The sequence below is a fragment of the Perna viridis genome, chromosome 2 (assembly GCF_037379345.1).
Source record: "Perna viridis isolate PV_CMFRI_1.1 ecotype Kerala chromosome 2, ASM3737934v1, whole genome shotgun sequence".
Lineage (NCBI taxonomy): Eukaryota > Metazoa > Mollusca > Bivalvia > Mytilida > Mytilidae > Perna > Perna viridis.
In genome coordinates this window covers 27,677,414-28,164,875 of record NC_142446.1, presented here as the reverse complement: position 1 = coordinate 28,164,875, position 487,462 = coordinate 27,677,414, and the positions used below count along the sequence as shown (strand labels likewise).

General features: G+C 33.0%; 23 protein-coding genes and 2 long non-coding RNA genes across 48 annotated transcripts; 10 read left to right on the top strand and 15 right to left on the bottom strand.

Moving 5' to 3' along the window:
* Window positions 1–6,712: 6,712 nt before the first annotated feature.
* LOC148624334 (uncharacterized) lies at window positions 6,713–13,734 on the top strand. The gene is made up of 5 exons (XM_088567051.1): window positions 6,713–6,904; window positions 10,777–10,860; window positions 12,320–12,494; window positions 12,950–12,999; window positions 13,547–13,734. The coding sequence occupies exons 1-5, from the start codon at window positions 6,835–6,837 to the stop codon at window positions 13,561–13,563; spliced, it is 396 nt and encodes a 131-aa protein (XP_088423177.1). The 5' UTR covers window positions 6,713–6,834; the 3' UTR covers window positions 13,564–13,734.
* A 15,854-nt stretch (window positions 13,735–29,588) lies between these two features.
* Window positions 29,589–58,811, bottom strand: LOC148624333 (uncharacterized). The gene is made up of 16 exons (XM_088571022.1): window positions 58,733–58,811; window positions 58,505–58,621; window positions 57,878–58,033; window positions 56,556–56,921; window positions 55,703–55,813; window positions 53,657–54,023; window positions 51,817–52,012; window positions 51,116–51,197; window positions 50,071–50,482; window positions 45,766–45,881; window positions 44,879–45,040; window positions 42,736–43,107; window positions 41,742–41,903; window positions 41,247–41,493; window positions 40,774–40,874; window positions 29,589–40,192 (listed from the first exon to the last, which is right to left on the bottom strand). Exons 1-16 carry the CDS (start codon window positions 58,791–58,793, stop codon window positions 39,903–39,905), a joined length of 3,318 nt encoding a protein of 1,105 aa, XP_088427148.1. The 5' UTR covers window positions 58,794–58,811; the 3' UTR covers window positions 29,589–39,902.
* Window positions 58,812–65,558: 6,747 nt separating this feature from the next.
* LOC148624332 (mediator of RNA polymerase II transcription subunit 6-like) lies at window positions 65,559–88,170 on the top strand. The gene is made up of 9 exons (XM_088567049.1): window positions 65,559–65,697; window positions 66,231–66,368; window positions 75,381–75,540; window positions 75,953–76,044; window positions 80,518–80,600; window positions 81,096–81,135; window positions 85,086–85,157; window positions 86,893–87,027; window positions 87,843–88,170. The coding sequence occupies exons 2-9, from the start codon at window positions 66,353–66,355 to the stop codon at window positions 87,953–87,955; spliced, it is 711 nt and encodes a 236-aa protein (XP_088423175.1). The 5' UTR covers window positions 65,559–65,697; window positions 66,231–66,352; the 3' UTR covers window positions 87,956–88,170.
* Window positions 88,171–88,220: 50 nt separating this feature from the next.
* On the bottom strand, window positions 88,221–112,371 carry LOC148624331 (uncharacterized). Of its 6 annotated transcripts, XM_088567035.1 has the most exons (12): window positions 112,332–112,371; window positions 110,840–110,936; window positions 103,881–104,201; window positions 102,829–102,973; window positions 101,304–101,423; window positions 98,543–98,683; window positions 94,413–96,291; window positions 92,707–92,837; window positions 91,379–91,640; window positions 90,874–90,987; window positions 90,522–90,622; window positions 88,221–89,933 (listed from the first exon to the last, which is right to left on the bottom strand). In XM_088567035.1, exons 3-12 carry the CDS (start codon window positions 104,171–104,173, stop codon window positions 89,703–89,705), a joined length of 3,417 nt encoding a protein of 1,138 aa, XP_088423161.1. In that variant the 5' UTR covers window positions 104,174–104,201; window positions 110,840–110,936; window positions 112,332–112,371; the 3' UTR covers window positions 88,221–89,702. The 6 variants fall into 6 exon arrangements, with proteins under 6 accessions (XP_088423161.1, XP_088423167.1, XP_088423163.1 ...); XM_088567041.1 differs by lacking the exons at window positions 110,840–110,936; window positions 112,332–112,371 and adding an exon at window positions 109,490–109,955; XM_088567037.1 differs by lacking the exons at window positions 110,840–110,936; window positions 112,332–112,371 and adding an exon at window positions 107,830–108,109.
* Window positions 112,372–112,412: 41 nt separating this feature from the next.
* Window positions 112,413–114,838, bottom strand: LOC148624330 (uncharacterized). Its single transcript, XM_088567047.1, has one exon. The coding sequence runs from the start codon at window positions 114,132–114,134 to the stop codon at window positions 112,722–112,724; it is 1,413 nt and encodes a 470-aa protein (XP_088423173.1). The 5' UTR covers window positions 114,135–114,838; the 3' UTR covers window positions 112,413–112,721.
* Window positions 114,839–121,307: 6,469 nt separating this feature from the next.
* LOC148624329 (cdc42 homolog) lies at window positions 121,308–125,955 on the top strand. Its single transcript, XM_088567050.1, has 3 exons — window positions 121,308–122,327; window positions 123,491–123,549; window positions 125,197–125,955. The coding sequence occupies exons 1-3, from the start codon at window positions 122,096–122,098 to the stop codon at window positions 125,599–125,601; spliced, it is 696 nt and encodes a 231-aa protein (XP_088423176.1). The 5' UTR covers window positions 121,308–122,095; the 3' UTR covers window positions 125,602–125,955.
* A 127-nt stretch (window positions 125,956–126,082) lies between these two features.
* Window positions 126,083–132,760, top strand: LOC148624328 (uncharacterized). The gene is made up of 2 exons (XM_088567048.1): window positions 126,083–126,338; window positions 130,243–132,760. The coding sequence occupies exon 2, from the start codon at window positions 130,440–130,442 to the stop codon at window positions 131,259–131,261; it is 822 nt and encodes a 273-aa protein (XP_088423174.1). The 5' UTR covers window positions 126,083–126,338; window positions 130,243–130,439; the 3' UTR covers window positions 131,262–132,760.
* Window positions 132,761–132,871: 111 nt separating this feature from the next.
* LOC148624314 (integrin beta-like protein C) lies at window positions 132,872–402,080 on the top strand. Of its 5 annotated transcripts, XM_088567043.1 has the most exons (11): window positions 385,676–385,809; window positions 387,934–388,202; window positions 388,606–388,746; window positions 390,320–390,455; window positions 391,382–391,543; window positions 391,695–391,849; window positions 392,822–392,983; window positions 393,890–393,930; window positions 395,183–395,659; window positions 396,079–396,210; window positions 401,968–402,080. In XM_088567043.1, the coding sequence occupies exons 1-11, from the start codon at window positions 385,702–385,704 to the stop codon at window positions 401,970–401,972; spliced, it is 1,788 nt and encodes a 595-aa protein (XP_088423169.1). In that variant the 5' UTR covers window positions 385,676–385,701; the 3' UTR covers window positions 401,973–402,080. The 5 variants fall into 5 exon arrangements, with proteins under 5 accessions (XP_088423170.1, XP_088423169.1, XP_088423168.1 ...); XM_088567044.1 differs by lacking the exons at window positions 385,676–385,809; window positions 401,968–402,080 and adding an exon at window positions 132,872–134,831 and having other exon boundaries at window positions 396,079–397,027; XM_088567042.1 differs by lacking the exon at window positions 401,968–402,080 and having other exon boundaries at window positions 396,079–397,027.
* Window positions 139,908–142,739, bottom strand: LOC148624327 (uncharacterized). The gene is made up of 3 exons (XM_088567033.1): window positions 142,477–142,739; window positions 142,066–142,124; window positions 139,908–140,773 (listed from the first exon to the last, which is right to left on the bottom strand). The coding sequence occupies exons 1-3, from the start codon at window positions 142,610–142,612 to the stop codon at window positions 140,378–140,380; spliced, it is 591 nt and encodes a 196-aa protein (XP_088423159.1). The 5' UTR covers window positions 142,613–142,739; the 3' UTR covers window positions 139,908–140,377.
* On the bottom strand, window positions 147,942–171,179 carry LOC148624326 (ribosyldihydronicotinamide dehydrogenase [quinone]-like). Its single transcript, XM_088567032.1, has 4 exons — window positions 170,748–171,179; window positions 163,009–163,259; window positions 152,041–152,142; window positions 147,942–149,793 (listed from the first exon to the last, which is right to left on the bottom strand). The coding sequence occupies exons 1-4, from the start codon at window positions 170,923–170,925 to the stop codon at window positions 149,554–149,556; spliced, it is 771 nt and encodes a 256-aa protein (XP_088423158.1). The 5' UTR covers window positions 170,926–171,179; the 3' UTR covers window positions 147,942–149,553.
* LOC148624325 (rho-related GTP-binding protein RhoJ-like) lies at window positions 194,469–196,800 on the top strand. The gene is made up of 3 exons (XM_088567031.1): window positions 194,469–194,665; window positions 195,534–195,592; window positions 196,163–196,800. Exons 1-3 carry the CDS (start codon window positions 194,527–194,529, stop codon window positions 196,532–196,534), a joined length of 570 nt encoding a protein of 189 aa, XP_088423157.1. The 5' UTR covers window positions 194,469–194,526; the 3' UTR covers window positions 196,535–196,800.
* Window positions 216,002–217,113, bottom strand: LOC148624324 (cdc42 homolog). The gene is made up of 2 exons (XM_088571162.1): window positions 216,793–217,113; window positions 216,002–216,590 (listed from the first exon to the last, which is right to left on the bottom strand). The coding sequence occupies exons 1-2, from the start codon at window positions 216,991–216,993 to the stop codon at window positions 216,210–216,212; spliced, it is 582 nt and encodes a 193-aa protein (XP_088427288.1). The 5' UTR covers window positions 216,994–217,113; the 3' UTR covers window positions 216,002–216,209.
* LOC148624323 (ras-related C3 botulinum toxin substrate 1-like) lies at window positions 222,712–224,389 on the bottom strand. Its single transcript, XM_088567030.1, has 2 exons — window positions 224,025–224,389; window positions 222,712–223,460 (listed from the first exon to the last, which is right to left on the bottom strand). The coding sequence occupies exons 1-2, from the start codon at window positions 224,229–224,231 to the stop codon at window positions 223,089–223,091; spliced, it is 579 nt and encodes a 192-aa protein (XP_088423156.1). The 5' UTR covers window positions 224,232–224,389; the 3' UTR covers window positions 222,712–223,088.
* Window positions 228,126–229,419, top strand: LOC148624322 (rho-related GTP-binding protein RhoQ-like). Its single transcript, XM_088567025.1, has 2 exons — window positions 228,126–228,387; window positions 228,740–229,419. The coding sequence occupies exons 1-2, from the start codon at window positions 228,193–228,195 to the stop codon at window positions 229,109–229,111; spliced, it is 567 nt and encodes a 188-aa protein (XP_088423151.1). The 5' UTR covers window positions 228,126–228,192; the 3' UTR covers window positions 229,112–229,419.
* On the bottom strand, window positions 233,538–235,335 carry LOC148624321 (cdc42 homolog). Of its 2 annotated transcripts, XM_088567028.1 has the most exons (3): window positions 235,256–235,335; window positions 234,707–234,846; window positions 233,538–234,366 (listed from the first exon to the last, which is right to left on the bottom strand). In XM_088567028.1, the coding sequence occupies exons 2-3, from the start codon at window positions 234,833–234,835 to the stop codon at window positions 233,995–233,997; spliced, it is 501 nt and encodes a 166-aa protein (XP_088423154.1). In that variant the 5' UTR covers window positions 234,836–234,846; window positions 235,256–235,335; the 3' UTR covers window positions 233,538–233,994. The 2 variants fall into 2 exon arrangements, with proteins under 2 accessions (XP_088423154.1, XP_088423152.1); XM_088567026.1 differs by lacking the exon at window positions 235,256–235,335 and having other exon boundaries at window positions 234,707–234,990.
* LOC148624320 (cell division control protein 42 homolog) lies at window positions 236,057–237,175 on the top strand. The gene is made up of 2 exons (XM_088567029.1): window positions 236,057–236,282; window positions 236,459–237,175. Exons 1-2 carry the CDS (start codon window positions 236,100–236,102, stop codon window positions 236,828–236,830), a joined length of 555 nt encoding a protein of 184 aa, XP_088423155.1. The 5' UTR covers window positions 236,057–236,099; the 3' UTR covers window positions 236,831–237,175.
* LOC148624319 (cdc42 homolog) lies at window positions 247,227–252,189 on the bottom strand. Of its 5 annotated transcripts, none has more exons than XM_088567022.1 (5): window positions 252,027–252,189; window positions 250,938–251,139; window positions 249,927–250,165; window positions 248,327–248,484; window positions 247,227–247,892 (listed from the first exon to the last, which is right to left on the bottom strand). In XM_088567022.1, the coding sequence occupies exons 4-5, from the start codon at window positions 248,471–248,473 to the stop codon at window positions 247,515–247,517; spliced, it is 525 nt and encodes a 174-aa protein (XP_088423148.1). In that variant the 5' UTR covers window positions 248,474–248,484; window positions 249,927–250,165; window positions 250,938–251,139; window positions 252,027–252,189; the 3' UTR covers window positions 247,227–247,514. The 5 variants fall into 5 exon arrangements, with proteins under 5 accessions (XP_088423148.1, XP_088423146.1, XP_088423147.1 ...); XM_088567020.1 differs by having other exon boundaries at window positions 251,790–252,091; XM_088567021.1 differs by having other exon boundaries at window positions 251,935–252,091.
* On the bottom strand, window positions 253,940–255,344 carry LOC148624318 (cdc42 homolog). The gene is made up of 2 exons (XM_088567024.1): window positions 255,078–255,344; window positions 253,940–254,642 (listed from the first exon to the last, which is right to left on the bottom strand). Exons 1-2 carry the CDS (start codon window positions 255,276–255,278, stop codon window positions 254,277–254,279), a joined length of 567 nt encoding a protein of 188 aa, XP_088423150.1. The 5' UTR covers window positions 255,279–255,344; the 3' UTR covers window positions 253,940–254,276.
* On the bottom strand, window positions 284,950–291,694 carry LOC148624317 (cdc42 homolog). 3 transcript variants are annotated; one of them, XM_088567016.1, is made up of 3 exons: window positions 291,440–291,694; window positions 288,348–288,406; window positions 284,950–288,110 (listed from the first exon to the last, which is right to left on the bottom strand). In XM_088567016.1, the coding sequence occupies exons 1-3, from the start codon at window positions 291,576–291,578 to the stop codon at window positions 287,712–287,714; spliced, it is 597 nt and encodes a 198-aa protein (XP_088423142.1). In that variant the 5' UTR covers window positions 291,579–291,694; the 3' UTR covers window positions 284,950–287,711. The 3 variants fall into 3 exon arrangements, with proteins under 3 accessions (XP_088423142.1, XP_088423143.1, XP_088423144.1); XM_088567017.1 differs by having other exon boundaries at window positions 291,299–291,441; XM_088567018.1 differs by lacking the exon at window positions 291,440–291,694 and adding an exon at window positions 291,305–291,380.
* Window positions 296,510–302,949, bottom strand: LOC148624316 (uncharacterized). The gene is made up of 2 exons (XR_015919674.1): window positions 302,860–302,949; window positions 296,510–301,114 (listed from the first exon to the last, which is right to left on the bottom strand). It is a non-coding gene; the product is annotated as an uncharacterized LOC148624316 (long non-coding RNA).
* LOC148624315 (protein sel-1 homolog 1-like) lies at window positions 311,916–338,439 on the bottom strand. 5 transcript variants are annotated; one of them, XM_088567011.1, is made up of 19 exons: window positions 338,378–338,439; window positions 332,473–333,246; window positions 329,061–329,108; window positions 327,708–327,771; window positions 326,652–326,814; window positions 326,192–326,245; window positions 324,429–324,488; window positions 323,515–323,596; window positions 323,129–323,286; window positions 322,809–322,865; window positions 321,917–321,985; window positions 320,781–320,858; window positions 320,384–320,446; window positions 319,890–319,977; window positions 318,967–319,115; window positions 317,598–317,763; window positions 315,114–315,361; window positions 313,673–313,798; window positions 311,916–312,226 (listed from the first exon to the last, which is right to left on the bottom strand). In XM_088567011.1, exons 2-19 carry the CDS (start codon window positions 333,188–333,190, stop codon window positions 312,095–312,097), a joined length of 2,523 nt encoding a protein of 840 aa, XP_088423137.1. In that variant the 5' UTR covers window positions 333,191–333,246; window positions 338,378–338,439; the 3' UTR covers window positions 311,916–312,094. The 5 variants fall into 5 exon arrangements, with proteins under 5 accessions (XP_088423137.1, XP_088423141.1, XP_088423139.1 ...); XM_088567015.1 differs by having other exon boundaries at window positions 333,049–333,246; XM_088567013.1 differs by having other exon boundaries at window positions 333,049–333,246; window positions 338,272–338,427.
* On the bottom strand, window positions 396,986–408,042 carry LOC148624313 (uncharacterized). The gene is made up of 8 exons (XM_088567034.1): window positions 407,954–408,042; window positions 405,824–407,211; window positions 405,573–405,635; window positions 405,164–405,214; window positions 402,736–402,777; window positions 401,706–401,882; window positions 399,900–401,174; window positions 396,986–399,393 (listed from the first exon to the last, which is right to left on the bottom strand). Exons 1-8 carry the CDS (start codon window positions 408,001–408,003, stop codon window positions 398,954–398,956), a joined length of 3,486 nt encoding a protein of 1,161 aa, XP_088423160.1. The 5' UTR covers window positions 408,004–408,042; the 3' UTR covers window positions 396,986–398,953.
* A 3,718-nt stretch (window positions 408,043–411,760) lies between these two features.
* On the bottom strand, window positions 411,761–413,060 carry LOC148624312 (uncharacterized). Its single transcript, XR_015920168.1, has 2 exons — window positions 413,020–413,060; window positions 411,761–412,371 (listed from the first exon to the last, which is right to left on the bottom strand). It is a non-coding gene; the product is annotated as an uncharacterized LOC148624312 (long non-coding RNA).
* A 62-nt stretch (window positions 413,061–413,122) lies between these two features.
* Window positions 413,123–429,150, top strand: LOC148624311 (uncharacterized). 3 transcript variants are annotated; one of them, XM_088567009.1, is made up of 6 exons: window positions 413,123–413,185; window positions 418,595–420,063; window positions 420,476–420,526; window positions 421,627–421,821; window positions 422,054–423,163; window positions 427,474–429,150. In XM_088567009.1, exons 2-6 carry the CDS (start codon window positions 418,695–418,697, stop codon window positions 427,953–427,955), a joined length of 3,207 nt encoding a protein of 1,068 aa, XP_088423135.1. In that variant the 5' UTR covers window positions 413,123–413,185; window positions 418,595–418,694; the 3' UTR covers window positions 427,956–429,150. The 3 variants fall into 3 exon arrangements, with proteins under 3 accessions (XP_088423135.1, XP_088423133.1, XP_088423134.1); XM_088567007.1 differs by having other exon boundaries at window positions 413,142–413,209; XM_088567008.1 differs by lacking the exon at window positions 413,123–413,185 and adding an exon at window positions 415,679–415,751.
* A 16,683-nt stretch (window positions 429,151–445,833) lies between these two features.
* LOC148624310 (muscarinic acetylcholine receptor M2-like) lies at window positions 445,834–470,121 on the top strand. 2 transcript variants are annotated; one of them, XM_088567005.1, is made up of 3 exons: window positions 445,834–446,241; window positions 457,829–459,888; window positions 469,541–470,121. In XM_088567005.1, the coding sequence occupies exons 2-3, from the start codon at window positions 458,094–458,096 to the stop codon at window positions 469,705–469,707; spliced, it is 1,962 nt and encodes a 653-aa protein (XP_088423131.1). In that variant the 5' UTR covers window positions 445,834–446,241; window positions 457,829–458,093; the 3' UTR covers window positions 469,708–470,121. The 2 variants fall into 2 exon arrangements, with proteins under 2 accessions (XP_088423131.1, XP_088423132.1); XM_088567006.1 differs by lacking the exon at window positions 445,834–446,241 and adding an exon at window positions 450,590–450,644.
* The last annotated feature ends 17,341 nt before the right edge of the window (window positions 470,122–487,462 follow it).

The window sequence follows — 487,462 nt, the reverse complement described above, 5'->3', positions numbered from 1 at the left end:
CGGGTAAAGAGAACAGACCGCGGAATATTTAGGCGGTTCCATGTGGCAATATCCCACTTCCAGTTGAATCACACTCGCCGACGATCTCTAAGTCAAGTTCAGGCTATTAATAGCCTTCCTTGGTAAATATGGAACAGGCCACAAGGATAATGGGGTCGACAAATTCTTATTGCCACTTGAAATTGGGAGAGGTGGATAAGGTTGGGCAATTTAGACTTATGTGACGGAGTCAAATGGTTACTACTCCGGTAGAATACCAAAAAGGGTTCTTTAACGTGCAAGGAGCGTGGAATCTTTCCCAATACGTTGCATCACTATAATTTCCGTATTATGGCCTGACAACCCCAGTATGTTAAATGCCAGGGTTACCCCATTCCATCACCTAGGGCACACAACCCACTTGCTCTGTGAGCAGAATGCCCTTAGCCCCCGCCAGAGTTCTGAGCACTAATTAGCATTTTACGACAAGCTTAGCGCTGCTACGGGCCTATTCTTTTGACACCCGCCCGAGCTGTTTGATAGCACCTGGGAAACAGTGGAAATCCCTGAGTAGAGGAGTTTTGGTTACATCATTAAGCTTCCAAAAAGGCGACCTGAGCAACTGCCAAAACTGGAGAGGAATTCAGCTACATTTCCAAGTAAAGTCCTAGAAAGAGTCATTCTGGAAAGAATCAAGGCAGCAATAGATACAAACTTCCGTGATGAGCAAGCAGGATTACGATGCGGTTGATCATATACTGACCAAATTGCCATGTTACGGGTCATCATCGAGCAGTCCATAGAATAGCAATCATCCCATCATCCCTCTACATCAAGTTCGTGGACTTCAAAAAGGCCTTCGATATAGTTGACAGAAATACACTTTATATGTACTAAGACACTATAGAATCCCTGTCAAATAGCAAAGATTATTCAAGGACTCTACAAATACACCAAATGCCATGTCATCCACAATTCCACACTCTCACCATCTTTCAACGTACATACAGGAGTACAAGGTTGTCTCCTGTCACCCCGTATCTTCTCATGATCAGTAGCCATAGACTGGATTATGAGAACACTGCTGTCACTATCTAGAGGAAGCCAATGGTCACCCATTACAAAGCTAGAGAATCTTGACTGCAGATGATAGGAGCCATCTATCCCACCAATTCCAGCACATACAACTGAAGACATTGGTTTGTACGAAACAGCCAAATCAATTGGTATAGAGAGAAACACCAATAAAACCAAGTCACTCAGAGTAAACACACATAACACAGTAGCCACCATACTCAATGGTGATTCCATTGAAGACGTTAGCAATTTCACCTACCTTGGCAGTGTCGTTTCAAAGAATGGAGGCGCCGATGAGGACATCAATGCGAGACTTGGAAAAGCCAGACTGGCTTTTGTAACCCTAAGACCAAACTGGAGGAGCAGAAACATCAGCCTCAAAACAAAATTCAGAATGTTCGAGACAAATGTCAAGTCAGTTCTTTTGTATGGATCCGAGACTTGAAAACAGACGAAGAAAACCAAACATGACCAACAGGTCTTCGTAAACAAATGCCTCAGACAGAATATACAAATCAGATGACCTGATAAATATCCAGAGCTATGGGACCGTACCAACCAAACACCCATTACTGACACGATCAAGAGGCGTAAGTGGAAATGGATAGGCCACATACTAAGACGCACAGATAGCAACATCAGCACTCACTCTCGAGAGTGGAATTCGCAAGGCAAAAAAGAAGGGGTATAATTGGGTAATTTGGCCATGCATAATTGATTGTGACGTGGGCTGCTTCCCTGCACGAGCCTTTTTTTTGGCTATCGCAGGGGAAGCTTCCCGGCCTGCACGAGTCCCAGACTTTCTCGTGCTATCGCAGGGGAAGCTTCTCGGACTGCATGAGTTCCAGACTTTCTCATGCTATCGCAGGGGAAGCTTCCTGGACTGCACGAGTACCAGACTTTCTCGTGCTTTGTTATGGTTTATAAAAAAGAAGCATCTCCTTATCAAATTCCTGGCTACAGACAAGCCATTGTCTTGTTTAGGTCAAGTAAATTTCATCCAACCCTCACCAACAATATGGGGTTGTTGGCAGGATTTTATTTTTTCTATTTTTTACTCCTTACCAAATTTTTTCATGTATAGACTTGTTCTAAATTCATAGCCACATCAGTTTCAGAGAAGAAACATTATTTTGGTCAACACGAATTGAAAGATTTGTATGTTATTAGGCCTAAATACAAGAAACTGATGTGAACAAAAATTCCCGTCACATTTTTTAAGGATTACCATTGTTACGGGTGGGAGGGGATGCAAATCTACTTATTTGTTTTATTTAGTTTTAACAAGAATAAGACATCTGATTGAACTGAATCTTTACTTTCATATACCCTCCTTTGATATCTATATAATATTTATTATTTATTGTTTATTGTAAAGTTGACTGGCAAAAAAAAATATCTGCCATATTCCTGAAAAAATAATTATAATTCATTTGCTATTGAAAAAAAAAAGATATTCTCAAGAGCAGTAGAAACAAATTATTTAGAAACATTGGAAATTCCAGCCCCCTCCCCCCCTCAGTATAAAAATGGTCGGTGCCTAAAACATTTGTAAGTTCATGTCGATTCCCGTTCTTTACTATTATCTTACCCCTATTATATGAAACGTAAAAATTCAAAATTCGATATAACAGTTTTTTATAATCTGTTTTACGGGACCGCCGACCCTATTTTAGCCAAAAATAAAATAAAACTAAAAGTAATTGCATGTCGTTTTATTTTTGTAAATTCCACCCACAGAGGGTCGGCCTACTATTATTTCAAACTCGTTAATATTGCTGAATACAGAAAGGTGAATCTTTCTCTATCCGTAAACGAAATAATTGATGAGATTGTCGAAGAAAAAGCTGCGATTGTCATAACAAAGGTGTCCTGCCATGGTCCCATGGACATTTTTATTGCTTTCTAGTCATCTCGGCCACAGTACTTTAGTACTTTTCGGCCATAGTCGTTTCAGTCATGGTTTTCAATATGTTTTTACTTATTATATCATAAGTTTAATTGGTTCCATTGTTTAATACATTTATAATTGTCATCTTTTTGTGTGTGTGTGTGGGGGGGGGGGTGGTAAAGTAGTTTTATTCGAGTTAAAAAGTGTCTTGTGTTATACGGAATCGATGATATACAAACGGCAAATCTTTGTAAAGGATATGGGGAGCAAAATAATATACCTCTTGCACATACTTAGGAGGACTCTGTATGTTTCCTCGTTAGTTTATAACAATTCATTAATTATTTGTTCATGTTCATCAATGACAATGATATAAACGATAATTGGAGATAATCAATCTGTTCATTATCTGCTATACCGTTTTTCTTTTCATGATTAATCCTCTTATTTAATAATTTTTAAAAAAATTTATTCACATAATTCTTTAATTTACTTAAATGCGTTTTTCATACAGATTGGTGTAATATTTAAAGCAGAGGACAATATTTTAAAATGAGTGGACGAAATATAGTGTGGCCGAGGTAACTATGGCCGAGGTGGTAGTGTGGCCGAAACGACCTGTATCGTTTTTATCATGCAAACAGCTTCACTAGGATTAATATATTTAACTCCATGATTATGAAATAAATGCTTATTAACCAAACAACATTCTCGTACACTGCCCAACACACCAGCGAACAATAATACCATTATCAAAACATATCAATAAGATGTCGATACCTAGGACACAATACAAATGTGATTCTCCAATTAATAACCATAACTGATCGGTCACAATAAGAGCAAATGTGGCATGGGTTCTGATGTATTTACCCAGGCAAAAATATATTGTCAGAAGGGTCGAAATGTTTACAAGTGACTTGATATACACATTCAAAACACTTCGGAAATGTAGCAAAAAACTCGGAAAAGGGTACAAATATATCTACACATCGAAAATATTTTATACATCTTTTCAAAAGTTAAAAATTTGCGTGTATTCTCTGTTTCATTGTGAAAACAGTATCAATCAGTCTTAATAATTGTAGAAGTGAAATGTATATTAAAATTGGGTATCAAAAGCTTTTACTTTTCGCACAATTAGAATAAAGCAAAAAAAAAATAAATAAAAATGAAAAACAATTACTTTTATTTTTATTTTTTCCATCGACTCGTCAAGATATTGACTTGTTTTTTTTTTTATTTGCTCCCCTCGACCCAATTTAAAAAAATCCCGTAAAACAGATTATTAAAATAAGTTGGCCTAAGTTGGTTAGTATATATGAGTACTTTGATCCGAGTCAAATTTGCCAAGGCTTCTATTTATACACATCGATATGGTTTCATACATTTTGACGATGAGTCAGACGTTGTCATCATTTCTACAGCCTATTGATAGAACATTGTGTGGAATCAATTACTCCCTCTATAGTAGAGGGATTAGAGGTCATGAGTCAGATCCATTAAATGGGCAAAAAATGTACTAAAATGATGTTAATTATTTTTTACTTTTTACCGTCCATTTGTCATACATTAAGAAAAACACAAAGGAAACAGGCCGCCATCTTGAATTTCACTGCCTCCGTCTTTTTTAATACAAAATAGAGTCAAACCAGTCGCTATATGCCTTATTTTTATATCAAATTGCACAGGACAGGAATGATCTCTGTCTCGTTCACAATAATTGTCTCGGGTCTCCTCACAGCAGTATTTTTACAGTGCATGTACGAAGTGGAAAGTTTTCATGAATTCCGCAGAAAGCAAAGTATCTGACGATTCCGTCGTATTCATGCATCGTGCAAGGAACGGCATCGTTGCTTTAGCAGATAAATCACGAGACATTTTGAATAAATCCATAAAAAAATAACAGACGACACTGAAACTATTTCCATAATTAAAATATGCCTCGGCGGTTGTCATGAATGTCTGAACTGAAACTTCGGATAATCATGCAATACATGTGTAGCGGGTCAATCTAACATGTTCCCCTTCAACTTTAATATTATTTTATATTGTTTGTCTTGTATACGCTAAGATTTACTTGTATCTCTTGCATATGCCTCACAGGTACTAGTGGGCAGAATTTTTTTTTTTAAATATCATTACATCATTTTGTTTCCAGATTTTAGTTATTATGTGTGTTCTCTGACGTGTCCGCTTGCTATTCAGTGCTGTTTATACTATGCCTAGTTTTTCAGAGAAAAAATTGGGCATGGTATAAACAGCATAGAACAGCAAGAGGACACGTCAAAGAACACACATAATAACTAAAATCTGGAAACAAAATGGTGTAATGATATTTTTTAGATAAAAAAACCCTGGTCCCAAGGGCCTGTGATATAAACCTTTGAACAGTGAGAAAAATTTCTCAGTTGTTTCCTGCCTTTCCCAGACAAAGAAAATCGTTGAATTTTGAATCACTGAAGTAGTTGATCTCTGAATGAACTATTTCCTATATCGTACATTATGTTTTGGTGGTACTTGGTTTTTCCTCTGTAAAGTACTAGAGTTATTGCCCTTTGTCTATAATGAACTTTTAAGTACATGTACGTGTCAATTTGATTTGTCATAACTATTTTTGTTGTCTGACTAAGTTCTTTTAAAATATTGGAGATTTCTAATTTTCAGAAAAAAAACATTTTATAAATATAATCATATAATATTAGTGAATTCCCAATGCTAAAAATAAATGAAAAGTTCTATTATTCATAGTCTATAGAGCTTGAAAGCGTCAGATAAATTAAACACTTTTTTGAATTCTCAACCTGCAAGTGGTCCGTGTATCAGGTTCTAAAGGTTTTTTGCAAAAAACTAACTATAATGAAGGCATATTCAAAACAAGCATGTCGATGCGAAAATATTTTGATGAAAGTACGGAAAGCGTGGGGTATTTAGTATTTCATTAAAATTTCGGTATTCAGATTCATAAGTTCGAGCTACGTTTCAGACTCAGCAGTTCAATTTCAGACCCCTTGCTGCAAATTAAATTAAATTCGCAGAAAAATATTTCCAATTTATTAACGCACAAAAGTTTGGTGTTTTTTTTTCAACACTTTCAGTGAATAACTATACTGTTCTTATGAAGTTTGACCATTATCCTTTACGGTACACTGAATTGTAAATTAAAGCAAATCAAGCTTGAAAAGGTTTTTTATTCCTCACTGCTTGGTTCTGTGAAGGACAGTATTTAGACAATATAGATCTACGAAGGACATTTTCGTAAGACAATGCCGCGCATGTATATGGTTTCCATTATTTTACACTTTTAAAGTACTGTTTGCAGGAAATGTCTAAATTTATTTGTTTGTTTGTTTTTTTTTCATTATGTCAGTTGTCATGTACGTGGTAATAGAAATATCAGATATACTTCATTGTGGCGATTGGACAAAGTTAATGTTGAGCCGTCCTTATGCAAATACACATTACATTTATTTTGCTATCTTATATTGAAATATTGTTTTCTCAAAATATAATGTTTTACTTTTAAGGATATATTGTCCGTTTATTTTCATTATACTTATGTTTCTCGCAAAAATTTTATAGATCGGCGTAAATGACAAATATAGTATATATTTATTCTGTTGTATTGCACTTCGCCCTTTGGAGAGCTAGTCTGCTGTCCAGTCTGGTTCATTGTTGACTAACGTTTTTAAAGTATGATACTCAGTACGTTTAATAACAATGCTGCGTGTAATATTATGAATTAATGTACTTTACTTCACATGCAGTGACATTTGAATGGTTTTAATTTTCTGACTGAGATATGACTCACATGCTTATTTGGAAGCGTGCATGCACATAGAGGTATAAAAGAAAGTTTTTCGTTGAATACTTTCACACCGCTCGTGATGGGAAAGTATTTGGAAACATCATGTCTAGCACTGTGCTTTCTTTACGTTGTGAATTGTTCCATGTCAGGTAAGCACGTAGCTAAATGTTAAAGATAACCGCATATTCGCTATTTGATTAGATACTAGTCAATAGACAAAGACGGAATAAACAAAATTGGAAATAAAACAACCAAGTAATTTACTTTTTTATAAATTGTTATAACAGATTATTAATTTGATATAACAGGTTAGTAATATGATATAACAAGTTAGTAATATGATATAACAAGTTAAGAATTTGTTGTAACAAATTACTAATTAGATATAAAATAATAAATTACTGACTTGTATTTGCTTTTGAGACCAATCACACGTGATTTGGTATTGTAGAACACGGACTTTATATTACTTGTATTATATAGTTCCTGTGTAGATGCAGCATTTAACAATAATACTAAAAATATATAAGAAAAAAAGTGCATCATTTATTATTTCATGAAAAGTATACCAATACCCCGATCGAGTCCTCTTCTATTGTTTTGGTGTGGCCACCTCAATTCATTAGCCGTCAAGGATTTTACATGAAACAAACAAATATAAAGACTCCCGACTGTGATGTCAATCGCGTAATGAGCATCAAAAGTGAAAAAAAAGACAAACATTGGAAAATTTGATGTATTTTATTTCCTAATCATAGAGTCCATCACAAAATTTAAAATTAAAAGGCCTCTATATCAAATACACCCTTCCAGACCACTAAATAAACCAGCATGAACCAGGTGCACTAGTAATGTAAACGTCCTCTGTTTTCATGAAACGACCAAGGGGTTGCTCATATAGTGTCGTAAATAAGAGGAAAACTATGACATACAGGAAGCGAGTCTTTCCTCATGGTCGAGAAGTCAACATATTTATCAAAAAAGTTCGTGATCGCGACCATAATTTGTTGGAGGTTTGTTACTTCAACTGTATATAGCCGTATGTATACGAAAACATGCGCATTGATACGTAATGTAACAGTCAATAATTGAACTGTTGTATCAAAGTAGTTATTTGTTATATCAAATAAATATATATTATACCAAAATTACTAACTTGTTATGCCAAATAAATAATTTGTTGTATCAAATTAGTTATCTGTTATATCAAATTAGTAATATGTTATATCAAATTAGTAATCTGTATTATTAAATTACTAACTTGTTACATCAAATTACTAACTTGTATCAAATTAATAATCTATTATAACAAATTAATCATCTGTTATAAAGTATAAAAAGTAAATGGTATGGCCATAAAAGGCTTCCGTAAAACCAAAGCACTTGTATTACGTTGTGGAAACATATTGTTTTTACTTCTTTTTTTTTCTTAATAATTTCTCTGCCTTTTCCGTGCAACTCACCTGTAATGGCGTATGAAATACAACTAAACGTCGCATAAAAATAGGAAATCCAACATGGCTGCCATTTCAAAATGGCCACCGTTCAAACATTTTAAAAATATCTTCAGAAAATAGAAAAATATCGTAGCTAGTTCTTACTTGGTTTTGAAATATCAAAAACAGGTTACTATGTGGGCAATGAATTGACCAGATTGAAATTAAAAAAAAATGACCGCCATTCCAAGATGGCCACCGATCAAAATTTGAAGAAAAAAAAATTATAAAGCAATTAACTTTACAAGATAAGTGCTTTCGCGTTAAACCGTATTTCATCTTACATTTTCAATTTAAAAATGTGTTGTTTTTTTTTTGCGATACATTTATATGACTGTGTAAAGCAACATGCTAACAGATAGAGCTCAACTTCATGTGAGAAATTCGTTTTAAAGAATCAGAAACCAAATAAATCAATAAAGAGTCGAGCTCATGGCTAATAATGAATAAACTTATTCGCAGGGCCCGACTTGACACTACCGCAGGGGAGTTGCCAAAACAACATCCAAGCTTGTTCTAGCTCAGAATTTTTATTGTGATTAAAAACTTGACACAAAAAAAAGAAGTTCAATGGATCGAAGTTGTCCCTTTCTAGTCTCCTATTCCTGATTTGTTAATTTTAGTCAATCATGTCCCCACAAAAAAAAAAATAAAATAAATAAAAACGAAATCGATCCCAGCCTTTATTTTTGGGATACAACACTTAATTATACAATTTCAAAGCGATCCATGCACTAATAGTCACAACCTTCAAAATCAATCCCAGCCTTTCTTTGGTGATATGGCTGCGATTAGTACTTTGTGAAACAATTTCATAGTTATACACTAAATGTCTATGGACGATGACGATGATGACAGCATGGTATCCCTAACACAACCGCAAATTTTACAGAAGTAAATGTTAAAATGCAATGGCCAAAGATAACAGTATCAGCAATAGCCCCATTCTGAATGGATGTCTGAAACATGAATGTCGCTTAATTTTTCTACCGTACTGAGCGTAAATCGGAAGTGGTTGTTTGCCTTCAAACGCAGCGCAGATCGGGTGTTCTGAATTTTATCATGTTCTAAAGAAAACACCTTGACATAATATTACATCTTAAGGTTTAAAATATATACGAGTTCAATCTAACATGCAATTATTAAGTTTTTTCAGAAGGAAGACTGGCGTAGTCCTGGTTACCGAGACACCACGCACAGCATCATGGTGGTGCATCGTTAACGGAGTGATTTCTCAGTAATACATGCACGCGCTTTGACAAAATGAATCATGCCAGTTACTTTTTCATCAGCGCTAAAGCCTATTCAAATTAAGTAATAGCATAAAATCAGTTATTTCAACGACGGATAGCCGAATTTATATGCGTGACCCTTATTATGATAAAATTTGCACGAGATAGAATTCCTCATTAGCAAAGCCTAAAATAATATAACTATACTTTATATGGTTTGATGAGTTATGGGTCAAGGGCAAACTAATTTTCCCTAACGACAGATCTTATTTGCGCAAAAGTCCATAGCAACCATGACTATTCAAGGAAGTCACTGGACAGTGAGCTAGATGCACAAAAAATCAGTGTTCGTTTCAAGAAATTAAAGTTCCCGCCGCAAAAAGTTTACATTTCATTTACAGAATAATTGCTACGGATTTTTTTTTATTAGCTCCAAAAATAAATATTATCTTTGTGCTATTTTATTGGTAAATATTTGTTTTACATTGAATATTAGTCGTGAACCGAATATACAAATGGGCAGTTTCATGAGCCCTACTTTAGGTTGAAACAATATTTAAAACTATCTCTTGATTTATTAAAATTTTGAGTCTGACAATCCAAACCATTTCTATAGCTACAGTTGTTAAAGAAGAGGTTTGAAATATTAATACAGTGTCACGACGAGATAATCATTAAAGTGTAGTTTTATAGACCAATAAATGTTTTGAGTTGAGGTATACACATAGATATACCAATAAGTTCTTGAAAAGCGTGGATGAAAAGGGACACAGAAGAAAAACAATATGGCTGTAACCATAATCTACACCTGCAAAGGTTTCAAAGCATATATTGGACTGGACATGTGTTTTGATTTATTAGCTGTTTATGTTTTGTGTATTTATCTAAATTTGCGTGTTTGTGCATGTTCGACACTTAATCCAGTTGCATGTGTCGGTGATGAAATTGGGCGTTTTTGCGCGAATAAAGAGTTAATAGGGACAAAAAGCAAAAACCGATCATTATCTGACATCGCATTTATCATTATTGAAAAAATATTACAAAACAAAACAAAGCAATTAAGTAAAACATATGTGTTTGGTTTTGTTTTGTTTTGTTTTTTATTTTTGTATTTGTATTTGTTTTTTGATTTTGTTTGTTTTTGTTTGTTGTAAATTTACTATTTAACAGTATTTGATATTGCTGTTTCTAATATTTAGAATCAGCCTTTCAAGCAAATCCAGAACAATAAACACTATAATACGGTATCAAGCTTTTTAAAGAATTATTTATTGTGATTTTTTCCATTATCAGGCATATATAGATGTGATGGACAGAAGTATAACATATCAGAGAAATGTTGCCATGGGGGTAAATTGTATGATCTTCGTATCAAAGGTATAGTTTTAACCGAATCATGTCAAGCCTAATAAGGGAAGGTACACTCATTTCCCTGAGAATGGGGATAAAATTTGAAATAGGGAATTATTTTTTTCACTAGCATGTCATTCATGTAACCACATACACACCAAACTGAACAGATACGATATCAGGCAGTGGAGGAGACATCCCATCAAACTGATGAACTATAAAGTCTACATCGACAACGACTTGGTAATGACATTTCTCATATTCTTAATATCGAGGTTGGCGAGTTACTATCTAGACATGACCTAAATGTTTGTGTTTGGCCACTCATTCCTAAACGTTTTAATTCACAACCCCAAAAAATCAAAACAAGCCTTTTTTAGAAGTATAACACATTGTAGTAAAATTGCAAAGAAATCCATTAACAATTACTCAAGTTCTTATCCGGACACCATGAAAATGCTTGCTTCTGGTCCTCTATAGGACTGTCAAAGTTACAACCTACAAGATCAATCTCAGCATTCTTTGTTTGTGGTGTGGCAGCTTGTTGTCTAATTTCATAAAGATTGATACACTTCTACTTAGATTATGTCCAAGATCTTTTGAAAGATTGAAAGAACTTGGGTAAACCTTACGGTTTTGGAGATATATGCGAAAAACTGCTCTGACCGCTATGATCTATTTTTAGTAACGGCTGCCATGTTTTTTGACGATCAAAAATCCCCACATCAGTTCTATGCAGGATACCCCAAGGAACATTCATACCAGTTTGGTTTCAATTGGCCAACTAGTGTCAGAGAAGGAGATTTTTGAAAGAAATAACATTAAAAATAGCAAAAATCGTTGAAAAAGGGCAATAACTCCAACATTATGTATGCATTTACATATATTATTCAACATATTTTGCGATTATTAGAAAAAATGTATTTAAATTTATCGAGATACTTCAGATTCTATTATATGGGGTTGAGGAAATGAAGCCGTCTTGTTCAGGACACTATCATAAATGCCACCAAAACAAAAATTTGGGAAGGAATTTGCATTAAAACTAATTTCTCTTCATTTAAAATATTCTAACTCCGCGTCTTATATTAAGATGATCATAAGACTATTAATTAGATGTCCCAACTTTAAGACCAAAATAAATGAGATTTCTTTTCTTACGACATCTTGGATAATCAGACTTGGGACTAAGATGCATATATATCCCAAGAACGCCCTAAGACACATCTTAGTCTAAAATTCCCTCGTTGAACAGGCCCATGTCTTATGATCATCTTAAGATAAGACGTAGAGTTAAAAAAAACAAACATGGTTACTGCCTTATTCCACATTAAATCTCGTAGGTGAATCATTTGAAGAAACAGAATATAAATTTTCATTCAAATTTCTTCCGAAATTCGTAAGAAGTGATTACCGGCATATCACTTGTAGTCTTTTGCTTCGTCTGTGTTAAAGTTATATTTCCTTTCTGTTTTTAACACCTTAGACGGCAGAGGAAATGATCCGTCTTGTTGTAGTCAGCAGTATAATCGATGTATAGACTTGTGTTGTGGAGACCGACTATACAGAAATGGTGTTTTGAAGAACTTGTTGTGCTGTGGCAATGAAGCTTACAATGGAAATAAACAAACTTGTATCAACACAATCATCAACTCGACAGGGTAAATAAATTATGTATCACTAGATGTTTCCTTGGATTACATGGATTTTAAAGCATGGTAGATGTTTGAACTTATTAGGAATTAATTAACTTTAATCTACATTTCACCAAATTCGTAAAAAGGTGTAATTGAGTCTTCGCTATAAATAAATAAATAGATAAATAAATAATAAATAAGTTTTATTTAGAGTCGGCATGAAATACATAATAATAAACATAAGCTCTATTGAGCTTTTGACCGACATAAAAGCTTTGTTGAAAATCTTTATTAAGTTGTCAGTATAGGAGGCACTTTATGAGTAAGCGGGATTTTCGCATTTTTCATTGTCTCATACTCATCTTGAAATGAAACTGGCAAGCATATTGAATATGTAAAATAAGTAGCCCTTAAACAGTTTTGTGTCCAGGTTTTACCTGCCCATATGATAGTTTATACAAGTATCTTCTCCTTTTCAGGACAATAAAATTAGTTCAGCGGTTAAAGGTTGATCGGCGAAGGATTAAAGGTATTTTAAATTGATAGTCTATAAATGTACTCCTTGCATGGTTTTAAATTATATATAATAACCCGTCCAATATGTAAACTATATAAAATACACAATGGAGACCATGCTTCCCCCCTCCAAGATTCTGATATGCTACCACGAGAAAAATATTAAAGAAGTTTTTACTGTAACTTCAATTGCGTGCGTATAACACATTTGATGCACCTCATTCTCCTGTATAGCATATCACACTACACATGTTTATTATAAAGATTTTCAAAATTTCCAAATTTTAATATAAACCTCACAGACGTTACATAATAAACCTTAAAAGTATTAAAGGTTGATCACCTAAAATTGTATCTCTAGATTTAGATTTTTTTCTCATGACCATACTTTGGAATAACTTAGGTCATCGTACTTGTCTCGAATTAATTGAGCTTCAGTGTTGCAGATATTATGCAAGACATACAAACGAAAACGGAACGAAACAAAACAAAACAATACAAGCGTAGATTACACATATACTTGCCCAATTAATTTTGTTATATTTTTTTTTATTTTCTAGTATTCATATCTCTTTGACGAAAGGTATGCAAACTAATATGAGACCAAGTTTAAAGACTGGGTGGAAACACTTTGAAAGTTGAGCTGGAAACAATGTTTACTATTGCAGAAATATGATTTAGTGCAGCCAATAAATAATTATGCATGTACACTCATCTTAAGTAAAGCAAATTCTTCAAGGATATAAAACTTTTGTATTTTTTTCTTAAAAACGTTTGTGTACAAAAGTAAGATGAAAAGGTACTGTAGCTTGTCAGTGGTAAAGAAGGGGGCGAAGAAACATGCCAATTCTTGAATACGCAGACTTTTTGTATCGCGCTAGAACTCCAACAAATAGGCTTCTGGAACAGGGTTATGTTGCTACAAGATTGAAGTCATCACTACAGAAGAAGTTTTATGGTCGTCATCATGAACTCGTGGATCGTTAAGGTGTATCCATCTGCACCATGAAAACTGATTTATTCAACGGGTCATAGTTTTCCTTTCCTCGTTTGTCTACCCCGGACTTGACTTTTTATGAGCAACTCGGCGGATGTTTCTAGAAAAGCAGAGGACGCTTACTCTACCGTTGCACCTGGTCCACGCTCCCAGTTTTTAGTGGAGTCCGAGTTGCTCATTTGCTTTTGTTACTTTGTATGTATGATTTTAGTTACTTTATGTTCTTTGTTGTGTATGTCTGTTTTCCATGTCTGGTCTTTGTCCCTGGATTACATTCTTTTGATTACCGCTATAACCTTGGTTCCCTTGATTACGCTTTGAAGCCATGCATTGACTGACTCAAAGGAAAATACAGCCAACAATGAGTAAAGTAGCAGTCAGTCTAAGAATCAGACAGAAGATGATTCATGCATGTCAAAAAACCCACCGAACTCGGTTTTATTTCTTGTTCAGAAACAGTTACTGATCACATAACCAGTCTGTTTTTCATTTGGTTTTACGCTTTAAGATAAAAAAAGTATATGGATTGTACACGAAATTTGCACTTTGCCAGAATTATTGTTCTTGATTTGATTTTAGTGGGAGATGAATGTGTGATTTTCTCAAAAGTGCAGATCTGAATGCAGTAAAGATTGTCGTTATGTGAAAATATAGCATATGTAGACTGAAAAAAAAACTACATTGGTGGGTTTTTCTGCATCGTGAATCACTTTACCATTGGCAGTGTCTGAATTTTATATGGACTGGTACTTAAATTATGAGGAAATTCTGAATGTTCCCTGCATAGTGTAATGCATAAATGAAATTTACTGTGGTTTATGAAATTAACATGTAAGAAAATAACAAATAACTCAAGCTATGATAGCCAGACGGATGCACAGGACAGAAACTATGTCTTGGTAGGATATTGATAAAGTCCCCGCGTTCATCATTGTTTTATAAATAAAAGATGAGTTCATAAATATAAAATCTTGACATACATTTAATGAAAAATACCGACTAGAAGAATTCAGTTTGAACATTCATAAAACGTAATACAATTGCCCTAGTTTTTATCTGATGTATGACAAAAGGCACCGGATATACCGTATAATAAAATTAGTGCGTTCCGAGATATGAGTAAGCACTGAACTTGTCCAAAAAGTAATACATAAACAAGACAATCCCATAATTTAAATCATTAAATCATAGTTTTATTGGGGGATTTCAATAAAATCTGTCATGTATGGTGAGCGGTTAACGATGGTCAGTTAATCTACTCGTAGTAGTCAAAGTAAAAAATACACAATGCTGTTGCTAACCAAAACAAAAAACACAAACACAAACACAAACCAAAATAACAAAAAAAAAAAAAAACAACAACAAACAAAAACAACAACATCAGCACGACTAATATCATGATATAACAGTATAAATGCAATAAATATGTTGATCAACATTTGGCTAAGGTTTGCTCTACCAATTCCAAAAATCTTCAGGGTCTTAACCCATATTGTCATTCACAACCATTTTTAATGAGAAGTAAGATTGTGATTTAATTCCATAGAGATCCTTGTTACCAACCCCCTAACCAATCAAAGGAGTCTGAAACGCATTTGTAAAAATAAAGGGTCTTATCATCTGAAGTTAATCTTATACAAATCTTCTTTAACTTAAGTGTGAATTTTAACATTCAACACTGAGTCGCATAAGTAGATTATAAACTGTAAATGAAGGGTAATAACAAAATTACCGAACTGATACAATATAGGTAGGCCTAATTGTCAAACAGTCGAAAGGGAAGTCCGAATAACAAATGGCAATATCATAGTAAAAACGAAAAGTTGGAAACTACCAAAATGGTCCTGACTCTGTACTGGTATTTCAAAATGAAAGGTGGGTGAAACCAGTTTTTATAGCGGCTTAATTTCCCGCTTCCATTTCGGTTCTTATTTTCGGTATGTTTTAACACAAATTGAACACCAATCAAAATCGGTTAAATCAGTAGTCAAAACACTACAAAAGATACGAACAATAAATAAGTGAAAATAAAAAAAAGAATTAAGCACAACAAAAACTATGTCAATCCAAGTCACGAGTTTCAAAATATCTTGAACTTTATGGAGAAGGTGCATCATATTCAAGATGAAATCGCGGTAAAAACTGCAGAAAATTACTCTGTAGACATTATGAAAATCCATCATCTATAATCTGTTTATCAGAAGAGAATATTTTTGATAAGATATGGATATCGGAAATAAAACCTTTTTAGGCAGCATATGATACATGTTTCTTTGTAGCCTTGGTGCAGAAGCCTGTCTCTACACCGCGTCAAGGGAGGGATATGAACGTAAATAGATCAATAATTATAGAAGTTAAGTACTACAACTTGATCGTGATTGGATGATGTTAAAGATCACAAACCACTAATTAGGAGGTTTTCAGTTCATTTTTGTTATTTTTTCAATAATTATAGCAAAACCGCTAGTTTTTTACAAACAAAGCAGGAGTGTCTGACAAAATGATCACTATTTACAAAGACTATGAAGTAATGTTTCATTGATTTTGATAATCGGTCCGTCAGCAAATGCCAAAGGCAAACGCTTCGCCGTTTGGATAAGATTTTTACAATTTTGTAGCCAATTAAGATTAACAATTACATTTCTTACTGAGGAATAACATTCAAGATCTTGTATCTAATATCATTTTTGTTTTTTTATTTTGATACACTTTATAAAAATTACAGAATTATACTTACAATGATCGTGAAGGAGGCACTTAAGAATTTTTTGAATCATGAACCATTTACTTGATTTAGTGTACAACTACAAAAGATAAATTGGCTTCTGTTTCAATTTAGTTTTATGGTCAGTACAACATCGGCAATAGCCGTTTTTCATATTTACGGAATGCAAGCCATTTTAGCTAGTTTTTCAAAGGGACGTAACCCACCAACACCCAACAACCTGGTTGGCGTCTCATTGCCATTGGGGAAAGGGAAAACTGTTAACATTTTTATTGGAAACTAACTGGAATGGTTTGAAACAAGGCGGCTCTAATAAATAGAATATTTGAATTTGAAGTCTGCTGTCCATTGCTCCAATTTGACAATAAACCAGTTTGTCGGATGATAAATTTGTAGAAAGTTACCCCCCTTTGCAAAAAATCTTTAAAAAAAAAAAAAACGACGCTAACGTCGGAATATGAAAAAGGACAATTGGATCATGAACAAGATGTTAGACTTCCTCTACTGCATAACATACACTACATTACAGCATAATATTAAACATATGTACACTTAACATTTCATACGATTGTTTTCTTTTTATATTTGTATACTAAATCAAGTAATGGTTCTGGATTAAAGCATTCTAACAGATTCCTTAACGATCCTTAACGTCCTGCATTCACGATCAAGTTGTAGTACTTGACTTATATCATCGATCTGTTCATATAGCCTCGTAATCTTACCCTTGGATGTTTGAGATTTCAGTGTCTTGTATGGAACGCACTCTCAGCGGTGTCATATTCTTAATTTCTCTCGCTTGACATTGTGACGGGTACATCTAAGTCAACGGTCTTTTCGAAGAAGTCAGAAAAGTAGCTAGTAGGGGAGGAGTAATCAAGGGAACCAAGGTTATAGCGGTAATCAAAAGAATGTAATCCAGGGACAAAGACCAGACATGGAAAACAGACATACACAACAAAGAACATAAAGTAACTAAAATCATACATACAAAACATACCTTTACAACTGAGAAATAGCCACGTGCAGGTCCGGGTGTTAAAAGAATAGGCTTGCAGCAGCGCTAAGCTTGTCGTAAAAGGCGACTCAATAGTGCTCAGAAACCTAGCAGGGGGCTAGGCGCTCTGCCTACAGAGCAACTGGGTTGTGTTCCCCAAGTGGTGGAATTGAGTTCCCCTGGCGTGTTACATGCTGGGGTTGTCAGGCTACAATACGGAAAACCTGATCGCATACCATAAGTTTGCACCGTGTTGGGAAAGATGCCTCATTCTTTGCATGTTAAAGAACCCTGCTGTGGTATTCGATAGGAGTAGGAACCTTTGCGCTCCGCCGCAGGAGGCTAAATTGCCCGATCTTACACATCCCTCCCTTTTTCTAGTGGCAATCAAAATTTGTCGACCCTATTATCCTTGTGTCCCATCCCATTTTTCATTTCATCATCATTTCATGTTCATTTATCATCCATTTCATGTTCATCGTCTCAATATAGCTGAGATATTGCTGCTCGGACGTTAAACCCCAACAATCAATCATTCAATCAACTGAGAAATATAAACGCCGTATGCAGGGGAATCTAGCTAGTATATTACTGCACAAGAAAAGGAAATTTATGATTTTAAAATTCAAATCGGCTCGTTTGTTATGCATTTTTGTACCGAGGTGACTACTGTCGTCAATTTCCAATCGGAACTACTCGGTCATTTTCGCTATACACTAAAAATAACCTCGGATGCAGAAAGAATTTCTTCCTGAAAAAATTGCCGGAATTGTAGTCTATCCACCAGGTGGCGCTAAAAAATGTTGGAAAGCGCTAGATATAAGGAACAACAACTCTTCCAAGAATTTTGGCGCGAAGCGAGGAGCTAAGAAAAAAAGTAATAGTAAAAAATTCAACCAGTGTAAATGTCAAATTTAGGATCGGATCGGTCAAATTCCGGACAGATCCATCCGCCCAGTGCCTCCGAGGTTTTTCTTTTGTGTAACTAGAAAGGCTGAGGTGTTCCGATTGGTCATATTCGAGATGATGCGTAGGCATCTGTGTCAGTAGTCTCTTTCACCATTCTCCAATTTTCGGATTATTAATAGAGAAAATTATTAACATCGTCAAAATATCGTTATGCGGAATTGAAGGATCTAGCATCTTTAACCTTTTTGTCTTTCACAAGATTTTAAAGGAATTCCAATTAATAAGAATAAATAAACAGATCGGCATTTGGAATGCCGATACTTATCTTTGTCCCTCCAAAAATGACATATATGTTGTCGAGGAGAAACTCTACAATATTGATCACCTGTTTCTGTTTGTAACAATTTTGTCTTTTAGTATTTGTTAAATATGTAGAATCCTAGCTTAAAACAACAAATTTGTGGTAATTACTATTCTTGCAGTTAAATGCTTTGTGGGTGATTTCAATTTATCATTGGGCAAGGTTGTAATGCCGAAAAATCTAAAGTTTTAATGCTGTTAAGTTTAATGAAGGAGCGAGATTTAAGATTGTCTTAAAAATCTTAAGAGTTTTTTCAGAATCCACATCGAATTTTAAATACCACTACTCGAGTAAACAGTTCTTTTGTTGTCCTTTCTTCACTGCGGACACAATTTTGGTGAGCCGTACAGACAGCATTTTTGTTAACCAAGTAGATGAACCTGATATATACCTTTGTTTGTATGGATTTTCATGTACTTTGGGGATTTAGTACAAATAAGGTAAGTCTTCAGACTTCTCGCTTGAAGGAATATTCAATGAGGCCATAAAGGACTCGCGGTTAGCTAGGATTTCATTTTTGTTGAACGTACATGTACTGTGTTTGTATGTAAGATAATTTGCATTATCGTTTATTCCTAGCTCTTTCATTAGGCATGCGTAGTAATGCGCTATACAAATACAAAAGCAATGTTGTTAGAGGCTTTGTCCGTAAGGACAACAATATATTTCTCATGAAAATTGGAGAGACATTTTATAGCGTCTACGTCCTTGAATACTAATTTAGGTCGATAATGCATACAGTGTTTGAGGTTGTTAATGCGACGTTGTACCAAAGACTTAACTGGTTTTTTTTGTTGTTTTTTTTTCAGTTTGACAGTGAGCCAAGTTCTGGTTCATGTACCTCTCCTCTCTTTATCCACACTGTCGCATAAAGTTCAACTGCGTCCATAATGATTATTTGAAATTATGGTACCAGTTCTCTGAACTTCGGGTCGTGAGATACCACTTGCCGGAGATTCCCAATTTGAATAATGTTCAGATCTGATTTGAACGTTATTCAAAGTGAGAATCTCCGAAAAGTGATATCTCCGTGATGACATAACAAGAGGGGTTGTAAACAAGCTAAGATTTGGAACAGTCACAAGTCAGAAGATTATCGATGTACGTCCTTACTTTTTGGTCCTGCAACGCTTGTTACGGGTAATTCTGTGACTAGGAGACAATAAAGCCATTTGTGGTAAGCTTGTGTTTGTGACCATGCCCAATATACTTCCGCAAGGTAGGTCTTGGGTAGAACAACAGAATTTTCCTCGCGGAAGTATATTCAGTCGAACCTCGTTAAGTCAAAGTCGAAGGGACCAGGCAAAAAAATGTTCGAGTTATCCGAGGTTCGAGTCATCTGAGGTAAAATTGTATTGGAGTAAGAGTTTTGCTAGGACTTTGAAATAAGTTCGAGTTATCCGAGATTTCGACTCTTCCGAGTTCGACAAATCGAGGCGCGACTGTATGGAGCATACTCCACGCATGCTCATTGACTCATTGTTAGCACAAAAGGGTCTATAGGGACAGATTGATTTTTGAAGTATGGCGTATTTCTTTCACCACTCCCTTTCATGTTAATTGCATTTACGGTATATCTTTTTGTTCAAATGGAATGTGCAGAAATTTGCTGTTGTTGACATGAAGTGGCTCCGATCGGACAGGTTCAGAAAAGTCGAAAAGAAGCCTCATTACAAACAATACTCGCCAATCTGTACTTGGATGCCTCCTGTGTCAAGTGCCAAAGCACGAAGGTTCTTTAGAATATCAACAGGCAACGAGAAGAGATTAGTACGAATTTGATGTAACCCAAAAGGCTGTTGTAGTTTCGAAAAAGGGTCGTCAAAGATTTCTTATGGTATTGACTCCGATGGGTTGCGAGCATTATGTTGGTGGAATAATTTTGGACCATGAGGACGTTTAGTCTTAGAATCAGTGTTAAAAGACATATAACATCAACTTCACTGCATTGAGGACTTGACAGATGTCAAACGCCTTTAATGTTATCGTTGCAGCCATACGGCATTTCAGTACCTAGCTCCCTTATCCAATAACTTGTCGCATAATAAGTACAAGTCATCTTGTTGATTTAAAAAAAGAAATAATTTTCCTAAGTGAATGCACCTTAAAACTTAAGATGAATGGCTTCACTGTGTTTACAGTAAAATGACACTTTCTTATATTACTAAAAATACGTGCTATAACAGTGTGGATATCATATTGAAATTATTGAGCGTTTTTAAACCAATTTTTTTTTCGTATTATTGACTTATGTACTTTAAACAGGTAAACCTTATTCCAGTAAACAACTTTGAAAATTTTCAAATAGATGACTATTTTTAAACAATCCTAGTTTCGAGGATTTTATGCATCGAATCTATCCCAAAGAACTTGAGATAAAGGATACTACAAACACTATGAAGTCAGCCTCATATCTTGACCTATATTTAAAGATTGGTGGTAAAAGAAAAAAAAGAAAACTATACGACTAAATGACTTCTCATTCCGTACTGTCAACTTTTATTTTATCTATGGCAACATCCCTCCAGCGCCTACGTTTTGAGTTTTCATATCACACCTAATACGTTATGCCATAGCTTTCCGTAACTACGCAGACTTTTTGTACCGTGCTATACTTCTTACAGTTAGACCTCTGGAACAGGGTTACGTTGCTATATTTAAGCCATCACTACATAAATTTTATGGTCGTCATCTTGAACTCGAGGATCGTTACGGTGAATCCAACTGCACCATGAAGACCGATTTGTTTACCGTGTCTTAGTTTTCCCTTTCCGCTTTCGTCTCGACTTGACATTTTATAAGAATCTCGGTGGGTGTTTCTAGAAAAGCAGAGGTCGCTAATCCTACCGATGCACCTAGTCCATGCCCCCAGTTTTTCAGTGTAGTCTGAGTTGCTCATTTACTTTTGTTTCTTTGTATTTTGTTATTTTAGTTATTTCATGTTCTTTGTTGTGTTTGTCTGTTTTCACTGTCCAGTCTTTCTCCTTGGATTATATTCCTTTGATTTCGGCTCGAATCATGATTCCCTTGAATACTCTCGAACACAAAATTTCCTTGTAAAATTCGTAACTTTTACTACTTCCAAAGTTGAAATTTATTTGTTTCGGGAATATATTAGTTATACGTTAAGATCTCGTAGGTCGTATTCTCTACTTTAATTGCTTAAGGGCTCCATATATATAGATTTACAATACGACAATGATAAAATGTTCTAGGGACTAAAATACTTAAATCAAGCGTGAACATATTGCCTGATACCCTTCATCCCCAAAGCTTCCAAATAGATCAAGGGAAAGTCGGGATTTTTGGTCAAATATGCATGAATGAATGACTGATGCAAACCCACATCAGAAACGTGCAATTAAAAAATCTGTTTGCTGTGAAAATTTTCTGTGACTAGTTCGCAGTATATTTCGTGCATTCATTTGAATATATCAGGAACTTAGTATTCATAAGCAGACATTTGAAAAAATAAAAAATATCTTCAATTCACGATTTATTTTTCAATCATTGTTGTACTATATGCTTTCATATAGAGCGGAAGTTAAGTATAGTTATTTAACGATCATAATTACATGTATAGATAATAAATTCAAAATAAATGCGCACTGACCCTGAGTCAACTTTTAAGTTTCGGCATATGAATATAGGAGATAGAGAAATGTCCTCAGTAATCAAGGTCTCGGTGCAGTCGATGGTCAGCACCGATGAGTGTTACGTATTGGGCTAAAGGAGACGTGACACAAAAAATATTTCATAAACATTTATTGTAGTATGTTTAGATACGGGTGTAACAAACGTTTTCTCTCATCAGGTTAGCGCTAAATAAAGTTGAATGATTTATTTGTGTTTCCACGACGACCTATTCAATATTCATGAATGAAAACCGGAAGTAACGCTCAATTACCATATATGGAAATGCTACTTCATTGGTTCTCAATTTCTTTGGGTACATTGGAAATGTATACACGTGCCCGAAAATATTAATTCATCTTCGAAAATAGCTTGGATGTATGATGCAGAGTGGTTCACTGATCTGTGCATGGGTGCAATGATCATGTTTAGAAAGTAAAAAGATTTAAGCTGTTTTCTGTCAGCTTTTCATATTTGGTAGGCATACAGCCCCACGTGGTGGATAAACTATTTTTAGAACTTGAATAGGAGGGTACAGCTAAAATAGTGACACTTTGTGTTTCGTACTTTCTTTGTCGCTGGGTTATATTAATAAACAAGCCCGGTAGACTATGGGTGGCTTCTTTTATCTTTACATGGTTTCGCGACCCGTCACACAGGTATGACTTGCAATTGACATGCAGGTGTATGACTTCGATTTTTTAATTGAAATATAATTGATTTTTGTTATCTTACGGATTTTGAAATAAAACAATTTACATTGAGAATTTTACACAATACGCAGTATATAATAGGTGACCCTAGAAGAGTTTAAGGGAGCTATTCTGGTACGTATATTTTTTTTATTGGTCAGTAAAAATAATAAAAAAAAATGATTTAGAAGACAAGCTTCAGCACGAAACATAATAAATAATATTATCAAAAAGCAATAAAACAAACATGTTCGTATTACCCTCTGTACTGGCAGGGTCCCTGGTACTGGTGCACTTGTCATGCAGTAGCATAGAATTATTGAGGAGTAACATTCCGTAAAAAAGGGATGAAATCGATATTTTCATTGAACAATTTAAATCTTAGAATATGAATTTAATTTACTTTATGTAACAGTTTAATCTTACATGACAGAACACAATGAAATAATTCTATGTAATCTTCGAAAAAAGTGGTGTCGTCTCACTGAGGATAGTCTAGTCTTCATACAAGCAATAGCTTATATCTGAAATTTTTTGTCATTTTCCCCTCGAAGTGGTTTAAATTGATACAACTGTAAGTATATATTAGCTGGCAAACCAAAACTCTCAATATATTCACTCTCAGTTGTAGAAATCCTGCAACAAATGCAGAAGCTCCACGCATTTCAATTACTTCAAAAATGATTTTTTAATATTAGAAATTGATTTTCTTATATTTGTAATATTAGAAAATTATTTTGTAATATTAAAAATGTGATTGACTTTTCTATATTGCACAGTGCTTTTTTAATATTAGAAATTCATTTTCTAATATTACAAATTCATTTTTTCGATATTACAAAATATAATATCAGGATTTTGTAATATTAGAAAATGAATTTTTTAACATTACAAAATGAATTTATAATAATAAAAAATATTTTCTAATATTAAAAAACGATTTTGTAATATTAAAAATTTGTTTTCTAATATTACAAAATATTGATTTTTGTCCACTTTGGCTTGCCATAGATTTAGTAATATTATAAAATATCACACATTTTGTAACATTACAAAGTGAATTTGTAATATTAGAAAAGTGAATTTGTAATATTAGAAAATGAATTTGTAACATTAGAAAATCACTTTGCAATATTAATATTATTTACAAAATGATTTTCTAATATTACAAAATGATTTTCCAATATTAGAAAATCAATTTCTAATATTCCAAAACAGTTTTTTAATAATAGAAATTCAATTGAATTTTTAATATTAAAAATGATTTTTTACTATTAAAAAAAGTGTTTTGTGATATAAGAAATCTGATTTGTAATATTAGAAAATGAATTTGTAATATTGAAAACTAATTTTTTAATATAAGAAAATGCTCATTTTTGTCCACTTTGGCTTGCCATAAACACGTGTCACTTAAGATCTACTGATATTATAAATGGGGGACAAATTCCAATGCCAAATGACTTGCCACAACCATAAAACATGTCATATACATATTCCTCCTTGAAGGTGTATTTGCATGGATGTGTTGAACTTGCTATGTCATGTTGATAATTTTAAATGGTAGGGGCCATAAACTAAAAAAATAAACAGGAGCAATCATTAATAGTAGTAACATTATATCAAAACTTCATAACAATTAATCAACCATAACCATAAAGTCATCGCACGAAAATCAAGTGAATATGGACGACGACGACACGGACGCCTTTGACGATGACGTCGCTGTCACCACCATTTTTCAACCTTAGGGCCAAATTAGTAGTGTATGATTTGCTAAGAATTAACATCTATGATATCTTTGTTTTTATATTAGTGCTAGTTAAACAGTTATCGGGCAAAGGAGAATAAAACTGCATATTAGTGGAAAAATGTCCCACCTACAATTATGTACTTAATCGAAAAACATTCTAAATTCTTATGAAACAATAATACATTACCGATATATAAAAGACTTTAAGGCTAAATCCATCGGTACTGACTCACAGTTAACATTTCAAAATCAATATTTCAACTAAATCTTGTATCAAACAATTTTATCTAATTCTAAATTGTCACATACATTTGCAGCCTGAAAAATTTTTCCTTAGACAAAAACTGTATACATGTACTTGGCTTGCAGCTGTATGAAATATATCAAGAGGCACTGCCAGTATCATTTGTTTCAGAACCAACATAACGTGTATCATTAACTTTTCTTTAGAATCTTCATTTGTATATTTATAGACAATTGATGTAAGAGATTGGAATTCCGTTCTTTCATACCCCAAGCCAAGTCGGGAAAAGCTTGCCAAACAATCTCTAGCACTACTGTAATAATAATTAGACCATCCGTTTAGGCCTGCAAAAATGTTTCCGGTCACCCTACTGACCCTCCTTCAGACCCCCTACTCATAAGTTTTTATTTGAAATTTCGAAGAAAAAAAATAACGTAAAAATTCTGCCGATTGTCTTTCAGAAAAAAAGAAGAAAATTGAAAACACACCTGTCATGAGTGTGCTCTTGGTCGTAGATAATCCTTTTTGGAATTCGATATATTTTTTTTCTATTTTACCACCTCCGTCAAAACAAAAAAATACTCATGCGCCGAGGATTAGGCTGTGGACTAAGTCTATTACATGTTAAGTCTTTGCATATTTGGTTTTCATTGTATCTTTATGACTTATTAAATTTCAAACATATCAAATGAAAATCAAAATTCTTATCTAGGGTGGACTCAAAACCCTGACTTAGGTGGATGCTATCTACCGACCCTACTAAATTTTAGAATAGTGCTCGGAAACATAACATTGTTTTTTTCGGCCTTGGAAATTTTTCATCAATTCACTGGCATGCACCAATATCTGTCTTACTTGCACTGGAAAGTGTTGCTTTTATCCCAAAAAGTATTTTGCTGGGTCAAAGATTCAGCAAATGCTGCTGTAAGCTGTACAACGATGTAGTGACATTAAATGACGTGATAATGCGTTAATTTTAATGAATTTAATGATTGAACATAGTCACATGACTAATTTCCCTGAAAACACAATGACACACATTCACGGGTTTGACTATGCCCGGGGACTGTGTAAACGCTTTGATGCTTTACGCCGGCCCGGAGAGATCCCAAACGATAGCCAAGAACGAAACGAAGGGTGTAACGGATATACGGAAAGTGCTATCATTTTCAACTTTATTGTTATAGTATTAATTACATAACATCATGATAAACGATTTATTTAGAACAGTGGTTAAATACTTGAAATAGTGGAATGCCCATCTCCTGTTTATTATTTTGTTGAATTTTTCCGGACTTGCAATTTAATAGTTGAACAACGTGTCCCCAGCTGTTTATACGAGTTCTTGTTGCCAAATCCTATTGATTATTTCGTAAATTTTAAATTGTATATTGAATTTTCAAAATAATAAAAAATCAATACTTGAAATTGAAAAGATGCAAGAACTGTTCAATGGAAATTTAAAGAATTATTTGTTTATTAAACTGGAAGTTGGGGATCCTGGGATACAGAGATTCCCAGTATAACTGTCACTTAATGCTGATTAGGTATAATCTGTATCGCATCACTGTCACTTAATGTTGAATAGGTATACCCTGTATTCTTGTCGTTGATACGGATAACTTGTCAAATATATCACTGAATATTTAACCGGAAGTGTCAGAATGAAATGTTGGACCCTGGGGTACAGAGGTCCAGTTATACTGTTTCAACCAAATTATGTCACTGCGCGAAATACACCAATGACTGGGGATGCAGGAGTTCCTAAATTCATGTAACCACCAGTCAAACAAAGTGCAGTCTGAGCGTCTGTGACCAATACCACTATGCTAATATTTGAAATTCACATTTAACTGGGTTCACAAATATATAAAACAAACTTACATATTTTATTTTATGTATAAACATCTTTCCGTATGCATATGTAGATAATTGTAAATAACGTGCTAACCTAGGGTACAGTGATTCTCATCTCTTCCGTGTGGGAATATTTAAAAAAATTTTGCGAAATTCAAATGTGCCCCCCCCCCCATCTAAAATCCTGGATCCGCCCCTGATAACAAGACATTAATACTACACGCGTAAAAGTAATTAAGTTTTATTAAATTGTGAAGATTTTAAGGATTTAATGAAATAGAGATTCTAAAGAAAAGGCCTATGACAGTGTTTTGAAATGCTGAATGTACATACACGTTACGTTGGTTCTGAGACCAAATGATACTGGCAGTACCTCTGGATATATTTTATACAGCTGCAAAATAAGCACTACAGTATACAGTTTTTGACCAAGGAAACATTTTCCAGGCTACAAATGTATATAACTATTTAGAATTAGATAAAATTATTTGATACAAGATTTAGTTGAAATATTGATTTTGAAGTGTTAACTGTGAGTCAGTATCGATGGATTTAGCCTGTAAGTCCTTCATATGCCAGTATTGTAATTTTGTTTCATAAGAATTTCAAATGTTATCTGTTGAGTACACGTCAGTAAGTGGGGATTTTTTCTCCATTATGCAGTTTTATTCTCTTTTCCTAGAGAACTGTTTAATTAGGACTAATGTAAAAACAAAGACCTTATAGATGTAAATTCTATGCAAATCACACACTACTAAGTTGGTCCTAAGGAAGAGTAATTGACAGGATTTTTAGGGAATTGAAAATGAAGCGTTCCCAAACCCTGAATTTGCCTATATATATATATGTATATATTTAGTGTAATTGTTTCACCGCAAAACAGTGTACATTGGTATGGAGCTGACAGCGGCGTCAACGTCGGCGGCGTCCGTGTCGTGGTCCATATGCACTTGGTTTTCGTGTGGTGACTTTATAGTTATTGTTGATCAATTGTTATGAAATTTTGATATGGTTTTACTAACTACTAAAGAAATGCTCTTATTTGGTTTTAATATGGCTCCTACCATGTTAATATAAAGGCCATCCATGCAACTGACAGATACCACACACTGTAGTTTTCTGTTGATCTAAAAAAAACCAAAAAAAAACAAAACAAAAACAAAAACAACAAAACTGAGAGTCCAGAATTTTATCAAGCTAACCTATATAAAGTGAAATGGCCAAAACGTATGGATGTTCAAATTTGCTCTTCGGGCAATACCAGTCTGCGTTCTTACTTGCCCCTACGGGCAATACCAGTCTGTGTCCACACTTGTAATATACAAATAAAAATTACAGACAATTAATTTGTAGACATTATGAAAATCCCTCATCTATAATCTGTTTATTAGAAACAGTATATTTTTCAAAAAGATATAGATATTGGAAATTAAAATTTTGGGAGCGTATGAGACGTATTTTTTATAACCTTGGTGCAAAAGCCTGTCTCTTAAGACAAAACTTAACTGAATTTATATTTTGAATCTTTAATGTGAATTACTGAAATTTCGGGGTAAACCCCATTTAGTTTTAACATTTAAATGATTCAAATTCTTTGATAATTTTCACACGTCATTTGTACTCGATTGACTTTACCTGGACTTAAGCTGGATACAGTCATCTGTAAGATTTTTTCCGCAAAACAAAAGTTATCCACTGGAAAAAATGTAAATCTATACGAGAGTGTAAGAAGTTTACTTTTAAGGAGAGACGTTACTAAATGGCCATGTCACACTTTTTTTTTAAATTAAATTATGCATGTGTATTCATCTCATCAATTTACATCGTAATATCAACTTTTTAATAGGGCTTATGAACCAACTAAGGATGATGATATTGAGAATCAAAGACGTCGGTTTTAGAGGTCCATTTAACAAAGATATATAGGAAAAAGTAGAAAAAAATGTTCGAAAAATTCATATTTCTCAGTATATCTTTTTCAAATTTGTTTCTACCAAATCCAAAAACTAACATAGAGTAGAATTAGAAAATACGAATCGATCGGTGCATAGAAAAGAATACCTTATGGAGGCTCCCTTTTCAGTAAACACGCACGAACTATTGTACCTGTCCGGAAAATGACGTCTGATTTGTTGACGGCGCTATTTCATTGTCCAAAGTTGTCAAACATTTTATCAAATTTGTTCGAATCAAGTAACTCGTAATCTTGCTTGACTGTATGACATTATTTTTAACTTGAAGCAATACCAAATTCATGGTGAATATTTCTAGTTTGTATGGTGTATCCATCTGCACCATGAAAACTGATTTATTCAACGGGTCATAGTTTTCCTTTCCTCGTTTGTCTACCCTGGACTTGACTTTTTATGAGCAACTCGGCGGGTGTTTCTAGAAAAGCAAAGGAGGCATACCCTACCGGTGCAACTGGTCCAGTAATGAACACTATAATGTATACCGAAGAAAAAGTTTTGATCACCAGATCTATATGAATAATCACTCGGAACGCAAAATCATTGAACAACTTAAAATGTAAAACGTCTACTGTGTTAGCAGAATAAACAGTCCTGATAACTATTATTATTATTTTAATTATTATACAATACTTATAAAGCGCCTATCTAATACTAAAATTACTGTAAGTGCTGTACATAACATAAAAATAAGTTACAAATAAACACAATTTCCCCTTAAATAGTAATAATAATTATATTTAAAAATGGATTACAAGATTAAAACAAAGAAAAGTGCATGCGAATCTTAAATATTTAAAGGAAAAAAAAATCACATACATTTACAAGTTGATATATACAAGTAAAATTTTGAATATATGAAAAAAAATATCTATAAGATTAATAAAATATGAAAGGCAGCAAACACCATAAAATATTAAGGGTTAATTTATACCTTTAAAAATATATAGAACCGAGATTTAAAGAAAAAAAACCATTTTTAACTGTATTTGACTTGGTTACTTTTGGTTTACCGCTTTTTTGAGCTCACTAAAGATAGCTTTTAAGCTGTCTTGACCATCCCTCTTTACAGCTAATAATAATTCAAGGTGTTTGCACGTCAACCCACTTCTAGTCGCCTTCCCACTCATGCATTTTGCTATGCCCTTGTCCCGCTATCGCTCGGGGTAAAGTAATGCGGCATAAATGGTCAGCCCTTGGAAAAACAATGATAAAATGGAGTTTCCGTGCTTTATTTCGATTTGAATAGGACAATAACAGTACTTTTTATACATTTTCGTGACGTATTACGGTAACCTTAGACCCGTCATATTTGTCCATATTTGGCTGTATACTTTAAGCTAGTTATGTCAGCTGAAATGGTCGCTAGTGAAATTTTGCGTTGTGTTTTTTTTTATAATGAAGGAAAAGGCGAATTAAGTAGAACGATGTTAGATGTGGTAATAGTCGTTTGCATTATAGGCTAAAAACCACTAATTCCACTTCCCATAGGCTTCTATGCTAATTTCACAATATTCAATGGCTTCTCTGGACTTTACCTTAACTTTAACCTGCAGATGACTATATATCAGCATGATTCTACATATGTCAGCTCACAATCCTCAGAATGGCATGTGGGGTTAGCAGACTTGCAGTGCAGTACTGGTCACCGGAAGTGAAGGGTCTATAAATAGCATGGGAAATCCCAGTATTTTCACAAGATAGGGGTACATTTAAAAATCATTATGGAGATTAGGCTTCACATCACAAGAAGCAAAATGCACCTATAAAATGTACAGAAATGTTTTTCCTTTCAGAAACTGTTTAAATTTTTTAAATAAGATGACGACTTTTTTCACAGCACTATGAGGAACAGGGGTAATTTCTGCGTAGGACTATTTTTGCGTGCGTTCCAAATGCTCATTGGTTGAATTGGTGGTCTGTAACCTTATAAGGTCACAGTGTTCACACATGGACATTCATTGAAGATTGTTATTGTTTAGTTACATACAAATTACAAGTATCAAATTCTTTATTGATACAAACTCATAATGCAATACATGGTTATTATTTCTGAATTATCAATATTCAGATGTCATCCATTTTTTATCATCAAATTATGTGCACTTAGGCGAATTTTACTGATTGCTGATACACGCGGGCGCACGAGGCACGTGGCGAGTGATATACTGAGTATGTGTGCAAGTGATTTTTACGGAATATAATGCAACTTTTCTAAAACGTTCAATATTTTTATTATAAATGAATTTGATGTCCATTCACGCTACTGAAATGAATCAAAACAGCTGATACACATCGGAATGCTACATGTGTTTGTTTACAAGATTAAATTGGACAATAATTTTAATACACACGCACACACACACGCATGCCACGCCCATATACACTCATATAGCTATCGAAAATTGACCACAGTTGTGGTCTCAAAGCCTGTTAAGGATGTCATAATACAATACAGTATAACGTCGCGTTAAATCAGATTGGCGTAATGAGAGAATGAAAGAAATAAGAGGCTCCCAGGAGCCCAAATTGCTCACCTAGATCAATTTTGCCTTTCGAGGGAATAAATTTAACTACACCTATTTTATAGTGTTTATACTATGCCAAATTTTAACGTTAGAGAGAGAGATAGACGAAAAGCTGGGCATAATATTAACAACACTGAATAGCAAGCGGACATGACTGAGAACACACATAATAACTCAACTATGGAAACAAAATCATTTAATAATATTTTTGTGATTAAAAAAAATCCTGGTCACAAGGACCTGTGAATTTAACACAAGAGGCTCCCAGCAGCCTGAATCGCTCACCTGGTTAAATTTGTCTTTCAAAGGCAATAACTTTAACAAGGGGTTGTCCAACAATTTTGACTCAAGAAGACTTTGGTAGGACTATTATAAGGATAATTTCATATTTCTATCTATTACAATTTTCAAGATATTGTCTGAAATCTGTAAAATAAAAAACAAAAAAAATTCGTTTTTCATCTCTAAAGGGCAATATCTCTTCAAAGGAGTCACCTGACAACTTTGATCCCTGAAGACATTTGAATGCCTTATAATAAGGGTCATTTCAGCAATTGAAATAATTTGGTTAAATCTAACGGTTTTGGAGATATATTCTAAAAACTACTGTCTGACCCCTATGTTCTATTTTTGGTAACGGCTGACATGTTTTTCAACTGATCAAAAACCCCCATACACTTATATGCATGATACCCCAAGGAACATTTATACCAAGTTTGGTTCCAATTGGTCAAGTAGTGTCAGAGGAGAAGATCTTTGAAAAAAATAACATTAAAACTGCAAAAAAATGTCGAAAAAGGGCAATAACTCCAACATGGCTTAACAGATTAAAATGAAAATTTGACCACAGATAGATCTCATCATGCTGAACACTTCTACAAGATGTTAGAATTGGCTTAACTTAACGGTTTTGGAGATATATGCAAAAAACTACTGGCTGTCTTACCCCTATGTTTTATTTCTAGTAACGGCGGCCATGTTACTAATCCCCACATCACATCTATGCAGGATACCCCAAGGAACATTCATACTAAGTTTGGTTCCAAATAGTCAAGTAGTGTCAGTAAAGAAGAGTTTTGAAAATTGTTAACGACAACGACGGACGACGACAGACGTCAAGTGATGGCAATAGCTCACCTGGCCGAAGTCCACGTGAGGTAAAATTAACCGCGGTCTATCACCTACAGACATTTCGCAAAACTAATTAGGTACACAATACAGTTAGGAAGTTTCTGAAAATTTAGTCTCATTTTGTTGAAATAAAGCTGTTTTGAGGCAGTCCGCACAGAAATTTCTAGTGTTTTGTCATAAAAAAAGTGCATATTTTTCAAATCCTTGGTGTGTGGAGGTTCTAGTCATTAATAAGTAATTTAGTGATTATTGTTTTAAAATCCAGTAGCCATGGTAACATACTGAAAAAAATATTACTCATTTTTAGTACAAATCAGGGGTGCCTTTCCAAAAACTAACAGCCAAATAGTATGTTTTATAAAATATTAGGCACTTAGACACTACCACGGGATGAAAGCATGCTTGAACTAGGTGGAAAAAGAGTAAAAAAAATAACACCCCTTTCGATTCATTCTCTCACAATTTTAGTGCGAAATGAGGTATTTTGAAAATCAGCCATCTGATGCTGAGGAGAGAACCTAATGCGGCAGGGGACTGAAACGTTCCGGATATCATTCTTCATTTAAATTACACCTGTTTATCATTACATATATTACATCTGCCTATGTAGAAATGCTTAACTACATTGAAACAATATATCCACCAAATTTCAACTTTTTAATTTTCAGTTTTACAAAATTTGACGGTGTGCGAAACAGTGCGCCTTAATGTAATTGTACAGTGCACCCTTACATGGTCCTACCCTGTGAATAAGCGATCAAAACAATATTAAGTTGATCGGTCAGAGCAAACGTCAGTAAATTGTCGTCAAAGAAATCGCTGTTGTACAGACGTGCGGACATACGCTAAGATTACCACAGGTGTCCCCATTTCATACATGTAAGCCCAAAATATATATTTCCCAGAGTACTCCCTTGTGTGAGGATTTTTATTAAAGAAATGTTCGAACACCGACCTCAAGCCGTCTTCCAATGTTTAACATACAAAAAATGTTAAAAAACGGATATTAAAACAAATAAGGCACTCGCAAATACAAGTAATCACCGAAATATGGCTTTGTAAATATAAATGTAATTGCATAAGGGGTCCGGGCCAGCCCCTCTCTCTCGGCAAATTACTGTCGGCTGATTATGATATTGCAGTTGATGTGTTTCATTTTCTCTATATATTTATATTTAAAAGTATGAAGGTGAAATAAAACTTGTTTGAATATAAGTAGGGATTTTCTTTACGGAAAAGATATTGTAATTTTCTGTAACGGTTATTTAACTTTTTTTAAAATACAAAAATACCACTATTACTAAGTATTATTATTTCTTTTGTGATGACTTGACAAGTACTTATCGGAGAAACATATCTCGCTTTATAACAAGTATATGACACCATTTCGCAACTCCCAAATATGTAAACAGTTCAAGAAATATCTTGGCTATTCAAGAAGGTTTTTCCTTATGATGCATCTGCAAAGTTTGCAGTGTAATAGGCTTACGATAATGATTCAGAAATGTACCCTGCTACCTTACATTTAAGGTTGAAGTACATATTTTATGCGAAGCCGAATATGATTTTGTTTGTTCTCAGGGTAGGTTAGTGCAAATTGTGACCTCGAGTCAATTATCAATACAAATGTTTTTAAAGGGTATGAAACATCATATCATTATTTCTGTTACGAGACGTAGTTTGTTCATGAATTTATTTAATACTCATTATTTTGACAATACAGGAATTAACATGCTCTTGGAACTTACGGTGTCTTGTGGGTGATCAACTTTTTTTATCTCGTTGCCGATGATGTTTACGGTCTTAAATTGGATATCAATAAACAGTTCTTACTTTTACTTTTATCACAGAGGATTGCTCCCACTATCAAATTGCAGCCCGACTAGTATTCAGACAAGAATTGATATACCAGTCGGGCTGCATATTTAATGGTAGGCTTTTATTATAGACATAGACATTTAAATATAGTACAAAAAGGTGTCCTTATCTTTATCAAGCACCTGTTAATGTAAGACAATCCTGTGAAGAAACTGGTACTATAGTTACATAATAATACAGAACTGTCTTGCGTTTTGATTGTAGATTTTAAAATGATCATTACGAAATAGCTTATTTAAATTGCATATAAATGAAAAGAATGGAGAGAATTCCTAGTTCAAAAGACGATGAGTGCAATTGTCAATATCTGCATCGTTAACACAATGCTTAGTGTCTTTTCTTATAATGAATAATTTTATTTTTATTTTATTCTTATAATTTTTATTTTAACGGAAAACCATTGCTTACATAAAGACTGAAGTCTTGAAAGTCGCTAATAGTCAAATATTCACTGTCACTGATTTTGGCATACTTTAAACATCCGTAATGATACAAATGCGATATGCTCTAAATTCGGGTGACTTCCGCTAAAATCTTAGTTCCCTTGATATTATTGCGTACTCTTTCGTAACCGTTATGACCCGAATGGCTATATAGAGATATCAGTGTCCTGATAATATAAATGACCTTTATATAATTAATTGTAACGAACGCCTGTGTTTGAATCGGAAACTGGGTAATATTACATAAATTCAATGCTAACCGATCATTTTATCTTTTAATGTAAACTTCCCGTTCTAATACAAGCACATCTTCCCAAGTCAGGGTTTTGAGTCCATCCTTGCTCCCTCAAACCCCTGACATCACTCATTCATATTTAGCGGGTATCGCTCAGCCAATTCCGATTGGTTGCTTCTCCGGGTGCGAAGGACCAATGAAAATTGATTTGACAAAAAAAAAATGTTCGTGGAAAGGTAAACTATGTCACAAATAATTCAGTATGACCAAAAATGATAACTGTAGATTCTATTTGGAGTCATTAGCGAAAAAAATGACGTTATGTGTATGTAGCCATTTTGTAAGTTGTATCGAAGAGTTTCTATTACGAGTGATTTGATCAGATTTTGGATCCGGGTTAAATTTCGGTAACTCACTAGATGGCGCTGGAAGATTCATCACTCATTCATGTTTAGTGGATAGGCTTGGGAGGATGATACGAGAAAAAAAAAATCGATTGAATTTCTAATATTAAAAAACGAATTAGAAATTGATTTTCTAATGTTAGAAAATGGACTTCTTGTATTCAATTACGATTTTTTAACATTAGAAAATCGTTTTGTGATATTAAAAAATGTGACTGATTGTGCAATATTGCAAGGTGATTTTCTAATATTACAAATTCATTTTGTAATATTACATATTCAATTTGTAATATTACAAAATGTCTGATGTTTTATAATATTAAAAAAATGATTTTGTAATATTACAAATACATTTTCTAATATTACATATTCAATTTGTAATATTACAAAATGTCTGATGTTTTATAATATTAAAAAAATGATTTTGTAATATTACAAATTCATTTTCTAATATTACAAAATATTGATTTTTGTCCACTTTGGCTTGCCATATATGACCTATATAGTCTTGTAACTAGCCTCGGTGCCTGAAATAGAAACTGGGTAATGCTAACCGATCATTTCACGTAAACTTCCCGTTCACATACAAGCAAGAAACCCGTAGAACACACGTGTATGATATTTAAGAGGTACATTTTTATCTCTTATGAAACAAGAACTATATGTTGTGGCGGTGAACACGGCGGATCTGCAGGATTGTGTGGCGTGTAACTACAAATTTACGCAAAATATTTAAAAAAGGTACAAAAATTGCTCAATCATATGCAATAATCACTATTCCTTTTAACTGCTGCCTAGATGTTATATACCTGCCAACTTACACGATTTAATCGTGTTTTCACGATTTTGACCATTTGTCCCGCTGACAGGATTTTTCAGGTCAAATTTGTACCCAAACCCAATTTCGTCAAAATAACCTAAAAAATACGAAATCACCCCCCCCCCCCAAAAAAAAAAAAATTAAAAAATTCATGTTTCGACAGGTAAGGGTGTGTTTTATGACCCGTAAATAATCCCCGACGATCAATCTGCTGATCAGGGTTTGACACTTAGAAAATGAATCCCAACTGGATATACAACTATTTTATGAATATCCAATCATTTTCTTAAGATTAATTTTTACTCCACAATTAATTTGACAATACTCTCATTTTAACAGGTTTGAAATATGCGGAACCACGTGTGTAAACAAATTATAAAATTATCATTGTTTATACAAAATGAGTAACTCTCCTGCAGTCTTCACATTTCCTGTAATTTCAACAGCGCAGTATTTTTCCCAAAAGTTTTGTTTGCAATAGTTAAAAGAAATACTATTCCATTAAAACAGTGATGATTTTGGTAATTTGGTAGCAATATTCTTGAATATTTGTTACATTTCCTCATATACTTACCTCACAGTAATACTGAGTATGGATTGGATGATAAGAAAAAAATGACATGCTTCCTGACCGTCCGTCTAAGACCGGACAGGGTAGTCAAGGACGCTAAATATCCCCAGTAGTAAGTTTCCTGTAAACCATTCTCATTTATTTTATTTCAGAATTAAAGCTTTAGTATTTCAATTAGGGTTGAAGGAATCCACCATAACAAATTACTACAGTAAAACCCATGCAGTTTGCAAAATATGTCCTGAAAATGTCGGTTCACACGTCATCCCATGTTAAAACCCCTTTGGGCATTTTCAAAAATTGGCAGGTATGATGTTATCAGTTTGTTAATTTGCTATTACCCTTCATGAAAATATTTATGGGAAAATGTAAGTACTTTAATTAAAACATTTGACATGTAAGACTTTATTACACGTAACAACATCTGTCCATCATATCTACTCAAGACATTAACTACATGTATCAACTATCAGACACTCGGACGGTGAATTCACCATGGACTTGTATTAAAAACCCAATCACATCAATACATTTCTTTGTTTTGCAGCTACAGCCAATTTGTATGATGGTAATGACATCTTTATCGGTATCGTTCGAAGTGAAATTTTCTACTTTCAAGTTATGTCATTTCATGTTTTTGCGGTTCCGTGTATACCGAAAATAAAGTGTTTTGTATACAAAAAGTACAATTATCAGAAATGTTCTAGAGATCACGTTGTCACGCAATCACCATCATTAATCATAATTTCATGGAATGTATGGATAAGTGGAAGAGTAATCAAGGGAACCAAGGTTCTAGCTGTTATCAAAAGAATGTAATCCAGTGACAAAGACCAGACATGGAAAACAGACATACACAACAAAGAACATAAAGTAACTAAAATCATACATACAAAGTAACAAAAGCAAATGAGCAACTCGGACTCCACTAAAAACTGGGAGCGTGGACCAGGTGCAACGGTAGAGTAAGCGTCCTCTGCTTTTCTAGAAACACCCGCCGAGTTGCTCATAAAAAGTCAAGTCCGGGGTAGACAAACGAGGAAAGGAAAACTATGACCCGTTGAATAAATTAGTTTTCATGGTCAGATGGATACACCATAACGATCCATGAGTTCATGATGACGACCATAAAACCTCTGTAGTGATGACTCAATCTTGTAGCATCATAACTCTGTTCCAGAATCCTCTTTGTTAAAGTTCTAGCGCGATACAAAAAGTCTGGCAGTGCGTAGTTTCGGCAAGCTCTGGCATAACGTATGAGTTGTAATATGAAAACTCCATACGCAGGTGCTGAAGGGATGTTGCCACATATGAAAGGAAAGTTAACAATTCTGAATGAAAAGTCATCACGTTTGTCGTGAAGTTTGGTCAATAGTTTTCCTTTACCATCGATTTCTAAGTGTAGGTCAAGATATGAGGCTGACTTCACCGTGTCTGTAGTATCCTTTATCTCAACTTCTTTGGGGTAGATGCGATGTATCAAATTCCAGAAATTAGGATTGTTTAAAGATAATACGTCATCTATATAGCGGAAACTGAGATTAAAGATATCTTTCTTTTTGGATCAGATCAGCTATAGAGTCAGCCTCATATAAGTGAAGGAATAGGTCAGAAAGTAAAGGAGCACAGTTTGTTCCCATTGGAATGCCGACCGTTTGTTGAAAAACACGTCCACCACACTGGACAAATACATTGTCGATTAAAAATTCCAGCATTTTGTAAACATCTTCCTCTGTACATTTGGAAGATGATTTGGAATTATTTCTTACAAAGTACGAGGAATCTCTACCAAGAACTATATATTTGTATCTAGGCGTACCATCTTTTTTTAAAAAAAAACAACGATGTATAATGTTTTTAAGTCGGGATTTTAATTGAGTATGGGGAATAGAAGTATACAGTGTTGAAAAATCATAGGTTTTAATGCTATTATATTCAGATAATAGTCTTGAACTGATTGTCTCCAAAAGATCTTTCGAATTTTTCAGGATCCACATTGAATTAATATCACTACGGGAGTAACAAGTGTTGTGGTAGGACTGCAGACCCTCTTTGACAGTTGTGAGTACAGAAGTTAAAAGTTTTGAAAGAGGTTTTTGGTACATTTTGCAGATTCAGCGATGAAACGTTTGTACGGATTCTTGTGGAGTTTAGGAATCCAGTACATAGACGGTAAATCACAATCATCGTCCTTGGTAGAGAGATCAAAAGAGGATAGCACAGATTTATGGTTTTCCACAATCTCTTCTTTTGAGAGTGTGGAAAAAATGATTTAATTTTTTTTTTAAACAAGACAAACTATGAGCAATACTCATTAACTTGATATAATCCTTACGCCCCCATTTGATAACATTCAAATTTTGACCTCCACATCTAGTTTGGATTTGGATCTAAAATAAGAGATGCACAATAGGAATATGTAATTAATATTCTGTGAAAGTTTCAATCAATTCTTTTCTGTGGTATGGAAGGAGTAACGGATAAGAGATGGTCCCCAATGTCCATATATTCACAAATGAAAAAGTCCATGTTTTGCTATATGAAACCCCCAAATTGTTTCGGATCATAATCTAATATATGAGGTGCACAATGGGATCATGTAATAAATAAATCCGTCTATTCACTGATGTATGAGTAACGGGTAAAATATGGGCCCTCTAATGAACGAAAGGGAGTACTGACGGACGGACACCCCTACCACTATATACTCTCTACTTTTCAAGTGTTGGTGAAGTATATTATACTGGCCTTTAATTTGTTAAAAGATATAACTACATACAAAGACCTAATTTTTTTATACAGTTTTTGCGTATATGTCCAATCTTCCGCCTAAAATGACCAATCCAAGAAATTATGATATCTTCATCAGTGAGGTAGAAATGTTTTCCTAAAATTACTTTATCGGTCAAAATAATGAGTTTAGATCGTCTAACACTACAGCTACCTGACACGATTAACTTTCTTTTTTTGTAAGCTATATTGCTATATAATTCTTTTTGAACAAGCACGTCTAACTCCCCTCTTCTGTGCCGTCGTCTTCCTTGAACTTTGGCTAGCAGCGCTGGAAATCGAAGAGAAAACCAGCTTAACTTTACTAGAGTAATCAGAGAAGTTTCAGTACGAAAAGTTCATTTTTCCTAATTTTGAAAAAATATATTTATAATTGTTATATTATGGTGATTCGATAGGACTTTTGTCCATGCACGTGTTAATACTTGTAATTAGCTATACATTGTCTTGATAAGCTTCAGATAACTTAAATTGTTTCTTTCTTTTAGCTTCTTTTAAAAAAAAGCTACATTTTCATCAATGAACACCTAACTTTAACAATCATCTTAAGCTTTAAGTTAGTGTTTTTTTTTCTTAAATCACAGGACACCAAAAACCATACATTAAAATGGTTTTAGAAATTATTGACTCAAAGTACCGATTTTAGAGCAAAATGTCCAAAATGCATTTTCAACGATTTTTGTTGCTATTTTTTGTACTTTTCCTTTATCTTATTTTTCACAAATTTGCATTTTTTGGTGAATTTAAGCGTTTTTCCGACAGATTCTAATAAAAATCAAGGATATTTGAGCAATTTTTGAAATTCTCCCTACTTGCAGTCAGAATTCAGGGGAAAATTGACCAGAATCATACCTTTCCTTTTGCAAACGTTTAGTGATGTCATACATTTAGCTGTTCGTCTCAAAACAGGACACGTCCCTTTTTTGAAACTATTCTTCCTCTTCCTTTTCGACCTTAAAATAAGAAAAAAAAAATCATATTAATTTCAAAGTCTGTCGTACATTTTTGCCCTCTTGTTCTAGTTATAAGCCAAGTATTGACGACGAAATTGCTTGGAAAAAGATGAACTAAGTTTTTTCCCATGATACCATAAATAACATTTATGATGCAAACAAAATTTACTGCTCATAACTCCAGGGACGAAGTGGAAGCAAAGAAAACCAGAGACGAAAACAGAAACAAAATATAAAATGAACACGCCCACACACACACCCACTAAAACTGAATGAGTAATCCGGACTCTACCGCTAATGGGTATCAGATTAAGGTGGTTGTATTTTTTACAAGTCAGTATTCTTTCTTTTTTGCATTGATAATTTTATTACCGTTTATGATTTGACAGACAATCATGTTGTTTCCTTGAATGTATCCTTCCACATCTACAGTAATGTGAGATGACGGAGTATGTTTTCACATCACCCGTCGTATAGTCAACACAACATCTATTATGATTTCTATTCTTCTTTGTATATATCTGTGATTTATTTGGATTACAACAAACTTCGGTTTTACTGTTGTAACTTTTTGGTCCACAACATTTTCTCTCGGATCGAACTGGGATTATATCTCCGCCTAAAAAAAGACGTCAACATTTTTACGTCTATATATACCTAAGTATTTGTTTGGTCTAGAAGCAATCCTATCATAAAATTCATTATATCTGATCATGTGTAAGTTCCTGAAAGTATCATTTTCCGATTGTTTTGGTTTTTTATGAAACATACTTGTATTGACATTAAATGTTACAAGGACAACTAGTCTATCAAGAATTCATCACCGAAACAGATACCCCTATTAGTAATCTTGTTTATTATGACTACCTGGTTTGCAACACATATGTGTAGCAGGATTAAAGATATTTTTGTCACAGCAACCTCTGGTAATAGTATCATACAATTGATCCCCGCAGCATCTCTCTGATAACTTCTGAAACTGTAATGGTCCGTTCCTACAGCACCTTTCCTTCTGAACATCGTAAGAGCCTACCGATATAACAATCATAACATACAATAACCAGTACATTTCCACCAACAAAGTAAATTCCTTGACAAAACATGCTTTATGTCCACAAACTCCGAGTTTGTTGTCTTTAAAAAATATGCCTGATGCCCTCGACCACTGAATTACTTAATCATCGTCGAGTTAATTATGGAAATAATTGATAAAAGACCGCGAAAGTCGTGTTAATTTCATTTTAACAGAAATCCTTGACAGAAAACTTGTCTGATGTGTCCGCGAATTTTTCAGTCGAGTTTGTTGACAAAAACACGTCCGAATTCCACAATCAGGCACGAAACCACAATTAATTTTCAAGTGCATTTCAATATACACATTTAAGCAGATTAAAAAAATTTCGCCGGCGCAAACTGAATAAAACTTCTCTGGCCTAAAGATATGTACAAACAGGATTTTATATATAAATTGTAGAAAAGTTTACTATCATTTTCTGAAATTAATACATATAACCCGGAGATGGAGTAAACATGACAAATGAACTGAGTTAAAAGTCCTAAATTTTAACCTTCTTCCACTGAACCAAATCATAACTTTTAGTCAGAATTGATTAATAAAAAAAAATCCCATGTAATTTTAACCTATTTTCTACCAATTAGAGGCAAAACTTCGGCAAATAAGTTTCAAGTAAAAATATGAAAAAATGTGGAAGGTACCTACTACCAAAGTTGGAAATATATTCGTATACTTTTGATTGCTCTGCAAACATGTATACCTCTTAATGTCATATATTTGGTTTAATTTGCATATTTTTATCGCGCTTAAATATGGAAATGTTTCTGTTATTTCGTTAATGCATACTTCCATGGCAACACTGTTTTCCCTCAGGAATCAAGAATTTCTGTGGCTGACAACATTTCTCTGCGAATTTATTGAATATTTTGGAGCTGCAGCACTGGTATGTTGAATCCCATTCGTTCACATCGTCATAGAGTGTCTTTCTACAACATTTCTTCAATCTATCATCATATACCCGATTACCACATTGTCTCTGATGCCATTGCAATGGAATTTTGTTTTTGTAGCAATAGTGTGTAGATGTGTTATAGTATTCTCTTTGACAACATTTCATTTTATCTTGCTTTCTATACACTGCTGTTATGCCTTTTTTATCTCGACAGCATTGATCTTCGTTTCCAATTTTCTTATGTCCACAAAAACTTACAAATTTTCCTGTGAGAAACAACGACTCAACGGTAAAATAATGTAGTATCTTCAGTTTTATACACGGGTATGTAAGCTCGGATTTTTGAAATTTCAAACAAGAAAAATAACAAATCAACAGAACCTACCGTAAAGCGGGTGCCAAATATCGCGATTTGCTCTATGAATAGGGACTTTATACTTTTATACTTTATTTTTCGCGTCTTCAGATTTAATAGAATGGAAATTATCAGAAGACAAGGGCCACAATTCATGACTGACTTTGAACAGAATATAAAATTCATTATTGTAATCCATCATAACTATATTCTGAATACTTGATTTTCTTGTTTGTTTGAAACAATTAGATAATATAGGTAGTGTCTCTCAGTCAATTCATTGTTTTTTTTTATTTTTATTTCTTTCGTTTAGGCATATTTTTGTATACCTTTGAATAGTCAATTTAGGAAACTTATTTATTTTGTATTATTCATAATTTTTCGATTTTGAAATTTAAGTTTTATTCGGTATTTCATTTTTTCCTCTAGTCATATTTCCTTTTTGTAATCTGTAGAAGTAAACGCATCTCGCTTTCTATATATATATCATTAAGCACAAAAGCACATTTCAAATTTTATCTTACAAACGACATGCTTTGATATAAATCTTCATCTGCCAAGTCAAAAATTCACATTTCCATGTTTGTAAATGTATTATGCAGTACTAGCTAGCATTGATTCGTTTAAACAAAGTCCCATTTTATTTAAATTTAAATGAATCTAGATAGTTTGTCATGCGGTCCAACTAAATATAATCATCATATTTCATAGAAAATCAAAGTTTTCATTCAAGTCTTGTCTTAATCAGTGAAAACTTACACTTCACTTTCCTGACAGAAATCTGCTCCGGTACTAAATCTTAGATGTGATTATTACACTTTTACATGTTTCTGTGTAGAATACTGTATCAAAAAGCATTTACCTCTAGTTTTGTGGGGTATATCCTTGACATTTATTTATAAAAAAAAACTTGAGATTTTGACTTTAGTGGAACCTTTAAGCGTCTATACCAATTTGTAAACTACATACAATACATATAAATTTATTGTACATTTAATACATTTTAATTTCACATAATTAAGGGTACTGTAGCTAATAATTTTAATCGTCATGGAAATGATCAACTCAAGTAAGCCAATATACTAGATTGACAAAAAATCAATGTTTCGACGAGAAAAAAAATATTGACTGAATTTATTCATAAGCTTAACCGTTTCCTTGTGAATCCAATCGCTACGAATGCCCGTATGTATTATATATGTTTAAACTTGAATAACAACTAAGTTAGACTTATGTGAGAACTTAGCTAACTGATTATATCAACTTGATAGTTAACTTGTTATAACAGCGTGGCTGATTGTGATAACTAAGTTAAACAATTAAAAAAATAAATCTACTTAGTATACCAACTAGCTTTATTTCCAAAAAATGTCTGAATCGAATATTTATTTCAGACTCTACTAAGCCCCCTTTCTAAGCAAATGATCGTCCTTTTTTCGATTAATTGATTTTACTAATTCAAATTACTATAAGTAATTGTTGTTGCTTATTTATGTTTCTTCAAAACCTTTTTTTTGCATATCCATAAAAGGTCATTTGGATATATCGAAAAAGTATATTAGCATTAAAACACTGGAAAAGGCAAAAGATATGTATTATGCATTAGCCAGTTTACCTTCATTTATTTGACTTGGAAGAGAAACTAATCTTAAAAGCGGAGTTCATTGTTATATTCTACTCACTCTCGGTACATCTAATATCTTCTTCTCCCGTAAATCTTTGATTAACATCTCCATCTCCCGTAAACCTTTCGTTGACAACAATTTGATCTTTGGCTTTATAAACATCTGAACACTGAACATTCAGATATGTACCAATGTCTTTTTCTCCATTTTTAGCAATTACTGTTTCAAAATATATAACAGTAAACCGTTTATGTCCTTACTATTACAGAGAAGTATTTTATTCAGAAGATTGTCTGCAAATAACATGTCCAGCAGACAGTTTTTAACTTGAACAAATGAACAATCAAACGAAAAACATGTATTTCTAACCATGCGTTGTATAAAATACCAGGAAATCAACTTTTTGCAGTGGTGTTTATTGCAGTAGATTAGCGAGTCAAGAAGTTGATCAAAGGGGATTCTAGACTATCGTTTGTTTATGTGTCTACACGCGGCCTTTGAATTTGTTTGTTTGTGATTTGTTTATTTTAGTACATCAAACATTACTAGTAAGTTAGAAATTACTAAAACAAATTGCTTTTACAATCTTGGTTGATATAGTCAGTATAGTACCACATATGAATCATGCAAATGCAGACTAAATGATTTTTTACACAAGCATATGTGAACTGCAAGCCATTGTGTTTTAAACACTTAAGAACGGTGAAAGTTATGTTCAGTAACTTTTTGCCCTGAAAATTTAGTTAGAAATGTACTGGAAAACTGATATCATCCATAATGGCAGCGTTTCCAGGGGAAATAACATTTAATTGATATTACAAAAGTCTATTCATTACGTCAGGACTACCTCAATTTTACATGATAAATCACGCTCTGCATGATTTTTAGGAAGAACCATACTTTGGTAGTTTACGAAAATACAATAAGCAGCAATAGTTTCTTACCTACTGATAACATATGGAACAGAAAAAAGGTGTTACAGTGAGACATTCTGTCATCATTCTGAGGAAGGAAGGAGTGGGCAAATTTTATATTACCAATTGGAAAAACCCCACTTAACCTAAAGTATATAAAGGAAGAATATCTATTGAACTATCGTAACTAACTTGGTTTGGCATAATTTGGACAGTATCACTATTTGCATCGCTCGATATAGAAAAAACCTGTCATGCAACATTCATTTAATCCATAGACGATATGCAATACAAATTCAAAATATTTATTGAAAATGCACGCCTTCGCCAGTTCAGTCTGTTACATGGCTTATGAGATTGTACTCTATTTTAATCAAACCCCAACAATTTGGATTTTTAAAATACATTAAACAATTCAGTTAATACATAATTTGTATTGAAATTCCATGCCTGTTTTTTTGTGTATTTTTCTGGATTGTTTATAACGTGATTTCTTTTGTTTATTTGAGATTGTTTTGCCTATTTTGAGGGGAGTTACGTTTCCTTATTTTCCCAGTGTTATTCAGGTCCTGTTTAACGGAGTTTAAGATTAATACATTTCTTGGGATGGCTGAGACATGTCGGTGTTTTAAGTCTGTTATTGAAATCATCTTAAGTGATTTATCATAACTTTTAGGACATCGGTTACTTGACTTAGGATAGTTTTACCTCAGAATAGTTCACCAAATATAAGAAATCGTATGTTTTTAACAAATGATGTTGTTTCATCTTTTATAATAAGACGTTTTCAATAATTACGATTAATTTTGAAGTGAATAATATGGTTAATACGGAAGATACGCATGATATATCACATTGCATGTAATGATTGACTTTAAAATTTTGATAATTAAAGCTGCATTAGCTGCCAGATTTGTTCAGTTTTGATTCTACTGAATTTTGCTGATTCAATGAAATAAGTTTGTAGTAATGCAATTGAAGCAATTAAAGTCGATACCTACAGAATAATTGTGAAAACAACGTTTTTTTAATCAGAGAAGGTCAATAGGTCTGATCTAATTATTTTTCGCCATTACTTCCGAAGATTGCCAACAGGACATTCACCTGGGTTAACAATACTTTAACCTTGGTAAAAAAATAACAATAACGAATACGCAGGTAAGCACGTGTCTTGTTTTCAATTCATTTAATCTATTTCTTGATTAGTTTTCAAATAAATAATGATCATATTTGAGCCGCATTATATCACAATACGTAAATTTCAAAAGGATCCTTGCATTATATTCGAACTTTTTTTCTTTTAAGGCGTGAGTCCGTCGGTCTTCCTTGTCGTTGAATAACCACTTTCACTTTGCAATCAGGTTTGTTATCAAAGAAGCGATTCTTACAGCACATGCGCGGATAAAGTTCACCAGAAGTCACATGTGTACGAACTTATCTAGGTCGATTTTTTGTCTTGCAAGACAATAAATATATAGACACCTTTTTCATGTATTTAAAGCATTTCATGTGTGGATATCAAATGAAATTGTACAATAAATGTACAATTTAGTAGAAATAATTCAAAGTTCAGGCATATTTCAACAGAAACAAAAAAATATTCATTTGAAATAGGTTAAAAGAAAGAGTTTTAACATCATAAAAACATTTTACGTATTGTAAATACATAATTCCTCTTTCGTCTACCCCCGACTTGACTTTTTATGAGCAACTCGGCGGGTGTTTCTCGAAAAGCAGTGGACGCTTACCCTATCGGTGCACCTGGTCCATGCCCCTAGTTTTAGTTGTGTCCGAATTGCTCATTTGCCTTTGTTACTTTGTATGTATTATTTTAGTTACTTAATGTTTTTTGTGTGTGTGTATGTATGTTTTCCTTGTAAATTGGGTCTTTGTCCCTGGATTACTTTCTTATGATTTATACTATACTCCTTCCTTTAGTCGTTTTGTTACTTCTTTGTTTTGAGGAATGAAAGATTTTGAACCAGTGTAACAATAAAACCGAGTATCAGTGAAGAGGACAAATAAAAGAAAAAATAACTTACCCTTTAAAAGTGCAACAGCCATTTGTTCAACGGTTCAGTTACACGCATAAAATAAGTTCAGGATGGGATCGGTGATGACAAAAACAATTTGCTATTTTGACATTCTTATTCACATTTCGCACCTGCTCCACAAACAGATGTGTGTGTGTGTGTGTGTGTGTGTGTATATATATATATACACACACACAAACACATCTGTTTGTGGAGCAGGTGCGAAATGTGAATAAGAATGTCAAAATAGCAAATTGTTTTTGTCATCACCGATCCCATCCTGAACTTATTTTATGCGTGTAACTGAACCGTTGAACAAATGGCTGTTGCACTTTTAAAGGGTAAGTTATTTTTTCTTTTATTTGTCCTCTTATATAAGTGTTTTTGTAATGATTGATATATTTGGACTGGGTACAGATAGCCATATTCTGACTACTCTGTAACAAATAGAAGCACAATCTACAGGACAGAATAATAGTTTGATGAATATTTTCTGTCTATTCCTCGGTTTTAAATGCAGTTAGGCAGTTCGATATTTCCCTTACCGTGAAATATGAAAAAAAGTAATAAAAATGGGTAACAGGGAAAACATGGGAAAAGGTGCGTTATTAAATTGCAAAAAAAAATACATTCTTATTACGTTCTGATGTTTTCTGGTCGCTGTTAGATTATTTCATCCTAGCAGATATACAACTTTCAAAACACACACCAAATACCACAGTAAATATATACGCTGTATGGGGATTGATTTCCAAATTGGGTAAAGGCAGCAAAAATACTGTAATTTTTGAAAATTGTAATTGTCATTAACATAAGGATTGGCTAAAATACAATAAAAATTGTTACATATTTCGTTTTTATAGCTGCCAATAAATATTTTGCTCAAAGTGATATATTAATAAGCATTTTCATTCCATTTTATTGGCATATTAAGTTTCTTCATACTCGAAGCAACTTGTGGTGATAATATATGCAGCATTTTTTATTTTATTTTAGTTCAATATAAAGGCACAACTGGTATGCGAGGCATTGAGTATAATTCTGTATAAAACAGGAAATATAAACTTCAATAATTACTCATCCAATAGCAAAATTTATTGTTCTAAAAAATGTATTTCCAAAATGTGTCTAAGTGTTTATTTGAATTGAAGGGGAACGCGGAATAATTTACCTCGTTGTTTTAAATCTTCCAAAATATATTTTTAAATCATCATTGTGAAATTTGTAAAAACACAAATACTGTGGGTATTGCTTCCTTTCATAGACATGTCATTTAGGTATTATGGAATTGATGATTTTATTTTCTCCGCCAATGAAAACAAATTTTGAATGTCTTTTCAAATCTATTTGAGTCACCTAGGTATATGAAGACTAATATTTGGTTTTAATGCTGCTGTTGGGAGGATATGCATGATGAGAACCGATTTCTTCAATGCGTCATAGTTATCCCTTCCACTTTCGTCTACCCAGACTTAGACATTTTATGAGAAACTAGACGGGTGTTTCTAGAAAAGCAGAGGACGATCACCCTACCGGTGAACATGTCCCATGCTCCTAGTTTTTGGTGGAGTCCGATTTGCTCATTTGCTTTTGTGTCTTTGTACGTATTATTTTAGTTATTTTATGTTTTTTGCACGTGTTTTCCCCGTCTAGTCTTTGTTCCTGGATTGCATTCTTTTGATTTCCGCTAGAATATTGGTTCCCTTGATTACCATTGAAACGTAAATTGTATTTATACAATTGTTTTTTGACGTCTTTTGAAGAAAAAAACAACATTAATAACATAAAAAAATTTAAGCATTCACAAAAATAAGTACAAATGTAGATGGATCCAATGAACTTCTAATGTCACAGTATATATACAGACAAGACTGACAATTTCAATTCATTATTTGGAAAGATAACATGAATTTTTATGAATTTACCGTTCCGTAAAAATCTTATTTTTCACCAAGTATAAATATGACTTGTGTGTACAAGTTACATAGTCGGTAAAATATCCAAAACTAAATTTCAGTCATGGAATGAATAATGAAAATCAAGACACGTAATCGTTCACATGAAAGTATTCGTTTGTTGTTATTCACGCATACCTGAGTATAATAGCACTATCAGATTAAAAATAACAAACGGAGTGTCAACTATTCGTACACTTTCAATGCGTTGCTGAATATGCATCCTTAGTCTAGATTATCAAGACTTTCACCGAGGCATTTTATGCCTCACTTACGATGACCAAGGAAGTAAAAATTAGCCTCCTAAGACGGCATAATTGTTCGAACCCAAGATACAAGTCAGTTCTCAACTTAAATGGGTTTTCCTTTGCGACTTTTTGTTTCGGTTTCTCTGTATGAGGTAGAACTCTCCTTCCAATAGCCTAGATTTAGGCCTTGATTTCATTAGTAATATTAGGTTCTTCCCTTTAATACAGTCGCATCTGCAACGTATGTCAATTTCTTGGTTACGTCTTCGCCTTTTATTTTCTTTCAAACTGCGATATGGGTTCGATTTTCGTAACTTTTTGTTTGTTTTCTGTTGTTCTGCATTCTTACCTCCTTTTAATTTTCTACGTTTGTTCCGAGTAATTTCCGACTTTTTTCTCTTTCTTCTGGATTTGCGCTTTTCCTTGTTATTGTTCTGTTGCTTTCTTTTTTGGCACCTTTTACTCTTTCTTAATCTCCATAAACCAAATTTATTTTTGGTAATACAAAATGCTAAAAAATCATCGAAAATTTGATGAATTTTACACCAATCTAACTACAACTTCGTCATCAGCAAATACACACGTGCACTATTTTTTAATTTAATATTTTTTTACCAAAAAAATAATCGAAAATTCATCGTTTTTTAACTATTATAAGCAAGTTCTGATGAAAATTGTACATTTTTTTCGCAATTTTGACCCCCCCCCCCAAATTCATATATATACCATTTTCATACGGTACATGTATATATTTGAATTTTTTTTTTTGGGGGGGGGGGGGTCAAAATTGCCAAAAAAAATGCCAAATTTTCGTCCGAACTAGCTACTACGATGAATTTTCTATTTGGACTAGTTATACATACTTTATTCTGCTTAACTTATTTAGAAACATTGGTATACAGATAAACATGCATATTTTACAATATTAATGTACAGTTGTTGAGGAACAAAGATTGAAGTACAACTCGCATACAGACAAAAAAGTAAGAACGATAAATACAATGAGGAACTGCCGAATTTTTCCAACAGGTACATTATTTTTAGCATTAATTAAGTGCTCTAATTGAACACGAAGAATATGGCACTGACTTTTCACTTTTAATCACTGACAACATGAAATCTTTATAAAATACATTGTACATACATGCATATCCTTCCGTAATAAGTCTTTTTTTGGTGGCTTTCGTGATACATATATCCTCACACGAACAGGTAGTATTACCTTTCTACAAAGTAATAAGCCAATTTATAAATCCTACAAATACCTCCATGGTATAAAGAATTACTATTGCATCATTACATTTTTTGTAGTTATCAAACTTTTAAAAAGTTTGTGTTTACTCAAGGTTTGATTTGCGTCTAGCATACAAGCAATCACTAAAGCTGGTTTTAAATGATGGGAGTCTTTACAGAATATATTACCTTCAAAATGTTGGTTGTTTTTTTCCTTAAATCTAAAATGCTCATACCCATTTGAAAAATTATTCTTAGCTTACATAAAAAATGGAGATTGTCATCTTAGCTAGAAATGGAATCACCTCATTTTTACCGTTGGGTAGTCGGGATACTCTATTTGCAGATGCTAGAAAATTGCACCATTTTGATGGAGGTTAATAAGAGAAAGATTTCCCATCTGATTTTCAAAGCAAAGAATGAGGAGAAAAAAATAATGGATTTTTTTTTTAAAATGAAAAAAATAGAAACAACATTATTCGACAAATATTGTAGTCAGTTTTTTTCATGAACGTAGCAACGTGCTTGTGAATTTGTCTTGTGATAAAACAAAAACATTATTGATACAACAAAAAGAAATGAAAAAACTGGGTGATGTTTACACAAAGTAACCTCAATTCCATTAGTACAGCTCTGCCTTGCAGCTTCTCCGGAGCAACATGACATATTTTTGTCCTTCCCACCACGGAACAAATTGTTTCCACAGCAAAGATCAGTTGTATTATTGTAAGATTCCTTTCCACATGTTCTCTTTATCTCCAATGCCGCTTTGTTAGTAATAGGTATTGTTGTTTTTTCGGTCATTTTTCTGAAAAAAGAAGCATATGCGTCGACCAACGTTTAAAAGGTGGAGAACGTAACTTTAGGTGAAAGCATCTTTATCCGTTAGGTTCATTTGTTCTTTGTGTGGAAAAAAGGTAGTATATGACATACGTACGTCTATAGAAAGTAGACCAATAAAAAAGCAAACTTGGTTAACCAATAAGGACCAAGTCACACGCACTACAATCCTCGTGTAAATTCCATATAATTTCGATGTAAAAATTTAAAAAATACACAAATTGGGCAGAAGTTCGGTCAAGCTAATTAAGGTTTATAGGCCTAAAGTCTTTGATAACGTTACAAGTATATTCGAATATTCTTATTTTAGTTTGATTGAATCCACGCTGAATGGGACTTGATCTTTTTGTAATCAAAATCAATTTTGTGTACAGACAAAAGTGATTTTGTTTAACAAAAATGAATTCAGATTAACAAAATTTATAACATACTACAAATTTTCAATTTTGTGAGACAAAAATCTATTTTGTGTCACAAAAGTCAATTCTGGGTACAAAATTGAATTATGTCTCCAAAAAAATTAATTTCGATTACAAAATTGAAGTAATCATAAAACGAGTCTGTATAGCATAGTTTTGAACATCCTCCCAAGTCAGGGCTTTGAGTCCACCTTCGTTCGAGGGAGCGAGGGTGGACTCAAAACCCTGACTTGGGAGGATGAGTTTTGTACGACAAAAATGATTTTTGTGACGGAAAATTGAAAATTTGTAGTATGTTATAAATTTTGTTAATATGAATTCATTTTTGTTGAACAAAATTCACTTATGTCTGTACAAAATTGAATTTTGAGTGCAAAACCACAGGAGTCATATTCGGCGCCCCATAAATACAGGTAACAGACAATAGATCGAAAAGGTGTACACACTGTACGTACAATCTTCCAAGTTATTCAAGTGAACTTTTCACAAGTTTAGGCTGATGAAAATTATGGTTTTCACTTGAAATCCAGTAAAGCTGATGCATTGAAGTGCCGAAAATACTCGTTTTAAGTATCCATCCAAATAAAATTCAGACGCTATCAATGGTAGAGGTGATTCATGGTGCAGAAAAACCAAGCTTTTTCAATCTACATACACCATGTTTTATGTAACTATAATCCTTTCTGCATAAAAATCTGTATTTTTTCAACAAACCATGCATTCAACTCCCACTTAAATCAAAGAAATTAAGAACGATCTCTTGTAAAGTTTATGCAGATCAATCTTTATAATTTTGATCTCAAAAGTGCAACAAATAAATAAAAAACTAAGATTGGTTATAAGTAGACGGTAACTGTTTCTGAATAAGAAATAAAATGACTTTTGGTGGGTTTCTGACATTCATGAATAACGGGGACTCCCACTATCAAATATGCAGCAAAACAATCATCATGCATTGTGTGGATGTGTGGTTTTAGTAGTGTTGAAAGCACTGATCCCAATGTAAATAATTAATCTTTTTGGAAATACATATCAAACTGTACGGTAAGTGTCTTTAAAAGTTATTAAAAATAGTTATAAATATCTTAAGACTTCAAAGGTTCAGTGCATTGGCGCTTTGATTTCTTACAGTAATAATGCTGATGAATGATAGTACTGTTACCTATTTAATAATAAAAAAAACTTGTGATTACCTTTTAGGAACCACTTTAGGCGACGATAATCTGTTGGTGCAAGTTTCGTTAGCAGTGAAGTATGCAACATTACCGCAGCATTCCATTTTCAATTTTCTCCCATCTTTGAAAAAGTTTTCATCATATTGAGATTGGCAACAAAGATCATCTCCCGTCGTCTGCTCAATACATTTTATATTCACAACCCCGTCTGGAGTACACCTCTGAAAATTCTCGTCGTAAGATACAGGCTTTTCCAGCGAAGTACAGCAAGCATCGTCCGAGTTATTTACTTTCTTGATCATTTCTCTATTTTTACAACATACGTAATTCTTAGTATCAAGAACTTTTCCTGCACAACAATGTTTACTCTTTTCCACTATTTTATCTGAAAAAAAAAATATATTGACGAAATATAGTATACTGTTGATATTTAAAAAAATATCAGTGTAGTGCAGCAGACGATTTATAGGACTTGACCACGGTGACAATGTGAAAATGTCTCTTGATAATGTTTGTTGTTGTTTTTTTTTGTTCTATGTGTGTGTGTGTTTGTGTGTGTGTATTGCCAAAACTGAATATACTCGTTGAATTTCTGGTACCAAATTTCATCATAAAACAAATTAAGAACCCGTAGTAGAACATGTGTTTAGGGTAAACAATGGTATTATTGAGAGTTTTTTTCCATGTCCTTATTCTCGGCGATATATAACCTTATTTCTAATATAAAGAATTTGTTCATATCATAAATATTTAAGTATGTCATTACCCCCTTAATTCGTTAACTAATATGTGACTATTAAAGAATAACGTGTTCTATCTGTCATGTGACAACTTGTAGAATGGTTAACATTACATCAAATATTTTATATTGATTTCACACTTGAATTGTTCACACCGGGCCAAGTGAGAAAAGATCTTAATTTTATCTTCAATTAGTAATACAATAAATGAAACATAGCACTAATAAAAAAAGCCCAAGTTTTTCCCCACATTTTGTAGATCGCAAAATCTGCTCGTATACAATAAATTTATTTCCTCGATCTATTTGTACAAATGTTATAGTTAATATGACTAAAACTTGGCCTTCTTATTTTAACTTTTTACAGTACAATGTGAATAAATTGGAAATTCTAGTTGAATTACTTCCCAATTGAAGTTATTGACATACAATTGTAGGAAATACGTCAACTGTATTGCAAAATTGATTTTGGAACTCCCGAGGATATTTGACCTTGGGTTGTATGACAATGACAATTACCCGCTTCCGCAACAGTCATGCACGGACACATAAAGGTTTTCTAAAATACGAGGACACTTTAAAAAAGGAGAGTTGATAACTTACAGACTGAGTACTTAGTATATACTCATTTTGGTTTATAAATAACCATGGCCATTTTTTCGACCGATTTTCAAAAACTATTAAACTGTAAATTTGTGAAAAACATGATGGAGAACAAGTATGAATATTAACAATAAAATACATTTATGTCATTTTTTACCCAAAATGAACACTTTCACCATCACAATGCGTTTTGGTTTAAATAAAAACTCTTCTTTTTAATGACTTCATGATTTATAATATGCTTATTTGTAAAATGTGACTTTTTTGGTCAAAAAATAAAAAAAAAAAACCAGTTTTCTTTGTATAGCTTTTTTCTCAGAAATTATAATTTTGTAATTTTTTGAAGTTTAAATTCCAGCCTCTTTCGAAATTTTGTTCTTTGGTTGTTCGTTTTGTTTTAATTTTATTGTTATAATGTCACTTCTTGTCTTAGACTTACTTTTTACGTATTTTAAGACAAATCGAGTCATAAAAATTAAAACGTGAATAACCTAGGAATAGCCACTTGGAGAATATTTAAGGGGTCCGATCCAAAAATTAAAAACAGAAGGGATGCAGGTTAAAATAAAAAAAAATAGCAACATAATTTAATTATTTGGCTATTTTTTCTAATTTTTTCACAAAATTAATTAAATTTGAAATCATCGGACAATTCCTCTTGGATCCGCCACTGAACGAAATGAAACCTCATGCAGTTGAAACAAATTTGGGAAGATTCTTACCTCCACAACATTGTTTGTTCAGTCTATCATATTTTTTCCCTGCACAGCTGTCATAATCGCTGATTTTATTTCCATTAGAATTTTCTTTTCTGGGGTCATAAGAAATTTTGTCTGAAATAAAGTGAAAGTCAAGACTAGTAAGGTCTCAATTAAACTAAAATACAGTGAAATGTTTACTACAGTACTTCTATCACGTTACAAGGCTGATATTCGTTGCGCTTTACCAAAAGCGTCTTTTTTTTAAAGACTTTGAAAAGACCCCTTTTTGCAATAACTTGCCGATTATCGGCCTATGCAAAAGAGCGAGAATGGAAATCATCACTAAAACCTGAGGAAAATATAGATTAACAGATGTTCAAGAATATTTTTTCCCGACGCAGTCGGTACAGTTGTCGGTACAGTTTCGCTTTTTACCCTTTGACCTTAAAGACGCTTTTCTATGGAGACGCAAGTCACCTGATCGCAATTCTGTTTCACGATTGGCCAAATACTGATAACTTAGTCGCGTTTGAAAAAAAACTGTATCGGAAATTTAATTTGAGCACCATGTGTTACTTTCTTGAATGAAATGTAGAAAATTATAAGGATAAAGATCAATATTTAATGCGTCGGCTATTTTTTTTCAAAGATAGTACTTGTTACTTTTGCTGTACCAAGACACAGGAGGATATCAAGGAGCCTTGGTTTGGCCATTGACAGGGGACATATTTCGTGAGGACATCGTGATAATGCGTTCCGTGCATTTTTTCCTTCATTTTTTTGCATGTCAATCTTAGGGCCCCGTGCGATACCGGTCACGGATAATCCATTATTATTATAACGCTTTTTTTCTGTGTGGTATAATTTTACATACCTGAAGTGCTTTGGCTATGAACTTTCAGGACGACATGGTTCTCACTACACTCCTCTTCACCCTTTATGTATTTAGCTTTACCACAACACCCAAAGTCTTTCCCCTTCTCCCTTTTCAATAGCGTCTTATTGCAACATATTCTTTCTGAATTATTATATATTTTTCCATTGCAGACATCATGGTCAAATGGTAGGGCTAGGTTTAATCCCTTTGTTCTGCAGTAATGTGTTTCCACGTCAAAGCTAACATTTCCACAGCATTTCAGGTCCTTCCCGCGTTTGTCGTAAAGGACGCCATTACAACATACTGCTAGAGGCTCTCTCCTATTGATCATCATTTTACCGCAGCATCTAGAGGAGGGTTGTCCTTTAATTCATTTTATAAAAAAATATACATAGTTTTAATGAATATTTTTAATACAAAAATAAGAAAATCTAAGCATTGTCGCACTAAATTGCATAATTAAACAATTGCATTCTATATCAAAGTTTTTGACAAAACTGTGGGTCTCAATACATAATAAAAAAAACATATAAATTATTCTCCTATTAAAATTAGATTCATCAACTATTTGCTGCTGCTGATGAGAGCTTACTCCTTGAAACACGTGTACAGCATATCGAAATTTACAGTACATAAAGCTGATAATTTTTTTTTGTATTTGCGTACAATGGACTCGTTAATATCTCTCCATTCCAAGCATTGCACTTCCCGCTTAAAACTTTTTATTATGCAAGTCGCAGCAATGAAGGGTAGGTCTTTTAAGCCCTGTTTAGACACTATCAAAGTTTTGCCTTTTGTGTGTAACAATTTTGTCGAGGAGAATGAGAAATCGTGTTATACAGGGGAGACGATGGACAGGGACTGGTTACAAAGAAGTACATTCCGCACTCTTGTACAAGGGCTAAACTGTGAGGGTCAAGGAGAATTTAAAAACTATTTAAGAATGGACAACGCCATCTTCAATTCACTGCTTGAAAAGATCATCAGACAAAACACCTTGAATAGAGGCTATTTTCCAGAAGAACGTCTTGTAACAGGCATGTTGATTACATTGAATGAAAAATAATAAAAATAATAGGTATTGTACAATTTCCATAGGGTTCTATGCATTAAAAAACTGATTGGTCAATTCCCGTCAAAGTTCATCAAGTTCCAAGAAAAATAGGATAAGATTCTATTCCAGCCAAATCCATCACAGTTTTTGCACCAAGTTTTCTTTGATGGTGGACACTATCAAAAACTTCAAGACCGACAAAAAGTTGATAGTGTCACAGGGACTTTACATTATCATATGTCTACTACCTACTTACAATTCTTACCTTTTGAATAAAAAATACCATCACAACATTTTCCTATTCCTTTTCTTCGGAAATTGTTTTCACAACACTCAGAAAGCTTCATTACAGAGTCATTTCTACTTCTCAATTCACTGCCACAACAAATTTGTGTTCTTGTATTATAAATCTGATTACTGCCTGTGAAAAAAATAATGTTCTTTATCAATATGACGAAAGTTCAGCTTCTCAAAAAAAACTAAGATGTAAATAGTACGGAGTTTGGCTTTGTTAGAATTCCCATAGATATATTTTGAGTTTTTTTTTTCACTTTGGCTCCAAATGTTGAACGATCAACCAAAACTAAAAGGACTTGCTAATTCATTCGCTATAATGAGGATTTCAAGATAACTAAATCTACGCACTGATCATATGCCCCTAGTATAGTAATGACAACAATCTTCAAATGTCTTTTATACCTGTTTTATAAATTATTCGGAAGAATGTTCTACTATAAATTCATAATTTGCTTATGGATGATTTGGTCTCAGTTTTACAAACTGCTAGCCTCATTGTAGAATCCGTATTGCAATGCCCTGACCGTTATTAAAAAAAATTAAATGAACTACCAGTTCTTTTTGTAAGATATTGGAACTATTTATAAATGCTAACCTTCACAGCATTCAAAGCGTTCACCTGCAGCAGTTTTGTTGTAAACTTTACCCAAACAGCAACCCTCGTATGCATCGTCATATAAATGGTCTCCTCCGCATCTGAATGTCCATGCATCTGAATATGTCAAAAAGGCATTTCATGTAAAATATTTTCAATTTTAATTCTGAATGCTGTAAAGCTTGAGTATGGCTAGATTAGTATCTCTCGTGTTATTCTATATCTTACCTATCAAGTTGAGAAGACAAAGAAATAAAATGCATGCTTTGACAATGCAGGGTATTGCCATTTTGATGTCGAATAATGCCATGTACAAAAGAATTATAATTATTGCAGAAAGAACCAAATTATATATGATAGCCAGGGAATTTCCAGACGACCACGTAAAGAGTAAAGTATTTGAGTAATGTGGAAACAAACCTACCAAAAAAAACAATCATTCAGAACGTAATTTCACACTAAACAAAATGAATAAGAGAATTTTCCTTTTTTATAAATAGGAAAATCGTGTTCAATTTTTGAATTAAGTTTTGATATAACACTGAAATATCGATCCCATTACATAACGCGTGCTTCATACAAAGGGAGAAAACTCAATTTGCCAATTATAATAATTTCGAAACGTACAAGTTATTAGGAATTAGAACATTGTTTAGCGAAACCATAAATAAAAGTAAAAGTGTCATTGCTGTCATAATACGTATTACTGCTTTTCCCATTCTCTAGAAAGTAAAAGTTGCATCTATTAAAGCATGTTTTTTTTTCAACAAAAAAAAAAAAAAAAAGACGGACGGCGCACTATATCTTTATATCATTACTAGTATTAGTAATACTTAAAAGTAATTCATTTATTCAATTTTTCCCATCTGGGTCCATTGGTCATTAATGAACAGTCAGAAAAAAATGACAACTTGGGTATTTTTTTGAAATTGAGAGAGAGAGGGATATCTACATAAGTACACATGTACAACAAGAATATTAAATATGAAAGACCAATTCAAACCGGATTTCATTTGACACAGGGATTATTTAAGTTAACAAATTCCTCTAATACTTCTTTATACTACTTTCCGTAACCGAGTTCAAGTGAGTGATATGAAGGCCCGCCCCAGATGAAGTCGTAATTTTTTTAAAAGTGTTATATAGTTTCATAAGCTAAAGCTTATTGTTTTCAATTAAACATGTTCCTTCTTTAAATCACTGCCAGTGCATTATTATATGTCAAAATATAAATTACCGGAAATTTTATACCAAGGAAAACAAAAACAAAACGCGACGTTCATAAATCGATCAAGTTAGAGGAGGTTTTGAGAGAATAGTTCCGATCGATCTTGATATGACACTTTATACCTCTGTTAAACACCATTGCACACTTTTCTTTTTCATTCATTGCACTACAGTATTGTATAACTTACTTGCCATGATGATGATGTTTAATATTATGAAGACCAAATTCAAGTTCATCTTTAACATGAATTTATTTTCTGTCAAGAACTAAACTTTTATTACCAAAAATTCGTTATATTTCAATTATAAATAGTGTGTCGTAAATATGATTTTTTTTATTCTATTTATAGAGATTCTCACAAAAATTGCGAAATATACAATGATTTCGACAGGACATGTTTGTTTTCTCTGTCAAGACAGAATACAATATTGTAATTTTTACATGTTTAGCGAGTATCACTTATATATGCCATTTTATATGCCATTGCATTTGTTGAAGTAAAACGTGTCGATGAAAAAGGAACTTCTTGCACGAAAGTTTCTTTACATTCGAAGCGGTCTGATTAAGCCCTTCTTGAGAGCTCTTGGTCGATCATTGTTCAACTCGGGATTTTGAACATAATCCAGGAAATAGAAGACGAGAAACACTTTTTATTTACACGCACCAATAATGATAACTTGAGAAACTAAATGTTAGATTTAACAAATTCTATGCATTATGTGCTTGGAATCAACGATAAATGTAATTGGTTGCCTAATAATGAAAATAACAGAATACTACTGTCAATATCTGAATTGATGACTGCTAGTGGGGTGTGATGAAATGTAGATACGTTGTATATGAGTTGGACATATTTGGAATTAGCAAATGTCGATGGATAAAGTCAGGCAAGATCAGAATAAATAGTGGTCAAATCTTCTTGTATCCTGGGCATATATGATAAACACCAAAGTGGAATAGCAATCATGACAAGCAAAGATAAGATCAAAACGCTGCTAGAATGGGAAACCAATCAGTGACCGATTAATTAGAGCAAGGCTGTAAACTAACACTCGTACAGTGATATGCGCCAACAAATGATGCTGAGGATGAAGTGAAAGATGATTTTTATGAACAATGTACTTCAGATGGTCGTCTTTAAAGTTCCTCAGCACAAGATGCTACTGATAATGGTTGGTGCTGACAACAATGAATGTGAAAAATCTATGGGCAAACATGACAATGGGAAACGCCTAATTGACTTCTTACTCAACAACAACCAAATGATAGGGGGCACAATGTTTCCACACAAAGATGTACATACACTAACTTGGAAATCCCCATATGGTAGGAAAACTAACCAGGTTGATCATATTAGAGGAGCAGATGCGAACAGTGACCTGTCTACTACCTGTTGAAAGCTACTATAAAACGTAAGCTTTGAAGAAATCCTCAACAACAAGAAACAAAACGAAGGCGTTGATGTAGAATAAATGTCAACCGAGCAGGAACAAGCCAAACACTGGGGTTCGGTAATTCCAGGAGGTTCAGAACCTGATGAACCAGCTAGTCCTGAACCTGCTGAGGAAGACCGTGATATAAACATAGATCCGCCAACTCTAGAGGAAGTACAAAACTCCAAACTCCATCAAATCAATAAAGAATTGTAAATATCGAGGCAATGACTCAATCCATGCTGATATGACCAAGTCGGATATTGTAACGTACATCATCAAACATACTACTTAACTTATTCGTGTACATTTGGGAAAATGAAACCATACCATATGACTAGAGCAAAGAACTGTTTGTAAAACTAAAAAAGGAATATCACTGATTTCAGTCCCCGGTAAGGTTTTCTGTAGAATACTCCCGAGCAGAATAGATAAAATGGTTGACAAGAAATTGAGAGGAACAAGCTTGATTCAGGACCGGAAGGGGTGTATAGATCAGATTTTTGACATTCGTAACATTACAAAACAGTGTATTGTTCCCTCAAAACCAAGCGCTATAAACCACTCGGCCATCTAGGCTATATAAAATAAATATAGCTGGCCGAATGGTCTAGGGCGCTGGACTTAATGCAGGCGGTGTTACACTTCTTGAGACGTTTAGGTTTCCCGCATGCACGATACACAAACGCACGCTAAACGCTCACCAAACGCACGATAAACCAACGCTCCTAGCGTGTGTTTAAACGCACGATAGACGAACGCTCATATCGTTCGTTTAAACGCACAATAGATGAACGACGAAAAATAATAATATTGACACATAATGAAGACAGAAAAAAATAGAAAATAAAATGAATGAAATTATATAAATTAATAATAGCAAAAAATATAAAAATAACAGCTAAATCAAGAAAATAATCAAAGTACAAAAATAAACGAACGCTTCTGTCGTGCGTTTAAACGAACGCAAAACGATGTGTAAAGCACGATAAACGATGCACGAACGCTAAAATGGGAAACGTGAACGTCTCAAGGATATCATAGCGGTACGAGTTCGAATCCCGCGGAGGGAACAGTTAATATTTGCTTCCCATTATGCTCACAGGTACTTGTAAAAATTTTAAAAAATTACGAAATCATGACTGTGTTAAACAGCAAATATTGCACTTATGCTATTTATATGAAGTTTTCGGGTATATTGATAATATAAATGCAATGTTTGCGGTTATAACACATGATTTAGTAATTTTTTTCTTTAAAAAAAATCCCGATCCCAAGTACCTGTAATTATGCTTATGTTATCTTCTCTCCGATGGAGAAGGATAGAGAATAGAGTCGTCACAATATATATTTATAAGTGTTAAAAGGGTGCTATCTTACTATTTTATCTGAGGAATCACGTATCATTCCTTTGAAGCATTATTTGCATATAAACAAATTCTTTAATATCGCGCTAATTATAATCTTTTCCTCTTTATAAGCAAACTCCACCTCCATCAAAGCAGTTCTGTACATGGCATGTCATCCAAGAGAATTTTTTCTGAACTTTTCAGAGAGGTTATGCATAGTTTTATGGGCCTTTCGTTTTTGAATAGGCTCAGAAAAGCAAAAAAATCTATCCAACGACATTAACAAATCGAACAGTCAGTACACCTACAATATAAGAGGTTGGAATTCCGTTCCTCCATGGCACAAAGTCAGAAAAAAGCTTGCAAAACGACCAGACAACTATTAGCATTGCTGGAGTATTCAAAGAGATAAACTATACGCGACTTCTTTTTTTATATTTTGTTGATTGTTAATTTGGAAGATTCCCAGAAGTTGTTAATTAAATAAAAAAAGATTTATTTGGGCCCCCTGGTGCACCTCCCCTTAGGTAATTCTCTGGATCCGCCACTGTCATGGTATTGCTCTATCAAGTCAATTTTTGAGAACTTTCCAGTTACATAGATGGCAAATTGAATTAAGCAAAATACGGAAAAGGGTATTGTGTTCTGTTTTTATAGACGCTTAGTTTAGGACACTAAAAATCACATTTAAGTCTCATTTTGGAAGGAAAGTTGTCTTTTACATATGAACAATGTTGAGCGGAGGATAATATTAACAAGGTCGCGTGTTTAGATATACCAGGGTATTTCCTAAATGACAAAAGTTGCACTCTCTGTGACTCTGGAGATGTAGGAGATGAAAGCCATATTTTATTTCACTGTAAAATAATCCAAAATGACCTTTTGTTTCAAGACATTCTTAAATGTCGTAAATTTAAGACTTTTAACCTCTAAAGGCACACTAATACAAAAGACATTGCCATTCATGAAATTGTCTGTCAGAGCAATAATTTGATTTCTGTACATTACATACGTTGAGCACGTCCCAGAGCGCGTACTTCCGCTAATAGCAATTTTCTAGTGTTATGAAAAGTGTATATGATTTTTTTTCCAAATTAAAGGGCCCAGTATGAGGCAGTATGATAGCACAAACAATCATGATTCACACAATGTAAATGTAACTTTATGCAACACACAAAATGCAAGTAAAAAGAATTTGAAATAATGATCACAAGAATGTGTTTGTTATGAAACGAGGACTACATGCTGATAAAGGCTGGAACCTCATGCACATACTTAACCTCTACGTTAAACGTTTGCCTCAAACTCGGAATTCAAATGGTACTTGAGTATAAGTGATACAAAGGGACGATTTCAATGTTTAGATTATTTTATTGAATTAATATCTGCATGTATTTATTAATATAAAATTTGATGCAGTTTATGTCATGCATAAATATTTAGACTGACATATACTATCTGTATTTTGTTGTTCAAATCATCATGGCACCTCCTTCCACGTGTGAAATGGTCAGACAGGGATAGCAAAACGTTTTTTGTTTTACTCTCCATGACCAAATTAGAGTTCCACATTCATTTTTCAAAAGCCAGACTGAATTTTAACATGGTTTAATCGATTAAAGTTTGAACACGTATTACTACTCATGGTCGTACATGAAATAGAAAATGTTTTTCATCATCAATCTCAGATGATGTACACTTGTGGCAAAGCCTATTTTGCCTGCGAACACCCTGATACCGACATCTCTCAATATGTAATTAGTTCAATGAAATACGTAATCTATACTCCTATAATATATAAAACTTCTTAATTGCGCGACGTTTTTTTTTAATTTGGATGTTAATAAGCGCAACACGAATATAAAACGTGCCGCAACTACGAAGTCTTATGTTAAAGGATTAACGTAATCAAGTGAATTTCCTCTGTTATTTCAAGTCCAAAAACCGTTTTAAATTTATTATAACTTCATAGGTTTCCAACTTAAAAAAAAACAATGTTTTGCGTAGGACTGGAATTTATATTTTTTTGTAAAGGAGTTTAAACTTGTGCTTAGACATTTGTACTAAATTGTACTAACACACCTAATTTATTCTTGTGTAAATACATGACTGTCCCGTACCAAGATGGGGTATTTGATTCATAAAGATTTTTCAAAAAGTTCACGTCTGTATCGAAATCTAATCATGGCTTTTATGATATCAAAATGAATTGGGAAACGATCCAGTTCAGAAAGTACAGCAAAATTGGTGGCTTTTCACATATATAGTAAATCAAGATAATTTCATAAGTGTGTTTCTTGTACATTGATGATCATATTGTACCCAGGGAACCTGGTTTGGAAATGTATATTAGGAGGAACTATAGTATTGCTGATTAATCTTAATAAGTAAGGGCTGGAGAAGTCAAAGGCGGATCCTTTGGGGCGGGGAACCCCTTCAGAATTTGAAAATTTATTAGAATAACTAATTTTTGTGTGTATACCCATGCATAAAAAAGTGTTTAACAAAGATTTTTGTGGTTCCCCATGGGCACACCCTTAGCTGATTCTCTGGGTCCGCCACTGGCAATCATTTGATTTTACGGGAGGGGGACTAGGGTGAACTTTCTTTATTCCTGCCTTACTATAGGCCCTGTCTTTCATCTTCTTCGGCGTAACGGGCTTTTCCCGTTAAATATAATCAACAAAATAAAAAAGGACAAAAGGAGATTTCAAGAAAAAAATGAATCCTGCCTTCAAAGGTGTTCAAGTTAAAATACCTGCATACAAAGACAGACCTATTCCATATATCTTTGCACACTTGTGTTGGTTCCCTCGATTACTCTTGCACTTAAAGTTGCAGACCTGAATTCATTCATTTCTTTGTTTTCTATTTTTGTAAGTTGTACATGGACGACAGACAGAGACGGGCGCCTTCTGATGGTAATAGCTGTCAACAGAACCCAGACGATAACGCAACTGGAAGCATGAATTTAGCCTATGGAAAGTACTCATATCACGTGAATTCTTGTTATATCGGCACTTGGTAAAATCGGCACCATGCATCCATTCTGGTTAAATAGGCACCTTGTTTTTTGTCATTAATCAGCACGTTTCTTATGTAAAGATTGACCTTGGAGGAACAACCTTTAGATAGTTTGAGGGAAATGTGGAAGACCTGAGAATGACAAAGTTAGATAACAAGGTGAAACATTTATAACTATTCGTTTACCATGACGAGCTTTGTTTCTCTTTCCAATTAATAAAGTTACTGAATATTCAGCATTTTAGCATCCCGCCCACGTCAGTTTATGTTACAATGGTTGACATCGCTTTATTTCCATAGTCACTACATACTGTCATAATGCTAATCATATAATCTAATTTACTTTTATAGTAATTACTATTTGATCTTATGAAGCCATTCATGTAGTCCGAATTTCCTCTGACCCTGCAATCCTCCTCCTTTTTATTTGGATATTGAACCCGACATATCAATATCCAAATAAAAAAGAGGAGGGTTGCAGGGTCAGAGGAAATTCGGACTACCATTTATGATGCAAGCAACATACAGGTAACCTCAATTAATTTTTCAATTCCAGTTATTTATCTAATATTAAACAGCTAATGTTGCCAAAGACCGGTAAATTTCCGTTGTACAAGTTGGGTCATCTTTCGATGGTACCCTGCAGTTTACCCTTGGGCACAAGCTTGAGTCCCAATTTGACTATTTTTTAGGCGCCGAATTAACCATAATGGCAGGTGTCGATTATACCAAGTGTTGATTTGACTTGTTACCATATCACGTGACGTTACAAAATGGCCATCAAATCATCGTAAAAACAAAAAGAAAATTTAAAATGTCTTTAGAGAAGGGTAATATGAATAGTTTTGTTTAATATGTATTTATTATATGCAACACAGTAAAATAGATCTGGGTGAAATTTAATGATAACATTAAGAACCATTACGCCGTTAGCTCTAAATTCATTTGCCTTGGGCTTAGCTAGCCTATTATTAAGTACAGTCTACAGAATTTAAGACTTAGAAGTAGAATGAGTAAAAGTAGCCATTCTTGCAAATAATCCAATAAATGCAATAAAAACTGCATTATGAAGTTCCGGTATACAGTGGGCAAATAAAACACAGTCTCTCAAGCAGTAAACACAGGTGACTTACATGTAGTATCTGAGATAAGGTCTTCAACCAGCCCCTTTCAATATAAAAATTGTTGCTGCATCTTTAGCGTATCAACAACCAGATATTAAGATCTTTAATGATCTAATGTAGAGAAGTCTGTTATAATATATAATTAAACAGCTATAAGTCTGGTCCACTATGTACAGTTCTAAGATTGGCCTGATGTGAAGTTACATAATAGGGCTTGTAAGTCTTGTTCTACTTTCGTTATCCATACTGGAATTTTCTAAGTAGAAGGTATTGAAATCCGAAGACTGATCTGCATTTTATTGTTTACTTCCGGGATCTGGGAGCGCTGCGTTACAAAGCAAAATCTTTTATTAGTTGCCTTTCTCAACATTACTTTCATTTTTTATCATTTTTATTATTATTTTAACAAGAGGAGGATTTTTGGCTTTTAAGACCTCAACCAACACCCTGTAAATGACAAATTTCCATGTCTTTGAATTGTAGACTTGGACCCATTCTCATTAAACCATGAAGTCACGTGACGAGACTTACATACCCTATAGTTCATAACAATGTACAAATCACAGGTGTCTACTCTATTTGCATTTGTTGTATAAGCTTTTCTTTGTCATTTTTCTGCAATTGCTCAAGTCTTCCCTTCAACTTTGATGGCACAAAGTTCTGATACATATTGCTACCAATTTCTTGAAATGAGGCATTTTTCCTTCCTGGTTTGCATAAGGACAAGTCCTCACCATGCAATAAACTCACAAAGTATTTTCAGGTCTTGTCCTCGGTCTGCACTGGTTTTCTGATGAACCAATGGTCTTGATAGTCCCGACACCTGTTTTTTTTCACCTGCGGGAGTTTTATGGTCGTCATCATGAACTCGTGGATCGTTATGGTGTATCCATCAGCACCATGAAAACTGATGTATTCAATGGGTCATAGTTTTCCTTTCCTCGTTTGTCTACCCCGGACTTGACTTTTTAGTTACTTTATGTTCTTTGTTGTGAATGTCTGTTTTCCATTTCTGGTCTTTGTCCCTGGATTACATTCTTTTGATTACCGCTATAACCTTGGTTCCCTTGATTACTCTTTCATATACTCCTCTTATAACTTTGCCTACACCAATAATTTGGCTGTGTCTTGCAATCGTGGTTTCTGTCAAATGGCCTGCTGCATCCTTCACACTCTCTGAAAGTAAATTGCAGGGAATACTTGTTGATTACAACATTTAGACATGGATTCCAACTTGATCATTATAGTTACATATCAGCTCTTCAAAGCATAACAAGCTAGACTAATTGATGTCTGGACATGCATCGCACTGCAGGTGTGATTTCAAAATGTGATAAAAGAAGTGTATTGGATGGATATACATGTAAGGAATAGGAACGTAATTTAAAAAAAAAATTAAAGAATCCAAATTTCCTGACAATATGCACAACATATGATGTCCTTCCTACACACCAAGTTTCAGGAATTTCTGTGGAGCAGTTTCAGAGGAATTGGGATGTCAATCTGAAGACAGATAGATGTGCTGTCAGAGTGACCCAACTCCTAGACCTGCTTCCGCCTTTGGCGATGCAAGTAAAAACTAACTTAATATCATGTACATGTAATGTTACTGATGGAGCAAATTTTAGCTAAGCAACAATATACTGGCTTTACTGTGATTTTGATTTCTTATGTACATGTAGAATACCATAATAATTTGTTTTTAAGTTTATATGATGGGTGCAATATTGTCTTATGTACATTTACTCCTTATATATTCTGTGTCTGGTATATAGTTTGATCATACATCCATAGTAGTATCAAATTAACATATCTTACCATTGTATTCACTACGTTATTACCCTCCATTTGGATTTACTGTCCTATTTCACTTCAAAGTGTGCTGTAGGCAGGCGCGTAGCTCCCATATATGCAAAAAATCATTTGCTTGCACATCTTTTCGCCAAAAAAAAAAACAAGAAAAAAACCAGATTCTTGGTCAGCTATTGACAGACTTAGTACTTTGGGTTATACCAATATCTGACTGGTTCCCGGTTATGTTCTCTGATTTCATATGGTCTGTCTTGTGACTGTCAGTTACATAAATACTATCCTGGTTCCAGGGACTGCGTTCCAGGTATTAGCTACTAGCAATACACTCTCACGAGTATATGTACAACACACTGAATATTGCAATGAGGAACCAGTCTACATAAATACAGGGTTCAGTCTATGAAGTTTGAAGTTTGATCGCAGGTCAAAATTTAAAAATGAAGAAGTTAGACTTCTATTTCAATAAGAAATGCTCTGATAATAGTCCCACCATGGAGCATGCACTTATGGAAGTCACTTCAGTTGTACCAGAGTCGAATTCACATGGGACGAAACTTACAGGAAAATCTTTTGATCCTCCATATCCAGATAAGACTGAATTATCAAATGATGAACTTTTAGAGCATGAACTTAAAGTGAATATTTTGAGTTAAGAGTGGGAACCAAATTCATATACTAAGTACTCTTTCCCAACAAGGTAATTATGCCATTTCTTCACATATAACATGTATACATGAGGGGTGGACGGTGGGGGGGTATGCAGTTCCTGATTTCTGCCCCCTTTACTCCTGGGCCCCCACCCTCCCCCTTTTTTTCTAAAAACAAATTACTCCCTTGTTCCATTTTTAAATTCCTGGTTCCCATCCCCTCAACTCCCGGATTCCAGGCCCCTTGTCCACCCCTACATACATGTAGCTAGTGGTTGGTCCGGGGATTGGCCTACCCGTTTCATGATTTCTTCCTATCATTTGTAACTAGTCATCAGATATTTAGCCAAAATGGACAAAAATTAGCCTAGCCGTCCTTTCCTGCTGTGCCCTGGGTCAAACCATTCCCGTTTCCAAAAAGTTTGGAAAATATTTACAGTATAAAATATGTTCAAGAGACAACTATTCAACCATTAATTCAGGGATCGTCAAAGGGACATTTCATATTTTTTTCATTGAAATTAAAAATTATAATTGGTTATATAAAATTTTGAAATGACATGTAACTGGACCATTTTAAATTGAAATAATTAGCAAAGAGCTCCGTGTCGCCTCCTTCCCAACCATTGTAGTCTACTCTAGGGGTGTAAGATACACCGGTTTACGGTACCGTATATCTATTACTCTGACCAGAGTTAGTCTAACTCGAAAGATTCAGCGCACTCTCTTCTGGTCAGAGTACCTAATGTAGTGAAGTAGGGAGCGAAAAAAAAACAACAACGGATTTATGAAATATTGTGATATTTTACAAAACTGAAAATATATTTCAATTTGTGACAGTGTAACCCCCACCTCAAGTCCAGTGTACGCCGTCTAAAATCGCTCGGAGTACGCCGTACGATTTAAAGTATGGTACTCGCGCACAGGAGTGCCACATACGCTTTAAAACATCCCGAATCCTGCGTACGAAAAAGGGAATGGGTTAAAACAACAATTATAACATTTATACTTGTAACGTGTATTTTTACCCATACGATATAGCCAGAAATAGTGGCTTAATATTATCAGTCCGCAGATTTTTGTGACTTTTTTCTAACATGGAGTCCCCCAATTATATTGTCACATCAAATAATTGGAAATACTAGTATATTATAAAATAAGATGTTGCGAATGGGCAAAAAGTTACCTTAAGATCATGTAATTATACCTCTGCTCTGAAAGGAAGGGGTATACTGTTTTGTCTTTGTCTGTCCACTTTCGTCCATCTCATTTTTTTCTTCCCTGTTTAAAACAGCTACCTACTATTTGGTATGCAGTTTGAGTAAGATGGCACAATATATTTTTCAAGTCAGCTGCTTTCTACTTTCTTTCCAATATCATGATCATGGAAATCACTAGTGAGCCGTTGCTCATAGATATATATTAATGTTTTAGTAGTATGTTTATGAATAAAAAAAAATATGATGTAACAATACAAATAACTAAAAATTATGGTCAGTGATATGTTTTTTTTTCTGGTTAAAAAACAACCCTCTAAATCGTCAAGTCTTTGGAGCTTCCAGGGGGGCTTTGTCTGCCTGGACCCGCTGGGGACCTTAAGCAGTCCCCAGATCCCTTGCCGAATGTATTCTGCTTGCACATGGTTAATTTATCAGCTAAGCCCCTGGTAGGCGTTTAGATGCAGCACCTTTTAGTGCCCCAAGAAGTCTTTAACCAACAAGGAAATACTTTGAATGGTGGCAATCATAAACTTGGAGCATGTCAAATTTCCAATGCATTATAATATGAACTCCATTGTGCTCCCTCAAAGCATCTTATTGACATTTTTGGTTTAAACCTCTCCAAACAACTTTTTAATGTATTCAGATTTCTGATCGGTCAGGTTGTCTGCAACAGATTTCTTTTTCTGTCCTTTGAATTTTTCCTTTCTTTTTGTTCTTTGCATTCTTCACAGCAAAATCTATCTTCATCTGGGACATCATCTTCCAAGTCCATGCATATTCCAGATGGAAGCATATCCCTCAGTCGCAATGCACATTTGCACAATATATCAAGGTAGATGCTGGAATGCTCACTTTGCAAATGCTTTGCTCTTCCTCATTTGCCAGTCTATCATCTTGAATGTTTAATATTTTTCTAACTATATCACGCAATGATACGAAAGTCATATCAACCACTTGCGAAGCAACCCTTTGTGAATATAACAACTTATCGTCATCAAAGAAGTGCACTGGTTCCTGCAACAAGTCATTTGTGCCCATGAATTTCATAGCTGCAAGTTACAATGTATCCTTCTGTACAGAATTTTAAAAATTCTTCATCATAATTAAAACTTTCCTTGATGTTGTTTGTGACATTCCATTGATTAAAGTAGACTAGTTCTTAAGGTGGAAAAGTGTTCAGCCTGAAGATCTTTCTGAATCAAAAGTGGGTGATTCATCCAAAGACATTGACTGAGCAGTATCATCCTCATATGGAAAGGTTACAGTTGACGTCAGTGATGGAAGTAACAAATAATCTGATGCATTGGTTTTCCAAGATAGTACTTCTTTGTCATAGGAATGGCGTATCCGATCAATAGATGTTTTTGTTGCTTCAATTCCCATATGAAGTCCCAAATGATTGAATCTAGCAAACACATATGAGTAGATCAACAACAATAAAAAACAGTTACATCAAATAAAACTAGGGTTAAGTAATAAAATATGTGTAAATACAACTATTAAACATGTATACATTTTAATATATTTTTACTAATACCATGTGAAACTTATTTGAAATCAACCAACAGCAGCTGAGAAAACTGAAGTGCATGTAATGTACAATAAACAGCATTTTAAATATCAACAGTTTAAATCTTGATTTTCACAATTAATGGGAGGAGGGTCTATTACAAGTCACTTGCTAAGTAATGACTATACAGTATAAATGAAATGACTACTTAATATCTGAAAATATTCTAGTATTTATCATATTTTAGACTTGGTCATACATGTATTCCATAAATGTGGAAGAAATATTCTAGCAATATACATCTCTTTTACATCCAACAAACTATATTTGGAGGGAATTCATTTCTTGTAGATCTGTCATCTTTCTTGGCTTCAGATGGTACAACATTAATATTGCCAATTGTATAGGATTCCTCTTGATTTGTAAATAAGGAAATAGGTAGATTGAACATAACTCTAATGATCGCAGAATTCAAATCAACGGCAACAATCATTTAACACAATTGCATTCATACTTACCATGCTTACTTCTTAAGTGAGAGAGCAACTCTGTTTCACCACCCAAAACGTTTAGCAATTTAGCATACAGGTAATTGAAGTGTCCCCTTAAAAAGCAATTTTATTGAAATTTTTGCAGTGTATAGCTTTTTTTATGGAATGAAATTGGTCAAGACTTTGTCCTTAATTTGTCACAAGTATCACTATAAAGATGGGGTGTTTTCTGTTATACAAGTCTGAGCTATCATATACCGAAGCCCTGGTGGTATTAATGGTCAATAACTTCACAAAATAAAGTGCACAATTTGATAACTGTTTCTATCATTCTGAATTTGTAAGTATATTTCACGGTTAAATTGAAATTGCCCCTTGTGATTTCTTTATTGGTGCATGTGGTAAAACTAATATACCAGAGTATTTTAATTACTTTGAGATATATGATCTTGATGACATTTAGAGGCTTCCTTCGAAAGCGAAAGGCATAAAACCTATGATTATTTTTTAGTGAAAATATACCTATAAAACATGCTCACTGTGACGTATTTCAGAAGAAAAAAAAAATGGAACAAAAATGATAAGACTGAACATATGCAAGGCTTCAGGCCTATATCATTTCTACAGATTGCAGAGTTGTATATTCTATAATTTAATAATATATTTAGATTTATCTTAATTGGCAACATTTTCGTCTGCTTGTTATGTAGAATTAGTAGTAGGAACACTTCTGACAGGTTCGATGAGTTCCTTCTTGAGGAAAACCCTGTAAGCTGTGATCAAATTTAAGGGGAAATACTTGCTAAATGCAAGTTGAAATTCAATTTTGCTAGTAGAAACTATTCTACCTGCTAAAATTTGCTAGTGGAATTCTGTATATAATATAGGTAAAGTCAAGAAATAGCCTAAAAAACATAAATTTAGAGAGTGTAAATTTTCAGTATTTGCTAAATTTAGCTAGTGGAAAAAATTCTGAAATTCAAACCCTGCATAAGTAAGATTTTTTACTGTGCAAAAGTAATAACTTTGTGTGCTCATTTTTTAAATTTCATTCGTCATTGTGAGTATACTGTATATATACATATCTTAAAAAAATCATACATGTATGCACCTTAGAAATAATGCGAATGCATGTACTCTTATGATAAATTGTAAGCTTTTTTAAATTGCTATACACGTGCTTCATATAATATATGATTACTTGTAATGAGTTAATATTCGCTACTTGTGTCCTGTCACATATTTTTAGGTATTTTTCGAGTTCCTTCATTTCAATTTAAAATATGAAAGTGCATGTCTGTACTGTGTGTTGAAAGTCTGGCCCATATTAATAGAGAACCGGTTGACTTTTGTAGTATAATCAAGTTAATATGCTGTTTTGAATACTTGTCATCTACTAATTATGTGATGTGTTAGTTAACTTAGAAGGATTTGATTTTAGTCTTTTCACAATTACTAAGTAGCAAGTACTATAATTTAAGTTCCAAATTGACTCTGTTCTCCAGAAGTACCATATAATTTGTGGCCTCCCTGGTCGGTCCCTTGTTTATGATATCAGTTAATTTGTTACAACATACATGTAGGTTAGTAAAATACATTTCCATTTACTTAAGCTATACATCCGATAGTACAAATGTACTTATTTTCCGTACATGAACATGTCATTTATACATGTACATGTAGGTAGTAACTTCAGTAATGACACAGAGAGTTTAACATGTAAACCCTACTCAAGATGAAGAGACTTATTAAAATTTGTATAAAAGAAAAGATTTGATACAAACAATCTTCAAGAAACGGACATAATACATTTGTGATGATATAAGTCTTAAAAGCATCACAGTAGAACTGATTGATGCTCAATTTCATGAAATACTTACTTAAATACATTTGGATACTAGGAGTTCATGAACATGGAACCACTGTCCTTTTTAGCTCACCTGACCATAGATCGTGAACTACTGCCATCACTTGGCATCTGTCGTCATCGTCATTAACAATTTCTTCAAACATCTTCTCCGCTGAAATTACTGAATGGATTTGGATGAAACTTAAGATGATTGTTCCCTAGATTATTCTGCACAAAAGGACCGTTTGGATTTTTGATCATTTAAAAAACATGGCTTCCATTACAAAAAATAGAACATAGGGGTCAGACAGCAGATTTTTGCATATATCTCCAAACTGTAAGGTTTAACCTAATTCTGACACACAGTAAAAGTATTCAGCATGATGAGGTTTATCATTGGCCAAAATTTGGTGAAAATCTGTTGACCCATGTTGGAGATTTTGACATTTTTTGCTGTTTTTGATGTTATTACTTTAAAAAATCTTCTTCTCAGAAACTATTATACAGAATTTAATGAAAGTCGTTATTTTTGTTTTTTTTAAGGTATCCTAAATAGAATGATAGTTTGGAATTTTTATTGGTTAAAAAAAACATGGCAGCCGTTACTAAAAATAGAATATAGGGGTCAGACATTAGTTGGCTATATCTCCTAACTATTAGGTTTAACCAAGATCTCTTTATTGCTGAAATGATCCTTATAAGGCCTACAAAAATCTCCAGGGATCAAAGTTGTCAGACAACTCCATATAAGAGTAATTGCCCTTAAGAGGTGAAAAATGACTTGTTTTTTTTTATAGTTTTCAGCCAATATCTTGAATACTATGATAGATAGAATGAAACTTTCAATTGCTGAAATGATCCTTATTATAATGGCTACAAAGTCTCCAGGGATCAAAGTTGTGAGATGACTCCATGTTAGAGTTATTGCCCTTGAAAGGCACAAAATTATGTTTTTAGCAGTTTTCAGCCAATATGTTGAAAACTATAATACATGTAGATTGAATGAAACTTTCAATTGATAAATTGATCCTTATCATTAGTTCTACCAAAATCTTCATTGAGTCAAAATTGTCTGACAGCTCTTTGTTAGAGTTATTGCCCTTGAAAGACAAAAAAAATGAATCAGGTAAGGGATTCAGGCTCCTAGGAGCCTCTTGTTTTTATTTTAAAATGAATTCATTTTCAGAAAATCCTCTTGGAATTAGCTGGCATGACACAGCATGGATACCCCACCTTACTCAAGAAAACATATTGGAGTATTTTAGTGAAAGAAGTAATCCATTCTATGATAGAACATGCAATAATGAGATAATAAAGATGCAAAGACTTAACCAAGACCAACTAAAGTATTTATCCTTTTTGTATATTTTTAATTTTAAGTACAAAGAACAAAAATGATTTGCTATTTAAGCTTCTGATGAGAAATGCTTATCAGTGTCACAGAACTTACAATATATTGTAACCATGTGATTGTAACTAGCTTTAAATACCTTAAATATGATTGCCATCTTTATTTTTGTAGGAAAAATGAAAAGTATGTAGCGATAAAAGGATTAAAGAGTTTCAGTGCATTTTATATTAAAATGTGTAGTTCCAAGATCATTACATAATTACAGCACCGGTACATGTACATACATATACCGGTACATTTGGTATCTCTACATTTTAAGCATCAACTTTTTTGTTGCATTCATGTTTGTTGTTGATACTTGTGTGAAGTTGCTTTAAATACAGTAGAATTCCAATATTACTTTGCAGCAATATGACAGGTTTAGAGTATGTGTTGCTTCATATGCAAGCCCCAATACTGTATGTCGTCAGGAAACAGCACAGACATTCACCACAGCAGGGTAATAATATTTAGTCAATATTTTGATACCTTACTTTAATCTAGACAGGTTTTTATAATGATAATTGTCTGCACCACAATGAATGATATTTTATATGTCCTTGGAAGCAAATTTTAAGAATATATTTTTAAATCAAAATATAAAATATCTAACCAAGTACAACCTAGACACTGGAGCAATATTTCGTATTGAAAATCATATTTTTTATTTCAGCTTTCCATTTCTTTAACTTAAATATTAGGATAGCACAGGTGGAAAAAGTCTTCAAATGACAAAGTTTAATGTGACAAAATATAATATGGCTATATTTACTGTAAATGTGCTAATTTTCACGGTGGACAGAATACTGCGAAAAAGAGTACAAGCGAAATTGATTTTTAACACTATATATAAAACGTGAATCATTTTTTTAAACCGCAAAAATTGATACCCATAAATATGTTTACTTGACAGAATCTGCAAAAATTAGCAACCGCAAAAATTAATACGTTTACAGTAGTATCTTAATATATTAATTATAATAGATTATATACAGAGGTATCTTGTACTAGTGATATTGACTTTTTTGTACAATAATTAAAAAAATACTTCTTATCATTACACAATATTGAAAGCTCATTCAAAAAGTCGCTGGTAACAAAATCTATAAATCTAAACCAATTGTTGTCAATAACCATGCACAAATTTGATACAAATAATGAAAATTGGCTTAAATTCAGCACAAAAAATACCGTCTGGAAAACTACATCTGTATTTTCAGCATGACAAAACATTTGTATTTAATTCAAAATTGCAGCTTCTTGTAATCCTTAATGCTTACTTTGAGAGACAGGAGACCATTAATATAAAATTTTCAGGTTTGACTTTATTATAGCCTGTATTGTTGAAGGAAAACAGGGTGCTCATACAAAATGCAATATATTGTGGCTAGTCAATATCTAGTATGCTTAGTAAAAAATAATAATTTTGGTAATAAAATATTGTGTATACTATTTATTCTGTTGGGTCTGTTTAGTTAAGTTTGATCGAATTTTGTTTCTGTTGTTCATTGTTTTTAGTGTGGTTTAGAAGACCGTGACCAAATTTGTATGATATATTTGAATTCCAGATTATAATTGCCAATGTACCAATTATATTCATAGCCTTTGACCTCTAGTACCAAGAATAGTAAATTTCAAAGAGAACTTTTATTGTTACAAATTTTAATATCAGTAAAACATTGAGATTGAATCAGTAGTTTCAAGTAAAGAAGAAAGGACATTTGAGAAGGTGGACATATGCTAAACTAATTGGATAGTTTGTTTCTTATGCACAAGAAGACATATTGAGTGTTTGTTAATTGCATGAAGAGACTGTCCATATAAAAACTAGGCAGATCCTACGATGTGAATGACAGAGTAAATTGTACTAGTATCCTGCCAATTTTTTTTTGTTCACGTAATGTAATTGTCACCTTAGTATGACATGAATGATGTCAGAAAGGACAGAGATTTTAAAAGTGTATGACTCAGAATATATGTTGAAAGTTCCTGAACAAATAAACTAAATTAAGAAATTGTTCAAATTTTACTTCCCTATATTTCAGGGTTTCAAGTGTTTTCTATGTAATTTATTTCCGTCTTATTATTACAGTGAATTTCAAACCAACATTCATTAAAAAAAAAAAAAACCAGTTTGTAACCTCCAATGGATAAAAACAATTTTCCAATGATTTTTCATGTGCCACCCACTACTTTTGGTCATCCATGGACGACACCCTCTTAAATCTATGGACCTGATAAAAACGTTTCAGCTTTGAACCAAACATTTTATTAATATCCACAAAATCAAAATAATTTGTAGAGCATTATACCCATGATCAAACACATGTCAATTACAAAAAGGCTTTTCAAGTCTCATGCAGAGCTGCAGTTAATTGGAATGTCTGATCCCAAAGGTCAATTCAGTATGGTGCTGTTTTCCTTGATGTTATTTTGAAAATTTTCTGTATCAGTTTCCTGATATGTGTTTTGGTGGTGCAGTTTATCTGCATTGCACTGTGTTGAAAAAAAAGTTTTGGCCAAATAATGATATTTTTTTCGAATGTAATTTTAATTGAATTTAAAATTTGTGCTATTTTCTGTCCTAACAAGTGTCTATAATGAACTGTAAGTCCCTTTGCTTAAGTGTGCCAAAACTGGTATTGTGTCCATACTCTCCTGAGTGAACAGAATTTGATGGTTGTAGTTGAAGCTCTTTATTTTCATAAAAATGACCCCATTTTGCAAGAGATATGACCACAATTGATTTTTAAAACATAGATATTTCAATAGAGCTTATAATAAGCTTTCCATGAATAAATAATTTTGCCATATTATATTTAGGTACATTAAACAGATATATATACAATAAAACAATAAATGGAAAATTGATGATAGTACAGTAATCACTGTGTCTATTACTTCAACTTGCCAATCCCTTTATGGTGAAGTACAGCAAGTTTTATACAACCAGAATATGTAATAAAATAAAGCCACAGTTTTTTAATTTATTGGTTTATGGATTTTTGAATGGAAAGAATCAGGTCGGTCGGTCGGAATATATTGAAAAATAAAATGGGAACCAGAAATGCATATCTACTTTTTATATTTTAAATAAAACCATTTTTTTATATTCAAGGATTCCATTATCTAACCTGACATTGTTGAGAAGTGGGATTCTAATCTACTGTATGTACCTTCACATCATTTATAAACTCAAATTCTCATTCCATTTTTTAAGAGTCCAATAAATTCAATGTGCAATTCTTAAACAATGTTAATTTCCTCTATTTTTTGTATCTATAGCTTTTCTCACAGTATGACATTAAGCTTAAATAAAGGTGGTAAAAGTTAAGTTAAAATCGAAGTGGAAATTCAAAATTTTGAAACAGGGTTAGTCAAAAATGTGTCCTGTTTAATTTACCATTGAGCATTGTTTTGGTGTAAACAAGTTGTGTAACAGAAGAGATTAGTGAAAAGTCAATATAGAAAAAAACATACAAAGTACAGGAAAATTCGGACAGAAAATTGAGTATACAGACCGATTTCATGAAATAGAAATTTTTTTTTTTTTTTTTACATTTGTCTTATTTCATTTAACAATTACACTGAGAGACTGCATAACCTTTTTAAAAACTTTTAAATAAATTAAATTTTTAAACCTAACAATATATTAAAAACTAATAATTTGTCATTAATTGGAAGACAATGAAGCTTGTCTTTTTTTTCACTTGGATTTCCCTTTAAAATTATCCTGTGATTTAAAAATTAAACAATTTTTATAAAAATTCAGTAATAGTAAAGGGTGAAATGGTCCTCTAAAAAAAAAGAAGACAACAAATTATGTTCTCAATTGTTTTATGAGCTCTCTTGCATATTTCTACACACATCATAGCTTTGATTTTCCCGCCAATTATCTCCCCTTTATTCATTTACTTCCTGTTGAGAATAAAAACAAGCTCATTAAACTCTTTTGGTTACAGACCACCAATTCAAATGAGCATTTGGAACGTACGCAAAAATAGTCCTACGCAGAAATTACCCCTGTTCCTCATAGTGCTGTGAAAAAAGTTCTCATCTTATTTAAAAAAATTAAACAGTTTCTGAAAGGAAAAACATTTCTGTACAATTTATAGGTGCATTTTGCTTCTTGTGATGTGAAGCCTAATCTCCATAATGATTTCTATATATACCCCTATCTTGTGAAAACACTGGGATTTCCCATGCTATTCATAGACCCTTCACTTCTGGTGACCAGTACTGCACTGCAAGTCTGCTAACCCCACATGCCATTCTGAGGATTGTGAGCTGACATATGTAGAATCATGCTGATATATAGTCCTCTGCAGGTTAAAGTTAAGGTAAAGTCCAGAGAAGCCATTGAATATTGTGAAATTAGCATAGAAGCCTATGGGAAGCGGAATTAGTGGTTTCTAGCCTTAAATCATCTACAGGAACTGCTTCTTTTCAATTAAAGGTATTTTGATTTTATCATCTCAAGCCAGTGTTGACTTATTTCCCAAAATACCAAAACCCTTAAACATTATTTTATTGAAGTGGTGAAATTTCTTTTGCCATTTTCACTGACTTTAGTCTTTACTTTGTCAAGATGTTGAATGAACAAAACTAGAAGCGGGTGTTGTCCGTAACTTCATTTTAAAATGTAAATGTTACAATATTGCACTTGCCATTATTTGTAGTCGGTGGCAGTAAAAATGATAATTGGAAAATTGAAATTCCAATTTGTTTTCTCCTAGGTGGAAAAATCAAGTCGGCGGATCCATACACCAACAAATTAAAAAACTGTGGCCTAATAAAGGTCTTGTTTTTGTTTTAAAGGGAGACAATTTGATATAACCATAAGATTTTGTGTCATTTTGGATGTGAAAGTTTATACCATAACACAACCTCAACTTGGATAGTACATTGTAATTTACTTACTGTACATTTTCAGCTACACCATTAGCAGATTATTACATCATAGCTGGTGTAGTTTACCAAGCACCAGATCTGGGTTCTGTAATTAATTCCAGATTAGTAAGTATATTATTTATGTTTATTTTTAACAAGCATTAAGCTGTGATCATTCGATATTATTATCGTACTTTGTATCAACCAGAAAATATGTGTGCCATTTAAATTATAATGATATAGGTATTTGACACATTTGAAACTTGTTAATTAATGGTTATCATGGTTATAGGAAAACAAAAGGGCTTGAAAGTTTCAATCTACAAATTAAAGGGTGTCAATTAAATGTGATTTGAAGTGAAACATAGCCAAGCATTGTTATGGGGCTTTAACAATACCAAAATATAAATATTTCTTTTACCAAATCAAGTTGAAAAACTAACTATAAATAATCATAGATTATTGACCAGAGCTCTCTTAAATAAGTATAAGAGAAGGTACATTGTATGAGGTATATTGTATGTTATTTTGTTGATGGATGTGACCTCACAGGAAACTTAACTCTTGTTAAATTCTTACTGAAGAGAATCAGTAATTCCATTGTTACATTGTCTTTTTCAGTTGAATACCTTATTTAATCTACAGTCTGCTTTTGTTGAAGGTAAGTTGATCCTTTTTAGTTTTTTAGGGTTTTTTGATCCTTCAGGATCAAAATACCTTACGTCACCAGATAATGTCTGGAACTTTTCTGCTATTTCTGAAGTCTACGTGAGAATATAGTGCAAATGTAATTCCTTTTATATCATCCAATATCTCTTATAACTAGTGAATATGTTTCTGGCAATTGTTCAGCTCAATAATATTCTATTATTTCTGCAAAATAAAATTAAGATCTACAGGTAGTCTTCAAATCAACTGAAGATTTGACTCCCTTGTTAGCCTTGAAAGATGTTTAGTAATAAATTTGCATTTAGAGAATTTAGTTCTTGCTGTGATATGTCAAGAAAGGTTGAATGTGTTTAGCATGTTCCATTTAAGTACCAGTCCATATAAAATTCAGACACTGCCTTATGGTAAGGTGATTCGTGGTGTTGAAAAAGCCATGGATCAAATGATGCTATTTGGTGTACATATGCTGTATTTTTATGTGACACCTGTTCCTTCTGTATGTAGATCTGTACTTTTGAGAAAACTACTTAAACCTCCCACAAAAATCAAACCAAATCAAGAACAAATGACTCTTGCAAAGTGCTAATTTCATGTACAATCTGTATAAATTTTATCTCAAAAGCGTAATAACCAAATGAAAAACTAAGACTGGTTATATCATTAGTAACTGTAATAAAACTGATTTCAGTCGTTTTTTGAACATACATGAATTACCTCCTGTCTGATTTTTTATCATTTGTAATCCTACGTCGTTACCAACAATTTTTTCATAACTTTTCCCCTCTGAAACTACAAGACCAATAAGAACCAAACTTGCTATGAATGTTCCCCAGGATATTCTGCATAGAATGATATAGGGATTTTTGATTCATCCAAAAAACATGGCTACTGTAACTAAAAATGGAATAAGGGGTTGGATAGAAGTTTTTAGCACATATCTCAAAAAGCGTTTTAACAATTGTAGAAGTGTTCAGTATGATGAAATCTATCTCTGGTCAAGTTTTCATTTGATTTATTAAGCCATGTTGGAGTTATTGCCCTTTTTTTAATGTTTTTAGCTCACCTGGCTGTAGGCCATATGAGCTATCAGCATCACTTGGTGTCCGTCATCGTTGTAACAATTTTTGAAAACTCTTTTTCTCTGACACTACTTGACTAATTGGAATTGAACTTGGTGTAAATGTTCCTTGGGATATCCTGCTTATAACCAAGTGTGTCAGAGGAGAAGAGTTTAGAAAAATTGTTAAAGACGGCGAATGACAACAACAACGACGGACGCCAAGTGATGGCAGTAGCTCACGTGGCCTTTAGCCAGGTGAGTTAAAAAAGGGAGATTTTCAAGTTTTCGCACAATTACTCAAAAACACTTTCACTAACTTTTATGAAACTTATGTGAATTGTTTATATCTATTGACATAAGTTCCGTTTCAATTTGTATAAATGTCAAATTTACGTTTCTGTGTTTTGAATTTTTACTCTTTAAGAAAGCCGTAAACAGCCAAGGAAATTTTATATGTTAAAAAATCGTTTGAAACAGACCATTTGTTATGATGATCAACTAATAAATTAAAAGGCACTTGGTAACCTCGTCAGAAAAGTGTGTTTTAAACAAGATACAAATGTATTGGTGAAAAATCAACACAATAAATAAACTTAATTAAACTTGAGGTAGCCTTGACAGTGCCAAAATTATTTGTGCATTTTTTTATTATGCCCTCGCGACAAACTGTTGGTGGGCATATTAATTAACCCCTGTCCGTCCGTTTACACATGATATTGGCTTGTCCGGCTATCTCCTTTTACAGTTTATGAACTACATCTAAAATATTTTACAGGATATTTCTACACATAATGAAGGCATGCAGGCCCAAAAGATTTTGATTTTTGTGAAATTTTATGGAAATTGGTGATAGTTACACTGAGTCATTTTACTCAGAAATAGGGCTATATGGCTTGTCTGGTTATCTCCTTGAACATTTTTTGAACTAGATATTTCTACACATGATGAAGGTGTGCAGGGCCAAAGGATCTTGATTTTCATGCATTATTATGAACCTGGGTGATAGTTAGACTTTGTTATTTTTGTCAGAAATATATCCCAAGCAACATAGTTAGGGATTTGTTATGGGAGGGGGGTATTAACATTTTTTATGTGTCCATTAATATGTCCATCGGTCCCCTTTTTCTCATCGCAACTAGTCTGACACTACAAAACAGAATTTCATGACACTATGTGGCCAGGATACAATATGTAGATATGCATATATTTAGGAATTTATGATCCCCAAATTGATCACCAGACCATGAGTAACACAAGCCTCGGAAGGATTTCTGAATCTGCAAACCATGTCTTCATACAAAAATAAACATGTTCCCAAGTTGGCAAATCTAGCGAGCGGGGGAGTCATTAGTGTCTTACAGACACATTTGATTTCTTAATAAAATAAAAGAAAATCACTACTAACAAATGAGGCGGGGGCTCCTGTGATAAGTAGGGCTTCTAGTTTTGGTTTTGGTTTGTTTTTTTTTTGGGGGGGGGGGGGGGTAGGGTATTTGACAGGGCTCACGTTATTTTTAGTCGATCATATAAATTCATAGCTCTTTATTTGCATATATCTCCAAAAGTGTTAGGTTTAGCCAATTTTTTTCAACAGCTAAAATGATTCTTATTATTACAGTCTGAAGGGATGAAAATTGTCAGACAACTCCTTGTAAGAGGTATTGCCCTTGAAATGGGAAAAACAATGCTTTTTTCAGAGTTTTCTGCCAATATCTTGAAAACTACAATAGATAGAAAGAACTTTCAATTGCTGAAATGGTTCTTATGATAGTCCTACTTAAGTCTCCTTGAGTCAAAATTGTTGGATAACTCTTTGTTAAATATGTTGCCCTTAAAAGGCAAAACTCGACCAGGTGAGCGATTCAGGCTCCTGGGAGCCTTTTGTTTGCATATGTCTCCAAAACCGTAACGTTTAGCCAAATTCTGACAATGGATAAAAGTGTTCAGCATGATGAGATTTATCAGTGGTCAAATTTTTGTGAGAAACTGTTCAGCCAGTTTGGAGTTATTGCCCTTTTTTGACGTTTTGTTATTTTTAATGCTATTTCTTTCAAAAATTTTCTCCTCTGACAAGACTTGACCCACTGGAACCAAAATTGGTGTGAATGTGCCTCAGGATATCCTGCATAGAATTAATGTGGGAATTTATGATTTATTGAAAAACATGGCCACTGATACTGAAAATAAAACATAGGCATACTAAAGTTTCCAGGGATCAAAGTTGTCAGATGACTCCATGTAAGAGTTATTGTCCTTGAAAGGTGAAAAATGGCTTTTTTTTTCTTCAGTTTTCAGCCAATATCTTGAGAACTATAATTGAAAGAAACTTACAATTGCTGAAATGATCCTTATAAGTCCTAGCAAAAGTCTCATTGATTCAAAATTTTTGGAAAACTTGTAAAATTTATTGCCTTGAAAGACAAAATTTAACAAGGTGAGCAATTTAGGCTCCTGGGAGCCTCTTGTTATATAGATGGGAGTGCTTTGTCGATTGTTCCCAGTGTAATAAATTTCAAGAATTCATACACTGTGAAGTTAAGTCGGTAATTTCACTCTCAGACTTTCTCCCGCCAAAATGTCACAACTTTGTCACAGTTCCTGACCATCTGTTTCTTTATCTTCATATAGAAATAATTAATCCATCTTTGAAAGTAATTTTCTTTGCCATAAGTGCACATTAGTTTGTTGATCTGTCACATTGCAGGGTAACTTTGGCCCTGAAGATATTTTTATTGAGAAATTGTAAAATAACATAGAAACAATCAATTGCCATGTTAGGAACTACAAATACATGTATATTTTTGTTCAATTTTATAATTGAGACAAGTTCAAAACAGAAAACCAGTGTCACTAATTATATTTAAAATATGAACTATTTTCAGCACAGTCCTTCTCCAGATATACTCCATCAAAAGGGTACTGGTGGCAATTTTCAGATCAAGATGAAAAATCTGGTAAGAACAACAAGTAGATCGCAGAGTTGAAGTATTAACTGAAGTTTAAACTTCTTAAAATTACACACCAAGCAGGACTTTACTTTTTTTGTGCATTTAATAATATCCTGAGGGCAGACCTAATATGTGTTCCCTTTTTAACTTGAAATACTGGGAGCAAGCTCACCAAGGGAATACCCGGCTTTAAATGGACTTTAATATAAAACGCTTGTTGGATTACCTCCTTTTGGTGTCATCCAACAGTAATTATATTCCTTCATGACTTAATGTGCTTCTACATATGAAATCTAACCTTCCTGTAAAATGTCTTCAAATTCCCTTGAGCGGTTTAGGAGGAGTTGCACTTATAGGTTTTAATATGTAAAATTCTTAATTTGGATTATCTCCCTTTGGAGTACTCTGACAGTAATTATATATAAATTCTCCTTCAGTCTCGAGGTGATTACAGGATTTATCTACTTGAGATAGTTAAATTTTGGATTTTAATTTAACTATCTCGAGTGGAGAAATACTGTAATCCCCAAGAGAAATGAGGGAAAATCTGTTTCTCCCATGAATAAAACCATAAAAAATAACTTAAACAACACCCTGAATTCTCCCAACATCAACTACATAATCAAGGATCTCCCCTCTAGTCATTAAGTCATTGCATCATCGATATCACTACCATTACAATTAGTTGATAAATATTTTTGTGAATTTGGGCAATTATTTTTTAAGCACCTTTTATTTATTTATTTTTTTTTTACATATGTACATGTATACTCGTCACACGAAGAAAGTAGTCCCGTTGAGAGTCTTCACACGACACTTTAATTTCCAGTCATATGACGGGAAATTACTATACGATCAAACAGCTATTTTCGATTGTTCATGCATGTATGAACGGATCTCAGAGCTGCAAAACCCAATGGAAGGCCGTTCATGTAATGTTAGGTGTGGAGAGATCCATTCATACATGCATGAACGACCAAAAATAGCTGTTTAATCCTGATAGTTATATCCCGACATTTGGGAATTATTTTTTGAAGTGTGTTGAACCGGTAAATGTATTTATAGAATCTAGTTCAGGGACAATTTAATTTTGGGGCGAATTTACTTGTAGTTAGACTTTAAGCATTTATAAGTTTCTTTCCCTGAGCTGAGCTGAAAGTTAGGCTCTGAAAACAAACTGTACCGGAAAAATCAACGGCTATATCATGCTGTTTAGGTTGTTGCCACACTCTTTTGAACTACACGGCCGGCATATTGGTTTCAAGTTGACTGGTGTTCATGCATGTATGAATGATCTGGCGAAGTTCATACAAGAAGGAACTGTCTGGCAAAGACGTTTTCGACCAGTCAGAGACGGCTGTAAGCATGAAGAATGTTATGATTAAAATTATAACTTTTTAATCACTCGCTTGTGCAGTGTGAATGAAGCCTATGAAAGGGAGAAATTCATTTATGCACATCTACATATGATACCCAACTTTCCTACAAAATTTTGTCAATATCCCTTGAGAGGTTTAGGAGGAGTTGCATTTACAAGAAATGTGGACAGACAGGGTGATTCCAGTATACCCCCCTCCTCAAAAAAAAAAAAAAAAAAAAACAACATCAAAAAAACAAACAAACAAAAACTAAAAAAAAACTTTGATTTGTGGGGAGTATATAGAAAATGAAAACAAGATCGTAAAGGTCAGAGAAAATAAGTACTTCAATAACTTCAATATTGCTTTTTATTACTTGATAGAGAAGAGTGAGTCAAAGGAGAAAAAAGAGGAGCCTAGTTCAGTTTTCCAGAGACAAAGAGTAGATTTATTACTTGGAGAGCTGGCAAAGAAATTTCCACCAAAGATAATTGCTCCACCACAGCATGAAGTTAAAGGTAGAGTTGATTATTTGAATTGACTGAATGCAACTAGGTTTGTTGAGGATGCTCATGTTAACTAAAATCTTTTGTTTTGTTTTCATGTAGTCTGAAACTTGACACTATTGTTTTGGCCACATTGAAGATATATACATTCTCTTTGGTCTTGTTTTTAACAAGAAAAATGTTAAATTTATCCCACAATGAACTGATTTGTTTTTTCAACCCTTTAACTAGTATTTGCATCATATTTGTGTAATTAGTATTGGCATCATGTTTATGACACCTACAATGTAATAAAATTTGTCTTTTAAATATTTGGTAGAGACTTAAGTCTTGTTAATATTTATTTGAAATAGTTCATGTATGGCTCAGTGGTATACTTTCTTTTCACTATTTACATATACATTAAATAAGGAAAAAGTAAGAGAATGTTTCCATCAGAATCTGTAACTTTTCTTATTTCATACTAGTGTACATTGGAGATTATATATTTATCAACTTAAGTTTTTTCATCAATACTAACAAGTGATACATCTAGTACTTTCAATTTTGGATTGTTTTTTTTTACTTAGGGATCTTTTGTTTACAAGTCTTTAAACCTTTGGTCTTCATTTCTCAAAATTTTACAAACTTTTAAAGCAACATACTATTTAACTTACTGTATTTAAAATTGGAAATTTTGAACACTAATTTAGAACAAGGGAAAATCATACTACTTCCTGGTCTTTTGACCTATAATAATAATAAAATTAGTATAAGTGTAGTAATGATAGTTTGATATGCAGTATTGGTTTCCTATTTTATCAGTTTTTTTTTTTTATCTCTTACAGAGGAATCAGTAAAACAAGAAATTGTTGTTAAACAAGAAATTAAACAGGAAAGACCTGATGATAAATCAACTACCAAACCACCATTAGAGAAAAAACCAAAGTTGATGAGATGACACTTGATTTATTCTAATGGAAGACATGTTGATAGTAAAGTGTGATTAACTGGTCAACACTAGGAAAGAAAGAAAACTCATCTACATAGACTGATAACAGAGATGCTAATTATTCGTATCAGTATTGGCAATATGTTCAGCACAGAGCAAGAAGAGACCAGTTATAACATGAAGTTGATGCTCTTCTAAAAGCTATATAAAAACTAATCTTTTTATTTTCTGTTATTGTATCAATGAGGCCAAAGAAAGATAACTGACACATGAAATTTGTTTAGAATTTATCAGATCTTTTTAAATTTACAATAATAATGAATATGATAACAAGTTCACACAAAACACAGTTTTTACCATTAATCAAAACATTCTGGCTCAATTGATTGAAACATGATCTTTTACATCACTCAAGGATGGACAAGGAAAACTATAAATGAACAAATGTGATTGATATAAAAATAAACATTCTCAGAGTACATAGTCCCCTACTGGCTGTTTATATCACTGACCCAAATACTACCTTGGATCATCAAGTATAAATGACAAATTGAGGAAATGACCTTGATTTTTAAACTTTGGAAAAAATCAGCAAAGCAGGAAGAAATGTAAACTTGATCATTAACTCATCAAGGTAGACTCACATACCAAAAATTGATATCTACAAGTGTTTAGTGAAAAAGTGCGGAAAAATTAAATTTCAGTGAAGTCAAGGGCCATAACTTAAACAAAAATCAGCAAAGTGGAACAAAACGTTAAAAAAATGTAGAAAACTTCAATTTTTTTTTCGAACTGACTGACAGACAGATGGAGTGCAAATCTCAAGTCCCCTTCAGTCTAAAGCTGGTAGGGGACTTATAACAAAGGTCATAATTCCATATAAAGGTCCTTCTTTAAAATTATATACTGGTATAAAAAGGAGAATTCAACAATACTACAAGTGGAGGACCTATCACTCTTTCAAGGCATCATAAGGGCAATAAATTAATAAAGAAAACAGCAGTTTAACCATTTGTCATGATAAATAAATGGAAAAAAAATTGATCAGTGCAATATTGTCGAAACAAAAACTGCAGATTCATTAATTTAGTGGATATAAATTTTCATGATAATGAGTAAAACTTCCATAATAGTCAAAATTTGAAGATAACCTCAGGTGCCATTTGTATGTCTATGTTGAAGGGAGATAGTTTATCCCTGACTATACAGAATGAAAACCGTAACCGGTGATACTGAAGATCACCAATGATACATTACATAACTCGGGCAGCCCCCAAGGGTCATCCAGTGCTAATAAAATTATGTTAAACATTTTGAGTTTGTTGATTAAACAGTATTCAATATAGCTTCTTCCTCAATGACACATGTACAATCACCATATTTAACTAGTTCTGAATTGATTTTTCTTTGACTGTATATTGTTTAAACACATTTTTGGAATTAAAATTGCAAATAGACACATAGCTAAGTGATAAACGAAATCAATGGAACGGTTTCAGTTCAATTAGTTCGTTATCTTCTATAAAGAACTTTTCAATCAATTTCCCCATAATTGTAAAAGTTTTTTTTATTTTTGTAGATGGCTGGTGACTACCCAATTTCATTACAATTTCTACAAAGTATGAGAAAAGGTTGTGAATTTAACTAACTTCTTTATACTGACTTTGATAGAGAAGTTTTACTACGACAATGAAGGCATTCTTGGCCCTACAAAAAATACCAGCACTTGACAGAAATGTTGTCATAGTAACCAGATTTAGTATAACATGGCTTGTGGAGGGAGATATACTTTGCCCTTTTGAGCATGAATCATGACAGGTTTTATAGCTTCTCTGAAGTAATCAACAATAAAGAGTGAGCCTCGGCACACTGCTACTATTTCAGCCAAATGGTTATCATCAACACAGTCACAGTACTCAAGTTCTAATATCCGTAAATTGGGAGCATATGTTGTGGATCTGTGGGGAACATGCAGTTCTTCATATTCCTAAAAACAAAATTCAAATTATTATGACATAAGAAAATTTACTTCAAAATAAAGAGAGAATAGGGCAAGAATCAAAATTTGCCATTTTAGGTTAATCTATTTTATTAAATTGTTTTTGATACTGGACATCTTATATTTTAGACCCAAGAAAATCTTGAACAATATCAGTATACCACTGCTGTCAATTTTTCCAAACTTTTCAACATTATGTACTTGCAAAAATTGATGAACCCAGTAACTCCTTAAAATATTTTAAGTGCACTTAAAAGTCTCACATTTGAAGAAAATTATGATTCTGTAGAAACTTTAAATTACTACTTCATTCTCGATGGCTATGAAATTGTATCCAATGAAATAAAGATTAGGCTGGGACTGATTAGGAGAAGATAACTGTATCCACAAATGAATTGGGGGACCAAAAAACAAACTTTTTTCTGGTAATTGACAAAACATGGTATATACATTTATATGAGTAGGATTATTTCACATGATTAGTTTAATACAGTATTTTCATTAAAAAAAAAAAACAACACTTTTTATAAATTGAATTAGTTCTAAACTTGAGTAAGTGAAATGATTCCTTCTTACTTCATCACTGGAATAGTGATACTCTGCATTCTCTTTTAAAACATTTCTTTCATGGAGTTTAAACCTCAGTAATGCTTGACTACGTCTGAACTTTCGTAAATCTGAAAAGTAGGAAAAAAGTTATTCAAACTAATTAAAAAATAACCACCCAGATAATACTTGGGAGTCTCTGAGTCCGATAATGTCATGAAGTATTTATAATATTTCAATAAATAGGCCAAGAAAATAACAAGAATAACATTTTTAACAAGATTAAAGAATTAAACAAATAATGGATGATAAGGGAAAAAATTAAAAGGGGGGGATGGAACCACCAGTTGCCTGTCTGTGAAGTATGATAAAAAATAATTACCAGATATTATAGGTAAGAATGGTGCTGATGTCAAGTACTTCAATCCAGAAAGAACAGCTCTCTTTAAATGGATACATGATCTAAGCAGAGCATTAACACATGTATCTGTTAAACCTGAAAAATCAAGTGTTGGTTGGTTAGATATATCTCATCACAAATACTAACACTAAATTCAAAAATCTAGGTGAGCAATATTTTTGTGAATTTTAATTTTACAGGACATAATCTCAATGTATGGAAACCTTTCGAAGAAAAGTGGAATTTTTTTCCCTTGAAATCTATTTAGCCAAAGCCTAATCAAAATCATTAAGTGGAACCAAACATATATAAATCATCCAAATACACTGGCATACAATGAAAGTTTAAAATTATTTGGAAAAAATATGTGACACATAGGAGTGTATTTAGCAATGCTGTATGCTGAAGGAAGCTGTTTATAAGTACTTAACATATTTCTCCATATCAATATACCTAATGAGTAGACAACAGGATATTTTGTCTTTACCTGAGTTCCAGCTGATATCAATCTCTCTCAATAGAGGCAAATTTTCTACCAAGTACACAACAGAAGAGTCAGTAATACTATCCACACTACATATGTTAATACTCTGTAAATATTTGAAGTTTTCAGCCATCAATGATAATGTTAATGTGGATGCTGGACAGTGCCTGAAGGAAAGTTTCTCAATAGAACTAGGTTTCCTACACATAGCATTCAGACCCTGAACTGTAACTTCATCACACCAAGATAAATCTAACTCTTCTAACTACAATATACATCACAAAAAACACCAAAATAAATCTTAACTTTTCAATACTAAATAACATCCAAATATTTTAAGCTTTTCATATTTACAATTCATAATGTATTTCTTCAAATTTATACAGACCAAGTACATAACGGTAAGCTGTTTCTACAAAAGTAAAATACAATAGCCCTACCAGTGCACCTGGTCTATACTCCCATTTTACAGTAAAGTTGGAGTTACTCATTTATTCTTTTGTTTTTGTATGTATTCTTTTTAGTTGATTTGTGTTACTTATGATATTTCAACCATTTTATTGGTCTCAGTCCCCAGATAAAAGATTTCTTGGTCTCTGTCCCCAAATAGTAGATTTCTTGATCTCAATCCTCATATAATAGATTTCTTGGTCTCAGTCCCCAGATAATAGATTTCTTGATCTCAGTCCCCAGGTAATAGATATCTTGATCTTAATCCCCAGGTAATAGATATCTTGATCTCAATCCTCAGATAATAGATTTCTTGGTCTCAGTCCCCAGTTCATAGATTTCTTGGTCTCAGTCCCCAGTTCATAGATTTCTTGGTCTCAGTCCCTAGACAATAGATTTTTGGTTTCATTCCCAAGATAATAGATTTTGTTTCTTGATTCTGATCATAGTGCTTTTACAATCAATGTTCAGTGGCTTATTAAATTGATCCTTTTATTAACTTATTCAATATCTAATTAAGGAATGTTTGAAACTAAATGTTAAGAAAAGACAATACATCAAAGTCAAGTATGATATACATATAGGACAGATAATCATGTACATGTATCTTTAATTCTGGGGTATGTCTGTGAGTGCATGGTATCCTTTTCAACTGTCATCTTCGGAATGAATGGCGAGTCCTTTTCTCAGGTGATAAATTTCATTTTTTTCCATCCTAAATTTAAGCATTTCCATAAAAAATATTTAAGAATAAAAAATAAATCTGAAATATTTAGACTTTTTGTTACATTTCATTTTCATATTTCCTATTGCCTCACAAAAAATAAGAATCTTGAGGAAATTTCTTATCTTGACAAAATTCAATAAATCACAAAACAAACCCTATTCATTATTCCAGTAGCCAGTCTAAATAGAGTACCATCTGATATATCAGACTCAGCCAGGTACAAACTCTGCAGGTTTGGGTTCTGTAGGAATGGTCTTAGAAATATATCCTTTATAAAATGAATTCCTGAAACAAGTTTGACAAAATGACTGACAAAACAAAAAAAAAAACAATATTAGGTATATACTGTGAAAGAACTATTGTTCGTTGGGTAACAATTTTTATGGTTTTTATAGGTAAGTCACACCACGAAATTTGGTTCCCAACAAGTAGTAGATTCCCTGATGGATGTGTATACTGAAAACTTCAAAACCCCAAATTCAAGAATCCATAAACTCGTGTTTCTTCCCTGATCCACGAAAACTGTTATCCACAAATTGAAGTACTATCACAGTAATGTACTATACTGAATAACTAAATAATGATTCTGTCTATAGATTATTCAGAGTGAAATTCATTAATTTCAGAAGTATCACACTTTCTGTTTGGATAAAAAACATAAGTTCATCACCTCATAATTTGATTGTAATGTCATCAGTCTTTTTCAATGATTTAATTGATAAATTTTGATACTTAAAATAAATTATAAGAATGACTATTATATCATTTCTGTCTTTTAGAAAAATGTCAATGCCTGTGGTGCAGGAAGCAGATCATTTAGTATGCACCACATGATATTGAATTAGCCTAGATGTATTTATCCCTTGATGATATTGTTTCAACTGCATACAATGTAAATGGTGACTGTACTTTTGGCAAAAACATTTTATCATACTTTTTCAAATGACAATTCTCATTAAATTTAGCATTTGATTTCAAACTCATATATGCTAATGCATCAAGTAAACATAAAGCTAATGAGCCAAATATTTATGATCAATATGCTATGTGCATTTAATAAATATATGCAATTACCACAGTCAATCAGAAGGGGAGATAACCACCCAAAATACTGCATAACATGATGTTCAGCAAATAACTTATAAAACCACCTACAGTGTATAGCAACCCATTCAATAAATGCTACTGGGATGGAAGGGTTGGGAAAAAGCGTGCAAAAATTGTGCCATGTTTTGGCTGCTCCTTGCGTAAATAAAGCTATGTCAAAAATGGTTAATATGTAGCTACAAAGCAGGAGAAGATATTTAGGTTGAATTACTAATATACCAAATATGAAATAAAAATGTTTCCAAACAGTACAATGGGAAGTAAATCACTATACATGGATTTGATAAAAAAAAAATTTAGGAAGTATAAATAATTTCAAACAAAGAACAGACTACTAAATATTCACCATATAGTAGCTTGATTGATTGACTGCAGTTTCATGTTCAGGACATACTGATATTTCATGCATTTCAGGACAAGTATGTTTGATCAAATAAACAGACCATGCTTTGTACTAGTCTGACACACTGAGCCACATCAATTATTTTTTTGTGCTAGCCCACAGAAATAAGAGACTGCAGGTTGAAATGTCAACCCACTGGGACATATTACCCTGATTCCAAGCAGTCTCCACTTTATATCCCATATGCTGCATACTTGGTAGAGAAATTGTAACTACCAATTTAGAGTCTTTGGTACGACTCGAACAGGGATTGAACCAACAACCTTCTACACAGCCATGTAGTTTAATGAATGTAAAAACCTTATCTCTGAGACTAAGGGAAATACATGCATATTGGGATAATTCCTTACCATTGAAGTCAACTTTCACCAGATTTTTGCAAGTCTGTCCAATATGTGTTATACCATATGTAACCAATTCACAATCATTCAGGTTAATTTCTCGAAGTTCCTTTAAATAAGGAGTCAAGTCTTTCACCATTTCATCAGTCAAGCCTGTCCAAGACATCCCAAATTTCTGTAGGTTTGGCACACATTGTAAAAATTCCTTTAAACAGTCAAAACCAACTGATTCATAAACAGAAGAGAACTTATTAGTTACATCTACTGAGACAAGTTGGGGTTTGTAGGTCTGAACAATCCTGTCTTTATTCAACACTAGTAGACAGTTTAGTTTATCACCATCAGAGGGATCAATTTTAACATCTTCAGTGATATTTGTGTTTTTAGAAGTAGATGTATTCTCGCTTGGTAACCTTGATAATGATACTTCAGTATCTGTATTATTAACTTTCTGTTCATTGATCAGAGAACTGCATGCTCTATTAGATACAGAGTATGTATCAGTTGCATTTTTATGAGGTAAACTATTAGAGACTCTTTGACTTCCATTAAAGATATACTGACTATTAGCACAATGATCCTCCGAGCTATCATTTATACTATTTGTTATCAGTCTTTCTGGTTCATTTGTACAACTATCACCACTTCTATTTGACACAGAATGAGAATTATCCTTTTCCAAACCAGTATCTCTAAATGTTTGATATTTTTCCTTCTCTTGACTTTGGTTACATTGAACAGAGCTTTCATCATCTTTGAATGGAGTAAAGTGTGAAAACCTTGAAGGCATTTCATTAACATTAAGAGGATTCCCTTGACTTGAAGGCATTTCATTAACATTAAGAGGATTCCCTTGACTTGAAGGCATTTCACTAACATTAAGAGGATTCCCTTGACTTGAAGGCATTTCACTAACATTAAGAGGATTCCCTTGACTTGAAGGCTCTAGATAGTCTATAGGTAAGTTTGGTATCCCTGAAGGAGTTTGAAGTTCTACATTCATATCCATATCACAATTGTCCTTATCATTAATGTTACTGTTTAAATTGACCTCTTCAGTTTTTATACAACAGATGCACTTCTTTTCATATCCTTCAGCTGACTTTGGACAAGATGTTTTGGATGAAGCACCATTTTCAAAACCAAAATTTTTCTGAATGTTTAATTTGTTGAAAGATGCATTACCAGAAAACAGCTGAAATTGAGTACTATCTATTTCAACATGGTTTTCCCATGTTTCACAGTGTTCATTTACACATACATCTGTCATTTTCTCTTTTTCATCCTGCAATGATATGTCAGTGGAGTTATACGAAATTTCAGTTTTATCGCTGATACTAAAACAATTACACTTACGGAAAGTTTCATCAAAATCTAAATTTACACTTTCTAAATTAACAGATTTTGCCTCACTATTGGTTTCATTTCTACAATGAACTAGTTCAGCATGTCCATTGCTGGTACTCTGAGCAACAAGTAGTTCATCAGTAGATTCTGAAATAACTGGTCCTTCAGCTTTTCCACTAAGTGTAGTTTCTGTTTCAGCAGATAAAAGAATGTCATTAAAGGCCAAATCTTCTGTACAACTTGCTTCTCCATTTTGTTTTTTGGATTCATCTTTCATTTCAGTCTCATCAATGCTTATCCAATTTTGGCTTACAATACAAGCTGAATTTGTTTGTCCATGCTCTATATCTTGAAACTGAATATCTAGTTCTTGTTTTTTCTCCACTTTATCCAATGTATTTTTAAATTCCATCAAACACTGGTAAAGTTCATCATTCTTTGGATCTTTCAGACCTTCAGCTCGGTTGTAGAAAGAAATGACTAGTTCTATCAATGCTGGTAGAGAATATCCAGCAAGACTTAAAATGGCTATTAAGTTTACCTAAAATCAAAATTAAATTCTAATGACCATAAATGACCAATCTAATAACAAAGCAGTCTAATTACAAAATAGCTGTCAAGCTTTTAAGACACAAGTTAGTCATCTGTTGTTTAAGATAGAAGGATCAAAGAGAAAAACAAGAGACACTCAAGAGCCTGGCGTCGATTTAAAAAAAAGTAAGTGTAAAGTTGAACATAAGTAATAACATCACAACCAAAAACAGCATTGTGACATCATAATTTATTATCAATTTCATAACTTATGACTGTTTGTGAAATTGACGCCCAACTTCTACACCTAGTTGAATAAGTTTAAAAAGTTTAATACATGCAAAACCTAAAAATGGTCAAACGCCTTTTACCAAATTAGCACAGATAATATTTGTCACTAAACTGAACATCTGACCATAAATCATCATTATAAAACATGCTAAAAGTTCAAAAAATGATTAAAAATCTTATCAACATATTTTCACCGAATTTGCACCAATCATAGACCTTTAAATATTTTTACATATACATTTTTTTTTAAATTTACATGAATCATCAATTTGATATTGTTACCAGTATGTTAACAAAAGGCAAAATTTTTCTGGAGCCATAATTCCAAAAACAGATATTTCTGAAATTTGCACCAAAAATAGATATTGAAATACTGAACATTTTATCAATGTACAGTTATTATCAAAAAGCTTTCATTTTCTAATAATAGGCAAAAATTGCCAAAAAAGTAAAATTAGCGAAAAAAGTGCAATAACTACAAAGTTAGTATATTGATTACCTTGAAATTTTCAGGGAAGTTCGATCTCTTTGAGCCAAAGAATCTAAGACGTCTCAGATTTCTTTTATCTGTTATGGTTTTTGAGATATTAACAAAAATATATGAGGATACCCCTCATGTTCTATTTTTAGTATCAGTGGTCATGTTTTTGGATGAAGGACCACAATGGATATAATTTCTGGAGTTGACATGCCAAAGATGATTGTCATCAAGTTTTATCAAATTCTGTTTAGTGGTTTCAGAGGAGAAGATTTTTAAAGAAAATTTAATGACAGAAGATAGATGATAATGATGATGATGATGACAACAACAATAACAACAGATGCCAAGTGAGGATAAAAGCTCATATGGCCTTTTAGGTCACGTGAGCTTAAAAAACAATAGATCAAAGGTTAATGTCACCAAATCACTTTCAAATTATGCACAAGTCTCACAAGGAATATATTAGAGTTGGCAATATTCTAATAGAGTCAAATAAATACCATTGGCTAAATGTCCATCTCATTTTTGGTATTTAGAATATGTATCAAATTCAAACAAACTCAATAGAATATACTGGTATTGAATAATGAAATGTAATTTACAAACTACCAAGAGACATTCATTTCACATAAAAATATTTCCCTAAGATTGTTGCCTGGTTATAGTAGAAGATGTGGTCATGTGATAGTAGGACAGACAGACAGACAGACAGACAGACGGAGAAACTAACATGAAGCAGTCATTAATAGAGGGTTGTATAAAAAAGTACAAAATACAAATGTACCAAATTACAAACATTAAAATTTAAATGTGTGATTCAAGTAACAAGTTATTCTATTATTTTTAAAGATTGAACCTGATAAAACATATATTGTATCTACTGAAAAAGAAGTTAACAATACTTCAAAGTTGGACCTGTAAGCACATTTAGTAACTATGTCCATAAAAAATGACATTGTTTAATGTTGCACCAACATTAGATACCTACAGAAGTCCGTAATACATTGTTTAATGTTGCACCAACATTAGATACCTACAGAAGTCCGTAATACATTCTTTAATGTTGCACCAACATTAGATACCTACAGAAGTCGGTAATACATTCTTTAATGTTGCACCAACATTAGATACCTACAGAAGTCGGTAATACATTCTTTAATGTTGCACCAACATTAGATACCTACAGAAGTCGGTAATACATTCTTTAATGTTGCACCAACATTAGATACCTACAGAAGTCGGTAATACATTCTTTAATGTTGCACCAACCTTAGATACCTACAGAAGTCCGTAATACATTCTTTAATGTTGCACCAACATTAGATACCTACAGAAGTCCGTAATACATTCTTTAATGTTAGAACAACATTAGGGACCTACTGAAGTCCACAATAAATTGATATTCTTCAATGTTAGACAAACATTAGGTACCTACAGAAGTCCATAATAAATTGACATTCTTCAGTATAGACCAAGATTAAGTACCTACTGAAGTCCATGATAAATTGACATTCTTTAATGTTGGACCTGTTAGAGATGTTAAATGTCTAACTGCTGTAGATGTGATACCAGGACATCCAGATACATCCACACTTTCCAATGAATACCCATAATGATGGCTTTTATCAAGCTGTAATGACAAATATACATGTATTTCAATACCTCATAGAAATATAATGTTCATAAGTAAAGAAGAAATCAAGATATTTTGATATTTATGATATTTATATATAGACAATATCAATGTATTGACTGAGATAAAAACAATATATGGATAAGGCTTAGAATTTGGGTAAAAGGTGAAGCTTTGACAAGCGTTTTTCGATTTGTGCCAAATTCATACATTATATCGTTTTTATTTCTAGTCATAACACTGTTTGTCTTAAAGGAGAAGACTAGGTTATTGTGCGAGCCATAAATATCGAAACTAATCTTTTAAATGTTCATGAAAATTAAAATGAAACGAAGTAATTTCTTTTTCTCAACTAATTAATCATGATTTATAATTAGGGAATTTGAATTTCCTGTGCCTATGGGCACCACCATGATTGGTTGAGCTGTGACGTCACAAAGTCGGTTTGTAAAGTGAAGGTAAATATGTAATTGATTATGATGTCCAAAGAAATCACAAATTTGGGACTTTTCCCCTATAATTTCAACCCAAAATAAACAGAAGAAGAGATTGAGGCACAACATGTAAGCAGGTGTAAGGCATTGACAAACAACAGGATTTGCAGCCAGAAGACTATCATGTCAGAGGAAAATCTTATGGCTACTTCCAAGGAATGTTTGTGTTCCCAGTCAAAAAACTTTTAGAATATTTCTCTTTTATCATATGTGCAATCATAAGCTTGACAAGACAACATGTTTGGTGATTAGATAAACAGGTGATCATAGAAATATTTACGGAATATTCTTTGTTTACATATTATTTGCAGAACTTTTATCAATACCAAACCGACTTAGTGACATCATGAGCCAATCTGAAGCTATCAATAAAAATCTATGAAGACTGCATTTGATCTTCCTTCAGAAAGGAAAGCTCTGCAAAATGGCCATCTACATACGTTTCAAAGATTTGGAACTTTGCATAGCCTTGAGCATTTTATAAAAGTGCATTTTGCATTAAAAGTTATTTATTTTTGTTTATGTTGGTATGATTTATCATAGGAGCCTAACTTAATGCAAAGGTGGTCTTTCCCTTCATTACTGCAATCCTAAAAATGTTTAAATCAAGTTTGGTTTTAATATGACATGTCTACTACATTTACTCCCCACTGGTGGCTCCTGATAGTGACACTAAGATAAATAGGTAGTTCATGTAAGGGTAGGAAAGTGGGCGAAGCCAGTGTTATATAACACAAAACAACCATATACCATCAATAGGTATACTATTAATGTGTTTTGGTTGCTCAAAAAGAACAATTGCAGAATAAACAAGAGACTTCCGGGAGCCTGAATCACTCACCTGGATGAATTTTGCCTTTCAAGGGCAATAAATTAAACAAGAAGTTGTCCAACAATTTTGACTCAAGAAATCTTTGATAGGACTTATCATAAGGATCATTTCAGTAAATGAAAGTCTAAATCTATCATAGTTTTCAAGACATTGGCTGAAAACTGTAAAAAAAAACAAAAAACCTGTCATTTTCCCCTGTCAAGGTCATTAACTTTTATGAGAAGGCATCTGACAAATTTTATGCCTCATGACTTCTGTAGTCCTAAAAATAAGGGTCACTTCAGCTACTGAAAGAATTTGGCTAAACCTAATGGTTTTGGAGATATATGTGAAAAACTACTGTCTGACCTCTATGTACTATTTTTAGTAACAGTGGCCATGTTTTTCGACTGATAAAAAAAAACCCACTTTAATTCTACGCAGGATACCCCAAGGACCACTTATACAGAGTTTTGTTTCAATTGGTAAAATAGTGTCAGAGGAGAAGATTTTTGAAAGAAAAAACATTAAAAATAGCAAAAAACTTTGAAAAAGGGCAATAACTCCAACATGGCTTAATAGATTAAAATGAAAATTTGACCGCAGATAGATCTTATCATGCTGAACACTTTTGCCCCTTTCGGAATGGGCTAAACCTAACTGTTTTGGAGATATATGCGAAAAACTACTGTCTGACCCCTATGTACTATTTTTTGTAACTGCAGCCATGCTATTCAACAGATCAAAAATCCCCAAACTACTTCTATGCATGATACCCCAAGGAACATTCCTACCAAGTTTGGTTCCAATTGGTCAAGTAGTGTCAGAGGAGAAGATTTCTGAAAGAAATAACATAAAAAATAGAAAAAAACATTGAAAAAGGGCAATAACTCCAACATAGCTAAATAGATTAAAATGAAAATTTGACCACAGATAGATCTCATCATGCCCATGTCAGACTCTGACTAAACCTAACGGTTTTGGAGATATATGCGAAAAACTACTGTCTGACCCCTATGTTCTATTTTTAAAAACGGCGGCCATGTTTTTCGACAGATCAAAAATCCCCACGTCAGTTCTATGCATGATACCCCAAGAAACATTCATACCAAGTTTGGTTCCAATTGGTCAAGTAGTTTCAGAGGAGAAGAGTTTTGAAAAATTGTTAATGACGACGGACGCCAAGTGATGGCAACAGCTCACATGGCCTTCGGCCAGGTGAGCTAAAAATGTTAATCACATATCTTTGATCTGTCAAGTCTATTTCTTAAAAAATCGAGTAACTATGTAATAAATAAAATAAACTTTTTACCAAAGGCATGAATTCCCTTTCCTTCTGCTGATCTTCATTTAAAAGGAAGACTGTCTCTGTTATACTCTCACAACTAGAGATATTCAAATGTTTTAAAGTTGGTATATGTCTCAAGGCACTCTACAAAATCAGTAAATAAATATTTGAAGAACAAAGCTGTCTCATAATAGATTAATCTATATATTTGGAATTTTAGGACAACACTAAAATGGGGAAAGTACAGGTTTTTGGCTTATAGCCCTGCTTAAAAACTGTATTTACACTTTCTGTATGTTTCTGCTTCCTTTACATCCAGTGATCCCTATTTTGACAAAAATACCATTATGGGAGCAATCAGAAAAATGTTGAAAACAAAATTGGATGTTTCAGAAACTTTGAAGTGTCTGTTAACATTATGGCATTGGACTCAAAATCAACAAAGCAATACTAATATGCTATTATTTATTGAATATGTATATGTATGATTTGTTTTGATTTGTAACAAGTCTTTGGACTGCTTTATTCTCATTGAGTAAATCAGGTAATTTTGTACAACCTGTCAAATTCAACATCAACTGGTCCAGCATCAAAAATCATACTGGGGTAGTATCTTTATTAAGAATTTATTTCAAAATCAAATTATAAGTGATGTCTCTAAACTTTGAACAACAAGTGTGGGGCAACTTACACATCAAACGGCCCCAAAACAGATTACTTCGTATAACCTGTTTAAAATTAGAAGCATTCTTTAATGAATATTCTACAAACAAATACAGTTTCAATATTATAGTATTTTCACACTAGTCCTTTGCACTCAAAATCATAATGGCTCACCCAAGTATTTCTCCAATGGGGAGTCAAAATATTAGGCTACCAAACATCATTTTATTCTTATTTTGGCTAACATTCACATTTTGTTAATATTTCATTCATAATACACAAGTTATGGATAGTTATAAATGCAAAGCAAATTTTTTGGTACATGTACTTTTCTATTTAACCTAGGATCATTTCACTAATACAAAATACAATTTGTATATCTTGTAATTATTGTATTAAAGGTATTGGATAAATCAGATGGACTTTATCAGATATTTTATGGTTGTATTTATCTTTACAGGGCTTTTTCCCCAGAAATTAATATGAACGATCCAGCCACTAAGTCTCCATTTGAATAAAAAATAACAGAACGTTAGTGTCTAATTGTTAGCCCTAAGATTAAGTACTGTTACATTGACTATTAACTTTCATAGCTTCAAAGAACTATCATAGTTTTTAGTATAATTCATATTATTTCTCCACATGAAAAATAAAATTTGGATTTTCAACAAGCAAGCTTAAGCAAGCATGTTGTGATGTAAATTTTCTTTTAACAGTGGAGAAACATTTTTAATCCAGATTTGTCGGAAGGTGAATATGTGACCCCCATAAAACACACCAAAAATATAAAATGATGGAAACTTGCTGGGAAATTTTTCATCTCTGCCTAGTAGTTGAAAAGTCATGTAAAACTGGGTGTTTAAGGACATTCTGAAGTGTTATGTACCTGAACAACTTGATCTGTAACATTGTGACAAGATTCTAAACATAAGGCTGTAATACCAACTCCTAACCTCCTCCACAGTACAAACTGGCCTGGGGACATCAGCTGATCACATTCTTTTAAGGACACTTTCTGTAAATGCTTGCATCTACAAAAATGGAAAAAATGCATAATACAAAACACTAAATATCATTTGTATGATTCTTGGATTATCTTTTGTCAACCTTTCACTTTTTATGTTGCTATTATTTACATTGCATTATTTCACTCACAAGATGTTGTTTAATGACAGCCTTAAACCACTAGTAATAAGGACTGAGTATAGGGCTTATCTATCAGTATATGGAGTTCTGTTCCTGATATTATCAAACAATAACATTTATTATCATAACTAAAATGTATTATTGGGACGACCATTTTATTCTGGCAGTTTTTGGAAATAAATTTGCTGGCTGTGAAAAAGCTGAAAATAAATATTCTGGCCTACCGGTACATCTTTCAGAAAATAAATAAATTTTCTGCCCTCAGTCCACACACATTATGCAGTGAAATGGGAATAAATAATCTTAACATTTTGTGGTTGAAAATAAATTTTCTAACCCACAAAATTTGCCACCCCCACGAAACTCAGAATCAAATGGTCTTCAATTAGTAGAAAATTGTGTGAGTGCTTGTTTTTTTGCAGCTGATAGGTATTTGAAAGACAATAACTTGGCATTATTGTTTTTGAACAAGTTCAATTAAAGTAAAGACATTTATACAACAAAAGAAAATCTTGTTTTAGCTGTTAAAATGCTATTTTAAAAAAATTAGAAAATACTGAATCTTACTCAGTGTACGATTGACATTCATATGGCTATACAGTCTCTGATCACAAACATTCACATTTCTAAGCATTGTCTTGAAATTTAAAAGTTTAAATGATACAATTTCATAAATACATAAATCCACTGCAAGACTCTATTCATATCTTATACATTTTAGTTTCTGTTTGGAGTTTGTTACAGGTATTTACCTATTAATAACAACTAATTAATAACTGAAATTAAACAAACTTTTTCATGACTTCTGTCAGGCCAAAGAAAGTCAGCTGTGGAAGACGTTTTTCTACTTTGAGTTCTGTGAGATGACATGGAGCAACAGCTTTCAGAATTCTGTCAGTAACTTTTTCTGTGTATAGACTCAACAAACAATACAGTATATCTTCTGCAACAGCTGAGCATACACCATCTTCTAGTAATGTTAATGTGTTCTCAGAATGCCTTGTATTTGTCTCTTCTACAAAGTCTAGCAGCACATGACTGCAAGCAAGAGTTGATATACTCTTTAGCGATGGTACTTTTGCCATGTTAGTTCTCCATCAATCCTAGAACAGCCTAATGGAAAAAGTATATGTAGATGTTATTCAGATAAGACATACATTGACATAAATTAAAGAAATTGAAAATGTAGAATAAAGGCTTTCTAATTCCAACAAGAATGGACTGGTAACCCTATGCTTGACTATGAACTGGAATAGAAAATTACCTTTTGAAATAAATGGGCTTAATTCAACCATAATTTTCATCGGAGTACAGACATGCTTATGTACTTACTTTGGACAAAAATCAATCTTTATCTGATGTTAAAATACATAGCATTCATTTCATTCACAAAGTACAACTAATAATTTTGCCAAACTTTTTATCAATATTATCAATACTATGAATCTTTCAGTCATTTCTCAATATTTTCTTAAAGTAGCTTGAGCCCTTACTGACTTGCAGTCACAAAATTTAAAAAGAAAGACTTACTATAAAAAAAAATGTATCTAGTATACTTCCTCCCATACTTTAAGTTTGTACCCATCTTAGCCTACTCTGACACATTTGATAGTTACTTTAATTCAAGCACTATAGAGTCAAGTCTATACATGTACACCATATAAAATATTTTTGCAAAATATGAGGAATGTCATACCAGGTCTATTGAAAGGGTCCTATTTTTATAAAGTTAGGTAGTAGGTAACACAAATCCTACAGATATGCACTTATGATAACAAAAAGTTTGGAAGCACAAATTAATTGGAACTATCTACAAGATTAGCAAATTTGCAAAAAGCTGGGGTCATTAGCTTTGCCTTTGTTTGGCTTATTTAGTTTTATTCAAATAAGCAAACATCTTTCTTTAGACTCCTTAGTAACACATTTTTTGTCAATGGTAAAATTACCATATTTTGGGTTCTTTTTTTCTGAAGGAAACATCTATTTTTAAATTATTGATATGTTTTGTTTTATGTCTAGCCACCTTTCCTGGCTTAATTTGAGCATTTTGTTCACTGTACACTAGTAAGTATTTAGAATGTATTTCTTTTTAGATTTAATCTTACACACTTTAATTTCATTTTAAAATAAAATGTTACGAATAAGTTTGTTCTGAACTACTTTTTACAAGTCCAAATGACACAGTATTTCACTTATAAAAAACCTTCAAGATATTACAGCCAAGAGAGTTGCAGACACAGCATCAAATCACCATTGACTTGTTGCCGATATCAATCTGATACAGAAAAAAAAAAATTAAAATGGGGCACAAACTATATAACATAACAATGTTAAAAATCTGAAGAAAAAAAAAAACACAGACAAGCAGGCTGATATCCAATCTAATTAAAACTAGCTCTTGTAATTTGGCCACTACATTCCTGCATTAATTTGATTTCATCAATTTGGCAGATATCCAGTTTGAAGTTTGGTTCTAAACCACATCATCATGAATCATGATCAAATGTCAAGATTTATTTACTGGGAACAGATGAAACAACTACATTTGTATTAATATCATCATGTGAGTAGAAACAGAAAACATCAAGAAATGGATATCACCTGAGACACTCGTTAACACTGATAAAAGCAAACATCGGAAGGAAAATCTGAATAATAACAAGAAAGGAGCAAAGAGCACAAAAACAAAGCAAATAAGGAAGTAAAAAATAGTACAGGCAGGATAAAGGGGACTTCAGAAGCAGCCAGGCAGAACAACATTAAAGCCTGTACAACAACTTCAGATTGCCATAAAAATATGTTCAAAGTGCTGTTAGCACTGGAGGTTTGTGATTATTGTGAATATACTAGCATATACAGTCAATTTCATAGATTATATAATGTAAAATAAAACTGTAATGATGAATTTTCATTTCCATATAATTCAGAACTGAATTTTTTCTTAAATTTCGAAAGTGAATGTTAATCTCAGAGATACTGGTATGCATACCTGTTAACCTATGGAACAGTTCATGTGGGAGATTACCCCCATTGACACTCTCATGCGTAAGATTTTTTTTTTGTTAAAGGAATTTTTTTATGTGAAATTTCAATTATTTTGTATTTTTCACAAAACATTTTAAACCTAAAACATTCCACAAATCTTACAATTCCACATTTTGTGTGGAGGGTTAACACTGGTATGGGTTTATTCTATAGATCATTAGTTAAACAGTATCCAACTTCACTCGTATTCATATTCATCATTTGTCAACTGATTGCTGAGAATAGATAGTAATATGTTTGAAATTTATTTGAAAAAAAAATTAGTTGAAGGAGGCATCCCCAAATTTGGGATCACCCTTTTCATGTGTATATATTAGTTGGGCAATAGTAGCAGCAAACAAGCTAATCCCTTTTGAATTCAGTGTCCAGAGCTGTTTTCTGAGTGGGCGGCCTTATCAGAAATCAGCTTTGGACACTGAATCACAAAAGGGATTTAATAGCCTATAAGCTCCTGCACACTACAATACATTTGGGTATTGTGTGTTTACAAGGACACATCTTTGAAAGTTACGAATTACAGTTGAAAAAGATCATATGTCTATGTATTTTTCTATACCACATCTTTCACTGTGATCTCCATTGTATACAAAACTTTTTATACAGACAAGACCCGAGGCTTCCCAAGTGGAAGCCCCTGTAATTGAAGGTACAAGTATCATATTGCATATTCCTGAGCGGGTGTACGTCATAACATGGATGCTATTAAAATATAATGCATTTTCTTTTTGCGTCTCTACCAACTAATGTTTTGTCAAAAGATATGAACAATGACTTATAAAATAGAGCAAACATCATACTGCAAGATGAAGAACTTTTTTAAAAGAAAATCTAACATAATAACATAAAAATGTTTCACTGAAAAGGTTAGTTCGATGAGCGTAAAACGAAAGTGAAAGTAGGGAAAATGGCTATTTATAGTTCAAGACTACTTTTCTGTCTGATCTTCTTGGACTCATCCTATTTTCTTTGGGGAAATTATTTTTTCACATGTCCTTAGAAATGCTACGTAAGTGAAAGTTTTATTGAATCAATTTACATATTTTTTTAAAAATCCTAAAAATATGCACTTCACTATAGAAGTCTATGGGAAAATTAATACAATACTGAGATCTGAACTAGCCTAAGCATATCCTGGTTCCCAGCACTACGTTCCAGGTACGAGATCACAATTAATTCCCCTTGACTTTTCGTTGTATACGAATATAGTTCCTTTTTTTAGTGTGTTTCTTCCTGATTTTTTTTCTTTGCTGTTATAAACTATATTGCTTAGTATTAACTGCAGAAATGTAGGACAAGGATCAAATTTACAAGGTTTTTTTTCATTCTGTAATTTTGTGTGGAAGTTGTGATTTGGTCCTATGAAAGAAGGTCAAAATTTAGGTTATTTGGCAGTGGTCACTTTTCATGTCTACGGGGTCTCCGAAGCAAAGTTGCTAAAAATAAAATATGATGGTGAATTTTTCTGGCACTCTTATAGAAATCTGCTTTTATACATGTTTCCATATTGGTGAAGTTTGAATGAGTTTGAAGAGGTGGATTTTTTTATATGTCAAAATGGGTCTGTTGAAATGCACTACGAAATTAATTGTGTCCTCGTACCTCCATGTATTAGCTACTAGCATGTGTATGTAAATGTGTAACATACTGAATATTGCGATCGGGAACCAGTCTAGCCTAAACACTGAACAATATATACCGAGTATATAATACATTTGGGTATTATGTGTTTTCACAAACACGTTATTGAAAGTCACGAATTTCAGTTGACAAAAAAAACTACATATATCTTTGTATTTCTACTGTTCTATACCACATCTCTCACTGTGATCTCCAATGTAAACAACTTTTTATACAGACAAGACCCGAGGCTTTCCGATGCAAATAAACCAAATTACCACAAAACGAAATAAGACGACAATGAACCAATTACACACCAAAAAAAATATAAAAAATAAGCGGTAATGGTATCGGGATATCCAGAAAGACCGAGTCGGGCAATTATCTTAGATAGAAATAATTCCTTTAAGTTATGATAAAGTAAGAACTTTTTTCTCAGACAAGTGCAGCGCCTGTGCGATGACTGCAATATCTGTGACATGGTATTTTTGTCATAGCTTTTTTTACACGAGGAAAGGGAAACGTGAAACGCTCATTTCCCACTTTAGTATATATCAGAACTACTCGGCCATTTTCACTACAATCAAAAATAACTCGGATGGAGAAAGGAGAATTTCTTCTTAAAAAATTTGACTGAATTATAGTCAAACGCGTTCGGAATCGGAATACCTCAGCCTTTCTATTTATACAGAAGAAAAACGTCTTTTTTAGTGTAGCGAAAATGGCCGCGAGTAGTTCTGATTGTCAAAGTAGTTCTGTTCTCCAGGTGGCTCTAAAAATAGTTAGATATCACTAGAAAAAAGTTCAAGAATTTGGCGCAAAACCGAGGCTAGGAAAATCAAAGACTGAAGTCTCGTAAGTCGCATATCGTCACATATTCTATGCCACTTATTTTGTCTTGCTTTCAACATCCAGGTGAATTCAATTCTCTCCTAAACTTGATTCCCAATAAATCAGTAATTTTCTCATTTTCACTATAATCCCTGGCGTAAAATGTCTTTGTTCAGAATTTTTAAAAATCACAAATTTTAGTGAGCTAGATGAAACTTGAAGATTTTTATGTCGATTTAAGGAAGACTATGCAAGGGCGATAACTGATAATTTACATTCATGTTCTTTTCCATTTCACATCTTTTTACAACGCACATTTATACAACAAAATAAGCGTATTCCTTTCTCGAAAATATACTTGGCATTTTAGAACTATATTGTGTAACGCATCAGTTCGTCAATCAGGTAAGATCGAAAAACTTTGAGTAGGGGGAAAGGATGAGTGATGTTCCGATTGTCCAAAATGGTACGAACTCAAGCGAAGCCGCGATCTACTCTAAAATATGGTGACTTTATATACGTAACTCAATTAAGACAACTGACAACCTCTGAATCAGAGACCAGGTGTTTCTCAGCTATATTAAAGAAAAGTCGATGTTAACTTTTAATATGAACTTTCCGCTCTCATACAAGTATAAAACACACGTAGAACACGTGCGTGTTATTTAAGAGGTACATTTTGATCTCGCACGTATTAAGCTAGAAATGACAGTTCTATGGTACCTATCCGCAACATAATGTGGTGTAGTAATATATAAATATGCAAATCATATATGAATGTACAATGCAGAAACTACGAGTGCAAGAACAATCCAACTAGTTTAGCTATAATTTTAGAATCGGATCGATCAAATTCTGGACAAATTATTCTGCCTAGTTCTTTTGTGTAACGAGAAAGGCTGAATTACGATTTTCGCACTGCAATGATTCGAGTTTTGTTGTGACGTCCTGATATCACGGGTTTTGGAAAAAAAGACCACATGCCGGAAACTCCTTTTCTGCCATATTGTAGAAGTTAATTTCGGGCATAAGATATATCGGAAAACAGGAAACAATTAAATACGATCTACAGGTACGAGAACACAATTAATTCCCCTTGGTTTTCGTTGTATATATAGTTCCAACTTTGGTAGTAGGTACCTTCCACATTTTTTCATATTTTTACTGGAAACTTATTTGCTGAAGTTTTGCCTCTAATTGGTAGAAAATAGGTTAAAATTACTTGGGATTTTTTTTCATTAATCAATTCTGACTAAAAGTTGTGATTTAGTTCAGTGGGAGAAGGTTAAAATTTAGGACTTTTAACTCAGTTCATTTGTCATGTTTACCCCATCTCCGAATTATATGTATTAATTTCAGAAAATGATGGTAAAATTTTCTACAATTGATATATAAAATTCTGTTTGTACATATCTTTAGGCGAGAGAAGTTTTATTCAGTTTGCACCGGTGGAATTTTTTTAATCTGCTCAAATGTGTATATTGAAATGCACTTGAAAATTAATTGCGGTCTCGTGCCTACATACAAGGCGAACCGAATCAATTGAATTACATATGAAAAACTGAAAATAAGGAAAACAAGACGTAACACAGAAAATTAAGTCACTGGCAATATGAACTCAAACCGGGAGTGAAATCATATGATCCGGAAGGTTGAATATGTCTCTGTCCACCATGGCTAGTGGCTCTCGTCATATTACAATTCGGTAATAGTCTATAGCAACAAAAATGCTGCCCCGAACACGAGTCGCACAACGGATTGATACATCTGATAAGTAATGTTTATTTTATATTTTTGAGGTCCCTTATCTTCCATTTATTTCTTTTCGTACGCACACTTACCCAGCCTCTATATCAGTAGTACCACACATAGAAGCAAATTAGTCAATGATCAGAAAAGATGTCATGTACAAGTGCAGTGTGACTGAGTGGTTAAGTGCGACAGTTAAATGCAAAGTAATCAATGGAAAGAAAAGTTAATGGATCAAGATTGGTTGATGACCTTTCATCCGGATAAATGTACAGCTCTCCATACCACAAAAAAGGAACAGCATTTCAAACATAACTAAATTCTGCATAACCACAAATTGGAAACATTAATCCCTGCTAAATATCTAATAAAAGTACAGTCTAATTCAAAATGGGACAAGCTTATAAATGACGTAACATCCAAAGGTAAGAAAACTATTGGATTCCTCAAACGCAACTTAAAAATGTCAAACCTGTATATCAAAACACAGGCATATCAAGTACTCGTACCTCCAACACCTGGATATTCTAGTACTGCTTGGGACCCTCATTCCAAAGAATCCAAATCCAAAATTGAGATGGTCCAGAAACGAGCTGCTAGGTGTGTCTGTAACAGATACCACAATACCAGTAAAAGCGATACCGATATGCTCGAAAATATCAACTTACTACCCTTATCACATCGCAGACCGGACATATTTTACTCGAGGGTTTAATTGTGTTTGTGTGCCATATAAAGAACAGGAAGATAGTGGCAAAGAGTATTCGTATGAGTTCATATGATGTATGGCGAAAGCGATTGTTTAACACATGATATAATTCTAAATGTGGTGTATATACTTAACAAATCCAACCAATATGTGTTGGGTTTAGGATGCAAGCTCGTCATTCTTAAGATTAATAGACTACAAATTATAAAAAGGAAAACACCCACAAAAACGCTGAAGTTTCAACTTGTCATATCAAGATCTCTAAAATTGCAACATTAAGAGAGAGTTTAAAGGGTAAATAAACAGCACAGCACACAAAGAAATTAGGCATGATGAAAAAGCTAAAAAATATTTCATGTACAAAGCAAAAATTTAGATCTTGGCCGGATTCCGATCAGAAAGCAATGAAATATGGAACAGACAAAGAAATCGATGGCCCCACTACTCTCAATTGTAAAGTTTTGCCTTTCAGTTGTAATTCTCAATCTTATTTAGTAGCGTAATTTACGGGGCGCCGAATGGGGACTTGATCTTTTTGTAATCAAAAACAATTTGTGTACACAAAATTGAAATCTGTCAGAACAAAATCATATTTGTCGTACAAAACTATGTTATAGAGACCTCTTTTATGATCACTTCAATTTTGTAATGACATAATTCATTTTTGTAGACAAAATTCATTTTTGTCATGACGGAATTCAATTTTGTCAAATAGGTATGCACATATAAACTTATTTGCATAAAAAATTTACCTTGTTTCCTGATATGAAAAAGAGATAAGAAAAGTCAATTTTGTGAGACAAAATTGAAACTGTATGCAAAATGTTGATTAAATGCGATTTTCGCACAACACATCGGCTGCGACTATTCAAAAATAAGAAGAAACTAGTCATATTAGAATAAAAATAAAACACGGGAACTCCATTTCATCAGTGTTTTACCACGGGCTGGCCATTTATGTTTCTAAATTTCCGTGATTTATTTCTTGAATAGACTTTCAATTAGTATTATTCAGGTTAAACACTTTTCTAAAGATTTTCTGGTAATTTGCAAAATTGTTAACTAAATTAACAATTCAAGTGCAGTGGAAATTTCATTTTAATGTGACTGAAAAAAACATGTAACATTAGGCCAGAGAAGCATTTGGTACGAATACGGGAGACAAAACAGTAAAACACGGTTGTTATGAAACCCTTTAATGGGGAAATCACCTCCAATAACTACATCATTCTGTTGATTCTGATTTTGATTAAAAGTATATAGTTTTAATATCCTTGTAAAGTAAGTGTTACCTGCATGATCCGCTCGTTGTTTACGTCCGGGTAGAAAAGCGAATTTTATTGAAAAAAGTGCTCTTAATAGAAACGATAAAGAGATGTGACAGGATTTTAATTTCATACCTTGTTTCAAATTTCACTTCACCAACAAATAAATATAATAAAATTAAAATACTACGACGAATTAAAAAAAATGACAACAAAACGGCTGGAAGAAAACAATGACCATACACACCCTATCATGGTATAAAGCTTTGAAAAGGATGTTGATCGGTTAATTCGTGACTATTTTTTCCTTGCGTGTTGTGCTGTTTAAGATTATTTCTTTCTTTTCCTTGCATATCGCAACGTTATTATGTAAAGAAGAAGAGTTTACAGTTGAAAATCGTCTCCTTTTATAAAGCATTAAGGACCACAGAATAGTTGTTTAACATGTCGCCTGAAAGCTGGATTAATTGCACTGTAAACATATTGATTCGCTATACTGTTAAAAAAATACGTCAAATTCATGATGACAAGCACACTTCGAGTTCTGTATGGCAAAGATTCATCGTCATATACATGGGCAGCATTCAGAGTTTCGATAATAATAGTGGGTAGATATGACAAGATATAAATGACAGTAACAACACTAAACAATAGCGTGTTTGTTGTAACCGTTTTATAATGTTTAAAACTTTTTCTAGACATGTGCTTCCTTCCACTTCCAACATATACAGAATATCTACCTCTTTCTCTTAAGGGAGACTTTCCAGTGCCACTAACATCGGTGTCTGTAGGATTACCGCCAGATGTACGACCTGTCACAGAGCTGTTAATAAGCATGTTCTGAGTAGACTTTTGTTCGGAGTACAAAACAGTGTCATAATCCCCCGTATAGCCAAGGTTACCGATACCTTCACAAATACTGCTTTCCTTTGTTTGACCTACAGCTTTCTTCCCGCAGCGCATAGACCCGTTCAATGATTTTGTATAATAATTACTGTCTGAATTACTGTATGATAACTTTTGTCTAGAGTTACTAGTCGTTGATAGTGAGGTGATGGCATTGTAATTCATTGATACAGAGGATAAACCAGGAGACTCGGGAATTTTTTCTCCGCGTTGTTTTCTTTTCCAAACTAAGACAGCACGAAATATTCGTACATAAAAAAAGGATAGAATAATAATAGCTAGTATATTAAGGACACCCAAAAGTCCAAAATATACCGATGGGAGAATGGAATTTTTGTAGTTTTCGTCATCCCCGCATTCGGAACCTGTGACATTCTGGACACCAGAATGAACTTTTTCAGGACCATGAAATAGCACCATGGGCCAGGACAGCAGAACTCCGAGAATGATACAACATACCAAACATTTTCTTGCCCTCTTGTGAGTGAACTGCTTGAAAGGTTTGCAAATCTTATTGTAGCGATCCAGTGCTATACACAGTAATAACGAACTGGATGACACTGATGAAAACATCTCTGCAAGCCTGGTTATTTTACACAACATCTTATAATTCCCTGAATACACAGGAAATCTCTTATCGAATATCTCCAATATCATAGAAACACAACAAACCATATCCAAGCCAGCCAGACTAAGAATGAAGAAATGTGCATTTGTTGTTTTGAATTTACTCCCATAGATATACAAAATAATAGAGTTTCCAAAAATTCCAAGAACCACCAGAATACTTAAATATATGACACTTGGTAAGTTTACATTTGTAAACAAACTTTCATTGTAGAGCCACAAAATAAGGTGGTCCGAAAATGGGTGGTCTTTACAACATGTCTGGTTGTTTTGTTCCAATTCTAGTTGAAATGACATGGTTTAGTAGTTATCACTCCGCCAGTCTTGTTAGTCTGTTATACAGTAAAAACAGTGAACACGCCATGTCAAGTAGACAAAATTATTCAAATAAATCTGTGATTTAAACCTTTACTATTCATTGATGTAGAAACACACACTTTGAAATAAATAACTGTGACCGGGTAAATTTCTCCGTACTAAACCTATTAATAATACTGAAGGTAATATAACAATTCTATTGCGTTTTCCTTATTGTTTTTCCTGGTTTTAGAAAACTATCATGCTCATAATATTTTTAAACAGCATTTCGAGTGGATTTCTTCCTTAACAAATGCTTTTATGATTCGACTGGATTAACTTTGGTTCGATTAACCGTAAATAAAAACAAATAACGGTCCTTTAATTTAAAATAAAGTTCGAATATTCAAGTAGCATGCGCAGTTTGACTCTTTAAATTTCAATCTCTTTGCAATTGTCGTGTGTGATTGATTTCCTTGTCAGTCCTTAGTCCTTGCATTGTGTTCTTTCTTTATTACCGTCCGAATCCTGTTTTCCTTGATTTCCATTTTATAAAAAAAAACTGACAGTCATGAGATAATTCGTACATGTCAAAAACCCACCAATTTTTCTATTACGTCTCATTCGAAAACCCTTAAACATGTCCGCTCTTGTTTAGTCATTCAGCTGTTGCACTTCACAGATAAGAATTATGTTCATTGTGTATGAATTGGTACTTTGCAGGAGTTATTGTTTTGATTTGGTTGATGTAAGTGGGACATGAATGTACGGTGTACAGATCTGATTACGAAAAGAAATATCGTTACATCAAAATATAGCATATGTAGTCACAAAGGATGGATTTTCGGCACATAAATCACCATTGGAAGAATCTAATATGCATGATTGGCACTTAAAAAAGCTTTTACTGACCTATTCCTACACTCTTATGAGACTGACTTTATAGCTGATCTGATCCGAAAGAAAGAACATCGTTTAGCTAGATCCTTTAATCTCAGTTTCCGCTATATAGATAACGTACTATCGTTAAACAATCCTAGTTTCGGGCATTGGTACATCGCATCTACCCGAAAGAACTTGAGATAAAGGATACTACAGTCACTGTGAAGTCAGCCTCGTATCTTGACCTACACTTAGAGATCGATGGTAAAGGAATACTATTGACGAAACTTTACGAAAAACGTAATGACTTTTCATTCATAATTGTCAACTTTCCTTTCATATGTGGCAAAATTCCTTCAGCAACTGCATATGGAGTTTTCATATCACAACTCATACGTTATGCCAGAGTATGAGTGGCCGTTCATCACAAAATAGCGTTATTTTCGTCTAGATGTTATTTTCTATCGAACATATATTTAGATACTTCTCACAACTATCTAGATAATACTAACAAGTAGTAATAAGCATCTAGATACTTCGATCTAGATACTTTTGATAAGTATTTAGAAAGTTGTGCAAAGCATCTAGGTGCTTTTTAGCTACTTTTGAGACGCATCTAGATGCTTTTGCGAAGTATCTAGATACTTTTGAGAAGCATTTAGATACTTGTGAGAAGTATCTAGATACTTGTGAGAAGCATCTAAATGCTTTTGCGATCGTTACAAATCAGGTACTCGTGATGAGTTTTTATGTATCTAGATACTTTTAAGAAGCATCTGGATAGTTATGCGAAGTATCTAGATACTTGTAAGTAGTATCTAGATAATTGTAAGAAGTATCTAGATACAAGTTAGAAGTATCTAGATAGAAAATAACATCTAGATGAAAATAACGGTATTTTGACATGAACGGCCACTCATACCAGAGCTTGCCGTAACTACGCAGACTTTTTGTATCGCGTTAAGACTCTTACAGTTAGGCTTCCGGAACACGGTTATGTTGCTAAAGACTGAACATCATGAACTCGTGGATCGTTACGGTGTATCCATCTGCACCATGAAAACTGATTTGTTCATCGTGTCATAGTTTTCATTTCCTCTTTTGTCTACCTCGGACATGATTTTTTATTAGCAACTCGGCGGGTGTTTCTAGAAAAACGCTTACCCTATCGGTGCACCTGGTCCATGCTCCCAGTTTTTTAGTGGAGTTCGAGTTGCTCATTTGTTTTTGTTACTTTGTATGTATCATTTTAGTTTTTTTGTTGTGTATGTCTCTTTTCCATGTTCGGTCTTTGTCCCAGGATTACTTTCTTTTGATTTCCGCTAGAGCATAGGTTCCCTTGATTACTCTTTTACGACATAGACGTGGGTGTTCTTTAAATTGAGCTCCCATATACGTCTGTTACTGTTATAATTCTTACATATATTTCAAATGTTTTATATGAGCCGTAAAAATGCATTGACAGTATAATATTTATAAGTACCTGTCACCTAAAAGAAAACTGGTTTATTTATTTTTATTTATTTTTTATCAACTTAATAATGTGACACTACGAACAATGCATTACTTAAGAAATAATTCGTGGAGAGGGTAGATTTGTAGTCATTTTAACATGGGTACGACATTTATATTTGATTACTTAACACCAAGCGACAGCAAGGTGTTAAATGAGAATATAAATGCCAATCTTATGTTAAAGTGAGTACAAATTAATCCCGGAATAAATTATTTCTTTTCTAATATGACAAATACGGTATTTTTTTGTGAAATTTTCCCTAGGCGTAGCCAAAATAACGGCTATTCCATTTAACCTCCCCCGTATGGAAGTTAGATTAAATTTGTATATTTATGTCATTGTAGGTGTTAAATGTGTGTATCTATATAATTGACTTCAATTAGATAACCTCTCAGCTGTTAAATAATCGCGTAAACGAGTGTTTCGTCTCGAAGCGACATCGAAAGAAAAGACAATGCGCAGGTGCTAAAGGTTGGGTTGTACCGACATATACTGTTTGACGATATGAAGACATCAAATTAGAATTTGAAATGTTATTTGGTTCAAAGAAACCGAGAGAGAAAAAAATTTCCGTGGCCACGAATTAGTAATTCGTGTCAACGAATCAATATATCATGGCCACGATTCAGTATATATTGCAGCTACAAATAAAAAAAAATCGTTGATACGAATTTATAAATCAGCCACAATATACTTATTCGTTATCTCATATCTTCATTTCTAGTAATAATAAAATTTTTAGCGCTATTTAGTGAATTGGGCTACTTTGACCCGCGTAACACAACAATTCGAGCATATATATAATTCAAGAAGAATTTTCTTCCTTCTGCATCCGAGGTTATTTTTAGTTCAGTTTTTGACATGGCCCATTGGAACTCTTCTCAGTGATTCCCGAGTGGTTAACTAGTGAATTTATAACAATATCAATATTGGACAAATATGTACAAAAAAGGGCTCGATACATAAAAACAAAAACAAAACAAAACAAAACAGCACCATTATTGAAAAACGGTTCCGCTTTGGAAAACACATCCAATACGGCCTCACATAATGTGGATTTTTTTTCATCGGATCACTTTTGCTCCTGTTATTCAAAGACAAATTTGATTTTTTTTTTTGAAAATCTACATTGTTAAGCAATAGGGAAAACATTGAATCATGTGTATGCATAGGAAATCTTCCATGCTCTCCATTTGCCATAAAATTTAGTATTCTCTAACACCAAGTTCTACTCACTTTTTAAGGCATCCTTCGGTACTAGTAATTGGATCACAAAATTACGCACTTATAATCTCCACTAACAAATTTCAAAAGAGTGTGGTATAACATTCCAAAACCTGAGAGAATTTTCAACCAACGATCGGCATTCCATTGGGAACAAATTGTGCTCCTTTTATGAGGCTGACTTTATAGCTGATCTAATCCAAAGGAAGAAACATCGTTCAGCCAAACCCTTTGATCTCAGTTTCCGCTATATGGATGACGTATTATCGTTGGACAATCCTACTTTCAGGGATTATATACATCGCATCTACCCCAAACGAACTTGAGATAAACAGGATACTACAGACACAGCAAAGTCAGCCTCGTATCTTGACCTACACTTAGGGATCGATGGTAAAGGAATACTATTGACCAAATTACAATGTATACGACGCGAGGACTTTTCATTCCGTATTGTCAACTTTCCTTTGATCTATGGCAACATCTCTTCAGCAACTGCGTATGGAGTTTTCATATCACAACTCATACGTTATGCCAGAGCTTACCGTAACTACGCAAACTTTTTGTACCGCGCTAGACTACTTACAATTAGGCTTCTGGAACAGGGTTATGTTGCTACAAGATTAAAGTCATCACTACAGATGTTTCATGGTCGTCATCATGAACTCGTGGATCGTTACGGTATGCCCATCTGTACTATGAGAACCGATTTGTTCAACGTGTCATAGTTTTCCTTTCCTCTTTCGTCTGCCCCGGACTTTACTCTTTATGAGTCATCAATCATAAAAAGGAAAATATAAAGGGGTGTATTGAGTACCAATCGAAAGAGCTGTATTTACCTATCATGTGGAGGCGGATCCAGATGTTTACAAAAAAGGGCAGTGATTCCGATAAAAAAAAAAACGGGTTCCCAGGCTACAATTTGCTCATTTTGGCCTATTTTTACACAAAATATAAATATAAGGGTAGCCATCCTGATGTATCCGTCACTGTTTCGTGCATTTTAGAACAGCAGCATTATGAAAATTGAACTTTTCTTGGCATTAGATCGTTAAAAAGGTACGTTCTGTTATGTATAGTCACAGAAGGCATTTGTATTCCATATCCCTCCGAAAGAAAAAAAAACGCTGAATCAAATGAACTAAAAACTGACTGTCCAGTATAAATTTGTCTGATGGTGTGTCATGTTAGCAACACAATCTGCATAATGGTTTGTGTTAGATTATATATATTTAAAAAAAAAAACAATGTTTCTATCGTTTGACAATCAAATCATATGCGTTACGAAATCAAATTTTTTCCACTCTTCATTTAACTTTGTAATATGTTTCTTTTTGACAGCAATACATTTTTCTGGAAAATATAAATCTTTCAATACCTTTTTCATAGTACAGGTACTAAGTACTTTTTTAAAAAAATATCTCATATTATAAATATACTGTTTCAGGCTTAGAAAAATTAATTTTGTGGCTTCTCCTTTATAAATCTTTTTTACACCACCAAAAAGAAAAATCTTCTTATTAAACAACAGGCTTATACCATTCGATAAAAAACAGTAGCCTATACATTTAATAAAACTCTGTACAACTTCACAATTCAAAAATAAATGTTCTATTGTTTCTGTGTCATCACCACAAAATGTACAAGCTGGACTGTCTAAAATTTTAATCTTGCATAAAAATTTATTTGTTACTATAATTCTGTGGTTAATTCTAAACTGTAACCACTGTAATTCTGTATTTTTCGTAACTAAAAATGGAAGTTTAAATATCTCTCTCCATTCATTATCATTAAATTTCAACAGGTCCCGCCATCGTTTCTGTCCATTTGGAATAATATTTTGTATGAATACCTGATAAATATCTCCTGCGCCCTTTGTCTTCTTTTTTTTTATAATAGTTTGTATGAATGATGGAATAAAGGGGTGTTGAAGTTTAATTTCCCAAGATGAATATGATCTTGCTAATCTAGATAGTGATGATATAACACTGTTATACTTCATAATATTTAGGGAAATATTAAATCTATTATGTAATTCTTGAGTGGAGAGAAAACTTCCACCCACATTCACTTATCATGAACAAAAATAATTTCTTATGTAAACCATTCTCTATAAAATCTAGATTTATTTTCAACAAGAATATTCTTATTCATCCATATTGGTGTAGATAATAAATAATTCCAATCTGTATTGTCCTCTCTTTCTAAAAATAATTACCATGCACTAAATACATCATACCAAAATTTATTCCTTATATTTGATAACATTTTTATTAAGTTTCTTTTAGGATGCTATATATTGAATGAAAGACATATATTAAGATTTATATAGATTATTTTGTGAATGAAATGTACTAACAAAAACAAACAACTATATTTATTAGAATAATTTTAGTAGGATACTAATGTTAACGAGGCCGGGATAAGGTACCGGTACTTGATGTTTTAGACTAACAAATGTACAGATTGCAAATAAAAGATTAAAAATTAAAAAAAAAAACCCTGAATGTCAGATTGAAAAATAAATCGTATACTGATCTTAATCTTAACAGAATTTTAGTACAGTTAATGACAAATCAAATTAGAAGTTTACTTAGCTAGACAGTGGCATAGTAATTCCGATAATGCAATTTTCCCAGTAATGGTGTCATTCTGCGGTCTGGTGTTATTGCTCTTTGTAATAATCTATACAAGTGTCTGTGCGGCATTTTGTAGCACTTGAGATATAGCTTATCAACTGAGAATTAGTTGTTGCTGGAGGAGATCTAAGGGCAGGAGTGATTATTAACCATTGTGACTTAAGTTTGAATGATTGGACAGAGAGTTTCGATCTGGGTTCTAAATTGAATTTAGAAACTGAAAAAGCCAACTAGCAGTTTTAGTTCGATTACCCAGGTTGTTGGGGATTTTGTGTTCATTCATCTTGGTGTTCCATGTAAATCGGCAAAGATCCTGAATATAACTTGCGCACTGCTGGGATGCCACGCGAATTTTGTGTGATATTGCAAAGATAAAATAATTGTCATTTGTAATCGGAATGGTGAATTTAAATAAAAAAAGTTTAGATACGTTTGAAGTTGACACTGGTTCATTTCTTTTATTTATCACTTTTTGCAGTTTGGCGACCATTTGAGGCGTAAAGATTCAAACAACAGATATAAATTGACTCAGTATATGAGTACTTTGATTGTGTTCATTTTCATTTGTGATATATGTGTTAGTAGTCTATTAGTTATAATATTAAATTAGTATACACATGTGTGTTGGTATTTTTTTCCTCAGTTTGTGTTTGAATTAACTTGATTTTTATTTAGTTTTATGAGTCCCCTTTAATTTGACAGTTACCTTAAAATTGGTTAATCCGCTTTAGTTTCATTGGCAGAACCCCGTAGTGAAACAGTCCAAATGGACTGAAATGAAAAATATACGTAATCGGGTATATATATTATAGTTTTTGTTTTACTTAAGCATGTTTTGATATTCTAGAATAGAAAAACGTTATTTTCTTTGATATTGTTTTAAGTATAGTGATTGAGAAGAAATAATTGTGGTGTGAACTACATTTTTGTGGAGACCTACTCATTCTACGCAAACAGTAACTTTCAATAATCAAGTAAACAACCAACACAACCGCATTTCACACGGTCTTTTTAATTGGTCTTTGAAGCATGAAAATAGATACAACACAGACTGTTTCATAATCAACAATTATGCGACAACTTAGATTTTTTTTTGTTAAGCTAGAATATTTTTATAAGGTCTCCCTTGGCAGGATTTAGCGTGTGTGGATTTAGAGTAACATTGGACAAAAATATTATTGATTTTACAAATTACAGCATGTGTAACAGCTATTAATAGAATATCCGTCAGAACAGACTGACTCAGTTATTGATTCCGTTAGGTCCACACACCGTTATCATAATTGGCTTTTAATTGGGCTTTGTCTTTATTAGGGTCTAGGCCACTATAATGCTTGAAGTTCATTCCAAAATATTTCATATGTAACACAAACTTTGATTGATACGATAACATGCCTTTGGATCGCTGTATCTTCCGGAGTTTTTTCCTGAACGTCTTAACAGAAATCACGTGTTAACTACTAGGTTTTATATAAAGCGTTATAGCATGAGAGCCCACTTTTTAATTAGAGACACCGTATCGTAACGTATTCTTTATAAACACATGCGAACATTGTAATGTAATTGTGAGTCATTTAATATGCAGTTTGTATCAAACTAATGATAGTTATTTATCTTAATGAAAAACCTGTGAGGCGTAACCGGAAAAGACTAGTGCGGACGTCATATCCACTTACAAATGTTAAATATGGGACTGTAACATGATGACCAAGAAAGATTCTTGTGGGGAAAAATGTGACTTGAACATAATGACAAAAAATGATTCTAGTGAGGAAAAATGTCATGTAAACATAATGACCAAGAAAGTACCAAAAGAGGTGAAATGTGTGTTAGTCGGGGATGGAGGAGTCGGGAAAACTAGCTTAGTTCTCAGTTACACTACAGGGAAGATTAAGACGTCGTACGAACCCACTTGCTTCGACGATTATCTAGGTAAGAAATTGTATTTGTTTAACTTAATTAACTTAATTGATTTAAATTACTGGATTAACACCTTACCGAAATGATTGGTTAGACAAATGAAAGATTCCCTCCTTCCATTTACGCAATTAGCTTCTTTGGTTTAAGAAAATTTTTTAATTTTCCATTTTTTAAATAATAAAACAAAAAAGGGGAAATGAATGGGAAAGTACATTTATACCAAAAGAATCGTTCTTTGTACTTCAGCAAATTTCTGAGAACGACACAAAAATATAAACAAACAAAAGTTTTAAGACAAAGAAATTAACACTGTTCAAGATGTGTGTGTGTGTGTTATCAATCAGACTGTTTTAGGAAAAAGATAATGGCCTTTTTCTAAGAAAAAAAAACAATAGTCATCAACAATAAGAGAAAAATCAATTGCATGATACAGGACAACCATTCTTTGCATTCAGATGTCAAGTACTTCATCGCAAAGATAAAATGTGTCAGATTTAAGGGCAAAAATATATTATATATAATATTTTGTTCTGTTTTATATAAAAGGATACCTGGACTAACACATCCATTGATAAAGCTGTTGGGCAGCTCATTTATAATAATGATAATAATCCTGCAGGCTGTAGTTATTTTTTAAGTAATATCAGCCAAGAAATGCTTATAGAACGTAATGGTTTCCTTTGGTCATGGAGTTGAATGGTAGTAGACAAAAACAGTTTTCTGATATACTTTACACGAAATAGATAGATTATTTAAACCCGGTAATGACGTTTACATGCAGTGTAATTCTTTACATTTGTGAAGTGTCATATTTAAAGATGCATATACATGTATAACATGGCTACTCCTGTATTTATTGTCATAAACAAACTGTGTAATGATGCTTTCACCTTTCAACCCCAAACCATAAACATTTGAAAATTGTAAGATATGCATCCTTATTGCGTAATTTGATCCATTATCTATACACGAATATTCCAGCCGTACATATTTGTATATAACAATTGATACCTGTCAGGTAAGTTTTTGACACAGCAAATATTTTGTTGTAATGTTTTGATTTTTCTCTTCATTTGCTTTTGGGAACGAGAAGCTATTAGTAGAAAGTGTTAATTTCTTTTAATATTTTCAAATGGTTTGTACGTCATTATTTTCTTTTAAAATTGTCTTTTCAGTTAATATCAGAACGTGTAATGGAATAGAAAAGATGCAAGTGTCGGATACTGCCGGACAGGTAATGAATATATGACTCAATATGATGTCTTGGAGTTCGATAAGTACCGGTTTTTTCATATAACACATATATTTCACCATTTTTCTTGATAAAATAAAAAAACCTTCTCCGAGTGCAGTATGATACGACCGCAGCCAGTTGGACACAATATTAGTTTTTGACACACAAACATATGGACTTGCAGTTCATTGTGGACACAATAAGTCATTTGGATTCAATATTGCACAATTTTTTGAAATCAATTTAAATATAGATTTCTGCTACAGGGTGCATTCGTGGATTACTTTGTTGCTTATTATCCCACCAAAACAAAAAACAAAAAAAAACCAACTAAACAATAAATGATAAGGTAAATTTGCTAAGCCCACTTCTTAAAGCTCTTGTATTTAGGAAGGGTTTTTCACAAGAAATCCAGTTAAAAATAGATTCAAAATCTTACCAAAGTCAATGGGGGTGGGGCCTGGTCCCCTTTGACTCCTTATAAACCGAAAATTGCTTGAGATATCTGAACAGGCAGGGATTTTCATGAGGAGTCCAATAAAAATTTAAAAAGCTGACCAGAAATAAAAATATATATATTTTTAAGGTATGACCCAACTTCGGCCCCTTAAAATGACAATGCTAAATGGTTTTTAAAATCTATCAATTATTCTTAAAACAGAATTTAATAAGAAACAAATAAAAAAACAATTGTCAAATTTGAAGAAGTAAACCTTTCATATCAATTTAAATTTAAATAAAACACATATTTTGCCTCTTTTGAGACCTTTTTTGCAGAACGGTAGGGGCCATTGACACATTTTAGCAAGCTTTTTAAGCAGCAAATAACAATATATCAAAATTTCATACCATTTGGTTCACTACAACTGAAGTTATCGCAAGAAAACGAAAACAAATAACAACACCGACGATGACGACGACGACAACAACATCATAACATGATACGACCGCAATTTTTTGAGGTCGTATAAGAAATGAAATGACCAATAGATCCCCTTCACTGAATTGTCACAGCAAGAGCAACACATGAACACTCGGGGCCTCCTATAGAAGTATCGGAGTCAATACTAAATAGGGATATTTTCAATAAAAGACATAGAACTGACAAAATACGATTTTTATGAAATTAACTTATCGAAAGGAAATGATGGTTGTCGAGGAAAATAGGACGAATGGTCGGGACCATCAATGCCCAACATGTCTGTGATTATAATACATGATAGTTTACCTCAAAAGGAACTCAAAAACTTTCGTTACACCGAAATGACTACTATTTAAATGTTTTAAAGGCCAATAACAAAGTTTTGTGACGGCGCCTATGTACATTTTTATTGTTTCTGATGTGATTTTCTTTCTCAATAAGATTGTACACAATACTAGTGTCTATATAATAAAATCTAATGTTCCTCAGAAAACTTGGTCGAATAGATACATTTGTAATTATGCTAAAAATATCCTGTAGTTATTGAACATTAGACATTTGTGCTTAAATTATATTTCAGGTTTGTTTAGTTTGAAATTCAAAAAAGCTTTGAGCTACAAGCATGCAATAACGGAACTATTTTTTACAAAGTTTTATTGATCATGAAGCTATTAACTAAGTAAGCTTGTACAGGAAATTTGAAAGTGATTTTGTTGTTATTACAGGAAACCTACGACAGATTACGAACATTGTCCTATTACGACACAGACGTTTTTATTGTTTGCTTTTCTGTCGAAGATAAAGATTCTTTGGAGAATGTTAAAACAAAATGGATTCCAGAGATTAAAGAATTCAGACCAAATACTCCATATATTCTTGTTGGTACACAGACTGACCTACGTGGTTCAGTGACTGATATTACTGACGCATGCGTTAAAACTCAAAAAGGAAAGAAACTCGCCAAGAAATTGGGAGCGATCGATTACTTAGAATGTAGTTCTCTAGAATCGGTTGGCCTGGACGAAATTTTTACAGTTGCATATTCAACAGCCACAAATCCGAAACGAAAACGTCGAGTGTGGCAAAGTTTTAAAAGTGCCTTTAAACGAAAATCAATAGTTGCGAAATAGTATTGATATCATGAAAAGCATAAATGTTGGTTGAATACGACAGCAAACCGTGGTATTCTAGTGCTCCGTTTTAAATAGAAATCCCGTTATAAAAATCTATTGAAAAAGATGCATTGTATTGAAATAGTATGGATTCATCATTCAAAGATGTTGTCTCATTTTATTATTCTCATGTAATGAAAGCGGGGTATACATGTCAGAAAAGAAATCGACATTGTAACCAAAGTGAGACAACGCATAAATATTTCTTGTACAATATTTCTATGTTTGCATGTTCAGGTAATACATATTTATTGTTGATTCGTTATCTTGAAGAGCCGTTTTGCTCAAATAAAATAAGTTATATATTCCTAATTTTCATCCGGATTTTTTTTTCACTTTTAGGAACATAAATTAAGCCGATGGGCAAATATGTATTATTGATGTTTTACATATTCCAATACACACAACCATGGCATTACTTCCTCCTAGTTGCTGTATGTACATGTAGTTTCTGTTAAGCAAGACTATGTTTGGTTAAATGATCTTTTATTCTTCAAGTTCGTGTAAAACAAGGAAGAAAAATTATATAATGACAATAGTAAATATCTTATTGTGATAGTTTTTTGTCGCTCATTACCACACATTTCAATTGAATTCAGAGACAACTTAACCTCGAGAACTGTACCTGTTGCCAGATTGACGGATACATACTGATGGAGGTTGTCTCTTTTCTAACGAAGACGTGGGCGTGAAACGTATGTTTTTTCGCGAATTCGTTCATTATCTTAATCAAAATTCAAGATCTGGGACTCGCACATTCGCACTTTTAGTAATTATTTCAATTCTTTACAAGCTAAAACGTTCTGTAAAGTTTTCATACTTTGCATTCGTCGTAATGTATTTCTTTCTTTTCCACAAAAAAAAAAAAACAAAAAAAACGAAAAACAAAGCACAAAAAAAAACAAAAAAATGAGTGAAAATTAAAGTTTTCATGCAGATGAATTATTTAATAATTTTAGAATTATCATAAAGGGCTCTAATAGATATTTCATTCCAAAAAACTGTCAACTGTTCCAATTGATATCTTACAGAGGTCCCCCAGTCTTGATTTCACGGGGGAATACATATAAATTGAAATGACACAGAAAAAAAAATCAAAATATTTTCTAATTATCCTAATAAAAAGAAACCATGCACATGCTATACAGAATCCACTCCATGTAGTTGGAACTTGAATGTTGAAATCAATATATATATATATATATATATATATATATATATATATATATATATATATATATATATATATATATATATATATATATATATATATATGACCGAGTGGTCTAGGGCGCTGGACTTCGTGCAGGCGGTGTTGTCATAGATGTCACAGCGGTACGAGTTCGAGTCCCGCGGAGGGAACGACCAAAAATTTGCATCGCAAATTTGACAGTTCCAACATCATTGGGAATTTTTCATACCTTTATATATATATATATATGTGTGTGTGTGTGTGTGTGTGTGTGTGTAATCATCTAAATAATAGTCAACAATCACTCTTACGGGGTGTTGGATCGTTAAAAATGATGCGAAACATAACAAAATTAAATAAACGTCTAAATATGTTTAACATCACCAGAAGATGGTAAAATTTAAATTGTTAATAAATATATATATATATATATATATATATATATAAACGTCTCAGAATGTGACGACTCTGTTCGCTACACTGCTTCATCGGATCAAATTGTAACAGGGAAGATATGTAAACATAAAGAAAAGTCTGGAAAATTCCCAACGATGTTAGAAATGTCAAATTTGCGATGCAAATATTTGGTCGTTTCCTGCGCGGGACTCGAACTCGTACCGCTGTGACATCTATGGCAACACCGCCTGCACGAAGCCAGCGCCCTTAGACCACTCGGCCAGCTAGGCTATAAAATATAGCTTTCGCTGGCCGGGTCATTCCTCCTTCCTCCTCGTAGGATTAATCTAGGACTGTAACTTAGTACACGATGTATTGTAGTACGGGACAGTTCATTTAGATGTTATTATGTAGGATATATATATATATATATATATATATATATATATATATATATATATATATATATAATGTAGGATTATGCCATAAACCAAAGTGGACCCAGGCCCGGTTCGCCCTTACTTTTTTCTGAGAAATGAAAGAAAATCTATCCAAGCGTGAGGGTGCGTCCTCCCGTTCATATTATTTTGGATTAATATTTGTTCTTGTTCAATTTTCCTGTACAATGTAATACTGCTTAAGTGTTAGTCTTTGTACGAAACAGGCAGTGAAACATGGTATAAAAAACCCACCATTTTGAAAGTTTAATATGACTATTTGCACCATAAAAAATCAAGGAAAAAATACAAGATGTTCAATATCACTTTGATAAATTTAGTTATAATTTCGGTGAAAAGCACTGAAAAAGACCATTTCAATGGCAGATAACTGTCAAAAACCCAATTTTCTCACATTCTATTGAACAATATCTGAGCAAATCCGTGCAGTTATGCAGAATTCAAAAAGAGAAAGCATCCTTGAGTGAAATTATATTGTCAGATCGATGGGTTTTTGGCATGTATGTTTCTGATTTTTCCCATTTTGCCTGATTCCTACAAAAAAAAACTTACACTGAAGCTTTATAATATATACAGTTACTTGCTCATGAATTCTAGTCTTGTCAGAAATGCATTTCGTTCCATCGACTCCTTCAATGTAACTGTAAGTCGGTTTCATTAAAAGACTAACAATGAAAAACACGACTACCACTTTCCAATCCAGTTGTTTTCCTATAAAAGCGTAATTAGATGGTTTTTGTCAGTTAAACATGTTCTTTCTGCTTTCTGTTAGGTAAAAAATATTTCTGTCACCAAACGGCTTTGCTTAATCAAACTCAAGTTGAGGATGATTTTTTTTTCATTGTCAGTTTAGAATGCTTTGCAGGTATGAGGGTATTTGAAAATTAGACAATTCTCGTTCACTTTTTTCTTGCATGATAAACTTTTGGACAACAACCTTCATCTTTCGGCAACATATACTTGTCACCGGAGCTTTTGTATAAACTGCCAGGCCTTATCTAGAAAATTTGTGTAATGGTCTTAATTTCTTGCAAAGCGATAAGTCTGGAACGTTACTACGTAGTCTAAATGATGGTTGGAATTGGAGCAACCAAAGTAATTTTGTTGAAAGCTTTTCTCTTTCGTAAATTCTTAGATGAAGGACAAGATATGATGCAAACTAGCTAGCTCCGGTGTATATGTAATGTCCTAAATCAGGATGAAGAAAGTCACCAAATCATAAAATCAATTTAGGTTATATCCGATATATTCGAACATAATACTATTTTTTAAATCTAATGTACTGTCAAAAGTATCTGGAAATAACAGTTGAAACCTACTCTGAGAATTATGTTATCCAATAAAGTCATCGTTACAGCAAATTTTCCATGAAAAAAAAAACTGAAAATAAATGTTACCTCGCTTAGAACAATACCTAAAACATTATAAAGACACAACACACGGTGACAGACAAATTAATTTCCAAGGATTTTCAGTATTACTGGACAACTGACTATTTCTTATCAGACCAAAACAAGTTTTACAGGACGAAAGAAGCTAAAATAATGTATAAATAAAACTGAAATTCTCGCCTCAAGTAAAGGTAGTTTAAATTATTAGTATTAAATCTGCTTCCTAAATTGGTAAACCACTATTTCAATGCGAGGCAAATGATGTTTTGGTCTGATTACTATAAATATTAATTGTATGAATTAACGATTTTTATAGTCAATTTCTGAAATCCTTCAAATCGAGAAAGTTTAAAAATTACTTACCGGAAAATTTAATTTTTGTGTTTCTACGTCAATACTCCAATCATGAATAGCAAATATTTTTCTTTCACAAACTATTTTCTTCTTGTATATATGTTTACTGTTTATATTACAATTGAAATGCTAAAAGGTGTTAACAAATCTCAGGTACATACACATTACTGTCTACGGTACTTTACCTTTGGTCACTCTCATTCCTGTTATGATCAATCGGGTTTGACGGTTTATACCCACTTGTCCTACATTTGTGAAAAACATACATCCCACTTGTCCTGCAAAATTATTTTGACTAATTAGATAATTATGTTTTTATAAAGTGTTGGTAGTGTTATAGTCTTTTCCATTAATTGGCAAAAAATCTGTATCTAAAGTACAACAAAAAAGGCAAAATGATATTCAATAATTTAAAAAAAAATGTATTAACTAATGTACAAAAAAAATAATGTATAACAATTTATTTTTGTTATTTAAAAAACTTACTATATATATCAAAATAAAAAAAATATTACATAAATAAATGTTATAAGATATTATATATATATGATCAAAAGTTCTAAAAAATATAAATAAATAAAAAGAAAATGTTGCTAACTTATTTACTTAATCATCATAACTTATTGAATCTTATAATCATCTTTAAGCACATATTCAAGTAAGTTGTCATTATAATGAGCTTGGTATATAATTTTAGCTTAATTCTCTTAAGTTTGGTAATAGTTGAAAATTATTTTAATATTCTTAATGAGCTTGGCCTTTCTCATTCATATTAGTGAGTAATGTTCACATGATTCCTACTTTCCAGTCTTCTAGAACTATTCTGTACAGACAACGTTCCCGTCTCTTACCCAAGTTGCCATCAACCATTAACGATCTTGATTTGCAAGACCAACGGGTTCAGACTTCAACTGGTGAACAATTCCTACTTGCTGATGACAACAATGGACCTAGGATTCTCGTTTTGCAGGAACTTGCAGCATCTTACAAACAACACTACCTTGTATGGAGACGAAACTTTCTACACATGTCCTACATTATTTACACAACTATACAATCCATGGGACAGTAAACGGCCAGATGTATCCACTCGTCTATGGTCTACTTCCTGGGAAAAGTGAGCAGATTTACACCAGATTCTTCAACATTGTGAAAGCCAAATGTACAGAGATTGGACTTCAGCTTCAACCAACAACTCTAGTGGTGGATTTTGAAACTGCAACTATTAATGCCGCTAAGACTGTATTTCCTGGTGCTACACTGAGAGGTTGTTTCTTCCACTTTACACAATGTATCTGGAGAAAGACTGAACACACAGGCCTACAGATTGCATACATAGACATTGACGCTATCACAACATTAGTACGCAGAGCAGCTGTATTACCACTTGTACCGCAAGAAAGTGCAGATGTATGGTTCAATGCCTTGAAAGAGCTAGACAATGCCGATGTGAACATGGACACAGTTCCGTTTACCGACTATGTAACCACGCAATGGGTAGAGTCAGACCGCCACATTTGGAACCACTTCAGTCATGATAGACCGAGAACAACAAATCACTTGGAAGGATGGCACTCAAAGATAAAGAAACAGATACAAACTGCTCATCCAAACATCTACCCGTTCATCAAACACATCAAACAGATTCAAGCTGTCAATGAAGTAAACATTATTCAGATTGCCGCCGGAGGACTACCAGCACGAAAACGCAGAAAGTACCGCAATATAGACACCAGACTGCAACAACTCAAACAAAGACTTCACAACAATGAGATGACAGTAGTGCAGTATGCTGACGCCGCCTCTCATCTGATACATCTTGGTTAGGTGATAATGAACATTTTGTGTGACAATGAACATTTTATGAAAACAATGTGATGTATTAGTGCTTATAAATGATATTTGTAGTGCAAATGTAAACATTTGTTATTTTCATGGTTATATTTATGTACGAAATAAAATATTAAGATATATTTTGCTTAATTTTTTGCAACCTACATGTTTACAAAGAAAAAAATAGCATTATAATGGTAACTCCATACAAAACGTAAACCAAAATGCAAAATATATAAATGAAAGTTTTTGACTTTTATTTACATATTTTACAGACTTTACCTTTTGAATGTGGCTACCTTTTCACACAATTTAAAACAGACTATAGATAGCTCCCTTTGATCTTTTGTTGTGATAAACAAGCAATTAACAGGTAATTAATAACTACATACCTCCCACTTGTCCTACAAATTTTCACCTATATTTTACCTGTAATTAACAAATGCAGGACAAGTGGGATGACACCGGTGTGACATAATGGGTATCGGGGTAGAACAATACAGAATGAGAGTTGGCCGTTTTGCTTTTGCACTAAAGTACAAAAGATCACTGTCTGTGTTTTATTTTTTTTTTGTGTGTGTATATTTAATTGTTTATTCAGGGAAGTTCCGAACAAAGTAGAATCCCTTGCATTAATTACAATTTTGCGCTTTGTATTGATAGTTAATCCGAATAATGGTAAAACACATTGTACAGATATTTATATGCCGCCTATGTTATTGAATCTCGATAGTGTTTTATTTATTGTCTCACTTCTTGTCATAATTGAGCTTTTGTTTATGATCAGCGATTTGCATCCTAACCCTGGTCCTTCAGATACCGATTCAAATTTTGATATTCATTGCGAACATTCAGATTGCTCATCATATTTATCTATTTTACAGAATTTACTTTCCAACTCGGTTTCGTTTTTTACATTTGAACGTCCAAAGTCTAATACCAAAATTACACTTAGCTACAGCCGACATTGGCGAGTTTGATATACTTTACTTTACTGAAATTTGGTTAAACGACACAAATACACCTGGCTCGATCGAGCTAAGCATTTCGAAAAGATAGGACTGGTGATAAAAAAGTCGTTCATGATACTATTTATGCCATTAGACTTACTGACCTAAAAGTGCCGGAAGTTGAAGCACTGTCGATTCAGTTAAAAACTTGTCGCAAAAAGGTCCTTTATGGTACAAAATGTACTTTTTACGTACCACCTAACAGTAACATTGATGTTTGGTCTAAAGTTGAACGCTCTATCGAATCTGCAGTGAACGATGCAAACTGCGATCATATTATTATTACTGGTGATTTAAATGATAACCAATAAAATGTTAACTCTAAGGTAAAACAGTTCTGTATGTCATATATTTTGGAGCAGATGATCGATAAGCCATTCGAGCATTCGTCTTCTATCATTAATTTGATAATAACAGATTTATAACAGATTTATTACCATATACTGGAGTTTTACCCCTTTATTAAATCAGATAAGATACCATTGTCCATCCTCCCAAGTCAGGGTTTTGAGTCCACCCTCGCTCCCTCAAACCCCTGACATCACTCATTCATATTTTAATTAGCGGGTATCGCCCAGCCAATTCCGATTGGTTGCTTCTCGGGTGCGAAGCACCAATGAAAATTGATTTGACATAAAATGTCCATGGAAATATAAACAATGATACGAGTAACTGATAGTTGTAAGATGTCACAGATGATTCAATATGACCAAAACATGATAACTATAGATTCTGTTTAGAGTCTTCAGCGAAAACAATGACGTCATGTCTTTGTAACCATTTTGTGAGTTATATCGAAGAGTTTCTATTACGTGTGATTTGATTGGATTTTGGATCCGGGTTAAATTTGGGTAACTCACTAGATGGCGCTGGACGATACCCGCTAAATATGAATGAGTGATGTCAGGGGTTTGAGGGAGCGAGGGTGGACTCAAAACCCTGACTTGGGAGGATGACTATTGTCCAATATTTAGAATTATAAACAGTCCAAAACCACTTAACAAATCGTTTAAACGTAAGATATGGCTGTACGATCGTGGTGATTATTACGCATATAGACGTACATTGTCAAATATTAATTGGAACGACATTTTTGCAAACGGTGATGTAGATTCTATAATTCGCGAAGTGTCGACGCGTATTTTGGATGCGGCTGCCCAATGTATTCCAAATAGATATGTAACAGTCCGTAAATCGGATCCGAACTGGATGATTAACAACATTCGTAGACTCATACGTAAAAAACGGCGAATTCATTCACCAGCAAGGAGCTCAAATAGAGAGTCAGATTGGGCAAAGCTTAGACATATTCGAAATGAGCTAACTACTCTTATTCATCGCTCTCAAGATGATTATATTGCAAATATGGTTAGTAGAATTGTAAACTGCAAACCAACAACCAAAAACTGGTAGAAAATCTGTAACCAGATTTCTGGAATGAAGCGATCGAGTGTCGGCACCCCCCCCCCCCTTTGTTAAAAAAATGATGTGCTTATCTCCGATGATAACGAAAAGGCAAACGAATTCAATCGGCTTTTTGCTTTGCAAACCGTGCTGGATGACTCTGCTTCTGTTTTTCCTAACCATATCTTAGCGGATACTACGCTCGATAAAATATATATCTCAGAGACGGACGTTGAGGATGTCTTGCTCAATTTGAACATCAGTAAGGCTTGCGGGCATGACCTTATAAATCCACGTTTATTGACAGCTGGTGCCCCAGTTTTAGAAACGCAGTTATGTAGACTCTTTAATTTGTCGTTGACTAATGCAATTTTTCCAACAGATTGGAAAAAGGTAAACGTTACTCCGGTTTTTAAGAACGGAAATGCTTACGAGGTTAAAAACTACAGACCGATCTCTCTGTTAAATATTATTTCGAAATGTATGGAAAGGTGCGTCTATAAGTATGTACATAACTTCCTCTTACGCCACAATGTTATAACTGCTCACCAATCTGGATTTACCCCAGGCGATTCGGCTATAAACCAACTATACTCGACGTCACATACAACACATTTTCGAATTGAAGCTCTACTTTTTAAACCGTCGGGACTTACCGCTAGAGTTGTCTCTCTTTTATTTAATATGAAGATAGTTCGCATGTATGCATGGCGTGTTAGTACCAACGAGTCGCTTATTAGCTTAAATCATGCGTAACAAATCCTTACGGGAAAATCCCATACTAATATCCGCCAAGTTGGTTTCTACGGGACGATTTGTTTATAAACGAAGTTCGTAAGTTCCCGTCGAACTCCGGTGACAATCGTCTGCTCGATCAACTTCTCGGTATTGTACGTTGTTCGCGTAAAATAAATCCGAGACATCCGAAATAACGCCGAAATGCATTCTGGGTTCTTCGGTTTTCGGACAAACCATTTAAACGTAAACAACATCTCCTAGCAACCCGATCACTGTAAACATGGCCGACTTTTTACAATGTAAATATTGGCACCGAGAATTAAAATCTGACCGGAATTTAACGATTCAATGTTTAGGGAGAAGCCGTTTGGCTAAACGAATGAGCAAGTCATTTAAGACAATTTAAACGACGGTAGGTGTCAATAAAGTCGTAGAAAATATTTTTATTCAAATTTTAACAGTATGTTATTTATGTGACGCCGAGTATAGTTGATATATCGAATACTTTTGGTAAGGCTTTGGATAGTGGTATAGATAGTCAGAATAATATTTTGTAACATAAGCCAAGCATTCGATCGCGTATGGCACACTGGTCTTTTATTTAAACTAAGGAACCACGGTATTTCGGGAAAACTGTTGGATTGGTTTAAGAGTTATTTGAGCGGTAGAACTCAACGCGTTTGTTTGAACGGGGGTCTCTCCGAATGGTCATCCATAAATGCCGACGTACCACAAGGTTCGATTTTAGGACCTCTGTTATTTATAATATTTATAAACGACATTGTTGTAGACATAGATGCGACTATTAAGTTATTTGCTGACGATACTAGCCTCTTTGTAACCGTCGATTTGCCTGCTATCGTCGCGAATATCTTAAATAATGACCTCGCTAAAATTCACCAGTGGACAACTACTTGGCTGGTAAAATTTAATTCACAGAAAACCGAGACGATGTTTATTTCGCGCAAGTCTACACGAGTGGTACATCCGGTATTAAAGATGAACGATCACGACATACAGGAAGTGACAAGCCATAAGCATTTGGGTATAACATTTTCAGATAACGGATCGTGGCATAATCACATCGACAATATTGTCAAAAAAGCGTTTATCCGTGTAAATGCACTTCATCGCTTGAGATTAGTTCTTGATAGATTTACACTCGAAAAAAATGTATTTCTCGTACGTTAGACCACTAATGGAATATGGCGACGTCATTTGGGACAACAATATAGAATATTTATCTGAAAAAGTCGAGAGTGTGCAAATCGAGGCCATGCGAATAGTAACAGGTGGGACTAAACTAACTTCCATAGCAAAATTATACGTTGAGACAGGGTGGGAAAAGCTCGCAGATCGTAGAGAGAATCATAAACTTATTATGATTCATAAAATGGTGCATAAGAAAGCTCCTGACTATCTTTGTAATTTGATACCAAACACGGTTTCGGACCTGCATCATCATTTTACACGACATTCCAACAACGTGGCCGAAATACGTACGAGAACCAATATCTATTCTGGTTACTTTTTACCTTCAAGTGTCAAATTATGGAACAACTTGCATGTCGACATTCGTAAGACGTCGTCGTTAGAAACGTTCAAGAACTATTTGAATGTTCAGAACGTAAAATACCCAACATATTTCTATATCGGCAGTAGAACCGGTCAGGTGCTCCATGCACGATTACGTATTGATAGTAGTTCTTTTAATGCTCATTTATTTGCGCGAAATCTTGTCGATAATCCATATTGTACATGCGGTCAATCTGAAACGTCAGCCCATTATCTTCTTCACTGTAACAAGTATGCAGCCATTCGCCAGACGTACATATTCTATTTTACCTATCCCGCTAACTCCAAAAATTTAGCTTCATGGATCAGATGCTCCAACAAAATATTTATATATTCACAAATGTGCAAAAGTATATAGTAGACAGTAAACGGTTTGCGAACACCTAACCATAATCAATTATCTATTAATGCATTCCATCCCTTTTTTCCCTAAATACTTTATTTTCTCCTCGCCAAATATTATATTCTTCAACATGTGAGCGTGCAATAGAACATATGTGCTAACCAAATTGTCATTCTTATAAGGAGACTCACTTAGTATAAGCTATGCTTGTTTCCGAATCCTTGTCTTATCACTAAATGTATTATGTTTTGTAATTTATTGTAATCAAACTATTTCTGAATAAAATATGTTTAAACTAAAATGAACTTCGTATTTGGTTTTTAGCTTGTTGAGTGTGTAATACCGGTTGATGAAATTACGGATTTTAAAGATTTGGGAAACGAACATATCAAATTAACCAACGAATTGCCTTTACCATTTTTAAGTTCGTTTTGTCAAAAATAAATTATATTCCGTAAAATAAGTGACCTATTCCAAAATATAACAAATATTTAGGATTCTTAGCGCTTGATTTCCGGTAGGTTAAACTTCTTTCATGTAAATAAAAGACTTAAAATATTTTAAAACACATGTTTAGCTAATTCACATTTGCGGTGGCTTTCAACATGTCAGATGCTAGAGGTTAGGATGGCACCAAGCCAGAAAATAGTTTGTCAGACAACCTCTAGCGTTGCTGGAGTAACACATGTACTGTTGTTTCATTGTTGGTTACCAATTTTCCCAGTTTGGGTCGGTAGAGTGGAACCTCAAAATCAAGATTCCCATGAATGTTAACTCAGGTTCCAGCGTCATGGTGGCATATGGAGCCTTAGCAATATAAATATACCTCTTCGTCCTAATTTTTTTTTGCGGGCTCATGTGGTACTTATGCGAGGTTATTGCTACAATTTACCGTAAAACGGTTTTCAAAAGAAAAAAATACGGGAGTGTTGATTTACGATATCCAGAAGTTTATCAATTGACACAACCTGGCCCACATACAAAATCGTTCCAAGTTGACACAAGTCTATGATAAGTAACTCATCTTTCAATAAAGCCATTCTAGCATTAACCTTTACCGGTCACACTCTCTTATACAGGTTTTCGTATCGAACTGAAATAAATGGAATAAAATGTTATTTAATGAAGCGTAATAGCGTCATCTCAACTTTTGTTTTATTTTATTGCGTTTTTTGCTGAGTTTCCTAATAAAATACAGGGATTTCAATAAATATCGAATGGAATTAGCCTTCAAATAAAAAAAAATATCCCCCACGTTTGGCTCATATTCCTTGGAAAGGGTCAATAATAGGTCAAATTTATCTGCATACCACCAAAATTCCTAGATTAGATCTACATTTTGGTGAAAAAATAATTGAAATCCTAAAAAAATCTACAAAAGTAACCTTTGAAATTGGCGTTTTTCTTCCACTAATTACTCGGAAACGGTAAAAGATATCACAAATATGATTGACAAACACATGCAGGGATACTCACGAGGAAACTAATGGAACAAAATCATTAGTGTCGAAATCGGACCAAAAATTCAAAAAGTTTGTTTTGGGTGTTGCCCTACTTTGACCCCTTTGAAATAGTCTACGATAAATACACTATTTCGACAGAATTTGAAAAGGAACACAATGAAGAAGTAATCATAAAAATCAGATAGAAAAAAAGACATTATTAAGATATTATTAACAGAAAGTAGAATGGGGTGTTGTTAGATCCTACATGCAGTGACAGAATGAAACAATTGGTAGGTCTAATTTTCATCAGATTGGAGGCACACACTATCTATAAATGACAACAAAACGGCGTTTAAACCTGTGACAACTGTGTTCCTAAAAATAACAAGTTTGGACAGTTTAGCTTCACAGTTTATAAAGAAACCGGAATGATCCAAATCTTAAAGTAATTTTTCAATAAACCCAGCAAAACAAATCAAAATGGCACCAAACAACGTCAACCGTATAATGCAATCGGCAAACCTCGGGTGACTCCGCTACTCTGATGTGATACGGGATTTGATATGTGTCTACGCGCTACATTTATTCGCCGGAAGTTGACCGTGTCACCTATGACCATTATAAATATGGCTCGCTTGACCTAGCCATAGGGTGTACGATACGCTCTATCAATAAGACGTACATATCCGTAAAATAGAATTAAAAAAGTTAAGTAAATTATCTTAGAAAACGACATGTTTGTATTTATAAGCACACATTTTCCAATTTCAAATTCATATTACGGGCGCATCCATCTTTAAATGAACATTAAATACCTCTACATAGAAGATTTCCAAAGTAGTTCCAATGGCAGCTGACGTAATACAGACGAGGTATGAGGAGGGTACGGACTCGGCCGAAGTTGCGACGAGTGCCGTATAATGGTAACCTGGGCACTTCGTTTTGAGAGTTGTTTGGAATTAATACAAGTACATTTTTGGACTAAAAATGGTTTTCACAGACTTTATCATCTTATTCACTTGCATACCATTCATGTACTAGTAATATTTCATATGTAGTTCGAGTTACTACATTTCTTCAGAAGAAATTAGCTTGTATCATAAAACCAAAGTAAACCGTTTTACTGAATAAAAACTAGAATGTTAGACTTCATAACAACAAGTGGTTGTTTTTACAATTTTAAATATTCGTTGGGCATGCAGTTGACCTACAACTCAATGTTGGTTGACAAAAATAAAGGGTCCAAATCTAACCGCATTACATCGTTGTCAGCAAACTGATAAACGAAATTTGGACCATATATCAGTCGTGAGAGATAATCACCTGGTCTTTAGACAACAACCTTTTACAAACAATTAAAATGACAAAACATAACTTTCCGAAAAGTTTCATAAGAATCAGTCACAGTGAAGCAGATGATGGTTCAATGAAATGTTGATAAAAAAGTAGATAGAGTGAACACATCCTGATGCTCTATAAATTTGAATAAAAATAACCATGCAGGAGTGAACAGTTTTGTTGAAGCCACTGAAGAGGAGTTAGATACGAGCTTTTGTACTTCATTCGTTCGCAAGAAGCATGTTGTTGATTCAGACTGAGTGATACAATCACTTATATCATAACTTTGGTTGTTTTGTTTTTACTGTTTGGTATAATCGTTGTCTTTCGGTAATTTTCTGTTTTTACTTTGTCTCAATTACATTTTTTATCAAACCTATTACGCATTGTATAAATGCATATTGCAAGACATTGTTAGCATCGACAAAGTCAGGTCTTATGCATTTTATCGCATTTCTTAATTCAAGTTGTTTTAAAAATGTGAATATGACGAGATAAATATGCTGAATTATGTCGAGAACCACAACAAGTAAATGTCCTAAAGACGTTTCCATAATTTAGAAGAGATTAAGATAAATTACGTTTTAGTTATGATTAGCTACGGACCACAGTTTTGATTTTTTTTAAACTCCATTCTCCATGAAATTCATAAGTAATTTCAGCAAGACTTCAGACAACATGTTGTGGATATGGTGTTGCTACTGATAAAACTTATGAAAACTGAATGAAAGTACGAATTAGATGTTCAGCCTTTCTCGTGTTCAACGGTTTGGTTCGAAAAAAATAGTTTTAAGATATAATTTATTTATATCATCAACAACATTTCGTATAAAACACTTTCCGTTTTAACTAAGTAAAAATGCTTTGTTACGTACTAATGTTTGAAACAATGACTAGTAACAAAAACCATCTGATTAGCTCACATAACACACCACAAATTGCCTTATTAACATAATAAATATTTCTTTTACAAATGAAATAACAGTTACGGTGATCTGAAACCGCGGATTTCCTTGAAGTTACATGACTATAAAAAGCAATATGTAAACCATATTTTTACCCCAAAAATACAACAAGAAAACACTACTTTTAAACCCCATGTAGACTAGACATTGTTGTAGTAAATAATAAAAACACAAAAACAATTATCAAAGTTGATAAAAAATTCTGTATACACAGTCATAAAAATATTTACACGATGCGCAGACTTTATGTAAGTTTCTTATTATTTGACCCTAAGATATACCAATAATGTATTTACAGTATCGTACACAACGTTATTTCCGAGCGATCTGGCTGAGGTAGCAAAACAGATGAAATCGCTTTGTTCATCACATTTTTCATTCTTCTTTCCATACTAGGAGACGTTTCAACATAACATGCACAGTCGATTCGTTTTGAAAAGGCATGTCCCTCTTCTGTAGACACAGGTTTTAAACCGTCTTTCTTAAGTTGTCTAATCACAATTGAATTATTTCGTAGATCAGTTTGTGTAGCTACTAGCACTAGAGGTATATCTCCAAGGTAGTCACGTATTCTAGGTAGCCATTTATCCTTTACGTTCTCGAAAGACTTTGGCTGCACTGAAGAATAACACACAACAAATACATCTGCATCAGCAAACGATGTCTGTATTGTGTTTGTAGATGCCTCCTATAAAAGAACGTATGGTAGATTTTTAAGTAATAAAACAATAGGCATCAAAAACTTATCCAACGCATTTTCGTACATATATTCATAAGTAGTAACAATTATGCAACACAAACTAAAACGACAACATTTTGTCATCTTTATAAGTTCAAACATTTGTGTTTTATAACGGAGAAATAAAACTGGTTTAGGTAGTAACCCCGAAATAGATTAACAAACTTTCATAAAATCTCAAACGAGGCCCATATTTCAAGTTACACTGTATTATTTTTATTTATACCTATTGCAAATATAGAGAACAACATATTTGAAATGTTTGTCGACATTTTAGATGTCACATAAATAAAGGTAACGGAAATAGAAATAGGTCCTCTTTAGTTGTGAAAGAAAAAAAAACAACAAATAAATTTATACAAATTAACAGCTATAGTAAGAAACTTTTGATTCAGAATAAGAATATCAAAGGTCTTAGTATTGTGTCTATTAGAACCTCACTACAACCGAAAAGCCGAGTGGTATCGAGATTGAAAATATAAGTCAGTGTAAATATATGTAGGACGTATATATATGCAACGTTTCAATGTAAATATTGAAGACTTAATCACTCTACATAGTTAATAAAACACACACACACACACAATAAACTAAAAAAAAACACACAAACGCAAACAATACGCTTCATTCCTAATAGCGTTTTTTTTCTTTCTAAAAAGTACAACCCTTCTTTTCTCCCGACTTGCTCTACTTCCCCCCATTGGTCATTACCCTTTTCTTCACCACTAAAAGTAGCCTACTTCTTTGAATAGTTCGTAAACAGTCAGATCAAGGCTGAAGACCTGTTTGACTTCATAACTAAATTTTATAGATAAATACACGGAGTCAACAAAGATGTGATAAATCAGGCTATATCAAATTGTTTGATAAAGGATTTTCCAACATAACACACCTTAAGGGGATAGAAATTCATAAACAAACATAACAAGTGTATATAATGAAACATGTAATACCTAATTTCTAAAAAGAGGTTTGTTTCACTGTTCGATATGAAAAAAAATCTGCTCAGAAATTTTAAAGCATACCAATTAACGCTCTCTTACAGTTTCCGAACATTTATTGCATTTCCAATTTATGAATACTTGTAACATTTTATTCGGGGAGTTTAACTTTGGTTTAAAGATTTGTATAAATTGTGATATCGCTCCGAGTGTAGTAGTACAAACGTGCAATCTGACACGATGATGTTCTGGATAATCCACATGATTTTCCTTTCCTATTACTCAGTCGTTATATATTACCTGTTCAATAGTGTCCAATAGTTCCAAATGATGAGGTTTTCCGGACAGTAAAATTGTTCCTAAGGAATTGAAGTAAACGGATCAATTAACTATTTTATCAAGATATATAAATGATTGTACAACATTGAAACATACACAATTATGTCCTATGTGACATATTCAACGACCCTGAAATGTAGAACTATTAAAATATACCAAAATTGTACTTATTATTTCGAGTAGTTTTTCGATAGATCTAAGAGATCAAAGTCTGTGATCATATTTTATGGTTAAAATACATATTTATCTCGTACATACATATCTAAGATACGCATAGAACAAATAGATCACACAATATTGATAGCAATATACCAACAAAAACTAGCAGTTAACTGTTACATAATAAATTACCACAAAGATGACAAGACTTACCAGCATAATTGTCAAATGCCGTTGGAACAATATTAGTTGGAAACCTCCTTGTAGCGTAACTCACGAGCATACTTGTCTTACCGACCGAATCATCACCAATTACTACACATTTAATGTGATTAGCGGTAACAACCATCTTTTTCCAACATATATTTTACACAATTATTACACTACGTGAAATAAAACTACTATAATTGGGAATCAAATTGGCGCCTTCTTATTAAAAGTCCTTTTGTCACGTGAGCAAAAGATCCCACATATTTTTACTGTTATCTTATGACATACCTCACGCACCTTTCAATATATAAACACAAACAATCAGGTAGGGAAATCGAAGGATGACAGTTTAAATACACGGTGCATGTTTTACTTAAAGTGATATTGTAATGGGTGTAGTAATGAGTAATTATAGGTGATATGTATATTTATAGTTACAACACTTTTGTAACTTACAAAAATGTGAATATATAGTTAAAGTAATTGATAAGCCTAATTGGACTCTTTCGTATTCCCGACTGACCATAAATGCAATATCGTTATTTTCTTTGTTGTGGCCATATTACCATCACCAAAATACATTAGAACATTGACGACTCATGGGCGGATCCAGAGATTTTGAATTAGGGGGTTCCGGATGGGTTCATTATTCAAATTTTGTCCAAAATTCTGCGCGAAATTAAAACAAAATTATACAAAAGGAAAGGGGGGGGTAACCCCGAAACACTACTCCTGGATCCGCCATGGTAACTCGTCAATATCTTAATCTTTTAAACCCGCGTTGTGTCTCCTCTACCACCACTATTTCTATAAAGTAAAAAATATTTACCTCTGTATGAATGACAAATGAATGAAAATGACGTTAAAGAGCTCATAGCAGTACAGTGTACTACTAATCAGAGCTACGTTCGCTACGTTCAAAATGAAGATAGCATTACTAAGTTTGTATGTACAATTGCGATCACTTCTAACCTCTGTTCAATTCTGTCAGGATTCGCTGTCATAGAACAATTCTAAACTGCCAGAAACTGTTCTGACCCGCAACACACCTTGTCAGGGTCTCTCAGGGCTTTGGACAAGCTCTGTCATAAATTGTCATGAGTTCTGACACCCTCCTGTCAGGAACTGTTCTAGGTAGAACAGATACGTGGAATAGAAGAGTTCTTGACAGTCATTAGTTCGAGAATACCTCTCTGACTGAATTATACACAGTTCATGTACGTGATTCCGAAAAAATGCGTAGCTCCCGAATCCCGATTCGTACGACGGGAAGGAAGCCTTGCTAGTTTTAAACTTGATTTTTTTTTCAATTTTTGACCCGACTTTTATGTATGGCATGCAGTATCAACAAACATTATTGCCTGCCGTACTTGCTACGCCCCTGACTTTAAAGAATTTGAACTGAATTTTTTTGGTTAGAGATCTAGACACCGGTATTATACAGAGTACCCATATATAATGACAATTTTAAGCAGTTTATACAGAAATTTTATACCTTTATGAAACTTTAAAGTGTTCACACTCATATGCTTTGAAAGAATATGACATTTTTTGAAGAATTTTGACTAAAATATATAAGTCGCAGTCACCCACATGGTAGTTATATAAAAAATAGTATTTTAGTCAATAATTTTAGACTCTCATGGAAATTAAAAGTGCTCACACTCATACATTTTGCAAGAGTAAGATATTTTTAAAGAAATAAATGTGTCACAGCCACCCACATGATATTGAAAAAAATTGGCATTTCAGTCATTAATTTTAGACCCTCATGGAAATTAAAAGTGTAGGCACTCATACATTTTGCAAGAATATGACATTTTTGAAGAATTTTGACTCAAATTAATATGTCGCGGCCTCTATATGATAGTTATATCGAAAAATTTAGCATTTTGGTCAATAATTTTATACCATCAAGCAAATTAAAAGTGTGCACACTCACACATTTTGCAAGAATATGACATTTTTTGAAGAATTTTGACTCAAATTAATATGTCACGCCCACTGTATGATAGTTATATTAAAAAAAAATAGCATTCTAGTCATTAATTTTAGACCCTCATTGAAATTAAAAGTGCTCGCACTCAAGCATTTTGCAAGAATATAACATTTTTAAAAAAAATTGACTCAAATTAACGTGTTACAGAAACTATATGACAGTTATATTGAACATTTGGCATTTTAGTCATTAATATGAAACTAACATTTTTAATTTCTACATTTTCTACATATCAGACCATATAGGTAAATTGGAAGTGTTCACACTCATATTCGTTGCTAAAAGTGGCATTTTGAAGAATTTTGGCTGAAATATTTAGGCATCAGTCACCCATTTAATGCTAAAATTGTCAATTTCAACAGTTTTATAATGATTTGTGACCCTGACGTTATCAAAAGTAGCTTTCCCTCAAAAAGTACTTTGTCAATCTTGAACTTCGTAAGAATTACAAAACATCTGAAAGTTATCGGTTACCACTTTTACACTTAGAACAGAAACATACCTCTAATTTTATAATTAAATAATTTAATTTAATTAATATCACAGGTCTATGACAGAATGTAAAAAAAATTATACATGTAAACAATGATAATTTTTGAACGATGAGTGACTGGACCGTGATCGACGAAAATTGGAACATAAACAACAATAAAGTAATTGTGGGATGATGATCACGACGAGCTCTATGTATATAATTGGAAATTCAATGTAAATTTTGAAATCAAGATTTTTGTCCTAATCGGATTTGCTAATTTACATTAGTCACACAGTTTCATTTATTAATCGCGGAGTTCCTGTTCTTAACTGCGTCACACAGAATAGAAAGATTTAGTGTCAGGAACTGTCCAGGGGTATGACAGTTTAGAACAGCTTTTCGTATGTTCTTTGTCACGAACCAGGACAGTTTCTATCAGATCTATCAGGGAATAAGGTAAAATGCGTCCTGACCCAGGACAGCCTCTGTCAGAATCTTTCATGACTTCTGTTCTATCTGCTGTCGTAGAACAGTTTTCGTGACAGATTCTAAGATAACTTAAGAGAGGTTAGAAGTGATCGCAACTGTAAATGAAGAGTAGTGACCACGACTTAGTGGAAATTTCCGTTGCATTATTGCAAAGAACTGGAGCTTAACTACACTAAAGACTGTAGTGTATATTATGATCTTCTTTCAGAAATCGACATAAGAGAATAACTAAAAAGAGTACTTCACGGCAAACCATATCAATCGTTCCACAAACGACAAACGCGATGACTTCTCGTCCCATATCGTCAACTTTCCTTTCATCTGTGGCAATATTGCTTCAGCATCTGCGTATTGAGTTTTCATATATCAGATCCTGCCGGAAACTACTAGGACCTTTTTGTACCGTGCTAGAATTCGCTTTCTGGAACAAGGCTATGTTGTTACAAGATTAAAGTCATCACTACACGTACGATTACTCTAGGGCTGTAACTTAGTACACGATGTATGGTGGTACGGGACAGTTCATTTAGATGTTAATATGTAGGATAGAGGATCAAATTAATGATGCATATCACAACAAATCAATATTATACAACGTCTCAGAATGTGACGACTCTATTTGCTACACTGTTCCACCGGATCAAATTGATACAGGGAAGATATATAAACGTATAGAAAGGTCTGAAAAATTCCCAACGATGTTAGATCTGTTAAATTTGCGATGCAAATTTTTGGTCGTTCCCTCCGCGGGACTCGAGCTCGTACTGCTGTGACATCTATGGCAACACCGCCTGCACAAAGTCCAGCGCCCTAGACCACTCGGCCAGCTAGGCTATATAAAAATATAACTTTCGCTGGCCGGGTCATTCCTCCTCGTAGGATTAATCTAGGGCTGTAACTTAGTACACGATGTATAGTGGTACGGGACAGTTCATTTAGATGTTAATTTGTAGGATAGAGGATCAAATTAATGATGCATGTCACAACAAATCAATATTATACAAATATTTCAGACCCTTATATATATATATATATATTTTACTACACCACCTTATGCTGCAGACAAGTGCCATAGAACAGTCATTTCTAGCTTAATACTAGATCAAAATATACCTCTTAAATACCATCTACTGGTGTTTTTTTTTACTTGCATGAGAACAGGAAGTTTATATTAGAAATGAAATGATCGGTTAGCATTGAACTTTCTATTATGTCTCTGAGAAACGCCTAGTCTCCGATTCAGAGGCTGTCAGTTGTTCAATATAGTTGCTACTCTGGTTCCCTGGTCAATATCATAAGCGACCCAAAGAAACTTGAGGAACGAAAACATTACCCGCACTTTCTGGTTACCAATTGTTTTGATTGAAAAACATTCGGGTCATCACGGGTACGAAAGAATAACCACGGGAACCAAGATTAGTGAGAAGACTACATTAGTTTTTGACACACTTAAGCATAGGACTTACAAGTAATAAGGACAGTCCAACTGGTCTGGACACTATATCGCACAAAGTTTGAAATTCGAAATGGGACCAAAAAAGTCGATTATGGGGACGTGTTCCCTTCGACTCCTTATAACTCAAAAATCATAGGAGATATCTGAAATCTGATTGAATGCAAAAAATACCAGTTTTATATATTGTAAATTTCGATATGCTGTACAGGTGTTTCAAGGAGTAACCTCTCATCAGCATTAAAATCAAATATGTAGGAAGATCATAATCAAAATATTAGTTGAATACAAGAAGTACTCATAACCAAATCTATCGAAAGAGGAAGCCAAATCCATCACCGAGAGGATCTACATATACAGCAATGCAAGGAATAAAGCCTCGGTGTTCTACGTATTTTTAAATTTGGAATACTGCAAAATTTCATAAATAGGGTAGATAAGATGTGATATTATTCGGGGTCAGACAAGTCTGACTACTGGGTTGGTGAATACCCTCGGGGACCTCAGGTCCACCAGCAGTGGAATCGACCCAGTGGTTCTTATATACAAAAAATACCAGTTTTATATATTGTAAATTTCGATATGCTGTACACGTGTTTCAAAGAGTAACCTCTCAAATGCAATTATCGAAATTTCCAATATATGTGCAATTCAGATTTGATGACCTTTCATTTGATATACAACAACCATACTTCCTATGATTTTTAGCATTTTGCACATATTAACCCCCGACCAGATTCTTTATCCCGTAAAATGAATTTTACAGGCGTGTAGCTGCCGTTAGGCAAAAAAGCTTTTGCCTGCACTTAATTTTGCCAATTTTTTTTTTGAGATTAAATACATCCAGGAGAGAGGAGAGACATAAATGAAAACGCTATCTCCGCGGGGCTTCGGGGGGGGGGGCTTAAGCGGCCCCCAGACCCCCTGCCGTAATATTGCCTACACTTCAATTTGGCCTCAGCTACGCGCCTGATTTATATTTGTTTTGTAACACGCTACGACCTCTGTAAACTGTATGGTCATCTACAAAACATGTACAACAAAACGACAGAAATGTTTGTAGCTTTATTGATCATTTCGGGCAAGATGAATAAATGAAAGTACCCATCATCAAAACCGGAATCCGTAAAGATATTAAACTCAGGACTGTTTACCTTAGAGGTTACAAGGTCAAGGTCATATGTTTAGTCAATGTCACCAAAATAAAAAATGTAATTCTATGAAACAATTAAATTGTCATAACTTTTGAAAAGACGATCGGAGTTGTAAACTTGAGTTCATTATCTCTGATCGTTTCCTTAATATCAAAACCTGAAATTTCAGTGAAAAAAATCTTTTTGCACGCTGTGACCTTTGAATTTGGGTGCAAAGATTATATTTGAAGTTCCTATAACCGACATCTGGTTCTAAAATATGAGAATTAAAAAAAAGACGTCAACCGAAACTCATGATACTTCCTCGTTACCCCAAAAAACCTCGGAGGCACTAGGCGGAAAAATCTGTCTGGAATTTGACAGATTCTAAAATCAAACTAGATGATTTTTTTTTCTTAGCTTTCGCTTTGCGCCAAAATTGTCGGAAGAGTTATTATTATTATTAATTATTACTAGTGATATCTAACTATATTTTAACACCACCTGATTAAAAAATATACTTTGATTCGCGTATAACTTCAGTTCCGGCAAATTTTTCAAATCGACAGTGGAAATTGCCGAGTTGATCCGATTGAAAAATAAGTATGATATTTCAAGGGATATTACTCCTGTAAGATTTGATAACAAATAACATGTTTATCTTTATCTGTAACGTCATCTATTCCTGTACACATATCTAACAATATTCTTCTTTGAATGATGTGTATATATTTAATTTTATTTGTGTATATTTTTGTTGACGCATGTTCGTTTTATGTATGCATATTTGTTATGTTCATTATGGAGAAGAAAACGTAAGATGGTATCACTTTTGTCTGATCTATTTGCTAAAATTGCAATATAACGTGTTTAAACTAAACTAACAATATTGAGATTGATTATATCTAAGACAATTAAAAGAAAATGTCTGAAAGGAACTTGTCACTTGAAGTAAATGATGAAATTGTTAGTGGTCAGCCTCATCTGGCTGTAGTACATGACGTCATAGCTTTAAAAATGAAGAGGGGGCCATGTGTTAAAAAAAGCAAATAGTATTTAAGTTACATATTTTAAAATACAATTCAAGATGTGCAAATGCCCGAATAATCCAGTCGTTCTCCTGTTTACCACTTGCAGAGAGTAGAAGAGAAACACATCATTAGAGGGACTGAGTTAATCGGGGGTAAAATGTGTAACAGGATGCATATGTTGTAAGATGCTACCTGTTCTCACCCTTGGTCACAAACGCGTTCATAAGACAAACGCATCAGTAGAGAAACTGAATTATTCGGACTGAGTAATAGGATTTATTAGTATCATATTCTTCCCGTCCTCATCCTGTGTCACAAAAGCGTTCTAAAATACATAGTGCGCTAAAAGCATAAACTCAGTAAATAAATTATTATGAGATTTGGAAGGTCGTGGTCCCTTCGGACACGTTTAATATGAAGAGCATGGTGCCTTCGGACACCTGAAGTACGTATGGTTCATCCGACTAGATACCGTATTTGCAAAAATGACATATATTTGTCTATTGCATTAAGTGATGAGACAAGACCTTTCCAACGACACTTTTTTCATTCAAAGTCATTGTTTCATGATTGAAGTCTGAAAGTTTAGGAAATGATAGAGGTTCCTCTGTGAACATTTTCTCTAAGCGACATTTCCATTTTCTAATATACAGCTCACGAATGTCATTATCAACTAGTTTCGTGCCATATGATACATGTGGTTGAAGAACATCGAACCCTACCATTCGTAAAGTACCATACTGAAAGAGAAAAACAGCAACATTTAACATTTTGGTCTTACTTTAAGTTTGCCTTTGCTTAAACATTTTAGAAAGACAATCAATGTTGTAAGAAACGCTTTTAGTTTTTGAGAGTAATTATCACTCATTGAGCAAGTTAGTCATAATGGTGATACTACCATCCAACACCATCAAAGGTGCTATCTCTAACTTGTACAGTTTACACTTCTTTTATGGGTATGAGGTGACGTAATCCGGTGACGTAATAAAAATACAATAAAAATAACCACGCACATTTGTATTGTGTTGAAAAAAATACCAAGTAAACAATTTGGATTGAATCATACATATTCAGTAGTATCGGTGTCATGCTTTAAGTCGTATTATTACTCCCATTAATGCTGCTGATCGGAAATTATATTAAAAGATGAAATGATCGATTTACATAAAACATTACCCAGTTTCCGATTCAAACAAGTGGTTTCGTTACAATTAACTATATTAGTACGTGGGCTGAGATACCCCCCTCACTCATAAACCAAAATATGATTTTCAGGTACCCTTATACCACCCCTTTTACGAATCTTTTTGTCGCCAAAAAAATAAACTGTAGCATTTTTGTATTTTTTGTCACTTTTTTATAAAAAAAAATCATTTTTTAAGTTTTTTGATTCTTCGAACTACTACATTCTACAGAACGAAGAAAACTGACATATGTATATACCATCATGTAGCCTACATTGTAAGTTGCAGTAACACGAAGGGTTTTGTGGTAAAATGATAAAAAAAATATAACCCTACCCTGCCGAAAATCGCTTAAATTGACATATTTTTCAATGACAAAACCCCTAGAGTATTTATTCTTCAGTGAAAAGTGGCTTATTTGGTATTTTCTGGTTAGTTATATCACAATTTATTCTTCTGGGGTTCTTTTGATGATTTTTTGGCGATTTTCGTAGTCAGAATTTATCAAAAATGCAAAAAATGAGATTTTCGATTTTTTGGTCAAAAGTCACATGAATTCGATTCTACAAGTTATTACTCTACTAAAACGTCTCAAATTTAATTTTCTACATAAATGCACCACGAAAAACTAATTTTAAAAAATGGATTTAAATAAAATGTTAAAAATATTACCCATACCCCTAGAAAACTGGTCTCAGTATCAAATAGAATTCTCATTCACAGCATACTGACATTGTAGAACTCAAATTATAGGCATTCATAATTAAGATAATGCAGTACTCAACATATTTGATCAATTAAGGTGCTTAGATTTACTTTTTGGGGGTGGCAATTACTATAAAATCGGAAAAAGGGGAATTTTCAGAATTTCCAGAATTTTCTTCTTTATCACCCGATATTGTCACTTTTTCATATTACCGTAGTTTATGCAAGTTTTTGTGTGATACGGTACATTAATGTAGTGTCTTAGCTTCGTAATGAGCCCAAGTAATAAAAAATTGAACTTTTCCAAGTCAAGATAGGTGAAGAAATGCCACCCCTACCCGTGAAAAAAAATGCCTCAACATGAACTAAAATGTTATTTTTTTGGTAGATAAACGGTGTACAATAAGCCATTTTTACGGAAGCATTAATATTCTAGGGGCTTTGACATTGAAAAATATGTCAATTTAAGCGATTTTTTGGCGGGTAGGAGTACATTTTCTTCATTTTACCACATAACACTAAGTGTTACCGCAATTTTCTTGGTATCATTTTAAAGCTGCAACATGTGGCAACACGATGATACTTATATTTTTTTAGTTTGTTCCCATGAAGGCTTAGACGCTCAAACAATGGAGTCACAAAAATCTTGGCTTTTTGACCCAGGTGGGTACAAATACAGGCTTATACTGAAAAAGAATCTGAGAATATTCTTTGGCGACAAATTGATTCGGTAATGGGAGGTATAAAGGTACCTAAAATCACCATGAAGTTGACGAGTGGGGGTGCACGGTGGACCCTCCCAGCCCATGGACTATATAGGTCATATACATTATCAGGTCCCTGATATTTATCAATTATGGACTTTTAACGAAGTCAATACGTGATACATGGACCTGTTCCGATTATACTGACCGAGGACGAAGTCAATATAATCTAGCAGGTCCATATCGTATATCGTATTCGTTCCTTTTCGGGTGTTGAAAGCAAGCCATAATCAGAGGCATAGAATATTTGACGATTACTTTGAAGACTTCAGTCTTTGACTTTATCTTACTTTTGAGTAATTTTTCTTTATACGGTATAGGCTCAAAACTGTACCTGAATCGGCCAAAGTAAAACATTTAGATCGCTGCAGAGTCCTTGTGGGGACATCATTTCTTCGGTACAACCAGTTGTAATTGAGAGAACTGCCCGTTTACCCTGAAAATTATATTGAATAGAGAATAAATTCACCTCAAAATACCACTTCTTACATTTTTTTTATATGGGCACTTTACATAAAGAACTTAGTCTATTTTGTTTCAGGCTAAGCTTACATCCCCACCCCAACAAAACAAACAAACAAAAACAAAAACCCAAAATAAAACAAGACAATAACTGATGATTGTGAAATTCAATAGAAACTTATAGGATATCCACACTAAAACCTTAGCTTCGCTAAATTATGTGATAAATAACTTTCACTTCTCAAATCACAACGGTGATTGACAGTATTTACCCTTGTCTGTAGGTAATGATTTGTCAATAGATCGAGATTTTCACTATTTTGATTAGATCGCGATGACACTAGAATCAACATTCCTGTATTTCATTCCGGGAACGACTACACTCGGTGTCATATAACTCATTTAAAACGCTTAAAATAAAATAAAATATAGATCTTCATGGCTTTTCACTGATGTTAAACTGATGACAGTAACAATTGTCACTATCGTCTCAAGAACCGGCAAGTTGAATTTTACACAATATTTCTCTTTATATTTGTTCTTTGCAAAAGTTATGTAGGTAAGCTTTATCTCACATTTGAAAAGAATGCAGACAAGCCTATTTTATGTCATATGATGCCTTAATGAACGGTAAATCGACTTTGAAAAACAAAACAAAACATAAAAAAAACCCCAAAAAACAGCAACAACAATAGTAACGAGAATGACTATAAGATACAAGAATACCAGACGACAGTAAGCCGATTTGATTCGTTGTTTTAAATTCGTAAGTGTGGTTATTATCCAGCTGCTATTGAAAACTGCGTGAACGTTTTTTTATATTATCGGAAACTATGGGCTTACTCCAAATATATGAGCAGTCGATTTTAGTAATTATAATTCAACTGATTATTATAATTGCATGTTTTTGATAATATTTTTTTTCTCAAATAGTCCTTTCTCATCTTCCCGACTTTAAGATTTAAAGCAAAGGAGAGAAAATTTCAACAAGTTTGTCATCTGATAGACTGGTTTACTGTCAAATATGCCTCATATTGGAGCAATGACAGCAGCTGCCTTCATATTCAAATATTCAATTTATAAGAGCCGCGGTAAGTACTTGGATACTTTTAAATAATTATCTCAAACCATTAAGGTACTTACCTTAGTGAAAATAGTTTTAAGTTTCCAAGAAAAAGGTTTACTATTTCTCTTTCCCTAATGAGACCGCCAACCTGGTTGTCGGGTGTTGGTGGGTTACGTCCCTTTGAAAAACTTGTTAAAATGGCTTGCATTCCGTAAATATGAAAATCGACTATTATAGCACACTTCAATATTTAATAACTTTGCTCTTTTATCTATTTAGAGGCTTGAATTTTTCAAAACACACTTTTACTTTATACTTATGTGGTGGAAACCGGTTCCAGGGTTTAGGCTGACCGGAAGTAGATGTTACGAATGAGTGAAGGCACGAGACCGCAATTAATTTTCAAGTGCATTTTCAATAAACACATTTGAGCAGATTAAAAAAATTCCACCGGCGCAAACTGAATAAAACTTCTCTGGCCTAAAGATATGTACAAACAGGATTTTATATATAAATTGTAGAAAATTTTACCATCATTTTCTGAAATTAATACATATAATTCGGAGATGGGGTAAACATGACAAATGAACTGAGTTAAAAGTCCTAAATTTTAACCTTCTTCCACTGAACCAAATCACAACTTTTAGTCAGAATTGACTAATGAAAAAAAATGCCATGTAATTTTAACCAATTTTCTACCAATTAGAGGCAAAACTTCAGCAAAAAAGTTTCCAGTAAAAATATGAAAAGATGTAGAAGGTACCTACTACCAAAGTTGGAACTATATTCGTATAATATTGTTGCATAATGTTTGTATAATATTGATTTGTTGTGACATGCATCATTAATTTGATCCTCTATCCTACATAATAACATCTAAAATGAACTGTCCCGTACTACCATATATCGTGTACTAAGTTACAGCCCTAGTTTAATCCTACGAGGACCCGGCCAGCGAAATCTATATTTTTATATAGCCTAGCTGGCCGAGTGGTCTAGGGCGCTGGACTTAGTGCAGGCGGTGTTGCCATAGATGTCAAAACGGTACGAGTTCGAGTCCCTGCATCGCAAATTTGACAGTTCTAACATCGACTGGAATTTTTCAGACCTTTCTATATATATATATATATAAATATATATATATATATAATGTTCTGATGTAAGCATATATACATATATGTAACCTATAGAAGCTTTTGTCAAGTTGCATACGGATCCAGAGATAGGTACATCAGATGTTCTGATGTGAGCGTGTAATACTTGTAACTATTAGGCGTGTCCTTTGATACAGGTGTGTGCATTATATGACCATATGACCTTCCAACATAAAGAATGAGTACATCAGTTTCCATTTGTGCATGCATACATGCATGTACATATTTTTCCCTGGCATATAATTCTGATACTTATATAAATACATATAGGGCAGCATAAGTCGAGTTATAGAACTACTTCAAAATGCTGTACAAAAGGGAGCGAATAGTTCGAACTCCTACATTTTCGCGCTATTTTTTTCCTTGTAGCGGTTATTAACGCAGACTTTTTTCGTGATATTTTGGAGCAGTGTAGTACTGTAATATCCCATTGAAAATGAATATGGAAAGAGTACCTGCGGATATAAATTCAGCTACCAAGGAGGAATTAACAACAATAAAACACATTGGCCAAACTAGGGCTGGTTTAATTATAGCTGCCAGAGATGCTAAAGGCCTACCCACCCTTGAGGACCTGTAATTGATTCAGGGTGTCCCTAACAAAATCTTGGATCCATTATTACAAGAAGGGTTCGTAGTAATTGAACAATCTGAAAACAGATCCTCTGTTGATCAGATCGCTGAAATACAGGAAAAAATGAGAAAAATGAGCGTGATTATGAAACAGATATAATCTCACAAATGCAACAAGATTTTAAAGAAAATCTAAAAGAACAAGAACAATTATTTACTACCCAAATTGAGAAATTACAGTTACAAAATAAAGAATTAAAGGCTATCTTTGAAAACCGTGAAATGGTTCTTAGAGAGGAAATAAGACAGAAGGAGAGTAAAATTAGCCAGTTAGAACAGATAAAACTGACCACTGAAAAAATTGAGAGATTGTCACCATCTGGAATATACAGTAAAACAGGGAATAACATTCTGCATGGTTTAGATTTACCTGTAGTGGAAAAAAAGCCTGTCATTGTGACAGCTACTTTTGATAAAACAGATTCAGGTAAATCTAGGGTAAATACAAATAATGCTACAACAATATCACAGATAACTGGTAAAATTGAGATTAGGGAAAGGAGGAGAGGGCAGAGAAATGAAAGAAGAAATGATGGGCCAGGTCCAACAAAGATATTCACCTATAATGGTAAGAGTGATTGGAGACCATACCATCTGCAGTTTACAGATATAGCTGATAGATATCAATGGACATCGAAACAAAGATTGGACAAGCTCTTTGAGTGTTTACGAGATAAAGCATTAAAGTTTTATAGTGTTAAAAACAGAGCAGTACAAGCTAATTATGACATGTTATGTGAGAAAATGAAAAGTAGGTTTGGTCGTAGGGATTTTCCTCACACGTTAAGGAGACAATTACAGGACCTAAAACAACAAAAGGAGGGGACTCTAGAAGAATTTGCAGCGAGAACACAGGAAATGGCTACTGATAGTTATCCGGATAATCCGGATGAATTTGTTGAAATTGTAGCCATTGATGCTTTTCTTAAGGGGTGTTCTGATCCAGCTGTAGCACTTTTCAGCTATGGACAAACATCCAGTCTCACTGGATGAAGCACTTCAACATATCAAGAGTAATGTACCCAATAAACGTGATATATTGGGCCCAAGAAGAATGGAGACTAGAAGAGTAACATTTAATGATCCTAGTGCGGAAGCTACTGCTGAACCATCAGTTCGAGTTGTAAAATTTAACGAAAGAAAACCTTCACCATCAAATCGCATGCAACTATTTGAAGAAAGATTGAAAAAAAAAACAGAGGATGGCCTTAAGGAAACAAAGGCTATGGTGAAAAATATCTTAAAGATAGTGTCAAAGAATAGGAATAGGTCACCGGTAAGACGAGTCGCTTCTCCTAATAGATTCAACCAAAGTAGTTCAGACAGCAATTGCTATCGGTGTGGTCAGGCAGGACATTTCGCACGAGAATGTCCTGAAAAACGTGATGCTTCACCATTCAGAGACAGGTCAAGGTCGAGGTCACCTAGCCCAGCAAAAGATTTAAACTTCAAAGGCCTGAGGAAATAGGCCAATCCTCTGGCCGCCCCTCCAGCTAATAGTTTTCAGACAACCAATGTAATCCAGTAAAGGACTGTGGCTTCTGATGCCAAGACTATGTATGTTACTGTCCGTAGGAAACCATGCATAATTATATTGTCTATTGTTATTGTGAATACTATATTATTATTTTATTACGTTGAATGTATTATTTTATGTGTGTATATGACAATACTCTCATGTTACATATTCATTATGTCCGAGTTATCTCATTAAAATCTTGAAAATCTTGAAATCTTGTTAGAATAGGTGGTAAAGAAGTACAAGCAATTGTTGATAGTGGAGCACAGATATCAATTATGAGCAAAACATTTTATAGTCAATTGAACGAACAGCCAAAAATGAAAAACACAGTGATGATCAAATGTATTGGAACTGCTGGTATTCCAGCACATGTAATTGAGAACCTGCACATATTACTTGGTAAATCAACTGTAAATTTGAATCTGCTGACAGCTTAATTCTTGGGCTCGACCTCTCGACAAAGAACAATGTCATAATCGATCATAGGAAGTATCAATCCATATTGAATAATGAGATTATTGCTGCTGAATCTGAATGCATTAAAGATAAGGATACAAAGTTGCAAGTATATCGGAAGACGATCAACAAGACAACTGTAGTCGAACCATTCAGTGCTTGTTTTATACCAGCACAGCTAGACCACAAGCCAGGTGGTGACATTACTGCAGCTTGAGATAGATGAGCGTGATCGTCATAAGACTGCCTTTATAACCAAGTTTGGACAGTTTAAACATGTACTGCTTGCCTTTGGATTATGTAACTGCCCAGCTACCTTCAGTAGAGTCATGCAAGTAGTCTTGAAAGGTTTGGCTTGGAAAGAATGTCTAGTTTATTTAAGATGTAATTGTGTTAGGCAAGAATTTTGACAACTAGTCTTGAAAGATTTGGCTTGGAACGAATGTCTAGCTTATTTACGATGTTATTGTGTTAGGCAAGAATTTTGACGAGCACATTGGGAATTTGTATAAAATTTTCCAAAGATTTCGAATGTATAATGAAAAATTGAAGCCAAAGAAATGCTGTCTTTTTCAAAATTAGGTGAAATGTTTAGGGAAGATAATAAGTAGTGGAGGAATAAAAGTAAACCCAGAAAATGTTGAATTGTCAAGAAATGGGAGAGGCCAAAATGTCAGAAAGATGTTGAAGCATTCTTGGGATTTATGAATTACCACGGAGAACACATTCCATATTTCGCGGACATTCCATTACACAAGTCAGCGAAACCCAAGGAACCATATGAGTGGAATGAAGAACAGCAGTTAGCATTTGAAAAAACTAAAAATATCTTTGGTTGAGGCTGTTATTTTGAATTATCCAATCTCTGAAGATTTATTTAATCTAGACACAGATGCCTCAGATTCAACTATAGGTGGAGCACTTAGTCAAGTCAAGTTCAGAACGGTAAAGAGATACCAATAAGTTTATCCAGAAAGGTCCTAACACTAGCACAGAGGAAGTACTGCACAACTAGAAAAGAGTTATTGACTGTTATTTCCTTCACCCGGCAGTATCGACATTATTTGCTAGGTAATACTTTCCTTTTAAGGACAGACCACAACAGTTTAACATGGCTTCTGAATTTTAAGAATAAAGAGGGCCAGATTGCTAGGTGGATTGAGGAACCTGGGCAGTATGACTTGATAATTCAACACCGACTCCATGCAAATGCTGATGGATTGTCAAGAATATCTGATGCTTTGACCACATGTCCATCGTATCAGCCATACATTGAACTGGATCAGTTACCCTGTGGTGGATGTAAATTTTGCACCAGAGCCCGTACACAGTGGTAAACTTTCGAAGTGGATGTTGATTATGTACAGCAAATAGCCGCTCGTAGGGTCTCTGAGACTTCAGCCTCTAACTGGGTCGATACTCTGTCCACAACAGATATTCGTAGAGAACCAATTGATGACAAAGATTTGAAATTGTCATAGGCTGGTTTGAAAATGGTGTAGAACCTGATTCCTTAGATTCCTAAGCAGCCCTAAGGTAAAGTATTACTGGAAGACTAGATCCCAGCTCATTATGGAAAGTGGGGTTTTGTATTATCTATGGAAAGACCCAATTTGTTCAAAACATCTGCTAGTTATACCTGAAAGTCTGAGAAAAAAATACAAGCATTACACCTGTCATGATTTACCATTATCAGGTCACATGGGGCAAACAATTGAAGCAGTATGTACTTTGGTATGGAATGTCAAGGGACTATAAGCTATTTGTAATGTCATGTGAAGTTTGCAACAAAAATAAACGTGCCAAAAGTAAGTTGGGGCAGTTTCATGCAAGATTTCCTCTGGAAAGGGTTCATATGGTTATTCTTGGACCATTGCCAGTCACCAAGTTAGGTAATAAATATGTACTTATGGTCATTGACCAGTTTACCTAATGGTTGGAGTGTTATCTTGTACCAAACCAGGGAGCTGAGACTTGTGCTAGGGTATTGGTTGATAACTTCATAGCAAGATTTGGGTGTCCATTGGAGCTTCATACAGACCAAGGTAAGAACTTGGATGGTAATGTCATCAGGCAAGTTTGTAATTTTAACAACACCTTATCACACAGTCTCTAATGGTCAAGTGGAAAGGTACCATAATTTAATTTTGCAAACCATTAGATGCTTCTTGAAGAAACAACAAAACAAGTGGGATGAAAAGATTCAGTTGCTATCTGATGCCATCCGAGCAACACCCAATCGCCAAACGGGGTTCACAGCACTTTTTTTTTATGTTTGGAAGGGAACTCAACCTACTGACCCGAAATTTAGCCTTGCACAAGTTAATAACAGAGATAGAGATGGAGTGGAGTACATTCAAGACCTTATTATATCCCAAAATTTATCCCATGATATTACCAGAGAAATTTGAAAGCCTCACAAGGTAGACAGAAAAAAAGCTATCATGTAGGGGATGCGGTGTACAAATTTGACTCAGCTTAAGAAATGGGACAATCTAGAAAACTGAAACCATGGAAGGGTTCATCAATCCTGTTTTGTTCCAGATATCGGACAGGAAGAAAAGTTGGATTCTTCATCATGACAGATTGAAGTAATGAACAGATTCTAAACTACCACTTTGGTTCCGAAGGCAAAGATCATATCTGTCAGTGCTCGAAACATCGTACCAAGACCTTGAAGAACAAGGAGATTTCGGGCTGGATGGACTATTTGAGGACCAGTCTGCTGTGGCTCACATATCAGATGGACCAACATCTGATGGAATAACTCACAAATTGGATGCTCCGATAAGTGGGAGAAGTAGAAACAAAGCAGCAGAGGGACATATGATTATAAATGATTTGGACGTTAATGCCTTGGATGAGATTTTATGACATTTAGTCTGACAGGAAGATAGAGAGGGAAAGCCTAAAATAATAAAAAAAACAGCTTACCTCCTGGATTATACTGACTGATAATCATTTAATTTATTCTGTATATACAGTATTGTTTGTTGTTTGAATTCCTCGTACATGTATGTTCTCGTATTTTAGAAAACTATGTGTTTATCTATATTAAATGTGGAAAATGTCTTGTTTACACACTGTGGTTCATGGCTCGGGCATGAGATGTGTAATGATTTCTTTGCCTACTTTGTATTTATTTTTAGTGTTTTTTAGAATCATGCTTGAGGATGACTTTGTGCCAGATTATGAGTCCAGTGAGGATGACATTCCACCTTCTAGGACCTCAGTGAGAGGAAGTTCCATGGGGAAGAAAAGAGTCCAAAAATGCACTATTTGTACAGCGAAATTCATTAACGTTCGCCGACATATTATTTGCACCCGCATAACCTGGTACATATACCCCTTGACACCTTACCATATGCAGTTTGCTCCAGAAAGTTTGTAACGACACCACATCAAGGAGATACATGATAGCGAATCTGGTCATACCTTAACAGAAGAACTTAATGGGAAAACCTGGGTGTATTTGATAAATGGTCTTTTTTGAAGAAATATGTAGACAACTAGAAATGAAGACAGCAGACATAAAGCACTTTGTATCCACCCAACCATATTTCAAACAGAGCTCTGTAAGTGTACACCGTTGTAAAGATATTCCCTTTCTGCAATTGTTTAATCGGGGAAATAGGCTTTCAACTACACAGGTTTCTCATTATGTTTTCCCTCCATCTGGACTTCACTCACTAATTCATTGCAAAATCTTGGCTAGTCTATTAAAAGTAACAAGAGACTAAGAAAACTTAATCCACTTTCAACATGAACTTATTCCACCTCCACTCAAAATTTTCAAGTTGATAAATTCTCATTTTCTTTTAGATACTTATCTCAGTCAGACCATATGTTCTGGTCTTAAAGAACTCTTTTGGGAAAATGTACAAGGCAGAATGACCATTACTAACCTGGTGGCTAACTATTGTTTCCCGAGGAACTGGCCTGATAGTCACCACCAGGGGGAGATACGTAAGGACGAGAGGTTGAGACTTACATTTGGCATCCATCCTCGCATTGTCGATCTAGAGAGTCCCAGAGATGTATGGAAATGGCTTTCAGATCTTGAAGTGGTGTTGTCAGCTAAACAGGTGGTGGGAGTTGGTGAGTGTGGGCTGGACACTAGTTCGCCTTGGCACACATTGTATAGACAGGAAGAAACTTTCAGGGCACAGCTTGAAATCTCAAGGACCACGAACTTGCCAGTTGTTATTCATTGTCGGGGTGATGAACAACTACAAAATTGACGCTTGAGGATAATGGAGTCCATTCTGGAACCGAGCCATCAGGTGCATAAACATCGCTTTGTCTCCATCTTGAGGTGTTACAGGAAGTGGAAAGCAGCTTTCCCTATTTGCAAATTTTGTATATCCTCATTCATCCTTACTGGCAGGTATCACCACCATCGGATACTGTGTCGCATATGGACATTGAGGATGTTGTACTGGAGACAGATGCGCCCTATATAAGTGCAAAAGGGGAGAACGATGCCAATCTTTACTGGTGGACATGGTTAGGAGGCTAGCTCATGTCTGGAACATGCCAATCAAGGAGGTAGCCGAAAGTACAACTTAAAATGCAGTGAAATTGTATCGTTTGTAATGGGATAATAGAATTTTAAATGTAGATAACACTGTTAGTGTTTTATAGAGATGAATGAATGGATGGTGAGAGTGTGGTGGAAACCGGTTCCAGGTTTTAGGTTGACCGGAAGTTGACGTAATGAATGAGCTGAACGAGTTCTTCTCGATCAGCTGTACCGAACAGACGTCCTGAGCTTGCTCCTGGCTGACTTACCCGTTTGCAGCTAGGACTACTGCAAGGTGAATATAATTCTATTATTATACAGACACCGCGCTTAATTAAATAAAATGCTCTTAAGATATGTCCTATACGAATATCCTAACGCAGGTCCGGCTATAGTAAATGTTAATACTGTTGATTGAATTTATTTTTTCCATATTTTATTTCTTTTAAATATTTTTGGACCTGCGTTGTTTATTACCGCACAATTAATTTCTTTGTGACATCAAGTTCAAGAAGATCAAATTCAAAACTGTCAACAAATAATTTATATATGAAGGGTGTTTTCTGGCGATTATTTTGAATAGAAGTTAATAAAAATGATAAATCAAATCGTCAATAAAACACAATTTTGAAACAATAAATATTGTATTTGACCATATGTTATAAATTTATAATAATTTGTTTCTCGTTGTTTTTTCTGGCGTTATCCCTTGCTATATAGAATTAAAAAATAAACATCAAAGGCCACTAATATGCGACAAGGAGTCTGAATGTGGTACTGGACTGGCACGAGAAGAGTATATTTATTTGAATATAAAATAGACGTTAATATCATCTTTTTGTTGTGACAATCATCTTTTGATCGTTACTATTATCTTCCAAATGTCACTAAATTACGTTACTATCATCCCACTTTCTCGTTACTATCGTCGTCGCTGTTCTTAACAAAGTCGGTGACGTTACAGGTTTGGCCAGGATTTGGTTATCAAAGCCATTTTTGACCGGAAGACTACTATATAGCCAAACTTTGAGTCAAGAACTTTACTAGATTTATATTTTATTTTCAACAATTGTTTTTTTTTTGTATTTCTAAATTTGCGGGAGATTATATATTGGTCTACAGAGACATTGAAAAATTCAATCATCAATTGTCAACTTTGTGTCATTTTCAATCGACGACAACGGCATTAAAATGAATTGTTTTATTATCTTATCAATATTACCTATTAAACAGTATGCACTGAGTATGTTCATACGTCACGAAAACATTATTTGTTAAGCACATCGATTTTTTATGCCCAATTGTATCATATTAAGGTTGTATTGAATATAATATGCTCAGTCATCGTGTGTGAGCACAGGGGCTTGCACCCACTATCAAACATGCAGTCCGAGTAAGTTTTTATTGCAACCTCGCATAGGACTTTCGAAGTTTATGGAATATCGACATATTGGGCAGAATTACATGTACATGTATAAAGAACTTACTTTCATGAATCCTTGATCAAGTATTTTCTGAGACTCGAAGTCACACGCAAAACTATCACAAAATACTCTATCAAACCATCCTTTCAAAATTGCAGGAACAGAGGACCAATATAATGGAAACTGGAAAATGACTAGATCAGCTCGCTTCAACTTATTTATTTCTTGAACGACGTCATCTGATAGTGAACCATTTCTACATGCATTTCTACTCTCCTCAGCATAATTGAATACTTCATCATTTAATAAAGAACCTACAATAACAAATTGTATACGAGTGTCATTATATAACCAATAATCGCATAAAACAGAGAAACCCTTATTAATAAATAGCTGGAGGCTCCAGGGAGAAAAGCTAATGGTGACCAGGGAGGATCCAGAAATTTTGAAAAGGGAGGTCCAACAGTGCTCCAGGCCATTTTTTGTTCATTCCCACCCCCCTCCCAAATGCACAAAATAAACCACATTATATACAATTAACAAGGCGGCGTGGTTATGACCCCCAACAATCGCCACGAGTGACAAAGCTTTTTGAGAAGTATTATTTCTTACGTTTCGTTAGTGAAAAATTATTGTACACATGTATTTACGGTACTAGCGTAATATGGTTTTAGGCTTTACCTATGAGGAGCGGAGCTACTTCTAATGAAAGGCAATTTTCAGCAAAACTTGGACTGATGCGTTGTCCACAACTCCTCCTCAACGGCTAGCGTGAATGTTATAGAACTAAACGATGTGTTTAATTAGAATATGAAAGAGTAATGATCATGGGAACCAAGATTCTACTGGAAATCAAAAGAATGTAATCCAGGGACAAAGACCAGACATGGAAAACAGACACACACACACACACAAAAAAAAAACATAAACTAACCGAAACAATACATACAAAGTAACAAAAGTAAAGGAGAAACTGTGACTCCACTAAAAACTGGAAGCATGGACCAGGAGCACTGGTAGGGTAGGCGTCCTCTGTTTATTCTATAAACAACCGCCAAGTTCTCGTAAAGGATCAAGTCCAGGGTAGACGAAAGAGGAAAAGAAAACTGACACGTTGAACAGATCAGTTTTCATGGTGCAGATGGATATACCGTAACGATCCACGAGTTCATGATGACGACCATAAAACTTCTGTAGTGATGACTTCAGTCTTGTTGCAACATAACCCTGTTTCAGAAGCCTAATTGTAAAACGTCTAGCGCGATAAAAAAAAGCCTGCGTAATTACGGCAAGCTTTGGCATGACGTATGAAATATGCATATTGTTAGAAACTTTTGTTTAGACGAAAGTTGTAGAAATGACGGCCGTTAACTTGGGCGTTTTTTTCAGCAAACTCTTATGCGTTGTCTGCAACTCCTCCTCAACGACATGCAGGATTGTTATAAAACTGTTTACTAATATAGGTTACAGACCACCAATTCAACCAATGAGCATTTGGAACGTACGCAAAAATAGTCCTACGCAGAAATTACCCCTGTTCCTCATAGTGCTGTGAAAAACGTTCTCATCTTATTTAAAAAAATTAAACAGTTTCTGAAAGGAAAAACATTTCTGTACATTTTATAGGTGCATTTTGCTTCTTGTGATGTGAAGCCTAATCTCCATAATGATTTTTAAATATACCCCTATCTTGTGAAAACACTGGGATTTCCCATGCTATTTATAGACCCTTCACTTCCGGTGACCAGTACTGCACTGCAAGTCTGCTAACCCCACATGCCATTCTGAGGATTGTGAGCTGACATATGTAGAATCATGCTGATATATAGTCCTCTGCAGGTTAAAGTTAAGGTAAAGTCCAGAGAAGCCATTAAATATTGTGAAATTAGCATAGAAGCCTATGGAAAGTGGAATTAGTGGTTTTTAGCCTAAAGATCAAGCCATGGCAAAATGAAAAGTTTCTTGAAATAGCTTTAAACTACTTGAAGATCTTGTTAACTTTGCCATGAGAGGAATACACTACAAAAATCCTTCAAAATATGCATTTTTTTAAGTTATAGGTCCAAATTATGGAAAATTGGTCTTTTTGGCTGATTTTTATGTCCTATCTTGTAAAAAGTGTAGAAAATTTAGTAAAAATATCAAATATTAAACTTTGAGGGCTATATTTACCTAAATATGGTGGTAATAAGCACTTGAAATCAAGTTTTGTGTAGATTTGAGCAAAAATTAGGTTAGAAATGAGGAAAAACTCACTTTCATTACTGCGGTTAAGGCCATATCAGCATTCCCCTATGGCAACATAGAAAATCCATTATTGAGTACTTGTTTTGCTTTAGGTGCCCTTTACTGGTCATGTTTTAATGTGAAAACACTGTATTTACAAATTTAAAGCCAAATATATCACCTTTTGTGAAAAATTAAAGATTTAGGATTTTTGACATGTGATCAAGAAAAAGGGGGAGGCATGTCAGAAATAAATTTTTAAAAATAGACCAATTTCTCAGAAAATGATTACTTTTAAAACTATTTCTTCATTGATATTGTTTAAAAACAAATTGTGATTGATATTTTTTATTTGAAAAGTCAGAAAAAGTTCTTTGCAAATATTTAATGCATTTAAGTATGATAGAATATTGTCACTTTTTTTGCTCGCACAACTTGGTTACCCTATATTTAAAATTCAAATATTTAAAAAAGTGCTTGTCACATTTCACTGAAACTTTGCAAATGCATTCAGTATGTGTGTAGGAAGATACCTGTATAGTTATTTATTTTTTCTAAGACAAAAAATGACTCTTTATAAAGATCAAGCCATGGCAAAATGAAAAGTTTCTTGAAATAGCTTTAAACTACTTGAAGATCTTGTTAACTTTGCCATGAGAGGAATACACTACAAAAATCCTTCAAAATATGCATTTTTTTAAGTTATAGGTCCAAATTATGGAAAATTGGTCTTTTTGGCTGATTTTTATGTCCTATCTTGTAAAAAGTGTAGAAAATTTAGTAAAAATATCAAATATTAAACTTTGAGGGCTATATTTACCTAAATATGGTGGTAATAAGCACTTGAAATCAAGTTTTGTGTAGATTTGAGCAAAAATTAGGTTAGAAATGAGGAAAAACTCACTTTCATTACTGCGGTTAAGGCCATATCAGCATTCCCCTATGGCAACATAGAAAATCCATTATTGAGTACTTGTTTTGCTTTAGGTGCCCTTTACTGGTCATGTTTTAATGTGAAAACACTGTATTTACAAATTTAAAGCCAAATATATCACCTTTTGTGAAAAATTAAAGATTTAGGATTTTTGACATGTGATCAAGAAAAAGGGGGAGGCATGTCAGAAATAAATTTTTAAAAATTGACCAATTTCTCAGAAAATGATTACTTTTAAAACTATTTCTTCATTGATATTGTTTAAAAACAAATTGTGATTGATATTTTTTATTTGAAAAGTCAGAAAAAGTTCTTTGCAAATATTTAATGCATTTAAGTATGATAGAATATTGTCACTTTTTTTGCTCGCACAACTTGGTTACCCTATATTTAAAATTCAAATATTTAAAAAAGTGCTTGTCACATTTCACTGAAACTTTGCAAATGCATTCAGTATGTGTGTAGGAAGATACCTGTATAGTTATTTATTTTTTCTAAGACAAAAAGTGACTCTTTAGGTTACAGACCACCAATTCAACCAATGAGCATTTGGAACGTACGCAAAAATAGTCCTACGCAGAAATTACCCCTGTTCCTCATAGTGCTGTGAAAAACGTTCTCATCTTATTTAAAAAAATTAAACAGTTTCTGAAAGGAAAAACATTTCTGTACATTTTATAGGTGCATTTTGCTTCTTGTGATGTGAAGCCTAATCTCCATAATGATTTTTAAATATACCCCTATCTTGTGAAAACACTGGGATTTCCCATGCTATTTATAGACCCTTCACTTCCGGTGACCAGTACTGCACTGCAAGTCTGCTAACCCCACATGCCATTCTGAGGATTGTGAGCTGACATATGTAGAATCATGCTGATATATAGTCCTCTGCAGGTTAAAGTTAAGGTAAAGTCCAGAGAAGCCATTAAATATTGTGAAATTAGCATAGAAGCCTATGGAAAGTGGAATTAGTGGTTTTTAGCCTAAAGATCAAGCCATGGCAAAATGAAAAGTTTCTTGAAATAGCTTTAAACTACTTGAAGATCTTGTTAACTTTGCCATGAGAGGAATACACTACAAAAATCCTTCAAAATATGCATTTTTTTAAGTTATAGGTCCAAATTATGGAAAATTGGTCTTTTTGGCTGATTTTTATGTCCTATCTTGTAAAAAGTGTAGAAAATTTAGTAAAAATATCAAATATTAAACTTTGAGGGCTATATTTACCTAAATATGGTGGTAATAAGCACTTGAAATCAAGTTTTGTGTAGATTTGAGCAAAAATTAGGTTAGAAATGAGGAAAAACTCACTTTCATTACTGCGGTTAAGGCCATATCAGCATTCCCCTATGGCAACATAGAAAATCCATTATTGAGTACTTGTTTTGCTTTAGGTGCCCTTTACTGGTCATGTTTTAATGTGAAAACACTGTATTTACAAATTTAAAGCCAAATATATCACCTTTTGTGAAAAATTAAAGATTTAGGATTTTTGACATGTGATCAAGAAAAAGGGGGAGGCATGTCAGAAATAAATTTTTAAAAATAGACCAATTTCTCAGAAAATGATTACTTTTAAAACTATTTCTTCATTGATATTGTTTAAAAACAAATTGTGATTGATATTTTTTATTTGAAAAGTCAGAAAAAGTTCTTTGCAAATATTTAATGCATTTAAGTATGATAGAATATTGTCACTTTTTTTGCTCGCACAACTTGGTTACCCTATATTTAAAATTCAAATATTTAAAAAAGTGCTTGTCACATTTCACTGAAACTTTGCAAATGCATTCAGTATGTGTGTAGGAAGATACCTGTATAGTTATTTATTTTTTCTAAGACAAAAAATGACTCTTTATAAAGATCAAGCCATGGCAAAATGAAAAGTTTCTTGAAATAGCTTTAAACTACTTGAAGATCTTGTTAACTTTGCCATGAGAGGAATACACTACAAAAATCCTTCAAAATATGCATTTTTTTAAGTTATAGGTCCAAATTATGGAAAATTGGTCTTTTTGGCTGATTTTTATGTCCTATCTTGTAAAAAGTGTAGAAAATTTAGTAAAAATATCAAATATTAAACTTTGAGGGCTATATTTACCTAAATATGGTGGTAATAAGCACTTGAAATCAAGTTTTGTGTAGATTTGAGCAAAAATTAGGTTAGAAATGAGGAAAAACTCACTTTCATTACTGCGGTTAAGGCCATATCAGCATTCCCCTATGGCAACATAGAAAATCCATTATTGAGTACTTGTTTTGCTTTAGGTGCCCTTTACTGGTCATGTTTTAATGTGAAAACACTGTATTTACAAATTTAAAGCCAAATATATCACCTTTTGTGAAAAATTAAAGATTTAGGATTTTTGACATGTGATCAAGAAAAAGGGGGAGGCATGTCAGAAATAAATTTTTAAAAATTGACCAATTTCTCAGAAAATGATTACTTTTAAAACTATTTCTTCATTGATATTGTTTAAAAACAAATTGTGATTGATATTTTTTATTTGAAAAGTCAGAAAAAGTTCTTTGCAAATATTTAATGCATTTAAGTATGGTAGAATATTGTCACTTTTTTTGCTCGCACAACTTGGTTACCCTATATTTAAAATTCAAATATTTAAAAAAGTGCTTGTCACATTTCACTGAAACTTTGCAAATGCATTCAGTATGTGTGTAGGAAGATACCTGTATAGTTATTTATTTTTTCTAAGACAAAAAGTGACTCTTTAGGTTACAGACCACCAATTCAACCAATGAGCATTTGGAACGTACGCAAAAATAGTCCTACGCAGAAATTACCCCTGTTCCTCATAGTGCTGTGAAAAACGTTCTCATCTTATTTAAAAAAATTAAACAGTTTCTGAAAGGAAAAACATTTCTGTACATTTTATAGGTGCATTTTGCTTCTTGTGATGTGAAGCCTAATCTCCATAATGATTTTTAAATATACCCCTATCTTGTGAAAACACTGGGATTTCCCATGCTATTTATAGACCCTTCACTTCCGGTGACCAGTACTGCACTGCAAGTCTGCTAACCCCACATGCCATTCTGAGGATTGTGAGCTGACATATGTAGAATCATGCTGATATATAGTCCTCTGCAGGTTAAAGTTAAGGTAAAGTCCAGAGAAGCCATTAAATATTGTGAAATTAGCATAGAAGCCTATGGAAAGTGGAATTAGTGGTTTTTAGCCTATATATAAACCAATTATCGTTGAAATCAAAGCAAGTATAAAAATTAGCGGGAAAATGGCCGCCCAGAATGATCTTCGTCATCAACATTTAACTTAAAACACCTAATTTCCTAAAGACGGAATCTGAACAACTGATGAAAATGGTCCAAAAATGGAAGCCATTTTGAAAATGGCCACCTAAATAATAATTTCAATACTGCCCGTCAACTCAGAATATGTTTATCTTGTGGGTAGCTTTTATTTCCATTATTCTTCTATAGTTGAGGAAAAACTAGCAAAAAAGTATTTTGACCACTATGTTCTATTTTAGTAACGACGACCAGGTCTTAAGACTGATGAAAAAAAATTAACAGATCAGGAAACCTTAAAAAATTATGCCAACTTTTATTAAATATTGTTGCAATTGGTTTAAGAGAATTGTACACATTAAACCGACAAAAAAATCTGTTTCAGGGGTCATAAATCCTACAACAGGCAACAAATCATTTTGAAAATTTCGACAAAGGTCTGTCTCCTGATGGTGAATAATATTACTCTCCATCAGAATTTTGCTAAATTCAACGGTTTTTGAGTTACTTGCAAAAAAAAAACAGTAATATTAACTTTCAATAAATTTTGTACAGTAGATTCTGAGGAGTAGATTTTTGAAAGTAATAACATCAAGAACAGCAAAACATCAAAAAGGACAGTAACTCCAACATGGGTCAACAGATTTTCACCCAAATTTGACCACAGATAGATCTCATCATGCTGAAAACTTCTATCCAATGTCAGAATTTGGTTAAACCTAACGGTTTTGGGGTCACATTTGTATGCAAAAATCTGCTGTATGACCCCTTTGTTCTATATTTAGTAACGGCGGCCATGTTTTATCAGCAATCAAAAATCAAAACGGTCAATTTGTACAGGATACCCTTAAAAAATAGTAATACCAACTTTCATTGTATTCTGTATAGTAGTTTCTGAAGAGAAGATTTTTGAAAGGAATAACATCAAACAGCTTCCAAAAAAGGACAATAACTCCAACATGGGTCAACAGATCACCAAAATTACATCACAGATAGATCTCATCATGGTGAACACTTTAATCTCATGTCAGAATATGATTAAACCTACCGATTTGGGAGATACATGCAAAAAAAACTGCTGTCTGACCCCTATGTTCTATTTTTAGTAACGGCGGTCATGTTTTTAACAGATCAAAAATCCAAACGGTCATTTAGTGCAGGATACTCTAAGTTTCATCTAAATCCATTCTGTAGTTTAACAGGAGAAGATGTTTGAAGAATTGTAAACGACGACGGATGGCTAGTAATGGCAATAGCTCACCCGACCATTGAAAAGGTGAGCTAAAAATGAAGAAATTTGTCATATTAAAATCAAAATAAATAATTGTATGTTCACGTGATGTTTTTGACGGTTAAAAATAAGATGTTTACTTACCCCTTACATCGTTCCTCGTTGCGCGTGCCTCAAAATGTTGTGAATATAGGTCACTTATTTCCACAACGAATCTTTGACTTTCCAAAGTTTCTTTGGCAATTCTTTTAAGAGCTCCATTGAAAGATTTTTCATCTTGATGAGCAAAAACTATCAAAACACGTTTAGATGAATCACTCATTATCCAATACAAATTACGTTCTTCCAATCTACAAGTAATTTTGTCCAAAGGGAGACAATATGACGAGTCCGCTGAACAGTTCGTTTATGTATTGAGAAGTTATAGACAGACTGTCAGTCGTCAATGCATTGATAAATTTGACCGAAATCTCAATTCATAGAATTGGAAATGCAGGACAAAACAAGATAAATAAAAAATAAGCTCAAAATTTCAAACGTTTGAAGAAGTCGGAAGTATGTGTACTTTTTACTATCGTTTCAACAATAATTTAAAGGTCTAAAAATACCTGACACTGGTGCGTATAAGGGGCATACTAAAATATAAGGCCATTTAAAAAGTCAAAATTTCGATAGTATTGAGATCGAACTTGAAATTTGGAATTTGCTACATAAAATTAATATCATAAATCTTCTGTAAGTAATTATGCCTAAAATACAATAACAACGTTTTTTCTTTCGTCTGGTTTTAATGAAAGAAGACAGACATATCTGCATTTAATTTTATATCGAACGATCGAGGATCAGCATGAATTTGTGTTTTCTGAACTTCGTTAGTACACATGACGTTTTTTTTTTTAAAACATTACCATTGACGCTTCGGTGTTTTTTTTTTTTTAAATTTGTGTCGATATTACTAACATTTTTCAGTTTTTACTTAATCAACTCAATAAATTTCATTTTATTTGGTCGGTCTCAGGTTCTAGATAAAATTTCCTAATTATCCTTTCTTCACAAGGTGACGTACACGTATGGTGATATTCGTCGACAATATCTTGAGACTGTCATATTTTACATTTGAGTTTAAATCATTTTTCGAGAAATATTGTGCCATCCACTATATTCTGTAAGTAACTTATGATTCATATTTTAAAATCTAATAACAAGTATTATGATTTCTATCATGCAAATTCTTAACTTATTTTCAAACTCTATACGCTCTGCCTGTAAAGCTTTCGGTGAATTCTGTAAATTCAGATTTTACCACAATCATCTACTACCGATTTAACAGTAATTAGCCAACTTCCCCCTTGAGTCCAACGTACGTTCTAAAGGCCTAAATTTTTGACCGAGTCCAATTTAAGAAATCTTTTGCGTCCGGTACTAGCATGCGGAAATACTACGTTTGCTTTAAAAACGGATCAAAAGGGGAATTATAAAGTTACAAATGTTTTTTTCTAATATTACGTCTTCATATCGTCAAACAGTATAAGTCGGTACAACCCCACCTTTAGCACATGCGCACTGTCTCTTTTCTTTCGCTGTCGCTCCGCGACAAAACACTCATTTAAAAACGTTTACGCGAAATTTAAGGGCTGAGAGGTAATCTAATTGAAACCAATAATATAAATACATACATTTAACACATACGATGACATAATTATACAAATTTATGACAGCAATGCGCATCATCGGCGTTTTCCTGGCGGCTGTTCTCATTGCCTCCTACGGAAATTAGCAGCGATGAAACTACGCATTAACCCAACTTCCATACGGGGGAGATCAACAGAAACAGCCGTTATTTTGGCTACGCATAGGGAATTTTTTGTCACAAAAATTACCGTATTTGTCATATTAGAAAAGAAATAATTCCTTCCGGAGGTAGATTTGTACTCATTTTAACATGGGTTTGGCATTTATATTCTCATTTAAGTACTTCTCCGTCTAAGAATCAGGCAAAATGTGTATAAGGTGTGGCAAATGAAGAAAAAATACACAGAGATTTCATTGCATTATCCAAGTATTTATACCACATAACCTCAAGAAATTATTGTCAAAGTGTTTGTGAAGTTTGCCTTTTTAAGATATTGATAGGTCAAAATTTAGTTGAAATGCATTATGGAAAAATGGCGGGAAAATTTCCCCGAACTTTCTCCTTATATAAGCAGTAAAAAAATATCTACGTCACCAATGCTTCAGGATAAATTTAAAAAGCTTTTCCTTTGTTTCTTTAAATGTATTTAAATGTGTTTGATGCAAAACATTGGGAAAATTGATGTGCCACTGGTTGCCTGATTTTTACACAGAATGGTACTTAACATCTCGCCGTCGTTCGGTGCTAAATAATCGTATAAAGAGTATTCAAATAGTAAAGTCATTATAAGCCATATTGACTATGCTCAAAAATATGTTTCCTGAATAATGTTTTGCTCAAAAAGAGAAAGGTCAACAGGAAACGATGAAATTGTGCTACAAATACAACAATGTTTTTTTCGACACCCTGTTTGTGTATAATAGAAAGCTTGGTCGCAGGATAAAAAAGATTTTGAAAGTTTTACAATGTAGATCGGAGTGATATCTTAAAATATTCAACATGCCTCTTCCTTGGTGTGCTTTTCAGTGATTTGTTTTTCTTTCAAATGTAACATTGACGTCATGGTTGCACAGAAAATGAACACTAGCGAAGTGTTATTCTTTTCCCGATAAATGTCACGTCAAACGATAGCCAGATATAGAAGAATAACTTTACATGTGAACATTAAATGTAACAAGTTATTCAAACAACGACCTCAGTAAAATAACACTTATTGAATCTACAAAAGGTATTAGAATATAAAATGCAATGAGAGAGGTAATATGGAGAAGTTCAATCTTGATAAGACTTAGTAGACATAGCAAAATGTGATTCATGGTTGGAAAGCCTACATATTTTTTTGGATATTTTGTTTAAAATGTCATAGTAAACAGAAAGTAACATGTGGTTTTTCATATAACCCATGCTCATAGGAGATAAAAATTATATAGAATGCACAGTAGATTTCAAAATAAAGGGAGATAACTCTGTAAATGACGCTCAAATACAATAGAATCTATTGGATTTTCAATGTTGATTATCTCCTAAGAGGCAAATGTGAATGAATAATTGCACATTTCACAATATAGACCCATAAAACAACTTAATTACAAAATTAAAAATATGTAGCCTATTTTGGGGTGTATCACATTTTTCAGATTTTGCATGATTCTTACAAAGACAGCCACTTAATTACATTCAAACTAACTCTGTTTTTGACAACAGCCTTAATTTTATGTCAAGATCAAATAATAAAACAGCTTCCAAACAAATTAAGAAAGAAAGGTAGCGACGTTGTTTTTCAGATGGCGACATGCACCTCATAATGATTATTACAGAAAAATTGCGACAACAATTTAAATTCTCGAAACTATCTTTATGTAGGTTTATTCCTATCAAACATGAAGATGAAAATGTACTTTTGCCCTGAGTATCAAGTGATACTGTGTTTGCAAGCAAAACACAAAAGCCGCCAAAACCTGCAAATAGTCGGATTCAGCCAAATTATGAAGCCGTAATTGAATTTAGAAGGCCATGTGTACCCTAGATATTAAATTTCATCAAAATCGAACAGTGTTGAAATTTTGCCGATTTTCGCGGCCATTTTGAAAAGTATTAAAATAATGAGGAGTTATATACAGAAAAACTGATATGACAATAACTGATTTCTCAATCAATGCTGTTCGCCAAAGAGGTTCAATTCTCTTTGCGATTGGAAACTCCCTACTCCATTAAAAAAATAATTAAAAAAAACATCAAATTTTTATCTTTTTTTTTTAATTCCCGCTCTATCCAGCATCTCACTAAGCCTTTTATTTTCAAAGGTCCAGTCAAACTTAAGTTTGTGATAAGTTAAAATAGACCTTTTTGCCTCAATTGCAGAGAAGTCGATGAACATGCGAACGTATACTTCCGCGATGTATGCACTGAATGTAGCAGAACGATTTTTTCCCACAGACGTAAATATTGATGATGCACGAAGATTATCCTATAGTTATTCAAAGGGTCTTTTTGGAGTTTACATTAGCCAAATTTCGGATAAATAATGTTTTCAAAATATCAAAATTTTGACTAATGAATAAATTTTCGAAATTTAAAATTTTAAAATTTGCTCATGTGCCTTTTTACATTTGATTCAGATGACATGGGCACTTGAAATTCCAAAAACGACCAACATTACAAAATTAGATTTTCACTTTAAATACTAGCACTATTGTACGTCCATAAAATATAACTACCCAAAGCATTGAAGTTGAAATGTCAAATTTACTGGAAATAGTTTGGCATTATGTATGCTGGCCACATCTGAAATACTGTTCTACATTGCTGACGTACATAGACTTGCGGCATTTCTCAGGCTTTGCTGGATCCTCGCAGCTATGATAACGTAAATAATATGCCATATCAGTCACAGCAACATTTATTTATTACTTTTCCAAAATAAATGATAGAAACACTTTATGCTACAAACAGTACTTAACGGCAACCCGGGCATTTCTGCCTTTGACCCATTTTTAAGTGTATATAAGGCACGCGAATTTAACCAAAACCCCGTTTGGACATTTTGTTATCGAACTCGTGCTCATGTTTATCGGTTGACTTCTAAAGGAAGCCATATAAAAGTATGTTAAGGATCGTTTAGTTGATATAAGATTCCAAACAATTGTTAAGAATATAAGCCAGCTTTTTATTCACGAAAAGCTCTTAGAGAAAAACAACGCTCAGTTTTTTTCAGTATTCATTGGTATAAGTCTAAGACTTACTTACGCCACGGATGTAATCAGCCAATTCTGCAACACTGAAAAATACGTCTATGGATTGAAGTAACTGAGGAAAGGGTTTTATCATTTGCACTGTCGGTTACTGGTAGATCACTTGCATCGATTACAGATAACAAAAATGCAGCCGACTTCATTTCAGAGTAACATTTGTAACCGAGTACAAAATCACGCCAGCAACATTGGCGCAACCAACAAAAACTAATACAATGCCACCCTTTAGCTGTAGTTTTATCATTGTAAAATTTGAAATTATAAACTTTAGTCTTGGAATTATCAGCATTAATCTTGGAATTTTCAATGAGCGTCGGACGAATGAGTGTCGAAGTTATGAGTGTCGGACCAATGAGCGTCGAACTTATGATATTATCTCGGTTTTCCGTCACTAAATAACTGAATATTATGACGATTCAACCATACCTTTGTATTCAGGGGCGGATCCAGGATTTTAAGGGGATATACAATTGACCGGGGGTGGTTGTCCTTGACCTAAAAATAGGAAGAATAGGCAAAAATGATAAATCGCCTGTAAAAATATTGAAAACTGTTTTAAAAAGGAAATGAAGTATGATTTCCACGTTTTTTTTCGCGCTAGTTTTCGTCGTAAAGATATTAATGTGATATATATTTTTATAATGACGAGTTTGAATTTTTTTTCCGGTTTGATATTGTTATGGATAGCATCGATAGTCCGACACTCATAAGTCCGACGCTCATTGGTCCGACACTCACAAGTCCGACACTCATTGGTCCGGCGCTCATTGGAATTTCCAAGATTAATGTTGATAATTCCAAGATTAAAGTTACTAATTCCAAGATTAAAGTTGAAATTTCCAACATTAAAAATGATAATTCCAAGGTTAAAGTTGTTAATTCCAAGATTTAAGTTGGAATTTCCAAGATTAAAGTCGACAATTAAAAAAAATTAAAAAAGAATGGCCCAAATACGCTTCCGTAATGAACCATTAATAAAGTGTCCCTTTGTTTAGCGTGGAACAAGTCTTAATTTGATAGATGCCCAAAGTCATCAAGTAATAAAACTGGAAATTCAGTGATGTCCAAAGCCTCAGTACTTCTGTAAATAGTTTTTTTTTTCGTAGTAGTTATTTTTCTTCGATAATACATAAGATTCTGTTGGTTTGTTTAGCTTTCTGTATATCTTCAGCTACTTGAACGTCTAAAACAAAGGAAGGCGGAAGGCATTATATATGAAACAGACTGTTCTGGCTATTCTATAGTGGTTGTGCATTACCTTGTTAAGAAGCCTTCAGTGCTTTGTTTTTTCTATGTTAAGAGCCTTTTTGGGCTTGAATGTATGACTTTATTTTGAAGACATTGCTGTCATTTAGTAAAGCACGTGATTTTGGGCTATATCAGACATAATCGAATATAATCGATTCAGTAATATCCGTCTTCAAAAATTGCCTAAAAGGGGGCCTCACTAACTAACTTATTATATATTGTACTTTATAAGTTACATTTACACAAAATTAGATTACCTGGGTAGCCAACATGTTATTCTATTTTCTGATATGTTTGCTTCATCCGGAAAACACGTGTCAACCTTTGTGTGTTACATTTATTTGGCTGCATGTTTATTCATTGTTTCAATGTATGTTTCTCTGTACCTAATGTGGTGTAAGAGAAGAATGAAAAAAATATGTTAAAATATGCTTTTTGTAACCTATGAACCTCTAAAAATTGAAACGATTATGTAATGAACGACTGTGTACCATAACTAATAGAATAGAAGACTTCTTTCTAACGTTCTAACAATGTGTAGAAAATGTGAAGTAAAGAAATATTATGCTTAATGGATTAACACTAAAAAGTACCATAGTCTCAGGTTTACAAATATTTCTACTTAATGAAAAATGACAAGGACATTATACTTGCTGGAGTCTCATCTTTCAATCTGTATCATTATGACTTTTGTTACTTTTTTACTCAAATTCATTCTTTTATGGGTTTGTACAATAAATGTTGTGTATGATCGTGAAAAAGAACAGCATATCCGACCACTAAGAGATACGTGTACATACTACATATACCAACTGTCGAGGATTTTACTAACCAAGAAATGTGCATAATAAAGACGCTTAAAGCATTCATGTTATCCTCCAGTATTGTAGACGATGTCCATTTGCTTCTTTCATACTCAGTAATCCAGCATATTTGTGGTAGAGTGTATTTTTAGGTATATATAATTGATTAGATATTTTATTTAGATTTTCAGAGTGCAACAGTTATTTTGTTCATGAATGATATTGATTGTAATGATTATTAATGTTTAACTGATTGCATTCATTAAATATCAAACTAGATTTGATATCGAGTTTTTTTTTTATAATAAAGATGATTTTGTTTACACTGTAGTTTATCAATAAAGTCATGGTTCAGTGACTACAGGTTTAATATACCTATAGTCATGGTTCAGTGACCACTGTCTTTGATATACCTATGTTTACTAATTACAGCCATCTATTACATTACCTTCTATTGCAATCCGAATTTCTTACTTCTGATTGGCTGCTTGGATTTTGGAGGGAAATCTTTTTGTCCCTTTGTTATAAGGCGGAACTGGAAAATCGGTCAGACATGATTTTTAGTTTGTCCACCTGAATGAATCTTTGACATCTTGAAGCTATCGTTACCTTTGGTCAATTCCTGAACTGATTTACTTGATATCTAAGGTTAGTTTCCCACTAATTATGAACTAATAATCCAATTTAATAATATTTAGTGTGAATTAGGTATGAATATGTGAATGTGTGATTCCTGGATGAAAATAAGAATGATCACTGTGTGATATAAAATTGAAATTTGTTTGTTTGTTTGTTTGTTTGTTGGGGTTTAACGTCCGAGCAGCAATATTTCAGCTATATTCAGACAATGAATATGAAATGGATAATAAAATGAACATGAAATGAAGGATGGGTCACAAGGACAACAGGGTCGACAAATTTTGATTGCCACAGGAAAAAGGGGGGATGGGTAAGGTTGGGCAATTTAGCCTCCTGGGGCGGAGCGCAAAGGTTCCTACTCCTATCGAATAACACAGCAGGGTTCTATAACGTGCGAGGAACGTGGCATCTTTCCCAACACGGTGCACCACTATGGTTTGCGGTCAGGTTTTCCGTATTATGGCCTGACAACCCCAGCATGCAACACGCCAGGGGTACCCCATTCCACCACCTGGGGCACACATCCCAGTTGCTCTGTGGGCAGAGCGCCTAGCCCCCAGCTAGGTTTCTGAGCACTATTTAGTCGCCTTATACGACAAGCTTAGCGCTGCTGCAGGCCTATTCTTTTAACACCCGGACCTGCACGGGGCTATAAAATTGAAATAAAACATTAACATTAATTGAAACTTTAATAGATTGAAATAGTTTAAAATGTAAGAATAAAGGTAAAAATAAAGATATTTATAGTAAAATAATAAATATGATAAATTTAGTAAAGTAAAGTTAAAAATGAGTTAGCATTTATAAACAGAATATTTTTATATGTAAATAGAGTATATGGACAGAAATATGATTCTGATATTTTTCAGAATGCAGTTTTGAGTAAATATAAGCTATATTTTGAATAATGACAGTATTTTGAAAATAGCTGCAATTTTGTGTACAGGATATGGTTAGTTACGATTCTAATATTTGTTCCTTCAGATTTATACCTAAAGTATGTACTGTTTCCACATTTTGATGTTGATGATGATAATGATCCGAAAAACCATTCATTGTACCAGGCAATAACCTTTGCACCTCGTGCGAGGTAGGTTTTGTGTCGTTGTGCAGTTAATAATATATTTTTGCTTTGTTTAGCTGCTTTTACTAATATCGCTTATTGTGTGGTTATTTATGTCAGCATACAAATATGTTTTTGCTATAATTTTTGCTTTGTTTGTATTATTTTTAATTTACTAATTTTTGTAAGATAAGTATGCTGAAAATTGACTCAGTAACTAGAAATAATATTTATTGATACTTGTTCGTTTATAGAATCAGCATAATTTGCGTAGTTTGAGAACGATATTTAAAACCGTAGCATTTCTATGAGTTTAAGCAATATTTCTATGATTTTGTGTAGTAGTTTTAGGTATTTTATATTGGATTCATGATTTACCTTGAAAACTAGTCTGAGTTATCACTCTTTAGACTGAATATTGTGTATTTTCAGGGTATTTTTACTATTGCCTAAGTCAATTCAATAAAACATATATAGAACTGGTGTTTTTGATTTTGCCTAAAATACCACCCGTTACTTATTCAATGTAAGTTTTTGTTTTATTAGCCTAGTGTTGCCATTTCGTATATTTGAATGTAGAGCTGCGAAACGGAAATTTAAATATTCATTGTTTGTATCTAATTCTATCATAACATGCATTTAGTAGTTGAGTATAACTCATGAGCATAAAATATCATCATTTGTTACTTTCAAAGAGCAACCATTTTATTTTCATATTTCCATTTGTGTGTGTGAGTTTTAGAGAGATCATAATGAAGTATTCTGTCATATTTCTTTAATTGTGAAGCTGTCCTAACGTTCTGATTTTCACCACTTAGGTCCTGGATTTTTTTTATTGAAACTGTCCAATATGATCACGTCAGTATGCGAGATATTTAATCATCACGCCTTTTTTATTTTACCTAATATTCATTCCAGATTTTCCTATGTTGTTCCGTCTTTATATTTGAGTATAATTACGAGATACTGATAATGAAAATGATTTTCCTTCATCGTAAAGAGCTACACAAGTCTCCGGCACTGTAACGCGAATCTTTTAGTAGACTTTTTGCCCTTGAAAGGCTAGAAGGTTTTATCTTACCCCCTAAAAATAAGTGGTTTTCAATATCTTGGGTACTAAATACTTATCACTATTTTAAACCAGGATTTCCCAAATTAGAGACACGATTTCTTATATATATTATTTGTGTTTTTACGGTTTGTTACGTAGATTCCTGTCATGTTTTGTTTCTTTTTTATTTTTGCAGTTTGATTTATAATTCAAATTCTACGAGAGACAGTTAAAAACATGACATACAGGGGTTTAAAAAGGCTGAATGGGTACACTATGTTGAAATTGCTATATCAGAGAGAAGTTTATCGACAGAACAGTTTACTTGAGATAAGTTGACCAGAATTGTTCCAAGTGGTAAGATTTATCGGTACAGGTATTTATGAACATAGTTAGTGACGTCCACTATAGGTAGTAAACACATACGATGACATAATTATACAAATTTATGACAGCAATGCGCATCATCGGCGTTTTCCTGGCGGCTGTTCTCATTGCCTCCTACGGAAATTAGCAGCGATGAAACTACGCATTAACCCAACTTCCATACGGGGGAGATCAACAGAAACAGCCGTTATTTTGGCTACGCATAGGGAATTTTTTGTCACAAAAATTACCGTATTTGTCATATTAGAAAAGAAATAATTCCTTCCGGAGGTAGATTTGTACTCATTTTAACATGGGTTTGGCATTTATATTCTCATTTAAGTACTTCTCCGTCTAAGAATCAGGCAAAATGTGTATAAGGTGTGGCAAATGAAGAAAAAATACACAAAGATTTCATTGCATTATCCAAGTATTTATACCACATAACCTCAAGAAATTATTGTCAAAGTGTTTGTGAAGTTTGCCTTTTTAAGATATTGATAGGTCAAAATTTAGTTGAAATGCATTATGGAAAAATGGCGGGAAAATTTCCCCGAACTTTCTCCTTATATAAGCAGTCAAAAAATATCTACGTCACCAATGCTTCAGGATAAATTTAAAAAGCTTTTCCTTTGTTTCTTTAAATGTATTTAAATATGTTTGATGCAAAACATTGGGAAAATTGATGTGCCACTGGTTGCCTGATTTTTACACAGAATGGTACTTAACATCTCGCCGTCGTTCGGTGCTAAATAATCGTATATAAATGCAGTACCCATGTTAAAATGAGTGCAAATCTATCCCTCCACGAATTATTTTTTGAATAATGTAAAAAGATAAAACGCGCGGGATATAAGACCAATCTTCCTCCATTCAAAGCACGCCTAACTATCCCCTACGAAAAAGGGAAGATATTACTCTTTTGACATATTGGCCTTTAGTGTAAACATATTTTATTTAGAAATTCAAACAATAGTATAATAACATAAATATAATGTAAGCAAAGGATTCGGAAACAAACTTTAAGCTTTTATAAAACCGTTTCTTAGGTAAATAAATGACAAATTTGTATAAATAGTGCATGCTCGTACTCTAATAATATTTACGAACAATTAAATAAATATGATCAAAACTTAGATTTTTGGTATCCAATATGAAATTGAAAATGAAGATAAAAAAAAAGAGAGGGAACAAGACTTGCTGTGCAAAAGTACAGTTAATGTTAGTTTTAAAAATACAAAACAGTCAAGTAAATCTCTTACTTTTGATAATATACAACTGAGTGGAGTGCCATCTTCTATCGTAATACTGGCCCAATGACAAAATTTGCAAGGTGACCTTAAAAAATAAAGAATACTTCAGTCCTTGAGCGGACTTTGCATAAAATAAATGGACAAAAGATTAAATTCCTGAATAAGATTTTTTTTTCTAATTTGAAATTCATAGTTTTTTGTTTTTTCTTTTTTTTGTTTTTTTTTTGTTTTTGTTTTGTTGTTGATTTTTTTGTTTTTTGTTTATACACCTTGAAAATGTTTGGCCCGTTTATGAAGATGACAGTGTTCTACACTCAGTAATACCGATGATCAGCAAGATACTTCCTCATCTTCCAATAGATAAATGTGGATGAGATCTACAAAGAACTATGCAGAATATTTAGATTGGATGTCGACTAGGTTTTGTGCCTAGTGCTACATTTTGAAATTAAATTAAAACATACACTCGCTGTTATATGAAGTTCTAATAAAACAAACACTATAATTTGACTGTACATTGATCACTGTGATTTACTTGATGTTTTGTAAATAAATAAAAGTGTTATATAAAATGAAATTGAATTTAGTCTTTGAAATGTTTATATAACAAAAGAAACAAAATAACCATAGCTTTTATAAGCCGAATGATGTTTGAGATAGCTAAAATAACGTGCTGAACCTAGAACAAAAGAGAAACAGTGTCCAAAAAGAAATAAACCGAAACAATATCATCAACAACAAAACAAACAAAAATAGCCAAATCAACTTAACAAATAGAGGGATCAAAAGTGAATTCAGGGAAGACATAAGAGTTTTCCAGAAACAAAAAAATCAAATACTCATGTATTTCAAGACGATTATCAGAAGTATAGGCCATAATAAAAAGAAGAAAAAAATATATAATTAAAGAGTATTCAAATAGTAAAGTTATTATAAGCCATATTGACTATGCTCAAAAATATGTTTCCTGAATAATGTTTTGCTCAAAAAGAGAAAGGTCAACAGGAAACGATGAAATTGTGCTACAAATACTACAATGTTTTTTTCGACACCCTGTTTGTGTATAATAGAAAGCCTAGTCGCAGGATAAAAAAGATTTTGAAAGTTTTACAATGTAGATCGGAGTGATATCTTAAAATATTCAACATGCCTCTTCCTTGGTGTGCTTTTCAGTGATTTGTTTTTCTTTCAAATGTGACATTGACGTCATGCTTGCACAGGAAATGAACACTAGCGAAGTGTTATTCTTTTCCCGATAAATGTCACGTCAAACGATAGCCAGATATAGAAGAATAACTTTACACGTGAACATTTAATGTAACAAGTTATTTAAACAACGACCTCAGTAAAATAACACTTACTGAATCTACAAAAGGTATTAGAATATAAAATGCAATGAGAGAGGTAATATGGAGAAGTTCAATCTTGATAAGACTTAGTAGACAGATAGCAAAATGTGATTCATGATTGAAAAGCCTACATATTTTTTTTTGGATATTTTGTTTAAAATGTCATAGTAAACAGAAAGTAACATGTGGTTTTTCATATAACCCTTGCTCATAGGAGATAAAAATTATATAGAACGCATAGTAGATTTCAAAATAAAGGGAGATAACTCTGTAAATGACGCTCAAATACAATAGAATCTATTGGATTTTCAATGTTGATTATCTCCTAAGAGGCAAATGTGAATGAATAATTGCACATTTCACAATATAGACCCATAAAACAACTTAATTACAAAAATAAAAATATGTAGCCTATTTTGGGGTGTATCACATTTTTCAGATTTTGCATGATTCTTACAAAGACAGCCACTTAATTACATTCAAACTAACTCTGTTTTTGACAACAGCTTTAATTTTATGTCAAGATCAAATAATAAAACAGCTTCCAAACAAATTAAGAAAGAAAGGTAGCGACGTCGTTTTTCAGATGGCGACATGCACCTCAAAATGATTATTACAGAAAAATTGCGACAACAATTTAAATTCTCGAAACTATTTTTATGTAGGTTTATTCCTATCAAACATGAAGATGAAAATGTACTTTTGCCCTGAGTATCAAGTGATACTGTGTTTGCAAGCAAAACACAAAAGCCGCCAAAACCTGCAAATAGTCGGATTCAGCCAAATTATGAAGACATAATTGAATTTAGAAGGCCATGTGTACCCTAGATATTAAATTTCATCAAACAAAATCGAACAGTGTTGAAATTTTGCCGATTTTCGCGGCCATTTTGAAAAGTATTAAAATAATGAGGAGTTATATACAGAAAAACTGATATGACAATAACTGATTTCTCAATCCATGCTGTTCGCCAAAGAGGTTCAATTCACTTTGTGATTGGAAACTCCCTACTCCATTAAAAAAAGAATAAAAAAAAACAACCATTTTTTATCTTTTTTTTAAATTCCGCTCTATCCAGCATCTCACTAAGCCTTTTATTTTCAAAGGTCCAGTCAAACTTAAGTTTGTGATAAGTTAAAATAGACTTTTTTGCCTCAATTGCGGAGAAGTCCATGAACATGCGAACGTATACTTCCGCGATGTATGCACTGAATGTAGCAGAACGATTTTTTCCCACAGACGTAAATATTGATGATGCACGAAGATTATCCTATAGTTATTCAAAGGGTCTTTTTGGAGTTTACATAAGCCAAATTTCGGATAAATAATGTTTTCAAAATATCAAAATTCTGACTAATGAATAAATTTCGAACTTTAAAATTTTTAAATTTTCTCATGTGCCTTTTTACATTTGATTCAGATGACATGGGCAATTGAAATTCCAAAAACGACCAACATTACAAAATTAGATTTTCACTTTAAATACTAGCACTATTGTACGTCCATAAAATATAACTACCCAAAGCATTGAAGTTGAAATGTCAAATTTACTGGAAATAGTTTGGCATTATGTATGCTGGCCACATCTGAAATACTGTTCTACATTGCTGACGTACATAGACTTGCGGCATTTCTCAGGCTTTGCTGGATCCTCGCAGCTATGATAACGTAAATAATATGCCATATCAGTCACAGCAACATTTATTTATTACTTTTCCAAAATATATGATAGAAACACTTTATGCTACAAACAGTACTTAACGGCAACCCGGGCATTTCTGCCTTTGACCCATTTTTAAGTGTATGTAAGGCACGCGAAATTAACCAAAACCCCGTTTGGACATTTTGTTATCGAACTCGTGTTCATGTTTATCGGTTGACTTCTAAAGGAAGCCATATAAAAGTATGTTAAGGATCGTTTAGTTGATATAAGATTCCAAACAATTGTTAAGAATATAAGCCAGCTTTTTATTCACGAAAAGCTCTTAGAGAAAAACAACGCTCAGTTTTATTCAGTATTCAGTGGTATAAGTCTAAGACTTACATACGCCATGGATGTAATCAGCCAATTCTGCAACACTGAAAAATACGTCTATGGATTGAAGTAACTGAGGAAAGGGTTTTATTATAATGCGGAAAAGAAAGTTATTCATCTACGAAGCTATTGTCGTCACTTTCATTTGCATTGTCGGTTACTGGTAGATCACTTGCATCGATCACAGATAACAAAAATGCAGCTGACTTCATTTCAGAGTAACATTTGTAACCGAGTACAAAATCACGCCAGCAACATTGGCGCAACCAACAAAAACTAATACAATACCACCCTTTAGCTGTAGTTTTATCATTGTAAAATTTGAAATTATCAACTTTAGTCTTGGAATTATCAACATTAATTTTGGAATTTCCAATGAGCGTCGGACGAATGAGTGTCGAATTTATGAGTGTCGGACCAATGAGCGTCGAACTTATGATATTATCTCGGTTTTCCGTCACTAAATAACTGAATATTATGACGATTCAACCATACCTTTGTATTCAGGGGCGGATCCAGGATTTTAAGGGGATATATAATTGACCGGGGTGGTTGTCCTTGACCTAAAAATAGGAAGAATAGGCAAAAATGATAAATCGCCTGTAAAAATATTGATAACTTAAAACATATTAGAATCTGCATGCCATCGGGTACATCTGTTTTAAAAAGGAAATGAAGTATGATTTCCACGTTTTTTTTTTCGCGCTAGTTTTCGTCGTGAAGATATTAATGTGATATATAGTTTTATAATGACGAGTTTGAATTTTGTTCCGGTTTGATATTGTTATGGATAGCATCGATAGTCCGACACTGATTGGTCCGACGCTCATTGAAATTTCCAACATTAAAAATGATAATTCCAAGGTTAAAGTTGTTAATTCCAAGATTAAAGTTGGAATTTCCAAGATTAAAGTCGACAATTAAAAAAAATTTAAAAAGGATGGCCCAAACACGCTTCCGTAATGAACCATTAATAAAGTGTCCCTTTGTTTAGCGTGGAACAAGTCTTAATTTGATAGATGCCCAAAGTCATCAAGTGATAAAACTGGAAATTCAGTGATGTCCAAAGCCTCAGTACTTCTGTAAATAGTTTTTTTTTCGTAGTAGTTATTTTTCTTCGATAATACATAAGATTCTGTTGGTTTGTTTAGCTTTCTGTATATCTTCAGCTACTTGAACGTCTAAAACAAAGGAAGGCGGAAGGCATTATATATGAAACAGACTGTTCTGGCTATTCTATAGTGGTTGTGCATTACCTTGTTAAGAAGCCTTCAGTGCTTTGTTTTTTTCTATGTTAAGAGCCTTTTTGGGCTTGAATGTATGACTTTATTTTGAAGACATTGCTGTCATTTAGTAAAGCACTTGATTTTGGGCTATATCAGACATAATCGAATATAATCGATTCAGTAATATCCGTCTTCAAACATTGCCTAAAAGGGGGCCTCACTAATTAACTTATTATATATTGTACTTTATAAGTTACATTTACACAAAATTAGATTACCTGGGTAGCCAACATGTTATTCTATTTTCTGATATTTTTGCTTCATCCGGAAAACACATGTCAACCTTTGTGTGTTACATTTTTTTGGCTGCATGTTTATTCATTGTTTCAATGTATGTTTCTTTGTACCTAATATGGTGTAAGAGAAGAATGAAAAAAATATGTTAAAATATGCTTTTTGTAACCTATGAACCTCTAAAAATTGAAACGATTATGTAATGAACGACTGTGTACCATAACTAATAGAATAGAAGACTTCTTTCTAACGTTCTAACAATGTGTAGAAAATGTGAAGTAAAGAAATATTATGCTTAATGGATTAACACTAAAAAGTACCATAGTCTCAGGTTTACAAATATTTCTACTTAATGAAAAATGACAAGGACATTATACTTGCTGGAGTCTCATCTTTCAATCTGTATCATTATGACTTTTGTTACTTTTTTACTCAAATTCATTCTTTTATGGGTTTGTACAATAAATGTTGTGTATGATCGTGAAAAAGAACAGCATATCCGACCACTAAGAGATACGTGTACATACTACATATACCAACTGTCGAGGATTTTACTAACCAAGAAATGTGCATAATAAAGACGCTTAAAGCATTCATGTTATCCTCCAGTATTGTAGACGATGTCCATTTGCTTCTTTCATACTCAGTAATCCAGCATATTTGTGGTAGAGTGTATTTTTAGGTATATATAATTGATTAGATATTTTATTTAGATTTTCAGAGTGCAACAGTTATTTTGTTCATGAATGATATTGATTGTAATGATTATTAATGTTTAACTGATTGCATTCATTAAATATCAAACTAGATTTGATATTGAGTTTTTTTTTATAATAAAGATGATTTTGTTTACACTGTAGTTTATCAATAAAGTCATGGTTCAGTGACTACAGGTTTAATATACCTATAGTCATGGTTCAGTGACCACTGTCTTTGATATACCTATGTTTACTAATTACAGCCATCTATTACATTACCTTCTATTGCAATCCGAATTTCATACTTCTGATTGGCTGCTTGGATTTTGGAGGGAAATCTTTTTGTCCCTTTGTTATAAGGCGGAACTGGAAAATCGGTCAGACATGATTTTTAGTTTGTCCACCTGAATGAATCTTTGACATCTTGAAGCTATCGTTACCTTTGGTCAATTCCTGAACTGATTTACTTGATATCTAAGGTTAGTTTCCCACTAATTATGAACTAATAATCCAATTTAATAATATTTAGTGTGAATTAGGTATGAATATGTGAATGTGTGATTCCTGGATGAAAATAAGAATGATCACTGTGTGATATAAAATTGAAATTTGTTTGTTTGTTTGTTTGTTTGTTGGATATTTTGTTTAAAATGTCATAGTAAACAGAAAGTAACATGTGGTTTTTCATATAACCCTTGTACTTTATAAGTTACATTTACACAAAATTAGATTACCTGGGTAGCCAACATGTTATTCTATTTTCTGATATGTTTGCTTCATCCGGAAAACACGTGTCAACCTTTGTGTGTTACATTTATTTGGCTGGATGTTTATTCATTGTTTCAATGTATGTTTCTTTGTACCTAATATGGTGTAAGAGAAGAATGAAAAAAATGTGTTAAAATATGCTTTTTGTAACCTATGAACCTCTAAAAATTGAAACGATTATGTAATGAACGACTGTGTACCATAACTAATAGAATAGAAGACTTCTTTCTAACGTTCTAACAATGTGTAGAAAATGTGAAGTAAAGAAATATTATGCTTAATGGATTAACACTAAAAAGTACCATAGTCTCAGGTTTACAAATATTTCTACTTAATGAAAAATGACAAGGACATTATACTTGCTGGAGTCTCATCTTTCAATCTGTATCATTATGACTTTTGTTACTTTTTTACTCAAATTCATTCTTTTATGGGTTTGTACAATAAATGTTGTGTATGATCGTGAAAAAGAACAGCATATCCGACCACTAAGAGATACGTGTACATACTACATATACCAACTGTCGAGGATTTTGTGCTATAATAAAGACGCTTAAAGCATTCATGTTATCCTCCAGTATTGTAGACGATGTCCATTTGCTTCTTTCATACTCAGTAATCCAGCATATTTGTGGTAGAGTGTATTTTTAGGTATATATAATTGATAAGATATTTTATTTAGATTTTCAGAGTGCAACAGTTATTTTGTTCATGAATGATATTGATTGTAATGATTCTTAATGTTTAACTGATTGCATTCATTAAATATCAAACTAGATTTGATATTGAGTTTTTTTTATATAATAAAGATGATTTTGTTTACACTGTACTTTATCAATAAAGTCATGGTTCAGTGACTACAGGTTTAATATACCTATAGTCATGGTTCAGTGACCACTGTCTTTTATGTACCTATGTTTACTAATTACAGCCATCAATTACATTACCTTCTATTGCAATCCGAATTTCTTACTTCTGATTGGCTGCTTGGATTTTGGAGGGAAATCTTTTTGTCCCTTTGTTATAAGGCGGAACTGGAAAATTGGTCAGACATGATGTTTAGTTTGTCCACCTGAATGAATCTTTGACATCGAGAAGCTGTTGTTACCTTTGGTCAATTCCTGAACTGATTTACTTGATATCTAAGGTTAGTTTCCCACTAATTATGAACTAATAATCCAATTTAATAATATTTAGTGTGAATTAGGTATGAATATGTGAATGTGTGATTCCTGGATGAAAATAAGAATGATCCCTGTGTGATATAAAATTGAAATAAAACATTAATTGAAACTTTAATAGATTGAAATAGTTTAAAATGTAAGAATAAAGGTAAAAATAAAGATATTTATAGTAAAATAATAAATATGATAAATTTAGTAACAGTAAAGTTAAAAATGAGTTAGCATTTATAAACAGAATATTTTTATATGTAAATAGAGTATATGGACAGAAATATGATTCTGATAATTTTCAGAATGCAGTTTTGAGTAAATATATGCTATATTTTGAATAATGACAGTATTTTGAAATTAGCTGCAATTTTGTGTACAGGATATGGTTAGTTACGATTCTAATATTTGTTCCTTCAGATTTATACCTATGTACTGTTTCCACATTTTGATGTTGATGATGATAATGATCCGAAAAACCATTCATTGTACCAGGCAATAACCTTTGCACCTCGTGCGAGGTAGGTTTTGTGTCGTTGTGCAGTTAATAATATATTTTTGCTTTGTTTAGCTGCTTTTACTAATATCGCTTATTGTGTGGTTATTTATGTCAGCATACAAATATGTTTTTGCTATAATTTTTGCTTTGTTGTATTATTTTTAATTTACTAATTTTTGTAAGATAAGTATGCTGAAAATTGACTCAGTAACTAGAAATAATATTTATTGATACTTGTTCGTTTATAGAATCAGCATAATTTGCGTAGTTTGAGAACGATATTTAAAACCGTAGCATTTCTATGAGTTTAAGCAATATTTCTATGATTTTGTGTAGTAGTTTTAGGTATTTTATATTGGATTCATGATTTACCTTGAAAACTAGTCTGAGTTATCACTCTTTAGACTGAATATTGTGTATTGTATTTTCAGGGTATTTTTACTATTGCCTAAGTCAACTAAATAAAACATATATAGAACCCTAGACGACTGGTGTTTTTGATTTTGCCTAAAATACCACCGGTTACTTATTCAATGTAAGTTTTTGTTTTATTAGCCTAGTGTTGCCATTTCGTATATTTGAATGTAGAGCTGCGAAACGGAAATTTAAATATTCATTGTTTGTATCTAATTCTATCATAACATGCATTTAGTAGTTGAGTATAACTCATGAGCATAAAATATCATCATTTGTTACTTTCAAAGAGCAACCATTTTATTTTCATATTTACATTTGTGTGTGTGAGTTTTAGAGAGATCATAATGAAGTATTCTGTCATGTTTCTTTAATTGTGAAGCTGTCCTAACGTTCTGATTTTCACCACTTAGGTCCTGGATTTTTTTTATTGAAACGTCCAATATGATCACGTCAGTATGCGAGATATTTAATCATCACGCCTTTTTTATTTTACCTAATATTCATTCCAGATTTTCCTATGTTGTTCCGTCTTTATATTTGAGTATAATTACGAGATACTGATAATGAAAATGATTTTCCTTCATCGTAAAGAGCTACACAAGTCTCCGGCACTGTAACGCGAATCTTTTAGTAGACTTTTTGCCCTTGAAAGGCTAGAAGGTTTTATCTTACCCCCTAAAAATAAGTGGTTTTCAATATCTTGGATTTCTTATATATATTATTTGTGTTTTTACGGCTTGTTACGTAGATTCCCGTTATGTTTTGTTTTTTTTTTATTTTTTCAGTTTGATTTATAATTCAAATTCTACGAGAGACAGTTAAAAACATGACATACAGGGGTTTAAAAAGGCTGAATGTGTACACTATGTTGAAATTGCTGTATCAGAGAGAAGTTTATCGACAGAACAGTTTACTTGAGATAAGTTGACCAGAATTGTTCCAAGTGGTAAGATTTATCGGTACAGGTATTTATGAACATAGTTAGTGACGTCCACTATAGGTAGTAAATACCTGGCAGTGCATTATTCAGTCAATACCTTTTCAAGCAGTCACCTGTCTGATAATATAAAATCCATGGTTTTATACACAACAATTAACTCTTGGATGGATAAGATATCCGCTTTATAAATTTCAAGGAAGTGGGATCGTTGTTTGTTCCCGTTTCTGTATCATAGTACTGAATTCCTCTGTGTACTACTATAGTTTTGAATGGAATGCCATGCAACGTAAGACCCATTTAGTACTATGATCTAAAATATCTTTTCTTATTCCTGATGCAACATCTACAAGTTAGCCTTGGTTTGTTACTAGCCCTGGCCGCCATTGTTTTCTATACCGCATCACACATCCCTCTTTTCATATCATCGGCGTTCGTTTTTTTTTTAATTTCCTTTTAATCGTAGTTAATATTTCTTTAAAAACCTTCTCCTTTGAAACTACTCTTTAAAGTTGTTACAAAATTTTGTCCTTGAGGTGTCTGGATACTTTGTATTTTTTAAAACTATTACGATATACTGAAATGGAAAATGATTTTCCTTCATCGTGAAGAGCTCCACAAGTCTCCATAAGGTCGACATTTTAAGCGAGTCTTTTAATAGAGTTATTGTCCTTGAAAAGCCAGAAGTTTTTAGCTAAGTCTTATAAGAACCATAATTGATAGGTAAAAAGAGTATTTTTAAATTCATTTTTATGATAAGGCATACGAAAGAATGAAACCTTCATTAATGAAATGAACATTATAAGAAAGGACTATAACAGCTTCCGTTGGGTTGAAATTACGCGCAGTTTTTAGCTGATGTTTTGAAAACTACAAATAGAAAGAACATAATGATTATTAAGCCTAAAAAGCAAAAATGTTCGACCACCTTTTTATTAGAGTTATTTACCTTATCAGAACAAATTGATTATCCTTGTGGTTTTAGCTTTATATATCTCGAACATAACTACAGATTAATTCACAGAAGAAACATTTAATAGAAAATAAACTCGACAGGAATGATGAAAGAGTAATCAAGGGAACCAAGGTTATAGCGGTAATCAAAAGAATGTAATCCAGGGACAAAGACCAGACATGGAAAACAGACATACACAACAAAGAACATAAAGTAACTAAAATCATACATACAAAGTAACAAAAGTAAATGAGCAACTTGGACTCCACTAAAAACTGGGAGCATGGAAATATAGGTCTTCTATAAATGAGTAAATTAAATGCTCTGGCCTGATAAAAAAAGTAGCATCAGTTTTCCTTCTTTCTGGTCAGCGATTTAAGCTTTTAAGAGCCTCGAGTTACTTAGAAACACATTTTTATAACCTAGAACTGCACCGACAAGTAATTACATGCCGACTTTAAAATCATTACGTGTTCGGTTCACTACAAACACTTTTTTCGTGTTCTATTTTACAATATATACTTAAACCAAAATACTAAATTGAAGATACGTATTTCCTTAATAAAAGACTGTGGTCAAAAATAGTTAGTCAATCAATTACTATATACGAAGAAAAGGGTTGTAAAATCGTCCGTCCAACGTCGCCCGGAACTTAATCGCAATAGCAACATACACTCCTGCTTAAAAGAACAAAGACTAATCAGACTAATTTCAACTCGAAACTAACGAAACCGCTACTTCTTTTGACATTCCTCGGCTCCTCTGCAATCAAAGGTGGACAGTATACTTTACGCAATAAATATGCCACAGATATTCTGGACCATTTAATTCTTTATTGTAAAAAACTTATCAAAAAAAAAAAAAAAAAAAAAAGAAATGAACTGTTCTATGCGCTTGTAGACCTCCATCCAGTACAAGACTCTGTTCAAACAAAACTCAGACGATCGTCTTATTTACTCCCGTTGGTGGCGTTACCTACTTTGTTAACGAACTTAAGTCAGATACATGGAAGCAAATGATGTTCTGCATAGCTTGTCACTTGTTTGAAATGTACAATGATTTCCAGGTTGTCTTACTTCAATACAAACTTAATTTTGGTCATTAGGTACTTGTAATCCGCCCACAATTCACTCTGTATAGTATATTTTTGTTTTTTTTCTTGAGTAGTGTATATATATGTTGTAATTAATTTGCTTTATGTGTCATACTTTGTAAATCTTCATAAAATGGAAGAAATAAAAATAATCAATCAATCAATCAATCATCTCAGACTGATATTAAGTCTTGCTAGAGGAGTATAAAATGTAAGCGGCAACAATCCTTGACAAAATTTACGAATGCTCAAAGCTGTAGTAACAATAATAATTTTGCTATTGCAAGACCATCGAAATGTCGTTCTCAATCTATTTTTATATTTTGCATTCAAGTTTGTTTCTTTTGATAGCTTAAGCGAAGTGGTTATCCTATTCTGTTACAGTCTATTATCCCAAACTTATATAAATTAACAAACTCTTAAATTATTTTATAACCAGAAAAAAGTAGTTGTTGCTATTGTTACACAACTTAACGTACATTGTTTATTTATCAAATCTTATAATGAAGGACCCAAAAAACTTTGCCGCCCCTTTTACAAAGCAATACTGCCCTGTGTGTATAATAAGACAAATATTGATATCTAAAATAGCTCTTGTTTTCTTTCAAACCCAAATCCTTAAAAGGTGTAAAAGAATAAAATACCTCATATTTGTATTTTTTTCTCTATACACGTAGCAATGCCCTTCCATATATCTGCATATAATGACTAGAATTCGCTGGGGTTAAACCGAATTGCCACCTTCGATTTTAAAAATAAAGCTAATCATACGCAATCAACACCTTATATAAGCATAGAATCTTGGTTTTACAAAAAAAATACTATACAAGTTTAAGCTAATGATACAGAAATATTGGAAGGTGATAAATACCTTACATTGTACAAAGGTATTTTCATATCGCGTCTATTTGTTTACCTTTATTTATCTTCGTTATTAAATCGAACTTCCGTTTAAATACAAAATTCCACAGATCCCTATTGAAATAAATGACCTATAATAAATTCACGGAAAACATTTCGTTAATGACACTACATAAATATCGAAAAACGATTGGCTGAATAATCCCTCCCATTCATCTAATTATAGATTGCATATAAATATGAAATGGAGTTGCGATTTCCCTTTATATTTACCTGAGAGTTTGTGGTGTTATAACATAAAAACTGTAAACATGAAAATGGAACAAAATAACTGCATTCAGTGTGTTATAGTAGGAGACGGAATGGTCGGCAAATCATATTTAGCAAAAAGTTTTGTTGGACAGTCTTTACAAGAGGATTACATTGCTACAGTGTTTGAAAATTATGCAGGTGAGGACGTTCACTGTCTTTTTGACTGTTCTTTGAAGTTAATGAAATCCGCAAATGACAAAAACTAAATTGTTCTGAATTGTTAACAACCGTTGTTAAGTATCGATGGTATGGTTGCTAGTTGTTTCATGTGCCTTTTTCTTTGGGTGGTGGTGAGGAGGGTGATTTAATAAATAAGCCTATTTATATAAAGAAAACAAACCATAGACTGTGTATATGCTTAGTAGAACACATGTACATGTACACTTACAACTCCTTTAATCAGATAAAAGACATGTACACTTAATTAGTATGAAGTTTCTGTTATTAGATCAAAGACACATATACACTTAAACAGTAAAAATGTGAACATGTTTTTCATATTCTTTGAAAACACATGGAAACATGTTTGTCAATGTTTTTCATATGCTTAGGACCATCACGAAAAAATATGGGTAGAACGTGTGTTCATGGAAAATAAAGATAATATGTTAATTATGTGCTATTTACGAAAAGGTTTTGATTCATATGATTTTTGAAAACAGGTTCATGTATTTGTAAATGCATAAACACATATATTTACAATACTGGTCCTGAACATATGTGTACATATGTTTTCAAACTACTAGTATATGCTGCATGAAGACCCGCCCCATGCAGTGCATTCTAGTGGCAATCAAAATTTTTCGACCTTATTATCCTTGTATACCATCCCTTGTTTTTTCATTTCACCATCATTTCATGTTCATCTTCTGAATGTAGCTGAAATATTGCTGCTCGGACGTTAAACCCCAACAATCAACAACCAATATGCATGAAGACCCTGTTATTGGATTAAAACATGTTAACTTAGTATTTAGATTCATAACAAGTTGTTTTTATATTCCAGGTTCAATAACAGTAGCAGGCAATAAATACACAATAGGGATATTCGATTCTGCTGGACAGGTGAGTTTCATCACTTAAAAATGTCTGAATTGAAGTTTTTTGTTCATTTCAGAAATGAATATCTCAAAAAAATGTTTTTAGTATTTGAAGAAATGACTATATTTAGTAATCAAAGCAGAAGAGAAGAAAATTCACACATACAATATACAATGAATAGTTGTCAAAACATACAAAAAAGTTTGCGTGGTTGAGAAGATTTCCGTTAAACCCGGAATTTCAACAAATGTCATTTTTCTTTGTATAAATTATTGTGTGAAATCGGATATTCATTCTTAATTTTTCAAGTGTTTCTAAAAAATTTATTTTTATCAACTATCCCACGTACTATATTGTATTAAGACACATTTTAATTTTTGGAAAATCGAGTTTAACTTGACATAAGTCCAAAATCTAACCTTGTGACAATCAAATGACTCTATTATCTGAAAACATTGGATGGGAGTTTACCTCGAGGTTTGATATGATAACTAATTATTACATGGTGTGTCGTTTATCTCCAAGTAGACCAGAGATATATAATTTCAAATTGACATTGTCATCCGAATCATAATCGGCTTTTTTGTTTTGCAGGAAGACTATACAAATCTTCGAGCCTTCAGTTATCGAGATAGTGACGTGTTCATTGTTTGTTACAGTACAGTAGATCGAGAATCATTTAAAAATATCAAGTCATTTTGGCTGCCAGAAATTAAGAAATACAATGCGAAGAAAAGACCAGTGATTTTAGTAGCAACACAAACTGACATAAAATTCAGAAGTGACAATTATATAACTTCAGATGAAGGTGTCGAATTGGCTAAGGATATTGGAGCTGAATGTTTGATTGAAACATCAGCCATCACAAAACAAGGAACAAATGACACTTTTGAGAAAGTGGTTTTATCAGCATTGAAACACCGAAAGAAGAAATATAAATTTTTTAACAAATTATTCAAGAAGTGACATAATGACTAATATCATATGTTCAGAATTCTATGATATACAATAAGTACTGCCATACACCAAACTAGCCACCAAGAAGTTGGAGTGTTCAGAGTCATGAACACCAAACTAGCCACCAAGAATCTGGAGTGTTCAGAGCCATGAACATTGATAAGCTGATGGGAGGGTGCAATTGTTATACAACTGTGATAATCTTATTTATTTATACCTTTACACTGCTGCTGGTCAGCGTATTGTTATTTGAATAATAAAAGAATGAAAGTTAATCTTATTTTACTGAAATAAAAAAAAAACAGTATTGAACCATCTACAAGGAAAAAGCCGCACGTCTACGTACGTCATCTGCCCTTTCGTATATAGGGCTTTGATATACACCGCTTGATTTGGTAGAACAATTTGAAGATTGTTAATGTTTTGATAATACAAAGTGCATTACCACGTGTTCAAGAAAAATAAATTCAGATTTTTAGAACTGAAGCACCTGTATATGATACTTTGTTGTTCGCTGAAATCCCGATTTAATATAAGATTTCCTTATGCCTTTACTTTCGGGGTTCATTACTTTTATTGTCATCTTCTGATATTCGTGTAGGTTTCCTTTTCCATTACACACGGAGGAGCATTGGTGTTGTTTAGAATTTAAATACACAAGTCAAAATGTTTAGGAATTTGAAAGAACATATAAGAAATGTTGAAGTAAATAAGGATCTTTTCAATAATTGAGTTCCCGGATATAAACCGCAAGCCTGTAGTCTGAAAAGGTGTTTTTAACATAAATGTGGAAAAAATATGTATCTGTGTGACTTATAATTGTAATAAATAGATATCATTGTTCACCCTGCATTTATTTTCAGATGAGATTTTTATAATTTGACCCAGCACGTAACTAGACCTAGCTAATCAAACTTTAAATTACTATGATGATAGATTCTCATGAAATCGTGATGCTGCCAATCTTAACGACAATAGCACAAACCTTTGGCAATTAAGTAATCATTAAACAGACTAGGGGTCATATAAAGTTAGGCACAAACTCAAATATAGCAAGTTTCTCCAAAATAGTGAGTGATCGATTTCCTAAAAAAAAATGTGTGGTGTAAAAATAAGTATTTCATGTTCTCTAACCGAAAGTGCTTGCATTTTCTATATTAGTCTAAAGATCAAGTGGAACAAGACACTCCCATTTGTAAAAACTCCCGCTACTATCAATTGTTGCTTGGCTCTATGAATGATGAGTTTGATTTAGGCATTCTGACGTAAACATTTCTCAATAAAGCTGTCATTATCGATCTATGGAGTAGCATATCTTCCGAAGGGTTTAAATATTAATTTCCTGCTGTCATGCGTTGCTAAATAAAATGACATCAATTGGTAAGGCTATATATACATCGACAGGTATTCCTTCGAATAATCTAGTGCATTTGTAAGTTGCAGTTGTTAACAATTTGAAGAGGCGATAATTACATATAGAGGACAAAGACTTTAATTCAATCCCAAAGACACGCGCCCCAAGATACTGTGGAAAAATTTGAATTTAAGTTGAACCGAGTTTGACGCAATTTTTAACATGCCGTAGTAGAAAATATACTGACATATCAGGTGCTATTTTAATCAATTTTTGCTTAGAGTTAAAGTTTTATTTAGTAATTAATTGACTAAGTATATAAATCGTTAGTCTAATACAAAAAATATGCATATAAGAAAATGTAAAAATATATAAGTCTCAGCATAGAAGGGTCTGAACTCTTCCCTACGATGTCTTAACTGTCAAATTTGCACTTAAGTAATTTTTTGGGCGTTCCTAACGCGGGACTCGAACTCTTACACTAATGTATCACAGTATTGTCAATGGATATAACATCTATTGGAAGTTAAGACAACTCGACCATATACTTTATTAAAATATGGCTTTCGTTGGCCATTTGATTCCAGGGATGTAACTTAGTACGGGAACGGGAATATCAAAAAGGATGTGACACTGAAGTTTATTAACACCAAAACTAACTTTCATAAATTCAAGACAAGAATGACACCCATCAACGCTTACAATTTTATGTTCAACATAGCTTTTTAAAAAGTTAAAAAAATAAGGGACTTTGACCTGTTCCAGTTTTTGTGTCTTTTCGTCAAATTTTCTTATTTTAGGATAAATTTTCTAAATGGCCTTTCTGAGAATTTAGTGTCATTTCACAAACGAAAACAAGTTATAGTTTAACTCTCACTCAGTAAAACAAAGATGCATCAGTACTATGTCAGTTTTATGTAGCATCTTTTGATGAAAAAAGTACTGGTTTAGACAGTATTTAAACAATGCTAATACGTCTCGCACTGAATTTCCAAATATCTGGTTTTATTGTACATACCTCATCCTTTACTTCAATTTAAAGAACAGATAATTAGCAAATAATTAGATATACGCAGTGTAAACCACCTACAGTATTATTAATTTTTAAGTCGCTAATATTGTTAGCGACTTCTTGAACTCGTAATTTCAGTACTTTACATTCGCTTATGACTTGCATAATTATATATTACTACACCACCTTATGCCGCTGATCGGTGCAGTAAAATCGTCAATTCTAGCTTCATACGATGATCAAAATGTTCTTCATAAATATCATACACATGACTTTTTGTGTTCTACGTGTGTTTTTTGCTTGTATGAGAACGGGAGATTTACATTAAAAGGTGAAATGAACTTAATGTGGTATTACTCAGTCACTCAGTCTCCAATTCAGACACACGGGTTCGTTACAAATGACTACATAGATAATAAACATTACAAGGGCCCTGTTAGAACTGTCGTGAAACCATTTTTTTTGTCGTTCCCTCCGAGGGACTCGCTAAAATTTGAGATGAACTTGTGGACCTACCGAAAACATTATCCGCACTTCCTGGTAACCAGTTCTTTTTTTTATAAGTAATCACGGTTACGAAAGAGTAATCATATCAAGGGAACCAAGATTCTTGCGGAAGTCACCCGATTTTAGAGCATAACGCATTCGTGCATTTTCGGATGTTGAAAGCAAGCCAAAATCAGTCGCATAGAATATTTGACGATGTGCGACTTTGAAGACTTCGGTCTTTGATTTAAAGAGCTTTATTCGGTGTAATCTCAAACTGTACTATTGTAACTGTTATTTTATATCCGGATTATACAGAAGTGATTGAGCTAAATGTCTGAAAAGATATGTAAGATAAAACCTTTTTGTTGAATGCCTGAACTAGCGACCTCTCTTTGTATTTAATTTTATTCCTTGTAAACTAGGCTAGCTACAGACTTCACTGAATTAATTTCTTAGTATAACAAATACTTCCATATTTAAATCCTTCACGTGATGTTCTTATTGTCGGATTTCCTAGAACTAGAGCTACTGGATAATAACGACATCGTCAACATGAACTAACTATCTGGAAATTGGACGAATAAGGTTGCTCTGAAGTGAATCTCATGTATCAAGCATCGCTATATGTTAGTAAAATCGATTATTATTTCCAGGTAATGCTACCAATCGGGCTACAAAGTAAACTCCCTGAACGCTTATGGTATTTCTACTCGAAAAAAGTTAACTGTCATAGAACTTGTTAGATTTTATATTTGTTATGCATGATAATTAATACATGCTAATTAGCACACTAACGAAGGAGTCTTGTGGTCATATTTTGGTTGTCCAATCTTAAGAAACGCATAAAATAACTATCCTATGTATGGATTTATACGGAAGCGTATAGGTATCATTTTTTGTTGTTATAAAAGTCGACATTTCGTATCAAAATTATGGCAAAATACCGATTATACCTCGATATAAACATAAATTGTCAATAAAACAATCGTTTAATATAAAATGTTGATTTTTAAATATCGACAAAAATTATCAACAATAAGATATTGACTTACATATATCAATATAATTTTAACATGCGACAAGAAAACTTGAAAATGACGAATTATATCACAGGATGTTGATATATTTAAATCGTTTAATTGAAATATATAACAACAAAAAAATGATACCTATACGCTTCCGTAGATTTACTTGTTGCGGTTTTGGTCATAATTTAGCATTTTTATGTCGTCATGTTCACATTTTTCGCAACAACTGGAATTTTAAAAAAATGCGATGAAATGCGTAAAATGTAACTTTGTCGATATAATTTATGTGAATGAGAAAATGACGAGATGAAAATGCTGAATTATGTCGTGAATCACAACAAGTAAATGTCCTAATTACGTTTCCATACTTGAGCAGATGTTTCTCGAGTTGCTTGTAGAATGTAGCAATATTGAGGTGCGGCTAATCATAGACTTCGAGTTCAAGTTACATTTCGAGTTAACGTTCGAGTTACTTTTATTGTCAAATTGAGATTGAAATTTAATTTAAGAGTTTAAAATTTGAACAACATAAATCGTGCAACTCAATCATTTCAGACTGATTACAAAATACAGAGGTGGTGAAAATGATCGATGAATCCAGAAATGTAAAAAAAAAAAGCATGATATACACAATATATGTGTAATCCTCTTTTTCTGTTTTACTTATACTTACAGATATGGTTTACATGGGATTTAAGCAGACATCCTAACCTTAAAACCACCAAAACAGCCATATGAAATATCGTTTTAATAACATGTTAAGACTGTAGCTTCTTCACTTATATTTTTTACGTGTAGGGAGACATCGGTATTGTTAGAAATGACAGACCAATGCATGCTTAGTAAACGAAAAAAAGTCACAGGAAGGAAAGTCACAATTCTGGTAGGAAAAAAGGTCACAGGAAGAGTATCAATATGAAAAAGAATGCTTGATACAATACACGAACAATTTGTGTATTAAAAGTTGAATTGAATTAAGTTAGTTTAGAAACTAAATGGCTTCAATGCATTTTAAAATAAAAAGTTTCTCCGAATCATGATACGACCGCAGCCAGTTGAACACAATATTAGTTTTTGACACACTTAAACACAGGGATTTAAAGTTCATCGTTGATACAACAACTCCTTTGGATACAGTTTTGCACAATATTTTGATTTCAGAACAAAGTTCTGCTTCAGGTTGCTTTCAACCATTTTGTGCCTCATAACCTCGAATACAGTAAATGCTAAAGTAAATTTGCTAAGTATACGTTTTAAAGAACAAAATGAAAATCGCACCAACAACAAATTAGTCAATTTTTAATGTGTCCCCTTTGGTCCCTTTTAACTCGAAAACCATAAATGATATCTTAAAATCTAATGGAAACTGCATAACAAATTGAAGTCTTCGTATGTTTATTTCCTGTTAGTTTTTTTTCTTGTGAATTATTTTGCTGGGACTTTTTATCCGTGATATATTCTGTGACTAACTTTCCTACATGCTTGGCCCGGATGCAGAGATGAAGATTCGTCTTAAACATATTCGTCAAATTTCTGATTGCCATGTAAATAAAAATCTGTTAAGAACTTAAATATCTAGCTTCATTAAGGAGGTAGACCTAGGGTAAGGGCCATAACTCTTGAAATCACTGATATGTTTGTATTTCACCAAAGTCTTTCAAGCTTTCATTTGAAATAGAATGAAATTAGTCTAAGTTACTTTGATGTTAACATGAGATTGATGTAAAATGGTGAATACAAACTTTCCAATGATTTGTGTCCCATACCCTAGGTCTACCTCCTTAAATCATCGACCACGAAGAGTCGATGACTTATTGATTTTACTCCGTTTATTATTATTTTATCATTATTATTATTATTATTATTATTATTATTATTCCATATTCTTCCGTCTTCCTAACAATGAACTTTTCCGGAGAAATTCTCAGAAACCATATGGCCAACTCTTACGAAACTTTCCACTAAAAGATGTCTACATTGCACCCACTCTAAATGAATATTTAAAAATTTAACCTCAAAAAAAATTTTTACTGTGCGCTCCCTCCAATCTAAAATCCTGGATCCGCCCCTGGTATTGTGAGGACAGTGAAAAAAAATCAGAATATAACCACGACCTATACCCACCAGGTTAATGTGGTAAAAGAGAGACAATCCTGGTGGATTTCATTGAATCTTTCATCAGTAATAGTAGTTCTCTAATATTAAGAGACCAAGTACTTTTGGATTATCGGATAAGCTAGATGGGTCTGGAAAGGCTGCACTAATTATGTAGATTTCAAAAAGTGTCACCCAATTTATTTACCAAGGATACAAGAAAATGGCCTTAGTTGCTCTCCATAGTATTCTGTGAAAGAGTAATCGAGGGAACCAAGGTTCTAGCGGAAATCACAAGAATGTAATCCTGGGACAAAGACCATACATGGAAATCAGACAACACAACAAAGAAAATAAAGCAACCAAAACAATACACACAAAGTAACAAAAGTAAATGAGCAACTCGGACTCAACCAAAAACTGGGAGTATGGACTAGGTGCACCGGTAGGGTAAGCGTCCTCTGCTTTTCCAGAAACATCCGTCGAGTTGCTCATAAAAAGTCAAGTCCGGGGTAGACGAAAGAAGAAACTATGACACGAACAAATCAGTTTTCATGGTGCAGATGGATACACCGTAACGATCCACGAGTACATGATGACGACTACAAAACTTCTGTAGTGATGACTTCAATCTTGTAGCAACATAACCCTGTTCCAGAAGCCTACATGTAAGGAGTCTAGCGCGATACAAAAAGTCTGCGTAGTTGGGGAAAGCTCCGGCATAACGTATGATTTGTGATATGAACACTCCATACGTAGGTGCTGAATGGATGTTACCACTGATGGAAGGAAAGTTGACAATTCTGAATGAAAAATCCTAATGTTTGTCGTAAAGTTTGGTCAATAGTTTTCCTTTCTCATCGATTTCTAAGTGTACGTCACAAGATATGAGGCTGACCTCACAGTGTCAGTAGTATCCTTTATCTCAATTCTTTGGGAAAGATGCGATGTATCAAATCCCCGAAACTAGGATTGTTTAAAGATAATACGTCATCTATATAGCGGAAACTGAGATCAAAGGATCTAGCTAAACGATATTCTTTCTTTCGGATCAGATCAGCCATAAAGTCAGCCTCATAAGATTGAAGGAAGAGGTCAGCAAGAAGAGGAGCACAATTTGTTTCAATTGGAATGCCGCGCGTTTGTTGAAAAACGAGTCCACCACACTGGACAAATACGTTGTCGATAAAAAATTCCAGCATTTTGAAAGCATCTTCTTCTGTATATTTGGAAGATGATCTGGAATTATTTCTTTAAAAAATTGAGGAATCTCTACCAAGAACTATATATTTGTACCTAGGTGCACCATCTTTTTTGGAAAAACCACGATGTATAATGTTTTTAAGTCGGTATTTTAACTGAGTATGGGGAATAGAAGTATGCAGTGTCGAAAAAGCATAGGTTGTAATGCTATTATATTCTGATAATAATCTTGAACTGATGGTCTCCAGAAGATCTTTTTCAGGATCCACATTGAATTGTTACCACTACGGGAGTAACAATTGTTGTGGTAGGACTGGAGACCCTCTTTGAAATCTGTGAGTAAAGTTTTGAAAGGTTTGGTGGTACATTTTGCAGATCCAACTATGAAACGTTGTTTGTATGGATTCTTGTGGAGTTAAGGAATCCAGTACATAGACGGTAAATCACAGTCATCGTCCTTGGTAGAGAGATCAATACTGGATAGAACAGATCTATTGTTTTTAACTATCTCTTCTTTGGAGAGTGTGGTGGCAGTATTGGTCTTATTACTGCCATTATTTTCTACGTCTACTGATAATAAATATTGAGTGTGACAACGGAACAAATAATGACAGTTTAAGGCTTAGTTATCATGCCCGTACCAAGTCAGGAACATGGTGGCTTATTTCATTTTTCCGATTTATTCTGGATTTTTTGAGACTACTATCTCTCTTTCTTGATTTATAATTTATAATCATGAGTTTGATAAGTTGTTGTTACGGTATGTCTTTATTTGGCACCGATACAAGTACCCACAGCAGAAAACAAGACGTTTGAGTCGTGCTAAAAGTAAGACAGAAAGTCCTGAAAGATAGTTTGATGTTAGTGACAGTCATTTTTATGGCTTTCAAAACATTTATGAGAAGATTAATCGCAGTTGGTATACTAATATGAGGTAATGCATGTTATTTTGATCCAATGTCTTCGGTCGATTCAAACGGATAACTCAAATCTTTGCTTCCGAACAACACTAACTCCCTGAATATTCGAACAATAACTCAAAGTTAGAAAACGGTTTATTTATTTGATAACATGTCTTCTATTGTAAACAATACGTGGATTCAAAGGTAAATGGGGCGTAGGTACCTCAATGAAAAGGGGGGGGAATCATCAAATATTGATTTTTCTAGTGCTTCTTTTAACTCATCTTAAATCTCGGATCCTACTAGCATATCAATATAAGAGTTGATAATTTCCCTCTGAAAACAACCTCAATAATAAGGTTTTCAAGTTATAAAGACCGTCTTGTTTAATTCTTTTAATATTCAAAATACTCATGTACTGAAACAATTTATCGTTTGATTTTATACACCTCAAATAATTGTCAAATAGCAAAAATAACGACAAGCTAAAAGTAAAGAACGGGAATAGACTTGAAACGTATCTAGGCACAAGTTTGTTGTAGTAAATAGTTAACATTAAACTCTTATTTAGATTCACCATACTGATTACGAAGGACATTCAGTTAACCGAAATTCACGAGCATCGTAGCAGTGCGCCAGTTTGCTTGGTATTCAGGTTCGCTGTCGCTTTAATAGGACATGAAACATCTAGATGAACATAAACCTCTTCTACATCCTGCATTATTGAACTACAAACTTCTAGGTGCCAGGTTTTTCCAGTTTTTTTTTTTTTTTTTGATATTCAAGTCGAAATTCAATTTATCGACCTCCAGTTCGAAACCTTCATTTAAACTTAAGCTACACTCGTTGAAATAAATCCTGTCCTTAGATGCATGTATCAACTAGCTACAACTATTTCTCAGTTGATGAGCTATATATCTTAAGTGCTACAAATTGTCGCATAGACACCTATGTGTCACATAAAAGCGCTTAGTTTCCGAGCGCCTGGTTCCAGAGACACGCTTAATAACATGAACACCAATGTATTTCCCAGAATGTCGGTCTAATGCAAAGAAACGCTCCATATTTTATAAATGCACGATACACTGGGTGATACATCAAGATGGTTTCGGGTGTTTGGCTACCCTTTTGTTCAATATTTGGCCAGAAAAACACACACACATAACGAGAGGCAAATAATAGGCTAGAACCCTGTTTCAACAAAACTCTACCCAATTACGATTATCATTTTACTTCTTATTGAAATTACGATTATCCTTTTTTTGCAACTACGAGTATCACCGCGATTTTTTTACGGCAATTTTCTAAGTGACCAAAGGGAATCATTTTCCGAAATGACACACATAAGCCAGAAGTAGTTAGAGGAACCATATAGCTGAGTAATTCTTGGCACTAGTACGTTTTATCCGAGAAAATAGACTTGAAAGATCATAACTGATTATGCCATTGCCATGATGGGATTGTCGTAATTGCAATTACGATTATCAATTTTATACCAGTGTTATACAAGTTGGTAAATATTTGGATCCGCTTGGGCCTGAATGCAACATATAAAGACAGGTATTCCAATTGGTACTCAGCATTCCTCTTTAGTTTAACCTAGTCCATGCTCCCAGTTTTCAGTGGAGTCCGATTACCGCTATAACCTTGGTTCCCTTGATTAGTCTTATTTCAAGTATACATCAATACATGATATGACAGTATAGTAAAAAATCACCAGGATTGATAGAGAAACAGACCCAATTAGGAGAATATCAATGTCAAACTGAGAATTCAAAGTGTGAATAGTGGTAAGTCGTTAATTAGAATAAATATTACATTCAAGTTAGGAATGTCTGTTTGACTCAATTTGTCCGCAAACACGAAGTTACGCCTGGACAGGTTTTCGTTGAGTGAACTACCGTTCATTCGCAACCTATTGTGCAATACATGACCTGGCCTGCTTCCAATATGATAGTATTATTGCGTAAGGTTTTCCATATTGGCTTAATTATTGGTCCGAGACTAGCCATATTGGACTGAGGCGTAGCCGAAGTCCAATATTTCAAGCCGAGGACTAATAACTCGGCCAATATGGATAACCTTACGCAATTATAACTTTATTGACTAACTAGTCCAGTACGCTAGGCCAATATAGATTTTAACCAGTCCAATATGACGTATTGGACTGGTAAAAGCCATATTGGACGGCTAAATCACGTACTGGACGGCTATATCCCGTATTGGCGCACTTCTGTATTTTGTATCATATTGGCAGTTTTGATCATATTTATATTCAATATAGGTACATTGTCGAAAATTATTGAAGATATGTAATGAGTCGACGGAACGGGTAGGAAATGAGTTTTATCCTGTTATATTAATAGTTTTGTGCGTGTGTACATTTTTAAAATAAAATTTTAAAATGCATATCCCCTGAGGAGCCCCGATCGTTAAACCCGAAGAAAAAAATTAATACGCATGGCGCATGACTCAGTAAACATTGCAATTCAATCCGCACCATATAATCCGTCAGAGCTGTTTGAAGAAAATAAGCAATGTATCAAAATTTATTTAATTCCAAGAGACAAATAAGTAAAATGAACAATAAATACAAATATTTTGAATGTTGTAAAGTCGATTTTAAGAACATTAAAGTTTTGAATTTCGCGAGGAAGCTGGAAGCTGACTTGTTTCTGTTTGGTATATGGCAGTAGAGTTCAGGGGTGAAATTTGTGCACTAGTTTGTTTTAGATTTGAAATATTTGTTTGAGATTTTTGAAGAAGAGGAGACAGTTGTATAGGCAGATCTATAATGTAGTGTTCCTCTGATTCATTATCTTGGGGTTTAGGCAGTAATAAATCCAAGACCATAACAGTTTCCTGGTCATTTGTCTCTTCAAGAGTTTTATCATATTGTAATGTTTCAATTTCTTTAACTGGGGACCAGTTTATGATAAATTGTGACGGACACTCTGGATCCGAGTCCGACATGACTGAAATGACAGGAGAAGTCGTCTGTAAACTGATAATGAATCAAATCTGAACGAGATTTGGGATTTGTCATATATATGACGGTGAAAAAAAAAATCTTTCTTTGATTTACATTTTTCTTTGGTTTCTATGGTGGTGGCCATGATTAATTTACGCATACCAGAAAAAATTAGTTCCGCCGATCACGCGAGTGGGAGGAGCCAGAAAGTCGATAACCTGCTAATGTACGGATACAGCAAAAAAAAAAAAAAATAACCGTATACCTTTATTCGTTTAACAAATAACCTCATTGTAGGATAAAGGCCAATATTCGAACGTTAGTCAATATTATTATATACTGGGCGTCGGCGCTCGCGCTCGTTCGAAACATCTAAACGCGCTTTGAGGATATGTAATGATCTAGAATTGCGCGTTTCGATTGGAAGGTTATTCCACAAACAAACAGTGGACGGCAGGAAATAGTTCGAATACAAGGATGTCTTTGTTCGTATCTATGATATGTCATTAGATTTACGGGAAAATGGTTATTGATGTTAACCCGCCTGTCTAGCTGGTACAAGGGTACTCAAATATTCGGGTGTGTCACCATTTATCATCTTGTTAAATATTACAAGCTTGTGCTTTCGCCTTCTATATGTGAGCTTTTCCTATCCGCTTTCTCGATATAGGATGTCTAGCGATGTTAATTTTGTACCACCAATAACGATACGCATAGCTTCTATCTGAACACCTTAGATCTTGTTAATAAAAATCTTTAACCCGTTGTTCCAAACTACATCTCCGAATTTTAGAATAGGTCTGATAAATGATATGTACATCTTTTCCAAAGTGAAACGGCCGAGAACCAAACGTACACACCGAAGTACATTGATCCTCGAATACGCCTTTTTAACAATATAATAAATTTGATCATGCCATGTATGAACCATCGTCCGAAAAATAAACCCCTAAATGCTTGTAATCAAAGACCTCTTAAGATCGAAATTATTCATCTGTAGGGCAGGATGTACCTGTCTGACGTGTTTACGTGATACCAACATCGCTTCCGTCTTTTGAGGATAAAACCGTACAAGCCATCGCGAAGCCCACTGGTGGATTCTTTCAATATTTCTATTCAATACTAGTGCCGCGTCATCTGGAGTCTCCACAATAACGTAAAGACTATAGTGTCATCGACAAATAATTTAATATGTCATCAACGATATCGTTTATGAAAATGAGGAATAATAACGGACCAAGTATAGATCCTTGTGGAATCCCAGCTCTCATAGGTTTCCAACCAGAAAAAAACGCCGTTTAAAACAATGCGTTGCAGTCGATCCGATAAGTAACTACGAAACCATCGTAGCATGCGTCCGTTTAGTCCACACTGTTGTGGCTTAAAATAATAATCCGCTATGCCAAACACGATCAAATGCCTTAGATATGTCACAAAAGACGACACGAACTTCCTTTCCGTTTTCCAAGGCTTGCCCAAACGAATTAGAAATGTCAATTAACTGATTCACAGCCGAATCGCCATGCGTAAACCCAGATTGGTACTGAGTCTCTTAGCTAAAAAATTACATGCTTGTATACGCAACGTTCCATACATTTTGATATGGTACTGAGTAAAGAAATACTAAGCCTATAATATTTAACATCTCGCACGTTCCCGTTTTTGAAAACCGGCGTTACGTTGGCTCTTTTGCACATAGTGGTAGCGATAAGTTGAAAAGTCTACATAATGGACCTTTCAGTTCGGAAAACGCGGTCTTTAAAAGTCTCCGACTGACCAGGTCAGGCCAGATGCCTTACCAGTATTAAGGTTTTTTGGATACCTCTTCTACCTCGGATTCACTAGTAACGATTTCGGTAAGCTCGTTATCACTAGTGATAGGATTCGGGAGATGAGCGTTCGAGTAATTCAGTTCGGTTTGAAGAACCAAAAAAATCGTTAAATTCGTCCGCTTTGGCCCTCTCATTGGTAATTTCTCTTTATATTCCATTACTAGGATTGATGGCTATTTATTTTCTAGTACAGTTTTCATTTCTAGCTTTTCATTAAGTGGTTTATTGTGCGTCTAAGAATAAAGCATTTGCAATTTACTTGAATATATCTACAGTGAACAAATAGTTTATTATGGTAAATGAATAGAAACGAACGACATGCACTGGTAAAAGGTTAGAGGTCAACTCTCTTTAATTGGGTCGTAACCCGAATAATCCAGTTCCTCTCAATATTAGTCTCTTTTCTACTCTCATGGAGTGATCGTAAGGGAACGTAATATAACGACTGGAATTTTCGGGTTAATAAGATCGTTGTGAATTCGATCCTAATATATAGTTCGCATTATTAACAAACTACCCAATATCAAGTCTGATGTTCGATCTATTTGATTATTGCCTGTGCCATATATAACACAATCATACGATTGTTTATTAAACCAAAATGCACATTTAGTAATTTCAAGTTGTTCATGTTTTCTCTCGTCAAAATGATAGAATATTGAGTTATTGCTCTTAGTCCAATTAATTTAAAATCATCCACGCTGTAAGTACATTAAATCATCCCTTGACCAAATCAAGGCCACTGTGGTGCTCAATCATTTAACCAAGTATTCATATTATTGTTGCATGGTCAAGGAGTAATTATTTTATATAAAAAGGTCTGAAAAATTCCCAACGATGTTAGAACTGTCAAATTTGCTATTCAAATTGTTGGTCGTTCCCTCCGCGGGACTCGGACACGTACCGCTCTAGTCCAGCGCCCAATTACTCGGCCAGCTAGGCTATATAAAATATAGCTTTCGCTGGCCGGGTCATTCATCCTCGTAGGATTAATCTAGGGCTGTAACTTAGTACACGATTTATGGTAGTACGGGACAGCTCATTCAGATGTTATTATGTAGGATAGAGGATCAAATTAATGATGCATGTCACAACAAATCAATATTATACAAACGTCTCAGAATGTGACGACTCTATTCGCTACACTGCTACATCGGATCAAATTGATACAGGGAGGATAATGTAAACGTATAGAAAGGTCAGAAAAATTCCCAACGATGTTAGAACTGTCAAATTTGCGATGCAAATTTTTGGTCGTTCCCTCCGCGGGACTCGAACTCGTATCGCTGTGTCGTGCGTTTAAACGAAAGCTTCTATCGTGCGTTCATCGTGCTTTTAAACGAACGTCAAACGATGTGTAAACGCACGATAAACGATGCACAAACGCCAAAAACTTTTTCCAGTACCCAATATTTCAAAATATGTTAAGAATAAAATCGCCATTTAAATTGTATAGTACACCAAATCTAATTTGGTGTGAACCTCTATTTCACATATATCATTTTACAGAAAATGCGATGTTATCTTGTTATTATATAGGTAATTTCACATTAATCCTGTAAGAAATCCAAGTACAGTCGTATTGGGTTGAGGTCACCTGCTTTAGCCCGAGGCGCAGCCGAGGGCCAATACAGCTGATCGAAACCAAATACGACTGCACGAGGACTCGATACAAGATTAATATAAAAATATCGACTTTATCACATCTTTATTAACTAATGTATTTAAAAATATTGCTTAAAGACTCGTGTTAATTAAAAAAAATATTTGTATCAAACCACTAAATTTGTACGAAATATTCACTTCATTTAGATCTCATCAATTTCATTAAGGGTGATCTATACAATTTAAATCAAATTCTGCCAATACCAAAACGGTTTATCAGTATTAGGTCACATTTCAATGAAATTAAATAACCTGCATACTGCTACATGTAAATTGAATCTGACAAGTGGGCTGATTTCATCAGTAAATTGTTTTCTCCTGTTTTTTGTTTTTTATTTGAAAGGGTGAATGAAATTATTATATATAATTTCCTTGTTGCTCATTTAACTTTTGATTGTGGATTTTTTTCCTGATATGCTATTGCAGGTAAAACTGTATTTCAACTCATTTATCATTTTGTTTTTTATTTAATATGTAAATGCCAAAAAGATTTTCTAAATTTTTGTTTAGCCTGCCGGGTGTTTACTGTTACTCAATCATGTTTGTGTGTATTTTGAAACCTTCGTCAATCAACATCTAACTGTACGATTATAATACCTCTGAAGCAAACTTCATAAGGAAACATTAATACTTTGTCTCTGTTATTGATCTTTTAAAAAAGCATGTATATCGAACCTGTCAATCTTTATTCAAATATAATGAAGCTTTTTCAATAAAGTTTGTTTCATTGATCAGAGCTTCAAAAAGAAAGTTTTGCAAGATTTATTAAATTCAATATTATAACAAGTACAAGGAGAAATTTCTCAACCTTAAACATATTTTTTTTCTGGAAAATGAAAACTTAGAACTTCAACACAGATTTTGAATCAATGGTTTTTTTTAGACTTTTATTAAAACACTTGAACCTTTGAGAGCTGTGGGACTCGTGAGGCATGTGCAATTAATCATAAACCGGAAGATGCAGTAAATACTGCATAATTAAAAGGCCACCGAAATTAATATTATGACCAGTAAATTCTGTATGAAGACCAGTATTATTTTTGCGAAAACAATGGTTGAAAGATGAGTCGCTATAAACCGGTCAATTTCTATTGTATTTTTACACATTATTAAATAACACTATAATACCAATAAAGTTGAAAAAATTAGCACTTTCCGTATATCCTTTACGTCTTTCATTTCGTTCATTATAAAGCTTAGACAATATAGCTTAGAGGATATCATTTGACTATCTTCGTGGATATAAACCACAAAAATCCCCAAAAATGTCCGTAACGCAACTTGCTAACCAATCAAACGTAAAGTATAAAAAGGTGACTTCTATATATTATTTTTAACAACTGCGTTTCAATACCTTAGTTGAACATGATTTCAAAGCGAATAATTTACTTTTGAGAGCAGTTGACAATGTTATACATTTGTATACTATTTATAAAACGTTAGCCAAATTTTTCTATTATAAGGTGGGACCTTGCGGTACCCCTGTCCATCTCAATCGGAACGTTAAAACAATTCTGCGGAGGGGTTATTTACATCCTGTGTACATCCCACAGCCGGCTTGTCCTGATATTATTCCGACGCAGTCGGTATATTTTCGCTTTTTACCCTTTGACCTTGAAGACGTTCTTCCATGCAAGTCACCTGATCGCAATTCTGTTTCCCCGACTGGCCAAATACTGATAACATAGTGGCGTTTGAAAAAAAAAAAACTGTATCGAAATAGCGTGTCAATGTGAAAATTAATGGTAGAAACATGGAAAGAACAAAATTTTACTTTTTTTTTTTAAAGATAGTACTTGTTAAATAATGGCCATGTAAAAGTAAAATTCCACAATAGTAATTCTCTAGCGTTACCGTATAGAGTTAAACACTCGGAAGTCTTCTCCGCGATTTTTCCAATTCTAAGAATATCAATCTGACTACTTCCTTTCGTTGAGGTTTAAAACGACTGCTCGGTGGTCGAAAATAATAAAATTACGCGATCAATTCAAAAGGATTTTTCATGGTTTTCATGCGATAGTTAGACCAGGCAAATGCTTTAATGATATATAAATGACGGAATACCCCATCGATGTGGTGATGAAAGTAATATGGTGGATGACGGAGTTACGAACTTTCTATATACCAGTCGACTGCCATATTTCAGAGAATTTCATATGGATAGTATATAATTGCAATATTTTTGCTGTTATAACACATATTTTTTTTTCTTTTTACAAGTACCTGTGATCTGAACTTTGGTTTTCGTTCTTGATCGCTAAGACAATCGCCACATTCCACCTATTGACACTAATGAACGCAAACTATGCAACCAATTGTTTTCGGACGTAGTGATACATTTGCCATGTGAGTGTCGTCTTACAACTTACCAAAGAGACATTACTACATATATAGAGAACTTTCCGCCACAAATATATCTTGAACTAAATTACTACGATTTAAAGCTGCTGCATTTGACTCTTCTCGGGAAAAGACCTACGGATAGAACTGTCGGAGTTTTACACGTTATACACGTTATACGCTCTGCAGCTGAATACAGTCGAATGCAGAGAAATATTTAGGCTGTATAGACTGTTCGCATTGATGTTGTCAGCGAGACATTGTGCTATACATTTGATTTTTGCTTAGTACTGCTGTAAAAAGTCCACATCCAATTCATATCTATAAATATCTTTTTTCTTTATCATTCATTATTTATTATTATTACAATTATCATTTTTTTTCTATTATTATTACTTATGATTCTTTATTATTCATAAATCATGCACTATTTCTTGTATTGCTCTTACAATGAGTTATATATTTATGTGTGTGTGAGTGTGTGTATTTTCAATCTCTATGTAAAGGAAGTAAAAAAAATGATGATGATTATGATGATGATGATGATGATGATGATTACAATCGAAATATATTTTCGGTGCTTCATCTCTTTGTATATTTCCTCTGAACAATCTCGATATATGTGGCCTGGATTACTTAGATGTCTGATTATGGTTAGAACTATACGAAGAAGTATTTGTCACATATAGCAAAGTAATAAAACAAACAGTAGTTTTCAGGTTTGATAATTAAGATTTTTATATATTTGAAGATATGCAAGGTATGTTAATAGTTTGGAATAGTTGATAATAGATATGCTTACTTACTTAGTACCCACACTGTCCATGATATGTTATTTTTGATATCAAATAAAAATAGACGAATGTAATACATAATGACATTTTTCGCTGAATGAACAAATAAAATTTATCAAACCTGATAACCTTCAGACTGTACCGACGTGGTCATTTCAAAAGGATTTTAAAGTACTATTCAAACTGCATTCGTATCTATAATGATGACATTGTAAAACTATATAATCCAAGGATTTTAAGTACGTATTGAATCGAAAATGTTATTTAGTGCTTTAAATAGTAGTCGGCACGCGGATTTGTGCGTGAAACATTAAGTGTCTGGTGCAAAAGTAAACATTTCTTTCATTTATTCCGTAAAACATTTAGCGCGTAACGATTGTTAGTAAGCACAGTGACTGTGACACGCTAGTTCATGGTTATGTATGCAAGCTCATGGATACTTTCCCAAGGTTTGGTTGTGTTCTGGCAATTTTTTAATATGTTGTTCGCCTCTAAGTTATTATACAATGGGGACCTTCTCGCCGTGGTTTCCTTTCTGTAGTCCAGAATAGAGCCGTCTCAGAACAATCTTTGTGAAACATTTGACAATCTCCATTGTTGTGATTATTATTGGCATGTCCCATATTTTGTATCTTTTGAAATGGCTATTGTTTGAGATCTTATTGGGACGGAATAATTTGACATTCTTCTCAGTGAGAAGCGATTTGGGCAAAAGCCATACCTACCTATATTTCAATGCCAATACCAGCATAAAAGATAAAAAAAGGAAGCAGCTAAAATATAACGCCCGGTTTCCCCATTGAAATGAATAGAGAAGAAAAAAAAATAACAAGAAAAATTTAATGCTAATTTTTACACTCATACACATGTAATCTGATAAGAAAAGGACTGATGGTACTTTTGTTGTAATGAAATTCAGGTGCAGTAAACTACATTGAACACAGTGCTATATAAACCAAATATTGTCTTATTCATCCCGTGTAGTCTTTTTTTTACAAGTCACCATGGGTTAAGGACTTTATAAAAATTATGAAAAATTTATACAATGCAACTTGTTTCCTATATTTCGTTTTTGTTATGTTCCCTCGTAGAACTATTTTCTCCATGTTCACTCATAGAACTATTTTCTCCATGTTCCTTCGTAGAACTATTTCTCCATGTTCCCTCGTAGAACTATTTCTCCCATCTAATCACACAAGAACTAATCAAAATTGTAAAAAAAAATCTAAAAAAAAGTTTTTTCTCGTACGAGATATTGGCATTTGATAGTTTTACAAAGGATAGCGGAACTTCTGTTTACAGTTATGAAACAAAATGACAACTTCATGTTGTTTTTTTTAAGATAATAAAAACAGAGCAGTAAAGTGAAAAGGTAAATATCAACTGCCCTAAAATCGATAGTAATATTTTTTGCAAAACAAAGCAGATACACATAACAAAATGAGTGTTGAGACGATTTCATATACATGTATGTTATACTTTATATTGATTAATCCGGAGAGATGGACAAGGATTTCCGGTTAGTTTAGACCGGATGATTTATGTGAATTAAATTTAAATTTAATCTATATATGCTTTTTTCCGATTGTACAAGAGTGCGTCCTGGATGTATCTGACAATGCGATTCAAGCACTTACTATTCACGCGTCATGTCATAAAATACATTAATTACAATTATGATTGTGTTCATCCTATCATGATGTTTTTGAATCTGTTTTATCGTACAAATGCAAAGGTGATTTTATAGCATTTTGAATGGTAACTATTTGAAAACCATTGACAACACAAAAAGTAGAATTTAATTCATACAACCTTTATTATGTAAAATTAAAACAATTAACAATTATAAAAAAAACAATACTCGCAGTCCTGAAAACATATCAAAAGGAAGACTAGAAAACACATTGTTTTTGATATTGCACAACTGAAAATGGAAACGGTACCGGTTCATCAATGTAGCACTGGAATAAGGAAGGCAAACGTCCAATCATAACAAGGCTTTACTTTTTCAATAGGCGGCGTAAAATGTTCTTCCTTTTTTTATGTTTCAAAGCAGAAATTAGAACATGTTGGAAAACTTCATGTCCACAGTTCTTATTCAAGGCACAAGAGTCAATGAAAGCATCTGCATTAATTTGTTTAGCGAATTCAAGTCCTTCTTCTCTAGATACGGGTACGTCCTCGTCAAAGTTAAGAGAATTTCTCCTGTCCGCGTGTGTAGCTACCAGAACTGTCGGAAACTTGTGTCCTAGGAAGTGTTCAATTTCTGGTAACCAAATGTCTTTAACATTCTGGAAAGATTTCCTGTCGGTGGCACTATAGCACAAGACAAAAACGTCACTATCTTTGTATGCAAAATGTCTCAAGTCTTTATGCTCGTCCTACAATTATAAAATACCATGATATAAAGAATATATTAGTACTGCTAAAACCCTAAAAATTAATCAATTACGAATCACATTATTTTCCAGAACTATTGATGAAAACATTCTAGCCAATGTGGTTATTTTATTCAAAGTAAACTGAAAATTCTATTTGTATTTACATTTCTTTAATGGAAGGACGAGTAATAAGTGAGCATACCTGACAGGAACAATCAAAGATGCCAACTGTATGGGTTTCATTTCTCTTTAACGAGACTGTTCCAGCGTAACTATCAAATACTGTACTGTCATCTGTCCTTTGTAATTTCTTACAGCAGAATCTTGCTAGTGATGTTTTTCCTGTTGTTTTATCTCCAACTAATGTACACTGCACAACTCGTTTTCCCTCAGCAATAACCATTGTGGATACTATTTTCAACCAGTAAATATTCAATTATGATCATATTGCACAGAAATTGTTATATTTATACTTTGAACCACTCAGTGTTGGCTTAGGCCTCCAGGACGGCTGTTATTGTTTTCAGATTTTACCACAGTGTAAACACCCCTAGCTGAGTGACTTTCAAAAGCTTTGTGTAGGTTTTTCCCTTCCAGAGCAATATCCAGTGGGTCATTTAATAGATTTTAGTGAATACAAAAGAGTTTCACACGTCATTAATCCCTTTGGACTCGATAGACATGTATCGAATACTTCTTATAGAGTAAATATCAACCACAGAGGGCAGAAATACAATACACTACCATGGGTGTATTGGGTATAACTCCCTGGGACTTCAGCAGCACCAAGTGCCCCCTATCATGAGTGTATTGAAAAAAATCTCCCTGTGACTTCAGCAACACCTAGCACCCCTATCATGGTTTTGTTGGGTATATCTATCTGGGGCTTTAGCAGTACCAAGTGCCTCATAATGCCCCCCCCCCCCCCATGGATGTTTGAAGTAATTCTCCAACAGATTTTAGCAGCACCGTGTGCCCTCTATCCATGTTAACATGCACGTCATTCAATGTGCTTGTAATTTTGTCTTGTAATAGATGCGGGTTTTCAATTTTTATACAATTATATGAACTAGAAAATAATTATGCTATACTTTTGGGCAGTTCTTAAGTTTTTAAGTTGAGCTGCTTTTAAAACAAAGACAGAAAATATACATTTTATTCAATGTCACAACAACAACATTTTTTTAATCTGCAGCATGATGTGTGTAAAGGAACCGTCCTAGTACGTACATTGAAGTACATGTATTATATTCACCGTAAACGTTAAACATTGGAATGTACATGCAAAAAAAAAACAAATAATTAAATTAAACGGCATTTAAGTGTTTCAATTCTTTTGATCTTTAATACAATGTCCATTGGTCATCGCTATTTAAACAACCCCCTGGACTACTGACCATCTCACACTGAGTATTATACTATTTGGATTCAAATATTTACGGTCCTGGCAGGGATGCATGATTTTTAAGTAATTAAATATTGTTTGTATATATTTTGTTTTTGGTTGTATTTAGAGTTTTGTAATTGAAACCTTTTGTTTTAATATGCCTATTTGCTAAATTAAAAAAACATCATTAACTATTTATGCCCCATAAGAGAAAAGGAAACTTTGACTTCTCTGCGGAGCTTAAGGCGAAAAATACATAATATTAAAAAAAAAACAATTATAGAAATAAGTTATAGATGATATTTTTAGGGAAAGAGCAAATTTCTTGTACAAAACAGCTTATTTTTTCATATTTTTTTCAGAAAAAAAATCACGAATTCTACTATTGATATAAGGACATAAATATTGTCATGTCTTGGTGGAAATTTCATCCCAGCCGCTCCATAAAGTCAAAGTACTCATATACTGAATCAATTTATATCTGTTGTTTTATTTTTTACGCCTTAAATAATTGTCAAGTCGAAAAAATAGGGATAAAATGGAAAAACGGAGAACACCTTCAATCGTATCTAAACGTAAGCTTTTTGTTGTAAATTGTTCATGTTGAATTCTTGTATTTTAATTTAAAGTCCCCGAAGCACTTATTATCATAAGAAATTGCCAAATAGCCAAAAATAGAATGATAATTTTAAAAAAAGTAATATCACCAGACCACAGACTGGCATCATTCCTGCTAAAATTGCATATGCCATCGTCCAAGGATTTTTTTATAGTAGTCTATATTAGACTCCTTGTCATCTCCTCGGGCTTTGGTGTCATGAGGGGGTAACCGTACTAAAATATGTTGAGATGAAGGTCAGAACATAATTTGTTTTCAATTTATAGTTTGTTTAATACTTTTTATCATAAGGATATACATAAAATGCAACATTTGGCCGTAAATAACAAGACTTTCGCCTCCGGCTTATTAGTCTAATACGGAGAAAGGTTGCACGAAACACTTGGGGATACATCAGGGTGGTATCTGGCGTTGGGCCATCCGTTTGTTTTAAAGCTTTTGTAAAATTTTGGCCAAAAAATGAGCGGCATATAATAACCTGGAACCCACTTCCTTTATATAAGTTTCTTGATCGGAACCAATTAGCACCCTTTTCGTCATGTTTTGGATCCGCCCCTGCATTAAATATTTGAAGACAGCTCTTTCGATCGGTATTCAGCATCCCTCATTATATTACCTGTCTATGATTGATGACTATTTATATTCTCAAAGCTAAACATCAACTGGTTAATTGGTTCGTTGATGATTGACACCAAATAATCAGCATATTAAGTTCGAAGTAAAAGTTGTTTATCGAGTTAATCGGTGTAAATAACATAGAATCTAACTTGATGTATTAGATATACCTATAAAGGGCATATAACAATCTGCATTTAAACCTTAACGGGGTATAACAATGGAACTATTTTCCTGCAGTGGTGTAAGCGATAATTAAAGATGCTAATAGACTTTACAAATCTACAAGCTCTTGTGACTGCTAGTACATGTAAATAAGTATTTTTTACTTATAGATGTGTTTTACATTAACAATAACATAAGCTTCCATGAGCTGTTATAACGAATTGTTACTCCGATCTTCGATCTAAATTGATGAAAATATTAAATAGTAGTTCAATAGTATTTCAATCTTGTACTGTGTCATATTCAATTTCAAATATTAATGCCAAATGTTGTCTCACTAAAAAACATAACGCAGTGTTGTGTTGATTTTAAAAAAAAATAATTTAACAAATTGTAGAAAAGAAACTGCAACATATGTATTCCTAATTAATCTTTTATCTTATGTACGAAGTGAAAAAATATAATCCTATTTTGGGAAAACAAGTATTTTCTGCTATACCAAAAGTGTGTTTTCATGTTTCAGTACTGAGAGGCACCTACTCTCACAGCCGCTGTATACAAGACTTTTTCAAGGTTAAAGCACAAAGAATATATTCTAAATATATCTAAAAAAAAAAGCTATTCTTAGTTCTTTGTACGTCTTTATACGTTTTTTTCGATCTTTTGTTTTAAAGGTTAAAGTGTGTTGTATTGAAATGCGTTCTTTTGTGACGTCTTATGTGTCAAATGTCAAGTAGACGACGATTTGTCCGTCAGAAAAATAAGCTGACACTACCAAATATTTGAAGTTATTGAACAGGGTTCCGCAGTGTTAATTGATATGTTTGTTATTGTGATCATACAAAAGGTATCTTTATAAAGTGCACTCTATTCTAATTTTAGCTTTTTAGTTTTGAAAGGTCAGCGTAATAGTTAACGGTTGGTGACATTAAGCTAAGTGACATCTATATTTAGTGAGAGAAAGTCTTGTTCAGTTTTTGTATGTGACGGTAGTAATTTTGCTGGAATGGTTTAGTATTTTAATCTGTCAAATTTGTAACAAGCCCAATTATTGTGCATGACTTGCTATGGTATTATATTTGCAACACCAATTCTAGTGGGTGAATTGGTTCTCTTTGATCGAACCAGGTTATTTTTGCATAAGCTGGCTTGGCACTTCGAAATCTAGTATTAGAATCGACTGGTCAGCACTCCGCGATTCAAATAATCACAAATAAAATAATGGTTTTATCATGAATTCTACTATTCATATAAGGACAGGAATCCATTTAGAAATTACATCATAATGGATGTTTTTTTCCGACGCAGTCTGTATAGTTTCGCTTTTTACCCTTTGACCTTAAGGACGCTCTTCTATGGAAACGCAAATCACCTGATGGCAGTTATGTTTCCCGATTGCTCAAGTACTGCTAACTTAGTGGCGTTCGAAAAAACTATCGATTTTTTTTTAATTGCGTTCGAAAATTCGAAATTGCGTGCCATGTGTTATTTTCTTGAAAGAAATGTAGAAACTTAAAAAAGAGCGAAATTTTACTGCGTCGGCTATCCTTTTTTATAAGACAGTACTTGTTTAATTTATTTATGAACATACTCAATTCACAAGACCAGCTTACAAAATATACCTGGAAATGTGGGAAAGAAAAAATATATTAATTTATTGGAAAAATTCACGATGACATCAACTATTACTTAATCCAACACAAACAATGCGGAAGTTGTAAGAAAAATTGGAATCCGACATTTGCATGGACTCAGTGATGATAACAAATCAGGCCAAATAAACGTTAACGTTCACTTGGAAAAAATCCTGCCAATCGCCAAATGATAAACTTGTTTGCTGTATTCAGTAGCACTGTCAGAAACATTTTATGTTTTACAAGTTTGAAATGTATTGTGAAATAAATGAATAAATTATGAAAATATATTACATAAATACGTATCTAGCCCTGTATCAGGTAGTGATTTTCGATTATGATTTATTATTGTGTCCATTTCAAGATATGATGTTGTGTTTGTTACATTTCCTCATATCCTTTCCTTTTGTATTATTTGAAAATCTTAATATTTTACACTGTGTGCAAACGTAGTTATAGAATCCAAAATATGAGTGTGCACAAACGTATTCAATTTTTTGCACAAACATCACATGTGCGCAACCGTACATCGTGAAATTGTGTGTTTCCCCCTACACAAAGACTCGACATATGAGACGAAGCAATCGCTTCAGTATAGTGGATTCAGAAATTTACCGAAGAGGGACCCGTTTTTTTTGTTCCTATAGAAGAGGGTAAAGAAATAAATTGACTTGTCTTAATGATACAAGATTAAATTACCTCTTTGTTATTTTAACATTCACAATTATAACAATTAAAATAAATCAATTCCATAAAGGGGAACCGTGACAACCACCCTCCTTTTTTTAATCGCCCATGGTAAACTTAATTTTCGTTGCATTGTTTATTGCTTGAAGTAGAGTCTGAGTTGTTCATTTACTGATGTTTCATTGTATTATTTTGGTTATTTCATGTTTGTTTTGTGTAGTTCATTTTCTCTGTCTAGTCGTTATCGCTTAATTTACGGTGAATCTTGGTTCCCTTGATTACTCTTTTCGATCGGGGTTAAGGAAGGCTTCACAGTAAGTATGCACAACGCATTTAAATAGAGGTGTAGGACTAAGGGACCAATTTAATACTATTTCATTTTATTGGTATTTTGGACATTCTTTTTTCTTGATCTTTGTTTTTATATGTGTTAGTGTTGGAAGTTTTTTTTTTTTGCGTATCTGGGACAACTTTTCTACCAAAGATCCCGGAATCTATGGTTTTTCGAAGATTTAGTTTTTAAAGACAACTAATAATTACGTTTTTTTTTGCAGTTTTCTGGTGCATCAAGTAATTCTTTTCTGTTATTTGATTATTTTCAAGTACTGTTGTTTTGTTTCCTTATATTCAATATAGAAGTAAGTGTCATTGTCCCAAACATGGTTTGAACTACAAACACATACACTAGCTTTTTATGATATAGTTAATCAAAAGTCACTCAACACCTTGGAATCATGCTAGACATGTAACCGTAACCGCAAAAAAGGTTCGATGACCGGACCAGAAACACCTTTGGTGACGACTTTGACACCGAAGTTTAATATTGTTTGGAGGTTTTTACTGGCTTATAGACGTTTAAATATCAATGTCCATTTAAGTGTCGAATGACTAGGTTAATGGTCGTATAAACACCTTTTAGACGAATAATGACACATATCTGCATTCATCTAAAATGCGAATAAACTTTATACATAATTGTAACCGTCACTGTATCAGAAATTAGTAACATATATATATATTTTTTTTAATTTTTATTAACCTACTCGACCTTTAGGTTATATTAGCTTCACAAGCGTAAGGTAGGGTAACTAGTGCGATTAAGAGAGGCTTCCGAACATACAGGTGCCTGGACAAACTTGAAAGTTCGTTTGAATTGTAGAATTAAACATTTTTTTTAAAAATACTCTGGTTATAAACATATATTTTAACTAAAAACTATAAATATAGATGGTAATATCTGTACATCGATTTTTTTTTATCGTTAACATGTATATCTTTTATGACTAGATGTTCATAAGCTACGGTCTGACACATAACATCCATTAAGTGTTCTCAGCGGCGATTAGCTTTTTGAAAGACTTGGTTTCATTACATCCATCTCGCTGGTTGTCTCATTTTCGAATAAAACGTTTAACTAAATTCGGTTTCTCCTTCTTGTATTTAAGTACTGAATGTATTGAATATTCAAACACTTTTGGAATACCCCTCTTTGATACAGACGAGCATTCAGTAAAGTGGTCTGCTCCAATTTCATCTGCTAGTTCTAATCCTTCAAACTTGGTGATAGTGTCTTCACCCGGAGTACTTCGGGTGTCTGTTTGAGTTGCTACCAGAATGACTGGTTTCTTTCCTGCTTCGCGCCTGATTTCTGGTACCCAAAATGTTTTGACACTCTGAAAAGACTCACGATCTGTGATACTGTAGCACACCACAAATACATCCGTGTTTTTGTAAATTGAACATCTTAACCCATCGTTCTCATGCTAAATAAAATTTTAAAAAAATCTACTTTTAAAATCGTAAGCAAACAAAAATCTTCTATCATAATGGCAACACACAATGGTTGCCAGAATTAGCATTAAGGTTAGTGATTGCATTGTAACCCTATTGTTAATAAAAATCATATTTCCCTTATTCTCGTTTCTTACATATGGGACAACATGCAACTCCAGTCTTTAGTATATACAATGAATACTTAGATAAGGCAGTTAGATGCATGGTCGAACTGAGTCTAATGTGGTACTGGACATGGTACATCGTATAAAATAGGTATTCTTTAATGTAATGTATGTGTTTAATTAAATTTTCAAGCTCAAACAACGATTCTCTAACATGAGAGAATTCAAGAATCACTCAATCAGCTTACTTTTATATTCACTATATATAATTGACTACTGTGTTGTGTAAAGAAACAAATGAAGTATAAGAATAATATATTCATATGTCTTACTAGAAATTCATTTATAAAATCAAATGTACCGATTTAAAATTATTGGGTTTAAAGACCGTTGTAAATATTTCAGATTACGATAACAATTAAAACTAACCTCTCCTGTTGAGTCTGATATGCTGACTGTATAGTGAACTCCTGTGATAGACACATCGCCAGAATAATTATCTGAAATAGTTGCAACATAACTGCCTGGTGCTGTCTGTCCAACAAAACTCTTGACAATAGAGGATTTGCCTACCATTCCATCTCCAACAATACAACAATTTATTGTTCTATCCATGTCCACGTTTCTCAAAATCATAGCAATACTAATTTAAGTTTATATTTAAGTATTATTTAGCTATGCTGTGTTTATCCCTTGTTGAATTATTATAACTTACAAAGTTTCTGTGGGTGACAAAGACAGCTATATACATCTCGACTTGTCGCTTCACCAAGCGATTAGGTAGGTGTTTATTATTGCTGAATACAGGTAAGATGGGACTTACTTACTAAATATAATCTTCCTTGTTGAACCCGAGATGTATTACTGACATTGTATTTATTTATTTGTTTGAAATGAAAAGAAATTCCAAATCACTAAAAGTCTATTATTGTGATAAAGGTGATGCTGACTTCGGATTTTTGCTATGTCATTAATTGAAAATACTGGGAAAGGTCAACATCCAAAAAGAACTTAGATAATTTTACTCAATTTGTGTGATAGAAGACTAACGTAATAATGGAGGGTGATATATCATTTCTTTCTAGGAGTCAGATTTTCTTTTATTGCAAGAATACATTTTAGGTCACCGTTTAAGATTGACGTTTCTTTAAAAAAAAAGTGTGTGGCGATGCATTTTTTTAATTGATTAAAATGGTTTTCAATACCATTAGAGTATGGTATTCGTTTAAAATATGAACAAGCCCCAACCCCCTAAAATAGTTGTTGTTAAGTGTTTAATTGTGCAGTATATAATACTTCAACACGATTTAAAATAAAAATGTTTCATCTTTAAATTCTTTACTCAGCAAGAAAATACCCATATTTGGTTTTTAACTCCTCAATAAGTGTGTTTAGGAATTTTAAGAATTGTAGAGAAGGAGAAAAACATCTAAATTCATTCGAATAAATAATATTTTCTACATAATTGAAATTCAACAAAGTCCTGTCCAATTTAAAATAACAAAGTTGTGGTAGACAAAAAGACCTCTGGACATTTTTACTGAATAACTTAGACTCTATATATTATTGTAGGTACATGTATATCTGACGTAAAGTTTTACAATGATGCAGCCATGATTCACTGTAGGTTTGAAGAAAACAGTGTAAACTACAATTATTTTACTCCATGACCGTCAACATAGACCACGTTTAAGACGTCAGTGGATAGTCGGTGTATTGAATAAACATAATGGAAAGTCGGAAACTAATTACAGTTTACTGAAAATGTAAATTTATACACCATTCCTTTCTTGTAAAACATATGACAAATAACAATTTTAGGACACAATATTTTTTTTTCACTGAACAACTGTGTGTAACGTTTTTTCCTACAGTTTCTATCACAGAAGCACATTTTTTGGACTTTCCTAAATTTGATAATTATGACTTTTGATGTGTTACGAGTATTTTGGGATAAGAGTATAACACCAGTTCTATTTCATTGCCTTGCAGTAAACCAAAATAAAGTAACAATCTCGGTAGTTAGATAATTATTGAAAAAAAAACACTAGAGGTTAGACTAAAATGGGATTAATTTTATATTCAACGGTTATTTCTGTCACAAACATGTGGGAAACGTAGCTTCAACGAGAAAATAACAGAAAATACCATTCATAACGAGTAAATACCATTTATTTAGCAGATGATTTACAATTCTTCAAATCTGAAACAAGACCAACAGATAGAAAAAGAATAATAAACGAATATACGCTAATTCCTAATTAAGAAAAAAACATATTATTCATCCATAGACCACAGCCATAACTTTTAAACTACTTTCAGAATTTGCGTACAGCAACACCGCGGGAAATTTATAGAAGATTAAAATTGTACCTAAGTTGGGGTCGTTCTGTTCTGTTTTGTTTTGTCATTCACTATGTTAAAACCACAAAAAGACAATACTGACTACGAGAAACAAATGACTGTACCGAAATACATGCAAAACACGCCACTTGAGTCGTATGCAGCAGTATAGTTTTTTTTAAATACTTGTGATCTAATGTAGGTTAATACCTTCTACTGTAAATCTGTAAATAATTATTAGATTATTCCCTGTATGTACGCTTATTTGAATGTAAGACCCAACTGCGTCTTCGTTTGACGTAAAACAGATCATGATATAACAGATATATGTTCTTCTACTTTGTAGCTTTGTTCTCCAACAAAACATTTTTAAAAATATACTTTTTTTAAACAATGTGGGCACAATAAATTTGGAGTAGAGTAGGTACAAAGATTCAGCATAGAAACAAAGACGGAAATCTATCTGTCGCCAGTTTCGATGAACAATATAAATGATATTTCCTCATCCTATGATAAATTGTTATCTTTATATCTGTAGTCCTGCATTGTATACAAATGAACAATACAAAAATAGCAAATAATTATGACTTGATTTAAGGTAACTGAATTTAAGGGATGTGAACTTGTCACACACATTCATGTACTTTTTAAATTTAAATGCACTTTCATATTGTTATCATGTACCTCCACATTTCCAGTAAAGTAAGCATTTTCCCGTAAAAAAAAAATCTATAAAAATATATCGTACTTTCTTAGAAGAATTATTGAATCAAGTAAGGTAAATTACCTCAGGATTGTTTGAGGGTAGAGCGCATGTACATATTCCGTAAAAATGGGCCGCCGGATATTTGTAGTACTTATTTTGAAACAAGATTTCAATTTGACACCTATCACCTTATTTGATTTATTGACTATTAATACAGTAATAAATTTCAAACTATCAATATTTCTATAGAATTTCTTGATAGATGTGATTTTGTGTTTGTTTTGAACAAATACACTATGTACTATATATCGCGAACTTCCTATGGTCCAGAATTATGTCTAGATATGTCTTTATAATAATTTTTAGGGGAAATTAGAAACATCAAATACATTGAAAAAAATAAGTGCAAAAAAACGAGGTTCAAAGCTCAATTTACTAAGTATGGATAAAATAATTCCGGATCTCTTAAAATAAACGGTATTATTGTTTATGGCTTTGGTGTAAAGACACGAAGAAAACTGAAAGTAACACCTGACTCCACCAACTGGGTATGCTTTTCTGGAAACATTAACTGAACTACTTATGTAATAAACATACAGAAGAGTTTATATCAATTGTTTAATTTCAGAAAGTCAATTATCAATACTTGTACTTTGCGTCGCACTCCCGTGATACAACAGCATATGATATCATCACATGAGAATTCGCGCCCTTCATCAAATTGATAGTATAACACATTTCATAAAAATCTTATATCAGTCACATTTACTTTGATTAGAGTTTGTTTCGGTTTCTGTCTAGTAACATTACTGTATGTCCTATGTGGTAAAACCATCACGGCCGGACCCAGACACTTTGAAAAGGGGGATCGGCAGCCGAGGTTCCTCATTAAAATGGAGATTTTGGGACATTATTTGCCATTTTTGTCAATTTTACACATGAAAATGACACATTTTTCAATAAAAAGGGGTGGCAACCCCCTTCATCCCCTTGGATCCGCCACTGCCGTAATGTGCTTTGTTTCGATGGTCCTGTAATTTTAAATTAATTGTAAAGTTTATCTGCATTATAAAAGAATGCTTGTTACTTTTTTTAATTAGGTTTGTACTTTTGAGGTACAATGACCAGTCTACAACAATACAAGGTGTTTAATTTATCTCTGTCATCTGTTGTTTATCTGAAAAAATACAAAAGAGTATTAAGATACGCAGTACAAACCTGCAATAAAAACGTTGTTACTATCATATAGACAACGACTTAGTACTTTATTATAATCATCTATCTTTTGTAAAGTTGTGTACCCAGTAACATAAATAATCTTTCTTTATAGATAAATGAAAATGATAATATGATAGACAAATAGTGTCACAAGTTAAACCACCACGAGAGTCGTTATTGTTCCTGCTTTAGGGTAATTGATGAACCGGTGGTTCACCTTGGTACATTTGTACACAGGTATAAAAGTCCCATGACTTGACAATATTTTCTCATAACGTTATAGTAGTTTCACCTGTTCACATCGTACTAAAAGTTAAACTGTTTCTCACAATGGGTTTTAGTAAAAATGTGGTAAAGTGTGCTTTAGTTGGTGATGGAATGGTTGGTAAAACTTGCTTAGCTAGAAAGTTTTCTGGATTAGATTTACCTGAGCAATATGTTTCTACTATCATGGAAGAATTCTCCGGTACTGCAGCTGCTTATGGCCAGAAATATGCAGTAAAAATTAAAGATACCGCTGGGCAGGTAAGCATATACATATATCTTCTTGTTTCCTGAATACTCAACAAAACACTATTATCTTTTTTTATTTGACAATTTTGTCTTTAGCATAGATCAACTTTGCTATGAATACCAAAAAAGAAAACAAAAACAAAAACAAGCAAAAATCAAAAAAAAAAAAAAAAACAAAAAAAAAAAAAAAAAAAATAAAAAAAAAAATTAATGTTTTAATCCGATGTGTTGGACGGGACAATAATAATTATAAATGGGTAAAACTCGTAAAAAAATACATGACATGATATTTTATTTGGTCGAGTTGAAATAATGTATGTGTTATTTAGTTAATATTTTCATGATTTGTTCTGATTTTTTACAGTTTGAAGATTCAAGATGTAGAGAAGCTGTGTACAGAGATTCTGACGTATGTGTTGTTTGTTACAGCGTTCTAGACAAAGACTCAATGGAAAATGTACGATCCGTTTGGATTCCTGAAATTAGAAAAATATCTAAGAACATTCCAATTGTCCTTGTAGCAACACAACATGAGCTTCGAGAAGTTGGCTGTCCAGATCATGTAACCTTAGAGGAAGGGAACAGACTTGCAAAGGATCTGAATGTCGACTGTTTCGTGGAAACGTCGGCATTTAAACACAATGGTGTCAAAGAGACATTCGAGAATGCTGTTAAGGTTGTGATCATGAACAAGAAGGCCAGAAGTAAATGGCTAAAATCGTTTTTAGGGTCCTGAATATACATAGTTTAGTCTCTGCCAGGAGACTGTCGACTGAAATTTTCTTTGAAAGCTGGGAAGGAGATTATAGCATTCGGAGCAAAGTAAACGAAGACTGTGTGCATGCTAGTACGGAACTTCTGGAAACTCAAGAGATGTTCCGTAATGAATTCGGTAGCATACCTAGTGTGTTGTACACATGCATGTACCGCTACTACGCATGAAAAGGACCGGTGAAGTGTTCGTTAAAGGAACGACGAACTTTTGATGTTTATGTGTAATCGATGAAACAGTCGTCGGGTTTCAATAAAACAAAGTTAACTTTTTGTATTGGCATTGTCATTTATGATGAATCATTTCACTGGTTTACCACAAGGTGAAGGTGGTTTAATGTATAGTCACCTAATGTTGTATACATCAATCAAGTATTAATTAAATTTATAATTAATAATATAAACACGTAACAATACAACAAACAATAAACACAGGACCCAAAAGATGAATCATTGCTTACTACTTATTGCATCAGACATATGTTGACTTTAGTTTTATTTTATATTGAAATGGTTGCTTCGCAACTAGAGACTCGGAAGAACTGAAAAAAAATCAAAACATCCATCAAACTTGGAATTCAAATTTCCTTTAATTATTATCTTAAAATCCCAGCAAAACTGAAAATTTCTAATCGAACATTTTCATAGTCGCCCATCGGCAAGCTCACTGAGGCTAATATCTTTGTTTGGAACCATTTTACATCTGTTATTATAAGTAGGTCATTTCCTTTTTAGAGAACTTCGTTTAGAACGTCGTTTTGATAGCAGTGGAAGTATATCAAGTTGATGCGACTTCAGTGTGTAAAACTCCCCCTTTTGGAATAAAATGATGGAAAGAATTTTGGCAAATGATAATTATATAAAATATAGAAGCATTAAAACAGAAGGATAATTCAGAGAGGTCAAAATCCAAAGACTTGGGCAAAACAGGAGACGATCCATATTCATAATATTCACAGAATAAAATATATAATATAACTAGATATAAACTTGAAGATAAGACAACGAGCCAACACACACACACACACACTTGCAATAAGAACTCCAACAATAAATTGAGTAACATTGGGTGATTAAGAAGGGTAAACATGACCTGCACCGCCAGTGGCACCGTCAGATTGCAAGTGAGTTAAGTTCGATAAGCGCCAAGTTTGGTGGGTTGTCAATCCGGTAACACGTGAAAGACATCACAGTTTGATCGATTGATATGTAGTTTATTCCTGTGAGATAGAAATTTCATATTAATTTATCATATTTTGATGAAAACTTTACAATTTCGGTAGTGGTGATAGCAAAGAAAGCATGCTTAATATTAAAGCAATGGTAAAATGCCGTGTAAATATAATAGAGGTACAGTTTATCAAATTTGGTCAATGCCCCTGTTATATATATTTGATGTCATGTTTATTTTTACATCATCTAATCTGTATTTGCTTCATATTGGATCTAAATATTGGTCTTTTATAGATTCTTAAACGCTTGCTCATTAATCCACATGTAAACAAAGCAGTAATGACGTAGTACGTGAGCAAACTATGTTGGTCTTATTTCTTATTCTAGTGTATGACGAAAAGTGGTATCAGTTTCCTTAAATAACGTTGAAGATTGTATTTAGAATTTCCCATTTATTTTATAAGTGTTTATTCCATTATTTTATAATTACTGCTTATGTTACTGATATTATCTTTACAGGTGTGAATAATGGTTTTATATATTATGTCATTGAAGTCGTGTGACACAGTGCCTGAAAACACAAGCAAGACATACACCAATTAGTATTAACGTGACGTTTAAAATAAACCACAAAGTATAATTGCAGTGTCATTTGTTATATCTATGGCATTATTGTAGTATTTTTGTCTACTTTGGCGACAAATTCAAAGCAAATCCTAATGAATTTAATGTATATCTTTCGGAGTATAGGCAGATACAATGGGGATCCCCCATTTATGCTCGAAAAGTTTGACTATTTAGGGAAAAATGGAAATCACTGGAGCGCCATGTAAAGCCTGTAATGCGGCTTTACGCGAATTCTGTTTTCAGTTTTAGTGTAATAATGTAGTCATATTTCTGTATCTCACAATACTACTGTTCTAAAGGACAGCATCCGTGGAGATTTACCTTCGTTTTTCACCTTAATAAAGCTTTTTATATCGTGATTAATTGGCGATATCAAGTAAATAAAACTTCAGTAATGGGAAGTTAAAAAGACTTAGTAATGTTGTAAGGGGATGGTAATATTTTAATACTAATTGCCACCCTTTCAGATTTGTAATGTCACAAATGAAGAGAAATTCCTAATTTAAGCTAAAAATTTTCAAGTTTTTCAAATATCAAGGTAGTATCAGAGTCTATAAAGAGATATACATCCCCTAAAATATGTTCATGCTATTCATGATATTAGCTGGTTTAGCTTGTACTTCAGATATATTTCAAATAACCTTTTTACGTCCGAAGGCAATTGAGAGGTTTTTTTTTCTGCAGTTTTATTTCTAATTGATTCGTATGGAACGCCGCAACTGTCTTTTGTTGATGGTTTTCTATATATTCAGTACATTTCTCATTATACACAGTACATTTTATGGTATACATAGTGTATTTCACATTATACGTGGTAGTGGACTCATTATACGCGGTGCATATAACTTTATGTGCAGTATAATTGTCATTACATGTGGTGCGTTTTTCATTATATGCAGTACAAAACTGGGTGTAAGCAGTACTTTTTACATTATACGTGGTACATATATCGTTATACGCAGTGCATTTAGCAATATACACTGTACATTTCATGTTATACACAGTACATTTTCTAATATGAGCAGTAGATTTCACAGTATGAGGAAAGACATTATACGCAGTATTTTATGCCTTATTTGCAGTAATTTCAACTTTATACATAGTACTTTGTTTTATATATGCAGTGGAAAATTGACTGGATATACGCAGTGCATTTGTCATTATACGTGGTTCTTTCGACATTATACGCAGTAGATATTTCGTTATGATGATGATCATTTATTCTCGTTACTTTCCGTAAATGTACGATTGTAACCGACAATTGTAACCAAAACACAGTTGCGGCGTTCCATACGAATCAATTAGAAATAAAACTGCAGAAAAAAGCTCTCAATTGCCTTCGGACGTAATAAGATTATTTGAAATATATCTTAAGTACAATCTAAACCAGCTAATATCATGAATAGCATGAACATATTTTAGGGGATGTATATCTCTTTATAGACGAAATAAACACGATAGTTATTTATAGATACTTTTTTTTACTTTTTTGGAGACAAACCAGTTAGACGGTTAATTGAAAGTATTGGCACTAAGCAGTATCTTGAACCGAACACGTTAAACCGTAAAAATATGTTCAATGCAAAGTTTATGTAGTAACACTCTACCAGCAAAGAGAAATTTTTGACAAACTGCAAAATACTGGCCATACGAAATCGATATCAGCATTTCGGAGCTGTTGTTTGCCAATATTATGGCTTTGGGTTATACACCCAGAGTGACCCACTGAACTGCAACAAAAGGTAAATGAAGTTGTTATGATAAAAACAGAAAGGGCTTTGTATACAGACTTATATCAACAAGACGACAGTGGTTTTGAAGCTGACATTGAACTTGAATATTTAATTTAATGTTGTTAGTATAAAGACTGATCCCCCTTTTAAATGACGCACTTAAACCTAAAAAAAACAAAGGCCTTGAAATAAAAAAAAATGTTTATAGATCTGACTCTAAAATTATTGGAAGCATGATTTTAGATTATCATCAGAAAAAAGGAGGAAAGGAAAAGAACATTGCAATATTTAGCAAACCCTCTAACGAGTTATATTTTCAAATCAAATTAATTCATTTTGGAAATACCTCTTGGTGCATTGTATGCGTGTTTCCGTTTCATGTAGCTTCGAATCTGCAACTAAAATACAGTTTTATACTGAAAAAAAAAAAATTTGTATATCATTCACAAGTAGTAGTTTTGGTGAAATTAAAATTGAGTTTTATTGCCATGGACTCAATAAAATCTTAGACATTTTGTTCTGATATGCTCATTTGGTTACACTTGAAAAGAAGATTTGCTGAATTACATTTAACTTTCTTAAATTCAATCGCTGGGTAACTTCTCCACACAAAAAAGTTTTAAAAATGTAGCATTTCACGTTCCGATAAAAGGAGGAAATGTATGACAAGAATTTGAAATTTGCCAAATAACTATGTATCATTGTGCCACTGTATTTCTGGTAAACGTAGAATATCGTTCTTTTTTTTCAAACGAAAATGCCAAAATCGAGTTAAATGTTTGTTTCCCAACTACACAGCCGAACTTCATACAGCATTGTTTGGTGTTTGGTGGAGTAAGGAAAAAATAATAATACATCTGATTACCACCTTCCACCTTTAATACAACGACCTGTATTGCCCTAAATGCTACAAGTGTAATAGAAAGAGTTGATTTTATAAATAGCACCCTAAGTTTGCCCTCCTCTGGTCAAAGTTTGAAACAATCATCGTAATAAGCATTATTTGTTCAGCTCCTTTTCATATATGACATATTATGATACTTTGTTTTCATAAACTGCAAACATGTAAAACTCTGACTGGAGTAATGATTGGAATGTTCAGTTTATCAATTCGTGATGATGTTATCCTCCCCGAGGTATCAAATCAAGGAGGTTTTCTGATAACATTATGTTTCCCGAAAGAAATCTCTACATATTAGTTAAACGGATTGCATTATGATTCCCGAAAATATCCTCACCCCGTTAGTTAAAACCGAGGACTTGAACGGATCACATTGAACTATATATATGCTTAAATCCAGGGTAAAAAGAAACTTCAGCGCCAAAAAACACGTTGAAAAATATTAGTTTTCTTTTTCTTGAATTTCACAGATGCTAACACAGCACTTTCAAACACATTTTTCATGCCAAAATTGACGGTTGCTGAGCATTTGTTGTAGTACTTGGCTCTGATTTGTCGAGTAAGCTCTTGTCCTTCCGAATCTGTTATATGTACCGGATTATTTTCTTCTCTTAAGTCACTCTGAGTTGCAACAAGAACTAAAGGTTTCTTTTTGTTATACTTTCTAATCTCGGCAATCCAGAAAGATTTAACATTTTCAAACGAGTTTCTGTCAACAGCGCTGTAACACATGACAGTTACGTCAGAGGATGAGACGATCGTAGACATAGACACGACATCTTCATGCTGAAAGTATAAAATGCACAAGTACATTTTTTTTCTAAAAGAACAAGGGTCTCACTAAGTTAGAGCTCGATTAAAAAGTAAACCCAAAGATATAAAATATTTAGACTGTGCAATGGAAATTTTATTAAAAAAATAATACTATCAAAGACCCTACACTAAATTATTATACATATCTTCACATATAACTTGTCATAGCCAAAACAACGATATATTTAACAACGCTTCTACCTTTCAATGATGAGAAAGAATTTTTATTTACCAAATCTTAATTTAACATCTTTGAAGTATTTTTGCACAAAATTTTCCATCATTACTACATGTAAGTATTGTAGAACCTTACCAGTCCGTTTGTATCCCTAATATTCACTAGATACTGATCGCCATAGGCCGTTATATAACCAGTGTATGTGTCAGCTACTGTAGCTACGTACTCCTCACTGACTTTATCACCAACGAATGATTTTACCATGCTCGTTTTACCTATCATACAATCACCAACAATAGCGCATGAAACACTTTTTTGTAAGCACACCATTTTTATCCCCTGCCTGTTTGACAATGTTGTAGCAAATAATTAAATTTATTGAATATTAATTATATGTAATTGTGTCATTATTACTATGTTAATTCTATTAATTACAAAAACTCTCGCCAAGTGTAAATTTAAACCCCTATTGTTTTCTTCGTGTCAAGCTATATCGTTGCGGAAAGTCCCCTGGGGTTTAATATCAAGTGGATCGGTTGAAATCTTTACTTGCTAATATAAATGAATTTCTTATTGCAGTAATATAGATTACTATGAGTTATTAAGCGATACATGTAACACTATTTCCGGATTTTACTGATTTACAATGTGACGGGTGTTGCTGGCGGAGCAGGACATGCTTACCTTTCCGGAGCACCTAATGTTACTCCCGAAATTGTGTGAGAATTCATATTCCTAGTGCTTTAGATATCTGTTTCCCTTTGTTTCCAGTTTTTATATGTAGTTGTATTTTATCAAGTTCGCTGCAATGTGTGTGTGTAGATCGTCTCTGTTTACTACATTGTTAGTTATAAAGTTATATCATGATAACTTTAAACAAAAATATACAGATTATGAGAAATTCCGTTGCATACATTCATTAATAAAATGCATAACTAGGTATTTTATTTACATAGAAACTATCCTGTAAATTTCCATGAAGAAATGTGTATTGTTAATATCAATAAAAGCCGTTATAAAACTCTGCCTTTTTGTATATGACCACTATCCAAGTTAGAATCTGATAACTCATAAAAGCGACAAAAATACACATTTTTCAATAACAACCTATTTTTGAGACACTTTTTGTTGTAATTAGTTTAGAGATTTTTGTATTTGTGTCAAAATGTTTATCTATGTACGAACTTCCTAACAATGTCAGCAGAATTAGCAGTCTTGAAATGTTGTCTTAAATATGATTTTAATCAAATACATAAACTCTAATATCTACAAACTTTCACGTGAAACAATGAGAGATCATATTTTGTTCCCCTTGTGGTCAAATAGTAAAATCTTCAGGGGGTAAACCTGATCCACTATGACGACTTAAAACAATAGAAAGTTAACTTAGCAGGAGATTATAGCTAAACAATAGTTCTGATGATGCGCTTCGCCACAAATGTATAAATAAGGACCGTGTTGGTTAGAAATTATACTTACATTTAATTACTTTACCTAACCACTTAAAATTTAGACAAATACAGTCAAAATGGTTTGCAAGAAGAACGCAGTATCATGTGCCATTATTGGTGATGGCATGGTAGGGAAAACATGCATGACCAAAAGATTTACTGGAAACCAGTTTTCCACTGAATATATTGCTACAGTAACAGAGATGTCGAATGGTACTGTGTCAGCTTATGGAGACAAATATAGCGTTAGCATTCAAGAGGTAAATATATGATAAAACTTTATTAGAAGTCATTGTGTTAAAATAGAGATATGTTTATTCACATTTAAAATTAAATTTAAAACTGTCTAAACTGATGTTTTCACTTTTTGTCTTTTTAATTTGATTTTTTTTTCAAGCGAAATGACATGCTGACGTGTTTTCCTCTTTCTTTTTAGCACGAAGATCAAAGCTCCAGGTCTGATGCCATTCAAAATGCTGAAATCATCATTGTTTGCTACAGCTCTGTTGACAGAGAATCATTTGAGAGCATCAAATCTTACTGGATCCCTGAAATCAGAAAACAGAGCAAGAAGATACCTATCGTTTTAGTGGCAACGCAAAGTGACATTCGCGACGAAAACGACAAGGGTCATATCTCCGACACAGAAGGTCAAAATCTGATGAAGGAAATAAATGCAGATTTTTACAACAAATGTTCTGCTGCTACTGGTGAAGGGATAAAGAATGTATTTGAAAGTATCGTTTGCTCTTACATCAGATACAAGAAGAAAAAATCCAACATTTTGAAACGTGTGTTTGCTCGCTGAAAATGAAATATCTCTGCCCCGGAGATTGAATATGAAAATTATTGCATAATGCAATATGTTAAAAGACTTAAGATCCGCAATTCCATGTGAAGCATCCACTGTATGGCAAAGTAAGGAAAAAAGTACTTTTTACAATTATTGACAGTGGTGATACGTGAAACAGAACTTGAACAAGAATGGTAAATCACACAAAGACATTCATTGAATTAACAATATAAGACACTAATCGAAGTTATTTTGTGACAAAGGACACTTCGAAGAATGTTATCTAATCGATGTATGGGGATTTTGATCAACCCTCTAAAAATGTGTTTATTCTGTCTGAATAAATTATACAAAATTTCATTGTCTGTTTTAAATGAAAGTGGACTTAAGTCACAAGAACAGCAAAAATGTTCAAAACAAACAATTACATATGAAGGAGATAACCAAACAAACATAAAATAATGTAAATCATAGTCTACCACGTCTACAACACTAATACACAAAGATCATGGATAATTAGAACAATAACAATGCCATATTTCGGTAATTTATCTCAAAGCAGCACTTTAAAAATTAATAAGATGTATCCCAATTTATTTCCGTTCACTTTAACAAAAAAAAAAATGTTGAAAATTCAGAAATGTCTTGTAAACCTGCACACAAATAACTCACGGCTATGCATGTGTAGCACTTAGATACAATTTAACGGTTGGTCGCATGTAATATAGTCATCACAAAATTGGAAGAATCATGAAGAGTTGCGAAATCTGATAAGAACAACATATATGATCATTTGCATGATAGTTGATATCTGAATTAATTAGTGAAAACCTTCAAATTGAATTTCTAAATTAAAAAAAATTAAAACATTTATTGACAAAATGTCAGCACTTCGTGTATAGTTCATAGCGTATACCATGTTTGCCCTGTGCATTCGTTCAGTGAAAAACGATTAAAATCAAAGACCAACTGAAAGTTATAATACAAATATTTCTTCTGATGAATTGTTTTAAGATCGAGACTAGATAAAATCGTGGCATAATGGAGTAATTCGGAAATTATCAAATACCTACTGCGTATAGAATGACAGTAATAGTCTTGTGAACGTCCCTAATAGGTAAAATACTTATTCTTTTTCGATAGACCATTTAGGTTGTAAAACACATTATTTACTATCATAATTGGATAAAGATACCAATTTTTACTACAACATGCAATGGCAAATAAAAGTTTCAGTAATAAAACAACGTAACCATTATGCCATGCACAAATGCTTCAATTGAGCACTTCGTAGGTTATATACTTATTAAAATTGTAGAAATTATTCGTGTAAATAATATAAAACCAAAAGTTACCAAGATATTCAAATGTCGGAATTCTTTTAGTGAGGAGAAACCAGAATCTTGAAAAAACGGAAACAAAACCAATAAAAGCCAACATTTGGAAACTAATTCACAAGAAACTTGAATTGCAATTAAAACATATGCACATTTGGGCAACTTGTATCTTCACTTGTATTCTTTAAAATAGTACCATTTACGTTTTGTTTTGCATTTTTGGGGTTTTATTCAACCACACTTTTTTTACTTTAAACGAACTATTTGGTAAATCTAAAAACTATTTTGATTTTAAATTTTGCTCCTAAAATAACATGTTGTATGACGTATTGAAATGAGTTGTCTGATTTACAGCTGTCTTGTGGTCATTGAGTGAAATCTTTAACGGGTAAATATGATACACTGTTGGAAACGTAAAACAATAGATAGTTAACTTAGCAGGAGATATTTGGAAAACAATAGATCAGATAAAGCGAATCACTATAAACTAATAACTAATCTATCGCCACACACTTTAATAAACTGCCACTACATGTAAAATTAAGTATTCAAAACTTGAAGACCATTTTCTTTTACAATGATTTGCTAACAAAATACCACATCATATGCAATGAATTGGGAAGATTTGCCTCACTAGGAAATTTGCTTGAATTCAATGAATCATTAAATACATGTAATTTGCTATAGCAACAGAAGCAGAACTGGTACAATGTCGGGACAAATACAACGCCAAAATACAAGAGGTAAATATTTTAATATTAACATTTTATCTTTGTACTAATATTTAAAAGTTTCGAAAATCTAAACATATAGTAATCAAATTGTTGAAATTGCTTGAAAAAATCATACAATCTATTTATTTAAGATATAAATAACCTTGCCTTTTAGTCTTTTCAGGATGGAAAACATAGCTCCAACTGCAAATCAAATGAAAACGCTGATGTCATAACTGTCTGCCACGGTTCTGTTGATAGAGATCTTTTGATTGTGTCAAATACTTGAATGCAGATTTTTCCTGCAAAAAGTGACGGGATCAAGAAGGTTTTTAAAAGTGTTGTTTGCTCTCCTCTCCGATACAGGAGAAAGAAAAAAAACTAACATTCTAAAACGCGTATATGCCCACTAAATAGTGCACTTATTTCATCTTAGGAATAAAAGATAGCATCGTACATTTTCAACGCCGTGGAAAAAGAAGGATGGTATAGTTAATAATAGTGTGCGCCATCAAAAATTTCAAACCGTGACTTTGAATTATACTTGTATAGTTTGAAATAGACAGGCCATTGCCTTAGTTGACTGAAATTGAAATGCACATTTCACAATAAATGTGTATAATGAAAATGTAATTTTGGAAGGACAAGAAGACATCGACACAAATTAACTATAACGTCAAAATGTTGCATACTTGATATGATTAATTTTCCTTTACTTTGTTATACAGAAATCTTTCGAAAAATTCCAAGGCTATACCAATTGTAAATTTTACCTAAAAAATAAAGCAATCGAAAAACAAACAAACAAACAAACAAACAAATAGGAAAACACAATACAAAACAAAAGCGTAACTTACTTCCCTTAAGAAAGGAATTATTGACAAGAAAATAAATGTTGCTTTACCACAAGCATTTTAATATTTTTTTTCTAAATATTTACACCAGGAAAATATTAAACTCGTACAGTTTCACATAAACCATACAAAGCATTACTCGTTTCATAAAAAAAAAGATATAGTTAATAGGTTCGTCATGGTAAAGATGGTAAGGGGTTTCACCATGAACTGGTACAGCGTAAAAATATTTTTCAAGATTTAAGAAACAGTCTTAAAATCAGATAGGTGATTCATGCATGTCATTACATATTCTGGAAGAGTTACAGGTCACATGACCAATCTTAGTTTGTTATTCTGTTGTTACATGGATTTTGTTTGCAAGAGTAAAGGTCCTAATCTTTATTAGGTTTGATTTGATTGATTTTACTGGTAGATTAATGCATGGTTTCCTCACAAATGCATATCTCAATACAGAAAGAACCATCGTTGCGTAAAAAAAATAGCATATGTAGTCCAAAAAGCATTGTTTGTTCAGTGTTTTTTTCCTACACCCCGAACCTCTACCATAGGCAGTGTCTGAATTTTTTATGAACTTGCACTTGAATTGTTTCAGAATCTATATAATACTAATTTATTTCAACCGATGCTTGAAGGAAGTTAGAAAAAAATCAAAACATTTGAACACATTCATAACGATTATTTAACAAGTTTCTAATACAATTTCATGTTTTTACCACGTAATATTTTAAAGATAATAGGCACATAGCTATTTTTGAAGTAACCAGTACACTAGCATGAATTTCTGAAATCGTGGTCAGTGTTGATTATCGTATATAAGTTTATTGCAGACTTCCGGTTGTTTGTTATTGTTCCTGTTACATAATAGCACATAAACATCTTTGTTAATGTTTTGTTTGTGATGTATATTAGAAAACGAGATGCAATAGATATGTCAAGTAAATGCGTCATCTCTTACGTACTGTCTGTTGATATTTATTACATCTTTTGTTTCTAATGATTTTGCATTAAAAAATGATTTCGAACAATATTCGGTCGTCGCTTCAAAGGTTCTAAGGTCATCACCTTTTCCTGGTTGATCGATCTGTAGTGTCTGCTTAAAATATGACAAACGACATAAATCTAACACAAAGTTCCTCTATCACCGGAATTGGCATTTTACGAACAGCACGATGAGTACATTGCGAGAATAAGGGACGATGCACACTTCCGGAACATTCTTGAGTTTATAATACATTTTAATATGCTCGTTTGTCTAGGGACGTTTTATTCTCTTATTGTTTTTTTCTCAAGACAAGACATTAGATGTATTATCCCGGCATTGCATTATTCATGAATTTCCTGTAGTTTTAACCCTTAGTATTTCTGCTTTTACTTCATGATTGAAAAGAACATGAGAAGGAATTAAGATCAACATAAGAATCTGGTAAAAAAGATCACTAAATCTAAGACCTTTCCATTATGTCTCATTTATTTAGTTTTTGCTCTGATGAGATCTAAAAATCTTCGAATATTTTATAATGAAGATATGTTTTGTCTATACAGAAAACATCTGTACATTGGTGTTAAGACTGGTTTTATTGCGTTGAATTCAAAGTTTAAATTATTCAATTGGTTCCCTACATGGTGCAAATTTGGATGCAAGTGCTTGATTTCAAAACAAAACAAAAGAAAAAAGAAAAAAAAAGTAAATATGTTTTAAATAAAATGATAGGTTAATCCTTTCACAATTTTAATTGTAGTGTTGTTGTTTTCTTCTATATTCGTATCCATACGGAAAAAAAAATATTATACCAATTTGTATTGGACAAAATGTTAGTATTTTTCAATTATAATTTTGATGACCAAGGTTATTTTATATAACAACTAGAGTCTGTCTAGTATTGTACAACATCAGTCTGGAAAAATAAATTCTCTTTCTTACCCATTGAATGCATTATAGACACTTTAGATCAGATTTAAATGTATTTTGATTAAATTTACTTCTAAAAGGAGTATTGTAACGTGTGGTTAATTAGGAGTTAATTTGCTTATCAAAATTTCAACAGGGCCAAAAGGACTACCCCCATGCAGAGACCAAATGTAGAAATGCTTTCATTCTTTTTGTCAACATGATCAATCTATTGGGATCGGTATTTGTGTAGAATTTTCTAATGCTCCACTTGAAGAATGTAAACATTGCAACAAATGACTTCTGTTTATGTCATGTCATTAACGTTTTGGATTAAAAGAATACTTCCTTATCACTGAAGTTGCTAAAATATCAAATTTTACATTTTTTTTTCAATTTGTTTGCATTAAACAATGGACAGACAAGAACAATGCTCAGTTTTAATTTGCTCGTGAAATGAAATAGTGCTGAACCAGTAAATGGTAACAGAGGTCAGGAGTTGCAGATTGTTTCAGTTGTTTCGAGATATTGGCGGATCTAACGTAAACTTCACTTGTACTCTCGACTGGTCCATAGTTCAAATCAAATCTACCCTCTGAATGTGTAACCAGTTGTCCTTGTGAAAATACCCTTCCAGCTAAACTTTAATGAGTTAAAGAGAAAAACTACGACTTGTCGTTTCATCTACTTATAACAATATATACTCAGGGTCAGTAGATGTTAGGGACAATTTTACTCTTATCTTTATTGATAATATATATTTAGCCTTATAAATACAAGCTTTAATAAAGTAAAGCAGCTTGATACCTTTGTAAAGAGTCTTAATCTAACCTTGAAAGAAGCCCACTGTAAACAAGTTATATCAGAGGCGAAAATTTGGTCGAGATAATGGACAATAGTGGTCAATTCAGGATACGGGAATTAATATCATTGGTTAAGCATGAAGTGTTTGCGGAATGTTGTGCCATGTCGACTTGAAACAGTCTTTAAAGAAGATCGAGGGACAACAAATATTTCCAGGTTATCCCTGGGCAAAATCACAACAGAGAACATAAAAAGGACGACAATGGAAGAAAAATTAAAAACAACTCAGAAGTATACATTACACACATAACAGAAACTAGAAGCATTACCTAAACGAAAACTAGGGATGGAACCAGCGCACTGGAAAGGAGAACAGTTTCCATTACTTTCATGTTTCCTGGTTTAACCCATAATGCCTGTACCAAGTCAGTAATATAATGGCTAAACTTTTCGGCTTCTTATGTTTTATATAATTTTTCATTCGATTTATCATTGTGAGTTCGGTAATTTTGTTATTATCTTTGTTTTCAAATAACTTAAAAGAATTAAATATTGTACATTTAACAAAAACGAGCTGCACGACCTCACTAAAAAAAAACCGAGGTGGAACTATGTGAGGGTTGGCATTTCTACATGTACTCATTAATAAAGGCACCGTATAAAAGTCCATGTCTGGAGGGAGGGGTATGTGTGACAATTGTGGCTCGTGTTCTAAACTGAAAACTATGGTAACAATGGCATTAGCTCATTAAACCATGCGAATAAATGGTTCAAATACAGCAAAACTCAAAATTAGTGAAAAAAGACTAAGATGATGTAGGCCAATTCACATATCTGGGTAGCATTGTAAGTAATAATGGGGTACAGATAAAGACATAAATTGCTGCATAGGAAAAGCCTCAGCTGTATTTAAGACCTCGCTGCTGATAAGGGTTTTCCAAAATTTTTAATAAACACCAAAATCAATATTATAATTCCAATGTAAAATCGGTACTCCTACATCCTCCTGTGACATGGCGTGTGACAAAAGCAGCAACACACAAGCTTCAAACATTTATCAACAAATGTCTTAGAAGTATACTTAAAATCAAATGGCAGGATAAAGTAACAAATGAAGAATCAATATGATATTGGGCAAACCGCTTCCCATAGAATTACAAATGAAAAGGAGAAAATGGATTTTAAGAAGGCCGAATACCACTATTGTAAACCATGCCTTGAGATGGAATCCACAGGGACAACGAAAACGAAGAAGACCTAAAATTCCAGCCTGAAGAAGAGTAACCGAACAAGAAAGAAAACAACAAAGCAAGAATAGGAGTCAGAATGACAAGCTCGCCCTGGACCGGAAATAATGGAAAACCTTCATAGACGACCTTTGTTCTTCAAAAGATGAAAAGGTGTAAGTCTCAAATAAGTAAAGGTTATTATTGATCCATCAAAACCGAAAATTAATCTTCTCGTTATCTTAATAATGAATGCTCAAAATACGAACTTAACGAAGTTACTCTCTTGTGAATGAGCATGTTATTTCATACTGAGAACTCTTTTTATAGGAGTATGGTAATATTATATATATATTTTTTTAAATATTATTGGAAAGTCAGTATTTCTTATTTCCATTTTGTAGAAAAAAAAGTAAAATTAGCTATCTAATGATACCAACTATATGGGACGTACATTGCGAAAACTTATCAGACTTTCTTACGAAAAAATAAAATATCCCGTTTTTTACAATTTTTGATTGATTTTTACTATAGAAATACGTCTCAAAAGGTTCCAGTTGTGATACTGCTCAACAGAAAATACCCAACAAGTTATTTTAATGAATACTCTAAAATACCATAAATATTCTTGGTGGTTTGACGTCGAAAAAAATGTCAAATTTATCGATTTTTCGATGAAGATACCTACATATACAGTCAAACCTGTCTTATGTGACCCTTCAAGGGAGTAGGTAAAAAAGTCACATAAGACAGGTGGTCACTTAATACAGGTTTGACATCTAGGATTTTTTAAAAACACTTTAAAGACAAACGTTTGTCACTTAAATTAAAAACAAATAAAAACAATCCAATTTTAGTAAGTTCTAAGTAAAAAGTCAATCTAATCAAAAAATTTCAAAAACTAAAAAATATTAACATGATAAAGTTTTTTTTTAGTTTCTCTCAGCTGCAAAAAAATCTGTTATGTTAGTTTGTTTACATTGATTTGCACAAAGTATATTTAGTTCATCGTCAGCTTTACAGATGCTCTCTAAAAACATTGAAGAGCCTAAGTGTTTTCCAAACAGCTTAAGCTTGGTTAACAAGTCACTGGCCTCGATTTTAGATATTGGGGCCGCTGCATCACTCGTATTGTCGTCGTTGTCATCACTACCACTGTCGCTGTCCTGTGATTTGAAGTGGTCTAGCAGATCATTTCCTGACATTTCCCAATTTATTTCATTTGTATCACAAGTGCTTACCGTGCTGTCAATACCTAAAAGTTCGTTAAATTCACGACCGAATATCTCACGTGACATCTTTAGTGCTGCTAACGGAATATTATCATCCTGTTCATCATTGCTTAAGCTTTCTTCAGTTTCAGTTTCAGAGACAAACCAACATTTCTAAAAACACTTAAGAATGGTGTTTTTGTCTACCTCATTTCGTCGTCATTTTCGTATCTAATGTAAACTGTTTTCAACTGATTATTATTCATACGTCAGTATTTATTTCCACGAGTTTCCGGATATTTTCGTAAATTTGACGGAATTTTTTGTTTTAAAATTACTTTACTTCCTGTTTTCGAACACTTCCGCTAAAATCAAAAGGTCGCGTAAGTCAGGTTTTTTAACCATTTAGATATGAATAATACGGTCGCTAGTCGCGTTACGCAGGGAGTCGCTTAATACAGTTAAAAATAATAGAAAAATGAATTGGGGGGACCTAAATTAGGTCGCATAAAGCAGGTGGTCGCTGAATACAGGTGGTCGTTAACACAGGTTTGACTGTATTCAGTTACTTCAGTTTCCCATTGAATGAGTTAGAAATTAGAACAATTGAATCACAAATTCTGGTCATTTTTACCCAATAGGGTACACAATACGTGGGCTTACATACTGGAAAAGAACCCAAGAATATTCTTTGGCGACTCATTGATTCGTAAATTCGAGGTATAGATATACCTCAAGTCATCATTAATTTTATAAGATGGGGAGGGGGTATACGATGGACCCTCCTACCCAATGGACAACACTTTATGATATAAACAACTGTTACTGCAGAAAATATGGTTGTCTTTAATATTGTAATAAAAAACTATACACTTCTTTGCATTATTTAAACCTGGCAAATAAAAATATTGATAAAAGACCACAATATTTTTCCAGGATGACGTTACTACTTTCTAGTGGTTAAAGTTTGTTTACGAAAGGCACATAATAAATCATAATGTCTAGCATTGATTATAAATGGACCAGAGAATTGATTTTGTGGTTCTTTTGACTTCATTACCCATCAAGAGCGTAAAAAATATCCCGAGTTATCTTAACACAATTTTGAAATTAGATGTTAATGCAAGGAGTGCGTACAAGAATTGTATATCTACATGTAACCTTGAATATTAAAATATAAGCAATTAAAAATGAAAAGAAAAACATACAGACATAAAAATATCACATGTATAACTCTGTCTGGCTCACCAATTTCACCGTTTGAATGATTTTTAAGTTAGTAAATAAACCATTTTGGTTTGGGATGATTCATTATTCTGGAAAATCCGAATTCAATAAGCATCTGAGGATTTCAAAAACGTTATGATATGCAAACAATTGTTAAGTCATTTGGCATCTCGAAACTCATCAAATATCTGACCCGATAACTTCAGTATAAAGTATATTCAGTTAGTGTTTAAGTAGCAATCTTTATAAATATCAGATAGAAGTTGGTCCATACATGTAAAAAAACGTCCAAATTCGCTTTTCCTGATCAGAAACATTTACAGACCACACATTTACCTTTCTGTATTTTTTCACTCGGTTCTTGCACTTTAAATAAAAAACTATATTGAACATCAAATAAACATTTTAAGTGAGAAATAAATCTATAGATTTTTCCAAAATAGTTACATAAAAATATGGCGCAAGTAGATTAAAAAAACGTCGATGATAAGTGGGTTAATTTCTTAGATCACCCATGTCATTGGCAGTATCTGGATTTTATGTGGATTGTACTTGAGTATCATCGGCCATCGGATTTTTTCTACTGTGATTGTAGCGTTTGCAAATAGTGCGTGGTGTATCTGTAATGATGACTGTCATCTATCGCTCAGCAGTTACTCGGCTGCAACACCATAAACAAATTCTAAATATCATTTTCTATGGCAAATTATACTAGTCAGTGAAGTATTCGAGACCTTATGTTTCGTATATGATTGGTATATTACACTTCTGTCATCAAGAAATTTTGAAATTATACTTATTATTTCATATATGATATAAATGAGACTAAATATACATGAACTAAGATGGTCCGTAAAAATTATATAATAATCACTTCGGTTGATTTTTGTCATCAATGACTTCATAAATGGGTAGCGATTTATTGATTTATCATACACTTTCTTTGGTGCTATAAATTAATAGTACAATAATTATTATGATACTACCACTCACTTCTTTTTTGTTATGATGACTTTGCTTTTCACCACCGAGTAGTAGTGAAAACATCAACAAATAAAACTCCCATATTGATGGTTAATGGGGCAATGTTTTTTTTTATCTTTAGTAATAATTCGTTTTGAAATTTATTTCTATTATAAATACATAATCAAACTATACTCGCGAAGAAGTAAAGACGCACATTGACATGCTAATTTAGAGGCATCTAGTAACACATATAGTTCTCACACCCACGTTCAGTAACTACATACAAAGAAACGTATTCAAACATTTACATTGCGTTATAATTAAGGGGAATATACCAGCCGTGGTATAAGTGGTTCATAGTTAATGTCTATATTTTGATATATTAAGTATCCATTATCACTATAGCTTCTTTGCATGTCCACTTTCCTGAAATACAGTGAATGTTTCATATGTATCGTCCTTTTTATAATTCATTTTGTGACCAGATCATGCAGACTTTGCAATACACTCGAACGACGTCTCCTCTTTTGTTTCATGTACATCAATGATATATCGTCAAGTAAATGTGTGACGTCTTCCATTACATGACATCGACAGTTGGTAAAACGGTCAATTTTACAATTTTCTATCACAACTAGCTTTTCATCATTTGACAGTTTTTCATTTTCTTCGTGTTTATCGTTGCTAGTGGAAACTAGAATAATGGGAGATTTTTTGTTATTTTTCCTGATTTCTGGGACCCAAAACTTTTCTATGCTCACAAATGAGTCCCTATCAGCATCACTGTAACACAAAATGAAAATATCTGTATCCTTGTACGTCTGTGTCCGCATGTTATGATAATCATGCTTAAAAGGGAGAAAAATACATTTTTCATCATTGTATTTATTAATGCAGAAGAAAAAGTTCCAATCAGTAAAAAAAATATATATCTAAAAATCAAAGAAACCAATAATATTAAGAGTTGTGTTAAACGATGTTTTATCAATATGAAGAGATGGGATTAAATGTGGTAAATGTACCTAATACTTGTGTCCCATTTCTTGCACAAATAGTATGAACCAATTAATTGTCAATTATATTCTGCCCTTTGGTTTCAACCTATCTGTTAAAATAAGTCTCACTTTTGGATACTAGTAAGATAGCAACAAGTCTAAGTCATTAGACCGTCAGCAATCCTCGTCGGGTAGACATTTGTAACGTAATGTAAATTAAGAAAACATGTTCAGCAATCCTATTTTCATGATATCATTGAAAAAAAAATAGACAGAAGTCTCCTTACCTGACCTGATAGATCTTTGATTTTTATGGTATAATCTTCTCCGAACATGAACGTGTCATAAGTATATTCGTCTGAGACTGTGGCTGTGTATCCGTCAGTCATCGCTTGGCCCGTTAGAGTTTTACAGATTAGCGTCTTCCCTACCATACAGTCACCAACTATGGAACAAATCAGAGTTTTTCTGTTTTCTTCCGATCCCATGACTCTCATTTTAGATTGGATTCTTTACGAAATGATATTTAATAGTATGGGTTTCAAATTTATGCTTTTTCATTTAAATCCCCCTTTTAAGAACCCTGACTTATAAGTACTAAGTTCCTTTTGTTTAAATCTATACATCTAGAAATACTATCAAACAACTTTTGTATACTGTTTTGCCTATCGGATATAAACGCTTTGATCGGATTTGTTTTCTATAAAGATAGACACAGGATGTAGACATTTGCAAACATTTTTATACAAAAAATGATGTAAACGCATAACTTTGTAGATTTTCTTTCTCTTTCACAATGATTAGAGTGATTGAAGCGTCAATAAACGCCAGATTTACCGACATTCTTCCTGAAGCAGACCAAAATTATATATATTCCTGAATAACTTGGACTTTTAACCGTAGAGTTCGAATGTTCATCATTTATATCTTGTTCAGGAGAAAAAGAATATGAATATTTAAATATGCGTTTCATTTAATTCAACATCATCATTTTAGTTAAAAATTGAATTTTACATGAATTTTACGGGGAAAAATTTTTTAGAATTCAATTCAAACGTAAATGTACGAATATAAAATGTAATTATAATGCTCGCTACGCGAGAGCTATCTCCATACTTCCATTCAAACTGTGTCGTTCTGGTTTTGTATTTTCTAGTTTTCAGACTCATATATGTTTATCTTTTTGACTATATCCACAGGATTTGGGTAATTTGTTAAAGATCCTTTTCTTTCAAAAGTGTTAATTTGATTTCGCTTTCAGTAATTTGGCGACATATCTTACCTACTGAAATGATTCTTGTGTTATGGGCCCAAATGGTGTGGCGCCATAAAAAAATCAATTTAAAAAAAATCTTGTTACATTTACATATAAGAGAATAAACTAAAAATAATTTTAAAACCCCTGTTTATTAATTTAGGCTTTTTAGGCTTGAACTCTGGGCGACCTCAGAATTGTTGAAACAGTACATGGTGCCTTCATAACAATGTAACTCTTGTATTGCAAAATGCTTTATAGGTTCATTATTTTATACTAAGTATGAATATATTACAAGACATCAAAAAGTAATAATAGTCGATATTTCCGTGAATTATGATTATATGTAAATTTCACAAGAATCCTTCAACGTTTCATTTTGAATTCATAAAGTAAATTTTAAAAAGAAATGATATACATTCGAAAAGTTTGATTGATGAGAACATCCACAGTCGACCTTCATTTGACTGGCCTCGGGGTCGTTACTGTACATTTGATATTATATCACTTCATTTCAGATGTAATTTATCAAATCAAGAGATGAAAGAGAAAAATTGACAAGTTCAACTGACCACTAAATTCACCAATATACAATTCAATTTGATGGAAATTATACATAAAAGAAAGCGTACCTGGACGACGGCATATATTGGCAACATCTAGACTATAGCCTGCGTACCTGGACGACGGCCTCTATTGGCAACATCTAGACTATAGTCTTGTTGGACAGCACGCTTTACTTTGCTGATCTCAGATAACCGACCCCGCATGTATGTTGAAGCATTTAAAGGTGAATTTTAACTTTACGCACTTCATGCTGTATAATTAATCCTTTTTATTACTAAGAGAAGAAATATCTTTTCCTTTGCAACTGAAAAGAACATTTATGTTAAAAAGAAAATAGGAAAATGACACGTCTGGTAATTTCGAGGTCCCGTAAATGCCCTAAAGAAATTTTCCTTATATTCTTTATTACGGAAAAATGTTTGTTTGTTGGGGTTTAACGTCCGAGCAGCAATATTTCAGCTATATTCAGACGACGGAAAAATGTTATTGGCTAGCTATTTTATTTTAAAAAAATGATTATCAAACGAAACAAAACAAAAACAAAAAACAAAAAACAAAAAACACACACACAAAACCCTAGACACCAGGGCCATGGATTTTTGCCAACACCTACTTTTCCGTTACAATATCGTCATTAATAACGTCGTATGGCATGTTCGGAGTGCTACATTAATCAGTTTTCAAAGATTGATCCGAGCTTCATCATTTTTGTCATAGAAATATTCGAGTAGAGTATAATCTGTTCGGAATAAGAACCATGATTCTGCCTTTTTCTTTTGCTTTAATATTTCGCTAATGATTGGCGCCATCCGACATGAAGTTGAAATTTGAAATAAATGACCCCTAACTGACCGGAGAGCTTTGACTTTAACTTACACAAAACAGTAATTATTCTTTATTGTATACCAATTTCTATTGCATTGAACGATCAGTAATGATATATTGAGTTGCGTATAAAATCCAATATTGGTTTGATTTTATCTGTGAAATTTATTTCTTCAAATATGTTATGAACTGTCTTTTGTCATGAAATTTATCAATATCGATCGATTTCGATAGAGCGATGTAATCCTTACTTTAGTGTTAAATCAGCAATTATCCGTTATATTTCAGACCAAAGCCGGTCAAACCCGGGTCAACGACGTAACAATCAATTATCAGCAGTACAAATCTGACATATGTCGTGTTCTTGGGTATCAAGTGTTATTGTTTTAAATAACTGTTCGATCAGCTGGCCTTTGCCAAAATTGTTTGAATTCCTTCTACACGTGTGAATAACTGAAATAAAGAAATATTTAGAGCTAGCATTAGACTTAGGTAAATACGATTCAAGTTTCTATAAATGATAAGTAACACAAAAACATTCTTGCATTTTTTAATGTTTGGTTTTTTTTTTTTGTGTGTCTAAAATGCAGTTTTTTATCTACAGTTAATCGTTCTCTATTCTTAACATTTGTTACATAAATGTTCTTGAATATTTGCACGATCCTTTGTTTGTTCAACATTAATCATAGAATGGTGAATATTATAATATGCTGAAATATGTGCCGGGCGTACACCCAATACCTAAAAGGAGGGAAATATTGTTTTTGAATGATTTCTTGATTTTTTTTACAAATTCTACCTCGAAAATTTTCTTGCCTCTCTTCACTCGGCCTTAATTCTATTTACGCCCCTGACTTTACTTATCACTCAGATAAACGCTTATTAGTTTTATACAATAAATATAACAACGCTTTTGTCCTTCCCTTCATCCGTCTATCTGGTTCCCTGTAACACCTACTTAGAATTAACATCCTTAATTCATTTTAACTTATACAAATCCATGGCCATGTAGCTTTCCAATATCATTGGTTGAATGTCAAAGTCGAATGGATATACTGCCAAGTAAAAATATACTTCCAATGGCTAATATCTTTATAACATACCCACTTGCGAATTGGGGTATATAGAAATAGGGGTGTCCGTCCTTCCGTCCGTATTTATTTCCGTTACAGAGTGAGGTGCATGCCCATCTCTTATCCGTTACTCCTCCCATACCGCAGAATTTAATTTAATGACACTTTCACTAACCCCTATCTATTGTTGAATATGTGCACTTCCGATTTTATATTTTGATCTGATTTTTTTAGGTTTCAGGTCACTAAACACGGACTTTGTTATACCCTGGCGTGTGGGAACGCATCTCTTGTCTTTAACACCTTCTACACAACTGAATATGATGTAATGAAATTTTCACATTATCTTCATAACATGTTATCATTGTGCACTATCTTTTGTAGAATTTGATCCAAATCAATTTGGAGGTCAAAGTGTGCATGTTATCAAAGTGTGCATGTTATCAATTGGAGAAGTGGGGTATTAATTTAAGGAACATTCTTCACAGTTTTTCTAGTTTTCAAGTTGTATGGGGATGTCTTTTTTGTATTTCTTGTGAGTATACAATGCCAAATAACCTCACCTCATAGTACAGCCTTATAATTTTCAAGAGCTGCTTATTCTGATCAAAATAAACCTCTAAACTTATGAGATAAACAAGATTCTTCTGTGTCATCGTTCTGTTACCGTTGAGTTCTTCGTTGTCGATGGCATTTCAGTGCTAGGCTTAAAGGTGTTTAAACTTGTTGCAGACCGTATGATGACCTATGAAGGAATGCACTGTTTGGGAATTAAGTTATACGCTGTTGTATTTGTTGTGTTTTACCATTTCCGTTATTTTCCCTTTGTTTTATCGAACCACTAGATCAGCGAGGAGTATCCAATCTACCTACCTTTTAATCGGTGAAAATCTTGTTTCAGTAATACAGAAACTCCTACGTCTAAATGTCATTGAAAGCTGTATTTTGTTCGAAGCAGAAATGATATGTTGCCCAATTTAAAGTTTCTATATAGTACATCATCTACACAACATATCTACTCATCCATTGGCTGAATTCAGTGTGGGTGAAATTACGTAAATAGAACATAAAACATTGAATTACAAAAATATACGATCAAAGGAAAGTGGTTGACATTAAAATGATTTTTAAAGATAGTACCTTGCCCTGAATGATTTTTAAAGATGTAATGTATTTTAAGAAGTCAAATCTCATTTTTATTGCGTTTCATGATGAAGCATTATCTATCTCATTATACTGTCAGTATCGCCTACGAGTAATAGGATTTTCATCTGTGCCCAACAGTTAATTTTGACAGTTGACATACTTTTTGACAAAGCCCTACCAATCATAATATGAGTATTGGTCGTCTTTAGAATATCTGAATTGGTGCTAGATCCTTTTCTTTTAACAATGACTTTAGTCCTTGCATAAGCTTTTATAGTTCATCAATATTTACATATGTACTCAACTTCCTGAAAAAAAATTACCCCATATAAACATCCCGGTGCTAACTCATAACAACTTCACCTAAGTATCAACGGTGTTACTATATGTCCCAATTTATATGTTTTCAGATAAACAGTATAACCTTGGCAAAAACCCTACCTTACAGTGCATCAATATTTGCTTATTTAATCTCAGTATTTTACAAAAACCATATTTGTAACACAAGTTGCCCTGTCCCGATTCTAGATCAAACTTTAATTTCTTTGTTCAAAAGTATGAGTTTGTTTGAATACATTTTAAATATAATGTTATGTATTGAATATGGACTCTAAGAATTGTACACACAGCGCTGGCTGTTCAGCAACTGTTACATTGCTTCACTTGCGTATATCAATACGTTAAACTTAGATGGATTTACGACTGAGATAGAAATGTTTTTTTTTTTAGTTTGCGAATTTAAGTGACATTGCCTCATTTTATAAAGTCATTAAAACTAACCAGAAATCATAAGTTGCAAACCAAGGTAACGATCCCACCAGAACGCTTACAACCGTATGCTACATAACAATCCCACCAGAACGCTTAATTACGTATGTTACATTATGACTAAAAAATATCGAAATACACCAATCGGACAGCAAGTCAGAGAAGAACATAAACAAGAATTCAGTGAACAGAACATGAATCAACAGAATAAAACTAATCGAATTGCATATAACATAGATTGTTTACTTTACTGGTAGATAAATAAATTTCTAATACAGATAGTAATTCATTTATTTTTTTAAGTTTAATAAACATCTCCGAGTAGTACAGTTGTACTTAAAAAAAGTCCTCATTACAATGCTAATGTCTTTAGGAAATGAAAGTGATTCATAATCTATTTCTTTTCCACCACGTTAAACACACTGCCTCCGACGATCCATTTACAGACACTGTACGGCCTGACAGTTCTCATTTCAGTAATTTTGTCCACGAGCCTGACCGATTCCCGATGAACATCACGAGAGTCTATAAATAGATTTTCTTAAAAAAAGATGGATAGCGATCCATCTAGAGGTGATTCCAGATGATCTTCCTAATTTCGCTTCACCTCGCAAGCAAACGAAGCAGACTCGATCGCCTCCGTTTCTTGTGTTTAATAACGGATAACAAAGCATCCTCAAATACTAAATCAACCTCCTCTTTGTTGAACGCCGAACACTCTAGATAAGCATCAACACCTATTTTTTCAATAATATCAAGTCCTTCTTGCTTTGTAACGTTATTGTTTTCATCCTTCAAGTCTTTTCCGGTACCAACAAGAACAATTGGTGTTTTCTTGCATATTTTTCTAATTTCTGGAATCCAAAATGATTCAACACTTTCAAACGAGTCTCTGTCTGCAAGACTGTAACACAAAATGAATACTTCTGAATCTTTGTATGACTTGGTTCTGATATCCTTGTAATCATGCTGTAAAAAAAAAAAGTTACAGAAAATTGATCCGAAGTAGTGTACAGGTACTCTTAACTTATAAATGGAAAATCCAGACGAACGGCTTTCCTTGAAAAGTCGGGTGTGTCTGGTATATCTTTAAATAGCCAGAATTACACTTCTTCCTGTTTCGTTCAAAGTCATCCTGACCTATGAAATTCATTTGACTTTCTTATTTAAAATTTGTTTTGATGCAATACATTATACATCATAGTCTTATTATTTTTTGTCAATATAATTGGGAAACGACAAAAAACTACCATTATAATCTATATTTTTGTCTGGATAACTTTTCAAAAATGGCACGTCATAACAAAATAGTTCGTTCCTCTAAATGAACTTGACAATATTAAAATAAAATGTAAAAACAAAAAACAAAAAACACTCATAAATATCCAATTGTTTTAAGCTTACCTGCCCAGAGGAATCGACTATCCTGAGAGAGTACTTGTCCCCCATCAGTTTAATAAGAACTTCATGCTCATCAGTAACTGTAGCTTTATAATCCTCTATGGTCAAATCACCAACGAAGGTTTTACAGAGTTGAGATTTGCCAACCATTCCATCTCCTACTATAGTACAAGTGACGGTTTTCTCTCCAACTTGTGAAATCATTTCTACCTGTAGTACGTCTTCCACCTCAGACTAAAAATACAAACTGATTACTTTTAAAACGCCACCAGTAGCTTTTATATACCATCTCGGAGTATCGATCCGGAACGTTAACCTTGAACAAACTTCAGTACATATTTATCAGGGGGTGTTTAACATAATGTAATATCAGAAATAATTAAATTTTGAATTATTTTAACTATTGAATGATCTTAAACGGAAATGCTATGTTAAGACCGTGTTAATATGACGGGATTCGACTAGGGACCGGAGATGTTTGCAGTAGTTAATTGATATATTTCGTGACCGTATGAAGTAAATTTTATCTTTTCTTCAACTTTTATCAAAGATGCTGATCGAGAAGTCTATTGTCACTTGTGGGGGCTAAAGCTTTTTTTTCGGTTTGAAATAATAATAAAAAAAACGGACAAAATTGACCTACAAGTTAAAGGAATTTTGATTTAAATTTTCTTTGTAACATATATCATATAAAACTAGAAAAAAATGTTCTTATACTTTATATACAAATGTGTTAAATAAATAGTATTGGCAACACAACCAAAGCAGAAAACGAGGAATTAGGAGTAATGCCCGAAGAAGCATTTTTGTATATCGATTGTGTCCTTAAGGACATTTACTTTAAAACGAACGAGTTCTGGTTAACTCGGACTGGTTTCAAGACTTAATACATAAAAAGATCAACCCTCAGAAGATTTTTATCCACTGAAGATGATAAAAGAATGTGTCATTATCTTCATTGAAGACCTTTTGTACTTTTTAAAAAAAAATATACTGTTTTCGTCTGTATTCTTTACGCTGTATATATCTATTACAATGTAACAAGTACAAGTGACAAAAATAGGACCAAGAAGTCTTAAAACATGAAAGACGACCATTTGTTGTAAGTTAAATATACATTTACTTGATCTTTATCTTGATATTTTAAGTACATTATGCAAAGGAGATTTGATAGGACTCCGACTTAATTTTAGTCGTATTGTTTGAGGCTGACTTCCGATACTAGAAGACATTGATTTTAGAAGTCTTTACAAATCACTCTATGCGAAAAAATAATAGGAGGTAATAAAAAATCAACATCAATCACTGATCTCCATCATACATTCAAATCAAACGCACATACAATCCACGAGTGAATTTAAAAAAAAATGATTACTTACAGAACAACAAATAATTGGCGAAGTGAACAAGTGTGTAACTGAACACCTTTGTAGGAATCAAAAATTAAACAGCCCGTCATACTCTACCCACTAAGCTTCTTACTTTATGATCATATAATGACAGTCAGATACATGCAGGAACAGAAAACACCATTTTATTTGTCAAAATCAAGACAAAGCAGATAACAAGTACATTTTAAGGATGATAGATAACAGTACTCATTTGATGTACTCATAATGCAACATTTATATTTCTTCGCTAGAAAATGAAAATAACACACACACACACACACACACTTACAAAGTAGTTTAAACGATTATAAACAACATTGCATTTGATTTCGCAATAGCCTTTTCATAGATTATTATTGCAGTCTTTAGTACACACTTTTCAATGACATGATGTACATGGAGACATGAAATACATTGTAATACTCTATATTTGACAGTCATTTTTAATCGTATTAGATTTCAAACCATCATAATTTATTGCATAACATGGGAAAAGTCAGTAGGATGATAGTCGCTGATTCTAAAAATATTACAGAAGCGGTTTCTTTAGGTTCTTTTCGTGTATAGTTGTACAAGATAATACTTCAGTTCATTGTCATACTGTATTTTTTAAGTATTAAGTTAAAACATGCTTCTCTTAATTCATATCAAAATACTGAACTTTATTTTCCAATGTTTCAAAGTTTAAATAGTGATATTTCATAGCGTTTAAACTGATACCAGTTTCTCTTTATACTTTACAATAGTTTTGGCAACTGTATGGATACGAGAGAAGCTTCCTTTACACAACAAGGCCTTTCCATTTTCAATAAAAGTACCCGAGAAACACCTATGATTCATCATATACAAACGATTTACTAATTTTCAGTGATAATATGAACTCTCACCATATGATGGTGATCATGTGTGGTATTGGCAAAACAGTAAGGACACTTCGAATGAACAAGATAAGGTTTTTATTCATCACAATAACGTTGATTTTGAAATAATAGTACATTTCTGAAGACATAAATAGACCATGGCTACAAATAAAAAAATGACCCAACTTAACATACCGTTTCATCAACAATACCATAAATCTACCGTTAGATTAATACGCATTGTATCAAATAAAAAAAATGGCCAATACTTTGATTTAAACTCTTAAATCATTTATATTGACTTCAGTATTTGAAAAAGAAATAAAAAAATAATATCAAAGAAACGACTGTTTGAAACACAAATAAATAACAGTGGAATACAGATGTGAAAGTTAACTGTTTACCGTCAATACTATATAATACTAAACGACTCGCTAAGTAAATTTGAAACTTGAATAACATTAAAATTATCTTCAAATACAGCTAAGAACAAAGCAACTAAATACTTGGTAAGTGTTCCAACAAATCCTTATTATTAGTATCCAGTTATCGCGACAGGTTTCAGCACTTTAACATCAACGAAATAAACATTCTTAAAAGCCGAATGAGTTTTATCAAAAGTAATATAGCATGTAAATTACAACTTCTACAAACGTAAAGATCTGCAATTTAATTTTTTTTAAAGAAAAAACAAATAGTTCGTGACGAGGAAGATAAGTTGTAAAAGTTGTAATGTACTTTGCATATTGAATAAGCAGTACATAAAAGGGACTATGCAGGCTTTTATAAGTATTTGTTAATTTTTCTTTGGTGGTCCATATACGTATCTCGTTTAATCAATGCAAAACATCACAATGTATCAAGGCGTTGAATAGATAACCACTGTTGACATACAAGATATGAGACAGATAATTACTTGATTGTCTCCAGAGATAGAGTATGGTGTTGCAGATTTCGGGCCACAGATCGTTCCCAGCATTTGTTATTAATGTATAACCCGTTTGCTTCACACGAGCAAATCAAGAAATCGGTTGTTAGTTGTGGCGGTCCAAGTCGTTTTAAAGGAAACTATTTCATTTTTATATTAAAGAATAAATATTCTGCTTCTTACAGAACAACATTAGACCTGCAGCGGTTTGCCTTAAATGGAATGTATTAAATATGTGTGTTAAAGTGCAAATAATCTGTTCCCGCCCTGCTGTCACACCTCTAACAAACAGAAGTTATAGACAATCGTATGATCAAAGACAACAATTACGAAGTATCTTCATAAATCAAGCAGAATGTTAACCTTTTAAGTAAAAGCCACTATGTGTGGCATTAACGATACACAGATGCAGGTGTTAGGATTCAGTGTATACAGATTATTGTTAGTAAGTAATGAATGCACCCATTTAATTGTGTGTCAAAGTGACAAGAACCTTTGATCGAGGTAGTGATCATTGGGGTTAAATGTTGCGATACCATTAATTATGTTTTTTTAAATTAAAGGGCTTATGAAATCAGATGCTCCATTGCGTTGATTTTTTACTCACTCATTACCCAAATATGTTATCAGTATGGGGAAAACAAACAAAAAACGATTGTAGTTCTTGCCAATTGCGGTGCTAATGTTTTTTTTTCTAATACTGTCCTTTACCTCGGCATTTTTTGCAGAATGATAAACCTTGTTTGCAGTTTTTACAATGTAAAAGCAGAGGCTCATTGACATCATATGACAACCGAAAAGTAGTGCAAAGTGCTTTTTAAACATCTTACCAAATATGCATATAATATGTTTACATAATTTGATCGTTTTAACAAACCATTTTTACTATCCAAATGATACATTTATACATAATTAATGATATTAACATTTCTTTAGATATTTTCTCACGATAACGGCTTTATTCTTAACTCCCATCATTATAATCTATAGGCATTTTTTCTAATTTGGAAACCTAAATTTTATGATGATAAGAACTTCAAGGAAAACGACGGAGACATATATGATTTAGTAAAAATGGTTCGTATACTTTAAAGGACAGAAACTGTGTCGCCCGAAAGACAAACAATGTAACACAAATACATGCCATGCAATAACTATAATGATTACACAGTTGAAAGAACTTTCAAAATTTCAAGTATAAAAATAGTAGATGTGGTATTATTGTCAATAAGACAGTCATCCACCGAATACCAAGCAACGAACAATTTAACTTCTACAGGTCACCACACGGGCTTCAATGATGGGCAAAACACATACCATAAAGCAAGCTGTAAAAGACCCCAAAACAAATGAGGTGAAACTGTTCCTAAAAGAAAAAAATCGACCAAATCTATAGAAAAAAACGTAAAACGAATAAAAATGAACACAAAAAATAACGACAACCACTGGACTACAGCTTCCTGGCTTGGGACAGGCACATAAAGTACGCGGCGTGGTTAAACCCAACCCTATCCCTAACCCAAGAAAATGGCGGGAAAATACAAGAATAAACGAACTAAGAAAATCTGTTGGATTTGGATTTAACTCTTGCGATCAGTACAGAAAACATACAGAATAGTACAGAGGACAAAAGACAACAAGCTGCATCTAGTAAGCCAGTTCAAAATCTAAAAGCAACTGATAAGCACACGTTGTTTACTGAAACAAAAAAATAACTTTTGTCTTTCAGCACAACATCTATTAAAGATAGTGCTTTGATATGCAAAAGTGCAATAAAAGTTGTTTTTTTTATTATCAAAAATGAGTATTGTTCTTTAAATCGTTCAATTCGTTTTGTGGGTGGTTATCATTTCAATAAATAACACCCGCTTACTGGTACTCATATCTCATTATAACGTATTTCTGTATTATAAGGGGCAATGATATCTGTGAAATTATCATTTGGTGCACCTAGTATATGCTCACAGTTATTGGGGTATACTTGCATAAGTCAAAGTTTTCAACTAAGATTCATATATTAAAATAAATTTATTTTTTATATTAATTGAAAAACTGTTATCATTATATATCAAAATCACTTAGTTATCGAATGAACGACGCAAAACTTATTTTAAAAAAAAATTAAAAGTGGTTCGTGAAATTTCAACAATGAAAATTGCTCCATAACCCGAAAAATCTTTGTAGAAAAATAGTTCCAATATAATTATGGATATATTGTATACACTTGTCATACTAAAATTATAAACTAATAGTTGAACATACAATGTTTGGTTGACAATTGTCTTTTTATTTTAACTATATAAAAGCAAAAGTTATCATAATACAAGATCACGCTAAATAAGTGTCATCCAATCTTCCATCTGCATACATCCTATTTCAAACGGAAATTTATTGCCCTTGTGTTTAAAGGTTAGTAGCATGAAACTAAATAAGCTATCAGGAGTTACTTTACTGTTTTTCCTAACTAAGCTTTATAATCTTAAACTTGACATAATTGTAATGTGATATTTAGTTACTATGCTTGTAAGTGTATTCTTAGTTTAATTTTCTGAAGCAGCAATGTCATTATTTCGACAGTGAAGTTTTAGAAAGTAAATTTAACATGCTTGCCCTAAATTTGATGATTATCATAGTCTTATTTTATTTTTAAAGACCAAACGGAAACACACGCATATATAGAGTAGTCACTTCCTTTTTTTAATACGCCACAAGATATGTTACGAAATTGTATTAGTTGAATTATCGAATAATGATCAAATATTTCCCGATGACAATTGTATGCGGCCTGCTTGTATTGCAATATACCGAAAACAGTTTACCTTAATGGAAGCGGGAGGTTAAGTGCGCCATACCCACCATTTCTATCAGAAATACCTGTACCAAGTCAGGACCATAGCGGTTAAATGCCTGTACCAAATCAGGACCATTGCGGTTGTTTCTAACTTTCCTACCAGGGAAAGACCTTATTGTTTTTCTAATGTTTTTTTTTTTATTCTTCCGTTATTTGCAAAATTTTCTTTGACATGCTCTCCCCTATTCATCTTTCAAGATATCATTGCCAAATTTGGACCATCGATAGAGCTCATTAAGGACTTTACCAGATGACCCTGTGAAGAATTCCATTATCCATTATAGAAGTTATCTCCCTTTTATTGGCGTTTTTTTTTTCAACATGGTTCCCGAACTCATTTTTCAGGATATCATGGCCATATTTGGTAAATATGCAGATGTCATCAGGTTAAATTAGGAAATGACCCTGCTAAGGATTTCATTTCCATCTTTAAGAGTTATGTCCCTTTAAAACAGTTTCTTTTAATCGCTCATATCTTAAAAACCATAAGAGATAGAACAATTCTGGAGACGGTTTCATGCGCATAAGCAGACGGCCTAATTAATAAACATAAATTTGTATTTTGTTATCAAACCATACGGGAGTTATATCCCTTGAAATATCATACTTAAGTTTTAAAAATTTATATTTCGAGAACCGGAAGTTGTAGAGACGTGGGACCTTCATCAATAATCTTATTGGTCTATGTGACCTTTCATTTGCACCCAAGGTCAAAGGTCACAGTGCTAGTTTTTTCCCCTTTCAATATTTATTTGGCACGGCCCTGTTGCGTCATCTTTCAAGATATGATTACAAAATTTGGACCATCGACAGACCTTTCTTAGGACTTTTACAGGATAATCCCATGAAGAATTTCATCATCCATTGTAAAAGTTATCTCCCGTTTATTAGCGTCTTATCAATATGGTTAACAGATCCCCTGAACTCATTTTTCAGGATATCATTATCATACATGGTGAACATGTAGATGTCATCATGTTCTATTAGAAAATGACTCTGCTAAGGATTTCATTATCATCTTTAAGAGTTATATCCCTTAAAACAGTTTATTCCAATCCTTCATATCTTGAAAACCATAATAGATAAAATCAATCTAAAAACTGCTTCATGTACACAAGATGAATACCTAATGAATAAACATAAACATGTATTTTATTATCAAACCATACAGGAGTTATATCCCTTGAAATATCATACTTAAGTTTAAATTCACATTCAAATTTATATTTCGAGAAGCTGAAGTTGTAGAAACATGAGACCTTCATCAATGATCTTTGGTCCATGTGACCTTTCATTTGCATCCAATGTCAAAGTTCATAGAGTGCTAGAAAGCCTTCTCACTGCAAAATACAGGCCTTGATATTGAGAAAACAATAAGAGATAAGTGCGTACATACAGCGTATGAAATGACCCTCTCGATAAGTCCTATATTTTGAGACAAAATTTACAACTGTCAGACCGTCTGTTCAAAAGCTGTGACAATTTAAATGTTTTGCAGAATCCGGTTTGTGACCTTGACATAACGTTTGACCTTGATCTTGTAAGTTTCTTTCAAGGCCAAATAATTCTAAGATATATGGTGGTAGTTTCATGTCTCTATGACTTCCGGTTCTGGAGTTTGTTATTGCATCATGTATTAATAATCATTGGGCTCAAAATGAGCTCCAAAATTGCCCAAATTATTTTGTAATTTGTTGCATACGTTCTGCAAATTATCATACACTTTTCAGATTTGACATATCTTGTCTAATTAGATCTATTGAAATTTAAAGTTTTGAGAGCGGGGGTATATATTTTAAAATCCGCAGCAGACACACAAATGGTCATTCCACAGAATGAAAGACCTGCACAAGTTCAACTGTTTCACAAAATACCAAGAACCAATATAAAAAACCAATGATAATACAACAACTTAAAATGTTCATATTTTCCAATGGTTTGATATATTTCATCAATAGCTATTTATAGATTTGATATTGCATCATTTTTTTTTTCAACTTTGTCGAAGGGGGTCATATGATATATCATTTTAAAGGTCTAAATGAGCACATTTCAAAAATCAGAGTTTCAACCATGATAAGTAATACATGTTCAAAATAGTAGGGTCATTAAGTGCAAAAATTTAAAGTTCTTAGAGGGTAAGGTTGTTGCATATCAAATGAAAGGTCTTAAAGCGTACATCCGAAATATCGATGTTTTGTCTCGAAATAAATGATTTGGGTGAGGTCAATGAGTGCAATGTTTATATAGTTAGGTTGTCGCATATCAAATTATAGGTCATAATGTGTACATCTCAAATTTCAATTTATTTATATAGAAAAAGAACCCAGTTGGGGTTAATAAGTGCAAAATTATAATGTTCACAGAAAGTAGGGTTGTTATATATCTAACGAAAGGTCATCTAGTTGACATTACAAAAGTCATGATGGGAACATCCACAATTGCATTTGACAAGGTCACCAAGTGCAAAAAGTCAACCTTGTAGATGTTTTAACGTGTATATTACAAAGAGAAAGTTTTCAAGGGAAAGACCTTTCAATTGTTTAACAAACAATCGACATACTAGTTTTTCCTTGACATATTTAGATGCCATTACTATTGCTTTGGACTATTACGAAAAATTTATTATTTGGGTAATTTTGTTATTACCCCTTCGTTATTCTTTCTCTGACCTTTATCGTTGTTCCCAAAGCTGCTGTTGAAGGAAGTGTAAGACGGGTGGTCAGTATTGTCCAATCAAAATTGGAATACTAGTTTACTGTTTACTGAATAAAAATGACGAATGTTGGTAAATATGAGCTATTTACATCATTTTTACCAAATTTCAATATTGAACGAAGAAAGAGGATGTCTTATTTGTATAGCAAACGGCAAGGTTTAGACAATTTATTGCAGAATGGAAGTAAATTTCGCTAAATATTGCCTCCTTTCCTGATAATCATATCTATACAATTTTGGTGGTAAAATTCGGTTTGATACAGAAAATTTTACGAAATCACAATCCGCCATAAGACTTTCACATCGGCAAAAGATTTTTTAGAGAGTGTATAAGGTGCGTTTTCTTGTATTCTTGGTTTAGGCGGGTGACAAAATCACGATGGGGATTTGAAAATCTGCAGAATTATGACATCGTTCCGTGTGATTCCTCCGTATAAAGAACCTTTCTATTTCACTAGTTAACTCCGAATTGCTGTGTTTTTCATTTCAGATAATTTGAAGATTTGAAGATTTGAAGCAACGTATTCACGAATGTAGCATTTACATTGTTTTGAAAAGTAAAAATCGTAATTTTTATTTAGGTTCAAATTTTAACATGCAGTACAAATTTTTATGGTATTGTTACATAAAAATAACAATTGAGAAAAATAGCGGAATTATATTCAAATGTGTATACCAAATTGTTCAAACATCTAGCTTTTACATTTTCTAAAATTTGTTTCAAAACATTAAACTGATAAAGAAATCCATGTCAATATATTTGTAGTTGCATTTAAGGTTAAAATAAATCTTACTTGAATCAAAACTACTGTTATTTTATCTGCTTAAAAATAAATAACGCAATGATGATAATTGACCACGATATATCACGAGAAAGGGTTTGCAACCCATCTTTAAGTTGCACTATTCCGAGTTTCTATTATCAAAACATATTGTTTTAAGATTTAAACCAGTCGTAATTTTAAGACTTATTAACGAATGATCACAATATTGCTGTTGGATCTATCAATGATACAATATTACCAATGTAAAGTTGTGATCACCAGATATGTGTAATTACATTGTTCTTTGTTTGTTGAAGAGTTATGTAAGACGCTGTTCCTGTAACAGAAGTCTATAAAACTTGGTCTATTATCTGTTACCATTGTTTACCTAACAATACAAAACCATTCTTTATTTTCAGCGGTATTTATCTATTTTTTTTCGTCGCAACTTGAGGTATTAAAAGTACATGTAACGCAATAAAGACGTGTGCGAGATGTTTGAGCACTCATAATATTACTGAAGTAAGATAAAAAAAAACATCAAAAGTGAGGGACGGAAAAATTAATGAAAATCCACACTAAAATATTGACCCTATGAACCAAAACGATTATGAAACCTGGTGCTCGGAATACGTCACGTAATATGTACGGAAGTAAAAAACCAAGAGAAATATGTTCTGAACATCTTATTGGTCGATAATATCATGGTAGGACAAAAACCTGAAAACAAATTATCTTTGTTAAAGTGTACGTGTTCGGGAGAAGATGTAAACTTGTGAAACCTTTGTGATACGGAAAGAAAACCACTAAGGTGGTCATCATAGAGTTTGAAATACTAATACTTGTGTCTTTTTTTTTCTTTTTTAACGATCATAGAGAAAACGTCATGGCCGTTTCTTTGAAATTATCTTTTTTTGCTTTGTGAAGCCGATTACGTCAACAATAAAATATGTCTGACGTTACTTTATGAATTTAAAGTATTAACAGAGACAACGCAAACATTGTAACAGCAAAAAGACAATATTAATTTTAACATGCAGAAATGAATCACAACCTTAGATATAGCATAGTTGATACTTATGCAATTAAGGTTATGTCATAAGAAATATAACATATATTTAATTACATAACGGTCAAAGGCATCTACGAAATATGCATATATTTTCTAACTGGTTGACATTTGCTATGAGTTCCATATGAAATTTGAATACGACTGGATAAAATGTGATGAGATATTAAGTTAAGTATGATATAAAATATGAGATATGGTATGATTGTCAGTGATACCCATCGACCAAACCCCAAGCAACAAACAATTGAACTACAGTTTACCACATCGTCTTCAATGGTGGGTGAAACCCATACCTTTAACAAGCTGTATAAGTCTCTCCCCCCAAATAATGTGAAACCATTCATTAAGGACGTAAAATCAGATTTAGAATTGTTTGGGTCGATTTAAGAAAAGAAACAATTTATGAATAATAAAAAAAGAATTTTAATAAGAATATAAAATGATGAGAATTTGTTGTTTTTGCCAAAAACTCTTAAGATCAATGCATAATTGAAACTTCTTCAATATTATTATCAATTAAAAACAGTACTATTAATTTTAGTGGAAATAAATCATTTAGTAAACTTTTGCTGACTAACCGAGAACACTTGATTTATCAACTTGTGAAAATAATACCATACATGTTAAACTACAGGTGCTTGGTTGTTTTTGAAAATACTAAGCAAATGATAAACTTTTAAACTTACTGAAAGGATTATTTTATTGCTTATGAAAGGAATCTTAGCTGGGACAAAGAACATGAAAAGCTCGAAGTATTTTTTGCTTTAAGAAGTAACCATCACTAATCTTTCTTATTTCTACCGGGACTTCATCGGCGTAAAGCGACTGTAGTTATGTCCGTCCGTTAGTTAGTTAGTTAGTTTGTTTGTTTTCCTTTTTTTTTTACATAATTTATAATCAATCATAATATGAGCATTTCTTAACCAATGCGTTGCCAGTACGAATAAATATTTTCGCTGACTATTTTCCCATAGGCTTTTTCTTTAAATATACTGTTTACCTTTTTATTGTTTTTACATGGGTAAATATTTACAATGTTTTCAAATGGCGACAACTTGTAAGGCTATATCTAAATAACAAGGTCGTTGCATATGAATTTTTAAATGTACTCTTATGATTTAAACTTTATGTCCTAGTGGATCGACGCATTGATGAAAAACTACACCTTATTTGTGTTTAAATTTGTTGTTTTTAATACTTATAAGTTTTTCTTTAAAATTCATCATCATCAATGATATCACACATCAAACATTATACTTAATGAATACAAAGCAAACTTTGGTTGTGAAACGAATATACACTCAATAAAAGCCAATTATAGCACCAGTATAGCACCCGTAATTTCTTGTGTGCTTGTCAACGATTAAACCATCCAAGTTTTTAAGAATAGTCATATGGATGAAGTATCAGGACGCAACGAAAGTTCATAGGATTATATCATTCCTACTACACTTATTAAGTCGATGATATTGTTAGCGACTTTTCAGTACTTAATATGCGCATATAATTTGCATAAATATGTAGTTACACGCCACATAATGCTGCAGATCCTCGCCGCAATTACCGCCATAGCGTCATAGGTCTAGCTTCATGCGAGATTAAAATGTACTTCTTAAGTATCATACACGTTCGTTCTACGTGTGTTTCTTGCTTGTGCAAGAACGGGAAGTTTACATGAAATGATCGGTTAGCTGTCAAAGAGGGTCTGCAGTCCTACCACAACACTTGTTACTCCCGTAGTGGTATTAATTTAATGTGGATCCTGAAAAATTCGAAAGATCTTCTGGAGACCATCAGTTCAAGACTTTTATCAGAATATAATAGCATTAAAACCTATGATTTTTCAACACTGTATACGTCTATTCCCCATACTCAGTTAAAATCCCGACTTAAAAACATTATACATCGTTGTTTTTTAAAAAAAAAGATGGTACTCCTAGATACAAATATATAGTTCTTGGTAGAGATTCCTCATACTTTGTAAGAAATAAGTCCAAATCATCTTCCAAATATACAGAAGAAGATGTTTACAAAATACTGGAATTTTTAATCGACAACATATTTGTCCAGTGTAGTGGACGCAATTTTCAACAAACGGTCGACATTCCAATGGGAACAAATTGTGATCATATATTTGCTAACCAATTCCTTCACTCTTATGAGGCTGATTTTGTAGCTGATCTGATCCGAAAGAAAGAATATCGCTTGGCTAGATCCTTTAATCTCAGTTTCCGCTATATAGGTGATGTATTATCTTTAAACAATCCTAATTTCGGGGATTTGATACCTTGCATCTACCCCAAAGAACTTGAGATAAAGGATACTACAGACACTGAAGTCAGCCTTATATCTTGACCTACACTTAGAAATTGATGGTGTACCAATCTGTGTCATGAAAACTGATTAGTTCAACGTGTCATAGTTTTCTTCTTTCGTCTACCCCGGACTTGATTTTTATGAGCAACTCAGCGGGTGTTTCTGGAAAAACAGGAGGACGCATACCCTACCGGTGCACCTGGTCCATGCTCCTAGATTTTAGTGGAGTCTGAGTTGCTCATTTGCTTTTGTTAATTTGTATGTATTATTTTAGTTACTTTATGTTCTTTGTTGTGTATGTCTGTTTTCCATGTCTGGTCTTTGTCTCTGGATTACATTCTTTTGATTACCGCTAGAACCTTGGATCCTTTAGTTACTCTTTGAACATTACCCTATTTCCGATTCAGACACTGAGGCTCGTTACAAAACTATATATATATATGGGAATTTTTCTGACCCTTCTATACGTTTACATATCTTCCCTGTATCAATTTGATCCGATGGAGCAGTGTAGCGAATAGAGTCGTCACATTCTGAGACGTTGTATAATATTGATTTGTTGTGACATGCATCATTAATTTGATCCTCTATCAAACATAATAACATCTAAATGAACTGTCCCGTACTACCATACATCGTGTACTAAGTTACAGCCCTAGATTAATCCTACGAGGAGGAATGACCCGGCTAGCGAAAGCTATATTTTTATATAGCCTAGCTGGCCGAATGGTCTAGGGCGCTGGACTTTGTGCAGGCGGTGTTGCCATAGATGTCACAGCGGTACGAGTTCGAGTCCCGCGGAGGGAACGACCAAAAATTTGCATCGCAAATTTGACAGTTCTAACACCGTTGGGAATTTTTCAGACCCTTATATATATATTCATTGCCAGCTGCTGAAACTGGTAAGCGACCCAAAGATCGCCAACATCATAAGCGACCCAAAGATCGCCACGGCGTACCTTTTTTAAAACATATCATACAGATGTCTATGCGTGTTCTTGCTTGTATTAGAACGGGAAGTTTACATTGAAAGGGAAAATGATCGGTTTGCATTGAATTTATGTAATATTACCCGCTTTCCGATTCAAACAGGCGTACGTTTATGATAGATTATATAATTGTCAAATATATTATGAGGACACCAGTATCTGTATATAGCCTTTATTGTAATGACTATGCAATAAGAAACCAAGATTTTAGCGGAAGTACTCCGATTCTAGAGCATATCGCATTTGTTCCATTTCGGATGTTGAAAGTAAGCCAAAATCAGTGATAGTGAATATTTGACGATTAGCGACTTTGAAGACTTGAGTCTTTGATTTTTATTTAGCACCAGTATAGCACCCATAACAAAACTATTACATCTGTGATTTAAAAATCTAGATTGCTTTAGCATGATTACCATGGTTGGAGTTTTCATACGTCTGTCAGTTATCGAGTTCATTTGTCATATGTCAATATACCAACATTTCTAAATCGCTTGACACAATTTTTTAAGAGAGCTCGAGGGGCAACGTTTTTAAAGAGATAAAAACATCCATGTGCTTGCTATTTACATAATACTATAAATGAGAAGACGACCGGTAGAGCAAATAACATGTTGTAAAAATCTTAGCATAATCAAATTATGTTCTGTTTACAACAAACAAGGTTAGACATACTACACTTCTGATAACACATCTTATGCTTCATACAAATTAAGTTACAAATTAAACTTGACATTGTATTTCGATACTTTATTGTAAAACTCAGAAACTGTATATTGTATTCGTTTGATATTTATCTTTTTATTGGAAATGTCCTTCAACATAACAAAAATAAAAGAAGAAAACAAAAAACATGAACATAACAATCATTCGGAAAGGACAATTTTGTTTTCTTATGTTTTAAACAAGTAAGGGAAGACCACCTATAATATTTGTATATGGAAATAGCTTAAGAGGGTAAATTACTTGAACTACCTAGGAAGTGTAGTAATAACAGATGGTGGAGCTGAAAATGACATTAAGATCAGAATAGGCATGACAAGAGCAACATTCACCAGATTAGGCAACTTCTTAAAAACAACAGCATTTTCTAATACATCTAAACTGAAATCGAAATTTATAATTGCTGTGTACTATCTGTACTTCTGCATGACTGAGAATATTGAAGAATAACAAAAATACATCAACAAACTTTCTGTCTGCCTTAGTAGGGTGATGAAAATATTCTGGTCGGATAAAATTTCCATTGAAGATCTGTACAGAGTAATAAACTCCAAAGACACGGATACTTTACTGATGCAGACCACCTGAAGACATGATCAAGGTGGGCTTAAGATGGACAGCAAAAAAGGAGTAAGAGTCCGTATGACTACAACTTCGGCATGTCGTTCAAGAAGAGATTTTCTTTTTTGAGCGCCACTTGGTGGAGAGAATTACTTTGAGTCCGTATGACTATAACTTCGGCGTGTCGTTCAAGAAGAGAATTTCCTTTTTGAACGCCACCTGTTAGAGAGAATTACTTTGAGTCCGTATGACTACAACCAGCATGTCGTCCAAGAAGAGATTTTCCTTTCTGCATCCGAGGTTATTTTTTAGTGTAGCGGAAATGGCCGAGTACTTCCGATTGTTGTTAAATATTTCACCCTTTTCGTATTAGATATGCAACCACGAGTAATGAGAGAGACCAACAACAAGTAAATTATAACAACAAATAAATCAGTAAAAGAGTAAATAGTTCTTAGAACACACCATTACATTGAGGTATTGAAATAAATACTAGTCATATTAAGATATATAAAAGGTAATATCAATTTTCCGATTGACTATATTTCCAAACCTTACAAACAAGTGTTGTTCTTGTTTCAAAATCATTGTAAATGTTAAAAGGGTGAATGTTTAACAAAGAAACTGATGAAAACACATACGACATTGTTTTATTATATGAAGATCGGAATCCTTAATGTACGACATTGTTTTATGATATTAAAATCGGAGTCCTTAATGTACGACATTGTTTTATTATATGAAGATAGGAATCCTTGCTGATTATTCCTAAAGAAGAAGCAATACTGGAGGTACAAACAAGGGGAAATCTTTGGACAATGTACAAAACCAAGAAAAGGGACAACCGACGAACCGTACAAATAATAGAAAATACAGATAAACTGGCAGCAAGAACCCAGTATTCCTACAGATTACATTGGATGTTTTTATTATTTCCACACTTAAAATAAACGTGCATAACTGTAGATCAAACCACTTCATGCACATTCATTAACAATACTTGGTAAATTTGTACGATGAATTTTAAAAACTAACTTATGCGAACCATATGCAAACAAAAGTTTGTTTGGTTTTTGTATTATTCAAAAGCAGTTGTAAGCAGAATATGAATACCTGTTTTTTTTTTACATATATGTGTGCCAAACGTTTTATTTTGTATGGTTTGATGAGATGTCGTCATTAACCACATCTATTTATACCTACACCATCGACACACGTATATGCTATAAAGGGAGCTCAAGAAATTATAAGAAGGAAGTATTCTGTATGTGAAGTTTGTTTTTGATAGACATAGGTGTAAGAACATGTCCTTATTACCATCAGAGACAATGTAAAGCTTACGACACGTTTTATGAATCACTTTCTGTTTTATTGTAAGGGTTTTTTTTTTACATTTGCATTTGTCGTAGTACATTTAATTAAATTCTGGACAGTTATTAAAGTTAATGTCATGACTTTGATGTTTCCCATGCAATAAAAATGTTTTTTATTTTTTCGAAATTTCATTTTTTTTTAAACTATGGTTAAGTTTTCTGAATAGAAGGTAGATCATGTGAATAATTGTTTCTCATATACTTAAAATATATTTATCAATATTATAAAAATTGATGACAGATATTTTAGAATAACATAGGCTTACATAAGACGAAAAAATTTTCATACAACATAGGGAGTTCAAAAATTCAAACATAAAACAGCATATAAATTGCCATGTTATTTAAAATCAATATACTAAGAAATAACAAGGCTTCGAAATGTATCTGTTGACAGAAATTTAAACTTATGCTCTTCCTTCAAACATTGATTTAATATTATGAAAGAAAAAGAGGTCTGCACGACTAGTTCAGTTTTTTTTCTCTTTTTTCATAATCCAATCGTTTTCAGGAAGTGCTCAGGTAGCTCTCTCAAAGACTAGCTCGCATATGAAAGGTAAACCATTGTTTATATCTTTCTAATACAGAACTGTTACACATTGTGCACATTTTGAGAATTCATTTCGGAGAAGGCCTTGATTATTTTTCCGGTGTGTGTTTTTGTTTTATTCATTGCACCAGAAGTTTTGATCAGCTTACTTAGAAAGATCATTTATCATATCTTTAAACGAAAAATACTTGTATTACTTAGAACTTTTGATATGACACAGTCAGCAAAATTTTGTTTACTTTGTATTGTATTGCTTATGTTTCTTTCTTTGTTTTTGGGGAGAGAAGCTGAGTATATTGATGGTATCTTTTGTTTTCGTTGAAAATCATTATTTCATGCACTGTTTTAAGTACCTATATTTGTTTGACATTTAATTCTTACTCAACTGAACTTTAGATTTGGAATGATCATCACACAATTGATCAATCAAAATCATATTCATTTCAGTTTTTTGCAACTTGTCAATGAAGAACAAAACTTTTATGTAAATCAGATTTTCATCTTTACAATCAAAACAATATTTTATATTCAATTCATATAGTATAAGTTTAAAGTTCAAAGTAAAGTTTTACTGAAATTATCTGATACTTACATCGAATCACGTTAACCAGTCAAAACTTATACATGGCAAGCCTGTTAAGGCTTACTACATATCACATGATTAACAAAATGTATAAATATCTCGCAAGTATAGAGACTAGTAGCAAGTCCCTTAATATGTTTTAAAAGCTGAAGAATTTTTTTGAAATGGAATACAGGAGAAGAAAAGTGAATTGATTTTGGGGATAAAAGTCTATTGTATTCTTGTGGTAACATACATATAACCAACACAGAGCGTCAGAAGATTGACATTAGAAAAAGTCCGGATATATTTCTTTGTTTCGAGAATCAGGAACGATCGAGATCATTATTATTTTTAATGATCATGGGATATGTTAAGAAGGCGTGAGAAGCGAAACTAACATATTTTGTTTCACGAACAAACAAAAGACAGTATCCACCCAGTAATTACATTTATTTGAATAAAACTTTTAAAAATTTCTTCTATTAAAAGTTGTATGCTTACAGAAAACGATTTATTGCATTGTAAACAATTTAGGTCTAAAATAAAATTTAACAATACGATTTATGTGCTAATGTTGACTTGTACTTGCATTTACAGGAGAAAGTACAATCATTACAACGCTTTGGGTATATATAAGGAGAACGTAATGTTTTCAATAATATGACCATATTTTGTTGACATTTCTTAAGGGAGATTCTACTATTCTAAGTTATTTAAATATTAAGTTTGTCCACCTTCTTGGAAGGCGTTCCTGACTTCATAAAAACAAATATAGCTACGTGATGAATCTAGATAAAATGGCTAATACCGGAACCAATGCCCAAACAGTGTTGACGTCACATGGGAGCAGATATCATTTAACTTGTATTGCATATGGTAGAACCTTTCTTGACTTCATATTTCAATAGTTTTGGCTTTGAGGAAATCTTGTATACATTTAGATCTTAATATATATTTTATAATAGTGCTGCTGATGAGGATTAGTCTTTGGAACACGTGTACAGCATATCGAAATTTGCTAAATTATGATTGGTGATTTTGTATTTAATAACCACTGGGTCAATTCTACTGGACAAAGGTCCTCCATGGTATTCACCAACCCAGTAGGCGGACTAGTCTGACCCGGAATTGTATCAGATTTTATTTGTCAAATATATTAAACCTTGCAGCATTATAAAATGTGCAGTATTTCAAAATACCCAACACACTGAGGCTCTGTTCCTTGCATTGCACATGGTAGAACCTCTCGGTGATGGATTTGGCTTCCTATTTCAATAGGGTATGTAAGTCTCGTCATGTGACCCGTAATTTCACGAGATTGGGTCCTAGTCTATCATTCAAAAGCATGGAGACTTGTTATTTAGAGAACTTAGAGTTCAGTGTTGAGGGCAAAATATCTTTTTGTGTAAAAAAATACCGATAAAAAATAACAAATATGTATTTCTACATGATAAAGGTATTTAAAAATAACAAAAAAATAGATTTTGCATTGTTATACAGCGTTTCGAGTACCCGGAGTAAACAATAAAATGCAGATCGGTCTTCGGTTTTCAGTACGTTCTACGTTGTAAATTCCGGTAAAGAAAATGAAAATAGAACGAGACTTAAAAACCCTATAGTTTTGGTTTTGAGTACTTCTTGTATATAATTTTATTTTTGGATTTAGATCTTCCTATATATTTGATTTCAATACTTCTGATGAGAGGTTACTCCTTGAAATACATGTACATAACATTTCTAAATTTGCAATATATATGATTGGTATTTTAGTATTTAAGAATAGGAGGGAACACCAAAGGGACAACAGTCGAGCAAATTGTAAATCACAATGAACGTGAGTAAACTCGTTGAAAAACAAGTATCACGAACCCCAATAAAAATTGGACTGAAATCAGTTGTTTTTGAATGGTGGATAGTTTCTGTGTCTTGCATCCGTCTCCCCGCTCGTTGAAGGTCAAGTCCAATGAAAGAGGAATAATATTTATGATAGATGGGGCGTTTGTAATATCGAAAACAGACTCTCTATAACATTCAGTAAAGCAAACGACCTTGTGCAGCATACCATTGCCATAGCCGTACCTAGAAAACTGCTGAAACAAACGCGTTGTCAAGGAAAACGTAGGTTGAAAGCAAAACTAAAGCTATATACGCTGGAGCACCTTCTATATAACTATATAGTGAATGGTTACGTTCTCCCACTTTGTGTTTATATAAGTATATAAGTGGTACTTTATAATACTAATATTCTGTTATTCTGATTCCAATAACAAAAATATATAAAAACAATAGACGACACAAGGAATAAGAGCTTTGGTTTCAGATATATTGTAAATTTGTATGAATTTGAGACAAATATGACATGTTGTTTCAAAAGTTTATTTCTTGGTTTCAATTGTGAAACTAGACTTTTTTGTACTTGGGGTGAATGTCACGCTCGAATTACAATGAAAATAAATCATTTCAGTTCAATATGACTCAAACATTTAAAAAAAAATACAAGCCTTTTATTTGCTTGAAAAGGACTTCAAGTGAAGGGAAGCTGAATAAGTTTATAAGAAAAGTTTTAATTTGAAATATCTGGTTTAAATTTTTGTTTCTATTTTCTATTTACGATTTCACAGAACGTTTATACCAAGAAAGATAACTATGATTACCAGAATTGTTTTTTTTTTAGATGAGCCTCTTATTGGTTGAATTAAACGAAAGAATCAAGTAATTTTTTTCGTCAATATTGACTTTAGATATACTTGGTTTGAAGCAAATATTTTATTTTATTCTTTTTTTGTTTTTGTTTCTAGTAATCAATGGGCGAAATGTTTTGTTTTAATACATTTAGTATTAGTGAAAAGAACGAGGGAGATAGAGAGATTGGCATAATCATCGGAAGGGAAAATATTTAGCATTAAGCCCTCAAGGAGAGTGTACAGAACCTAACGTGAAATATAGAAAATGACAGAAGTATAAAGGAAACGTAAGGAAATTTTATATTACAGAGCAATCATTTAGAATATAGAACAACTGGAGGTGGTCCCTGGGTGATAAAATATACCTCCTTTAAACTTCTTGTAACAAACCTTTACCTAAATACTCTTCTGCTACTTAATGAACGAACTTTTTTTCATATGAACATATAAGCATAAAAATCCTGGTCCAAATTTCCCACCTTTGTTAATAGAAAGTACACATTATTCATTTGAACGATTGGGGAAACAATAAATGTTAGGACACTAAATTTGAAATAAAAGACCTGCTCACAGAAAAAATTAAGACAAGATGGTTATTAAATCAAATCTGACGAATTGCACTATATCAAAAATAAAAACTAACCCAAATCAAAAACTCAAATATCTACCGTAGTCACACTTGAACTTCAAACCTTTTCATTAAAATGCATACGTCTAACTACTGCTTAATCAGTACGGTTTCTGATACTTCATAGTATTTATGTCGTAAAAAGCTACGGAAGGCCAATTTTTCACGTGTTTTACAGAAGCGTTTTCACCTAAAGGCACCTTATCTATCATCTTGGGCAATAAGAAGGTATGCATTCCTAAATAACAGAAAAAGTAAAACCATACATTGCAAAAGTTGAAGTCTGTGGTCTGAAACCGAAGTATACCAGATTTTAATTATATTTATCAAAATTTGCAGTATTACAAATTTCATAATACCTAAACAAAACCGAGGGTTCATTCCTTGTATTGCACATGGTAGCACCTTTTAGTGATGAATTTGGCTTTCTATTTCGATAGTTTTGGTTTTGTCTCGGCTATCTAAGAGTGAGGCCTTTTAAGTGTACTTACAAGTACTAAATATACAAGACCACAAAGTAGAAACTGTATATTAACAATGATAGCAACAGTACATTTGACCTTTTTGTTGTTTCAAAACATTTAATTAAAGAGCTGCGCCAAGAGCAGCATGGTACAGCTGCAATATATTGAACTACAGTGTGGACATAAATTTAGTTTTTGACACATCTAAACATAATGACTTACAGTACTTTATGGATACATTAACTGGTTTAGACACAATGTTGCACATCATTAAAGTTAGAAGAAGTTCTGCTTTAAGGGTGCTCAGCAGGCACCTTTGCCTTTCATCCCTGTACCTCAAAGAATCATCAAATTAGCGATATCTAAAATTTGAACATAACATTGTACGCGTTGTTGTGATTGGCATACCCCAATTTTAAATTATAACATATGTTTTACTCCTAAACGAAAGTCTACGTTTTTGGTCTCTTTTTCTCATAACTCGAAATCCGTGAGAGATATCTGAAAATCCGATTGGAAAAAACACAGGCAGGACTTGTCATGAGGAAACAAATACAAAATTACAATCATATTGTTTTGACGCGTGCTGCATTTTTCAGTCCCCTATAATTCTAAAAGGGTGTACGGTGTTAATGCTTTTGTTATAAGTATTAAACAGAATTTAAAAAGGAACATGTTGACAAAAGAAGCATCAACATTATATTAATATTTAACTATTTACATTAATTTACATCACTACAAAAATTTGCCCACTTAAGGTCCTTTTTTCAAAAGGGGGTAGGATCAGAACCTGCATAAAAACGTCCTGAAATTTGAACATATTGTTTGTAGGAGTTTTAGGCCTGTCCATAAAACAATGCTTTAAATTTGTAAAAAGACTTAAGTTGTTGAAAAAACTTTTTCGCCCCCTTTGGTCCCTAATTACATGAAAACCGTAAGATATATTTGAAATCTGATCGAAAAAATTATCACGTGGAATCAAAATGTTCAAATTCGGACCACAATTTTTAAAAAACGTTTTTTAGGGGCGTGTTTCAATTTCATACCGCCATAACTAGTAAAAGATTTTTTTGTCTATTTTTTTGGTCGAAATACTATTCAAGTAAAAACAGAATTTCAAAGGGAGAACATTGGCTAGAGAATTATCAAAATCGAGTCAAGATATTATTTTACTTACTTGACAGTTATTTACAATTTGATGTAAAAGCATCGCATGCCCATCTTCTATTTTCTTCCTAGAGAAATATATGAGTATTTATAAATGTCAATTCTTCCATTAGTTGAACGACGATATTGTACATTGCCGAAAAGAAATAGGATTCAATTTATACAAATATGTATGGTGTTAAATTCTACGAATTTGCGAGAAAAATAACTTGTTTTTTTTTTCAAAAGTTCATATCTTAGCTTCAATGTATTATAAATAATTGTTTAAAAATTGTTTAGTAATTTTAGAATGAATGTCATAACTCAAATTACATTGAAAATACATCATTTCAGTTCTGGAATACGAATTAAACCAAATGTTCTTAAAATATTTTATAAACCAGCTCTTCTGATGAATAGAATCTCAAGCGATAAAAAACTGAATGAGCTGTCTAAGACGAGAAAACTTAATTGTATTAATATGGTTTTAATTTATTTTTGTTTCTTTTTTGTATCGTTTTCTTATTGACATAACGTCGATGCTAAGAAAGACAACTCTGATTACAAGAATAATTTTAAAGATGTTCTTTTTTTGTTTTTTTTTTTCAAACAACTTTTTCTTGTGTTTGATTTTCGTTTGCTGGATTGTTATCGAATACGTGACATGTTTTAATGTATTTTTTTTTAAAAACTCGACAAAATAAAATCATTGGCAGGAGGTAGCTTGATGCGACCGCAGAGGTCGAACTCGGGGCAGTTGGGACATGTATGGACACACCATTCAAGCTTTTGATGGCAATTAAATATTTTACACAGGAAATTAATTTGTGGCCTGTTTTTTTTTTAATAAGCACTACTCCCAAAATCAATCCCAGTCTTCCTTTGGGGAGATGGCACCTTTGGTACAATTTCAAAGAGATCCATTCACTTTCCCACCAATTATTATCTGTACATATGGAAAATGCTTGTTTCTGGCTCCTTATTTCTTATCAGTTGAAGCTTCAATACCCAAAATCAATCATAGCTATCATTCTGTGGTATAGCACCTTCAACTATAATTTTAAAAAAATATATACACTTAAAGTCAAGTAATTGTCTGGAAATTATGAATTTTTGTTTTGTACCTAATTCATAAACGGTTCGAATCAAAACCCCCAAAGTCAATCATATGCTTCCTATTGTAGTAAAGCACCTTGTGGTATAATTTCATAAAGATCTATGCACTTATACTAAAGTTATTGTCCGGACATAATGTGCTAACGCACGACAGCGTGATACCCATTTTTTTGTGGTGGTCGCATAACAAGAGAGAGAGAGAGAGAGAGAGAGAGAGAGAGAGAGAGAGAGAGAGAGTAGTAGGCTACAATAGGTTTACTTTTCATGGTTTTTTTTAAGGAAGATGTGCATTTTCACCTAAAAGCACCTTATCCTTTATCATGTGCTATTTGAAGAATTGATACGCTTTCCTTGATAACAGAAAACGTTAAAGAATAATCAAGGGAACCAAGATTCTAGCGGAAATCGAAGAATGTAATCCAGGAACAAAGACCAGACAGGAAAAACAGATACACATAACAAAAGACAAAGATTAACCAAAATAATACGTACAAAGAAACAAAAGGAAATGAGCACCTCGGACTCCACTAAAAACTGGGAGCATTGACCGAACCATACTTTGTAATGGTTGAAAAGGGTACTACTTTTTGAAATTCCAGAGTGAAAGTATTCAATTAGTATTGTTAAGTTTTAGACAAAGAATTTTCATAAAAAAAACTTTCATGTTTCTCCCAGTAATTGGTTTGATCTTAAAGACAGTTACAAATATGAAGTTTGCGAAACAAAATTGAGTACCACAGAAAAAAGAATAATTCCACTAAGCCCAGAACGTGGAATTATTATCCAGACAGAATGTACGAGACGATATATAGTGGAGACGAAAATTTACAAACGTAGGACAATTTAAGTAAGAACGTTTTCCTCTGCTACCTAAAAGTGAGGCCCTAGAGGTCTCTTTTGCAATTATTACCTACGGTATACAAGACCACTAAAGAAAAGTGGATTTCAACAAGTATAAAAAATAAGCATGACCTTTTTGTTGTATTAAACATTTTGATAACGAGCTTAGTCAAAGGGCAGCGTGATACGACTCTGTTCACAGTATAGTTTTTGACACATTCGTGATCGTTCATTATGGACACAATAAATGGTTTGAATACCTTATTGCGCAAAATTTTTAATTTAGTTAAAGTAAAAAAGAACTACTGTAAGGGTGATCTTCCAACACATTTACCTATTCATATACCCTAAAGAACTACTGTAAGGGTGATCTTCAAACACATTTACCTATTCCATAAAGAATCATCTAAATATCATAAACAATAAACTATTTCTATTAATTTTAGTAATAACAATTGTTTTACCCTCAAACGAAAGTGCTTTAGACCCTTCATCTCTTTGTAACTCAAAATCCGCGAGAGATACCTGAAATCAAGTTGGATAAACACAAGCAGGGATTGCCTTGAGAAACCTAATACAAAAATCGGATCAAAAATCTAAAACGTATGTCTTTCGATGAATTGCTCATTTTCTGACCTGATAACTCAAAAACGCTGTATCATCAAAATCAGAAAACAATTTAATCACAACATTAATTTCCCCACTTTTAGTCGGTCTTTTTTCGTAAAAGATGGGCGAGAATTTCCAAAAACGTTCTTAAATCTCAGGCAAGTCACTAGGAACAATGTGTTAAAAATTTAGAAAGATCAGATCAGTTTTACTCAAGCCGTTGTAAATAAAGTTGTTACCTGCCTGAAAACAGTAAGATATATCAGAAATTGGATTTTAAAAACGCAGGCATAAATTTTCATAAAAATTCTAATTAATCAAAATCGGACCAAGAACAAACAAGAGGCTCCCAGGAGTCTGAATCGCTCACCTAGTTAGTTTGTCTTTCAAGGGCAATACATTTAACAAGGAGCTGTCCAACCATTTTGACTCAAGAATACTTTTAAAGGACTTATCATGAGAATCATTTCAGCAATCGAAAGTTTCTTTCTATTTATTGTAGTTTTCAAGATATTGACTGAAAACTGTAAAAAAAAAACACGTCATTTTTCATCTTACAATAACTCTTGCAAGGAGTCGTCTGACAACTTTGATCCCTGAGACTTTTGAAGGCCTTATGATGAGGACCATTTCTGCAAATTGACATAGTTTGGCTAAACCTAACGGGTTTGGAGATATGTGCGAAAAACTACTATCTAACCCCTGTGTTCTATTTTAGTAACGGCGGAAATGTTTTTCGACTGATCAAAAATCCCCTCATTAGTTCTATGCGGGATACCCCAAGGAACATTCATACCAAATTTGGTTTCAATTGGTCAAGTATTGTCAGAGAAGAAGAGGTTTGAAAAATTGTTAACGACAGACGACCTCGACGACGGACTCCAAGTGATGGCAATAGCGCACATGGCCTTCGGAAAGGTGAACTAAAACAAGAGGCTCCCAGGAGCATGAATCGCTCACCTTATTAAATTTTGTCTTTCAATGGCAACAAATTTAACAAGAAGTTGTCTAACAATTTCGACTCTTTTACTCTACGTCAGAATTTGGCTAAACATAATGGTTTTGGAGACATATGGACGTTGCGCACGGTGTTCAATACTGTGTTGCAAACATTGCTTAGTTTGTTTTTTTTTTTTTTTTTAACTTTGCGCGAGTCCTCAACAGTAAATCAAGGTAGTATTATCATATATCAACATATTTGATATTTTGCATAGATTAACATTTTTATACTTAAAAACGGCACATTATGGTACTTAAATCAGATTCTGACACGAAACTGTCACCAAAATCGTAGAAAATGACTGCAGACGCGTAACCTAGATATTGCATACAGAAATGCTAGTGTTCTAACAAAAAACGAAATGCGCGATATATACCCTAACTTCACAGGAAGCGACACAATAGTCCGCGAATTCTTCATATGCTTGTTACCATGGCGGCGTGCGTTGTTTAAATTCCGTCTGGTCTTCTTCTAGATATAGTTAGTGGTGTAGACGCTGTGCATCAACGGACAATTTAGCAATAAACGAACGGTAAACTACCCATAAAAATGAATTTTTATACACAGAAAAAATAAGAAATGAAAATATTATAAATATGCATCTAATATAGAACCGAGGACAAGAACAATCGGGGAAATATAAAATACATGACAAAAATTCTACCATTTTTACGAATTCTAAAGAAAATGTCCACCTCTACATTTCAACCAATTCTAGCGTGGTCTTAATGTATTTCATGCTTTAGATATCTTTAATGACTGTAGTTACACATTCCTAACAGATATATTTGAAATGTGCATTTCAAAACAATTTTTGAAACCCTGAATTATGAAAGTTTGCAGAAATGTGTCTCATATTGTACATTATTTTGCGATTTCGAAACAAAATGTCCACATGGTTATTTGACGTAATTACAGTGCATGCGACGTTCTGTGGACAGGAAAACATCCGCGACGTTAAAGTACTATACTAGTCCATATTAAATTCAGACACTGCCAATGGTAAAGTGATTCATTGTGAAACGATTTTTAGTCTACAAAGCTATATTTTCGTACTTTTCTGCATTCAGATCTGTACTATTTAGAAAATCATACATTGATCTTCCACTAAAATCAACCAAATGTAGCCAAATCAAGAACGATAACTCTTGCAAAGTGCAAATTTCATGTACAATCTTTATATTTTTTTTCTCAAAAGCGCAACAACCAAATGAATAACTAAGACTGGTTATGTGATCAATAACTGTTTCTGAACAAGAAATGAACTGAATTCGGTTGGTTTTTGCATGACATGCATGAATCACCTTGTTGATTTTTAGAAAGACTGCTACATTTTTTTTCTTCAATACCCGCCCGCGGAATATTCAATCAACAAAAAAGAATATGCTTTGATTATAAACAACGCCAAATATGGATTGCCAATCTATTGTTAAGAGCGAATCCAAATAAGCAAGTTAGCAAAACCAGACAAATCACGAAAAACAAAGAATGAGTGGTATAAGGAAGGGTTAAAAAAAATGAAAGAAAGGATGCTAAGAAATTGATATCAATGGTAAGTGGAACACATAAACGTGATCTGTTTGTAAAATACATGTAATAAGTAACCGTTACTAGTATATTGATTAAGCGAATTTCCCGATTTAAACACGCTAGACCAATAGGTGTCTGGATCTGCTTCGCACTGCAGCTGTGATTTATAGTTGCTGAGGAAAATGCAACGAAAAAGTGTTACTAACGTATACACGGAACTGCGGAACATAATTCCCATATTTATGAATCAAGGAATCAAAAATTTCTGACAATATATACAACTACATATGGTGTTCTTGTAACATACCAAGTTCGAGGCATTTCTGTTGAGTAGCTTCAGTGACAACGAAATCATCAACCAGATTGACAATGAACTATTTATCAATTATTCTAATTACAGCATCTATTTTAATAAATGGAAGTTACCTTTTTTGGATTCTTGTTTCTTTCAGAAAAAACCGTAATATAAATCTGAAATCTGATTGATAAACACATGCACAAGTTATCACGTGGAATCTTAAAGGTATTTTTTTTTTAAATTCGGACCTAATTTTTGTAAAAAGTTGATTATTTGGGGCGTTGTGTAATTTCGTATCCCTAGAACTCGAAAGCGGTTAAAGATAAGTCTTTTCTGTAAAAAATAAACTCTCAAAACATAATTTCAAAAGAATCTAATTGACCAAGAAATCATTAAAACAGATTAAAATAAACTACATTGCATTTTTCAATTTTAATAACACTTATTTTTTCCCTTTTAGCGCCTAACTTTCAAACGAGTTTGCCAAAGTGTGCAATAACTCTAGGACCCTCCGTCTTATCCCTAAGAATAATGTATTAAAAATTATAAAAAGCTCCAATAATTTCCACTCATAAGACATCGTAAATGATACCATTATACGTCCACAACATTTCTTTGCGTGTCGTATAAAAATAATCGGGAGACAAAACAAGAGGCTCCCAGGAGCCTGAATCGCTCACCTGGTTCAAGTGTCTTTCAAGGGCAATACCGTAAGTTTTGCAAGAGTAATCAAGGGAACCAAGGTTATAGCGGTAATCAAAGAATGTAATCCAGGGACAAAGACCAGACATTGAAAACAGACATACACAACAAAGAGCATAAAGTAACTAAAATCATACATACAAAGTAACAAAAGCAAATGAGCAACTCGGACTCCACTAAAAACTGGGAGCATGGACCAGGTGCACCGGTAGGGTAAGCATCCTCTGCTTTTCTAGAAACACCCGCCGAGTTGCTCCGGGCTAGACGAAAGAGGAAAGGAAAAATATGACACGTTGAAAAAATCAGTTTTCATGGCGCAAATGGATACACCGTAGCGATCCACAACATTTTTGCGGAGTTGTCCAACAATTTTGCCTCAAGAAAACTTTGGAAGTACTTATCAGAAGGATCATTTCAACAATTGAAAGTTTCTTTCTATCTACTATAGTTTTCAAGTTATTGACTAAAAACTGTAAAAATAACCCATCATTTTTCATCTTTCAAGGGCAATAACCCTTACAAGGATGCGCCTGACAACTTTGATCCCTAAAGACTTTTGAAGGCCTTATAATAAGAATCATTTCAGCAATTGAAAAAGGATTTTGGAGATATATGCGAAAAACTACTGTCTGACCCTCTGTTCTATTTTTAGTAACAGCGACCATGTTTTTGAAGGATCAAAAATCCCCTCATCAGTTCTATGCAGGATACCCAAAGGAACATTCATAGCTGTTTGGTTCCAATTGGTCAAGTAGTGTCAGAGGAGAAGAGTTTTGAAAAATTGTTAACGACGACGACGACGACGCTGACGGGCGCAAAGTGATGGCAAAAGCTCAGTGCGGGAGAATCAACTAGAGGTCATACTTTGACAGAAAAGACACTAGGGTTGAACAGGACAGACCCGGATATGATCGCGGTAAACAATAGATGACAGATTTTGTAAGAGGTACATACCCTGGATCCTTAATTAACAGACATAAGTATCAATTAAATAACTCTGTACGTCCGGGTAAAATATATACTCGAATCCACAAGATACCAAAATAATTTACTCTTTAGTCGGCTTTCAGTGATCTTGAAAACTATAAATCGACTTATTGTCACCAAAACCAAAATCTTTGAGACTCAAACAAGGTTGGTCATAAACATTACACCATATCATGTCATATATTCAATGTATATCTGTATATAAAAAATAAATCAAATAAAATTTCATTTTAATAAAATATGCAAAATTAACAAGTTGTAGGCAATCTAAATAAACTTAACTGTTCAAAAAAGATAAATTGTTCAAGAGCTGTCATTGATACAAAATACAAACAACAGGACAAAGAACGAGATAGGAACAGAAACTTTCCATTAGCTACGGCATATTAGGTGAACAACACATGATGTGAATCACAGATTAATAAAGGACCTTGTGTTTGATAATAAAAAATGTACTCCATGCCACGGTCTGTACCACATATACTCATGATGAACACTAACTTTGATTCTTTAGGTCAACATTTTGTGAAATTGATATTATAAATACCACAGTGTATACATGTCAATAATTTGATATTGAATTTGAATAAATGATGTAAACACATTGGGTGGCAAGTGCACAAAAAATACTTTTTTGTAAATTTATATCCAATCTGAATAGTTAAACCATTTTCTATAAATCAATGACAGCAGAATGGACAGAAATATTCAACACATGTTTTGTTAAAATCCTAAATGGAAACCTTGGTATTTGTTTATTGTACATGTTCTTAAAATACTTCCTTGATAATAATGTGTCTAAAAATGGTGTTATCTCTGACAACAAACAAAAAAATAGAAAATATAAAATTAATATACGATCACACATCTTTACTGTAAGAAAAATGAATTACGGTGTGTTATTAAAATGACAACGGAACTGAAATGATTGTTTTTGATTTCATTAAAATGCATTAAGTAGAAGTGAATACTGAACTAGCCGTTTGTTGCATTTCCTATGTAACGTGCCTATTCCTGTTACATTATCAAAGTTCCTTCACGTGACATGAAGTTGGTCAAAGTACCAAAAATAAAAACTACATGACATATTATCATTACTACAAGTGTATAGCTCAAAGAAAAAAATGTTTTGATATTTTCAAACACAACATTAAAAGGACATACAAAGAAATATGATTGGGTCAAGCAAAACCATATTTTGAAACAAAAAAAATGAGAACTATCACGCAAGCATAAGGCACAGGATCACACATCCATACTACCTTGCTGCCATGGTAACCTATAGCATCCTAGCAGAATATCTACAAAAAAATAGAAAATTAACAAGGCCAATTACTGAAATGTTAAAACACGAACTTACATCAATGAAAGTTATGGATGAACATACTTATTATTTGACAACTTAAGCACTCAAACACTGAAGAACCAAATAATTTTCTCAATTTACACACCTTACAAAAAAGATTTTAATATTGACGAAGCCATAAAAAAATCTAGGATGGTGTTATTGAGGTATCCTAAATAGGCTTCAAGACATACATAAGGACAATTTTAAGAGTAACTTAAATTGATTTAGAATACTGAAAGTGTAATAAGATAACCTTCGCAAAAAAAAGTCAAAGTCTTACACAAATCAATATTGTTTATAAATATACAATATATGTAGCAGCCATTAATGGGATAAATTGCACAGACTAGGGAGGATGCACTTGTTAACTGTTCGCAAAATATTTCATCGAAGGTTTACTTTGGTCTCTCCTGTGTCCGTACATGCAAATTTACTCCTAGTTTTATATTTTGTCCTTAAACATGGATTTATCCTTTTTCATCATCAATACTGTAAACAGATCAATATTGGAACGGCGGACTTCCAGGTCATATCTAAATCAAAATTGATGGAACTTTTAATAATACTCATAGTAAAAATGTTTATGATTTGTAACTGTAACTATTGAATGTATCATTTTATTCGTGAGGAAAGCAAACAATTTCTATCAGCACCCCATCCCCCCAAAAAAAAACATTTAAAATCAAATGTTTGCTCTTGCTTTCGTACCCAAAGACACTCGATTATTTTAATGCAAAGGCCAAATGTGCAAAAAAAAATTCTATGTTTCAGTTGCCTATCTTAGGTAGACAACATATCTTACGATGGACAGGTTCAAAACATACTGTACCTCAGATAACTACACCCAATGTATCTACAAATGGAATATTGCACATTATAGATAAGTTAATAACAAAATTATGACATGTAGTTGCCTGACACAATACTTATTCTGAACCCAAACATGATATACTAGTAGTTGGTTTATGAAAGAACTAAACCTGTGCTAAAAGCAACAAGGAAGACCGTATAAGTAACACTGTACTTGTTAGAGTTCTGTTAATGACATTTACTCTCGATGCTAAAGGGCACCTACTAAACGGTCGATTACAAGCACTTAAATTAAAATGGAGAGTTTAGTACTATACATTCCAGCGGAAATCAAACATGTTTCCAGTACAAGCGTGTGACTACGCGATTCCAGACTGTCATTTTAGTGTCTAGTACCATTGAAACAAAATTTCAAACTCAGAGGGTACGTTTGCTTTCTCGTTGGCCGGGTGTGCGTTTAATAAACCTGCTAACCGAGATGACAGAAACTTAATCCTCACATTTACGGTATATTTTTATAAGATATTGTCTTTGGTATAAGTCATCGGTTGTTTTGTTGCACAAAACTGATAACAAGATGGTCACAAATTAAATAAAAAAAATCTGAAAGAAGCAAGTGGATGCTCCTCTTGCAGTAGTGAAGCCTTAAGTGGCTTGAAGAAATTATGTCTATATATAGGTATCATGTAATTGAGGGTGTCTTAAACAAGGAAAAGGCCACTTATGAATCATGACTTGTCACATGACCCCATCCATGACCCTGCAAGTTAGATAAAATTATACACAATTAAATCATGATGTAAAAATGAAAGTAAAATCATAAAACCACGCATTTTCTTTTCTTTGATTTGCGTTTAACCTTAGGGTCTAACACTGCTATCAGAGCTTCGTCAAAAACGTCTTTGAGTCCCTGCCTTGTTAATGCTGAACACTCTACATAACAGTCTGCATTCACGCGCTTAGCAAGCTTTTGTCCTTCTTCAATTGTCACCGGTTTTTGTCGACGCTTTTGTAATTTCTGTTTGATTTTATCATCGTCTCTAAGGTCTATTTGAGTGCCAACAATTAAGTAAGCAGAAGTAGGGGTTTGGTGTCGTACTTCCGGTATCCATTTAAGTTCTAAATTTTTCATGGATTCAGGCATAACAACTGAGAACGCCATTAAGAACACATGAGTTCCAGGGTACGATAGCAGTCGTAATCCTTGGTATTCTTCCTGATATGAAAAGGAGAAAATGTAATAAATGAACAATAAGACCCTAAAGATAGTCAAAATGATTTGTTCCGAGTTGTCAGTCTGTGAATATAAAGACGTTTCTACTGAAATTGCTACATTATGATTTTTCTTTTATTTTGAAAGAGTTGGTATTTTAAACTTATGAGTTGCATTCATATTGTCGTTATTATTTCTTGTATGTTCAGTATCTGTGTGTCATAAGTCAAGTATACATACCTGTCCTGCCGTATCAAACAATCCTAACTGATACTGTTGTTCTTTTACATGTACAGTCACTAAAAATACAGTAAAATTGTTAAATGGTTTTCAACGGAAATCCACGTTTCTATTGTAAAAGGACAAGACTTTGAGAGTATTGCAAAGAGCGCCATAAATCAACCAAAAAGTGAAATGGAAATTTTCCTTAAAAAATTGTTCAATCAACCGAAATTCGAATTTAATCAGTAACTCATCTAGCCATTGCTACAAACAAAATGGCAAGTAAATATTTCAACCCACTTCCAAAAGAATAAAACTAATCAATTGAAGGGGGGGGAATCTCAAGCTACATATAAAATCTCCCTCGGCTTCGCTTATATATAGTATATAGTAAAACAAAGTTTGGCGTTATACTAATTGCAACAGATGATATTTTGATTATACTTTACTAGAAAGTATCCTATATATTCTAGGAAAGGAAATTCAAAATACCAACAGAAAAAATAGGGAAAAATCCACCAAATCGAACGATTTTCTATTGAATAAGGGAAATAACTCTTGCTAAAATCCGAGTTTTGCTAATTTCTTCCTGTTTGTTAAGAAAGATGAAACCAGACCTCACAATTAACGACTATTTTTAATTTTTGACCAGCTATGCGAAATAATCTACTTTGGGCTGTTTATTGTTCATGAAGCCGTTTTTAAAAATGCGTAAACTGTTCCGAAGTTGGTTATGCAAGCAAAATTAAAAACAATCCTTATGGTATACTACACCGTTAGGTGAATTCTGAAAATTTAGTCTCATTTAGTTGAAATAAAGCTGTTTTGAGGTAGTCCACACAGGAATTTCAAGGTTTTTTTCATAAAAAAGTACATACTTTACTAATCCTTGGCATGTGGAGGTTCAAGTAATTTACAAGTAAATTAGTGATTATTGTCATAAAATCCTGTAGCTATGGCAACATACTGAAAAAAATATTACTGAATTTTAGCACAAAAAAGGGGTGCCTTTCCAAAACTAACAGTCAAATACTATGTTTTATAAAAATAATAATAGTTGTTGCAAGTGTGAACGACACACTTAAGTATATGGACTTAAAATTCATTATGGACACAACAACTGGTTTGGACACAATATAGAATAAAGCCTGAATGTTCAATTGAAAATTTTCAAAATCCGACCAAAATTTAAAAAAACTGATTTTTTAGATGTTGCCCTTTATAATTCGAAAACCGTAAGAGATATGTGAAATCTGATTGAAAATTGCATGCAGGGATTTTCATAAGGAATCGAATATAAAAAAAACGAAATCGGACTAAAAATAAAGAAGTCGATTTTTGTAAGTGTGGCCCGTTTGATCCCTTATAACTTACAAAACGTAAGAGGTATCAGAAATCTGATCGGAAAACGCAGGCACAGATTTTCATACGGTATCCAATTAAATTAAAATCAATCCAAGTCTAACCACTGTGGTACAATAGCATAAACATTCTTATCCTTTACTGGTGTTATAAAGTAGAATTCTATGAAATATTTGTTTGCGCCCCTTTTGGGCCCTTAATTGGTTGGGAATATAACCCCCTAAATCAGTACCAACCTTCCTTTTGTGGAGTTGTACCCTTGTTATAACATATAAGATCAAACAACTAATACTCAAGTTATCGACGACGACGACAGCGCAATACCGCAATTTTTTTTTTTTTTGCGGTCATATAAAAAGCAAAAACAATAAAAACGAAAGTAAAACCTAACACCACATTTCCCTGTCAAATCAAAAATACATAGTGGAAGTTCTACACATATTCGTCATTAAAATAGTCTCCTACAATATCTAGAACCGGACATCCTGATATTATCACAACATTATTAAAAATTGAGCATATTACGTCCGATGGTCTTGACAAAATCCCTCAAATTATGGAGTTACAAGCCAACTATATTTTAAAAAAAATGTCATAAATTTAGAGTTTAGATCCTGTGTTAAAAAAGTTAACCATGAAGACTGTCAGAAGTATACCTCTATAAAACAAAATTATACCCGTAAGCCTGTTGGGTATAAGAAAATTATAATTATACATTCATTTTAAGCACTTACTAAAACAGTAAAAAGACAATTGGATTATAACACTACATGGACTAACATAATGGCTAGAATTTTCATCTTTCTCTCTGAAACCTGGAATGGGTGCGTGGCGATAACGGATTTGTTTTTGAAGAAAAGTTGACTTTAAAAGATTTGCAACTTAACGGTTGGATTTCGTTTGACAATGTACTGTCTGAAATCAGACTAGTAGTTGTTGCCAAGTGCCCTCTTCCGGGGTTATAGTCCATTCAAGTGCTGAGTCATTAAAGAAGGTATACAAACCCCCGATTTATTCTGTGACTGTTCCGACTGAATATATGACAAAGAAAATGAAAAAAATGGAGTTAGAAAATAATTTTAGTAACAGGGGATACGAATCTCAAGATGTTCATGAACTTATCCATGATAATTTGGTCAGGTTAATGAAAAACAAACAAAAGTTAAATACACATTGATTATGAAAAGGAAGAATGTACAAGCTGGTATAATTTACATACATTTAAATGGATCTTATTGTAGAATTGCCTCTAGCCAGGCTAGCTTTAAGTAGGTCAAACGAATGGATGGATACAATATCAAAACGAAAAGCAACCACAAGAAAGTGTTTGTATACTGTCTGTTGTTTTCAAAACATTAGCAAGAGTTACTGTAGCATTATGTAACCATACTCTTCCGAAACGACTTTCGTTAAAATGTCGCGTGTTTAATATGTAGCCTTGTCACAACGGGATTTCCGATGTATTAGTCATATATCGGAAAGTGCAATGAACCTCTCCTTTCTCTACTACATATTTTTTTAAATTCATTAATGAATACAAACAGACCTGTTAAATGGTCTGAAGTAAAATCGTTCGAAGTTCATCTGTCATTTTTACATGTACTTACATGTACCTTGTAATGCTCCATGTCGTGAAGCAGTTATTGTTCCCATAATTTAAATATAGTTGTTTTGAATATAATAAACACGACAGCAATAGGTAATTACATGTGTGAAGTTGTGTATTGCCACTTATAGGTGAGAAATACCTGCATAGTTATCGAATACGGTTGGTACATAGTCCGTCGGAAATTTGTTGGTCGCGTAACTCATTAGCATACATGTCTTCCCAACAGCACCATCCCCAACCACAACACATTTTATAAATTTCGTTTCCCCTTCTGCCATTATAATCACGAACAATTAGAATTCATATCAGAATGTTGACATTTTTCCAGGCTTACAAACATACGGATAAATACTGAGTATTTCGAAAAGAATAAACGTCATACAAAACTTACAACAGCCAATCAAGTGGATAGCTATTTATAGACGAAAATGGAGTGGGAGTGCCTTTACTATGTACTGATGACAAAAGGGAGGTTAAGAAGAACATTTTTTTATTCTGATTTCTTTTTCGCTCAATGATTTTTTTTTTCAAATTACAACAATATTGTTTCGCTGTGTCTGTTGTTCTTGCCAATTTAAATACAAAAATACCGGTCATAAGTATTGCAAGTTTCGGTATCTCATCAGTGGCAACATTAATTAGAAAGTTCAAGATCCAAAAAGTGAATTACACACACAAAAAAAAACCAAAACAAAAGTTATCGAAAAAGGAAATCCAGCATCGATAAGTTTACCAAAGAATGCTAAAGGAGCTACATCAGTTGTTGCTACACCATGTTGAATGCTAGCGGATCCAGGAATTCCAAAAAGGGGCACTGACTTGCTCAAGTTTTTCTTTGAGCATAAGGGAGTCCGCCTGCCTATTGATACAAGGCATGAAGCCTTAGTGTTTTGGTTTCGAATTTTGTGCAACTGCAGATTTCGGTAAATTTATAATCTATTATATACAGTTAGGGGTTCGTCAAGTCGGACTGTTGGGCTGGCGAAAACCCCCGGGCAGTTATATAAGGTCCACCTGCAGTTTCTGAATACAGATATACCAATCATATAGGTAATAACATATATTGCAAATTTCTATATATTCACATGTTTCAAGGAGTAACCACTCATTAGCATACTTCAGTTCCAGATACAAAAATAAATTGCATACAAGAAGCAAGTAAAAAGAGCTTTACATTGTTGTGGCTACCATGTTGAAAACAGGGAATGCCTTAAAAATCCTCTAATTCTGGAACCATTCTGTTATTTGGCTACTAATTATAAGTGGGTCAACCCGAAATATGGAACTGTAATTCTTCTTGAAATCCTGTCTGGTTTTGATTTGATTTGGTTTTTTTTCATTTGTTTGTGTGTGTGTGTGTGGGGGGGGGGTGAAATTATTTAGTACTAAATCAAATGCCAATTATTCATCATCCATGCCCATCTGAATATATTGTTCTATAATAAAAGTTTCATCGAACTCCCATGAACGGTAAAGGACATGAAAATAGCCCCATTCAACTCAAGATTATTGAAACAAGTTCCGAAAAAGTTTTGCTACATGTATCCCATTTATAAGCACTACGGTTTAAGACTTAATGAATAAATCAAATCTATCAGTATCTCCTTTGTACAGGTAGGTGAAATTAATAAATTGATATATATTATAACAAAATGAATCTAGATCTGATACCCTAATATTCAAATTTTCGCATTTTATTTAGAACACTTATGTTCTTTGTTGTGTATGTCTGTTTTCCATGTCTGGTCTTTGTCCCTGGATTACATTCTTTTGATTACCGCTATAATCTTGGTTCCCTTGATTACTCTTGCAGATTCAGAAATCCTTCCAAGACTTGCAATGACAAACTGTTCCAGTACTGTAACTCGAAAAATTTGGGAATTATTTTGGGATAAGAAATTCCTAAATATATGCATATCTACATATTGTATCCTGGCCACATAGTGTCATTAAATTCTGTTTGGTAGTGTCAGACTAGTTGCGCTGAGAAAAAGAGGATCGATGAACGGACTCACGGACACATAAAAAATGTTAATACCCCCAATAACAAATCCCTAACTTTGTTGCTTGGGATATATTTCAGACAAAAATTACAAAATCTACTATGATCACCCAGTTCCGTAAAATTTCATGAAAATCAAGATCCTTTGACCTTCCACACCACCATTATGTGCAGAAACATCCTGCAAAAAATATTTTAGCAGTAGATCAAAAACTACAGGAGGAGATAGCCATACAAGCAATATAGCCCTATTTCTGATGAAAATGACTGTCTAACTTTCACCAATTTCCGTAATATTTCACGAAAATCAAAATCCTTTGTCCCTGCACACCTTCATCATGTGTAGAAATATCATGTAAACTATTTTAGATGTAGTTCAAAAACTGTACGAGGAGATAGCCGGACAAGCCATGATCTATATATTTCCGAGTAAAATGACTTAGTGCAACTATCACCAATTTCAGTAATATTTCACGAAAATCAAAATCCTTTGGCCTTGCACACCTTCATTATGTGTAGAAATATCCTGTAAAATACTTACGATGTAGTTCAAAAACTGTACGAGGAGATAGTCGGACAAGCCATGTCTAGAATATTTAAAAAAAATGATCTAAAAAAATGTTTAACTGTGCGCCCTCCTAATCTAAAAATCCTGGATCCTGGATCTGTTTGACACTGCACACCTCCACCTTGTGTAGAAATATCCTGTAAAATATTTTAGATTTAATTCAAAAACTGTACGAGGAGATAGCCGGACAATCCATGATCATGTGTAATCAGGACGGACGGACCGGGGTAAATTAATATCCCCCGGCAGTTTGTCGCGGGGGCATAAAAACATGCCAATTGTGTTACATGTGCTACACAATAAAGGGAAATTTTCAGGTCTATGGCACAGTCAGAAAATTCAGAGCTCATCGAGCGTTTGAATGCATACGTAAACGTTTTATGTGCCCAAAATAATGTGCAATATCAAGATTTAATACTAAACTAGAGGCTCTGAAGATATAACGAGAATAGGTATGGTGAATATGTCAAAGAGACAACAACCCCACCTGTATGCCTTTAATCACTTACCTGGCTCGATGAGTAACATTGTATTTTTGTAAAAGCGGCCATATTTTTTCTTGGATAAAAACGCTCATACCTAAGGAACAATAACATCCATTTTCATTAAATTCAGTCCAGCAGCTTATAAAGTTATAACATTAACAATAGGAAATGATGTCGAAGAAGGACAATAACTCCAACACAGCTAAACAGATTTACATGAAAATTTCACCACAGATAGATCTCATCATTCTGAACATTTTACTCTATATCAAAATCTGGCTTAACCTAACGGCTTTGGAGATGTATGCGAAAAATCTCTATCTAACCTCTATGTTCAATTTTGTCAGAGGAAAAGAGTTTTGAAAAATTGTTAACGAGGATTATGGACGCGAAGTGAATACAACAGCTCACATGGCTCTTATGGCAATTTTAGGGGGGGGGGCAAACATCGCCCTCGAACCCGCCACTTGTTCTTTAAGGATTTAGAAGGAGTTGACCATAAAAAAGTACATGCATGTGCTTACAAAGTAAAGAATGATGCATCTATGTTAAATTAACTTTCAGAGGGGTTATGCTTAAAATGGGGTGTCCATAGTATTAAGCGATATATCAATAAAATGCTTAACGAGGGCAGCTAGATACACCCAGATGTCAAATCTTGAACAGATCGGGCAATTCAAACCTGATTTTGCAGCCTATTTTGACAGTGATTTAGTATTTGACACAAAATATTAAAAAAATCAAAAAGGAGCTTAAAATACACAATTCAACTAAGTTTCATGATAATTGCTTGAATTATTTTCAAGTTATTGTGGCTGTGCAATTATGGAAAATACCCCTTTTATGGATTAAAAACTCGAAAACAAATTCAGAAATTTATAACAATTGATAAAAAACTGACAATAATAGTAATCAATTACTTTCTAAAGTTTCATGAAAATGGGTGCAACCACTTCAGTGTTACAGTCCCAAACTGTGAAATAATTCCTTTTTATGATTGATGATTGATTATTGGGGTTTAACGCCCGAGCAGCAATATTTCAGCTATATTCAGGCGATGAACATGAAATGGGATGATAAAATAAACATGAAATGATGATGAAATGAAAAAAGGGATGGGACACAAGGATAGTAGGATCGACAAATATTGATATCCACAAGATAAAAGGGAGGGATGGGTAGGGTCGGACAATTTAGCCTCCTATGGCGGAGCACAAAGGTTCCTACTCCTATCGAATACCACAGCAGGGTCCTTTAACGTGCGAGGAACGTGGCATCTTTCCCAACACGGTGCACCACTATGGTTTGCGGTCAGATTTTCCGCATTATAGCCTAACAACCCCAGCATGTAACACGCCAGGGGTACCCCATTCCACCAGCTGGGGCACACAACCCAGCTGCTTTGTGGACAGAGCGCATAGCCCCCGGCTAGGTTTCTGAGCACTATTTAGTCGCCTTTTACAAGCTTAGCGCTGCTGCAAGCCTTTTCTTTTGACATCCGGACCTGCACGGGGCTACTTTTTATGAACTAGATCTTATAACTCTAAATCATTAAGTAGTAGTCTGCATAAAAATCAGACGGGGTGATTCATGCATTTCAAAAACCCACTGAATTGATTTCTTGTTCAGTTACTGATCACGTAACCAGTCTTGGCACTCTGCAAGGGTTATTGCTGTGAGATAAATATATCATTTTCTCAAAAGTACAGATGTGAATATGAATAGGGCAATTGTTATGCAAAAATATAGCTTGTGTTGATTGAGAAATCATCGTTTGTTCATTGTTTTTTTCTTGACCGTGAATCACTTTGATATGAGTGGTGTCTGAATTTTATATGTACTGGCACTTAAATAGGAAATATATTAAAAAATCAAAGGGAGCTTAATACATTGATATTAATAAAAATTTCACCGAAGTTTCACTGACATTGCTTCAAGGGTTTTGAGTTATAGTCCAAAAGAACGGAAAATTACCCTAATTCATATGAATAATGTCCCATATCTCAAATATGAAAAAATCATAAATTCATAAAAATCAAAAGGGAGCTCAGAAAAATTGGTGGCAGCATTTTTTAGTTATTGTGTTGTGTGAAAGATACCATATACCATAACATGTCCTGTCTAAAAAGATGGACTTGTAAAAATCACACAAAATCAACATATATCCCATTTTTAATCTCATTTGGTATAAAAACAAAAGTTTAACAATATACATATAAGACATGATAATTTTTGAATAAGTGAACATAATATACATTTCATTCCAACATTTAACGGGATACACTTTTAGTGATATTCATTGAGATCCTTATGAACAGAAAATACAATGCTATTTGTAACAGCACATGACATTAACAAGAACAAAAATAATTCCACATGTAAAGTGGAATAATAAACCCTATACAAGATGAATGCAAAGAGAGACATGTAAATTGTGTAGCCAAGAAACATTTTGAAAAATCTTAGGAATCCTATTTAATTTTTTTTAAAACCCAAAACAATTTTGAAACTAGGAAATGTGTCAATTTCACACACTCCTGCCTTTTTTTCATTCTTATCATTCTTAGAATGTGATATCCAAGGTTTCAATGTTTCTCATTTTCTTAGGCAATAAAACAGACAAGACTTGTATCTATGATCAAATAAGAAAAGAAACTAAAAAAAACAACAACAGAAAAAATAATAAAAAATACTCATTTTCAACGAAAATTGCTCTAAGCAGCACCTCGTCAGCTTCTTTGTTATGTTAAATAGTAGATCATTACATAACAAATACAATTTTATCATGAATATTTTTGGCGGGGGGGGGGGGGGAGGGGGCAGGGGGGGATGGGATAAAGCCTTTTTGCAAGAATTTTTAACAGAAGTCAGGAAAGGCGTAACTAACAATGACATTTTTGAAAGTGCAAGGCCCATTATTTTGTCTAAGATTGGACTAGAAAAAAAGCAAAACTTGAATTGTATCACACCAAAAGACAACCACAAACTGAAAATCAAATAATTATATGTCAAGGTTTTCAGGGGGAAAAATCTGAAAACTGTTACACTTATAAGCACAAATGTTTTGACAGTTGAGAAATGACTCAGACATAGCTACATGTATCAGTGACTTAATATGATTAACACAGCTTATACAAGTAACTAATATCCAAATACACGGTAATACATGTAGTCAGAAATTGTCAATAAAGTAACTCTTAAATTATGCACCAGCGTCAATATTGGACCACAGAAAAAATACTAAGAAATATCCAAGGAGGCATACACCCACACATGTATAACTATTATACACACAATTTACAAAATTACCAACTATCATAGATACCTGAAAAAAGCTACAGAAAACATAGTAGTGTTCAGAGAGTTATTTATGGTGGTTGGTTAAAATAAACATGTATTTTGCTACATGTCAATAGTATAAAGCTTTAAATGCAACACACAATAATACCTATAAAGTTAATCAAATACAACAATTGTAATAAGAAGTTAATCATGCTCCTTGGTGAGTAATATAAAATGAACTTCACCTTCAAATTATAAGTATTATAGAATCAATTATAACTGTTAACATCATATTAGTTAACAAAATATAGGGCATCTAATGGGATATTAAATGATACCTGCCATATTGTGAATGAATAACTCATTTTTTTTGCAGGGGATGTAAAAATAATTTAAAATGGCCTAAACTTTTGTGTTAATATTGCAATCACACTGAAATTCAAACATTATCTGTTTTTCATAATAGTTTAAAATTGATTCTTCATTACCTTCGTAAGTTAAGATCTGGACAGACAGTCATTCTATCAACTACAATTTTTTTTTGAGGGTATTACATACCAGTAATATACTAATGGAAAAAAGAAACTCTGCATTCCCATTCAAATTCTGTAGTAACAAAATTTCAAATGCTTATAAAATCCTTACAATGGCAGATATTCGCTTGAATTTTTTACACAATGCCAAGCCAAGATAATGGTAAATAAAAACTTCAAAAATTCAATTTTATTGCAAAATTCATAATGTAAACTTACCACAGAATGATGATCAAATGCCTTCATAAGAAATTAAAATCACAATCTCATGTTTAAAAATGTATGTTTTTTTTTCAAGATCAGATTTGTGAAATCATTTTTTTTCACCACCTACCCTTTATTGTTAAGAAAGATTTTTTTTTTCGATTTCCAATCATGAAAATTTTAATTGGGATGTTTTGGAAAGAGGAATAAGACATTAATGTGTTGAAAAATTGAAAAAATTTAAGCTTTCGGATCTCCTGTACTTGATGATCGCAATGCTGGTATACCAGTATTGTTCACAATACTGGTATAAAAAATATTCCAGCATTGTGATTTTTTTTCAAAATTTCGTACAATACTGGTATTCCTGTATTGTACTTATTGGTATTGTAATTGTGACTTTGCTTGTAAAGTAAACACAAGCTGTGAATTTGACAGTGCTTTTTGTAGATTTTTCTGAGTTTGTTGAGTATTTTGTCCAGTTGCTTAAATTTGCTTATTTGTATGTCATGCTGCAGTTGTGGTGTGGATTTATATGAAACTAGTATACCAAATGATCATTTAACCATTGCAATAGAAATTTTAACAATAACAATATAATAACTTTATTTTGTATACCAAATGATCATTTAACCATTGCAATAGAAATTTTAACAATAACAATATAATAACTTTATTTTGCAGACATACCCATATAAAAGTTTTCATTACAATTTAAAAAGAAATGTTTTTCTTCATCAATTTTGTTGCATATTTAACATACTTTGTTGATGTTCTTCCCTGGAAATATTTTTTGTATCTTAAAATTTCTAATGGAAGATAACAAGTGTTAATATTTTTATACATATTATTTCATTTTGTCTGGTCTGGTATTTTGCAATTATTTATTTCATCTACATCAGTATTATATATCAATCGTTATATTTTTTAGAAAAAAATCACAATACTGGTACAATACTGGTATACAATACAGGAATATTTTTATACCAGTATTGTGCACAATACCAGTATTGAAATCGCCAAGTACAGGAGATCCAAGCTTTCCATCTTGAAATGATTTAACTTGAAAGGTGTGCAGAGTTTCTTTTTTTCCATTTGTATACCTGAAATGATTTAACTTAAAAGGTGTGCACAGTTTCTTTTTATCCTTACCTCACAACTTTGTATAGTCATTATAAAAGAAAGGTAAATACATTTTATAATATTGTTTCATACATAAAACATTTCACATTAGAAATAAATTAATTGTAAATGAATAACCATTCAAGTTTTCTAGCTCATTGTTAATAAGTCTATGTACATCTCTAATCATTAATGTAAGCAAACACTGATTTGAGCTTGAATTAGGAAGTTTTCATGTTTGCTCATTGTGTTAGATGATTGTTCCCTATAGTCTGATGAACAGTTAATGATATAACCATACCATTTTTTTCAGTAAGTATTAAAACTTCAAAGTTTGCAGCTATAACAAAAATGTCTTCAATCTAATTTAAAAAAAAATTCTTACAAGTGAAAAAGTTTTTTTTTTAACAAAAATCCTAAATCCATCTGAAGTACACATGTACTGACATGTTGACCTTAAAATCTAAAAATGCATAAAACATTAAAATTTCTTTACCATCTTAATATATGGTGAGAAAAAAATAATACATGATTATATACTGAATCAGCAAAGAAAATTCTAAACCCAAGTTGATATAAAAATGAGTAAATAAACTAACTGTAAAGTACCAATCCATATGAAATTCAGACACTTCCAATGGTGATTCATGGTGCTGAAAAACACAGCAACAAATGATACTTTTTCAATTTACATTGTATATAGACCATATTTTTACAGGATAAGTACAGTCCTTTTTGTATATTTTTGGAGAAAACCATACATTCATCTTCCACTCAATCAAGAATGACAACTCTTGCAAAGTGCCAATTTCATAGTCATAATCTCTATTTTTTGTCTCATAAGTGCAAGAATCAAAAGTCTTCTTAGACTGGTAATGAAGTCTGTAACTGTTCCTGATTTAGAAATAAAGTAAATTTGACGGGTTTTTGGCATGCTGGGCCCATTTGTTCAAAACTGTATCTGTAACTCTCTGGATAACTTGTAGATTGTATTAGACTTATCCAGTGACTCTTGAACAACAGTACCCACTTCCTGTCTGATTTGTATGAAGATTGTACTAAGTTCAGTCCATTACACAAGACTAGTACAACAGTTACAAGTATATGTAGTAGCTATGGATAGTTTCAACAATCTGTTTTAGTGTTATGTCTCAATTGTCACTGACCCTGGAATGATTTGAGATTTCTGTGATCCGTCCACATATATTGAACAGTTAGATATTACCATTTTCAGTTTTGTGAAAAGGAAACTTGGCCAATTGTAGGCAAGACTATGTCTAGGCTCTGTCTTTGTGCATGCTAAAATCATGAAGAAAACTTGTAGATATGCTAATAAGAAGATAATAAAAAGGATTATTACAGGAATATCTATTATGTGATGCCAAATGCCTGGTGATGTCCCTGAATCACTGTGATATTTCTCAACATGGTCAACAGCAAACTTGTTGAAGTGTTCATTGATCTCAAAAATGTAGTATGCTAATGCACATGTAGCTCCCAAGAATATCACAGTCACTAACCATGCAATTCTTTGTCTAAATCTCATTATAATCTGTCACTAACCATATAACTCTATGTCTAAATCTCATCATAATATGGCACTAACCAATTTAATTTCCTGCAAATAAAATCAAACAATTGTTTTATTTCTTTTTCAATATACATATATTTGACATTATTTTGTGTACAATTAACAATGTTGGTATTACAATTAAACAAATTCAACAAATTTAGTCAATAATTTACCAGTATAAACCCTTGTTGCTGAATTTTTATTAATGTTTTTATTTTTCATTGACCATAATGCCCATTTGTTTTCTTTTCTTTCTAAACATAGATAAAACAGTTGAGATTCCAGTAATAGAAGACAAAGTTTTCACAACAGGTATACTGCAAAGATATGTACTAAATGTTAAACCAATTATCTATGACAAAAACACTACAGCTTGGATATACATGTACCATGGTACAGAAAAACCCTACAAACTTTAACCTTGAGGTCAGAGGTCACTAATCCACATGCCAAGTTCCAAATGCCTGTCTTGAAAGAAAACTGTTCGACTCCTGGCATGAGTTGTAACATTAAAGTTAAAAACAAAAATCATAAAACGGGACATAAAGTTAAAAGTTAAAGATCAAAGGGTACCTATATGGTATACAGTAGCGAATTTTTTAAGAAAAAAAGTAAAGTCTAGAAATGACTTGGTACACAACAACCAAATTTAACTATACATGTATGCCATCTGCAGCCACATGGCCATTACTCTTCAAAGTGGATTCTTAAATCGATATTTTTAAAATTTTTTATCAAATTGAAATGAATGCTTTAGCATATCATAATACGCTCAGGGTATGTGACTGATCTGTAACTTTTCTTGTTGGGAAGCCTGATTGACTGCAAATTAGAAAATAGATATAGACTCTGAATCCAAAAAGTGATTAGCTAATCCTAAGCACCAACTCTATCTACATGGAGTACGGCACCTATAGAATTAGACTTATTGGTTGCATGACGTTTTATATTTGGATGTGTTGCACATATTAATTATTGTCCAAATGTAAATGTCACACAACCATGAAGGCTGATGTTATACAGGTTGGGAATTAACCCTAAAACTATATTTTACTTGTATTGGGAGACTAGCCTTCAGTAGAGAGACGGGGGTATAAAAGCAGGATATATTTCTGTAAATTTTCATAATCTGCAAAAAGTTATCAAAAGAGTCTAAGTAGTTTTTGCACAACTCATTTAAGGGAAAAAGGATAATATCTTGATAATGTCCAGTTTCTTCAGAATTTGACAAAGATTAATTTCTTTTGTTTGACTGATCTTCTAACATATGACATACATCATCAATAAATATGCTGTAAATGCAAAATTTATAGGAGAGTAGATCCCTTCATTTTCAAGACAAAAGCAATTCACGCCAATCGGTTCACAAAAACTGAATTTCTCAGAGAAAATTGCAGTATGATACAAGTAGCTCATTTTTAGAGCAAAACATCAGCTAATCCCTTTTGGGATTCGGCGCTGGAGATATTTTTTGTTATGACGTGGTGGTCAAAATAAAAAAAAAATCTCCAGCGCCGAATCCCAAAAGGAATTAAACATCAGCAATCTGTTAGACGGAACTAGCTGCGAAACGTAGCTCTAACTATTTTTTTTGTATTTTCTTAACGTTAGATCGCAAAATAAAAAAAAATGATCAGAGCTACGATTTCGCAGCTAAGACGGGACGAAAAACCGGATGGCGATTTGGATAGGGAATGACTAAATTGAGGGTTTGTTCCCAACTGTTATAAATGTAGGATTCAAGAGGGGAAAGCTGGTTGTTAGCGCTGTAATACTGAAAAAACTCTTACAAGTTTTAAGTTAAATGATCACATGTCATTTATAACGAATTTCCTCACTGCCAGTCCAGAACAATGGTAAACCTCTGGTGCATTCCGAGTATAAAGGCATGATAGGTCTGAGAACCGAAGAACTGCGAAGTGACAGACAGACAAGTAGACAAACAGACAGAAACTTTATTTAAAATTGGTGGTATATAAATACAAACAAAAGCTCTGTAGAGCTTTTTAACCGACATAAACAACAATAACATTTTACAAACATACAAGATATACACATACAATACATAAAAAAAACCAGGAGGATAAACACAAATGCTACTATAAAGGTACATGAAGCATACAAGCACAAAGCAAATCAAAATAAAGTTATAACCATTCAGGTCATAAAAGCACGAAAGCACTAAGCATAAACAAGCGTGCATATGTAATATATAAAAAAAACTAGCACTATTTTTAAGAAAGCTCTGTAAAAATATATAGATATGAAAAAAAAACTGGTTCAAGTTTGCGCACGAATTGCGTTAGTCCGAATTTCCTCTGACCCTGCAATCCTCCTCTTTTTTATTTGGATATTGATATCCAAATAAAAAAGAGGAGGGTTGCAGGGTCAGAGGAAATTCGGACTTGAATTGCGTCTGGCAATTCATTCCAGATTATGGTTCCTGCATATCTAAAGAATGCAAACCAAAACAATTGATTTCTGTTGCGTTTCTTTTCTAAAACAAAAGTTAGAATGTTAAAATTTAATCGAGTCATTTAAATATACAGGATACTGCATTTTTGAGTAGAATTTTGAAAATTAACCAGATTTAGATGGCAAGTTTTCATGATGCAGAATAATCTTCATAAGTGAAACACAAGGCACGTTCTTGAATTTTTTCTCCATTTTTTTGTGTTTTTTCCCCCATAAAAATGCCAAACAACAGGACAATAATTAAAATTAGACAAGATAAATGAATAATAGATAGTTAACCTTCCCAGCTTTGATAAAGGTTTACCCATACGTTTCAGTATATTTAGATGCCTTGTCGCCTTTTTACAAACATTTGAATCTTTCGGAGACAATCGGTTCAAGACTTATCAGAATATAATAGCATTAAAACCTATGACTTTTCAACATTGTATACTTCTATTTCCCATACCCAGTTAAAATCCCGACTTAAAAACATTATAAATCGTTTTTTTTTTCAAAAAAGATGGTACACCTAGATACAAATATATAGTTCTTGGTAGAGATTCCTCATACTTTGTAAAAAATAATTCCAAATCATCTTCCAAATATACAGAAGATGTTTACAAAATGCTGGAATTTTTAATCAACAACATATTTGTCCAGTGTGGTGGACGAATTTTTCAACAAACGGTCGGCATTCCAATGGGAACAAATTGTGCTCCTCTACTTGCTGACCTATTCCTTTAGTCTTATGAGACTGACTTTATAGCTGATTTGATCCGAAAGAAAGAATATTGTTTAGCTAGATTCTTTAATCTCAGTTTCCGCTATATAGATGACGTATTATCTTTAAACAATTCAAATTTCGGGGATTTGATACATCGCATCTACCCCAAAGAACTTGAGATAAAGGATACTACAGACACTGTGAGGTCAGCCTCATATCTTGATCTACATTTAGAAATCGATGATAAAGGAAAACTATTGACTTAACGACAAACGTGATGACTTTTCATTCAGAATCGTCAACTTTCCTTTCATCTGTGGCAACATCCCTTCAGCACCTGCGTATGGAGTGTTCATATTACAGCTCATACGTTATGCCAGAGCTTGCCGAAACTACACAGACTTTTTTTGTATCGCGCTAGAATTCTAACATATAGGCTTCTGGAAAAGGGTTATGTTGCTACAAGATTGAAGTCATCACAGCAGAAGTTTTATGGTCGTCATTATGAACTCGTGAATCGCTACGGTGTATCCATCTGCGCCATGAAAACTGATTTGTTCAACGTGTCATAGTTTTCCTTCCCTTTTTCGTCTACTCCGGACTTGACTTTTCATGGGTAACTCGGCGGGTGTTTCTAGAAAAGCAGCGGACGCTTATCCTACCGGTGCACCTGATCCATGCTCCCAGTTTCTAGTGGAGTCCGAGTTGTTCATTTGCTTTTGTTACTTAGTATGTATGATTTAAGTTGCTTTATGTTCTTTGTTGTGTATGCCTGTTTTCCGTGTCTGGTCCTTGTCGCTGGATTACCTTCTTTTGATTACCGCTATAATCTTGGTTCTCTTGATTACTGTTTCATATTTAAGTTAATAATCTATTGTCACGCCCAGTAGTTTGACCTTTTCTTCACAATAAATTTCATTCCCATCTTAAATCCTAAATTTTGAATAAGCTTTCATTCTATTGTCAGTGAACCATTCATATTCATTCATTCATTCATTCATTCATTCAAATTCCGTTGAGGTTGTTACCCGAGTGTGACAAAGTATTATCACCCGCAAAATTATACAGAGTACCTTAGCATAGTAAAAATATCTTTTAAAAATACATTAAATAGAATAGGTCCTAGAATAGAACCCTGCGGAACACCTTTATAAATTTTCTGACAGATGCTTAAGTACCATTCTGTGTAAGAATTAGGCAATGAGTGGCACGTCGTTTTTCTCAATTTGGTCTTTTTTGCCTCAAACATATTCAAATACACCTAGAAAACTGATTAGCTATTTAAATTTATCCTGAAGCATTGGTGACGTAGATATTTTTTGACTGCTTATATAAGGAAAAAGTTCGGGAAAATTTTCCCTCCATTTTTCCATAGTGCATTTCAACTACATTAGACCTATTAATATCTTCAAAAAGCAAACTTTACAAACACTTTGACAGTAATTTTTTTAGGTTATGAGGTATGAATACTTGGATAATGCAATAAAATCTGTGTATTTTTTCCCGTGTGCCACACCATATACACATTTTGCCTGATTTTTAGACGGAGACGTACTTAAATTGATTCCAACCTTAACACATTGTTGTCTGCAGATAAATAATTATTAATAAGGTTTAAAGCATTTTCTGATAGGCCATACGCCTTTAATTTCGATAATAATTAGTCGTGAGGTAGGCTGTCGAAGGCCTTCGAGAGGTTCATAAGCACAGCTGCTACATTTTCTGTCGACTGCCTTTTTCAAGTCCTCTATCATTTTAGTAGAGCTGTATTACAGACGTATCTCGGTATAAATGCCGATAGAAAATGGTGAAATATGTTATCAAAATATTCAATAAGTTGCTGATATATGGCCCTCTAGAAGAACTTGCGACACAACAGGCTGGATGCTAACAGGCCTGTAGTGGTCTCACTAACCATTTCTTTTTCTAAATGTCAAAAAAGTAATTTTCAAAGCTTCACTGTGAAATCTTAAAGTTGCACAACATTGCGAAGCTTGGAAAATGAGGCATAAAAAAAACATTATTCTAATGGTACATGTACGATGATCGTAGGTAGAAATTCTTCACAAAATTTACTTGAATAAATAATACTGAAAAAGCACATTTTTACTATTTCTGCTAACTGACAGTTGGAGGCAATTTACTTACACATGTAAATAATATTCATACACTTTTGTAGTAAATTACAAATATGATTTTCAAGTACACATTTTCAGCTTTATTTTGCCTACTTTTGATCAGAATAAACACAAATTATGCACTTACAATGCAAAGATCTAGGTTCGGTGTGTTTTTGGTGCTACATAGGGTGGCCATTTGACCAGAAAGTGGTATTTGAGACCAGTTGCCTACATCCAAGCTGGCTATTCTTTCTCTTAAGCCATATATGTATAAATCATATAGAATGTACCGAAGAATTCTAAATTAAGGGGGCTAACCCTGTAAATGACATTGAAATACAATAGAAACTATTGGATTTTCAATGCGAATTATTACTTCAGAGCAGACAGATTGGAATGAAAAAAAAAACATAACACAACATATCTTTATTTCCAAATCAGGAGCCCACAGTGAGCAATGAGAGTTACATAATACAGTGAAGAGTATGATTGATAGATAGACAATGTCACATGTATACTTTACCAACAGTCATAAAGAAAACAACCAGAGTTGATGCATATTTGAGGATGAGAAAAACATACACTATATTCTTAATGATTTTTTTTCTACAAACTTTACAGTGGCTGATAAAATCTCTGTGTCTTCGTTACTAAGATTTGAGAAATTGAGATAATTACTTGAAGTGATATTAAAAAAATAGTTCTTTCGGAGTCAAATTTGGGACAAACAGTGTGTTTCATCTTCAGTCAGATTTAATGATTATTTTAAACAAATTCTCTCTGATCCAGGAATATTAGAAAAAAACTTCCAATTTCTATTTGTAATCTGCTTAGATTCAAAATCTGCAAAAAGCTTTTCTTGGTCTAAAAAAGTACTAATACGAGCAGCGAGGAAACCCTCTTACCACAGGGCAGGCTGCAGCTGGCCCAGGTTTATTCGCAGTTTAGGGAACAGAAGAATTTTTCAATTATCTTTTTTAAAAAAAAGTTATGTTGCTTTAAACTTGATGCTTCATGCCACTTAACCAAAACCAAATCACAGGTCACTGATAACATCACCAAGAACTTTTCTTTTATAAAGGCTATTGTTGTTAATTGTCTTTCAAAGTTACTTTTTGTTTATTTCTACTTTTTATACGACCGTGGAGTTGTGGAACAATATAATAGACATCCATATATGGTTTTAATGGTGTTATGTATAGTTAAATTATATTAACGTGTTTTCCTTACTTCCAAAACGGTTGGGACAATGACCCCAAACTCAATACCAACCTTTATTTTGTGTTTTGGAACCTTGCTATAAAAATTGTATAAATATCAAACATATCACACAAAAACTAAGTGTCTACGGACGACAACGGCGCTACACATACGGCCGCATTTCTGATTTTATTATTTAAATAAGGCACCCATGCCTACTTCACTTACACAACTACCGTTTCCTTAATTTCAATTTTTTTTTCCTCTTTTTTTTTCAATTTGGCGCAAAAAGGTCCTGTAATGGACATGCACAATATTTAAAAAAGTCCTAATTCCCAGCTTAAGAGGATGTACAAAACTATGTGCCCAGCATACAATTGCATCGGCCAAGCTATTTTGGTAAACCACATCTCTCATATCAAAAATTAAATTTAAAGTCACTTTGAAATATATAATTGTATTTCCAAGTAGTTTGTCCACTTCTTCACAGCTGATGCCGTAACATTTTAATAATTATGTTGTGTTTTTGAGTTTTATCTCTTATTGTTATAGTCTAAATGGTGCTTGTGTGGTTTCGCCTGCATTGTTATGGTCTAAATGGTGCGTGTGTGGTTTCGCCTCATTGTTATGGTCTAAATGGTGCATGTGTGGTTTCGCCTCATTGTTATGGTCTAAATGGTGCGTGTGTGGTTTCGCCTGCATTTGTTATGGTCTAAATGATGCGTGTGTGGTTTCGCCTGCATTGTTTGATTTGTTAGATTTTTAGTACTTGATTGACATTTTGCTTAATTTTAACACGTCGCTTTCTTTCAGTCAAGTGACTTTGAAGTAAGGGGAGTGTCGAATCACTAAGACCGTAGTATTTTAGCTGTAAAAGTAATAAATCATGAGGTAGAATGCTATTAACCAAGACCACGATGATTGCTGCTAAATATTTATCTAGTTTTTTTTCAGTAGTCCATTATTCTAAGTAATGTCAATTTGTCTTATCCTGATCTAACAGCAGCTAGAAATTGATTAAAATTTGATTTTCAATGTTCTGAAAGTTTTTTTTTAAAAAAAGTTTGAGAAAGATAGAAAGACATGTACACCAACTGGTCTATATTTTTTTTCGTATGTATCGGGGCCACTGTATAATTTACAACAATTTTATTTGTTAACTCTACAAAAGGGATAGGACACAAGTTTTACCAACTTATGAAGTTTTCTCCCAACAATAATATACAATACATAAATTAGAACATTGGGGCACTATTTTCTGAAAAAAAAATGGAACTGGATAGAGATGAATTTATACAACATCTGTTATTGGTTTCACCACCTTAGGTTTGGAATGGTGCAACATTTTTTTTTGGGCGAAAAGTTTTCTACACTATGATCCTTTCGGACATTAATTTTAATAATGTGCTTAAACACAAGATCTCCATTAACTTATTTCAAGTTCAAGTTAGGTAACTATTCTATTTACAAATTTTGGTATACATTTTCAGTCACTTGTGTGTTGCAAGTTTCACAGAACTTTTCATTATTTGTTTTATGCACGGTGATATTTTTTTTTTATTGTTTTGACCCTTTGTTGGTTAAAAAGGTTTTTATTGTAGACCAGTAGTTCATTCAAGGCCTTCTGCACATCTTTGAATTAATTTAACACTGCATGAATCATAATCAGTAATCTAAGCAGCTGCAAATCGTCTCTCATCCCTCACCAGACGTACGTTGGTTTTTTGTTAGTATTTGCACATTACTATGAATGGTCAATATAGAATTAGGAACCAACGAAAATTTGGCCTCACTGAACACAACTTTAAAGTCTGCACGAGGGTGTATCCTTGTATTAAAAAATTACATCATAATCTACACAAACAAAGGTACTTAACAGGATCATCTACTTGTTCAACTGGAGAGATGTCTGCACAGCTGATTTAGAATTGCCTGCAGTGAAAGAGAGAGGCGACAATCAAAGTACTGTTAACTCTTGAGAAAATTGTAGCTTATGATTTACAATTGCTTTTTACCTAATGCGTATAAACTGATTGACACTCTTTACTACTAACTTCTATAGTATAAAACGTAATCAAGTTACTTTAATTAAAGAACCTAAGTGATACCCCACCCGTCCCAGTGTTGGATGCTCAAGTAAAGTTGTTCGTAAGAGAAATACATGTAGAAGGACCCCGATAAAAAAAAGGAATAAGAGTGTTTTTTTTAGGCTTTAGACCTTTATATTCTCACTAAATTATGTTACTCAGAATGGTAGTTTCAAACTCCAGACTGTGATTTCTTTGAGTTTTAGTTAATCCAAAGTAAATATCGTAGCGGAACAAAAAGTACACTTAACCTGAAACTTATGGTGAACTTTTATATAACAAAAATCATGTCAATATCTGTAAGCGTTTATAAAAAAAAGTACAGAAAACTGTTATTTCTGTGAATTTTGCAGAGTTCAAAGCTCGTAATTTCGGTAAAAATCCTCGGAGCGGAACGAAAGTTAAACTTGACCTTAACTTATCACGGTGAACTTCTATACCAAAAATCATGTCAGTTTCTGCAAGCGTTTGAAAAAAAAGTATAAAACTTAATATGGACTGACGGACGACTGACATACGGGTCAAAAACATTATACCCTTCACAACTTCCTTGCATGGTGTATAGTTAGTATATAACTTCACACATTTATAAATTATGTTTCATTTTACCTTTTTTCCAATTTTTAAACCTGTCCAAAAGTTAATTTGCATTTACATTTAAATACTACTATAAATGAGTATTTATCCCAGACTAAAAGTTAACTCAAATAAAACCAATTTTAGCTTAAGATCATTTGCATGATGAACATAAGATTTTTCAAAACTAGACACTATTTATCAATTTGAATTTCCCTCCCCAAGTTTACTTAGTTTAAATCACTGCTCTTAGCTTCCTGTTTATTAATCATAAGATTAAGTTCTTGACTGATAAATGTATTAAATGGAACATGCTCAACACATTTAAAATTTCTTGACACATTAATTCCTAAATGCAAATTTATTACTTAACACCTTTCATGGCCAAAAAGAAGTCCCTCAAATCTGAAGACACTTCTAAATCTTAATTTTATTTGCAGAAATAATAGAATTTCACTGAGCTGAATAATTGCCAGAAACATACATGTATTTAATGTTTATAAAAGAAGTATTGAATGATACAAAAGGAATTACATTTGGATTATATTTTTGTGTAGTGTTCAGAAATAGTAGGGAAGTTCCAGACATAAACCAGTGACATGAGATATTTTAATCCTCCAGGTACAAAATTCTCAAAATACAATGAAATTTTTTTACTTGCATAATGATATTAAACATATATGGATTCTCAAAAACTTTAAGATAACTTTAAATCTTGCTCCTTGCTGAAGTTCATACAATTTTTAACATTATATACTTAGTTCTAGTTAGAGAATATCGAAATTCTTACCCGAGGGTGTCAAGAGAATTTTCTTTAAAATTGCTTTTGTTATTAGTATGCCAATTCGGAACACTATGCTTGCCAAAGTTCCTTTGAATTTACGAGACGTCATAAAATATTTTATTGTGACGTCACAAATGTTGCATGTTTACCTCACCCACTAATAAGATGAGGAAATCTCACATCTAGGGCAGATCCAGACACTTTGAAAAGAAGGCTGCCAGCAGAGGTTCTTCAGAAAAAAGGGGTGCTAGGGCATTATTCACCATTTTTTGTCAATTTTACACATGAAAATAACAAATTTACTAATAAAAAGGAGTAGTGCCAACCTCCTGCACCCCACTCTGGATCCTCCACTGAACATGGCTAAAAATAGGAATAACATTGTCACTGGTGAGAAATCCTTAACACGATGTTGCATATTGGGTTGGAGACCCTTGACTTTGAAGTCAAAATTTGGTGGGTTTTTTTTTTGGTTTGTTTGGTTTGTTTTTTCTGTGTGTGTGTGTGGGCTTTTTAGGTGTAACAGATCATATCCAGACTGTAACATTTTTGTCTTTGAGAATAGGATTTTAAAATATAGCAGACTAGCTGGTGCCCACATGTATGTAGTCAGGCAGGTACAATGTACACTACCAGTTAGACAGTGCCCCTTCTGTTAGATGTTGGGCTGTGCCCTAAAGTGTCTATGGTCATGCTTAAAGGAAGACCCAACTGTGCCCCTCGTGCCTTAAGTCAAGCTTCAATGACTAGATAGTGCCCTCTTGTAACTTTGGTCTGGATTCTACAACTAAAGTTATTGTCTAATGTCAGTATGTACCTCCATTGATTTACATTCCTATTATTGCCTTCAATTAGGAATATGCAATGACAGCACTTTTTGGGGGAGAAAATATCAAAAACATGTATAAATCATTTTAATAAGATAAATTATTATAGAATTAACAATCAGATTAAAGGGTACCTCCCATTCTTACATGCATAACTTGCACCACATTTGCCCATCCTTTCAAAATCAACCCCACCCTTCCATCAAACACACATTAAAAAAATCTCTCTCATATCAAAATTGTCTAAATATTATCTTATTCTTCGTAACAATATTAAAAATCCTATAAACAATGCGAAAAATGTAATCAAATACATGTCCCAATCTGGTCCTAATAAATATCTTGGATCTAATTTTTGAAAAAAGCTACTCATGTCTTCAATCTGAAAATATAGAAAGATATACTAATAATAACAAAATAAAGAAAAGAAATCACAGAACTCCTTAAAATAAAACATAATTAGCAAACAAGTTCCTTCAATTCATACATGTACAGTTAGTTTACATTAAAATAATCTTTCTACCATATGTTTGTGATAATCTATCAAAATGAAAGAAAATCATCAGGTAATAAATGTGTTAACTAAAGAGAATAGAATATGGTCATATTAAACAATTAGTTGAATAACCTCCCCTTGCATTAACCTGACATTAATTTATCTATATTCATTCACCTCAACTTCCTATAAGATTTACTTTTACATGTAGTACATTATGCAGTTCCCAAATGTAAAATCTTGAAGTTGGCTGATATGCCTTTGAAGTAATTATGCAATAACTATCTTTCTTTCTACATGTTTACATATGATGTCTTACCTTCCCATATAATTTAATTTAAATCAATTAAGCAGTTTAGGAGTTGAGCTTAACAATTTTTAACATGTAAAACCCTTCTGTTGAGGAATCCTCAAGATACTAATTATATTCCTTTATGCAAATCTACATATGATTCCTACATACCACAACCTTTGTTAGCAGGGTAGCAGGATTTAATTAATGAATATGGTAATGAACTCCAATGGCCATTTACATTAATAGCTGCTCTGAAAGTATTCCCTGAAGAGTATAACCTACTGGTGAATGTGTTTTGATCATGCTTGTGTACTATTACCAATAAATTAAAATCATTGCATGCAGTTCACTGAACAATCAATGACTTCTCATATAGTAATGTGGAAAAAAACCTCTTATTGTGAAATATTGCAATTACATGATTTCACCTAGCAAGACTTAACATGCTACATTTGTAAAGCCAGGAAATATCTAAGTGTAAGTGTTAGTAAGACTCGGGCAAAATGGGAAAATTCAAAAACATGCATGTCATCCCCACAGTCCTGACAATAAAATATCACTCAAGAATGCTTCCTCTATTTGAAAAGACCATTATTTGATCTCTGCTTCATTGGATTTGCTCAGAATTTTTTCAATAGAATCTTTGAAAAATGATGTTTTTGACAAAGTTATCTGTCCTTGAAATGTTAATTTGTAGTGCATTTCAATGAAATTATAACTCAATGGTCTAGCATGATATGGAAAATCTTGTCTGTTTTCCTTGATTCTGATGGTGCAAATAGTCAAATTACACTATCAAAATGATGTTTTTTTTCATACAATGTTTTACCTACTGCCTGATTCTTACAGGGACTGACACTTAATTGCTCTTGTAATGATAAATACTTGAACAAACCCTTTTGCAAGATTTTCTTACGCAAATTTCAACAATTGTTCTTTTTGACATGTGAAGATGAAATTCGTCAAAAATGGGAGAAAGCCAGATAATTAATAGTTTTTTTTTTTTAAACAGTGTCTTTAATTAATATATTACTAACCTCTTTATTGAAGACATCAGCACCATAAAATAACCCTAATTTAAACAGAGCCAAAGTTACAGGTACTTTGGCATCTATACTGGTTTCTGCTGCCATATCATAAAATCTTTTGGCAAGATGCAAGTCCTGAAAAAAAAAAAAAAAACAAAATCAACATATCTGTTTAGTTCCACCTTTTCATAATAAAATGTTGCATGTTGTGCAGCTTTTTGTAATCACAGAATTTGAAACCTAAACAATTTAGATAAGCATGGACATTATGTTAAGGCCTGATATATTCAAGTTAATCAGTATTAAACTGTATGGACATGTGGAAGACCTACAGAAGATGGCCAGATTTGTTGAGGAGACTGGCATTCAAGTGTAATGGCGAATGACAAAAAGAAGAAGAAGTATTAATTACAGACCAAAATTTAAGATCTAAATAAAAAGTTAAGGCACACCAAAGAACCCACAAGATTCTATTTTCATTTCATAAAAAAAGTTTAACAGTTTAATCCTATGGACTCTGAATAGAGAAGCTTAAAACCTGGGCCCAAAATTGAAAATCTACACAAATGGTAAGAATCTGCACATCAAAACCCCAAAAATATAATTTTGTTGACATTACAATGTAGTTTAATTTAGGACACTTTGCGGCTAAATGTGGACTAAAGGGGACCCAAAACTGAATTCTTAATACAAGGTAGGATACAGCTTACAAAGAATCTCAAGAATTAAACATTTGTTAAAAGTAAATGAACTAAAGCAAACTATTTGAAAACCAGGTCCAAAATAAAAAATCCATACACATCATACATAGTTAGGATCACAAGAAGTCATGATTAAATCAAATTCCACTGAAACAGGAAAAAAAATAAGCTATCAATACAGTTCTTTTAAAATGCTGGTTTGTTCAACCCCTCACCTTAAAACATCAATTCCACACTTTCTGCTCTGGTATGGAACATTTTTATCACATTGTTTAAAGATCCGTCCACTTCTATTCAAGTTATAACATGAAAACCAATTGTCTGAAGACATTGACAACAATAGTAGTACACCATTTCTGCACTAAAACAATTTTGCAGGTGTACACTAAGAAATCAGCCTTTTATTTTCAAAACATGATTTTACTTATTTCCATTCAAAGCTCAGGTTTGTTACTTTTTCCTTTTTATCACCATGTTCTTTGAAGACAAATACCTTGTAGCTGGTTATTTTTGTGGGTGTAAAAACTGGTGATTTCAAAGCAAAAGGGTATATTAACATTTTTGATGCTTCTTATTTTGGCGAATGTTGAGTGGTGCACAAAGTACTTAAGCCTAGAGTAAATATTTCACGGAAATTATTTTGCCATTTTTTAACAGACCACTAAAATATACCATAATTAGCATCAAGCAAAAATTACCTACTACACGGTATAGTGAACATTATTATACTATTTTAAAGAAAATCTCACTTGTTTAAGACCCAAGCCTTGTTCATGCATGTATCCAAGATTGAACATGGCCTGAGCATTGTGCTGCTGTTCAGATGCCATTCTATACTGACTAGCTGCTGATTCATAGTCTATTTTAGTACCATATCCATAATAGTGGTAATCTCCCATCTTGAGCCTAGCTATAGTAGACCCTTGTGATGCTGCTCTACCCCAGTGCAGTAAGGCTCTCTGGTAAATCTCATTTTCCAAAAATAACCCTACCTCACCTAAAACATGAATTGCATCTTACAAATCAACTTCTACTCTAACAAAAACTTAATCAATCTATTTTATTTGGTCTTCTAAAATCTATTTTGTAACACATAAAAATAATCTTTATAATTCATAGAACAAGTCAAATAACATAACTGGACTTATGCCATAGTCATATTTTTGTCAGCACAAAAATATCTTCAATATATGCATAAATATCAAGCAAGTAAAAAGCGTGGTGTTTTTTTTTTCTTTTAAAGTTACCTGATCCAATATAATAACAGAAAGTTGTATGATGTCACAAATGATGCAATATGAGCAAAAATGATAACTGTAGATTCTGTTTACTCTTTACTGAAAAAAAATGACGTTATGTGTAGCCATTTTGTAAGTTATATCGAAGAGTTTCTATTACGAGTGATTTGATTGGATTATGGATCCGGGTTAATATTTGTAACTTACTAGATGGCGCTGGACGATACCTGCTAAATATCAATGAGTGATGTCAGGGGTTTGAGGGAGCGAGGGGGGACTCAAAACCCTGACTTGGAAGGATGAAAGTAACCTAAAGTATATACCTATATAAACATATACTGCTGAAAAAAATTGTTCAACCACAGTCGAACCTCATTAAGTCGAAGTTGAAGGAACCATGCAAAAATGTTCGAATTATCCCAGGTTCGAGTAATCCGAGGCCGAGAATAAACTGGAAATACTAGTAGTTTGGTCCATGATTGTTTCTGTAGTTACATCATTTGTTGTGCTTGTACATGTACATGTACTTCACTTTACACGGTACTTCGTAATGTCATGTGTTTCATATCGGAAGATATTTTTTGTATGTTGTTTATCATGTTTGAAATACTGAACGGCACCGAGTGTTTTAGTGAAATTTCCTTTTTATTTTTTCTATATCAAAAACGTCATAGTTCATAACATGCTGCTTTGTTTGATTCACAATCAGGAGTATCGTCAATGTTCTCTACAACATTACAATAAAATTTCAAATTCACTAGCGAAACGAATGTAGTCATTGAAATACCCTTACTATCGTCTGTTTGATGTTTCATTAAATAGTCAAATACCACTACAATTCATCTGTAATTTTTACCATAATTTTTCAAAATATCAAAATATCCGATATCACTGTTAGTGTAAATTCCCACGTGTTATTAATAAAATTTGTTTATTTTAACAACACGCGCAATTTTAAATTAATTAAATAAATAAATCAAACCATAAAGAGTGTCAACAAATTAATTTTAAAAGCCACGCTAATTGTTGTTAAAACACACTTCGATCATGGTTTGAAATAAAGCAATCAGTTTTCCGACTAAATAGTTGACTTCGAGACATCAGGGTTAATTAACCTCGAAGTCCTATCGAAGGGACTGAGTTATCCGAGGTTTCGATTCATCCGAATTCGAGTCATCCAAGGTAAAATTGTATTGGAGTAAGGGGAGTTTTGCTGGGACTTTGTAATAAGTTCAAGTTATCAGAGATTTCGACTAATCCGAGTTCGACACATTGAGGTTCGACTGTAGTAAAAATATCATTTCAATATTTGTCAAATTTGTCTACCCAAGTGATGTGCATATCCTCAAAATGTATATAAACATTGCACAATAATTTACTTCCTGGTGTAACACGCTTTCTGACTGGATGAAAAATTTTGTATATCATCTAATAGACCAAATTTTGTAATGTCACTGACGTCATCAACCTTTTTTATTGGTTTACTTGTTATTAAATTATAAGGGATGACTGATAAATTTTTTTTTCAGTCTTTGAAGAAATAACTTCAATGCCTGTGGTGCACATGAAAATAAAATGCTATGCAGGTTATTTAGTGTGCACCACATGACTGAGGTTATTTCTACATTACATAGACCGAAAAAATATAACAGTCACTTCTTAAATAAATGATTGAATATTGTTGGTTCAATACTATATAGATAACACATAGTATGTATCCAGTTAATTTGAGTGGTTACTAGACCTGCTTTCATTGTAGGTGATAGGTGATGCAGGTAATAAGTATGAACTAGACAAAGAATAGAAAAAAATATACTGCCACACTTTTTACTATCTATCAGCATTTGAAGTATTCTCTGGGTATATCTTTCTATAACATGTTAGTGATTGAATCATGATAATTTGTATTTTTTCAAAAGTTCTATCATATTTGTGTGCAAAGATTCAACCGTTACTATATTATTTTTCCTAATACAACACACAATATTAACTTACCACTATCAAGAATATACGCAACATTAGATTGAGCTACTTCATAGCCAAGATCTGCAAGGAATGCATATTTCATCAGTGCCTGATGGATGTTTCCCTCTTTGTAAAGAGTATGGGCTTCTTGCAGCATTGCTGCCCATCTGCCTCTTTCTGCTACATTCTTAAAGAACTGAAAAAAAAATTTTAAAAGCATATTTCATCATTTACTATGCAATGAAACCCAGAGTGTAGCTATATAATTTGTTAACCTCAAATAAAGTGTAGAAATACAATCAACTTGCAACTCTGTCAATTATTTCCACTCTTAAATAGTTTAGTTACATTATATTTCTTACATATTTTTATAACCTAAAGTTACAAAAGAAAGATCATCCCATATATGGCTGTTTCATTCATTGAACACACCTTATAAATGACAAATGTTTTATAGTTCTATAAAATGCCCTCTTTTTACCCTTTTTTTAGCATCCTAGTTCTTCTTACAATTGGAATGCAACACAAGATTGCTTTCTGAATAGCCATCAGACATACTTGATATAAACACACTTGTTGTCTCAAATGGACAAAAAGTAAATAGTAACAAAAAGTGCCCCAAAAATATTTTAACTGTAACAAGCATTCTCAGAGTATTGCATTGCAATACAAAGTCCCCTACCAGAAGAAAATAGAATGCAAACTTAATGCATAATTTGTTAACATGAAAAATGTGGTAAGCTAAGTTTTTGTAGGTGGACCGCAACAACATTTAAATTTGATTTGTAACTGAACACCTTAGGCAATCTACTAAATATCAAATGAATATCTGCAAGCATGACCTAAAAAACAAAAAAGAGTGGAAAACAGAATATTACATGAATTTTCCAAGTCTAAGGACCATAACCCAGCAAAGAATCAACAGACTGGAATAACATTCAATTTGATACGTTTATGTTACTTACCAAGTCAAAAAAATGTACAAAACATCAAATGACAAAAAAAGTGTGCAAAACTGAGTTTTAGCAATAATTCGTTAAAACCACAGTCCATAACTCAGCAAAAAATTGGACTGGAACAAAATTCATTCTTGAATTGTAACTTGTCATGGTAAAGCAATGTATCAAATATACAACGTATATCTGCATGCATGACAAAAACTAGATATTGCCCCTAAAGGGACTAATACCCCTGCAGCCTGTTGAACACTGTATAATTGAGGACCGATTTTGGACATACTATTCACATTGGACACAGTTTTTATGGCAGAGACTACACACTTTTGACCCACAATTTGCTGCTATTTCTAAAACACAGAACTCCAAACAGCAATCAGTACTATCTTTTGTTGACAACACAATAAAAGAATATGACTTATTCCATTACATTGAAAACATACCTCAACAGCTGTATGACAGTTTCTCAGCACACCAGTTCCTGTAGCATGCATCTGAGCCAAGTTATAGTATGCTAGAACATGACCACCTTGAGCTGCCAAGTTGAAATACTTCACTGCCATTTTGTAGTCTCTTCTCACTCCTTTACCACCTGAACAATAACATATCATACTAAATCCCATTATAGAGTTGGACTGTGCCATTGATAATAAGAATAACTTTTAAGTATACAAACTACTGTTGTAATGATTTATCAGTAATTATTGCAACTGAAGGGAGGATTGTGAGTAATTCTAATAAATATCAGTTCATATAATTTTCTGTTTCAACATAAATAGGTTAAACAGCTGTACTTAAAAGCATGATACATGGGTCTTTCTATTTAGTGTTACAAGTCATATAACACTGTAGAAAAAAAAATCAAAAAATGTCCACAATAACTATAAATACAGTAGCACCATGGGAAATTTAAAAAATACCAATAGATACAGACGATTCAAATAAGTTTCATGAAAATTGCCAAAACATGTTATTGTCTGACATATAAACAAGGGACTGATGTATTATCAATAAACAATATGTCCTCTCTATGAATTAATGATGGGTGAATAAAAGTTCTAATTTCTGCATGTGCAATTTGCAGTTTTAACAATACTCAAAGCATATAATCTGAAGGTACTTTACAATATTCAAAGCATATAATCTGAAGGTACTTTACAATATTCAAAGCATATAATCTGAAGGTACTTTACAATATTCAAAGCATATAATCTGAAGGTACTTTACAATACTCAAAGCATATAATCTGAAGGTACTTTATGCTTTATGTTATTATAGGGTTGATATGTTTGTTGTTTTTTTTTCTCCAAAATCTTCAAAATATTCAGTGACATTTTAATAAATTATACAGTGATAAAAGACTTACTAAAGTACATGATGCCAAGCTGAAGTTGTCCATCAACCCATCCTTGATCAGCAGCTAGCTGGAAAAACTTGAAGGCTTTGTTGTAGTCCTAGAGTAATGAGAAACACTTGTTAACCAATATCATACATACTTCAGTTTTAATGTAATGCAGTTATAACACTGGTGTGGACAAAATAACAGAGTAAACAAACTCAACGTTAAACAATACTATAAAGAGAAACTTGGTGACTGATCAAGTCACTGTAAACAAAATAGTTTCTACTCGTTCCATAATCTACCATTAATGTTTGTACCATTAATACCAATAGTTGTAAATCATAGCAACTCAAGAACTTACATGTGCATTAATATTTGACACTTTTCATTATCTGATCTCATTTATATCATTCAAGACTGGCAAACTAAAGAAATCATCTGAAGATAAAGCTATATTATATACTCCATATTTGTACAGAATAATAAAACAGTGAAATAGGACGACTTTACTAACTAACCTTAGCGACCCCTTTTCCATACATGTACATCATGCCTAATCCTGTCTGTCCTATTGAATTCCCCTGGAAAATAAACATTATTAACTTGAACTTCATTTAGTTACATTTCAATTATTCATTAACAATTTATTAAATAAAAATTACTGTATTAATGGTTGGTCCAATTTTTTTTTTTCTGTTTTTTTTCCCATCTAATCACTTATCACTATCAATGATGACTTTAAGATGTCTTATTCTTTGTACATGTATTCAGAACAACAAACAGTGTTAATTTGTGGTAGCAGCAAAATTTGATGTTTTATGTCATGTGACAATATTTGATTCACCAATTAATTATCATCTTCCTTTGTTAAACAAAACAGTAGGTAAGATATATAAAAAGTAGAAAAGATTTTACCTTCTCAGCAGCATTCTTGAAGTACATAATGGCTGTCTGGTTGTTTTGCTCTACTGCAGGACTACCTTCTGTGTACATCTAACAAAGAATAAAATTAATAAGTATCAGTACAATGCATCACATACTTTCAGTAACACTTCATTTCACATATACAGCTTTTAATGCAATCAATCAAACTATTTTTCTTTTTTTTAAGTGTTTGAAGCCCAACTACTTAAAAAGCAAAATTGGAAAACAATAAAAAACTAATAATAACTCCCTTCCATGAAGACATATATCCTACCCATAAATAATTCAAACAGTTCAAAGCATTTTTGAGCTACAGAGTCATGTATTAAAAGATGGGCAGACAGTTGTCTACAATAATGAGTTTGTCATAAAACAACATACAGTACAGAGGGAAATTTTCATGAGGTTTAATTTTCACTATATTTGCGAGAATGAAATCAAGAAAATAAAAGCCAACCAAGTTTACGTCAAGATATTTTTTCATAATTTCCATTCCATTATATCTGAAGACGAGAACAATAAAGACTGTGAACATTTAATAATCATATTCATACAGTAAATTGCAAAACTTGTCACCTATGAAGGTATATGTTATACAGTATAAAAAGATCAAATTAGAATAACATCTAAAAGGATGTATCTATCATAATACATTGGTTCTGTTGAACATTTGTGGCTTCCACAGTTATGCAAAATTCGACTTTTTACAATTCATTATAGAATTTTCAGTAATTAACTGAAAAGTGTAAAATTGCTTTTTTGACTGAAAAAGGGAAACAACTCTTATAATGCATTGTCATAAATCCAATTCAGGAAAGTGTTTCTTGGCCTAAAGAAAACAAAACTTTGCATTCTATATATAGCTTAGGTGGCTAATTTGTTCTGATTACAAGCATGCCAGATATAATCTTTGAAAATACATATTCAAAAGATAACTATGACAAAAGATTAGTTTTACTAGAAATGTAGTTTCACTGGAAACATTTTTTTGTAAACTGTTTAATGTTCGAAGTAGACTCAAATGGAAGTAAATGCAACAAAACTTTTATTGGAATAAAACAAATTAATGATGGTTAAAAGATAACAGCTGTTCTGTATAAATTAATGAATTAACATTACAGTCTTACCTTGCCTAAGTATGCCATAGCATTAGCATTTCCAGATTCTGCTGCCATCAAAAAGTAGTGAAGAGCTCTCTGTAAATGAAGAAAATAAGATAAATGAATGAGCAAACAAGTTGTGTACTTAAAAATTAAGTATATTACAGTTAGCTCATTATGATCATTACTTCAAAAAGTCTGTTTGGCAGACACACACTTAAGTTTTAAACTGGACGTTCAGTACATGTAATATTTTCATTAAAATCATTGGCATAAATCTAGTTGAACGTTCACCTATATAAACACCTTATTAAATAAAATCGTTTTAAATGAAATTTTTACTTTAATCATACTGAACTGATATACATGTAACCAAGAAAATCACTTAACTTTAACACAATGAAAAATATATAAGACATAAACTGTCAGCAATGTAGTACTTTGCTTGTTCCTGTTGACAGGAATATTCTCATGAATCCTATATGTTTTGATGCCCTACTGTTTAATATTAAATCACTTTTATTTTCTAAAATTAAACCTTTATATTGTTAGGCAGTTTCAAATGTTTGATTCAAGGTAAATGATACAAAATAGTGTATAATCTTTATACTGGTATGTGGTACAAGATGTACCAGTCCAATGGTGTATAATCTATATACTGGTATGTGGTGCAAGATGTACCAGTCGAGTGGTGTATAATCTATATACTAGCATGTGGTACAAGATGTACCAGTCCAATGGTGTATAATCTATATACTGGTATGTGGTACAAGATGTACCAGTCCATATAAAATTCAGACACTGCCACAGGTAGACGTGATTCATGGTGTAGAAAAACCCAAGCTCACTTAGTATTCGTACCTACACATGTGTAATGAGTGTTTATTTTGACATATAAAAGTGTGATATCATACCATACCTCATGATCAATAGGTACTCCTCTTCCTCCTTGATAATATAACTGTCCTAAAACTACCTACATACAAAAGTTTATTGAAACAGATTGTTAGATTCATTAACATGATAAACAACCAAGATAAAGACATATCTTGTGAGGCAGAAGTACTATATGCAAGCTCTAAAACTGTACCGAGTTCAATGAAAAAACTAAGTTTTTTTTTTTTATATACCAAACTTTATATTATTTGAGATAGATTGTAATTGGTAGAAGAGTAACTAGTTAATCTAAATGTCAAGGTGTACTTTCACTTAGCTGCTAACATTTATCATCAAGACTACCTGAGCTTGAACATCTCCTTTATCTGCCAAGAAATGGTAATATTGTAACAAATCATCATCCATAAGTGAACTCTGACCCGAGTTCTGATTTTCTGCCTCTTCATGAATTCTGATTCTTTGTATAGCTGGACCACTGGAAAATGTCACAGCATCAGCAACTAGAAAAGTAAGAGAAAGCCTGATCTACAGTACTATACAACTAATAAATGTATGTACAATGTACCTACATTTTCAGAACCTTAATTTAAAGGTAAATCTTTATTAGTGCTCTTCCTCATAAAACTACCCAAATATCTTTTTAACATGAAGATATTCCCATTACATGTAATTAATATATCGGTAATATAAATGAGATTATGTAAAGAATACGAGAAGGATGTACTTACCTGCAGCAGCAGCCTTTTTGTAGTAAGTTAAAGCTGTTTCACACTTGGTTTCTACACCTATACCAGACCAGTATCTATAGCCCTAAAATACAAGTTATAAACTAGAATTATTGCGACGTGTATGCAGAATATTCTAAAATTTCCACTGAATTTGAATTTTTAATACATGTGTATAAACCCATTACTTATTTAAGTAGTAGTCTTTGTAAGAGTTGGGCCATGGGTGGCACATCATAATTCTCAATTTGGTCTTTTTTGCCTCAAATATATTCAATACATTTAGAATACAACTGAAAAACAATTTAAATTTATCCCGAAGCATCTGTGACATAGATGTTTTTTGACTGCTTATATAAGAAAAAAGTGCAGGAAAATTTTTCTGCCATTTTTCTATAGTGCATTCAAACTTAATTCACCTATCAATATTTTTAAAAAGCTAATTTTACAAGCACTTTGGTCATTTCTGGAGGTTATGAGGTATAAATACTTGGATAATACAATAAAGTATCTGTGTTTTTTTCTTCATGTGCCACATCTTATACACATTTTGCCTGATTCTTAGACAGAGAAGTACTTAAATGAGATAGAATGCACAAAAGTTGCACGATACTTTGTAATTACCCTTTCAAAATGATCATGTTAAGAACATGTACATGTCCCCTTAATGAGATAAATTAAGTTATGGTATAATTTAATCATTTACAACAGCTTTGTATTATTTCAATTTTGTCCTTTTTGTGTACTTCTTCTCTTCATGTTATGATTTCAAATATATGAATGTTTTGAACACCTGAACACCTTAATGATCACTTTACAACTACAGTTTTGCATTTCTAAATTAATGATGAACTGGTCCATAACTACTGAAATACATGTTTAATTGTTACGTTACATTAACAACAATTCCTACACACCAGTGTCATCTGTGCCAACGGGTCACCACCAAGTGCACCAAAGGTATAATAAATCAAAGCCTGAAATAATAAGTATATTTTTTAAATATAAACCTGGAATAAGACTTCATTGTTGACATATTCTTTAGAAAATAATAGTGAGATCACCCTTACTCTACTTTGAGCATGCCCACCCTGTATTATCTCCTTAAGGTAACATCCTATAAAACAGAAGGTATGATGCTTTATCCTTGTTTCATTTTAGTCCACTGAAAGGATAAAAAGTATCCTTACAAAAGAAAAGAGAAGAGAGGTACAGTGATTACTAGTCCAAGTTTGGACAATGGTGCATCATTATATAGATAGTAGTGAAGTATCAAATGTTCCCTGAGAAAAAAAATCAATAATTCACACTGTGAAATAAATTTAGTAATTTTGCCTTTGGACTTTCTCCCACAAAAACAACTCAACACAAACTATAAAATTTATTCAGAAAATAGAAATAATTTATGGAGAAATCTACATAATAAGTAGGATAATCACTTGGTTATCATGAATAACCAAAATATAATTACTCATGTCAATTATGCTTAAATATTAACTTGTGTTAACACTAGTCAAATCATGGCATTTTTCAGCATTCATGATCATATTTTGGTTATTCATTCTTTTCAATTAATTATCCTATTATTAAAATTTCTAAACAATATGACTAACATCAGTATCAAGGATCCAGAAATTTTGATAGCCCATGCATTTTGTAGCCCATGCCGGACATTTTACCTAACTTCAGCTGAAATTTTTGTCAGTCTTTACATGCTCAGATCGAAAATAAACTTTAAGAAACGTTTGTATGTAGTTATTTAAGATAAATATTAAAAAGTGTGTTATTTCATCACATACTCTGTCTTTTACAAAGTATCAGAGCAAGTGAACGTGTTCAGTTTTGAAAATGTAAACAAAACATTGTATCTCTCTGACTTTTTCATCACATAGGCAAACAGCCAAAAACTTCTGAGTGATGAAAAAAATGTTGATTATTTACAAAAGAAAATCGCAAACACATTTTGTATATTGATTTAAATGGTCTGTTGCCTTCTGTGCTAAAACGATTCAATCGACGAATTAATAATTACAAACTACATGTACGACTGTTTCAGTTCCATGCACTTTTGTTACCTCTGAAAGATCGGCAGGAATGGTGGACTTGTCAATCTTTTTCTTAATTGATAAATGTATGAAGATTCTCAGAGTTACTTAAATTAATTTGTATAGGCAATGGGGCTGCACATGTACCGTTAATTCAATTATACAATTAACTAATCTGTTACAGGTAAATCACAGTCACATGTGGCTGCACATCGGCTAAAATTGACACACACCTGTCAATTAATTTCTAATAAACAATTAGGAGACTGGTAGACAGGATGTTTATACACTAATAAAACCACACAGACTGTAATCTATAAGAGTTGATAATTTTTTATGTCCGATATTGGAAAATTGTCGTCGGTCATTTGCAAAATTTGTCGGTCAATGACTGGCATTTTTGACCATTCCGGATCCATGATCAGTATTCTTATGAATGTATGTATATATAAGAAAACAAATTGTCTTAAAGAAAATGTTGATGAAATACCTTCTAATAATATCTTCATTACAAAATGCTGATGTTAAATCAATATTTGACATATTCTAAATATTTTTTTTTATATACAAATGGTCATTTGAATGTATCAAATTACATTGTATAAGGAATATTGGTTACTTGTCATTCAAATCACCTTAGCTTGACTTGAGTTGACCGAAATTCCAGCACTGTACAAAAAGCCCATTCCCTGAAAAAGAAAAAAATGAGGATGAACAACGCATGTAGTTTTAAAATTCCACCAAGATTCTTTATATGGATACATGCATAGAAGTGAAACATAACTGGATTTTTTAATACAGAGAATCTTAAATCTACCTCATAATACCAGTACAAACTACTGTAAATGTAATAATTATCTGCAGATTCTGTCATGTGAACATATTCTCAATATAATTCTTGTGGTTAAGAATTTGCTGATACTATTCTCATGTTTTTTCTGCTCATGATAAAAATGGCAAAAATTAGACCACTGTGAAAACTAATACATTTAAAGTAGCTTTTTACTGTTGCTCTTGTTTCCATGCTTAAAAACATTTCATTGCATTGTATTTCTTAATTCTAAAACTAACTTAATTGTTATTTTAAGTACATACCAATTGTCCTCTTGGTGAGCCTCTTTTGGATAAATCTTCAAAAATAGCTCTTGCCTTTTGTATATCTAGAGGCATATAATCACCAAACAGGTGTGCTAATCCAATATGTTCTAAAGCTTTAGTATGGTTTAGATCTGCAGCCATTTTAAAAAAATGATGTGCTCTGAAAAGTAAGTAAATAAATCATTGTCATATATACTTAGATTTGATGCAAATACAAGAAAACATAATAAAAACCATAAAATAGCATCCTCCAATTCCTGCCTAAATCAATGCAACCAATTATTTTTTCTTCAACTCTTAAATCTAAAAACAAAAACAATGCATGTCTGTCAGAGCAAACCTGCAACAATATAATATCAAGGCTTACCTACTGACTTAAGAACTATTTTTAAAAATATGTGTTAAATGGGATTATTTGACCAAGACTTTCATAGTGCTTAACCAATTTAAGCTTCTTTTCTATCGTTTATAATGGCTCCAAGATGGGAGAAGTCTTCATGACCCCACAACCCCCTGGCTACAGGCCTGTAAATAGTTAAAATTATTGAAAAAGAATAATTCTTTTATGATTGGACAAATAAGCAATGATTATATCACAATGTTACTCTCAAGGAATTTCTGAATATGTTTTAGTTATTTTTGAAAGTGGACCAAAAATCATCTTATATGCCATGTTAAATACAAAACATTACCAATCATATATAACATGTTTTGAAGTCAAGAAAATCTCACATCAAGCCAGACAGGGCATGATGACCATCATGTGATGTTCTGTTAAGACTTTCAAAACTGATGTTATTCTGTTCATCCTGTCACATCACAGTGGATGTTACATTACCTGGTAACTGTTAATGGTTTTAGTATCATGACAGTAGTCTGTAGTAGTAAAAACAATGGAAAATTGATAAAACTGCAGATAAAAAACAATAACTAGGAATTTCCTTGGTCTGGGTAATCACTTCTCTCAAGAAGTAATGTAACATTTTATTAGACAAATGTAGCATGAAAAATTCACTTTCAAATTCAATAAGCTTTTCGTAAAATATAACTTACTGATGATAATCCTTTACGAAAGTTCCATTAATTAAAGCTTCTCCTTCCTTGTAATGCTCTTCAGCTAGAAGTAAAAAAAAAAAAAAACATAGTATGCATGTCACTCATTGTCAAATTGAGACTCTCTTCTGTAATAAATAACACTTAAACAATTTTTTTTTAATAGCTTAAAAATACTTTTATACCTTCAATCATACAGTAGCTCAGTTTACATCGGTGTTTTCACAGAGATCAGTATTTTGAGCTTATAAGAAAGTCAATCGTTGTAATTTTTCTAATAATAAAAAAGACATCAATTTGATGTAGAAAAAAACCACTTATTTGTATGGTAAGCCCATATGGTATAGATACTGCAATAAGAAAATGTTGGTTTTTTTTTTAAATACAACAGTAAGAAACATTCAAATGGAAATTAACAAAAATAAGAACTACACGTTTCCTTTTTTCAAAACTCAAGATTTTTACATAAAGAAAAAGGTGTTTTACATGTAGTACATGCATATGCAAAGTCAAGGTATTGCTAAACAGGTCAAAACCACTTGTTTTCCTCCCATTCTGATGTTTTCCAAGTGCACATAAAAAAATAAATACAAGGTTTAGGTTATTTTGCAAAATGCTTGATTTTTTCCTGTACTTAGAATGGGGAAAGCAACATAAGCCTACTCCACCAAAAATTTTGATCATATTTTATTAAAAATGCATGAAATGATTCCTTATATCATACTGGTATGCTCAATTATCTATGCATTTATAAGTTTACACATACAAGTTTTGGTTTATATTCACATTAAGGGTTTCCACCAGTGTGATTTTTATAGCAACCACATGAGTCAAAAACAATTTTTTGAGCCAATACTATTTCACATTTCTTTGCATTTATCACATTACCATATACGACTGTACCCGACTTGTTAAAGGAAACTTCAAATTCATTTGGATTGAAACTCTCATTAGCAAGTACACAATGGATAATTTATAGTTTCATTCTGTGGTTTGAGCTGTTAATACAAAATCAATACTCCTACATCCATTTTATTTAGTTATATGCCCCTACCATCTACATGTTGTTTCTGTGTCAAAGTCATATGCCAATGGAAAACCCAAATTTACTTAGATCAAATCAAAATAGCAGATACAATGTGCACAACAGCATTTCCTAAAAGTGTCGTAAGAATTCATCAAGTGGTTTAGGAGAGTGAAGGATACAAGAGTGTGATAAACCATTAGACAGAAAGATGAATTGACCGACAGAGTTCTTGTTCACTCTATACCACTCACTTAAAAGTAAACAAAGCATTATAATAACATGGTTAGTGGCTAACAATATAATTACTGATTTACAGTACATGTTACCTTTTAATTCCTCTGGTGACATTATTGTTTCTTCCTTCACAGGCTCATCTGAAATAGAAATTAAATCATGTATTCTCTACAAGTGATTTATCAACTGTTACCATAATTAATTTTACATTCCTCAATAAGACAAATGTACATGTAACACTGGAGTTGAAATATAGTTTTCTGAATTATTACAAGTGGTATATCAGAATTTTCTAATTGTATAACTGTCATGAACCAAATCTAAAACTGAGATATTTGTTGCAACTGATTTTTCATATCTGTTGGAAATTTCAACAGTAATTCTAGTGGAGTTTGTTAAGTTAGTAGAGTGTGTGATGTAATTCTAGTGGAGTTTGTTAAGGTCTCATTAACCACTTCTAACGTTTCCATTACTTTACATGTTAAAAAAGTAATTTTCAAAGTCTCACTGTGAATTTCCAGGACAAATGACATCTTAAAGTTGCATACCGTTGCGAAGCTTGGAAAGTAAGGCTTCCAAAATCATTATGCTAATGGTACGATGATAGTAGAAATTCTTCACAAAATTTACTTGAATAAATATACTGTTCTGCTAACTGACAGCATGGAGGCAAATTACTCACACATGTAAACAATATTCATACACTTTTGTAATTAATTACATATATGATTTTAAAGTACACATTCTTAGGTTTATTTTGACTACTTTTAATCATAATACACACAAATAATGCACTTACAATGCATATGTCTAGGTTCAGTGTGTTTTTGGTACTACATAGAGGGGTGGCCATTTGACCCGGAAGTGGTTAGTGAGACCTAAGTTAGTAGAGTGTGTGGTGTAATTCTAGTGGAGTTTGTTAAGTTAGTAGAGTGTGTGATGTAATTCTAGTGGAGTTTGTTAAATTAGTAGAGTGATGTAGTAAACCTAATCAACCTTAATTCAAGTACATTACATTTCAACTACAATTGGTTTTATACACAAATAAATTATGAGTAATAACTCTGAGCTTTTAATGAATTAAGCATTATGGCAAAACATATAAAATTAATTGCTCAAGTCCAAGAACACTAGATATAGAAAACATAAAATACATGTACAAGTGCTTTCCTTGTTAACCTTTACTAGTTACAGATCAGTATCCTGCAAAAAGTCGTCTTTATTAATAAGTTCATTGATTTTCTACAGAATTATTAAAAACATGAACATGGAAATAGTCTGATATCTAAGTAATATGAAACATTAAAACAAAATTTTCAACTCATAGTACATGTATGTCATACTAGTATTACTAGATAATGTTAATTTCATTTTTTTCTATAATTGGCAATTTTTTATTACTCCTAGACAGTAAAACAAATAAAATCAATGTACAATGACTTGTGATACCTCATTAATAAACATGGAGACAATAAGAAAATGTTCATTTGACGATATTTACAACTCAAACAGACTCTCTGTACTTAGACATATGTCATCATTAATAATTTTAGTAAAATTTGAAAATAGTGTAAATGAAAGCCACCACCATCTACAAAATCAGAAACGAGCAGTCTTTTTATGTTTGGTTGTATCACATAAACAGGCATACCATAGATGTCTTTGTATATCAAGTAAATAATGAAATAAACTAGAAGTGTTGATACCCATGCTACCCTTCCTAGAAACCACATATGGAACCCCCAAAGTCATTCAGATGAAAAAATTAAATTAGAGGAGCACAATGGCATCACATGATATAAAAATGGGAACAGTTTCATCAAAATCTGTTCAGTAATTTGAAGGGTATTGTGGATTAGAACTAGGTACGGACAGCATGACCACTATATACCAGTACAACCTGTTTTTCAAGCATGGATATAGAAAAATTAAATATTTGTTACCAAAAACTTGTTTCATATTACTTTAAATAACAGATAGATTATTAATTAGCATGCTAAGGATATAGAAATTGTACTAAATAAATTAAATAAAGCACAAGAGAGGTAGTCATAACTAAAAATACTCTTAAAAAGGTTTAACATGGCAGTCTACATATTCATCCAAAATTCAAATACCAGTAATCAAAACTTTAGACTTTATCCCAAATGAACATGTAGACTACCTTGATAGTTAAGAAAGAAAAATATACCCCCATCATAAAGTAATACAAAAATTAACAACACCTGGGTCACCAATATCAAAATAAACAATATAAATGATAAGTGTAACTATTGAAACAGGAAAATGAATCCCATCACCTTATCATGCCAAAAATATCTGGTTACATTTTAATGTATTTAATGTATATAATACATCCATTCCAGGATAAGTTTGGTGTATGTGTATATCAAATTTCCAGTGTCCATAGGAAAGGCAGTTCTCTACTTTTACCTTTTTTGGTTTCTAAAGGGATATCATCTAGTGTTCTATAGTTAGTTTCTAACTGTACTGGGGAGCCTGGTTGTATATAATCTTTGACCTGAACAGTTATCTCCCCTGTAGGTTGGATTGCCAATATATAAGTCTGTCCTCTTACTGTTCCATCTTTATTGGGTTTGTAAATAATTGTCTCCATCCTTTTATTTCCATTTAACCTCTTTGTTATCTTGTCAACAAGTTCCATATTGACTCTTCTTTCATTTATTATTGCAGGAAAATCACTGGCTGTATATTTTCTAGATTGTGTATATGAGTCTGGGTACTTATATTTGTAAAAGTTTTTAATGTATTCTTCTCTACCAGCAATCAGATCGTGCTGAGGTTCCTCCTGAGCAGCACTCCACCAATCCTCTAACTGGCTTTCTGAATGTTTTTGTACTGACATAGGATCACTGTCTCTGTTATCTTCCCACTGATACAAAGTATGCTGAGGTTTGCTTGGACTTTTAGCATTCTGATCTTCAATGGTTCCTTGGTCTTTTTCATCATATTTTCCAGTCATTTCTTCATTATGCTTACCACTTTCATAATATTCATTTTGAAAAAGCTGCTTTAAAGCTTGATCTTTTAACACTGTTTGAGTTTTTTGCAAGACCTTTTGAAAATGCTTAGCAGTCTGAGGCTTAAGTTGTTCATAAGCTTGTGGATTAATCTGTTTTAAAAGTTCTTCATTTAACATGTGCATTGTTTCTTCTTTGGTATTTAGCTTTTGCTTTTTCTCTTCAGTAGAAACCACACCTTCTCTTCTAGACATTTTATTACTTTTTGTGTCATCTTCATTTTTCTCAATTGATTTAACAAGTTTTTCACTTTCTCTGTTGACTTCTATAAATTTCATTCTCTTTCTTGTATTCCCAAAGCTTTTTTCTTGGCCAAATGATATTTTTTGTGAATTATGAGATGTATGGACATGCTTACCGGAAGGGTTATATTTAGATGTGCTAGTCACACCTTTATCAGTATTAGAAGAGCTACTATGAACATTATTAGTAGAACTAGAACTACTGTGCACACCAGAATTACCTGACCTCTCTGGTTCCTTGGTACCTTCAGAACTATGTTCCTCTAACCATTCATTGAACTCTTTTTCACTTGCAGCATCTTCTACACTCTTTTTACCACTCCCTTGAACAGAATTCTCAGCTGGATTCTCCTTCCCCTTCTCTAAGACAGTTTTCAGTACCTCATTTTTGTTTTCGAGACTTTCACTTTCATCCTTTTTGATCCCACCAGAATTTTTAGTCTGGAAGCCTTCTCCCTTCTCTGATGATGGACCAGGTCCAGAAATTTGGTTAGTCTCCTCTTTGTCATTTTTGTGTGAGTCACCAAACTGTTCTTTAGGATTCTGTTGAGCAACTTTTTCCTGTATGGCATCACTGGGTTGAACATTATCTTGTGATTTTTTTTCATTACTAAAGGTAACTTTTTCAATGTTCACATTTTGTTTTTCATTTTTATAATCTAAATCATGACTATCACTAATACTTGGCTTTGTCTGTATATTTGATTTTGTCTCTAAAATTACAGTTTGTCCTTTTTCAGTTTTATCATGAACAGTTTGCTTTGTCTGGTCTAATGATGTATCAATATTACCCCTACCTTGAGGTTTAACATTATCAGTAACTTTCTCTACTGTTTTAGTTTCCTTCTGAGGAAATTGAGGATTTTCCCCGGAACTCAGTGTCATACAAGCAAGATAGACAAACACTAAAATGAGTAGGATTTCAGATTTTCTGTCCATGATGCAACAACATTTACTTATGTTGAACTGCCACTGTTCAATATTAAGATGTGTACCTACAATACAGAAAAAAAATCATTACAGTATATTTGAGACAGACAGACGGACATATACTATTATCACACACCTAAAAACTCTAAGACTCTGAGCTTGCTTTGCTTGAATTAAATAAGAAACCAAACTGATGGAAAACGGTTATTAATTCAAAAGTGATTTAGATTGAAAAAACAAAATAGGTGCACAAGGTCCACATGCGATATTTTAGAAAGTGTGAAAGTTTCATAAATTACAATATTTTGTATAAAAAAACAATAAATCTGCCTTTCATGAGACAATGTATGCCAATTGTAACCTCCAAACTATTAAAAACAAAACAACTAGAAAAGAATTGAAATAAAAGAAATAACTAAATTTGTCAATCATAATTTCATAACTGATAATTCAAAACCGGTTGTTCTTTGTCATATACTTTGAAATAGTAAGAACAAATAATAATTGTGAACCAGTCTTATCCATCGGAATAAGCAGTGTGCTTGGGAGGCTGGGATTAATTTGTTGAAACTTAAATGACATTGAGATGAAATACAAACAAAGATTTATAGACATGTTATGAACATCAATCAGGATTTTACACTAGTTTCGTCTTTAAGCACTGACCACAGTCTAGTAGTAGACAAAAAGACCATGATATACTGCAGTCTGATTATGATTACTGGACTAAAAGCTCTCAGTTTCACTTTTAAACAACTACTCTACAAATATTTTTAGACAAGGAAGTCAGAAAAAATTGTTTTGTTCTATTGTACTATTCAATCAAAGTTCATTTTTTGGGACAAGTAAGTTTTGGAAGCTATTTACATGTACATTTGTTAAAAACAATGGTAAAAAAAGTTATTGCCGAGGTCCGATATTGCAAGTTTGTGTTGGAAATATTGGTGTCTACCAACTAAATGGCATTATGAAGTAGATTATGTTTACATTTATTTTAATCTGAAAAAAAAATGAAAATGTTACATAAGTAGTAACAGGAAACATGAAGATAAAATTATGTAACAAAAAAAAGAATATTTGGCAATCTAGGTAAATTGTTTTTACTAATTCTCAAGCATATGCAATGTACAGTGAAAATTTGTTCATCAAATGATTTGAATGTTCCTAGAACTTCCTTAATTGTTTTCTAATGACATTGAAATTTACTCTTTTTTGGTTCCAGAAATGTAGGACAAAGAATGAAATTTCATGGTTTTTTTAAAGTGAAAGTTAAGAATTTAGTCCTGTGGAACAAGGTCAAAATTAAAGATATTCTGTTCTTGTATTTTTTGTATGTCTATAAGGTCTCGAAAGCTCGAAATTGTAGGTGCTATCAAATTTATTTTTAATAATATGAGGAAAGTGAAACCTTAAATGCTCCGAAGAAACATAAATTCAAACACTTTTCATAATTTTAATCAGCACTGTTATCATTAACTTCCAAAATGGTAAAATTTGATGATGATATACTGTTTTTATCATCCTAATGCATTCTCCTTATTGTCATGGTCTGAAATATGTATGGGCAAAAATATCAGGCATTCATAAGGAACTATGGGTTTTCATGGTCAGAAATGTCTTTGGGTTGAATTGTATGGTATTGATAAACTGATTTTGCCATTTTCGTAAACATTTAGTCACCATGTTTAGACCATCCTTATCTTGAAAAAAAAGGTAAGATAAGATTTGCATTTGATCATCAAAGCTACCAAATGCTTTCATAGACTGGCGTGATTCTCCACTGCATTTCAAAAGTATATGAGAATGAAGCTGCCATGATGCTATTTTTAAACTCCTGATTTTACATTCATAAACCCGAAATTGATGGTTTTCTTGCCATAAAATGATAATACAACCATTAACATTTGGAAGCATAATAGTGGTTTTTTTCTCTGACAGTTCACATGAATCTGAAATTATATATATGTATGTTAGTTTTACTCGCTTCCAAAGGACGATAATGGTGGAACTTTCCAAAATCAGTATGTATGAAACATTAGACCAAGCAGCTGAGAGACTCTAGAAATGAGTTTTAAACTCCAACATGCATATGTTTGGATGCAGTTCACCTATCTCATATAAGAGTTTGAGGCCATGGATTTCATTATACATGTATGTCTAATATTTTATGCACTATGGAACAAATTACCATTGTGATCCCATATCTACTGGTAATAAATGGAACTGACTACCCCATATGACATATCAGGGACTTAATATTGTACCACAGGGTCCAGAAATTTTGACAGTCCATGTCGGACATTTTATCAAATTTCAGCAGACCTTTGTGTCAGTCTTTTACCTCCCTAGGTTGAGAATAAACTTTAAAAAAACCTTTTTTGTAGTTATTTAAAGATAAATATTGGAATTTGTGCAATTCCATTACATACTCTGTCTTCTACAAAATATCTGAACGAGTGAACGAGTTTGGTTTCAACCACATATGGACATTCTGACATAAACAAAACATTGTGTCTCTCGGACTTCTTCATTACATCGACAAACAGCCGACAACTTCTGAGTGTTGAAAAAAATGTTCAATATAAAATTGCGAATACATTTTGTATATTGATTTGAATGGGTTGTCGACTTCTGTATTGAAAAGATTCAATCGATGAAATAATAATTACAAAATACGACTGATTCCTAGCTTCAGTGCTTTTGTTACCACTGAAAGAAAAAAAGATGGATTTGTCAATCTTTTTCTGATTTAAATCAAGTCATAAATGTATGAAAATTCTCAGAGTCACTTCAATCAATTCGTATACGTAATGGTCATGCACATGTAGCGTTAATTTAATTATGCAATCAACTAATCAGTTAGAGGTAAAATCACAGTCACAGGTGGCTGCACATTGTCTCATTAATATTGACGTACAAATAATTTCCAATTATCAATTAGGAGACAGGTAGAAAGGATGTTTATAAAGTAATAAAACCATGCTAACGGTAATTTATAAGAGTTAACAATTTTTTTATGTCCGATACTGGAAAATGGTCGTCGGTCATTTGCAAAATTTGTCGGTCGATGACCGGCATTTTTAACTGTTTCCGGATCCTTGATCATACCTGTAAATGTATAATGCCACTACAAAGAATGACCAGAAAGTAGTTAAAAAAACAATGTAGTTCCTAGGATGCATGGTACATTTTTTTGTGATTTAGCCAATACATGTTGTACAAGTAAACTTGGTATCATCTTACATGTAAGGCTTATTGTTCCAGGTACACACTAAAAACAACAGTTTTTCACTAAAATGTTGAGAATCATTTTTTAAAAGCCTAGATCTAAAGCCCTTGATTTGTCAAAGTAGTATTTTTAGTACTGGTCTACTTCAATTTCACCATTCAGCCATTAAATGTGTGCCACAATTTTTATAATTGTCTTTAAAGTGTCGCTTCTTTAACAAAACCTGTTTAGGTTCATTCTAACAAACTTAAAATAAGTAAGTGACCTTTAAAATTGCTGAATTTTATATAGAAAGCAATAAAAGATGTACATCCAGGGCTCAAGCTACTTGAGAAAAACAGGGAGAAATGACTTCTCTTTCAGAGAGACACTAGGGAGAAGTGAACGCAGTCGCACATCATTTACTAATGCTTTTTAAAATTATATGTGATTATGTTACTTACATGCACACAATATAAGCAAGCATTTTCATACATTCATTTTCTTTTATTGATATTAATATTACTTTTTCTTTAAGCTACATATGTAAGTAACTAAATATTTTGGACAAAATGAAATCAGCCTGCTGACTGAATGATTGATTGTATCATACATTTATGAAATTGAATTTCTAATCTATACCTTTACCCCTTACCAAATTTATTACAGCAAAATTAATATATGATTGAGAAAAGCAAAGCTTCTTGCATTGCTTTGTCCTTTTGATTTTGTCTTTTTTCACAGCACTGGAATAGAAACTTTCAGGCAGTGACACTGTGTTGGAATTTTCATTTTCTGTTTTTTTTTCCCTGATCCCACTTAATCCATAATGGTTTCTTGTTCAAAATAACCAGTCTATTGATATAAGTTGATCAAGAGTATCAATAAACATGTAAAAATTTTATTATTGACAAATCAAGACTGAAACTTTATTCAGTTATTGACACATTGTAGCGGTTGGTATGAACTCGTCTCAAGCTTAAGAAATGTTCCGTTGAAATGGAGAATTAATTGTTCTGTTATGAAACATGAAGATCAGGTTTTCTACCGAATATCAATTGAGATAAATTTAACTCCAAGAACCAGTACAACGAATTTGCAAGTTTCGTAACAAAATGTGAACGATAAAACATGAATTATCATAATCTGAAGTGAAGAATGTTCATTCCGTATCCTTACTTAAACTTTTGAAACAAAAAGCTGATTAAAATCCTTGCTTGTAAATGATAATTCAATAGATTTCGAAAATTTTTACAATTCATTTTCTCAAAAGGGCATCATTTTTGTTTGAATTGTAATAGGAAGAGAGATAACTCTGGTCAAAATAAGACGGATTACAGTCCCGATCATGGGCAATGTCTGAAAATGAGAGGGCGACTTCACTTCACTTTGGGTGTCATATGAGGGCGAAGTGAGCAACTATTTTGCCTGAATCACCCAGTTGTATGAGCCCTGAACATCTACAGTAGTAGTGGGATTTCACCTTATCCTTCCTATGTAAGGGGGAAGACTCCCACAAAATTAATGAAAAATTAAGAATTTCCTACATACAATGTAAGATTTGTGGGAGGATCTAGGTTAACAACTACTATACTTTCAGCAACAAAATACTAAATAATAAAATTTGCATGCAACAAACAATCGTTTTCACATTTAAATGAGTAATTCTACCACATGATGCCATGAACAGTTTCAAAGGTTATGTTTATATACCACCCCGAGAACATATGTACAAATTAATTTTAATTCAAATGAAACTGTTCAACTTTTATTATTACTTATTAAATTAAAAGACTGTTTTTTTTTTTTTTTAATTTCCACTTCCAGTTCCAGGACAGAAACAACGAGAAAGGCACTCAAGGCAGCTACAAGTGTAACTTACACTCTGACTACTGTGTTAATGATAAGTTACTAGATTAAGAACTTATAATATCTCTTTAAGATACCAAACGATGATTCAATAAAGCATTTTGAACGCTAAATTTTACTTTTTGGCCACGTCTATTTTTTGACAGCTTGTTTTTCTGCCATGTTTGTTGTTTTGTTTGTGTGGGGAATTTTGATTGGGTATTAGAACCGGAAATGGTATCGCTGAAAAGTGTTGAATACCACTGTAAAAATAATTTCGATATAACAACGGTCTAAAATCTTTACTGATCCAATATGAAATAAATGATTTCATCTACATAAGAACTGAAAGATAATTTTCATGTTTTAAATCAAATTTCATGTTAACATTGAATTTTAGGCTCTTTTTTTGGACTTAACTTTTATTATGGACCGAATAGTGTTCGGTTATTTTGTTGTTACCCTTATTTGCAGCTAGCTCTGCTTTTATTCTGGACTTGACTTGATTACGGATCGGAATCACGGGCATTTGTTTCATATAAAAAAATGATGGTCACCATAATTTTTTTTTTGTGAAATTAATGCCTGTGATCGGAAAAATGTTCGGTAATTTTGTTGCCATTACCCTTATTTGCAACTGATGTAACTACCCAACTATCTTGAGTGATTGAACGTCATCATAATCAATTAATCAAACACACTTTGCTCATGTATTATTGAGTACATGTATAAGCAGATGCAAGGCATACTCCAGCAATGCTAGATGTTCTCTGGCAAGCTATTTTCTGACTTTGTGCCATCTAATGGAGGAACGAAGGGTTTATATATAGCAAGGATTGTAATCTCGCGCAATTTTACATAGCACGATTATAAATATGTTGCGTGGGACGAGATACAGCTATATTACCCATGATGCATTACGTTGATGCAGAGCGTGCCCTTTTAATGCCTAAAATGTCTATAAGGATATTTATAGCTGTAGCTTCCACTGCTTTTGTGATATCAATGTTTTATATGACATAATTTTGACTGTATCGGCGGCTAGCTGAGGCTAGTATACTGAAATCTCCCTACGCGAGATGTTGCGATAATTTACGAGATGCGAATCCTTCTATAGTTAACTCCTTGGAGGTACGGAATTCCAACCTCTAAAGTTGTAAGAGTAAAGTAAGGCATATAAAAAAGATTTAATGCTGAATTTCCTGTAGTCAATGTGATAGTTTTGAATTGCGATAATTTTTTTATACTTAAGGTAGATCATACCTTTTCTTATTTTTCTCAAATATGACACTGAACGAACATACCGTAAAATTTGAAAAAAAAAGAAATATTGGCAGTCACCGGACTTAATTTCAAGATAATTAAGCCTAAATATAGGTGATTTTTGTTACATTTTTATACATATTCTGTACGGAATTTTCAGTTTAACTGCACATGGTAGATAAAATTTCTTAAAAAATTGTATAAAGAAAAACAAATGACATCATTTCTTATTTCAAAAAGAAAATGATGGGTCACCTTTATTTCTTGTAATAATAATAATAATAATAATAATAATAATAAAAACTAAAATTCCCATTACTTTACATGTTAAAAATGTAATTTTCAAAGTTTCACTGTGAATTCCCAGGACAAATGACATCTTAAAGTTGCATAACATTGCAAAGTTGGGAAAATAAGGCTTTCAAAATCATTATGCTAATGGTACCATATGATTGTAGAAATTCTTCATAAAATTTACTTGAATAAATAACACTGAAAATCCATATTTTTACCTTTTCTGCTAACTGACAGCATGGAGGCAAATTACTCACACATGTAAACAATATTCATACACTTTTGTATTTGGAGGGGGAATATTTCTTTTTTTTCTGTTTTCTATATTTTTGTTGAGCCAGCTTCTGGTATTGATCAGTTTTGGGGTTCTTTCGAACGTTTTCGATCGGAAGGACCATGCAAAATAAACAGGCAGGTGGGCCGGTGACTGGTTAAGAAAATGCAACGACATATTATTGATTTTATAAATATACCTATCAAGCATGCCATACAGGTCTATGGTCCAACGTATTTTAAGTTCATGAAAATTCAAATGAAGATAAATATATTATGACAATTACTAATAAAAAAAATATTTTGGGAAATTTATATACCGTTAAAGCAGGCTGAAAGTTCGGTTCTAACATTTACAAATTGCGAAATATAAAAAAAAAGTTTTGATAATAGTTGAAATAATTAATTATAAAGAGATTCTAACAATGTCTAAAATTATCAAGATTGGTTATGAAACCATACTCCCTCCATTACTTTTGCTATATATTTCTTTTCGTAGGATATGACATGGTACCAACACATTGTGCAGTTTGCATAGCATGGTTTATTATTTATTAACAAAATTACGTAATGATCCATGAATAAAAGCTCGAGTAAAAACATGTGTATATCTAAATAAATAAAATGTAAATATCTATATCTATCTGTTCATTCAGTATAACAAGACAACAGGTGTCATTAAGTCAGATCTTTGAATTTCACCTAAATTTCGTCTTTTCTTACTGGCATCCATGCCCGCTTTTCCGTGATCCCAGCAATCATCGTTTATTTTCGTGTACATTCGACGCAAACGCTCTAAATTTGTCGATGCTCGATTCTTTTCTGTGCTTTCATGGCGTCAATGGTACAATCATGATGGTTAGTTTTCAAATGACGAAACTTTGTTATATTGTCATTTTTTCTATGTCAGTTGTCCACTGAATTTTCTAAGGGATCCGTATGAAGAAATAAAAAACGGCAAATGCATACTTCCGAGCGCCATATTGCATACCGCTCGTCCCGATGTTCCTTGAAATCGGCAGAATTATAATAAAATATAAACCATTAAAACATTTTATAGAGTTTCTTTACCATAACACGGGAGAAGATGATTAAACTGAAGAAAAACAAATGACCTACTGGATTAGGAAATCCAGCAATCCTGGAAATCCTTTGTAAAAGCAGATTAAATGATCTTTACATTTGGTTTTTAGCTTTTTGAATGTGCAATTCCGGTTGATAAAATTACGGATTTTAAACTTTGCGAAAAGAACATATTAAATTTACTAATTTTAAGTTCGTTTTGTCAAAAATATATAGTATTCCGTAAAATTAGTGACCTAATTAAAATTGGCTGGTCACTTTGATAACTCTTCATTACAAATGTTTTATAGGTATTTAACAAATAAAAAATAGGATTTTTATCGCTTGATTTCCGGTAGGTTAAACTTCTTTTATGTAAATAAAAAAAAACATAAAGTATTTTAAAACACGTGTTTTGCTTATTAATATTTGCGGAGGCTTTCAAAATGTCAGATGCTAGAGGTTAGGATGGCACCAAGTCAAAAAATAGCTTGCCAGACAACCTCTAACACTGCTGGAGTATTCTGCGCTAAACTTTTTATACTGTCCAACTACTTCATAGGTAATAACGCAAATTAGTTCTTCTAGTCGTTTGGTTTATTTCAAAGATATAGTACCAAGTTGTGAATTTAGTATGTTTATAAAATTTAGAACAGGATAGTTCAATCTGCATTTTTGTAGTATCCTTAGGAAGGGATATTTTATATCTAAGCTTAAGATAATTCTGTCTTTACAAAAAACTTGTGCCCAAGGACGGGTGATATACATCCAACAGAAATGGATTGGTCACATCTCTCCTTATCATATGTTGACAGATAGTCAGAAATTTTAAACACATACGCATGTAAAATGTTCACATATATACAGTTTTTTCAAATTATTCCGGCTTAACAGATATTGCAAGTTGGAGCACTTATTCGGATTGTCTCTATTGGCTTTAATTGCTCAACAATCTCTCCTTCATTATGAATATAAGTCTTCCTTGTCTTGAGCTTTGGTACCAGTTTGATAGGAAACTTCAGTTTTTGGTCCATTCCATTTTCATCAATTCGATAGTACCAACTTTGACTTAATGGCAACCTCTCAAAAACTTCTGGAGAGTGTAATATAACCTCCGTGTCGGCATTAAAACAATGCCTAAAACATAGAAATCGAAATTTACATGGAAAGTGTAATTCCTGTTGCCCATGCGTAGTCGATGATATATAGCTTCTTCAAAAATATGGGCTGTCGATTGCAGTCTTTGGCTGTCAACGTTCAGTGGGGGTATAGTTTGACAACGAGTCTGGGTCGATGTGCGACAATGGCTCCTAAGTGCAGTCAGTGATGGAATTGTTACACCATTTGACAAAGTCCTCTAAAATTAATTTAATGCACTTCATCAAAATCATTAGACAAGATTGTAGCAATATGGAATATTAATTATGTTTAACATTTTACAACATTTAGTACCGTGTAAGATTATACAACGGATCCCCAAAATACCGGGTCGGAATACAATGTACATGTATAGGCTAAAAACCACTAATTCCACTTCCCATAGGCTTCTATGCTAATTTCACAATATTCAATGGCTTCTCTGGACTTTACCTTAACTTTAACCTGCAGATGACTATATATCAGCATGATTCTACATATGTCGGCTCACAATCCTCAGAATGGCATGTGGGGTTAGCAGACTTGCAGTGCAGTACTGGTCACCGGAAGTGAAGGGTCTATAAATAGCATGGGAAATCCCAGTGTTTTCACAAGATAAGGGTATATTTAAAAATCATTATGGAGATTAGGCTTCACATCACAAGAAGCAAAATGCACCTAGAAAATGTACAGAAATGTTTTTCCTTTCAGAAACTGTTTCAATTTTTTAAATAAGATGAGAACTTTTTTCACAGCACTATGAGGAACAGGGGTAATTTCTGCGTAGGACTATTTTTGCGTACGTTCCAAATGCTCATTGGTTGAATTGGTGGTCTGTAACCTAAAGGGTCACTTTTTGTCTTAGAAAAAATAAATAACTATACAGGTATCTTCCTACACACATACTGAATGCATTTGCAAAGTTTCAGTGAAATGTGACAAGCACTTTTTTAAATATTTGATTTTTAAATATAGGGTAACCAAGTTGTGCGAGCAAAAAAGTGAAAATATTCTACCATACTGAAATGCATTAAATATTTGCAAAGAACTTTTTCTGACTTTTCAAATAAAAAATATCAATCACAACTTGTTTTTTAACAATATTAATGAAGAAATAGTTTTAAAAGTAATCATTTTCTGAGAAATTGGTCTATTTTTAAAAATTTATTTCTGACATGCCTCCCCCTTTTTCTTGATCACATGTCAAAAATCCTAAATCTTTAAATTTTCACAAAAGGTGATATATTTGGCTTTAAATTTGTAAATACAGTGTTTTCACATTAAAACATGACCAGTAAAGGGCACCTAAAGCAAAAAAAGTGCTCAATAATGGATTTTCCATGTTGCCATAGGGGAATGCTTATATGGCCTTAACCGCAGTAATGAAAGTGAGTTTTTCCTCATTTCTAACCTAATTTTTGCTCAAATCTACACAAAACTTGATTTCAAGTGCTTATTACTACCATATTTAGGTAAATATAGCCCTCAAAGTTTAATATTTGATATTTTTACTAAATTTTCTACACTTTTTACAAGATAGGACATAAAAATCAGCCAAAAAGACCAATTTTCCATAATTTGGACCTATAACTTAAAAAAATGCATATTTTGAAGGATTTTTGTAGTGTATTCCTCTCATGGCAAAGTTAACAAGATCTTCAAGTAGTTTAAAGCTATTTCAAGAAACTTTTCATTTTGCCATGGCTTCTTCTTAAGGCTAAAAACCACTAATTCCACTTCCCATAGGCTTCTATGCTAATTTCACAATATTCAATGGCTTCTCTGGACTTTACCTTAACTTTAACCTGCAGATGACTATATATCAGCATGATTCTACATATGTCAGCTCACAATCCTCAGAATGGCATGTGGGGTTAGCAGACTTGCAGTGCAGTACTGGTCACCGGAAGTGAAGGGTCTATAAATAGCATGGGAAATCCCAGTGTTTTCACAAGATAGGGGTATATTTAAAAATCATTATGGAGATTAGGCTTCACATCACAAGAAGCAAAATGCACCTAGAAAATGTACAGAAATGTTTTTCCTTTCAGAAACTGTTTCAATTTTTTAAATAAGATGAGAACTTTTTTCACAGCACTATGAGGAACAGGGGTAATTTCTGCGTAGGACTATTTTTGCGTACGTTCCAAATGCTCATTGGTTGAATTGGTGGTCTGTAACCTAAAGGGTCACTTTTTGTCTTAGAAAAAATAAATAACTATACAGGTATCTTCCTACACACATACTGAATGCATTTGCAAAGTTTCAGTGAAATGTGACAAGCACTTTTTTAAATATTTGATTTTTAAATATAGGGTAACCAAGTTGTGCGAGCAAAAAAGTGAAAATATTCTACCATACTGAAATGCATTAAATATTTGCAAAGAACTTTTTCTGACTTTTCAAATAAAAAATATCAATCACAACTTGTTTTTTAACAATATTAATGAAGAAATAGTTTTAAAAGTAATCATTTTCTGAGAAATTGGTCTATTTTTAAAAATTTATTTCTGACATGCCTCCCCCTTTTTCTTGATCACATGTCAAAAATCCTAAATCTTTAAATTTTCACAAAAGGTGATATATTTGGCTTTAAATTTGTAAATACAGTGTTTTCACATTAAAACATGACCAGTAAAGGGCACCTAAAGCAAAAAAAGTGCTCAATAATGGATTTTCCATGTTGCCATAGGGGAATGCTTATATGGCCTTAACCGCAGTAATGAAAGTGAGTTTTTCCTCATTTCTAACCTAATTTTTGCTCAAATCTACACAAAACTTGATTTCAAGTGCTTATTACTACCATATTTAGGTAAATATAGCCCTCAAAGTTTAATATTTGATATTTTTACTAAATTTTCTACACTTTTTACAAGATAGGACATAAAAATCAGCCAAAAAGACCAATTTTCCATAATTTGGACCTATAACTTAAAAAAATGCATATTTTGAAGGATTTTTGTAGTGTATTCCTCTCATGGCAAAGTTAACAAGATCTTCAAGTAGTTTAAAGCTATTTCAAGAAACTTTTCATTTTGCCATGGCTTCTTCTAAAGGGTCACTTTTTGTCTTAGAAAAAATAAATAACTATACAGGTATCTTCCTACACACATACTGAATGCATTTGCAAAGTTTCAGTGAAATGTGACAAGCACTTTTTTAAATATTTGATTTTTAAATATAGGGTAACCAAGTTGTGCGAGCAAAAAAGTGAAAATATTCTACCATACTGAAATGCATTAAATATTTGCAAAGAACTTTTTCTGACTTTTCAAATAAAAAATATCAATCACAACTTGTTTTTTAACAATATTAATGAAGAAATAGTTTTAAAAGTAATCATTTTCTGAGAAATTGGTCTATTTTTAAAAATTTATTTCTGACATGCCTCCCCCTTTTTCTTGATCACATGTCAAAACTCCTAATTCTTTAAATTTTCACAAAAGGTGATATATTTGGCTTTAAATTTGTAAATACAGTGTTTTCACATTAAAACATGACCAGTAAAGGGCACCTAAAGCAAAAAAAGTGCTCAATAATGGATTTTCCATGTTGCCATAGGGGAATGCTTATATGGCCTTAACCGCAGTAATGAAAGTGAGTTTTTCCTCATTTCTAACCTAATTTTTGCTCAAATCTACACAAAACTTGATTTCAAGTGCTTATTACTACCATATTTAGGTAAATATAGCCCTCAAAGTTTAATATTTGATATTTTTACTAAATTTTCTACACTTTTTACAAGATAGGACATAAAAATCAGCCAAAAAGACCAATTTTCCATAATTTGGACCTATAACTTAAAAAAATGCATATTTTGAAGGATTTTTGTAGTGTATTCCTCTCATGGCAAAGTTAACAAGATCTTCAAGTAGTTTAAAGCTATTTCAAGAAACTTTTCATTTTGCCATGGCTTCTTCTTAAGGCTAAAAACCACTAATTCCACTTCCCATAGGCTTCTATGCTAATTTCACAATATTCAATGGCTTCTCTGGACTTTACCTTAACTTTAACCTGCAGATGACTATATATCAGCATGATTCTACATATGTCAGCTCACAATCCTCAGAATGGCATGTGGGGTTAGCAGACTTGCAGTGCAGTACTGGTCACCGGAAGTGAAGGGTCTATAAATAGCATGGGAAATCCCAGTGTTTTCACAAGATAGGGGTATATTTAAAAATCATTATGGAGATTAGGCTTCACATCACAAGAAGCAAAATGCACCTAGAAAATGTACAGAAATGTTTTTCCTTTCAGAAACTGTTTCAATTTTTTAAATAAGATGAGAACTTTTTTCACAGCACTATGAGGAACAGGGGTAATTTCTGCGTAGGACTATTTTTGCGTACGTTCCAAATGCTCATTGGTTGAATTGGTGGTCTGTAACCTAAAGGGTCACTTTTTGTCTTAGAAAAAATAAATAACTATACAGGTATCTTCCTACACACATACTGAATGCATTTGCAAAGTTTCAGTGAAATGTGACAAGCACTTTTTTAAATATTTGATTTTTAAATATAGGGTAACCAAGTTGTGCGAGCAAAAAAGTGAAAATATTCTACCATACTGAAATGCATTAAATATTTGCAAAGAACTTTTTCTGACTTTTCAAATAAAAAATATCAATCACAACTTGTTTTTTAACAATATTAATGAAGAAATAGTTTTAAAAGTAATCATTTTCTGAGAAATTGGTCTATTTTTAAAAATTTATTTCTGACATGCCTCCCCCTTTTTCTTGATCACATGTCAAAAATCCTAAATCTTTAAATTTTCACAAAAGGTGATATATTTGGCTTTAAATTTGTAAATACAGTGTTTTCACATTAAAACATGACCAGTAAAGGGCACCTAAAGCAAAAAAAGTGCTCAATAATGGATTTTCCATGTTGCCATAGGGGAATGCTTATATGGCCTTAACCGCAGTAATGAAAGTGAGTTTTTCCTCATTTCTAACCTAATTTTTGCTCAAATCTACACAAAACTTGATTTCAAGTGCTTATTACTACCATATTTAGGTAAATATAGCCCTCAAAGTTTAATATTTGATATTTTTACTAAATTTTCTACACTTTTTACAAGATAGGACATAAAAATCAGCCAAAAAGACCAATTTTCCATAATTTGGACCTATAACTTAAAAAAATGCATATTTTGAAGGATTTTTGTAGTGTATTCCTCTCATGGCAAAGTTAACAAGATCTTCAAGTAGTTTAAAGCTATTTCAAGAAACTTTTCATTTTGCCATGGCTTCTTCTTAAGGGTCACTTTTTGTCTTAGAAAAAATAAATAACTATACAGGTATCTTCCTACACACATACTGAATGCATTTGCAAAGTTTCAGTGAAATGTGACAAGCACTTTTTTAAATATTTGATTTTTAAATATAGGGTAACCAAGTTGTGCGAGCAAAAAAGTGAAAATATTCTACCATACTGAAATGCATTAAATATTTGCAAAGAACTTTTTCTGACTTTTCAAATAAAAAATATCAATCACAACTTGTTTTTTAACAATATTAATGAAGAAATAGTTTTAAAAGTAATCATTTTCTGAGAAATTGGTCTATTTTTAAAAATTTATTTCTGACATGCCTCCCCCTTTTTCTTGATCACATGTCAAAAATCCTAAATCTTTAAATTTTCACAAAAGGTGATATATTTGGCTTTAAATTTGTAAATACAGTGTTTTCACATTAAAACATGACCAGTAAAGGGCACCTAAAGCAAAAAAAGTGCTCAATAATGGATTTTCCATGTTGCCATAGGGGAATGCTTATATGGCCTTAACCGCAGTAATGAAAGTGAGTTTTTCCTCATTTCTAACCTAATTTTTGCTCAAATCTACACAAAACTTGATTTCAAGTGCTTATTACTACCATATTTAGGTAAATATAGCCCTCAAAGTTTAATATTTGATATTTTTACTAAATTTTCTACACTTTTTACAAGATAGGACATAAAAATCAGCCAAAAAGACCAATTTTCCATAATTTGGACCTATAACTTAAAAAAATGCATATTTTGAAGGATTTTTGTAGTGTATTCCTCTCATGGCAAAGTTAACAAGATCTTCAAGTAGTTTAAAGCTATTTCAAGAAACTTTTCATTTTGCCATGGCTTCTTCTTAAGGGTCACTTTTTGTCTTAGAAAAAATAAATAACTATACAGGTATCTTCCTACACACATACTGAATGCATTTGCAAAGTTTCAGTGAAATGTGACAAGCACTTTTTTAAATATTTGATTTTTAAATATAGGGTAACCAAGTTGTGCGAGCAAAAAAGTGAAAATATTCTACCATACTGAAATGCATTAAATATTTGCAAAGAACTTTTTCTGACTTTTCAAATAAAAAATATCAATCACAACTTGTTTTTTAACAATATTAATGAAGAAATAGTTTTAAAAGTAATCATTTTCTGAGAAATTGGTCTATTTTTAAAAATTTATTTCTGACATGCCTCCCCCTTTTTCTTGATCACATGTCAAAAATCCTAAATCTTTAAATTTTCACAAAAGGTGATATATTTGGCTTTAAATTTGTAAATACAGTGTTTTCACATTAAAACATGACCAGTAAAGGGCACCTAAAGCAAAAAAAGTGCTCAATAATGGATTTTCCATGTTGCCATAGGGGAATGCTTATATGGCCTTAACCGCAGTAATGAAAGTGAGTTTTTCCTCATTTCTAACCTAATTTTTGCTCAAATCTACACAAAACTTGATTTCAAGTGCTTATTACTACCATATTTAGGTAAATATAGCCCTCAAAGTTTAATATTTGATATTTTTACTAAATTTTCTACACTTTTTACAAGATAGGACATCAAAATCAGCCAAAAAGACCAATTTTCCATAATTTGGACCTATAACTTAAAAAAATGCATATTTTGAAGGATTTTTGTAGTGTATTCCTCTCATGGCAAAGTTAACAAGATCTTCAAGTAGTTTAAAGCTATTTCAAGAAACTTTTCATTTTGCCATGGCTTCATCTTAATTAAGGCTAAAAACCACTAATTCCACTTCCCATAGGCTTCTATGCTAATTTCACAATATTCAATGGCTTCTCTGGACTTTACCTTAACTTTAACCTGCAGATGACTATATATCAGCATGATTCTACATATGTCAGCTCACAATCCTCAGAATGGCATGTGGGGTTAGCAGACTTGCAGTGCAGTACTGGTCACCGGAAGTGAAGGGTCTATAAATAGCATGGGAAATCCCAGTGTTTTCACAAGATAGGGGTATATTTAAAAATCATTATGGAGATTAGGCTTCACATCACAAGAAGCAAAATGCACCTAGAAAATGTACAGAAATGTTTTTCCTTTCAGAAACTGTTTCAATTTTTTAAATAAGATGAGAACTTTTTTCACAGCACTATGAGGAACAGGGGTAATTTCTGCATAGGACTATTTTTGTGTACGTTCCAAATGCTCATTGGTTGAATTGGTGGTCTGTAACCTAAAGGGTCACTTTTTGTCTTAGAAAAAATAAATAACTATACAGGTATCTTCCTACACACATACTGAATGCATTTGCAAAGTTTCAGTGAAATGTGACAAGCACTTTTTTAAATATTTGATTTTTAAATATAGGGTAACCAAGTTGTGCGAGCAAAAAAGTGAAAATATTCTACCATACTGAAATGCATTAAATATTTGCAAAGAACTTTTTCTGACTTTTCAAATAAAAAATATCAATCACAACTTGTTTTTTAACAATATTAATGAAGAAATAGTTTTAAAAGTAATCATTTTCTGAGAAATTGGTCTATTTTTAAAAATTTATTTCTGACATGCCTCCCCCTTTTTCTTGATCACATGTCAAAAATCCTAAATCTTTAAATTTTCACAAAAGGTGATATATTTGGCTTTAAATTTGTAAATACAGTGTTTTCACATTAAAACATGACCAGTAAAGGGCACCTAAAGCAAAAAAAGTGCTCAATAATGGATTTTCCATGTTGCCATAGGGGAATGCTTATATGGCCTTAACCGCAGTAATGAAAGTGAGTTTTTCCTCATTTCTAACCTAATTTTTGCTCAAATCTACACAAAACTTGATTTCAAGTGCTTATTACTACCATATTTAGGTAAATATAGCCCTCAAAGTTTAATATTTGATATTTTTACTAAATTTTCTACACTTTTTACAAGATAGGACATAAAAATCAGCCAAAAAGACCAATTTTCCATAATTTGGACCTATAACTTAAAAAAATGCATATTTTGAAGGATTTTTGTAGTGTATTCCTCTCATGGCAAAGTTAACAAGATCTTCAAGTAGTTTAAAGCTATTTCAAGAAACTTTTCATTTTGCCATGGCTTCTTCTTAAGGCTAAAAACCACTAATTCCACTTCCCATAGGCTTCTATGCTAATTTCACAATATTCAATGGCTTCTCTGGACTTTACCTTAACTTTAACCTGCAGATGACTATATATCAGCATGATTCTACATATGTCAGCTCACAATCCTCAGAATGGCATGTGGGGTTAGCAGACTTGCAGTGCAGTACTGGTCACCGGAAGTGAAGGGTCTATAAATAGCATGGGAAATCCCAGTGTTTTCACAAGATAGGGGTATATTTAAAAATCATTATGGAGATTAGGCTTCACATCACAAGAAGCAAAATGCACCTAGAAAATGTACAGAAATGTTTTTCCTTTCAGAAACTGTTTCAATTTTTTAAATAAGATGAGAACTTTTTTCACAGCACTATGAGGAACAGGGGTAATTTCTGCGTAGGACTATTTTTGCGTACGTTCCAAATGCTCATTGGTTGAATTGGTGGTCTGTAACCTAAAGGGTCACTTTTTGTCTTAGAAAAAATAAATAACTATACAGGTATCTTCCTACACACATACTGAATGCATTTGCAAAGTTTCAGTGAAATGTGACAAGCACTTTTTTAAATATTTGATTTTTAAATATAGGGTAACCAAGTTGTGCGAGCAAAAAAGTGAAAATATTCTACCATACTGAAATGCATTAAATATTTGCAAAGAACTTTTTCTGACTTTTCAAATAAAAAATATCAATCACAACTTGTTTTTTAACAATATTAATGAAGAAATAGTTTTAAAAGTAATCATTTTCTGAGAAATTGGTCTATTTTTAAAAATTTATTTCTGACATGCCTCCCCCTTTTTCTTGATCACATGTCAAAAATCCTAAATCTTTAAATTTTCACAAAAGGTGATATATTTGGCTTTAAATTTGTAAATACAGTGTTTTCACATTAAAACATGACCAGTAAAGGGCACCTAAAGCAAAAAAAGTGCTCAATAATGGATTTTCCATGTTGCCATAGGGGAATGCTTATATGGCCTTAACCGCAGTAATGAAAGTGAGTTTTTCCTCATTTCTAACCTAATTTTTGCTCAAATCTACACAAAACTTGATTTCAAGTGCTTATTACTACCATATTTAGGTAAATATAGCCCTCAAAGTTTAATATTTGATATTTTTACTAAATTTTCTACACTTTTTACAAGATAGGACATAAAAATCAGCCAAAAAGACCAATTTTCCATAATTTGGACCTATAACTTAAAAAAATGCATATTTTGAAGGATTTTTGTAGTGTATTCCTCTCATGGCAAAGTTAACAAGATCTTCAAGTAGTTTAAAGCTATTTCAAGAAACTTTTCATTTTGCCATGGCTTCATCTTAATTAAAAGGGTCACTTTTTGTCTTAGAAAAAATAAATAACTATACAGGTATCTTCCTACACACATACTGAATGCATTTGCAAAGTTTCAGTAAAATGTGACAAGCACTTTTTTAAATATTTGATTTTTAAATATAGGGTAACCAAGTTGTGCGAGCAAAAAAGTGAAAATATTCTACCATACTGAAATGCATTAAATATTTGCAAAGAACTTTTTCTGACTTTTCAAATAAAAAATATCAATCACAACTTGTTTTTTAACAATATTAATGAAGAAATAGTTTTAAAAGTAATCATTTTCTGAGAAATTGGTCTATTTTTAAAAATTTATTTCTGACATGCCTCCCCCTTTTTCTTGATCACATGTCAAAAATCCTAAATCTTTAAATTTTCACAAAAGGTGATATATTTGGCTTTAAATTTGTAAATACAGTGTTTTCACATTAAAACATGACCAGTAAAGGGCACCTAAAGCAAAAAAAGTGCTCAATAATGGATTTTCCATGTTGCCATAGGGGAATGCTTATATGGCCTTAACCGCAGTAATGAAAGTGAGTTTTTCCTCATTTCTAACCTAATTTTTGCTCAAATCTACACAAAACTTGATTTCAAGTGCTTATTACTACCATATTTAGGTAAATATAGCCCTCAAAGTTTAATATTTGATATTTTTACTAAATTTTCTACACTTTTTACAAGATAGGACATAAAAATCAGCCAAAAAGACCAATTTTCCATAATTTGGACCTATAACTTAAAAAAATGCATATTTTGAAGGATTTTTGTAGTGTATTCCTCTCATGGCAAAGTTAACAAGATCTTCAAGTAGTTTAAAGCTATTTCAAGAAACTTTTCATTTTGCCATGGCTTCTTCTTAAGGCTAAAAACCACTAATTCCACTTCCCATAGGCTTCTATGCTAATTTCACAATATTCAATGGCTTCTCTGGACTTTACCTTAACTTTAACCTGCAGATGACTATATATCAGCATGATTCTACATATGTCAGCTCACAATCCTCAGAATGGCATGTGGGGTTAGCAGACTTGCAGTGCAGTACTGGTCACCAGAAGTGAAGGGTCTATAAATAGCATGGGAAATCCCAGTGTTTTCACAAGATAGGGGTATATTTAAAAATCATTATGGAGATTAGGCTTCACATCACAAGAAGCAAAATGCACCTAGAAAATGTACAGAAATGTTTTTCCTTTCAGAAACTGTTTCAATTTTTTAAATAAGATGAGAACTTTTTTCACAGCACTATGAGGAACAGGGGTAATTTCTGCGTAGGACTATTTTTGCGTACGTTCCAAATGCTCATTGGTTGAATTGGTGGTCTGTAACCTAAAGGGTCACTTTTTGTCTTAGAAAAAATAAATAACTATACAGGTATCTTCCTACACACATACTGAATGCATTTGCAAAGTTTCAGTGAAATGTGACAAGCACTTTTTTAAATATTTGATTTTTAAATATAGGGTAACCAAGTTGTGCGAGCAAAAAAGTGAAAATATTCTACCATACTGAAATGCATTAAATATTTGCAAAGAACTTTTTCTTACTTTTCAAATAAAAAATATCAATCACAACTTGTTTTTTAACAATATTAATGAAGAAATAGTTTTAAAAGTAATCATTTTCTGAGAAATTGGTCTATTTTTAAAAATTTATTTCTGACATGCCTCCCCCTTTTTCTTGATCACATGTCAAAAATCCTAAATCTTTAAATTTTCACAAAAGGTGATATATTTGGCTTTAAATTTGTAAATACAGTGTTTTCACATTAAAACATGACCAGTAAAGGGCACCTAAAGCAAAAAAAGTGCTCAATAATGGATTTTCCATGTTGCCATAGGGGAATGCTTATATGGCCTTAACCGCAGTAATGAAAGTGAGTTTTTCCTCATTTCTAACCTAATTTTTGCTCAAATCTACACAAAACTTGATTTCAAGTGCTTATTACTACCATATTTAGGTAAATATAGCCCTCAAAGTTTAATATTTGATATTTTTACTAAATTTTCTACACTTTTTACAAGATAGGACATAAAAATCAGCCAAAAAGACCAATTTTCCATAATTTGGACCTATAACTTAAAAAAATGCATATTTTGAAGGATTTTTGTAGTGTATTCCTCTCATGGCAAAGTTAACAAGATCTTCAAGTAGTTTAAAGCTATTTCAAGAAACTTTTCATTTTGCCATGGCTTCTTCTTAAGGCTAAAAACCACTAATTCCACTTCCCATAGGCTTCTATGCTAATTTCACAATATTCAATGGCTTCTCTGGACTTTACCTTAACTTTAACCTGCAGATGACTATATATCAGCATGATTCTACATATGTCAGCTCACAATCCTCAGAATGGCATGTGGGGTTAGCAGACTTGCAGTGCAGTACTGGTCACCGGAAGTGAAGGGTCTATAAATAGCATGGGAAATCCCAGTGTTTTCACAAGATAGGGGTATATTTAAAAATCATTATGGAGATTAGGCTTCACATCACAAGAAGCAAAATGCACCTAGAAAATGTACAGAAATGTTTTTCCTTTCAGAAACTGTTTCAATTTTTTAAATAAGATGAGAACTTTTTTCACAGCACTATGAGGAACAGGGGTAATTTCTGCGTAGGACTATTTTTGCGTACGTTCCAAATGCTCATTGGTTGAATTGGTGGTCTGTAACCTAAAGGGTCACTTTTTGTCTTAGAAAAAATAAATAACTATACAGGTATCTTCCTACACACATACTGAATGCATTTGCAAAGTTTCAGTGAAATGTGACAAGCACTTTTTTAAATATTTGATTTTTAAATATAGGGTAACCAAGTTGTGCGAGCAAAAAAGTGAAAATATTCTACCATACTGAAATGCATTAAATATTTGCAAAGAACTTTTTCTGACTTTTCAAATAAAAAATATCAATCACAACTTGTTTTTTAACAATATTAATGAAGAAATAGTTTTAAAAGTAATCATTTTCTGAGAAATTGGTCTATTTTTAAAAATTTATTTCTGACATGCCTCCCCCTTTTTCTTGATCACATGTCAAAAATCCTAAATCTTTAAATTTTCACAAAAGGTGATATATTTGGCTTTAAATTTGTAAATACAGTGTTTTCACATTAAAACATGACCAGTAAAGGGCACCTAAAGCAAAAAAAGTGCTCAATAATGGATTTTCCATGTTGCCATAGGGGAATGCTTATATGGCCTTAACCGCAGTAATGAAAGTGAGTTTTTCCTCATTTCTAACCTAATTTTTGCTCAAATCTACACAAAACTTGATTTCAAGTGCTTATTACTACCATATTTAGGTAAATATAGCCCTCAAAGTTTAATATTTGATATTTTTACTAAATTTTCTACACTTTTTACAAGATAGGACATAAAAATCAGCCAAAAAGACCAATTTTCCATAATTTGGACCTATAACTTAAAAAAATGCATATTTTGAAGGATTTTTGTAGTGTATTCCTCTCATGGCAAAGTTAACAAGATCTTCAAGTAGTTTAAAGCTATTTCAAGAAACTTTTCATTTTGCCATGGCTTCTTCTTAAGGCTAAAAACCACTAATTCCACTTCCCATAGGCTTCTATGCTAATTTCACAATATTCAATGGCTTCTCTGGACTTTACCTTAACTTTAACCTGCAGATGACTATATATCAGCATGATTCTACATGTGTCAGCTCACAATCCTCAGAATGGCATGTGGGGTTAGCAGACTTGCAGTGCAGTACTGGTCACCGGAAGTGAAGGGTCTATAAATAGCATGGGAAATCCCAGTGTTTTCACAAGATAGGGGTATATTTAAAAATCATTATGGAGATTAGGCTTCACATCACAAGAAGCAAAATGCACCTAGAAAATGTACAGAAATGTTTTTCCTTTCAGAAACTGTTTCAATTTTTTAAATAAGATGAGAACTTTTTTCACAGCACTATGAGGAACAGGGGTAATTTCTGCGTAGGACTATTTTTGCGTACGTTCCAAATGCTCATTGGTTGAATTGGTGGTCTGTAACCTAAAGGGTCACTTTTTGTCTTAGAAAAAATAAATAACTATACAGGTATCTTCCTACACACATACTGAATGCATTTGCAAAGTTTCAGTGAAATGTGACAAGCACTTTTTTAAATATTTGATTTTTAAATATAGGGTAACCAAGTTGTGCGAGCAAAAAAGTGAAAATATTCTACCATACTGAAATGCATTAAATATTTGCAAAGAACTTTTTCTGACTTTTCAAATAAAAAATATCAATCACAACTTGTTTTTTAACAATATTAATGAAGAAATAGTTTTAAAAGTAATCATTTTCTGAGAAATTGGTCTATTTTTAAAAATTTATTTCTGACATGCCTCCCCCTTTTTCTTGATCACATGTCAAAAATCCTAAATCTTTAAATTTTCACAAAAGGTGATATATTTGGCTTTAAATTTGTAAATACAGTGTTTTCACATTAAAACATGACCAGTAAAGGGCACCTAAAGCAAAAAAAGTGCTCAATAATGGATTTTCCATGTTGCCATAGGGGAATGCTTATATGGCCTTAACCGCAGTAATGAAAGTGAGTTTTTCCTCATTTCTAACCTAATTTTTGCTCAAATCTACACAAAACTTGATTTCAAGTGCTTATTACTACCATATTTAGGTAAATATAGCCCTCAAAGTTTAATATTTGATATTTTTACTAAATTTTCTACACTTTTTACAAGATAGGACATAAAAATCAGCCAAAAAGACCAATTTTCCATAATTTGGACCTATAACTTAAAAAAATGCATATTTTGAAGGATTTTTGTAGTGTATTCCTCTCATGGCAAAGTTAACAAGATCTTCAAGTAGTTTAAAGCTATTTCAAGAAACTTTTCATTTTGCCATGGCTTCTTCTTAAGGCTAAAAACCACTAATTCCACTTCCCATAGGCTTCTATGCTAATTTCACAATATTCAATGGCTTCTCTGGACTTTACCTTAACTTTAACCTGCAGATGACTATATATCAGCATGATTCTACATATGTCAGCTCACAATCCTCAGAATGGCATGTGGGGTTAGCAGACTTGCAGTGCAGTACTGGTCACCGGAAGTGAAGGGTCTATAAATAGCATGGGAAATCCCAGTGTTTTCACAAGATAGGGGTATATTTAAAAATCATTATGGAGATTAGGCTTCACATCACAAGAAGCAAAATGCACCTAGAAAATGTACAGAAATGTTTTTCCTTTCAGAAACTGTTTCAATTTTTTAAATAAGATGAGAACTTTTTTCACAGCACTATGAGGAACAGGGGTAATTTCTGCGTAGGACTATTTTTGCGTACGTTCCAAATGCTCATTGGTTGAATTGGTGGTCTGTAACCTAAAGGGTCACTTTTTGTCTTAGAAAAAATAAATAACTATACAGGTATCTTCCTACACACATACTGAATGCATTTGCAAAGTTTCAGTGAAATGTGACAAGCACTTTTTTAAATATTTGATTTTTAAATATAGGGTAACCAAGTTGTGCGAGCAAAAAAGTGAAAATATTCTACCATACTGAAATGCATTAAATATTTGCAAAGAACTTTTTCTGACTTTTCAAATAAAAAATATCAATCACAACTTGTTTTTTAACAATATTAATGAAGAAATAGTTTTAAAAGTAATCATTTTCTGAGAAATTGGTCTATTTTTAAAAATTTATTTCTGACATGCCTCCCCCTTTTTCTTGATCACATGTCAAAAATCCTAAATCTTTAAATTTTCACAAAAGGTGATATATTTGGCTTTAAATTTGTAAATACAGTGTTTTCACATTAAAACATGACCAGTAAAGGGCACCTAAAGCAAAAAAAGTGCTCAATAATGGATTTTCCATGTTGCCATAGGGGAATGCTTATATGGCCTTAACCGCAGTAATGAAAGTGAGTTTTTCCTCATTTCTAACCTAATTTTTGCTCAAATCTACACAAAACTTGATTTCAAGTGCTTATTACTACCATATTTAGGTAAATATAGCCCTCAAAGTTTAATATTTGATATTTTTACTAAATTTTCTACACTTTTTACAGGATAGGACATAAAAATCAGCCAAAAAGACCAATTTTCCATAATTTGGACCTATAACTTAAAAAAATGCATATTTTGAAGGATTTTTGTAGTGTATTCCTCTCATGGCAAAGTTAACAAGATCTTCAAGTAGTTTAAAGCTATTTCAAGAAACTTTTCATTTTGCCATGGCTTCTTCTTAAGGCTAAAAACCACTAATTCCACTTCCCATAGGCTTCTATGCTAATTTCACAATATTCAATGGCTTCTCTGGACTTTACCTTAACTTTAACCTGCAGATGACTATATATCAGCATGATTCTACATATGTCAGCTCACAATCCTCAGAATGGCATGTGGGGTTAGCAGACTTGCAGTGCAGTACTGGTCACCGGAAGTGAAGGGTCTATAAATAGCATGGGAAATCCCAGTGTTTTCACAAGATAGGGGTATATTTAAAAATCATTATGGAGATTAGGCTTCACATCACAAGAAGCAAAATGCACCTAGAAAATGTACAGAAATGTTTTTCCTTTCAGAAACTGTTTCAATTTTTTAAATAAGATGAGAACTTTTTTCACAGCACTATGAGGAACAGGGGTAATTTCTGCGTAGGACTATTTTTGCGTACGTTCCAAATGCTCATTGGTTGAATTGGTGGTCTGTAACCTAAAGGGTCACTTTTTGTCTTAGAAAAAATAAATAACTATACAGGTATCTTCCTACACACATACTGAATGCATTTGCAAAGTTTCAGTGAAATGTGACAAGCACTTTTTTAAATATTTGATTTTTAAATATAGGGTAACCAAGTTGTGCGAGCAAAAAAGTGAAAATATTCTACCATACTGAAATGCATTAAATATTTGCAAAGAACTTTTTCTGACTTTTCAAATAAAAAATATCAATCACAACTTGTTTTTTAACAATATTAATGAAGAAATAGTTTTAAAAGTAATCATTTTCTGAGAAATTGGTCTATTTTTAAAAATTTATTTCTGACATGCCTCCCCCTTTTTCTTGATCACATGTCAAAAATCCTAAATCTTTAAATTTTCACAAAAGGTGATATATTTGGCTTTAAATTTGTAAATACAGTGTTTTCACATTAAAACATGACCAGTAAAGGGCACCTAAAGCAAAAAAAGTGCTCAATAATGGATTTTCCATGTTGCCATAGGGGAATGCTTATATGGCCTTAACCGCAGTAATGAAAGTGAGTTTTTCCTCATTTCTAACCTAATTTTTGCTCAAATCTACACAAAACTTGATTTCAAGTGCTTATTACTACCATATTTAGGTAAATATAGCCCTCAAAGTTTAATATTTGATATTTTTACTAAATTTTCTACACTTTTTACAAGATAGGACATAAAAATCAGCCAAAAAGACCAATTTTCCATAATTTGGACCTATAACTTAAAAAAATGCATATTTTGAAGGATTTTTGTAGTGTATTCCTCTCATGGCAAAGTTAACAAGATCTTCAAGTAGTTTAAAGCTATTTCAAGAAACTTTTCATTTTGCCATGGCTTCTTCTTAAGGCTAAAAACCACTAATTCCACTTCCCATAGGCTTCTATGCTAATTTCACAATATTCAATGGCTTCTCTGGACTTTACCTTAACTTTAACCTGCAGATGACTATATATCAGCATGATTCTACATATGTCAGCTCACAATCCTCAGAATGGCATGTGGGGTTAGCGGACTTGCAGTGCAGTACTGGTCACCGGAAGTGAAGGGTCTATAAATAGCATGGGAAATCCCAGTGTTTTCACAAGATAGGGGTATATTTAAAAATCATTATGGAGATTAGGCTTCACATCACAAGAAGCAAAATGCACCTAGAAAATGTACAGAAATGTTTTTCCTTTCAGAAACTGTTTCAATTTTTTAAATAAGATGAGAACTTTTTTCACAGCACTATGAGGAACAGGGGTAATTTCTGCGTAGGACTATTTTTGCGTACGTTCCAAATGCTCATTGGTTGAATTGGTGGTCTGTAACCTAAAGGGTCACTTTTTGTCTTAGAAAAAATAAATAACTATACAGGTATCTTCCTACACACATACTGAATGCATTTGCAAAGTTTCAGTGAAATGTGACAAGCACTTTTTTAAATATTTGATTTTTAAATATAGGGTAACCAAGTTGTGCGAGCAAAAAAGTGAAAATATTCTACCATACTGAAATGCATTAAATATTTGCAAAGAACTTTTTCTGACTTTTCAAATAAAAAATATCAATCACAACTTGTTTTTTAACAATATTAATGAAGAAATAGTTTTAAAAGTAATCATTTTCTGAGAAATTGGTCTATTTTTAAAAATTTATTTCTGACATGCCTCCCCCTTTTTCTTGATCACATGTCAAAAATCCTAAATCTTTAAATTTTCACAAAAGGTGATATATTTGGCTTTAAATTTGTAAATACAGTGTTTTCACATTAAAACATGACCAGTAAAGGGCACCTAAAGCAAAAAAAGTGCTCAATAATGGATTTTCCATGTTGCCATAGGGGAATGCTTATATGGCCTTAACCGCAGTAATGAAAGTGAGTTTTTCCTCATTTCTAACCTAATTTTTGCTCAAATCTACACAAAACTTGATTTCAAGTGCTTATTACTACCATATTTAGGTAAATATAGCCCTCAAAGTTTAATATTTGATATTTTTACTAAATTTTCTACACTTTTTACAAGATAGGACATAAAAATCAGCCAAAAAGACCAATTTTCCATAATTTGGACCTATAACTTAAAAAAATGCATATTTTGAAGGATTTTTGTAGTGTATTCCTCTCATGGCAAAGTTAACAAGATCTTCAAGTAGTTTAAAGCTATTTCAAGAAACTTTTCATTTTGCCATGGCTTCTTCTTAAGGCTAAAAACCACTAATTCCACTTCCCATAGGCTTCTATGCTAATTTCACAATATTCAATGGCTTCTCTGGACTTTACCTTAACTTTAACCTGCAGATGACTATATATCAGCATGATTCTACATATGTCAGCTCACAATCCTCAGAATGGCATGTGGGGTTAGCAGACTTGCAGTGCAGTACTGGTCACCGGAAGTGAAGGGTCTATAAATAGCATGGGAAATCCCAGTGTTTTCACAAGATAGGGGTATATTTAAAAATCATTATGGAGATTAGGCTTCACATCACAAGAAGCAAAATGCACCTAGAAAATGTACAGAAATGTTTTTCCTTTCAGAAACTGTTTCAATTTTTTAAATAAGATGAGAACTTTTTTCACAGCACTATGAGGAACAGGGGTAATTTCTGCGTAGGACTATTTTTGCGTACGTTCCAAATGCTCATTGGTTGAATTGGTGGTCTGTAACCTAAAGGGTCACTTTTTGTCTTAGAAAAAATAAATAACTATACAGGTATCTTCCTACACACATACTGAATGCATTTGCAAAGTTTCAGTGAAATGTGACAAGCACTTTTTTAAATATTTGATTTTTAAATATAGGGTAACCAAGTTGTGCGAGCAAAAAAGTGAAAATATTCTACCATACTGAAATGCATTAAATATTTGCAAAGAACTTTTTCTGACTTTTCAAATAAAAAATATCAATCACAACTTGTTTTTTAACAATATTAATGAAGAAATAGTTTTAAAAGTAATCATTTTCTGAGAAATTGGTCTATTTTTAAAAATTTATTTCTGACATGCCTCCCCCTTTTTCTTGATCACATGTCAAAAATCCTAAATCTTTAAATTTTCACAAAAGGTGATATATTTGGCTTTAAATTTGTAAATACAGTGTTTTCACATTAAAACATGACCAGTAAAGGGCACCTAAAGCAAAAAAAGTGCTCAATAATGGATTTTCCATGTTGCCATAGGGGAATGCTTATATGGCCTTAACCGCAGTAATGAAAGTGAGTTTTTCCTCATTTCTAACCTAATTTTTGCTCAAATCTACACAAAACTTGATTTCAAGTGCTTATTACTACCATATTTAGGTAAATATAGCCCTCAAAGTTTAATATTTGATATTTTTACTAAATTTTCTACACTTTTTACAAGATAGGACATAAAAATCAGCCAAAAAGACCAATTTTCCATAATTTGGACCTATAACTTAAAAAAATGCATATTTTGAAGGATTTTTGTAGTGTATTCCTCTCATGGCAAAGTTAACAAGATCTTCAAGTAGTTTAAAGCTATTTCAAGAAACTTTTCATTTTGCCATGGCTTCTTCTTAAGGCTAAAAACCACTAATTCCACTTCCCATAGGCTTCTATGCTAATTTCACAATATTCAATGGCTTCTCTGGACTTTACCTTAACTTTAACCTGCAGATGACTATATATCAGCATGATTCTACATATGTCAGCTCACAATCCTCAGAATGGCATGTGGGGTTAGCAGACTTGCAGTGCAGTACTGGTCACCGGAAGTGAAGGGTCTATAAATAGCATGGGAAATCCCAGTGTTTTCACAAGATAGGGGTATATTTAAAAATCATTATGGAGATTAGGCTTCACATCACAAGAAGCAAAATGCACCTAGAAAATGTACAGAAATGTTTTTCCTTTCAGAAACTGTTTCAATTTTTTAAATAAGATGAGAACTTTTTTCACAGCACTATGAGGAACAGGGGTAATTTCTGCGTAGGACTATTTTTGCGTACGTTCCAAATGCTCATTGGTTGAATTGGTGGTCTGTAACCTAAAGGGTCACTTTTTGTCTTAGAAAAAATAAATAACTATACAGGTATCTTCCTACACACATACTGAATGCATTTGCAAAGTTTCAGTGAAATGTGACAAGCACTTTTTTAAATATTTGATTTTTAAATATAGGGTAACCAAGTTGTGCGAGCAAAAAAGTGAAAATATTCTACCATACTGAAATGCATTAAATATTTGCAAAGAACTTTTTCTGACTTTTCAAATAAAAAATATCAATCACAACTTGTTTTTTAACAATATTAATGAAGAAATAGTTTTAAAAGTAATCATTTTCTGAGAAATTGGTCTATTTTTAAAAATTTATTTCTGACATGCCTCCCCCTTTTTCTTGATCACATGTCAAAAATCCTAAATCTTTAAATTTTCACAAAAGGTGATATATTTGGCTTTAAATTTGTAAATACAGTGTTTTCACATTAAAACATGACCAGTAAAGGGCACCTAAAGCAAAAAAAGTGCTCAATAATGGATTTTCCATGTTGCCATAGGGGAATGCTTATATGGCCTTAACCGCAGTAATGAAAGTGAGTTTTTCCTCATTTCTAACCTAATTTTTGCTCAAATCTACACAAAACTTGATTTCAAGTGCTTATTACTACCATATTTAGGTAAATATAGCCCTCAAAGTTTAATATTTGATATTTTTACTAAATTTTCTACACTTTTTACAAGATAGGACATAAAAATCAGCCAAAAAGACCAATTTTCCATAATTTGGACCTATAACTTAAAAAAATGCATATTTTGAAGGATTTTTGTAGTGTATTCCTCTCATGGCAAAGTTAACAAGATCTTCAAGTAGTTTAAAGCTATTTCAAGAAACTTTTCATTTTGCCATGGCTTCTTCTTAAGGCTAAAAACCACTAATTCCACTTCCCATAGGCTTCTATGCTAATTTCACAATATTCAATGGCTTCTCTGGACTTTACCTTAACTTTAACCTGCAGATGACTATATATCAGCATGATTCTACATATGTCAGCTCACAATCCTCAGAATGGCATGTGGGGTTAGCAGACTTGCAGTGCAGTACTGGTCACCGGAAGTGAAGGGTCTATAAATAGCATGGGAAATCCCAGTGTTTTCACAAGATAGGGGTATATTTAAAAATCATTATGGAGATTAGGCTTCACATCACAAGAAGCAAAATGCACCTAGAAAATGTACAGAAATGTTTTTCCTTTCAGAAACTGTTTCAATTTTTTAAATAAGATGAGAACTTTTTTCACAGCACTATGAGGAACAGGGGTAATTTCTGCGTAGGACTATTTTTGCGTACGTTCCAAATGCTCATTGGTTGAATTGGTGGTCTGTAACCTAAAGGGTCACTTTTTGTCTTAGAAAAAATAAATAACTATACAGGTATCTTCCTACACACATACTGAATGCATTTGCAAAGTTTCAGTGAAATGTGACAAGCACTTTTTTAAATATTTGATTTTTAAATATAGGGTAACCAAGTTGTGCGAGCAAAAAAGTGAAAATATTCTACCATACTGAAATGCATTAAATATTTGCAAAGAACTTTTTCTGACTTTTCAAATAAAAAATATCAATCACAACTTGTTTTTTAACAATATTAATGAAGAAATAGTTTTAAAAGTAATCATTTTCTGAGAAATTGGTCTATTTTTAAAAATTTATTTCTGACATGCCTCCCCCTTTTTCTTGATCACATGTCAAAAATCCTAAATCTTTAAATTTTCACAAAAGGTGATATATTTGGCTTTAAATTTGTAAATACAGTGTTTTCACATTAAAACATGACCAGTAAAGGGCACCTAAAGCAAAAAAAGTGCTCAATAATGGATTTTCCATGTTGCCATAGGGGAATGCTTATATGGCCTTAACCGCAGTAATGAAAGTGAGTTTTTCCTCATTTCTAACCTAATTTTTGCTCAAATCTACACAAAACTTGATTTCAAGTGCTTATTACTACCATATTTAGGTAAATATAGCCCTCAAAGTTTAATATTTGATATTTTTACTAAATTTTCTACACTTTTTACAAGATAGGACATAAAAATCAGCCAAAAAGACCAATTTTCCATAATTTGGACCTATAACTTAAAAAAATGCATATTTTGAAGGATTTTTGTAGTGTATTCCTCTCATGGCAAAGTTAACAAGATCTTCAAGTAGTTTAAAGCTATTTCAAGAAACTTTTCATTTTGCCATGGCTTCTTCTTAAGGCTAAAAACCACTAATTCCACTTCCCATAGGCTTCTATGCTAATTTCACAATATTCAATGGCTTCTCTGGACTTTACCTTAACTTTAACCTGCAGATGACTATATATCAGCATGATTCTACATATGTCAGCTCACAATCCTCAGAATGGCATGTGGGGTTAGCAGACTTGCAGTGCAGTACTGGTCACCGGAAGTGAAGGGTCTATAAATAGCATGGGAAATCCCAGTGTTTTCACAAGATAGGGGTATATTTAAAAATCATTATGGAGATTAGGCTTCACATCACAAGAAGCAAAATGCACCTAGAAAATGTACAGAAATGTTTTTCCTTTCAGAAACTGTTTCAATTTTTTAAATAAGATGAGAACTTTTTTCACAGCACTATGAGGAACAGGGGTAATTTCTGCGTAGGACTATTTTTGCGTACGTTCCAAATGCTCATTGGTTGAATTGGTGGTCTGTAACCTAAAGGGTCACTTTTTGTCTTAGAAAAAATAAATAACTATACAGGTATCTTCCTACACACATACTGAATGCATTTGCAAAGTTTCAGTGAAATGTGACAAGCACTTTTTTAAATATTTGATTTTTAAATATAGGGTAACCAAGTTGTGCGAGCAAAAAAGTGAAAATATTCTACCATACTGAAATGCATTAAATATTTGCAAAGAACTTTTTCTGACTTTTCAAATAAAAAATATCAATCACAACTTGTTTTTTAACAATATTAATGAAGAAATAGTTTTAAAAGTAATCATTTTCTGAGAAATTGGTCTATTTTTAAAAATTTATTTCTGACATGCCTCCCCCTTTTTCTTGATCACATGTCAAAAATCCTAAATCTTTAAATTTTCACAAAAGGTGATATATTTGGCTTTAAATTTGTAAATACAGTGTTTTCACATTAAAACATGACCAGTAAAGGGCACCTAAAGCAAAAAAAGTGCTCAATAATGGATTTTCCATGTTGCCATAGGGGAATGCTTATATGGCCTTAACCGCAGTAATGAAAGTGAGTTTTTCCTCATTTCTAACCTAATTTTTGCTCAAATCTACACAAAACTTGATTTCAAGTGCTTATTACTACCATATTTAGGTAAATATAGCCCTCAAAGTTTAATATTTGATATTTTTACTAAATTTTCTACACTTTTTACAAGATAGGACATAAAAATCAGCCAAAAAGACCAATTTTCCATAATTTGGACCTATAACTTAAAAAAATGCATATTTTGAAGGATTTTTGTAGTGTATTCCTCTCATGGCAAAGTTAACAAGATCTTCAAGTAGTTTAAAGCTATTTCAAGAAACTTTTCATTTTGCCATGGCTTCTTCTTAAGGCTAAAAACCACTAATTCCACTTCCCATAGGCTTCTATGCTAATTTCACAATATTCAATGGCTTCTCTGGACTTTACCTTAACTTTAACCTGCAGATGACTATATATCAGCATGATTCTACATATGTCAGCTCACAATCCTCAGAATGGCATGTGGGGTTAGCAGACTTGCAGTGCAGTACTGGTCACCGGAAGTGAAGGGTCTATAAATAGCATGGGAAATCCCAGTGTTTTCACAAGATAGGGGTATATTTAAAAATCATTATGGAGATTAGGCTTCACATCACAAGAAGCAAAATGCACCTAGAAAATGTACAGAAATGTTTTTCCTTTCAGAAACTGTTTCAATTTTTTAAATAAGATGAGAACTTTTTTCACAGCACTATGAGGAACAGGGGTAATTTCTGCGTAGGACTATTTTTGCGTACGTTCCAAATGCTCATTGGTTGAATTGGTGGTCTGTAACCTAAAGGGTCACTTTTTGTCTTAGAAAAAATAAATAACTATACAGGTATCTTCCTACACACATACTGAATGCATTTGCAAAGTTTCAGTGAAATGTGACAAGCACTTTTTTAAATATTTGATTTTTAAATATAGGGTAACCAAGTTGTGCGAGCAAAAAAGTGAAAATATTCTACCATACTGAAATGCATTAAATATTTGCAAAGAACTTTTTCTGACTTTTCAAATAAAAAATATCAATCACAACTTGTTTTTTAACAATATTAATGAAGAAATAGTTTTAAAAGTAATCATTTTCTGAGAAATTGGTCTATTTTTAAAAATTTATTTCTGACATGCCTCCCCCTTTTTCTTGATCACATGTCAAAAATCCTAAATCTTTAAATTTTCACAAAAGGTGATATATTTGGCTTTAAATTTGTAAATACAGTGTTTTCACATTAAAACATGACCAGTAAAGGGCACCTAAAGCAAAAAAAGTGCTCAATAATGGATTTTCCATGTTGCCATAGGGGAATGCTTATATGGCCTTAACCGCAGTAATGAAAGTGAGTTTTTCCTCATTTCTAACCTAATTTTTGCTCAAATCTACACAAAACTTGATTTCAAGTGCTTATTACTACCATATTTAGGTAAATATAGCCCTCAAAGTTTAATATTTGATATTTTTACTAAATTTTCTACACTTTTTACAAGATAGGACATAAAAATCAGCCAAAAAGACCAATTTTCCATAATTTGGACCTATAACTTAAAAAAATGCATATTTTGAAGGATTTTTGTAGTGTATTCCTCTCATGGCAAAGTTAACAAGATCTTCAAGTAGTTTAAAGCTATTTCAAGAAACTTTTCATTTTGCCATGGCTTCTTCTTAAGGCTAAAAACCACTAATTCCACTTCCCATAGGCTTCTATGCTAATTTCACAATATTCAATGGCTTCTCTGGACTTTACCTTAACTTTAACCTGCAGATGACTATATATCAGCATGATTCTACATATGTCAGCTCACAATCCTCAGAATGGCATGTGGGGTTAGCGGACTTGCAGTGCAGTACTGGTCACCGGAAGTGAAGGGTCTATAAATAGCATGGGAAATCCCAGTGTTTTCACAAGATAGGGGTATATTTAAAAATCATTATGGAGATTAGGCTTCACATCACAAGAAGCAAAATGCACCTAGAAAATGTACAGAAATGTTTTTCCTTTCAGAAACTGTTTCAATTTTTTAAATAAGATGAGAACTTTTTTCACAGCACTATGAGGAACAGGGGTAATTTCTGCGTAGGACTATTTTTGCGTACGTTCCAAATGCTCATTGGTTGAATTGGTGGTCTGTAACCTAAAGGGTCACTTTTTGTCTTAGAAAAAATAAATAACTATACAGGTATCTTCCTACACACATACTGAATGCATTTGCAAAGTTTCAGTGAAATGTGACAAGCACTTTTTTAAATATTTGATTTTTAAATATAGGGTAACCAAGTTGTGCGAGCAAAAAAGTGAAAATATTCTACCATACTGAAATGCATTAAATATTTGCAAAGAACTTTTTCTGACTTTTCAAATAAAAAATATCAATCACAACTTGTTTTTTAACAATATTAATGAAGAAATAGTTTTAAAAGTAATCATTTTCTGAGAAATTGGTCTATTTTTAAAAATTTATTTCTGACATGCCTCCCCCTTTTTCTTGATCACATGTCAAAAATCCTAAATCTTTAAATTTTCACAAAAGGTGATATATTTGGCTTTAAATTTGTAAATACAGTGTTTTCACATTAAAACATGACCAGTAAAGGGCACCTAAAGCAAAAAAAGTGCTCAATAATGGATTTTCCATGTTGCCATAGGGGAATGCTTATATGGCCTTAACCGCAGTAATGAAAGTGAGTTTTTCCTCATTTCTAACCTAATTTTTGCTCAAATCTACACAAAACTTGATTTCAAGTGCTTATTACTACCATATTTAGGTAAATATAGCCCTCAAAGTTTAATATTTGATATTTTTACTAAATTTTCTACACTTTTTACAAGATAGGACATAAAAATCAGCCAAAAAGACCAATTTTCCATAATTTGGACCTATAACTTAAAAAAATGCATATTTTGAAGGATTTTTGTAGTGTATTCCTCTCATGGCAAAGTTAACAAGATCTTCAAGTAGTTTAAAGCTATTTCAAGAAACTTTTCATTTTGCCATGGCTTCTTCTTAAGGCTAAAAACCACTAATTCCACTTCCCATAGGCTTCTATGCTAATTTCACAATATTCAATGGCTTCTCTGGACTTTACCTTAACTTTAACCTGCAGATGACTATATATCAGCATGATTCTACATATGTCAGCTCACAATCCTCAGAATGGCATGTGGGGTTAGCAGACTTGCAGTGCAGTACTGGTCACCGGAAGTGAAGGGTCTATAAATAGCATGGGAAATCCCAGTGTTTTCACAAGATAGGGGTATATTTAAAAATCATTATGGAGATTAGGCTTCACATCACAAGAAGCAAAATGCACCTAGAAAATGTACAGAAATGTTTTTCCTTTCAGAAACTGTTTCAATTTTTTAAATAAGATGAGAACTTTTTTCACAGCACTATGAGGAACAGGGGTAATTTCTGCGTAGGACTATTTTTGCGTACGTTCCAAATGCTCATTGGTTGAATTGGTGGTCTGTAACCTAAAGGGTCACTTTTTGTCTTAGAAAAAATAAATAACTATACAGGTATCTTCCTACACACATACTGAATGCATTTGCAAAGTTTCAGTGAAATGTGACAAGCACTTTTTTAAATATTTGATTTTTAAATATAGGGTAACCAAGTTGTGCGAGCAAAAAAGTGAAAATATTCTACCATACTGAAATGCATTAAATATTTGCAAAGAACTTTTTCTGACTTTTCAAATAAAAAATATCAATCACAACTTGTTTTTTAACAATATTAATGAAGAAATAGTTTTAAAAGTAATCATTTTCTGAGAAATTGGTCTATTTTTAAAAATTTATTTCTGACATGCCTCCCCCTTTTTCTTGATCACATGTCAAAAATCCTAAATCTTTAAATTTTCACAAAAGGTGATATATTTGGCTTTAAATTTGTAAATACAGTGTTTTCACATTAAAACATGACCAGTAAAGGGCACCTAAAGCAAAAAAAGTGCTCAATAATGGATTTTCCATGTTGCCATAGGGGAATGCTTATATGGCCTTAACCGCAGTAATGAAAGTGAGTTTTTCCTCATTTCTAACCTAATTTTTGCTCAAATCTACACAAAACTTGATTTCAAGTGCTTATTACTACCATATTTAGGTAAATATAGCCCTCAAAGTTTAATATTTGATATTTTTACTAAATTTTCTACACTTTTTACAAGATAGGACATAAAAATCAGCCAAAAAGACCAATTTTCCATAATTTGGACCTATAACTTAAAAAAATGCATATTTTGAAGGATTTTTGTAGTGTATTCCTCTCATGGCAAAGTTAACAAGATCTTCAAGTAGTTTAAAGCTATTTCAAGAAACTTTTCATTTTGCCATGGCTTCTTCTTAAGGCTAAAAACCACTAATTCCACTTCCCATAGGCTTCTATGCTAATTTCACAATATTCAATGGCTTCTCTGGACTTTACCTTAACTTTAACCTGCAGATGACTATATATCAGCATGATTCTACATATGTCAGCTCACAATCCTCAGAATGGCATGTGGGGTTAGCAGACTTGCAGTGCAGTACTGGTCACCGGAAGTGAAGGGTCTATAAATAGCATGGGAAATCCCAGTGTTTTCACAAGATAGGGGTATATTTAAAAATCATTATGGAGATTAGGCTTCACATCACAAGAAGCAAAATGCACCTAGAAAATGTACAGAAATGTTTTTCCTTTCAGAAACTGTTTCAATTTTTTAAATAAGATGAGAACTTTTTTCACAGCACTATGAGGAACAGGGGTAATTTCTGCGTAGGACTATTTTTGCGTACGTTCCAAATGCTCATTGGTTGAATTGGTGGTCTGTAACCTAAAGGGTCACTTTTTGTCTTAGAAAAAATAAATAACTATACAGGTATCTTCCTACACACATACTGAATGCATTTGCAAAGTTTCAGTGAAATGTGACAAGCACTTTTTTAAATATTTGATTTTTAAATATAGGGTAACCAAGTTGTGCGAGCAAAAAAGTGAAAATATTCTACCATACTGAAATGCATTAAATATTTGCAAAGAACTTTTTCTGACTTTTCAAATAAAAAATATCAATCACAACTTGTTTTTTAACAATATTAATGAAGAAATAGTTTTAAAAGTAATCATTTTCTGAGAAATTGGTCTATTTTTAAAAATTTATTTCTGACATGCCTCCCCCTTTTTCTTGATCACATGTCAAAAATCCTAAATCTTTAAATTTTCACAAAAGGTGATATATTTGGCTTTAAATTTGTAAATACAGTGTTTTCACATTAAAACATGACCAGTAAAGGGCACCTAAAGCAAAAAAAGTGCTCAATAATGGATTTTCCATGTTGCCATAGGGGAATGCTTATATGGCTTTAACCGCAGTAATGAAAGTGAGTTTTTCCTCATTTCTAACCTAATTTTTGCTCAAATCTACACAAAACTTGATTTCAAGTGCTTATTACTACCATATTTAGGTAAATATAGCCCTCAAAGTTTAATATTTGATATTTTTACTAAATTTTCTACACTTTTTACAAGATAGGACATAAAAATCAGCCAAAAAGACCAATTTTCCATAATTTGGACCTATAACTTAAAAAAATGCATATTTTGAAGGATTTTTGTAGTGTATTCCTCTCATGGCAAAGTTAACAAGATCTTCAAGTAGTTTAAAGCTATTTCAAGAAACTTTTCATTTTGCCATGGCTTCTTCTAAAGGGTCACTTTTTGTCTTAGAAAAAATAAATAACTATACAGGTATCTTCCTACACACATACTGAATGCATTTGCAAAGTTTCAGTGAAATGTGACAAGCACTTTTTTAAATATTTGATTTTTAAATATAGGGTAACCAAGTTGTGCGAGCAAAAAAGTGAAAATATTCTACCATACTGAAATGCATTAAATATTTGCAAAGAACTTTTTCTGACTTTTCAAATAAAAAATATCAATCACAACTTGTTTTTTAACAATATTAATGAAGAAATAGTTTTAAAAGTAATCATTTTCTGAGAAATTGGTCTATTTTTAAAAATTTATTTCTGACATGCCTCCCCCTTTTTCTTGATCACATGTCAAAAATCCTAAATCTTTAAATTTTCACAAAAGGTGATATATTTGGCTTTAAATTTGTAAATACAGTGTTTTCACATTAAAACATGACCAGTAAAGGGCACCTAAAGCAAAAAAAGTGCTCAATAATGGATTTTCCATGTTGCCATAGGGGAATGCTTATATGGCCTTAACCGCAGTAATGAAAGTGAGTTTTTCCTCATTTCTAACCTAATTTTTGCTCAAATCTACACAAAACTTGATTTCAAGTGCTTATTACTACCATATTTAGGTAAATATAGCCCTCAAAGTTTAATATTTGATATTTTTACTAAATTTTCTACACTTTTTACAAGATAGGACATAAAAATCAGCCAAAAAGACCAATTTTCCATAATTTGGACCTATAACTTAAAAAAATGCATATTTTGAAGGATTTTTGTAGTGTATTCCTCTCATGGCAAAGTTAACAAGATCTTCAAGTAGTTTAAAGCTATTTCAAGAAACTTTTCATTTTGCCATGGCTTCTTCTTAAGGCTAAAAACCACTAATTCCACTTCCCATAGGCTTCTATGCTAATTTCACAATATTCAATGGCTTCTCTGGACTTTACCTTAACTTTAACCTGCAGATGACTATATATCAGCATGATTCTACATATGTCAGCTCACAATCCTCAGAATGGCATGTGGGGTTAGCAGACTTGCAGTGCAGTACTGGTCACCGGAAGTGAAGGGTCTATAAATAGCATGGGAAATCCCAGTGTTTTCACAAGATAGGGGTATATTTAAAAATCATTATGGAGATTAGGCTTCACATCACAAGAAGCAAAATGCACCTAGAAAATGTACAGAAATGTTTTTCCTTTCAGAAACTGTTTCAATTTTTTAAATAAGATGAGAACTTTTTTCACAGCACTATGAGGAACAGGGGTAATTTCTGCGTAGGACTATTTTTGCGTACGTTCCAAATGCTCATTGGTTGAATTGGTGGTCTGTAACCTAAAGGGTCACTTTTTGTCTTAGAAAAAATAAATAACTATACAGGTATCTTCCTACACACATACTGAATGCATTTGCAAAGTTTCAGTGAAATGTGACAAGCACTTTTTTAAATATTTGATTTTTAAATATAGGGTAACCAAGTTGTGCGAGCAAAAAAGTGAAAATATTCTACCATACTGAAATGCATTAAATATTTGCAAAGAACTTTTTCTGACTTTTCAAATAAAAAATATCAATCACAACTTGTTTTTTAACAATATTAATGAAGAAATAGTTTTAAAAGTAATCATTTTCTGAGAAATTGGTCTATTTTTAAAAATTTATTTCTGACATGCCTCCCCCTTTTTCTTGATCACATGTCAAAAATCCTAAATCTTTAAATTTTCACAAAAGGTGATATATTTGGCTTTAAATTTGTAAATACAGTGTTTTCACATTAAAACATGACCAGTAAAGGGCACCTAAAGCAAAAAAAGTGCTCAATAATGGATTTTCCATGTTGCCATAGGGGAATGCTTATATGGCCTTAACCGCAGTAATGAAAGTGAGTTTTTCCTCATTTCTAACCTAATTTTTGCTCAAATCTACACAAAACTTGATTTCAAGTGCTTATTACTACCATATTTAGGTAAATATAGCCCTCAAAGTTTAATATTTGATATTTTTACTAAATTTTCTACACTTTTTACAAGATAGGACATAAAAATCAGCCAAAAAGACCAATTTTCCATAATTTGGACCTATAACTTAAAAAAATGCATATTTTGAAGGATTTTTGTAGTGTATTCCTCTCATGGCAAAGTTAACAAGATCTTCAAGTAGTTTAAAGCTATTTCAAGAAACTTTTCATTTTGCCATGGCTTCTTCTTAAGGCTAAAAACCACTAATTCCACTTCCCATAGGCTTCTATGCTAATTTCACAATATTCAATGGCTTCTCTGGACTTTACCTTAACTTTAACCTGCAGATGACTATATATCAGCATGATTCTACATATGTCAGCTCACAATCCTCAGAATGGCATGTGGGGTTAGCAGACTTGCAGTGCAGTACTGGTCACCGGAAGTGAAGGGTCTATAAATAGCATGGGAAATCCCAGTGTTTTCACAAGATAGGGGTATATTTAAAAATCATTATGGAGATTAGGCTTCACATCACAAGAAGCAAAATGCACCTAGAAAATGTACAGAAATGTTTTTCCTTTCAGAAACTGTTTCAATTTTTTAAATAAGATGAGAACTTTTTTCACAGCACTATGAGGAACAGGGGTAATTTCTGCGTAGGACTATTTTTGCGTACGTTCCAAATGCTCATTGGTTGAATTGGTGGTCTGTAACCTAAAGGGTCACTTTTTGTCTTAGAAAAAATAAATAACTATACAGGTATCTTCCTACACACATACTGAATGCATTTGCAAAGTTTCAGTGAAATGTGACAAGCACTTTTTTAAATATTTGATTTTTAAATATAGGGTAACCAAGTTGTGCGAGCAAAAAAGTGAAAATATTCTACCATACTGAAATGCATTAAATATTTGCAAAGAACTTTTTCTGACTTTTCAAATAAAAAATATCAATCACAACTTGTTTTTTAACAATATTAATGAAGAAATAGTTTTAAAAGTAATCATTTTCTGAGAAATTGGTCTATTTTTAAAAATTTATTTCTGACATGCCTCCCCCTTTTTCTTGATCACATGTCAAAAATCCTAAATCTTTAAATTTTCACAAAAGGTGATATATTTGGCTTTAAATTTGTAAATACAGTGTTTTCACATTAAAACATGACCAGTAAAGGGCACCTAAAGCAAAAAAAGTGCTCAATAATGGATTTTCCATGTTGCCATAGGGGAATGCTTATATGGCCTTAACCGCAGTAATGAAAGTGAGTTTTTCCTCATTTCTAACCTAATTTTTGCTCAAATCTACACAAAACTTGATTTCAAGTGCTTATTACTACCATATTTAGGTAAATATAGCCCTCAAAGTTTAATATTTGATATTTTTACTAAATTTTCTACACTTTTTACAAGATAGGACATAAAAATCAGCCAAAAAGACCAATTTTCCATAATTTGGACCTATAACTTAAAAAAATGCATATTTTGAAGGATTTTTGTAGTGTATTCCTCTCATGGCAAAGTTAACAAGATCTTCAAGTAGTTTAAAGCTATTTCAAGAAACTTTTCATTTTGCCATGGCTTCTTCTTAAGGCTAAAAACCACTAATTCCACTTCCCATAGGCTTCTATGCTAATTTCACAATATTCAATGGCTTCTCTGGACTTTACCTTAACTTTAACCTGCAGATGACTATATATCAGCATGATTCTACATATGTCAGCTCACAATCCTCAGAATGGCATGTGGGGTTAGCAGACTTGCAGTGCAGTACTGGTCACCGGAAGTGAAGGGTCTATAAATAGCATGGGAAATCCCAGTGTTTTCACAAGATAGGGGTATATTTAAAAATCATTATGGAGATTAGGCTTCACATCACAAGAAGCAAAATGCACCTAGAAAATGTACAGAAATGTTTTTCCTTTCAGAAACTGTTTCAATTTTTTAAATAAGATGAGAACTTTTTTCACAGCACTATGAGGAACAGGGGTAATTTCTGCGTAGGACTATTTTTGCGTACGTTCCAAATGCTCATTGGTTGAATTGGTGGTCTGTAACCTAAAGGGTCACTTTTTGTCTTAGAAAAAATAAATAACTATACAGGTATCTTCCTACACACATACTGAATGCATTTGCAAAGTTTCAGTGAAATGTGACAAGCACTTTTTTAAATATTTGATTTTTAAATATAGGGTAACCAAGTTGTGCGAGCAAAAAAGTGAAAATATTCTACCATACTGAAATGCATTAAATATTTGCAAAGAACTTTTTCTGACTTTTCAAATAAAAAATATCAATCACAACTTGTTTTTTAACAATATTAATGAAGAAATAGTTTTAAAAGTAATCATTTTCTGAGAAATTGGTCTATTTTTAAAAATTTATTTCTGACATGCCTCCCCCTTTTTCTTGATCACATGTCAAAAATCCTAAATCTTTAAATTTTCACAAAAGGTGATATATTTGGCTTTAAATTTGTAAATACAGTGTTTTCACATTAAAACATGACCAGTAAAGGGCACCTAAAGCAAAAAAAGTGCTCAATAATGGATTTTCCATGTTGCCATAGGGGAATGCTTATATGGCCTTAACCGCAGTAATGAAAGTGAGTTTTTCCTCATTTCTAACCTAATTTTTGCTCAAATCTACACAAAACTTGATTTCAAGTGCTTATTACTACCATATTTAGGTAAATATAGCCCTCAAAGTTTAATATTTGATATTTTTACTAAATTTTCTACACTTTTTACAAGATAGGACATAAAAATCAGCCAAAAAGACCAATTTTCCATAATTTGGACCTATAACTTAAAAAAATGCATATTTTGAAGGATTTTTGTAGTGTATTCCTCTCATGGCAAAGTTAACAAGATCTTCAAGTAGTTTAAAGCTATTTCAAGAAACTTTTCATTTTGCCATGGCTTCTTCTTAAGGCTAAAAACCACTAATTCCACTTCCCATAGGCTTCTATGCTAATTTCACAATATTCAATGGCTTCTCTGGACTTTACCTTAACTTTAACCTGCAGATGACTATATATCAGCATGATTCTACATATGTCAGCTCACAATCCTCAGAATGGCATGTGGGGTTAGCAGACTTGCAGTGCAGTACTGGTCACCGGAAGTGAAGGGTCTATAAATAGCATGGGAAATCCCAGTGTTTTCACAAGATAGGGGTATATTTAAAAATCATTATGGAGATTAGGCTTCACATCACAAGAAGCAAAATGCACCTAGAAAATGTACAGAAATGTTTTTCCTTTCAGAAACTGTTTCAATTTTTTAAATAAGATGAGAACTTTTTTCACAGCACTATGAGGAACAGGGGTAATTTCTGCGTAGGACTATTTTTGCGTACGTTCCAAATGCTCATTTTACCTATCTTGAATAGTAGAACACAACGTAATACCCGGTTGCTAACTTTAACTAAAATATGACGGTCCAGTCTTTGGATTTACTTAAAAAATAATTTAAAAAAAAGCATCAGAAACTGCATAAAGTATATTTTCAATACACAATAAACAAATTTATTTTTTTCATGATCTTAGTCTAAATTTGCATTTGTCATATAATCCTACAGTACTAAACCCTAACCCTTTAATATGAAAATTATTTCAGTGCAGCGGAAACAGTTTTGCGGGTTTGTAATGAGTAGTGCCCATGCCGTGATTTTATGTTCACGTACATCCTATAGCGGAGTCTATAAGCTAGCGTAGTAAAACGTACTAAATTAGGTACACAAAGGAGTGTAATAGGAAGTATCGCACATCCCCATTAATCTGAGTACAAATAGCCCTGTCCCTAACAAACAAAGTGCACGCTTCACGTTGACGTACTCCCAAACAGAGTGGGGAAACGCTCTCGGACCCACGTGGGGTCTGGGAGTAGGCCAGAGCGTCAACAGAGCAGCACAGCCGCCAGTAGGACATACTCTGCCTGGGTTCTTCGGTCAGGTATCCCGAAGGCTGGGCGTCGCCACCTCCAACTACTAACTGACATCTACTAACACAATCCCCGCAAGGGGCGGTCGTGCGAGATCCGCAAGGATAATCAAGACCGTATAAACACCAATCGGCAAACAAAGCCTAAGGTAGTACAATACAGTTAGGTCATTTCTGAAAATTTGGTCTCATTTTGTTGAAATAATGCTGTTTGAGGCAGTCCGCACAGAAATTTCTAGTGTTTTGTCATAAAAAAGTACATATTTTTGAAATCCTTGGTGTGTGGAGGTTCAAGTCATTTATAAGTAATTTAGTGATTATTGTTATAAAATCAAGTAGCCATGGTAACATACTGAAAAAATGATTACTGAGTTTTAGTACAAATCAGGAGTGCCTTTCCAAAACTAACAGCCAAATACTATGTTTTATAAAATATCAGGCACTTAGACACTACCACAGGATGAAAGCATGCATGGAGTAGATGGAAAAGGGTAAAATAATAAGACCCTTTTCGATTCATTCTCTCACAATTTTAGTTGCAAAAGTTCATGCGAAATAAGGTATTTTGAAAATCAGCCATCTGATGCTGAGGAGAGAACCTAATACGGCAGGGGACTGAAACGTCCCGGATACCATTCTACATTTAAATTAAATGCACCTATTTACCGTTACATATATTACATCTGTCTATGTATAAATGCCTAACTACATTTAAACAATATATCCGCCAAATTTCAACTCTTAATTGTAAGTTTTACAAAATTTGACGGGGGGTGGGGGTGGAATTTGGTGTGCGAAACAGTGCGCCTTAATGTAACTGTATAGTGCACCTTAACGTACACCATAATGTAATATCGCTTAGGTCATTTTGCCGGAGCCGATAAAACAGTACCCCCCAAAAAAGCAACTGTTGTCGCCTGAATTTGAAGTTCATCTCTGTATTATAGCGAGTAAAATACTTCAGGGAATAGAGTTGGGCTTCCCTTGATTGAATGATCAGTACAACTTTAGATAGTCACTGGGCAATTGAGAATTAGGTGTAAACTTTCAAACAAAAATTAAATTATATACCTGTATGGATTAACATAATGTTTTAATTTCAGTTATTGACAATTGCTCAGTAAACTACCTAAGACAGTTTATTTGGTAATGGTCATTCATTCAATTAGAGGAAGACCAACTCTTTCCCCAAAGTTGATAATTTGATTTTCTGTAATTACGCACAAAATTGGGACAAACAAGTCCTTACATTATACTTCATTCAGCTGTTGTCAGTATTTGTATTATCAGCTGTAGTTACAAAAATATACAGCCTTGAAATGCGATTCAGGTCGATATGACTGGTATAAATCCTGTGATGAAAATAAAAGCTAATAAAAATTAAATTAAGTTACTACGCATTAAAAATGAATTGTTTTTGCCTCACGAATTTCCTTTGAGGTAGACTGAACAGACTTGACGATGTTTCGTCAGATTTATTTGATTACAAACCGATTATCCCAACAACTACTAAATGATTGTGGTGTTTTAATATATTGCCTTACTGTTAAAGTATGTTTACAGAATAGTAACATTGGACCTATAAATATTATCAACATTTTAATATGCTTTATATGTAAGTGATATTAGTTTCAAATTGATAACAGTATGCTTACGATTGTCACGATTTGATTGGATCAAGGAAATCCGGATTAAAATTTGGTTGTGTTCCAAGTTAGACAACTTCCTCTTCTTGGTTAAGGGTATGCCTCGGAGATATATACCCCCTTCATATATACGAATCGTTCCTGCGAATCCTTACAAATAATATACAAGCATTCGTATTTAACTCGTCGGTATTCGTAAAAAAATCTTAACAATTCGTAGGCATCGATTCGCAAAACAAGATAATTTTTGACATATCAAAAACTTTAACACGAATGTCCATGAATCTTTTTTTATTATTTTATATGCGAAGATCTCCCAGACCATTCGTATGGCATCGTTATCGATCGCAAGAACTCGTAATGCATTCACAAGGTCTGTTTGGTTTGCTATTTTGTATGATTGTTTAACGATTCATTTACGAATGATTGCGAGTAGTTTACAATAGTTTTCCGATTTATTAACGGATAAACACGAATTCATGCGAGGCCTTTGCGAATATATACGGATACTTTGCCCATGACGGAGAGGGTTAGGTTGTCGTACCAATGGGCGAAGAAGTTTTTGGTATATTATTGACTTATTTCACTGGTAAGAGAGTAATCAAGGAACCAAAGTTTTTGTGATAATCAAAAGAACGTAAAATCTCGTTAAGTTATCGTAAGCCATTCGTTATGTATCCGTAAGCTCGAACCAGATCGTAACAATTTTGCACTGTATTCGCGACTATTCTTAACAGTAACGTACGCATTCGCAAATCGCTCGTATTTAACCGCAGTTATCGTAAACGCATCGCATTCATTCTTAGTAAGTCGTAAAGAGATCGTTCATCTCCGTAACCAATCGTAAAGAGATCTTTCATCCTCGTAACCAATCGTAAAGCGCGCACAAATCAATCTTAAGATAATCTGAAAATAAAGTTATTTTTGAGTTTTTGTGTGGAAAGCAGATTGGGAGGAATAACCTTATTTATAATTTGCTTTAAAATATGGTTTCCCTTGAATAAACATTCAAATGCCCATATACAACAACTGAAAACTTTATGTACCTTTCATATGGGATTTGCTTTACATGTCGCACTGTAACTTGAGAACCATTTGTTCAGCTAACTTCAAATATTACACAATTGTTTTTATATTGGTCTTACGGTCAATACACTTGCAACAAAATGGTAAACTTCAGTTTAAATATAAAAGCTCCGTTTTCTTTAATGCGGACGAGAGTATGCTCGCGCTCATGGAATATCGGTTCATTCAAGCGACGAAGAAAACCTTAAAGAAAACGTTTAAAAATGAAGTAGATAGAAACAGAAAACTTAAAGTAAAGAGGAGACAACGGAATACACAAAACACCTGAATGAATTGAAAAGTGCATCGGAAGGGTGAAAGAGTTCTTTATTTTATCATTTTTTATCAGAACTTCGATGAAGTGGTATTTATGGTAAGCCCGGAATAAAAATAAGGGAGGCGAAAACTAAGAGGAAACTGAAATCTCTTTCCGTGAGGGGACGCAAACTTGCATATTGGTAAAGTTCATGATGGCTGCTGCATGGCTCTTAACGTGATCTTTGTTTTCTAATGATAAATTTACAAGAAATTTAACACGTTACAAAATTTCCTTGTAACCTGTGGAAATATTGAAAACAATGAATCAGCAGAATTGTTTTTCATGTGCAGGATTGGATAGAATAAAAATAAAAAACTGAAGTCTTCAAACTCGCTAATCGTCAAATATTCACTGTCACTGATTTTGGCATACTTTAAACATCCGAAATGTTACAAATGCGATATGCTATAAAATCGTGACTTCTGCTAAAATCTTGGTACCCTTGATATTATTGCGTACTCTTTCGTAACCGTCATGAAACGAATGGCTATATATAGATATCGGTGTCCCGATAATATATATGACCTTTATATAATCAAATGTAACGAACGCCTGTGTTTGAATCGGAAACTGGTTAATATAACATAAATTCAATGATAACCGATCATTTTATCTTTTAATGTAAACTTTCCGTTCTAATACAAGCAAAAACACGCATAGACATGTGTATGATATGTTTTGAAAAAGGTACGTTGTACACAGCGATCTTTGAGTCGCTTATGATATTGGCAGGGAACCAGTTTATGAACCAGATTAAGCAGCTGGCAATGGGTATTCATAAATATGGGGGCGTGCTAATGTATATGACCTATATAGTCTTGTAACTAGCCTTAGTGCCTGAATCGAAAACTAGGTAATGTTCAAAGCTAACCGATCATTTTATGCAAACTTCCCGTTCTCATACAAGCAAGAAACACACGTAGAACACACGTGTATGATATTTAACAGGTATATTTTAATCTCGTATGAAGCTGGAACTATGATGGTGTGGTGGTGAACATGGCGAAGATCTGCAGGATTATGTGGTGTATAACTACAAATTTATGCAAATCATATGCGAATATTAAATACCGAAATTACGAGTACAAGAAGTCGTTCACACTATTAGCGACTTAAAAATTAATGGAAAATAAAACTATAGATACTGAATGAAAAGCCATTGTGCTAGTCGCACAGCTCAGCCACAAATTCTCCTATATACCTTGCCAATCTAAAAACACAATTGACCAGATACATAGTAGAGTCTTTTGTGTCCTTTCTCTGATGTTTTTTTTTTAGATAAAAGCAATGGAAACATTCATCGCACATTTTATTCTATTCTACAACATCTTTATGACAACAATGAGATTAAAGGACCTGGCTACATGGAAGTAGTTTTTTCTTTTAAATAGGGTCTACTTAGATTATCATTAGATGATATGAAAAGGATACTCGAGTAGTTAGGCACAAATTGTGGTCCTTAGAGTAACTACCCACGAAAAACATGAATTGAGCAACCTTCTTGGTGCCATCGTTACTAAAGGTGTTCGTTTTTTCGATCACCTCGTAAAAGTGAATCAATGGGTTCATGCAAATTTTGAAGTCCTCTGCGAAACCTCATTACTATTCTTTCTCAAAGCCTTTTCATTTCATTTAATTCGATAATATAAGCACCTTAATCGAAGCCCCCCGGTTGGCATGTTTAAGAATCTACTACACAATGTTTAGGTGTACATACTTTTGTTGCTTTATAATACAAGAGCAATAACATTATATTAATCCAATTGTTTTACTTAAAACATTTAGAATGTATGATATATGTCATTTGAATTCGGTTGTTTTGATAAATTTGTATATATTGAATCACGTGTTTGAAACAGCATGAACTTTTTACCTACCTCTTTTATTTCCACAAGACGTGTTGAAACTATTTATTGACTTTTTAACAACTAATTCAAACTGTGTATTAAATATTTAGTCTTCAAGTTCACAAAGGATCGTTACGAAATGTTATAAAGTCTATAATATTTCGGAACAATTCGAAAAAACCTGTACGATGTGTCTGTAAGCTATGATCAGCTGAGAAATTATAGAAAAGGGTCTCTAAAGCTAGGCGAAGTGTCCGCAGTCCAGGAAAGGTCTCCGAAGGTTAAGTGTCCGCAGTACGGGATAGGTCTCCGAAGTCGAAGTGCCTGCAGTCCAGCTGTTGAAAACTTCAATTTTTAAAATAGATAATGAGAAGTTGTTTTAAGAACTCATATTTCTTTAGATGTTGCACACTTATAGATAAAATAGAAAAAGATAAACAAAAACAAAAACACAAAAACAAAAACAAAAAAAAGAAGAAAGGAAGAAAGCAAATTAAAGAACGAAAAAGCAAGACGGTTTAACATTATTGACCCATTAAAACCTGATCTGGCAGTCTCGGCAACCAAAAAGCTTTTTCATGTAGTGTGCAAGTTTATCCTAAAAAGGATTTATTTCAAGAATTAATACGTGTATCATCAAATGCCAGTCTGTCTACATGTACATTGAAATAAATAGTTTGTATATTGAATTATTAATTGAAGAAAGAAGTTCAATGTTTATGATTGTCATGTTAATATCAACAGTAGAATTATCCCACGATTGTAGTAGCAATTAGGCTCTTGGCGACAAAAAAATCATCCAGTTCCGTGGCCTTCAGGTTGTCAAAAGGACTTCGAAAATCACGAAGGGGAAGAAGTCATTGAGACCCGCAAACCTTTTACCGATCTGTTCACAATATTTGTTACAGATGCATATAAGATTCAATATATCATAGTACTATTTTATATCACAAAATCATATTATTTTCAATTCGTAGCAAAGTGGTATTTTCACTAAATCAAAGTACTAATGTACTGAATCAATTTATATCGATCGTTTGAATTTTTACACCTCAAATACTAGTAATCGTCAAATTGCATAACAGGGAATAAAAGGAAAGTCAAAACTATCTAAACACAAGCCTATTGTTGTAAATGGTTAATATTCAGCTCCGATTTTTTTAATTCACCATTCTGATTATGAAGGACATTACCAAAAAAAAAATACACACCAAATTCATGATACATTGTATCAGTGCGCCAGTTTGCGTTATATTCATGTTCGATGTCAGTTTACATGGAACACCAAGATGAATTGACACAAAACTCTCCGCTATACTGCGTAATTGAACAACAAAGTACTAGCTTGCCTTTCCCAGTTTCTAAATTTTCAAGTCGAAATTCAATTCATCGACACACAAGTCGAAGCTGCCTGTCAAATTATTCAAACTTAAGCCACAATCATTGAAATAAACCATGTCCTTAGATAAATGTATGTATGTCTCAACTAGCTGCATTCCTTTGTTGATGAGCGGTAGAAGTTATCGCATAGACACCTATGTATCATTTAAAGCACTTAGTTTCAAAGCACATAGTTATGGACACGCGTGCATGAACATAAACGCCAAAGTCTTAGAATATAATTTCAACAATTATGTCTGGAGCAAAAAACACAAGCCATGCAATTTTAAGGCTCTGGAGCACCTGCAGCTCCATTATCTTTACACATGGCAAAAATCAGCCAAATAGAATGATTATTACAAAAAGCAATACCAACAGACACACCATTCCTGAAAGATGCATTATCGAAATTCATATGCCATCGTCTAATCATTGTTTTATTTTGATTTGTCATCCCACGAGGCGGTAACCGTAATAAAAATACATGCTACAGTAAATGATACATCGGGATGGTCTCAGGGGTTATGCTATATAAAAAAATGGCAAGAAATTAAGCGGCGAATAATAGCATGGAACCCCTCTCCTTACATAAGTTTCTTGATCGGATCCAGTGTCCCCTTTTTAGTAAATATTCCGTCAAAGCCTGCATGAAATTTCCGAATACAGCTCTTCCAATTGGAACTCGGCATCATTTCTGTGATAGATGACTATTTAGGCACATACTCAATTCTTCTCGAGGAGGAATGGCTGGGATTTCATGTTGCATTAGAATTTTTTTCTGACGCAAACACGAAATAATTATTTTTTTAGGTTAGAGATCAATTCTTTTTAATTGAATTGATTATACAATCTAAATTAATCAGTAAATTTAGATTTGTTTATTGGCATAAATAACATAGAATTAAAGTGTATATATTAGGAATACCTATAAAATGGACCTAACAATCTGCATCAGAACATAAATGGGGTATGCCAACGGACTATTTTACTGCGGTAGTGTAAGATAATTGCAGATGCTATCAGGCTTTACAAATCTAAGGGCTCAGGTGACTGCTATATCAATTCTGAACTTCGATCTAAATTGATAAAAATTGAATTTTTTATTCATCTGTTAAATAATTTACCAATAATCAGTGGGGTTCTTTTACTAACTATCACACAACTTTAGTGCTTGAACTCATAATGTTATAATTTACATACTTGTGTTTGCAAAACAAATAAGTAATTTTAATTGGATTATGTAGTTGTTGTAGTCTTCCTTATTGTGTATGAAGAATCTTGCTGTTTATTCCCTTTTCCTGGCGTTGATTTGTTGTTATTTGATGAATATTGTATGTAACTTAAATTTTTGTTTATGGTATATGTATGTCGTTTGTTATGGCTTTTTAAAAAAAAGTAGAACATGACAGTTCATTGAAGACCACTCATCTCCTTATCTACTATTGCCTGACCAAATGCACTTCAAATACAAGTTATAAAGTGCTGAATGAAGGAGATAAGTTATTTTCATTTGAAATACAACAGTTTTTAAATACCGGTATTAGTGTCCATTATATACATATAAAACTTTAGAAATAAATGTAAACTCTCTTTTCAAAATATGTACTGTAAAAGTGAAGACATATGGAATTTTCTTGACATGAAAACAATGCATTGTCCGATATCAATGCCCTTAATCCTTTCATATCATCACATTTACTTTCAGTGGTCTTCCATTTGATTCCAAACTTTATTTGATGAACATGATTAATATAACTGTAACACTTTTGTAAATATTCCAAAGAAAGAATATGGGATTTTACATGTTTGCCAGAAAGAAGTCTACTCTACCTCTGTTTAAATAATTGGAATCTGTATTGTTATCCACGTGACAGATGATAACGTTTCGTCCCGAATATATACATATTGTTTGGCAATGTTTCCCCATATCAAGAAACGACGCACCTTCAACGTAGATATGTATTTTATTTTAATAACATATTTCACGTTATTGATTTTTCATTTAAGTGAATCCTCACACTTCAGAGGAGGGACAATAAGTTGGAAACCAATAAAAGATCACACGGTAAGACAACTGCGGTTCTTTTGCATTGTATTAAAGTCATCAACACTACGTTAAGAAGTCAATGGTGATAAAACCCAAAAAAAATTAAATTATTAATATCTTTGCTTTTATTTTGAAAGAATGCAAACAAAAACAAATTAAACTAATGACGTTTAAATAATAGGTGTATATTTATACTCTAATAAAGTTTATTGTGATTTTTTTTGTCTTCATTAAACCCCCTAGCACAAACAAAGTTAAGGGGAACATAGGAGTCCCTTGTCTGTCTGACCGTACGTCTGTTCGTCTGTCCACTTAAATTTTCGTAAGCGCAACTCACCCCTTTTGTTCAAACTGTTACCTGCACTGCATTTTTCTACAAGATCCTGTTTTACGTTCATCATGATAATTATTGATTCGGATAATAATACTGATACTGTTGACGATTAGAATTTTCGGGATACTAGTATTCATAATCAATTGATTTACCGCATGGAAAAGGAACATTATGAACGCAAAAGATATTACAGCCCCATCCCCGATAAATGATAAATGTTCAATATGTAACTCTGGCCTATAGGAAGCTGAAATATATATTTCTATAGACTTGCTTCAAATTTTCCTATGGATAACTATGATACACAAGTTGGATATTCAGTATCTGATGAAGTAATGAGTTACTGTAGACATAATACTAAACATTTTGATCTCTTTGACGCCGATTCGCAGCCTTTGCTGTTTGTTGATATGTATATAGACCTTAAAACCACCGCTGTCACACGTCCTTGTTGACCCCCATTGTCAAATATGTTTATATTCCATGCAAAAACCAGGCAGTGGGTGGCACATGAATAATTGTTTTCATATGGCATATTCATCCTTTCTCAAAACTAAAATTGGTTTTTGATTAACTTCAACGAATAGAAAGCACTGAAATTCATAAAAAAAGGGAGATGACTCTTTAATTTGGGCAAAATTTGGTTGCATTGTTAGGGAACTTTAAGATAATTTTCTGAGCCTAAAACAAACTTTATTTTATTTGACATACGTATGATTTATACATTACATTGGAACAAAAAATTTAGTGGGATAAAATTTACCCTGTGCCACCCATATCATAGGATTTGCCCGACTTTTACATGGACAGCCTCATAAATTTTTGTTAAATGTAAGTACTATACTCGGCGTCACATAAATAACATACTGTTAAAATTTGAATAAAAATATTTTCTACGACTTTATTGATATCAACCTCGTTTAAATTGTCTTAAATGACTTGCTCATTCGTTTAGCCAAACAGCTTCTCAAAAACAAGTCGCTTATTAGCTTAAATCATGCGTAACAAATCCTTACGGGAAAATCCCATACTAATATCCGCCATGTTGGTTTTTACGGGACGATTTGTTTACAAACGAAGTGCGTAAGTTCCCGTCGAACTCCGGTGACAATCGTCTGCTTGATCAACTTCTCGGTATTATACGTTGTTCGCGTAAAATAAATCCGAGATATCCGAAATAACGCCGAATTGCATTCTGGGTTCTTCGGTTTTTGGACAAAACATTTAAACGTAAACAACATCTCCTAGCAACCCGATCACTGTAAACATGGCCGACTTTTTACAATGTAAATATTGCCACCTAGAATTAAAATCTGACCGGAATTTAACGATTCAATGTTTAGGGAGAAGCCGTTTGGCTAAACGAATGAGCAAGTCATTTAAGACAATTTAAACGACGGAAGGTGTCAATAAAGTCGTAGAAAATATTTTTATTCAAATTTTAACAGTATGTTATTTATGTGACGCCGACTATAGTATCTTTCTAGTTAAATTAATGCAATATGCTTCGACCTCTGTGTATGCCAACTTTACTGGAAATTTTATTGAATCTAATTGATACATGCCCACTCACCGTTCACAACCTGCCTACCGGGAACAATGACTTGGATATTCTTTGTAATAGATTCAGTTGTGGCGTGGGTATTTTTCACAAAGTACCGTTAAAAAGACCGAATAAAAAGATCTATTTTGAAATATCTTTATATTCAACAAAAGCAAACTGAAAAGAACTAACAGTTAATACAGATTGTACAGAAATGGTAAAACACGGTTTTTCATGTAACTTTGTGTTTTTTCTTAATATCAAGATTGAATTCAAATTCAAAATGGGTTGGACCTTTGGAAGTGGACCAGGATGCAGTAATAGTAAAATAGGGCAATTTGTGAATACATCATTTATTGGGGACAAAGTATGGAAGTGTACTTCTGGTTGTGATTTGATGAAAATGAAAGATGTTGGAACAGTCTTTTATTACTGTACGGCTGCCAGCACTGTGGGAACGGACGTGGAAAAATGGGAACAAGGAGAAAATTCATTTCAACAAGTATTTGTTGGGGACGGTCCATTCACTATAAGGTATACGTCTTCGGTACTTAATTCCCTAACGAAGTATGACAATATATTGAAATACAACTTGTTTCATCTTTAAACTATGCGAACTAGTTGGTGCAGGATCTCTGAATTGGATGAATGAAATGAAAGTTAATATACTATTATAAAAGAAATACAAGATAACCAACAAACAGTCAATGATGGCTGTCATCTTAAGTAAAATTAAAACTTAATACTTGCTTCAATTGTTAGAAATGTCACATCTCTGATTAGGTTTGTGAAATATTTTAATTTTAAAGTAAGAACAAACTTTTCGAGGAAGCTGAAAATATTTACTAAATTGTAGCAGTAACTATTATTGTGTTAAGTACTAATTTTGTTTGTTTTGGTTTTAAATAAGTATTCCTCACCATAAAGGTTTTGTTAGTTATGTAGGTGCCATGTGGATGACCCTTGATTTTGGTAACCCTAATGGTTGGAATTTACAGACAACAGTTGATCTGAGGTCAAGAGATGATACCAATTCTACTAACTCTAGTCCTATAACTGCCAGTAAACCCCTGTACACGTAAGTATACATGTAGAGTATGTCCTTATACTAACTCTAGTCCTATAACTGCCAGTAAACCCCTGTACACGTAAGTATACATGTATAACTGCCAGTAAACCCCTGTACACGTAAGTATACATGTAGAGTATGTAACAATGAACTCCTTATCATGAAAATTCACATGAAATTTCATCTTAAAATTTTTTATTTTTATTCCTTATTTATTATATATTTTTTGTTTCTTTCATTATTTTCTTTCTGCAATTTTCACAAAGAAATTTGGCATAATTACTTTAAAAGAATTTAGATCTACTTCATTCACCAACACCATTTGAAGTGTTTATTTACTAGTACTGGTTAAGCCATCTACGGAGTAAAGGGTATTACACCGATATGGCGATTTAACACCGCATCAGCAGTGGTCATCTGTAATCAACTAGTTAGTTAAATGGTATAAAACGGACATTTTATGTCTTTATCAAAACCCTCAAAACTTTCTCAACAGGCAGAGAATTGTGATAAGTGAAAACTTCTTGACTGTATATTTTTACCAAAAAACTGCTGGTATCCTGAACTCATGAGTTATGGTATAATGTGACTTCATAATCAGTAGAAACAGGAGACAGATTTATACAAGTTCATTCGAAACTTGTTTTTGAATCTTTATTGGAATGTAATATATATTAGTTCGTAGCGTCATGTAATTATATAATAAAATACTGTTTACACTAATCAGAATAATGATTGTCTGGGAATTTGAATGAGCTACATAAAACAGTGACCTTCCGCTCAGTACCATCAGGATTGCAAAAAGAACATGCACAAAAATCAAAAGCAGTTTTTACATAGATTGCTTCATGGAAAAGATAGGAGATTGACAAAAGTTATCTCAAAATCCTCTCCCGATACAATAAGAGACGCCTTGGGATTTATAAGCTATACCATGAGGAATTATTCCTTTAAGTGCATGTATTGATTTAAATTGAAAGTTGTTTTAATCCGTAAATTAAAGAGGTTAAAAAGTCAGAAGGAATTTTATTTATACAAAATATACATTTATACAAAATATACAAAAATACTAAATCTTATGCCTACACAAAGCCGTGCGTTCGCAAAACATTTCCCTTGTCAGATCAGAAATATAGATAGTGATTTGGTTTCCAGTGGAATCTTATTTGTTGTGTACACTGAACTACCCCTTGTTCAAATGTTATTTTTTTACTGACAATGAATTCAACCTTGCAATAATATTTATATTCTTAGTAAAAATGCCAAAACCCCTAAGTTAACTTGAGTTTTTTTATGTTCTAAAATGCCTAAATTATTTAAAACACCTTTTTTTACCGTTTTGACTTACTTGTCTCTGTTTTGGTGTAAATAATATTTTAATGTGAATATTTGTTCTTCGTCACTCATTCAGTAAAAAAAAATAACATTTCTATAAATTTGCATTCTATTAGCATTGTGATTTATTCATTCAATTATTTGCAATGTTGATAGTGAGATATATTTAGTATGAAGTATTTGAATTAAACAAAATAAAGTTGGTTAGTCTAAATGTTACTTTGTATATATTGTGTTTTTACCGTAGATTACAGTTTTCTTGCTACCACGAGTTAAAGCTTCCTATGTATGACCCAAATGGAGATAAAGTCAAATGTAGATGGGCTAGGGGGGAAGAATGTGACAGTGTCTGTCATGCTGTTCCGTCGGGACACCTAGACGAGGTACATATTTACAACATTGTGGCTTTTAAATAATTTATAATACGTTTAAATCAATAAGACCAGAGTTAGAGCAAAGTTTAAAAAAATAAGGGACATAAAAGCAACGAAAATAAAAGAACAAACAATACATACAGAACCAAAACAGACGACTTTCTTTAACAAATGAAGGGAATCAAAGGGATTCAAATTGGATGTCAAATATTGTATAAAACAAAAATAACAAGAAATCTAAGAACGGCATAACAATTTAACTCAATCACATGTGAAAATATGACAGCATCTAAGGAGGTTTGATTGAATTTAACTCAATCACATGTGAAAATATGACAGCATCTAAGGAGGTTTGATTGAATTTCCGTTATTCTAAGGCAGCTGTGTGCGGCCATATCTTCCAAATTGTATATCTTCAATGGAAATGGAAATACATTTTATCTTTAGCGATATGAATCTTATACACACCGAATATATGTAATGATTTCTTTGGAAAGCGCTTAGGGAATGAGACAAAGTAATATGATTTAGCTTTTTTTAAAGTCTCTAATGAGTGGAAGGAGAAACTCCTTTGCGAATTGGTTATAAATTAGAGCCATGCCACAATTGAGTTCGATATGTAACAATTTAGTAAGACTTGCATCACCTGTATTATATTGCCTTTCTAGCGTAGAATAAGTAGTTCATGAATATATAGAATGAAGTATTTTATATATGTATACAGTGAAGTATTTCATGTATGTAAGTAAAGTACATCTTATCCAACCGTTTTTCAATAATAGTTTTTTTTAAAGATAAATTAAATAAAACTTTTAAGGAACAACGATGTTCCTGTCGTTCTTACATTTATCACAATACAATCAATTAAATCATGTCATGTATATACGTACTTTTCATCTTCTAACACATGCACTACTGTGACTGGATTTTTCTAGGACACTTGTACGTTAAAATTCAACGCAACCAAACACAGTAATTACACACAGGACGGGTGGTATGCCGTCGCACTAACCATGGAAGATTTTCCAAGAAATGTAATTCGTATAGGAAATCAAACGTACAATGAAACAATGGCAATGTCCACGGTTCCTCTTCAGGTCAGTATTTTTAAAACTAGATAAGCTATACCCATGAAAATATGTTTGCAAGATTTTGTTGAATTATCACAATGGAAATACTATTTTTGAGTGTACACATAAGCAGAAAAAAGCATTTTCTTTAAAAATTACACTAGAACTTTCATTTCAGTTTTTGATTCACTTGGTAGGAAAACCTTCACCATGTAACTGGAAACCAGAATTTTTGTCTCCGACCCCTACAGCCGGAACAACAATCAGTGTTCCTGCTGGTAAATCTTTCACACAGAAAATCTACGCCGCAAACTTGCAAAACAAAAATGAAAGGTAACCTTGTTAACTTCTTGTGGTATTACTTACATGTTCCATCTCTTATAAAGCATTCGTTTTTTATTTCAGTCTTAACTTGTGAAGTTGTGAGCCTCACATGTTAAGTATTATTTATTGGTACAAGTCTTATGCATGTGATAGAATGTTTTACTTGTTGATACTGAATAATTATTTTGAGTATGTAATTATACATCACATTTTATTCCTATACTTTTGGTGGGAATGGCGTGCCATAGCTTTGTTGTACCGACAAAATACTGGCAATTTTCTGTTATTTTGATTGGCTAGAAACACATCTTTTAAAATCTTATATATCTGGGTGGGTATGTACCAATTACCGCTTATTCATGTGATACGTTGCTGTATCAACCATGGTGGATAGTACTTTAAATTAAGTAAAATATTACCTGTATAACGAGTAGTTATGTCATAGTGTTGGGTGTACGACAGTAAATGAGAAAACAGAAGAGTTTTTGAAAAGTCCATTTAATTTACTCTTTATAGTAATCTTTAATAAGTTTTTAACAACAACAACAACAAACAAACAAACAAACAAACAGATATAATTTCATCTCCAATTCAGTATTGAATTTGATTATTTTACTAATGTAACTTCGAAATTGTTCAAATTCTACGGCTGCCACGATTAACTTTTCAATTGAAATGAAACAATCTCGAAACAGATACAAGAGAAGATATGTTCAAATTTACCGGAAATGACACGTATAAAAAATCGTTTTTTAATCACCTAACCGCTACATTTAATTCGCTTCTTGATCACTGTTTATTCTAAAAACTTAAAGCTTTTGCATTTTGGTTTGTTTTGTATGTGTCTTAAATTTATTTATTTTGGCGTTGTTCCTTGACAATGTTATTAGACATAAAAACGCACGGTAACCTCCAATTTCACTTCCATGACTTTTATAATACAAAACCGAACTTTTAATTTTCATGATCAATTTTTCTAAGTATCACTAAGCTGACTCTAACCAGACCAGCTGGAATGGGGTTGACAGGACCCAACCCTGATCCGGCGAGAAAGGGGGTTTACTACTGGCAGTTATCTTGGACCCCTAAAGCAACCGACAAGGGAGATCACATCGTCTGTGGAATGGCTGAGGACAGTTCAGGGTAAATATTCATGATGAATATATAGTTTATTAAGCATATTTCGACTGAATCGAAAATCGAATGATAATCAATTGACATAGGTTAATGAAATGTTTCGCGACACTGTTGTGTATTGATGGTTCCAAATCATTAATGTCACAGTCATTTTAATTCAGGAAAGATTGTAACCTGATTTTTATGTGTAGTTGTGAATAAAAGAATAGTTGATTTAGTTAAGTATAATGGTTATCATTGAAATAATAACACACCATTTTCACTGTTTTGCATACGTCAAAATCTTTAATTCACGTTGCGATTATAAGTTTACATGCATTGTTGATAAATATATATCCAATGTTATATGATTATTAAAATGTTAATAAACGCGACAGTGTCGTCATACATATATTTTCTCTCCTTTCAGTTTCCGTTTTATATCATCTCTGGATAATCCTAATACTTTTGTTCAAACCAAACTTGAAATTAAAGAGACAACTTTTCTAATTGACAGTACGCCAACATCTCCAGCCTATGGGAATGTACATTTCATGGTTGGTCCCTTACTGTTGTGCGTGATCTGCATACTTTCTTTATAAAGCTAGGATACTGTCAAAAACCCCACGATTTTGACACTTATGATATCGAATTTTACTCATCATTATCAGGCACGGCATGCTTACTCTTCCGGATCAACTTATGTGAGAGTTCATATTGAAAGTGCCTTAGTTTTTTGTACTGCGTTTTTCTTATCTTCAGTTTTGTATGTACTTTATTCTATTATCTACATTGTGTATGTAGACCGCCCATGTTTCCTATTTTTTCCATGTCTTTGGATTCTGTCTCTGAAATGTCTTATTTCGATGCTTCGGTATTTATCTGCCGATATATATTATGCTACTCATATAAAATTTTACATGTTAATTGTAGACATACAAGTGACACTCGATGTTTTACGTTGATTGCTTGGGGTAAGTAATACAAACATCTACCTTCAAAATGTTATAATAATATTCAACTTGCCCATGGCTTTAAGTATTGATAGCGACTTATATCTAAGTCATTAATTGTCAAATAAATGGGTTATTCTAAAAATATATTCAAATAGAACTACCTTTTCACCTGGCTTAAGGTTACTCCCAAGTCAAACCCTAGATCGACGCACACATACAATTACCATATTTTCATTATTTAACGAATTGTCGACGGCATCATCCTGTATACAATGTATGTCTTCTTTTCATTAAATGTATTAAAATATGTTTTTTGGGGTACATTCTTTCAGGTGATTTGAGTTTTTTTTTTTTTTTTGCGCAGGCAAATGCATATTTCATAGCAATGTATATGTAAGCCTTTCCCTTGATATCATGTTCACCCAATGTTGGATTTATAAAAATATTGCATAAAAAGCAGATATTTTGATTTTTCTATGTAATTCTGGGTTAGGGATATGTACTTCCTGCAAAAATCACTTTATTCACTGTAAATGTATGTTCCCATAAAACTAAGATTGGGAGAACATCCGTAATATGTCAAAGAAACAGTAAACACATAGTTTGGAATGAGATATCTATTTCTATTGCCTGTGTATTTCTTTCTTTAAAAAAAAATTGAATTTCCCAAATTGTACACGCATGAAAAAAAGCATATTTCAACACATTTATTGAGAAACCAAGAAATGCATTGTGCAACATGCAATGTATGAAAACTTTCCAAAATCGATAGTTTACAATGTATTGAAATTATAAATATATTGACATTCTTATGTGTGTATGCGTGCATCCCAGATTTCGACTTGGGAAGAACCTGAAATTCTATTTTCCATGGCACTAACTATACTTTTTACTATATTCCTTTTGTCCGTCCGAACACACGTACGTTGTATATGCTTATTTTCACTTGTTATTTCATAACAATTTAATTTGATTTGTTGCAAGCTTTAATTTTTGGTTGGTTTTCTTTGATTAAACTAGGTTATTTTGTATAGTATGGTTTTGTGACCACGATGACACGGTCTTGCTCCAACTATATGCAACTGCCAATGTTTTATTTGGATATATCCCTGTGTTTTGACGTCATTAACGCAGGTCCACACTATTAATATCAAACAAAATAGAATGCATTAGAAATAAAATTATAAGGATTCTAATTTTTTAACAGCTAATACGAAATCAAAAAATTAAAAATAATCTATTAATGTACACCGATGTTTTTTTTTTTCAGATTCACCTGTTGATCCATGCACTAGTAATCCATGTCGTGGAAATCAAACCTGTACTCGAATTGGGTCAAGTCAGAATATTAGATGTGTTTGTCCTCAAGGGTTTACATTAATGGGAGCATATTGTAATAAAATTACGACGCCATCAATTACCACTCCTACAACTACGACAAGTACATCAACGACGACGACAACGACAACATTTTCATCTACTTCGTCATCGACATCTCCTACGACACTAAAAGTAGCGTCTACAGGACCAACTCACAAAATTTTCACACCTGCACGCACCAATAACAGAGCTGGAAATTCTACAAACTCCATTGTTTTGGGAACATCATCAACCAAAAATGTTCTGTTGACTAAAAATGTAAACACTAGACTTCCAACAAATGGCACTGTAAGCATCGGAAAACAACAGACGTCAAACCACCAAACACTGACTGTAAACAATGGACCAACAACCACAGCCAACACAGGTAATATTGGTCAACATAACTTCAACAGAAATGTTATTTTTCATGTTTAAAACTACTAGTATTTTGATTAAAATTACGAAGAGACTAAAATTATCCCGCTCAATGGTAACTGGTGTTATGGCACCTTATGTTACGCTTAACTTAAAATATTGTAATGTTTCACATAGTTTCGCTGAATATTTCATGGTAATGCAATTATCTTTAAAAGCTTTTGAATACGAAAACTGTTGTTTAACTTTTGTGCACATATTTATCAATTCAAATAAATGTTTGATTGATCATATATGATCTACTATTTTCTGTCTTCGATCATATCTAAACATGTTCAAAGTGTAATTCTTTTGCATATAATTAAACATTATAGATATTCTATAAAATTTCGATAAAAATCTCGATTCAATATAATATTGATATCACAGGCATAAGACAAACGCCAACAATGGAGCGATTAGGTGGCAGACCATCATCTGGAAACTGTTTTGGTTCAAAGCCTGTGGTAGTGTTTACAACATTTATTACCATTTTGATTGTGGCACTGGCTGCAATCGCAGGTATATTGGTGTACAAACTACGACAAATGCAAAAACAGTTGAAGTTAATGGATTCTTCAAATGATAGTTTCAACATCGCAAGTGATAAGTAAAACCATTCTTTCTGGATTTGCACTTAAATGCAGTTTTACATTTAAACTTTTTGAAGGAAAAAAAGATATTTTCAAATATGCTTATCTATTGTGTTTTTGACACCTCCCTTAAAGAAAATCAAAGCTGAATAGCACCTGAGCCTTTTCTCTCTTTCTATATTCTAATTAAGAGCCTTTTTATTGAAAGGTTCTAGTATCAAACTATAGATCCAAAAACTCAATCTTCAATTATAGTACAGTTTGAACACATGGTATGTCATACGTCTTCTTTTATTTATAGAATATTGAGTCAATGACTAAAGTATTAATTTCGTAAATGACTTATTAAAAAAATCTTTGCTACACAGAGGTATCCGCTCATGGACAAATAGTGATCTATACGACTCTTTTAGTGTTATTCAACAAACGGATTTCGTATTTTGCCTCTATTGTCTGCACGTATAGCTGTCATCGATGTTATCTTTGTGAATATATTGTAAAATGTATATAATGTAAAGATTTATCACTATAAATCTTAGTTTTTTCTTATGCAGTGTATAAGAGGAGCCTTATGGGAAAATGAACTATGCACAATTTTGTGAGGTATATTCGGATGGACTTGATTGGTTTCTTAAAATGACTAAGATATGTTTACTTTTACTGCAGTATTTTGATGCAAACAAAGAATTACTTAAATATCTATATCAATATTATTTTAATTTTATTGAATAAAAAAAATCATAACACTTTGTTCAATAAATGTATCGCATGCAACGCATATAAAAAGTACTTTTCAGGAACATAAGCTTTATTTAAGAAAACCTTTTACAATAAAATAAAAAAAAATCAAAGCTGCTTTGGGGCATATGCATGCATATTACTTCATAATAATCGCATCGGTGGTCTCAGGGTCTCGCGTGTTTGTCTCGATTGCGGGAGGTCGTGGGTTCGATTCTTGACCGGACCACACCAAAGTCGTAATTGTCACTGCTTCTCTGGCGTGCTCGCAATATTAAAGTTTCATAATTACTTTTTGACAAATGTGGAGTCAATTTCACTTTATCTCGAAATAAACATTAGAGTAAAGCTCTCAATTAAACTCTGTGAAAAGCGTGGCGTGATTTTCCTATATATTACTCCTATATTAAAACATTCAAGAAACCCCAACGTACTTCGTTTTTACTCACAACTCAAACGGTTAACCTGAAATTGCGACCTCTTTTTTTTAAAAGAACTTTATAGATCACAAACACAAACACAAAACACACACGTCTCATTCTGTTATTAATGCTAAAGCGTTTTCCATCTTTTTCATATAACTGATTTCTTCAAAAGTCAACAGTCTTAGAATTTTTCTACAAGATCCGTCAAGTGCTTTTGGAAAAGTTATTGAAACAAAATGCGTACCTGAACTATCCATCTGATAATTGGGCTAAGTCCATGTTACGCATACTGAAACCCCCAATTAATTAAGATCAAAATATCAGGTGTACAATGACATTACCAGATTATGATTAAAGTCTATCAATGGTTTAGGAAGAGCTTCGAATAAAAAATGAGCTTACTTAAAGGTGTGTTCATACTTGCTGAAGATCTTTTGGTGATCTCTGAAAGTATTTGCTATAGGTTACATGCTGGTGCATTTTTTTAGCTGTTCACCATCTCTCTTAGTATCCGTCTTAGTTATCAGGAGCATGTATGTTAAATTAAGAAAAAAACAAAAATCATTGAAACCAAAAATTGAAAGAGCAGGTGCTCAATGATACCACTCACAGAAAGTTAACTATATCAAGCTGTTGATGAGAAGCCGTGGATACAAAATGGATAACCTAACCATCTCATAAAGTTCATTGCAAAGTTTATCAACATTTCCTGAAATTTTATAAAATCCGTGAAGCGGTTTATTCATTGGCCGTTTTTGTTTTCGAAGTATACAATCTTATAACAGATACAGTGGGTAACATATCTTCAATTAAAAAAAACCTATTAGTTTTACATAATTTTTTTGTAGTTGAAAGGCAATCTTTAAAACCCTCATAAAAGCTGACAAAGGGTTTAACCAAATTATTTTAATATTATCCAACATTTCTTTCCTGGGGTCAGGGTGTAATATTTCATTAAACTACACTTACAAGATGTCAAAAACAAACTAAGATATTATAAAGTGATTTGCATACATTCTGTTTATGCATACAAAATTTGCTGAAGTCGGGTATTTTAAGGGGAGCTTTAACTTAAACTATTATGTAATAAGTTATCATGACAATCAACGTTTGTTCAGTTATATCAAATATCAGTACACACACCATTATGTAACACTTATGTTTTGTTAAAAGTTTATGAGCGAGGGGTGCATACGTAAAGCAGATTTTCCCAACAAGACCAGTTAAGGTGTCTATGTTCATTATCACTAAAATGAGTATATGCAGCTAAGAACATTACATATCTAGTTCATTTAAAGTGGTAGTTGGTGGTTTGTTGAGTTAAACATACAGGAATGTGATGAACGGGCGAATAGAAAGAAAAACAAACCAAAAGTAGAGTAAAAAAATGACCAATAGAAATGTGACTAATAACATGCAGTAATCTATGGGAGATACAATCACTACTTGTAGAGCCATATGAAAGATACATCTACAATAAATTGCAATTACACAAAACGCATGTCATCCTCACTCTCTTTTGTAAGCGAGACTATAATACCTTTCCAAAGCAATCGCGAATGCATCCACGGTTTCTTTAATCTTGTCACAGAGATAAATGTTTCTAATGGTTGTCTGTTGTCCATGATCCTGTAGAAACTTGTCAACAGCCTCTACAATCCATTCAGTGACGTCTTTGACAGGAAAACCAGAATGTCCCGTGTACACTGCTGGTATAGCAAAACTAACAAGACCCTTTTCAGTGGTTTTCTGCATAGTTTTATACACTACTTTTAACATTGACGCTTTTTCTTTGTCTAGATTTTGCGACCAAGTTCTTCCGCCAATATGAGCTACCATTTTGCCTCTTAATTTTCCGGCGGTAGTAAAAAATACTTCATCCTCTTCAAGTTGTTTCGATTGTTTCTTTGCAAGGTAATCGTGGCATTCTTTCTGTATTTGGTTCCCACCTTCAACGAATAAAAAAGGAAATGTCTTGTCGTAATTAAAGCATGTTTTAAATTTCAAGGAAACGACAGTTTAAAATGACATGCATTGAATCTAAATTTCAGAAACAATGTAAAAGCCTAGTGCAAATCCATAACAAAATAATTACGCACACAATGCCAGAATATTCTTGAGCTGAACAGTATATGTACTGAAACCTTAACTTACATAACTGTTTTGTAGCATTTTATTAGTGACTTTATAATATTCAAATCATTCTTCATGTTTAATATCGTTGGAATTATTGTAATAGCGGAAATTTAAACTACTTGGTACATCATATTGATCTTAAAACGAAAATATGGGATAAAGAAGTTGAAAATATAAGGTTTATCGAAACATCAGTTGAACAAATTTTCTGCACTGCAAATACAATTCCTAGATTCACATTTAATGATTTTTTCTGTTCTATGTGATAATTAAACCCTTACAAATTGGCTGTATTTTAACCGACTGTATTAAACCATACCTTTCTTAATAAGAGATTCTCCAACACCAACACTTAGGTTTAACGATCTGTTAGAACTACAGACAATGACATCATTATCAAGATCCGTGATGTCGCCGACCACTGTTGTAATGTTTTGTCCTGACTTTGTACTAAAGTGCGCTGTTCCGCGTACCTTCTTGTCTGGATATTTATGGAATATTTTGACATGCTCTTCTATAGCCCTTGCGTTCATTTTCGGAATTGCAAATATAACAACTTTGTTGTCATCAGTCGTCATTATATCTACATGCCCTCCTTTTTTCTTTTTAACATCTTCAACCTCTTTATCCCACATCTTTTTATCTGGATGAGGACTCACGTCAATCTCAACTACGGATTCTTCGACTAATTGAGCAGCATTTTTGGCAGTAGATTCAGACAAAGCACACATCACTAACGTGTTGTCACTTTTAATTCTCCATGCCCCAACTTGTCCATTTTCGATTAGAAAATCTTCAAGAACAGCTTTCACATCTTGAGCCTGTAATAGTTTAATTTTCTCAGCAGTGAAACCATGAATTGGTACTTCGGAAACTTGATCTAGTATATCAGCCATTTTCTGTTTAGCAGCAGCAACTACAGCGGCTGTTCCGCAAAATTTGACAAGATGACGTGCGCCTTGTGCAACAATCTTTATTCCTTTATATTGCTGGTTAATTGAGTCTAAGACCTTGCCTTCTTTCAACAAATGTATCTGAAAATCTTCGAGTTTTTCATGGACCTGAACATCTGTTGTTAAAAGAAGAACTTTTGCTTTTGCCTCTTTACATGGAATGATGTAGCCTACAATGATGACGTACAAATTTTTAGTATCTTCAAATATTGAGACTCGCTGATTGTTCCTCACTTGAATGTCATTGACTCGTTCTTCCATGAAATCCCATTCTTCTCGTTTTATCTTTTCCTCAGTCACAGATAACGTTTCCATGAATTTGTCGATCTCATGCTCCACCACTTTGTCCCAAAACCTAGCCTTTCGTTTGAAATTTTCCATAACAGGTCTTAACTCACAGTCAATGCGTAGAGCATCGCCATTTGGATTTTCAAAGGACCAGTCTACCTTTGCATATAGTCGCTGAAGGCGTTTGTCTATGGCGTCTCTACTTACAGATGAATTTGATAGAAACTTGATTTTATTCTTGTTCAAGTCTTTAATTACTACCGATCTTGGAATTGGTATTTTTTCCCTTCCGCTTAATTTGACTGTCAATTTTTGACCTTCAATTATGTGTTCACCACAAATTTTATCCATGTCTACAATTAAAAATACATAGTCTTATTTTAGTTATATACATAGTTGATAATGATAAAATGGTGATAGTAAATTATAGTTGTATTAGCATACTTTTATCACATATCACAATTCAAACATTATGCCAGAGCTTGCCGTAACTACGCAGACTTTTTGTATCGCGCTAGACTTCTTACAGTTAGGCTTCTGGAACAGGGCTATGTTGCTACAAGATTGAGTCATCATTAAAGAAGTTTTATGGTCGCCATCATGAACTCGTGGATTTGCTTTTGTTACATTGTATGCATTATTATAGTTACTTAATGTTCTTTGTTGTGTCTGTCTGTTTCCATGTTTGGTCTTTGCCCCTGGATTACTTTTTATTTTATTTCCGCTAGAACCTTGGTTCCCTTGATTATTCTTTTACTTACAAATAAAATTAAACTATGAATCAATTATGAAAATAAATTGAAAGCATATTTAACAGAAAAGAAGTAGAATTTCTTTATGTCTGCTTTGTTAGCCTTATGAATAGATAAAAAAATGCTTTTTACCACTTTGGCTCTCAAATACAACGGTAATGGTTTCACCATCAGAGTCCACCTCGATATTGACTACACAGTTTTTGTCAGAAACCTTGTCAAAATACGCCTCCATTTTGTCTGTTGATATGTCAGCAGTCAAACCATTCACAGAAACTCTTCCTTCTTGGATTTCTTGGTGCTCACTTCCTGATTGGGATATAAAATTTGATATACTGAAGAAAATATTAAACAAAAATAACTTCTGAATCTTGTCATAACATTTATTTTTCAGAATGAATTACAGAAACAGTCATACAGTATAAGTATCATTGCAGAAACGTAAACGTTAGAAAATAACCAGTCGCATTTATTGAGCCTGTCCCAAGTCAGGAATGTCTGGCCTCGGTATGAATTGTTTTCTTTTCAGTTTACTGACTTGACTTATGAGCAACTCGGTGGGTGTTTCTATAAAAGCAGAGGACGCTTACTCTATCGGTGTACCCGGTCCATTCATGCTCCCAGTTTTTTTTTGTGGAATCCAAGTTGCTCATTTGCTTTTGTTACTTAGTATGTATTATTTTAATTACTTTATGTTCTTGTTGTGTATGTCTGATTTCCATGTCTGGTCTTTGTCCCTGGATTACATTCTTTTGATTTCCGCTAGAATCTTTGTTCCCTTGATTACCCTTGAATCATTTGAATATTCCATTAGTAAGATGAAGTTATAAAAATTAGGTAATGTATCTTATCTGATTGTAAAAGAAATTACACGCCCTTTCATTTCCACCAAAATAAAAATAATGTTAATTCCAAAATATTTCTTATATCCTTAGTTAAATTTAAGATGTAAAAGGTCAACAACAAGGCTGGGAAAACAAAGATTAAGCAAATAACAAAGAAACTATTATTTGCTGTGCAAACTAAATTTCAGCAAAAACTAGGTTCTTGAAGCGAAAGTGTGAGCATCTTGTGTCTTCTCTTTTCTTGATAACTTCTATTCTGTTGCTCATACCTAATAAAAATAAATATTTAATAGTTTCCACTTTATGTAAGTTTTTACCTGTATCATCATCCTCTTCTTCCAGGTATACATCAGATGAACCTAAAATATGTATAAAATTTGAAAAAAAAAATATTGAAAATAAACAATATTTCGAAACTTTTTCTGATTCATTGTTGTGATATTATATCTAAGTTACACATCTGAAATATCTTTAAATGTTTTAATTATAAATAACAGAAACAGGCATACAGTATAAGTACGTTGCAGAAATGTTACAAAATATGTATATCCAGTTCAAGACAGACTGAATACAGTGTGTATAAAGTTCGTTTTCTTTTAATCAGAAATCTCATCTACATCTCAATTACAGTAATTAAAAGAATAATCAAGGGAACCAAGACTCTTGTGGAAATCAAAAGAATGTAATCCAGGGACAAAGACCAGGCAGGGAAAACAGACATACACAACAAAACACATAAAATAACCCAAAATATTCGTACAAAGTAAATGAGCAACTCTAACTCAACTAAAAACTGGGAGCACGACCAGGCGCACCGGTAGGGTAAGCGTCCTCTGCTTTCTGAATATACATCCACCGATTTGCCCGTAAATAATCAAGTCCGGGGAAGACGAAAGAGGAAGGAAAACTATGACGCTTTGAACAAATCGGTTTTCATGGTGCAGATGGATACACCGTAACGACCGTAACAAGAGTTCATGATGACGACCATAAAACTTTTGTAGTGATGACGTCAATCTTGTAGCAACATAACACTTTTCAAGAAGCCTAATTATAAGAAGTGTAGTGCGGTACAAAAAGTCAAGTCTGCATAGTTGCGGCAAGGTCTGGCATAGCGTATGAGCTGTGACATGATATCCATACGCAGGCTCTGAAGGGATGTTGCCACAGATGAAAGGAAAGTTGACAATACGGAATGAAAAGTTATTGCGTTTTTCGTATAGTTTGGTCAAAAGTTTTCCTTTTCCATCGATCTCTAAGTATATGTCAAGATATGGGGCCGACTTCACAGTGGCTGTAATATTTTTATCTCAAGTACTTTTGGGTAGATGCGAGTGTCAAACTGTTCTCGTGCCCATTGTCATTTAATTATCAAATAACAAAAGATCAATTAAAGGTGACAACAATTGTCAACTAATCCTTTAATCTGCTTGATGAAATGTTTTTTAGATGTCAAAAAATTAAAATACAAGTTTGGCAAATTTTAACATATATTTATAAACTGTCGGAGTTGAGACCATTGTTTAAGTGAAACCCCTGGTGTGCGTACGAACACGAAAAGTAAACATAAAAAAATATTTTATTGAAAAGATAAATAATGAATGGAAACATATTTTCCACACGAATGTGGTCTGCTGCTGGGGATTGTTCTTCGTCAATCACTAGAGAATTTGGTATTCATTGAACTGTTTTCTGCGGCAAAAACTAGATTACGCTAAAAATACCTCACTCAATTTTTGAAGAAAAAAGCGAATTTTTCTACACGCGAAAAAAAAACACAAACTTATACGTTATAACATCTCTGAAACTATGATTGTTTATCGATAAAATGTCATCTATAAAGGGGAAACTGCGATCAAAGAATCTGGCTAAACGATGGTCCTTTCTTCGGGACAAATCAGCTATAAAGTAATAAGAATGAAACAGGTCAACCAGAAGAGGAGCTCAATTTGTCCCCATTGGAATGCCGACCGTTTGTTAAAAAGCGTCTGCCACACTGGACAAATATGTTGCCGATCAAAAATTCCATCGTTTTGAAAACATTTTCTTCGGTATATTTCGAAGATAATTTGGAATCGTTTTTTTTTACAAAGATTAAGGAAATTCACAAACTTATTTTTCCAATGACATATATTTGATAAAAAAATATAAGCTTTAAGAAAATTCCTATACAGAAAAGAAAAATGCCGTCTTCCATCAGATTCTAAATTCAAACAAATCTATAGGAGTAATCAAGGGAACCAAGGTTATAGCGCTAGTCAATAGAATGTAATCCAGGAACAAAGACCAGACATGGAAAACAGACACAACAAAGAACATAAAGTAACTAAAATCATACATACAACGTAACAAAAGCAAATGAGCAACTCGGACTCCACTAAAAACTGGGAGCATGGACCAGGTGCACTGGTAGGGTAAGCGTCCTCTGCTTTTCTAGAAACACCCTCCGAGTTACTCATTAAAAGTCAAGTCCGGGGTAGACAAACGAGGAAAGGAAATCTATGACCCGATGAATAAATCAGTTTTCATGGTGCAGATGGATACACCATAACGATCCACGAGTTTATGATGACGACCATAAAATTTCTGTAGTGATGACTTCAATCTTGTAGCAACATAACCATGTTCCAGAAGCCTATTTATTAGAGTTCTAGCGCGGTGCAAAAAGTCTGCGTAGTTTCGGCAAGCTCTGGCGTAACGTATGAGTTGGGATATGAACAAGTATTAATTCATATTGACACTTACCACAGTCGTCAGACAAATCGTTGTATTCTTTCCCATTACAGAACATTGATTCTGAAATATACACTTCAGAATTATTATATCAACATTGTTTATTGACATGTTTACATGAGTATCAATATGTATTTAAGAGAAAACTGTAATGAATTAAAAAAGTGAACTTATGAGAACGGCCAAAAACGTAATGTTATATCTTATTTTAAGTTCAGATATAGAAATGAATTGTCAGCCAAAAACAGATTCACACTCAATAATGTTGTCCAGTGGATAATACGTTCAGAAGTAAATTTGGAATACACCCTGTATTAAATATTTGTTTACTTAATTGTTGTATTTTTACCAGAGTATTTACGTAACTGTAATAGTTTCCTTCCTTTCTTGTTGAAGTATTATCTGAAGAATAACAACTTACCCCCATTATCATCTCCATCATCATCAGGAACCTCGTTTTCATCTGAGTCGTATTTCAAAGCATCTGAAATCAAAGAAATTGACAAACGTATAAAAGCATTAAAATTATCAGCTAGTATTTATTACAATTTTTTTTTATTCATCGAAAAAATTTACCTTTTTACTATTGTAATTTACAATTCTTAAATACAAAGTGAAGTCTGTCCTTTTTTTTTTTTTTTTTTTAAAAAGCTATCTTTATATATCACATACCACCCTCTTTCTCTATGCATTCTAAAATGCATTCCGCAATTACAACTCCATTAACTAAGATTTCCGATCGATATTTTCCTACGCAGTTGATGGTACAATTTGCTTTGTACAGATAGTTGTCCGCGTAATTAGTTTCTAGGATTGCTTTTTTCCCTGTAATTTGCTCTTCTATTACAATTGACACATCATATGACGAAGAAATCTCAGGACTGCCTTTCATGAATATTTCAAAGGAAGAACTTATGTTTCTATATACTGTATTTGGTATTGATATTTTCTTTTCAAAGGTTATAACAGAGCCAAATTGCTTTAAACTCTTGTGAAATTCGCTCCCTTTTTCGTCAGGAAGAAAGATTGTCGTGCCAAGATCCTTCGTTTCAGCTGACTTAATGTTATCTAGATTTTGAAAATGATCCATTATTGTTGGAGCTAAACCCAAAAATGCCGCGGGATTTCTTGATGTACACGATTGTTCAAGAAATAATGTTGCATGCGATATTTTATCTTTCCTGCTCTTAACATCAGATTTCTGGTTTCGCAATTTATCCAAATTAGTCTCTGACAAGGCATTCAATTCTTCTAGTAATGATTGTTTCCTTCTCTCAAGAATTCGGATACAAGTGTCAAAGAAAGTTGTAATTTCAAATTCTGTATCAATGGTTTGTCTATTTATAGTATCCATTTCTGTATCAATTTTTCGCTCTATATTTCCGAATTGTCCATTATTTGCATTAAGCTTGTCGGCTGCAATCAACATAGCGTCTCTTTTTTCTTCAAATGCAATAGTAATGTCTTTTCGCTTGTGTTCATCATTATCTGCATGACCATCCATCCAACACATACTACACATTGCCCGTTTACACATATCACTATCACAATAAACATCAAGTGGTCGGTTTTTGTGCTCAGGTATTTTACATAGCATTTCTTGCTTCAAATCGGAAGCATCTGCAATATCTGAAATAGCAATAATAGAATGACTCCTCATTTTTCTAATCTTTGTATGGTTTTGTTTACAAGTAACACATAAGAAAATCTCACAGTCTTGGCACCTGAACTCAACATCCGTTTCACAGTTGGCACAAATATGTTTTGCGTTTAAATTGTTGTATCTGACGCGATCAAGTCTTGCGTAATCTACTGGTAGTTCGTCAATGGAACTTCTAGATAATCGAACTGTAAGACTACATTGAGGACACTGCACTGACGAGTCATTAAGACTATTTCTAAGACATGGTGCACAAACTGTGTGTAGACATTTGAGAAGGACCGGATAGTTGACATCTTCATTGAACTCCGTTCTGCATTCCATACATTGTAGAGACTTATTGACAAGACTTGAAGTTTTCGCTTCCTTCGTATTTTTCTCTGGTTGGGTGGACATTGTGCTATTAATATATATTATGGATTTAAAACACAAATATAACTTTTTTGAAACTGTTTATATTTTATAGTAGTCAGGAACATCATTGTCATTAATATTCCACCTTGAATCTATATGTGTGAATTTTGACTTTAATTGAATTGAAATGACCTTAAGTATTTGTGATACTAGTTGAGTAGTAGTTTCTCATCATCATTGTTTATAGTGTACTTTATCAAAATATATAAAGATTATATCATGATATCATGCTTTTTCATTTGGAAACCTTGTATATGTTAAAGAAAAAAGTCAACGTCCTACCAAAAACAATAATGTAGGTTAATTTTAAAGTTATATCATTAAAATTCTTCAATCTTTTGTGTTTATCCAACACTATTCTAACCAAGTTAACGATCACTCATCTACCGGATCGATCAATGAACATGCTACAACTTGTTTGTTATGGAAATCAAAACAAAATTATTTTTGCAATTAAATAAAGCCAATTGTTTACTTATATGTCACAAACAAATTAAATGTGAATATAATGTGATTTTGTAGAGATATTATTAGTATACAAGTTTAATTTGTTGTATTCACATAAATTTCACCCAATTTTACAGACGTCACAATGGAATTTTATTTCAAAACAGTTGCATTTTCGTGCAACATATAGACTATGCCTATTTTTATATATGAAAAAAAAACTAAAAAAAAGTCATATTAATACAGGAAAGCAACAGTTCATTGCTATTTTTCTTACTTACCTTATTGATAAATTGAAATTAGTCGGACAAGGAAGTACTTTGATATTCATTCAGAACATGTACATTATTAAGGTCAATGACAAATCATTATCTGCTGTATTCTGTCATGGTTTTCTGATCGTAATGAAAAATATTTTGGATTTATGCAGGACGAAATAAAATGCCCAGGACAATCTGTTTAGAATTTAGTTTTCTATCTCACTCTTACACTTTTTGATTAGGTATTAGAGGAAAAGCTCAATACTCACAATAAGTTAGTTAAATCGCTGAATAGACTCATTCGTAAGGGATACAGTCATGATATTGTTGTCAAACGCATAAAGATAGCATATTCTGTATTAACATTTATTCGCTCATAGGCTCTTTACATAGAAACTAACACACCCTATTTTTCAAAGTAGTTTCAATATGGCACGGGTTGTGTCCTAATTATGCGACTTATGATTTAACGTGGTTATCAACCCCGCATTTGGGAATGGTATTGCTATTATATACACTGAACTTTTTGTACGTTTAAACTGGTCTGGAGCTGGTATGTCAGTTAATTGTTAATAGTCACTGGTTTGTGCATTTGTGTAAGTGTAATCAGTTTCTTTATTTCTATTTAAATAGAGGACTCAGCCCTTTTTTTTTAACTGATTTTAAAGTATGTTTAAATGTGTAATATTTTTCCACAGTGGCCAGATCTAAAAGGGGGGGTTGTGATCATGCCAAGAACTTTAACCCCGTCGCATTTTTTGTGCCTGTCCCAAGTTAGGAATTTCTGGCCCATGTATGTACTATTTCGATTACGGTTTCGATTTCAGTTTACTTTTATATTCCTGAAATGTATAAAGGCAACTCTTTCGTTGTACTTGTGTATAATTCTGCTTTGGTGTCAGCTGCAGCCTGTCCTCGCCATGAATGGCCTGGAGTTGACATTTTTCATTCCGTTGAGGTTGTTGTCTCTTTTACGTATTTACAGTATCCATTCTCGTTATATTAATGGTTACCACGATTGATTTCAGAAATTGTTTATTCTTTTGGGTCACTTAAACTTATCTTCGGTGATTTTAGTGTTAGTGTTGTTTGTTTCTTAATGTGTTTTAGTTCGAAGTGGAATGTATGACTTCCTCACTCATTCAGCATCTACGTATGGAGTGTTTATATCACGTCATACGTTATGCCAGAGCTTGCCGAAACTACGCAGACATTTTGTATCGCGCTATAATTCTAACAAATAGGCTTCTGGAATAGGACTATCTTGCTACAAGATTGAAGTCATCACTACAGAAGTTTTATGGTCGTCATCATGAACTCGTGGATTGTTACGGTGTATCCATCTGCGCCATGAAAACTGATTTATTCAACGTGTCTTAGTTTTCCTTTCCTCGTTTGCCTACCACGGACTTGACTTTTATGAGCAACTCGGCGGGTGTTTCAAGAAAAGCAGAGGACGCTTACCCTACCGGTTCACCTGGTCCATTCTCCCAGTTTTTGGTTGAGTCCGAGTGGCTCATTTGCTTTTGTTACTTTGTATGTATGATTTTAGTTACTTTATGTTTTTTGTTGTGTATGTCTGTTTTCCATCATGCCTGGTCTTTGTCTCTGGATTACATTCTTTCGATTTCCGCTATAACCTTGGTTCCCTTGATTATTCTTCCTCGTCTTTCGACTGTCTGTCCGGTTAAGTTTCGCTCAATATACTTCCACACATGGATTATCAGTTTTTGTGCATATCCATTGCGTTTTTAACTTTAATGAACCAATTGACTAATCAATGAAGAAAAAGTTCAAACATATAGATACTAAACTGGATTCAACTGTGATGTCACCACATACGAATTGAGACCGTACGAAATGCAGCACCTATAATTCACAAGCTTACAGGTTATATCACTGCCACTAAAAATTTTTGAAACCAATCTAAGAAAGCATATATCATACAGACATGTTTGAGGAACATATTGATCATGAACATTTCCCAACTACACGTATTTTTACTACATACTACGGTTTAATTACTTAAATCTTATCCATTTTTATCAAATTGGTTTTGGCTTATTTTGGCTAAATGCTCTTTTTTTAGGCTCAAAGCTCATTTGGGCAATAGAAAACTTACCGGTACTTACTGCACATGGTCAAGAAACACTGAACTCTAATCTTGGTTCTACAAAGATTTAAAGCTGCATTAGCTGTCATTTTTTAATTTTTTTGTTTCCGTTGAAATATGCCCTAACTTTGAATTATTTCTACTAAATTGAACTTTTTCTGTATAATTTTATTTGATTTTCACAAATAAAATGCGTTAAATACATGAAATAGGAGTCGATACATTTATTGTCTTGAAAGACAAAAAGTAGACCTGGATAAATTCGTATACATGTAACTTTTGGTGACCTTAATCCGCGCATGTGCTGTAAGTGTTTATTGCAAAGCGAAAGTGGTTAATCAACGGCAAGGAAGACCCGACGGGCTCAAACCGTAAAAGAAAAAAGTTGGAATATAACGCAAGGATCCTTTTGTAATTAACGTATTGTGATATAATGTGCACAAATATGGTCGAAAATAGTCATTATTTATTTGAAAACCAATAACAAAATTGATGAAATGAAATGTAAACAAGATACGTGCTTACTTGTGTATCCGTTATTGTTATTTTTTCAAAGGTGAAAGTATTTTTAATCCAGGTGATTGTCCTGTCGGCAATCTTCGGAAGTAATGGCGAAAAATAATTAGATCAGAGCTATCGATCTTCTTTGATTAAAAAACGTTGTTTTCTGTAGATATTATCGGCATTTATTGCTTAAATTGCATTACTACAAACTTTCTTCATTGTATCAGCAAAATTCAGTAGAATCGGAACTGAACAAATTTGGCAGCTAATGCAGCTTTAACTAAAGCAGATGCCTTCTTTAGAGTTAATAAAAAGTACTACTAAAATGTTATTTTCTGTACAATACTCTGATTTGGAGGATGTATATATGAAATCACAAACTCAAATCTTTCGAATTCCAATTAAATTACAAGCTGAAAACTAAAAAAATCAAAAAATAAAATTCGATTATCATGCAATACCATTTGCATTTGCCTCTCTCATTAATGCTGTTTATTTCCAACTTAACATTACAGTTCCATTTCTTGTTTATATACATACATGTCGTTTAAGTGGTATTTTTGCTGTTTGGTGTCAAAAACTCGTCTTTGATCTCGAGCAACTTTCGGTAAATATAAATTACAATAATTTTTTCGTGGTTACCCTTCTGTGTTGCAAGAATTAGATTGCGGCAAAAAAATAATACAGTAATCTAAACATGCAAAAACCATCTTAAATGTGTGTGAAAAGACATGGTTATTACCCTCAAATAATCCCAATATACATCCCAAAAGACATTTGATTACCATTATAAATTAAAAACACTTAACAAGCCAATTCTATAGCAAAAATAATTACAAATGTATTTTTGTGACTTCATTGCCTGGCGGATGCCCAAAGCCGGCCAATCTAAACTCCAAGCATTTAGAGGAATAAAGGTTGCTAGTTTATTATTTCTGTGTGTATATAGTTGATTTGTACTATTGAAGGTGTATTTTTGTCTAGTCTATCAGTTTGCAAACTCCAAATCACTTACTATACAACCTATTATATATTTTTTTTATTTTTCACCATTGACAAGCAAAATAAAACCATAGGACACAACCAGGAGCTAAGTCATCCCTATTGAAAAATGAAGAGCAAATAAAAGTAAATAAAAAATCCAAATGTTTCATGTTTTACCTACATCTGGAACGGAAAATACTTCACGTAAGCTTCTTTTCCACATGAAGAACGAATGAAGAATATTTTATTATCACTTCAAAGTAAAGATCATGACAAACCACCATAAGATGAGAAAAAAAAACAAATTCCGTTATCTTATTCGCTTAGAGCAAAACACATTTGAAGAAAATTCTTTTTTTAAGAAATAGACACTTACCTGACAATAAATAAACAAAAAAAAAGGGGGGAATCATTTTTCATATGGAAAGTTACAAAGAAGACGGTCATCGAAATAAGAGCCACAATTAAAAGATTAAAAGGTTCCTATGTAATTCCAAGCAGATGCTAACAACTGAAAGTTAACCTGCTAAAATAAAGAATCAATGCATCTGATTGCCTTCATTGGTATAAGTTATTTATAGGTCTATGCTAGAACATGTTTCAACAATGCGCATATAGATTATAAATCTCGACCTGTAAATAGAAGTCATGTATGAAATTTCGTATATTCACATGAAGGCAAAGACTATATATTAAAGAATTTACAAATACGGTTTCAAAACTAAGATGTAAAAATGTAATTCTGAAAATATTCCTTTTCCTTTTCTTTCTTCTTTGACCTCTTAGTCCTCTAACGGGCAGTCATATGTTACTTCATATTGCTATTCCTTATGACGAACTGAAAATTGTAAGCAAAAATAAATGTTTTTTTTTTTTTATGGTGGAATGGATTCAGCTATTTCTGTAACCATAAATGTAGTGATTAGAATTTGCATTCTTTACAAACGGAAAATCTAACCTAACTTTAATATACCCTTCACATATATCTTGTACTAAATCCTTTGCATCAAGAACTGAGATAATCAGAACTGTTTACAAAAAGTATGTTATTGACAAACTTCACCGAAAATTCCTTAAGAGGTCTATTCTATCGCGCTTTGGTATTATTTTATTAGTTTTTATGTTATGCACACATATTGCAAAAGTTCGAAAATCTTAACAGAAAATAGTTGATATTCTTATGATAATGACCCTGGTAAGTTATACTGAGGTATCAAAACAGAAGGACAATTCAGAGATATAAGAAACCAAAGACATTGATAAAGCAATGAAAAAAATGGAAACAGAAGCGATTCACATACACAATGTAGACAACAAAAGCATTTTGTTTTTGTACACATATTTGTATGGGCAAGTTGTTCATACCAAAATAACTATAATTAAATTCTTCATACAACAATATAAATTGAACAAAAATATTCCCAGGAGTATTGAAACCATCACTATGTATATAAATATAAAATGTTTCACTATTATTAGGACATACACATAATCTAAAGATTGCAGTGCACGTAAAACCCTGACGATATGCACCCATAAAGGAAGTTATTTTCAAGTAGTTTCCTGAGATGATGCAAGCAGCTGTACTATTGGTTGATATTTTTATGCCCTACTTAACCAGATTACACTTATTTATTGTATTACATTGAATGGTAAGGCAAATGCAAAGAATTTTGGTATGTAAAATAACTGCATTGATAACACACATTCAAGCAAACCGAAAAACAAAAACAAAAAACTCACATGCATTCAAAGTGAATGGACGAGATTTTGCACGTAATTGATTTAATTGAATTAAGTTTTACTTTCTTTTTGAGATCAGTTTCGATTTCAAGTCAGATGACGGGGAACAAATCGGACAGATGTACTTTCATTGACTCTTTTTTGTAGGTGTATTGGCTATATTGATACATTTAAGCGAATTTGGTGTACAAGGTTATCAAATATTCTTTAAGGTTTAACAAAATAAAGTGACTTGTTTGTTGTCATACGTTTTAGTCATACATTGTGATTTTATTGGGCACTTTATGAAGGTGAATCACCAGATTATTCGTTTGTTTGTTTGTTGGGGTTTAACGTCCTAGCAGCAATATTTCAGCTATATTCAGACGATGAACATGAAATTGATGACAAAATGAACATGAAATGATGACGAAATGAAAAAGGGATGGGACACAAGGACAATGGGGTCGACAAATTTTGATTGCCACTGGAAATAGGGAGAGGTGGGTAGGGTCGGGCAATTTAGCCTCCAGTGGCGGAGCCCTATGGTTCCTACTCCGGGAGAATACCACAGTAGGGTTCTTTAACGTGCGAGGAACATGGTATCTTTCCCAACACGGTGCACCACTATGGTTTGCGGTCAGGTTTTCCGTATTATAGCCTGACAACCCCAGCATGTAACACGCCAGGGGTACCCCATTCCACCACCTGGGGCACACATCCCAGTTGCTCAGTGGGCAGAGCGCCCTAGCCCTCAGCTAGGGTTCTGAGCACTATTTAGTCGCCTTTTACGACAAGCTTAGCGCTGCTGCAGGCCTATTCTTTTAACACCCGGACCTGCACGGGGCCAAATTATTCGTAGGGGTGACTTTCTATCGATGGAATCCGCATTTCATGTATTCTTCCTCTATTGAAGTCTTTATACATTAGTATATGTCAATGTAAAATTGTTTCTACGACTAAGTCTTGAGTGCGATAAACACAAAAATCGAGAACTCTTCCTTAAAAGGTTTTGCCGACGCAGTCGGTATAGGTTCGCTTTTTATCCTTTGACCTTAAAGACGCTAATCCATGGAAACGCAAGTCATCAGACCGCAATTATTTCCCCGATTGTCCAAATACCGACAACTTAGTGGCGTTCGAAAAGAAAAACATCGAAACATGAAATTGGTGCTATGTGTTAATTCCTGAATGAAATGTAGAAAATTCAAGAAAGAGTAATCAAGGGAACCAATGTTATTGCGGTAATCAAAAGAATGTAATCCAGAGACAAAGACCAGACATGGAAAACATACACAACAAAGAATATATAGTAACTAAAATCATACATACAAGGTAATAAAAGCAAATGAGCAACTCGAACTCCACTAAAACTGAGAGCATGGACCAGGTGCACTGGTAGGGTAAGCATCCTCTGCTTTTCTAGAAACACCCGCCGAGTTGCTCATTAAAAGTCAAGTCCGGGGTAAACAAACGAGGAAAGGAAGTCTATGACCCGTTGAATAAATCAATTTCATGGTGCTGATGGATACACCATAACGATCCACGAGTTCATGATTACGACCATAAAACTTCTGTAGTGATGACTTCAATCTTGTAGCAACATAAACCTGCTCCAGAAGCCAATTTGTTACAGTTCTAGTGCGATACAAAAAGTCTGCGTAGTTTCGGCAAGCTGTGGCATAACGTATGGGTTGTGATATGAACACTCCATACGCAGGTACTGAAGGGATATTGCCACAGATGAAAGGAAAGTTGACAATTCTGAATGAAAAGTCATCACGTTTGTCATAAAGTTTGGTCAATAGTTTTTCTTTACCATCGATTTCTAAGTGTAGGTCAAGATATGAGGCTGACTTCACGGTGTCTATAGTATCCTTTATCGCAAGTTCTTTTGGGTAGATGCGTTGTATTAAATCCCAAAAATTAAGATTGTTTAAAGATAATACGTCATCTATATAGCGGAAACTGAGATTAAAGGATCTAGCCAAACGACATTCTTTCTTTCGGATCAGATCAGCTATAAAGTCAGCCTCGTAAGAGTAAAGGAATGGGTCAACAAGTAAACGAGCACAATTTGTTCCCATTGGAATGCCGACCGTTTGTTGAAAAACGCGTCCACAACACTGGACAATTATGTTGTCGATTAAAAATTCCATCGTTTTGAAAACATCTTCTTCTGTATATTTGGAAGATGATTTGGAATTATATCTTACAAAGTATGAAGAACCTCTACCTAGAAATATATATTTGTATCTAGGTGTACCATCTTTTTTGGAAAAACAACGATGTTTAATGCTTTAAAGTCGGGATTTATGTGGAATAGAAGTATGCAGTGTTGAAAAAACATAGGTTTTAATGTTATTATATTCTGATAATAGTCTTGAACTGATTGTCTCCAAAAGATCTTTCGATTTTTTCAGGATCCACATTGAATTAATACCACTACGGGAGTAACAAGTGTTGTGGTAGGACTGCAAACCCCCTTTGACAGCTGTGAGTATAGAAGTTAAAAGTTTTGAAAGAGGTTTGGTGGTACATTTTGCAGATCCAGCTATGTAACGTTGTTTGTATGGATTCTTGTGGAATTTAGGAATCCAGTACATAGACGGTAAATCACAATCATCGTCCTTGGTAGAGAGACCAAAAGAGGATAGCACAGATTTATGGTTTTCCACAATTTCGTCTTTGGAGAGTGTGGTAGCAGTATAGGTCTTATCACTGCTATTATTTTTTACGTCTACCTCTGTTAATAAACACTGGATGTAAAACGTTTTGCAGACAAAACCAATGTTGTTTTGGGCTTTGTCTGCTGGAACGACAACATATTTGTCATGTATAGTAGACAATGTTTTGCTACAAGGGGATTCCTTGAAAACTGATGTAAAAAAGACCCTTCAACACACAAAATATATGAAAAAGTTTTTTTTTCGAAATTTTAAATCTACAATGAAATTTCCGTTTTCACTATTGCAATAATTACTTCCATTTATGTTGTTTTTCACCCCCTTCCCACTAAAATTGCGAAACTAAGTAAAACTGTGGAATACTAGCCAAAGACTGTGTGAAATCAAATGAAATTTCTCGTATCCTGCAAGAGTTCCCCATGATGTTAATTGAATCCACCAGCTAAAAGTCTCATTAATGGGATAAATACAAATATGAAGCGTGACTAAAATATTACATTTACAAAAAAAATCTGCTGTTGCTAAACTACATAATCTGTATGATTCTAGGTTGTTGACATTGTGGTCTGAAGACTAGGTTATAGCGTCTTCAGGTAGATTCCAGCTGTCTCCTCAGCCGGACTGCTTCTCTACTACATCATCTGGTTGGCGGGTCAATAGTGGTGGCCAATCACTACTAGCTGTCTGCTAGTCTTCAGTTCAGCTCAGCTCTTATGTTCTATAACCAAAACAATACCCTTCCTGTAGCCTTTTCCAGTCTTCTTAAAAAATCCACTCTCATTTACCATGCTGGCGCCCCACTTAGAAGATCTCCTTGACACGATGCTGATTCTTTTTCTTTTCTCTCCCACCTTTACAAATTGTTTCTGCCCCGGTCTTTTCTTATTTTTTTTATCTCCAATACTTTTGCAGGAGTTTGCAACACCTTATCATGTCTCCACTAGTACCTATTCTGCTAAGTGGTTGTCGTTTAGATTAGTTATGTGCTTTTCTTTCCTCCACACAGCTTATAATTTGGGCCAGTCCTCATTTGTACAGGTTACTTGGTGATGGTAATGTAATCAAAAACTGAAAAGATCATGTTTCAAGTCTCCAAAGCTTCGTCCATGTTACATTTCTATCTGATTAATTCCAGTTTACCCATGCTCCTTCTTGTCCCAGTTGCACCTTTTTGCTCTTTATCTGATCTTCTTCGCCTTTTCTTATTTGTTGCAGTAACGTATCTCTTCGATCTTTAGCTTCTGATTCCTACCCTGCGGGAAATGATCTAAAACAAGTCCCTGTCTTCCCCTACAACTGTTGCCTTTTATGTCTGGCAATGTCAACATATTTTATGCTTAAGATACAGGTGAACTTGCTGACAATTTGCGAACTGTCGATGTCTCTATACCGGCTTCACTAACTTTTCACTTAATGTCATTAAACTCCTCTGCCACTAATGATAATGGCATATATGACTGTGATGATCTACTGTAAAGGTAAAGTACCGTTAATCAAGGTAGTACTCCTAATCATCTTCGAAAGTTCTTATTTACTATTCTATCTGGTGTCCCAACAGTTAACAGCGGTATCTCATGTAGCATAAGCATATGTCTTGGTAGCAAACCACGCTGGCTTCGTACATTCCTGGTAGTCCTTGAGTGTTTCATCAAACCACTTTTCAAGAGTAATCAATGAGCCAAGGTTATAGCGGTAATCAAAAGAATGTAATCCAGAAACAAAGACCAGACATGGAAAACGGACATACACAACAAAGAACATAAAGTAACTAAAATCATACATACAAAGTAACAAAAGCAAATGAGCAACTCGGACTCCACTAAAAACTGGGAGCATGGACCAGGTGCACCGGCAGGGTAAGCGTCCTCAAGATATTTAATTGATTTATCCAATATTGATGGCAACATTTCTCCCTTGACATTAAGATAAAATTGGTGTGATAGCCGTTTTCTCATGATGATCATACATCTTGATTTCTTTTGTTTGAATATTTTAGTCAGTGATGCAACGTTTTCATATGCTGACATAAATCATCTAGCTTGTATATGTGACTTGGTTTTTACAGTTAGGTCATCCATGAATCATCTATTGGCTGGTTGGTAAATTCCAGAATTCATTTTGGGTCCCCTTGTTTCTCTTTCTGCTGCCTTCATGGTAATGTTTATTCCCATGATGAATAATATAGGTGACACTGTGCAACCATTGACAATTTCTTTCTCAGGCCTTTGAAATTATTTTGTGATGTTCCCTGCTGTAAAACGTGACATCATTCCATTTGAAATAGCTCTTTACAATTCCCTTGATGTGATTTGGAATATAGTATTTGTCCAATACAGTCTCTATCAGCTTGTGTGGTATCGACCCATATGCATTGGCAAGATAAAGCCATATTATCGTCAGGTCTTTTTTGTCCGCTTTTGTCTTTTGTTTCCATTGGCTTTTATCATTTAACATTTTAAAACACACATCTGTATTGTAAAGACATTGATGGCAAAGCAATGTTAGGTCGTTAGGGACTCGAACTTGACCTATATAGAATATTTATTTGATATGAATTGTATCGTTAATTTGATCATTTATCCTACATAACAACATGACCAAAATGAGCTAAATTTAACCTCCGAAAAACTTGTTAACTTTGTTTAATTCCAGATTCGACAATTGGTTATGAGCAAATTATCTTTCTCAGATTTCACAAAAAGACTATTAAGGGTATATTCTTCTAACACTTTAATTCATTGGACAATCAAGAATGACCTCAACCAATAAGAAGCCGGTAGAAATTCGAGATGAATTTCTTAAATGTGTACAATGTACTGAGAAATTCAAAGGAGAAGATAAAACACCAAGAGTACTGCAGTGCCTCCATATGGTGTGCAGTCCATGTCTTACGACACTTATTAAAAGCAAGAGGGCTAAATGTCCAGAATGTCAGCATAAAATTGAAAAATCCGAAAAAGATATTCCAATTGATTATACAAAAGAGGATCTTTTAGACTTCGAAAGAAGTTTCCGGGATGCTACAGAGAAAAAATGCTACATGTGCGACAAAAAAGCTGATATACGCTGCTATGATTGTAAATTGTTTTATTGCAATGAATGTTCATGTAAAATTCACACAAATCTAAAGACCCACAAAATTTTTCGTCTTCCTGACGTTACAAGACCGGACGAATTTACATATATGATGACGTGTCCGGAGGAAGGCCACGGCATATATCCATTACAATATTATTGCGAGACTTGCAAAATGTCTTTGTGCAGTGAGTGTCGAGTTAAAGAACATTTAAAAAAAGAGCACCACGATATAAAGGATTTATCTTCAAAATTCGAGGAAACAACAAAAATCCTCACCGATAAGAAAGATTCAATGATAGATACCCTATATGATATAAAAGATCTTCAGGGAAACATAGTTCAAGTGCAGAAACATCTAAGAAGAGAAAGCGCTGCTGCTGAACGCCAAGTGACCTTTTATTTTAATATGTGTATTCAATTGCTTGAAAAACGAAAACAATCCCTACTGCATGAAATCGATGAAAAATACAAAGAAAATTGGAAAATATTGATAGACCAGGGAGCTGAGTTGGACAAAGTAAAAAGGAAAATAACACATTCTGTGAAATTTCTTGATCATTCAATCTTGTCACAGAATAAAGTCGGTTTTTTAAAGGTAGCTTCTTTTATTGATGAACGGTTTCAAGAAATGGCGAAATTCAAATATGACCGTGTACCAAGGGTGAAAGGTGATATAGAATTTTCGACCAAAAATCAGGCCTTATTCCCGACAGAGAAGTTCATGGACATGATACCAGTCCATGGTGTTATTTCTTCTCCAATGGTTTTTCATCCAAAATGTGAGATAACCACAATCCCTGTTGAGTGTAAAGACGATGAAAAAAAGATAAAAGTTTGTCTAAATGATCATTTGGGTGAAATAGTCGTTGATGACACTATGACTATAGCGGGGGTTTTTAAAGACAAAATCACAAGAAAGGAACATAAGTCTGCCTTTGTCAGGGACAAACCTGGGGTCTACACCTCAGTTCAAGTTGTAAAGAATGCTGAGGATCTTGACATCAATATCATGATAAATGGCAATTTTTTGGAGAATTTTCGAGGTAACTTTTTTGTTAAATGTTTATTTTAAGATTTCCAGTTGTAATTTCTTGCTTAATCTTTGCCTACTATTGTTCCTTTTAAAACAAGCGCTGTCGCTCATACCTTATATTTTGATGTATGACTGACTTAGCAAATGATACTTTTTAAATGTTAATGTTTAAACAACTTTAAAAGTTAAAAATATAAAATATCACAAGGTTAAACAGGCTCTGGGCATAAGTATTGTTCGAAGCTTAATTATGTAAGAATGCAGAAAGAACAAATAGTGTCCTATCAGGTATCCGGTTACTTGTACAAAATATTGATCTAGGCTTATTCCTAGATTTTAACCAATGGAAAAAATCAGCATCCATTACCAGTTGAACTGTGTAAAAGCAACACTGAATGGAGATGAAATATTTTATCTTTCAGCCTTCGGTAAAGAAGGAGACCCATCAAGAACAACTGCAGAAAATGAGTGGAGTATGTTACTTTATTTTGTTCAACAGTACATGTATTCAATGTGTAATTTGTATAAAGACATTTTTTTTTAATGCAAAATAGTTCTCGTTTTATTTTCATCGTTAAACTATGTTGTGGTTTAAATAATACACATTGTTTTAGTTAAGGTACCAATACAAAATATCTGTAAAATCTGTTTAGCATAAACATGTTTTACACAAAAGTATCGACAACTATAATTGACACCAAAATGAACATATTAATTTCTACTTCTTGTACTATGTATATAGACAATAGCAGTGTATTGACTTGTAGTAAAAACGAAACACGGATGAGGCTTAGAATTCGTATATCGTTTTTATTTCTAGTCAGTATACGTTATTCTGTTATACTGATAGCCTAGTCATTTTTAAATCAAATTTAATGTTTATAGGACGTGTTTATTACATTACTTCTCCACTAGTGCCCTGCCTCCGATAGTAACGCTACAATAAATAGGTAGTTCATGCAAGAGCAGGAAAGTAGTCGGAATCAAAGTGTTATATACCTTCATTTACCGTATGCCATCAATAAATATATTGTCAATGCATTTTGGTGGCTTTAATAGAATGATTGAAGTATAACTTCTGAGTCACTCACTTACGATACCGTCTTTCTGGCATCATAACAATTTAAACACTACATTAGAACAAAAAAGAGTGGGATACAATTTACTCCGTGTCGGCTGTTTCAAATGATATGCCTGATTTCTGCATGGACAGTCTTCTCAAATACATTGCAAAACTGTTATAAAAACTTACATATTCTCTCAAAACACAAGAAGGCACCGTCTAATCCAACAGCCATTTAAGACCACACAAAACTATAAGACAACAAAAATGATAATTCAGGATTCATCAGACAAATTCCGTGGTCAGAATATCTGGTTCATCGTAGATCGACTACGTACATTGTTTAACAAATTAGAAAGTTTTTTGTTTGGTTTTATTTCATTTTCTTTTTTTAATTTATTAAACTAAGTATTGTTTTTAAGGGAAATTTTATACTTAAAACTATTGCTTTGAATCAAAAATTGCATTGATGTATCAATCAAAACTCTCTGCAGCTTCATTCAATTTCAGAATTGGCAGAGGTTTTAAGCTGTACCAAGGCAACCAGAAGTGTTATGATAGATTGCATTTGTGAAAGTGATACAACAAAAGACGATATTGAGGCTTATTTTAATAATCAAGAGTATTCTGGAGGTAAAGATGTCACAAGACTTGATATCAACACAATAGAGGGATCATGTACTGTATCTTTTACTGAACCAGAAGGTTAGTGGAAAAACGCACAAATTAACGTTAGGTATTGCGATATGAATACAATTGCTTTCACAACGATAAAAAAATGTATGTAAATTGAACAACAATGATAACTATTAGGAAAAAAAAGAATAGAAATACGCTTGTTGTTAATTTTACATCTCGCTACCGCTGTAACATTGAATCCTTGACTACAACTTTTCACTTACATATCTGTTATTTGTCATACTATCTTATGTTTCAGTCGTGAATAATGTCCTTAACAGAAATCATAAAATAAGAGGGCATGATATTATTGTAAGACCCCTACATCAAGCTCCCAATCCGTTATTTATCTACATTGATCTGCAGAAGTTGTCATTCATACTGAAATATGATGATACAAAACATGACCTAGAAGATGCGCTTCAAGGGTTGTATGCAAAGGTCGACTGGAACAAGAGTAAGAGCAACTTATACATATATTGTACGTTGAAGGATGATGTACCGGAATACCAAAGAAAGGTCAAATATTGGCCTGTTATTGTTACTCAAAGAGTGTTAGAGTTTTCGGAAATGGTCTCAGTTATGACTTTTAAATGGGATGCAGTAAGACCGACAATTGATGAGGTCCTTCCTTTGTTAGAAAATTCAAAAGTCGATACTGTCGTTAATGGATCTTCTGTGACAATTGTAGGATATAAAGTCCAATTCGAAGATACAGCATCGAAATTACGGGTGAAAATGTCAGGCGAGCAGCATCCAATAATCCATATTAAAGAAGGTGCTATATCATCCACAACAAGAGTCAGACATTTGACACAAAAATTGAGGAAAGAAAGATGTATATTTCTGCAGACTGAAACGGTACAAAACAAATTATCAGACAGTTTGTCTGCAAAAAACATAATTTGCGCACTCGAATTTGGAATTGACGAATTCGTTGACTTATACACTCCATTGGGAAATGAAATAAGAGAGGAAGGATGCATCCATCGCATCATTGAAAACATAACGACCTTTAAGTATGTCAATATTATGGGAAGAGTCACAGAAGAATTCAAAAAAGAGGTAAAAGACATCAAGGCAAAGACTGGGGGATCGATTCATATTCAAACAGATAATGATAAAATAGCAGTTTGCACAACAATGAAGTCGACAGCAAGTGTTATTACTAAACACCTTAATATAATGCTGCAAAACTCTGAGGGTCCTGGGGGCCTGAGATGCAAGGCTCACTTTTTATTTAAGACAAAGCACACCATTTCAGTTCTCCATGGCGACATCACTAAACTCGAGTCTGATACCATTGTGTGCAGTTCAGACAAATATTTGAAATTAGGAATCGGTGTTGGAAAAAGACTTGTTGAAAAAGGTAATTTCTTCACCAGTCTACTGACTGCTAATATTCTATAATCAAAAAATATAAATTAAATATAAGTTAACAACCAATGAATTCACTTATGACTCGACAACTAGCATTGAGCTCCTATAAAAAACCCAGTCACATATTATTCCTCGTGAAAAACTTTGTGGTTGTATAATTGTATGGCACTGTCGTCGTTATTGTCTGTAGATACTTAGTTTCGTGCGATGACTTATAGTGCTGCGGACAGGTATCAAAAAGTGCTTTAGTTTTCGAGTTTAATGGGCCTAGAGGGTATTCGGCTATATCATATGTCAATGGAAAGATAAATCAATATAGATTTTGAATATCGTACTTATCAAAGTGAAACACGGTAAAGATTTCTGCTATTTTGCAATAATTAGAGGAGGGGTAAAAGATCAATCGACCCCAATACACTTTGAAAAGTAATTCAAGTGAAATCATTTATTTGTAGGTATTAGGAAACAATTACCATGTAAGATCATACGTATAGAATTTCAAAAATGTAAAAAAAACTTTTTCCGACAAAAATTGACTAATTAATCACAGAACATTGATTGCATTTTAGTGCATTTTCAATTATTAAGACACCGTTGAATATTACAATGTATATCTAAATATTCATTACTGAATAACAAATAAACAATGAGTTTGAAGTTGCAAATTTTCACATATTTTAACTACTAATTATAGTAAAATTGTAAGCATGAATATTATCCAAAGTAATTAATTTTTTGACATGATCAAAGCAGATAGATAAAAGTTTGACATATTTTTTTCTGTATTCAATAATCGAGCGCTCAACAATATTCGTTTTGAGGAATTGGAATGAAGAACAGGATATTCATAGTCAAGACAAAGCACTAAATATACAAAAGAAGTCATAGGAATAACATATATAAATTTAAAGAATTTATTAGCAAGCCAGGCGTGATAAAAAAAACTCTGGTGGTTTGGACCAGGTTCATTGGTAGGATATTAATTTTAACGCCTTTTCTCTGTTTTTCCTTAAGCTCCCGTCGATCTGTTCTTATATAGATGATTCCATTCCGGTTTAAACGAAGGAGGGAAACTCTGGCATTGCTTAAAAGTCATCTAGTATGTGACGGTGAAAAAAAGAACGTTAGAAAGATTTTTTGTAAATGAATTATTTCAAATAAAATCGGCCTTTCCTATCATATAGACCGATGAAGTTTCCAAGTTATGAGTGGCTTATTCCCGATTCCTAGATTTTACAGCATCTTCGTTAGGCCAAGGTTACGGTCCTGCCCCTCCCATTGCGTGAAGGGAGGGAGCAAGACCGTAACCCTTGGGTAGCGAAGATGCTTTTACAGAGGATCCCATATTCAGTTTAATTCTTATTGGTATTTAGATTACTGTTTGTTTGTTTGTTGGGGTTTAACGTCCGAGCAGCAATATTTCAGCCATACTCAGACAATGAACATGAAATGGATGATAAAATGAACATGAAATGAAAAAAAAAGGATGGGTCACAAGGATAATAGGGTCGACAAATTTTGATTGCCACTGGAAAAAGGGGGGATGGGTAAGGTAGGGCAATTTAGCCTCCTGTGGCGGAGCGCAAAGGTTCTTACTCCTATCGAATACCACAGCAGGGTTCTTTAACGTGCGAGAAATGTGGCATATTTCTCAACACGGTGCACCACTATGGTTTGCGGTCAGGTTTTCCGTATTATAGCCTGACAACCCCAGCATGTAACACGCCAGGGGTACCCCATTCCACCACCTGGGACATACATCCCAGTTGCTCTGTGGGCAGAGCGCCTAGCCCCCGGCTAGGTTTCTGAGCACTATTTAGTCGCCTTATACGACAAGCTTGGCGCTGCTGCAGGCCTATTCTTTTAACACCCGGACCTGCACGGGGCGTATTTAGATTATAACAAATCAGAATTAGAGTGAACCATAACGTGGCTCACTTATTCATTCTTTGCGTGAAGCAGACAGACACGAGTACCTGCCCGAAAATTAAAACTACGACATTGTAAATGTCCAAAACAACTTTTCTACCTTGTCAAAATATGATTAACGCCGCAAAAAAATAAGTTTATAACAACTTATAGACAGTATATATAGCAAACGATATATTGTATCCCCTGTTTTATTTAAACGTCTTGATCAGAGCCCCGCTCTTTTTTAATATTCTTGATCCGCCCCTGGCCTGGACAATGATGTTTCCATTGAACTAATATTCTATAACACCTATGTTACCATTGTGTCCTATTCATATGGCTAGTAAAACTGGAGTCCTTTTGAGAGGTAAAAAAATCTCAAAAGTTTTTATTGCATCTGAACTTCTTTCTTCTTTTTGCATTAGTATTTTTACAAGGAATCTGGTTTGTTTTTATCAACTCGTTTAGTACAATCCGTTCAAAGCAGCGGCGGATCCAGAGTGGGTGCATGGGATTGGCACTCCCCTTTTTATTGATATTTGTCATTTTCATGTGTAAAATTGTCAAAAAAAGGTAAATAATATCCTAGCACACACACCCTTTTCTGAGGAACTCAGACCTCCATTTCACATTGTGGATCCGCCACTGCAGAGGATATTGCATAACAAGCATCACCCTGGTGCACATTTAAACATCATAAGACTTAAATATTGTGAAAACATGCATGTACATGTTTGCACATGCTTTCATGCAAAGTTCAAAGTTCACAGTTTATGTATTGTCAAATTTATTTCGATATCCAGCCTTATCATGAACCCTCGAATCGCATTTTTTTGTTTGAGAATCCCTGATTCATGGTTAAATCTTTAAGGTTTTATTTGAAGTCCAAGCATATAAAGACAAGTGCAACAAAAAAAATATGTATGATTTTTGTATGTACAAAAATAAATCTCAAAACTTAATTCTTTTCTTCAAAACGTAAGGTAGACTCGATACTTTACATGCGTCGCTGTTTATAAAACAGCCCGGAAACTAGACAAATTGTCCAGAAACGATTCCGTGTTATACAATTAAAATAGTTTAAATATGTGAAAATTTGCAACTTCAAACTCATTTTGCAAAGCCCATGTTGCAGATCGAATTGAGAACATTGTGTTTATTTTATTTGTTATTCAGTAAAGAATACTTAGATATACATTGTAATATTCTACGGTGTTTTATTATCTCTTAATTATCGAAAATGCACTTAAATGCAACCAATTTTAGGGGCATTTTTGTTCCGAGATTAAATAGTCAACTCTTGTCGGAAAAGGTTCTTTTTTTTACATTTTTTGAAATTCTATACATATGATCTTTACATGTTACCTGTTTTCCGATACCTAAAACGAACGATTTCACTTAAATCACTTATTAAAATGTATTGGGGTCGATTGATCTTTGACCTCTCCTCTAATTAATGCAAAATAGCAGAAAACTTTACCACTTTTCAGTTTGAAAAGAATGATATTCATAAACTACACTGATTTATCTTTCCATTGACATATAATATAGCCGTATACCCTCTAGGCCCATTAAAGTTCGAAAAATCCTTAGCCGTCCACAGCACTATTAAATATCAATAGGGTTGATAAGAAGTTTGATTTATAAAACTTAATGACAAGGTTTCAACTCCAAAAGGAAAATTTGACATTTATTTTGGTTGTAATTATCCAAATCATTTTGGTATAAGGGGCCAAATTCAAACATTTGTTATAATTTATTTTTGGTTCGATATTGAATATTTATTTTTATAAGATTCCTCATTACAATCCCTGCCTGCAATTTTAATAAGATTTCAGATATCTTTTACGATTATTTAGTTATAATTGGGCAAAGAAGACAACACAAAAGACATCTTTTTTTTTATTTTTGCTCCGATTTTGAATCTTTCTTTTAATTTTATTCCTTTCGAAAATCCATGCTTGCATTATTAATAAGTTTACATATATATTTTACGGTTTTAAAGTTATAAGGGGCCCAAGTGGGCCACGTCTAAAAATCAACCCTTGATTTTGTCCGATTTTAATTTATTTTTTATAAGATCCCTTATAATGCAAATCCCTGTATTCATATAACAATCATATTTCAGATATATCTTACTGGTTTAGATTTATGGGGATCGAAGGCAAAGATCTTTGAAAAGTTACCTTTAATCAAAACTTCTTTTGCATTATTGAATTTCAAATTTTATACAATATTGTGTCCATGATGTACTGTAAGTCGTTATATTTCAGTGTGTCAAAAATCGACACCTTCTGTAGTTAAACATGCAGCTATTGATGAAGCACTTTATTGAAGGTTTTATTTGATCTAATTAAGTGCTCAATTTAAAAAAATAATATCTTGTAGGTGGGCAAATCGTCCAAGATGAATGTGCAAGATACCTCCAAAAGTTACCGAAGAACGAGCTAGCTGAGTGGGAGATATTTTGTGGTACGGCCGGTAACCTGTGCTACAAGAAGATTATACATATACCTGGGAAGAAGTGGCAAGAAAGATCTACATCTACAGTTCTCGAGAAAGACAGAAAGATTTACTCTTACTTAGTTCAAAAGTCATTGGTGACGGCAAATGAATTGGGCTATAAATCAGTAGCTCTACCAGCTCTCTGTTGTGGCAACAACGAGTACCCTGTAGATAAAGGCACCATGTGGATGGTTGATGCTATCAATACGTTTTTACAGAACTTTTGTTTTGAATCAAGCATTAAACGAATCTTTTTGTGCGATATGAATAGAGAAGCAGTAGAAAAATTTGTTGAAACATTAAGAAAAGGGAAAATGTTTAATGAAGTTTTCCCTAAAGGCTGCAAAGACATCACAGTCGTATAATGGTAAGGCGCTGTTGTCGTCTTCGTTGTCGTCCAGTGTCCGTAGATATTTTGTGTCAAAGCTTTACTGGTGTTCCCATACTTACCTCGACTTTAATAATGTCCAGTCGCGCCCAGCGAAACCTTGTTATGTGTTATATCCTATGCAACATAATTTTGTGTGAAACTATGGATGTTTTGTATGGGGCACGTTTAGACAAAACTGTATAATGTAAGGAAAGTTATAGATATATTCTAGAGACAGCTTATGAAAATGATATTTCTAAAAAGATTGAACATCAGATATGAAACCTATATAACTAAAAATAAGAAATCTAGTAATTTTGCTAAGATTACGTCATATAATAATTTATCAATTCTCTTTCATACTATAATTTCAAAGTTAAAATATCATCACAGACTAAAAATATCTCTGAGTTATTACATATGCGTTTATCTGTTGTAACGAGAGAGTAATCAAGGGAACCAATGTTCTAGCGGATTTATGAACTGTTTTCACTCCACTGTAGTTCATTTAAAGTCGTAAACGAGGGTTAATTCGTCACAAAATGTCAAATTTTTGGAAAAAATATAATAGTTTTCTTAACTAATGTTTATCTCAGGCGTAAAAATTTTTCAAAACTTTGATTATAGTCCTAAATTTACATGGCTATTTACAAACGTATGTTGAGGTAATCAATGGAGAGGATTTAATGCGTAATTGAGTGAATTTCATTGTGTGTGTGTGTTTTATTTTTCCTTTTATTAAAAAGGGATTGGTACCTCATATAACACCACCACAAATTTCATGCACCGTCCACAGTCAGGGGATACTGGTCATTATTGAGTCGTTGTGTCATTATATTACTTTTTAGTTCGATCTTGAACAGTTGTCATCGTCTTTTGTTACTTGTAGTGATTTCTGAAGGTATTAAGTAGTACTCCAGCTAAGAATCGTGAAAAATGCGATTCATGGGTAAAAAGCCTACATATATTTATTTTTGATATTTTGTTTGAATTGCCATACTAAACAGAAATTAACATCCAGTTTTTTTGGGTTTTTTTTTCACATAACCGTGCTCTAAGGAGATAAAAAAATATATAGAATGCACTGTAAATTTCAAAATTAACAGAGATAACTCTGTTGATGACACTCAAATGTAATAGAATCTAAGATCACGCAGATTTGGATGAAAAATTACACATTTCATAGTACAGATCCAAAAAACAACTTAATTACAAAAATAAAAATATGTAGCCTTTTTGGGGCGTATCACATTTTTTCAGATTTTGCATGATTCTTACAAAGACAGCTACTTAGCTTTTTTTAAGTAGAAAAAAATGAAAGTTAGGAAAGTATTTGTCAAACAGCTTTGAGATCAGAAAAAGATCAAATGTTACAAATTAAGTTAGATATTACTATCTCAAAATGGTTTTATATACTTTTATACATAGACCACATTGTCCGGTTCTATTTAGTATTTATTTTTATAAATAGGCACTGACTGTACTTTTGCAATATTGCTTCACAAAGATGTAAATAATGAGGACTCTTTAAAGGCCCTTTTTCGCTTATCCTTTTGTTCAACATCAAATATGTAAATTTCATTAAAACCTGATATTTTAAAGAGACTATCGAAATATTGTCAAGTGACGAAAATATTTAATTAATATTCGTATAAAATACGTAATTGCATCCAAATAATTATACTCCCTTCTTTATTGCTTTTTTTTTATTTGATTCATTTTTATAAATATTTTAACTATCACATTAAATCGCTTTCCAGTAATGGACATTGAGATTTAATAAAATGCATCTTTGAACAAGAAATCGAAAATGAATATTGTATAATTTTGTCAGTCATAAAAGGTTTCAATACCTTATTTCTATCTTCTAGACATCTTTATTTCTATTTTTAAACTTTATTTCAAGAATTAACATTTTCTTGTAACTTGTGTATGCTGGCGATATATATTTAGATAAGTTAAAAAGGTGAATACTGAAAACATTGTTTCAACAAATCATTATATTGCGGCATTCATTTCCTTTACTTGTGAATAAATGAAAAGTATATTATATTAGCAGTAATTAATTATTGTCTTTTCTAATTTTTGATAACGTCTTGTCGTTAACCGTCAAAGTATTTTATCAGCAACTGTTTCTTATTTACAGAATGTACATACATATATATTTAATAAATGAACAAACAACACTGGTGAGTCTATTTTGCCTGTTCCAATTCCAATGGAATTTTGTTTATTTTGTTGAAGGTAAAGTGTGTTGCCCTTCTTTTTACCTGTATATTTGTCGTTTCAGGGATTTGTCGGGGTCACACTAGGAGTGTTGTTATATTTATCACCGTTTATGTAAGCCCCAGTTTGTCTTTGGCTGTTTTTTTTTTATATTTTTGGAAGTATTGTCATTTGACTCGTTTCCACTTTCTTTTCTATTTAATAAATTACTTCTTTATGGTGTTATGTTAACAGGAAAACAATTTGTCCGTTTTTACTTGCAACTTTATTATATTCATATTTAAAAAGTTCTTTTTATGGTATCTTGAAAAATATTTAGCTTATCAATAGCTTTTAGCTCTCTATACCTCCCTGTAGCAACATAATGAACTGTTCATATGTTAAAAAAAACAACAATATAAGTTTGTGATCATTGATAATAGTAGTAACAGATCTGACTATGTTTCACTGATTTCACTTAAACTATTGACCGAACTACTCCCGACTTGCGGACCAACATTTTGTCAACATTTATCTCCCTTTGGAGCAGGTGTCTATTCGGAACACGTAATGTTTTCCATCCGATATCGACGATACTTTAGAAAATCTCGAAAGTCAAAAGGGAATTTCTCGTTCTACTGACCCTGCCATAAATTTTCTTTACCCGGGATACAAATGAAAGTCATCTTCATGTAACCTACCAACAAAATGAAACACCCTGTAAATTTTAGAAACACCGCTGTGTTTGTCTGCTGGGGATTCCATTTTCATTCTAGTTACATCTTTTTTCTGCACCCGAATCCGAACATCGATTAGAGAGACTTCGAAATTACACCTGCTCTTACGGGAGGTAACTCTACAAAACAGGATAAAATATGCCTGCATCCCGAGCTCCGCAAGAAGGGAATACGACAAACGCGATGACTTTTCTTTCCGTATTGTAACTTTCATTTATTCTGTGGCAACATCCCTTCAGCACCTGCGTATGGAGTTTTCATATCACAACTCATACGTTATGACAAAGCTTGCCATAACTACGCAGACTTTTCGTATTTGCGCTAGACATCTAACAATTAGGCTTCTGGAACATACTTATGTTGCTACAAGATTAAAGTCATCACTACAGAAGTTTTATTGTCGTCACAATGAACTCCTGTGGGTATCCGTCTGCAGCATAAAAACTGATTTGTTCAACGTGTCATAGTTTTCCTTTCCTTATTCGTCAACTCTGGGCTTGACTTTTTATGAACAACTCAACGGGTATTTCAAGAATAGCAGAGGACGCTTACCCTACCGGTGCACCTGGTCTATGCTCCCAGTTTTCAGTGGAGTCCAAGTTGCTCATTTACTTTTGTTACTTTGAATGTATTACATGTATTTTGGTTATTTTATGTTCTTTGTTGTGTGTATCTGTTTTCCATGTCTGGTCGTTGTCCCTGGTGTACATTCTTTTGAGTTCCGCCAGAATCTTGATTCCCTTGATTACTCTTTCAAATTGTGAATTGTTTTCATTCTAGTAATTTTCGTTCTCATAAAAACAAGCTCTATCGGTCAGCTTCCTATTTCGATAGTTTTGGTTTTGAATTTTCTTGTACGCAATTGTTTTGTACTCCCCGCAAACGATGTTTCAAGGTATATAAGTTTCACCTTGTCTGTTCGTCCTGCCGTTCGTCTGTCTGTCTGTCCGCACTTTTTTTCTTAGCAGCTTACAATATTGTTATGAAACTTTGTGGGATGTTATATTACCACATGGAGATGTGCTGTCAGGAATTTATGTTGGGCAAAAAATGTTATACCCCCGCAAAGAATTTACACTCGTTCTGGTCTGATGCGTTGTCTGCAATTTCTCCTATTTCTCCTTTACGATTTTCAGGATTGTAATGAAATTCAATTAAGTGTTATATTACCATATTGGGATGTGCATATTGTCAGGAATTGATGTTTGGACAAAAAGTGTAGAAATGACGCTGTTGGACTTCGGCGTTTTTTTTTTTTAGCAAAACTTGTCTCGTGTGTTGTGTTGTCAACAATTTGCAGGATTAGTGTGAAACTTAACAGGGTGTTGAATTACCGATGTGAAGAATCGGGATTGGTGTTACATACGATGGGGGCATCACTTTCCATAGGTTTAAAATGGTCTGGAAACGGCAGTTAATTGCTTGTAGTCCATTGTTTGTGCATTTGTGTAACGTATATCAGTTTCTTTATTAATATTTCAACAAGGGACTCAGACATTTTTGAACTGATTTTGGTATTTTCAATTGTATAATATTTTATATAATGACCACAGTGGTCAAATTTAAAAGGGGTGGTCACACCAAAGTACGTTAACCCCCGCCACATTTTTGCGCCTGTCCCAAGTCAGTAATTTCTGGTCCCTGTAGGTCTTGTTTCGTTTTCTCTTTCAGTTTACTTTAGGTTGTTTGAATACATAGAGGTAATGATTTCGCTGTACCTGTGTACAATGTTGGTTTTTGGGCAAGCTGCAGCCTAGATAGTGGTGTGAGGATTTCCTTTATTGAAGACACATGGGTGGCCTTGAGCTTACATTTTTCATACGGTTGTGGTTATCGTCTCTTTGACATAATCACCATATCCATCCTCCTTACTAGTATATGATTAGTAATTTTATTTGTGTTTGGAGAATATTTTCAAATCTGATATACTTTCAGTCTGCCCAGTGGTTTGAGGGCAATTGTTGGCCTTGGGCTGACATTTTCAACTCGTTGGGGTTGTTTTCTTTTCTTTCTTGTTTTTGTTTTGTTTTGTTTTGTTTGTTTGTTTGTTTGTTTGTTTGTTGTTTTTTTTTACATATATACCATACCTATTCTCGTTATATTTCAATATTTACAGTTGTCATGAACTATAAAGAGAATGGATTTGGGGTCAATGCATCTCCTTCGGGTATCATAAATTGCTTCGATTATATATGTAGTTGATTTTGGAGTCATTATTGTATACTTTTTTAAGCTAAAATAAATGTACCAGGTACAATAAGTTATGGTAACACTGAAAACGGATCATTTTACATACCAAGTCAAAATAACAATACCACATCACAAAAAAAACATAAATGCTCTTCACTTCCTTTTCATTGTATTACAAAACCTACTATTGTCATTGACTAATAAAATTTCAAACATCATTTTTTTAGTGATTGAATAAAATGGAATTGTCGCTCTTGGATCTGCTACCCAAAGATATGAAATCAATGACACATTTGATCACAATATGATAAATAATTAGGGCCCTGCCATGAAAAGTGGCGGCCGCTCTATAGTGATTAATCCGTCCGTCCATTACAACCTCGTGTCCGGGCTGTAACTGTTTTGTCTTTCAATGTAGTCTTTTGATATTTGGCATGTGTGTAGATCAACTGAGGACGATGTGTCGCATACCATGGTCAGGGGTATAGGACTTTGAACTTTGACTTCAAGGTCAAAGTCCTGTTTTTTTTCGGTGACAAACTCGTGTCCGGGTCGCAATTTTTGTCTTTTGAAGACAACGGGCATTTGGGTAGATCACCTAATGACGAGGTGTCGCGTACCATTGAAAGTGGCATATGCCCTTGAATGTTGACCTCAAGGTAATATTCCTCTTTTAATGGTGACAAACTCGTGTCCAGGTTGTCACTTTTGTGTCTTCCGATGCGAGCTTTTGATATTTGGTGTGGGTAGATCACCTAAAGACCGTGGATAGCTTAAGGTATATATGGCTTAATTGCCACGGCAGGGCCCACAGAGATGGATTCTATCTCATGATATCTAGTTGTCCAAAAATATATCTCACTATAGTCATAAGAGATTCTTTTTATGCCTGCGAGATTATTTGTTCTTTCTTTGTATCTCGTTCAGTTTACTCGTATATTTAAAGCTGCATTAGCAACGATTTTTATGAAAAAATTAACTCTACTTAACAAAAACATCATGGATATCGATATCTTCCCATTTTCTTCACAAAAAATGTCGAAATTAATCTTGACGAATTAATAGTAAAATTTGACATCGACATTTTTTTGTCGTGTAAGCCAATGTCCTGACCTCGCTTTCGCTATATCCACGCGACCTTTGACTTATTTTTGAGTTTTTATACGACCGCAAAAGTTTTGCGGTTGTATAATGGAGTGGCAGTGTCGTCCGTGTCGTCGTCTATGTCGTCGTCTGTTTGGTCGTCTTCATCCTCACCCAAAGACACTTCTTTTCTCGGAATAACTTGAATTCTTATGAATTGATCTTGGTTAATTTTAATAACAAAGTTCCATACTACAAAAGTTTAAAATAAACATTTACTATTTAACTCATGTATACGTGCATGAATCGCTGTGAAATAATACCAAAACGTTTTTTATCCCCGGCTGGGTATCAATACTGAAATTTGATTGGTTACTTACAAGTCGCTGAAAATCCCATATCCCCGGGGGTTGCTAGACATTTCCCCGGGGAACGTCACGCGCACTGCTGACAGTATTTCCGTCCTCAAGGAACACACATGACTGAATTCAGAAATCAACTGTCCGGAGTTAACTAAAATGACTTGATCAGCAACTTTGATTCTGTTCCGTAAATGCCAGTATTTCATGGATGTTACAGTGGATCTATTGACATCAACATTAACCAACACAAATGAACATGAACTCCGATTCTAGCGAAATTTCATTGATTGAGCCCCGTGCAGGTCCGGGTGTTAAAAGAATAGGCCTGCAGCAGCGCTAAGCTTGTCGTAAAAGGCGACTAAATAGTGCTCAGAAACCTAGCCGGGGGCTAGGCGCTCTGCCCACAGAGCAACTGGGATGTGTGCCCCAGGTGGTGGAATGGGGTACCCCTGGCATGTTACATGCTGGGGTTGTCAGGCTATAATACGGAAAACCTGACCGCAAACCATAGTGGTGCACCGTGTTGGGAAAGATGCCACGTTCCTCTTCAGTACTACCGTACACCCTTCGGCTTTGCCTCAGGATATACTAATGTACTTCAGGGATTTAAAATCTCCATTTTTACGGATACTAACGTAGATAACTTATAATACCACAACGATCACTGGGTTTGATTTTGGATGATATTACCTGAACTGTTTAGGAATGGGTCATAATACTTTCATAATTATAACATGAGTGAAAATGTATGAATCTAAAAAAATATACAAGGTTCTATGTCACAAAAGAGAAATTGCTTTTTATTGATTTGATAGGTTATTTTCTAAACTCTAGAATTTAGGGGACCAAAAAATGGCCCAGAAACAAGCATATTTTACAAAACTTAGCCATATGTGTATGGCTTCTTATGATATTGTTCCACAAGTTCCCCTAGCACTTAAAAGTCAGATTTTTTGGGTCATGATCATAACAATGTAGAATTTAGAATTCAAAAAAGGATAAAAATAAACAATGTTCTGGTTTCTAGGATAATTGATTATATGGATCTCCGTAAAGCTACCCGACCATTTAACGAGTCTACATGTAACTGGTTATATTACCCTAACCGTTTAAGAATTGGAGGTCAAAAAGAAGTCTGAAATAAATATTTTCTTTAATTTTGGATGTATTTTCTATCTTTTTGGTCTAATTTCAAACTTTAAAAGTTCTTTGACTACTTCCAATTTGTTAAGAATATGTTGTGTTTGTCTGAGTTCTATGTCTGATATTTATCCCTGGATAACATTCTTTTGATTTCCTAAAGAATCTAAGTTCCCTTGATTCATCTTATAGAAGAGCTGTACAAAAGATAATTCGATTATGGGGCCTCAGTTTCAGGCGTTTTGATCTGGGATGTGAAAAGTAAGATGTAAACTTCCCTTTTTTCTGCGTTTGTAAAAAAAATAGCGGAAATATGTAATTTTGTAATAGAAAATTGCATAAACAGTTTATCAGTGATAAATACGAGCAGACATTTTGAGAATTTTTTTTTAATTAAAAAGATGCCAAGACCAAATATAAAACGAAAACAGACACAAGAATATACCATCGGACGCTTAAAATTTAGAAGCATAGGGGAAAACAAAAAACAGAGGTGAAAGCGGAAACAGACATTAAAACAGCTTGATGGTTAAATAAAAATGGACAACAAAATACGAGAGACAGACAAAGGTGTACGACAGACGTCTATAAAAAAATTCAAAACAGAGCCTAATACATGCAAAATATCAAATAAAAAACATAAGATTACTTATATATATAAAAAATAATAATAAAAAAAACAGATGTTATAAGATTTGATTAACTTTATAATCATTATTTATTAAACCTTTCTACGTGTTATTTTGATATTTTATTTTCTTTTTTGTTTATTTTCCCAGTTTGATCTTTGGATATTCGTTTGATTATCGCTCGAATCTTGTTTCTCTTGATTAAATTTTAAATATACTGGCAAAGGATTTTATAGTACCGTAAAGCGGGCAATACACCTTTAATTTAAATTGAAATGGTTTTGTTGTTTTTTTATTGTTATTATTTGATTTTTTTTATTTTTATTTGATTTGATTTTGCTTTGTTTTGTTTTGTTTTTTTTTTGGGGGGGGGTCTTTTTTGTTTTTTGTTTTGTTTTAGGTTTGTTTGTTTGAATATTTGTTTTTGCATGTATGCATAATAATACAAGACGAAGGTGAATATTCCATTAATGTACGAGTTGCTATAACTCCCTGGGATCGCAATCGTAAATTTTAATTTAGGTCGATACAAAAGTTGACTTTTCAATAATTTCCTAAAGTACACTAAAAGTCGTCGATTTCGTCAAGACATATATGAAATTAGTGTCGGCTGTCTACAACCAGTGTCGTATAGTTTTCCTTTTCCATCGATCTACAAGTGCAGGTCAAGATATGAGACTAAATTCATAGTGTCTATAGTGTCCTTTATCTCAAGTTCTTTTGGGGTAGATGTGATGTAAGAAATCCCCGAATGTTTAAAGACAATACGTTATTTATATGACGGGTACTGAGATCTGGCTTAACGATATCCTTTCTTTTGGATCAGATCACCTATAAAGTCAGCACGATAAGAGTGAACGAATAAGTCAGCAAATAGCTGAGCCCAATTTGTTCCATTGGAATGCCGACCGTCTGTTGAAAAACGCATCCACACCACTGAACAAATATTTTGTCAATAAAAATTCCAGCATTTTGACATATTTTTCTGAATATTTGGAAGATTACTTTTTGGACTCGTTTTTAAAAAAGAATGGGAAATCTCTTTCAAGAACTACATACTAGTATTTGTATCTAAGATTTACACAACAATATTTTGTGTAAAATATATCGTTTGCTAGGATGCCATTATATAACATAATATATTGAGTATCTTTCCCCGCTATTCGGAATACATGACACAGAGTCACGAGTGGAGTTAGAATCGTCTGCTTTTTCATGTACACGTCTCAAATAAGCTACAGGTGATCGCTCGAATGTTTTCATTCTGAAAATGATTGTATATCTTACGGTGGTTTATTTTGAACGGTCAGTTAAACTTTAGAAATGAATATTGTTGTCATAAAAATATTAATTGATTTCGGAGCGGATGTTCCAATAGGTTTGTATATGTGCAAAAAGTTTGCTATTGGTTAGCTTTATAAAGTAATCAGATTATGTATTCTAAAGAAAGGATGCTTAACGTTTGTAATGAACAACCAGGTTTATACAAACACACGGATTTTCATTGAAATATTCTTAATGTTTCCGTGATGAAACCAGTTCACCAACCAGCGATGTGTACAAAAACACTAACACTAACAAAAGATTTTTCATCAGAAAACTAAGCCATTATTTAACTATTTGTCATAATTGGATACATAGGCGAACACAATGAAGTGATAATATACCAACAAACCTCAGTGACAGGTGTGCTTTCAGATATCTTTTACACAGTATATAAACAACAGTTTGCATTGATATATGTTTTCATGAACCAATAATGTCATAAGGATTACAATGTACGTGTACATGAATTGTAAAAACACACACCAGTTCCACAGTAAAAACATGAATCAACAAAGTAAGTGATAAATAACTACAAAAACAAAACAGCGGGAGAGAATATCCGCACTGAAAATACAATTGGAAAAAATGCATTCGCAACGATTTCCCCTAAAAAAAAGTACTTTTAATTAGATGACCATGAAATACACTATTTCTTAAAAACGAAATTATGTAATATATGTGTCACGTTCATTACAAGTATATGTAATTAAGAACAAAATCGTTAAAAATCAATCATTTCTAATATACTATTAGTTTATGTATATTTTTTTTGTTGCAGTGACATAAACAATTTACTGAACTGGTTTGTTAAATTTCAAACTTTAGTTACAATTGAAAATCGTTTTTTTATAAATTAAATGTATGGATTTTTAAAATAAACACAAATAATCCGATATTTAAATTCTGGCTCTACAGTACGAAGAAATAAACATGCACCGATGTTTGCTGCAGATGCATAGTATACATTAGTTTCGTGATCTCGGTTCGTGATATTTCAATACTGGTCAATTAGTTTTGATTTGTATTGTTTTAATATATCATACTTATTGCTAATGATGCGCGATGCCAGATTAAAGGCAATAATAATGTTTACTTGTAAATAAGATTATCTGGGAAATATTGACGAGCCTTTTTGTTTCAAGGATTGTATTGACTGAAGTAAAGTATTTATCAGAATTCATCATTAGATTAGGTCTGGAACATATGCTGCTAAAACATTAGAAATCAGCTGGGTCAATGGACAACCTGATAGATCTGACAAGATATAATGAAAATAGTTAATCAAATCACTTCTTTTGATGTCTGTACATTGATTGTGTTATAACGTACTGGCAAGAAATCTCGCTTGATTTATTTTGTTTGTATTAAGAAAATATTTTGCCAAGATTTGCAAAGTTTGTAAGTAAATGTATAGAAAAGTGATCTACCATTTTACATCGCATTCGACTGTAACATTATTACGTGTGGTCCCTTTCTCATAATAGGTATCGGATTTTGGTATTAAGTCCTACTTTCAGATTTTAGTTTTTTCTTTTAACTTGGGTCTCATGATGAATCGTACCTAACATAGTTCAAAGTACAATTTTCGATTTTCGCGCAAGTTCTTATCGTATGTTTATTGTCTCACAGTGTCAGAATATAATCTTATACAATTTAAATTACTCTTTACCTTTAACCTGATTCAAACTGATTTAAGGTCTTGCTCCTCTTGCTCAATATTATTTTTTAAACTAATGGTTGTACAAAATTACAATGTTTCTAACTCATCTAATCGTCTTAAAAAAGAGTCTTTAAATAAGGATGCTCGTTATTATACGGTTTATTCCACTTCAGCTACAGATTCGTGTTCCACTATTGGCTTGTACCAAGTGGTTCTTCCCAGACGACGTACTTGACAAACCGAAATAGTTCATTATTGGTGACAAGTACATACATTTGAATTACTATAATAAACGGTTCTTAAAGTACCAACGACATATTTTTTAAAGTCTTAATGGAAGAAGTGTTGTTGTGCCCGGGTTGTTGTATCGAGATTGGAATATGCCAAGTTGTCCTGTTTTGGTCATATCATATAAACAATTAGAAATTCTTAAATAGTTGTACATTAGGTCACGTGACGGACAGATTTTTGAACTTGCATGCTGAACTTGATTTCAAGATTCAGAGTCGTATTAAAGATAGTTATACATATGTTCAACACCAGAATTAAGGTAAATAACTTAAAGTACAAACGAATGAATAATCAGATATAGTTTTACCTTAACAAAATTTAATCTAACATTGTATTATTCCATCACAAATAAAGTCCCTGGTAAAAATCAAGTTTGTAAACTAAGTTTATAACCCTCCGTAGAATTGTTCTTCCCATTGAGAAAATGCAGAATCACAATAAGGTAAACTCGACAAAATTATCTATACGATTGATTGATTGATTGATTGATTGATTGTCGGTGTTTAACACCCAAGAAGCAATATTTCAGTTAAATCCGGGCGATGAACATGAAATTGATGATGAAATGATGATGAAATGAAAAATGGGACGGGACACAAGGATAAAAGTGACGACAAATTTGGAGGGGTGGGTAGGGTCGGGCAATTTAGCATCCTGTGGCGGAGCGCAAAGATTCATACTCCTATCGAATACCACAGCAGGGTTCTTTAACGTGCGAGGAACGTGGCATCTTTCCCAACACGGTGCACCACTATGGTTTGCGGTCAGGTTTTCCGTATTATAGCCTGACAACACCAGCATGTACCACGCCAGGGGTACCCCATTCCACCTGGAGCACACAACCCAGTTGCTCTGTAGGCAAAGCGCCCTAGCCTCCGGCTATGGTTCTGAGCACTATTTAGTCGCCTTTTACGACAAGTTTAGCGCTGCTGCAGGCCTATTCTTTTGACATCCGGACCTGTACAGGGCGATCTATACAAATACATGCAATTTAAATAGAGGAGTAACCAAATTGACGAACCCCGGTGCAGTTTTGTTTACAAACATTCACAAAATTGATTAAGTATATACAACTGCCAAACAATTGCGTAGTGCTTTTGACTTGGTAAAGCTAGACAAAGGTAGGTGGAACCAGTGCTTTGATTTTTATACCATGAAATTTCTTAACAATATTTGGTTATTTATTAGAACGCACCGGAATGTCTCGATTATTTCATATCGTCATTTTCTATGTAAGCTTTTTATGTAGTATAAATATATCAAGTTTAGTAAACTCACTGGTAAAAAAAACACATTTCAACAACAAAAAAATGTTGCTGACACTATGAAAACATTTCTGAAAAAAATATCTAAATGTAAAATAGATAAAGGTGTGGAGCAATTTTATAAATAACGGTATAGTATGTAAATCATTGGCTTGGATAATAGTAATGAAAGCTTGAAACACCCCAATTGCACTTACGCTTTGTGCTTTAAGCAGATTATTCTTTATGTAGGTGTAAATAAAGACGCATTCGGTCAGGCAAACGAATAAATTAAAGCTTGAATTTAGGGCAGTATGACCCTGTGTCATGTATTAACCCTTTGCCAATAAAGACATACATTCAGGCGTGATATAAATTAAAAAAATAGCTAACCGTTTTGTCTTGCCCAGGCTGTGTATCTTGTATCATGGATACCTGCTACTAAAATTCGTTTACATTACAAGAGTAATTGGGTTGAAATATTTGAAATCCGGCTGATTTTGTTATAAGTAAATTTACCACAAATTCACTTTGATCCTCCAGCTATTGTTCTTGGTTGTGACATTTCAACATTATTATATAATCTTTAAATTGCTTCAAATTACATTACATAGCCATCTTTACTTATTACAAACTAAAGAAGTAATTTCAATTAATAATTTATATTTACAAAACACATTTACAATGTCTTCGAAAATAGAAAAATCTGAAAAATCTACCCATAATGTTTGTGGAGGAACGAAATATTATGAAAATTTCTTCATTTCATGCAAATTTTTGAATAAATATTGGGAAAAATAATCAGATTTGCATTTAACGACGTTTGAATAAAACCTTAACTTTGAAAAGAAAAAGCATTTGGTTAGAAGTATCATAATACTGATTATTGACTAACGTTTGAATATTAGCCCAAATATGATCAAAACTGCCAATACAATACAAAATGCATAAGTGTGCCGATACGGGATTTAGCCGTCCAATACGACTTTTACCCGTCCAAAACGTTATATTGGACTGGTTAAAATCCATATTTGCCTTGCATATTGGACTAGTTAGTCAACAAAGGTATAATTGCGTAAGATTTTTCATATAAGCCAATACGGAAAACTATAGTATTAACATCCTCAATTTCTTAATTCTCTTCACTGTGATAGGATGTTAAATATATAAAGCACAATACGTGTCAAATTAAGAACACTTCATATTTATGTACTTTGCGAAGACATTAACGATGAAGTGAAATTGTTACAAGCATAGGTGAATAAAATATAGCTGTGTTGTTATATATACAAAACAAATAAACAAAATATATGCATAATGTAATTCAACTTACATTGTGCAAATGTGTAGGAATTCTATTTACTGGTATGCATTAAAATGTACCTCCTTCCAAGTTAGGGTTTTGAGTCCACCCTCGCTCCCTCAAACCCCTGACATCACTCATTCATATTTAGCGGGTATCGTTCAGCGCCATATTGTGAGTTACTTAAATTTAACCCGGATCCAAAATCCAATCAAAGTACTCGTAATAGAAACTCTTCGATATAACTTACAAAATGGCTACGCATAACGTCATTTTTTTTTTCAGTAAAGACTCTAAACTGAATCTACAGTTATCATTTTTGCTCGTATTGCATCATTTGTGACATAAAACTTTCAGTTACTATATCGGATCGTCCATTACCTCGTATTATTGTTTACCTTTCCACAGATATTTTATGTTAAGTCGATTTTCATTGGTGCTTTGCACCCGCAGAAGCAACCAATCGGAATTGGCTGGACGATACCCGCTAAAAATGAATGAGTGATGTCAGGGGTTTGAGGGAGCAAGGATGGACTCAAAACCCTTGACTTGGGAGGACGTAAAATGTTAAATAAAATTAATTTTCTATTTAATTTTAGCGGCAGTACACAGGAAACATTACATCGACTCAAGACTATTTTTAATAAAACAAAGGCCAAAAACGATAACACATGACAACAAAAAGCAAACAAGTGAACTTTTACCATTAAAGTAGTTTCTAAAACAATAAAGTTGCAGTATAGTGACTTACATCTCGTGAAGAATAGTTTCATTACATATATTAATCTTAATTGAAATCAATAATGTGAAAACTATCAATTAACGAGACAATGCTCTAGTAACATGCAGATCAAATTAATTCAAAAATGTTTCGATTACATAACCTAGCCTAGCCTTGTGGTTAACCATAAGTACAAAAACAAGATTTCTAGGGAAATGAAGAACAAAGTAAACTGAGGCTAAAGATTGGAAGTTGTTTCGTCAAAGAAAATACCTGGAGCTGAAGGAAATATTGGAACCATTTGTATTAGCTTTACATTAAAATGAGTACTGTTTACAGATTGCAATTGCTCATTCAAAGATAACAAGTTTGTCTTCGATTACTTTACCTTAGAGAGTAGAAAACGTGCTCGTCAAAAACAAGAATGTTAAAAATTATCATTTGACCTTTTATTGATTTCTTATATAATATTTATCAATTATAATATACATGAAGTATTAAAACATCCATTCAGTTGTATCCCGTTACAAACTACAGAACTTCGATTTGAAATATTCCCTCTATAGCAATGTTAAGAACAAAACAGGTCAATAGAATACTACAGAATCTAAGGCTTTCTGGTTAACGCAATAGCTCGAGTTCATCACAGTTTGACTGTACATGTTCTGTATAGAAAATCTATAGTTTAAAATAGGTTAATTGTGAGCATTTAAATGGAATATATTCTAAAGGCACTTACCGTGACATTTGTATAAACGGTCATAGTTTTAGCATGTATAAAATTTTAACCTTTTTGTTATTAAATATTAATGCATTTTTTAAAGACAAGCAATGTTAACAATAACACTGTCATTATTATTTTTCCACAACATTTGTTTTACGTTAATTGTTTTGCATCTGTGTGTTTTCTGCCTTTTTTAACTTGTTAATTTCATTCATTTCGTCGATTGATTTAAAACTTTTTTTTTGGTGGAAAACATTGTAGAAATTTTTTCAACCCTTTGTTGTCGTGTTGTAACGGCAAAAGACGATAGATGGTTTATAATATGGCTAGAAATAAAAACCTTTCACTAGTATGAAGATAGAGGCAAACCTACCTTTGATTATCGGTATTAACAGTTCATGATATTTCCATAAATTTTCATCGAACAATTGGTTTGAAAATATGTTAATATATAATGCATGATGTCTCAAGTGGTTTTCATTTTATTACTTTAAGTGTTTGGTACTTATCGGTGAATACAAAGATAGGTATTCCATAGTAAGTTTTAATGGGTGCAGCAGTACTTAACGTCCGGCTTACTATTCCTGAAGCATTTAGTACTCCGATTCATATGTTTACATATTTGCAACGGAGGAGGTAGATGATATGATTTTTGCCTAAGTAACAGGGCTTTAAGAATTTTGTTTTATTTTTTTACATTTTATTTCTATTTTAATTTGATTTAAGTTATTTTATTATTATAATTATTATTTTCTTTTTTTTTTTTTTTTTTGGCCTAGGTAGATTCAATGGTCCTTCCCTTAACTGGTCTTACATTAACTACTTTACAACTCTGAAAAATAAATGATTTTGTAAAAATACATGGAACAAGACAAACTCATCGACGAAAGTAGCATATGTTGTGAGGTACAGATACACGAAGAATGTCACCTTCAGATGAATGTATATTTTCGTACATCAGATTTATGGATTTAATGATAAATAAAGAATGTTCTACTTTCGAAAGAGCGTGCCCAAGTTTTAAGTAACAGTCTTTTTTAAGAATCATGAGAATTCTGTAATATGTGGTACGTCACAAAAGGCTACACATTTTTATTTTTGTTATCAAGTTGCTTTATAGGTCTATATGGTGAAATGGATAATTATTCATTCCAATCTGTCTGCTCTAAGGAGATAATGCATATTAAAAATCCAACAGTTTATATTGTATTTTAGTGTATTTTACAGAGTTATCTCTCTTAAGGTTATATTCTACAGTGCATTCTATATATTTTTGTTGAATCTCTAATGAACTATAAGTAGCCACATGTAATTTTCTGTTTACATTTTAAACAAAATATCAAAAATAAAAATATGTAGGCTTTCCAATCATCTATCACATTTTGCATGATTCTTAGCTACTTAAGGAATAATCAAGGGAACCAAACAAGTTTCTAGCGGAAATCAACAAACAATCCAGGGACAAAGACTAAGACCAGACATGGAAAACAGACAAGTGCAACAAAGAACATAAAATAACAAATACAATAAATACAAAGTAACAAAATCGAATGAGTAACTCGGACTCCACTATGAACTGGGAGCATGGACTAGGTGCACCGATAGGGTAAGCGTCATCTGCTTTTCTCGAAACACCCCCCGGTTGTTCATAATGAAAAGTCAAATGAATAGTCGCTACGTTTGTCGTATAGTTTGGTTAATAGTTTTCCTTAACTATCTCTAAGTGTAGCTCTGATATGAGGCTGACTTCACAGTGTCTGTAATATCCTTTATCATAAGTTCATTTTTGGTATATGCGATTCCCAAAACTCGGATTGTTTAACTATAATACGTCATCTACATAGCGGAAACTAAGATTAAACGTATCTAGCTAAACAGTGTTCCTTCTTTTGGATCAGATCAGCTATAAGGTCAGCCTCATAAGTGTGAAGGAATAGGTAAGCACAGAGGAGCACAATTGAAATTGGTTAACGTTGCTTTTAATAGCAAATACAAATTAAACAGACATGGATTCTTTAAAAGGTCCACATTTATTTTCAGTAAAAACACCAATTAATTAAATAGGAAATACGAAAACATTCAGTGAAGTTTCTGTCATAAAATAGTTGGTTTACATTATATAGATAAGACCCAAGTATGCATTCATATATCACTACAATTAATTGCATGTCCACCGGTTGATTTTTTCCAGTTCAAGATTTTCTTTGCAAATAATGTTAATTCTTTCCCCGTCAGTTTAATTTTAGTTGCTTTTGTAGTTGGTTAATTGATCTATAAGTATATATCCATGTTTAGACAGTACAAACAACAGTCAGCTGAGAATAGTAAGTCCATATTTACTCTAACAATGCACGATGGAAACTATATTTACAAAGCAAGTAGTATTTAGTTAATTTGTGTACATCGAGAATATTAAGAAGTTTTGAGGTGTTCTCAGGCTAACTTTAATATATTTAGTTGTAAAGTTGGAGATAACGCAATTCGTTTGATTTTAAGTGATAGTGAATCTAATTTGTGATACCAGGTAGTGAGTTGTAATTAACATTTTTGAGACTTAATGCATCAATGGAAGGAGTAATCAATGATATAGGGAAATATTGATGTGAATGAAGAAGCACAATTATCACTTATTGGAAACATTCTACATGCTGGTCAACTCTCATCAGGTAGGCATTTTATTCTTTGTTGTAAATAATTGAAGAAGCAACTTTTAGTTATATATATAAAACTATAACCCTCAAACCACGTTGTTTTATCATTTACTACTGTTTTACAGTTTTGTACTTTTCTGGTCATCTTCACCTTTTGAAATATACCACAAACATGACTTAAACTTTTATAGAATTCAATCAATCAATCATATATAATTTTGCATCGCATCAATAGAGTGAAAATGTTTTTAGCAGGACATAACTTGTGCTGTCTGAAACTTACATTATAAACACGTTGCAATTCAGTTTCTTAAATCACGCATTTTAAAGAGGTTGACTGTATATTAAAATAAGCTTGGATATTCATAATTTATACCTTCCTATGTAACATGCTTTCTGTCATCGCACCGAATTCTTTTGAATTTAATTCGCCTTTTTCAAAAAACATAGAAATCTTCCATGATAATAAAAAATGGGTATATAAAGACTGAGTTGACCAAATCTACCCTTCTGTTTTTACATTATAATGTGTTACTCTGTCATTGCAATGTTACCACCTTTTTTGGAACTCATAGTATAATTCCTTATATCAATATTTGTGCGAGACATTAAAATAAATCTAAAATGAAAACGAAATATAGATTTTATCTAATGTCCATTTGAAGCTGAGTAGAGATGTATTTTACTGATGTAAAATGATAGATATCAGACGTTCTTTATATTCAGTTAATAGTCCTTACAATATTATCTTACTTATAATTCGACGAAAACTGTTATTTGTCAAAAAAATATTTTTCAGCCATATCAATAAGGATATTCTAAATTTCAAATAATTTAAGCAGGGAATTGGGGGATATAGATAAGATATTATAACCTTTAAATTTTGTTCCATTATACACTATGTAATATGTTCGGAAAGGTTTGGGTGTATTTGTGTTTTTTTCTTTTACAATTAAACTAACAATTAAGTCCTTAAAGAGAGAATAAAGTATGGTTTGAGAGTCTGTAGTTACTTTACGAACAAACGTACATGGCAGACGCGGTATGAGCGTTTTTGTATGGACCGTCATGCCAAACATGCAGGTAACCCTGTCGGTTTGTCGGCATGTTTACATTGTAAACATCATGTCTGATGTTGTTTCTTGCATCTGGTATTGTATGTGTTTTCCAGACATTGATAACAATGTGTACAGGTATTGACATTACACGTTCTAACTCCTATAGGTTTTTTGTATTAGATGTTGTTTGAAATAATAATCATTTTCAGGTGCAAGATACCTGGCATTGTTTATAACAGGTGCAGTAATTTGCCATATGATGGTTTCGTATTTCCCGAATTTTACTGAGTTTTGAATTCAATATACTTTCTTACAAATAGTGTAATGTTAATATCCTTTCGTTTCGTTAACTCCAAGCTCACATTTATAGCATTATCTCGAAGCCAGCGATTGAACGACGTTTAAAATTTTACGAAAAGTTCATATTACCAAATTATGTGAAGTGGGTTTCCTAACTAACTTAGGTTTTCTAGCAAAGAAAGAGTTGTAACATACAGCATAACATAAGTTGAAGTATTGCACATTAGGGTTAAAATTAGATATGTATATTGTAAAGTAAAACATATGAGCCAATCATGTTTTATCATTATATCTCCGGATGGTATACCCGGAAGATTTTTGGAGAAAAGAATCGAAGAATAAACTTTATATGCATATTTTAGTCCAACTCTCATGAGCTTGGTGAATAAAACAAAATTATACTAGTATTAAAAAGAATCTCATGTACTAAGTAAATTAATGATAAGTTGTCTCTTTTTGAAATTGTTTAAAGAAATGAAAGTAAGCATTAAACAATACATTGAGAACCTTGACAAACAAGAAAATTGGTGACCCTCGAATAATAGTTATACCACAGTATTTTCGACGTGAGATGTTTTTTTATGAATGAGGAAGTAACCATACCATCAAAATGTTGCTCTTCTTGTAGTAAAAACATGGTAAAAAAATATCCAAGTACACCCATGAGATAAAAAATATCCAAGTACACCCATGAGATAAAAATATCCATGTATCCAAGTACACCCATGAGATAAAAAATATCCAAGTACACTCATGAGATAAAAAATATCCAAGTACACCCATGAGATAAAAAATATCCAAGTACACTCATAAGATAAAAAATATCCAAGTACACTCATGAGATCAAAAAAAAATATGTCTCGATATAGAATTTATATAAATAAATTTAAATTGCAACACTGTACAGCGAAATTCCATATTCGGGTTATATTTACTATGTGTAGACTGTTCATTATAAGTAAAGAATAGCTCGCTGTAAGTTTGAATATAATAACGGTATACTCCCACCGCAAAATTAATTCATAAAATATTTAAATCACAGTATTATATGTAATATAAATAAAACTGTTAGTGTTGTTTTGAAGTCATTGAATTACTGTGATCCTCTTTCAGTATGTTGGATTCACATTTACGGCATACGCTTACTTCCCATTATCTTTTTAGTACTTTACTTAAGGATCATTTTGTCGTATATTTTTAAACTGTTTCATATTTGCATGTTACTTTGTTTCCTGAAATTATGATATAAGTCAATTGTTATTTACAAGAACTCAATCGGTACACCTAGAAACAAATATGCAGAAAAATCCTCATAATTTGTGAAAAACGATTCCAAATCATCTTCGAAATACACCGAAGAAGACGCTTTCAAATTGCTTGAATTTTTTTATCGACAACATATTTGTCCAGTGTGGCGGGCGTGCTTTTCAACAAACGGTTGGCATTCAAATAGGAACATATTGTACTCCTCTACTTGCTGACCTATTCCTTCAATCTTATTAGACTGACTTTATATCTGATCTGATCCAAAAGAAAGAACATCGTTTGCCTAGATCCTTTAATCTCAGTTTCTGTTATATAGATGACACATTATCTTTAAACAATCCCAATTTCGGAGATTTTATAAATTGCATTTACCCCAAAGAACTTGAGATAAAGGATACTATAGACACTGTGAAGTCAGCCTCATATCTTAATCTACACTTAGAGATCGAAAGTAAAGGAAAACTATTGACCAAATTATACAATGACATTTCATTCTGTATTGTTAACTTTCCTTTCATCTGTGGCATTATCCCTTCAGTACCTGCATATGGAGTTTTTACATCCCAACTCATAAGTAATGCAAGATCTTAAATGGCCGTAACTACGCAGACTTTTTGCCCCGTGCTAGACTTCTTACAATTAGGCTTCTGGAACAGGATTATGTTGTTACAAGATTGAAGTCATCACTACAAAAGTTTTATGGTCGTCGTCATGAACTCGTGGATCGTTACGGTGTATCCATCTGCATCATGAAAACTGTTTTGTTCAACGTGTCATAGTTGTTCTTTCCTCTTTCGTCTACCCTGGACTTGACTTTTCATGAGCAACTCGGTGGGTGTTTTTTCTTTAAAGAAAAGTGGAGGACGCTTACCCTACCAGTGCATCTGGTCCTTCCTCCCAATTTTTAGTGGAGTCCGAGTTACTCATTTGCTTTTGTGGCTTTGTATGTGTTGTTTTGGTTATTTTGTGTTCTTTGTTGGGTGTGTCTGCTTTTCATGTCCGGTCTTTGTCCCTAGATTACATTATTTTGATTTCCGCTAAACTCTTGGTTCCCTTGATAACTCTTTCTATGCTTAATGTGAGAAAACGAAGTATATTCAAATAGCTTAAATACAAAAAAAAAACATCTTGGTACTCCCGATCGTTTAGCAATGAAGGCAACCAATTGACCAATTCTATTCTATATGAGGATAAAAAGACTCCGTTCTTTTTAAAATAGAATTAACCAATCCACAGCTTGGGACAGGATCATAATATGTTTAAAAATGTGTCCAAACCATATGTTTCATTCTTTAATAATAAAAATCAATAAACCTGCAAATAAACCTTATCGGAACACGGAAGTTAATTTACCACCAAACTTTTTTTTTCTTCTTTCCTATATTCTTTTTTCAAATGTTTGTATTTTTTAAATTTTCTTTATTACGTTTTACAACTTTTTCTTTTTTATTGTAAAGAAATATGTGTGTCATTATGACCTGAAACCAATCTTGTCCTGTCCTATTTATGGTTTTATGACTTATACAATGTCAGTGGTTAAAGGATGTTATTGCCTTCTGCTCTCCAGGATTGTCAGTGATGCTAGGGTAAAAATATAGAAATTTAATCTTATGAATTGAAGCAAATCATTGATCGCAATAAATTCTAAATAACTAGCTTTAATTAATCCTAGCCCATATTTCATGGACTCAAATACTGATAATTTCTTTCTTTTAATTGATTACCAACTTTAATTTATGGGCAATCGACGGGAAAATTAACGCCGTCTAAAAGAAACATTACTGACAGTACAATGTAAGTGGCTTATTAAATTGAATTTAATTTGTAATTTCAACTATTTTAACTCTATGATCAATTCCAGAATCTAATTCTCTATATAAGGATTGTAAAACACCGTGCTGTGTAAACACTTTGAACATGGGGTTACATTGCAATGAAAACTACATTCATCAATATCGATAATATTAAATGTTGATTTCATTTTCACTATATTAATGAATAAAATATCGTTGATTGATAGGAATGTGTTAATTTTAACACTGGATTGGCATTTGGATGGAGGACTGAGTGGTAGAGTCAAGAAATCATCAGGGCAAACGACCTGCATCTCATACTTCCGACCTTTAGTTAAGAAATCATGTTTCAAAGGGTCATCTTGAGTTTACACATATTAAAATCTATTAATAAGTAAAAAGTTTTGGCCAGTACAAAATGGAAATGCTTGTTGCAAAAGTAAAAAGACAACAGGTCAGATCAGAGATAGAAATAGACGGATAATCACGGCATACTATTGTAAATACCTTCGATAAGACAGTTAGATAACTTAGCATTTTATTCCCAACAGACTGCAATCAACCTTTTCAATAAAAACTAGGTTGACATAGTAAGATATGATCTCTTAGATGTATGTGCCTAACTTCCTATATTTTATAATTATTATAAGTTGAGATTAAATCTAAAACTATTTTATTAAATATATTATTGAGATTGTGTCACTATAAATTTTCATTATTTCTTTTATGGTATTTGTTATCATGCTTCGTCTCACATACAGACAAATTTTACCGAACATCGTTTTCTTCGTTCTAAACATGACTCGCTGTTTCATTGCAGTGTGAATATCTATAATTAATTGTTGGAGAATCAAAACAAACACCTTGGTCTTAAAGAAACTCAATTAACAAAAAAGAGACAAGAATCTGCATAACAAATAGGTCACAACCTATCACTCTATAGAATATGTCGAAAGTTTTCATTGCTTTTATTCAACAGCTTTCGAGGAAAATATTTTTTCAAAGCATGCTTGATGTGATGAATTTATCCCATGTTTGCTTACAAAGGGCAAATCACAAAAAATATAATGTGCATCCCACATATTATACTTTAGGGTTTTTTTTATTATTTTTGTTTCGGTTTTTCTGGGATTTTTTTAGTAAGACATCTGATCAGACATCTACCCAGCTACCCAGATAACAAAACCTGTTCTGTTACCATGGCGTTTTCTTTGTAACATGTCTCGGATAATCGTAGTTTGGTTTTTATCTTCATTTACACATGTTTATCTTTGCTATAATTAACGGTTTTTCAATCTAAAATACTTAGCCGTAAACTGAAGTGATTCCATGGCTTTTATTTGCACATATCTGATTAGGATGAATGAACATATAAACATTGCCAAGGCATCTGTTTAGCTATTTGAAATAAAAAATCAGTATTTTAGATACATTTCTTGTACTAAATCTTTGCTGCATATTTAGATTTTAGTGTAAAAGTCAATATTTCTGAATGATTTTCGGAGAGTCAGACTCATATTTAATTCTGTATTCTAATGAATATCCGTAGTAGTTACCGGATGTATGGCCATCAATATTGTTCCTGTCAAAAGACTGATTAAAATTTGAAAATTGTAAGGATGATATCATTTCCTTCATGATGTATGAGATATAGAAGACCTTATGATAGATGTTTACTCAGATTTCCAAGTGGATTAAAAAATGCATGTAAATGATGTCATGTTTCTCAGTGGTTGTTATAGCGCAAATCTGTACAGGATTGGCAAGCATGTAGTATTTATAATTCATTTTTTTTTGCTTTGGATATTTTCCTTATAGATTTCATAGCTTTACGAAAAAGTGAAGCATCTTCTTTCACTCCTCCAATTTTGTAGACATGTGTTTACTAATCGATGAATTTGTTAAATTTGCTAAAAATAAGAGTTTATAATTTTATTTTATTTGTAATAAGCCTGACTGGTTGGGTCTCAGGGCAACATAGATTAGGTTGAATATGAACTTACATAGTACTGTGGCGTCATTATAACGTCATAATTGTCGATTAGTTTGCAGTCCGCGATTCAAATAATCCCAGATTAAAGATTAAGTGGTACCGATTAGAAATTAAATTATACGAATATGTGATATATGCGTAACTAGCTTTGTTGTTCATGACGCGTAAACTGAACCAAAGTTTGTTATATAGCATACTTTGTCAAAAAAATTTTAAAAATCCTTTACTGACAAAAATGCCTTTTAGAGCTCAGCTGTATAGAGGCAAAATCACAGTTATAGTACTACAGTACAGAAAAAATAAGCTTACAAAATCTCAAAAAAACGTGAAACGTGGTGTCCCAGTCCGATATTTTTTGGTTTTGAATACTTTTTGAATACGTTTTTTTTATGTATTTACTTCTAATGCTTCTGGTAAGAGGTCGCTCCTTGAAACACTGAACAGCATACCAGAATTTACAATATCGATATGATTGGTATATTTATATTGACATACAAATAATACTAACTACTTGTTACCTGTATTTGTTACTGCAATCATATCTTGACCTACACTTAGAGATCGATGGTAAAGGAAAACTATTGACCAAACCTTCCGACAAACGTGATGACTTGACATTCAGAATTGTCAACTTTCCTTTCATCTGTGGCAAAATTTCTTCAGCACCTATCTATGTAGTTTTCATGTCACAACTTATACGTTATGTCAGTGCTTGCCGTAACTAAGCAGACTTTTTGTATCGAGCTAGACTTCTTACAATTAGGCTTCTGGAACAGGGTTATGTTGTTACAAGATTGAAGTAATCACTACAGAAGTTTTATGATCGTCATCATGAACTCGTGGATCGTTACGGTGTATCCATCTGCACCATGAAAACTGATTTGTTCAACGTGTCATAGTTTTCCTTTACTCTTGTCTACTCCATACTTGAATCTATGAACCAAAGAAAATCAAAGAAAAGCAGATGACGGTTACCCTACCGGTGCTCCTGGTCCATGCTCCCAGTTTTTAGTGGAGTCCGAGTTGCTCATTTACTTTTGTTACTTCGTATGTATTATTTCAGTTACTTATTTTCTTTGTCATTTTTGTCTGTTTTCCTTGTCTGGTCTTTGTCCCCAGGATTATACTCTTTTGATTTCCGCTAGAATATTGTATCCCTTGATACTCTTTAAAGATTATGACAATAAGATGGCACAATGGACATTTCTTATTGACAAAAATACAAGGTATGATATACTTGATCATATTTTTATCGTGTTTAAGTTTTGTTTCTGTAAAAATAATAGGTTTGACGTTTCAGTGACCATTTCAAATACACGGTTCCATCAGACTCCGACTGTCTGATGGATTTTTAATATCAAGTGTTCTTTAGGTAATACGTCATTTTTTGGCCGCGAGATATAACATTAAGCTACACCTGATGAAAATTGGATGATTATTAGGAACAACAGAAGATTAATGATCCGACATTGATTTTGAAGTTGTTTTTGGTTCCAATCTACCATATCGCTAGAATAGTGGTAAAACGTTCAATTTCATGATAAGCTTTTTTACGTTCAACTCTATTTATGAAATTAATTTTCAAGACCCGCGCTTCTATGATCTGTTTTATCAATTTAAACTGTTTTCAACAAATGTGTTCAACAACTTAAGAAAATAAACATAAGGCATTCAAAACACCCGGTGCACGACACGCGGACACAGCTATGAAAATAGTTAAAAACAGTATAGCCTTAATCATAATTATTTGTTAGGTTTTCATAATTTCTTTGAAATATTTATCAATTATGGACTTAACGAAGTCAATAGTTAAATGTGGACCTGTTCAAATTATATAGACGGAGGACGAATCCGAGTCAATATAATCTAACAGGCCCATATCTAACGTATTATCTGAGTGAAAGTCCTTAATTTATATATTACATATATAGATAATGTAGTTTGGATATCGACTTGAGTGTTGTAATTTTCTGCCATGATTGGCTGAGAGTAATTACGGAAAGGAACGATTTATATCCGGATCTAAATTTAGAAGTATAGCGTCAAAAAACATATAAATAGAAACAAAGCGTCAATATATTTAAAAATAGAAATAAGGCTTTTCTGTACGTAGAATATCCTATGCATCACGTGATCGTAATAACCAATGAACAAAGAAGACTGTCACGCTATATGTAATATTAAAATACATACATACTTTTCCAAAATGATGCATCAAGACAATTTTTTAAATTGTATTAAGTTTCGTGTCAAGGACATATTTTTTAAATTCATTTATAAATACTTACTTTTTTCTGACGCAGTTGGTGTAGTTTCGCTTTTTACCTTTTGGCCTAAAAGACACTTTTCTATGGAAACGAAGATCACCTAATCGCAAGTCTGTTTCCTGATTGGCCAAATACTGATAATTTAGGGGCATTCGAAAAAACCTGTATCGAAAATTTAAATTGCGTGCCATGTGTTATTTTCTTGAAAGAAATTTAGAACATTTTAAGTAAAAAGAACAAAATTTTACTGAATCGGCTATCTTTTTTTTTTTAAGATAGTACTTGTTTATATTATGGTTGTACGTCGTTATAATATAATGCCAAACCTTTGATCTATTATTGCTTTAATATGATAAATTATTGCAATTAACACTAGTATACTTATCTGTAACCGTAAGTGTCATCGTTAATTATATCAAACAGTACTTAATTAAAGTTTACGAACTTGTATCATTTTGTTATAGATACAAGCTAATTCAATATCAACTGTAAGCCTCAAACGTTTCAACTGCTTTGTTTCTTAAGAATAAGTGCCTCAAAACGTTAGGTTTAGCCAAAACTTCATATTTATGTTTGATGATGAGTTAATGAATTCACGGTTTTGTGTTCTAAGTAAAGCAGAACCGACAAAAATACCAAAAAAAACATCATTGAATTTAGAATTATTCTCGTCATGGTTGATTGTAATATACTGCAGATGCAATGAAACAATCAAAATAGAATGAGCGTATAGGAAAGGTTAATTAGGAAGCAGTTCGTTCAATAACGAACTCGTCTAAGATTAGATATCATGCCAGTGCTTTCTTTCTTGACTTCTATTGAAAGCTAAAGTACTTATGTGATTATTTTTAGAGGGGTTTTGTCAAATGTTCTTCTCAAGATATCAGAATAATTCTTTTTCGTTTTTCACTTATCCAAATTAATAGACATCGATTTAAACAATTTCTTCAGTCTGTGTGGCAATACAGTTTAATTTTGAAAGCATTCATGGCAGATTCTCTCATATATTTTATCCAATGGAACTAAACGCATCTGCCGACTGACAATACTCAACAAGAATCAGATGTTTTATCTGGCTTTTCTTTTTAAGCTTGCAATTATCGTAAAGAACTTGAAAGATGATGTTAGTAACGCTACGAAAATACATTATACAAAAGTTTTCATGATCTTTCAATGGTTCAATTACTGAAGATGACTCTTGAACATACAATCATAACTGTCCTAGATGGAATGATTCGTCTAATGGTCGTTGGCCTGAAACAACTACATAAATCATGTTTGATCTTATTTTTAAAAAAACTGCAGAAGGTTGTTTTCAGTTACTGTTAGAATTTAGTATTATAGAATAAAAGATGAATAACAATAGAGCTTTTTATCTGGATATTTTTAACTGTATGTCAAACATATTAATATAACAAAAGGCGATTTTTTACATCAGCATATCCGTTAGCACGGATAATACTGTTGCCTTCGAGTATATTTATTTTAAATTACTGAATATCTGAGATAGAAGAATGGGTCAAAGACAGAAATGGCAGAATTTCGTTAGACAGGAAGTAGATGTCCGACAGGCCTGAAAAAGGATCCTACGATAAAAGACCAATATCTTATGCTGGATAGCAAGAGGCTGCGATTATTAAATGCTGAGAAAATAATTTCCCCACCCGACCAGTATTCATCATACTATAACCCGGTTTTCACTGTGTTTGAGAATTCTTAGAACTTCATACAACATAATGTAATTCATATTGTACACACATATCGATACGGCTAATATGTTCTTTCATGAGGGAAGATGAAAGATCAGGTCATTTTTCACGCAAAATTCAAGTCTTTTTCACGAGTGGAGCCTAGAGTGATGAGTGTTAAGGCCACGATCTTCTCTAATAAGTGAAATATAACCAGATTTTTTTTATCTTTAATAAGTATAAGTCCCTATTTCTTCCATGAAAACATATTTACTTTGTTTGCTTCTCCTAGAGAACGCCGCAGTTACTGGAAACATAGGATATAGTTTCGTCAAATTGTCTATTGCCTTTGTTTTTAATATGTCTATGACGCTGCCACTTTTTATAGACTTTTCATTGGTTAAGAGAACGAATAACGACAAGCGTACGTGACCTGGGTCTTCTCAACTGGCAAAGGGACATTTCCGGAAGAACACTTGTTTCTTGTACGTTCATGCACTTATGGTTTCTACTCTTTTGAGTAATTCTCGTCTTTTCAAGGAATTTTTAATAACTTAAAAAATAATTTTAATTAAATTATTATTATTTTAGATAATAATGATTATTTATTATAATGTTTGGATTAAGGTCAGATGATTTGTGTTCAAAAATCGTCTTTTAAGAAAAATCAATCTTATGATAACCCCTTACCAAATGTTAAGAATTCATAAAACTCACACGTTATAATGTTTTTGGACTAGAAAAGAATTAACAGGCACCTTAAGTTAGTCAAAACAGTATCTTAAAGGAAATATAGCATTAGTTGAAATCAGATTTGAGTCTCTTTATGCCATAAGGGGTTTCAGATATAATGTATCCTTTTCATACATACTTTGAACTTTAAATTTAAATGACAAGTGTGAACATATCATAACGAGCTAACGGATATGCTGTATCACAAAAGCTTTCAAAATGGAGAGTGAATCATTAACTGATAAAAGGATTTTTAGGAAATATGCTTTATTTCATCCATCTCAATTGCAACAGAAAGAAAATTCAATGTTCGTGCAGCTTTTATTTTTTTACAATCACAAAATAAGAAGTTTTTGTTAGTAAATCAGGCATATAATTTGTATAATTTGACTTTGATACTGTGGAATAAATGATTTCTTACGTCAAATCTGGAAACAATAAATACCTGATAATAAGTTCTATAATTATTGATTACATTCTACTAATCATGTGCCTTTCTTCTTAGGTCTGATGTCAACACATCTCTACACAGAAAACTGAAACGGAAAATACGTGATTGTGCGTTGATGGCGAAGCTTGATAAAGGAATTGTTCACTTTATGCGCGGTTTCTGTTTTATGAATCAAAATCGATCTAATTCTTATGTCCCATTCAAAGGATACTTTAAGTTAATGTAAAGTTGAGTTAACCCGCATATCAGAATGCAATGTTTAAAATGGCATATTATCTTAAGGATATGGATATGAGTAAGTCATGGCACATTTCGTACCATGGGTTTAGGAAATGCCACTGATATTAATTGGAACAGTGCTTACTTTTCTACTACTGTGAAACTACTTCTGAATGAAACGGAGTCAAGTACAAACATTTCTGTGGTCAATCCTATCCTAGTTATTCACGAAGTCTTGACTGAAAGTGGATTAAATGTGTCTATAAATTCATCAAGCGAAGATCCTGTCCGAATTCAAAAATCGTTAGCGGAAATAATATCAGTGTCTATTGTTGTTGTTTTACTTGCTGTGTTGACCATTGGTGGAAACTTGCTGGTAATAATTGCATTTAGAATTGATAAGCAACTCCAAACTATTACAAATTATTTTCTATTGAGTCTAGCAGTAGCAGACCTGGCGATAGGCATCTTTTCGATGCCACTATATACGGTTTACTTGTTGATGGGTCACTGGCCATTAGGTCCATTGCTATGTGATTTATGGCTGTCTCTTGACTATGTTATGAGTAATGCCTCAGCTGCAAATCTACTAGTAATCAGTTTTGACAGGTATTTGTCGGTAACCCGACCATTAACATACAGGGCTAACAGAACAGGTAGGAAGGCAGTATGTATGATATTATTTGTATGGGTCATTTCTATTGTTCTTTGGACACCCTGGATATTTGCTTGGCCCTATATAGAAGGAAAACGAACCGTGCCGTACGATGATTGTTACATACAGTTCTTGTATACAAATGTGTTCGTTACTATTGGAACACATATCATTGCTTTCTGGTGTCCTGTCATAATAATGACTATTCTTTATTTCAAAATATACAGAGAAACAAAAAAGCGACAAAAAAGAATGCCAATGTTACAGGCGTATAAAAGTTTTAAAGACAAAAAATTAGCGTATTCAATTGAAGAGGACTTACCTTACAATGGGAAATACAGAGATTCGGATGCAGAAATAGAAGGTTTATATTTACCAGATTTAGAATTGCCTCCAGAACAACAATCTTGTTTGCACAAGCTAAATTGCTGTAGAATAGATCGAGATTTAGAGATTGAAGAATCTAGTTCTAGTGAACCAATATCACCGATAGTTAACTCATATCAGGATTCAAGTCAGTCTTTTAGAAGCTTTCGTTCAGAATCGTATAAATTTAGACATACAACGCGTTATAGTTTTGGACGGTACTCGAAAAGAAGCAATTCTTCGAACCTAGTTATACCGCTGATGGGTTCGGATTCTCGACAGTTGATTTCTCCAGATTCAACAGGAACTATCCAGGGTGAAAACTCTACTTCAACTCCAGCAAATGAAAGAACGTTTATCAAGGTTCCAACAGAAGAACCAAATGACATGTACACTATACTCATTGACATTCCCAAAAATAAAAACGGAAACTCAGACATTCATCCTACAATACGTATGATTGACGACGACGATGAAGCAAACGATAAAATAACCCCAGCAAGTCCAATTATTCCCCATGCTAATGGAACTTCAGCGACGATAAATTTTGACGAATCTTCATTTATTGACAATGTCGACAAGAAATTCAAGAGAACAGCATTGACTCAAATAGTAGGTACTCCAGCTTTGGGACGTCGCACCCGATCAAATGATGCTAATAAAAATGCACAAAATGTCAAAATAGCAACACATGTTGCTTATAGACAAGAAAAATCGAAAAGGAAGCGGTCTGAGAAAAAGCAGGACCAAAAAGCTGCCAAGACATTAAGTGCAATTTTGTTGGCGTTTATTGTGACATGGCTTCCATATCAAATTGCAACCATCGTTAAAAGTTTCTGTAGCGGTTGTGTACCAGATTTGCTATACAACTTTGGTAAGTATCTTGTAAGAGTATCACAAATTGTGAACTGAGTATAAAGATACTAGAGTTCCATTGAAGTATAAAAAGCAGGACTCATTTGAAATAAATTTATTATATATTTCAAACTTTCTAAGCAATGCTCAATCTATGTCTTGAAATTAAAAACTTAGATACGCATTTTTATATAATTCTTCGTTTTTGTTAAAAAAAGAATTCGTGCGTTTCGATTTTGTCTCGTCGTATCTATTTTATAGTTTACACAAGTGTTGCTTGCACTAAGAAAATTTGGCATTGAACTATCACAAGAAATTAAAGCGACTACTGACACAGCTTCCTCCGCGTCATTCTTTAACCTTCATCTCGACTTTGACGGCAGTAGTCATCTCAGTACATAAATATACATAAATATATAACAAACGAGACTATTTTAATTTTTATATTGGTATTTAGGTGTTTATATTTCTCATTTGTTAAGGTATGTCAGAGCTAGTAGTGACTGTTCTGACTTCTTAAAAGCCACCATTGCCTAAGAGACGGGCTTTTCGACCAGCGTTATAAGAAAATACGTTTCATACGCTGTATAATTTTTTTTTCCCGATATCCATATCTTATTAAAAAAATATTCGATTTCTGACAAACAGATTAAACATGATTATTTTTTTTAATGTCTACAAATTGATTTTCTGTAGTTTTTACTTGTATATTATTATCATTTTGGGAGAGCACGTTGAAAATTGAAATAAGTTTTGTCCGATCCCTTTGCTCTTTTTGCAAAAAAATATGTTCAGTTCATTTAATCCTGAAATTGACGCACATTTCACACAAAGACTTTTTGACATTCGTGGCTAGGATTTAAATCATGTTTATTATATAGTTCTTTTTTATTTTCACTTATTTAATGTTCTGTACTGTTTTGACTACTAGGTTTATCGCGCTATAAAACCAGGTTTAACCCACCTTTCATTTTGAAATGCCTGTACCCCAAGTCTGGATCATTGGTTTTCCAACTGTACGGTTTTTGCCCTATTATTGTCATTTGTCATACGGACTTTCCTTTTAGACTATTCTTTTTTACTACTACCTAGATTTTATCAGTTTGGTAATTTTGTATATGACATCATCTTTGTATTGTATTGCATTTTAAACACCATTATTAACGGACGAAAAGAAAATGGTTTATCATTTTCCGTCCGTCCATTTATGGGTCACGCTTTAGACAAAAATTCGAAAACGTTTTTTTTTCAAATTCCATGTAACTTTGGTTAATAAATGATTTTTATTGGTGTTAGTTCCTTATCGATTTTTACCAAATTCCAGATTTTGGACTTCATTCATGAAATAAGGGTTATGTCCAGTTAATAACGTTTTCCTTAGCTCATTTGTTAAATTTGAAATTCAAAATAAATTGTAGAATGTTTTTCGATCTTGGGACAACTTTCTCGACACTTTAAATTTATATTTCTGAACTATTATTCAACAGACATAGTTAAAAACACGTGCTCTTGCTCGTTAATCCATTACAGTAATTGTGCGTCATAATAAGATTGTAGTAACAAGTAAATATGTTATATATTAACTAACAAAATACAATATGCAAGTAATTACATCTGCATCGTTGGGCTACTGGCCGGACAAAATGCTTTGATCTGTGGGTAACTCGTGGATCGTTACGTGTGTCCATCTTAGCCATGAACACTGATTTGTGCAATGTGTCATAGTTTTCCTTTCCTCTTTTGCGTACTCTGCGCTTTTAATGAGCAACTCAAAGGGTGTTTCTTGAAAAGCAGAAAACGTTAACCCTACCTGTGCACCTGGTCCATGCTCCCAATTTTTAGTGGAGTCCGAGTTGCTCATTTACTTTTCTAACTATGTATGTATTATTTTGGTTATTTTACGTTCTTTGTTGTGTTTGTCTGTTTTCCATGTCTCGTCTTTGTCTTTGGATTACACTCTTTTGATTTCTGCAAGAATCTTGGTTCACTTGATGACTCTCTTACAGTCATCTTCTTTTAAAAAATTACATAGGACATTTCAAAATGACTTTAACGAATGAAAGTAAATTAGCAGTTTCTTTTTTTTTTTTTTTGGCTAGGAATTGGATGCTTTTCCCGTTGTAGTTCAGGAATTGTAGTTTCCGAACTTTCATAAAAATATGTACATGTACTGATGTCGAAAATACAATGGAATGCCCAAATTTACACATTATAGTGTCTACACGCTTAAGATACTTTGAATATTGGTCTTTTTGTGACAGTTTTAGTTTTCTATAAAGTTTAATAAACATTTTCTCTATCTTATTGTTGATAAATACCAAATTATTACTCAAATCCATTTTCTTTGTACTGAATTGACTTTAGAATCTATAAATCCTAATGTGCTCAGAATTTACAATTTAATTACATTTGTAACGTATTGTGCAGGACGCATTGCTATGAAATCCGTTGTTATAAAAGAAAATTAGCTCATTTATTCCAGTATCTGACTTAATTGGAATATATTTTAATCAAAATCGGGAAAAGAGAATGAAAACGCCGTATATTACGTCATTGACGCACAACATGGTCCAGTTAATCATTTCATCCAATTGACTTTGTCCTAGCATTTCAATAAAATAGCCAAGCGAATAACTTCATGATGTTTCATGACAATATCATTTATCATTCTACAGCGTTGTTAAATTAAGGCAAAAAGTGATTAATACAGATAATTGTACACGGGTTTGTTATTCGTATTCAAGAGCCGAAATATTTTGACTAGAATGAAACGTGATTAATTTTATCCAAAACAACTTCTTATACAGTCAAAATGTGTTTTGGATTACTCAAAATGACTTGGTTTTTTTTAATGTTGTTTGAATTACTTTAAACCCTTTTTTTGGTGCATGAATGTCTTTTTTCCAAAAGACATATTGACTAATTACCTTAAGACAGAAATCTTTTGACATTTTCATAGTTAAACCCCTCGAAAGACTTGTTATCGTGAAAGTTCATAAAATAAAAAAAAAAAAAAACGAATTCGACTTTTTTAAGCGACATGTTTTCGGTTTCTCAACCATTTTGTAATTTTGGGTAAGACTTGACTTGATTAACACCAACAAAAGATTTTCCTGTTCTTGCGCTTATTTTTTTTTATCTTATTTTATTTTATTTTATTTTGTCTCCATCACCTATGAAAATCTTTTCTTCATCTTCCATATTCTCCTTATGTGCACGTTATATATTTACATGAGTATTTTTTGTTTGTTTGTTTGTTTTTTGTTTGTTTGTTTGTTGTTTTTTTTGTTTTTTTTTGTTTTTTTGTTTTTGTTTTTGTTTTTGTTTTTTGTTTTTGTTTTTTGTTTTTTTGTTTTTTGTTTTTGTTTTTTTGTTTTTTTTGTTTTTTGTTTCATTTGAAATGTTACAAAGTTCTTGTAGGAAATTATCATGTATGATCGTGTTTGACATAGTGCCATAAAACCTTCAAAAATATTTTACGTAAAAGAATGGTTTTATTCTATTAACGCATATTCCGTTAGTACTCCAAGTGCTTAAATATGTTATCAAGAACTTAACATATGGTATTGGAAAGCAAGCTAACAGCCTCTACAACAACTAATTTATGTTTGTGTCTTGTTGTAAATCTTTCTTCCGGGTCTCAATACATACTTTATTTAATATGACATTATGACTTGAATCTTTATCGTTGTTTTACAATAGTAGTCATTACAAATAAGAAATGCATACCCTTTTTCATAAAAAGCAAACTTCTTGTTATGTTATGGACCCCCTCCTGATAATAATTTGACTCGAAAATTGGCTCTATATAAACAAACAGCACTGTTCAGTCCAACATAACCAGAATAGCCAACAAAACAATTTAAACAAAATAAAAATACTGAACAAACAAACCAGAATGCCAAGTAACCGTCAAATTACAAAATCAATTTTTTAACATATAACTCTACAGCACTTAGTAGAATTCAATGTAACTTCACTTCTCATTTTAGTTTTTTTTTTAATTTGGTGAATGCTATCAAATAAGGGAGTGTGAGGTAGTTCACAATTTAGTGATCATTGCTTACATTTTTCTAGCTTATCTCTGGTTTCTTGTCATCTGCTACAACAAGATTACAAAATCTTCAGATTACAATCATCACTTCAGTTATTATACGGTCTTCAAGGTGAACTTGTCGGTCATAACATGGGGTATGTTCGATGCACCGACTGTTTCAAGACAAGTATTTCTAGAACAAGTATAAATGTACCTGATCCCCACTCTAAGTAATTGTGGCACTATGACTTTACTATGACTTGTTCATTTACTCAAAACTGTTTGTGTTTTTTTTTCTACGATGTTGTTATTTTGCTCTGTTTTGGCTCTGTTGCTTGACCCACAAATGTGGCTAACCTTTTTTACTCGTTAGTATTTGTATAACCTATATCCTGCACAATGCTTAAAGATACGAGCGTTCATGGCGTGAAGTTTTTCGGTTTTGTTTGTTTTTTTTATAATATATTTACTTCTCTGAATCTGTCCTGATTTTATACTTGGTAATGTCTTTTTGTAGATTACGAATTATTTTATCAGACATAGATGATTTTTCGCATGCAAAATATGTGACAACATTATGATAAATGTCAGATAATTCCCTTTACGTGAATTTCATTTTTATTTGTTCATAAGTCTTTCTCGAGGACACTCTAGGAACTGTTTTGGATGCTGGCATTTCTGCCACTATATCCAACTCTAATTGATTGTCCATTCGGCTAGACTTTCTATCACTTCCGGGTTTGCAGTTGATGTTTATATCTGCCTTGAAATCATATTTAACATCTTGGTGTTGCCAAATGTTTATCTAGTCCTATTTGAAATTACTCTACTGTTTTCGCCTTGACAACATCGTTTGGCAAACTATTCCAAACGTCCACTATCCTATTTGTGAAGGAATATTTCCTCATGTTCAGACGACATGTTTTGTTGTTTAATTTTTTGCTGTGTACCCTTGTCCTGATGTTTTCGTCTTTAATAAGGAATTCCTCTGTGACTCATCATAAATACCTTCCATATTTTTAAGGCTTCACTCATGTCCCCTCGAAGACGCCTGTATTTGAGGGTCGGCATTTTCTGAGTTTATCAGGATATTCCATATTTGTAAGGGTTGATACCTGTTAAATTTTCTTTACATTTCTATATTCTCGATGTCTGCTTGCTTGTGTTGTGACCAAACTGCTGCTGCATATGCCAGGTTTGGGCGGACCAGTGCCAGGAATAGGTACTTGAAGCTTTGTTCATCGAGAAATGTGTATGTCCTCCTGATAAGACCTATAATACTGGTTGCCTTGTTGATTTGCTGCTGTATATGTTTGGCAAAGTTTATATAATCGTCAACAATTACTCCAATGTCTTTATTGCCCTCCGATAAATCAAAAAAAACTTCTTTTCCTTCATCGTCAAACAGATGATAGTTTTTATCAAGATCTATCATATTACATGTATAAAAGGGAAACTGAAATTTGGTTATTGTACCAATAAACATGAACTTGCACCAATGTACCCACACGTGTCATCATTGTTCCATTTTTTATTAAAGGTCCTTTTTTTTAAATCTACATTTTCCCTTGTCATTGATGATCTCTATTCTAGTAAACACAACCCTCTGTTGAGTAAATGTATATTAAAATATTTGGTCAGGAAATCTAACCTAGTTGTATGTGAGCTATGTAATCGTCCATGGCTCGCTTTCCCAGTCTGAAACAACTTAATGATTTAAACACGATTCAAAGATTTTCGAACCTCTTCTTTCTAAATGATATCGATTATATTGACAATGCAATAAAACGTGTGTATCATTATTGCCATATCATTTTCTTTCGTGTAAAATGTTAAAAGAAGAACTCGATATTGCATTTACGATTGCAAAAAATATTCAAATACATGTATTGCTAATATTATCAAAGTTGTCTGCAACTCCGTAAATACATTTTTCCTTCAATAAAGATTACTTGTTTTACTGTTTATATTCAAGTTTCCTTCCCAATTCCATGAATTCAATATTCATTACAGCGTTTTAAATGAAATGGAAAATGACATTTCAGGGAAAAACAACAAACAAATCAGTGTTCATTAAGATCTTTAGTCATAACATCAAAGGAAATATCAAAGTTGAAGTTTAATTAGTTCTACATAACATATAAATTAGTAATCATATTATAATTACATTTTCTTTCATTCCCGGAAGATGTGCCATTAGTTATTTATTTTAACTTAACAGGAGAAAATAAAACTAAACAGGAATATATCTTTTCCATATATGATTAAATTAAGATGGTTGCTTGCTATCTGCGCAGTGCGTATGATCATGAATTTTACAATATCTGCTGATCATATTGAATACAGCTACTGCGTTTTAATAATTACAAGCTTTTTACTTCTTCTGGTTGCAATAACTATCAAATAATTAAACAATACTAGGACTTTTCATGCATTTTCTTGGTTTTGAAAATGATACATTATCTGTATATATACATTCTTACGCACTTTATTATCATTCAACAGCACAGAGTTGGTACACAACAATTATTTGTACAAACACAAACTAACTTGATGTTACACGGGAACATTTCCAAAATGGGTAGACATTTATAAAGCGACAGCCTATTTACATTTTTTTCAAATACAAGATTTGTTGAAAACAAAACGAGTAGAAGTTTTTTATTAGGATTCTAAGTTGGAACTGGACACTGAAATTTCTATCAATGCATGTTGAAACACTATCCACCAGAAGTCTATCAAAATGTTCAACATAGTAATTATGTAATCATTTGTATATTGGTGTTGAAAGAGTAATCAAGGGAACCAAGGCCATAGCGGCAATCAAAAGAATACAACCCAGTGACCGACCCGACACGGAAAACAGGCACACACAACAAAGAACATTAAGTAACTAAAATCATACATACAAAGTAACAAAAGCAAATGAGCAACTCGGACTCCACTAAAAACTGGGAGCATGGACCAGGTGCACCGGTAAGGTAAGCATCCTCTGCTTTTCTAGAAACACCCACCGAGTTGCTCATAAAAAGTCAAGTCCGGGGTAGACAAAAGAGAAAAGGAAAGGAAAACTATGATCCGTTGAATAAATCAGTGTTCATGGTGCAGATGGATACACCATAACGATCCATGAGTTCATGATAACGACCATAAAACTTCTGTATTGATGACTTCAATCTTGTAGCAACATAACCCTCTTCAAGAAGCCTATTTGCTAGAGTTCTAGTGCGATACAAAAAGTCTGCGTAGTTTCGGCAAGCTCTGGCATAACGTATGAGTTGTAATATGAACACTCTTTACGCAGGTGCTGAAGTGATGTTGCCACCGATGAAAGGAAAGTTGACAATTCTGAATGAAAAGTCATCACGTTTGTTGTAAAGTTTGGTCAATAGTTTTCCTTTACCGTCGATTTCAAAGTGTAGGTCAAGATATGAGGCTGACTTCACAGTGTCTGTAGTATCCTTTATCTCAAGTTCTTTTGGTAGATGCGATGAATTTTACATTTAGTAAAAAATAATACAATAATACAAATATAATGATGTATACCTGCGTCTACCCGTCATTTGTTTAAAAAAAATTCCAACTTATTCGATTATCCTGTTTATTTCATGTAATAGCTTTTTTTTTTAAATTTTTAACAAGTTAAAGCCAAAATCTGAAGACTTTAGTGAAGGGAATGTGTGTTTATCTTTGTTGAGTAAAGCATTTGTATATGTAGGATTTCTTGCAATCGGGAAAATAGTGAGTATGAAAGTACTGCTCATAGCTGTTCAGATTGAAACAAATCTTAAAAGCTCGACTATGAATGCAACAATAACTTGCTTATAAATAGAATAGTGAAATATACTAGTCAAGAAAGGAAAAAATAGTTTTTTTCCTTCAAATTTCTGTAATGGTTTATTTCTGTAAACTACGTCAAAAACATATGCTTACTATTTTAACTGGATTTAAGTTTGTTGGTGTCAATAATTGGACCAATGCATCAATAAAAAATTTGTCATCTTAAATGACGCATGGTTATTTCAAAATAAGCGCCACAAAAGTTAAAAATACTCAAGTTTGAGAATATTCTTTATTTCCATGGTACCTCCTATCAAGGTCTTAAATGATGACGTCAAAAATGAATTACGAATTTTCTCAGACTAAATATTTTTTTCAAGTTAAGTGGCGATGGTTTGACGCACGTTGACATCTCAAATCTTTTCATGTAAGAAAAATAAAAATGTCTAGACTGATAATTCGCTATCGTATATGTAATACGGAAAATACTACCAGCCCAGAAATGATCTGAGTATGTTTGTTACTGTGTCTTGATGAACGTAAAAAATATTTTTATTGTTGTTTTTTTTTCAATTTCTTATTGTTTTTTTTTTTTAACAAATTGTTACATTTTATTTTGGATAAGTGTTGTATCGTTACCTTCTTAGTATAGATTAAATATTGAAGGAACTAATTCCTTTAAACACTTCATCCTGAACGCTGTAAGTTCTTGATTAATACAAACTGTGGCTAAATCTTTTTAGCCTGTACCTAATTAATTTGCATGAAAATCCATGATCGGTTAATCATTCTATCTCTGAGACCTCCCTATTGCTTGCTTTGCTTGTTAAGCGATTGTGCTACTTGAAATAAACTCCAAACAACTGTTTCAAAGCCAGCTTTTTAATTTAGAATGATGTGCTTTTTCAAACGGTCGATAGGGATCCTTTCTCCCTTTTCCCTCGCTAGCTTAGAAAATATTATACCATTGATTGATTTATATGGTTTCCTAATTTACAAAACAGAGACCGTAAAGCTTCCTTGATGCTATTTGATGTTAAATAAAACTGACCTGTTTCATTCAGAAGTCTTGATTTATTTGAACAGATAAAGTTTCTATAGATAGTATCAAAAGTATAAAAAATGGTGTGCTTTATGCTATAAGCAAATTTATACCATATGTATAAATGAAGAAAAGATCTAAAATGTCTATTAGTAATTATCAACTAATATGCTTAATGCTAATTTCCAGTGCAAAAAAATGGGGATAACTAAAGAATTCAATTTAGAAAATATCTGAAATTCAAATCTTTGACATCAAACAATACATCATAATTTCATTCAACAAATAGTTTGTCTTAAAATTACATTGATAAAAAGCTTAAAAACTTTATTTTTCTATATTGCAAACCTTTATAAGAATATCTGAAATATGTTTGGTAATGCCCCTCTCGTTTGCAGTGGGATTATTGCCGATGTAGATATGTTGTCTAACAAATAGGTTTGATTAAATATAAAAGAAACATAATATAGAAAACTAATTACTATGTGTTACACTGTCATTGCACTTTCAAGTTGCATTGTGGTAAAAAAAAACCAACTTTTTAATATGTTAATTCAGTTATAAGAAAAACGCCGATCATCTATTGAATGTATGGTATTGGTTGAATGAAAACGAATTGTTTCTTCATTAGGTAAAGAGGATTCATTTGTTACCCAATTTATAGTCAATATGAACAAACTGTTAAAATACGTTTGGACGTCTGAAGACATGTAATAAAGATAGTTATTAGTATTCTGAACAATTTCTTCCTGAATCAAATAATAGCCTGTATGAAAAGGATGGTTTAAGAGTGTCGTTTTCCCTCTTTTTCAGCTTATTGGTTTTGCTACATCAACAGCACAATAAATCCGGTCTGCTATGCCTTATGCAATGCCAACTTTAGACGTACTTTCCTCAAGATTTTGAAGTGTAGCTACAGCAGAAGGAGCAGGAAGAATCAAATGGTCTCATCGTATTCGTTTAATTGTGGTCATAGATAATCTAGATTACGTTACTTGGTCGTTTATGGCTTCGTGTTTGATCAATTGATTCCAGAATGGTTATACTGCATAAAGTCATTATTTATTGTCAGTGGATCGTGTTCGTGTATTTACCGTAAAAGCCCGAGATAGCACGTACGGATAGAGATGACGACAGAATAAGGGTATAAATGCGTCATTCGATGCGCAGTTTCAAGTAGCCAGAATGTTTTAGTTTCGTCAAACGAGAGGAGTAATGAAGCAATAGGAAGTAATTGCATTTTTATTGTCGTGGTAATTTTTTTCTTCTAATGCATTATTTGATGAACAATAACTTGACATAAAACTCACATATTGAGTGCTAATTTCACATTATTACTACGTGGTCATCACATAATTGATCAGTCTTTTTATAATAAAAACGTAAGTCTTCAACTCAGAACTAATCTATTTTTATCACGTGTGTTTTTAGCTGTACAGACACACTTATGACAAAAGTAATTCAGAACAAATCATTGCCATCCACGGCAAATTAATACAATTTGCTGTGTTTTTAGAAGGATGATATATGTATTTTGGTTTTTTAATACAACAAAAGTCTTGAAACAGAACAAAAACAAGCTGTAACACGTACAGAAACAGAATGAAAACATGCTGATTGAAAAGTTTGATATTTATTTCGGTATGAATATTGCAATGATATTTTCGACAATTAAATTCCATTTATGTTGCCATCCTTCTGACAGATATCTACCAACAACTTATCAAAGAGTCATTTATATTTGAAATTGTTGGATGTTGTATAATTGCCATACTGTAAATGCTCGTTTCGTGAAAAAAGGCAACATTTCCTCTTCATGATTAGATATTTCAAGGTTAAATGTTGGTAAAAAAACATGACACAAAATTGTTGTCAGAGAGGTTAAAGTGACCAAGTGTTAAAAACACATTAATATGAGTATTGAGCTGAAAACTTATCTTATCAATGAATGGTAGACTGGAACGTTCAATTGCAAAAATAATGCTCTGACCAATCAAAAGATTAATTTGATTATACAACTGTCGTTGGTAGTGATACAAATACCTTTCTTATATGCATAGCACGTTGTCCTTGTTTGCTGCAAGCATGTCATATTTGTGTTGCATGTCATAATAGAGTTTAAAACAACAAGTTTGATACACAAAGGACACAAACGTGATAACTATCAAAATGAATGAATATTTGAAAAATAATTTAGAAACTTCGACCATTAAACAAGATGAAAGGTCACATAATAAAGTGCAGAAAGACATGACTAAAGCATTGGGAGTTACACAACAACTGGTTTGGACAAGATATTGCCCAAAGTCTGAAATTCAAATAAAAATTTTCAAAATCAGACCAAAATAAAAAAAAGTCGATTTTTTAGGTTGTTGTCCCTTGACCCGTTATAACTGGAAACTATAAGAGATATCTGAAATCTGATTGGAAAATGCAGGCAGGAATTTTCATTAGGAACCCAATAAAAAATGTTTTGAATTCGGACCAAAAATAAGGAAGTTGATTATTTGTGACGTGGCCCCTTTGGCCCCTTATAACTCAATAAACGGTGCAAAACGAATCAAATCTGCTGATACTTTTATTACCAGAATTAAATAAGTTACGCAATAAAAAAAAAGGAATTATCAAAATCGGAAGGAAAACAAACATTCTACATGGGTTTTAATAAAGCAACTATCTTTCTTCTTTTTTTGCCCCTTATTCTAAAACGGTAGGGATCACAAACTGCAATTTTAATTAAAACCTTTCTTAAGAGGAAAGTAAAATCATAACAAAATTTAACGACGATTGGTCAACCACAGCTAAAGTTATCGCATGAAGACCAAGTATCTATGGACGAAGACAGCGCCATACCAATATAAGACCGTAATTTTTTTGCGGTTGTATAAAAACATGAAAATGAAGTAGGGAAAATTTAAACAGACAGACGGACAATCGGACAAGAGTAAAACAGTATAACCCGCCTTCGGAATGGGGATATTTTTAAATCATTAAAAGATACTAATTCATGGTAAGATGGTGAACGATATATATGTGAGGATCTTGTCTCCAGCACAGAGGTATAATTCTCTATACCAAGTTGCAAGTTTTGTGAAACATTACCAGCGTTCTTTGAATGAAATCTGTCTCTCCAAATAATTACATATTTCTCTGAACTATAACATCTCTCTCTAACGAATTTAAGACGAGTGAGTTATCAAATGCTGTTGCCTGTACTTATTGAAAAATACTTCTCAATAAACAAATTAAAGAGAGAGGTCTAGAGAGGTATTAATTTTAATAAATATTCAAACCGAGACAAATATGCAAAAACTTAAGAATCATACCTTTCTCCAAATAATTGCACCGAACTTAAGATTATTTGTGATAAATAATTATTTGCTGGGGTTCCACTTAATTTGAAGAGAGATCTATTATTTAAAGAGGTGATTATATCGGAAGATTTGAGCCCAACTTCAAATTAATTTTGAATTTAGCAAGAAACTAGTCATACCTCGTACCAAATTTTTTTACCGCGTACAACAAGGGGCGGTATAAATATTTAAAGAGAGGAGCTTTCGTTTTAGTGACTATAAATTTGACCCCCTTGATGTACATTGTATTTTAATGCTTGAGATATAAAGCACGATACTACAACAAAAAAGGTTAAATTTATTATGTTGACCCTCGTATGGTAAAAAATGCTACCCGTCTCTTAGCAGTTTTTTTTTCTTATCGTTGACCAGTATTCACTGAAATGGTTAAAAGGGAAGAATGGTTCAGCTTTCATCACATATCACATGGAAATTTGATCATGAAGCTGTCACTTTAAATGATTACGCACTGGATAAAAATAAAATATTTAGGCTTAAGGATGTTCGCTGGCCATGGTCAGCCATCCATTTTTGTCAAATTTTCGGACTCCTCTGGTTTTATCCATAGCTTTAATATTTTTTGCCAATGACGCCCATTTTTCTTTTCATAATTTTAATAAACACACCTTTAAATGTTATTTGGGATTTTTTTTAATGAAATCCTTGTAATTACCACGGTGGTTTTAATAGATAAAACCTATTAAGACAAAACCTATGGAAAATCTAGAGAAATCCTTTTCCCGCCAATATTCAAATACTCTTATCTCAAAAAGGAACACAGACCAAACTATTTGTCCTTCCTATATTGCTTTAGCATGAAAGTTCTCTTGAAATCCTTAAGTTATGGCGGCTTAAAAAAAACAAACAAACAAACAAAATACAAATGTAAAGTAAAGTTTGTACGGAAGCCGAGAACAGCCACGCATTTTCTTTCTTTTTTTTTTTTACTTTTTTTGTTTCTAAAATATAATGACTAGATAGGGAAAACAAACACACAACAAAGAACCTGAAATAACCAAAATAACGCGTACAAATAAACAAAGTAAATGACCAATCCGAACTCAACTAAAAACTGGGAGCATGATCCAGATTAAGCGGTAGGGTAAACGCCCCGTGGTTTTCTAGAAACACCCGCCTAGTTGCTAATAAAATAACAAATCAAACTATGATACAGTGAACAAATCGCTTTTCATGGAATATATGGATACGCTATAACGAGCCACAAGTTCGTGATAGCTTATAACATAAACCTTATGTAGTGGTCACTTCAATCTTGTAGTAACATAGCCCTGTTCCAAAAGTCTAGCTCGATACAAAAAGTCTGCGTAATAAGTTCTGGCATAACGTATATTTTAAATGTAATTATAAAACTCCATACGCAAGTGCTGCAGGATGTTGCCACAGATGAAGGGAAAGTTGGCAATACGGAATCATCTTGTTTGTCGTATAGTTAGGTCATGAGTTTTCCTTCCCCATCGATCTCTAAGTGTATATTATGATATGAGGCTGACTTCGTAGTGTCTGTAATGTCCTATATCTCAAGTTCTTTGGGGTTGATGCGATTATAAAATCCCCGTTTAAATTGTTTAGCGACAATATGTTATCTATAAAGCGGAGATTGGGATTAAACGATGCTCCTTCTTTTGGATCAGTTCAGCTATAAGGTAAGATTCGTGAGAATGAAGGAATAAGCAGCGAGTAGCGAAGCACCATTTGTTCACATTAAAAATTCTGTTTAAAAAAATGCGTCCACCACGCTCGACATATATACTGTCGATAAAAATCCAGCATTTTTACATCTTCTTCAGTATATTTGGAAAATGACTTTTTTTTTTTACAAAATACAAGTTATTGATATTTGTAACGCCTTTACTGAAATGGAAGGATCCTATTAATTTCTAACAGCTTATTCTTACAAAAACAACAACATGTACAAAGTCATAATATGACGGTTTTCTATAAATAGGAAATTTAACAAAAAATGATAAGTAATCTTTAAGTATTAAAACAGATTTTATGTGGTAAACATCTTAAAAAAGAGTAATATTTACATGTACATTGTTTAAGTATGAAGGTGATTAAAATGTTATTTTTCTGTACATGTACAAACTTTATTTTATTTGCACGAAGTCATAAACAAAAAAAATTGTTAAATTAAAAATCAAATTAAGAGTTGTCAGTACATGTAGTCTGACATATACATATATAGTAAAACTAAAAATCGTTGGTGCTAGCTCCTCGGGAATGCACTTACATGTAAACAGTACTTTTATGTGCACATAACCTCTATATATATATAATGTAGAGTCCCCGAAACTTCATATTACAGTAATATGCAGCTAATTGGACTACCCCAACTTAACAGATTCGTCAATGCCATGTGTTTTGCAACAAAACGTCGAAAAGTTCATACACATAATATACACGTACGTGTATGGAACATGAACTGTTAAAAGATATGTAAAAGGAAGGTCCTATTTAACCATGGTATCCAAGTTTTTTTCTCCAGCAAAATGTGAAGAAATATGGACTATTTTCATCTTGTGTTCTTAATAAAATGCAATTTGAAGAATCTATACCCTACCTCCTGACCTCCTGGACTCCTTTATGAGCGTTTTTTCCATTGGAAAAATATTTAATAATATGGAAAAATCGAGTTCAACGATGTTAGAACTGTCAAATTTACGATGCAAATTTTTGGTCGTTCCCTTTGCGGGACTCGAACTCGTACCGCTGTGACATCTGTGGCAACCCTAGACCACCCTTTTACCGGTACGAGTTCGAGTCCCGCGGAGGGGACGACCAAAATTTTGCATCGCTGAGTTTGGTGTCTCTATAATGACTTATTTCATTCAAAAGTTTTAAATAAAAATAAATCCGTACCTACCGACCCTACAAAATTTCAGAATGGTGATCGGAAACATAACTTTATTTTTTCGGCCTTGGATATTTCTCATCAATTGACTGGCATGCACCAATAAGTTGACTCACCTATCAGTCTTACATGCGCTTGAAAATGTCGATTTTATCCCGAAACAAATGCTGTATGCTGCACATTATAAGCGTGTAGATCACACATTGGATCACTAGGTCACGGATCGACATTAAATCACCTGGTAATGCATTTAATGAATGTCTGAATGAACGTTATCACATGACTACCAAAACTTCCCCGAATACACCATTACCCACATTAACGGGTATGACTGTGTAAACGCTTCGATGCTTAAACCGTCCGTGAGAGATCCCAAATGATAGCCAAGGACGTGAAGAAACCCCTCAATCCGTCATGAATTACAAATACCACATAAGAGTGCAAAGCGGGTCTAAAAGTATTGAGTATATATGTGAGCAGTGAATCTCTACCAAGTACTACATATTTTGTATCTTTTTTTGAGAAACAACGATGTATATTTTTTGAGTCGGGATTTTAACAGAGTATGAGGAATATTAGTACAAAGAATTGAAAAATCATATATGTTGATGTTATTACATATTCTGATCATAATCTAGCACTGAGGGTTTCCAGAAAATCGTTCGATTTTTTGTCAGGATCCATATTGAATTGATACCGCAATAAAAAAGAAGGATGGAATATTTTAGGAGTTTCTGTTTTTAGTCAGACCTTGGTATGACATTGGCTCAATATGACTACTCATGACCAGATATGATTTTCTTTGAATAGGATTCCCGACCAAGTACAGGTATGAGCAATCTGATTAAAATCAGCTGTTAGGATGCGCTACACTGCCTTACGCTTAGGAAGCGTAAGGCAGTGTAACGTATCCTTACAGCTGATTTTAATCAGATTGAGGTATGAGAACACAATTAATTTTCACACAGAGTTTATTATAGCATTTTTCAAATTAAAAAAAAATCTACCGCTTCAAATCAAATGAAATTTTGGGAGCTGAAGAAACCATCTTACCTTTAACTTCCATGAAAAAAATTAGAAATTTTCACCATCATTTTTTAATTTTAACTACCTCAACACAGAGACCCCCTAAAATCTGACCCAAAGTGGCTTCCAAAGGCCAAAAAGTTTACCTTTTCTGACCTCACCAAATCACATCCTATTTCCTACTTGCGGAGCTCGGGATACAGCCATATTTTAACCTGTTTTTGCAGAGTTACCTCCCGTAAGAGCAGGATTAATTTCGAAGTCTCTCTAATCGATGTTCGGATTCGGGTGCAGAAAAAAGAGGTAACTCGAATGAAAACGGAATCCCCAGCAGACAAACACAATGGTGTTTCTAAAATTTACAGGGTGTTTCATTTTGTTGGTAGGTTACATAAGGATGATTTTCATTGCACCCCGGGTAAAGAAAATTTGTGGCAGGGTCAGTAGAACGAGAAATTCCCTTTTGACTTCCGAGATTTTCTAAAGTATCGTCGATATCGGATGGAAAACTGAACGTGTTCCGAATAGATACCTGCTACAAAGGGAGATGCTTGTTGGCAAAATGTTGGTCCGCAAGTCGGAGTATGTTTTTTTTTAATTCAAGACATCTATTAAATTATTTCCATTATTCTTCTTTCAATTGAACCAAAAAAGAATAATAAATTGTAAAGGTAAGGTTGTCTAAATATTTAAAAAAAAAATACCCTATTAAAATAGGAACTATATTCAACGAAAAGCTAAGGGCAGATAATTGTGATCGCGTACCTACAGTATAGACGAATGTCATATTCATCTCCATTCATTTACGTTGAGGTCACGTGTTGTTAAGATCAATCTCCGTCGCATAGTGTATAGCTTTGAAACTATTGTAACCCCGCCTCAGGCACCGACCATTTTTATACTGAAAAGGGGGGGGGAGACTGGGATTAACTTGAAAAGAAGTATTCCAAAGTCAGGCAAAAAATATTTTAGTCAGGCATGAACAGAATAAAATATGAAATATAATAACAATATTTTTGAACTCCGGCTGCTGTTGAATATTTTTTTTACTCAACATAAAATCCAAGCCTCTCCCCCACCCCACCCCCGAGAAGAAATGGTCGGTGCCTAACTAAATTACAACGCAGCATATTCACGAATGCTCATGCCTTGTTTATTTTTTTTTTCATATCCTGTGCAGCAGAGCCTAGCGTAGTGATACATAGTAAACCATGAAGCTTTTAAAGGGTCAAGGATGAAATTGGCGTAAGGTCGCGGAGAAATTGGTAAAAATCAAGTGAATTTTTATGCTCCAAATAATAAATGTTGTTTATATTAAGCATAGGAAAAAATCATTCAAGACTTATAACTTGATACGTTACTGACATCGATGTACATCTCTGCATGCGGTGATTTATTAATAATTACATATGCATACACACGCAACTTGTGAAAAGATATTTTTGTTTGTAGATATATAATTGTTCATGTTATTTAATATTATCTTATACGATGCCAGTCGTGGTTTGGGTTCTGACTATACATGAAGTATGATGGACAAATATGAAGCTCTAATATCAAACGAAGTTATAACGTGGTAGTTTTTTTTTCTTTCTCATATTTTGTGTCCAGAGCTAGAGAAGATACCTTAATATGTATTTTGCATCACAGAATTAATAGCTTTTCCTCAGCAATAAAAACATAATTATTATTAGACCGTCTTTCTTTCCTGTCCAACTATAAATAATGTATCAAGTTCTTATCTTTTGTTTAGACATACCCTAATTCTATTTATTGTTTCCCAAAATACCATAATTAATCGAAAATTGTTCGTATGGTTAAAGAGAAGCTCTATTGACAGACTGGTACATGTAAGTTTAATTTACATCCAATAGAATGTAGAATTTACGTCAAGCCCGGGGTTTATGCGAGACATATTCCAGTAAATGGGTTTTTGATTGATCCTTCGAGTGTTTTGGATTTGATTGCGGATAACAGCTAATAAAAACCTTAGCACCCGACACTTTTATGAATGATTAAAAGTATCCCGTAAAATCGTACAGACATTCGCTTTCTGCAATAAAACATATCAATTTGCCCTGCCGATCCAGAAGTACCATATGCCCATGGTAGAGTTTCTAATCAATTTGAATAATTGTTCATGTGAGAGTGTAGTGAACTAAAAATCTAAAAATACAAATCTACAACCTTTAAATCATGTGTAAAAGACATGTCAAGACACGCGGTCTTAAGTTTTTTTTCACTTAAAAATTGTAACGAAAAAAATATATAAAGAAAACGCATCGATAAACATGAAATGAGCAAAAATGTGAATATTAAAACAAAACGATTACATAACTGATGAAAAATTGTCCGGAAAGCGATTTTAGGAACAATCTTACGAACTGCCAACTAACATTGCTATCTATCATCATTGATGCATCTGAAAGCAAGTTAATAATTATTATAATTAACTTAAAGATAACTTAAACTTTTAACAAGATAAAAAATGTTTAAAAAAAGGAGAAAAAAAATAATTGGCATTTTGATTAAACACGAAAAATAAAGCTATTTCTGAAGACCATTTTTATGTATCTTGATTAAATTTGCAAAATATATCGTACTAAAATTCGCAAAATAACGGATTTATATAAAATCTTATCGCTTATTTCTGATAATCCTGTCTGTGATCTTCTCATCATGCCCACATCCCTGACTTCAGTGGTCAAACTGTCAATCCTGTTCTTCACCTTCCATCGCAGAATAAAGCATTCTACAAGTTTAACGTGACTGTCGCCATTCTAAAGGATGGATATTTGGAAGGAAATTACTCCGCTTCCTCGTCATTTAATTAGGTTTATAGTGTCACTTCTATCACAGATAGTTGTCAACTAATTGTGCTGTGTCAAATATTGTATAAATTATTTATGTCAAGTTAATTTAATAAGCTCAGGAACATTAGAGTTTTAATATGGTAAAAGACTTTTATTACTTTGCAGCTATCAAGTAAGCATCTTCCTGACGTCTCACTATTTCAAATGCAGGTTTATATCACTTTTCTGACAACTCTGCCACATTTTATTAGCACTACCTAGCACCATAAGTCTAAATGCATGTCAGTAAAATGCATTATGGTCTGCATTGAGATTGATCGTTGACTGAATGTGTAAAGTTCAAAACTAAAAAAACTATATATATCTTTGCATGTTGTAAAATAAAACTTAATGCCCCTAAATTATGGGACAACACTGAATTTTGTCGTTGCCTCCTGGATTTTTTTTTAAATTCTACATTATTTCTGTTGATAAGGAGAAGTCTATGCAATCGTACCATTGCTATTGTCGACTTTTTTCCTTTCTTTCCAAGTGAAGTAAAGAAAAAAAAAACATAGTATTACCTTAAATGATGTAAGACAAAAACTGAGCGAAGAAAACTTAAAAAAGGCTTGTGGATTGAGCTACTGGAGGAAACTTTAAAGTAGGAGGTCAAGCCGATGAAAAAAACTTTAATTGGGAGGACAGAGCCGATGGAAGAAACCTTAAAAAACGAGGGGGGTATATCTGATGGACAAAAAATTAAAAGCTAGGGGACAGAGCCGATGGAAGAAAACTCTAAAGCTAGAGGACAGAGCCGGTGAAAGAAAACAGAGTCGAATCTAATTGCCTGTAAATTTTAACAATAAAATATACAATGTAAACAATTAATTGTGACAAAACTGAATCAAGAACAGTATGTATGTTATCATATGTGATGACCTTGTCATTTCAATATATGTGGCAATAGTTATCTGAACTTAAAAAAAAGAGAGTATAAAAGAGAGAGAAAATATGGGAAATGTTAACAGGATTAAGTTAAAATTGCTTGCTGTGATCATTCTATGTCAAAACGCTTTGATTGTTTGATGAATAATTGAGCTGATTTAAAAATATCTTTATTTAAATCATCAGATAAGGCTTCATATCCAAAAAGCATAGTTTCGATTGTTAATTCACGTAAAAGGGCAGTATTATTTTTCAACTGTTCTCGGGTCTCAAAATATAATGGGCATTCCAAAAGGTAATGTATGGCACCTTCAACCACCCAGCAGCAGTCACAAGCCGAATCATTCACAAAATTAACACGGAATAGATCTGCATTCAGGGTACTACACCTATGTCTATTTAACTTTCGTGTGTAGAATATTATATGATCTACAACCTGTGAAATAATAAGAAGGAGGTTTATTATATATTTCAAGTCGGTTTGCTTTTTTGAATCTAGAAATGGTCGGAAGATTACGTATATTTGATTCCAAATTGTTCCAAATTCTAATCGCGGACGGGAAAAAGGAGTTGGAAAATAACTGTAATATGGTTGCCGATTGTCAGAATCAGTTCGCAAGTTTCTTTGCCTTACATCTCGTTGATACGGTGATAAACAGTCATTAAGATAAGATGGACGATCTTGATGGTGAATTTTATAAAACAAACTAAGTTTCCTTCTAGATTGAAGGGTTTCCCAACCAGTTTCAAAATATAAGGAGTCTATGTTTGCATATTTTGGAAGACCAGTGACAATTCTTGCAGCCTCATGTTGCACTCGTTCAATTTTGCTCATATCATCTTGTGTACAACCATCCCAAAGTTCACATGCATATTCCAACACGGGTACAATACAGGCAAAGTAATTTTTTTCCAGGTTCTGTCTACTAAGAATAAATTTAAATTTACGCAGCATGGAAAGTTGATTGGAAGCGCTTTTTACTATATTTTGAATATGACAAGTCCATTTTCAATTTGAATGAAATGTAACACCTAAGTGTTTATGATTTTTAACACATTCAATCAACTGATCATTGAATCTAATACTTGGTCTATCCGGTTGCCGATTTGTAGAAAATAACAAATATTCTGTTTTTTGGTGATTTAAATTTACTAGCCAGTTTTTTTACCAGTTATTTATCTTTTCTAAATCTGAGTTAATGATTTCTTCAATTTGATTTATATTTCCGGAGGCATATGACAGTGATGTATCATCAGCAAATAACCTGGATAGACTTGTGGTAGTATCAGCAATGTCATTTATATACAATAAGAAAAAAAGAGAAATTAGCACTGACCCTTGAGGAACACCTCCTTTAATAGTACTTATATCTGATAGACAATTTCCTATTAATACCTTTTGGTTTCTGTTTGCCATATAATTTTCAATCCATTTTAATAAATTTCCAGATATACCATATGTCTTTATCTTTTGAATTAAGCCTTTGTGCCAAACGCGGTCAAACGCTTTCGATGTATCACAAAAAAAAACAGTGCACATAATTTGTTTCTTTTCAAGAGGTAGACTAATATTGTGATAAATTTCAATCAATTGATGAACTGTAGAGTGTCCATGCATAAATCCAGATTGGAACCGTAAAATTAAGGAATTATCTACCAGAAAGTTATACATATATTTGTAAATTACACGTTCGAAGACTTTACCAACACAACTTAATAATGAAATTGGTCTATAATTAGTTGGATCTGATTTTGACCATTTTTGACTAGTACATTAGCAGGTAGACTAATATTTACCATCCCTTAGTGATTTGTTGAATATAATACACAGGGGATAACATACAGTAGTTGAAGCAGTATATTTTAACATATGATGGCTAATACAAAGAGTAAGCAAGGGAACCAAGGTTATAGCGGTAATCAAAAGAATGTAATCCAGGGACAAAGACCAGACATGGAAAACAGACACACACAACAAAGAACATAAAGTAACTAAAATCATACATACAAAGTAACAAAAGTAAATGAGCAACTCGGACTCCACTAAAAACTGGGAGCATGGACCAGGTGCACCGGTAGGGTAAGCGTCCTCTGCTTTTCTAGAAACACCCGCCGAGTTACTCATAAAAAGTCAAGTCCGGGGTAGACAAACGAGGAAAGGTAAACTATGACCCGTTGAATAAATCAGTTTTCATGGTGCTGATGGATGCATCATACTGATCCACGAGTTCATGATGACGACCATAAAACTTCTGTAGTGATGGCTTCAATCTTGTAACAACTTAACCCTGTTCCAGAAGCCTATTTGTTAGACTTCTAGCGCGATACAAAAAGTCTGCGTAGTTTCGGCAAGCTCTGGCATTAACGTATGAGTTGTGATATGAACACTCCATACGCAGGAGCCGAAGTGATGTTGCCACAGACGAAAGGAAAGTTGACAATCCTGAATGAAAAGTCATCACGTTTGTCGTAAAGTTTGGTCAATAGTTTTCCTTTACCATCGATTTCTAAGTGTAGGTCAAGATATGAGGCTGACTTCACAGTGTCTGTAGTATCCTTTATCTCAAGTTCTTTTGGGTAGATGCGATGTATCAAATCCCCGAAATTAGGATTGTTTAAAGATAATACGCCATCTATATAGCGGAAACTGAGATTGAAGGATCTAGCCAAACGATATTCTTTCTTTCTGATCAAATCAGCTATAAAGTCAGCCTCATAAGAGTGAGGAAATAGGACATCAAGTAAAGGAGCACAATTTGTTCCCATTGGAATGCCGACCGTTTGTTGAAAAACACGTCCACCACACTGGACAAATATGTTGTCGATGAAAAATTCCAGCATTTTGTAAACATCTTCCTCTGTATATTTGGAAGATGATTTGGAATTATTTCTTACAAAGTTTGAGGAATCTCTACCAAGAACTATATATTTGTATCTAGGTGTACCATCTTTTTTGGAAAAACAACGATGTATAATTTTTTTAAGTCGGGATTTTAACTGAGTATGGGGAATAGAAGTATACAGTGTTGAAAAATCATAGGTTTTAATGCTATTATATTCAGATAATAGTCTTGAACTGATTGTCTCCAAATGATCTTTCGAATTTTTCAGGATCCACATTGAATTAATACCACTACGGGAGTAACAAATGTTGTGGTAGGACTGCAGACCCTCTTTGACAGTTGTGAGTATAGAAGTTAAAAGTTTTGAAAGAGGTTTGGTGGTATATTTTGCAGATCCAGCTATGAAACGTTGTTTGTATGGATTCTTGTGAAGTTTAGGAATCCAGTACATAGACGGTAAATCACAATCATCGTCCTTGGTAGAGAGACCAAAAGAGGATAGCACAGAGTTATGGTTTTCCACAATCTCTTCTTTGGAGAGAGTGGTAGCAGTATAGGTCTTATCACTGCTATTATTTTCTACGTCTACCTCTGATAATAAACATTGGATATAAAACGTTTTGCAGACAAAAACAATGTTGTTTTGGGCTTTGTCTGCTGATACGACAACATATTTGTCATTGCCAGTAGCTTTGCCTAACTGTAGCGTCTCAAGAACATCTTGAACTTCATTGGGGTAAATTTGATCAATATCTAGATTATTTACACAACGAGTTCCAAAATGTGGTGGATCATGGTATGAATTGTCTATGTTGGATATCGAACAAAAGAATTCGTTTAGCAGATTTGCCTTTTCTTTTTCATTTACTATGAATTCACCTGTATTGTTTATTAGGGGAGGAATGTTTTGGACTTTGTATTCACCTTTGAGTTTTTTAATTAAACTCCAGCAGGATTTTGGATTTATTGATTTTTCTTTGTCGAGAAGTTCATTAGCATTTATTAGGTATTGTTCCCTAGCATATGACATCATGTCATTGACTTTGTTTCTTTGGCGCTTGTATTTTACTTCTAATTGTGGAGTTTTCTTTATTTTTAATTGCTTGTGAAAACGATCACGAATTCTCATTTCTTTACGGATTGAAGAATTAAACCACAGTTTGTCGTTAGGTCTAATTGTAACCTTTTTGTGAGATTAAACTCCCAAGCAATTTCTAAATATTTAGCGGTAAATTTAGAAGTCATATCATCAACATCTTGGGATACTATCCCAATTAGTATTGTCAATTTTGTCGTTAAATCCATGAAAATTACCGATTTTAGAAATCCATACATCTCTTTGATATGATGTTATGAAGTTAAAGGGAATTGTCATTGATGCTGTAGTGGCATCATGATCGCTTCAAATTCTATTCACTGCGATTACATCAGAAAAAGAAATTTCACACTCATCGGACACTAAAATAGGGTCAAGTAATGCCCCTTGACGCGTAGCTTCGGAAATACAATTTTTCAAATTAAAAATATTCATTATTTCATCCAGAACATGGTTTCTTTCAACCAATAAATTAACATTTGAATCACCAGTGATCAGTATTCTTGGTGATGATTCGAAAACTTTTTCCAGTGACGCATGGAAGTTATCCCAAAAAGGCTATGTTGCCCCCGGTGACCTATAAACAACACATACCAATATCTTATGTCTATGAAATGTTAGTTCGAACCAGATTAACTCGCTATTCACGAATTCCAAATCAAGTCTTCGTTCGGCAAGTAAATGATCAGCAATATAAACCATAACTCCGCCCCCGAAACAATTTCTGTCTTGGCGAAATAATTCGTGATGATAACCAGGAATTATAAGTTCATTACTGGCGATTGTTTCATCTAGATGGGTTTCTGTTATACCAACTACTGAAGCATTATGTGACAGTATTTGGATGGAATCAAGTTTATTTCGTACACCTCTCGCATTCAGATGGAAAATGCTTATTTCATGTACATTTTCGTTTGGACCAGGATTTTCTTCCACATCATTACTTAACAAAATTAATTGCATGAGAAACAGGGTGTAAAAATGTTCTGATAAAATGATCCAAAAATGTTTTATATAAAAATAAAGGTACAGTTCTTGCATATTTTCCAGTTGACAACAGGAAGAATAAGACACCATATACTAAGTAAAAAAAACAATTCGGCATGTGAAGAAAGACTTTTCTAGAAACTGGCCTTAATCTGAGATAAAAATGCCTATCGCCACCCTGTAGGACACTAAATCATAACCCATTATAATAATATTTTAAGTTCAAAATGTCCTGAACAGGTGGCGGTACAACTAAAAATATTTAATATCATGTTCAATATCAATAACAAAATATGCGGAGAACATAGGAAATGACAAGCAAGCACAAAAAGATAGATGAATATACAATACAATACACTAAAGTAGGGTGAACAACAACAAAAAAGTTTGTATGATTATCATGTTTATAAAAGAAGAAATGTAGATCAGCGGAACTGAAATTTACGAATACGTGTAGGTACGAGGACACAATTAATTTCGTAGTGCATTTCAACAGACCCATCTTGACATATAAAAAAAAAATCCACCGCTTCAAACTCATTCAAACTTCACCAATATTGAAACGTGTATAAAAGCAGATTTCTATAAAAGTGCCAGAAAAATTCACCATCATGTTTTATTTTTAGCAACTTTGCTTCGGAGACCCCGGAGGCATGAAAAGTGACCACTGCCAAATGTCCTAAATTTTGACGTTCTTTGATAGGACCAAATCACAACTTTCACATAAAATTACAGGATGAAAAAAAACCTTGTAAATTTGATCCTTGCCCTACATTTCTGCAGTTAATACTAAGCAATAAAGTTTATGACAGCAAAGAAAAAAAATCAGGAAGAAACACACTAAAAAAGGGAACTATATTCGTTATACAACGAAAAGTCATGGAGAATTAATTGTGATCTCGTACCTGTATCTGATCAATTAAAAGTATTCTTCATAGATAGATCGGCCTTCATTACTCAATATAAATTTATTTCAAAGTATAATTAGGACCATTCACGTGTTTTCTCGTATGCTCAATAAAGCTGGTAATTGAACCTCAATTAATACTTATAAATCGGTAGGTTGTTTCCACTAAGACACCTTAAAAATAAGTGTATTCAATTATTAGGACCATTCACGTGTTTTCTCGTATGCTCAATAAAGCTGGTAATTGAACCTCAATTAATACTTGTAAACCGGTAGGTTGTTTCCACTAAGACACCTTAAAAATAAGTGTATTCAAGTATAGCCGCAATAGGAATTATATCACAAAAAGTGTTGCCGAAATTGAGCAATTGGATTAAGGAGGATTTTAGCAATCAAGTTTTAGGACTTTTGGATCTGTGTCTGTTAAGTTGCTTTCTGTGTTATTGCCTGATGGAAATAGCTGAAGCAAATGTGAAATGTCATAATCAGATGTCATCATTCTAGGTTTTTTGCTGTTGATACCGAGAGCCAATACACGACCGTCGTATGACCAACATGCCTGAATTAGGTTTTGAAAACGAAGCTTGTTTAATTCATTCATGAGTCGTTGTCGTCAGGTTTTCAGTTATGAATAACTTATCTGGGTCGTCTTTTAGTTTCTTTTTAACACTGAAGACGGCATTTCTTTGACGGTAAGAAATAAATCGTGCTTCCACACTAACTTTGTTGTTACGCACTTTTCCGATGGGATGTGTTCTACCAAATATCATTCAGCGTAATAGGTACCTCCAGGTTTTCATTACGGATATCCATAACAATGTTGTCAGTATCCCTGTCCCTTGGCTTTTGTGGGTCAGGGCAGGGTATATTATGGAATCTCAGACTAGTACGTCTACTATACTGTTCTTGTTCGGACAGAGCCGATGAACGAAAACTTAAAAGCTATAGAAGACATAGCCGATGGAAGAAAACTTAAAAGCTGGGCGACAAAGGCGGGTAGAACGACACTTTAAAGCTGTCAAAAATTTGAACGCTAGGAGAAAAAGACGTAGGAAGGAAAAACTCGAAAGCTGTGAGAAAAATACGGAAAGGAGTACTCCCGGGATCTCTGAGACAAAAAACGAAAGGTGTAAAGCTGTGGGAAAGACATAAGGAAGAAAACTAAACGAGAGGCTCCCAGGAGCTTGAATCGCCCACCCTTTTTTTGCTTTTCAAGGACAATAACTCTAACAAGGAGTTGTCCGACAATTTTGACTCAAAGAAGACTTTGGTAGGACTTATCATAAGGATCACTTCATCAATCGAAAGTTTCTTTTTACCTGAATACTTTTTTTTCACCTTTCAAGGGCATTTACTCTCACAAGGAGTCGTCCGAAAACTTTATTAACTCCGCACATATTTGTAGGCCTTATCATAAGGATAATTTCAGCTTATTTAAAGTTTCTTTCATAGTTTTCAAGATATTGGTTGAAAACTGTAAATACAAACCATTTTTCAACTCTACCAAAGAGTCATCTGACAACTTTGACGCAATGCAGAATGTTGTAGGCCATATAATGAGGATCATTTCGGCAATTGATAGAATTCGGGTCAACCTAACGGTTTTGGAGATATATGCGAAAAACATCTGTCTGACCCCTATGTTCTATTTTAGTAACGGCGGTCATGTTTTTCGACGAATCAAAAGTTCCGACATCAGTTCTCAGCAGAACACACTAAGGGAAATAATACTAAGTTTGGTTCTGATTGGCCAAGTAGTTTCAGAGGAGAAGATTTTTGAAAGAAATACAATTAAAGATAGGGGGAAAATACCGAAAAGGGGCAATAACTCCAATACGGCTTAAAAGATTAAAATGAAAATTTGACCAGTGAATAATTTCATCATGCTGAACACATTTATTCATGTCA

Coding starts and splice junctions, on each gene's coding strand:
- LOC148624334 (XM_088567051.1), top strand. CDS start 6,835: ATGGGAAAGTATTTGGAAACATCATGTCTAGCACTGTGCTTTCTTTAC. Junction 6,905..10,776: donor TGTGAATTGTTCCATGTCAG/GTAAGCACGTAG, acceptor TTCCATTATCAG/GCATATATAGATGTGATGGA. Junction 10,861..12,319: donor GTATGATCTTCGTATCAAAG/GTATAGTTTTAA, acceptor TTAACACCTTAG/ACGGCAGAGGAAATGATCCG.
- LOC148624333 (XM_088571022.1), bottom strand. CDS start 58,793: ATGGCAATACCCTGCATTGTCAAAGCATGCATTTTATTTCTTTGTCTT. Junction 56,922..57,877: donor TGGTATTTTTTATTCAAAAG/GTAAGAATTGTA, acceptor AATGAATTAAAG/GACAACCCTCCTCTAGATGC. Junction 54,024..55,702: donor GAACAAACAATGTTGTGGAG/GTAAGAATCTTC, acceptor TTTTTTTTTCAG/ATAAAATAGTGGAAAAGAGT.
- LOC148624332 (XM_088567049.1), top strand. Junction 75,541..75,952: donor CTTAACCAAGACCAACTAAA/GTATTTATCCTT, acceptor ATTACTTTGCAG/CAATATGACAGGTTTAGAGT. Junction 76,045..80,517: donor CAGACATTCACCACAGCAGG/GTAATAATATTT, acceptor GTACATTTTCAG/CTACACCATTAGCAGATTAT.
- LOC148624331 (XM_088567035.1), bottom strand. CDS start 104,173: ATGGCAAAAGTACCATCGCTAAAGAGTATATCAACTCTTGCTTGCAGT. Junction 92,838..94,412: donor GGTGAAAGTTGACTTCAATG/GTAAGGAATTAT, acceptor AACTTGTTTCAG/GAATTCATTTTATAAAGGAT. Junction 89,934..90,521: donor ATCACTATTCCAGTGATGAA/GTAAGAAGGAAT, acceptor TTTTGTTTTTAG/GAATATGAAGAACTGCATGT.
- LOC148624330 (XM_088567047.1), bottom strand. CDS start 114,134: ATGTCATTTCAACTAGAATTGGAACAAAACAACCAGACATGTTGTAAA.
- LOC148624329 (XM_088567050.1), top strand. CDS start 122,096: ATGATGACCAAGAAAGATTCTTGTGGGGAAAAATGTGACTTGAACATA. Junction 122,328..123,490: donor TTGCTTCGACGATTATCTAG/GTAAGAAATTGT, acceptor TTGTCTTTTCAG/TTAATATCAGAACGTGTAAT. Junction 123,550..125,196: donor TGTCGGATACTGCCGGACAG/GTAATGAATATA, acceptor TTGTTATTACAG/GAAACCTACGACAGATTACG.
- LOC148624328 (XM_088567048.1), top strand. CDS start 130,440: ATGGAGACGAAACTTTCTACACATGTCCTACATTATTTACACAACTAT.
- LOC148624327 (XM_088567033.1), bottom strand. CDS start 142,612: ATGGTTGTTACCGCTAATCACATTAAATGTGTAGTAATTGGTGATGAT. Junction 142,125..142,476: donor GGCATTTGACAATTATGCTG/GTAAGTCTTGTC, acceptor TCAATTCCTTAG/GAACAATTTTACTGTCCGGA. Junction 140,774..142,065: donor TATTGGACACTATTGAACAG/GTAATATATAAC, acceptor GTTCTTTTATAG/GAGGCATCTACAAACACAAT.
- LOC148624326 (XM_088567032.1), bottom strand. CDS start 170,925: ATGAGTGATTCATCTAAACGTGTTTTGATAGTTTTTGCTCATCAAGAT. Junction 163,260..170,747: donor AACGAGGAACGATGTAAGGG/GTAAGTAAACAT, acceptor TTGTTATTGTAG/GTTCTTTATTAAATGATGAA. Junction 152,143..163,008: donor TTGATCAAGGATTCATGAAA/GTAAGTTCTTTA, acceptor TATAATTTTCAG/GGTAAACGGGCAGTTCTCTC.
- LOC148624325 (XM_088567031.1), top strand. CDS start 194,527: ATGAAAATGGAACAAAATAACTGCATTCAGTGTGTTATAGTAGGAGAC. Junction 194,666..195,533: donor AGTGTTTGAAAATTATGCAG/GTGAGGACGTTC, acceptor TTTATATTCCAG/GTTCAATAACAGTAGCAGGC. Junction 195,593..196,162: donor TATTCGATTCTGCTGGACAG/GTGAGTTTCATC, acceptor TTTGTTTTGCAG/GAAGACTATACAAATCTTCG.
- LOC148624324 (XM_088571162.1), bottom strand. CDS start 216,993: ATGGTTATTGCTGAGGGAAAACGAGTTGTGCAGTGTACATTAGTTGGA. Junction 216,591..216,792: donor TCTTTGATTGTTCCTGTCAG/GTATGCTCACTT, acceptor TTATAATTGTAG/GACGAGCATAAAGACTTGAG.
- LOC148624323 (XM_088567030.1), bottom strand. CDS start 224,231: ATGATTTTGAGAAACGTGGACATGGATAGAACAATAAATTGTTGTATT. Junction 223,461..224,024: donor TATCAGACTCAACAGGAGAG/GTTAGTTTTAAT, acceptor AATTTTATTTAG/CATGAGAACGATGGGTTAAG.
- LOC148624322 (XM_088567025.1), top strand. CDS start 228,193: ATGGGTTTTAGTAAAAATGTGGTAAAGTGTGCTTTAGTTGGTGATGGA. Junction 228,388..228,739: donor TTAAAGATACCGCTGGGCAG/GTAAGCATATAC, acceptor GATTTTTTACAG/TTTGAAGATTCAAGATGTAG.
- LOC148624321 (XM_088567026.1), bottom strand. CDS start 234,901: ATGGTGTGCTTACAAAAAAGTGTTTCATGCGCTATTGTTGGTGATTGT. Junction 234,367..234,706: donor TTAGGGATACAAACGGACTG/GTAAGGTTCTAC, acceptor TTATACTTTCAG/CATGAAGATGTCGTGTCTAT.
- LOC148624320 (XM_088567029.1), top strand. CDS start 236,100: ATGGTTTGCAAGAAGAACGCAGTATCATGTGCCATTATTGGTGATGGC. Junction 236,283..236,458: donor ATAGCGTTAGCATTCAAGAG/GTAAATATATGA, acceptor CTTTCTTTTTAG/CACGAAGATCAAAGCTCCAG.
- LOC148624319 (XM_088567019.1), bottom strand. CDS start 248,536: ATGAGAGTCATGGGATCGGAAGAAAACAGAAAAACTCTGATTTGTTCC. Junction 247,893..248,326: donor TCAAAGATCTATCAGGTCAG/GTAAGGAGACTT, acceptor CTCCCTTTTAAG/CATGATTATCATAACATGCG.
- LOC148624318 (XM_088567024.1), bottom strand. CDS start 255,278: ATGATTTCACAAGTTGGAGAGAAAACCGTCACTTGTACTATAGTAGGA. Junction 254,643..255,077: donor TAGTCGATTCCTCTGGGCAG/GTAAGCTTAAAA, acceptor TTTTTTTTACAG/CATGATTACAAGGATATCAG.
- LOC148624317 (XM_088567016.1), bottom strand. CDS start 291,578: ATGGCAGAAGGGGAAACGAAATTTATAAAATGTGTTGTGGTTGGGGAT. Junction 288,407..291,439: donor CGTATTCGATAACTATGCAG/GTATTTCTCACC, acceptor CTGTATTTTTAG/TGACTGTACATGTAAAAGAA. Junction 288,111..288,347: donor TGTTTGATACGGCAGGACAG/GTATGTATACTT, acceptor TTTTCATATCAG/GAAGAATACCAAGGATTACG.
- LOC148624315 (XM_088567011.1), bottom strand. CDS start 333,190: ATGGACAGAAAATCTGAAATCCTACTCATTTTAGTGTTTGTCTATCTT. Junction 320,859..321,916: donor CTATGGCATACTTAGGCAAG/GTAAGACTGTAA, acceptor ATTCTTTGTTAG/ATGTACACAGAAGGTAGTCC. Junction 312,227..313,672: donor CTGATGTCTTCAATAAAGAG/GTTAGTAATATA, acceptor CTATATTTTCAG/ATTGAAGACATGAGTAGCTT.
- LOC148624314 (XM_088567042.1), top strand. CDS start 385,702: ATGTATTTTATTTTAATAACATATTTCACGTTATTGATTTTTCATTTA. Junction 388,747..390,319: donor GCCAGTAAACCCCTGTACAC/GTAAGTATACAT, acceptor TTTTTACCGTAG/ATTACAGTTTTCTTGCTACC. Junction 393,931..395,182: donor TTTTACGTTGATTGCTTGGG/GTAAGTAATACA, acceptor TTTTTTTTTCAG/ATTCACCTGTTGATCCATGC.
- LOC148624313 (XM_088567034.1), bottom strand. CDS start 408,003: ATGAATATCAAAGTACTTCCTTGTCCGACTAATTTCAATTTATCAATA. Junction 405,215..405,572: donor TGATGGAGATGATAATGGGG/GTAAGTTGTTAT, acceptor TGTATATTTCAG/AATCAATGTTCTGTAATGGG. Junction 399,394..399,899: donor AGAATCTCTTATTAAGAAAG/GTATGGTTTAAT, acceptor TATTCGTTGAAG/GTGGGAACCAAATACAGAAA.
- LOC148624311 (XM_088567009.1), top strand. CDS start 418,695: ATGACCTCAACCAATAAGAAGCCGGTAGAAATTCGAGATGAATTTCTT. Junction 421,822..422,053: donor ATCTTTTACTGAACCAGAAG/GTTAGTGGAAAA, acceptor CTTATGTTTCAG/TCGTGAATAATGTCCTTAAC. Junction 423,164..427,473: donor AAAAAGACTTGTTGAAAAAG/GTAATTTCTTCA, acceptor AATATCTTGTAG/GTGGGCAAATCGTCCAAGAT.
- LOC148624310 (XM_088567005.1), top strand. CDS start 458,094: ATGGGTTTAGGAAATGCCACTGATATTAATTGGAACAGTGCTTACTTT. Junction 459,889..469,540: donor AGATTTGCTATACAACTTTG/GTAAGTATCTTG, acceptor CCTCTTTTTCAG/CTTATTGGTTTTGCTACATC.